This window comes from Lutra lutra, chromosome 1 (assembly GCF_902655055.1).
Source record: "Lutra lutra chromosome 1, mLutLut1.2, whole genome shotgun sequence".
NCBI classification, from domain to species: domain Eukaryota; kingdom Metazoa; phylum Chordata; class Mammalia; order Carnivora; family Mustelidae; genus Lutra; species Lutra lutra.
In genome coordinates this window covers 40,579,478-41,137,275 of record NC_062278.1, presented here as the reverse complement: position 1 = coordinate 41,137,275, position 557,798 = coordinate 40,579,478, and the positions used below count along the sequence as shown (strand labels likewise).

Sequence of the window (557,798 nt, the reverse complement as noted above, 5' to 3'; positions counted from 1 at the left end):
GTACTTCATTGGAATTTTGATTTGCATTTTCCTAATGGTTTAATGGTGTTGAGCATATTTTCATATGCTTATTAGCCATTTATATGTCTTTGGAGAAGTATTCGTTCAAATCCTTTGCCAATTTTTAGGTGTATTTATTTGGTCTTTTATTTTGAGTTGTAAGAGTTTTTATATATTTATATACATTATATATATTTATATATTTTATATATTATAAAATAAGAATATATGACTTCTGAATATTTTCTTCCCATTCTTTGGGTTGTTTTTTAACTTCCTTTGTTGTTATTCCCTAAAGTTTTAAATTTTGATAAAGTACAAATTAAAAGGCCATGTGACACTGACCCAAATAAGCAATTTAACTCTCCAATAAATTGTGTATTGTAATAAAACAAACAAAAAACTGTTGCTTTTGGTGTCATATCTAAGAAGGCTTTATCTAATTCATGGCCTATGAAATTACTCCTCTATTTTCTTCCAAGAGTTTTAGGTTTAGAGTTTAGGTTTGTAGCTCTTATATTTAGGCATTTAATCCATTTTGATTAGTCTTTCTATATGGTATGAGAAGAGAGCACACTTTCCTGTCTCTTCATTCAAAATGAATATTTAATTTCTGAAGTGGAAAATGATTTAAAATAAGTATGTTACTGTTGTTAAATATTATTACTTAAGAAATTTTAGGACAGGATGCAAGATAATGTAAAAGTATCTAATGTTGAATTTTTAGAAAACATGATTATAACTTCACAAACGAAATAACTATAGTTTCATTAGAATAAACTATTTCAGACTTGTTTTGATATATTCAGTAAGATAACATTCAGCTAGTTTTCTGATTGAAACATACAGAGAAACTCTTCTACAGATGAGTTCCCACTAATATCCAGTAAATGGCACATTACTAATTAAATAAAAACATAGCCATAATATTTATTGTGCTATCCTTCATAAAATACTATATAATTAAAAAACATTTGATACACAATTAGAGAAGTTGACATTGTAAGACAATGTTTATGATCAGCACATACCATTTCAGATGATTAGCACATACCATTTCAAGGGAAATACCAACTATTTTTTTTTAATATTTTATTTATTTATTTGACACACAGAGAGAGAAATCACAAGTAGGCAGAGAGGCAGGCAGAGAGAGAGAGGGGGAAGCAGGCTCTCCGTTGAGCAGAGAGCCCGATGCGGGACTCAATCCCAGGACACTGAGATCATGACCTGAGCCGAAGGCAGAGACTTAACCCACTGAGCCACTCAGGCGCCCGATACCAACTTTTTTATTTAGTCTGTGGCAACCACATGCACAATTTGGACTGATTTTAAATGAACGTAAAACTGCAGCAATGCTTTCCTATTTCAGACAAAAGTCATCTGCAATTAACTTGAAGGCAAATTGCCGTATCTTTGATATTCACCAGCTGCAGCATGGCTCTGACAGACTTCACCCCAGGTTTAATGTCTATATTATGCATATTAGAATTAATAGGCAAGTATATACATAAACTTTCACACATTAATTTTTTTATGTGCATAATAATTTATGCATAATAAAAGCCAAGAACACCCATTTAAAAGGGACAGTTTTAAAATTCATAATCATGTTAGCCATTAGGCAAATCAAAGTAGTCAGTGAAAATCTGTGAAACTTTTAGATTAACTATTTACATATAAATTTGTATATGTATCTGATAATCATAATGATAAACTCAAGGGTAGTCATATACCGTCCAAAAATTTACAGCATAATGAAATGGATTAATCACGTGCCAATGGATACCTGAGTTTTGTTTGATCTCTGTCTCCCAGTTATGTAGCTTTAAATCTTAGTTTGCTCTTCATTAAAATAAGGAGGGTAGATTCATTGTTTTCTAAGATCTTATTTTGCTTTAAATTTTTATGATTCCATTGAATTTGCCATTACTTGACTGATTTATATTTGCACAGAATTATGATATTTATGGTGCTGTTTGTTTTCTTATATTTGCCTTGCAACTAAAACAACTGCACACTAGGAGGGCACTGTTTCATCAGTTTAACAAGTCTTTTCTTGTGTGGTTAAGAGTAATAGATTATGGGATTCTTTTCAACTCTTTTTTTACTATAAAAATTTAAATCCCTGAAAAGTAACTGCAAAAAAAGCTTCTCATTTTCACCTTCGACAAGGTTGTGGAGCTAGCTTGTTTCCAAAAAGAAAATATTTATTTTTATCTATCATAGGCTCCTAGAGAGTTCAGAAGATGGTATGAAACTTTCTTTACTTTTCCTATTGAGATTTTCTTAGTTCCATGTAAGGCAATCTAGGGGCTTTTTCTCAATCGAAGCAATGACTCCCTTTTGTCAAAGCTGGAAGGTTGAACAGGGGATTGGGCAATAGAGAAAAGAGTTTACAGGGAAAAGAAAACCCTTGAAACCAAATGCTTCATGCCATTTGGTACTGTTCAAAAAGATAGAAATACCATTCTGAGTATTATCTAAAGAGCTTCTAATGGCCCTATATGGTTAAGATCCTTTTCCATTATATTGAATTTAACAGTTATCAAAGACTATTTAATAGAAGTCTGGTTTTATTTTTAAACTTGAAAAGACACACCTAAATCAACTTAAACTTTTTGTTGTTGTTGTTTTTCCCCAGGACTCTGATGATGTTGCATTTCACTCTTGGACATCTGGCTGCTATCCAAACCCTGACAATCTTTTGGTAGCTGAGTACTTCCTTTCTGTTTCTTTCCTTTTTTACCCACTTGCATCCCCACTCCCTCCTCCCTTCCTTACTTCCTTCCAGTTGCTGTGAACATTTACTTTGTGGTTCATCCTTAGTACATTTAATATTTAAATAATTCAACTTCTCCCTTTTGAAAAAGGACACTGCCTTTAAATTTCACATGGCTTGGCAGAAGTTAAAAATATATAAGAAGAATGAAGCCCAAAGTTAGTAAAAGGAAGAAAATAAAGATCAATTTATGATAAGCCAAGAATATAAAATGGGGAACATAATCTCTTCACTAAACAGTGTTGGAAAAACAAAATAGCAAAATGCAAAAGAATGAAATTAGAACCCTTTCTTACAACATATACATAACAACTCAAAAATGGATTAAAGACTTGAAACCATAAAACTCCTAGACAAAAACACAGGGGCTAACGTCCTTGACATGGCCCTTGACAGTGATTTTTGGGGGAATTTGACACCAAAAGCAAAGGCAACAAAAGCAAAAATAGACAAGTGAGACAACATCAAACTAAAATGTCCTGCACAGCAAAGAAAACCATCAACAAAATGAGAAGGAATCTATAGCAAAAGAGAAAATATTTGCAAATCATATATCTAATAAGGGGTTAATGTCCAAAATATATAAAGAACTCACATAGTTCTTTAGCAAAAAATCAAATGATGTGATTAAAAAATGGGCAGAGGAGGATGCCTGGGTGGCTCAGTTGGTTGGGCATCTGCCTTTGGCTCGGGTCATGATCCTGGGGTCCTGGGATCAAGTTCTGCATCAGGCTCTTTGCTCAGTAGGGAGCCTGCTTCTCCCTCTGCCTCCCACTACCCCTGCTTATACTTGCTCTTTCTCTCTCTTTCTGTTGAATAAATAAATAAAATCTTAAAAAAAATTTAAGATTTGGGGCACCTGGGTGGCTCAGTGGGTTAAAGCCTCTGCCTTCAGCTCAGGTCATGACCCCAGGGTCCTGGGATCGAGCCCCACATAGGGTTCTCTGCTCAGCAGGAAACCTGCTTCCCCCTCTCTCTCTGCCTACTGTGATCTATGTCTGTCAAATGAATAAATAAAATCAACATCATGAATCATCAGGGAAATGCAAATCAAAACCATGATGAGATATTACCTCACACCTGTTATAATGGTATCAAAAAGACAAGAAATAAAGTGTTGGCAAGAATGTAGAGCAAAAGGAAAACTTGTGCAATGTTGGTGAGAAGGTAAGTTGTTGCAGGCTACTATGGAAAATGATATGGAGGTTCCTCAAAAAATTCAAAATAAAACTACCTATGATCCAGCAATCCCACTTCTGGGTATATGTCTAAAGGAAATGAAAATAGGATCTTGAAGAGTTATCTGCACTTGTATGTTTATTGTCGCATTATTTATGACAGCAAGATATGGAAACAACCTAAGTGTTTGAATGGATGGATGAATGGATAAAGAAATTGTGACATATATATACAATGGAATATTATTCAGACATAAAAAAGGAAAGAAATCCTGCCATTTGCAACAACATGAATGGACCGCAATGGTATGCTAAATGAAATAACTCAAACAGGGAAAGACAAGTACCACATGATTTCACTTACATGTGGAATCTGAAAAAGCTGAACTCATGGAAACAGACTAGAATGGTAGTTACCAGAGCCTATAGAGTGGGGGAAATGGAGAGATGTTGATCAAAGAGTACAACCTTTTGAGTAAGTTAAACAAGTTCTGGGGATCTAGAGTTATTATGCAACAGAATAATTATGGTTAAGAAAACTTAATGTATACTTGAAAGTTGCTAAGAGAGTAAATCCTAAATGTTCTCACTACGAAAAAGAGATGGTAGCTATGTGACATGATGGAGGTATAGCTAACACTGTAGTGGCAATCACTTTGCCATATATAAGTGTATTAAATCAACATGTTACACACCTTTAACTTACACAGTGTTATATGTCAGCTAAAAAAGAAGTTAAAGACATAAGAGAATCACAAGTACACAAGATAAAATATTTATTATTCAATATAATTTTAGTACGGAATGATGTTATGGCATCCAAATTTCTGAAAATCAGTAATTCACATATGGATTATTCATCCATTCATTTATTTATCATCCAGTGCGTATCTCCTATGTCAGTTATTGTATCTGTATTGTAGCAAAATAGAGGAAAATCACAGTTCCTGCTCTTGAGGAGATTAGAGTTGTTACTACCTAAACTCTTTTTTTAACTAGAAAAAGTGAGGAAAAGTAAAACTGCATTGCCTGAACATTCTAGACAATAGACTTCGTTATGTACTACGGCAGCCATTATTCGTTGTATACCCCAAATCTGTCTTCTCCTTTTTTTTCTATGATTGTTCTCTGGTTTTACCTGAGACAACAATGAGCACAACCCTTGGCAATGCAGAGTGTTTGGTTTAATCCAATTTCTAGAATACTGTTTTCTGATTTCTTGATTTCTCTTGCAGCCAAAAGTAGCCAATGAGACCCAAATGATAGTGTATCGAGGGACTTTTGCAGAGGCTTTTCCATTCTTGAAATAAGGAAAAGTGGTGGCCTGCATCTTTTGTCCCCATTTTTTCTACTCTGAAAATAGACAGGCATCCAGACCTGTAGCCGGCATAGTGTGATCATATCTGTTGTTCACGAGAAACAGAGTAATACACTAAACATGGCACAGCAGAGAGATAGAAAGAGCAATCCCCTGACAAAATTACTGAGCAGCTAACTCCTACTTTCAAACTTCTTATGTGAGAAAAATAAACCCCTATTAGTATAAATCATTATAAATTGGGTTTTCTGTCACAGTGGAACAGGCTCCTAATAGATACCCATGTACAAAAGGATCGATAGGGATATAACAGAATAACATACATTAGGGCCAACACTTACAGAGCAAGTTTTGTATTCCTAACTACCATGTGAATTAAGTGAGTCATTGGTAAGAGCTTAGAAATCACTATCACATTAATTTTTGGTTGTAATTGGATTTGAAAAGTGGTACAAATGTCAAGAATGTATTCTAAGTAGAGGGTGTAATCCCTTCTGTACAGGTCAGTGGTAGTGGCTACACTTAAAGTTTTATTTCTTAATGTTCCCTCTTTCACTACTAAAAACAAGTTTACTAACTAAGGATGAAAATAGTTTAGTCACTTGAACTTTGAAGCTATTTGAGGTTTCTCTGAAACAGGATTTTCAAAAGTGAGGCATTTTCTTTCAATTCACTGGGTAATGAACTATTCTTTGTTGTTATGATTAGAGACATTTTGGGAAGAAAGGGCAGGAATGGTGGTTGCAGTAGTGTGTTTAGTTGTATAAAGGGAAACACCTGATTTGCATTTTAAATCTATTCTTTCATAGAGAATATTGATTATGTGAGTCATTAGAGAACTCTTAACTAAAAAACAGTTCTGATTTTATCATCAATATAAAGGACTTGATGAGGTTTCTATATTTATTTATGCTTTGGGGAGACTGGTGGTCTATAACACTTGAGCTGTAGTGTTAACTCTGAAGTCTCATAAGTACTTAAACATTTTTGAAAGAGGTAACTGCAGAGAAGCTGTTCCCATTTGGAGGACCATTAGTCAGTGAAGACAGATGACAACTGTCATGGGTGTAAGTTGAATGCATATGGAGTTGTTTGTATATTTATTTATAGCTATGATGGCAAGAAAGTTTAATAAGAACTAGAAAGAAACCCCACTATAACTCTGAAGTGTTTTATTTTATTTACTGACTCCTGAGGCCTCATGGAAATAAAGTCACAACTAACTGAAGTTGTTTGGAAATTTCTTTACCTGTAGAATTTAGACTTTTAAGTCAGGAACACTCATTCCTGCTCTGGGAGCATTCTGTTATTGACACATGTTTGTTAAGCATGTACTATATTCCAGGCACTGCTCTCATTAGTGAACAGGTAATATGCACCACTGCCAGTTGCACACAGCTCAAGCTCATAAGGGAGAAAAGCAACAATAACAACAGTAAAATACAGGTGTGGGTACAGCTCTGCAAGACCACAGAACAGAGTCCACACTCTGTCTGGGGAGGCCCAAAATGGCCGACCACGTTCTTATTTTCACATCCTCTTCACATTCAAGGCTGACTTCACCATTTGTGCTCTTGATTCAAACTTATCCCACCTCGTCTAGGACCTTGCAAGCAATAATTGCTGTTCCCACTCTTAACTGTATTTTTAAATGTTTCTTTCTTGTGTTTTTTGTTTTTTGTTTTTGTTTCTTTGTCTCAAAGCCTAAACATAATCATTATCACCCTACAAATCACAGCCAGCCTGTGATCGGACACTCCACAACTAGTTTCAAGACCATGCTTCTCAATGTTTCAGACTACAATGCAGGGATTTGCTTCTTTTCATTCCACTCCGTTTTCCACATGTGCTATTTGAATTTTGCTTTGACCACTGACCTGAAACTGCTTTGTGCAAGATGAGAAATGACTGACAGAGCTATAAACTCTAGGAAAGTGTGTTTTATCTGCTGGTTGCATTGCATCTCAGCACTCAGAACCCCACCTGAAGCAAAGTTAGAGTGTGATAACAGTTGTGAATGAATGAGTGGTATCTTTTCGTACTTTCTGTGGTATTGCCAACACCTCTCCCACTCTCTTTTGGTCATGCTTCCCCTGTCTTTTTTTTTTTTTTTCCATCTTTCTTTCCTTTCCCTCCCTCCCTCCCTTCCTTCCTTCTTCTTCCTCTTATTATTATTATCTATCTATCTATCTACCTAACATCTATTTATCTAATTCCAGTATGACTAATGTACAGTGTTATATTAGTTTCAGGTATACAATATAGTGATTCAACAATTTTATACATTACTAAGTTTTCAACATGATATGTGTCCTCTTAATCCTCTTCACTGATTTCATCCATCACCCCCACCCACCTCCTCTCTGGTAACCATCAGTTTGTTCTCTATAGTTAAGAGTCTGTTTTTTATCTCTTTCTTTATTCATTTGTTTTGTTTCTTAAATTCAATGTATAAATGAAATGATATAGTAATTGTCTTTCTCTGACTGACTTATTCATTTAACGTTATACCTTTTAGGTCCATCCATGTTGTCTCAAAGGGCAAGATTTCATTCTTTTTTTTTTTTTTTTTTATATGAGATTTCATTCTTTTTTTATGGCTGAGTAATATTCCACTATATGTGTATATGTGTGTGTGTGTACGTGTGTGTGTATAATTTCTTTATCCATTCATCTACAATGGGACACTTAATTTGCTTCCATATCTTGGGAATTGTAAATAATATTGCAGTAAACATAGGGGCACATGTATCTTTCTGAATTAATGTTTTGATTTTCTTTGAGTAAATACCCAGTAATGGAATTACTGGATCATATGGTAATTCTATTTTTTATTTTTTGAGGGACATCCATACTGTTTTCCACAGTGGCTGCACCAGTTTGCATTCCTACCAATAGTGCACGAGGGTTCCTTTTTCTCCACATCCTCACCAACACCTGTTATTTCTTGTGTTCTTGATGTCAGCAATTTTGACAGGTGTGGGATAATATCTCATTGTGGTTTTGATTTGCAGTTCCCTGATGATGAGTGATATTGAGCTTCTTTTTAGATATTTGTTTGCCATCTGTATGTCTTCCTTGGAGAACTGTCTGTTCAAGTCTTCTGCCATTTTTAATTGGATTATTTGTAGTTTTGGTGTTGAATTATATAAGTTCTTTATATATTTGCAATACTAACCCTTTACCAGATGTGTCATTTGCAAATGCCTTCTCCCATTCAGTAGGTTGCCTTTTAGTTTTATTGATTGTTTCCTTTGCTGTGTAGAAGCTTTTTATTTTGATGAAATCTCAACAGTTTGTTTTTGCTTTGTTTCCCTTGCCTCAGGAGACATGTCTAGAACAATGTTACACAGTTGATGTCAGAGGAATTCCCGTTCTCTCTCCCAGGATTTTTATGGTTTCAGATATCACATTTAATTTCTTAATCTATTCTGAGTTTATTTTTGTGCATGGTGTAAGAAAGTGGCCCAGTTTTATTCTTTTGCATGTAGATGTTGTTTACCCAACACGATTTGTTGAAAAGAACATCTTTTTCCCATTGCATATTTTTACCTCCTTTGTCACAGATTAATTGACCATGTAACTGTGGGTTTATTTCTAGGTTTTCTACTGTGTTTTGTTGATCTGTCTATTTTTGTGCCCCTACCATTCTGTTTTGGTTAGCACAGCTTTGCAGTGTATCTTGAAATCTGGGATTGTGATACCTGCAGCTTTGTTCTTTTTCAAGGCTGCTTGGGCTCTTCAGGGTCTTTGGTGGTTGCATAAAAATTTTAGGATTATTTTTTCTAGTTCTGTGAAAAATGCTACTGATATTTTGATAGGGATTACATTAAATCTGTACATTGCTTAGAGTAATGTGGACATTTTAACAGCATTTATTATTCCAATCCATAAGCATGGAATATCTATATACTTGTGTCATCTTCAATTTCTTTCATCAATGTTTTATAGTTTTCAGAGTACTGGTCTTTTACCTCCTTGGGTAAGTTTATCCCTAAGTATCTGATTATCATAGGCACAATTATAAATGGGATTGTTTTCTTAATTTCTCTTTCTCCTTCTTCATTATTAGTGTACAGAAATGCAACAGATTTCTGTATATTGATTTGGTATCCTGCAACCTTACCTGAATTCATTTATCAGTTCTAGTAGTTTTTTGGTGGAATCTAGGATTTTCTATATATAGTATGATGTCATCTGCAGATTGTGAAAAATTTACTTCTTCCTTACCAATTTGGATGCATTTTATTTATTTTTCTTGCCTGATTGCTGTAGCTAGGACTTCTATTACTATGCTGAATAAAAGTTGTGAGAGTAGACATCCTTGTATTTTTCTTGACCTTAGGGGAAAAGCTCTCAGTTTTTTACCATTGAATGTGATGTTAACTGTGAGTTTTTCATATATGGCCTTTATCATGTTGAGGTATGATCCCTTTAAATCTACTTTTAAGGGTTTTTATCATGATTGGTTGTTGTACTTTCTCAAATGTTTTCGTCCACCTACTGAAATGATCATGTGGTTTTTATTCTTTCTCTTGATACAATGTATCATACTGATTGATTTACAAATATTAAACCATACTTGCATGCCTGGAATAAATCCCACTTGATCATGGTAAATAATTTTTTAATGTATTGTTGGATTCAGCTTTCTAATATTTTGTTGAGAATTTACATTTATGTTCATCAGAGTTCTTTAAATGATTGGTAGAATTCACCTGTAAAGCCCTCTGGTCCTGAATTTATGCTTCTTGGTAATTTTTTGATTAATGATTCAATTTTATTGCTGTTAACCAGTTTGTTCAAGTTTTCTGTTTCTTCCTGATTCAATTTGGGAGGTTATATGTTTCTAGGAACTTATCCTTTTCTTCTTAGTTGTCCAATTTGTTGCCATATAATTTTTCATAATATTCTAATAATCCTTTGTATTTCTGTAGTGTCAATTGTTATTTCCCCTTTTTCATTTGTGATTTTGTTTATTTGAGTCCTCTCTCTCGTTGATCTTTTCAAAGAACCAGCTCCTGGTTTCACTGATCTTTTCTCTTGGTTTGTTGTTGTTGCTGTTGTTGCTATCCATTGATGTAGTGGGTGTTGGTTTGTTGTTGTTATTGTTGTTGCTGTTGTTTTATACATTGATGTAGTAGGTGTTGGTAGTGGTGTTTCTGTTTATTTCTGCCCTAATCTTTATTATTTTTTTCCTTCTGCTGGTGGTTCTGGGTTTTCTTTGTTCTCCTTTTCCTAGCTCCTTTAAGTGTAAGGTTACGTTGTTTATTTGAGAGTTTTCTTGCTTCTTGAGATAGGTTTGTATTTCTATAAACTTCCTTCTTAGAACAGCTTTTGCTACATCTGAAGATTTTGGACCATTGTGTTTTAATTTTCATTCTTCTCTATTTTTATTTTTTTAAAAGATTCTATTTATTTGTCAGAGAGAGAGAGCAAGAGAGCAAGCGAGCACACAAACAGGGAGAGTGGCAGGCAGAGAGAAAAGCAGGCTCCCCACTGAGCAAGGAACCCAATGTAGAACTCGATCCCAGGACCCTGGGATTATAACCTGAGCCAAAGGCAGATGCTTAATGGACTGAGCCGCTCAGGCATCCCATTTGTCTCAATTTAAAAAAAAAATTTCCCCTTTGATTTCTTGGTTGACCCATTCATTGTTTAATAGCATGTTATTTAACCTCCACGTATTTTTTTAAAAAATATTTTGTTTATTTATTTGAGAGAGAGAACACAGCAGGGGGAATGGCAGAGGGAGAGGGAGAAGCAGGCTCTCTGTTGAGGAGGGAGCCCAATGCAGAGTTTGATCCCAGAACCCTGGGATCATGACCTGAGCTGAAGGTAGACACTTAACTGACTGAACCCCCCGGGCGTCACTAACCTCCTGTATTTGTATTCTTTCTACATTTTTTTCTTGTGGTTAATTTCTAGTTTCATAATATTGTGGTTGGAAAAGATGCATGGTATGACTTCAATCTTTTTGAATTTGCTGAGATTTGTTTTGCAGACTAATGTGTGATCTGTTTCAGAGAATGTTCCTTGTGCATTTGAAAAATGTGTATTCTGATGTTTTAGGATGGAATGTCCTGAATATATCTGTTAGATCCATCTGGTCCCATGTGACATTCAAACAGTGTTTTCTTGTTGGTTTTCTGTTTAGATGATCTATCCATTGATATAGTGGGTGTTAAAGTTCCATACCGTTATTGTGTTACTATTAATCTCCTCATTTATGTTTGTTAATATCTTCTTTATGTATTTGGGTCCTCCCATGTTAGGTGCATAAATATTTACAATCACTTTATCTTCTTGTTGGATTGTTCCTATTATGATTATATAGCATCCTTCTTTGTCTCTTGATATAGTCTTTGTTCTACATTTTAAAGTCTATTTTATCCCAATACAAGTATTGCTCCCTGGCTTTCTTTTTCACCTCCATTTGCATGACAAATGTTTCACTTAGAGTCTGCATGTGTCTTTAGGTCTGAAATGAGACCCTTGTAAGCAGCACATTGATGGGTCTCACTTTTTTTTTTTTATCTATTCCACAACCGGATGTCCTTTCATTGGAGTGTTTAATCTATTATACTCAAATTATTGATAGGTATGTACCTACTGCTATTTTGTTACTTGTTTTATGGTTGTTTTCATACTTTCTCTCTTCCTTTCTTCTCTTGCTTTTTTCTCTCATGGTTTGCTGGTTTGCTTTAGTGGCATACTCGGATTTCTTTCTCTTTATTCTTTGTTTGTCTATTATTGGCTTTTGATTTGTAATTACCATTAGGTTTTTATGTAACATCTTCTGCATAGGGCAGTTTATATTAACTTGATGATTGCTTAGTCTGAACCCATTCTTTACTCCTTTCCCTCTCAAATTTTAAGTATAGAGCATCATACTTTATACCCTTTTATCTTGTGAAACTCCTGATTTTTGTAGATATACTTAATTTTACTACTTTTCTGCTTCCTATTTTTCTTACTCCTCCTTATGGTTTTTTCTTTTTGCTCAAAGAATCCGTTATAACATTTCTTGTAGGGCTGGTTGAGTGGTCATGAATTCCTTTAACTTCTGTTTGTCTTTGAAACTCTTTATCTCTCCTTTTATTCTGCATGAGATTGTTTTCCATTGCTCTGTCCTCCAGGTCACTGATTCATTCTTCTGCTTTCTCTAGTCTACTATTGATTCCCTCTAGTGTATATATATTTTTAATGTGTCTGTCTATTGATTTTATTGAAATAAGAAAATTAACATTGTCAATACAGTAGAGCCGCTTTACTTATTTATTTATTTATTTATAGTTTCAAGTTTTTATTTAAATTCCAGCTAGGGATTTTTTGTTTGTTTGTTTTTAAAGAGAGCAAGCAATTGTTTTTTTCTTTTTCTTTTCTTTTCTTTTTTTTTTTTTTTAAAGATTTTATTTATTTTTGACAGAGAGAGTGAGAGAGCACAAGCAGGGCAGACAGCAGGGCTTGATCCCAGGACCCTGGGATCATGACCTGACTCGAAGGCAGATGCCTAACCATCTGAGCCACCCAGGTGCCCCTAAATTCCAGTTAGTTAACATACTGTGCAACTTTAGTTTCAGGTGTAGAATTAGTGATTCATAACTTACATGCAACACTCAGTTCTCATCACAATAAGTGCTCTTCTTAATACTCATAACCCATTTAACCCATCCCCCATTTAATCAATCCCCCTGCCCACCTCTACTCCAGCAATCCTCAGTGTGTTCTCTATAGTTCAGAGTCTGTTTTCTGATTTGCTCTTTTTTCCCCCTTAGCATAAGGGGGAAAAATTCCAGCCACATCATTGCAAATAGCAAGATTTCATTCTTTTTTATGGCTGAGTAATATTTCATTTCGTGTATATACCACCTCTTTCTTACCCATTTGTCAGTCGATAGACATCCAGGCTCTACATAATTTGGCTATTGTTGATAATGCTGCTATAAACATCAGAGTGCATGTGTCCCTTTGAATAAGTATTTTTGTATCCTTTGGGCAAATAACTAGTAATGCAATTGCTGGATTGTAAGGTAGTTCCATTTTTAACTTTTTGTGGAACCTCCAGATTATTTTCCAGAGTGGCTGCATCAGCTTGCATTCCCACCAACAGCGTAAGAGGGTTCCCCCTTCTCCACATCCTTGCCAACATCTGTTGTTTCCTGCGTTTAGCCATTATGATAGGTATGAGGTGGTGTCTCATAGTTTTGATTATTATTTTCCTGGTGATCAGTGATGTTGAACATCTTTTTGTGTCTGTTTGCCATCTATATGACTTCTTTGGAAAAATATCTATTCAAGTCTTCTGGCCATTTTTAAACTGGATTATTTGTTTTATGGGTATTGAGTTTTATAAGTTCTTACATATTTTGGATACTAGTCCTTTATCAGATATGTCATTTGCAAATATCTTCTCTTATTCTGTAGGTTGCCTTTTAGCTGTATTGATTATTTCCTTTGTTGGGCAGAAGCTTTTTAGCTTGATGGAATCCTAATAATTCACTTTTGCTTTTATTTCCCCTATAGCATATTTTTATTTTCAGTTATTGAGTTCTTTGTCTCTGATTAGTTCTTTTTTGTTTTCTCTCTTTTTAAAAATATTTTATTTATTTATTTGTCAGGGAGACAGCATACACACAAGCAGGAGGAGCAGCAGGCAGAGAGAAAAGTAGGCTCCCCACTGAGCAAGCAGCCTGATGCAGGAGTTGATCCCAGGACCCTGGAATCATGAACTGAGCCAAAGAAGATGCTTAGCCAACTGAGCCACCCAGGCATCCTTTCTATCTCTTTGTTGAGCGTCTCATTAAAGACCTCTACTCTTTTCAGAAGTCCAATGAGCATGTTTTTTTTTTTTAAAGATTTTATTTATTTATTTGACAGATAGAGATCACAAGTAGGCAGAGAGGCAGGCAGAGAGAGAGAGGAGGAAGCAGGCTCCCCGCTGAGCAGAGAGCCCCACGTGGGGCTCGAGCCCAGGACCCTGGGACCATGACCTGAGCTGAAGGCAGAGGCTTTAACCCACTGAGCCACACAGGCGCCCCCCCAATGAGCATGTTTATGATGAGGTCCTCTACTCCTTTTGCAAATCCAGGGAGTATCATTATGATGATTACCTTAAATTCTTTATCTGGTATATTATTTATCTCTGTTTTGTTTAGCTCTCTTCCTGTGATTTTTGTCCTGTTCTTTCATTTAGGGCATACTCCTCTGTCTCCTCATTTTGACTAATTCTCTGTGTCTATGTGTTAGGAAAGTCAGCCACATCTCCTGCTCTTGAAAGCAATGGCTTTATGAAAAACAGGCCTGCAGTTCAATGTTCCCTGTTCACAAGGACTCAGAGCTACAGGGATGTCTCCTATGTGTGTTTTGTGTACCCTATTGTTGTGGTTGAGCTGCTTTTGCTTCAGTCCAGTCATTTGTAAGGACCCTCTGGCTGTTGTGGGAAGAGTTTTGCCCTCTGTTGTTACTCGGCCATTCTGGAGCTGCCTTAGGCTTGAGTTGACTCAGCCCAGGAATTTGCAAGAGAGGTGGCAGCACCAAACTCCTGGACACTTTCTCTGTGCTGTCCTCTGAGAAGGGTACATCGGCGGGCAGGACCTGCAGTCAAACCAGATGTCTGCCCCGGGCCCACTGCTGGGGCTGCAGTCAGACTGGTATGTGGTTATCTTCCCCTGTCCCCATGGTAGGAGTTTTTGTGGGGGCTTCTTATACAATGCCAGGTTTGTGGTACCACTTTGGATAGGGTCTAGCCAAGGACATATTAAAGAAGGCAGATCTGCAGAAGCAGGTGGGAGAGGTATATGCAGCATTAGCCAGGTTTGCTTGGGTTTGCTGTAGGAGGAAACCTGGAGCTGAGGCTTGGTTGGAGAGGATGTGTCTACAGGGGAACACAGGAGTGGGGCACACTTAGCAAATTAGGTAGCTAGTGTTGTGGCTTGTGATTTTTATATTTTTTCTACACACATGGCTTGAATGGTCTCTCTAAAACATAAAAATGGTGATATTATATCTCCAACTAAATTGTTTCAAGGGGTCCTAGAGAGTGCTGTATTAGAGATTTAACACCAACTCTGTCTCAATGGTAAAGTAAATTGATTGGATCATGTCATTAAAATTAAGACTGTGCCTCCTGCACTTTTTTACTGCTTTTCTTTTGATCCTCTCTTCTACTCTATTAGCTTCATTCTTAGGCTGACTTTGTTTAGCTGCAAATGAGACAAGGAGCTTCCTTCTTCAGAGGAAGGGTAGTTCCAGTCAGTTCTCATGAATTTTTAAAAAATGGCTTTTAGCTTTGTGCTGACTGAGCCTTCTTTGAAAAAATCCCTTAGGTAATTGCAGTATATTGACTCATTTAGACCTTGGTTAGTGTCTCTCAGTGAACCAACCATAATAACAAGGGGTGTGGAATGACCCTGGTGGTTGAAATCCATCATGACCCACCTCTGAACTTGGACTGGAGTGAACCCCACTCAGACTACATAGCTGTCATGTAATAAAGAGGCTGTGGGTGGGTGTAGAACAAGCAATCACAATGTCCCTAGAAATATAAATCTTCTGTAAAGGGCATCCTGCTTGCCTATCTATTTTTATCTCTTGTAGAATACTTGTCTGCACTGTAGTTTTATACATGCTGTTTTGTTTGACATTCCCTGAACACATCAGTCTGTTTATTGCATCTTTACCTATACTGACCTACTCTCTTTGCAGGAAATGCAAACTCCTATTATTTATTCAAAAGTGGGTGGAGGTATAGCTCTATGAAGTCATTTGTGATGCCTTATTTCCTAGGTAGAATTTGTTGATTCCTTGAACACTTCTCTCTTCCCCTTTACTATATACCTGCCATACTATGTGGCTTTATTGTTTTGCACATGTACCTTGTAAGCTTTTGGGGGAAGGGAAGTCTTCTTGGTTTAGTTGCCTTGGAACCCCTCAGCACTACTATGATGTCTGGCATCATAGTGGATGGAGCTCATGAGTCATGAACAAGAAATGCCATTTTTCTAAACACTTCAGGCATAAGTATATTTCAAAGAAGATAACGCTTTCCAGTGCAAAGCTTTCAAGTTTCCAGTTTCGATTATATAACTGGGATCTGAAGGAAAGATCTACTTTTAGGTGAGGCAGCATGGATAGAAAAAAAAATCTAAACTATTTTGGCAAACAAAGAAGAAAAGGTATCTAAAACAGATGGAATCTTGGAATGGGTGGTTAGGAAGCTACTGATTTCTCACTCTCAGTTTCTTAATTGTTGGGGAAGAATGACAGAAACCCCAGTAAATGTTCTGGGTCTCAAGCTGGCAGCAAACATTTCAATAAGGAAACTGTGCAGCAATGATCCTTACTTGTAAGGAATAAATAAATATATTACCTCCATTTCTGCTGGTAACCAAAGGTTTCTGATTCTACTTATCTAAATGCTGTCATCTCCCTTGCCCCCAATAGCAAATAAGTCATTAGATCCCATTCACTCCTCCTTAGAACTGTTTCTCATATTTGTACTTGATGAACAAGGCTCCTGAAGGGATAGTGAAGACAGAGTCTTTCTGCAGAAAAATTAAATTATAAAAAGGGAGACATTCTTAGAAAGGTATTGGGAGTCACAGGTGGAGAAGGTAGGCAGAATCATGGGTAGCAGAGTTTAAAAGGAAGAAATATAATATAATAAATGCGTTATCAATAACTTTGTCAATTCCCTGAAACCCTCTACTATTTACATTAAGAGAATAAGACTTCAGAAATTTTCCTGGAGAAAGTAATATATCTATTTTCCAGGGTATTTGAGAATTTGGGAAATATTATATTAGGAAGTCAAGAACACTTCCTTCAAATTTTTATTGATGTCTTGCTGCTTACTGAAATGTAATTTTTTTTCCCAACGATTTTATTTATTTGACAGACAAGTAGGCAGAGAAGCAGGTAGAGAGAGAGGAGGAAGCAGTCTCCCTGCTGAGGAGAGAGCCCAATGTGGGGCTCGATTCCAGAACCCTGGGATCATGACCTGAGCCGAAGGCAGAGGCTTTAGCTCACTGAGCCAACCAGGTGCCCTGAAATGTAATTTCTATGCAAAACAAACAAATACACCACTACCAACACAACTGGCATATCATCACTCTCCAAATGTCCTTAGTGAGTGTTCACAAATAAAAACTAAGGAGTGATCCATTTTATTTATTTGTTTATTTATTTATTTTATTTTATTTTATTTTATTTTTTTAAATATTTTATTTATTTATTTGACAGACAGAGATTACAAGTAGGCAGAGAGGCAGGCAGGGAGAGAGAGAGGAGGAAGCAGGCTCTCTGCTGAGCAGAGAGCCCGATGCAGGGCTCGATCCCAGGACCCTGGGATCATGACCTCAGCCAAAGGCAGAGGCTTTAACCCACTGAGCCACCCAGGCACCCAAAGTGATACATTTAAAAAAAAATGCTTTTGATTACATGCCTGGTTTGGTATTTTAGTTGGTCATTTTTCAGCAAAGTGATAAAAAAATACTTTGAGGTTCTGGAATTAAATCATGTACTCTTTATAAATATAATGAAATATATATATATAATGAAAGAGTGGACATATAATTTCACCACTTTACTTTAGATGAAGAAATTGTTCTATTTCATATGCTTGGGGGGAGGTAGGAAGACATAATTATAGTTCTCAATAAAGAGGACCAAAAAAGTCACTAAAACAGATGATTCCCTTAGTGGCTCTACCTAATGGACTGAGAAGGTGTGAGCAAAAAAAAAAAAAAAAAAAAAAAAAAAAAAAGCCTTCAGCTCTGTAAAAAAAGATACTGCATAGAGATTATTAATAAGCACTTATGTTTAATAAAATAGTTCTAGTTATGACTTTCAACATTGAAATTTTCCAGCTAAAAATAAATTTTCCTTGTGCTACTGAGACAATCTGCATTCAGAGAGCATCATTCAATCTTTGCCTCTCTTTCTTGCCAAGTCCATTTCCCCTTAACATGTAAGGGCTCAATCCGATCAATATACCCTTGAAATAGGAGTGAAAGTAGAGTTTAGGTCATTGTGATCTGCCAAGGTTTTGCCATACTGGGCATTCTCTCAGATGTCACACTCATAGCAATTAAATATTCTGTTTTAACAAACATGATTATTAGCTTCTGAATGAACCCAAGTAACCAGGATATAAAATGAGATAATGGGATTAAATGATGTGGCATACAATATCCATCTTTCTTCTCCCCCAGGGTCCCCACACAAAATCCTTACACACTAATTTCATTCTCTTGCTATGTATCTGAAAAGAACTGCCAGAATACAATTCATGCTTGGAAAATTAATTTGTGAAAATCTATGCATGGAACCTGAGTTGGCCATGAGCTGCAATAGTGCTTAGATCACAATGACTTCACTGTTAGGGACCTAACACCTTCCAGAATCTCAGCTAGGGCTGATGTTGTAGAGCTCTGTCAATAGGAATCCCATTTTTTTTTTTTCTGCGTATATTTTAAAACAGCAGGGCTAGTGCTTAATATTGACTTGGAAGGCAATTTGTTTCTGTGAATAGATCTAATAATGTAGGGAATTTTATTGAAGATACTGTTGACCCTTAACCAACCCAGGTTTGAACTGCACAGGTCCACTTAATGTGGATTTTTTTTTTCCCCTGGTAAACACAATATGGTACTGTAAATACATTTTCTCTTACGATATTTTTAAAATAACTTTTTCTTTTCTCTAGCTTATTCTATTGTTAGAATGCAGTATATAACACATATAACATACTAAATATGTGTTAATTGACTATGTTATCAAAAAGGTTTCCAGTCAATAGTAGTTTATTAGTAGTTAAGTTTTGAGAGAGTCAAAAATTATACCTGATTTTTGACTGTGTAAGAGTCAGTGCCCCTGACCTTTGTATTCTTCAAGGGTTGACATATATTTAGATATATTTAGAAAGAGCCTTTGCCTATGGTAAACACATTTACTTATTTTTCACTTGAAAAATAAAATTTGTATGGAGGGCACGTATTGCATGGAGCACTGAGTGTGGTGCATAAACAATGAATTGTGGAACACTGAAAAGAAATAAAATAAAATAAAAAAATAGAACAAATTAATAAAACTAAAAAAAAAAGAGGCATATCAACCAATTACAATTTATGCAGTTTCACTGGATTTTTTTTTTTAAAGATTTTATTTATTTATTTGACAGAGAGAGATCACAAGTAGACAGAGAGGCAGGCAGAGAGAGAGAGGGAAGCAGGCTTCTTGCTGAGCAGAGAGCCCGATGTGGGACTCGATCCCAGGACCCTGAGATCATGACCTGAGCCGAAGGCAGCGGCTTAACCCACTGAGCCACCCAGGCGCCCCAGTTTCACTGGATCTTAATCTGAAAACAAATCAGTAGAAAAAAATGACAATTCAAAAAAAATAAATAAAATTTGAAACTCTTTTTCTGACTTTATTTTTAAAAATAAGAGTTTCTGTTTTTCAGATTTCAGAAGGATGTTGCCACGTATCTGAAGCCCTAAATCTAAAAATCATGAGGCATGGATATTTTGACTATTCAGTATAACAGCACATTATGATATTCAATAACCTTAATAGTAATCCTGATTTATCAATACATGGTTAAATGTCTTCTGAATAATTTTTTAAAGAACGTAAGAATATATGTAATGCATTTTTAAAAGATGACCCTTCCAGATCCTTAAAAAATAAATTTCAGTGCTCTTAAAAGATATTTTAGAAATCTCACACAGTATTCAAAAAGACATTATTCTTTTAGAAATTTTAGGCACAGTAATGATCATTTAGTTCAAATCCCTAATTTTTATGTCCAAGAATTTAAGTAACTTGCTGAAGCTTACACTGATGAAAAGTGATGGCAACCCAATTTATATCTAGATCAGTAGATTACCAAGTGCAATTTATTTTCAGCACATCACATAGTATAGGCAAAACTTTTTTTTCCTCTTAAAGAGTCAGTACTTAAAGTCCCAAATAATAAATGACAAAAGAAAAATAATTTAAAAATTTCAGTTGTATCACTAAAGAATTTAAGTGAGGGAAGGAGAACTAGAGAATTATCTGAGCCTCTATTGTATGTCAGTAACTGTGCCAGACAATTTTGTGTAATTTTTCAATTTTGGTAATATTATCCACATTTTCAGGGATAAAACAAATCTAAAACACTGAAGTGTTCTAATTTTCTCAAGTTCATTCCATTATTAAGTGGCACATCTGGAATGTGAAAGCATGTCTTTCAGAGAGATTTACTGCCAAGCCTATATTCATGAATAGACACAATTAATGGTGACTTGTATTATGAGGAGTTTATGATGAGATATGAACAGTCTTATGCTCTGTAGTTTAATTTTCCAAATTTGTATCATATTTTCTAATGGAAGGACGCTGATTGTAGGTAAAACTGCCCACTTAGTACTTATAAATCATGAATCAGCTATCTTTCTGGGAAGATCCCCTAAGGAATTGAGAATAGCCATTTTGGAAAGATCTCCACAGTCATCAGAGGGCTATATCAATTCTTGGTTGAATTTCCTTACAAACTTGAAGAAGGGAGGAAAGTTAATGGTGGATTTTGCATAAGAAGTTCCATCAGAGGGTACATGTAAATCTTGGGAAGAAAGTGTTGTTTACAATTGTATGAATCCTCCAAGTGGAAGCAAAATTAAACTATTGAGGGGTACCTGGGTGGCTCAGATGGTTAAGCATCTGCCTTTAGCTCAGGTCATGGTCCCAGGAACCTGGGATCGAGCCGAGCCCCCTATTAGGCTCCTTGCTTGGTGGGGAGCCTGCTTCCCACTCTCCTTCTACTGCTCCTCCTGTTTATGCTCTCTTGCTCTCTCTGTCAAATAAATAAATGAAATCTTAAAAAAAAAAACCACACAAACTATTGAGACTACACTAAAATGAAAAAAAAAAAAAACTTTTGCACAGTGAAGGAAACCATCAACAAAACGAAAAGGCAGCCTACCAAATGGAAGAAGATATTTGCAAATGATATATCTGAGAGAAGATATGCAAATATCCAGATATTTTATCCAATATTTTATCCATATACATTATCCAAATAATATCCAAAATATATAAAGGACTTATAGAACTTTAACACCAAAACCACAAATCATCCAACAAAATATGACCAGAAGACATGAATAGACATTTTTCCAAAGAAGACATACAGATGGCCAACAGACACATGAAAAGATGTTCAACGTCACTAATCATCATAAAAATACAAATCAAAACTACAATGAAATATCACTTCACATCTGTATGAATGGCTAGAATCAAAAACTCAAAAATAACAAGTATGGCAAAGATGTGGAAAAAAAGGAACCATAATGCACAGTTGGTAGGAATGTAAGGTGGTGCAGCCGCTGTGGAAAACAGTGTGGACATTCCTCAAAAAATTAAAAAGAGAATTCCATATGATCCAATAATTCCACTACTGGGTGTTTATCCAAAGAAAATGAAAACACTAATTTGAAAAGATACACCCACCCCTATGTTTATTGTAGCGTTGTTTGCAATAGTCAAATTACAGAAGCAACCCAAGTTCCACTGATAGACAAATGGATAAAGAAGAAGTGGTACCAGGCAGCTGAGTGGCTCAGTCAGCTGAGCAACTGCCTTCAGCTCAGGCCATGATCCTGGAGTCCCAGGACTGAGTCCTGTGTTGGGCTTCCTGCCTGGTGGGGAAGACTCCCTCTCACCTTCCCCCCTCTCATGCTCTCTCTTTATCTCTCAAATAACTAAATAAAATCTTTTTTTTTTAAAGAAGTAGTATATATAAACATTGAAGTATTATGCAGCCATAAAAAAGAAATCTTGCCATTTGAGGTAACATGGATGGACCTAGGGTATAATGTTAAGTGAAATAAGTCAGAGAAAGACAAATACCATATGATTTCACTATTACGTGGAACTTAAGAACAAAACCAATGAACAAAGGAAAAAGAGACAAACAAAAACAGGCCTTTAAATATAGTGAACAAACTAGTCTGCCAGATGGGAAGTGGCAGGGAGTGTTGAGTGAAAAGGTGAAGAGGATTAAGAGTACATTTATCATCATGAGCATGGAGTAATGTATAGAATTGTTGAATCATTTTATTGCACATCTGAAACTAATATAACCGTAAGTTAATTATACTTAAATTTTGAATAAAAATTTAAAAATTAAAAGAAATAATAATGATGAAATAATAAAGAAATAATAAAGAAATAATGATCATTATTATTTTAAAAAATAATCCTTCAAGTGGGACCTATGTTGGTCAGGAGACACAGGTTGACAGTGTCTCTAAGAGCACCTCTCATACAGCTGGTTTAGCTCCTAGTTCAGTCTGAATAGTTAGAGTCTAATTCTTGTTTTTGGAGAGACTGCCTGAAGGCAGTTTGCCTGATCTGTCTGGTTCTCACATGCCACCAGCTGGGGGATAGTTCTCTGTCCCATGGAGCATCAAAGCAACAGCTACAAGAAGAAGGCTGGGAAAGACATCCAGATGTATTGACAAGTGTTGATTAGCGAGATGTGGGGATGGGGCCTTCCCCTGCTATTTCCAGTAGACTTCTTGGACAGTTAAGGGGAATGGTGATCCAATCATTGCCAGGTAGGCAATGGTAGGGGATAGAAAACTCAACTTCCAGAGCAATTCTGAAATGCAGAAATCATTAAGACCCCTTCCTCTCTTGCATCTTCTGAGTCTAAGGTATGTGTTTCTTCTAAGGTGTCAGGGTTTGCTGCTCTCTTTTCACTGCTACAAAATCTGTATATCCTACTATGGTAGTATATAATGTCACATTTTCCCAACCATCCTCTACTGTCATCTAAAGCTTTCATCTAGAAGGTGCAAAAGGGATGAGGACATTCTATGAAATCTTCAGAGACACAGTATATCTCCTATTTTGACCAAGTAGGTCACTGTAGGGGGTTTGTTATACAGTATGCTTGTTATATGGTATACCAAAGAGTCTTTATTCTTACATTCTAAACCATGTGCTTTTAACAAGAGAACTCAGGTGGTTGGGCCAGAATTCAGTTTGAATCCCTTAAAGTCCCTTTTGGTTCAGCTGTCCCTCTTGGAGAATGCACTAGCTCATCAAGCCTGGGCTTCCTATTAAGGAAGAGAAAGAACCATGAGACTCAGGGTTCATCGGATTGGAATCCCAAATTTTCAACATACACCGCCCTCCCCATCACCACCACCATTTTCATCCTGATCTTTTGATGCTCTTTGAATGACCAACCTGCCTTACTCAGGTGGAGGCAGTGAGGGAAATACAATAAGAAATCTTTCTGAGGGACACCTGGGTGGCTCAGTCAGTTAAGCGTCTGCCTTCGGCTCAGGTCGTGATCCCAGGGTCCTGGGATCGAGTCCCACATCAGGACCCTTGCTCAGCAGGGAGCCTGCTTCTCCTTCTGCCTGCTATTCCCTCTGCTTATGCTCTCTCTCTGACAAATAAATAAATAAAGTCTTAAAAAAAAAAAGAAATCTTTTTGAGTTGATTTTTAAGAGACCTTTCCAATGCTCAAAAATACTAGACACCTTAGGATGGGAGGCAGTGTGGAAGATCCATCAAATACCTATCAGGGCATTGTCAAAATTGTTGAATGACTTTTGTGATAAAAGGAGCACCATTGTCAGACTACAAATGATTCAGAAAGTTGAACACATAATAAAGATTAATTTCTGGCACCACAATGGTGTGACTAGAGTCAGCTGCCTGGATTGGGACAGCAATTCCACAATCTAAACAATGTGCCCGCATTAGTGAGGCACCATTAGTAGCCTCGATGAGAGTGTCAGGGACTAATATAATTAACTTGCATGCACTGGATGGGGGCCAAGTCCCATTTAATTTGGTCCCTCCCACTTTGAGACAACAGGCCAACTGTTGGCAAGAGTGTGGGATGTGGTGGTAGCCTCCGCATCAAGAACACGGTGTCCTTTACCCTGTGCCCAGCCCACGATATTAGATAGACGGCCACATCCCGTAATGGTGATCAATCTACGCAGGGACGGTGGCAGCCTGTGCGGGGCAGACTCAGTGAGCAGTGTGATTCTAACTGGCCTCATCAGAGAAGAAAGCTTCATCCTGGCCATCTGGACAAGTGGCCCAGACAGTCTGATGAGCAGCCTCGTTTTTACACTCCATGGCCCCGAAGAAGCGTGGCTTCATTAAACAGTCCATAGTTTTCCATGTGGCTGACCAAACCTCTAGGCCTTTTGTAACAACTCAAGTCGGTGAAAACATAACAGAGCTCATCAAGGGGAATATTTGTCTGCGTTATGAGAACAGTTTGAGATCTGCCCATGCAGTAGAATAAACACGGTCCTTTTCAGTTCAGCACAGCTGGTTGGGAGGTGGAACCCGCAGGAGCCCTGTGCTCACTGTCAGGTTTCCGTTTCGCAGAGCTGCAGAAAACGGGCCCGTTGCAGGGGCTCTCAGGGACAGAAGGACTCGCTGAGCAGGCGGCTCCCCTTCAGGCAATGGAGTGGGGGAATGAAGTGTCCTTCACAGGTGCAGCTGCCGCTCTCTCATGGAAAGCTAAGATGCTGCTGTGGCCAGGATGCACAGGCCATTTCAACTTGACAAGTGAGGCTTGTTGAACATGATTCATCTTGTCAGTCAGGGCTGGTCTGTGTTTGACTTTCATTTGATCAGACCCTAACTGAACCGTCCTCCCTTTACATTCTCTGCCCTTAAATATAGCCCACCCCAAACCCTCAATGGACTTGCCTGTAGCTCGCTGCAGTTGGCATGTCCCGAATGGCACTTCCTCTGCTCTTCCTGGAAGTGAATTCGGTTTTTTTGGAGCTTTCCTCAGTTTACCTCCTTATTTAGGTTGGCAAGTCTCACAAGACTGTCCTGCCTCTCCCCGACTTCAGACACAAACCCACCTATAAATCAGAGGTTTCTATGACCCATCCCTCCTGGGTTTTGGTTAATTTGCTACAGTTGCTCACAGAACTCAGGGAAACTGTTTACTTATGGAATTACCAGCTTATTATAAAAGATTATAACTCAGGAACAGCTAGATGGAAGAAATGGGTAAGATAAGGTATGCGGAAGGGGCGTGGAGCTCCCACGCACTCTACAAAGGTACCACTCTCCCATCTCCATGTGTTCACCAGCCCGGAAGCTCTCCAAACCCCATCCTTATGGGTTTTATGGGGACTTCATGACATAGGCATGTTTGATTAAATCACTGACCATCGGTGATTGATTCAACCTTTAGCCTCTCCCCTCCCTGGAAGTCAGGAAATGGATGGGAAGTTCCAACCCTCAAACAACTCTGCTGGTTTCCTTGGCAACCAGCCCCATCCTTAGAAGCTTCCCAATGGCACTGGATTAACATAGTAAAAGGTACTCTTTATCAGTCTCATAACTTAGAAAATCCCAAGTCTTTCAGGGGTACTGTGCCAGGAATGCAGATGAAGACCAAATACGTATTTCTTACTATAAATCATAATATCACACGGCCCCTTGACTCTGAATCCCTAGGCTGTTCCTTGCTCTCCCCAGGATGACTGCTCCCACTCTTGAACTTACCTCCCCGCAGGAGGTAACAGTGGGAAAGGCTGGTGATAAGTGAGTTAGACTCCTAGCTGCACTACTATTTGCTTTGTGAACTGAACACAGCTCTGGTCCTCTCTGGGCCTTAATGTACCAAATCTGCCTAGGAGGGCAATTTAGGGGGCATATAGCCCCCCAGTTACAAGCCCTGTTTGCTTTTCCTATTCAGAATCCAAGGAACCAGCTGTATATGGTGTATGTAAATGACCCAACATATTCCTGCTGGCCTAGGATTGCCCTACAGTGCTTATTTATTTTAAAAATTACTCTCGGGGCACCTGGGTGGCTCAGTGGGTTAAATTCTCTGTCTTTGGCTCAGGTTATGATCCCAGGGTCCTGGGATCCAGCCCCGCATTGGGCTCTCTGCTCAGCAGGGAGCCTGCTTCTCTTCCTCTCTCTCTGCCCACCTCTCTGCCTACTTGTGATCTCTGTCTGTCAAATAAATAAAATCTTTTAAAAAAATTACCCTCGCAGCAAAAATTATAAGCAACATCTATAATACAATCTGTTTTTTTTTTTTAAAAATGTCTTCTCTCATGTTGGCTTTAGCAATCTAGCTTCTAAAATGTCTGAAAATAAAGTATTACTGAGCCCATGATTGTTTGGCCATGTAAATTAGACATAATTTTTATTGCTAATGATTTTCTTCAGAAGCATATCATGAGGCCTTTTCTCTTTTTTTGATGTCTTCTGGGGCTCTGGATATTTGCATTTAATGTATTCATATTATTCTCTAATGACTAAAACCTGAAATAGGAATTTTGGTGCAGAATTGAAGTATTATAATAATTGGGCCATATTTGGAATTTTGTAGTAAAATGGTTTCAGTTCAACACAGTTGAAAACCGTGTATGTGGTTCTGATATTTGATTCAGGGATTTCCACTGCCTATTAAGAGAGGAGAGTGCCTGCTTTCCTATCACATATAGAGTTATTCTCCATATCCACTAGCTTGAAGTATGGCTTGAGCTGTTTCCAGGAGGAAAAACAAGTCTTTGAAGAAAGCATTTTTTTTTTTTTTTTGCAGCAAATCTCCCAAGATGATGGCAAGGAGTATCTCCTGATATCATACCCCTAAGTATGATCTTTCTCTCATGGTACTCAGCAAGCTGTGGCACAATTGCCATGTATATGTGACATATATATATATATAATGCAATAAGTTATATACATATGTCATGTAGGAATGTATGTACATACATGTGGCATGTGTGTGACATTTATGTATAAATATGCCACATAGTTATGACAACTGTGTTGCGCTCCATGAGTCACACTTACACACACACACACCCCTTTTAAGGTATAATTAATACATAATAAACTGCACATATTGAAAGTGTACAAAGTGATAAGTTTTGACAAATGTATATACCTGTGAAACTCACAATCAAGGTAAGAAACTCATCCCTGATCCCTAAAAGTTTCCTCCTGCTCCTTGGGAATTTTACCCTATCCTCCTCCCTACTCCCTTCCCCAGCTACCATGAATCTGCTGTCACTATATATCCACTTCTACTTCCTAGAAAATAATAGAGTGTTTTGTCTGGCTTATTTCATTCAGCACAATTATTCCAAGAGACATCATGTTGCAGTATGTAGGACATTCACTTTTTTGCTAAGTAGCATTCTATTATATGGATATATCACAATTTGTTATTCTTTGCTCATTCAAAGTTGACAGATGTTTACATTGTTTCCAGGTTTTGAGTATCAAAAATAAAGCTTGCATGAGCATTCATGTGAGAGTTTTTATGTGGCCATATGATGCTTTCATTTCTCTTCTAGGATAAATACCTGAAAGGTTGAATCATAAGTTTAGGTATGTTTCTGAACTTTTTAAGAAACTGCCATACTGTTTTTTAAAGTGGGGATACCATTTTCAGTGTATGAAAATTCCTCTTGTTCCATATCCTCAAAACAATTATACAGCTGGCTTTTTAAATAGCTGAGCACTGCTATCTCAGTGGGGTTTAATTTTGCATTTATTTATTTGCTATAGGTCTAGTCAGTTTATTTCTTCTTCAGTTAGCTATGGTAATTCTTGTCTTTTAAGGAGTTTTTGCATTTCATCTAAAATGTCAAATTTTTTTTTTTAAAGATTTTATTTATTTATTTGACAGAGATCACAAGCAGGCAGAGAGGCAGGCAGAGAGACAGGAGGAAGCAGGCTCCCTGCTGAGCAGAGAGCCCGAGGCGGGACTCGATCCCAGGACTCTGAGATCATGACCTGAGCCGAAGGCAGCGGCTTAACCCACTGAGCCACCCAGGCGCCCCTAAAATGTCAAATTTATTGACATAAAGTTATTCATAATATTTCTTTTATCACTTTAAGCTCTGTGGATTCTGAAATAAAGACAAGTCTCTTACTTCTTGGTATTGTTAATTTGTGTCCTCTTTTTTTGTTCCTGACAAGTCTGGAGAGTAGTTGACCAATCTTATTAATCCTCTCGAAGAACCAGTTTTGGGGAGCATAACTTTCTCTATTGTTTTTCTGTTTATTATTTCCTTGATTTCTGCTTCAATCTTCATTATTGCTATTGTTCTTATTTTGGATATTTCCTCTTCATTTTCTAAAAGAAGTTTCCTAAAGTGGTTGTTACAGTCATTGGTCTTTCTGTGAACGCACTACTGAAAGCTGAGTGGTAAATGAATTCTGAAGTCTGGAAATTCAGACAGAAGACCCAGAAAACATATACAGGGCTACTCCCAAAAATGTAAGTTGAAAAAAACCAAAATTGCTCATGACCCATCAGACCAATGTCCCACATTCTCCAACACATGGTTTCCCTCTATTTTCTAAGAATTGGAATAAATCTGTAAACATTCTAACTTTGCTACATCAAGTCTGCAGGAATTCAACTTGATATTAATATTCCTCTAAATCAAAAATAAACTTCTTTTTCCAAAGATATCTTGTTATAAGCCCTTAATATTGCATAGAGCAACTGTGATATAATTCATATAATTATTCTTTAATTCTTTGAAGATTTTTTTGTCACCTCAGAAATATTTCTGCAAACAACTTTGTAAATATATTCTTAAGCATTTATTTTTATTTTTGAGTTGTTTGGTTAAAGGATAATTTATATTCTCCAAAAAAAAAGTGCATCAATTTGGAGTCCCACCAGTAAGGCATGAGAAAGCAATTTTCATCCCATTCATTTGTCAGCAGTAATGCAATTCCACTTTCACTTTTCTAAATTGATAACTGAAATATGATATGCATTTGTTGTTTTAATTTGCATTTCCCTGAATAAAACCAAGGTGGAGCATTTTGCCCTATGTTTTATTAGTTGCTTGGGTTTTTATTTCTTGAGTGGTCTCTTCTCTTTGTAGATAAATCATAACATCAGTTTGACTTTTTTTCTTATTAATAATGGTTTTTAAGATAGTGTTCCTTAATGTATAAGTACTTTGTTAATATTTTACTATTTTTTTCCTTGATGAGTGAAACAAAATATAGCCCATCCACATACAATGGAATACTATTCTTTGTTAAATAAATACCCAGAAGCAGGATTGCCAGATCGTGTGGTAATTGTATATTTAATATCTTAAGGAGACTCCATGGTGTTTTCCATAATGGCTGTACCATTTTACATTCCCATCCACAGTACACAAGCGTTTCAATTTCTCCACATCCTTGCCAACACCTCTTATCTTTTATTTTCAAAAAATAGGCACTATTGAGAAAACTTACTTGAAGTAATCGAGATGAGAAATTTGTTGGAAACTCTCTATATCTGCCTTTTTAGGTCTTTTCTCTTGGGTTTGTCAGATTTCCCAGTGAAAATTTTCCCAGTATTCCATGTGGACACTGTTTGAACGTCAGCCTTTTGAGAGTTAAGTTGTTGAAGGGATATAGAATCAAATGTCATATGTTCCCTAATTTTATTTTTGGTTTAGAACGCAGATCTTCAACTGTGTCTAGCATAATTTACCAACAAAGACTCTTCATTATATCTTCTATAATGAGTAGGTTTCCAGAAAAAATAGTGAGGGTGAAGGAACAGGGAGAGGGATCCTTATCCCAGAGCCCGAAATGGCAGTCTAAATGCCATTTCACCTAATCCTCCTGACATTTTGCTTCCCTGCCTCCCCAGTTACAGAGGTATCTGGTGCTATAGATCCATGACATTTTTGAACACTCTGTGGTGTAAACTTTCTTCACTTGCTGAATTAAGGTTCGGTTTTCTTAAAAACTCTGTATCAATCATCTGCTCTCACCTTCATCTTCTGTTGCATCCTTTGCTATCCCTCCCTGCTTATCAGGTTATGCTTTTAAAATCTCTTTACTGTAGATTTATTAGATTTTTAGGAGAAAGTACCATTATAATGCCTTTTAGTGCAGAATTTCAAAGTTTAATTTGAATGCCAGAATGTTATCCAAGGAAATCTAGAGAACATTAGTTCCCTCCAATTTGCTCTGAAAGATGCCTGCTTCACATTCACAGTGTTGACTTTATTTCTGTTTCTGTATATCAAGAGCATTCCTTTTTCACTTTATCTAAGCACTCAGTGACCCTGAGTGCTCAGGTGACCCTGGCTCTGCCTCTGCATTCCGCCCCTGCTGTGGAGTCCGGCAGAACTGGGTCTCACCACTGTGCAGGAAGACACTCCCGACTTAGCTTTGATGAGCAGAAGAATCCTTCTTGGAGTTAATGTACGGCTGACATCACTCTTCCTCTGTAAGTCTTTTATAGAGACTCCTGGCCACAGTAGCTCAGGGTGCTCCTAATCAGTCATTTCATTTTCAGTGTAACATGAGCGTACAAGCTTAGGACAAATAACTCTGAGTGTTAGAACTTCAGACATTAGTTTGATGGAAACTGTGAGGTGAAAGTCATAGCAATAGCTTTCAAATTATGGACTACAAGTGACAACTTAGTCTTTTTCTAAGAACATCTTAGAAAAAGATGACTTGCACACGAATGTGTGTGTGTGTGTGTGTGTGTGTGTACAGGCGTGCAGACTTTTGCCTAAGTGGGAGGGTTTCCCTTTCTATTTGTATGAGCTTTGGGATATCAATACAAATTTGTTAGTTTTTTTTTTAATCTGCTTCATGTCTATTGCATAGTTTCATGCAATACCATGTCTCATACACACACATACACACACACTATATATCAGATATAATCTCATGTATATTTACATAAAATCTGACTGATCAATTGGACATATGTAGGGAAAATTATGGGTGATTATTAAGATATATCTCAATAATTAATAGGGACTATTGTAATTTCTATTATTTAGATTTGTTTTCTCATTCATCCCCAACTGAGTTCTATAAAGTGCAGAGGAGTTATAACAAAGCTCTCAAAAATTTTGATGCATAAGCATCAAGGTTTTGAGTTCTTAACAGAGTGGAAAACACAGGTCAGAGAAGCGTTCTCCCAACATTGAGCACAGTCTTCATCTTCTCAGTGTCTCTGGAAGTGTCCTTCCAGAATTGTGGCCCAACTAGGAAGAGCAATGGCACCAGCTAGCAGGAACTGGTTGGACTGTATAAGAATTGTGAGCCCTCTGGAAACCGCAGAATAATTGAGCTGAGGGATGGAATGAGGGCTGAGCCATTTTTATATTGCTGAAATCCTCATATTACCAGGTAGAGGTAAGAGCGGTAACTTTGAATTACTATTAGAAATGCAATGTCATCTATATGACTAGGTTGAGGAAGTTCCAGTTATGCTAAAGAGAAATATGTTTATTAGTTATAACAACCCTTTTCCTTGGATGACAATAGTTCTTTCAATAGGGAATATCTTATACATAAGGTGTCATACTACAGGGTTTACAAATAATTTTTTTCGCTATTAATGGTTTGTTCTTTTACTTTATTTTTAGTATACTTTTACTTCAGTTTAGTTTTTTCTTTTATCTTAATTTTATCACTGCCTAAGAATATTTAAAATTCTTCTTAGGATTATAGTATGAAGTATAAAATAACTAAAATCTATTTTCTGTATAATATACAATTTATAAATGAAATATTAAAGATACTATTTGTAGTAACATAAAAAATACTAACTGCCTAAGAGGAAATCTAATAAAACATTACAAAAATTTTACAGAGAAAACATGTTGAAAAAAGTTAAAGTCTATGTTCTAATGTTTTAATGTAATCTTAATGTTCTTAGCTTCCACTGTACAAAACAAGAAAATGAAAAGTCAAACAATCCTAAAAAAAAAAAAAAAGTAGAAGAAAAAAAATTAGCAACTCATTCTCCAAAATTTTTCCCTGAGCAGGTGTTTTGTGCTGCTGTAGTATTTGACTATTGAGCATATATCTGAAAATTTAGAAAATTCTCTTCACATTGCAGACATCATCCCTTCCCACTCCTTCCCATGCAAACATAGAGGTGGTGACACGCTAGGAACTCCCTCTGAAAATCTCCAAGTTCTCCATCAGTCCAGGTGCTCAAGTCAGAGCACAAACAGATCATGAAGATGAGAGAAGGTATCAGAGTGTGATTTATCTTTCTGCCTGTATATCCTTTTAACATGCATCTCCCACCATGACATCTTTGATATACTTCTCTCTAGAAGCACAAAAACATTATTATCATGTTAGCCATGTATGTAGTAATCCAGCTGCTTATACTACATCCATATTTGCTTTGAGATATTTTTGAAATGGTCAACTTTTTAATTTTTAAAAAATGTAATGTAGCTTAAAACCCAGCAATTTATAGTGATTTATTTACCTTAAGTCTCCTATTATGAGAAATTATGAACTCTATATTTGACTGATTTGGGAAATTTTGTAGAGACTGTCTAATGCTGTATATTATTTGATAATTCAAATAAGAAAAATTTACTATGTATGTGTTAAAGTTTGATTTTTTAATAACCAGACATATTATTTGCCATTTAGCTCAGTTCTTCAGCCTAATTAACACTCCTTTCCCAGCAGTTTCCAAGCTAACTGTGTAAGAGCAGAAGTATTAAGCAATTGTTTTCTTTCCATATAGGATTATTTCTTTATTTCTTCATTCAAATGTTCTGTATATTTCCTCTTGATGCTTTGTCCCATATAAGTGTATAAATTACTTTGGGCATGAGAAAAAGATTATCTTAAAAAGAAACAAAATGATGAAAAATTCCCCTGATAGTTAAATTCATATCATTTCTTTGGTTGGTTAGGATTCTGGAAGTTTTATTTATTTATTTATTTTTTGAGAATACTTTATCAACAATGAAGAAAATACTATTTAAAAGATACTAATTCATTACTTAAACTTGAAGGAAAAGCACAAGAGGAAACAGGAAAAATGTTATTCATCATAATCTGTATCAATTTTATATTACTTCTATATCACTATAATAATTGCATTTAATTTTACTTGGTAAACAAAATCATATTCTTGGTATTTCATTGAGATGACTAACCATGCTATGCTGTTTTATTAATAGTATCAACATCTGTGGCCATTGTAAGCCCACCAGACAAATTCAATACCCAGATCTTTTTTCTGTTTAGGTCCTAGAATAAACAAAGAGTGAGGACTACAAATTGTCATAATAGTTATGACCTTGAAATGTAAAGGATATCTCACAAATGGAAAACAATAGCATTTAATACTTCCAGTTTTAAATGGTTTCAGGTTTTTGAGAGATGAAATTGGAGGAGTGGGTGGTCTTTAAAGAGAATTTTATTGAAAAGGTGAACACATATTTTTATTATAGATAGGCATACTGATTAAAAAAAGTAAATATTGAAGAATCCCACTGTGTGCAGGTATAAGTACACAGTGCATGCTAAGTACATTGTAAATCTCATGTTTAAGGAGAGCTTGATTACCAAATTTTCACTTTAGAAAGTGTGGAATGCATTTATAGAATATATTCTTTTTCTTTTTTTTTTTTTTTTTTAAAGATTTTATTTATTTATTTGACAGAGAGAAATCACAAGTAGGCAGAGAGGCAGGCAGAGAGAGAGGAGGAAGCAGGCTCCCTGCTGAGCAGAAAGCCCAATGTGGGGCTCGAACCCAGGACCTGGGATCATGACCTGAGCCGAAGGCAGCGGCTTAACCCACTGAGCCACCCAGGCGCCCCTATAGAATATATTCTTGGGGTGCCTGGGTGGCTCAGTTGGTTAAGCATCTACCTTTGGCTCAGGTCATGATCTCTAGGTCCTGGGATCAAGCCCTGCCTCGGGCTCTCTGCTCAGCGGGGAGTCTGCTTCTCTCTCTCTCTCTCCCTTTGTCCCTTCCCCTGCTCATGCTCTCTCTCTCTCTCTCTTTTAAATGAATAGATAAAATATTTAAAAGAAAAAAAAAGAATACATTGTTTTTCAGTCTTCTACATAGCTAAATGACTGATCATAGATAACTTATGTGAGTTTTTACTATAATACATTTGTAGAATAAAAAGGTTATAATTGATATCCATTAAATTTTCTAGGAAATGTATGTTAAACCCAGCTTTATATAGCAGACACTGGCATACAAAACAGTGCATTTTACATTTTACCCTCCTTTCATATTCTGAGGACTTTGTCGATTTAAATTTTCCAACTTTCTAGACAAGAACTACGACCGTCTCTGATGAACTCAAACCCTCCTTTGTGAAAGTCAGTCCTCCCAACCCAAGCACAATAGGAGGGTGTAGTTCTTCCCTCAAATATAGATAAAGAAAGTCCCAGATAATTTGGACTACTTTTATTTTGTAAATCTGAGCTTAGGTTCAAGCCATAACCTTTTAGGGTCATATAATTTTTTTCTAGAAGTGCAAAGGACAGAACAATCAGACTAAAAGTATCTGATTATGAAAATTTGTAGAGGTATTACTACTTGTTCCAACCATTTTTTTAAAAGATTTCTTTATTTGAGAGACAGAGTGAGTGTGTGTGTGTGTGTGTGTGTTTGGTTTGCACACACACACATGGTGGAGGAGTAGGGAGGAGCAGGAGAGACAGAGTGACACAATTTCAATGAGACCCCCTGATGAGCACAGAGCCTGATGTGGGGCTCCATCTCCTGACCCTGAGATCATGACCTGAGCTGAAATCAAGAGTTGGACACCTAACCAACTGAGGCACCCAGGCACCCCTACTTGTCCCAATTTACAACAAATGAAGATTTTTTCTGTCAAGTTTTGGCCTCCTATTTGTGACTCAGTTTTAGTCTATCTCTTACAAGGTCATTCATTAGAACCCTCTTCCTGTTTCTGTCCCTACTTAACACCTCCAACCCCTAATTCTCAGCCTCTTCGTTGTCTGCCTCAGTCAATGACACCAATTTAAATTTCACTTTTACTCTCTCTGGATTTCTTTGCTAAGACAATTCATTAGAGAATGCAATGTGGCACTCATTTATGGATTTTTTTTTTTTCCAATCAGTCTGATGTGTCCAGAAGAGATATTTCATCTGTGGTGGAATGTAGATCATTTGGAAAGCTGTTAAAAATCTTACACTAGCTATCAGGGAGATTCAAATTAAAACCACATTGAGATATCACCTTACACCAGTCAGAATGGCCAAAATTAGCAAGACAGGAAACAACATGTGTTGGAGGGGATGTGGAGAAAGGGGAACCCTCTTACACTGTTGGTGGGAAAGCAAGTTGGTGCAGCCTCTTTGGAGAACAGTGTGGAGATTCCTCAAGAAATTAAAAATAGAGCTTCCCTATGACCCTGCAATTGCACTACTGGGTATTTACCCCAAGGATACAGATGTAGTGAAAAGAAGGGCCATCTGTACCCCAATGTTTATAGCAGCAATGGTCATGGTTGCCAAACTGTGGAAAGAACCAAGATGCCCTTCAATGGACGAATGGATAAGGAAGATGTGATCCATATACACTATGGAGTATTATGCCTCCATCAGAAAGGATGAATACCCAACTTTTGTAGCAACATGGACGGGACTGGAAGAGAGTATGCTGAGTGAAATAAGTCAAGCCGAGAGAGTCAATTATCATATGGTTTCACTTATTTGTGGAGCATAACAAATATCATGGAGGACATGGGGAGTTAGGAGAAGGCAGTTGGGGGAAATTGGAAGGGGAGGTGAACAATGAGAGACTATGGACTCTGAAAAACACTCTGAAGGGTTTGAAGAGGTGGGGGGGTGGGAGGTTGGGGGAACCAGGTGGTAGGTATTAGAGAGGGCATGGACTGCATGGAACACTGGGTGTGGTACAAAAACAATGAATACTGTTATGCTGAAAATAAATAAAAGAAAAAAATATATATATAATCAAAGAAAAAAAATCTTAAACAGACACTTTTTTTTTTTGGACAGCAGAGCCATACTTCATTGGCAGAGGAATCTAGTCAAACTCCCAACACCTGTTAGATGAGGTTCTGGAGGCTTGTTTCTGATTTCCAGGTACTAGGTTGACATTCCTGCACTCACTCACTTCCATCTCTTCTTTTCTCAAAAAACATTCAAGGTGGAGTGTTTGGTTAGTGTTGTGTTGGCAATTTTTAAGTGGAAAAATTGGAGGCATTGCATAAATTTTCCTTGAAAAGAACTGGGAATATACAGAGATAAATGGTATCTGTGGCAATTTTATCTTTGTATAAATGTAATGAAATCAGTTTAGTTCAGCTCCTCAATTGTGAGTTCTCAGCTAATGGAGATGACTGTCATTTGTAGAGAAATGAATTATATTCAAATAAAAAGAGCAGATTTGAAGAAAGTCCATTTTAAGTGTTTATCTACAGTACACTAAATGTAGGATAAAAGCTTTTAGAATCACTGTTTTTCAAAACTGAAAGGTTAATTCAGTAATGTAATACTCCCAGTGACACACTCTGAATCCAACTTTATATATGCACGAACTCTATCTTCAACAGACTCAACAAGTAGTCATGTAGTTGTGTCCTGAGTACCTTCAGCAGAGGGAGACTTATGTGAAATACGTGTTTTGCACAGAATATTATTCATGGCATATGGACAGCAATTTCTTTTAATTGCAAGCTTGTCATTAGGAACGATCATCATGGTAAAGCTATGGTTTTCAAAGTTTAGCTTGCAACAGATCCCCTATACTTAACTTAGCCAAAAGGTTAAGAAGCAATAGCAAATCACCTAACAGATACAGAACCCTGATGTTTCTGATTCAATAGTCCTCAAGTGGGGCTGATGTTGTGAATTTCTAACAAGTACCCAAGTGTTGCTGATCCTGCTGGCCCTGGACTACACTTTGAGGACCACTACTCTGAAAGTAACTTCTGTGTCTATACTCATACATCAGACATTTCTATGCTACATTTGTTGTACTTTAAATAATTTGCCCATTTTCTCCTCCTTTTTATTTTTTTGGTGTTTTTTTGAATTTTTGGTTGTTTGCTTATTTTAATCACCCTCTTCAGCCCTCTCATCCTGGATTATCCCAATCTCCAACTTTCGAGAGTGTTACATTAGAATGAATAAATAACATTTATTCATTTAACAAAATTGTTTGGGCTTATGGCATGTACTAAATGTTGTTTTAGGCACTGAAGATATGTGATGGGAAAGATAGACAAGGTGTCTACTTTCCTAAATTATATAAATTAGTAATGGTGGAAAGATAGGAAACAAATGACCTAAAATGATAATTTCAAATACAAAGCAGGATAAAACAGGGTGATAGAAATCAGGGAGGCAGGGTGGTGCACATGGAATGTAGTATTTTAGAGGGTGATATTTGAAATTAGTATCTGAATTAAAGGAACATAATTTCTTGTTTGGAGTAATAAAATAATGCAAATGAATCACAATTGGTCTCTTTTATTGCAAACATCTCTATTTTAAATTCTCTAAATTCCTCAATCTTGCAATGTTTCCATTTTCATCTTTATCCTTTCCAAATGTCCTCCTGTTGCACTTTGTGAAGGATAGGAGACCCCTTCAGCTAAACGATCTTACTGGAAGTTTCTGTTACCTTTTTCATCCGTATCTGTTAAGTAGTAAAGATGTCTGCATCTTCACTTACCTCACTTCTGCTTTCCTCCTATTACAGTGACAGCATAAGCTGCCTTCCTTTCATAGCTCAGCCAGCCACTGGTGTCACTTATCTTCTTTCCTGTCTTTCTGAATACTGCTCATCATCAAGTTCCCTCTTAATCTTTCTTTTCTTTCTCCTTCAGTTTACAAGCACACATAGTTTCCTGTCTCTTCTCATCTATCTACCTATCAATCAGTCTGGTTTTCTATCCATCCTGCTCTTGAACTTGCTACGTTTTGTTACCATGGTATCCCTCTTTCTCCCACTTCCCCTAATACATTTGGAAAAAGGAGGAATAGAGAAAATTTTGGAGTCAGGAGGACCAGTGTTTAGAATCCCACCTCTGACACGTATTAGCTGTAGGAATTTAGGCAAGAGAGTTTCTACATTAAATTTCCTAAGCCACAGAAATTATTATGTCTCTAATCCATTAACTACTAATTAGCACAGCATGTCTTATAATAAATGTCGAGTGCACTTAATTTCACCCTTCTCTATTTGTAGCATATTTTCCCAGTCTCATTTTCTTTTTTCCCATTCTCAAAAACTATGATGGAGCAATCAACTTTTCTGTTTTATAGTCTTATAATTCTCTATCTTAGTATAAAAACTCAATGATTCTTTACCCCAAGAATGCCTTTACTCCCAAATTCTAGTCATGCAAATTCTACCCACAGTTTGTTACAAGCACATCAGCTCCTCTCCAAATTTCACTTCAACCTTTCAGCTGGAAATACGTGTATCTTTTTTTTTTTTTTTTGGAATACTGGTAGTGTTTATTTTGCCACTCACTCATTTTTGATGATCACTTTGTACCTTACACATATTTGTATAGTCATTCTGGCTGCCCAACATAAGTTTAGGTTTCTAAAAGAAAGAAACAGTATCTCATTCATCATTATAATCATCCAAATACCTAGTCTGACATCTTCAAAGTCAGTGGTTCTCAAAGTGCAGGTCCAGCACCAACAGCATCAGAATCACTTGGGTACGTGTTAGAAATGTACAGCATCAGAAACTCTGGGGGTGGGGACTCGCAACTTGTGGTTTAGCAAGTCCTCCAGGTGATTCTGATACTGGTAAAATTTGGGACCCACTCTTGTAGGCATTCAGCAGACTCTTGTTGAAAGGATGAATAAATAAACAAATGTGATTGCATTTAGTTGATTATTAAATAAAACATCTGACAGTTACTATAATTTTTGCTGGTAAATGCATTCTGTTGAGATTTGGACTCTACATCATGAAACATCTTTGAATTTTGGCTAAGACAGATCTGATACGCCTTACTTCCTAGCAAGGCTCTCCAACATGCTGCTTCTCTCAAGCGCTTTCCTTTAATTTTTACATTACTTATACACCTGAAAATGTGACTGCTGGAATATATTTGTAAAATGTTTACAAGTAAGTCACTGATTTTAATTTGCTAGAGAGATAAAGGATATCCACAAGGGTCTCCTGAATATTTTCAATGGCATAGAATGTTGTGTAGTGCTTTGTGAATTAAATGTGCATATGACTGATGTGAGAAACATGTTAAAATGAAGATTTCATCCAGTAGCTTGCGGGTGGTGTCTGAGATTTACAAGCTCCCAAGTGAAGCCATTGCTGCTGGTTCAAGGGCCATCTTATATGGAGAAAGATTATAATATAATGTGATTTCCCATTTAACTGGCCAATTCAAATTGCTGTATAGATAGGAAAGGACTTGAGGATTTGGGTGGATTATTTATCTCCTGTCGACTTCACTTTATTCATCTATGAATCCTAAATAACATGTAAAACCTCTAGATGATGCCTAACACACTGTAAGACCTCAATAAAAGGTAATTATTAGTATAATTCAAATAAAAATTAATGACCAAAAAAAAAAAAAAAGGATTCTCAAAATACCATGGCTCCTTTGGTAGTAGTGTCTTCAGCCTGGGATGCAACCAGTTAAACCCTATTCCTGTTATGTTCACTCTGGAATGTGAAAGCAATAAAATTGAGTTCTGCTGTCAACAGTTTTATGGCTTCTGCAATTTCAGCTGGAGTGTCTGCCACTGACCCGCAGCAGCTGAAATCACAGGTGCAACTTCCTGAAAATTGAGCCCTTCTTCTAGCAGCATTCTGATTATCAGTTATTCCTAATGGAAACAAAACTGCAACCCACTGAAGGAAACATTTTGATTTCTTTGTTATATACTTAAGGACTTTTAAAAAAAATATATGGCTATCTATCTTGTTGCACATGAAGGTGAGTAACTGAGATTTAAATAACAAATCTATTGTCAAGAAATTTCTCATTAGCATCAGGTCTTAGTGGAAGAGTTTGGCGTACTTACCGCACATACTAGTTAGCATACTTTTGGAAAACTGGTTACTTAAATTACAAAGCTTAATAAGATAGACTTTTCTTTTTGGTTTGTAAAGTCAAAAGCATTAAATCCAGTGGACTATTTTATTGTTTACTGAAGGAGAGTTACGAATCATAGTGATGAATTTCTGAGTGGTTGTCAAATTAGATCATATCCTAAGGAGCTCTTTAGCACTCCTTTAGGAAATTATAGACATTTAAATATAACAGCTAAATACTTAGTTTCAGCTACAGTGACTCATCAGAAAAATATATGCTTCAGATCCAAAGAATAAATTTATCCCCAAGGCTAATTTGAAAGACGTTATATTAAATATTCAAGGAAAGATGCATCATCTAATGTAATCTTATTATTTATGAAAATGGAGAAAGAACAGAAAAACAAATACTTTTTCTGGATTTGGGAAAGGGATGGGGTTTGGAATCAGGATAAACAGAATTTTAAAAACCATCTTAGGTTTGATAATTATAGTCAAATTTTTACCGATTATTATGGAATGCTTTGACTGTGTATTAAATTTTCCAGATTTTTAAAAAGATTTTATTTATTTATTTGACACAGAGAGACACAGCGAGAGAGGGAACACAAGCAGGCTTCCTGCTGAGCAGAGAGCCCAGTGCGGGGCTGGATCCCAGGACCCTAGGATCCTGATCTGAGCTGAAGGCAGACGCTTAATGACTGAGCCACCCAGACGCTCCTAATTTTCCAGATTTTTATTGTGAGATTTTTCAATTTGTTTTTCTATTAAAAGATTATTAATAATTAAGTCCTGATGTTAGGCTTAATTAAGACAGGTTTTCTTTTCTTTCTTTCTTTCTTTTTTTTTTTTTTTAAGGATCCTACTCATTTATTTGACACAGAGAGAGGAATACAAGCAGGGGGAGTGGGAGAGGGAGAAGCAGGCTTCCTACTGAGCAGGGAGCCCAATGTGGGACTTAATCCAAGGACCGTGGGACCATGACCTGAGCCGAAGGCAGACGTTTAACCACTGAACAACCCAGGCGCCCCTTAAGACAGGTTCTGGTAAGTGTTTGGTTGAAGCTCCGCAAGAACTACTTCATGCCTCCCAAGTCTAGATTAATAAGAGCTAATTTATCACATTGGTGGTACATCGATTATCACCTTCACATATTAGGTCGGCAGATAATGGCTTTTTGATAGTAGGACAATTGGTGACATTTAAAAAAAACAGGGCACATTTCAACCTTCTGTATGACTTATTTAAATAAAAAAAGGAAATCAAATTAAGACAGTTTTTTTCTTCCCTTTAGTCACTTCACTTGACTTTAACAACAGGAGGATTAAAATGAGAGTTCAAAGTTTTTTTGTCATTACATCTCCTTAACTTTGTGTCACTCATACTGGGAATATTTTTATTCTTGAGTTTTCACGTATTTCCAACATATTTTTAAATTAATTTTTCAAGTTTCCGGAAAGAGAGTATATTTCAAAAGGCGGTGAGGGTTTAAAAGCTCATTATGAATTCCCTAAAATAAACTTGATTTTGGTACTTCAATTGATTGTTCCCTTTTTAAAAAGTCTCACCCCAGATTGTTTCCTTACTTTTTATTCTTTCCCTGGCTCTCTCCCCTAATCTAGCCAACTTGACTTTTCTGACATGTGCTTCCTATTTAGCAGAAGTGAAGATGGAAACCTCACTGATTAAATTACCAAGGGAAAGAGTATGTGGCTTTGGCGCTGAACAACTTTTAATGTAGTCTTAGAGTTCCCTGGCAGTCTCTGGGGCCGTGCTTGACAAATTGGTGCTTCTTTTAGGTCTCTGTCACCTATGAGTGAGTCCGTCAGCTATTTAATGGGCCAAGATTTATCTTCACTCAGGTTCTGCACCTTCATTTCCCCAAAGCTACAACCAGGAAACTCTAAGCCCTCATTCCGGACAGAGAGTCTGAATGTGGCTGTCTGCGAGGCAGAGATGGATTCAGAAACTTATAGAATTTTGAGGACATTCTTTAAGAAAAAAATACAATTATTTTTTCTCCCACAATATTACAAAAAGCATTTGACCAAAAGAACACATTGCTCTGTCCTCTCCTAAGGGCCGTTGCAAATAAGGAGGCTTGAGTCATCATAAGCTTTGTTAACTTCATTGTAAATGATTTTGGAGGAAGTGGATAGAAAATACAATTCCTGATTCTGACTATCTCAAAGAGAATACCCAAATATTTTCTGATATCAGATTGGCCAGCCTGATTCCACAAATATTATTTATAGTTGGACATTTACTCATTCACCGATTTACCCATTAGTTCAATATCCAGGCAATGAGTAGGCAAATACCTCTTCTAGGAGTAAGTTGAATTATTGTGTAAATTTCCTACAACCAGTTACAATTGTGCTCTTTAAAATTGCTTAGCAAAATCCAATACAAGGCAATGTGTCTAGTGGAATTTTGCTTTTCCTTTTTCTTACTCTGTAATGCCACGTTTACCAGTTAGTTCTCAAGTGTGCTTCCAGTGGCATGAAGGCAAGATGGAAAGTTTAAAGCGGGGCAGAGGACTATCCAAATCCCAACTCCTTCTTTGCAATTGTTACTTTACCATTTCCAATTATAAAGGAGCATTTCAAGCTAATGGAAGGGAAGCTAGAGAAATGAGGGACTAAAAATCCTTATTTGGAACTACCGAGAAACTTCACACAAGCTCACTTTTTTTCCCCTCTTAGAATACTAATTTCTCCTCTGGCTCCATTTTTGTATATGAGATTCAACAGTTAATTTCAGACTAGGCTTCCATGGATTATCAGCAGCAAAGTCGGCTTCATAATAATTTTTTCAGATTATTTATTTATTTGTCAGAGAGAGAAAGTGCGTATAAGCAGGAGGAGCAGCAGGCAGAGGAAGAAGCAGGCTCCCCACTGAGCAACCCAATTCGGACTGGATCCCAGGACACTGGGATCATGACCTGAGCCGAAGGTGGATGCTTAACTGACTGAGCCACCTAGACATCCAAATAAATGTCCTCCTCCTTTTCCCCCTCCTCCCCCTCCTCCCCCCTCCCCTCCCCCTCCCCCTCCTTCTTTTTCTTCTTCCTCTTCTTCTTTTTAAAAGATTTTATTTACTTATTGGACAGAAAGAGAGAGAGAGAGAGAGCACAAGTAGGCAGAGCAGTAGGCAGAGGAAGAGGGAGAACCAGATTCCTCGCTGAGCAGGGAGGCCAATGCAGGGCTCTATCCCAGGACCCTGGGATCATAACCTGAGCCAAAGGCAGATGCTTAACCAAATGGGCCACCCAGGCGCCCCAATAAATGTCCTTCTTATATAAAAATGACTACAAGTTAAATCACGTATTTTTGTTTGCCCTTGCTGTTGTAACAAAGTACCAAAACTCAATGGGGGACAAAACAGATTTATTGCCTGAGTTCTAAAGACTGTAAGTCTGAGCTCAAAGTGTTGCAAGGTTGGTTCCTTCTGAGGACTATGCCTCTCTACTACCTTCTGGTGGTTCCTTGGCTTGTGGCCACAGAACTCCACATGACTTTTTCCACATGGAAGATTTCCATGTCTTCCTGCCTCTATTGTGTTTCTCTGTGCCCATTTCCATTTTAGAAGGATGGCAACTCATGTTGGATTAGAAGCCAACTCTTCTCCAGCAAGACCTCATCTTAACTAACTATATCTTCCATGGCCCTGTTTCCAAATAAGGTCACATTCTAAGGTGCTGAGGGTTAGGACTTTAACATATCGATTTGGGGAGGAGGCACAACTAGTAAAGGAAGTCTGAGCTCAAGGTACCAACAGGATTAGCTTCCTGTGAGGCCTCTCTCCTTGGTGGGCATTTTGCTGCCCTCTAACTGTTTTGTCCTCCCATGGTTGTCCCTTTGTATGCACGTATCAATGGCATCTCTTTCACTTCTTATAAAAAACACCAGTCATATTGAATTAGAGCTCAAACTTGTGACTTAATTTAATCTTAATTATCTTCTTAAAGGCCCTACTTTGAAACACAGTCCCCCTCTGAGGCATTGATGAATAGTACTTCAACATATGAATACTGGGGGAACACAATTCAGACCATAACAGGCAGCCTGGCATGTTTTTTTTCCCTTATTAAAACCTGCTCCCTACCAGTGAAAATTTGGTTCTGCTAGTGTTGTTCTCAGTTGCTGTTCCTGAAAGTCAATCATGTTAATTATATTAAGTATAAAACAGTCTTACAAGATTTTGTCCACTAAATGACAGCTCATTATTATCAGAAATGCAAAAATGAGATAGGAAGGAACCATTGACCCCAGGGAATTTTCTAATCAAGTTAGGAGGTAAAAGGGAGGAGAAAACTGAAGGAGACCTCTGAATGAATATATTTTTTCCCAGTGGGTTAGGAACAACATTCTGCTCCTAATAGTGGTTGGGGTGGATGTTGGGGTTGAAAGCGTAAAAGACTCATGGAAGACGTAGCATGTTTTCAGGGTGCATCCTGAAGGGTATGTGGAGTTTAAATAGGCAAAGACCATGTCTTAATGAAACCAAATATCATAGAAATACTCATAGCATGGAAAGCAAAGCAAAAATTCTGTGAGACTGATAGACCACAAAATAATTATAAGTACTTCAATGAAAAGTCTATATACTGTTGCTTATATGCATTTTATAATGTAGAAGTTTGGGATCTAGTTCATGAACATTTAATACACCATTATAAATTGTAGCTAATGTTTGTGGAAAAAAGTTACTATGTGCCCAACATTGTTTTGAGTACTTGATAGTGATTAACTTAATCCTTATAATAAGTATATGAAGTAGGTACCATTATTGTTCCCGTTTTGCAGTGTACACATACACACATACACAGGATTTCTTTTGGATCCCAATGAACAGCTTCTTGCAGATAGAGTGATATTTGTAACTTAGCAGGTTAGATAAATAATTCTTAATTGTCGTTTATGAAGAAAATAAATGGTTATCTGTGAACTGGTATTAAAAATATTAGTAATTGTAAAAGTATTTTAATATTTTGTTGAGGATTTAAGTTTGGTTCTAATAACTTTTCTTCTCTTTGGATATTTATGGATATTTTTCTCAATTATATGCCACTTCTGAAACATTATAACATGATGTTATTACTTTGCTAATTAAGGGGAAAATTCCAATCTATTGATTTAATCAGTCTATTCTACAATGTGTTCTAGCTGTAACAGGATATTCTCTATACTTTAATTGAAACACTTTGTTACGGTTTTCAAAATGTTTTCTTAGGTTTTTGTCAACAACTGGAATCCTCTTCCCCAAATCTGACTATTGTTACTGACACCACAAGCATCATCGCCCTATACCTGCCATGGATGTACCAGATACGGTCTTTGGCATGAATAGGCTAGGCAGGGAGCAAAGCACTCCACAGATATTATCTTGTTTTAATCCTCAGAACAAGTCTTTGTTGTATGTATTATCATCTTCACTTTACAAAATGAATGCTTTAAACACTATGCATACTACTTTTTGTAATGAAAAACTCCACAGTTAGTAGCCACCTCCTCCATGAAGATTTCCTAACTTCCTTTTTTAATGCTACCATAATTTTTTGATTATATAAACATTTTTTTTATTTGAGTATAGTTGACACACAATGTTACATTAGTTTTAGGTGTATAACATAATGGTCCAACATATACATTATGCTTTGCTCGTAAGTGTATCTACCATCTGTCACCATACAATGCTGTTATGATATCATTGATTATATCCCCTATGCTGCCCCTTTTATTCCCATGAAGCATTATTCCATAACTGAAAGGCTGTATCTTCCACTCCTTTTCATACAGTTGACCTATATCATCCCCCTTCCCTCTGGCAACCATAGTTTGTTCTCCATATTTATAAGTCTGGTTCTGCTTTTTGTTTGTTTATTTGTTTTATTTTTTTAGATTCCACATATGACGTGAAATCATATAGTATTTGTCTTTTCAGTCTAACTTATTCCACTTAACATAATACCCTCTAGGTTCATTCATGTCGCAAATGGCAAAACCTCATCTAGATATATGTCCTAAGGCAAGAAAAACAAAAGCAAAATAAACTGTTGGGACCACATAAAAATAAAAAGTTTCTGCACAGCAAAGAAAACAATCAACTGAACAAAAGGGCAACCTACCAAATGGGAGAATATATTTACAAATGACCTATCTGATAAAGGATTAGGTTTCAAAATATATAAAGAACTTATACAACTCCACACCAAAAAAACCAATCTGATTAAAAAATGGGTAGAGGACCTGGATAGACATTTTTCCAAAGAAGACCTACAGATGGCCAGACACATGAAAAGATGCTCAACATCATTCATCATCAGGGAAATGCAAATAAAAACCACAATGAGATATCACTATAGACCTGTCAGAATGGATAAAAGGAAAAAGAGAAGAGGTAACAAGTGTTGGTGAGGATGTTGGGAAAAAAAAATAATTATGCATTATTGGTGGGAATATAAATTGGTATGACCACTATGGAAAATAGTATGGGGATTCCTCAAAAAGTTAAAATAGAAATACCATGCAATCCAGTAATTCTACTGCTGGAGATTAACCCAAAGAAAATGAAAAGGCTAATTGAAAAAGATATATGCACTCTTATGTTTGTTGTAGCATTATTTACAATACCCAAGATATGGAAGCAACCTAAGTGTCCATTGATAGAAGCATGTATAAGGAGATGTGGTATACACACACACATCCACATGCACAATGAGATGATTACATAGTTTTTAAAACTAGATTCACACTGCAATTTTTATTAATTAAATCCATTGATATGTTTGATTCCACAACAATATTTGGGAATAATGAAGAAGGATATTGGAACAAAAAGAAATTCATGCCCCACTTTTTATTAAATATAGTTTATTTTGCTCAGAATATATTGGTAGCAAAATAATGCCAGAAGGGCAAATAAGAATAATTGGGGTGGAGAAGAGATTGCTATAAGCTTATAGATGAATGAAAAGGAATTTTTCATTTAGAATAAGAGTCATGAGAAGCATATTAAAAACAAAACCAAAAAAAAAAAAAAAAAAAACCCACCTAAGAAGAATAAGCCTAATCTCTAAATAGTAGAATGAAGGTTTCATTCAACTTTCAAAGGCAAGTTAACCAGCCAAAATGGGAATGCAAATTTGTGGAATGGGTTAATCAACTTTTTTCCTAAAAAAAAAGGAATAAAGAGAAAGATGAACTTGACTCTAAAAGAATATCAATCAAGAGAGACTGGGATATGTATGACTCAAAATGTTGATTTCAGAGAGGCTAGCTAGCCAATCTTCTGTCCAACAGTGTTAAAAAAAACAGCAAGAATATTCTCAATTATATCTCAGTTATTATGAGAGGTAAAGATGAAAACAACAAAAAATAAAATACACTTGCTTTCAAGAAAATCATGCTCTAGGGACAGATATATGAGAGTAAATCAATATGACAATTTCCTTATTCTTACAGGGAACAATTGTTCATTTGTTATTTTTCTAAAAAAACACTGAAATTGAAAATAATTTTCAAAGCATAGATTATCTTAGTAATTAGAGTTGTTTTATTTGCTTATTTTTGAATTTCTCTGAATGTGTTTTTGATGTTCTTTAGGGGATTTTTTAACTGTTTAGTATTATGTGCTTAAATATTTTGTTTGACATCTTTTTAACTGTATGTCTTAATTTAAATCTTTAAACAGTTTTTAATTTTAGTTTAATTTTATTCCTTTTAAATGATTACATTACAAAATGTTCATCATTGTCCAAAAACTTAATTAATAGTTTAATGTTCCAATTCTTCCCCAGCAACATAGTTATTAATCCTGAACTTATTTGTTTGTTGAAACTCCTATTTTGGTAGAATTTCATTAGATTATTTCTATGTTTATCATCAGAAAGACCGCTGCTAGATTTTCTGTGCATTTACCAATAAAAATATGGATTTAAAATATACTAATGTACAATATTTTATTTTTATTTTTTAAAAGATTTTATTTATTTATTTGACTGACAGAGATCACAAGTAGGCAGAGAAGCAGGCAGAGAGAGAGGAGGAAACAGGCTCCCTGCTGAGCAGAGAGCCCGATGCGGATGCGGGGCTTAATCCTAGGACCCTGGGATCATGACCGGAGCCAAAGGCAGAGACTTTAACTCACTGAGCCACCCAGGCACCCCTAATGTACGATATTTTAAACACTTCATCCTACTGCAGGCTTTAGATCCAAAGGCATATGAAGAGAACACAAACATGACAAAAATGGAATGAGTATCAACCACAATCAGCGAATACATTCTGCTCTTACCCTGTAGTTATTCAAGTGATGACTTATACATGCTTGAATGAAATGATCTCATATTAGGTTACTATGATCAGTGTCTTCTCTTCAGCTTAATTACTTTTACGAGGTCTCTTTTAATTAGCTTCATACAGAATGGGAAACAAAAGTTACAGCAAAACCCACACCATCAGCATAAGAACTGAATCTTAAATCCGAGAAGAGAGAAATACTCCTCATTCCAGTAATCTAAAATACAAATTCCAGGGCAGGTTGGTAAGCACACTGCTATCACTCTTGTCAGCTCACCAGTGCTTAGAGTCCATAGACCCACTTCTATTAAAAATAATGACCTGTTCACGGGGATGCCACATCCCAACAGATTAAAGACCCTTTCATGGGAGGAGTGAATAGATTGTAGAATTGCTTATAACCTTGATCCTTTTTAGCCTTGAACAGTGGTGAGCTACCTGCATTGCGGTAGATATTATGTCAGGCTATTTAGGACAGAAGTGCTCTAAATCCTTAAATATTAGGCATCTTTCACACCCTTTTTGGCAATTATCTAAATGTATGAACAATCTTCTGAAAATGTTACTGGTAAGCCCCAAAATAATATGCTGTTTTAAGAGTAAATCAAAAAGTATTTTTTATGTAGGAAAGATTATTTGATTAATATTTAATACTTATAACAATGTTCTGATTCACATGTTTATAGCAATATTTAAACATAATATAAATGTCCTGTTGGATTTTTTTTTTAAGATTTTATTTACTTATTTGACAGAGAGAGAGATCACAAGTAGGCAGAGAGACAGGCAGAGAGAGGTGGGGAGGCAGGCTCCCCACTGATCAGCCTGATGCAGGGCTCGATCCCAGGACCCTGGGATCATGACCTGAGCCCAAGGTAGAGGCTTTAACCCATTGAGCCACCCAGGCACCCTGGCCTGTTGGATTTTTAAGTATGTGTGTGTATAGTTTATAGTTTCCTGAGTTTCCTTGTTGTTTATGATGTCTGAACCTCTTTGACCATGACAGATAGGATGTCAATAGAAAAGAAATTAAATCATTGCAAGGTAGTGCCAGTTGACTATTTCTTATATCATGTTCAATCTGAAAGTTTAATTAATTTTACTGTAGAAATCCTTGCTTGAGGCTTAACATCTTAGTTCTCCAGTATCCCTCACATCTACTGACAACCACCACCTACTCACCCAACCAAACCCATCAGTCAACACATACTCTAACTTTTGGTGTCAAGTAATAAGACAAAACAGGCCTATGGAAATTATGGGCAGACTCTGAGGAAATAACAGAAATTTGCAGTATGCAGTCAAAACTACTTTTACCTACTATTAGAAATTTATGACAGGATTCCTTTTACACGTGATTCTTATCACTAGGAAGCAGGATCCTGTGCTAATGAAAACTTGTTCCTGTGCCATTTCAGAATATTTATAGCCAATGTCATAAGAAGTATCCTCTCCTTTTAAATAGCTACATCTTATATCTGGAACAATCAATCTCTAAGTGCAGAAAAAAATAGTTCTTAGATTAACTTCAAGTACATAATTAAGATTTTCCTAGTTAATAGGATGAAAAACATAATTTTTTTTATTGAGCTCTTTAAATTTTAGTTTTAAACTCTTGTGCTAGGATTAAGTCCTTATCTGCCGTGTGGTACTAAATGAGCTCTTACAAGGAATTGAAAGTGGCAGTAATGGTTAGTTTGTAAAGAATTAATTCACTGATTTGCTCATTCAACAAGTTATTTTTAGCATCTATCACATGTGAATTATTCCCAAGACAAAAGGAGTGCAATGATGAAGATACCAGACTTGATTTCTTCTTTCACGGAGCTTATAATTTAAAGTAAGAAATAGATAGTATCTAATTTTTTCATGTACACACACAAAGTACTGTGCTAAAATGCTATGAAGGAAAAGTAGATGGTACTATCACAACACATAATAAAGGAATCCTGACTAATCTGAGCAGAGATGAGGTAATGTCTAGAAGCGACATTTTAGTTCTATGAAGAAGTGTATTTAAGCTGGACTCTGGAGAATGTGACAAAAGAAGGGAAACACCTTTTCATGTGGAAGACTCAGCGTGTGCACAGATCTTGAGCAGAAGTGAAGAGAGCAGTGAATGGTATGGATGGAGATGGTCTGGGATGCCAACCAGGGAACACATCATGAAGGGTCTGTGAAATCATACTAAGTATTTGGGATTTCATTTTAGAGGAATGGATGCCAATGAGCAAGAATATTAAATGACAAATCTGCATTCTTGAAAATAAAATATCTCAATTGGCAAAATAAAAAATGGGCCAAATCTGTTTACTCTCCATTTTCTCCTCCCAGCAATCTCATTCCAAGACTGTGCATTCCAAATGTCTTCAACTATATTCCAGTACCAGAGGGAGTTTTCAGAAGCATAAATTCAGTCATGGAGGATGATCCTACTTTAATGATCTACGCACATATAAGCATTCGTTTCATGGTAGAAATGTCCCAATGGGGGGGATCTGACCCTCTCTGCAGGTGGCAAAGATCAGAAAAAGCTAATTATATATGATATTTTCTAGGAATCAGTTTGATCAACCCAGTGGTGGCAGAAGCAGTGGATGGTTTACAATGTAACAATATTTGGGGTTAAGCAAATTAAAGTTGGGGGGCATTTGTTTGGCTCCTGATGTTGACAACTGGTCATCACTGGAGAGCCAGTGAGCAATTTTGTCCAAACAGGCAATGAGAGAATCTCAAGTAGGATGTCTGGATTTGAAAATTGAGGGAATCTGGCCTGGAATCAGGAGATTTTGATGGAGGACATGAGAAAGAAACCAGCCTTCTTTGATGTACCAAGCAAGAAGATTAGTAGCTCCTTTAGCATATGTAAACCTGCCCTAGTCTGGATACCTGGAGGAATCATGATTTTTCTAGTGGTGGTATTTTTCTTTCTCTCCTCAAACATAGCTTTCTTCCAGAGGCTCTCTAGATCTATTTCTCTCTCCTTCTATCATCCAATTATTTCCCTTCTCTCATTTTCTTTTCTGTCTGTTTTTAATCTCTCATGCTTCATTTTTCAATTTAATCTCTCCTTCTCTCATACCCCTTACTCCTTGCTTTCCTTGCTTTTTCTTAACCAAAAAATGGAATACAGGTGAGTGCTTTAAATATATGCTATATTTATTAAAAACAAGTTTTGTAATTTTAATTTGTCATTTACAATTTATCAAAAACTATACTACAACATAATTAACATAGATTATAAACTTCTGTTGGGTAAACATTTGGGTCAAATTTATTTTTCTTTTAAGTCAAGTTTCCTTGACAGAGAAACACAGAAGGTTCTTTTCTGGAATAGAGTAATATTCCATTGGAATCTAAACAGGAGATGCTCTGTGGCGTCATATCACAATAACAAAAACTTGGATTAACACTGTTGTCTATTTAGAGTGGAGATTTTTAGTTGTTATCCAGGTAGTAGGTGAATGATAATACTGATTGATGAATCCTTAGAAGAAACAAGTTGAGCAATGGTCGGTGGGAAATTACATTGATTAATAGTGGTGCATACCTAAAAAAGTACTGGGTTTAGGGTTTTGCATGGGTTATTCTCATTAATTCCTCATGATAATCTAACAAGAGAGGAACTGGCATGTTACAACGTTGCAAGTTGTCAAACTAAAGTTTAAAAAGGTCAAGTGAATTATCTGTTTCCGGACAGGCAGTTGGGGAGATAGGATTCATACTCAGGTGGTCTTCCTCTAGAGCTGGAGCCAAATTTCTTGCTAATCTGGCTTGGCTGCCTCTTACTACTAATATGTTTATAATATTGCATCAACTCTGCAAAATAGTGTAAATTGCAGAAAAAAACATTCTTATGTTATAAATGACATTGCATTTTCTTTGGAATAACTACAATATTCATTCCTAAACAATCCTTCTCTATTTTTATTTTTTAGTAAAAATTAGTCTTTATATATTATATGAAAGTCTGGAAACATGAACCTCTAGCCAAAAACATTGTTTTAAATAAATAATTTAAGAAGAAGGATGGAAAGCAAAGCTACATTCAGATTTGATGCTGCATTATCCCATTTCTATGGAATTTCCTAAAATATACAAAGCAGTTGTAAATCTTTTTATATGTATTTGTAGTAAGTAGCACATAGATTTGTGGAAGCAGAACCTGCTCTTGGTAATGTCCTTCTCATTTATTTATTATCGTCCTGCTCCATTACTGTCCTGCTCTATTACCGTCCAGCATAAGGTGTGCTGTTAGTTTACATGATTGGTAAATTGTCAGGAGCAAGCCAGTTCTCAGAACTTGCCAAACCATCTAAACTGGCAATGGAATTTCTTGGGTTTCTAAAGTCTTCAATACCTTGAAGATTGGCTGCTGTCCAATGCCCCTGTAGAGGTTGAATTAAAATAACCACTATGCCTGAAAAGAAATATAGGCTCTGTTGTGTAGAAATTTGATCAGCCTGCAGGCTAAACAAGGTAGGAGGTCTTTGATCTCTTACTCCTATCAGTAGGTGTGCTGGCTGGGGTGGCTCTCGCTGCTAGCAGTGAACTCTCATTTTGCCTTTCTATTTTAGGTTCCTGCTCATCTCTAGATATCATTTGTTCTATGGGATTTCACATATCTACCATAATGTGGAAGAAACATCAAGAAGTAAAGAGAAGTAATTAAACTCAAGATAAGAATAATTTGAGTCTAATTCCACTTCAATTTACTAACATCGACGAGGTAGTCCTATAATAATCCCTCTGATTTTCAGCAACTACATTTATAAAATAGGGCTTGTAGGTGGTTCTTCAGAGCAGAAAATAAAGGAAATATACCTTACTGTGAATCCCTTTATCATTCAAAAAAGTATCTGAGACATTTATAAAATAAACACATAATAGATCAGAATAGCAATTGACAAAGTCATCTTATGAAAACAGAATGATCCCAAATGAAATATTAAGTAATCTATAGAAGTAATGTGTCATCAGGAAGGAACATGGACAGCTATAGAATAAGAGAAAAGGAAAAGATCACAGAGGTACACTTTGCAAAGTTTTGCATTTTTATGGGTGGGTGGAAAGAGTGACTTGAAGTAGGTATATCAAACACTCCCTCTTTTCCACCCCAAATGTGTGGTTTGAAAGAAGCAAACCATTGAAATAAAGAGTCTGTATGTAGCTCTGCCCTATGATCAATAGGAAGAGTTGCTCTGACATGCTATACAGAAATTTTTGGGTCTACCTGATTGAACCCTGCAAACTTGCCTACGTAGGGAACGCTAACGGGGCAGCACAAATACATGGTCTTTCATCTCATATTAAATTATTGACTGAAAATTTGGATTTTATCTATCGACCTATGATTATTTGGGTTAGCCCCAGTCAGCATCTTGAAACCCAATAAAATATCATTAAAGTGTTAGATAAAGGATAATCCCTGGCACATAGATGATTTATAAATATTTGTTGAATGAATGAGTTAATCTAGTTTATTAGATTAAATAAAGGCTATAGAATATGGCTGCTAAAAAAATCTTTATTAGTGGTTTATCTCAAAGTACTTGAAAAGACACAATTGTTTAAAGTAAGGAATTAATGCTTTAGAAGTTAGGTTTTTTTTTTTAGTTTTTTTAGTTTTTTTTTAGTTTTTTTTAGTTTTTAGTTTTTTAGTTTTTAGTTTTTTTAGTTTTTTTTTTTAAGATTTTATTTGTTTACTTGTCAGAGAGAGAGAGCGAGAGCTCATAAATAGGGGTGAAGGGGGAGAGGCAGGCAGAGGGAGAAGCAAGCTCCCTGTTAAGCAAGGAGCTTAGTGTGGAACTGGATCCCAGGACCCTGGGATCATGACCCCAGCCGAAGGCAGATGCTTAATCAACTAAGCCACCTAGGTGTCCCAAAGTTAGAATTGTTAATACAAATACATTCTTTTTCCTTGTGTGAATGATTTAAAAAACATACCCAGTTTTGATGAAATTTTATTTGAACAACTTACAGCTGGAAAATAGTGACTCCCAAAATGGGTACTTCTAAAATGAACTTCTAGCTCATTTTTACTTCTGTATGTCTTTCATTTAAAAAAATAAAATATTGTTTATTGTTTCCCCCCATATTTTCTCATAGAAGGAAGCAGTATGTATTAGCACTGAACTTTAGATGTGCTATTAAGCAACTCTTCACATCTAAATCTGCCCCAAGATTTGCTCTTATATTGTTATATTTGTGCTTTCATTTTTGATGAAAACATGAGTTCAGAGCACAAAGCGTTTTGTTAAAGAGCTCAGAATGTCAATATATCAAAATGATGGAAATAATTTCTGCCTAAACATTCTATTTTAGTAATAGGACAAAAATACAATTTAGCTACTTAAGTATTAAAATCTGAAGTTGTTTACTATGTATCTATGTTTACCTGACTCCTTGGAATATGCACTATTACAATTCATGATATGAGGAAAATTGAGACTACTTCACTGTTTATTTGTTCTAACAAAAATAAATATGTAAATGAGTGAATCCCGTATCTTGTGTGGCAGGCCAGGGTTTTTATTTTGCTTTCCAGGCCTGACCATTAACCAAGTTGGGATAAAAGTAGGGGTTTGTTTGAAATTTAACTTACAATGGAGAACTGAGATGTCCTTCTAGTATAATAACTTACAGTAATTATGCAGGACAGAGTCATGTTATATAGGGCAAAACAGATTCTGGAGATGGACTTAGAGCCATGTTGATGTGTGTGGCCCCTGTTACTTTCTCTCATCTCTTGAAACTGGAAACCATGGAATAACAGTAGGCAAATGGAGATAACTTGTTGGAAAGGGATAAAGGGAAGGTGTGTTCACCAGATGGACTCCGCTCCCTGATAAAGCTGAGCAGTGGGGAGGTGCATTGTAAGGAAAGATTATGTTACTTAAACACAGGATTGTTTGATGATCAGTCTGGGGCAGACATGAAATAACACCAGGGAGAAGCTATGAAAGTGAAAGAGATTTATTATACTCATTGGTCCTGGAAGAGGGAGATGTAGCACACCATATGGGGACCATCTGGGAGGAATATCAGGGAGTCCAAAAGAAATGGGGACCCATGGACAAGTGCTGTTGTAGGGGTCAGGGTGGAGCACGAAAGCAAAATGCATGAGGGGGTTTTATTGGTCTATCTGAGTGTGTCTAGGACACAGGGGAGAGCAAGAAAGGGAACTTGTGGCAAGGTCAAGCCTTATCACTTTGCTGTCCCTGGTAACCTGGGCAGGGGCTGGGGGGTTGCTCCCAGCCTGCTTGTGGGAATGTTGAGACATCATCTAATATGAAGTTTTAAAAAATTGGCAATACAGCTAGATTCCTGACATTTTATTCTCATATTTTAAGAAAAAGATCTGTGTTCCTGTGAGGAGTGGATGCTAATTTTGCACACAAAGATCTATACAAATTGAAATAGGCCATTTGAGCTTGAAGGACAGAATGTTCTGCATATACCTCTGATCACCAAGTGTGACTGATAGGCAAACTGTAGGATTTGTTTTCATAATGGAAAAGCCTCCCACATGTCTGAATTTTTTTTTTTTTTAGTTTAAGCAAAAAGAAGATGATAGCAAATTCTTCTTCCATCTAAAATATTCTTTATATATTTACTCCAAGATACAGACAGATCTATGATTGTTAGACACTAAAGACTGAGCCTGTAAAGTATTTTTTTCCTAAGAGATAATAAAACCTGAAGATGAACTCCCTATGGACCCTGCATACAGAAAAAAGAACCACAACAACCAAGGTGTCTTTAATGCCTTAGAGCCCTGAGTTGGGCAATAGCTTATGGAATTTCAAACTTGTTAGCAATTTTTTGAAAGTTTTTTCTTATTTTTTTTTTTTTTTGGTCTTTTTATCTGCAAGGAAGGAAAGGACTTAGAGAAATATTCCAGGTAATAAAAGAAGATGGCCAAAGCTACAAAAAGGTCGAAGCTGTGTTTTTAGTGAAATTCTTCAATCCTCTGGATTTTATTCTAATTTTGGATTCCTCCGTTACAGACAATCCATTTTCCTGATTAACGTGCTGCTCCACCCCAAATCTATGTCTTTGCCTACTTTGAAGACCTGTTTTAGTAATTCTTCTCTTTTAGAACTAATTCCTGGGACCCAGTCCTTGTCTTATGTAGCCCTGTTACCTTGGCTTCTCTTATATATATATACATACATACATACAAATGTCACACTCCTAAACCCCCCATCATTTTCTTATGCTTCTTGTGTTCTACTGGTATAATAGCTCATCTTTCTATCTTATTTACTTCCTACCAGAGATCAACTTGGAGAATTTTTAATCTTAGACTTTTTCAAATTCCTTGGATACTGGCCTATAATTGTCTCGTTGGATTTCCACTGTTATCTCAAACCAAACTTGACGTCTCATTGTACGTTGTCTGCCATGTAATGTTTAATATTGGTTCGTAAGTTGGTTAACTCATAAATTGGAGGGTATAGTGATATCCTTTATTAGTTTTGGTTCTAGAAAATATTAGAAAATATAATCAGGAAGGTGAAAGGTAAAAACAAACAAACAAACAAACAAACAAAATGGATCCGCTATGTATTTTAAAGGATCCACTATATATTTTAAATGTAGTCCTGCATAATCAAATGAAATATTGAAAGAGAAAAGAAAGACTCTTAGAATAGTTAGGAAAGACTAAAACCTATAGGTCCAGGTCAAAGGTTGTTTCTTTGAGAGACAAGCCAATCGTAGTCCAGAGAGATGGGGAGACACAATTCATCAAATTTTCTAGTGGTAACTGTCATTTGTTATACTTAATCTGCCAAGGACAAATCTCTGAGGGTAACATGACCAGAACAGAATCCAGGAGTTCTTAGTCAGGCTGTTCTTTAGGTTCATCAAGAAGTTTTTGAAAACACAGTTATTGGGCCTCACTTCTAAAGATTTTTATTTATTTATTTGACAGAGAGAGATCACAAGTAGGCAGAGAGGCAGGCAGAGAGAGAGGGAGAAGCAGGCTCCCTGCCAAGCAAGGAGCCTGATGCGGGGCTCCATCCCAGGACCCTGGGATCATGACCTGAGCTGAAGGCAGTGGCTTAACCACTTGAACCACCCAGGTGCCCCTGGGCCTCACTTCTAAAGATCCTGATTTAATCGTTCTGTGATATGGGGCACAGACAATGATGGTGTTTTTAAAATCTTCCCAGGTGACTGTATTCTATAACTGTAGTTGAAAACATGTAATGGGCCCTTGGCAAAAGTGTTGAAGAAGTCCACTGTGTTTGTTCCCCCCACTCTTCCTCCTGTTTCTCTCTCACGCATGGCAGTCTGTCTGCTGGAGTCAATTTGCTCCAAGAGGCCCTGGCTTCCATCCTTCTGTGTCTGGCCACTTTTCAATCTCCACTCCTCTCAGGTCATAAGCACTTGCCTCTGCATTTGTGAATGGCAAGGAAAACTGCTTCTGGACCCAAGCTGTCTAAGACGTGAATAGGTAATTGTAATTTAACATGATTAGTAGTGTAGGAGATTCTTCTCTTCATCAAAAATAAAAAGCCTCTTTACTGGAACTGAGTAGATTTGGAGACAGGACAGATTGTTTAGTGATTCTCTATTCTTATGTCATGACTGGCTTTTTCTTTGTTCAAAAAGCTGTCTCTGAAACTTGGGACTGGATTGCCTGTTTCTCTCCAGAGAGCTCACTTCCTCATACTGATATCAGTCACTGAGGGAGAGCAGCCATGTTTTCTATGTGCTTTTTGTAGTTGCATTTATTAGAAAAGAGTATATAAACAACAGCAACAATGAGCAGTTTAACTTTGATTTGGATAAATACCAAACAGAAATTTGTATAGAAGTTTTCCCTTATATAAAAGAAAGCAAGATAATATTTACAGTTATACGACACTGGATGAATTTTTGCAGCATTAGATAAAAGACAGTTTTTTGAGACTCTAAAGATTAATGCTTTAGCTATTATTTTATTCTGTTTACACCTGGGAACCAATAAAACTAATCATCTTGGGATTCAATAGAGGATCTATGTTGATAATCAGTACTCTGGAAACATCCAAGAGAAAATAAAATCTGAGAGGAGGCTGTTCGCTGTTTGTTTTAAGCAAATAGAATTACTTTTGACAAAGCCTTGTGTTCTTGATATCAATCTGCTATGAGTGAACATGTATGTTTATAGTCGTGGGGGAAGATATCTTTTTGAAACTATCAATTCAACATTGATCTCATGGGAGATAGTTGTAATATTGATATTGTAGAAGATAATATTCATAAGATAGATATTTAACTAGGAAACTGAAAGGTAGGCAGAACTTCACTGTTAAGAATACATGATATAAAAAATAGTAAAATACTCTGCAGTCGAGTGAAAAATACAAAAGCCTAAGAATTCAGGGCTCCTGGGTGGCTCAGTCAGTTAAGCATCTGCCTTCAGCTCAGGTCATGATCCTAGGGTCCTGGGACTGAGCCTGGTTCTCCCTCTCCACACTGCTCCTGTTCTCTTGCTCACTCACACTGACTTTCAAAATAAAATAAGTAAAGAAAAATCTAAAAAAGAAAAAAAAAGACCTAGGAATTCAAAGATTTGTCATAAGGTAGCTTTATGACCTTTAGTAAAATGACTTCTCAGTCCTCTATTCCTTTAAAAGTGACATTTAAAGAAATCATGCATTAAAAAATTTGAAGCTCTCTTCGGAAATAAAGAATATAAACCTATTTGAGGAATTATAATAAAATTTACAATATTTTTTGTGAAGTGAAAACTTAAAACCATTATGACAATATATTTAGAAAACTGTTTTATTTAGCTTGAGTCAGAGATCAAGTCTTAACCTTATTTTATAATTCCATAAAAAATGGAAACATAAACTAAATGATTTCAACTCAGGATTAGAAACAAAAAAGGAACAAAATCAACCAAATAAGAAATTAATCTAGATGCAGAACTCATGAAACAGAATTATAAATACCACAAGTAACTGTCCTTCACCCTGGTAGAATTTATGACTATAAGAATGGATTCTTTCAAGAGTATCAGACAGAAAAACCTCTGAAAACTGATCAAGAATAGGCCTTAACATTAGGAAGGAGGAAGATGAAGAAAAGACATGCTACCCTAGAGATGTAAAAATACAACAACAAATAGGTAACAAATGAGATAAAGACCTATCATAGAAATGTAACCAAAAATGTAAATAAATGACAAGGGCAATAGTACATATCAAAATTTATGAGCCCAAAGCAATACTAAGAGGGAAACCAGTAACTTTAACACCTATGGTAAGTGTCATTCTGAAAGAAGGAGGGCAAACACAGACAATTTTAAAAATAAGGAAGGGAACATGCTCACACTTAGAAAGCGTATTCAATTAAACAAGAACGAACCATGTATAGCTTTTCTCACAACACACACACACACACACACACACATTAAAATTCTAAGTGGAATGTGAGTTTTTCCGGGAAGTCAGTAAAGAACATTGGAACATTGATCGAATGGAACTAAAAGAAGAACTGAAGTTGAACTCCATGCTCCACTTCAGCTGGGGAAGTGGGGCCTCTTTCCCACTTCATTGCTATCCACAAGGCATGCAAATGAAGTTAGACGGAAATTAGAGGCTGAATGACATTTAGTCTAATTAACTCTAAGGGGAAAACTAGGTGATTTGGGGAGGGGTGATAAACATTGACTGAGGAAAATAATTTTAATCAGATAGGAAAGGACTGGCTTAGGTCTGTCAGTCATGGCTACTGGGCCCTATAGTTTGGTGTTCTGACATCTCTGATCAGGTGGGCTTTGGAAATAAACATAGGTATGATGTTTCAGCCACTACACTCATCAAAAGTGCTGCTTTGAGAAAACAGGAAACAAGTAGGAAACAACAGAATTTCACTTCTCAGGTATCCTCTTTGAGAAGTTTTGGGTTCAGAGAAATCTAGCATATGTGTGATACAGATTGCTCTCTGTGCATCACCTTGCTTTAGTCCTTGAGAGGGACATTGATGATTGAAATCCCATAAGAAATGTAGTATGGCTATTGGTTAAACATTTGTTAGCTAGAGGCAGTTCTGCTGGCATCCACTGGACTTTTCATACCACACAGCCCTTCTTGCATTGGTCAGGAAACCAACATGGGAATTCTATCAGGAACTGAATATGTCTATTCCAATTTTGCATTCCGAGTCAGAGGCGCTAACCACATGATGGTTTTAAGGACACACTGGGTTTACTGAAACCAAAACTCCATTGATCACCTGACCTCTGTCAGTCCTTATTTTGACTATTGGACCGCAGTAGTGTTTTCAGTCCCTAGGAATTAGTGCAGTTCAGAACCCATGACCAGTAAGCTGAAAATGTTGATTATTCTATCTCTCTAATGAGCAGCTACCCCAGTGACCTTGGGAGTGTCACAAAAGAAGCTTTACAGTACAAATTTTTGGCATTGTAGTGGGATATCTTCAAGCAGACCTTGGCTCCCTCTCATTTAAAGGACTCTAGGTATGTAAACTGCTGAAGTCTGTGGGAATTGTGGAAGGGCTGTGACTTTCTAGTATGGTGATACAAGTCTGTTCACCAGATCTAGACCTTTTCTCTATATATAAATTATATGAGGTTTTAGCAATTGTCCATCTATTCCAGTTCTAGAGGTGTTATGATCAATTGGTCAAAGCTAAAGGTTTATGCAGGTCAAAGGATGGCCTTAATTCTGGTGCTCCTTATGATAACCATGTTCATCTTTTTTGGCAATTAAATGTTTTGTCATTCTGGAATCTCATCATCCCACCTGAATTCAGGGAGAGTATTTTGATAATAGGAGCTTTTCCAGGATACTGGGGTTTCCCTCACAAATGTATTTCTCACCATTGTAAGGAGCAGAGAGAGTTTCTTCTGGACCCTTCCAGGGCACAGACTTAATGAATGGGTGAACAGGTCTTCCATGAAAAGTACAGTGCCTAACATTGTAATCTCCTTAAGCCTTTGGATAGCTTTCATTATAGCAGAGTTTCTCAACTTTAACACAATTGGAATTTTGGATTCCTAAGATTTAAGATTCCTAAATTCTTTATTCCCACAGAAGCTGTATCTGTAGAAAACAAGAACTATGGACTATGGGTGATTATGATATGTCAATGTAGGTCTATGAATTCAACACATGTGCCACTCTGATAAGTGTTGATAATAGGAGAGGCTCTGCATGTGGGAGAGGGGGATAAAATTTTGTGGGAAATCTCTGTAACTTTCCCTCAATTTTGCTGTGAACCTTAAACTGCTATAAAAATTAAAGTCATATTTAAAAAAAAAAGAATAAAGTGCTGAAGTAAATTCCTAAATAAATGAATACATTCCTAAAAATAAAATGATAATCTGAAATTTATGTCCAAAATGATGGCCTAATAGACTGAATTAAAAAACACTTTGATTTTTTAATCATGTGCAAATAAAATAACATTATTCAATTAATCTTTCACTATTATTTACTACTTAATGTGCATATAATGCTTCAAAGAAATTATTGGACAAAGTTGGAATACTAGAATTCTATAGATAGCTCCAGGATAGCTCCCCAAATTTTTATAAATTTACATTTGTTTATAATTGTGATTAAATATTTTCTGTAAGTACAGTGTAATATTAAATATTGCTCATATTTATAAAGAAGAGAGATTTGAAAGAAAATATAAAATTGTCTCTGTCACCTATGATAAGTTTACATGGTAATCAAAAAATTAACTACCAGCAATTTTTAGAATAAGTGTTTAGCAAGGTCTCAAGATACAAGATGAATATATAAAATCAAGTGTATTTCTATATATAAGAAGGAAACAATTGAAAAATGAAAAAAATTATAAAAACAAAAATTCTAAAGCTTTTAGGGGGAAACAGGAATTTTTTTTGTTTTTCAATTTGGTAAAGATTTCTTAAACAGGACAGAGAAAAATAAAAAAAAAAAAAAACAGAAACAGAAAACCAACTTCCTTAAAGTTACATGTCTGATTGTTAAAAAGACACCATTAAGAGAAAAATGAATAGGCTAGCTAAGGACTGAAAGAAAACATTTGCAAAACATATCTGACAAAGGACATGTATCCACTAGATATAGATATAGATATTTTATATATATAAAAATAAATTCTTTAGCTCAATGATAGGGTAGTAAAAAAGTACAAATAAAAATGGACAAATATTTGAAGAGATACTTCCCAAAGGAAGATAAAAATGGCTAAAAAGCAGGAAAAAAATGCAAACTAAGATCACAATGAAATACCACTATATACCTATCAAAATGGCTTAAAGAAAAAAGAATAACCACACTAAATGTTGGTGAAAATGTGGAGAAATAGTATCTCATGCATTACAAATAAAATGACATAATAACTTCAGAAAAAGACTTGGTACTTTCATAATAAGTTAAGTAAGTACACAACTACCTTTGACCTAATAATTCCATTTTTAATTATCTATCAAAGAAAAATAAAAACATATGTCCACAGTGAGACTTGTTCAAAAATGTTCATAGCAGTTTTTTACACAGCTGAAAACTGGAAACAACTCAAATAGCCATTAATAAAGGAAGGAATTAATACATTTTTGTGTATTTATAAAATGAGATATTACTCAGCAATGACAAAGAATGAACTAGCAATACGCACATCAACTTCGATGCATCTCACAGAAAAAATGCTAGAGAAAAAAGCCATAAACAAAAGAACACATAATGTATAATTCCACTTATGTGAAGTCCTGGAATATACAATAGCAATCTAATTTGAAAAAATTCAAAGAGCTTTTGCTTCTGATGGCTAGATTGACTGGGAAGGGACATGGGAAATTTCTGGGAAGACAGAAATATGATAAACCTATGTCCTTTATGGGGGCATCCATTTTTCAAAATTGTATAAGATTGTATGTATAAGATTTCTGTATTTCAATGGGTATAAATGCTAGCCTCTCCCATCACTGTAATCATCATCATCACCACTGTTGCCATGTTAGGGAGTGGGAAGTAGGAAGGATCATAGATGAACAAGAACTGTAAACAAAGAAAATGTTTGTATTTGGGGGAAGGATACACAGGAATTTGTTATGCTATATACTATACTCTACACCAGTTTAAATTCTCTATAATAGAATATAAAATACAAAGCCAAACAATATAAAATCCTTAAGAGAGGTAGAAAGAACGTGGAAGCAATCTCAATGGCAAAAGAAATATGCTTGAAGAAGTAATGGAAAAATACCAATGCAAAACATTAACCTGAAAAATAATTTTGATTCTCTTGTTTTTTTCCTTATGTCATTAGGAAAGTCAAAGAGTAATTCTTTCATACAATTAACTTATCCCTGAGGAATATGCTGTTTCTTGGTATAGGTATTTATTGCAATATAAGGTTTCTTTCCTAACTAGCAAGTCAAAAAAATACCATTCATTGTCTAAAATATAGAGGAAGCTCAGACTATCCCAGAAACAAATATTCATGTTTCACAAAAATATTAGTGTTTACATGAAAGACAAATTACTGATAATTCTCTTATAAAATTTTAATAAAGTTGATCAATAAGGCAAATAGACCCAACTGTATTTTGAAAAGAAACTTAATGATTATTAGATCTAATGTTTACTAATTTTCTACAGATTCCTATTAAATAAAAGGTGGTTTTTTTAATTTATAAGGCAGCTGACTCTTTCCTACTATTTAAATTTGGTTATGAATCGTAAGTTAATACTATCTTCAAAAAGATTGCTCAAGTTTAACAGATTATATTGCAGCCCTCACACAAACTAAAATCAAACTATGAAAGACAGAAGTCTGGGAATTAAAATTTATATAAATGGGACGCCTGGGTGGCTCAGTTGGTTAAGCCGCTGCCTTCAGCTCAGGTCATGATCCTGGGGTCCTGGGATCGAGTCCCACATCAGGCTCCTTGCTCGGCAGGGGGCCTGCTTCCTCCTCTCTCTCTGCCTCCCTCTCTGCCTGCTTGTGTGTACTCTTTCTCTGACAAATAAATAAAAATCTTAAAAAAAATTTATATAAGGATTATTATGTAATGAAACAACTTGGAAATACTCTTTAAGATAAGTGCCCTGAATATTATCATGGCAACTATGTGGTATTAATTGTTAAAGTGAGATGCAGAACTATGTAATTTTACCAGACACGGAAATAATTACTTCATTATAAAAATCAATAAAATACAATTAAAGTTAAATTACGTTTCATGTCTTTTTGAAAATTCATCCTCAAATGCTAACAACAAAATCATGGTATATTCTCCAAGTGTTGAAATGGATTTTTTTGTGTGTGCTTTAAACATTGTGCTTATATATACACATTTTTGCAATTCTAAAATATTGAATTATAACATAAATATCAATGTCATTGGCAAGTTTGAAAATAATGCTGAAATGCTATAATGATGATTGCTAGAATGGGTGTCTGGTTTTGTTGGTAAACTCAGCATATGGAATATACATTGGGATTTTCTTCTTGTCAACTTTTCCTTTTTCTTCTTGGGTTATATTCCCATTTCTTATTTTATTATCCTTCATTATACTTATTGTACTTTATTTAAATCAGGGACTTATAGAGAAAAATACTCTACTCTTCAACCTACTTTCAAGTAAATGTTTTTCATTCAAATTAATTTAATTTAATTTAATAAATACATACCATGAGGCAGATATTTCACTGTGTTTGGAAAACAGTGGTGAACATTTTAGACCCATGCCTTAATTTAAGAGCTCACAGTCTTGCAGGGAAGACAGATTTTTAAATTATAAATATGTATTGCAGAAAGTACAATAAAAGGATGTTGCAAATGGATGAGGAATGATCACCCTAAAAAAAGTTTTTCAAACTTATTTGGAACTCTCTGGAGGAGGGAGAGGATGACTGGTTTAGATGTATCTGTGTATTTAAAGTGCCTCTGTGACTTCTATGTGGAGATGTTAGCAGACAATTACACATATATTTTGAGATCAGAAGAGAGGTCTTAACTAAAAATATTAATGTACTGATCAAGAGAATAAAATTTGGTTAAAAGGGAGATGTTAAAGATGATGCCTGTCTGGAATTCAGTAAAGTGTCAGGATATAAAATCAATGCACAGAAATCAGTTGCATTTCTTTATACCAACAAGACAGAAGAAAGAGAAATTAAGGAGTCAATCCCATTTACAATTGCACCCAAAACCATAAGATCCCTAGGAATAAACCTAACCAAAGAGGCAAAGAATCTGTACTCAGAAAACTATAAAGTACTCATAAAAGAAATTGAGGAAGACACAAAGAAATGGAAAAATGTTCCATGCTCATGGATTGGAAGAACAAATATTGTGAAAATGTCTGTGCTACCTAAAGCAATCTACACATTTAATGTTATCCCGATCAAAGTACCATCCATTTTTTTCAAAGAAATGGAAAATAATCCCAAAATTTGTATGGAACCAGAAAAGACCTCGAATAGCCAAAGGAATATTGAAAAAGAAAGCCAAAGTTGGTGGCATCACAATTCCGGACTTCAAGCTCTATTACAAAGCTGTCATCATCAAGACAGTATGGTACTGGCACAAAAATAGACACATAGATCAATGGACCAGAATAGAGAGCCTAGAAATAGACCCTCAATTCTATGGTCAACTAATCTTTGACAAAGCAGGGAAGAATGTCTAATAGAAAAAAGACAGCCTCTTTAACAAATGGTGCTGGGAAAATTGGACAGCCACATGCAGAAAAATGAAACTGGACCATTTCCTTATACCACATATGAAAATAGACTCAAAATGGACGAAGGACCTCAATGTGAGAAAGGAATCCATCAAAATCTTTGAGGAGAAAACAGGCAGCAACCTCTTTGACCTCAGCCACAGCAACTTCTTCCTAGGAACATCGCCAAAGGCAAGGGAAGCAAGGGCAAAAATGAACTATTGGAACTTCATCAAGATCAAAAGCTTTTGCACAGCAAAGGAAACAGTTAACAAAACCAAAAGACAACTGACAGAATGGGAGAAGATATTTGCAAACAACATATCAGATAAAGGGCTAGTATCCAAAATCTGTAGAGCTTAGCAAACTCTACACCCAAAGAACAAATAATCCAATCAAGAAATGGGCAGATGACATGAACAGACATTTCTGCAAAGGAGACATCCAGATGGCCAACAGACACATGAAAAAGTGCTCCATATCACTCGGCATCAGGGAAATACAAATCAAAACCACCTCACACCAGTCAGAATGGCTAAAATGAACAAGTCAGGAAATGACAGATGCTGGCGAGGATTCGGAGAAAGGGGAACCCTCCTACACTCTTGGTGGGAATGCAAGCTAGTGCAACAACTCTGGAAAACAGCATGGAGGTTCACCAAAAAGTTGAAAATAGAGCTACGCTATGACCCAGCAATCGCACTACTGTATCTTTACCCTAAAGATACAAATGTAGTGATCCGAAGGGGCACATGCACCCGAATGTTTATAGCAGCAATGTCCACAATAGCCAAACTATGGAAAGAACCTAGATGTCCATCAACAGATGAATGGATAAAGAAGAGGTTATATATATATATACAATGGAATACTATGCAGCCATCAAAAGAAATGAAGTCTTGGCATTTGCGATGACGTGGATGGAACTAGAGGGTATTATGCTTAGCGAAATAAGTCAATCGGAGAAAGACAACCACTATATGATCTCCCTGATATGAAGAAGTGGGGATGCAACATGGGGTGCTTGGGGGGTAGGAAAATAATAAGTGAAACAAGATGGGATTGGGAGGGAGACAAACCATAAAAGACTCTTAATCTCACAAAACAAATTGAGGGTTGCCAGGTGGAGGGGGTTAGGGAAAGGATGATGGAGTTATGGACATTGGGGAGGGTATGTGCTATGGTGAGTGCTGTGAAGTGTGTAAACCTGGCGATTCACAGACCTGTACCCCTGGGGCTAATAATACATTATTTGTTAATTAAAAAAATAAAAAAAAAGATGATGCTTGTTCAATTCTTAACTCAGTCTCTCTTACGTTCATTACTTATTTTCTTACATTGTCTCAAAAGTGCTTGAATATATTAATATTTGCCTACTTTTCATATGCCTAGATGATCCATAAACTTCTAGTTTTGTATGTTTCATCTTTGTTATTGACACACGTAAAAGATCTCCAAAATATTGTGTCACACCCGATGCCTCTTACAAACCCGCTTAATAGTTTAATAATTTCTCTTTATCTTTCTACCTTTTTCTCTCTCTTTTTTTTTAAGATTTTATTTATTTATTTGACAGAGAGAGAGAGATCACAAGTAGGCAGAGAGGCAGACAGAGAGAGAGAGAGAGAGGGATGCAGGCCCTCTGCTGAGCAGAAACCCTGATGTGGGACTCGATCCCAGGACCCTGGGATCATGACCTGAGCCGAAGGCAGAGGCTTAACCCACTGAGCCACCCAGGCGCCCCCTACCTTTTTCTCTTGATTAGCACTAGCCATTGTATATTAGAAAGACAACCAAAAGGACCTGGGTGGCTCAGTCAGTTAAGTGTCTGCCTTTAGTTCAGGTCATGGTCCCAGTGTTCTGGGACTGAGTCTCACATCAGGCTCCTTGCTCAACAGGGAGCTTGCCTCTATCTCTCCCTCTGCTGCTCCCCTTGCTTTTGCCCTCTCTCTGTCTCTTTCTTACCCTGTGTCAAATAAGCAAATAAAAAATTTTTTTTAAAAAGAAAGACAACCAAAATGGTTAAAAGAAATGTCAGAGTTAAAATTTATTGATTAAAATTTTCTAGAATATTAGTGTCATTTAATATTTCATTTACTTGAAAAAATAGATGAAAATGGTATTCTACTTAGAAGGATGAAGTGGTAAGACATACATTCATGAAACAACTGGGTGACAGATTCAGCCCTCCAAATCTTATGACTTGCTAAATGCCTTTTTTTCAAATATGTTCAAGTGTCTTAGAAAATTCTTTTTGTAGTTTCTCTATTTCACAAAAGGTAGTCATTTTGTATCTAATAGAGAGGGAAAAAATCACATTGTTGTAAGACTCAATGCTGTTATTATCTATTTTAAAATTCCAGCCAAACCAGCTATAAGATATTAAAAATAAATTACCAGCATGCAATTACCATAGGTAGATATTGGGTTGTCACCAAAAAAATATGGGTGAATGGCAGATGAAATGCATGGCTGATGAGGTGCTATTCATATTCATGCTATTCATATTCATATTCAACCAGAATATGGTTCCTGATATATCATAAATGGTGTAATTATGACAACAGAGATACACACATTGAGAGATAGGCTTGTTGGATATTCATCATGTGAGGATGCAAACTATTTGGTTTATCATGCCTTTACTAAACAAACTCTTACAGCAATGGAATATATTGTTATGCTTCTAGTTGTGGAAGCAGCCAGGGGACTGTGGGCAGAAGGTACTTCCTGAGGCTTGAGGTTGTATCAGCCCAGTTTCTCTGCCATCTCCACCACCTCTGAATTTCCCTTCCTGGCCATGTGCATCACATTCCTTTCTTAGACATAATTTCTGTGCCTCTGTAGGAGTAAACCTGGAAGTGTTTCAGCCTTGTTTTTAAAACTCAAATTGTGATAGAAATAATTTTCTAAAATTTTCCGTTCTTGGGTCTCATTAGAAATAATATAGTCTCATAAAACACTTCTTCTCTCCTTTCTCCAAGCTGGATTCTTGGGAGAAATTCTTATTCAGATCAGAATAATTTTTTTAAAGATTTCAGAGAGAGAGAGAAGGAGAGAGCACATGCATATGTGCATGGCTGGGAGAGGGGAGGGGAGGGAGAGAGAATCTCAAGCAGACCCTGTGCTGAGTGTGGAGCCTGATCCCAAGACCCTGAGATCAGACCTGAGCAGAAACCAAGAGTTGGGTGCTTAATCTACTGCACCACACAAGCAACCCCAGAATTTTTTAGAGATTTTATATATTTATTTGAGAGAGAATGAGTGAGAATGAGCAGTGGGAGAGAGGCAGAGGGAGAGGAAAAGGGACAAACAGACTACCCAATGAGGGGGAGCCCAACACAGGGCCGATGCCAGTCCCCTGAGATCACAACCTGAGCTGAAGGCACTTAATCAACTGAGCTATCTGGGCGTCCCAAGGCCAGAATAATTTTTAATGTCAGATCCTTGTAGTCTTCCTGTTTTAAGTTTGCAATAGAAAATAAACTCAATCACATGTAATATTTTTCAGTCCACTTATCTGAGAATACTGACCCAGTAGGAATGGTGATGCTATGCAGTTCCTTTCCTCTACCTTCTTCTCTCTGTGCCTTCTTCCCATTGAAATTGAACTAATCTCAAAGGCAAACTTGGCAATGCCTATGCTCCCATTAGTAGATTATCTATAGAACAGAAGGATACAAAACTGTGTAGGAAGGAATTCTGAGTATCCCAGCTTTTTTATGTATGTAGTCTTTTGAAAGATAGGGTGCTGGCAGGTATTGGTCAATTCAGGCTTTTGATTTACAATTCCCAGCTTTCTACTAGGTTGAGATTCCAACCTAATAGAACAGGACAACTGACAGTTCTTAGTATTAAACTTCCTAGAAAACAGGTCTTTTATTTTGTTTAAAGGTCTTTATGTTTTCTGAATTATCAAAACTTTTTTAAATATAACAACTTAGAATAAGGTCACTGCAATTCATACACACACAAAATGTCAAAATTGGGTAAGGCCAACATATTTCAGTTGAATGTATCTGACATCTTCTCTGTTCTTTATTAAAATGTTGAGTAGTATAGTATAACCCCTTTGCAAAAATATTTCATTTTGATCACCTTGAAATTGACCTCAAAATCATGTGGGATTATTGTTAAAAATGCACGTTTCATCTTGCTTCTTCCATCTTCCTAACTCACAAATGCTCAGGGTGGAACACAGTCATCTATTTTATTTTTAATAAAATTTCTCTGTAGTTTTCTAGTATTTCTTAGTATGTACAAGTCTTCAGTCCCCCTCTGGAAAGTCCAGACTTGCATCATCATTTGCAAACTAGGAAATATATAGCTTAAAAATGTGATCAGAATTTTTCCTACTCACCCAGTTCACTCAACACAAATAATAGCTATCTTCTAATTGTGGGCACTGTAGTAAACCCCATACACATGATCAAATGAAGGGCCCATCTCTTGGGGTGAGGCAGTGTCTTAGGCGTATAGAACAGAAAGACATTGATGAGTTATTCTGATAATTTGACAGAATTTATATAAGCGAATATGATTAATTACTTCATGGTATACCTTGTGAGGTTTTGAAAAATGAGATAATGTATATCCATGTGAATTACAACTCATATACTTCTAAAGCTCTAGGGTACACAGGTAAAAGTTGCTGGTATTTAGGTTGAAACCCTAACTGGACAAAGAGTGCATTTTTATCTGCTTTGTATAATTTCCAGTTCAACTCAGAAGGCCAAATTTCACCAATGAGTGAGCATTTTTTTTTAAAGATTTTATTTATTTGAGAGAGAGAGAGAGCATGAGCACAAATGAGGGAAGGGGCAGAGGGAAGGAAGAGAGAGAGAGAATCTCAAGCAGACTCTGCTGAGTATGGAGCCCATGCAGGGCTTCATCTCATGACCCTGAAATCATGACCTGAGCTGAAATTGCATCAGACGCTTAACTAACTGAGTCACCCAGGCACCCCAATGAGTGTGCATTTTTATTCTTCATATGCCAGGCTACCAATATATTCTATTTTATTTTGATGACAAAGCAACTTAATCCCAACTACTGAACTGCTATGTTTGCCTCTGCCATTTTCATTTCCTCTGCAATTTAGGGATTCTGAATAATAATCAGAGCAAAGTTTCTCTGAGGGCCCAGATGTATTGTTCAGTCAGATTTTTTGTTCTTACTTCTAGACATGGAGTTTCTCTATCATAGCAGAACATATCTTAGGTATTTCTTGATTTTAAATATTTTTCTTTAGAGGAAAAATATAAAGTAAAACATACCTTTTTCTATGTTGTCTTATACTTAATATCTGAAGTTCTTCGTGAAAACAAGAAATTTTCACTATAAAACTATTTTTTGATTATAGTATTAATGTATATGCACATGCACATATATATACACAAGTTGTAAAGGTCCAATTAAACTACATATCTATATCTAGCCACACTACAACTTGAATGAAAGAATCTGAAAGTACAATCTTTCTTTGAATAGAAAGGTTTGTCAAATTCCATGACCTTCAAATCCTGTTGTTGTTGTTTTTTTCTTGAATTCCTTTTTAAACTTCTCTCTCAAATAACCATTTTCTGTGGAGATCGATTTAGAATCAGCTCAGCATTGATCACTTACTGCCTGCCAGTCACTCGTCCCATGAATATCAAGAAAAGTAAATGCCTCTTTATTTATATACATACTACCTGACATATACTAATATCTGATATTAGTATACAATTAATGTTTTCCTAAGGAAAACAAACCAAATGAAACATTTAAAAAAAACATTGCTTGCCACTGTAGTTTATGTCTTTCAGAAATGTTTTTGAGGTTGAAGACTTTATATCAGGTCACACATTTCAATAAATATTATACCATTTGGTATCAGTCTAAAAAAATTGATATCTTTTTCTTTATATGGACCACATTATAACATCTACTATGAGGAGCATTAATATATATTTTGTGTTAAAGTTTGCATTGTTGATCACTGTGGCAATAATTTTATAACACAAATTGAGAAATTCCATCTCTTTAGAACTTTTTAGCTCATATAAACCACCCTTTTTTAGATCTCAGCAAATGAATATGTATTCATTCATTATATGTATTCAAAATATATGTATATTTACATCTTATATAAATATATTTTATAACATAACATAAATACATATAATTGGATATGTATCATTACTTTTAACCCAAGAGGTAACTTTTTCTTTCATTTTTAAATATATCAACTCTTATTCTTTTGAGTTTATGCAACATTATATAGAGAAAATTCAATCATAATATTAGACACACTGGTTTTAGGATATATGAACACAACTCATGATTCTAGTTTCATTATTTTTTACATGACTACATAAGAAAGATGAAGTACCTTAATCTCTTTCAAGTGATAAAATATTAAATTCCAAGTTTTTTAGGAACTTACCAAACCTAGATTCCTCTGGTTTCTTGTTTAAGCTTGAAGTCACAGAATGAAATATTTTCATAAAAAATGTTGTTAGTGTACTTGGTATGCTTTTGAAATACTCTCCGGGTCTGCAGGCTGCTAGTTATTACTTAGCATGTCTGAATTTGTCTTTAACAGGTCGCAGCAACTTGACAAGGGCTCTGAGGCAAAGGGAAAAAAAAAAAAACCTAAAAAACCTTTTCCATTAAAAATGGTCTTGAGTAAAACAATAAAATGCACCAAATAATTCTGTATGAATCTTGACATCAAAAGGTACCACTTTCTTTTTTTAGACCTGTATATGTTCTTGGGGTAGGGAGAAGGGAGTGAAGCTTATTTCATCTTTTCTCAGTCTTAAAATTCTCCCTCAAATCTTTATTTTTTTCTTGTGACATACATTCTTTTAAATGGGATCTATAAGCAAGCATTGAAGAAACCGTTCAATTTGTGGCATAAATTCTACCAAAGAATATTTTTATTTTCAATTGTTTCTGGGAGAGATGCGTTATTTGAGAACTGGAGGTTTATTTAACATATCTTTATGTTACGACTTAAAAAAATTCTTTCCCCATGGATGCAGAGTAATTTTCTGTGTTTCTAGGAAAGTTTAAGAGAAGCCCCTAAATCATTTTGAGTAATCAGGAAACCTACTTTTAAGTTTACATTTGGTTTCTCTCCTCTAAAATCATTATTGGTGGGAAAAACTCTTAAATTTTTTTTTGATAAAAATTAAAACAAAAATATACTCTAATACAATACCAAAATTAATAAGAAGCAGACACTTCTCTGCTTGTATGTAACCTCCCTGTGAGCTTTCCAGGTGAAAAATGAAACCGGTCACATACTCAGAAGACAGGGAGAGACCTAAGAAAGAAGCAAACCCCTCCAGATTTTTAGGTGGCAGTTTTCATAAGCAAGAGAACTTACGAGGCTTGTCTTGAGCTGCCGCAAAATAAGTAGTTCTCACCTGCTGGCAAAATCTTAAAAAGTTTATGTCGACACGTAACTGGGTTCAGTCATGTGCAAAGTCTAGATGTTCTCAGCACCACATTGCTGTCTCAAGGCTATGTTTTTTTTTTTTTTTTAAAGATTTTATTTATTTATTTGACAGAGATCACAAGCAGGCAGAGAGACAGGCAGAGAGAGGAAGGGAAGCAGGCTCCCTGCTGAGCAGAGAGCCTGATGCGGGGCTTGATCCCAGGACCCTGGGATCATGACCTGAGCCAAAGGCAGAGGCTTTAACCCACTGAGCCACCCAGGGGCCCCTCAAGGCTATGTCTTTTAGGCAGCTTCGGGGAGTGGAGAAAGCATGCAGAGTGTATATTTCAAGGACGGGGCGGGGGGAGGTGAGAAGATTCCAATGGGCTCCTTCTCACTGGGTGGGCTGAAGGTCACACCCTCTGGATGACCTCCCTAATGTTCTCAAATTTTGAAACCTCTTCAGTGTCTTAGGGGTGAACAAATGATGTGCACAAAAGCAGATTCTATTGATGAGAAGAACAAAGGCAAGAAAAGCGTAGCTTAGAGTGAAATCTACTTCTAGCTTGCAGCCCATTGGTAGATACCTGAGACAGGCGGAGCGTCACATTCCTCAAGGAGTTCACCGCTGCCTTATGCCTTAATAATGTTTACACTTCATTAAAGACTAAAAGTAGGGATGCCTGGGTGGCTAGGTTGGTTGTGTCTGCGTCTGGCTCAGGTCCTGATTACAGGATCCTGGGATAGAGTTCCGAGTTCCAAGGTTTATCCGGCTCCCAGGTCCACGGGGAGCCTTCTCTCCCTCACTCTGCCAGCTGTTCCCCGTGCTTGAACTCTCTCTCTCTGACAAATAAATAAATAAAGTCTTAAAAAAAAAAAAAAGACTAAAAGTAACCTTATCTTGATAATAAATTCTTCAAGGTCCTGCACAGAAAAAATCCTTAGAAATTTATGTTATCTCTTTTTCTCCTCCCTGCACAAAACTTAAAATACATGATCAGTCATGCCTCATACTTACAGGTGCAGCTTTTTCTGCCCACAGGTCCTGTCCCCGTGCTATAATAAAGCCACTTTTTGCACCAAAAATGCCTCAAAAATTCTTTCTTAGCCGTTCACTCATCAACCCAACTTCAAATCACATCAATTTTATCACTGTCATGATTCCTATGGTTAAATAACTTCAATGCCCTTTTTCCCCCCCTTTTTGGTTCTGCAAATGTTCTGGTGGGTGTGCTCGGAGAGGTGTAGAATGGAGATTATTTTAACTTGTCTTTTTTTTTTTTTTAGTCTTATGAAGTATACTATTTATAAAGTTCTATATTATTATGGGTATGATTTTTTTATTAGTTTCCAAGATTTCTCAAATTTCTTTTTATTACCTTCCAAAATTTCCAAAATTTTCTTTTTATTACCTTCCAAAACTTCCCAAAGAAGTTATGGATACTTTTGTGGTTTAAAGAGAAAGAGATAGGGATATGGGATGCCTGGGTGGCTCAGTTGGTTAAGCAGCTGCCTTCGCCTCAGGTCATGATCCTAGCGTCCTGGGATTGAGTCCCGAATAGGGCTCTTTGCTCAGCAGGGAGCTTGCTTCTCCCTTTGCCTCTGCCTGCCTCTGTCTGCCTGTGCTCACGCTCTCTGACAAATAAATAAATAAAATCTTTAAAAAAAATTTGAGAAAGAGATAGGGAGAGAGATAAAGGGAAAAGAGAGAGGGACAGTTATGGCCCTATCACTTTCTTTTTAACTTAATATGTCTTAGTGATTTTTTTTCTTGTCAATACATATGGATTTACCCCATGTGTCTCAAAATTCTGTAGCATGTCTGTATCATGTTGTAACCACTGATCTATTAGTGGACAAAGAATGACTTGGTTTTCTCCACAATTTCAAAATAGTATTGCAAGAAATATTCTCCTCTTGAATAAATGCACATTTCTTAGTCTTCCATTCAGGTTTTTTTTATGCTTGCCACCATAACATTACTGGCTTAATTTTCCCTGTTCACTTACACACATCAAATGTTCTAGTTAAACTGATTTAATCACTATCAGTGTGCACATTCTATTACCTCAGTTCACTACTTGCACCAAATACTCAATTGATCCAGAATTGCCTCCTTATATACCTCTCTAGATTTACTACATCTTGTGCATTTGTCAGATTCTATCTCATTTCTTTTGGCCAGCAGTGATTGATGGCTTCATCTTCTATAACACATAGTTCTTTGCACCATGCGTGGCTCAGTTATATAGGATATCCTGTATTAATTTATGTGTGCAAATATATTATTTTGCCTGCTAATTATATACCCTTTAAAGACATCTGATTATACCTTGAATTTCTAGCATATTTCCATAGTTTCCTATTCATGGATGACACTCTTTAAGTTATGAAAATTTGAGAGAGTATCAATTCCTAGATTTCCTTCTTAGATGTAATATTAAAGCTTCTTTTTTTTTTTTAAAGATTTTTTATTTATTTATTTGAGAGAGAGACAGTGAGAGAGAGCATGAGCTAAGAGAAGGTCAGAGGGAGAAGCAGACTCCCCATGGAGCTGGGAGCCTGATGTGGGACTCGATCCCGGGATTCCAGGATCATGACCTGAGCCAAAGGCAGTCATCCAACCAACTGAGCCACCCAGGCATCCCAAAGCTTCTTTTTTTAAAGATTTTATTTATTTATTTGACAGAGAGAGACCACAAGTAGGCAGGGAAGTAGGCAGAGAGAGATGGGGGAAGCAGGCCCCGCTGAGCAGAGAGCCCGATGCGGGGCTCAATCCCAGGACCCTGAGATCACGACCTGAGCCGAAGGCAGAGGCTTAACCCACTGAGCCACCCAGGCACCCCATATTAAGGCTTCTTACAAAGTGAAACAACTCATAGGCATTAGCAAATCAGAACCAACGTTGGCCATAGTGTTGGGGCAAATCCTTGTAGCTCATCTGAAGGACGTTGGCATCTGTGATCTTGGAAAATTCTTGAGGACTCATGGCACTGATTAAATGATTAGAAAACCGAATGAAACTACTGCAACATTCTAACAATAGGCCATACAGGTGTTAGAGGAGGTCATCCAGAGGACATGACCCCTAGTTGACCTCAGAGCTGAATCAGGGCAACATACCTCTCCGCTTACCATTTCCACAGCGGTGGGGGTGGGGGGCAACTTCAAAGAGAATGCACTCTTGAAGGAGTAATGTTATTAAGATCACCTGGACTATATACAGGACTAAACCCCACTTGTGACCTCTATATAAGTCAAGATTCTGGTGGGAGGGTGTATAGGTCTGCTGGTTTTGCAGATCATGGAGACAAGCTGTATGTGTAAGATCCCTTGCTTTTTAAAACTACTGCTTTCATCAGCTTCTTGCCCTCCGTGTGCTTTGGCCAGTGTCAGATTGCACTAGTGTAGCTCCAGAAGCTGTGAGCCAAGGATAGGTGAGTAATGTTTGATTGTCAGCCCCATTTTTGCATGTAAAAATTTGTCATCGTCAATGAAAATGGATGGAGAGGATGTCATAGAGTGAGAGAAATTTGAATTTTTTCCTGAAAGATGAACAGGAGTTTATCCTTCAACAAAGAGAATGAAGAGTAGGATTGCGCTGGGTGTTCCAAGTTGGAAGCCCATGAGTGAAATCGTCTGGGACTTCTTGGGCAATAGTGCAAGCCCCCTTTAAGCTGGAGGTGGTGGGCGGCAGGAAGAGTTGGAGGTTTTGAAAGAGATGATGAATTTGTATGTCATAAAGCGTAACTTGCTCTTTAGCTTACGAGTGTGTCACCCCAGGAGACTTCCAAGTCAGGGAAACGGAATGAGTGGAACTGTATTTTGGAAACGGGTCCGTAATTGGTGGTTGTGTGCAGGAAGTACTGGGTCCTTACAGGAGCTAGGAATTTCAGGTTGTCCTTTGCAATTAAGTAAGAGGTGACGGTTATCTGAACCAAGAAGCGAGGGAAATAGGACAGCTGGAGAGAATGTAATGGATTCAAGAGACATTTAGAAGGGAAAACTGGTAGGATTGTACAAATGACTGGATGCAGAGCAGGAGAAAGGTGGTGAATGAAATGGCAGATTTGCAATTTTTAAAGATGAAGTCATTAAAGGAGATAAGGAATCAGATTTAAAACCCAGTAGCATTTAGTAGGTTTTGATGAAGGAAGGAAGGAAAATTGATAGAATCTAGCTATAAAGTGACATAAACAGAAAAAAAAAGACCTTATTCATATACGTGGAGGTATGTGTTCCTAAGTAGGTTTTTTTTTTTTTTTTAACAGTTTGGGAATGTCTTTTAATTTCAGTGGTTTATGGACTTCTGTATAAAAGAGTGTTCAGATTGTAATTGCTATGCTGAAAGTTTATTCTCTTATTTTTAATTTTTAAATTGTATTCATTTTTGTTTCAAGTTTATTTAAAATCTAGTTAGCGCATGGTATAGTATCAGTTCCAGGAGTGAAGGTCTATTATTTTATGTGTGGTCTCAACTTATTTGACTGATAAAAGTTGTTTCTGCCCATATCCTAATGAAAGTTAAAAAAAATAAAACTGTTGCTAATGAGTATATGTCAAATGATACAGATGCAAAATATTTTCATTCAAGAGATAACTCCTGTAAGGTGAATAAAGGGTTACCAGATCTGGGTGGCAATTAAAGAGAAATTCATGAGCAAAATTTAGTGTAGTGGGCTGAATGTGGACCTCCCAAAAAACTACCCATATCCTAACTGCTGGAGCCTATGAGTAAGAAAAAGTATTTGCATTTGCAATTAAGGATTTCGAGATGAGGATGTGTTATGCAGTTGGGCCCTCATTCCAATGACGGGTCCTCAGAAGAGACCAAAGAGGAGGAAATATGATCCCAAGCCCATGAATATGGACCACCACTAAAAGCTGAAAGAGACAAGGAACAGATTCTCCTCTATATCCTCCAGAGGGAGAGCGGCTCTGCCAGCTCCTTGAGATTTTGGGCCTCCACAGCTGCGAGAATAAATTTCTGTTGCTGTAAGTGACCAAGTTGATAGTAATTTCCTACGCAGGTATAGGAACTAATACATTAACCTTTCTGGGTAAAGATCTGAATATCTAAGGTCAAGATAACATTAGAATAATTATCCTGTGGCCAGTATAAAAACCAGAGCTATTTCAGCAAATCAGAATTCATTGCATGTTATCTAAAGAATTACTTTGACAAATGTCTAATTGCCTTAGGGCTTCACTTTGCTTAAACTGGCTTTGAATGAACTCTTCTGTTTGGGATATACTTTTATGCCTTAAGAATGTGGCTTCTCTAAATCTAAGGGGTCATGAGGGATTTTCAAGAGCAGGAGTGGTGTAGAACAAAAGATTGTGCTGAAATATTCAGGGAAGGTTGGCATAAAACACATGAATTATCAGAATATTAAAATAGGTCTAAAATGCAAAACAAACGCAAATATAATTTACATCTTACAGGTGGTTTATTTTTATTTTTTTGGTGAAAAAAATCTTCATTGTTAGTACAGTAACCTAGAGAATAGAGTTTGAGTTATGCATGTTACCCTTGGACCTGATCTCTTCACTTTCAAATTCAGTTCTTTTGTTTTGTTTTGTTTTGTTTTGTGGTTGCTCTTCGAAGAGTGTATCCATAATGCTTTTGAAACCTTTTTTTAAACATCTTGTAGTAGATTCCTAGGGCTACTGTAACAAGTTACCACAAACAGGATGGCCTAAAACAAAGAAATGCATTCTTTCACAGTTCTGGCACAACAAGTCTGAAATGATGGTGTTGGCAGGGTTTGTTTTTCCCCACAAAATTCTAATGAGAAATGCTTGCCTTTCCTTGGTTTGTAGATGGATCACTCCAATCTCTGCTTCTGTTGTCACATAGCCTCTTGCCTGCCTCTTGTCTCTATGTACAAATTCCCCTCTTTTTGCCAGTTTTACCGACATACCAGTCATTAGTGTTTACCTTAATCCAGTATAATCTCATTTTAATTTGAATACATCTTCAAAGTCCCTATTTACAAATGTATTAGGGCTCTCCAGAGGAACAGAATCAATAGAATATATGTATACTAAAGGAAAAAAGTTATCTTAAGGAATTGGCTCATGAGATCATAGCTGGCAAATCTAAAACCCTCAGGGTAAACCAGCAGGCTGGAGACCCAGGGAAAAGCCAAAACTAAGTCAAGTTAGAAAGTTGTCTTTGGCAAAATTTCCTCTTGCTCAGGGAGAGTTCAGTCTTTCTCCCTCAACTCCAACCCGCTTCAAGCCTTCAGCTGACTGGATTAGTCCTACCCAGATGATGGAGTGCAATGGATTCAACACTCACCAATTTAAATGATGATCTCTTCCAAAAACCACTTCATAGAAACGTTCAGAATAATGTTTGGCCATGTATCTGGGCCTGTGGCTCAGCCACAACAAATAAGGTCCTATTCTGAGGTTTTGGGCATTAGGACCTGACCTTATTTTTGGAGGGAGGTAATTCAACCTGCAACATTTATGTACATATATATGTAATGTTAGTATCCTTTAATGTTGTCCTAAAATACTCTTTTACGGTTGGGAATTGAGATTAAATCAACATAATTGTAACAGTCCTGGATTTACAAAAGATAAGGAATTTAAAGGTTCTGTTTTAGGTTGATAGGCAATTGAGTTGTAGTTTCTTAGTAGAAGAAATTACTCACTTGCAGTGTCTTTGTCCTTATTATAGCTTTATTTGGAGTTTGTATCAATTCAGCCATTTTCTCCATACTGATGTCCACACTGCTTCCATAAAAAGTTAGTTTGTGTTTTGTGTTTCCTATCCATTTATTGAACAAATGATTATTTGTTATTGGGAGGAAAGAAAGGTATAGGACCTTGCTCTCATGGAATTTATATTCTAGAGTTCGACAATATACAGAAGATGAATAAATTCATGGTGTAATTTCTGATAGCCATTAAGAACTAGAGAAGAACAAAAAGTGTGGGTTGATAGAGTGCATTGAAGTGGGAGTCTGTAGAGCAATATTAGATTATGATAACTGGCAAAACCTTTTCTGAAATGGAGACTGACATTTCAGTTAAAAAAGTGAAAGAGCACTTCTCTGAATCTTGGGACCCAGAGCCTTTGAATAGAGAGTCTGACAACTGTAGAAATCCTACAGTTGAAGGAGCTTGGTGAGCAATGGGGACAGAAGGACAGAAGGACTGGAACATACTGAGGGAAGAGGAGAGGGGTCTGATACGAAGCCAAATTCAGGCAAGGGTAAGAGTTGGGATTTTTTCCCGCATTTTTGTTAAGCTTTTATGTGGAAGTTTAAAACAGGGGAAGCAGCATTATTTATGTTCTAAAAATATGTGCTTTAAAAATCCTAGGTTTTTTGATGGAAATAGGATTGAGGGGGCAACGATAGATATAGAAAGATCTGTGCAAATGTTTTGCATTAACTTGGCAATGTGCTGATGATTTGAAATAAGGTGGTTACAATAGAAATGTTTGGTCACATTTTTTGTAACGAAAACTCAGGAAAAAGAACTTCATGGATCCAGGTAGGTGAAAGTAAGTCTCTTTCCCACAATAAACTCCATACACTTAATGACCTCTTAACTCTAAGTCTTCCGGAAATCCCAATACAGACTTTGTTTAACCTTTGGAAAGGATAAAAGTGTACCCGATGTTGGGGGTATTTCTTTACATTTCATTGTATGATGATTACATGTCATTTGTCAATATTTAACTTATGGGTTTGACTAAAAGTATACTTGGACCTTTTTATTTTGATAGTAAAATTGTATAAAATGTATAGTTAATCCTAAAGGACAGACTTAGAATAATGACTTTATTTCCCAACTGTCAATTTGAGTAAGAATCCTCTATTTTCAGGTGTAGTCCAGTAAGTTGGGTATAAACAACTTGAAAGTTAAAGATGTTAGTTTAGAACACATTGACCTTTCCCAAATGTCTCTTCTGCTGCTGGTTTCTTATCCACTTTTTTTTTTCCTGAGAGGAATTGACAGAATTATGGGTCTTTCAGTAAATTCAATAATTTTTCAGTAAAATTTCACTTAAATTGGAGATAGAACACTTTTTCATGAATATTTTTAATAAGTATTATCCCCTCCACCCCCCAGTAATGCCATGGAAGACTTTACAGTGACCATGTTTATTAGAGATGATTAACTGGTATAGTTTTTAGTTAGAAACTCTTAAGCATTCTTTTTTTTTTTTTTTAAAGATTTATTTATTTATTTGACAGAGAGAAATCACAAGTAGGCAGAGAGGCAGGCAGAGAGAGAGGAGGAAGCAGGCTCCCTGCTGAGCAGAAAGCCCCACGCGGGGCTTGAACCCAGGACCTGGGATCATGACCCGAGCCGAAGGCAGCAGCTTAACCCACTGAGCCACCCAGGCGCCCCCTCTTAAGCATTCTTAACACATTGATAAAACTGGGTTAATCTAAAAAATTGTTAGGACTTTAAAAAGTTACCACGTCTGTTCCAGTAATCGTTGCCATAGAATAAATTACTCAAATTTAATACCTCGAAATTTTGTTCTCACAGATTCCGTGGTCAGGAATTTGAACATAGCATGGCAGGGAAGCATTGTTTGCTTCACAATGATTAGGGCTGGGGTGACTCAAAGTCTGAGGGTAAATCTGTGATAAAGTGTGATAAAAGACTTGTTTAATCACATGCCTGGCACCTGGGCTGGATGACTAGAAGTCCATGCATTATTTGGTTAAGGTAAAAATGCACCACAGGAAAACTACAAGTTGTGTCTTGAGTAAATCTTGTGAAGAACCCATATACAGGGATGTTTACTTTATCACTGTCTGTAATAGTCTGGAGCACATGACTTTGAGGTAAGGCAAAAACTGTTATAAGCCAGCCTTGGAAAGTAACACAGCATCACTTCTCCATTCTTTCTCAGAGCCATCACAAGTGTTTCCAGGTTCGAGCGGAAGGCAAGTAGATCCTAACAATTGATGGATTTTCAATGTGTTGTAGAAAAAGGGTCTGTGGGAAGGGAGATCTGGGGAAAATGTAAGCTGGTATATGTATTTAACTTAGTGTCTAGCCTGTAAGAAGCAATTAATGTTAATTACTATTATTATTACAAGGTATTAGTAGTTATAAAATGTGCTTGAAAAGCTACACTCTGACTCGAGTTTTTTAAATTACTTTATGTGAATTGTTCTAACAAAAGCTTTTGAATAAAAAAGACCTCACGTCTATATATGAATTTCGGTTCTGGAATCTTTTCAATTGGTGAAAAAATTCAATCCATTTATTGAAGAGTAGCAATCAGACTCCAATATAATCTTTGGTATTTTTCACATTTCTAAAAGATAATATTGCTTTAAAAATTTTAAAAATCCATAAGCTGTACAATTTTGAGTGGCTTCACTTTTTTCCCCCCAACTGATTTTTTTCAGTTCTAAATTTCAGTTAACACAGGGTAATATTAGTTTTAGGTGTGCAACATAGTGTTTAAATGCTTCCATTTAACAGGTGGGGCTCATCACAAGTGCCCTCCTTAATCCCCATTACCAATTCTCCCCCCCAATCTCCCCCCCATCACCATCAGTTTGTTCTCTACAGTTAAGAGTCTGTTTCTTGGTTTGCCTCCTTTTTTTTTTTTTTTACCCCTTGATTTGTTTCTTAAAGTCCACATATGAGCGAAATCAATCATGGTATTTGGTATTTGTCCTTCTCTGATTATTTTGCTTGGCATAATGGCTTCACTTTTTGAGAAGTTTCAGAAGCTATAGATGGAACAATTTTGCTCACTGGAAAAACTTGTCATAATCAACCTCACAAAATTTATAGACATATATAAATGACAGGGCTCTCAAAATAATACTGATTCTATTAATAATCAGATGTTTTCCACATGAAATCATTGAAAATAGACACAGTCTTTATGATAGTAAAATGTATGAACAGATTGAAATAGGTTAATGATTTAAAAATTATACAACTAAGGACGCCTGGATGGCTCAGTTGGTTGAGCGGCTGCCTTCAGCTCAGGTCATGATCCCAGTGTCTGGGATCGAGTCCCGCATCAGGCTCCTTGCTCTGCAGGGAGCCTCCTTCTCCCTCTGCCACTCTGTCTGCCTGTGCTTGCTCTCTCTCTCTCTGACAAATAAATAAAATCTTTAAAAAAAAATTATACAACTAGATCACTTAAATCTTATACACCCAATTAATGAATTTGATCTGGTCAACCTTTAAATGTGGATGGACTCTGGAAAGCAACTTGGTAATATTTGATTAGGTTGAAATGCACCTATCACTTGCTACAGGAATCCTGCTTCAGGATCTATCTCGAGTAATTCTGCAAAGAACACACGTGTAGGGATGCTTACTACATTGTTGCTTATAATGGAGGAAAAAATGAAAGCCAAGTTTTCTCAGGAATTACATTAAAAAAATGATAGTATATTCATTTGATGTTTTATTGAAAGTCCAAAATACTACGTTAAGGCTATTTGCAGGAAAAGATTAGCACTAAAATATGTAAATTTTGTCTTTTCCATAGTCTAACGGTATAGAAGCATAGTTGTAGCACCTATAAACCCTGTTTGCACACAAATCTAAATCTTCGTGTTTGCAATAGGAGACAGAGAAGGGATAGACTAGAGAAATTTGGGGTTACAGCTATGTCTGTAATTCCAGAAACATTTTAAACTATGACAAAAAGTAATCTTTGGTTAGAACATCACTACTTGTTATATTGTCTATATTGAAAGTGAAAATGGTGCAGTTTCAGGAGGAATATTAGATAGCAATCATTGATATCTTAAAAAATCTGACTTTATGATTATAAATGGTGAACTTTTGGCATATAATCAACTTTAACCCTTTGTTTTAAGGGTATTTGATTTTTTTTTAAAGATTTTATTTATTTATTTCACAGAGAGAGATCACAAGTAGGCAGAGAGGCAGGCAGAGAGAGAGAGATAGAGGAGGAAGCAGGTTCTCCGCTGAGCAGAGAGCCCGATGCGGGACTCGATCCCAGGACCCTGAGATCATGACCGGAGCCGAAGGCAGAGGCTTAACCCACTGAGCCACCCAGGTGCCCCAAGGATATTTGATTTTTAAATGACTATTTTGACAATTACATTCAAACAGGGGTGAAGTAGCACTGCCATGTTTCTTAATTTGCTATCTAAAGAAGGATTCTATGTAACTGTGTGCCAAAATTGTATACTTCACAATCCTAAAAGCCATAGGATACCTACTACAATGAATTTACCCCTGGAGTTCCATGGCAAACTGATATGAAAAGTATGCCAGGAAGATTAAGAAAGAATATGTGAATATTCTTTAGCATAGAATACTAAGCAGTGACTATGCAGTGTGACATAATTTTAATACTCTGAAATATTTAATCTTCCCAGGTTTGTATAAAAGGTACACAAATATGTAAATTCTTCAGTAAAGCTACTTCTGCTTTGTTATTTGGCAAAGTATGGTGCGAGTACTTGCACGTGTGTGTTTGTGTACATGCATGTGCACACACACACGCATGTTATTCCTTTTTTTTTAAATCTTAAAATAAGAATTTCTCAAGGAAGCCATGCATGGATTTTTTTCATTCTGCTACTGATTAAGGACAAACACTTGGAGCAGAAGAAAAAAAGCAGAACTTGAGACAAGGATAAAGTTCTCATAATTGATTTGGGAAGAGCACATCCAGGGCAGTGAGGATAAACATAAAAGGGAAGTGAGGGAAAGAAGCAGTATAATGTAATGCATTCTTAGGTTTGACCTGGTTGCCCAAGAAGTCCTGAAGAGCTGCGGCCGGTCACTCTGCAGGCATGTTCACTTGGTCCGTAGTACTCTCCTAGAGGAGCCACAGGGAGGTACTTCCTCTTGTTCCAGAAGTACCCTGCTGGAACTTGAGTGGAAGCAAAGGTTCCCGCCTTGCAGTAATCAAAGTTTACCCCACAGAGAATTAACTCCCTTGCCCTTTCTTTCTGTTTCATCCAATCTCTTGCTAATCATGCAGGAAGCCCCAGGTTTGCATCCAAACCAATTTGTGTGTGTGTTTACGTGTTGAAATACATGTATAAGCGTGCTTAGGTGTATGCATTTGATCTTGTGCTAGTCAAACCTTGATCTGAAAAATCAGAATTCAGACAGTAGTTTGCCTCACATTATGACCTCTAAGTGTTACTAAAAGGTACTTGTAGGTGACATTTCTATACATGTTACAGCACAGTGGGAAAATAGCCTTACAAATAAGTTTTACAAATTTTTACAAAAATTCATTGAGTTCAGCTTTCACATATGTAGTATCATGGGTCTGGGCCCTGTATTAACCTTAGTCTTGAAAACCTTTCCATTTTAACACCTTGACAAATTTAATTTCTGCCATTGTTTCTTGAATAACCTACTGCTTTTGAGATTTAACTGTGATTGGACGAAAGACTCAATAGTAAGAGGTGAGTTTCCCTGGCTTCACCTACTTTATTCAGTTGTGCTCACAGCGGAGTGTAGCTTCTTAAACATCGGAATTATCGCAATGTCCACCATGCACAGATTTTCTGATCTGAAGGTCTGTAAGAATGTTGTGTTTTTCAGGGGAAAAAAAAAAAAGAGGTAATACTATCTTTTCTTGGGAAAAATGCTTGATATGTATCTGTTTCTTTAATGTTTCTAGTCAAATTTCACATTTGTATATCTCAGACATAGATGATAGTACTTTTTAAATATAGCATAAAAAATGGACAAGTATAGTTAGAAAGATAAATGTGAAATTAGGGTGTCACTGGAGACCTCTACAAGAATGTTTGTCAAACTTGAAATTAGGAAATTTAATCAACAAATTTGCACTGTTAAGTGGTATGCCTTAACAAATAAGAGTTATGGTAATAGATCACAAAACTGTCTTTATGTGAATTTCTTATCAGATTTTAAATGAGAGCTAGTAGACACTATAATTAAGAGTCAAGAGAAAAAAATCTGAATTACAAAAAGTTCAAATCTAAGATCTTTGTATTTTCCTTTGATTCTTATTTGTTGAATATCACACAAAGAAAGCTTAAGAGTAAAGTCATTAGGTGAACAATTTACATAAGATCCTCTTTCCCTCTGGTAGATGATTAGAAGGAAATGAGTTACAGGTGGTTGTTCTGAGGACTAGGAGAACAGAGCAGCCATTTTAGAATGGAAATACGTAATGAATTCCAGGAGCTGGAAAAATAACAGGAAATGTGGTAAACAGTTTTTACTCTTTCAGAAATCATGGACTTAGTTTATGTGGACTCATAAAATGACAAGCAAATGATAAACTTAGAATAAAATATATTGTTGAAACCACTATATATATGCCATCTTAAATCTCCCCTACTTTCTGGGGAATAGACTTGAAGAATGAAAAATGCTCAATAGAATTTAGGTGTGCTAACTTGGCCATTAAATTCTTTATCCTAGCTCACAGAGGAAAATAGATCAACAAGCTGGTACTGCTGCATCTTTCCCTTCGAGAAGTGTTTTATATGTTGTCTCTTTGTTATCTTTGTTTCCTCCAACCATAGAAGATTTTCAGTTGAAGGGTATTTAATATCTCCCTATCAGCAAACATGAGAAAATAGTTGTCAATTACTATAGCCTAAAAGTTGAGTAAACATTCACTTGTATTGTTAACACATCTCTTAATATGCATTGCTTTTCTATAGATTGAAAAATTGTTCATGCCTTAAAGAAGGAAGGCATTACTTTGAATAGCATTTTTTTAAATATTATATTTATAATAATATGTTGATGATTAATATTATCATTATTTTTTTTAAAGATTTTATTTATTTATTTGACAGAGAGAAATCACAAGTAGGCAGAGAGGCAGGCAGAGAGAGAGAGGAGGAAGCAGGCTCCCTGCTGAGCAGAAAGCCCGATGTGGGGCTCGAACCCAGGACCTGGGATCATGACCTGAGCCGAAGGCAGCGGCTTAACCCACTGAGCCACCCAGGTGCCCCTATCATTATTTTTTTTTAAAGATTTTATTTATTTATTTGACAGAGAGAGATCACAAGTAGGTAGAGAGGCAGACAGAGAGAGGGGGAAGCAGGCTCCCCGCCGAGCAGAGAACCCAATGTGGGGCTCAATCCCAGGACCCTGAGATCATGACCTGAGCTGAAGGCAGAGACTTAACCCACTGAGCCACCCAGGCACCCCTCATTATTATTTTTTAAAGATTTCATTTATTTGAGAGAGAATGAGTGAGAGAGAGCATGAGAGAGGAGAAGGTCAGAGGGAGAAGCAGACTCCCCAAAGAGCTGGGAGCCTAATGCGGGACTCGATCCTGGAAGTCCAGGATCATGACCTGAGCCAAAGGCAGTCACCCAACCAACTGAGCCACCCAGGCGCCCTTGAATAGCATTTATTATGTGCTTTTTTAGACTAAGCTGTCTGCTTAGTGCATTTTGAACCTAATTGAAAAGAACTTTTTTAAAGAAAACTACTTATTAAAGAATATATATACTGTTCATTTTTATAATCTATACATTACTCTATCTTAAAGTGCCACTTAGTATGGATTTTCAAATGAGCTCTCTGAAGAACAAATTATTCTCCTCCATTTAGATACTGTTTTACCAAATTTGATTTGTAAAGATAAAAAATATTTTACAAATACATAAAATGATTCCATAACTTTCTTGCTCTGTAATTATGGAATGTTTAAAAAATATGAATGTTTGAAGCCATTATGTAATGGCTTCAATAGAACAATGATTAGACAGGCATAAATATTGAAACTGACTTTATTCATAAGTAATGTAAATAAAATGGATAATAAGTTTTTCTACATTGTAGAAATTTACACAACTTTCAAACTGGTGATGATTTAATTTTGTTAAAAACAGAAATAAACCAAGGGGTGTCTGGGTGGCTTAGTGGGTTATACATCTGACTCTTGGTTTTGGCTCAGGTCATGATCTCATGGCTCATGAGAGAGAGCCCCACATTGGGCTCTGGGATCAGTGGGGAGTCTGCTTGAGATTCTCTTTCTTTCTTCCCCCCTTTTACCCCACCCCCCCACTCATGTTCTCCCATTCTTTCTAAAATCTTAAAACACAAAACAAAAGCAAAACTCTGGAACTATCATGTGGGAAATAGTATAGAAATAAGAATAGGTTTTTTGCACTACATGTGAAGAGCTTGTTTTCTATTTATTTTAATCAGCTGTGTGTCCTTTTGTTATATCAGTGTCTCTCTGAATTTCAATTCAATTATTTGTAAAATGAAGGAGGTGGACTAGATGAGAGTCACATGATTTTTATCATGTAGATAAGGAGTTTAAGCAGTTGTTTTCCCAGAGTTTCTGTTGTAATTTCTTGATTTAATAAAGATAAGTAAAAAATACTCCATATTAAAGAAAAACCAAAACCAGAAACAAACAAACAAAAAACAACTGACTGAAAATTCCCATCTAGCTGTGGGACCTAGTCAGATAGAGGAAGGCTGTCTATGCATACTTAATCCTGCACAACTTGAGGAGTCAAATCAATACAATAGGAATTCGGGTTCACTTGTAAGTGTGTTGAAGGTAAGAGAAATTTGAAAGTGTAGACTATAGTATCTACCCTAAGACTATGGAATCAGCTATTAACTTCTAAAAAGAAACCACAAATGATGAATTCATTTGTATTTTTAATTTATTCTAGCTTAATATCCTAGATAGTGGTTCTAATACTTATTACTTACAGGTTAAATTTTGCATATCAGTATTGCTAGAGATCAAGATGTTATTTCTGTATTAAGTGTCTATGTATTTAGAGCACACAGTTTTCAATACCCTTTGGAATAGGATGCTGTTATTCCAAATACCATTTTCTTTCAATAAGAAATGGTGCTTCAGGGGCGCCTGGGTGGCTCAGTGGGTTAAAGCCTCTGCCTTCGGCTCAGGTCATGATCCCAGGGTCCTGGGATTGAGCCCCGTATCGGGCTCTCTGCTTGGCGGGGAGCCTGCTTCCTCCTCTCTCTCTGCCTGCCTCTCTGCCTGCTTGTGATTTCTCTCTGTCAAATAAATAAATAAAATCTTTAAAAAAAAAAAAGAAATGGTGCTTCAATAAAGTATGCTGTAGATTTCTGAAGGTCTTTGTCAGCTGGTAAGTGAAATGAATTTACTAGGTTTCAGTGGTTTATGTGTCTGATTTTTCTTAGTGTTAAAATTTTGTCAGTTTTTACTTGTAAGAAAGTGATGTAAAATCTGTGGAGAAAACTAATATTTTTAGCTGTGTCTTTAATGTATGAGATCAAGCCACCAAATTATGGAGTCATGCAGGAAGATAACTGTTTAAACCGGTCTTTATCCTATGCGTATTAAGTCAGGGATGACAGACATTTAGCCAGGAAAACCCCGAGATCCAGTGAGTCAGAGAAATGGAGAAATGGAAGGTTGGAGGCTGGTGACAATGAAAGTCTAATTTTCAAATCACTTGGTTGTAAAAGTTTGTCTTGCTTGCCTAGGAGTAAAAAAGCAAACAAAAAGATCCTACAGCCAGGGGTTTGTCCTAGGAACCACCTTCTGATTTCTTTGTTCCTTTTGAGGCTATTCTGGCTTACCCATAAACCCAACTGAGAAGTTCATGATCTGCCTGTAAAAACCAGCTATGTTCTTGATGTCTTGAATTGCATACTTCAGGAACAATTTTTCATCATGGGCATTGATGACTTTTGGTACAAACGGAAACTCATTACTGACCATAGAATCAACATAAATTGTTTGCTGCTTAAGTGTGGCTTACTAAAGCACTGAAAAAATAATTTTGCTAGCTACAGATGGCTGAAAGCTGTTTTTATTGTCTTGGGTGAGATGACCTATAGTTAGGACTTCCCTAATTAGATGGTGAAGTGGAATTTGAGCAGAAAGGATTTAAATGAGTCATTGAAGAATTTTTAGGACAGAATTACAAGTTAACTAAGGTCATAGCATGTGTGGAATTTTTTTTTTAGGTGAAATATCTAAAATTCCTCAATTCAAGGACTTTCTGTTAAAACCTAAGATATTTGCAATCAGGAAAACTGTATTGTGATAAAATATGAAGCCAAATTTCATCAATCATGCCTTTTTATGTTTTATATACCCTTAGGATATCAGTGGTCTAGTATAACAGAGTATAGAAGTTTTTTTTCTTCTACATGAAGAGCCATATATGCACCCAAAAAAGACATTTTTGCTTCCTTTAAAATAGCATAATAAAAAAATAGCATAATAGCATATGACTGATAAGACACTGCAGTTATTTCTAGCTTTAGTTTCAAAAGTGCCAAGACCATACCAAATACCTAGCAAGTTAGATGAATATCTTTCACCTTAAATCCTATTCCAACATTTAATTCGTTGCCTTTTAGATAACATTTTCTATCAGTATTTTGTTTGATACTTTCTAAAGTGAATATATGTCATGTATAAAAATGGGATACTTAGGAGAAATGACAGGTGAACTCCTATGCAGACAGGGAGAACTCTTACAATTTCTAAATTCAAAAGGAAAATCTGTTTTTATAAGGCCATGATGACCTAACTCCAGCAGAAATGAAGTCTTAAATGTATTTCCCACTGCAACTAAAAACTGTTATCAAGGGAAGGCTATTTGACCATTGTCTTTTCAAAAATTTCATGTTTCTTTATATTTCTGTAATGTAAGCATTACAGAACCCCCCCCCCCCCCCGCCATCACCAGCCTTTAAAAGGGTGTTTTGTTTTGTTTTGTTTTGTTTTAAATACGTGACAGGATATAATGTGATATTAAAGTTTGCTCAAAAATAAGCATTCAGGATTTCATTATGAGAATGAAATTTGAATCTTTTTTTATTGGTTATTTTTTTCCCCACAGTGAAAATGCCTCTAAGGATAATAGTATGTTGTTACATACTTAGACCTGCCTTGGGTTTTATTTTTATTTCTCTATTGAATGTTAAAGTAGTTTAGGCTGTACAACTTAGTAGTAATCTGATCCGTCTACACATTATGCTATGCTCCCCTCAAGTATAGTTACCATGTTGCTATACAACGCTATTATGACACCACTGCCTATATTCTCCATATTGTACTTTTCATCCCTGTGACTTATTCAGTGACTGGAATCCTATACCTCCTGCTCCTTCACCCATTTTGCCCATTTCTCCTCTACATGAGGAGAGGGAATCTTATTTTCAACAGGGACCAGGAGGGTGTCCAGTAATTAGTCTCCTGGCATTTAGGAGGAAAGTTCTGATAATTTTGAAAACTTTCTCTTCCATTCTGAATTATATTAACACCTAACAGAAACAAATCTATTAAGCAAATGTAAAAGACCAGCAAATAAATGCCTGCCTACTGACTTTGTCCTTTCCTTTTGGAAGCCTCTCTGAATCTGTTCTGTAATTGCAAGGGGAGCTCTGTTGCTTTTGCAGATGCTAGTTAATCTCTTGTCTACACACACAAAGGAACCTGTGCAGTTCTGGGTTTGTATTAATAATTTACTTTAAAAATTTATTTTAGAGAGCACGGGCATGAGAAGGAGGGGCAGAAGGAGAGAGGATCTCAAACAGGCTCCTCACTGAGCCCAGAGCCCAATGTGAGGCTGGGGCTCCATCTCAAGATGCTGAGATCACAACCTGAGTGGAAACCAAGAGTCGAATGCTTAACGGACCGTGCCACCCAGGCATCCCAGTATTTATAGGTACAATCTTGTATGGGACTAAAATAGTAATGGCTCAAGAATATTTTCTGCTTTGTGAGAGATTTCCAAATATTTGTTCCTTCATTGACTATAAATATTCATACTTTACCCCATTCCAATGAACAGCTATATAGGTCCCAAGGTTTGTAATATTACAATCATACAAAAGAACAACTAGTATAGCATCAAAAGGGAAAGTAATATATTTCCACCAAATATAGTTTTGAGAAGACTGATGTATGCAGGCATGGTTATAGGCACTGGGAATAAAGTAACAAGACAGATCAAAAAAATTTACCATGTACACATGAAGCTTACAATCAATGTTACATGTAGTGTGGGTCACACATACTTAAGTAGACCTTTTCAAACCCTACCTCCGCCCCAAAACAAAAATACTGGATTAGAGCTCTTTTTTCCTTTGGTCTCAAGGCATCTTGGATTCTACTCATTGCATTTATCAAATTGGACTGAAATTGTTATCTTCTGTTCTAGACTTTGTAGGTAAGAATTCTTTATATTATTTCTTAATGTAGTACCTAGAACAGAGTAGAGGGTTCCATATTTCTTTAAAGGAATAAGTGATTCCATTTGCTTTCACTGTTCATGGTTATTGCTCAATTATACGACCTTCTAAAAACAGCCAAAATTCTAATGCCTTCTCAAAAAATTTTCCCATCTGCAGTCATTGCTGTCACCTGAAACTCCATCTACTGTTCACCCTTTTAACTTACAGAGAATTCTTGTTATACAACTAATGATTTTTTTTTCTTTGTGACTTCTTAGAGAACATGAATCCTGTTGATTGAGATCATTACAACTACCCTTTTAAAGAGCTATTAATGGTAGGGGTACCCGGGTGGCTAAGTCAGTTAAGCATGTTCCTTCAGCTCAGTTCTGGGATTAAGCCTAGTCTGGGGCTCTCTGGTCCTGAGGGAGCCTGCTTCTCCCTCTCCATCTGGCCGCTGCTTCCCCTGCCTGTGTGCGTGCTCTCTCTCTGTTAAATAAATAAGATCCAAAAAAAAAAAAAAAAACCTATTAGTGATAATGAATCTTTATGTAAACTAGATATTCTTTGAATAATAAAACAATTCTACATCTACTTTATTGTATTTGTGATATTGAAAACATGAAATGTTAAGATTATAAGCTAAGTGAAAAAATGTAAAACCTCGTGAACTTAGACTCCAAGCTTAATGAAACAAATGAAGTAAGATTGAATTGTTGTTCATATTTACCTGTTCACTGTAAAATAGGAAGATCAGTGCCTTAGTAAGTTATAGTATTTTTTTCTTTTTCTTTCTTTCTTTTTCTTTTCTTTTCTTTTTTTTTTCTTTTTTCTTTTTTCTTTTTTTTGCTAAGGCTTGCATTTTCATGTAAGAGCCTCAACTGCTTTTCTAATCTTACATTAAGCAGAAAATATAAAAAGAAATTTATAAAATACCACTTAAGGTAAAGAATTAAGTTTTGCAAACAGGAACAATCTTCCAGACAGTAAGTCCGAGGAAAAGAGAACTGATTTGAACTTCATTTTAAAGATCCTCTGCTAACCTGACATGAAGAATTATATTCTGTACATGACACAGGGGTCAACAAATGGGAGCATAAAACTAATTTTAGATATCATTGGCTAGACCAGCACTAAGCCAATATTTGAAGGGTATTTTTTGCTAGTAATCCTTTTTTTTTTCTTTAGGCCCTTACTTTTACTCATTTTCTATTGACCTCTATCTCTTCCCAAGGTCTTGTGTTATCTTGACGTCTTTAATGTTTTCTACTTTTTGCCCTTATTGCCTCATCTTAGAGGCATTAGTAAACAAAAACAAATCAGATGCAGACTTCCTGAAGGATGAACAATCACCTTCTTTTGTGTGTGTGTGTGCTTTAGGTTAGTCACCATACAGTACATCATTAGTTTTTGATGTAGTGTTTCAAGATTCATTGTTTACATATAACACCCAGTGTTCCGTGCAATATGTGCCCTCCTTAATACCCACCACCAGGCATACCCAATTCCCCAAACTCCCCTTCCCGAAATCCTCAGTTTGTCTCTGAGTCCACAGTCTCTCATAGTTTGTCTCCCTCTCCAATTTCCCCCAACTCACTTCTCTGCTCCATCTCCCTATGACCTCCGTGCTATTCCTTATGTTCCACAAGTAAGCGAAACCATATGATAATTGACTCTCTCTGCTTGACTTATTTCACTCATTAAGCTAAGTCTTAACAATTTTACCAAAATTAGAAACCAGAGGTCTACTTTGCAAACCATTGTTCTCTGGATCTTAGCTTGCAAAGTTCAAGACCTCTTTCCATACAATCTAAATTGTCTAACTTCTGATTATGTCTGAACCTAGAAATCTACATGCAAGAATTTTTATTTTTGGATTTTATTTTTGGATTTTGGATTTTATTTTTGGACTTTATATTTAAATACTAATTTAATGTTAAAATTATGACATTATGGAATCAAAAAGCTAACCTGTAATTTTCTTTAATTACATTAGTATTAGAACACAGAAAATTATGAAATTATAATTATGTAGAAATGTAAAGTTTACCCATTAGAATAGTGAAATAGGAAAAAAAAGGATTTTAGATGCTACAAAAGCATAAGATGTCTAAAGTTGTATACATACAAGGAAACCAAAATAAAAGTAAATAATCCCAATAGTATTAGTTCTTCTTTAGGAAATACTTAGGAAGTATAGTCATAAATAGCAGTGATAGTGTAGGAAGACTTTCACTGAAACTTGAACTACTACTGAACGCATGCTTTCAGGTAGATTTTTACCTCCTGTTTGATGGTCTTTATCTACTGTAGGAAAATAGATTAAAGGACAAAATACAACATTTCAAGAAAGTTGTATATTTGAGAAAAGCTTTTTGCACAAATAATTTGTTCTCTAATTTCTTCTTAATTTAGTGTTAATAGCATATGGGAACCTAAAAATATTGGGGACCAAAGAAAATTGAAGGTATAATCTGAACCATTTCTCTTAAATGTAGTATTGATTCTTTAATTAGACCTTATTTATAACTGCAAGACATTTACTTGTATAATTGTGATAAGAACACTTAACATGAGAACTACCACTTTATAGGTATAATTGATACAACATAGTTTCAGGTATACAACATAATGATTTAATATTTGTATATGCTGCAAAATTACTATAATAAGTCAGTCTAGTACATTTTTTTTCCTTGTTATGAGAACTTTAAAGATTTACTGTCTTAACAACTTTCAAATATGTGATACAGTATTATTGACTACAGTTGTCCTGTTGTATAGTACATCCCCATGACTTGCTCATTGTACAGCTACAGGGTTGTACCTCTTGATCCCTTTTACCTATTATAACCATCTCTCAACCCTTCTACCTTTTGGCATTCACCAGTCTATTCTCTGTATTCAAGTTTGGTTTTGTTAATTTGTTTGTTTTTTAATATTCCACACATAAATGAAATCCTATGATATTTGTCTTTTGTTGTCTGATTTACTTCACTTGGCTTAATACCTCCTGGCTCCATCCATGATGTCACAAATGGGAAGATTTAATTCTCTTTTTAATGGCTGAATAATATTTCTCTGTGTGTGTGTGCATGTCCTATTTTCTTTATCTGTTTTCCCATTGACGAACACTTAGGTTGTTATTGTGCCTTCACTATTGTAAAACTAAAATAAGTATGGGGGTGCAGATATCTTTTTGGGTTAGGTTTTTGTTTTGTTTTCAGATAAATACCCAGAAGTGGAATTGCTGAATCATCTGGTAGTTTAATTTTTTGAGGGACCCTCCATACTGTTTTCAATAGTGGTTATACCAAGTTACATTCCCACCAACACTTTTCTCCATATCCTCACCGATTGTTATTTCTTGTCTTTTTGATGATAGCTATTCTAATATGTGTGAGGTGATATCTCAGAGTTTTGATACGCATTTTCTTGATTAGTGATGTTGAGCATCTTTTCAGGTGTCATCTGTAGATCTCTGGAGAAATTTGAAGTCTGGTCTTCTGCCCATTTTTTGGATTGAAAAAATTTTTTTTAGGTTTTATTTATTTATTTGACAGAGAGCGAGCACAAGCAAGGGGAGCAGCAGGCAGAAGGAGAGGGGAAAGCAGTCTTCCCACTGAGCACGGAGCCAGATGCAGGGCTTGATACCAGGACCCCGGGATCATGACCTAAGCCTAGGCAGCTTAACCAGCTCAGCCACTCGGGTGCCCCAGGCTTAAAGTGTTGTTGTTTTAATTGAGTTGTGTGAGTTCTTTATAGATTTTGCATGTTAACCCTTATTAGATATAATACCTCACACATGTTAAGGTGAGAATTATTTCCCTGTGGTTTTGAGTTGTATTTCCCTGATGACTAATGAAGTTCAGCATCTCTTCATACACCTATCTGTATTTGTATGTCTTCTTTGGTGAAAGGTCTCTTTAGTCCTCTCCCCACTTTTTAACTGGATTATTTATGTCTTTGCTATTGAGTTGTGGCGGTTCTTTCTGTGTTTTAGATATTAATTTAGATAGTATCAGTCCTATGGTTTGCAAATGTTTTCTCCTACTCTGCAGGTTGCCTTTTCACTTTTTGAAGGGCTCCTTTTGATTTGCAGAAGCTTTTTAGTTTGATGTCATACTTGCTAATCTTGCTTTCTGATGCTTGTATTTTCGGTATCCTATCAATTCATTGCCAAGCCCAATGTCATGAGGTTTTTCCCCTTAAGTTTTCCTCTAGGAATTTTACAGTTTCAGGTCTTAGATTTAAAACTCTAGTCCATTTTCACGTTGATTTTTGTGTATGGTAGAAGGTAAGGGCCTAATTTCATTCTTTTAGTTGTGGATCAGCTTTTTGATCAATTATTGAAGACTGTACTTTAGTCATTGCATATTCTTGGCACCTCAAATATCAGTTGAATATATATATATATGTGTGTGTGTATATATGTATATATTTATGTTTATTTTTGGGCTCTCTTCTGTTCTGTGTATGTTCATTCATATATATGGTCTATGTGTTTTTATACTAGTACCATTCTGTTTTACTCTATAGGTTTGAAATATAGTTTGAAATCAAGTGTGATGCCTCCAGCTTTTTTGTTCTTAAGATTATGCTTGCTATTTGGGGGTCTTTTGTTGTTCCATAGAAATTTTAATAACTTTTTCTATTTCTGTAAATAATGCCATTCGGATCTTAATAGGGATTGCATTGAATCTGTAGATTGCTTGAGTAGTATGAACATTTTAACAATATTAGGTCTTAAAATTCATGAACACAAGAGGTCTTTCCAGGTATCTGTGTCTCTAATTTCTTTCAACAATGACTTGTAGTTCTCAGTGCAACATTCTTTTACCTCCTTGAGTAAATCCATTCTTAAATATTTTATTCTTTTTGATGCTATTGTAAATAGGATCATATTCTTTACTTCTTTGCTGAAGAGTGTAAATAGACCTGACTTGGAATCAGAATGTTACAAATGAAAATAACATAATCAGCAAAATTGCCCTTAGCCTGAACTCTCACAACACCACTAGAACTTTGAAAACTCCAAGCATTGAAGTTTTTAGATCCCTTAAAAACTGTACAGGAGTTGTTCATATTTTTTCCTGGATTTTTCAGATACATAAATCATATTTTTAATAACTTAAAATTAAATATCAAATGTTAAAATGGTATTTAGTCACAAAAATTATAGTTTAACTATTACAGAATACATTAATCAGCATTTGCTGCTGTGTCAAGTCTAAGATTTCAGTGAATTAAAACAAATACTTAAGATTCATGGTACATAAAGGCTATGGGCCAAGTGCAGCTCTACTCCATGGATTTTCTCATTCTTAAACCCAGGCTGAAAGCTCACTCTATAAAGGTTTGTTGGTTTTAGGCACAGAGTAAAAATTTGAGATGAGACAAATTACTGCATTTAAACTAGTTGATTAGGAATATATCATATCCTTATGCTTATAATGGCCAAAGCAAGTCACGATATTAAGCCTAAAAATCAGGCCATTGGAAAGAAAGCGTAAATAACTTACCCTTTTATCTATACATTCTCTTCCCTTATGTGCACACACACATACACCACAGAAACCAATACACCAAGATAGTCTTACAGTCTACCCCAGATCTGGAGGTGGCTTCCCAAGTACTTTAATACCATTTCTGGGTCTACATTCCTAATAAATGCACCCAAAAAACGATGATGGATCAAGGCAGTGAACTGCAATAAAACTTTCTATTCAGAAAAGGGAAGAATGATAATTGCGTTGGATAAATAAGGTAAGGACCTCTTACCCTGATGCTGGCAGATGATCTTTGATTAGGCTAGATTCTTTTCCCTGAGAATAACTCCCTAGTTCACTGATGGTCTCTCTGTAATAGGCTTGTTGGTTTCTGGATCCACTCTGAAAATGATTCTGTGTCTATATATTCTTTCTTGGCTACAGCTGATACAGAGTTTGGGAAATAGACTTTCTCTGAGGGGAATAAGGAATCTTCCCATACTGCTTCCTGCCCCCAGGAAACCAAGTGCCAAAGATAATTTTACAAGTCTCGCAATCAATTTTTCACCCAGGCTGATGGCAATGGAAATCTCTAGAAAAGATTCTTCAAAAAAGTCTCTTTGATTCCATCAAACTGTGTGTGCCAATAGCCATAATAATTTTTTTTTTGAGAATTGCTTTAATCTGAAGATATAATTAAATATACTTTGAACTCCTCCAACTTTTGACTTTGACTTCTGTGGGACCAAGCACTTTGTCTCTTCCCTGAACTATTTTAGCCAACTGAAAGCTTTCACTGGAACCATCTCAAAAAATGAGACTTTCTCCTGAGCTTGAGTTTTATCCAGGATGAGTCTTAATCAGCTTTAATAGCCCAAAATATGTTTCTTTTTTATTCTTTTCTCTGATCATAGATATAAAACAGTCCCTTTTTGAAACTTTACTAGTCTCAATATCTGGGCTTATTTTCTCTAATGCCTGTTTTCAAATAGTCATTATTTTGAGTCTATCAATTATGGAAATGACCAATTTATGCTAAGAACATACCGTTCCAAACCTGTGTGCCCAAAGTTAAAATTTCGTTAAGTGAATTTTCTGCCTTCCAGATTATCATCAGAAAGAGTTAAAACATACTGCATAATAACGGTTGCCTTTTTTCCCTTTTTCCCAAAATGACTCCAAATACAGCCTGCAGCCCAGCACTAGTTTTTCCATTTTGTTCTTAATAGTGAAATCCTAGTGTTTGGTACCAGTTCTAATGGCTTTTGCTCTGCAAACAACTCCAAAATCTCAGTGGCTTACGAGAATTGAGTATTTCTTGCTCTCCTGTGAAGATTCCAGTCAGCTCCTTCAAAAACCCAGGCTGAGGCAACAACTTCTTTTTACCTTCAGGAAGATGGTAGAAGCCAGGGACTCAGCTTAACCATGAAGTTCTATTCAAAGGTTCGATTTAGAAGGACGTGTCATTCTATTACTTGTTGACATTTCATCAAAGTAATTTGTGTGGCCAACCCTGTCGGTGGCTAGGGAAAGTTTATGCAAAAGCAAGAGGGGGTGTAAATATTTGGGAACAGAAGTACAACCTTACTTCATTATGTTAACCTTCCTGTATTTTGAGCAATGTTTTTGTAGACCTCCAGAGAGAATGTCGTAGAGAGACTAATACATTGAGTGGGAAGAGGGATAATCAGATCCGTAAGATCTGATCTGAGATATTTTAGATTGGTAACTCTGTGCTAAATATGTTAGGTAGTTTAAGCTTGAGAAAGAACTGGATACTATTTATTAACCACTTTTTTTTTTTCCCAGATTGACAATACAGAAAAATCTTTATAAGCAATTCTGTTGCTTTCAGAGCTTTGGCAGATTAAGGATTGTGTCATAAGGGAGAAAGAGGAGAGAATTTCTTTCTCTGGGCCACAGCCCCCCACCCCCCAGGAGTTGAAAGTTGTTTGTTAAAAGACTCAACTTCAGTCTTTCTGGAACAAAAAAATGAGAGGATAAAGAATAAAATATTCTAATAACTAAAGGATTTGTGATAGGTACCAAAAAATAATGACCTCTACTGACCATATGTATGTCATAATATGTAAGACTAGTTTTATAACACTGGGCTGTTTTTCTGGATAAATGAAGAAAATTCTTCAACTGCAATAACTGTACATGCAAACATGTACAGGAAAGAGTGAATATACTAGTACTTGCCTTCTAGAGTTAGAGACAGGAGCTCAACCATCTCTGCAACTTTTACTTTTCCTTTCAACTTTTAATTCTGCTTCCATTACATGTAAAGAATGGCATTTTCCCTGTTTTTTAGTGACCGTTCATGCTTAATGCTCTGTATGGAAACATCCTCTCTGAAGATAAATTTAAAAAATAGATAAATGCATGGGTATAATAAATTCAGTGATGCTAAAAGCTGTTTCCTAGGAAAATGGATATTTATACTGCTTAATAAGATTTTGATTGAAAAATATTCTGATCACCAATTATCCCTTGAACTAGATGAATGGACTTTTGTGTTCATCATTAAGACACTATATCCAGTTTTGTTACACTTTCTGTACTCTTTAATATTTTTGGAACATTGCTTGTTTAGCAAAATAGAACAAAACAAAACCCACAAGCAAAGAAAAAGACTTCAGAAACAAATGTCAGATCTTTCACAAACTGGGGAACAGCTATTCCTTTCCTAGTTTGTTCCTTTTATTCTTGATATCAGTGAATGGATTTTATGTGCTATTTCTTGTAAGAAAGTGTTCTAGGCCTACAGTAGTTTTTATAATCCTTAGGGTTTTTGTTTGTTTGTTTGTTTGTTTGTTTGTTTTGAGACAAGCTAAAGACTACAGTTTGGTTCTACTTGCTTCCTGGCTCAAATTGATTATTTAATGCCTCCAAGAGTCAGAAAAGTAGAGACTATACTATAATTATCTTGTAATTTGTTTCAATCATGAGAAAAACTGACCTAACACCGTTAAGTCAAAGGCTTATCAACATCTCCAGTAATAATTGAAAATCTCTTAATTTTCTAAAATAAGTGAGATCTTAACCTAGCCAGATTACATTAGAAACCTTATTAAGACATTTCCAGTATGTGTATGATTTCTAGTTGAAGGTATTTATGTCTTAGGAGGAAATTAAAGGGAAGGCCAAACTATGATGCTAGTTTCACTTTACAGCCATTATGAATGGGAGATTTATTAAGAGAAGGTAAAAAAAAAATGCAGACATGAGTTTAGAACTCAAATTAGATCACAGAAAATGTAATTAATCCTTAATGAGCCAGATTCTGTCAAAGCATAGTTGCTCTCATGGAAAATCAGAAGCTTATTAAACACTACAATAATTCTCTCAGACTTGTGAGAGGGCTTATTTTAAAACTCATGACTTGGGTTCAGTTCAGAAAACAACAATATTAAGAATCTGGCACACCCGTTGTTCAGTACAAGAATGTCCATGTTGTGTTCCTGATCTCAGTGGGAAGGCTGTCAGCTTTTCCCTATTGAGGATGATATTCGCTGTGGGTTTTTCATAGATAGATTTTATAAAGTTGAGAATGTTCCCTCTATCCCTATACTTTGAAGGATTTTAATCAGGAACGGATGCTCGATCTTGTCTAATGCTTTTTCTGCATCAATTGAGACATCATGTGGTTCTTGTCTCTTCTCTTATTGATTTGTTCTATCACATTGATTGATTTGCAGATGTGGAACCACCCTTGCATCCCATGGATAAATCCCACTTGGTCATGGAGGATAATGTTTTTAATGTACTGTTGGATCCTATTAGCTAGGATCTTGTTGAGAATCTTGACATCCATATTCATCAGGGATATTGGTCTGAAATTCTCCTTTTTGATGGGGTCTTTGCCTGGTTTAGGGATCAGGGTAATGCTGGGCTTCGTAGAAAGAGTCTGGAAGTTTTCCTTCTGCTTCTGTTTTTTGAAACTGCTTCAGAAGAAAGGTATTTTTTCTTCTTTAAATGTTTGGTAGGATTCTCCAGGGAGTCCATCAGGTCCTGGCTCTTGTTTTATGGGAGGTTTTAGATCACTGCTTCAATCTTGTTACTAGATATTGTTCTATTCAGGTTGTCACTTTCTTCCTGATTCAGTTTTGGAAGTTTATAGGTTTCCAGGAATGCATCCATTTTGTCTAGGTTGCTTAACTTAGTGGCATATAACTGTTGATAATAATTTCTGATGATTCTATTTCCTTGGTGTTAGTCATGATCTCTCCCTTTTCATTCATAATTTTATTAATTTGGGCCCTCTCTCTTTGCTTTCAGATTAGTTTGGCCTGTGGCTTATCAATCTTATTGATTCTTTCAAAAAACCATCTTCTAGTTTCGTTGATGTATTCTACTGTATCTCTAGTTTCTATTTCACTGATCTCTGCTCTAATCTTGATTATTTCTCTTCTTGTGTGTGGGGTTGGCTTAATTTTTTGTTGATTCTCCAGTTCTTTAGGGTGTAAAGAGAGCTGGTATGTTCTGGATTTTTCAACTTTTTGGGGTGAGGCTTTGATGGCTATGTATTTCCCCCTTAGGGCTGCCTTTGCTGTATTCCCATAGGTTTTGTACTGATGTGTCTTCATTCTCATTGGTTTACATGAATTGTTTAAGTTCTTCTTTGATTTCCTGGTTGATCCAAACATTCTCTTGCCACTATTATTCAACATAGTACTAGAAGTCCAACAACAGCAATCAGACAACAAAAAGAAGTAAAAGGTATTCAAATTGGCAAAGAAGAACTCAAACTCTCTCCGTTTGCAGATGACATGATACTTTACATGGAAAATCTAAGACTCCACCCCCCAAACTACTAGAATTCATAAAACAATTCAGTAATGTAGCAGGATACAAAATCAACGTACAGAAATTAGTTGCTTTTTTATACACTAACAATAAAATATATAAAAAGGGAAATTAGAGAATTGATTCTATTTACTATAGCACCAAGAACCATAAGATATCTGGGAATAAACCTAACCAAAGAGGTAAAGGATCTGTACTTGAGGAACTATAGAACACTCATGAAAGAAATTTAAAAAGACACAAAAAGATGGAAGACCATTCCATGTTCATGGATCAGAAGAATAAACATTGTTAAAATGTCTATACTGCCTAGAGCAATCTATACTTTCAATGCCATCCTGATCAAAATTCCACTGGCATTTTTCAAAGAGCTGGAACAAACAATCCTAAAATTTGTATGGAACCAAAAAAGATCCTATATTGCTAAGGAAATGTTGAAAAAGAAAAACAAAACTGGGGGCATCATGATGCCTGATTTCAAGCTGTACTAGAGAGCTGTGGTTACCGAGACAGCATGGTACTGGCACAAAAACAGACACATAGACCAGTGGAACAGAGTAGAGAGTCCAGATATGGACCTGCAACTCTATGGTTAAATAATCTTTGACAAAGCAGGAAAAATATACAGTGGAAAAAAGACAGTCTCTTCAATAAATGGTGCTGGGAAAGTTGGACAGCTATGTATAGAAGAATGAAACTCGACCATCTTCTTACACCATACACAAAGATAAACTCGAAATGGATAAAAGACCTCAACATGAGGCAAGAATCTATCAAAATCCTAAAGGAGAACATAGGCAGTAACCTCCTCGACATTGGCCACAGCAACTTCTTTCAAGACATTGTCCCCAAAGGCAAAGGAAACAAAAGTGAAAATGAACTTTTGGGACTTTATCAAGATCAAAAGCTTCTGCACAGCAAAGGAAACAGTCAACAAAGCGGCAACACACAGAATGGGAGAAGACATTCATAAATGACACTACAAAAGGCTGATACCCAATATCTATAAAGAACTTCTCAAATTCAGTATATGTGCTGCCGAAGCAAGCACAGAACTCCTCAAATTCAACACACACAAAACCAATATTCACATCAAGAAATGGGCAAAAGACATGAACAAATACTTCTCCAAAGAAGACATAGAAATGCCTAACAGACACATGAAAAAATGTTCATCATCATTAACCATCAGGGAGGTTCAAATCAAAACCACATTGAGATACCACCTTACATCAGTTAGAATGGCCAAAATCAACAATACAGTAAACAACAAGTATTGGAAAGGATGTGGAGAAAGGGGAACCCTCTTACACTATTGGTGGGAATGCAAGTTGGTGCAGCCACTTTGGAAAACAGTGTAGAGATTCCTTAAGAAATTAAAAATATGGGCACCTGGGTGGCTCAGTTGTTAAGTGTCTGCCTTCAGCTCAGGTCATGACCCCAGGGTTCTGGGATTCAAGCCCCGCATTGGGCTCCCTGCTCTGTGGGGAGCCTGCTTCTCCCTCTCCCACTCCCTCTGCTGTGTTGTCTCTTTCACTGTGTCTCTCTCTGTCAAATAAATAAATAAAATATTTTTAAAAAAAGAAATTAAAAATAGAGCTACTCTATGACCTGACAATTTTACTGCTAGGTATGTACCCCAAAGATACAGATGTAGTGAAAAGAAAGGCCATCTGTACCCCAGTGTTCAGAGCAGCAATGGTCATAGTCATTAAACTGTGGAAAGAAAAAAGATGCCCTTCAACAGACGAATGGGTGAAGAAGTTATGGTCCATATATACAGTGGAGTATTGTGCCTCCATCAGAACAGATGAATACCCAACTTTTGTATCAACATGTACAGGACTGGAAGAGATTATGCTGAGTGAAATAAATCAAGCAGAGAGAGTCAATTATATGGTTTCACTTACTTGTGGAACATAAGGAATAACACGGAGGACATTGGGAGATGGAGAGGAGAAGTGAATTGGGGAAAATCGAAGGGAGAGACAAACCATGAGAGACTGTGGACTCTGAGAAAGAAACTGAGGGTTTTGGAGAGGAGAGGATTGGGGGGTTGGGTGAGTCTAGTGGTGGGTATTATGGAGGCCATGTATTGCATGGAGCACTTGAGTGTGGTGCATAAACAAAGAATTTTGGAACACTGAAAAAATATAAAATTAAAAAGTGCCCTTCTCAGTTTTGTTTCTTATAATGCCAGTGAAAACTCTAAATATAATTTTATCTCCATGACTGACCAACTCCATAATTTATGTGGAATCAAGCTTGAGTTCTATATTTAACTTGCACTAACTTCACAGGAAAATGCTTTGAAAACACGGTCTTCCGATTGTCACAATAGTAGTCTTCTGACATCACATACACAACTTATAATTATCCCACACTTACTGTGTCTCCCCATATATAATATTGCACAGAGATTCATGTGGAGATGGGGGAGACATTTAGTGTCATTTCAGCTTCTGTGAAAGCATTGCTTTTTACCAGCATTGGTTAAGATCACTAAAAGGCAGAAGTCCAAATGAAAGTTCTTCTAGATGAAGGTAGAAGGACCTGTGTATGCAGAAAATTATCTGTAAAGCTTGGTCTAATCAGGTATGTGATCTAGTCAGGACAGTATGCACTCCATCCCTTAACGTTGAATCTCCTTTGTCAGAGATGAAACCCTGCAATCATTAAATTGGAACTAATGTGGAATTTTTGTTAATCTGAGGTTTTAGAACTACAAATATAATTCTGATAAAATTAGCTACATCCAATTTTTATATTCACTTCATGGGAGGTTTTTTAAGAAAGGGAAGGTCAAAGAAGTTAGGTGTTTTGAGATCTCAGGGCCCATGAAGTCAGGATGAAGCCCAGGGTAGTAAGGAGGAAAATCGGCTTTCCCGACTCCCTCATTCTTTGATCTTCTGAATTCAGAATCTTGATTTGTTACTCATGATGTTCAAAATCACATAATTATTAGTATCTTGAATTTGCCCATGCTGTGTTATTGTTTTTGTTTTGTGTTTTCTTTTTTCTTCCTACCTTTCAGCTTTGGCTATTCTGATCTATAGTCCTCCCGCACTTCCCTCCAAGTCCCCATTCCAAGGAAAAGTCCCAGCTCTCTACCAGGAAAACTTCATTATTTTAAGTGAGCTCTAGAGTCAGATTAGTCACACTGAATCACCTCCTACTTAATAGCTGTGCGGCCTTTGGCATGTTAATAAACTACTCCATGACTCAGTTTTTCTTCTGTAAACTGTTAATATCCTTGCTAAGGATATGCTAATTGAATTAAATGTAAATACTTATGTAAAATGTTCATAATTATGTTTAGTGCTAGTAAGTGCTTATAATATGAACTATCAACACCAATAGCCAAATTTTAGCTTCTTCCTCTATTGCAAATTACCAGCTGAACATAGAATACACATTAGTTACTCCTAATGTTATTTTATTCACATAGAAATACATTTGGAGGATGCCTGGGTGGCTCAGTCAGTTAAAGCCTCTGTCTTCAGCTCTCTGCTCAGCAGGGAGCCTGCTTCCTCCTCTCTCTCTGCCTGCCTCTCTGCCTACTTGTGATCTCTGTGAAAAAAATAAACAAAATCTTAAAAAAAAAATACATTTGGAATTTAAAAAAATATTTATTTTCCACATGATTTATCATGTGTATGTGCCTTCTTTTTGTCGTCCTATACTATTAAATATTACTGTCTAAATTTTAGTATATTTGTCATATAATTAGACCTATAACCCTTGGATAGAGGTTTCTTGGTATATCTTAAGATACTTAAAAGAATCATTATCAGATATCATCACTCCCAAAGCCCAGCTTGTTAACACATTGCCCGTTTCAAGTGCTGAGCATCCATTTTGTTAACCCTGAACTATGCAATTCAAAGTTTGTTTTTTTTTTTTAAAAGATTTTATTTATTTATTTGACAGAGAGAAATCACAAGTAGGCAGAGAAGCAGGCAGAGAGAGAGGAGGAAGCAGGCTCCCTGCTGAGCAGAAAGCCCGATGTGGGGCTCGAACCCAGGACCTGGGATCATGACCTGAGCCGAAGGCAGCGGCTTAACCCACTGAGCCACCCAGGCGCCCCCTCGCAATTCAGTTTTTAATAAGAATATATTCTTAGAGTATTAAAGTAAATACTGAAGAGAATCCACTGATTAATTTATTCATCAAGTGATACAGAGTTCCTTCCAGATGTCAGGTTTAAGGTAAAAACAATAAGAATTTTTTCTCGTGAAATTTAGAGTAAGTCTTCTCTAATGTGCTTGTGAATCACCTGGGGGTCTTGTTAAAATGCAGATTCATATTCCATACTTCTGGGTTGAAGCCTGAGTACCTGCATTATTAAACGCCTGGGTAATGTCGATGCCCTTGGTCCTAGGAACACATAATGAATAGCAAGCACTTACATCCCCCCTAGCTAAATATCTTCTCGAGTACTCAATTTTGAACTGTTTCCCTTTCTCTCCATCTCTTCTGAAAATGGGGGAATGTGATTTGAAATACTCTTAACATGTCCTTCTTGGCCCCAGGAGAAGTGAACACCTCATAAGAGGAGTGGCCAAATGTGTGTGAGGGAGAGGCTTATGGGGTGACTCCAGTTACTAAGAAGGATGAGGCTCTCCTAGGACAATTCTGCTGTGAGCTAAATGTTATCACCTATGCTTACTCTCTTCGCTGAGGAGGGTTTAGTGAGAATACCACAATTTTGCCTCTCAAGTAATTCTTTTTTAGTGGTGAGTTTTTGCTCTAGTCCCAGAATTAATTCCATCCTGATTGTGTGATTAAAAACCCATTGCACGGTTACACCAGCTTCTGATGTTCTAGGGCTTGGGGCCGGGTAAAATATAGGTACTGATGCTCTAATACTCCTGCTCAGCTTCTGATTTTTCCACCATTCCAGAATTACAAGAATGTGAGTCATCAATAGAATTGCATGAAGTGATTTTTTTCAATTGTCAAATCTTACACAATTCATCTAGTTTAGATTGGCTATAGCAGCCTAATAATTTTATTGAGTAATGTACATCAAGCATACATAGAAGCCTACTTAACGTATACAGTGTTCACACCTAACCTTTATTAGGAAGAGCTGATTCTGCTCTCCTATTCATGCTCTGAAATTTCACATGAAGTCCCAATCCCACCCAGTCCTCTTAAGTTATTACCAATTTTCCCCCATTTCCCACTGTGGTAGAAGGATCTAGAAGGGTAGAGGAAAATTTTTTCTTCTGTCTAATCAAATTGACATGAGATTAGCAGGAGAAAAACAAATATAATTCTATACATATTAAGAGCCTTGTAGGAATAGGAGACCCACAGGCAGTCAGGAAAATGAGACCTGTATGCTACCTGGAACTAAGGCAAAGGGAGTAGGGGTTTAGAACTTCAAAAGGAAGGAAGATCTTTCACAAGATGCTGGGAAGAGGAAATATTTGGTAAACAAATATTTGTGGTGCCAGTGCCAAATAAATATTATGTAAAACAATTAAGGAGCCTACACAAAAGGTGAGCTGCTTCTGGACAGTTAAGGAGGTAAAAACAAAACACTCGTTCAGTGTTCCGTTTCTTAAAAATAATCTGCCTAGGGGCGCCTGGGTGGCTCAGTGGGTTAAGCCTCTGCCTTCGGCTCAGGTCATGATCCCAGGGTCCTGGGATCGAGCCCCGCATCGGGCTCTCTGCTCAGCATGAAGCCTGCTTCCTCCTCTCTCTCTCTCTGCCTGCCTCTCTGCCTACTTGTGATCTCTCTCTCTCTGTCAAGATAATAAATAAAAAATAAAAAAAATCTTTAAAAAAAAAATAATCTGCCTAAATTAATTCTCATGCCAAGGAGACACATTTTGTGTTGAACAATTTTTCTCTCTTACATGACTTAAACCTTGGAATATTCCTTAAATTCCATTCTTCTATTCGTCCTATAGAAACTTCTCAGTAAGACTTTCTCAGTATTTCTTATTCTCATGGACACTTTTTTTTTTTTTAATTGCCCTGTCCTACCATGCCCTGGACAAGTGACCATTCTAGAGCAGATTCTTGGTATTTTTTTTCTAGTTTTTATCATATTCTCCATATTAAGATTAAAAGAAAAATTATACTGCTGTCATAGTCTTGGCTTTTGGCAGCCAGTTCCTGGTGACTCATACTCAGTAGCACAATGACCATGAAATATGCACAGTCTTATCATTAAAATGCAGAATACAACACTTGAAATGCTATGTGAGGACACAAAACACGTAATTGTGATGATGCTCTGAGTGAGATTTTGAAATATAGGAGTGGGTCTCCTCACAGGGGCTTGTAGCTTGGTAATTCAGGGGATAAGTGGGTATTATAGGACATTCCTCTTATATTGCAGACCCATAAATAAGTAAACTAGAAATCTCATTAGTTAACCTCTTTGTCCTTTCTTTTCAGAATTTCCTAGGAAGTGTTGTTGCTGCTTGTTTTCCATTTATTTTTCTTCCCCTTTAAAATTAGTCTCTTGGGGCTCCTGGGTGGCTCAGTAGGTTAAGCTTCTGCCTTCGGCTCAGGTCATGATCCCAGGTCCTGGGATCAAGCCCTGTATTGGGCTCTCTGCTCAGCAGGGAGCCCGCTTCCTCCTCTCTCTCTCTCTGCCTGCCTCTCTGCCTACTTGTGATCTCTGTCTGTCAAATAAATAAATAAAATCTTAAAAAAAATAAAATTAGTCTCTTAAAATTACCATACCACTAATATGAAAGCAATATTTGAACATTTCTCCCCTCCCTGCCCACCCCGCCCCCCACCTTTGTTTGGAATTTATGAGATTGTCATGTTTAGAGACATGGTAGGCTTGGGTGTCAATGAGTATAAGTTAAATAAATTTATGGGTCTACTCTGAATTTTCAATTAGGATTTGTATATTTGTCCAGTTGGCAGTCCCATTAGCCACTTCACTTCTAGAGTATGAAGACAGCCTGTCACTATCCTAGCTTACTGGCCCCATCAAGAAAACTTTGCCTACCCTACTAAATCCTTATGTTAGAATAAAACAAATCAACTATCAAAATTTTTGTGTCTAGCTGTGTATGTGTATAACATATTCAAGTTTTTACACCTGGGTTTAAAAGGAAGCTGCTGCTACTGCATCTTTCCTCTGGTCTTTCTTTCCAGTTTTGGGATCAGTGTATTAATGATTATTGAACTAAAGGTTAAGCTTTCTAACTTCTTCCGGTCTGGTTGGGAATCAAAGTTATAACGCAAGTATCTTCAGGTGAACTGGAGATACTTCTATCCTTTCACAATGCTCTGGGAAAAAAAAATAAGAAAACATTTCTGTTAACTGGAGATTTGTTAAAATTCATTGATAAAAACGACATGTACCTTTTGATGATTGTTCACATTTCTTTATATTGAGTTTTTCAGGTTTTCTATCACTGCTTTAGACAGTTCTGACAATTTTTGTTTCAATAGAAAAATTCTTTTACATCAAGATTGACTTTCTTTTTCTTTAGCATTTACTTATCTGCAGTTAAGTACACTTTTTCCTTCCCAATGCTGTTTTAATGTTTTTTCTTTTTGTTGATAAGACTTTTTGTTGACCAGATTATGCATATCATTCCTCTTAAAAATCCAGATATAAAGACTTAAGTTGCTATTGTAGTAACTTCTGGTTTTGTTTTCTAATCTTTTATCCTTTTTCATATATATTTTTGCTTTTTTCTCAGGTATTAAAGACTTCATTCTTCTAATCTTTTTTTTTTTTTTAAGATTATTTATTTACTTGACAGACAGAGATCACAAGTAGGCAGAGAGGTAGGCAGAGAGAGAGATGGGGAAGCAGGCTCCCTGCTGAGCAGAGAGCCCCATGCAGGACTCGATTCCAGGACCCTGAGATCATGACCTGAGCCAAAGGCAGAGGCTTTAACCCACTGAGCCACCCAGGTACCCCTATTTAATCCTTCTTGTAATTGACCAGAATTATGTGTATTGTCTTCTTAAAATCTAATTTGTTTTGGTTTATATACTTCAAATCCCCCTTGTTTGATCCAGAACATTTTGATTATTAAATCTTCTAGATGAATTGTCAGGAAGCAAATATTACCTCCCCCCACCCCTCACAAGTAGGGCTTTCTGACCCAAGAAAACTAGAGCCTACATTCTAGGAGGAGGCTTGGAACTTGAAGGATGGCTGGAAACAGGCCTGAAGATTTCTTGAGAGATTTAGAGATTTACCTCTGATGTGTTTACATTTCACAAGGGAGTGAAACCCTGAGATGGCATTTACATTCAAAGGATTAAAAACCACTAGGAATAAGGGTTTCTCTTTTTCCTCTCTGGAAGAGAAGGGAACAACATGTATATAAACTCCTTGATTCACAAGTTTAGTGTTTCTCCTCTGAGATAAAAGAACCCTGTGTTTGTGCATGTGCTTAAGACAAATTACTCCAGAAAGGGAAGAATTTAAGACCTAGGGCGGTTGATGTTGCTATTGCGCCAAGTAAATAATTGAAATCTGCCTTAACCTAAAAACTTCATGCTTACATTCAGGACCAGGTAAACATCAATTTAAAAAACTTATCAATTGTGTATTCTACAAATATTACTTGGTCAGATTTCTTAGGAGGAATATCAGACTAACCAGGTTTTTAATATTAAAATATTAAAATCCCATTTTTTTCTAAATGTTCTGAATGTTCCTTTCCAGAGTTTTACATATTTGCCTCTATTGTCTTTATATTAAGCAGTTACCTACTGATCTATTTTATTAAATTTTTTTTCCCCTTTCATGCTACCTTCTGCTACCAACTCCATATATTTTGTCCTAACTCTGTCAAAAGGCAAGTATATAGATGGTTTTTTTGGGTGCCTGGGTGGCTCCAGTTGGGTAAGCATCTGACTTGTGATTCCGGCTCAGGTCATGGTCTCAGGGTTGTGAGCTTGAGCTTGGCGTCTGCTTAAGTTCCTTTTTCCCTCCCCCACAGTCTCTCTGTCTCTCTCCAAAAAAAAAAAAAAAAAGGGAAAAAAAAGTGTTGTTTTTGAAGATTGAGTGCCAATATTTACAATTTCGTAGATTGCCTTGTCAACCTAGAATCCAGTGTTTTGTGTTTTTTTTCTTCCATGATTTTATTTAAACTCAAGTTAGTCAGTATGTAGTGTAGTATTAGTTTCAGGAGTAGGATTTAGTGATTCATCACTTACATATAACACCCGGTACTCATCCCAAAAAGTGCCCTCCTTAATATTCATCACCCATTTGTCACATCCCTGACCCACCTCCCCTCCAACAACCCTCCATTTGCTCTCTATAGTTAAGTCTCTTATGGTTAGCCTCCCTCTGTTTTCTTATTTTTCCTTTCCATTCCCTATGTTCATCTGTTCTGTCTCTTAAATTCCACATATGAGTGAAATCAGATAGTATTTGTCTTTCTCTGACTGACTTCACTGAGGATAATACACACTGGTTCTAGCCAAGTCATTGCAAATGGCAATTTCTTTCTTTTTGATGACTAATGTTCCCTTGTGTATATATACCTCATCTTCTTTATCCATTCATCAGTCAATAGATATTTATGTCCTTTCTATAATTTGGCTATTGTTGATGGTGCCGCTATAAACATTGGGGTTCATGTACCCCTTTAAATCAGTACTTTTGTATCCTTTGGATAAATATCTAGTAGTATAATTTCTGGGTCACAGGGTAGTTCTATTTTTAACTTTTTGAGGAACCTCCATACTGTTTACCAGAGTGGCTGGACTTGTTTGCATTCCCACAAATGGTATAAGAGGGTTCCCATTCTCTGCATCTTCCCCAACATCTGTTATTTCCTGAGTTGTTATTTTAGCCATTCTGACTGGTGTGAGGCAGTATCTCATTATAGTTTTGATTTCTTCTTCTGTGATGTGTGCTGTTGAGTATTTTTTTCATGTGTCTGTTGGCCATTTGGATGTCTTCTTTGGAGAAAGTCTGTTCATGTCTTATGTCCATTTTTTTTTTAAGATTTTATTTATTTATTTGTCAGACAGACACAGTGAGGGAGGGAACACAAGCAGGGGGAGTGGGAGAGGGAGAAGTAAGCTTCCCACTTAGCAGGGAGCCTGATGCGGGGCTTGATCCCAGAACCCTGGGATATGACCCGAGCTGAAGGCAGATGCTTAATGACTGAGCCACCCAGGCGCCCCTACTCATTTCTTAACCGAATTATTTTTTGGGTGTTGAGTTTGATAAGTTCTTTATAGATTTGGCATGCTAGCCCTTTATCATGCATGTCATTTGCAAATGTCTTCTCCTATTCCGTATGTTGCCTTTTAGTTTTGTTGATCGTTTCCTACATTGTGTAAAAGCTTTTTATTTTGATGAAGTCCCAATAGCTCATTTCTTTTGTTTCCCTTGCCTCAGGAGGTATATCTAGCAAGAAGTTGGTAGAGCTGAAGTCAAAGAGGTTGCTGCCTGTGTTTTCCTCTAGGAAAACACTTTCATTCTTCATGTTGCTGTCCAGTTTTCCCACCACCATTTGGCGAAGAGACGTCTTTTTTCCATTGGATAGTCTTTCCTGCTTTGTCAAAGATTAACTGACTCTACCAGCTGTGGGTCTAATTCTGGGTTTTCTATTCTGTTCCACTGGTCTGTGTGTCTGTGCCAGTACCATACTGTATTGAAGAGCACAGCTTTGTAATACAACTTGATGTCTGGAACTATGATGCCTCCAGCTTTGATTTTCTTTATTGAAATTCCTTTGTCTATTCAGGATCTTTCCTGATTCTATACAAATTTTAGAAATGTTTGTTCTAGCTCTGTGAAAAATGCTGGTGGTACTTTGATAGGGATTGCTTTGAATGTGAAGATTGCTTGGGGTAGTATAGACATTTTAGCAATGTTTGTTCTTCCAATCCATGAGCATGGAATATTTTTCCATTCTTTGTGTCCTCTTCAATTTCTTTCATAAGTGTTCTATAGTGTTCCGAGTACAGATCTTTCACCTTTTTGGTTAGGTTTATTCCTACATATCTTATGGTTTTTGGTAGAGTTGTAAATGAGATTGATTCCTTGATTTCTCTTTCTGCTGCTTCATTATTGGTATACAAAAATGCAACAGATTTTTGTACATTGATTTTTATATTCTGTGATTTTGCTGAATCCCTTATTAGTTCTAGCAATTTTTGGTGGAGTTTTTCAGGTTTTCTACATAGAATATCATGTCATCTTCAAGAGCGAAAGTTTGACTTCTTCCTTGCCAATTTGGAAGCCTTTTATTTCTTTTTTTTAATGCTGTTTTTCTCTATGCTTAAAAAATTGCAGTATTTTAAATAAAGAAGAAATCTTTAATGTTCTTCAAGGTTTTAATTTTATTTGAGAGGGAGAGAAAATGGAGGAATGGGCAGAGGGGGAGAGAAAGGGACAAGTAGACTGCTGAGTGTGGAGCCCCACATGGGACTCAATCTCACAACCCCAAGATCAACCTGAGCTGAAACCAAGAGTCAGATGCTAAACTGACTGAACCACTCAGGCATCCCTCTTTAATATCTTTCTATAGCAGGACAGCACAACACAACCATGGCAGTATCCAGGCTATCCAGCAGTATCCAGTTTTAGCATCATAATTCTATGGTTTTCCTGGACGTTTTCCTTTTGGTTTGTAAAACCTGGACTTCAGGGGGCCTGTTTCTCTTGATCTAATGATTGGGGTGCCAGACACGGAGCACAAAGCCCTCACTCCCCAGGGAAATATTCCGTGTTTCTGGATCCTTCCTGATTGTGTATTGCTGTCCATGGGTTGGATGGGTTTTGTTTTTTGCTTTTTTGCTTTTCCTTTTTTTTTTTTTTTTTTTGTCAGAGCTTTTTGGCTAGGTAAGGTCCATCTCTCCTGCCAATCTGATACTGTCCATTTTGTCCTTTGTTATAAAGGATATGTTCATCCTGTTTTTCAGATTTTTTTCAGAGAATGTCTTTCCTATGTAGTTATAGATTATATCTGTGGAAGTGAAAACAAGATCTTCCTATGCTGCCATCTTGAACCCAACTCCAATCTCAGTTTTTGAAGTGAGATACAATCCAAATTCTGACACTTTTTCAATTTTCCTAAACTGGTTTCTTTATATATATTTTTTAAAGACATATAGCTGACATATAATAGTTTCAGGTATACCTCAGTGATTTGACAATTTCATATGTTAAAAAAATGGTCACCATAGGTATAGTTACCCTCTGCCACCATACAGAGTTATAACAGTATTCCTTATGCTTCAGTTTATCTCCAAAATGCAAATAATATCTATTTGCCTCAAGACATTTAATTTACATGCATTACCTCATTTAAACGTAGCCCAGTGCCTGGTACATACAAAGCATCAATTAGCATTATTATTACTCATTTAAAATGGAAAAGGATATGTCTTAAAGATATAAAAGTTCTCTACAATTTAGTCCATATATATTTGTTGTGGACTAGGCATTGTTACAGGTGCTTGAGAGAAAGTGGTTAACAAGAGACAGGATACCTGTTTTTAAGGAATTTATGTATTAGTGGATAGAAGTATTCTAGGTATAGAAAAATAGACAATAAACACATAAACTAGTATAGGACAAAGTAAGATTTAGATTGTGAAAAAATACAATTTCGTAAAGAATTAGAAAGCAACCAGGTGATCAAACATTGTCTTCTAAGGTAGACTTTAATTGAGAATGGCTAGAAGAAACAGTGGATGTAAAGATGCTAATAAGCTTGCTATTTTAAGAGCCAGCAAGGCTAGTTACTTGGGAAATTAAATGGAAGGTCAGGGAGTCGTGAAAAGTATGTGGTAATAGATGGGCAGGAATGGATCAGAAAATTTTAAAGACTGTAGTTCAGGAATTTGGAAGTGGTTGATTTTTGTAATGGGAAGTCATTGAGATGTTTTAAGCAAGGAAGTGACATGACCTGGTTAAAATTTAAATTTTGAAAGATCTTCTTGGCTTGTTTGTGGTGAATGGATTTAGAAGAGTGAGAATTAAAGCTGCCAAAACAATGAGGGGGTTACTGAGATAATTGCCATGGAGGATGAGATTGACCTGAACTAGGCTTTTGCACTGAGGATACTGAAAAGCTGTTGGATTTGGAATATATTTTCAGTTAGAGGCAACAGTATAAATTGGATGGGAGGTATGAGCAAAAGAAAAGTACAATGACCTTAAAGTTTTGTCTAAGCAACCTGAGAGTTGGACTCAGATCTTTCTTTCTTGACCAAATTAGATGGACCTTAAAAAGACTATAAGGATATAATAATGTGCAGACAGAGAAAAAGTGCTTCAAAACAAGAAGGAACCAATCAGATTATTCTTTAATGTAGAAATTCTGCATTCTAAGAAACCACTGAAAGATTTGATGCTTTCTTCTTACCATTGTGAGTGGCTCTCTCAAGCAAATGCATCTCCATTTATTGGCATTCTAGACAACATTCTTGTTTCCTCTTGAAAAAAAGGAGATGAATATTTTTGGATTATCTACTCTGCTCAGGAAATGTTTGCCTTAATTATTTGTATAACATGTGAAAATTGTTTAAAATATAGTGAAAATGAGGAATGTGAAATAGGAATAGAAATGTTGAATTTCAGAATATTATAAAATCATTCAGTGTACTAGTTGTTCATATTTTATCACCTCTTTTATGAGGTTTCTTATAATTAAAAAAAAAATCCTACCCCCCCCACAAACAGCAACAAAATCTTAAGAAAACTTTCTATTTAAATTGAGAAGCTGTAAAAAAAAGGCAGAAATTACAAAGTGCCATATTTCCTTTGGCTGTAGTCTGATTTGAAGCTTAAGAGGGACTCAACTCACCATTGTTAGAGGGATGGCCATATGGAAAGCAAAGGAAGAAATTCAGACAAAGGTTACTCCCCAACCCCATCCCAGGTCATCAGCTGACATCCAGTAAGAAAACAGGGCCTCAGTTACATAAACACGAAGAATGGAATTGAGGAAACAAGATGAATGAATTCAGAAGTAGAGCTATCTTCAGAACCTCCAGCAAAGAATGCAACCTTGCTGACACCTTGATTTTGGCTTCATGAGACTCTAAACAGAAGAGACAGTTAAATTACATTGTACTCAGATGTCTGCTGAACAAAACTGTGAGATAATAAACGGGTGTTGAGGGGTGCCTGGGTGGCTCAGATGGTTAAGCATCTGCCTTTGGCTCAGGTCATCATCCCAGGGTCGTGGGATCGAGTCCTGTATTAAGCTCCTGGCTCAGCGGGGAATTTGCTTCTCCCTCTCCCACTGCCTCTCCCCCTGCTCATGCGTGCTCTCTCTCTTTCAAATGAATGAATAAGAAATATTTAAAATAAATAAATAAATAGGTGTCAATTTAAGTTGCTAAATTTGTGGAAATTTTGCTATGGTAACAACAAAAAAATTAATGCAACTGATGAACAAAGGAGGTAGAATACAGCACCAAAGAAGAAAGACAATCCTTTTAGAAATATTTCTTTATATAAAATTACTATCCATTATGTATACTCTTGGTTGTGCAAAGTAACTTACCTTCATTTTGATAATAAGATAATTTTGAAGTGAAGGAAAAGAATATTCTCAAGGAAGAATTGCTTTATTTCAAGATCTCATTTATTTCCTGAGTAATTTTCACCTGGAAAGTATAATTATCTTTTCTAGATATACTATTTTATTGAATAAAGCTGAAACTAGAAAACTAAAAGACTTATAATAGTAAAGAAACAAAGAAACACTGGGAATTGTTTTGTTGAACTTCGAAGATAATAGGATTTTGACCTAGATGAGTAGGAAAGGATTCTAAAATATGGTATTTTACATGACGCTGGGCAAATCACTCAACCTTGCTGTGACATAATCTTCCTTATCTGCTAATGTGAATATTAGTGAAAATGACCTCAGAAGGTTGTTGTAAGGGTTAAATGGGTAGGAAATCAGGAATTAGATTACAGACCAATAGGAACAAAGTTTTTCTACTTTATCTAAAGGTATTTCTGTACGGGAGATGGAACAGTAGATCTAAATGGAGAGCAAGAGAGGCATATTCCTAAGACGTACCTGCATGAGAGAAACTCACTTGTTTGATTATTTACAGCTACTCTTCAAGATAAATGACATGTTTTTGTATTCTCTCCAGCTCTATCATTAGCCCAGAGAAAATATAAGATATACTATTTCCCATTTTTAGAATAAGTTATCAACTTTCACAAATAAAGCTGCTGTGTTATAAGATAACCAACAGAAGTCCATATATAAAGCTATTGTAACTCTAGTTTAATTATATTACAGGAGAAATATCTGCATTGAAATAACCTGCCTACAAGCTGGAGTGCAAGGACTGTATCATATTTAGCTGAAAAGATGTTGACTGCAGTTCCTGGCATATAATACAGGCATACCTTTTTAATTTTTTACTGTTTTAGTTTTTTAAAGATTTTATTTGCCAGAGAGAGAGTGAGTGAGCACAAGCAGGGAGAGCAGTAGGCTGAGGGAGAAGCAGGCTCCCCTCTGAGCAGGGAGCCCGATGTGGGACTCTGATTCCAGGACCTCTGGGATCATGACCTGAGATGAAGGCAGACACTTAACCAACAGAGCCACCCAGGCGTCCCTTTACTATTTATTTTTGAGAGAAAGTATGTGCTTGTGCAGGTATGTGGGGGGTGGGGTGGGGCAGGATAGGGCATGGAGGAGCAGAGAAAGTGGGAGAGAGAATCTTAAGCTGGCTCCATGCCCAGTATGGAGCCTGATGTGGGGTTTGATCTCAACCCTGAGATCGTAAGCTGATCCCCAATCAAGAGCTGGATTCCCAGAAGACATGAACAGACATTTCTCCAATGAAGACCTACAAATGGCTAACAGACACATGAAAAAATATTCATCATCATCAGCTGTCAGGGAAATTCAAATCAAAACCACATTGAGATACCACCTTACACCACCTAGAATGGCAAAGATTAACCAAGGCAGGAAACAACAAATGTTGGAGAGGATGCGGAGAAAGGGGAACCCTCTTACACTGTTGGTGGGGATGCAATTTTGGAGCTTCCTGAAAAAATTAAAAATAGAGCTACCCTATGACCCAGCAACTGCACTACTGGGTATTATCCCAAAGATGCAGATGTAGTGAAAAGCACCGTCTGTACCCCCAATGTTCATAACAGCAATGTCCACAACAGCCAAACTGGAAAGAACTGAGATGCCCCTCAAGAGACGAATGGATAAAGAAGAGGTGGTCCATATATACAATGGAATATTCCTCAGCCATCAGAAAGGATGAATACCCAACTTTTGCATCAACATGGATGGGCCTGGAGGAGACTATGCTAAGTGAAATAAGTCAAGTAGAGAAAGTCAATTATCATATGGTTTCACTTAATTGTGGAACATAAGGAATGACATGGAGGACATTAGGAGAAGGAAAGGAAAAGTGAAGGTGGGAAAATCAGAGGTGGAGATGAATCGTGAGAGGCTGTGGACTCCAGGAAACAAACTGAGGGGTTTAGAGGGGAAGAGGTTGGAGGGGATTGCGTGGAGCACTGGGTGTTACACACAAACAATGAATCATGGAACACTACATCAAAACCTAATGATGTATTGTGTGGTGACTAACAACACACTAAAAATTAGAAAAAAAGAGTTGGATGCCCAACTGACTGAGCCATCCAGATGTCCCTACCTTTTTATTATTTTTTTATTGCACTTTGCTTTATTGTATTTTCTACAGATTGAAAGACTGTGTTGAACAAATTTATTGGCCTCATTTTTCCAACAGCATTTGTTTACTTTGTGTCTGTGTCACATTTTGGTGATTCTCATAATATTTCAATGCTTTTATATTATGGTGATGTGTGATTAGTGATCTTTGTTCCTAATATAATTGTTTTGGGGGTACCACAAACCACATCAATATAAAAGAATGAACCTAATCTATAAATATTGTGTGTTCTGACTGTTCCGTGACAAGCTTTTTCCCTCTCCCTCTCCTTGGGCCTCCCTATTACCTGACACCAAATAATATTGAAATTAGGCCAATTAAGAACCCTACAATAGTCTGTGAGTGTTCAAGTGAAAGGAAGAGTCACACTTTTCTCCTTTGAATCAAAAGCTAAAAATGATTATGCTAATGATGAAGGCATATCAAAAGCAAAGACCAGCTGAAACCTAGGCTTCTTGTATCATTTAGCCAAGCTGTGATTGAAAAGAAAAGTCTAGAAGGAAATTAAAAGTGAAAAGTGCTAAAAATTAAAAGTGCTACTCTAGTGAACACAGATTAAGAAAGAAAACAGCCTTATTGCTGAGGTGGAGAAAATTTTAGAGATCTGGATAAAAGATGAAACCAGCCATGATATTCCCTTAGGTCAAAGCCTAATCCAGAGCAAGGCCCTAACTCCTCATTTCTATGAAGCCTGCAAGAGGTGAGAAAGCTGCAGAAGGAAAATTTGAAGTTAGCCAAGGTTATTCCTTAAGGTTCAGGAAACCACCTCCATCACATAAAATTGCAAAGTGAACCCCCAAGTGTTGCAGTAAGTTACCTAGAGGATCTGTGAAGCTAAATAGATTTTCAGTGTGGATGAAACATCCTTCTGTTGGAAGAAGATGCCATCTAGGATTTTCATAGCTAGAGAGAAGTCAATGTTTGGCTTCAAAGAATCAAAGGACAGCTGCCTCTTGTTAAGCATAAATGTAGCTGGTGATTTTAATTTGAAATCCTTTACCATTCTAAAAAATCCTAGGACCCTTAAAATTGTGCTAGATCTACTGTCTGTGCTCTCAATCAATGGAACAACAAAGCCTGGATGGTTGCACATCTGTTTACAACATGATTTACTGGATATTTTTAGTCCAGTGTTGGGAGCTATTGTTCAAAAGATTTCTTTTAAAATACTGTTGCTCCTAGATAATGCACTTGTTACCTAAGAGCCCTGATGGGAATGTCCAATGCCATTCATGTTGTTTCCATGCCTGCTAACACAATATCCAATCTGTAGCCTGTGGATCAAGGAGTAATTTTGACTATGAACTCTAACTTAGGAAGACCATTTTGTCAGATGATAGCTACTATAGGTAGGGACTCCTCTGCAGGTCTGAGAAGAGCAAATTGAAAACCTTCTGAAAAGGATTCACTGTTCTAGATGCCATTAAAGAACTTAGTGATTCATGGGAGCAGTCAAAATATCAAATTCACAGGAGTTCAAAAGAAGTTGATTCTAATCCTCATGGATGACTTTGAGGAGTTCAAGACTCCAGTGGAGGATATAACTCAGATTGGAAATAGGGAGAGGACTAGGATTAGAAGTGGAGCCTGAAGATAGGACTGAACTTCTACAGTCTCATGATAAAACTGGAATAGAGGACTTTCTTCTTATGGAAGAACAAAGTGGGTTCTTGAGATGAAGCCTACTCTTGGTGAAGATGTGAAGATTGTTGAAATGACAGCAAAGGACTTAGAATACTGCATAAACTTAGCTGATAAAGCAGTGGCAGAGTTTGGGAGGATCGACCCCAATTTTGAAGTTCTGCAGGTAAAATGCTATCAAACAGCATTGCATGCTATAGAGAAATTGTACATGAAAGGAAGAGATGTCGATGTGGCAAACTTCATTGTGGTCTTATTTTAAGAAATTGCCACAGCCACCCCAGACCTCAACAATTACCACCCTGGTCAGGCAGCAGCCATCAACACTGAGGCAAGATTCTCTACCAGCTAAAAGAAGGACTCTGAAAGCCCAGGTAACTGGTAGCAATTTTTAGCAATAAAGTATTTTAAAATTAAGGCATGTAGGGTTTTTTTTAAAGACTTATTGTACACTTAATCAACTATAGAATAATGGAAAAATAAACCTTATGTACACTGGGAAAGGAAAAATTTTATTTGACTAGTTTTTTTTGTTTTGTTTTGTTTTGTTTTGTTTTTGGCAGTATTCACTTTAGTGTGGTCTAGAAATGAATGGAGAGTATCTCTGAGGGTATGCCTGTAAGTACTAAACAGATATTTAGTAAACATATAATGTTAGGCCTCATTGATATTAGTAATTCATTGTTATCAATAGAATTTAACTTTCTCATATTGTTATAGCCAGAAAGGAACTGGAAAAAAATCTAAGTACCTAAATTTAGTCTGTTTTTTGGGTGTTGATTACCCTTTTCTTAATTCTTTTTTTTTTTTTTAAGATTTTATTTATTTGACAGAGAGAGATCACAAGTAGGCAGAGAGGCAGGTAGAGAGAGAGGGGAAGCAGGTTCCCCACTGAGTAGAGAGCCCCATGTGGGGCTCAATCCCAGGACCCTGAGATCCTGTCTTGAGCCGAAGGCTGAGGCTTAACCCACTGAGCCTCCCAGGCGCCCCCCCTTTTCTTAATTCTGAGTACTTCTTGTATTAAGTTTATTTTAAAAAATTCAAACTATTTACCAACTATTGCTTTCCTATAACCTTGAAATATTTTTCTTAACTCTGAGCATTCCCTGCTCTGCAATGTTTGCTAGGATAAGAGAGCTTTTCATCTTTCCTAAGCTAGTTCATCATCTGCTTGAACTTAGGGCCTCGGCTCTATTGTTGTCAGATCTGTTATTAGCCTTATAATGATCTTTCCCCTATTAGAGGAGACAGGATTTGACTAATTCCTTTCCTTTAAGAATGAATTTACTAAGCATGATACCCTCTAGTTCCATTCACGTCGTCGCAAATGGCAAGATTTCATTTCTTTTGATGGCTGCATAGTATTCCATTGTGTATATATACCACATCTTCTTTATCCATTCGTCTGTTGATGGACATCTAGGTTCTTTCCATAGTTTGGCTATTGTAGACATTGCTGCTATAAACATTCGGGTGCACGTGCCCCTTCAGATCACTACATTTGTATCTTTAGGGTAAATACCCAGTAGTGCAATTGCTGGGTCATAGGGTAGTTCTATTTTCAACATTTTGAGGAACCTCCATGCTGTTTTCCAGAGTGGTTGCACAAGCTTGCATTTCCACCAACAGTGTAGGAGGGTTCCCCTTTCTCTGCATCCTCGCCAGCATCTGTCATTTCCTGACTTGTTAATTTTAGCATTCTGACTGGTGTGAGGTGGTATCTCATTGTGGTTTTAATTTGTATTTCCCTGATGCTGAGTGATGTGGAGCACTTTATGTGTCTATTGGCCATCTGGATGTCTTCTTTGCAGAAATGTCTGTTCATGTCCTCTGCCCATTTCTTGATTGGATTATTTGTTCTTTGGGTTGTCTTTCTCCGACTGGCTTAGCGAAATAAGTCAATTGGAGAAAGAGAACTATCATATGATCTCTCTGATATGAGGAAGTGGAGATGCAACATTGGGGGGTTCAGGGGGTAGGAGAAGAATAAATGAAACAAGATGGGATTGGGAGGGAGACAAACCATAAGTGACTCTTAATCTCACAAAACAAACTGAGGGGTGCTGGGGGGGGGAGAGGGGGGTGGGGTTATGGACATTGGGGAGGGTGTGTGCTATGGTGAGTGCTGTGAAGTGTGTAAACCTGGCGATTCACAGACCTGTACACCTGGGGATAAAAATATATTATATGTTTATAAAAAATAAAAAAAAATTAAAATAAAAAGTGAATTTACTAGAGGAAAAAAATGGGAAGAGAAGAGATATAATGTTATCAACATCATTGTCTATTTGAAGAGACACCACCTGAGTTGTCTTCTCAGATGTGACTTGAAGATGAATAACTGTGTCAGGAAACTCTTTATAACACCAAGAAGTGTCTGCTCAAAGCACTAAGTGCACTTCGTTCTGACCATGAAGGAAAGAAAGGCCTCCTGTGCCCCCAGGCGATTACCTCCACATCACTGACTTGGCAACCTTGAATTGCTAAAGGAGTGCTCAATTACCAGCTTCAGGCAGCTGTCCTCCCTGTTGATTTCAGAGCAAGATAATAAATATCTAACCTCAGTTATCAAGAGTGATACTCTGGGTTTATAAAGTGAGTTAGAGTGTGCTTAGGACAGTCAACTTAAATTATAGTTATGGTTCATTATAGTGGATTCTATTACTCAAATCAGTTTGGCAACACAAACAGATGCCATTTTTAATCTATGTTTTTTTCCCCCTCCCCCACTCCCCTACATCTTTCCTTAGGAATTAAGTGAAGGTATTCTTTAAACTTGGTATTGAGTTTCTCAGGCAGTGGAAACTGGGCCACTATTCACCAAAATAATGTTACCAGATTTTTTTTAAAAACAGTAAATGTCTCATTGCTTTTGATAACACTTTTAAATAACTCTTCTGATCTCTTTATTTACCTATGTTTCTGGTTTCTTTTCTAGGATCAAGCAAAGGTAGATAATAACATCCCAGTGAGGCAGCGATGAATAAATGCTACCCTCTCTTCTTATAAATCCCTCCTTTCTGAGCTGCTAGAGCTACCCCATACCCAGCAGAGTTTGAGCTCAGCAGGTGGCCATCCTATTAGAGACTTTTCCAGGCTCTTTTGCATCCTGGTATATTTTCTTGGGTTCAGCCCCTGAAAGTGAACAAAGAGTGATGTGACCATTTCCAGTTCTTGACCTTAGGATATTGGGTATGTGCTTTTCTTGTTCTTTCCACTGGCTATGATAAAGATGTGGCAGCCTCCATGCTTTAAGTAAAATCATGCCATGCTCTGTAGAGTCATGATAGGAAAGAATCTGAGTTTCTGAATGACAGAATAGAAACACAGTCTCCCCAATAGCATGAGCTCTTAATCTCGGGACTATTTGTGAAAGTCTATCTTAAGTCATTATACTTCTGGGCTATGTTACAGCAACTTACAGTTTACTTTCACTTATACTGACTGCTGCTTGATGGCAACCTGATTTTTAACTTTAGTACTGTAAAAGCAGCACTTGGTTTGGAGATAAGAATATAATTATGAAAAAATGTGATACTGGACTGAGGCACAAGAGACCACAGCTCAAGTTCAACGCTGCAACTAGTATGAACTTGAGTGAATTATTTTAATTATCTTATAACAATTATCACTGTCACATAATATCCTGAGCTTTTACTCATCTGTTACCCTCCCAGACTATAAGTTGTGCAAATACAGTTAATACTTTTAAACAAATCCTCTATGGCGCAAAGAAGAGGTCTTGACATATAGTACATATGCAATAAATATTTGTTGAATTATTTGAACTTTTCTGGTCCTATATTTACATAAAATATAAAAATTAGATATAATTGACAAGGCCCTTTGAGATTATCTTAACATTTCATGACAGTTTGTTTTAATAAAAATATGGAATTCTGCCACTCATGGCCTTATGAGTATAAAAATAAATTGTATCGGGGCGCCTGGGTGCCTCAGTGGGTTAAGCCTCTGCCTTTGGCTCAGGTCATGAGGGTCAGGTCATGAGGGTCCTGGGATCGAGTCCCGCATCTGGCTCTCTGCTTGGCAGGGAGCCTGCTTCCTCCTCTCGCTCTTTCTGCCTGCCTCTCTGCCTACTTGTGATCTCTGTCTGTCAAGTGAATAAATAAAATCTTAAAAAAAAAATTGTATCTATACTAACATTTAATAGCTGGTATGTAATAGGTACTCAGCTAAACCATGGAAATGTAATGGTATAGGGGATAATACTGTTGGGGTTATGGGAGTGGATGGAGTTAGAGTGGTGGTATACTAAAAAATACCCCATCATTTGGAATTAAGATGCAATGTCCTATAAAATACAAGTTATTAGAGACATGGAAAAAGTGTTGTAAGAACAGAAAGTGGCAGTGGGATTTTCTTGCCCCTTGGGAATGGAATGAGAATGAGAAAGATTAGAGATACTTAAGCTCTCTAATGACTTGAAAGGAGAAATCCCCGGACAAAGACATATAACAGGGCCTTTTGGACAGAGAGGTTAATATGAAAATTTACTCCATGTAATAGAAGCAAGTTGTTAGGTTAGGGTGCAAGTGGAAAAGAATAGAAATATATGGGTAGAGATGAAGACCTGATTTTGGTAATTCTGACTTCATTTTGTACCAGTCTGTTTTCCTCTTGTCCTTAGGGCAATGCCATAATAAATATTTTAGAAAAATTACTGTGGCAGCAGTGTTTGTGAGTGGGAAAAAGGGAGGCAGAGAATATAACACAGATATGGGGGTGTGGAAAAGGTGTTGTAGAGAATTGTTAGGCAGGTCTGGTCCTTGAAAAGCAAATTATCGCATACATAAAAATGGTTATAAATTGATCATGTTCTTGAAATCAATACACAGAACTTGTCACAGAAGGTTAAGTCAGAGAATGCCTAACTTCCAAATGTTAGACACTCAAACACAGTTTGTATCAATGTTGTGTGATCTTAAGCCTTTGTCTCAGCAGCTGTATATATAAGCTGTACATACATATTGGGTGAATTGCTTATTCCTTTCTGAAGTATGTAATTTTTAATATTGGGTTTGTCCTCTTCCACTTTGGGATATTAGAAATTAGCAAATTTAATGAAACTATTTTCCTTATAGTTCTACTGAACTCTGTATTTTGAAATTTTGTATGCAAGATTGGAACGTACTTCATTTAGTAAAATAGCTGTATATTAAAATTTTAATCATAATCTTCTAAAAGCCATTTAAATATGTTAAGCAGTGAGTAAATGGAAATGAGAATAGGCAACATATTATTTTATTTAAATATTTTCTTTTGTGTATCTTCATCTTTCCCCTAATCTGTCTAGGCTGTGGTCCTAGAGGGAAATCTGTCCCAACTTCTACTTTTCATTCAGTGTGTCTAAATATGTCAAATTCCAGAGACAAAATGAGAAAAGCAAGATGAGAATAGGCTGTTTTAGTTTCTTCTGATGTTTTCCTCCAGACATGGAGATTGGTACAGGAAGATTGCAGAATTCCTCCCAAGAGATGACTGCAGTGTAACATCTCCACATAGAGGAAAGAACAATAATATAAGACCATTGCTATCAGTACAGAGAACACTAGAGACTTCTAGCAAAATCATGATTTTTCCAAAGTGAAAGAGGAATTGGTCTTAGGAATAATTCCTCAGGAATCTGTATTTTAATTTTTCTCTACATCTGGAAATTTGGACAAAATAGGGATTCCAATTTGCATACTTTAAAAGTGCTGAAATCTAATAGATTGGTATATGAAAAGTCAGTGTTTCCATATTGTTTTATAAAATGTGTTACAATGAACTGAATTTTTTTCACTTTAATATCACCTCTCTGAAATTTAGGAGAAGTTCATTGCCTTTGAAATGAGATTTTTTTGTTGTTGTTTTTTGTTTGTTTTTTTTTTTAATTTGTTGTTTAGGCAACACTGTTTTATACTAATGGAAGTTTTGGTATTAAAATGATGACTTTCTCAAATCACTTGGTCAGGGACAATGTTCAAAGTCCTTAGTGAAAAAACCTGAGAACAAGTTGTTTCAATGCTATAAAGAAAAGTTACGCTTTTATACTTTGAGCATTTTGTGGTTGGACACTCAGAATAGACTGTGAGGGTAACAGGAGCTTTTTAACCCAATAGATTTCAAAACACAACTGTTATTTCATCAGGTGTTGAGTTGCAGGAGTGTGATAATGTTAATGTACCTTGTCACTAGCCTAACTCTGTCTCAGAATAAATCCTTCCCCATTTCCCTATCAGGTATTTTTTAGCCTGTGCATAAATAACTTATGATCAATGATTGGGACCTCATTGAATTCTCAAAGGCAGACTGAAACCTTTTAAAATTTTTTTACTTCACAGTATGTCTTTTGCTAATCACATGCAGGTCGTTTTATGGCATTTTGATCACAGTGTAATTCTCTTTCCATTTCTCTTTCAATTTTTCCACATGTGGTATAGTTGGTTACTCCCCCCTGGATATAGTTTGGTTACTATTTGATACAATGATGCATGTTTACTGACACAATGAAGTGTTTTTCAGAAATTAACATAATACTGGAAGTTTGATTTGGTAACTATTGAAAAGAATGATTGTTTCCTCAATTCTGGACACTTCTATTAATATGGGCTAAAAGCGAATTCACTTTAATAGAGGTTGTATATGACTTTTCTATCTTTGAATTAAAACCAAATATCTCCTTAATGGTTAGAACCAGCACCCTCCTCTTCTACTTAATTCCCTTCAGATACTGATGTAGTTGTTTAGAGACCTAAAAAACCTACCTTTTTTTTTTTTTCTTATGCCACTATTGTATTTTCCTTTGGTATTGCATGTCTTCTAGCCTGAATTTATGTAAACTGATATGTAACACTTCAAAGTTCAAGATGCATTTACATCATATCATTAGTTGTAGTCATTTTTAAACTTAAGGAATATGAGACTAACAGGTCACTTGAAAATAATTCTGCCTAGGATAAATCAGAAGAAATGGCAAATGATTTAGAGGCACTTTAAAAAATCAGTAATAATGCTTCTTGGAGCTTCACTAAGTTGTAAAGATCATCCGCTGTGCTAATAATAGTGGTAAATACAGTGTGTGGGTGGTTAATGTTAAATCACTCAAATACCCTTTAGAAAGCTTCAGATATAAGAAAAGCCTGAAAGAAATGGATGAAAGGGAAAACTACGTAATTGTTGTTAGACTAATGGGAGATGCTGGTTTGAATCTTTACCCCAGGAAACTAAATTACTATCATAGAAGCAATTATGTTTTGTGCCTTCATCTTTGCACGTGTTCTTTCTTGAAATAATTACATCCATCAGACAGCTGGGATTGGGATGGTAACCCATTTTTATACAGAGCCTCTCTCCTGGCTTAGGAACACTTGGAAAACACTTGAAAGGTGTTTGACTCAGAAATAAAACTTCATGCTAATTACACAAGTATTTAATGAGCCTATGCGTAAGTAAACTTGTTTAAACATAAGACACTTTGAAGAACATGCTTTTTAGCTTGTTTTTCTTTCTTTCTTTCTTTCTTTTTCTTTTCTTTCTTTCCTTATTTTTTTAAGATGGTGGAGGAAAGGAACCTTGAGGGGTAGGGGCGGGAGCTTCAGCAGGCTCCATGCTCAGCTCAGAGCCTGACTTGGGGCTTGATCTCAGGACTCTGAGATAGTGACCTGAGCTGAAATCGAGAGTTGGATATTTAACTGAGCCAGCCAGGTGCCCCTATGTTCTTAACAGTAGTGCATACATCACAAAAAGTCAAATTGTTAAAGGGGACATGAGCATTATTTTAACTTTGCCTCAGATGGTTGTGCCTAGGTTTCACCCAGGGAATTAAAATGCTTTGGAATTCCTTGGTGAAGAAGTATTAATGCCCAGGATCTTCCTCAGAATAATTAAATCACACTGTCCAGGGCAGTGGAGAATATCTTTGAAGTGGGGAATTTTAAAAATCCCAAGGCCAAGGCCACATTTCAAACCAATTAAACCAATTAAAGTATAGATTCTTAGTCTCTTTGGTTAGGTTTATTCCTAGGTATCTTATAGTTTTGGGTGCAATTGTAAATGGGATGGACTCCTTAATTTCTCTTTCTTCTGTCTTGTTGTTGGTGTAGAGAAATGCAACTGATTTCTGTGCATTGATTTTATATCCTGACACTTTACTGAATTCCTGTACAAGTTCTAGCAGTTTTGGAGTGGAGCAATGGAACAGAATAGAGAGCCCAGAAATGGACCCTCAACTCTATGGTCAACTCATCTTCGACAAAGCAGGAAAGAATGTCCAATGGAACAAAGACAGCCTCTTCAATAAATGGTGTTGGGAAAATTGGACAGCCACATGCAGAAAAATGAAATTGGATCATTTCCTTACACCACACACGAAAATAGACTCAAAATGGATGAAGGATCTCAATGTGAGAAAGGAATCCATCAAAATCCTCAAGGAGAACACAGGCAGCAACCTCTTCGACGTCAGCCGCAGCAACATCTTCCTAGGAACATCACCAAAGGCAAGGGAAGCAAGGGCAAAAATGAACTATTGGGATTTTATCAAGATCAAAAGCTTTTGCACAGCAAAGGAAACAGTTAACAAAACCAAAAGACAACTGACAGAATGGGAGAAGATATTTGCAAATGACATATCCGATAAAGGGCTAGTGTCCAAAATCTACAAAGAACTTAGCAAACTCAACACCCAAAGAACAAATAATCCAATCAAGAAATGGGCAGAGGACATGAACAGACATTTCTGCAAAGAAGACATCCAGATGGCCAACAGACACATGAAAAAGTGCTCCACATCACTCAGCATCAGGGAAATACAAATCAAAACCACCACGAGATATCACCTCACACCAGTCAGAATGGCTAAAATTAACAAGTCAGGAAATGACAGATGCTGGCGAGGATGCAGAGAAAGGGGAACCCTCCTACACTGTTGGTGGGAATGCAAGCTGGTGCAACCACTCTGGAAAACAGCATGGAGGTTCCTCAAAATGTTGAAAATAGAATTACCCTATGACCCTGCAATTGCACTGCTGGGTATTTACCCTAAAGATACAAACGTAGTGATCCGAAGGGGCACGTGCACCCGAATGTTTATAGCAGCAATGTCTACAATAGCCAAACTATGGAAAGAACCTAGATGTCCATCTACAGACGAATGGATAAAGAAGATGTGGTATATATACACAATGGAATACTATGCAGCCATCAAAAGAAATGAAATCTTGCCATTTGCGACGACGTGGATGGAACTAGAGGGTATCATGCTTAGCGAAATAAGTCAATCAGAGAAAGACAACTATCATATGATCTCCCTGATATGAGGGAGAGGAGATGCAACATGGGGGGTTGAGGGGGTAGGAGAAGAGTAAATGAAACAAGATGGAATTGGGAGGGAGACAAACCATAAGTGACTCTTAATCTCACAAAACAAACTGAGGGTTGATGGGGGGAGGGGGTTGGGAGAGGGGGTGGGGTTATGGATATTCGGGAGGGTATGTGCTATGGTGAGTGCTGTGAAGTGTGTAAACCTGGCGATTCGCAGACCTGTACCCCTGGGGATAAAAATATATGTTTATAAAGCTGTAAAAAAAAAAAAAAAAAAGAAAAAAGAAAGGATGAATACCCAAGTTTTGTAGCAACATGGACGGGACTGGAAGAGATTATGCTGAGTGAAATAAGTCAAGCAGAGAGAGTCAATTATCATATAGTTTCACTTATTTGTGGAGCATAACAAATAGCATGGAGGACAAGGGGAGATGGAGAGGAGAAGGGAGTTGAGGGAAATTGGAAGGGGAGGTGAACCATGAGAGACTATGGACTCTGAAAAACGATCTGAGAATTTTGAAGGGGTGGGGGGTGGGAGGTTGGGGGCACCAGGTGGTGGGTATTGTAGAGGGCACGGATTGCATGGAGCACTGGGTGTGGTGCAAAAATAATGAATACTGTTATGCTGAAAAAATAAAAAAAATTAAAAAATAAAAAAAAATTCCACATATGAGTGAAAAAAAAAAAAAAAACAATTAAAAATCAGAATCTGTGGGGTGCCTGGGTGGCTCAGTGGGTTAAGCCTCTGCCTTCGGCTCAGGTCATGATCTCAGGGTCCTGGGATCGAGCCCCACATCGGGCTCTCTGCTCAGCAGTGAGCCTGCTTCCCCCTCTCTCTGCCTGCCTCTCTGCCTACTTGTGATCTCTCTCTCTCTCTGTCAAATAAATAAATAAAATCCTTAAAAAAAATCAGAATCTGTGAAGGATGGAGTAGAGCTACAGAATTTTAAAAATCTTCCAAAAAATAATACTCTTCCTGATGATTCTAATATCCAGACATTTGAGAACCAGGTACAAGCGTCGGTCCCAGACATTTGTTTTTAAAAAATTCTCCAGAAAATTCTACTTGAAGTTGTGTTTGGGGATTTCTGATGAAGAATTACTACCCCAAACAAGCAAATTGTCCAACCACAGGCAACTAGATCACCTGAAGCAGAACTAGTAAGTCTAATTTTCTGGGTCCAGTGTTCTTCTCTCTACTGTTCTAAGTTCTACCAATAGTCTAACATCTGGTGCTAACATTCTTAGATTATAAGAGTTAATCTTAATAGTACTTAAGTCTCTTAAGTACTTAAGAGAATACTTAAGAGTACTTAATAAGCTTCTGACAAAATTAAAATAAAAATCTGAGGAAGACATGTGAGGGCAATTCAAATGCTTGTTGAATGAATGGAATTGAGTTTGCCTACAAGAAGAGGATGTCACTGGGGCCTTGTTCTTGACATCATACCATGGGAAGTCCTGCTGGATCAGTCCTCTGTCTCCTATTCCAATCACATTGATGTGGATCATCTTAAATTACACAACAAATGAAAAAACAGGTTTATAAAGTCTTTTGCTTCCAAATATATTCTTTTGTAATGTGATTGTGCATTAGTTTTCTAGGGCTGCCATAACAAAGGGCCACAGACTGGAGGGGATTTAACAAATTTATCTAGAAGTGTGAGGTCAAGGTGTTGGCAGAGATGGTTTCTTCTGAGGCCTCTCTCTTTGGCTGGTGGGTGACCACCTTCTCCGTGTGTCTTTGCATGGTCTTCTCTTTGTATATGCACAGATTTGGGTCCTAATGTCTTCGAAGGACACAAGTCAGATTGGGTTAAGGCCCACCCTAATGACCTCAGTTGAATTTATCTTTAAAGAGATAAATTTCTCTGTATACATTCACATTTTGAGGTACTAGGGATTTAGAATTTCAACTTATATATTTGGGGAGGGGGGACACAATTCTACCCATAGTGGTGGAAAGAACACTATTTTGGAATGTTCAAATGTCTACTGTTTAAAAAATATATAGCAAATATGCTGGTATTAGTTACACCTGGGTTGTGTGTTTTGATCACAGAATAATCACAAAAAGATGGGAAGCCATTTAAGTTTATGGGCCCTATTAATGTAGGATGATTGGTCATTATTTGCATGAGAATCAGTGCTCACACAAATGTGTATAAAAATGTTTCCAAGTCTAGTGTGGTTGTTTTCAACTATGTTAAATTCTGGGGCCAAAATTAGATAATTGTCTTGTCAATCCATTGCATTCTGACACTGAAGGTTTTTCTTCAGATGTTTTGGACACATCAGCTTCTTTAGTCTATGTAAAAAGCTCAACAGTTGTAATTCAGTGGCTCAAACTTAGAGCAAAACAAAGCATTGATTTTGACAAAGAAGTTTTTTTATGAGTTTTCCATGTTAACATGATTCATATGTGTGTTGCAAACACATACATGAGCTGTGTTAGCATTCCATTAGAAACCACAGAGAAGTGTGGATGATTTGAGGTTGATGGCACAGCACTAAGTGAGAAATCCCAGTGTGATTTTTATGAACCAGAGCTGTTGCCAGCCTCATGCTATTTGAAAGCCATAACATATGGTAAATCTATAAGTGCTCTACTTTTTCACAACTTTTAAACTATAACATACCAGTATTATGTGTTAGAGACTAATTTTTAAAAATCTTTTAAAATGTATCCTTTGATAAATTTATTTTTTCTAAATCAAGTTTCAATTTATCTGCAACTAAAATTACAGCTTATAAGTGTACCATTTTAACGAAAATTTATACCAAATTCATTCCAGCTCTACAAAGGTGTAGAGTATTTCTTCTTCCTAGAAAGCTTTCCCTGTCCCTTCCCTGTTAATACCTCCTTACCTCTGCCAAGACAACCACTTTCTACAGCCTTTGTTATTTCAGGCCAGCATTTTGCTAATTGTCCTACCAGCACATTTCCAATAAAAATTTTCTCACTCTTTCCAGCCTTCAGTAACACTTCAAGAATGCTCTAGCTTCTCTCTGCTGCCCATGGTCGAAACCAGTGACACATGTCTTAGTTTTCTTACACACTAGCATCCCACTTGCAGTAATGATCTTGACTTGAGTAACCAAAGAGTTTTCCCTTTTTTACAACCCTTTTTTTCTTTTTAAAGAATTTAGAGTGTGGCATGTGCATGGAAGTGTGGGGGAGGGGCGAGAGAGAGAGAGAGAATCTCAAGCAGACTCCCAGCTGAGCATGGAGAGCAACTGGCCAGGGCTCAATCCCACAACCTGATATTACGAACTGAGTGGAAATCAAAAGTAAGACACTTAACCGACTAAGCCACCCCGATGCCCCACCCTGCCACCTCCCTTTTTTAAAATACTTCCTGTAAAGGGAGAGAAGCACTATGGATGCTACAGTGCCTGGTGTCTTTTGCTCAGTGTAAGATCTGAGCTTGATCTTTTCCGCATGTATCAGTAGTCAGCTCTTTCATTGCAGTGTGGTACTTCATTGCTTAACCTCGTTTATTCTTACGATGAATGTTTGGTGTGTTTCTAGTTTGGAACTCTTATTATCATAGTTTCTATGAAGTTTTTTTTTTTTTTTTTTTTTTTACTTTTGGTGAAATTGTGCCCTCATTTCTTTGAGATATATACTTAGGAGTGAAATCCTGGGTCAGAGGAAGACATGTACTTAATTTGGGTAGATATATGTAAGTAGTTTACCAAAGTGGCTGAACCAATTCCTATTCCCTCTTGCAATGTATCAAAGTTACAGTTGGTTCACATCTAATTGCCCATATAGCCACACAAAAAGCCCAGATTGAGCTTTAAACTGCCAAATATGTGCTGCTTGAACAAATGTAAGATTTGATGAATAAAGCGTGAATCAAGTCCTTGTAGGTATAATTGAGTAAATATACTTCAAGTATTTTGTGATATTTGAACTGTCCTCTTTTCTTTTTGCATCAGTAGTCATAATCATGGAATTTGTTCATGGCAATTGTTTTCCAATAATATGGTAATAGTTTGACTCTTATTCCTGTACAGTAATAAAACAGACTAGACTATTTTATCAACAGAGTCTAAATGGCCATATTAATTAACCTCCTTGCTTTAGAGATAATATAAACTAATAACATATATTAAAAATAAGGATTTAAATGTATGTATTGTTTTTCGACAGACTTTATATATAGACTTCATTTAAACCTAACAGTGCCCCTAAAGATGATATTTCTTTCTGGCAGAAGAAACCAGATTTTATAGAGACTTAAGCTGCCAAAGTTCATAGCAGCTTAATAACATGTGGAACTTAAATCTAGATTTTCTGGCTACAGATTGAAAGCCTTGTCTATCTCTCTGTAAAGAATAAGCACATATTTAAAGCATGAATTCAATTACTTTCAAGCAGCCTATGGTAACCTGAGGATTTAAATAAGCCCTACCTATGACAGTGCATTAAATATTTTTATATATTATAGAATATAAGTTTAGTTTTAAAATAAGATCCTTATATTAATTGAATATAAAATGTATATTTTGAAATGTAATAATTTGACTGTAGTGACCCTAGCATCTTTTTATAAGAATAAAATTAATATTTCTAAATAAGATATTTCATATATATTTTTATTCCACTTTGGTTGTCTACAAAATATATTGCAGACAGTGGGATAACTCCCCAATCATCTGTGGGTATCTCAATGCTCTGTGGTTTTAGGAATGTACTTTAGTACCTTTGAAAGAAAAATGAAGCATTTAGAGTAACTTTCTTCTGTTATTACACTAAATTGCTTTGTCTTGCTAGAATGCTTACTTAGTCTGTAAAAGTGATTCTAGAAATAGGAAGTTTACTGTTTTATTTTGTTTGTTTTATTTTAAGCTTGAATACATCAAATTGATTGTATGTTTACATATTTCCCCCCACAATCCTACAAAAATATATTAATATCACATTATCGAGGCAAATAGTTTTTATTTAATTTTTTTCATAAAATATGGATATTCAAGCTCTGGGGAATGGAAAAAAAAAGAGAGGGAACACATCCTTCTATACACCATTCTAATTTAGCTGACATTAATTTGAAAAGGCTAAAGCGTATATGTATCTGTATAAGTATACACATACGTTATTTCATCAGTGTTCATATATTTATGCTATTTTTGTTTTTTTATAAACACACTTAAAAATTATTAAATGTTTCCCAATGCTTCTACTTCTGCTTCATCGCCAGTCTTTTAATATTGCTGGGATTAAATTCACAGTTTGTGTTTTAATCCCTTATGTGATGGGTCAAACGATACATTACTTTAGAAGATGTGAAAAAAAAACTGTTTAAAAAAAAAAAGTTATACTCTCTGTCACAGTTAACCTTTACATGACTTTTTCATCATTATTGTCTACTTCACACATCTTCTAGTTCTCTATGCAGACTATTTCAGCTTCTACTGCTTTACATAACCTACATTTTCTGGATGGGACTGCCCGTGATCCACGAGCTTGGGGTCAGGCATAAACCGTGTAGCACCTGAGGTGGATCCTGATCTTGTCTTTGTTTCAGAGTTGAGTTATATTGGCAAGGGCACTGAGTATTTCAGGCTGTCAGTTGTTTTTTCAGCTATTTCTGTTTCAGCAGAATTTCCTAGCTTAGCTTTCTCTTTGGGTTTAGGAAATGACTCTCCCTTGTTGATTTTTGTCCACAGTGATTTAACTGCTTCATAAGTTTGTTGGCCTATAGAATATGCCCTTTTCCCCAGTTACCTTTGCAATTATTACTAACTGAATTGGGTAGCAAACATTTGCTCCTAAAGTAGCCAGTCCCAGGGGATAAGCAATTTTCTTGGCCTAGAACCTTTTGCAAATTGCATTGATTCCATTATCCCACTTCTTACAAACACATACACACCCTTGCATCAGCGAGTATAATGGCCAGTTCTAGTGTGGATGGATGCACGGCCCATTTGTAGATGACCGGGCTGCCCTTCAACATATTAAGGCTGCAGAGGTGGTGCAGCATATGTGGGGAGCTGTTCTGGTTTTACCAGCTGCTTTTTGTATGTTGTAGCTGCATGCAGATACAGATGAACATATCAGACCTGCAAATGTGGTTGTCAGCTTCCCCTCCTAACAGCCGCCATATCTGTGACCTTATCTGTCTGGGTTTTCATATGGTGTGCAGAGAGGGACAAAACAGTTCAACTCAGTTTTTATTTAAGTTATTGTAAGTTTTGCAAGGTATCCTGTCAAAGTAGATTGGTAGTCAGAAGCTCTGGGTTTCAGTCTTATATCTGAAACTGAATAATCAGTAATAAGTCTCATTGTTTTTTTTCAACTGTAAAATAAGAGGTTTGGACTAAGTGAAGCTCAAAGATCCTTAAAACTCTAAAAATACATGTATTCATTTTATGAGTAGTTTTCTTTGGCTTCTTAAATCTTTGTGGTTTTGCCTGCTATTGTAGCTCTTGTTTTAAAACTGGGATTTCTCCCCCCACCCCTTTTTTTAAATGAAGGGGAAATACTTTTGCTAGGTTATGTCATGCTCACTTGATTAAAAGCTGATGGTAGGGCTAAATATTAATATCAGAGTCTTTGTTTTAGATCCTTTTGGGCAGAGGCATTCTATTGCTTTTGAATAGAACAACATTCTTGCAGAAAACATGCTATAACACACTTCCCTTTGAAGAACAGGCCCTTTATAGTTCTCCAGTTTTTTCATTTTCTCTAAGTACATTCAGTGAAATTTTCATTTCATATTTCAATTGACTTGTGTATTTGAATAATGCACCTTGTTAACATGATTACACAAAACAGGCTTTACTGAAGATTCTTTCGTTTAATAGTCCTTAGAATTCATTAAAATTTCCCATCATAGTTGTACCTTATAAGTAATTTATGGCATTCAAAAAATTGTTTTAGTTGACTTGCCCTCAGTGGAATTACTGACAAATAAGATGTTCCAAGTATGTGGAACATAGTTTTTTTTTTTCAAACTTTAATAAAACTTTTAAATAGTAGAATTCCTTCTGATATATAAACCTATGTTTCTGATTTTTTTTTTTTAAAGATTTTATTTGTCAGAGCATAAGTAAGGGAAGTGGCAGACAGAGGGAGAAGCAGGCTCTCCCTCTGGGCAAGGAGCCTGATGCGGGACTCAGTCTCAGGACCCTGGGATCCTGATAGAGCTGAAGGCAGACTCTTAGCTGAGCCACCCAGGCATCCCATGTTTCTGAATTCTTAAAAATTGTATGGAATAGAACTGATTGCTTCACTCCCCACCTGGAAGAACTGACTATCCCCATTTTGATCACTGAATTTTATCCTGTGCATAGTAAAGCTTCCCAAATGATATATTCTATCAAATTATCCCTGGAAAACTATCAATTTTATATTTCCCTAGCCTTCCTATTGTGTCCATTTTAAACATTTGAGCCTTTGAATCTTAGATAGCTAGGAGAGCTAAGTAGCTGTACTTAGTAGGATAATGTGTTAAGAAAGAGGCTTTTTGGTCATGTAAATCTGTGTTTTCTATTTCACAAAAATCTCTAAAACCAATTTTGTTTACTTCAGAGGTCTTTTTTGTATGTTGGTTTCTGATAGGGTTTTATGTTTATATCTGTTATTATCTTCAGATTAGTGTCATATTGCTACATTGTTTTTAAAAAATAGTTATATTAGACAAGCAACTTGGGTCTAGGTTATATATTATTGTGCATAGAATGAAGTATTAACACTGCCTTGTGTCCCATAGATTTTTAAGTTGTGAGATATTTCAAATATGTAGAACAATGAAAAAGATAACATATGAACCCTTTTATCCACCACCAGCCACCCAGCTTTATCAATCTTAATTTTTCATGTCTTCATAGTTTTTTTTTTTTTAAAGAGATAACATTTTACAGATATAATGGAAGTATGGCTTCCATTTCTAGTATAACCATTTAAAAAAGACGTATTACTATTGGGGTTGATTTCTATCTTTTACCTTTACTTTGTTTAAGCTGGAATACTTATTCATCCATCCATTTAAGCAAGAAACATTTCAGTATGTAATAGCTACAATGCAACACTGAAAGATATGATGAATAATTCCTGTCCTTTTGGATTAAATAGGCAAGTTTAGGGATAGGATGAAGTCAGAAAAAAAACCACAAATCACTATAATACAATAATAATGACAAGTGGCATTAAAAAAAAAAACAGCCAAATGATATCTGGAGTTTGAAACAAGAGTGAAACTATCTGATTGCAAAGATTAGCTGATGCTTTGAGGAAGAGGTGCCAATTGAATTAAACTTAGTTTGAATTTTGATTTATAGAGATAGGCTTTTCTTTTGTTTTTGTTTTTCATTTATCACTTGGTAAAAGATGAATTCAGGCAGATTGTTGTACCTATATATTCCACTTGGTGTGGATATCCAATAATCCCACTTCATAATACTTCAATAATATCTATGAATGGTAGCCTTCATGTGACCCTTTATTTATTTTTTTAAAGATTTTATTTATTTATTTGACAGAGACAGAGCGGGAACACAAGCAGGGGGAATGGGAGAGGGAGAAGCAGGCTTCCCACTGAGCAGGGAGCCTGACGTGGGGTTCAATCCCAGAACCCTGGGATCATGACCTGAGCTGAAGGCAGACACTTAATGACTGAGCCACCCAGGCACCCCTCCTGTGGACCTTTAATGAACTAATCCGTTGTGTCACTGCCCGTGGCTGGAGCTGCCACTTCTGAAAGATTTTCTTGTTGGGGTTATTTAGGCAATGTCATGTAGTGGGGACTACAGCAGTCTACATCTCCGTTTACTACAGTTTATGCCTTGGGAAATTGCTGTTCTTCCCCTTTTGCCTCACCTGAGAAAGTTGGACACAATTTAGCTCTTCCATATCTTTAATTCCATAACCGTTATGTCCTGACCAATCGCTTCCTTCTATTTTTGCTTCAGTACTCATCCTTCTTAATGTTTATTTTGTAGATATAATTCATATAATAAACTTTGTATTGCACTGGGGTAAAATGGGAAGTATTGCCTAATTTTTATTTGAAGATATTTACACTGAATTGGGCTTTGAATTCAAGTATTTGAGGATGGATGTTTAGGTGTGTGACTACATTTAAGAACAAAATAGTCATGCTGATTTTTAAGTAATAAGTTGTTTATAAAACTATTTATAAATAGTTTTATAAACAACTACTGGTCTACTTTTTTTCTTTTTCTTTTCTTTTTTTTTTTTTTTTTTTGCTTTGATGCCTTTTTGGGACAGTTTATCATAAAAAGTGTGTTTCATGTATAAGAATGGTCTCAGGCAATATAGTCACGTTTAGATCAGTTTTACTATTTTAACTAACTTGACCTATGTATATCAACATTTCCTGAAGCTAAAGAATACCTTATGGATCACAAAATTCACCATTTTTTCAAATGAGTTAAATGACATTTGGGGATTAAATTGCTCATCTAAATTTGCTTAATTGTAAAAACCACAATAAAACTCAGGTCTTCTAAGTTGTGTGTGTGTGTGTGTGTGTGTGTGTGTGTGTGTGTGTTTTACCACATTGTGGCAAATAGTCATGTTTGGCAATTTTGTAAAGAAAAAAATTACAAAAAACTAAATCAAAAGTTCCATTTTTGAAAGGTTTTTTGTTTTGTTTCATTTTGTTTTAGTTTTTCCCTCTAAACCAACTTGAGGTGAAACTTGAATGACTGGATTACTAGATGATCAGGAAGATTGGGTCATATCCAGGCAGGCCTCATTACACTTTGCTTTATTGTGTTTCACAAATACTGTGTTTTATACAAATTGAAGGTTTGTAGCAACTCTGTTGCAAACAAGTCTGTCAGTGCTATTCCCATAGTATTTGCTCACTTGGTGTCTCCGTGTCATATTTAGGTAACTCTTGCAATATTTCAGGTTTTTTTTTCATTATTATATTATGACAACCTATGACCATTGCTCTTTGATGTTACTATTATAGCTGTTTTTGGAGTGCCACAACCTTGCCCATACAAGATGATGAGATTAATTCATAACCGTTTTTACTGCTTCGTCAACTGTCTGCTCCATTATTTCTCTCCTTCTCGTTGGACTTCCCTATTCCTTGAGATACAACAATATTAAAGTTATGCAACTAATAACTCTATAAAGCCTTCTAAGTGTTCAAGTGAAAGGAATGGTCTATCAATACAGCAAACTTAGTTGTCTTATTTTGAAGTTGCCACAGCCTCCCCAACCTTCAGTAACCCCTACCCTGATCAATGAGTAGCCATCAACATCAAGGCAAGATACTCCATCAGCAAGAAGATTACAATTCACTGTATGTTGAAATGATGGTTAGTATTTTTAAGTAACAAAGTTTTTTTTGTTGTTGTTTTGTTTTTGTTTTTTAATGAAGTATGGTTAACATAGTGTTAGATTAGTTTCAAGGTGTACAATATGACACAACAATTCTGTATATTACCCAGTTCTCATCAAGATAAGTGTACTCAGCCAACCAGGTGCTCCAAGATAGGTGTATTCTTAGTCCCCTTTATCGATCTCACCCATTTCTCTGACCCACCTCCCTTCTAGCAACCACCAGTTTATTCTCTTTTATTTAAGGGTCTATTTTGATTTTTCTTTGTTCCTTTGTTTCTTAAATTCCACATATAAGTGAAATTATATGGCATTTTTCTTTCTCTGACTTATTTTTAGCATTATACTCTCTAGGTCCGTCCATGTTGTTGCAGATAGAAAGATCTTATCCTTTTTTATGGCTAAGTAATATTCCTGTGTTATATCTATCTATCTATCTATCTATCTATCTATCTCCCACTCTATCCATTCATCTGTTGATAGACATTTGGGTTACTTCCATATCTTGGCTATTGTAAATAATGCTGCAGTAAATACAGGGGTGCATATGTCTTCTCAATTTAGTGTTTTTGTTTTCTTTGTGTAAATAATAGTGGAATTACTGGATCCTATGGTAATCCAATTTTTAATTTTTTGTGGACCCTCCATATTGTTTTCCGTAGTGGCTACACCAATTTGTATTCTCACCAGCACTGCATGAGGATATATACTTTTTCTCTACTTTCTTGCCAATACCAGTTATCACTTACCTTTTTGATTCCAGCCATCATGACAGGTGTAGAGTGATACCTCAATTTTTATTTGCATTTTCCTGATTATTAGGGATGTTGAGCATCTTTTCATGTGTCAACCATCTGTGTGTCTTCTTTGGAAAAAGATCTATTCACATCCTCTGTCCATTTTTTTTTTTTTAAATCAGAACATTCTTTTGGTGTTAAGTTGTGTAAGTTCTTTATATGTTTTGAATATTAACTCTTTATCAGATATCATTGGCAACTACCTTTTCCCATTTAGTAGGTTGCCTTTTTATGTTTTGCTGATGGTTTCCTTTGCTTTGCAAAAGCTTTTTATTTCGGTGTAATCCTAATAGTTTAATTTTGTTTTCCTTGTGTGAGAAAACCTACTTAGAAAAATATTTCTATGACTGATGTAAAAGAAATTCCTGCCTATGTTTTCTTCTAGGAATTTTGCGGTTTCAGATCTCACATTTAGGTTTAGCAATAAATTATTTTTAAATTAAGGTATGTACTTTTTAAAAGACCTAATACTATTGTACACTTAATAGACCATAGTGTAAACATAACTTATATACACAATGGGATAACAAAAAGTTCATTTGGCTCCCTGTATTGTAATACTTGCTTTATTTAGCTGATCCAGAGCTGAACTGACCATGTCTCTGAGGTATCTCTACAAAAATAGTCTATGACAGCAATTTACATTATAAAGTGATTTTATAGTAAGTGTTCATCCATGAAGAAACATGACCATCTAGAGCATAAAATTATTTGAAACTAATTCAAGTTACTTAAGTAGAAATTACACATCCCTTTAAAATATATTTCAATGTAAGGCATAGCAGCACTTGAGGGGGGAAGAAACCCCCAAAACTAGAGTTCTTGAAGAGTCATTAGGCTATCCTTTATTAGAGTAAAATAGCAGATGATGCTATGGTAAATTTCCAGATGATATTTAACTCAGTGTTACATACTTTTATTTACAGTTTTGTATATTCAATATAAAAATTAAAATTACTCCCCATTAAAAATGGAGGAAGAAACAAAAATATAATTTATACTTGTACCCTAGATTTTGTTAATGAATATTTAAATCTTTTCAATTGAAATATATCAGTACAAAGACAGAAGCATGTGGATTGATACATTTTATAAATTAAACACACTCATATAGTCATGAATCAGATAAAAATTAATAACATTAACATTATTAACATCCCAGAAAACTTCTAGTGACCATTCCCACTTCCAAAGTTAACCACTGTTCTGACTTCTATCACCATACTGTCTATTTTTCTGTTTTGAACTTAAAAGAAATGAAATCCTATGTATGTATGTTGTTTGAGTCTGGCTTTTTACTCAATATTACGGCTCTGAAACTGATCCATATTGTTGAATGTATAGCAATTTATAATGTGTTATAGTCCTTGTATGAATATCGTATATATATATATATATATATATACTATGAATATATTTATAGTACCATTAATCCACTTTGTTTCAAGTTTTGGACTATTAAAATAGTACTGCTATAAAATTCTTGCACATGTCTGATGCACAAATATATAGCTCTATCTGATGTATTTTTATATTCTAGGAGCAGATTTGATGGCTTATATATATTTATGTTCTGATTCCATGGATACTGGCAAATGTTTTCCAAGTTGATTTTACTAGGGTATACTCCTGCCAGCAGTGGCTAAATTTTAGTCATGCTAGTAGATTTGTATTGGTATCTTATTTAATTTCGTTTCCCTAATGATTATGATATTGAGTAACTTTTGATGTGCTTATTTGTTCTCCATAGATATACTTTGTCAAATTGGGCATTTTTTCTTATCATTGGCATATCAGAATTCTTTAAATATTCTGGATACTGATAAGTGTTTTGTAAATACTTCCATTTTAGGGCTTGTCTTCATTTCTGTATTAGTGTTTTTAAAAAGCAGAAGTTTTAGGGGTACCTGGGTGGCTCAGTTGGTTAAACGTCTGACTCTCAATTTCAGCTTGGGTCATGATCTCAGGATCATGAAATCAAGGATTTGGGGGAGAGGATTCTCTCTCTCTCTCTCCCCCCAATCTCTCTCTCCTCTCTCTTTAAATAAGTAAATCTTCATAAAAATGAAAACTTCTGCTTTTTTAAAAGTCCAACTTATGATTTTATCTTTTGTGCCTCCTGAGATACTTCTTGAGATCCAAGGTGGTTTTTGCTTATACAAGATGACAAAGATTTTTTTCCTATTTTTAAAAAATATTTTATTTTTCAGGGGCACCTGGGTGGCTTAGTGGTTAAGCCTCACCCTTCAGCTCAGGTCATGATCTTGGAGTTCTGGGATGGAGCCCTGCAGCGGCTCTTCTCAGCAGGGAGCCTGCTTCCCCCTCTCTGCCTGCTGCTCTGCCTACTTGTGATCTCTCTCTCTCTGTCAAATAAATAAATAAAATCTTTATAAAAATAAAATATTTTATTTTTCAGTGATCTCTATGCACAACATAGAGTTTGAATTTATAGCCCCTAAATGAGGAGTTGCACTATCTACTGACTGAGCTAGCCAGGCACCCCCAAAGATTTGTTCCCTATGTTTTATGAATCTTTTTGTTTGAGATTTTAATTGAGTCTATTATCCACTTGGAGTTAATTTTTTTATATCCTACGAGTAAAAATTGAGATTCTCTTTTGATGTATAAATATTCATTGGTTTTTTTTTTAAAGATTTATTTATTTGACAGAGATCACAAGTAGGCAGAGAGGCAGTCAGAGAGAGGGGGGAAGAAGAGTCCCCATTGAGCAGAGAGCCCGACGTGGGGCTTGATCCCAGGACCCTGAGATCATGACCTGAGTCGAAGGCAGAGGCTTAACCCACTGGGCCACTGAGGCACTCCAATATTCATTGTTTTAGTAGTATTTATTGAGTATTCTTTCCCTATTTAGTTACCTAGATACTTTTGTCAAAAGTCAATGGACCATATTTATGCGGGTATCTTCTTTTGGAAAGTGCCTATTCCATTTTGTGTTTGGGTTGTCTGTCTTTCTTTGTAGAAATTCCTTATATGTTATGGATATGAGTTCTTCATTAGACATATGAAAAATTTTTTTCTCACTTTATGGCTTAATTTTTCTCTATCTTAATGATATCTTTTGATGAATAAATGTTTAATTTTAACAGTCTAACTTTCTAAGATATTTATTAGAGAGACACAGCATGGGTTGAGAGGGGCAAAGGGAGAGAAAGAATCTCCAGCCGACTCCCCGCTGAGCAGGCAGCCCAGGGCAGGGCTCCATCTCACAACGCTGAGATTAAGACCTGAGCCAAAATCAAGAATCTGGCACTCAACTGACTGAGCCATTCAGGCCCTCTAACAATGTCAATTTATTTATTCTTGTGTTTAGTGCTTTTTGTGATCTGTTTAAGAAATCTCTGCCTATCCCAAGGTTAAGAAGTCCTTTACTGTTATTTTCCCAAAGCTTTATTTTTACCATTCACATTCATGTTATAATCCATGTAGAAGTGTATGACATTTAGGCATCAAGATTCATTTTTCTCCCACATGGGTATCCATTAATGTAAATAGAGTCTATTATTAAGACCATCCTTTTTCCGGGTACCTGGGTGGCTTAAGGCAGTAAAGCATCTGACTTTGGCTCAGGTCATGATCTCAGGCTCCTGGGATGGAACAGGGAGACTGCTTGTCCCTCTCCTTCTGCCCCCCTCCTCTTTCATGCTTTTGTGTGCTCTCTCACTCTCACTCTTTCTCTTTCTCAAATAAATAATATCCTAAAAAGAAAAAAAGGCCATCCTTTTCTAACTTTTCTAACTTTTACATTTGTCATGAATCAGGTAGACATTATGTCTGTGGGTCATTCTGGACCCTGATTTGTTTTAGTTGTCTTTTGTCTACCCTTGTCTTAATTATTGTAGCTTATAAAAAGCCTTTGACATCTGGGAGAATAAATTGTCCAATGTTATTCTTCAAGATTATCTTGGTCATTACTAGCCTTTGAATTTCTATGTAAATTTTGAAGTCAAATTATCTATTTAACTACTATATATTTTAATATTAATTTTCATAATTTATCTGACTTTTTTTTTTTTGAGGAAAAAGAAAGAGAGAGGTGATGATGGGCAGAAGGAGAGAAAGCCTCTTAAGCAAACTCCATGCCCAACATGGAGCCCTGTGTGGGGCTTTATCTCACAACCCTGGGATCATGACCTGAGCCAAAATCAAGAGTTGTACACTTAATCAACTGAGCCACCCAGGTGCTCCAATTTATCTGACTTATTAAATTTCCAAACCAGACAGGTTAAGTTTATTTTGTGTAACACATTATTTTTAAATGTCAATGTGAAATATTCCCATTATTTACATCTAAACAGTCCTTTAAAACTATCAGTGACTTTTGGGACGCCTGGGTGGCTCAGTTGGTTAAGCAGCTGCCTTCGGCTCAGGTCATGATCCCAGCGTCCTGGGATCGAGTCCCACATCGGGCTCCTTGCTTGGCGGGGAGCCTGCTTCTCCCTCTGCCTCTGCCTGCCATTCTGTCTGCCTGTGCTCACTCGCTCTCCTCTCTCTCTGACAAATAAATAAAATCTTTAAAAAAAAAAAAAAACTATCAGTGACTTTTATGTTCTCGAGTCATTAGAAAATGGTATTAAATTGGCCGAACTTCTCTGAAATAAAAGTAGTAAAAGTAAAACATCAAAAATAATCTGTGTGAAACAAGATGGGATCGGGAGGGAGACAAACCATAAGAGACTCTTAATCTCACAAAACAAACAGAGGATTGTGGGGGGTGGGCAGGGAAAGGGTGGTTGGGTTATGGACACTGGAGAAGGTATGTGCTATGGTGAGTGCTGTGAAGTGTGTAAACCTGGTAATTCATAGACCTGTACCCCTGGGGCTAATAATACATTGTATGTTAATAAAAAATAAAAAAATATTAAAAAAAATATAAACCCCTCCAAAAAAATCTTTAGAGCAAGAACTAAAGTTTCAATGGAAATAAAATATCTCTGTGCTCCTAAATGAGGTAGTTGAAGTGCCTATGGTGCTTGAGAGAGGTGGGTGGGGAATAAAGGGGCAAATGTTTCCTAGAGCAGAGTGCTGCTATTGCCCATCTGTGAGTTGGGAAGATGTCTCACCGTAAATTTTTGTTATCAAGTTAACAAGCTTTAGCCTTGCTGGTAATTTTATACAGTGTATGTTTATGGTCCTTCTTAGTGATAGAGGATTTTCATCTTATCTCCCACAATCTAACCTTTAGATAATTGCTTTCAGTTTTCTACAATCAGCATTTTAAAAAATCTTTTTAATGCATAAGAAAAACTTTGCAAAGGAATCTGTACCAAAACTTTCAATAACAGGATTTATTGTAGATGGTGTATTTAGACACCCCCCCCCTTTATTTAAATCACTCTTGATTAAGGTAGGACTTACTGAAATGTTTGAAAAGAAATCCAGATTCTACGAAGAATATTTAAATGATTCCTGAATAAGAAATAGCCTGAATAAATTCCACATCCAACTGCTATCTATTAACCAAAGAAACTATTGGTTCCCAAGGATTTGTAAATTCTGTCAAATTCAAAATACAGATTATTTCAAATAGAAGATGATGAAGATTTTTGCATCAACTATTTCAATTTCCTAATACTGCACTGGAATTGATTTAATGCATTTTTTTTTTTTCAGCTTTATTGCCTTTATTAGTCCCCTTGTACCTGGTCCATATTTCTGCTTCATTTAAAGCTCTCAGCTTGGTGATGCCTGACCTGGTCCATGACCACCTCCAGATAAGATTCTCATGAGGCTGCCTCAAAGATGAAAACCGATGGTTTCTCTCCTGAAATGATGTTTCTTTTGTAAAGAAAAAGGTGAATTTATTTATCCACTCAGGAATTATCATATGAGCTGATCTATTAGGCTGTCAGTAGATTAAAAATTTCTATAAAAAGCACAAAATAAAAGAATGTCACACTTTTATTTTTGTTATAATGTCACCTTTTTTTTTTTGACAAAATATATCAGAGTGATAACATTTGTTTTATGTGAGAGGTTCTAAAGGTATCCAGTTGGCAATTCCAGATGTTGTCCCCAAATATGCTTTGGATTGACTAGTTAGAATCATTTTTTGTCACATTCAAACATTCATATTTCTTTCCTCCAAAAGTGGCATATTGTTTTGAGTCACTGACAGTTATTGTGGGTGTATTCTTCTTTCAAATATAAAACATTTTTTATCATTATTTATATCTGGTGAGTCATTAAGAATACCACACAAATCTGACTTGTATTGCAGTTGATAATTGAATAGTTTAAGGATTTTCCAATTTTTTTTTTCTATTCAGAGGATCTTTTTGATTGTTGTATTATATACATAGGTGGTAAACCTGCAAGGTATGGAATTTTAAGGCATGTATGTTGAAGAGTATATTCTCTTTCCCCTGTCCCTAGCCACTCAAATTCCAGCAGACAGCCATTATTTTCTATAACTTCTAAAGATATTGTAAACATTTGAACATCAATAAATTGATTCATATAAATGTGTGTATGTATATAACTTTTACATGTAATTGCATAGTATACATGCTGTTCTACTTTGACTTGTGATATATCTTGGATTATTTTCCATATTTATCTCTATAGAGTTTCTTTATTATTTTTGATGATGGTATAGTGTTACCTTGTATGAAGACACATTAAATATTTTACCCAGTTCTTCCACCAGTTGGACATTAAGATGGCTCACAACATTTTGCATAACAAAACATGTTACAATGAAAATAATTCTACATTAGTTTACTTACACATTCACAAGTTCCAAATACCCATTCTGCATTGATACGTAACTATGTCTCTTTTCCACACACCCTCTCCAACTTAGTGTCACAGGTGTTTTTTCCTCACTAACTTAATAAGTAAAAAAAAAAACCAAAAAACTCTGATTTTAATTTTCATGTAATAAAGTTGAGTTTCTTTTCCTATATTTAAGAGTTGTTTACATTTTAAGCTGCATGCAAATGTAAAGACTAATAACCACATCACCCCAAATATGATTCAGTTGAAAACCTTGTTCCTCGTACAGATGACATCTGTTTCAGAAGGTACAACTTATTTTATTGTTTATTCCTTTTTCTCTCTAAATTGCCTCTGGTTATCCTGGGATTGGGCTAGAGAGACAGGCAGGTGAGCCAAAGACCGGGACAGTTTTACTTCAGTTGCACCATGGAGTCTCTAGGTTTGACAAGGCCAGTTGCTGACTTTTTTCACTTGCAACATACTTTTTTGGGTTTTCCTGGAGAGCTTCCTTCTGGGAACATTTAGGTGCATTTCCTTGGACAAGGGTCAAAGCCCATCTTTGCTTAGGGCTGCTTTTAACTCCACCCCAGCCTCTGGGATTCTTCTAATCAGCCCTTTGTTGGGGGCCTTCTGCCTCTCCAATATCCTCCAACACAGAGAGACTACCACTTGGGATGTCTTTTGGTTTAAACAAATGTTGTTTTATTTACAAACAAGGAGGGGTAAGGAGACAGAGATTGTTCTCAAAACAGTCCCCCCTTGGAGTTAATGCTGGTTTTATTTAGTATGCCAGGGGGCAGGGGCAGGAAGCTTGCATATTAATTAGGGAATTCATACATATTTTATTACTTAGGTATCTAAGTTAAATGCACATGCTTAGCATGTTAATATGCTAGTGCATATCTCTTATGTTCAAAAAAGTGGAAGAACACCATCCCACCCCTGAGAGGAGAGTTTAGTGTTAAAATGAACTAAAGGCAACTGAGGACAGCTTTGGGGACTTCTGCACAAGTCTGCTCAGATCTGGGTCAAACTGGTTCTGCCTTTTTGCATCTGCACCCTGGGGGTGTTCAACTCTTCTAGTGGTTTTGTGGTTGTTCAGCATTTCACGTGGCTCTTCCAAGTTTGATTCCTGTGAAATATTTCATGGAAACAATTTTTACCTACCTCATAGATTTTGTTATGTCTTCAATGACACAAATGGTTTTCTTGGATGAACTACTTTATAAGATGACCCAAATCTGGCTTTTTTGATGAGTTCATGCCTTGTTTTATGACATCAGACATCTTTGATGTTGATGAACATGTAGGTAATCCCCAAAGCAGCCTGCTTTATGTTCAGACCTCAGTCCCTTTCTTTCCTTTATACTCACCTGGTAACAGTTTTACTCCAAACCTTGGCTGGTTCTTCTCTCTTGACCTGGGATGAAGAGAAGCCAAAATTCTATTCCAACAACTTTATCCAAAGAAAGTTGTCTTTATCAGCTTCTTTAGCTCCAGACTTCCAGTGAATGTTTCTTTCACTTAATGTAAGATGAGTTATGGGCTGACAGAACTGGCTTCAGTCTCCAAATGTCTTTGATCATAGGATATTTGGATCTTTGTCACATTGTATATTGCTTTCATTCTTTTGGGAATCAGCACAAACTTGCAGAAAGCAGTAAGAGTCACAGTCAATATCCTGCTACATGTATATCTTAAAATAAAATGAAATTTAAAAAACCTCTAGCAAAACACAGTTCTGTTTTCTGATCTCCCCAAAGTTTAATGGTTAGTTCACTCTAAGAAGGGAGTTATTAATAAAAGTTTATACCAGGTTTTCCAAGCTAGCATTTTACAATTACAAACTTATTTAATTCTCAAATATCATATCCAGTTGGTAATGTTATTAACCCCATTTTGTAAATGGGAAACTGAAGTCTGAAAAAGTAGTTTGTCCAAGATCACACATCTAGCTATTGGGCCCAGATTTTGAACCAAGTCTAACTCCACAATCTGGAATCTGTGCTCTTAACGATTACATTATTTTGGCTCCTATTACTTTATGTTGACTGTTTTTCAGGGAAAGAAAATTAAATCTAAAAATCAATTACCCTCATTTCTGGTTGCCTTCATATCTCTTGTTGACAACTGAAATGGTCTTAATGTGTAGACTCAATTTTTTTTTTAATAAACCAGTTCTCAAATTGTACCAGAAATTCGAAGAAATCTCAAAGGAAATTTTATTCAGGACTTGAATTCCACTTTAAGATTATTTAGAGAAAATAGGGGCACCTGGTTGGCTCAGTGAGTTTAGTGTCCAAGAGTCGATTTCAGTTTAGGTCATGACCTCAGGGTTGTGAGATCAAGCACCACATTGGGCTCTGTTCTGGGTGTGGATTCTGCTTAAAATTCTTTCTCTCCCTCTGACCCTCCCCATCCTGGTCACATATGCTCTCTCCAAACCTCTCTCTATATATATTTAAAAAAAAATAGTAAGACAAAAAAATAAAGTAGACTTGCAATTCCAGATTAAAAATGTACCATAGACTGGGGTGCCCAGGTGGCTCACTTGGTTAAGTGCCTGCTTTCGGCTGAGGGCATTATCCCAGGGTCCTGGGATTGAGTCCTGCATTAGGCTCCCTGCAGGGAGCCTGTATTTCCCTCTGCCTGCCTGCCTCTCTCTCACACACACAGAAAAATAAATCTTTGAAAAAATATATCCTAGACCAAAGAAAAGATATGTTATAAGAGCTGATATATAAATTCTTGAAACCAATGATGATTATAGAGAAGAGGAAAAAAGAAACAGGGGAAACATTATTATTTGAGTGTTCATAATATGAAGCCTCAAATTTATACATCTGCTTAAGGAATTGAAACTCCTCATCATTGTACACTGGTAAACATTTGCCTTCACTTAACAGTAATGTCTACTCCTGCTCCTGACATCAGTTTTCAGGTTGACTGTTTTCAAAAATACAGGTACATGCAGATATAACCATAAAGTGCAAATGAAATGCAAAATGATTGCCAACTGAAATTCAAAATCTTTTAAAGGATAAAGAATTTCATGAGGTCAAGTTTAGTGATGGTTTTAGAGCTCTTTGAATCACATTCAGTGTCATGGATAAAGGAGTGGAAGAAATTCTCTTTTCAGTGCTTTTTCAAAGAAATTAAGCTTCATATTGTGTTTGAATTAGATTTGTAAGGGCTAACTATATAACTGGAAGAAAGGGTCTGCTAAAATTCTTTTGAAAAAATACTAAAAATTTTGGTTAATTAAGAACAGTGGACAAGCTGGCAGATTTCTGTTCTTTGTAACTTAAAATACAATTTTCTATAATATGTTTTATAACCCATGTGGTTAAACTTCCACCAGAAGTTTGTGGTCAAAAAATATGCTTCTAAGACTTGTTATAAAAGTATTTATATCCTTTTTCTCATTAACTATGAGTAAACATAGGGAGAAGATATGTAAACTTGATTACCAGCAGTGAAAGAGCACATATATCTCTAATCTGTACTGAGACTTTTTTTTAAATCAACATTGGTTTATTTATTCCTTTACTTTCATTCCACCCCTCATTCAATTATTATTACTATTATTTGTAGATGTTTACATACATTTAAATGTACAAATCTTAGATCTAGGTTTTAAAAAGATACAGTGTGCAATCTACAAGCTGTCATGGAATAAAACATTTTGCATCTTCTCCAAAATTCCCTTTATCCTTTTCTAGTCTATTCCCCACCCCCTTCAGCTGGAAAAAAAAAAAAAAAAAACATTGCCCTAATTTTTTTTGAAACTTAAAGTTTTGCCTGTTTTAGGACTTATATGATGGAAACTCCTGTACTTTTGTTTGCTTGTTTCTGGCTGCTTTTGCTCAGCCTTTCTGTGAGATTCTGTTGTTGAGCCTATGAATAGTTCCCTCTGTTGTGTTGCTTAGGGGCATTCTGTTGTATGAATTTACTACAATTTGTTACCTGTTCTTTCGTCAAAGGACATTTTGGTTATTCCCAGGTTTGTGCTATTGGGAATGAAGTTGCTGTAAACATTCGTATATACATTGTTTTATAAAGACATTTTCATTTCTGTTGGATAAACCTCCAAGAGCAGAATTACTGCATCCATAGATAGGTCAGTGATTAACTTCATAAAGAAATGTCTAAACAGTTTTCCAAAGTGGTGGTACCAGCAATGAATGAGAGTTGCGACTGTTCTACATCCTGCTAACATTTGACATTATTTAAGCTTAGGCATTTTCATGAGTATGTACTAGTATCTGTGTGTGTGTGTCTGTGTTTGTTGATATGTGGTTGACATGCAATGTTACATGGGTTTCAGGTTCACAGCATAGTGGTTTAACAAGTTTATACTTGATGAAGTGCTCACACAAGTGTAGCTACCATCTCTCCCCATACAATGCTATCACAGTACTACTGACTGTATTCCCTTTTATTCCTATGACTCACTCAATCCCTAACTGAAAACCTACATCTCCCACTCCCCTTCACCCATTTGGCCCATCCTCCCCACTCCCTCCCTCTGGCAACCTTAGGTTTCTGTATTTGAGTCTGCTTCTGCTTTTTGTTTATTCATTTTTTTTTTTTAATTCCACGTGTAAGTGAAATCCTATAGTATTTCTTTCTTAGTGTGACTCCTTTCACTCTAGGTCTACCAGGTTTTTGCAAATGGTAAGATCTCATCCTTTTTACAGCTAAGTAATATTCCAGTGTGTGTGTGTGTGTGTGTGTGTGTGTGTGTGTACAACACCCTCTATATCCATTCATCTATTGATGGGCATCTAGCTTGATTCCAGATCTTGGTTACTGTAAATAATGAGATGCAATAAGCATAGAGGTGCATATTTTTTTTGAATTAGTGTTTTCATTTTCTTTGGGCAAAATACACAGTAGTAGAATTACTGGATTATATGGTATTTTTATTTTTAATTTTTTGGAGAAACCTCCATATTGTTTTCTGCAGTAGCTACACCTGTTTGCATTCCCACCAACAGTATGTGAAGGTTCCTTTTGCTCCATATCCTCACCAACACTTTTTGTTTTTGATCTTAGCCATTCTGACAGGTGTAAGGTAATATCTTCTGGTGGTTTTGATTTGCATTTCCCTGATGATGAGTGATGTTGAACATCATTTTATGTTTTTCACATATACAGTCTATTGACTGTATATATGTCTTCTTTGGAAAAATGTTTATTTAGAATCCCTGCCCCTTTTCTAATCTGATTGGTATTTTTGGCAGGGGGTCGAACTGTGTAAATTATTTATATATTTTGGATATTAACTCCTTATCAGATACATCATTGGCAAGTATTTTTCCCATTCAGTGGGTTGCCTTTTTGTTTGTTGATGTTTCCTTTGCTGCTCAAGAGCTTTATTTGGTGCAATCCTGATAGATTACTTTTGCTTTTGTTTCTCTTGCCTCAGGAGACATGTCTAGAAAAACTTTTCTATGGCTGATGTCCTAGAAATTACTGTCTGTGTTTTCTTCTTGGAGTTTTATGGTTTTAGGTCTCACATTTGGATCTTTAATCCATTTTGAATTTCTTTTTGTGTATAGTGTGAGAAAGTCATCCAGTGTCATTCTTTTGCTTGTAGCTATCCAGTTTTCCCAGCACTATTTAATGAAGAGGCTATATTTTCCCCATTGTATATTTTTATGGCTTTCTATTCCATTTTGCTGAGTTATTTTTGTACAAGTTACTATACTGTTTTGATTACTAAAGCTCTGTAGTGTATCTTGAAATCTAGGATTGTGATACCTTCAGCTTTGTTCTTTCTCAAGATTGCTTTGGCTATTTGAGGTTTTTTGTGATTCCACACCAATTTTAGTATTATTTGCTCTAATTCTGTGAAAAGTATTGGTATTTTGATAGGTATCACACTAAATCTGTAAGTTGCTTCGGTAGAATGGAATGTCTCTTTTATTTGTGTTGTCTTCAGTTTCTTTCATCAGTGTTTTATAGCTTTTTCACCTCCTTGGTTAAGTTTATTTCTAAGTATTTCATTCTTTTTTGGTACAGATGTAAATGGAATTGTTTTCTTAATTTCCCTTTCTGCTACTTCACTATTAGTGTATAGAAACACAATTGATTTTTGTGTATTTTGTAAACTGCAACTTCAGTGAACTTAATTATTCTAATAGGTATTTTTTTTTTTTTTGGTGGAGTTTTTTGGGTATTCTGTGTATAGTATCATGTCATATGAAAATACTGGCTGTTTAACTTCTTCCTTACCAGTTTGGATGTCTTTAATTACTTGTCTGATTGCTGTGGCTAGGACTTCCAGTACTATATTGAATGAAAGTGGTGAGAGTGGATATTCTTGTCCTATTCCTAATCTTAGAAGGAAAATTCTGTTTTTCACCATTGAATATGATGTTAGCTGTGGTTTTTCATATATGACCTTTGTTGTGTGAAGGTATGTTCTTTCTAAACCCACTTGTTGAGAGTTTTACTGAGACCTTTAGTTCAATTAGCTAAACTCTAATAGCATCATGAAATTTTAGTACCTTTATTGATACAAGAATAAATATTTTACAAGATTTTTTTCTTCCACATGGTAAGAGAGGTGATTTTACATAGCATTTAAATTCTCCAGGAATGAAAACTCATGTTCACCAGATTTCTTAATAAATACAATTGAAATTGGTACTTTATAATACAACTCAATCACATTAAAGTCTACAATCTGATTCCAAAAATTGAAGAGGAAATTGGCAAGAATTATGACATTATAGGGCCTTTAAAAGACACTTATTTGAATATCAAGTGATTCAAAGAGGAGAAGATAGATGAAGCAGTTGGCAATTTTTGCACAAATTTTTCTCTTTAAGTTCATGCTATAAAAGTCAAATGTAAAGTGAAAGCTGTTGAATCACAATATCACACAATTTTCCAGAATTATGATAAAAAGTCAACACTTGATTTATCCTTTGTTCTAAGAATTAGCTTAGTTGAAATTTGAATATATCTTAGCTAAATGCCATGGATTTGGATGAAATGGAAAAGTATGCATACAATATATAAGCAAACTCATAACTGAGTTATTAAAGGAAGTAATGTAAAAAAAATAGGCGACTACCTAGGTACATTTTATTATAGCTAGTCAGGAAGTAGTAACAAATTGGACCATTAGTAAGAAATTAAGCATCATAGTTACTGAGAAAGAATCTTACCATTATACTGAATGCTAAAAAGTGGTTTGCTAGGATTATGATCCTGTTAATATAACAGGCTAGAATATTCATATTTTTGTACCTATTGAAAGCAACTGAAAATTCTGGATAAAAACTTGAAAACTAGATACTTTAAAAGCATCAAACAGTGGCAATATAGGGACAAAGGGCAAAAACTAACAAGCCAACCAACACAAAAAACAGGCCTCAGTAAATTTGTTTTGTTTTGCTTTCATGCTCTGTTCAGTAACAAAACAACTTTATTCACAGGCTCCTTGGCCAAGCAGGTGGTTCAATGTATTTTTGGTTCACCATTACTGTAACTGTGCAACCCTTTGTGGCCCATTTTGGCAGGGAAAACATGACTTTGGCACTCTAAATGTTCATACATCCTCTGGTTTCCACTTACAGTTAGCCTGGTGATTTTTCACTATTGTTAGTTTTTGCCAAGCAAAGAGCCTCTCTTGGTGATTGTTCCATGTGCATTTGAAAAGATTGGGTGCAGTGTTTTGTTCAAGTCAAGCCCAATTTGTTGACAATGTTGCTCAAAAATTCTGTATCCTTACTGACTTACTGTCTTATTATTTTAACAAATATTGGGACAAGGGGTTTTAAATCTTTAAAGTCGATTCCTCGTAGACAATGACTGATAGAGCTCTTTTTATTCAGTTGTAGTTTTTTAATTATAGTGTGTAGATATACATTCAACCTAACTATCATTGGAGTTGGATTTAATCTACATCTTGCAATTTGTACTGTATGTTTTGGAAAGGCTAATAAAACAATAATCTTGTAGTGAGACGCATCCAGATAGCCAAGTCAATAATCCCCGATATCGGTAATGGAAACCAGCTACAAGGATAGGTACTGCAGACTTCTAAATGACAATAAAATATAACTTTAGGCCAAAGTTTGACCTGTGACCATTTTTGTATACTCCTCACTTTAGAAGCGACTTTTACATTACTAAAGGGTTGGAAAAGAAAGAAAACAGAAAATAAAGAATATGTAGTAGATTCCATTTATATTCCACAAAACTTCAAATATTTATTTTCTGGCCCTTTAAAGATAAAAAGTTTAACCCCTGTAAATTTAAAAACTTTGATCTACTGGATAAAATTGTAGAAAAATATTACTTCCCAAACTAAGAGGAAATAGAATATTTATATGGTCTAAAACCATTAGCAAAATTCAACAAGAGACAGTCTTCCCCAAAAGAAAACTAGCCCAGATGGCCTCACGGATATGTTCTACCAAACACTATTGGAAGACTCTTCCAGAAAATAGAAACAATGTAAGGAATATACTTTGTTTCATTATATAAAGCTAGCATAATTTGGATACCTAAAGTAATAAGTATAATACAAACAGAACAACTTCATGAGCCAATCTCTCTATCAACGTAGAGACAAAAATCAAATGATAAGACTAAATCTAACGATTTAAAAAAAAAATGCATCATAACTCGGTTAGAATTATCTCAGGAAAGCAAGGAAGGTTTATCACCAGAAACTAAATTTGACACAGTATCATGTTAAAGGAGCAAATTCACATGATCTCAATAAATGCAGAAAAAAATTAGATTTATTAAAAAATTAAAAAATATAATAGTCTCAAAAGGAGTCCCTTGTCACCAGACTGAAACAATACCTAACCAATTTGCAGTTTTAGCTTCTTTCAGGAATGTACTCTTAACCAGTCTGTCTGGAATATTCTTGTCAGCACTAGTGAGGTAATCTGAGGTACACTCCTGACACTCACCAAAGAAAAGTGACCTTATTGGAAACAATCCACTCTGCTAGAATAACTCCTTTCCCTACCTCCTTCGGTCTATAAAAGCCTTTGATTTTGTGCAGCTCCTTAGAACTTTCCATTTGCTAGATAGGATGTTGCCTAATTCATGACTCATTGAATAAAACCAACTGATTTTTATATTTATTTGGATAAGATTCACAAATATAATAAAAAGTCCTTTCTCTTTACAGCTTCTTAAATATCTGCAGTAACACTTGAAAGTCAAAGACCAATTTCACATAAAATCAGGAATGAGGAGATCCGTTCTAATGTTCAGTACTTCATCTGAATGTCTAGTCAGCACAGTAAGACCAAGCTAAATAAAAGAATTTCAAACAATGACACAAATGATCATTATCAACTGCTTATGATATTATCTGTTCAAAATCTAAGAATTTACATTCGCCTATTTAGGTACTTCTCCAAAATCCTAATAAGACCAATAAATGGACAATATAGAAATTATTAGGCCAAAATCTAAATAGTAAAGGGAACCCAGAATAGATAGTTCAAACCAGACTCCAGTGAAACTAGGATGTGAAGTGAGCTGTGAGTTTGATGGCTGCCCTTCAGAATAGTACTCCCTGCCCTTTTGAGATAATAGTTTGCACTCTTATTTTTACATCTTAAACTTGCATTTACTCCCAGATAATTGCAGTCTGATTCCCACTTAGTGTCACTGAAATTACTCTTAAACAACCCAGTCCGTGTGTCTAACTGCCTATTAGAATATGCCTATGTATGCTCATCTCTTTTTATCCTTTTTTCCCCACTTTTCCTTGCTTTCCTCCTTCTCTTGGATTCTTTTCTTCTTTCTGAGTGAAAACAACCATTAATAACTTTGTCATCAAAGGTAGAAGAAAGAAATCTTCATGGAATAGATCTTTTTTCCTTGAAACAGTAATTTTTTTAATTTATTTTTTAAAAGATTTATTAGAGCACAACTGTGAATGGGGGGAGGGACAGAGGGAGAGGAAGACAGAGAATCCCAAGCGGACTCCCTGCTGAGCATGTGGAGAGTCTCGACCCTGAGATCATGACCTGAGACAAAATCAAGGGTTAAATGCTGAACTGACTGAGCCACCCAGGCACCTCCAAAACAATAATATTTAAAGGGTCTATTTTAGTTGTGTAGATAAGTTAGAACAAAGGGTGCTTAGATGATATTATCTTGAATTTAACCTTGATTCTAATATTTTTGAGTTAATGTACATTTTAGTATCAGAATTATACTAATATTGATACATTTTCATCAGGAACATGTCTTCTGACACAGGCTATATTAAGCAAGTTTACCTCATTTTCTTTACAGCAAATTTAAACTGCTTCCCATTTTTTTCATCCTAATTTTATTGCAGTTATTTTCATTAAATTTGTCATTGTTTCAAAGAATACTGGACACCTGTCAACTGTATCAAATTGTATTGCTCATGTTTCTGTTATTGGGATCTTTCTTTGTCTTTATTTCCACCATGTCCAACATTCTTGGGTTTATCTGGCAAATGTGATACATATAAAACTATTAGATTTTTCTCTCATTTTAGCTATCTGCAATTTTAAATGTTAACTTCATATTTTCTTTTTTTTTTTTTTAAGATTTTATTTATTTGACAGAGAGAGATCACAGGTAGGCAGAGAGGCAGGCAAAGAGAGAGGGGGAAACAGGCTCCCAGCTGAGCAGAGAGTCCATTGTGGGGCTTGATCCAGGACCCTGAGACCATGATCTGAGTTGAAGGCAGAGGCTTAGCCAACTGAGCAACCCAGGTGCCCTTGTTGATTATTTCTATGAAATAGTTTATAAAAATTTCCATTAAGACTTATGTAGTCAGAAAAACGCTATTTTCTATAAATCAGTTTTTAACTCAAATATCTATTACTAGGTCCATGAAAAACTTCCCCTCAGTTTTTCCTGAGACTCTGTCCTTCCCTGTAAAATTTTGTGTTTTCTGTATAACACCGTGCATACCAGTGCACAGTGCTTTATCAGTAGTAGATTCAGTCAAGTTGGTACAGATGCCTGGTTCCTGTCTGTATGCCCCTTCAGTACCAGCCCATTTCTTTTGATCCCTTTTAGTAATAAATCATCAGTGAGACTGCCTACATTTGTTTCCCTCTCTTCACATGCAGTGCAAATACTTCTCTCAGGTGCCTATCTACTCATGTGCTATGAGGTGCTGCTCACAAGCAGAGCTCAGGTTCTCTTTGCCCCTAAGACCTATAGTTATCTCCTGTCAATACTTTAGTTATTGACTAAATACTTGTATTGACCAATAGTTTAGCTATAGTTATCCACTGTCAATACTTTTTTCTTTCAAGGTAATTGGAAAGCTGTGATTTATTTAAGTATAATTAACATGCATTATTACATGAGTTTCATGAATATATGGTTCAAGAATTCTGTATATTTCTCAGTGATCATTGAGATAAGTATACTTTCTGTCACCTTTATCAATTTCACTCATTCCCTTCCCCTCACAAACCACCTCTCTGGCAACCACTAGTTTGTTTCCTGTATTTAAAAGGCCTTTAATTTTTTTTTAATCTCTCCTTTTTTGTTGCTGTTAGTTTGTCCTGTTTCTTAAATTCCACATATGAGTGAAGTCATATGGTATTTGTCCTTCTCTTAACTGACTTATTTCACTTAGCTTTATACCTTCTGGGTCCCGCCACCCTCCCTGCCCCCATATTGTTGTAAATGACACAATTTCTCATCTTTTTCATGGATGAGAAATACTCCATTTTTCCCTTCGTCTATCAATAAACACTTTGGTTGCTCCACATCTTGGCTATTATAAATGCTACAATAGACATAAGGGTGTATAGATCTTCTCAAATTAGTATTTTTAGATTTTTTTTTTAACTAGCCAGCATTGGAATTACTGGATCATATGATACTTTTATTTTAAATTTCTGAGGAATCTCCACACTGTTTTCCACAGTGTTTGCATCAATTTGCATTCCCACCAAGCAGAGCATGAAGGTTCCTTTTTCTCTGTTTCTTCAACATTTGTTCTGTCTTCTTTATTTAATTCTAGCCTTCCTGACAAGTATAAAGTGATATCTCATTGTGGTTTTAATTTGCATTCCCTGATGATTGGTGATGTGGAGCATCTCTTCATATTGGTCATTTTTGGTCATTTCTATGTTTTCTTTGGGGAAAAGTCTATTCAGGCCCCTGCCTCCTCTAATCTTTTGATTCCCCCCAGAGTATTTTTCCTCTAGTGTACTCAGTTATTGAATTCTTCATCTCTGATTGGTTTCTTTTAATATTTTCTAACTTTGTTGAAGGTCTCACTGGGATCCTCCATTCTTCTCAAGTCCAGTTAGTTTTTATGACCTTTACTTTGAATTCTTTTTTAGGCATATTTCTTACCTCCATTTCATTATTGACTTTTGCTGTGGTTTTGTCCTGCTCTTTCATTTGGGACATATTCCTCTGTCTCCTCATTTTGTCCAACTCTGTATTTTGTTTCTATGTATTAGGAAAATCCATTACATCTCCTGATCTTGAAAATAGTGACTTTATGAAGAAGAGGTATTTTGTAGCATAGTTCCTTTGTTCACCAGAACCAGACATTTCAGGGATGTCTCCTATGTATGTTGTGCGTGCCCTAGTTGTAGTTGAGCCTCATTTGTCTTCAGTCTAGTTGGCTGCACTGGGCCACTTTGTCAGTTAAGGGGCCAGTCTGGGACCACAGTGGGCTAATAGTTGGATGGTGTCAGCAGTCAGACTAGACCTTTTTTTGCCAGGGCTGTGGTTCTACTAATCTATAGGGTGTTTTCTCCTCATTGTTCCTGAGAGACTCTCACTTGTGGGCAGGGCTGGCAGTGGGACAGATACATTTCAGGCAGAGGTACTTACAACCCGGTATTTCTCTGCACTGCCAGTAAGAAGGTTTAGCTGCTGGAGCTGCAGGGGAACTGGTATGTGACATTCTCTCTCTCCAGGACAGGAGTCACTTTGGGATGGTGCTGGTCCCTTGCTTTGGAAGGATCCCTGCTGAGTGGGTGGTTTAAATGGGGTGGATTCTCAGAGTGTGAGCAAGATGGTAGGGAGTGTTGGTGCTATTTCCTGCCAGTGTCTGGCTATCAAGGCTGGGGGAGGGGTCAGAAAAATGGTGCCTGCCAGCTTTTCTGTTTTTGAAGAAGTCTCCTAAAGATCCCTGTCCCTCTAGCACATGTTCTGAGATTAGTCCATAAAGCTTCATGCATAATCCTAAGGCGCTTTTTAAACTGTTGTTTATATGTTATATCTCAGTGCTGTCTCTTTAAGGGCAGGGACTCAGTTTTCTATTGCTCTCAGGCTCTCCCAGAGAGCTTGATGATTCTTAAGGCAGCCAGAGTTAAGCACTGTGGCTTATAAAAACTAGGAAAATTAAGCCACATTGGTTTTCAAAGCCGAATATTATGGGCATTTATCTTTCCAATGCAGGTTCCACAAGGCTGGGGTGCCTGATGTGGGGTCTACTCCTCTCATTTCTCCATGATTATGGTATCGCTTCCATTTGTGGTTAGTCTCCCTAGAAGTCTGGTTTCTGATCACGTCTCTGTCCCTTCTACCTTTCTCACGTGTCCTTCTCCCTATAGTTAACTGTGGAAGGTCGGTTCTACCTGTCTTTGGGTGTTTTTTTCCATTGGTTGCACTGATATGGATATTAGCTAGGTGTGTTCTTGGGATAAGATGAGCTTAGGATTCATCTACTCCACCTTCACAGAACCCTCCAAAAGTATTTCTTTTTCATCTTTGGGGCAGGGATCCCACTTCCTTTTTTCCTTCACCAGAACGTAGTCTTTACTCAGAGATTGATCCATCCTTCTTTCATTCCTTCTTTTTCATTATTTTACCTCTAAATTCTTCCAAGAATTTAAAATACGTAATAACAAAAACTTAAGGGTATTTCTGTAGTTTGTGCTCCTACAGTTCCCCTTAAGGCATGAAAATAGAGGATAGGCTGTTTGCTTTAGTAATGTCCACTGCCTCCAAAAAGACAAAACAGAAAACAAAAGACCAAAACCCAAACCAAAACCAAAACAGAATATAAAAATGAAATAAACCAAAACAAAAACTAACAAGAAATAGGTAAATTATTTCAAAATATTACAAAGTCATGTTACATAATTTTTATATAACCAGTTATTACATTTCCTAATGCTGTCAATAGAATGTGATTCTTTGGTTAGGCTTCTTTTAAATAATAATACATTTTCTGTTTGGATGTTTTAGTGGTAGTGAGCTTTAGTTTGAGTTTATATCTCTAGCAGTCAAATTAGTTGGTGTAAAAAGTTCAAAGTATGTATTTCTTTTAGCAAGGAGCTGAGGGCATTCATGGACAGAGGTATGTTAGCTAAGTTTTAGGAAAGGTTAAAATTGTCAGCTTTTGGCAAATAGGTATTCATTGCATTAAGGAAAAGGTAAATATAATAGGATGAGTTTGGGCTTCATAAAAAATCCCCCCGCTTTATTCCTTATTTTGTGTTTTAATTTTTGTTGGGGACAAAAAAGGAAACTTAGGGGTGCCTGGGTGGCTGGCTCAGTGGGTTAAAGCTTCTGCCTTTGGCTCAGGTCATGATCTCAGGGTCCTGGGATCGAGCCCCACATCAGGTTCTCTGCTCAGTGGGGAGCCTGCTTCCTCCTCTCTCTCTCTGCCTGCCTCTCTGCTTACTTATGATCTCTCTGTCAAATAAATAAATAAATAAAATCTTAAAAAAAAAAAGGAAACTTATACACGTGTGGAGACATCTTCTAGAAGGGAGGAGGCATAAAATTGAAACCTTCATTCATTTCCCTTTGGAATATACTGAAACAGAAACAGTTCTGATGTTCCGGTATTGCCCTGACTGATTTACTCCAACCTCCACTCACCCAGCTCCACAAGAAGGGAAATACACCAGGTGCATGGACTCAGTACACAATTCTGGATGATCTTGAATGAGAACTTCCTCATGGCTTGCTTGTGCCTGATACAGAGAGCTTCTCCTGATCAGAACTGTGCATATGTTTTGGAGGGAGAGCATAGCGGGAACTGCTGCATAGATCTCTGTGTATATGTAAGAAAATGATCTGTGAAATCTGGGGCTCAGGTCTATGATAATCAGGACCTGGCAGTGATTGAGTGTAACCCAGGGAGGTACAATTCCTCTTCTCCTACCCTCAGTCAAATCAGTGCTGGACTGGTCTAAAGATGTGTCACATCAGTGGCCAATGGAGGCTGTGGAACTGTAATAACACATAGCAACAGAAAGCCACAACGGAGCAGACAATTGGCCCACTGAAATGGCCCAGACTGTTCAATTTCTTTTCCATGAAGTAATTGGAACCGACTGTGATTTTTTTTGAACAATTGACACCTTGAACAGTTCTTGGATTTTTCCCAGTAGTAGAATATTTTACCATAGAAATAAGAAAATATTTCAAACAGGGAAATGGACTGATGGTATTTAATTTAAATATTAAACATAGATTTTAGATAACAGTATTAAAGAACAAAGTGAGAGGCTTGACTCTGACACCACTACTTGACATTAAAGCTTACTATAAAATAATCAAGTAATCCACACAGTTTAATAATGGCAAAAGAAGACAGAAATACATCAGTTGAACAGAATGAAGTGCCCAGAAATAGACCCGCATAAATATAGTCAACTGATCTTTGACAAAGGAGCAAAGGCAATGCAATGGAGAAAGGACAGTCTTCTCAACAGATGGTATTAGAAAAAGTGGATGTCCATGTACAAAAAAATAAACTTAAATAAAGACCTTTCTCCTTTCACAAAAATTAACTCAAAATGGACTCTAGACCAAAAAGTAAAAAACAAAGTTACAAAACTTCAGAAAATGGGAGAAAATCTAGCTGACCTTGGATTTGGCAATGAGTTTTAGATACAATAAAAGCAAAACCTATGAAAGAAAAGCCACAGTCTGGGAGAAAATATTTGCAAAAGTCATCTGATAAAGGACCAAAATATTCAAAGAACTCTTAAAACTTAATGAAGAAAAAAAAAACAAACCTTAATGATGACAAAATAACCCAATTTAAAAATGGACAAAAGATCTCACCAAGGATGGTGTACAGATGACAGCTAAACAAATGAAAGGATGCTGACCCCCATGTGTCATTAGGTGATTGCTAATTACATAAGATACAACTACATTCCTGTTAAAACGATTAAAATCCCAAGCACCAGCATACCAAATGCTGTCGGGGATCTAGAGCAACAGGAACTCTCATTTACTATTGGTGGGAATGCAAGATGACTTAACCACCTTGGAATTCTCTACTTTCTGATAAATTTTTCTATGAATCTAAAACTGCTCTAGAAAAAAAAGTTTATTGAAAAAAATTTAAAAATTCTGTGAAATAAACTGGTGAAACGGGGTATGTAACTTAGGAGCAGATATAAATGTGGGGGCACAGAAAGATTAAATAACTTGCCAGGTCAGTTTGAGTCTGTGGTTTGCCCTGGACTGCTCTGTTTCAGATGATTTGATACCATTTTTATTTTATCACATACTTCCACGCATATAATCTCTGCTTCATACTACATCAGCCTGTTTTGTTACACTACCACTTTCTAATTAAAAAACATATAGAACAACACAAACTTTTGTAAACCAGCAGTCTTTCCTAGAGAGTTAGGGGTCATAGAGAGAGGTAAAACCAAACAACAAATATAAAAACCTAAAATAGCAGGTGTAATTTCCAACTTTTAAAAGTTTCATAAACTGCTTGCCACTGGGATTTCTTCTTGGCCCATTGTCCTAAGAAGAATCCAACTTCTGGCTGTTCTTCAATCATTTCTCTCCTGCTTTTGCCTCAACAATTCTAAGGAAAAACAAGATGAGAGATTAGAAAAATATTTACCCAACATTATTTCTCTTATGAAAAACATCCCAATTATTTCTTTGGTATTAGTTTGGCTTTCCCACTGAGTAACCTCTCCCACCAGCCAAGTAGCCCATCAATTCATTTCCATTCCTGTAAGGATAATTACTTTCCAAGGAGATGAATATTGGTGGTTTTTCTTGGACCATACGGTATAGATAATTGCATTTTGCACTTTCACGAAAATCTCCAAATTAACATCATCATTCCTAACATAATTTCTGTTTAGATATGTTGAATATAGAAACTACATCTTTTGTTGTTGATGTTGTTTTACAAAAACTACTTCTTCCAGAGATGTCCTTTGGGCAAGTTACATAAGTTTTAATGATTCCCGTTCTTTACCTGTAAAATGGATATGATAATGATCATTACTTAATAAGGTGATTGTTAAAAAATTAAATGAGTTAATGTATGAAATAAGCCCAGAACTACATATCAATTTATTTCATTACACTATAGCTAATAATATTAGTTTTATTTATTAGCAGAGATGTAAAAATATCTTTAAATTTAAAATATGCTTAATACTGTAGTTATTTTATGGAAACCTCATTTTGAAACTATTCCCTTAAAATCCAAGTTGCCCATATATCTGCAAATTGCAACTTTGTACTTATGATGCCAATAAAATTGCCCATCTCAGAAGGCTGTTAGAAATGATATTGATGATCAAACCTAATAAATGCTATCGTAGAGTACAAAAATAACCTGAATCCAGGATAAGTCCCATTGCATCCAAACCAGGTGAGATGAGATGGAGATAATCACTACATTATGAAGGTACATTGTCCTAGGAGTTGAGAAATAAAGTGGAATAAGAATTTAACTCCCAGGCTGTTGTAAGTCCTATGTATAGAGAGAGAGATTTAAATGGTCTGAGATGCTTAATCCTAGCACTAAAGGACTCTGAGAGTATTGGGAAACCTGGAACATAAATATAAATCTTGTCCAGAGAAATATTCTTATGAGGAAAAATACATTCATAGAGAGGATTTTTAAAGTCTCGCAAATGTATGTTTTGATGCATGTTTATATGTATAGCCACAAAACCCCTTTCTTGTTAGTGCCCAAGAAGATGGCAGGATTTTGGCGTCTTATATCGTTGTGACACCGAGAGCAAAGAACCACCAAAGAATATTTTCTAACCATATCATACATTAAGAACCAAGACAGCATGTTTTTTTTTGGAAGATCCCAAATTGTTCAATGTTTTATATACCAAAATCTAGCTTCCTCTCAGATCCATATATATAAGCAGTATAGAATGGGGAAAGGGCAGGAAACTTGCAAGAATGCCTCCAAACTGCTAAATCAAAATCGAATCTGGGTGCATTCAAATCAGGAAAACTTATTAAAATACAGATGACAAGAATGTATCTGCTGAGATTCTATTTCACCTCATCTGTGATGGGCCAGATGCTTGTACCTAATAAGCTCTTTCAATGACGCTAAAGCACATTAAAATCTCAGCTCCCCTGAATAAGACTAGTGGAAGGAACAAAAGGAATGGGTAGATGTGGTCCTGTGCACACTCAGGTCTTAAACTCAAAACCCTAGATGTGCATGGGAGAGGGGAGAGGCTGTTTTTCCTTCTTTGTTTAGTTTACTTGATTTTAATGTTAGTTTCTGTAGTCATGTTAACATCCAGTTAAACACTATTAAGCTTGGTTGGTTCTGTCAAAGTGATGATGAATCTATCATCTATTTATCTATCAACACACACACACACACACACACATGCAGTGAAAATATGTTGTCAACATAATTCTGTCTTTACCTAAAAATAATTTGGAAGTTAAAGAAAATATTATCTACCTAAATATTTATCTTATTTCCAAAGACACTGTTATCTTTTATTTGTGCTGATTCTTACCATAATCGGTAATGTCAAAAACAAAGAGCAAATGGAATAAAAAAATAGAACAAGGAGTACTGTCTTGTACAACTGACATAAAACATAATAAAACAAACTTTTTGAAACAAGTTAACAAGAAAAGATGATGAATGAATGACAGAGAAGTGTTTATCATAAATTCACTACATCCCTTACACTATATACTGAAACTCCAGATATATTAAGCAGGTATTTTGAAAATTCAGAAAAATTTTAAGTATTTTATTTGACCAGTTGATAAATACATTTGAAGGAAGTAGAAAAAATGGCAAGGAAATATTGATATGAACATATAATTTAAAATATCTATACAAAAATTATGCTAAAAATTTTAGTTACTTTAACAGTTTAAATAAAGTGTGTTTCCATTCCCAGATAATGACAACATAGCTTTAATAAATAAAAAGCTAAGCCAGAGTATAAGAAAGTCAAGATTTACAGATGAGTGAACCAAGCATATGAAAATAGAGAAAGAAAACATAAAGAGAAGACAAAAACAAAAGTTATGTTTATTTATAGAATTCTATCTTTACATTATCCTATTATGAAAATGATTTGTAAAGAAAAAGTTAGATAGGAATTTTTTTCTCTTTAGTGATCAAGTAAGTTAAACTTATTATTTCAATCATACTAAACTCCATAAAGCTTTTTCTTAAAAATCTGTCACCAAGTGCATATCCAAGTTTGCAGTTAATAGACATAGTTTTTTTTAATTTTCTGAGTATTTTATTTTTTTTATTTTATTATTTTTTAAAGATTTTATTTATTTATTTGACAGAGAGATCACAAGCAGGCAGAGAGGCAGGCAGAGAGAGGAGGAAGCAGGCTCCCTGCTGAGCAGAGAGCCCGATGCGGGGCTCGATCCCAGGACCCTGAGATCATGACCTGAGCCGAAGGCAGTGGCTTAACCCACTGAGCCACCCAGGTGCCCCTATTTTCTGAGTATTTTAAATGATCTCTACACCCAACATGGAGCTTGAATTCACAACCCTGAGATCAAGAGTTTCCTGCTCTACCAACTGAGCCAGCCAGGCACCCCTGGATATAGTTTTATAGAGCTAATATTATTTACACCTGACACAATCTTTTGGAAGGTAATATGGCAAGATCTATAACCATAGACATATTATTTGAATGAGTAGTCATTTTAGCCATTAACTTTTTGAAAAAAACAAAATATTTGCAGGTGGATTTTTAACCTGGCATAATATTTAATTTCAACAAACAATAATATTTCTATTCAATTTTTATTCATAATAGTAGAAATGAGTATAAATGAGTTCTCTACTACAGAAATAGTAGAAATGAGTAGAAATTTTGAAAATTTGAAAAAAGTAATCTGAAGCTCCTCATAAAAAAGACTATAGAGAAACAAAATTATGGAACAATATGAGATATAACAATGTAAATGAAGATGTCTACCTGTTCATCTTCTGAAAAATTATTAATTGAAAACAGATTGGATATTGCATTTGAGCTTCATTGACACTGTTATGTGTATCAGGACTTCATTCTTCCTTCTACTGAGTAGCATTCATTTAAGTAGTTGTACCAGAGTGGTTTATTCACCGGTGGAAGGACCTTTGGGTACAGGCTTTTGTGCAGTGAAAGAAGCCAAAAGCTGCGTTAATTATTCTATTTGAGACTTTGGGAAACAGACAAAACTATAGTGAAAGAAAACAGATATAGTTGGCAAGGTTTGGAAGTAAGGAGAAGAGTGGATTTCAAAGGCCTCTGTTATTTCCTGGGCCTGCTATAACAAATTACCACAAACTAGATTATTTAAAACATGTACGTATTAAAAGCGATTCTGGTGAAGTCTAAGAAGGAAATAAGGAACATGTTATTTGGACACTGGTGAAAAGGTAAAAAGACGATCCTTATTATAAGGTGACAGAATACTTGCCTGAATTGTTTTGGGTGGAAAATAGAAGTTAGAAATAATGAATTTGGTTTTTTAGATAAGAGAATATTTAGACAAAGTGTTGAAGGCATGGCCTAGTTTCTCTTTGCTGCTTATAATAGAATGAAAGCAAAATGAGATAAAGTGAGGAGGGAAATGTTAACCCAAGAGGAGCTGGTAATTGATGATTTGGGAAATCCTCCACATATCCACATTGTTAAAGATGAGCAATCCTACCTTGGACAGAAATTTACCCCAGGATGGACCATATCCAGAGTCTCACCCATACCTGATTTAGGTTACTCAGAAGATGAGACTGGGGACTTTTTGAGTTGGTCACATTTAATCGATGAGATTTTGGATATAGAGTTGATGGAATGAGGCAAGACTTAGGGAAAAGTTAGGACTGGGTGAATGCATTTTGCATGAATCTGAGGAGACTGGAGGGCAGAGTGTTGTTGGTTGAATTGTATCCTCCAAGATATGTTCAAGTCCTAACCCCTGCTGTCTTCGAACGTGATCTTATTTAGGAATAAGTTCTCTGCACATACAATCAATTTCAGATAGGATAATTCTGGATTAGGGTAGGACCTAAATCCAATGACTGGATGTCTTTATGAGAGAGAGGGAGATTTTAGATATACAGAGACCCAAATATACAAGGAGAACTTCATGTGAAAATAGAAGCAAAGATATATTGACTTGTCCTCAGGGTAAAATTTTTAAGTACAAATTTAGAAACATCCCATTTAATCCCAGACATTTTGTAATTTCCTTTTTGAGTTTTGTTGTTGTTATTGTTGTTTTGTTTTTGTTTGTACCTGCTGAATATATAGAATGGGAAGCACCAAGGTGTAGTGGTACTGGTACCGCATTTCTGTGTTCAAATTCAGGCTCTGCATTTAGTAGCTTTCAGAACGTAGAGTTAATTATCATCTCTGTGTTTCAGTTCCCTCTTCTAGAAAAAGTGGCTAAATAAAATGGAATTGCCTTATATGGTTGTTACTGGGACTAACTGAAGTGATATCTGGCCAATGGGAAAAGAACTCCTAGTTCTGTCTGTCTGCTTCTGGAACACTTTTGAAAACACTAACATATATATAGTTTTTGGCCAAATTCCTCCAACCTCACCCAGATCTGCCCTTTCGCTCTCTATTTTCCTTTGTCTCTTCAAGCCCTCATTAACACTTATCTGTTTCAGTCACCTTTGCCTTTTCCCTGTTTTCACGATGATGTACTTTGTTATCTTGACTCTAAAACACATGTTGCATGCACGTGTGCACAAGCACACAGTCTTTTTATATTTTATCTATAACTTCTATATTTGGAACAAAGAAGGTCCTCAAAGTTCAACTTAAAAAAAAATTCTTATCAGAAATCCCATAGAAATGACTTTTAAAACTTCAGTGCTCTAATTTAGCTTCCTGGGAATTTTCTAATTTTTCCAACAGAGATGGCAGATGATGACCAGGAAAGTTTGGTAACTGTGTTTTTGAGGAAATTATGAATGCTTTTGTAGAAAAAAAGAATTGCTCAAGAATAACTTTACCTAGTTCTCAAACTAAGAGTTAATGTACACTAGAAATGGTTGCCTTAAAATTTAGATGTAGGTCAAGTTTGACCTTTTATTTTATAAGCAAGAAAAATTGGATTTTCCGTTTCAAGTAAGCATAAACAGTTGCATTTCTTATATTTTATTTTCAGGGAGTGAAAAACCACAGTGGTTATTTATGGTCATAGAAATCTTTTAAAAATGTTTTTAACAAGAAACAAATGTTTATGACACTTAGTTTGGAATGAAGATCTACCCATGTGACTGACGTGGAAAAAAATCTCAATATGAAAATACCTAAAAATGGTACTTGACAGGTCTATCACTGATTATAGCAACAATGTTAGTTTTATCCTCTCACATCAGAACTAGGGTGGTGGCATTGTGTATTTTTAAAATGAAAGGTTGAAAGCTTGTGAAAGCAAGAAGCCATCATCCCAAAACCCAAAAATTAGTGCTATCTTAAGTTATACTCTATTTTGTTAGAGGTGGAACTAAATTTAGAATTAGTACTCTGTTTGAAGAATCAAAATTGGAAAGGGCTTATAGGTTTGTGGTTTATCTTTTAATATATGGGAAAATTATTATTATTTTTTTTTTACATTTTCAAAATGTTGTAAGTACTTTCCACAGTGCTGCCTATAAGTGAGTAAGAAGCATGAAAAGCAGCTGGTTCCATCCTGAGACTAGTGAGGATGCTGGAGTTTAAAAGCAGGTGCAGGGGATGAGCAGATGTGATAGTTCTCCTTTGCTCTTCTCTTCCCAGAAAGAAAAGGAAGAGATTTGGTGGGGAGATTTGGACCTTAGTCTGTTTGGACCTTAGTCAAGTCTGGGCTTGAGAAATGAATTCAAATTTGATATCTTAAAAGTTGACAGAAGAAACTGAGCTCGACCATGTGGGATGAAGGTGTGGAACAGAGCAAAGAATGAATAGAATAACTCCCCTTGAATATGTCCTTCACAAATGGTCTGTTTTAAAAGGGTTTACAAGTCACATTGGTGATAGTTAAACCCATTGTTAAGAAGCCTTTTTACTGTTATGCTGCAAATAAATTTAAAAATGATTAAAAAAATAAAAAAATGTAGCAATTTTCATACACACACAAAAAAGAAGTCTTTTAAGGAAGCATTGTGGAAGATTCAATTAAGATAACAAAGGTCTATGGGGCCTGGGTGGCTCAGTGGGTTAAGCCTCTTGCCTTTGGCTCAGGTCATGATCCCAGGGTCCTGGGATTGAGCCCTGCACTGGGCTCTCTGTGCAGCAGGAAGCCTGCTTCCCCCTTTTCTCTCTGCCTGCCTCTCTGCCTACTTGTGATCTATGGTTGTCAAATAAATAAATAAAATCTTTAAAAAAAATAACAAAGGTCAGATAGTGAAACATTATGAAAGTAGTAAAGATGAAATACCCTTTTACTTGTTTATTCTCCTGTCAACCAAAAATGCAGGTCCATTCCAGAACATGCGTTCTTTGTAGCCAATGTTAGAGTCTCATTGTCACAGTGATTGCCATTAAGACTCTGAACTAATCCATATGTTTGTTCCCTTCCTCCCACCCCTTTCTGAATTTTTCTCACATTTCTAGTTTTCCCTCCGTTTTCTTTGTTAACCCATGTCCAGTCTCAATCAGCATCTGAACACACTAACATTTATTTAGTTTTTGATCAAATTCCTCCAACCCTACCCTCTGCCCTCTTGCTTTGTATTTTCCTTGGTCTCTTCAAGCCTTAATTAGCATATTTAGCCTTTGTGGTTAGAGTAGAGTCAAATCTCAGTTTGATTCTTTAAAACAGGCAAGGTGAATTCATTCTTCTAAACGTTTTGCATTTAAAAAGAGGTATTAGGGGCGCCTGGGTGGCTCAGTGGGTTAAGCCGCTGCCTTCAGCTCAGGTCATGATCTCAGGGTCCTGGGATTGAGTCCTGCATCGGGCTCTCTGCTCAGCAGGGAGCGTGCTTCCCTCTCTCTCTCTCTCTCTCTCTCTGCCTGCCTCTCTGTCTACTTGTGATCTCTCTCTGTCAAATAAATAAATAAAATCTTAAAAAGAAAAAAAGAGGTATTAGCTCATCAAATAATGGATGGACATTGGGAAGTTCTTAAGAGTTACCATGAGTTTGGGGTGCCTGGGTGGCTCAGTCAGTTTGGCATCCCACTCTGGATCTTGGCTCAGGTCTTGATCTTAGGGTAGTGAGTTCAATCCTGCATTGCGTTCCACACTGGGCCTGGAGCCTACTTAAAAAAAAAAAAAAAAAGGAGGACTTGCTCCTAGGGCCTGTGACTCTTACTCATGGGGTTATAGGTTCAAGCCTGTGACTCTTGATCTTGAAGTTGCAGGTTCAAGCCCTACACTGGGTGTAGAGATTACTTAAAAAAATAAAATCTTGGGTTGCCTGGGTGGCTCAGTTTCTTGAGCCGCTGGCTTGGCTTAGGTCATGATCCCAGGGTCCTAGGATCTAGTCCTGTGTCAGGCTCCTTGCTCAGTGGGAAGACTGCTTCTCTCTCTGCCTCTGCTGCCTCTCTGCCTGCTTTTTACGCTCTCCCTCTCTCTCTGTGTCAAATAAATAAAATCTTTAAAAAAAATTTAAAAAATCTTAAAAACATCAACCATTGCAAGTCCATACCCCTCCTCAGTCAGTCTTCATTGCTATAAGTGAAACTCACAGTTTTCAGTAAAGCAAAACTTTGTGAAGTAAAAAATAAAGTTGAGAATCACAATTTCATAAATGTTGATGTGCTGGAATAAATTTTACATTATAGCAGCTCATCAAATCAAATATCAATTTACACATTCTTTACTAAAATATTGCAGATTAAAATAGATCATTCTTGTTTGGGTCTTTAAATTCTCATTTTTAAAAGAAACTGTAGAGAACAAATAAGAGTTTGTCTAGTTAAAAAAATATTTTTAAAAGTTTAAAATATGCTAAGATCATGCTTAACTACCTTTGAAACAAGTATAGAGTCTCAAAGGGAACAAAATTCTTATTAGACATAAGGAAACCAAAACTCCAACACTGTATCAGTGTTGCCTGGTTACATGATATTAAATAGAGGGGGAAAAATCTGTTCTCAAAGTAGGAAAAAGGGAATTTATTGAAGAAAAATATTAATGAAAGAAATGTAATGAGTATTATGAAGTTTGTGAAGACAAAGATATCTTTTTTTTTAAAATAAGATTTTATTTATTTGAGAGAGAGAGTGTATACACACAAGCCAGGGAGCAGCAGAGGTAGAAGCTGGCTCCCTGCTCAGAGGCACGATCCCAGGACTCCAAGATCACGATCTGAACGGAAAGTAGATGCTTAACCGACAGGGCAACCCAGGTGCCCTAAAGATACCTTGATATTATTATCTTCACTTGTTATTTGCAGGAGATAAAACCCTCTATTTATAATTAACAGTAATTTGTGGTCCATGGAACAAAAACCTCAGGGAAAGAAAAGAAAGGATCAATTTATGGAAAAGAAAAAATTTGTGATAATAGTAAAATTTTATTGTATTATGCTATTAAAGTTAACGAAACCCAACAATGTAGCCATCTGGCTACATTAACCTTTCTCTTTTTACCCCTTGTTTTTTAAGGATTGGAGACATCTTCATGTGTTAATAATGACAAGGTCGGGAGTCATCTACTTAAATTCACTATAACCTTAAATAGACACAGAATGGTGCAAATTACAAAGCATTTAATTAAGAGTCAGAATTCCTTGCTTCTCATCAAAGATTTTAATGTTCCATAAACTCTGAACCATGAGAACAGTCTGGTGTTTAATTATAATAAAACTTCTCAGAGAGCTTGCCTTAGGTATTCATTCAGGTCTGTCTTCATGGGTTTAGTTTACTTCTATAACCTTTTCCTCAACTATAAAAACGTTTATTGGACAGTAAGCAAGTTCACAGGTGTGACTCATTACTTATAATCAAAAAGGAAAGACAGATTTAGGAATTTAAAGAGATCCGGCAGAACTGAAGAAGAATTAGAGGGTTATGTGATGGAAAAGTTCTGAAAGAAATAAAGGATGCTGAAAAAAAATGTGAATGCAGGCATTAGAACTGCACTTCTGTTAGGAGGGAAGCAGGTGAGACATTTAGCAGAGACCAGTAGAGCCAGACCAGAATTCTCCGGTGTTTGGTGTGTATTGGCATGAATCACTGTGGGCATTAAATGGAAATAGTTTTGAAAGTATGTATGTGACTATGTCTATCTGATTGACTTCAGTGGCGATCTCTCAGAGCTTTTGCCCTCGGAAGCACCCAAATTCATATATTCCTTTTATAGAGATTACCGTGGGGTGCTGGAGGCAGGCACAATTCCAGGTTTTTCTATTTGAAAGCAGTGAGAATGCATGTGGGTTTCTCTCCTCATCAGCTTCACTCTCTTTCTCATGTACACACACAATCAAGTATAAACATCTTAATGTTTCAATTATCAGTGACAAAACAAGAAATTTTATAAATACCTTATTAAAAAAAAGGAAAAGGAAAACATTCAATTCCCAGAAATAAGAATTCCATTGTTATAACGTAAAGCTGTTATTAAATGTAACCCATATATTCCACAAAGTAATGGGAGAAGCTAATGTAAGACATGTTGACTATTTTAGTATACTGTATTCATTGTTTTATTATTGTAAAAGTTTTTAGAAACGTAATTTTCTATAGCTTACTTCATTGTCAGAATCCCGTCTTTTTTTTTTTTAAATAAGATCTGAAGTATTTTAATTGCATGAGGATTTTAGAAGTGTATTACAAGTTAGCAATAAAATACTATATGTGGGGACACCTGGATGGCCCAGTTGGTTAAGCATCTGCCTTTGGCTCACATCATGATCCCAGGGTTCTAGGATCGAGTCCCACATCAGGCTCCTTGCTCACCGGGAAGCCTGCTTCTCCCTCTGCCTGCCTCTGCTTGTGTGCTTTCTTTCTCTCTGACAAATAAATAAATAAAATCTTAAAAAAAAATAGTATACGTGACAATGTTTCTCTTGACACATCAAGGACTGTAAAGTAGTGTCACTTACTAGAACTGAAAATAAAATTCTATTTTTTTTTTAAGATTTTATTCATTCATTTTACAGGCAGAGATCACAGGCAGAGAAGCAGGCAGAGAGAGAGGAGGAAGTAGGCTCCCCACTGAGCAGAGAGCCCGATGCAGGGCTCGATCCCAGGACCCTGAGATCATGACCTGAGCTGAAGACAGAGGCTTTAACCCACTTAGCCACCCAGGCACCCTGAAAATAAAATTCTAACATAAAAACTATATTTCTAGAGAAAAAGGTATCCAAGTTTTCTGCCTTTTGCCTCAGACTTCTCAGGCCCAATGTGAGGGATGTTTGAAAAAGTCATTTGTCATCAGTGGGCAACACAATAGCGGGGGGAAAAGCACTGGACCACGAGGCAGAAAGCCAGGAAAGCAGTCTGTGAAGGTGGCTGATGATAATACCTGGAAAAAGCATAGAGTAACTTTATAAAAATTTGGAAGCTGAATATAGTACAGGAAAGAAAGTTGGTTAGTGTCTTGTTTGACTATGCTTTTAAGATTTGTATAATATTCCTTACTTACTCTTTTATTGTTTTATGAACCTAACAAGGAAATCATTTGAAAATACCTTTAGTGGATGATCTAAGAGCTTTGATGAAAAGGAGAAATTTTCTGTTTTCTCAAATCCCTGAAACTGGCTCTTTTTTAACTTCTGAAAAGCCATGCCATCAAATGCCTACATTGTGCGTAAATGTAATTTCCCAGTAGGAGGAATAGGTTTCCTTTGGAGAATGAGCTGAATTCAGGGCTGGAGCAGGAAATGTGCAAGATGAGCTGTAACCTGTTATACCATTGACCAAGAGGTTATGCCCAAAGTGCTTGAATAAAGGAGGTTCTCACTGGCAAAATATTAGATAATTAGATTATCAGAGACCACAAATGATTGGATCACATCAAATATGTTTAGATCTCTGAGTATATAGTTATACTAAAATAGGAACTAATAGCTCATTATTATTAGATCATGTCAGTGGGCTTACTCACATGAAAACTGGTGCGAAGAGAGAAATAAGCATATATGAGTAGCTACCTATATCACAGAAAAAGAGATACCAAGATATTATGTGTCTTGGGGTGGAGAAGGTAACACTATCTTTGAAGCATTGTAAAAATGAACAGAATAGGAACTTAATATAGGGGTGCCTGGGTGGCTCAGTTGGTTAAGCAACTGCCGTTGGCTCAGGTCATGATCTGGGAGTCCCACAGTCGAGTCCCACATTGGGCTCCCTGCTCAGTGGGGAGTCTGCTTCTCCCTCTGACCCTCCCCCTTCTCAACTTCTCTCTCTCTCATTCTCTTTCAAATAAATAAAATCTGAAATAAAACAAAAACAAAACTTAATGTCAATTTAACTATGAGCAGTTTCAAACTACTTTATTTCTTCAACAAATAAAGTTCATGGGAGAGAAAGAAGATGTAGAGTATGCTTCTGGATTAAAAGGGAATTATCGATTGCAATATGTGAACTTTTCAGATTTATGCAGACTATAGGAGATAGCTCTAGTTACCTCCCACTGTTCCTGGAATGTAGAGGGTGCACTACAATTATTTCTTCATAGGGAAGAAAGACAATTCTTTTCTATTTTTAATTTTGGACGTATTTAAAGGTAGCTGGATAATTTAGAATATTTTTAACTAGTTGTATAGAACATTATTTTGAAGCATATAAATGTTTGGTTTTTCTATAAAATGTTTAGTTCTTCACATTTTCAGAGTGTCAACAATACTTCAAATAGCATCCTGAATTTAGCAATAAAGAAGGTCACTTTCCTCCAAGAATCCAAAAGGAGTGTGAATGGATAGCATTTGACTTTTTCTGACTTGTTTATTATGACATTTACTAAAGAAACTCTAAATCTTGAACTTTTTCAGTGTCATTTTCCATTTTGTTATAATATTCAACTTCCTATAAGCAACATCTTTCAGTGTTACTGGTGACATTGATTTTTTTGTTGTTGTTGTTAGAACTTTGGTTATTTGATTTTTTCTTTTTAACTTGTTCAGAATTGATTTCTCTTCAGTGTTGGAAGGACTTTTCATCATTAGTCTTAATATCTATGAAAGTGTTTCCCAAAAGAGCAGGGAAAGAGCTTATGCTTGAGTCACAGTAGAGTTCAGTTAACTGAAAATAAAACTTATGATGACATCTTCAGAATATATATCATCTTTCAGGTAGAATATAATTAAAATAGGTGAGAGAAGCAGAGGAAGACAAATTTTTAATGCAGGAAATGTTCTTTTTACACACCAGTATGAGAATTCCTTCAGATGCTTCTTGGTGACCTATTTAAACATATATTTGAAACCTATTATAAATGTTTGTATATATGTTTTATATGTATATGTGTGTGTGTATGTGTACATATATGTGTATTATATGTGTGGGTATATAAATACACATTTTAGACACACACACATAACTTGAATTTGAAGAATAGAGAACTTTTCAATATTACTACCTCTGTTCTCTGTGCCTTCAGTGGAAATCTTCCTACCAAGTTTTCTGGTTAGTGGAAGTCTTACTCAACTTTAGGAGTAATTCAGAATTCCAGTGTTTATAATTTCTAGAATTCTCCAGGACAGAGATATCAACAGTATATCACCTTTATACTGAATTGTTTAGATAACTCTAGAAATATTGTGCTGGCTCCTGAAAGTGTCTATGACCTGACCAGGGAAAATTCACATTCCTATGTGTCTGTTAAAACCACAGATGCTTTCCAGATTATAATAAAAAAAAAAAAAGAAAGTTTCAGAAGTTTTATTTCCAGTCTGATCACAATTGGCATCCCAAAAAGATAGAACCATCTTAGAAAATCAGAATAAGACATTCACTAATTGCATTCTTCCAAATTAACCAGATCTTTCTCTACTTCCTAGAAATCCAATACAAGCTTTACTTATTCAAAGTTTACCTTTTCTTTACTGTTAAATCTCACTGAAAAGTACTTCTTATGGCTTTTAATAGCTCATTCTTGAGTTCCCTCCAATAATTTGTCATTCCGTGTGAACCATGTGGTTGTAAAAATGAACAAGAATAGACATGACTACATAATTCATGTATCTTAAAATCTAGTGCAGGAGATGGATGTTAATCAAGTAATCATAACAGCAAACATAAAATTATGACTTGAGTCAGTGGTAAAAAGGAAGTTATATGGTCCTATCAGTATATGATAAGGATCATTTATCCTAGTGTGTGGGTCCTTTCCTGGGGAAATGATACTGACCTGAGATAGGAATGATTATTAAGAGGTAGGCAAAGGAGGAAGGAACATATATAGACACTCTTCACTGGGGAGAAGTATCATGAGAAATTTGGGGAAATGAAGCAGAGGAGATAGGTAAAGTCTTACCAGGGGCTCTGAATGCCATAGTAGTTGATGTTGGCATTCATTTTGCTGGCCACTATCTGAATTCCCTTTAAAAGTTGGAGGGGATTTTCCTTGTGTAGTCTTTGGTGGGATTCTGGGCTTGTCCTTTCCAGAGAAAATGAAGGGGGCTGAGCATTACCTCTCCCCACCTTCTGACACTGGTCAGCTAGCCCCTTCCACATGGGACTTTGCATTTGGAGTGACTAAAACGAAGATGTTAAGACAGCTGAAGGGTATTCACAGCAAAAGATTCACAAATACTGTAATGATCACAATGAATATCCGTGTTCATGGTGGTGTGGCAGGAAAGGCATGTGTCCAAGGTCAGGATACCTGTAGTGGTACCTTAACTTTAACTGTACTGTTCTTGTGGTATGACCTTGGCTAAATTCTCTGCTGCTTAGCCTTCTGTATGACTCTGTTCTCTAGGAGAGCAGAACCAATAGGATACATGTATATCCTATATATTAATAGTTTGGGGAAGAAAAGTGACATATATAGGTATTAAAATTACCTTTCAATTTAAAAACTTTAATATAAAATAAATGTTTATTTACTTTTCAGTTTTGTTTACAGTGTAATTTTGCATACTGTTTATAAAATTCTCTAGAATTTCTACTTGTTTCAATTTGTAATGGCAAATGGTATACCAGTATTATCATGGAAAATGTGTCCCTCAGAACCACCATGTACTAATTAAGATTAGGCTGATTTATTCTCTCATAATATTCCATTTGTCAGTACTAGCTTACTTTCATTAATTGTGTAAGTAAACAAATATGTAGAAACCCCAGACTTCATTAGGTTGATAGGTCAAGGCTATGAGCAATGCTGGAGGGCAAATGAACTGACATGAACTTTACTGAATAGGGAGCATAAACAGTGTAACTTGTCTGTAAAGCAATTTGGCTGTATGCAGTAAGAACTTAAACATATTAATCTAATTTGTGCTTAAAAATATTTCTCCATATTTCACTGCTAAAGAAATAGAAAAATATTGTGGCAAAAAAATATGTTCAAGTTTATTTGCAGTAAGAAGTACGTGGAAATATTCTCTACATTCTGTATTTTTAAAATGAGCCTGCTACGGGTTGGATTGTTTCCCCTCAAAAGATACATTGAAGTCCTAACCCCCAGGACCTGTGAATATGATTTTACTTGGAAATAGAGTCTTGTGGATGTAATCAAGTTATGATGAGGTCCTTAGGGTAGACCCTAATCCAGTATAATTGGTATGATTGTAATAAGAGAAGACACAATAGGAGGGGATATTGTTATGTGAAGACAAACAGAGATTTGAGAATGCCTGGGGTTTCCAGAAGCTGGAAGAGGCAAAGAAAGATTCTCCCTTAGATGTTTCTTGAGAAGGGCACCTGGGCGGCTTAGTCATTAAGCTTCTGCCTTCCGCTCAGGTCATGATCCCATCGTCCTGTGTCAGACTCCCTGCCTAGCAGGAGGCCTGCTTCTCCCTCTCCCACTCTCCCTGCTTGTATTCCCTTTCTTGCAGTCTCTCTCTCAAATAAAAAAATAAAAATCTTAAAAAAAAAAAAAAGTTTTCCCGAGTGATCATAGCCATGCCACTGCCCTGATTTCAGCCTTCTAACCTCTAGAGCAGTAAACTTCTGTTGTTTATAGTCACCCAATGTGTGTGTGTGTGTGTGTGTGTGTTTTATAGCAGCCTGTAGGAAACTAGTACAAAGCCTGTATCACTTTCATAACCAGAAAATTTGTTTAGCAGTAATTTTGTCAGTTCGCTTCAGGACAGTAGTTCTCACCCTATCAGATTCCTTTTTAATAACATATTTTGAAATTCCCTTTCAACTAACTTGAAATGAAATTCGTAGATAATACAACCCACCCACATAATATCCAAATGCCAATATTAAGCCTTGATTGTTCCCTAATCAATATAAAGTGTTAATTTCTAAGGAAATAATAAGTATTTCAAATACTAAAGGTCTTGGTCATTAGAACACATAGTGAAATAGTCACATATTTGCACCACGAGTGAAACATGCATATTCACATTGTTGTTTTGTATTAATGATTCAAATACCTTGAGTAGTGTGAATGTTTATATTTTGATTTTCTGAAAGAGTTAACAACTTTTATCGATTCCTAACAAATACAATAGGATTCATTTTCTGGATTAATCTTCATGATAGTTATGTCATTTATGAGACTATGCTAAATTATCAAAACTCAGATTAATTATCACTTTCTAATTGGAAATACTAACATTCAATCATAATTATTCCTCCCTTATATTCCTGTACATTAGGACCTGCCCATTTTTATAAATGGGTAGGTATATATATGCACAGCCTATTGCTGAAAGTGCTTTAGTAAGATGTACCACCTACTTTTGTTCAGTAAGAGTGACAAGGTACCATTGTAGCAAATATGGAAGACACTTCTTAGACATTCATGCAGAAGACAGGTCTCCGCCTTAGAGACCCTTCATCTAGCTAAGTGGGGTTTGGCTGGGACTCCCAACTCTGTAGTCCCAATCAAAGCCAATTGGGAGGAAAAGGCCAGGGAGCATTAAAAATTATATGACCACAAAAGTAAAGGAAAATAAAATCAGTATGCTAACCACGGCATTAGCCTAGAGATAAAATGAGCTGAATGGTAGTTTAGCGTTTGTAAAGGAAGAGAAGTCACACACCATTCTCCTTCAGCTCAACCAGGATTATTATATGTCCTGGGAATAGCAGTGTTTGTAACTGTCAAGTGATTTAATCATCTCAAAAAGCCATGAAAAAAAAAAAAAAAGTCATGAAGCCTCTTCAGGTAGGAAGATTGCTTTGATATCCAGCAGGATGTGTTTACCACCGCATGACTCTGTTGTCAAGAAGCTGAGAAAACCTTAACTCCTGGCTCTGGTTTCCTTTTCAGGATCAGTTTTCATCAGAGTGAGTCAAACCCCCTTGCACAATTGTCAACTGCATTGTAAATCAGTGGTTCCCCCTTTGAGTGATGGGTCAAGAACAGCTTCTGCACAGGGATGACCAGCTCCCTGAAATAGAACCAAATCAGGCAGAGCTTTCTCCCTTTCGTGATCATTAGTAACTACAGAGGCAGAGGTGGGGGGGAGGTTTCAGCACATATTTAAAAAAAACAAAAACAACAACATCAGAAAGGAACTCTAGAGAGGTTGGGCAGGACTTCAGCTAATATGAGATTGTGGGTATCTTTAAATTCTAGTTCTCTTCTTTTGCTCTGTGTTCCTGTTCCATTTCTTAAATCCCTTTGTATAAGGAATGGTGTTTCATTTTGATTTCTTCTATATTATTCTCAAACTGCCCAATACCTCCCCTTTCATTTGTTGAAACATGTTTGTTACTTTGGAATTTCAGCGCCTAAGTACAGTGTGTTACGCTTTGAAATAACGGTAATAAGATTGAATATTTTTTGAGCACTCAGTATGTAGAAGTACTGTGATGAGTCCTTTTTAAGCCATCTCCTCCCAGTCTTGGAGCCAGGATCAAATTCAGGTTTGTTCAGTTCTGAAACCATACTTTCAATGACTTACATTGCACTGCTTCCTTGCGTCTCACTAATAAAAAGAAGAAGAATAAAGCTGAAGATGAGAATTCTAGTCCTAAGCCTGCCATTATTTAACTCTCTGTCTTTAATGTTTTCTTTTTTTTTTTTAAGATTTTATTTATTTATTTGAGAGCGAGACAGTGAGAGAGAGCATGAGGGAAGAGAAGGTCAGAGGGAGAAGCAGACTCCCCATGGAGCTGGGAGCCCGATGTGGGACTCGATTCCGGGACTCCGGGATCATGACCTGAGCCGAAGGCAGTCGTCCAACCAACTGAGCCACCCAGGCGTCCCTCTTTAATGTTTTCATAAAGTGATGGGATTCCATGGTTTTCAAACTATGTTTATGAGTGTCTTAGAATTTAGAGTTTTTTGGGAGAGGGTTGGAGAATGACACAGGTTGATACAGTAAGGATCCAGGACTGTAGCTACTTTCAGTGGAAGGGAAGGGAGGAGCACAGAGGAAGGGAGAGAGAAAATCTTAAGCAGGATCCCAGTCTGTGAGGTGGGGCTTGATCTCACCACCCTGAGGTCAAGACCTGAGCCCAGATCAAGAGTCAGACGCTTAACTGACTGAGCCATGTAAATGAGGATTTCAAATAAGAGTTGGTTCTGTTGGGGCGCCTGGGTGGCTCAGTGGGTTAAGCCTCTGCCTTCAGCTCAGGTCATGATCTCAGGGTCCTGGGATCGAATCCCACATTGGGCTCTCTGCTCAGCGGGAACCTGCTTCCCCTTCTTTCTCTGCCTGCCTTTCTACCTACTTGTGATCTTGCTCTCTGTCAAATAACTAAACAAAATCTAAAAAAAAAAAAAAAAAAAAAAAAGAGTTGGTTCTATTGCATAAAGACACTTTAAATCACAAGATGACCTGTAAAACTCTGTCCTTATTTAAACTGAGTTATGACTGTAGAAGTTTTCTTATATGATTGTAGATAAGTAGTTCTGAACTGATATCTTTAAATTTATTTTTTATTGTTTTGGCTCTACTCTTGGAGGCTTCTGATGTTTATCGACTTCAAAAGTTAGACTCATCTTTGGATGAGATAAAACATGATTTTTAATTAAGAAACTTAAACCTCATTAGGAGAGCCAAGACACTGACTGTATCGATTTATACATCGGAAGTTCGAATGTGTGATTTTTTTTTTCTTTGTAAATATTTGCTAAAAGAGATTAAAGAGAAATTGCATTTAGAAAGGCATTTTGCAGGGGCACTGGGTGGCTCATTTGGTTAAGTGTCTGATTCTTGATCTCAGCTGAGATCTTGATCTTGGGGTGGTGAGTTAAAGCCCTGCCCCAGGCTTCAGGCTGAGCTGGAGCCTACTTATAAAAATAAATAAATAAATAAATAAATAAATAAATGGAATAAAATAAAATAAAATCATTTTGCTTTTATTAACTTTCTGGGTATTGAATGAACAATTAAGGAAAAATAAGCATCAATTAAAACTGATGTTTGACTCTTAGTTTCTCAAGATTATTTGAAAAGGTTTAAAGTAATTTCATGTTTTAAGACTGTAATTTCTGACAAATTAATGAATAGCTTACTGTATTATGTTTTATTAGATTAATCATATTAGTCCAATTAAGCAGTAACCAGAGCAGTAAAAGGAATCAAACACTGCTGCTAATATGATTTTAAATGTCAGCTAAGATAAATATGCATTCATATTATTTTGGCAGTTTGAACATTTTAACATGTTCTGCTTTGTGAGTCACTAAAGTTTCTAATTTATTTGAAAAGTGAAAATGAATCTATGGAGGCATTACTTCGTTTTGTCAGAAATCCAGTTCTGGTACAAGTTAGGAGCAGCTACATATTTAAGTTCAGCATTATTTTAGAAGAGACTGTTTTCCAGCAAAGAAATTGGTACCAAATTCAAACAAAGTTCTCAAAATCCTTCATTTTAAACTACAGCATTGCATTTAAAAAAATCAAGTATTTTGTGAGACATATGGTTTCTGGAGGCATATCTAACATTTCTAGCTCACAATATATAGGAAGAGAATACATTCTAATCAGGTCAATGTGATCTTTATTTTGTAGAATCTGATAACACACAAAATTTTTAACAGTATATTCATCTTATTTTCTCTTTAAAAATAAGAAATTAAGATGTAGCAATTAATCTAACAAAGACTAAATATAGCTTTTCTAATTTGAGAAGCAAAATATCTACAAATCCATTTCTCTGTACCAGAAACAGATTTTTAATTTTAAAGATAGAAATGCTGGTAAGGTAGAGTAACCATCATTGGAACTTGAAATAATTAGAATACATTATATAAAACTCAGAGATCTCAGTTTTCAGTAAAAAAATATAGCACTGACAAATTTGGTATAAAATATAAACTCCAAAAAGTCATACAACTTAAAATTTTAATAGAAATATTAAGAACAAAAACAAAAACCAAAGTGATACTATTAGCTGCACTTTGAACTATAACTCCCTTTTCTTTATTATTTGTTGTTAAACTCAAATTGTTTCAGCCACTCAAATCTTCATTTAAAACCTACTACTGTGTGTCTATTGTGTACAAAACACTCTTCTAATATTTAAGAAAATTAAAACTAGATTTAATACTGTGTTGCAAATTTGAAAGTTGCTAAGAGTAGATCTTAAAAGTCTTCATTACAAGAAAACAATTTTTTTATAACTATGGTGATGGATATTAACTAGACTTATTGTGGTGATCCTTTTATAATATATACAAATGTCAAATCATGATATATACCTGAAACTAATATAATGTTAAATGTTTAAAAAAAATAATAAAACATAGCATATAAAACTAAAAGAAAAATTCAAAGTTTTTATCTACATTATAATTTACTTCTAAATTTAAGTAAAATTTAATGCTACTCAACTTTGAGTGATGTCTTTTATTTATTTATTATTTAAATTTATTTGAGAGAGGGAGAGCACACATGAGTGGGGGAAGGGGCAGGGGCAGAGGGAGAAGCAGACTCCCTGCTGATCAGAGAGCCCAACTAGGGACTCAGTCCCAGGACCCCAGGATCATGACCTGAGCCCAAGGCAGATGCTTAACTGACTGAGCCACCCAGGTGCCCCTTAGTGATGTCATTTTAAAAGCATAGACTGAAGTTACTACCTTTATTTTGTTAAATATCTTATATGTAATTGTTTAGTGACTTGCTGAACTGGGGTAATTTTAAACTTAAATATGGTCAGATTTATCAGTCTTTCTATTTCCCTCAATATACTTTATTATCTCTTACAATGCTTTCATATTTTATGATTATGTCATTGTCCATATTTTTAGCATTTTTTTCACCTTTATTTTTCATCAATGCCTTAAATTTGTCATTAGTATTGTTACTATTATCATTCTCATTTTAGTTATTACTTTTATAGGCAGTGTTTACTTAGATGTACATATGTGTTCATTTCTTTGTTCATCATTGTTTCTGAAGTATCACTCTTCCCTTTTGAGAATTTATTCCATGCTGAACTACATGCCTTAATGGCTCTTTTAACAAAGATCAAGATATTTAAACTATCAAAGTTGACTTCTATTCTGTTTAATCATATTTAAGATAAATATAGACTATTTTCTGAGTAATTATTCCTCTACACTTTGAAGATATTATTCCATTATTTTCTACTAGGTATTGGCAGTCTACTGTTTCTATTTTGGTAATCTATCTTTTCTCCCCAACTAATTTTGAAGTTTTCTCTTTGTCTTTGGTATTCTGCAGTTCAACTATAGTCCATTTAGTATGGATTTGTTTTTATTTTTTTGCTTAGGACTTGTTCTTTTTCAAGCTGAGTATTTCTTTTTTCAGCTTCAGAATACACTCTAAATATTTACTTTTTCTACACTCTCTTCTTTATTCTCTTTTTAGAACTTCAATAAAATGTGCTATGGAATTCTCATCTCTACCAGATCTCTCTGACTAGCTCTTCCATATCTTTTTTCTCTTTTTCTCTTTTTGCTGTATTCTGGATATTTTTCTCAGCATTATCTTAACGTTTCTTTAATTCACACTCTACTAATGATGTAAAATCACTGGTCCTCAGAAGTATATTACAGGAACCTGCTTAATAAGCTTTTTAAGTATTGATCCAAGTTATCAATAAAGACATTAATCATATGGGGGTCCTGAAGAAGTCATTTTTATTTCATACTTCTTGAAATTTCCCAGTAGCTTGTTATTGCTTGTTTAAGTTTCACTTTTTCACTTTTTTTTCTGTGAAAGTTTCACATTTCATTTACATAAGGTGTGTCATTTATCCAGCCCATATTTCTCTGTCAACCAAAATAAACCATAAGAAATGATATAATTGATGGAAAAATGATGTCAATACCTTTAAATTTAGATAACCTATATCTTCTGCATCTCTTTGACCAACAACTCAACTGATCAAAGAAGAAAACAGAATCTGTGTGATTTATTTGGTTCAGTTGGATACACATTAACTTCTATTAAATGCAATCTATTTTTGCAAGCTTTAAGAAAGTACTGTGTTTCTCATCCATTTTGGGTTTCAGAGGGAACTTTTTGCCTTGTAATTTATAAGATTTATTCTTAAAATAAGAACTTCATTTACTCTTCAATGTCAGTGTCTTCTTCTATCCTCATGTTAAGACTGTGAGATCCAATTTGTTTTTCTAATTTCAAGATTTTCTATTTTATGTATGGTAATGTATCCAGACCTAGATAAAGGCATTTAAGATATCAAGAGAAATATATTTAATTTCCATTTTCAACTTTCTCTATCTTTAAACATTTTGATGAACATGTTTGTGTGAATATGAATATGATTAAGTGTGTGAAAAAATTGAAATGATAGGCTTCATAAGTTACTTGATTTGAAGAATCATATGGAGCCACTTAAGCTTGTCAGGTAAAGAAGAAATATAATTAGTTTGCATTTTCAACTTTTTCTATCTTTAAATGTTTTGATGAAAGCATTTGTGTCAATATGAATATGATAGGTATGTGAAGAAATTGAAATGCTAGGCTTCATGAGTTACATTGAGATTGGATTATTTGATCTAAAGAATCATATGAAGCCACTTAAACTTGTCAGGTAAAGAAGTTGCATAATCCTATTTGGTTTTGGGAAGATTAACAGGATTCAATTTAGAAAATGGGTGATAAAGTGTGATGACTAGAGATAGGAAAAAGTGGTTTGATTCAAGGTTTACCTAGGAGGAAATTACACAATAGTTCATGGTAGATTAGTTGTGGAGGTGATGGAGCAAGGACCATGCTTATGTTCACATTGTTACACAAGAGACCAAGGTCAAATGTGGACAAGAAACTTTCAGTTTTGAGCAAAATAAACAATGGCTGTCAGTGGAATATCTGAGTGGATTTGTCCAGTTAGTTATAAGTCTGAAGTTCAGGAGAAAAACCTTGGCCAACTTGTAATCAAAATCAGAAAAATATATGCAATCATCTAAGGGGAGGAAAAAAATGAGATGACAAAAAGGGATGTAGGGGAACCCAGGAGACAGTGGGTCAAGAAAGTGAAGAGAATAGAGTGTTTCAAGAAAGAGGACATGGTTAATGCTATCTCACGATGCTGAGCATCATGACCGAGGTATATGAAAGAGGGATAACAACAACGTCATGTTGTGACAGCACTTTTAGGGAAGAAATGAGTAAATAAATTATGGTATATACATGAAGTAGGATATAATAAAGCTTTTGAAATATATAGCCTGCATGTATTAAGTGGGAAATATTGAAAGAAAACAGTGACATGTGAAGTGAGACAGTATTCATATGATAATGCTATGTTACATTAATTTCAGGTGTAAAATTAGTGATTTAACAAGTTTATATATTATACTATGTTCACTACAAGTGTAACTACCACCTGTTCTATCACTATTATAGTATCATTGACTATATTTCTTAGGCTCTGTCTGTCATCCCTGTGACATATTCATACCATAACTGCAAGTCTGTATCTTTCCCTCCCTTCACACATTTTGCTCATCCCCCATGCCTCCTCCCTCTGGTAGCCATCAGTTTGTTCTCTGTATTCATAGGTCTGATTCTGCTTTTTGCTTATTCCTTTGTTGTTGCTTTACATTCCACTTATGAATGCAAATATATGGTATTTGTCTTTCTTAGTTTAACTATTTCACTTAACATAATACCCTCTAGGTCCATCCATGTTCTCTCAAATGGCATGCTTGCATCCTTTTTCATGACTGTGTAATATTCCATATTTTCCTTACATCGTCTTCTATGTATGATTGCTTAGGTTGCTTTCAATCTTGACTATTGTAAGTAAATCTGCAATAAACATAGGGGTGCATGTATCTTTTTAAATAAGTCTTTTTGTTTTCTTTGGGTAAAGAATAGTGGAATTATTGTATCATTAGATTGGTTTTTGAGCATTGAATTTTATAAGTTCTTTATATATTTTTGATAATATCCTTAATCAGATAAATCATTTGCAAAATCTTCTCCCATTAAGTATGTTGTCTTTTTGTTTTGTTGATGGTTTCCTTTACTGTGCAAAGTTTTTTATTTTGATGTAATCCCAGTAGTTTATTTTTGCTTTTGTTTCCCTTGCCTTAGGAGACATACCTAGAAAAATGTTGCTAGGGCTGATGCCAGAGAAATGACTGCCTGTGTTCTCCTCTAGAGTTTTTATGGTTTTGGGTCTCGTATTAAGTTTTTAATCTATTCTTTAAGTATTTTTTATTTATTTAAGAGAGGGGGAAAGTGTGTGTGTGCATGTGCATGCATGTGAGGAGGGGGAGGGGCAGAGGAGGAAGGAGAGAAAATCTTTTCATTTATTTATTTATTTATTTTTAAATTATTTTTATTAACATATAATGTATTATTTACACCAAGGTACAGGTCTGTGAATCATCAGGCTTATACATTTCACAGCACTCACCATAGCACATACCCTCCCCAATGTCCATAACCCCACCATCCTCTCCCTACCCCCCTCCTCCTCAGCAACCCTCAGTTTGTTTTGTGAGATTAAGAGTCACTTATGGTTTGTTTTCCTCCCAATCCCATCTTGTTTCATTTATTCTTTTCCTACTCCCCAAACTGCCACTTTGCATCTCCACTTCCTCATATCAGGGAGATCATATGATAGTTGTCTTTCTCCAGTTGACTTATTTCACTCAGCATAATACCCTCTAGTTCCATTCACGTCATCGCAAATGGCAAGATTTCATTTCTTTTGATGGCTGCATAGTATTCCATTGTATGTATGTATGTATGTATATATATATACATATATATGTATATATATGGATAAAGAAGAGGTGATTTTATATATATATACATACATATATATATACATACATTTTTTTTTGAATTTCAAAAGACAACTTTATCCAGATAAGAACCTATATATATGTATATATATGGATAAAGAAGAGGTGATTATATATATATATACATACATATATATATATATATATACATACTTTTTTTTTTTTTGAATTTCAAAAGACAACTTTATCCAGATAAGAACCTTTCAAATAGAACAGAGAAGTCAGGCAACAGTTATTAAAACACACCCTTTGCCAAATGCTTCCCCACGAGACCACGACAGGAGCTGGGGAAATGCCAGCTTGGGCGTGAGCCTGCGCCACCCTCCCCATGGCCCTCCCTGCAGACCCACGCCTCCACACCAGCTTCTTCCCAGCAGCTTCCCAAGTTGGAGGAGTCAGATACCGCGTCCTTCCTAAGGGGAGGTCACAGCCCCTGGGCACCAGTGAACAGGCTGGGTCCGTGCACCCCAGGGGGTACCTCGGGCGGGTTACCTTCAGGGCTGGCCAACTCCTTTGACCAGCACAGGGCCCAGAGCGGGATGATAACCAGTGCGTAAACCTGTTGGGGTGAGGGGTCGGGGTCCTTAGAAGCATGTAGATGTCACCTTACGGTCCAAACAAGGCAATTCCGGGCCTGGCACTTTGTGCAGAGGCAGTGGGACCTCGGGTAGGCCAAGAATCAGCATGTTCAGGGAAGGACCCCAGAGGATGGGACCTGCGGGGACCAGGTCTCAGGGCAAACCATGAGCTCACTCCTCAGGAAGCACTGCAGGACGTGGGGAGGCAATCTAGAACATGGCAGTGGGGCCCGAGGACACATGTATATATATATAAAATCACCTCTTCTTTATCCATTCATCTGTCGATGGACATCTAGGTTCTTTCCATAGTTTGGCTATTGTGGACATTGCTGCTATAAACATTCAGGTGCACGTGCCCCTTCAGATCACTATGTTTGTATCTTTAGGGTATTTACCCAGTAGTGCAATTGCTGGGTTGTAGGGTAGTTCTATTTTCAACTTTTTGAGGAACCTCCATGCTGTTTTCCAGAGTGGGTGCACCAGCTTGCATTCCCACCAACAGCGTAGGAGGGTTCCCCTTTCTCCACATCCTCGCCAGCATCTGTCATTTCCTGACTTGTTCATTTTAGCATTCTGACTGGTGTGAGGTGGTATCTCATTGTGGTTTTGATTTGTATTTCCCCGATGCTGAGTGATGTGGAGCACTTTTTCATGTGTCTGTTGACCATCTGGATGTCTTCTTTGCAGAAATGTCTGTTTATGTCCTCTGCCCACTTCTTGATTGGATTATTTGTTCTTTGGGTATTGAATTTGCTAAGCTCTTTATAGATTTTGGATACTGTCCCTTTATCTGATATGTTGTTTGCAAATATCTTCTCCCATTCTGTCAGTTGCCTTTTGGTTTTGTTAACTGTTTCCTTTGCTATGCAAAAGCTTTTGATCTTGATGAAGTCCCAATAGTTCATTCTTGCCCTTGCTTCCCTTGCCTTTGACGATATTTCTAGGAAGAAGTTTCTATGGCTGAGGTCGAAGAGGTTGCTGCCTGTGTTCTCCTCAAGGATTTTGATGGATTCTTTTCTCACATTGAGGTCCTTCATCCATTTTGAGTCTATTTTTGTATGTGGTGTAAGGAAATGGTCCAGTTTCATTCTTCTGCATGATGGCTGTGCAATTTTTCCAACACCATTTGTTGAAGAGACTGTCTTTTTTTCCATTGGACATTCGTTCCTGCTTTGTTGAAGGTTAGTTGACCATAGAGTTGAGGGTCTATTTCTGGGTTTCCTATTCTGTTCCATTTATCTGTGTGTCTGTTTTTGTGTCAGTACCATACTGTCTTGATGATTATAGTTTTGTAGTAGAGCTTGAAGTCTGGAATTGTGATGCCACCAACTTTGGCTCTCTTTTTCAATATTCCTCTATTCGTGGTCTTTTCCGGTTCCATATAAATTTTGGGATTATTTTTTCCATTTCTTTGAAAAAAGTCGATGGTATTTTGATAGGGATTGCATTAAATGTGTAGATTGCTTTAGGTAGCACAGATATTTTCACAATATTTGTTCTTCCAATCCATGAGTATGGAACGTTTTTCCATTTCTTTGTGTCTTCCTCAATTTCTTTCATGAGAACTTTATAGTTTTCTGAGTACAGATTCTTTGCTTCTTTGGTTAGGTTTATCCCTAGGTATCCTATGGTTTTGGGTACAACGTAAATGGGATGGACTCCTTAATTTCTCTTTCTTCTGCCTTGTTGTTGGTGTATAAAAATGCAACTGATTTTTGTGGATTGATTTTGTATCCTGACACTTTACTGAATTCCTACATGAGTTCTAGCAGTTTTGGAGTGGAGTCTTTTGGGTTTTCCACATAAAGTATCATATCATCTACAAAGAGTGAGAGTTTGACTTCTTCTTTGCCGATTTGGATGCCTTTTATTTCTTTTTGTTGTCGATTGCTGAGGCTAGGACTTTCAGTACTATACTGAATAGCAGTGTGATAGTGGACATCCCTGCCATGTTCCTGACCTTAGGGGGAAAGCTCTCAGTTTTTCCCCATTGAGAATGAATTCGTTGTGGGTTTCTCATAGATGGCTTTGATGATATTGAGGTATGTACCCTCTATCCCTGCACTGTGAAGAGTTTTGATCAAGAAAGGATGCTGTATTTTGTCAAATGCTTTTTCAGCTTTTATTGAGAGTATCATGGTTCTTGTTCTTTCTTTTATTAATGTATTGTATCACATTGATTGATTTGCGGATGTTGAGCCAACCTTGCAGCCCAGGAATAAATCCCAGTTGGTCGTGGTGAATAATCCTTTTAATGTACTGTTGGATCCTATTGGCTAGTAATTTGGTCAGACTTCTCGCATCTATGTTCATCAAGGATATTGTTTTGTAATTCTCATTTTTGTTGGAGTCTTTGTCTGGTTCTGGGATCAAGGTAATGCTGGCCTCATAAAATGAGTTTGGAAGTTTTCCTTCCATTTCTATTTTTTGGAACAGTTTCAGGAGAATAAGTATTAATTCTTCTTTAAATATTTAATTGAATTCCCCTGGGAAGCTGTCTGGCCCTGGGCTTTGTTTGTTGGGAGATTTTGAGGACTGCTTCAATCTCCTTACTGGTTATGGGTCTGTTCGGGTTTTCTGTTTCTTTCTGGTTCAGTTTTGGTAGTTTATGCATCCATTTCTTCCAGATTGTCAAATTTGCTGGTGTATAGTTGTTCATAATATGTTCTTATAATTGTTTGTATTTTTTTTTGTATTGGTAGTGATCTCTCCTCTTTCGTTCATGATTTTATTTATTTGGGTCCTTTATCTTTTCTTTCTGATAAGTCTGGCCAGGGATTTATCAATCTTATTAATTCTTTCAAAGAACCAGCTCCTAGTTTCGTTGATTTGTTCTACTGTTCTTTTGGTTTCTATTTCATTGATTTCTGCTCTGGTCATTGATTTCTTCTCTTCTCCTGCTGGGTTTAGGCTTTCTTTGCTGTTCTTTCACTAGCTCCTTTAGGTGTAGGGTTAGGTTGTGCACTTGAGACCTTTCTTGTTTCTTGAGAAAGGTTGTATCACTATATACTTTTTCCTCCTAGGACCGCCTTTACACAAAATCTGTGTCCCAAATTTTCATTTCCATTTGTTTCCGTGAATTTTTTTCAACTTTTTAAAAATTTTTTCAATTCTTTAATTTCCTGGTTGACCCATTCATTCTTTAGTAGGATGCTCTTGAGCCTCCATATGTTTGAGTTGTTTCCAACTTTCCTCTTGTGATTGAATTCTAGCTTCAGAGCATTGTGGTCTGAAATAGGCAGGGAGTGATCCCAATCTTTTGGTACTGATTGAGACCTGGTTTGTGACCCAGGATGTGATCTATTCTAGAGAATGTTCCATTTGCACTAGAAAATAATGTGTATTCTGTTGCTTTGGGATGGACTGTTCTGAATATATTGTTCATCTCATCCAGTGTGTCATTTAAGGCCTTTATTTCCTTGTTGATCTTTTGCTGGATGATCTGTCCATTTCGTAATGGGGTGATAATGTCCCCTACTGTTATTGTATTATTGTCAATGTATTTCTTTGACAATATTGGTTTATGTAGTTGGCTGCTCCCATGTTAGGGGCATAGATATTTAAAACTATTAGATCTTCTTGTTGGACAGACCCTTTTACGTATGATATAATGTCTTTCCTCATCTCTTATTATAGTCTTTGGCTGCAAATCTAATGGAGCTGATATAAGGATTGCCACCCAACTTTCTTTTGATGTCCATTAGCATGGTAAATTGTTTTCCACCCCCTCACTTTAAATCTGGAGGTGTCTTGGGTCTAAGATGAGTTTCTTGTAGGCAGCATATTGATGGGTTTTTGTTTTTTTATCCATCCTGATACCCTGTATCTTTTGGTTGGGGTATTTAGCCTGTTTATATTCAAGTAACTATTGTGAGATATTAATTTAATGCCATTGTATTGCCTGTAAGGTGACTGTTACTGTATATTGTCTCTGTTCCTTTCTGGTCTACTACTTTTAGGCTCTCTCTTTGCTTGGAGGACCACTTTCAATATTTCCTATAGAGCTGATTTGGTGTTTGCAAATTCTTTTAGTTTTTGTTTGTCCTGGAAGCTTTTTATCTCTCCTTCTATTTTCAGTGATAGCCTAGCTGGATATAATATCCTTGGCTTCATATTTTCCACATTTACTGATCTGAATATATCATGCCAGATCTCTGTGGAGAAGTCTACTGCCAATCTAATATTTCTACCATTGTATGTTACAGACTTCTTGTCCCAAGCTGCTTTCAGGATTTCCTCTTTGTCACTAAGACTTGTAAGTTTTACTATTAGATGACAGGGTATGGACCTACTTTTATTGATTTGAGGGGGGCTCTCTGTGCCTCCTGGATTTTGATGCTTGTTCCCTTTGCCATATTAGGGAAATTGTCAATTGTAATTCACTCCAATATACCTTCTGCCCCTCTCTCTCTTCTTCTTCTGGAACCCCAATTATTCTAATATTTTTTGTCTTATGGTATCACTTACCTCTCAAATTCTCCACTCGTGGTCCAGTAGTTGTTTGTCTGTCTTTTGTTTAGCTTCTTTATTCTCTGTCATTTGGTTTTCTGTATCACTAATTCTCTCTTCTGTCTCATTTATCCTGGCAATAAGAGCCTCCATTTTTTTAGTGCACATCATTAATAGCTTTTTTGGTTTCAAATTGGTTAGATTTTAGTTCTATTTCTCCAGAAAGGGATTTAATTTGTCCAGAAAGTGCTTCTCTAATATCTTCCATGCCTTTTTTGAGCCCAGCTAGCACCTTGAGAATCATCATTCTGAACTCTAGTTCTGCCATATTACCAATGTCTGTACTGATGAGGTTCCTAGCCTTTTGTACTGCCTCTTGTTCTTTTGTGGGTGTGTGTGTGTGTTTTTCTGCCTTGTCATTTTATCCAGATAAGAATATATGAATGAGAAAATAAAACACTAAAAGGGTGGTAAAGAGGTAAAGGCCCCACTCCTCAGTGTGCCTCAGAGAAGAGCAATCACTCCTGTCTCTCTGGTCTCTGGCCATGCTCTGTGCTCACCCAGCCTGTGACTGAGCATTTCTATCTCTGGCACAGGCTCCGTTTGGATTCTCCAAACCCAGCAGATTCCAGCCATGCATTCCTGTGCCACTCCTCCAGAAGGCGGAAGAAGGTGATCTCTCTGAGTCTGCCACTTGTGGAGTCCCTGCTCGAAGAGCAGTTGATTGACCGTGCCTTGGATCATGGTTTAAGGTAAACCCAATCTAAAAGCTCACTCCTCCACTCTGTCTCTGTAGTCAGCTTCCCCACTCAAATACCTGGGAGCTCCGCCACACTCAGGCACCCCCGATCTTTCTGTGACCCTGTGGGATCTGAGACCACACTGTCCCAACAAGGGCTCCACCCCCGCTTAACCTCTGGAGTGATATCCCTCAGTGAAAAAGACTTCTAAAATTTCTGATTTTGTGCTCTGCTGCTCCACTGCCTGCTGGGAGACAGCGCCTCCCCCATGGTCTATCTTCCTGTCTTTTTGAAGTCACTTCTCCACATGTCTTACCTTTCAGAAAGTGCTCGATTTTCTGTTCCTAGAATTGCTGCTCTTTTTCTCTTCTATCTCCTGTTGAGTTTGTAGGTGTTTGGAATGGTTTGATAACTATCTAGCTGAACTCCTGGGACCTGATGTCATTTCAGTCTGCTACTCCTCTGTCATCTTCTGACATCTGTCAGAGAAAATCTTAAGTAGGCTCAACACCCAGGGTAGAGCCTGATGCAGAGCCTGACATGGGGATGGAAGAGGGGCTCAATCTCACAACCCTGAGATCATAATCTGAGCCAAAACCAAGAGTTGGATGTTTAACCAACCAAGCCACCCAAGCACCGCAGGTTTTTAAATCTATTTTGAGTTCATTTTTGTATCCTTATAAAGTACGTCACTATTCATATGAATTTTAAAATACAAAAATATATAATATCACATGCTGTTATACACAGATATATACATATATATAAATATAAATACAGGAAGTTTGAAAAAAGATTGGAAGATTACACATCAGTTTCAAGAAAATTAGTTTTTTCTATAAAGATGTTGACAACAATGGGTAGATTAGGTGTGGATTTTAATTACACTGGTAAAGTTTTACACCTTTTAACCAAAAAAAAGAAACAAAAAAAAGAAAGAAAAGGAAAAGTGATCTAAAGCAAAGAATGACATAGAATAACTTTCGGTGGTAAGGAAGTCTTACTCTCTGAACTCTGTGTGTTTGCAATATTGCATAATTTTGTAAAATAATTAGTCTTGTATTAGATTTTCCCAAGAAGTACAGATTGGAAATATGGTCAAATTTTACTAGGAATCAAATTTTCTAGATATTTAAGTAACCACATTAAGTGTGAAAGGTACAGTAATTGAACAGTGAATATTTGCCATTGTTTTAAGAAATATATTAACCAAGTATGAAGTTAGTACTTAAACTTAAGAATAAAAATATGCAATTTTCATTCTTCCATGATGTGTTACTCTTTACCAAACAAGTTGACATATGTAATCATAATTAATCATGGCCTATTAAAAATACCTTTAATGGGAAAATGAAATACTATGTATTAATTTAAATCTACTTAGTATTTTTCTTTAACATAGACACCTCATTATGGACACCGATAGTCTCCTAACATTAACATTGTATATAACTTGTTCTGTCATTTCTTATAAAGAGGTTTGATCATTTAAATTGATGGCATATTCAAAAATAGCTTGAGTTCAAAAACAAAAACAAAAAATAAATTTTGATTTGGTAGAGAAACGTAAAATTCCTTGGCATATCTAACTTTACTCTAAATAGCCAAAGAATAGGCATATCAAATAAATTTTTCTTTAATTATGTATAATGCATATCTTAGTCCTCCATTTATCAGCAGTTTTTACACCATTCCTAATTGTTGTTTAAACCAGTTTATTAAAAGTTAAGACTTATCAAAAATTAAAAAAAAATCTAAGTATTTCCTAGATATGGAAATCATAGTCCTTCAAAATACTGAGTAAAAAGAAAAAACATAAAATGCTACCAGGATAAAAAACAAACAAAACAAAAAAACTGCCATCAGAGAATTTAGTTAATCCTAGGCTCTCTAAGACTAATTTTATCAGCATCTATTGACCAATTTTAATTGCATGATTATGCCAAAATAAAGCTCGTAAATGATTTCTGCTTATCTATATTAGACTTTGCAGTTATAATAGTAACAATGACAGCAGAGCTGAAAAACCTCAGAACACAAGTCTGCATGAGACTGTCAGAGTAATTTTAGATATTTTTTGATCTTGGATTCTGATCTCCTAGTGTTAGATCTGGCCTATTTGAATTTGGGTATCTGTACTGTGAAATTCATGTTTGTAGTAGGAAATTATAAAGTCAAGTTCAAGGTCACCTACAGGTTAATTGTTACTTACAGAAAATAGTATCAGCTTGTGCTGACCAATGAAGATGAATGAAACAAATATTATTTCATAAAGTTTTAGTAAGTTAGGGAAATAGTTTTGTAAAAAATATATATATTCACCTTGGGTCCCTCAAATTTGAAATTCTTGTGTTTTTAATCTCCCATTCCCATGTGATATTAATCTATTAAAATCTGAAAACTAAGGTCTTATTTTTCCTATCTGCTGTGAATTACCTGAAATCATTTTCATCTAGACGTTTCATTCTCTGAAACTAACCCTCTTCTGTGACACACACACATTCTATTTGGAAACAAAATTAATTGCAAAGCACCAATTTGTCTTCAATATCATTATCTGTGAGTGTTTATTACTGTACTAGAAAATTATATTACAATTTTCTTTTAATTATCTCCTGAGGATGTAGCTCATTCCTGATGACAACTGGAAAACATCCAAATGACTACCAGCACAATTAAGATATGTTTCTATACAGAAGCTTCAGGAGATATTCAGTCCTTGAGTGTTTATTAAGTGCAGCTTCAATCCTAACCTTGGACATAAATATTAGAGTATATAATATATATGTGAAAAAACTGATGAATTTTTTTGGTGGCTTTATATAAAATTGTTTTAGAAAATTATCTTTCAGTTGACTTCCAATCTGTGTGAATAATATGTATAGATCTATCTATCTAGATATGGAAAGAGTTTGGCTATGACATTTCAGTTTTTATAGGAGCTATTATAAGGAAATATGCACATAACTGGTTGAGGAAAAAGGTCTCCCCAGGACCCTGAGGGTTTTTCTATCTGGAAAAAAAGAAATATTAAATAAACAGTATAGGGAGATAAATGACATACTATTCAGAGAAGGAATATAAGGATTTTTCTCTTTGAGAAATTAGAGATTCTGCATGTGATTGTGGGTTTTGGGAGTAAGTAGAACATGTGGGCCCATACTGAAGATAGGTTGGGGTCAACAGAGTACTTTTTAATTTTCAAAGTATCCACCATGTTATTTCATGGAATTGAGCGTGCTTGTTATTATATGTGCTGGTGGTTAAAGAGAGGCCGGGACAGTATCATAGGTGCATCTTCAGGAGTCACAAGCAAGATTTAGTCATGTTCAGGAGGGAAGAGGAAGTTTATTATCATTTTCATGTACTAAGTCCATTTATTAGCTTTTACTCTCATTGGTGAGGATGTGATTGCGAGAACTCCTGGAGTAGGTGCAGCTAGTGGATGCTTCCAGCAGGGGGAAGCAGACCCCTTCATAGTGGGGTAGCTGATTTCAAAAGCATCCATTTGCAACTAACAATTACCAGGGAGTTGGTTTTTGTTGGTATCTCTCAATGGTCATTACCCGAAACATGATGGTGCTAGCCATCTTCTTAATCTTCCCTCTTTTGTAGGCATTATTTTTTCAACCTGCATTTTTTGAGTTAAATCTGATGGAGGCAGTAAATATTTTAGGAGCAGAAAAAGAAGGGTACAGAAAGTACTTTATATATTTTTATATATTGATAAATATATTACTATTGCCAGTTTATAACACAGCCTCAATTAATGATTTATGCTCCAGACTCCCTACTGAGTCTGGAGTCTAGAACCACAGATACTGTGGCAGGCACTGCCCAAATCTGAACATAGCCACAGATAAATTGGAGGTACAAACATAATATTGAGGATCTCACAACTTTGGCCACTTCAGCTTGTTTTTGGTTATGCCTTGGTTTCTCTTTGTCCTGTCCAGTTGCAAGGAGGAGAGCTAGAAAAGGGTTACCTAACAATATTCATGCAGAATTCTAAGCCTGTTGTTAAGCCCATTTGGACAAACGGAGCTGCTGCTATTTACATGCCCTTGTCTTGGTTCTACTTGTTGGAATTTTCTTCAAGTTAAATGAAGATTATTGGACTAGATTACATCCTGTGTGATAAGGTGTTTGGTTTGGATAATAACAGAAAGAATGACTATAAAATACAGGAGATTACAGAATTTGAAACACCCTTTTAAATTTAAAAGAAGTTTTGTTACAAAACACCCAAAGCTTCAGGCGCTCATTGTCCTATCAACTAAGCTTTTTCATTCATCTGCTTATTTGTGATTTACAATCAGCACTGATCTCATTTTCTATTCCCTAGGTGGGGATGTGGGGGGGAAATCTATTCGGTTCACGTATATTTTTCCTGCTGTCTCTGGGTTTCTGTGTCATACTCTTTTTATTATTTCTTTAAAATAAGTCTTATATTTTCCTTCTTAGCCCCTTAAGGCTGAACCTCCCTCAAGCCTTGCACTCAATTCCATAGTTTAATCACATTAAGCATAGAAGATGTATTATCACAAAAGTGGATAAAGAATTCTGTGTTTTGAGTAAATATTTATTGTTCCACTTGCCACTATGAGAGGTAGGAAAGTCACTCTCCTAACTGGTTATCTTTTCGATGTAAATTTTATTCTCTTTCATATTAGACAATAAAAGCAAGATTTTCCCCCTTACTGACCCAGTTTAAGAATATTATGCTTCTCTTTCTCAAAGAATATTTAGTCTATGTAATATGAATGGAAAGGAGCTGGGAAGTGCCCAAGTCTATATAAAATGATTAGCATTTACATCATTGGTTGACAAGCTGTCTATTTTACCAAGTTGCCTTCATGTTTACCTAAAAGGGATAATATGTTGGAAGAACTCATTTTACTGATATGGCATGTGTTTCTGGGTTGTTGAAATCCCACTTATCTTTTAAGATGTTGCAGAAGCACCATCTCTTCCATGAAGGCTAAAACATTGATTACTTTGTCCTTCTGTACATGAACCATGTCTCCTCATGGTTCCTACTACTTGTTTTGGAAATGAACGGTTACTATACTCTCTCTAAGTGACTTGAGCACAGTGACCTGTAGTTACTCACCATAGTGTCCAACAAATACCTGGTAGGTAGAAGCATGCAATAAATTGTGTTATTCCATACCCATCACATCTTGTTTTCTAATATTGTTCAAATTTTATTCCTTACCTGGAATATTTGTATTTCAGCTGACTCACTTAAAACACATATTATCATTATAAGTAGACAGGAGGAAGGTGGTAAAAGCATTTATAGAGTTTATCAAGAAAACAATTATGGCTGCTTTATTTCCTTCACAAGAAAAGCAAACACTGGCAATATTTATGTAGATATTTTCTTACTGGACTGGAAATTATAAAACTGGTTACTTTAAAAAATAGTAACTTATTCTCTTACTTGGTTTAAGCTATGTAGAAGCACCCTTAACACTTTAGTAGGTTTGAGAAAGATCGTGTAAAATGCATTGTAGATAAAATTTAAGATAATATTACTCAAGAGTTAACAATAGATGCAGTATTTTATGACCTTCTCTAGAGATGACCTTTTCTAGACCTTTTCCCTAATACCCTCTCTATTATCATTCTTTCTTAAAACCAGAGTGGATAATTAGTATAGAACTTCACTGGTGTTTATATACTATTGCATGTTAAAAAAAATCTGGCAATGCTAATGACCTAGAAATTGGTGGTGTATGGAAACAGATGCTTGCTCGTGGCTATGCAATCTTTTAAAAATACTTTTCCTTCCCATATTTTGACAATTCTTTACATTTTCTCAAATTGTTACCTTTCTCAAGATAAATATTTTGGGGCGCCTGGGTGGCTCAGTGGGTTAAAAGCCTCTGCCTTCGGCTCCGGTCATGATTCCAGGGTCCTGGGATCGAGCCCCACATTGGGCTCTCTGCTCAGCAGGGAGCCTGTTTCCCTTCCTCTCTCTCTCTGCCTGCCTCTCTGCCTACTTGTGATCTCTGTCAAATAAATAAATAAAGTCTTTTAAAAATAAATAAATAAATAAATAAATAAAAAGATAAATATTTTTTCCCCCTTAATGACAGCATTACTTAAGCCTCACAAAATAGATCCATCCATGCAAGAGTTTGAATTGGAGGTGAGCTTCAGAGGGAACCAGTTCGATCTCTATTCTTGCTGCTGGCTTGGGTAGAGGCAGAGGCTGGTTACCTCTGGGTTCTGTAGCGGCAGCAACTCCCTTAGCAGGCAGTTGTGCAATGAAGTCTGCGGAGTTACTTCTGGAAGCTCATCCAGTAGTCTTCCTACAAAAACTATGAGGTCTCAAACATCCTTTAATAAATCCACTGGAGCTCAAACGAAGTAGAATAGGTTTTTCTGTTTCCTGTAATGAAGAAACTTATGTCTTATTTTAAAATATTATATCCGATGCCTTCATCTACCCAGAAACTCCACACTTAGTTTCACTCATGGTGAATCCTTGAAAACCATTTGTTAATGATAATAATGAGCATTTGCTGAAACATAATTTAAAGAGCTTTATTTTGCACAAAACTGGTGCTTGCTTTTTGTTTTTGTCAATAAGAAGGCAAATGTTCTCTACTTAACTAGATCCCTATCTTGTTAAAAAAGAAGAACCTTGCATTAGGGGGCTTGGTCTTTTAAGTTTTGACTTGAGGGGCACCTGGCTGGCTCAGTCTGTGGAGCATGTGACTCTTGATCTTGGTGTCATGAGTTCCAGCCCCATACTGGATGTAGAGATTACTTAAATTTTGACTTGAAAACCTAACTTGCTATGCCAAGAAATGTGTTTTCTGAAACCCCCATGAAGATATATATACATATATGTCAAACATTTTCTTTTCTATATCCTTTTGGAACAAGTTCAGAAATATTTCTGCAGCCAAATACATCTGTCAGTTTCTTAACTTTTAAAGCAAAATTTATGAATTTCATCAAATCATTGCATGATAAAATGAAAGAAAACAGTATAATATGAAGCACAAAAATGGCCTTTTATCCAAGTACTTTTATCCAAGTACTCCAAGTATTATCTTCAATTTTGTATTTCTACACTAAAAAAGAAGATTTGCTGTTTAAACTTCTCTTTTTTTCTAAAGCATTCTAAGAGTCAGAGAGGATATGACAGAATCGATATTTACTGTAACATTCATCTTACTGTCCCAACAAACTAAACTGCTTAAACTGTATCCTTTGCTGTTTCATTAGAATCATAAGGAGTTTAAGGTTTATTGGTTTAGGAGTAAGTTTGAAACTCTCTCTGACACCTTTTGCTTCTTTATACCTGCAGGGCACATAATTGAATTGATCATAAGCCTTGTCTATGGCACATTCTCAATGTTGATCCATCTTCAGCCATCTTTTAATTATTCCTTATTCATTTGTTTCTATAATGTAATGGACACCGATGACACTTTCTGGCTGTGGTTTGTGTTTTCCCTATTTATACAATATGCATTCTTTCAGGAATACCAAACTACTTGAGAGATGAACCAAACAGGAGGACTAGCTTCAGTCCTTCAGTGAATGACTGAGTCTTTTATAGGGAAAGAACATACCATTAAAAAATAATTTGTTACAAAAATACAAGTTAGGGGCATCCGGACGGCCTCAGTTGGCTAAGTGGTTGCCTTCGCTTAGATCACGATCCTAGGGTCCTGGATTGAGCCCCACATCTCGCTCTCTTTTTAAAAAAAAAAAAAAAAAAAAAATATATATATATATATATATATGTATATACGTATATACATATATATGTGTATATATATGTAAGTTAGTGTATAGCATTTCTGATGAAGTTATTGCTTTCACAAATTAAAACTTCAAGTAGCTTAGAGAAATATCAAATTAGATAAATTATTTGAAACAAAGGTTAAATTGTGTAAGTCATGTTGCTTTACTATTTGTATTTAAGCACGATGTGCTTTTTATAAGTGGTAGAAGAATAGGGGATGAATATCCCGCTGCTCACTTATCCCTGAGCATGACTAAGTTACAGATCACTCTTTAGAAACCTTCACTGGTATAAACTGGTTGGGAACCCTGATCAAGGACAGAACTCAATCTCCTTAAAAAACTATAAAGAATTCAGGGCACCTGGGTGCTCAGTGGGTTAAAGCCTCTGCCTTCGGCTCAGGTCATGATCTCAGGGTCGTGGGATAGAGCCCTGCATCAGGCTTCTGCTCAGCAGGGAGCCTGCTTCCTCCTCTCTCACTGCCTGCTTGTCTGCCTACTTATGATGGCCATCTGTCAAATAAATAAATAAATCTTAGAGAAAAAAAAAAAAATATATATATATATATATATATATAAAGAATTTTAAACCTTAGGGGTGCCTGGGTGGCTCAGTTGGTTAAGCATCTGACTCTTGGCTCAGGTCATGATCTCACAGTCATGAGGCCAAGTACCCCCCACCCCCACCCCGTGGAGTCCCATATGGGGCTCTTTGTCAGGCTCCATGCTGGGTATGGAGCCTGCTTAAGATTCTCTCTATCCCTCTGCCACTCCCCCCAATTGTTCTTTAACCTTCTTAAAAAAAGCAAAAGACACCTCATATTTAACCTTCTAGAATTAACATTATGCAGTAAGTCTATAAATATATTGTCTGTATTCACATTTTCATACATGTCCATTATTTCATATTCAGTATATATATATAGATATTTGTGAGCTTTTCTTGAGTAGATTTTTTTTAAAAGATTTTATTTATTTATTTGACAGAAAGGAAGAGATTACAAGTAGGCAGAGAGGCAGGCAGAGGGGCAGGGGGAAGCAGGCTCCCTGCTGAGCAGAGAGCCTATGCTGGGCTCCTCCTAGGACCTTGAGATCATGACCTGAGGCGAATGCAGAGGCTTAACCCACTGAGCACCCTCAGGTGCCCTGAGTAGAAGATTTTTGTTGGAGACCTGATATGGTTGAAGCAATGCTAGGTTTAGAAGCTTGAATATTTGGAGTCCTGTTATGGGTAAAAATAGAGTGGCAGAATAAAAATAATAACAAAGAAGAATTGTTGAGAGTTTTCATGTTAATAACCAGCTGAAACTGAGATTTAATAGTAAAAGCTTTAAAAGACTATATGTACAGTGTGGCAGCTTTCAAAGTCTAATCAAAGACAAACAGACATCATTCTGTATTTTTCTATTACATCCCTGAATTAATGTGCTACAGCTTCCATATTAAAAATGCCACAGATTGAGTGGCTTAAACAACAGAAATTTATTTTCTCACAGTTTCAGAAGCTGGAAGTCTAAGATAAGGTGTCAGGAGCTTGGTTTCTCCTGAGCGTCCTCTCATTGGCTCACAAATGGCCACCTCCTCCCTGCTTCCTCCCAAGGCCTTTCCTCTGTGCTCAGGAACCCCTGGCATCACTTCTGCATGTCTTAATCTCCTCATCTTATAAAGGACACCAGTAAGACTGGGTTAAATCTTAGGATCAGGTCTAGTGGCCTGATTTTTCACTTACCATGTTAAGGTTCCTATCTCCAAAAATTGTCCCATCTGAGGCACTGGGAATTAGACTTCACATAAGAATTTTAAGGGGACACAATTCAGTCCATAATAACCCTCTTATTTGAAATACAATAATCACCCGACACCTTATAAACTCTGTATTCCAACCTAAATAGAAAGTTTCTCTTTTCCTGAACAAGCCAGGATTTTACTGCTGTCTCACTTTTGTAAAATACATTCTTTTTCTATTTTTCTCTATCATGATTTTGTTCACCCCTCAAGACTCAATCACTTCTTCTGGGGACATTTTTAATTAATCTGGTTAGAGAGATCTCTGCCCTGGGTTCTGTTATCTTTTTGTTTGTTGAGCTTTTATCAGATGAATCTTCTATCAGAATTGATGTGTGCCTTATTTACTCTTTTATACTATCTATAGAAGTCTTGTCTTATTTCTTTGTAAATCTCTGCACTACATGGTACAATGCCTTGTGACAGTGAGTACTAAATATCTTACTGACGGGTTAAGACTTAATGATGTGAAAAGGCTGGTTCTGTTTTCTTCAGTCTGTTAGCATTTCTTCTGTTTCAGTTTTATCCATTCAGACTTTGTCATAAAAATTCCCAATAACTCACACTGCCCTTTTAATGATTGCCTTGTTTAGCATGTTTTGTGCATTTTGGAGCATAATTCTCTTAGTATTTGATAGACCAAAAGAGCATGGATAGAGGACATTTGAAGAACCAACTAACAAGACTGATCTAATTAGTTTATATAGAACACAAATAATTACTGGAAATAAAACTTTTTTTTTTAAAGATTTTATTTATTTATTTGACAGAGATCACAAGTAGGCAGAGAAGCAGGCAGAGAGAGAGGAGGAAGCAGGCTCCCCGCCAAGCAGAGAGCCTGATGCGGGGCTCAATCCCAGGACCCTGGGATCATGACCTGAGCTGAAGGCAGAGGCTTTAACCCATTGAGCCACCCAGGCTCATGGAAATAAAACTGTTTTGATGGCATTATTAGAGTGGGAAGAGAGTACCATAGAGTAAATGTACAGGGTAAAGGAATATTTGTTAACCTAGTTCAGGAAGATTAAAAGTGATGCATGAAAATCTCCAGGGTTTCTATTTTCTGTTTCGGAGAGAGTAAAAGTCATTAGGCCAAAAGCCATGTAAATGTGTAGCATTCACAATCTCTCTCTGTATATCTCTCTATATAATATAATTTTGGAATCTCTTATTTCCCTATGAAGATTTATAGCAAAATCATTATAAAAGTGTCTCTCTGGGTTAGGAACAGCAATAAAGGAGCTGGAATATGATGGTGAGAGTTTTTGGAACTACAATGATTTTCCCAGTTTTTGGAGGAAATGAATGATCTCACCTCTTGAGAAGTGAAAAAATGATAGTTTTGGGGGGTTCACTCTAAGATACAAAAAAAATAAGAGGGGTTCCTAGAGTGGTATTATACTCTACAGTGCCACATGTGGGGTTCCCACAGATGGGTCTTTTGGTTCTGTGTGTGTATGTGTGTGTGTGTGTGTGTGTTTCCCCTTATGGTGTGTAAGAGAAGGAGCGTTTCTATATTTCCTAGTTTTTGACAATCCCTCCAGGAGGCCAGTCTTTGAACTCCTACACATCCATTCCCACAGATACTAAATTTATCTGGAGCACACTTTGGCTCAAAATTCAGAACAGATGGAGAAGGATGCTGTCTAAGAAAAGCAGAAATGACAGAATTACATTTGGCTTGAATGTTCTTCATTAAGATAATTATTGTGTTAATGCTGTGACTGCATCATTCTATTCTGAGGGTAAAGAGACTGCTGCCTAAGTATGGCCAGAAAAGAACACTAGTATTCCATTTTTCCCCTGGTCAGTAATAAAGTAAAAGATAAAAATGGAAAGAGGAAAAAAGGCCGGGGATAGAAAGAGAGGTCTTTCTTTGGAGAGTAGGTGGGGCAAAGAGTGGTCTGGGGAATAACATTTAGGAATCCATTTAGGAATCTTTGTATTCGAACTCAGACAGGACTTATGAGCAGGCATTTGGGGAGAACATTGCCAAAATTCTCTTCTCTTTGAGGTTGTAGTGATTAAAACATAGAAGTAAGTATAGAAATGATAAATTGACCTGCACTGAATTTAAAAAAAATAGGGATATTATAAGGAAATTCTCATATGTAGCCCTTAGAGATTTAGGCTAGCCAGTATTTACTTCTGAAATTGAAAACTTACCAGTAGTGAATTCAATTGGTTGGTCAGTCCTGATAATTTCAAGGAGGAATGTGTAACCTCATGATGGGTAGGGACTTAGATGGCCAGCCATTGAAGGTTCTAAATTTCCAGAACCTGTGTGTCCCATGAAATTCCTCCTTAGTGTTTATGGGAACAGTACACTGAGTTAGTAAAATCTAAGGGCACAATTTTTATTACATTATAGTAAAATAAAGTGGAATGCTGATTTCCTGTGCTTTCCTCCATGGATAATACTTCTGCCTCATACAATGAAACCAGACATGGCCTCGCCAGTTCTTATCTTAGGTCAGTGACTGCTTCTTGCGCTTCAGTGTGATACTCATCACCTGCAGAATCCTGATAAGATTCTGATTCACTAAGTCTGGGATGGAATTCTGAATTTCTAACAAGCTCCCAGTGTTTGCAGCTGAATTAAAAACAAAACAAAACAACAAACCCCCCCACACACACTTTAAGGAGAAGGCCTTAGGTGATAAAAGATGCATCTCTATGTATCAAATACTTTCTTAATGAATTTGTACATAGTTAGAAAATTTAATCAAATATTTTTGGGGAAGATTTGAAAAAATGTGAAGTCCTTAAGTGGGGAACAGACAATAGGTACATTATGGTTATTTTACTTTTTATTTGTATAAATATTACCGTGGAACATCAGAGAAAATCCATATGTTCACCAAATACATATATGAATAAAATTTACTTTTGTATTTAAAATATATAATTAATGTTAATGATTTAAATCAGTCTTTTCTGTCTTCCCCTCACATATCCATTTGAGTATGTAACAGAGGTTTCTGCTATTTTTGGCACTTAATAACTATATTCTAATTAATGAGATAGTAAGAAATATGCTTCTTTTCATGCAATTATATATAATAAATCTTATAAATATCTAAGGACAGATACATTATCCCTGGAAAGAGGACATATCAACTCTTACTGGTCTATTTCTCCAGGACTCATTTTATACACATTTGCATACATTTATAGGTTTTATACACTCTCCATTATGAGTTGAGTAAAAGTTTTCTGTCCTATTCTTTGTCCCCAGTACTGCTTTAGAACCCATCACATAGAAATTCACTGGGACAAAAAGTCCTGAACGTTTTAGGAGAAGCTGATGTGTCTCTAGCTAAGATAAGCTGTGTTGATTTTATGTGGAAGTCAGGACAACCCTGAAAAGTGTAAGGCTTAATAAGGAGATACAGGGAGATATTATTAAGAGATGGTAGCAAATGTGTCATTGAGAAAGACAGGATATGAGAACAAATGATGTGAGGTTAGGAATGATTTTAAGAGGTGAATTACACTTATTTTAAAATGTTACCTAGAACCAGTCTTACATTTTCCGTCTTCAAAATGTGGAAACTGAACATGAATCTTCTATCTCAAAGTTTAATCTCTCTTTCCTTCAGGATTCCAGAGAACACTCCAATTTTGTCTAGTTCGTGAAACCCCCTGACCATAATGCTCTGGTTAATTTTAGTTCTAGTGTCATGATTTGTATTATATTTACCACATTGTTTATTAGTTGTCTCATCAGTAAAATGTGTGGATTAATAAGATAATTTATGTGTTAAAAAGGACAGCTGATTGTAAGCCAGAAAATGCTGGTTCTATGTTTGGCATTTCTATCTTCTCTCTGCGTGATCTTGAGAAAACTACTTAATGTTTCTTGGTTTCATAATGACAGTGGGTGGGCCTCATCAATCCGTCTGATTCCAAACCTCTAAATTTCAATCCCATGAAACACATTTTGATGAAACTAACTCATTTAAAGTAACCAAAATTGCTACAGAATGCAAATCACAAACATTTCTGTTTGTGATCTCTGATTTTTTTGATTTGTTTGACATCAATGACATCAAACATGATTTTCTGATTTGTTTGACATCTCTTATTTTTGTTAAAAAAAATCTTTACAGAACTCTTTCATTTGATGATGGAATATATACTTGACATAATTATGAACTATGTTTAAATATTCTGTCCTAGGAAATAGTGAAAGTTTCTAATGAAATGGAAACTATCATGTTTTAACATAAGCATTTTTTTAAAAAGAACCATGAAATTAAATGTATGATGTTTTTATTAAATTCTTAAGCTTTTGAAATAATATTAAATCAGAGGTTAATTTTATATATAAGTGTCAACATTTTCTGCAATGGAAATATGTTGGACATAATTTCAAAAGTCTATGAGAAATAAATTCAATATATATAAAATATATATTACATATATTATGTATTAGTTTGTTTCACTACAAATACTTAAGCCATTAAGAGAAAATTCAAACTTAGATCATCTACTTATATGATTTTTCAATATTTGACTGCCAGTTGATTGAATGAGGGCTAATTTCTAGTTCACATGGATAGTAGAGAGTATCTCTCTAAATAAAAAAGCCAAAACAAGTTGAGTGCAATTTTAAAATAGTGTTTCATATGAGGACCATATTTTTTCCCACTTAGAAAAGGTAACCCTACAAACTCTAAAAAAAAAAAAAAAAAAAAAGTCCAAGGGTATCAAGTACTATGAGGTAAGAGATAAACTCACCCTTACTAGAATTGCCTTGAATTCTCTTCAATTCTTCATTTATCAGAAAACTTCAGGTAAACGTTTAAAATAGAAATTATAAGAGATATTCATGACAGTGTCAACTGAAGGCATCACCATACTTAATAAAACTGAATCACACGATGCTTTAATGCAATAAGCTGTAATCTAAATTTTAGATATGTCTTAGAAATAAAAGAAATCCCAGATAATATTAAAATGAGTGATTACATGTGTTTATGTATTCAACAATCATAAACATACATAAAGAATATTTCAAGTGTCTCAACAGAAATTAACTAAATAAAGAAGTTGGTGAGATAATAGCACACGTTGTTTTGTCAAGGGCATTTTAAAGACAAGATGGGTACTTTCTTAAACATAAAGAATAATTTCTGTTAAAATTACTAATCTAGGGGCGCCTGGGTGGCTCAGTGGGTTAAGCCGCTGCCTTCGGCTTGGGTCATGATCTCGGAGTCCTGGGATCGAGCCCCGAATCGGGCTCTCTGCTCAGCGGGGAGCCTGCTTCCTCCTCTCTCTCTGCCTGCCTCTCTGCCTGCTTGTGATCTCTCTGTCAAATAAATAAATAAAATCTTTAAAAAAATTACTAATCTAAAATGTTATAACATTTATAATATATTATCAATATAATTAGTAATATTTTAACATTTCACCATACATTATTATTCTGTAGCCAAACTCCTTCAAAATTATTTATGGAAGCTCATTGTAATTTATAATACTTACGGTAGATTATTGCAAGTTCACAATTCAAACACATTTATCTCTAGTTCCCAGTCATCTCTAAACTCCAACAGTAGCTTTTATTTTGTTCATTAGTCTTCTACCCAGTTCCACTTTGGCACTTTCTATAAAGAAGTTTCCCAGAGTCCTAGAAATTTAGTGATTTGCCATTTAATTTAGTTGACTGTTTCTGATGTCCAATCTTTAGCAAAAATTTAATAGCAGTTACTGCAGTCACAGAATTACATATAAAAGAGTGCCTAGGAGTTCTCATGATAGAGACGATTAAAAATCTTCTGAAAACCAAGATTAATAAGGTTTGTAGGAACAGAAGATGGATTATCTAAATGATTTTCTTAACATTTAGAGAATAAATAAGAACTTTATGTAGTGTTTGTAAATACTTTCACCATCTGTTTAACTAAGTCTTCCTGTTCTTAATTAAATTTTTGCTGTGTTTCACCTTGAGGATAATGCAATATTAGTAATGGGATTTTACTTACCAAAATATAGATCCAAAGTTCCTTTTGGTCTTAAGCTACAGATAGAAAATGGAAGAATTTTTTATGGTGACCTAATGGCTAACTATCCATTTTCTTGGGCACACTGGGAGCATGAGCATTTGGATTATAAAAATTAAATAATATATATTTTTTTCTTTTTCTATTTCAAAGTCAGAAAATCATTGCAAACTTTGTCTTTTACAATGAACTTCTAGGTGATTCATTTATGAAATAGTCCTTTGTGTCTAGGAGAATTGTTAATTTATATTTTTCTCTTCTGGAAGGAAAGAATTTCCCAAGGGGTGAAAAGACAAGAAGCTAAACTTCCTTTTCAAAACAGTCAGGATCACACAACCTCAGACATTGAGAAATGAAGTTGAAAGTGAAATGGGGGCTTGAATTCCAAAATTCTAACATAACAAGCCTTGCTGGGAAGGTCACAGTATGAAGGACAGTAGAAGCTTGCAGGAAGACTGGTGTCCAGGCTGAAAATCTACCCTCAGTCAGTGGGGATGGCCTCACGTGATGGGTTCTGGTAAATTTCGAGAGGGGTTCTCAGTTCCAGGAATGCATTGCAGGTCTAAACCCCTCTTCCCAAACAGTATCAACTGTTTATCTTCTTATCATTCAAAATACTGATAGAATATGTTGAGCCAGTATCAGTTTGATAGTAAGCTGTCAGTAATAATTTTTTAATAAAACCGATAAGGTTTATTGATCTCTGATCCAAATTAGGTGATTCTGTTGGTAAGAGTTCCCTATCACTTATACTTGGAATCATGTCAACTAGGTAGGAGTACCTTTTATATCATTATTCAAGTAAGATTTTAAGTGACACTACGTCAAAGAGAGCACACTGTTTAATTAATATGTTGTAGTTGACCAATAGATCCATTCTTAGAACAACTTTGACAGAAAGAGGTGGAAGAGAGAAAGACTGCTTTGTGTCCAGTAACAGGAAGAGCAGGGAAGAATCACTCAAGTGTTTTGCTTAAAACAACTTCTGTCCCTGTGTACAGTTGTGGCAGCACTATCGTTGATTGGTCTCTTCTTTACTCCAAACCACCTGGATACTCTAATCAACCCCCTACTAATAGACTCGATACCACGATGTATTAGCAAGTGGTGATATTTTAATGAGATTTCACATAGAGAAAGAATAGTGAGGATTCACTACATATCCAAGAGCAAAACTTAATATGCTCCCTCAGGATCATGGGAATGATGACTTGTCCTAAGTTCACTGGCCACATCCTATTTCCTTTCTTCGCGTAGAGTCTAAAAATAATTTCCTTGGACCTGAGACCTTCTGCTCTGCTCTCACCTTATACTATTCATTCAGCAAGTGATAGGCCATTAGTATCCTTGCCTCACTCAAGAATCAGTCATTAATTATCACTTAGCTAAGGAGCATCAATTATCATTTAAGAGTGTCTTTTGGATTTCTGATATCCTATTCTATGTTGCTTATCAAAATTTGTTTTATAGAGATGGCTTCTTATATGGAGTACTGATAGAGGTTGGGTTGAGTGAGAAAAGGACAAGGCTAAAAGTAGCCAAAAACCACAACACTTCGAGTTTTAGTGGTATTCATAGTTTGTTGTGATGGTGATGGTAGTAGTTTCTTCATGACCTAGAATGCACTGAGATTTTTGTTTTTGTTTTTATTTTCAGTCATGTAAAAGAAAAATATGATGGCTTATACTGTTTAGAGGGGGGAAAAAAGTCCAAAAAAAAATTCAGAATTCTTTCCCCCTACTAGAGTCTTTGGAATGTGAGAGTGGGGACACATTTTAGTAGATGTATCATAGATTTTTACCCAAAGTCTTCTTTCTTGTATATGCTTAACCAATAATCAAATGAAAGAAAACAACTATTTAACACCTAATTGACTACACCAAGTTCTGCCTTCTAAGGTAATGGCAAAATTTCATGGTCTACTAAGTTTCTCAGTGTTATAAAACAGTCGTTCCTCTGAGAGTTTTTTTTTTTTTTTTTAAAAGATTTTTTACTTTATTTATGGACAGAGAGAGATCACAAGTAGGCAGAGAGGCAGGCAGAGAGAGAGAGAGGAGGAAGCAGGCTCCCCACCAAGGAAAGAGCCCGATGTGGGGCTCGATCCCAGGACCCTAGAGATCATGACCTGAGCCGAAGGCAGAGGCTTTAAACACTCTGAGCCACGCAGGCGCCCCCTCTCTGAGAGTTTTAATGTTATATAAGGTTATTAGGCATTATAACACAAGAAGTACAAGGACAAGATCCCCAGCCAAGGCTATATTTGCCTACACAAAACATTTACTATTGATCATTTGCTCTTCTGAGTTAATGTTTTAACTTCCATAAAACAAGTAGTGCGTATCAGTGAGGGCCACATCTCCATGTGCCACTTCACAGTGAAACTCTGACACTAACCTGAAAAGCCACAACTCCCGGGTGAAGTAGCAGGCCAGCAGCAACTACATCACCAAGGAGCTCCTTCAACGTTTGTTCATTGCATGGTCCAGCTAATAATTCCAATGTCACACAAAATTTAATCTGTCCTTTACCTTCTTACCTCATTTCTCTTTTTGGTTGAAGTTGGTACTGTTGAAGTAATAGTATTTTAAATGATACAAAAAGCATTTAACACGAAGAATAAAGATTAACATTCCAGTTCTCTCAGCTGAGTTGACAGCCACAGGTACATACCCTCAGCAGTTTCCTGTAGATCTTTCCAGAAATTGGACAAAATTTATATTCGGTGTATTGTTCCATACTTTGCTTTTTGTTTCACTTCATTACAGCTCTACTTGGTTCTTCTATGCCTATGATAATCTTTGGATGAGCTATACTACAAAGAAAATTCCCCCCTTTATAGTAGTTCTAGTGTTGATAGAGTTTCCAAGTAATGTTACTTCAAACACTGTATCCCTATATATTCTATATCTTAACACAATTATTCAGTATAGAAAAAAAATACATGTAACTTTTTAAAATTTATATACGTACACACACTTTTTAAAAGGAAAATTTGGGGTCCAATGGGTTTGAACAATGAAGGAAATATTTTGGTTGCTATTTCCCTCCAAAAATGTGGCACTAAAATTCCAGAATAATGCACAGGTCTGTCAAGTGTTCCATATCCTTAGCACAATGAATTTTGTCAATTATTTTATTAATCTTGCCAATTTAAGAGGTGAAAAATTATCTTTACTTGAATTCTTGAACTTGGCATTTTTAAATTTGAGGTTAAGCTTATTTGAAAATATGTATTGGGTCACTAAACTCTAGTTTTTCTTGTGAGCTCGTCTTGTTTATCATATTATTGCATATATTGGTAATGCTTCTCCAAACTGTCTTTTAAAAAAATTATGGAATGTTTATGCAAAACATTTTAATCTTTGTGGAATTAACTTATTTTTTCTTCTTTGTGTTTTTCTCTTTTGTAATGCATAGAAATAGCTGTTTGCCACCTGAACTGGTGTCTGTGGCAATGGCTACTCCATTTACTGACTGGAGGCAGATGTTCCTTCTTGAGCCTTTTTGTCTCAGATGTTGTTCTACCTTCAATGTGTTTTCTTCTATCTTTGAATATACTTCTGTTATTCTGGTTGTTTCCTCAGGAACATTTATGTTATTCTTATCATTCTATCATATCCTCTTTGTTTTAGATGCGGAAGAATTCTCTAAATTGTTCCTCCACAACACTAATGTCATTTTCTTCTCTCACATATTTGCTCTTTATTGTTTCAGGCACAAATTTTAAATCTTCTATGTGTTAGTAAGATTTCTCTAAAAGTATGAAATTTGAATTAAAGTACAGAGCCTTGTATGAGGCTGGGAATTAGAGAATTGCTAGATTATGAGTATGACTAGGTCATTCCCATGTACAGGTATGAATTTGGATTGGAGGTACATATGTCTGTATATTTTTGTTTGACCTCACTATTTAATTTCCAGCCTCCATCTCTACTTTGCTTGATGAAATTCTTCTAAGCTATATCAATCTTTAGCATCAGTTATTTAGGTTAGCGATTATTATAAAACTATAATATTTTAAAATCTCATCAATTCACTTACCAAGTGATTCTTACAAAGCTAGAAACAAGCAAACAGTTCCCAACTCATTTGTCAGATCTGGTGAACACAATACCCCACACAACCCCCCACTCAAATTCTTTTCCCAGAATTCATTTAGAATTTTAGGTAGAGAGACACATGTCCCAGGAGGTATTTCAGTAGCATGAATATTTTGAGAAAGTCTGACACTGCCACTAATATCCTTTTAGGTGTGTTGTAGGATATATCTTAGGCAGGCTTTTAAGGTCTTTAGTGTACATAAAATAAGACATACCCTATGTGAGTAAACATGCTTTGAGGGACACCACATACTTACATTAATTGAAAATGATTAAAGGAATTATATGATGAAAATACGGAATAGCAAAGTAGCTAAAATTTCCATTTTAAGTCTTCTAATTTAGCTACAACAGCTTTTAAATTAACTCCACCAAATGCCCCCCCCTTTTTTTTCACAATCCTTTGTAAGCTTCTGGTGTTTGCTTTTATAAGCTTTTAGAGTGATTTACTAAAGTTTAATTATTCCTCAGAAGGGATCAGTGTTCCCACCAATCTGTAGCAGAGCTTAAGTGTTCCGTGCCATGTTATATGAGTGGGACAGAGGATTATGCATTCTTTCATTAAGGTGAAAACCGCACCAGTTGATTTGATTGTTGTGACCATCGCTTTACGGTATTGCATTGCCTATTATATCTTGTTTTTTTTCTGAAATTATAAAATTTCTTTGTGTGATTAAATTAGCTGAGTTACTAGTTTGTAAATGCATACCATTCTTCTGGACTGAAATATGAAGAAAACATCATTATTGTTTGGCTGCACCATAGCTTTTACGTTGGAGAAGATAAAAGGTCATTGAAATCCAGCTGAGAGTTCTTGCCTTTTACCATTTTAAGGGAAAAAAGTGCCAGATAACTGTGACAAACTCTTGCCCTGTGGAGCTCTAACAAGTGTCTCCCCTTCTCCCCCAAAGATACTATTGGTTCTGGAGATTTCCACCCAAAGGTTTCTTTAATAATGCTTTTCATTTTTGCAGTCACTTCAGAGGTGACTAATATCAAAAAGTTACAGCTATAATACTTTCCCCCCTAAATATTACAGTATTACAACTCCTATAATAATAATATTTTTTAAAGTTATGTATACTTTTAAGCTTCAGTACTTGCCATAAAATAGAGTATTATAATAAAGTAGGAATTTATAAATTATTGTTTTAAGTAAAAACGTGATCATTTCTTGAGACTTCATTAAAAACATACCTTTTTCTTTTTTTTTGCTTACGAGGTTTTATAATAATTTTTCAAAACTTGTTTTTTTATCCTACTCTGGTGAATGAATGACTTTAACTTTCAACTACGTTAAGATTTTATGTCACATTTTATTCCTTCAAGTTATTTTCATCAGTTCTGTTACCTTAATAATTTACCTCAATCCGGTAGAGCTGTTTGAACCCCAAAGTGAAAAAGAAAAGTCTGGAGAATTAAAATTCCTTCAGTAGAGGAAGAAATAATGATATACACATTTGAGTCCAAATATCTCTATCTCCAGTCCCAAGTACAGCATGGACAGCCAATACACACTCAGCCAGGAAGTGACTAATCACAGCCTCTTAGGATAATGAAAAACGAGTCTTCAAGGGTGGTCAGAACCAAATTTATCTCCTCTTCAAACACATATTTCTAATTACTTACAGAGCAAGAAGATACCAAAGGAACATCGGTTTAACATATTCAAGATCAGAATGATCATTTCTATCACCCTTACATTTTCTCATCCTTTATAGAATCTTTAATCCTTCTATTTGAGTACCACTACCAGTTGAGAAACCTGGGATGTCCTTTCTTCCTACCCCACTCTCTCCTGCTTTCTGTATAGTCGACCACACCCCCATAGACTAGTTTCTAAATTTCTAATACATTCCTTCCTGTCCTCCTGCAAATAGCATCTTGTGAGTCTCATTAAGTTTTCCCAACGTATTAAAATCATAGTTTTTATAAGATGTGGACTCTCAATTTCATTTCTGCACTACTTCCCCTTAGTAAAATCAGTGAAAGTCTCTAACGTTTAAAGAATTCCTTCTTGGAAAAGGAGAGTCTTTTGCAGGGGTGCACATTTCTCTGAATTGATTCCAAGGGATGTTTACTCCCAGGGTTCCAAAAAACAAAGAAACAACAAAAACAGAATTTGATGTGTGTATGATCCCTTCATTTAGCTGAATACAGATGTTGTAAATCAGTCTTTATAGTAATAAGAACAGATTCTCTTTGAAAGAGTTTTCCAGTGTCAAGAAATACTTCTATCCCAGTACAATTCATTTAAGTATGAGTATGGACTCCTTAAGTCCCTTGCTCTAGGCACTACATACCAGTAACTCTGAACAAACCACTTCCCCGGGGCAAGTTTGGTTAACTCAATCTGATGTCATTCAGGTTGTGCCATACCATCATAAATAGACAAAGCCCTAGGAGACTGAATGGAAGGACAGAGGCCTAACTTTCTGTAAAGGCATAGCATGGTAGACAAAGCAACATTCCTGACTAAAAAATAACTAGGATTAACCATGGATAAATCAACTTTGATATCATGGACCACCTTATGTCTAATCTCATTAAATCCATTTTTTTCTTCTTAACGAAGGCTGAGTAGGTATTCCTTTTTTCAGAACTCTTAAGGCTAAAATTGGAACTTCTTGCCTTAGTGGAAAGGATTGAAATCTCAGCTATCAGCAACCATAAGCTGGGGCAGAGGAGTTTATGCTCACTTGAAGTTAGTGTCTTAGCCATAAATAAGAGGTCAGAGTCCATATTTAACATCTGAGTGGTTTTGGAATGGCCTGCGAAAAACATATCAGGTGCCATAGGGCATAACCTGGTATCGCTCAAGCTGGGACTTATCTACTTTCTTTGGAATTTTTAGAGCACATACTTCTATCTAATAGGGACCCCATAGTTCTGAGCAGAGTAATGGTGAATATTTCCAGCACAGACACTATTAGAATCTGCTTCTGGGGACCACAGCAGGGTCTCCTCCATCTAGCAGGAACACTGTCAGTATGGATGTCCTACACACTAATGACAGCCAAACAGGTACTGGCAAGTCTTCTGTGAAACTCACAGTAACCATCTTAACTACAGACCTACTATTCATAAAATTGGTGTTCCTCTTGTCATCTGCTTGACAGAATTGAAATGAAGATTATATCGAGATATACTTAGAAATTATTTAGTGCTAAATAGCTAGCAACTGAAGACAAAACCTTATTAGTCTTGGTATGCCTGAGTGGCTGAGTTGGTTAAGCATCTGCCTTCTGCTCAGGTCATGATCCCAGGGTCCTGGGATTGAGTCATGCATGCAGCTCCTTGCTTAGTGGGGAGCCTGCTTCTCCCTCTGCCTGCTGCTCCCCCTGCTTATGCTCTCTTGCTCTCTCTCTCTCTCTCTGTGTGTCTCTCTGACAAACAAAGAAACAAACAAAAAAACCCTTATTAATCTTATGCCTGTTATATAATAATGTTTATTAACTATTATGTGGTGATTGGTGGTATTTTTCTTGTATACAAGAAAAATAGTTGTGAAACTATATTCTCCATTTCCCTACGATAGCTTCCTTCCCAGAATCTTCACTGATTTTTTTTTTTTTGATGCAAATAGTTGACTGATTATTCCATTCACTAGATAATTGAACTTTGGTATGAAATGAACTTACTTCCTCAAACTGAAGCACCTGTTGGTTAGTCAGCTTCTCAGTGCCTCCATTTCCTTTATGTAAAATGGGAATTGAAAATAGTTGCCTTTTTGCAGGATATTGGGCCAGAAAATCCCTTTTTTCCCATTTATTATTTTATGAGAATTCAGTAAACATTTTCCAAATGAATATAACATGCCAGATTGTGGACTGGATGATGGGAATGACAAGAACTGGATTCAGTGCTTGTCCTCAAATGGGCAACAGATATGAAAGCAGCCTGAAATTCATAATACTCTGCCAATGTGAGGCAAAGTAAGAGTAGAGTAAGATGGGTATTTTAATGGTTATAACTCAAATATCTTGACTGTGGTAGTTAATTTTAATTTAAGAATGGGTTAATAATTTATGCTGAATTATCTGAATTTATTTTCTATGAGCCCTTTTCATTTAGTCTATGGAATAGGTCTTGTTATCTTAACACTAATGTTTTTGTAGAACTTACATTTTAATAAAATAAAATTCATGTCTTAAGTTAAACATGGTTTAATGTGTATTTAAATAAGCTAAGGGTATGAATATTTTAAATTTTTAGTAATACATTGACTAATTGGTATTTTCTTCATGAAAAAGCGTGATCACTTAAAGATGCAAAGTTATCACTAAAATTTAGTTAGGACTCCATACCTGCTATCAATCTCCTTTAAACTGAATCACAAACTAAATATTTAGAATTCCTAATGCCGTATGAATCTGCTATTAAAGACAAGTCTAGGATGTTATGCTTCGTTATACAGACCTGTTGGTTAACTCCTATAACATACATTTTGCTAATTACAGAATAGGTGTTATTTTTTTTAATTTACAGAGTAAATCTAAAAATCAAGGAATCTATTTAAGTCTTTAACATGTTTAGGGGGCATATTTCTGGGCTACTTTACCAAACATCATTTGGAATAAGTACAATCATAAAATTACATACCAGCCTAGACAGAATGTCTCACAATAAAATTATAGACCTTAAGACCTACTATTTTAAGATTAGTACTAAAATAATCTTTAACATGTTTATAAGCAAAAATTGAATCCATATCACAAAGCTCTATTATCCATTCTACTAGTATAAAAAGAAGTATATGACATCCCTTGAAATTATAACATACTCCTTCTTATAAGCAGTAGCTGCTTAAAGAAAGCATTCAAGACATGCTGGTTATACAGCTTTGAATGTTACATGAAGAGGAAAGAAGAACCCGTCCTCAGACTGAATGGTTTTAAAGATAGTGTTTTGGAAAGGATATTAGGGACATAGGCTATATAAACATTAATAAGTGATCGTCAACTTCCATTTTGAGTAATAGATAATAGTGACTTGATTTAAATTTTAAGGTGAATAATATTGATCTGTAGTAGTTGATGTTACTAGTTCCACTAAAATGCAAAAACTTAGGTAACGCAATGATTTTTCTCAGATATGTTCATAGAGCATTTTCAGGTATTTGAACAGTCATCTTATCCAAGTTCCATTGTTGAGTGTTCCTTCAGTCTCAGACCCTTTCAGGGCAACACAAGTGGAGTTTGTGTTGAGAGAAAACTAAGCAATAATGACCCATAATTTTACATCTTTTGAAAGCTACCAACTTATTTGTTCCCTTGAGGATTTCATTCCTACCTACATTTTTTAATGCTTGATTTTTGTTAAATCCAATTCAGTAAGTATTGGTTGAGAATATGCTTTATCCTTAGTACTGTATTGGGTGTTGTAAGGGGAAAATATTGTATGAAATAAGGCTATAGTAACAGGGAACAATCACTCTTTTATATCCTTGCAATTTCCACACTAGTCTTGAACTTGAGGTAGATAGTTTTGAACCACTCCCTTTTTTGCTTTGAACTATCTCATTAAAAGACTCGATCTTCCCCTCAGACTCCAATTTGACAGTCATTACTGGAACCACTGGTATTGGTTTCATATTCTATAGCCATTCTTTGATGTGCGGGCCCTGATGATCTCGTGTACTTACCTTTTGTTTGTTTCTCCTACTTTGTTCAATGGATATTTTACTTTTAAAACCAGGCTAGGCTGGAAAGAGAAGAAATATGTTATTTCAAAAATATATTGAAGAAAGCCTATTATACTATCACTTTTGATAGGTTAGACATATGGATAGAGTTTCATAAAAGTTCCTTGTAAAATATAATATATACTTTGTATTTTGTGCTTACAGTACTGAAAAGAAAAATGAAAATATTACTAATTCACTTTTGTTTATAAATCATATGATCTTTATTCAAATCATGAAAGGAAGAGAATCACTGAGATACTAAACTAAACATTTGTTTTAAAGAACTGAAACCAGTTTTCAAAATGTAATCATTGAAGTAAATTCCATCTAACAATCATGCATTTGGATTTTCTTTTGCCATAGTTTGAAATTGACCTAAATAGGTAGGGATATTCCTAAAATGAAAAACATATGATGCAGAGTGGCTGTTCCTTTTTTTTTTTTTTCCTTACGTAAGCTCCATACCCAGCAAGGAGACTACTGTGGGGCTCTTGAACTCACAACCCTGAGATAAAGGCCTGAGCTGAGATCAAAAGTTGGACATAGCCAAATGAGTCATCTAGTCACCCTGCAGAGTAGCTGTTGTTATTAACTCTTTGTAGACACCAGAGGCTTGTAAAAATGAAACCATATCAGCATTTATTAATGTTAAGAACTGTTTCTCATATTTGTATTACATCCTCTCTAATACTTTATTTTCTAGAAAATGAACTCTGATAAAGTGAGCAAGTCATCCAACACAATTAACTTGTGGAATCTAACATGTTGATAAATACTAAGAATAGGACCAAAGACAGATACAGTCTCCTCTCACTTCCTCATTTTAAAGATGAGTCTAACAGGACCAAATAAGTGAGGTAATTTGTTAAGATCACACAGACGAGGTCTTTGAGTTTGTCTTTGAGGCCATATCCTTTGCTTTACCTAGTCTGTGGGTGCCTCCTAAAACACTTCAATGCCAGTATTAAATGAAAAGCACTGACTCTGAGGCCAGTGCTCTTAATTACACACATTGGCTAACAGGTATTGTTTAAATAGATGAAGAAAAGGAAGGGAATAAGGAAAAAAAGTCAGAGAACTTGGCAAAATAAAAAAGGTGGAAATAGAAAAGTGCCAAATGAGTTTGTAGTACTACGTAAAGGAAAACAAGAACTAAAGTGGGAAAATGTGTACTGGAATCTTGGTGGAAAAGAGAAAGTTCTATCATTATCACAATTGTAAAGGATTGGGTTATGAAGTTTTATCTAAAGGAAATAAGAATGTGAAATTCCTCAAGTGGGAGAGTGAGGTTAAAAAAAATTGATTTGTGGATGATAATTTGGTAATGGTGGTCAGGAAGTTGGAGAAACAAAAAATGGAGATGTGGAGTGTAGTTAGCATAGGATACAGTGTAATCCAAGCATAAGGCAGTAAAAGCTCTATTAAAATATGAAAAGAGAAATCAAATCATGGTATTGTGATGGGTGTATTAAGGAAGAGTGGAGCATACTGTGAGCACAGCTACTGAGATTTAATTCACAAATTCTTAGAGGAACCAAAGTATGTTTTAAAAAAAACCATGAAATCAGGAAAGGGAATTTAAGGTTTTTTGGGGGTGGAAAGAGTGTTTATCTTAGAAATACTAATCTTGAGAAAATGGAAGACTATGCAAAAGCAAATATAAAGTAAATAGAAATATTGACAACACAATTAACTTCTGAAAACTTTTAAAGTTAGAAGTTACCATTTAACCAAGAACTTGTTTTTGTTGAGAGTTACAGACTATGTAGCTTTAGATTCCACAGGGTAAATCTAAACAATGGAGAAAACTAGCAGAGCAGATTGCTAAATGTGACTTTTTAGATTTTTTCTGTTGTGTCAGAGGAGCTCCAGGGCAGAGAGAACAGATGTCAGACATGGATGCGGGACATTCTATGGTACTGTGACAAAGATTTTTGTCATCTGCAACTCATTACCCACTTTAGGAAGTTAATGAGAAAACGACTGATAGGGAAGTATCTTAGAGATTTTTGTGCTATCGGAGTAATGCCTCCTCAAAGTTAGTCAAATGAAGGGGCTTCAGGAATCATTTTGATAGTTGGCATCTGCCCTGAAAGTGGGATATTTGCAGATTGATACCAGATCACACTCCAAGGGCAAGAGGCTGTGGAAAGGGCAGGACAACAGAATGAATACAGGAGCACCAGTGAGAACGGGTGGAGACAAATGTGTGGTCCAGTCCGTCAGTTAAATCCACTTTGGAAGAAGTAATGCAACTCTTTTAGTTTTCTTTCTTCATGGGTACAATGATTTCCTTTGTAGTTCTAGCAATGCAAGATCATTATAAGCCAGTGAACTGAGAAGTGTATGAAACTAAGAATTAACTTTCAAAATTTAAACTTGTGAAAGATGCATACACATACATGGTCTTCAGGATATATTTGTGGGGAATTAGGAGAGGCACATAAAACTAGAAGTTGAAGCGGTCTCATATTTGTAGCTAATTTTATTTATTAATCTGTTACACAAGAAATATCCTCGTTTTCCTGTTAAAACAGAGCCATTCTATGGAATCCGATAGGTATAAGCACCTTTACTTAGCCTTTTCTAGAATATCAGTCCTTTTTCTATAATACTCAAACTTTAATTTCTTTTATAATTTTTTATTTATTCAGGTTGTGGCTTTAATATAGGAAAACTCCTTCTGTTGTTGATTTTGCTTATAATCTTCTGCTTTCTTTCTAAAAAGAGAGATAAGAAGTAAAGGAATGAGTAAAAGGAAAAACATTCTTATAAATTCCACAATCTAGGCCGATGCAAGGTCTGTTTTCAGTCCTTCGGAGATTCTTTGAAAATCCCAGTAATAGTTACAACTCGTAAGAGCAGTGTAAATTCATGATTCAACAGAGGCCAAATATTGTTTCAATATGTAATTTACAATATTGTTCACATATTTCCTTGTTTGTATTTCACAACAAATTGGAGTAGGCTGGGAGGAATTGTTGCTTTCACTTCACCTACAAAGAATCTAGTTTCAGAGAAGTTCAGGGAATTGCTCAAGATCATACCACATTCAAAAAAGCTCAAGGTACAAACTTGCAACTGGTAGGTAAGTAAGTTCTGAGATCTAATGCACAGGATAGTGATTCTAGACAACAATATTGTATTACAAACTTCAAAAGGCTAGATCTTAATTGTTTATACCACAAAAAAAGAGTTAATAATTACGTGACACAATAATTAAGTTACAGTGATAATTATATTTCAATATATAAATGTATCAAATCATAATGTTGCCTACCCTATACTTATGCAATGTTATCTGTCAATTATCTTTCAATTCAAAAAATTCAAAACTTTGTTTTCTGAAGCCATATGCTGGACTCTAGTGCACAGTATCTATGTAATCATTGATACATTTTTTGCAGTTTGGAATAATTTAAGTTTTCCCGAAGTTTAAGTATATTTACTTTCTACCAACATATATTGGGATAGAAAACATTGCTGGAACTATTTCAAATGTTCCTTTGTTGGTGGATAGAGAGAATAGAGTACCTTAAAATTAATTTAAATGGTATTCATATATTCATAGCTTCTAAAGATGAAAAGTAAATCCTTGCTTTTGCTCCCGAAATTTAGGATTCAAGAACTGTGAAAATATATGACAACTCTCACTGTTAGCATTGAGAACTGATTCCTGTGACAGTACTTTGACAATCCCACTTTTTCACAATTTCAATTAAAAACAATATTTTAATCTACTACAAGAGAAGAATTTTTGCCTTCATAAAATTTTTATTTTTATAGAACTACAGTTCTGTGAAGCTTAATTATTAATTTCAGAGTCTTTATGCAGTTTTCAAGGTTTAAACAAATGCTACTCCCATGCTCATCCAAAATTAATTTTAAATGTTCTACTAGGTGTTCAGTGGAAAAGATATAGGGAATAACAAGTAATGTAGTCCCTTGCCTAGGGCATTAAAATATTTTTTCCATGCCAAAACAATGCAGAATATATTTGCATGAATAAATGCCAAAATACTCTACCAGGAAATGAGTTTGATTGCGCTCGTATTCTCATTTTTTCCCCTGAAACTTCAGTATGAAAAAAAAAAAAGCCCATCTCCTGAATTATTGTCATATCATTAGCACTTGTTTTCTTTATCAACTGTATGAACTTTTACCCAGAGCTTTCTGAATTATTTTAGTTTATATCTTAGTTTCATTTAAAATTTATATAATGGCACAATTGGTAGTAATTAAAATATGTTTCACTTTCATTTTTTATACTTTCTCAATGTATTTGTAAAACAATGGCATCATTATTCAGAAACAACACTTAGAGATTACACTCTTTAAAAAATTAAAATCTTTTATCTATATTTTATATATGTATACATATATTTATATATTTCTTTGTATCTATATTTTATCTTAAATAATTCCTGTTAATTGCCCCAAATCATTTTATCAGGTGCTCTAAAAGAAATTAATGTACAAAGGACAATAAGGAATTTCTGGACCCCTAAAGAAGCTCATGTGGGAGGGAGAGTCAGTCAGGGTCATCTTTCTAGATTATTACTCATCATCAAAAGCCACGAATATGAGCTACATGTGCTATTTTAAATTTTCTAGTAGCCACGTTAAGAACTAAAATGAGTAAAGTTAATTTAAATAATATAGTTTTTCATTTTGTCCAAAGAATTATCATGCCAACATTAATAAATAGAAAAGATGAACAATGAGATTTACCTTATTTTTTCTTACTAAGTATTTAAAACACAGTGTGTATTTTATAATTATAGCTCAGATTAATCTACCTCAGTTTAAGTGCCCGGTATCTAATGTGGTTAGTGACTATTTTATTGGAGAGTGCAGATTTAGGCACCTCTCCCATTAGACAGCTTGCATCATTATGGATTGATGGGACAAATGGTACCTTGTTCACTGGGACAATGAGCCACTGTCACCAGCATCTTTAAATTCCTTCATACTGATTTAATGCTTTGATAGAAGGTACCCCCCTATGTCCCCCATTAACATATTTGGGATCTAACCCTGGCATGTAGAGTTAGGAAACAAGGAGACTGGACCCGACTTTCTCACATTACCTCTTCCTTTACCTGAGTATTTTTCCACCAGCACAGAAGCCTCCTTACTTCCTCCCTACCTGCGTGGAGGTTCCTTTATACAGAATTTTGAGTTCTCTCTGCCACAGATTTCTGGTGGACCTTCAAAGTCACAAATCTTGGATTTTTACATGTTAATATGACTATAAGGAATTTAGAAAATACATTTCTCTCTCATCTGGTAGTAAGACTATGGTCTCTCTAAGGGGGGGAGACCTATTATGATAATCCTCTTTTCTCTTGCATTCCTGGTTTTAACAATCTTAATCTTCTGTGTGGTAAGCTAATAGTTATTAGCATACTGGGGGGGTATACTAATAGTTAACAACCTTCTCTCTCTCTCTCTCTCTCTCTTTAGTGGGGGAGTGTGTTGATTTGTAGTGATTGCCTATTTCTGATGTATAGAAACCATTCTCCCTCACTGGGCTGACATCAGATTAAACCCAGAGATGGAAAAAAGTGAGAAATGGTACACCATCATATACTATTTTTGCCAGATCAGTAGTAGTAAGTAACCTTAAAAACAAGGATATTAATAAAATTTAAAATAATTAAGAGGAATTAGTTTGAGTATTTGTTAAATCTGTTATTATAATTTATTTAGATGTAAATTTATGGAATTTAATGTAACAACCAACAGTTTGCAAGATTCCTGAAAATTTAATCATCATCTCCTACAAGCCTGGAGAAGTCAGATTCAACATACTACTATTGCTGAATTACTAGAGGGAAATGATGTATAAAGAAATGTCAATGCTGCAATGAACATGGGAGTGCAAATATCTCTTAGAAATCCTGATTCCAATTATTTTGAATATATACCCAGAAGTGGAATTGCTGGGTCATATGGCAGGTCTATTTTTAATTTCAGGATGCTCCATAGTATATTCCATAAGGCTTCAACATTTTACATTCCCATTAACAGTGTATAAGAGTTCCAGTTTCTCCCCATCCTGACCAATACTTGTTATCTTTTGTTTTTTTGATAGTAAGCTATCCTAATGGTGTGAAGTGATATCTATTTATATCTTTGATTTGCATTTCCCTGTTAAGTAATGACATTGAACACCTTTTTATGTACCTATTGGCCATTTGTATATCTTCTTTGAAGAAATGTCTGTTCAAGTCCTTTGTCCGTTTTAAAAACCAGTTTTGTTTTGTTTTGTTTTTTATTGAGCTATAAGGAGTTTCTTACATATTTTGGAGATTAACCTGTTATCAGATATATGGCTTGCAAATATTTCCCCGCATTCTGTAGGTTGCCATTTCATTCTGTTGATTGTTTGCTATACAGGATATTTTTGGTCTGAGATCCTCTCACTTATCTATCTTCATTTTAATGCCTGTGCTTTTGGTGGAATATCCAAGAAATTGTTGCCAAGACCGATGTCAAGGATCTTTTATTCTATTTTCTTTTAGGAGTTTTAGAGTTTCAGGTCTTACTTTTAAACCACATTTTGAGCTTTTTTTTTCTCTATTGTGTATTGTTGGCACTGTTATTAAAGATCAAATATGACCATATATGCATGGGTTTATTTCTGGACTTCTTGTTCTGTTCCTTTGGTTTGTCTTACGCCAGTGCCAAACTTTGGAATCAGAAAGTCTGACTCTTCCAGCTTTTTTCTTCTTTGTCAGTATTAATTTGGATGTTCTGTGGGGTTTTTATTTTGGTGATTCCATATGAATTTTAGAATTATTTTTAATAATTTAATAATTCTGTTAAAAAAAGCTGTATTGGAATTTTGATGAAGATAGCATTAGGTCTTTAGGTCACTTTGGGTAGTATGGACATTTTAACAATATGACATCTAATCCATGAACATAAGATGTCTTTCCATTTATTTGTATCTCCTTTAATTTCTTTCATCAATGTTTTGTAGTTTTCAGTGTGCATGTACCATGCTGAATAGAAGAGGTAAGAATGGGCATCTTTTCTTGTTTTTGATCTTAGGATCAAAAAATTGAAAAGCTTTCAATTTTTGATGCTAACTGTGGACTTGTATGTGACCTATATTATGTTGAGCTTTATTACTTCTATACTTCTATAGTTTGTTGCATGTTTTTATCATAAAAGGGTTTTGAGTTTTATTAAATGCTTTTCTTGCATGTGTTGAGATGATCATGTAATTTTTATCCTTCATTTTATTAATGTGATACATCATATTTATTGATTTGTATATGTTGAACCATCCTTGCATCCAGGGATAAGTCTTACTTAGTCATGGTGTATAATATTTAAATGTGCTGTTGAATTTAGTTTGCTAGTATTTGGGAGGGGATTTTTATATCTATGCTTAGCAAGAATATTGGTCTATAATTCTCTTTTCTTTGTCTGGCTTTGATTTCAATGTAATACTGGTCTCATGAAATGAGTTGGAAATGTTCCATCCTCTTCATTTTTTTGGAAGAATTTGAGAAAGATTGACATTAATTGTTTAAAGGGTTGGTAGAATTCTATAGTGAAGTAATTTTGTCCTGGAGTTTCATTTTGGGGGGAAGTTTTTGATTACTGATGCAATCTCCTTACTAGTAATCTATGGTCTGTTCAGATTTTCTATTTCTTCATGACTTAGTCTTAGTAGATTGTATTTATCTAGGAATTTATCCATTTCTTGCAGTTTATTCAGTTCGTTGGCACATAAAGATATAGAAACAAACCAAGTGTCCATTGATAGATGAATGGCTAAAGAAAATGTGACATATATGAATGATGGAATATTACTCAGCTTTTAAAAAGAGGGAAATCCTGCCATATGTGAAAATATGGATGAACCTGGAGGACATTATGCTAAGTGGAATAAGCCAGTCACAGAAGAACAAATACTGCATGATCCAAGATATCTTAGATATCTAAGATAGTCAAACTTATAGAACCGGAGAATTCAGTAGTGGTTGCCAGGGACCAGTTGTGGTAATAAGATTGGAGATTTATTTTTAAGTGAATGTAAACTTTCAATTATGCTAGGTGAGTTAAGTTCTAGAGATCTACTATACAATGTAGTGACTATAGTTAACAATATGGTATCATGAACTTCATAATTTAAGAGAATAGGTCTTAGGTTAAATGTCTTTGCCACAAAAAAACAAAACAAAATTCAGAGGTACACAAGGAAACTTTGGGAGGTGTTGGATACATCTATTGTCTTAATTATGGTGATGTATCCCAGGTGTTTGAATATATCCAAACTCATCAAATTGTACACATTAAGTAATGTAGTTCTTTGTCTATCAATTATATCTCCGTAAAACTGTTAAAAATGTGAATGGGAAAATACATTAATATATTTCAAAATCCTTATTACGCAAGCACTGAGTTGGATAAGACAGGTTGTTAAAATATTCCTTGGAGTTAAAATTTACACTGGCTCTAGTGTGGATGAGATCTACTGAAAGTGTGAAAGAACCTATGTCTTCTGGAAGCAGCAACCTGGCAAAATTATCACTGGAGCCCATCAGCTCATGGTATCAAATTAGGTTTCACAATTTATTACATAGATGATTTAACAGATCTGAGCCTCTGGTTCCTCTCTGTAAAATGAATTTAAATAGTTCCTGAACAGTGGCTGTAAATGTACAACAAATTTAATCATGAAAAATGAGGGATACTATTATTGTGAAATTAATGAAAGTCCTCATTTTTCTTTTAACCATAACTGTCGCCAAAAACATAAAAATGAACAGTGAAACTCACATTGCACAGAACTCACAGTAAATAAAGCTAAGATATTCCCCCAATGAATATGAGGCAGTCTCTTGCTGATCCCACTGCACAAAGCCCTGTGAAACATAAAGAATTTATTCTCCTGCAACACTTTTATTTAACTTCATAAAAGTAGGGCACAACCTGATATAATTCTCATGTTTCCCCAAAGGTATCTCTCCCAAGATATTATAATAATGACAGCAACATTAATTAACATTCAGTTTGATTATTTATTAGTTTTCTTAATATATATATAAGGCAATAAATTTACCAAATAATGAACAACACAGTATTTGCCCCATAGGATAAAATTGTGTACTTCAAAAACTTCATAGTGAAAAAATTGCTTAATTTTTATTTTGAAAAATTTTGTTAGTTTAATAGGTTCTGAAACATGAAACATGAAATATTAAATATTGTCTGATGGTAAAATCTATTACTATGAATTTAAAAGTTATGTCCAATATCCTTTTATTTTTCCCTCATAGTAGAAGCACTGACTTATATCTGAGCTCATGGACACCCAGTTTAAGATAACATTTCTGTTATTAGTTTTTTTTCCCTTGTTCTATCTTGCTTTGAGGAATTCAGAAACTACCATCTTGGGTCACAGAAACCAGGGCCACACCTTAGGTGTGAGGAGACTTGAACTGGAAGGAGGCTGAGGGAGCAGAGCTGACTTAACCCTAAAATGCTTATTTTAGAATGTTACTCAGTGAGACAGTAGGGAACTTCTGTTATTAAAGTATTTTATAGTTTCAATTGTTACTTGTGGTCATTTCTGTAATAATAAAGCAGGTTTATGGTTTTAACTTTTATTCTTATCACATTTTATTTCATATCTAACTTTTGAACAGTTCATTAAGGATTTTGTGAATGTATCTACAAAATAATGTATTGGCTTTATCTTACTGCAAAAAATACTGTATTGAAATGAAAGCACACATTTATTGATGATATATCATACATTTATTTATCAATCCAATTAGTCCTTTCAATATTTTTAAGGGAAATATTCATTTTTACTTTTTTTTTAAAGATTTTATTTATTTATTTGAGAGAGGATGAGAGAGAGAGAGCATGAGAGAGGAGAAGGTCAGAGGGAGAAGTGGACTCCCCAAGGAGCTGGGAGCCTGATGCAGGACTCGATCCTGGAAGTCTGGGATCATGACCTGAGCCGAAGGCAGTCGCTCAACCAACTGAGCCATGCAGGCGCCCTCATTTTTACTTTTTATAAAGATATTGACAGTGGTCCTGTGTAACTGAGTCATTTATGTGTCTGACTTGATTTTGGCTCAGGTGGTGATCTCAGGGTTGTGAGATCGAGCTCTGCATTGGGCTCCATACTGTGTGCGAAGCATGTTTAAGATTCTGTCTCTCCCACTCCTTCTGCTTCTCTCCCATGCTAGTTCTCTCTCTCTAAAAAAAAAAAAGATACTGATATATGTGTTTTTATATATAGTACATATAATGCTTTAAATGCTATGCTGTTCCCTTGGTAATAGTTGCCAATAATTAGCTCTATAATTTTGTATATAAGAATTCCTAAACATGGCAAGATTTCAGTGAATGTGTTTATTGTACTGTATTTCCACAAAGTGGAAAAAATGTAGTAATTAACTTAAGGTTTATATTTCTATGTTTACATGCTTATGAAATTCATACAATATTATTTTTGTTTTATTTTAGATTTAATTAAATTAATTTACTTTAAATTAACAAATTAATTTTTAAATTTTAATTCCAGTGTAGTTAACATACAGTCTTATATTAGTCCCAGGTGTACAATATAGTATTTCAACAGTTGCATATATTATTCAGTGCTCATCAAGATAAGTATACTCTTAATTCCCTTCACCTATTTTACATAACCCCCACCAAATTCCACTCTGGTAACCATCAGTTTGTTCTCTAAAGTTAAGAGTCTATTTTTTGTTTTTTCTCTTTCTCTTTTCCTTTGTTCACTTGTTTCTTAAGTTCCACATTATGAGTGAAATCATGTGGTATTTGTCTTTCTCTGACTAGCTTACTTTACTCAGTATTATTCTCTCTAGCTCTATCCGTGCAAATGGCTAGATTTTATTCTTTTTTATGACTGAATCATATTCCATCATACAGGTGTATGTATATGCACATATACATACACATATATACCACCTCTTTATACATATATCTATTGCTGGACACTTGGGCTGCTTCCATAATTTGGCTATTGTAAATGTGTAATAAACATAGGGGTGCATTTATTCCTTTGAATTCATGTTTTCATATTCTTTGGGTAAGTACCCAGTAGTGTGATTCTAGATTATAGGTTAGCTCTGTTTTTAACTGTTGAGGAACCTCCAATACTATTTTCCACAGGGCTGCACCAGTTTGCATTCTCGCCAACAGTGCAAGAGGGTTCCTTTTTCCACATTCTTGCCAACACTTTCTTGTGTTTTTTATTTTAGTCATTCTGACAGGTGTGAGGTGATACACATTATGGTTTTGATTTGCATTTATTTGATGACGTGTGATGTTGAGCATGTTTTCGTGTGTCTGTTGGCCATCTGGATGTCTTCTCTGGAGAAATGTCTGTTCATGTCTTCTGCCCATTTTTTAATTGGATTATTTGTGGGTTTGGTGTTGAGTTGTAGAAGCCCTTTATATATTTTGGAACCTAACCCTTTATCAGATAGGTCATTTGCAAATATCTTGTTCCATTCTATAGGTTGCCTTTTTTGTCTTGTTGATTTTTTCCTTTGCTGTACAGAGCTTTTTATTTTGATGAAGTCCCAATAGTTTAGTTTTGCTTTTGTTTCCCTTGCCTTGACATATGTAGAATGAAGTTGCTATAGCCAATATCAAAGAAGTCACTGCCTTTGTTCTCTTCTAGGATTTTTATGGTTTCAGGTCTCACTTTTAGGTCTTTAATCCATTTTTGGTTTATTTTTTTATATGATGAAAACAAAGTGGTTTAGTTTCATTCTTTTACTTGCCATCCAGTTTTCCCAGCACCATTTGTTGAAAAGACTATCGTGTTTCCCATTGCATATTCTTTCATGTTTTGTCAAAGATTAATCAGCCATATAATTGTGGGTTTATTTCTGAGCTTTCTATTCTATTCCATTAATCCATATGTCAATTTTTGTGCCAATATCATAATGTTTTGACTCCTAACATAAAGTCTGGAATTGCAATTCCTCTGTTTTGTTTTTCTTTTCCAAGATTGCTCTGGCTATTTGGGGTCTTTTGTGGTTCCATACAAATTTTAGGATAGCTTGTTCTAGTTCTTTGAAAAATGCTGTTGGCATTTTGATAGGGATTGCATTAAATGTGTAGATAGTTTGAGGTAGTATAGACATTTTAACAGTATTCTTCCAATCCTTGAGCATGGAATGTCTTTTCATTTGTTTGTGTCCTCTTCAATTTTTTCATCAGGGTTTTATGGTTTTTAGAATACAGATCTTTCACCTTTTTAGTTATGTTTATACCTAGGTATTTAACGATTTTGTGCAATTGTAAGTGGGATTGTTTTCTTAATTTTTCTTTCTGCTGCTTCATTATTGGTGTATAGAAATGCAATGGATTTGTACATTAATTTTGTATCCTATGATATTATTGAATTCATTTATCAATTCTTGTAGTATTTTGTAGTATTTTGGAGTCCTTAGGGTTTTCTATATATGGTACCATGTCATCTGGAAATAGGTAAAGTTTTACTTCTTCCTTACTGGTTTGGATGCCTTTTATTTCTTTTGTCCTGTGGCTAGGATTTCTCATTCTATGTTGAATAAAAGTGGTGAGAACAGATAACTCTTTTTTTTTTTTTTAACTTTTTAAAAAAAGATTTTATTTATTTATTTGAGAGAAAGAGAGAGCAAGCATGATAGGGAAGAGGGTCAGAGGTAGAAGCAGACTCCCCGCTGAGTAGGGACTTCGTCCTCAGACTCTGGGATCATGACCTAAGCTGAAAGCAGTCACTTAACCAACTGAACCACACAGGTGCCCCAGTGAGAGAAGATATTCTTGTCTTGTTCCTGACCTTGGGGGGAAAGCTCTCATTTTTTCCCCACTGAGTATGACATTGGCTGTGGGTTTTTCATATAAGACCTTTAATATGTTGAGGTATGTTCCATCTAACCCTACTTGGCTAAGGGTTTTTAACATGAATGGATGTGGTACTTTGCCAAATGCTTTTTCTGTACCTATTGTAATGATCATATGGTGTTTATTTTTTTTTTATTGATGTGATATCTTGTTGATTTATTTGCAAATATTGAATCACCTTTGCATCCCAGGAATAAATCTCACTTGACTGTAGTGAATGATTTTTTAAAAATGTATTGTTGGATTTGGTTTGTTAATATTTTGTCAAGGATTTTTGCATCTATGTTCACCAGATACATTGGCTTGTAGTTCTCTTTTTTTTTTTTTGTAGTGTCTTTATTGGGTTTTGGTTTCAGGATAAGGCTGGCCTCATAGAATGAATTTGGAAGTTTTCCTTTCTTTTCTACTTTTTGAAAAAGTGAGGAGAATAGGTATTAACTCTTTAATTACTTGGTAGAATTCAGCTGTGAAGCCATTTGGTCCTAAGCTTTTGTTTGTTGGAAGTTTTTTTTATTACTAATTCCATTTTATTGCTGGTAGTTTGTTCAATTTTCTATTTCTTCCTGCTTTAGTTTTGGTAGTTATGTGTTTCTAGGAATTTGTCTTTTTGTTCTAGGTTGTCCAATTTGTTGACATATAATTTTTCATAATATTCTTTTATAATCCTTTGTATTTCTGTGTTTTTGGTTGTTATTTTTTCTTTTTAATTTCTGATTATGTTATTTGAGTTCTCTCTGTATGTCTCTCTCTTTATGAATCTGGCTAAAGTTTTATCAGTTTTGTTGATATTTTCAAAGAACCAGTTCCTGATTTCATTGATCTGTTCTTTTTGCTTATCTGTTTCTGTATCATTTATTTCTGCTCTAATTTATTATTTCCTTCTGCCGGTTCTGGTTTTTCTTTTTTGTTTTTTGGTTTTGGTTTTGGTTTTGGTTTTGCCTAGCTCTATTAGGTGTAAGATTAGGTTGTTTACTTGTGATTTTTCTTCTTGAGGAGATCTGTATTGCTATAAACTTCTCTCTTAGAACAACATTTGCTGCATCTCAAAGGTTTTGAGCTGTTGTATTTTCATTTTCATTTCTCTTCATGTAATTTTTATTTTTTCTTTGATTTCTTGGTCAATTCATTCATTGTTTAGTAGCATGTTATCTAACCTCTATATACTTGTGGTCTTTCTATATGTTTTGTTGTAGTTGATTTCTGGTTTCATAGTGTTATGGTCAGAAAAGATGCATGGTATCATTTGATCTTTTTGAATTTGTTGAGGCCTTTTTGATGGCCTAATATGTTATCTCTTCTAGAGAATGTTCCATGTGCACTTGAATGTCTATTGTGCTGTTTTAGGATGAAATGTTCTGAATATGTCTGTTGAGTCATCTGGTTCAGTGTCTCATTCAAAGTCACTGTTTCCTTGTTGATTTTCTGTTTTGATGAGCTATTGAGGTAAGTAGGTGTTAAAAGTCCCTATTATTGTATTAATATTGGTTTTTATATTTGTTACTAGCTGTTTTATATATTTGGGTGCTACCATGTTGGGTCCATAAATATTTACATTTGTTATGTCTTCCTGTTGGATTGTTCTTTCTATTATTATGTAGTGTCATTTGTCTCCTGTTTTCTTTCTTTTAATAGTCTATTTTGTCCAATAAGTGTTACACCAGCTTTCTTTTCACATCCATTTGCATGATAAATGTTTCTCCATCCTCCCACTTTCAGTCTACATAAGTCTTTAGATCTGAAATGAGACTCTTGTAGGCAGCATATCAATGGGTCATTTTTTAAAAAATCTGTTCCATCACCCTATGTCTTTTGATTGGAGTGTTTAGTTCATTTACCTTCAAGGTAATTATTGAAAGCTATGTATTTATTGCCATTTGTTACTTGTTTTGTGGCTATTTTTGTAGTTTTTCTAATCTTTTGCTCTCTTATCTTATGGTTTGCTGGCTTTCACTAGGGATATATACTTGATTCCTTTCTCTTTATTTTTTACATGTCTATTACTGGCTTTTGGCTTGTGGTTACCATTATGTTTATATATAATATGTGATGCATCTCAGTCTATATTGAGTTGATGGTCGCTTAAGTTTGAAGCCATTCTTTACTCTTCTACCCCTCATATTTTAGGTGCATGGTATTATAATTTATATCCTTTTATTTGTGAATCCCTTGATTTTCACAGATACGGGTTTTTTTGTTGTTTTTTGTTTTTTGTTTTTGTTTTTGTTTTTGTTTTTTACTGATTTTGGGTTTCCTACTTTTCTTACTCTTACTTGTGGTCTTTGTTTCCATCAAAGTCCCTTTTAACATTTCTTATAGGGCTGGTTGAGTGGTCCTCAACTCCTTTACCTTTTGTTTGTTTGGGAAACTCTGTATCTCTCTTTCTCTTCTGAATGAAAACATTGCTGGCTAGAGTGTTCTTGGCCTCAGATTTTTTTCTTTTCTGCACTTATATCCTGCTACTCTCTTCTGGCCTGCAAAGTTCCTGCTGAAAAATTCCACTGATAGCCTTATGTAATTGTCTTCTTCTCTCTTGCTGCTTTTAGAATTCTCTCTTTACCACTTTTTGTCATTTTCATTACTGTGTGTCTTGGTGTGGACATACTTATCTTGACTTTGTTGGGGATCTCTGTGCTGCCTGGATCCGGATATCTGTTTCCTTCCTCAGATTTGGGAAGTTTTCAGCTACTAGTTCTTCAACAAATTTTCTGTCCCGCCCCCACCACCCTCCTTCTCTCTCCCTTTTTTCTCTCTATTTCTTCTTCTTTCTCCTCTTGTATCTATATAAATGTAAATGTTATTGTGCTTGATGGAGTTGCTCAGTTCCCCAAGGCTATTCTCATTTTGCATATTTTTTTTTCTTTAACCTGCTCAGCTTGTTTACTTTCCATTACTCTGTCCTCCAGGTCATTTTTTGCAGTTCTGCTTTCTCTAGCTTGCTATTTATTCCATCTAGTGTATTTTTAAATTCATTTCCTGTGTTCTTCATCTCTATTTAGTTCTTTTTTCTCTTTGTTAAGGGTCTCACTGATGTCTTCCAGTCTTTTTTGAAGTTCAGTGGGTATCTTTGTGATCATTACTTTAAATTCTCTATCAGGCATTTTACTTATATCTGTTTTGCTTAGGTCTCTTGCTGTGGTTTGTCCTGTTCTTTCATTTGGGACAGAGTTCTCTATCTTCTCATTTTGTCTAATGCTTTTTTTTGTGTGTTAGGAAGGTCAACTACATCTCCTGCTTTTTAAAGTAATGGACTTATGAAGAATAAGTACTGCAGTTGCCCTACAGTGCTGTGTCCCCTTTCCACCAGAACCTGGTATTCAGGGGTCTCCTATGTGTGTTGTGTGCACCCTGCCATTGTCTCTTGGCCACTTTTTCCTTCAGCCTCGTTGTCTGCTTGCTTTCCCTGTTGTGGGCAGTATATGATCCTTTTGGTGTTAGTGGATGAGTCTAGGGCTGTCTTGGGCTTGAGTTTAATCAGACCAGGCATTTGCCAGAAATCCACTACACCAAACTCTTGGGTGCTTTCTCTGGGTTGTCTCCCCAGAGGTTTCTGTTGGTGGGCATGGCCTGCAACCTGACCAAATGTCTGCCTCCAGACTACTGCTGGGGCCATCTTTGGACTGATGTATGTGGTTATCTTCCTCTTTCTCCAGGGCAGGAATTGCTTTGGAGTGGTGCTGGCCCCTGTTGGAGCTGCTTATGCATTGCCAGGCTTATAGCCCTTGTTTGAATGTGTTCTGGTCAAGATCTTATTGGAGTGGGGAGGGCATGCCATGTTTGCTCACCAACAAAAGGGAATGTGCCACAGCTGCTAGGCCTGCTGGCTGGGTAGGGTTGTAGTTTTAACAAGATTCCTTCCAGTCTTCTTGTAAAATGAGACTGTCACCACTGCCACTGGACAGCACGCATGGGTGTTGGTGTGGAATTTTAACAAGGTGAAGCTGGTCTTTTGAAGGAGGGGGCCTGCTGCTGCCAGGACCAAGGCCTTGGAAAGCAGACAGGTTGGGAGATGCAGTGTTAGCAAGGTTAGCACTGTTCTTCGGGGGGAGGGGATCTGCAACAAAGGAACTGAGGCAGGCCTGACTGGAAAGAGTGGATCTGTGGAAGCCCATTGTGTGTGCATGTAGGAGTAGGGGCAGGGCTTGGTGTAAGTTAGCTTTGTGTTTATGCTAGGGTCTGGGAAAAGGACACAGTGTGCCTACCAGCTCCCTTGGCACACCCTATCCCTCTGGACGAGCTCTGAGATTAGTAAATAACTCTCCTGTAAGCTCCAGACATTTTTCAAACTGCTCCTTCTATGCTGTATCTGTGAAGGTTGTTTTTTGTGTTGTCTCTTTAAGGGCAGGGACTTGGTTTCCTATCATCCTCTGGGATCTCCTAGAATAGAGTCCACTGGTTTTTGAAATTCCAAGCTTTAAGTCCCACAGATTGTAATAATGAAATTCACAATTCAGCCTCTCTAGTTTTCCAACACAAATACTCTGAGGACTTTTCTTCCCCTCCACATCAGTGTCCCTGTGTGATAGATTGTTTCTCTCCCTCCTCCATGCCTCTTCTCTACCTTTAGTTGTGGAGTTTCTTTTACCAGTCTCCCAGTCATTTTCTGAGTTAGTTACACTGATGGGTTATCTAGTTGTACCTATAGGATGGGGTGAGCTTAGCGTCCTCCTACTCTGCCATCTTCCCACCTTGTCCATACAAATAATCTTAATTTAAAAACTTAAAAAAATGAATCCATTCAAGAAATAACCACTTACATCAAGTTAAAAGAAAAGCAGAGTATTTTTATTTAGATCATTCATTAGCCAATGTTGGGGTGAAAACAAACAGAAGAGACTCTGCAAAGAAGATATTTTGGAGACATTTAATCTCTGGCTTGTGCAGGTAAACATTTGTAAGTGAGGATAATGAAAGTCAAAGAGGAGAGCAAGCAACACAATGATGCCAGTGGTTGGTAAATGGGGCTTGAAGAACTTAACATTTTTGAGTTGCCTTTTTTTTTTTTTACTTTGACATTTTACAACTACCATTGAGTGGGAGTATAGAAAGACATCTTTCCAGGCTGCATTTTCTGGCTACACTGTGAAATTATGAAATTCTCTGTTAGGACAGAGTGGCGGCTCCATCTGTTAGCTCCCTTCATAAAATAAAACCTGAACGCACAGTATTGTGATGTCTGAGCAGTGCTAATATTTTTTGAGTATGCTATCTAGAAGAAACTTATATAGAACATTTCTAAATATTATTCTTAGATTTTCATGAGAAAGATGTCATCTTATAAATATTTCTTATTACTCTCAAACAAAACATCTTTTCTCAGAAAATATTTCTCTTCTTTGTAAAAGAAATATGCTGTTGTATGCTTTGGATCAGTTTTGAATCTGTGGAAGGTGTAAATTCTCGTATCTACAGAGAAAATATCAATTGCCTGAATATATTTATCAATATGTTATAAATAAAATCATTATCCTGAAGGATTTATTATCCAGCCTTACACTCTTTGCTAAACAAATATTTAGATATGTAGTTCACTATAGCTGGTTTGTAACAGAAGTAATATATTAGCCTAGTGTTGGGATGGAGTGCTCTGATGAGCTATGGATATAATTACCATTGAAGTATAAGTTACTAAATAAGTCATCTACAAAGAAAACAGAAGTCTTTAATCACTATCTTAAAAGAAAGGAAGAGCTACCAATAGTTACTTGAGTGAAAATAGGCAGACAAAACCTAGACACGGGGCCAAGAGGAATGAAAAATACCTGAACTTTTTTTTTTACTGTATCCCATGTATTTTTGATATCCTTATACAGAAAAATGAAAACTGGCAACTGCTAATAGTTATGAAAAGACTAGAAAATGAAATGGACGTAATAGACACTGGTTGACATGGGGACAGAATTTTCAAAGGATTTTTAATTTTTTAGGAGAAAGGTAAAATTTATAGCCAGAAAAAATATCAAAGTAAATATATATGTGGCAAAATACATTATAAAATTTAAGACTGTAGAATTGGTTCTCTCTGCCATTAATGAGAATGGATTTCATTCTAATTTCTTCATTACCTCTATACCTACTATTCCCTTCACTTGCTGCCTCATTTTTACCTATGGGCTAACTGAAGTTAATGGAATTGGAGGTATGGCTATCACCAGATAAATTTCTGCCTTCTATGGAGTTCTAGTGCATTTTCCCCCCTTAAAACACAAGGGGAAAATTGCTAATGAAATGCCTCAGAAAAGGAATTAGGATTCCTAAGGATTTATGTGTAGGAAGTCAATGAGGTGAAGCAGAAATAGATGGGCTGTCAATGATGAGGTATTTCAGTTCAAGTAACACTTTCTGAATTCCTAGACTAGGAATGACATTGTTCTAGCACTCGTACTCTAAGGATTTCTGTCTTCAAGGAGCTAGCAATCCACCAGAAAAGAGAGATATATACAAAGAAAATGTTAAATATGAGAAGGTAAGTATCGTGAAAGTGGAACAAATAAATAGAGATGACATGCTTGGGATTTCCAATGAGCACACAAATGTGATTCAGGAAATTTTCCCTGAGAATGACACCTGAGCTGAATCTTAATCAAAGAGTAGTAATCAATGAAAAGAATTGGGAAAGAATCCATAAAAGGATATTTAAGGCAGAGGTAATAGAATAATCAAAGAATATATTTGAGAGAGGAAATTCTGGAGTTGGGAATTCCAGTGAGGAGGTTTTGGGGTAATTTGGCAAGATAAGATTGAGGACCAGAACTAAAGTCTTCTTACTCTGGATAAGGAAGACATATTAGATTTGATAAATGTTTTAGAAGTAAAATTACAAGGCCTTGATTGAAGGGATTGGTTGATCTAAATGAAAAATAGCTATCCAGGATGACTTTTCTATTTTGTACAACATTGTGAATGATGGTGCCAATATGTGAAATGAGATTCAAGATGTAAAATCCTGGTGGTTAAGATGAGGTGAACTTATTGATCAGGAAGCATCTGAAGAAAATACAGAGATCTATGTCTATCAGGTACTTTTATAGGAAAATATGAAATCCAGATGCCAGAATAGAGTTACATATCATGTATAGATATAGACATTACTAGCATATAGTCTTGGTTAAAAATATGACAGATCAACCAGAAGATAAAGGTAGATTAAAAAACAAACTGAGGGGTGCCTGGGTGGCTCAGTGGGTTAAGCCGCTGCCTTCGGCTCAGGTCATGATCCCAGGTCCTGGGTTCGAGCCCCACATCCGGCTTTCTGCTCAGCAGGGAGCCTGCTTCCTCCTCTCTCTGCCTGCCTCTCTGCCTACTTGTGATTTCTCTCTGTCAAATAAATAAATAAAATCTTAAAAAAAAAAAAAAACAAACTGAATGAATGGCAATTAGAGTTATGGAAATAACTAATATATAATAGGAGGGTGAAGAAAGAAGTTCACAAAGGAAACCAAGAAGAAAAAGATCTGAGGGATTAGGAGATGAAACAGGAAAAAGTGACGCACAGAAGAAAAGGGAGTAGTTTTCCAGAACTAGGAAAAGACCGGTACTGTGAAATGCATTAATAGATCGTTGTAGGATTGTTAAGTTTTTTTGATGAATTTTATGAAATAATTTAAGCAATCTTCCAAAAACATTAATACACTATTTTTGTCATATTTATATTAGAATCTATTCATTCATAATAATTTAAGTGATATAATGCTTAACTTTGGAATAGTCACTTAAATTTCTGTCTGTCTACTTTTATTTTAGCACATTAACTGTCCAAGAATAGAGTTATTTCAATAAAGATGTTTATTATACTGTATATTCACAAAGTGTAAGGATTAAGAATGTACTGATTAACTCATGGTTTGTATTTTTTGACTTGTCCTTATAAGAAATATGCAAATCATATTGTAATAGTATATTTAAGTTCATATAAAGGGAAATAAAAACAACATTGCTTACATAAATCCCAAAATGAACAAAAAATAATTTTGTTCATAATATTACTTCATTAATTTTGGATTGCAAGTAAACAAAAGATAAACTGTATGAAAGCCATTTTAGAAATGATATAGAATGCATGCCTTTGCCCAGGTAACATTTATAAAAGTGGCTAGAAAATTTAGAAGAGGAGAGCAGAGATTGTTCTTAGGGATTTGGTAAGTAAGGTTTAAAGAAATGAACATTTTTTGAGCTGCTTTTCTATGTTGTTGTCATTACACAGCATTTATTACATGTAGAAAGCACCTTTCCAGGCTATATTTTCTGGCCATCATTTGTGAATTTAACCACATTGTCCTTCAAACAAATCTGTACTTTTCCCTGGGTCCCTTAAGTTATAGGAAAACAGCAAAGTTCTTCCCTTTACTTTGTCATTGTTCAGTTCTTCTTTACAGTTACTTTTTTTTTTAAATAAACCACCTTACTGTCTTAAACGCAGCTGTGATGTCATAATCATTTTAAAGCTTCTCCAGTATCTGGTTTTCCTCCCTTTCTATGCACACACAGGTAACACTTCTCAGCTCCCTCAACAGATGGACAAGGCCTTATGACTAACTCAGAGCTATCAAATGTGTGCAGATCTAATGCTTTTTCTTCTTGGCTGAAGTGGTGAAGAACTCGAGCAGCTTTCCTGTCTCTTCCCCTGCAGTGGCAGTTGTTGAGGCAACAAATTATTAAGATAGTTGGTCCAAAAAGTGGAAGCAGTCTGAATCACGTAATTGCTGCATGGGGACGGCTGTCATGAGGTGGTCCAGAACTGTAGCCAAATTTGTGTAAATAAGAAGTAAACATTACAGGTATGGAGTCACCAAGTTTTAGAGATTGTCATTGTGGCTTGGCTCTGTCTATGCCCAGAATGTCCTTACCATATCTGAAGCAAAACCTGTCCCTTAATTACCCTTTTCCTTGGGTGAGTGTCTGTAAAGTAAACTTGGCGGGTGGGGGAGGGGATTTTAAAAAAAAAAGGTGGAGTTGGGGGGCGCCTGGGTGGCTCAGTGGGTTAAGCCGCTGCCTTTGGCTCAGGTCATGATCCCAGGTCCTGGGTTCGAGCCCCGCATCGGGCTTTCTGCTCAGCAGGGAGCCTGCTTCCTCCTCTCTCTCTGCCTGCCTCTCTGCCTACTTGTGATTTCTCTCTGTCAAATGAATAAATAAAATCTTTAAAAAAAAAAAAAAAAAAAAAAAAAAAAAAGGTGGAGTCAAATGAGATGTTAGTAAAATCCCTAAGATCATTTAATGGACTATAGATATCCATCATGGTTTTTTTGTAGTTAGCATAACTTAAATATATATATATATATTTATATATATATCTTCTCCTTGCCCTCTCCAAGTCAGTGAAGAAATGACTTGCCATGGTTGTTAGAGAAAATTTCCTACCCAGTCTAATGAGGTAGCTGTCTGACATTTCAGCTCTCTCATAGTTTGTATTCTTTTGTTCACTTGTGTGTGTTCAAAAATAAATAAATCACTGCATTCCATTTTACTTGCAAATTTTGCTATGTGATTTTTGTTGTACGTGAAGATATTTCTCATTCCTACATTCTTCTGTTCCTTTGTTTGCCCTGACTGCTTCATCTACTGGGTATTCCACCAAATATTCCAATTCTCATTATATCCCTTCCGGTGCTTATAATTACAGAATGGACCAAGAGTACTGTCTTTGGACAACAACTGGTTCTACGACCAATGAGTTAAAAACAAGCCACCTTTCCCTGAAGGTTCACAATAATCTTAGACCATAAGACTTTTTTTTCTAGCCTGTCTGAGATCTCCTGTGCGTGTGTGTGCCCCTGTGTCCATGTGCTTCTGTATATGGTTAGCCCTGCGTATGTCAGTGAGTGGAAATACAGATGATTTTCTGTAAGGATTCGGGGGATCCAATGATTTTTATTCCTAGTCATCAAAGAGTGAAATTTCATTTTGTAAAGGTGCTGACAAGAAGGAACAAAATGAGAAGAGCAACATATATACAGAGAGAAAAACAGTCTGACGATTCTGGGTAATACGGTCTTTGTCCACTTGGAGGGTTTTGAGTTGTGAGACATATACCAATACTGGTTAAATGGGTAATACATTCTCTAGAACAACATATCTCCTTAAAGATAGGATTAAGCTAACATGATTCCTTAGGATAACTAATTATACGTGATGGTTTTATTATTACTAACGGAAATGTCATTCCAGTTTTTAAAAAGTATACTTGGCATGTTGGCATCCTCTCTATGTTAACTCAGGTGCACAACATTTCTGACTGTTCCAAGAATTTTTGGCATTATGCTTTGGCTCTCCCTTTCAGTGGTTCAGCCCAGCAATCTGTTCACTCTTCGAGTACTGCTGCTTTTCTTTGAGTCTATTATACTAGACCCCATCAGTGAGTCCTTGGAATGTTGTCTGCCTACAGATTATCATAAGCATGCTTAGTCTTTGATTGCTAGTTATATTTAGGTAGCCTAATGGATGGGGTCCCACTTGCTGTTCATTGTTTTGTGTTTTGCTGTTCATCCATTAGTGGGTATTATGGCAAACATTCCTTCACTCAGGAAGAGAGTTGTAGACGTGCCAAGCCCTATCATACTCTCCTTGTTTTATGAAGCATGTTGGGACCAGATGGTATTCTAAATAGAGCCATTAAAGAGAGCTTTTCAGCATGTCATATGTTAGGAGGTATTTTCCCCTCTTCTGGTGAATAGGTGATTTCTTAAGGGGGGTGTGAGCCCCTTGATCTTTATTTTTCTTCTTTTTCTAGACTCCTGAGACATCTTTATGAAGGAAGGAAAATGGAAAGTATATACACTGCAACCTCAAAACATAATAAGTAAAAAAATATGTCCAAAAGTCTTTTATGTAACATTATCTCTTTTTAGTTTTATGATAACCCTGAAGATACATTTAAGAAAATACTCCATTTTAAGATGGTAAAGCCTGAGATTTAGAGAGACTAAATTCCTTGACTATTTTCAGAAAGGTAGTCCATCACAGAACTAATGCGATAATCTTAATATTCATTATCTTATTACTTACTCTTTCCAAAGTACTTAAATGGCTTCTATGTCAAGATCCAAACCATCACTACTTGCCAGAAATGATAGAGCTGCGAGAGAGTATATGTAAACTCAGTTTTTTTTAACTTTTATTTTTCCAAACCAAGAACATGCATGTAAGAGCTTATATTTTATTGATGAGGAAGAAATAATGATATAGACATCAGTTCCCAATACTTGGTGAAGACAAGGAAATTAAAAGAATACATGGAAAAACACTTCTACCATAACTGTGTATAGCTTGCACTATATATCTAACTGAAAATACATTTACTCAACTATCTCATTGATTTGATGGGTTCTTTTTTCAAAGTATAAAATTTTTTAACCATTAAATCACTTGGTCAGAATTCAATTGATATATTTGGTAGATACTGATTTTTTTTAAATTTATTTGGTATATTTTGTTATTTCCCTCTCCTAGACTACTTCATGCTCCCATTTTTATTTTTGAGCTTTTGATTTCTATATAAGAAATCTTTATTTCTGGTTATGGCCACAGATAATAAAAAGGCTTACACCAATGCCTGTAAAAACCACCAATTCTCTTCCTGCTTTCACTGGTATGATTTACCAAAAATAACTAAAATGGTTTCTTTTCTGGGGCACCGGGGTGGCTCAGTTGGTTAAGTGTCTACCTTCAGCTCAGGTCATGATCTTGTGTTGGGCTCCCTGCTCAGCAGGGAGGATGCTCTTCCTCTGCCCCTCTCTGCTCCTGTGCTCGCTCTTTCTCTCTCTCGTGTGTGCACACATGCTCTCTCTCAAACAAATAAAGGAAATCTTTAAAAATAAAATGGTTCCTTTTCCAATTTATCCACAGAAATAACAAAAAAATCTGTAATTAAAACCTTAAATACAATATAAAAATGCAATGTTCTATTTTTAAAATTTTAACCTCAGTTAACTGAAATGTCACAAAATACCATAAAGGAAAATCATTTTATAATAGAAACTTAAATTGCATTGAAATGGTCTTAAAAATTAACTATGGAGTTGTCTTAAGAGTGAATGAAAATTTCTAGTCAGGTTTTAGGACTATTTTGCATTTTTTTTCAGTGAGCTTATATTGTCATCTTATACCATTTAATATAAAAGGCTGCTTTCCAACTGTATATCTGAGCATGTTTTGAAATGTCCCAATTTGAAGCCCTATGTAAAAGGTTCCTTTAGGTTGAAGGGCAGAAATGCATCTGAAGAGAGTTTGGCAACTTTATGGTCTTTTACAACTTTATGATAGAGTTTTTATTTTGAAGGCTCTAAAGTAGACCGTATTGAGAAATGATTACCTGGAATGCAAGTTTGCCTTCATCATTCTCCCACCTTCAAAGCTTACGTTTTTTTCTCCCTCAATGGAAAAGCCACCCTAATGATAAATACCAGAACTGTCAATCCCTCAAGTCCCTGTTAGGTGGCACACTCCCACGGATACAACAGACCATCCAGGCAGTGACTCTATTCTTTAGACCTATATTTCCTTTACACCAAAAATTAATATCAATTTTTATGGTCATTTTTTAAGTAAAGCAGAAAACTACATTTTAAAGGACACAGCCAGGTCTTAAAACCCAACAATCGGTACTTCCATGGGGCAAAATCTTAACTAAATCTCAATTTCTAAAGCACAGTTGCAGGAAAGTTGTGACATGGGCACTTCTCTTTCCCCTCAAGTAATATTTTTCTAGAGTCGCTTTATCACCACATATCTCCCAGTAACAATCTTAAATACGGGTCATTCTATAATGACTTGGGGGTAAAGGCCAATGTAATTCCTTCTATTATGGATTGACATATATTTACTTCTCTAAGACAACTACATAGATATTTGGTTTTAGTTCAATGGATTTGTACACTTAATCAACAAAAGTTTATTGTGGGCTGGCAGCATTCTAGTCTCTGTGGGGTCTACAGATTCATCCCTACATTTCATATATATTTCATATGATAGTAGTATACTTCTCGGGTATCAGCCAAATGCACATATTCCTGGTCTAGTAGGCAGTCTTCCATGTGGCATGTATAATTTGTGGTTCTGCCTGCCTCCACTTCCAGGGGGTCCTCTGCATGTAGGAAAGCAGATATGAAAAATGCAACAGAGAAAATCTCCACTCGTTGCATATAGGTCCTAACCTGGAAGTGATGCTCTCTATTTTGCTCATATTTATTTTCTGAAAACAGCTGCATGTCAGGTATTCTGGGAAATGAGAAATCAATTCCCAATGACAACTTACCACAGAAAAATTGAAAGTTATCAAAGACATCAATAAAGTGGTCATTATCAATAGATGATCTGAGAGTGGGAACAGTCATGACACATGTTGGATTGTCATTGGTGTGTATTAATGAGATAATGGTGTGTATTAATGAGATAATCTTGAGACATGAAATTTTTGTATCTTACAAAATTGTCAATGTCTTCTTCATCTTTAATTTCTGATTAGGGCATGTGTCTGAAAATTTTAGGGTTACCAGCAACAGAAATCGTCTAAAACTTGCTTCAGAACCAAAGAGACTTTTTTTGAGAATTTAGGAATGTGTGTTAAAACCCAATAGCAGAAATAGAGTAGTGTGGAGGAAGACTCTGGAACCAGGGATAGATAAACTCTAAGAGCTTTAATGGTCCCTAGTCTCTAATACTTTTGGTACATTTCTATCCTCTCATCTCTCCAAAGGCCAACTTTCAGCTTCTCAGTCCACAGGCAGTTGTAGGTTACTTATTCTGTAGTTCTCAGATTTGTACCTCCTATATTCTGGAGTACTGACTGAGGTAGGCTCTCTTAGTCATCTGATTGGTCCCGTTGGATCAGTTTTCTACCCCTATATTAATCCATTGTAGGAAGACACATAGTATAAAATCTAAGCTCAGTTATTTATATCTAAAATGTACCTTATGGGATACAGCTCAAGTAAGTAACTAAAAAGTTTGCACCTTTTAGATATAAGAACCATATCAATGTGTCGGAATTAGAGGATGCACAGATAATAGTGGGAATAGGTGGAAATGACATAGGTGGGTCTGAGGGATTGTAAAGAGACTTGGATGGCACACTAAGTAAAGGAGCAACAGTATGATCAGTATGATGATTTGCAAAGATCATTTTGAAGTCATTGCAGAAGCTGAGTATTAGAGCAAAAAAGTTTTTTTAGAGCAAAAAAGTTTTTTTAGAGCAAAAAGTTTTTTTATAGCAAAAAAGTATTCTCAAATTCCTGTCAGCGATTGGCCTGGTTGGAAATGTGTAGGGAGAAGTATGACTATTTCAAATGCAATAATCCTCATATGACAACTCAGTGCAATTTCACTTTTATTTACGCTCTGTAGTCATAAGCTAAAGAACAGGATTTAGTCATTTGGGTGTGGGGTATTTAGCACATGACATTAATCACAATATGTTAAAAAATATACCCACAGTCATTATTATTTGCAACATATTTGCTAGTTATTTTAGTGGATAAGATATTTTCCATAGCACATTTTCACAGGGGTTACCTTGTTAAGTGGGTACTTCTTTACCTAAACCTTCATTATTTTACTTTTTGACATTTCTAGGACATTCAGGACTCATTTTATACTTTTATATTTAACAGTTAGGAGCCATAGGAATATGTAAATAAGTGATATGTTCTTAAAAAGTCAAAATGTATAAAATTCATATACATTTCTGGTATTTTCTTGAGGTAGAGTGTTTTTTTATTCTTTTTTTCTCAATAGGAATACTGAAACTACAACATAAATAACATTTTAAAAATATTTAGCCTATATGTTTTTAATTTTTCTATAAACTATGTTTCTCTTCAGCTCTTTCACCATAAAGGCTAAACCACAAAATTCTCACTTCAGGAAAGGAGCGGGCAGATAATGTTTAGGAAAAAGGAGTCATAGATGAGCTCTCAGTCTCAAAGCTTACTCCCTTTAATGTAGAACATGTTTTCTTGTTTGTTTGTTTGTTTGTTTTCCAAATCTAAAAAACTCTCTTAATATGTTAAGATTAGAACTCATTGACTCTTCATATTAGGATCATACATATGCTGAATAGGAGAGGCAAAGAAAGGCAAGACACAATTTAGAGTAACCCAAATCAGATGAAGTTAAAAGTTGCCATGGCCTCTGCCCTGGAAGGGAGAGTCTAGAGTTAATATAGAGAAAAGGAAAGGACACATGGGGGAGAAGAAGATTAATTTTACTCTGCCACCACCTGGATTAAATGCAGTATTGAAAAACAGAAAATAGAAACTCTAGAAAAATATAGCTAAAAGCAAGAGTTCTTTTGTTTTGTTTTGAAATCTGTAGGATGCAGACTCATGGCAGTGGTGAGGGATATGCCATTTTGGGAGAACTTGAGCTGAATAAGAATGGGTATAGGGTATGTTCAGGTAGAAAGTGGGTAAGGGAGAGTATTACTCAGTTTCTCTTGGGTATGCATGTAAGTCAGACTATAAGAGATGTGAAAGGAAACAGAGAGACAGATGCCAGTGGGCCTGCCTTGGGGTAACCATGGTGAATAGAGCAGACATGAGAGTGGTTAGCATAAACCTGGGGATAGATAAAGAGCATAGCTGAGACTTAGAGTGATGTGCTTGAAAATGATTACCCAAACTGGCTCTCCAGAAAAGACAAAATACAAATTTTTAAAAAGCACCTTAATTTACAATACCTGTTGATAATCTGTGGTGTAAATACTCCCACCATGATTTCAAGACAAGGAGGTCCACCATGGAGAATGGAGAAGATAAACATGATGAGCTCTCACCAGCTGATAAAGGCCTGCTGTAGCACAACATTTCTGAAATATTTTAGGACACCTCCCATGCTGTGCCCCTCCTTATGTACATGTAAGATAGACCAAACACAAATCAAGGAGGGGCACTGAGAGCTGCAAGTTTTCTATAGGTTTTGTGGGTGGGATGAGACTGCAGGTCACGGAATCAAAGTTTAATCCATGGAGAAATTTTTCTTTATTATGTTATGTTAGTCACCATATAGTACATCTTTAGTTTTTGGGTTTTTTTTTTTAATAATTTTTAAATATTTTTATAAACATATAATGTATTATTAGCCCCAGCGGCACAGGTCTGTGAATTGCCAGGTTTACACACTTCACAGCACTCACCATAGCACATACCCTCCCCAATGTCCACAGCCCTACCACCCTCTCCCTACCCCTTAAGGCCCCGGCAAACTTCAGTTTGTTGTGCGACATTAAGAGTCTCTTATGGGGGCGCCTGGGTGGCTCAGTGGGTTGAAGCCTCTGTCTTCAGCTCAGGTCATGATCCAAGAGTCCTGGGATCGAGCCCCGCTTTGGACTCTTTGCTCAGTGGGGAGCCTGTTTCCCTGGCTCTCTCTCTGCCTTCCTCTCTGCCTACTTGTGATCTCTGTCTGTCAAATAAATAAACAAAATCTTAAAAAGAAAAAAAAGTCTCTTATGGTCTGTCGCCCTCACGATCCCATCTTGTTTCATTTATTCTTTTCTTAACCCCAAACCCCCCATGTTGCACCCCCACTTCCTCAGATCAGGGATATCATGTAATAGTTGTCTTTCTTCAATTGACTTATTTCACTAAGCATAAAACCCTCTAGTTCTATCCACGTCATTGCAATGGCAAGATTTCATTTCTTTTGATGGCTGCATAGTATTCCATTGTATGTGTGTGTGTATGTATATATATATATATATATATATATATATATATATATATCACATCTTCTTTATCCGTTCATCTAAAGATGGACATCTAGGTTCTTTCCATAGTTTGGCTATTGTGGACATGGCTGCTATAAATATTCAGGTGCACATGCACCTTCGGATCATTATGTTTGTATCTTTAGGGTAAATATCCAGTAGTGCAATTGCTGGGTCATAGGATAGCTCTACTTTCAACTTTTTGAGGAACCTCCATGCTGTTTTCCAGAGTGGATGCACCAGCTTGCATTCCCACCAACAGTGTAGGAAGGTTCCCCTTTCTCCGCATCCTTGCCAGCATCTGTCATTTCCTGACTTGTTCATTTTAGCCATTCTATCTGCTGTGAGGTGATATCTCATTGTGGTTTTGATTTGTATTTCCCTGATACCGAGTGATATGGAGCACTTTTTCATGTGTCTGTTGGCCACCTGGATGTCTTCCTTGCAGAAATGTCTGTTCATGTCCTCTGCCCATTTCTTGATTGGATTATTTGTTCTTTTGGTGTTGAGTTTGCTAAGTTCTTTATAGATTTTGGATACTAGCCCTTTATCTGATATGTCATTTGCAAATATCTTCTCTCATTCTGTCAGTTGTCTTTTGTTTCTCTTAACTGTTTCCTTTGCTGTGCAAAAGCTTTTGATCTTGATGACGTCCCAATAGTTCATTTTTGCCCTTGCCTCCCTTGCCTTTGGTGATGTTCCTAGGAAGAAGTTGTTGTGGCTGAGGTCAAAGAGGTTGCTGCCTGTGTTCTCCTCAAAGATTTTGATGGATTCCTTTCTCACAATGAGGTCCTTCGTCCATTTTGAGTCTATTTTCATGTGTGGTATAAGGAAATGGTCCAGTTTCATTTTTCTGCATGTGGCTGTCCAATTGGGTGAAATTGTAAATGGGATTGACTCCTTAATTTATCTTTCTTCTGTCTTGTTGGTGTAAAGAAATGCAACTGATTTCTGTGCATTGATTTTATATCCTGACACTTTACTGAATTCTTGTACAAGTTCAAGCAGATTTGGAGTGGAGTCTTTTGGGTTTTCCACATATAGTATCATATCAACTGCAAAAAGTGATTGTTTGACTTCTTCATTGCTGATTTGGATGCTTTTAATTTCCTTTTGTTGTCTGATTGCTGAGGCTAGGAATTCTAGTATTATGTTGAATAGCAGTGGTGATAATGGACATCCGTGCCGTGTTCCTGACCTTAGTGGAAAAGCTCTCAGTTTTTCTCCATTGAGAATGATATTCACTGTGGGTTTTTCATAGATGGCTTTGATGATATTGAGGTATGTGCCCTCTATCCCTACACTTTGAAGAGTTTTGTTCAGAAATGGATGCTGTACTTCATCAAATACTTTTTCAGCATCTATTGAGAGTATCATATGGTTCTTGTTCTTTCTTTTATTAATGTATTGTATTACATTGATTGATTTGTGGATGTTGAACCAATCTTGCAGCCCTAGAATAAATCCCATTTGGTCGTGGTGAGTAATCCTTTTAATGTACTGTTGGATCCTATTGGCTAGTATTTTGGTGAAAATTTTCGCATCTGTGTTCATCAAGGATATTGGTCTGTAGTTCTCTTTTATGATGGGATCCTTGTCTGGTTTTGGGATCAAGGTGATTATGACCTCATAAAATGAGTTTGGAAGTTTTCCTCCCATTTGTATGTGTAGGAACAGTTTCAGGAGAATAGGAATTAATTCTTCTTTAAATATTTGATAGAGGGGCGCCTGGGTGGCTCAGTGGGTTAAAGCCTCTGTCTTCGACTCAGAATATGATCCTAGGGTCCTAGGATCAAGCCCCATATCAGGCTCTCTGCTCAGCAGGGAGCCTGTGTCCTCCTCTCTTTCTGCCTGCTTCTCTGCCTACTTGTGATCTCTGTCTGTTAAATAAATAAAAATAAAATCTTTTAAAAAATAAAATTACTAACTAACTAAATAAATAAATGTTTGGTAGAGTTCCCCTAGGAAACTGTCTGCCCCTGGCTCTTGTTTGTTGGGAGATTTTTGATGACTGTTTCAATCTCCTTACTGGTTATGGGTCTGTTCAGGTTTTCTATTTCTTCCTGGTTCAGTTGTGGTAGTTTATATGTCTCTAGAAATGGATCCATTTCTTCTAGATTGTCAAATTTGCTGGTGTAATGTTGCTCATAATATGTTCTTATAATTGTTTGTATGTCTTTGGTGTTGGTTGTGATCTCTCCTCTTTCATTCATGATTTTATTTATTTGGGTCCTTTCTCTTTTCTTTTTGATAAGTCTGGCCAGGGGTTTATCAATCTTATTAATTCTTTCAAAGAACCAGCTCCTAGTTTCATTGATTTGTTCTATTGTTTTTTTGTTTGTTTGTTTGTTTCTGTTTCATCGATTTCTGCTCTGATCTTTATTATTTCTCTTCTCCTGCTGGGTTTAGGCTTTCTTTCTTGTTCTTTCTCCAGCTCCTTTAGGTGTAGGGTTAGATTGTGTATTTGAGACCTTTCTCGTTTCTTGAGACAGGCTTGTATCACTATATATTTTCCTCTCAGGACGGCTTTGCTGTGTCCCACAGATTTTGAAATGTTGTGTTTTCATTATCATTTGTTTCCATGAATTTTTTCAATTCTTCTTTTATTTCCTGGTTGATCCATTCATTCTTTAGAAGGATGCTCTTTAGTCTCCATGTATTTGGGTTCTTTCCAAATTTCCTCTTGTGATTGAGTTCTAGCTGCAGAGCATTGTGGTCTGAAAACATGCAGGGAGTGATCTCAATCTTTTGATACCAGTTGAGACCTGATTTATGACCAAGGATGCGATCTTTTCTGGAGAATGTTCCATGTGCACTAGAGAAGAATGTGTATTCTGTTGCTTTGGGATGGAATGTTCTGAATATTTCTGTGATGTCCATCTGGCCCAGTGTGTCATTTAAGGTCTTTATTTCCTTGTTGATCTTTTGCTTAGATGATCTGTCCGTTTCAGTGAGGGGAGTGTTAAAGTCCCGTACTATTATTGTATTATTGTCAATGTGTTTCTTTGATTTTGTTATTCATTGGTTTATATAGTTGGCTGCTCCCATGTTAGGGGCATAGATATTTAAAATTGTTAGATCTTCTTGTTGGACAGACCCTTTGAGTATGATATAGTGTCCTTCCTCATCTTTTATTATCGTCTTTGGCTTAAATCTAATTTATCTGATATAAGGATTGCCACCCAGCTTTCTTTTGATGTCCATTAGCATGGTAAATTGTTTTCCACCTCCTCACTTTAAATCTGGAGGTGTCTTTGGGTCTAAAATGACCCAAAAAGTTTCTTGTAGACAGCATATTGATGGGTTTTGATTTTTCATCCATTCTGATACCCTGTGTCTTTTGATTGGGGCATTTAGCCCATTTACATTCAGGGTATCTATTAAGAGATATGAATTTAGTGCCATTGTATTGCCTGTAAGGCTACTATTACTATATATTGTCTCTGTTCCTTTCTGATCTACTATTTTAGGCTCTCTCTTTGCTTAGAGGACACCTTTCAATATTTCCTGTAGAGCTGGTTTGGTATTTACAAGTTCTTTTAGTTTTCGTTTATCCTGGTAGCTTTTTATCTCTCCTTCTATTTTCAATGATAGCCTAGCTGGATATAGTATTCTTGGCTGCATGTTTTTCTCATTTAGTGCTCTGAATTTATCATGTCAGTTCTTTCTGGCCTGCCAGGTCTTTGTGGATAAGTCTGCTGCCAATCTAATATTTTTACCATTGTATGATATCGACTTCTTGTCCTGAGCTGCTTTCAAGATTTTCTCTTTGTCGCTAAGATTTATAAATTTTACTATTAGATGACGGGGTGTGGACCTATTCTTATTGATTTTGAGGGGAGTTCTCTGTGCCCCCTGGATTTTGATGCTTGTTCCTTTTGCCATATTAGGGAAATTCTCTACAATAATTCTCTCCAATATACCTTCTGCTCCCCTCTCTCTTTCTTCTTCTTCTGGAATCCCAATTATTTTAATGTTGTTTCATCTTATGGTATCACTTCTCTCTCGAATTCTCCCTTCATGATCCAGTAGTTGTTTGTCTCTCTTTTGCTCAGCTTCTTTATTTTCTGTCATTTGGTCTTCTATATCACTAATTCTCTCTTCTGCTTCATTTATCCTAGCAGTAAAAGCCTCCATTTTTTATTGCACCTCATTAATAGCTTTTTTTTAAATTTCAACTTTGTTAGATTTTAGTTCTTTTATTTCTCCAGAAAGCACTTTTATTTCTCCAGACAGAGTTTCTCTTCTATGCCTTTTTCAAGCCCAGCTAGTACTTGAGAATCATCATTCTGAACTCTAGATCTGACATTTTACCAATGTCCATATTGATTAGGTCCCTAGCCTTTGGTACTGCCTCTTGTTTTTTTTTTTTTTTTTTTTTGTGGTGAGTTTTTCCGCCTTGTCATTTTATCCAGATAAGAATATATAAAGGAGTGAATAAAATACCAAAAGGGTGGCAAAGACCCCAGGAAAATGTGCTTTAATCAAATCAGAAGAAACCCCAAATCATGGGGGGGGGGAGAAAGGGAGTAAAAAGAAGTTCAGAAAAAAAAATTAAAGAAAACAAATAAAGAAAAAATATAAAAAAGAAAGTATATATATATTAGACTGGTGACTAGAACAGGGTCACCCACTTAATATGGGGAGTATTTTGGTCTCTCAGAAGAAACTAACTCCCAAAATTTTAAAGAATGAAAAATATATATAAGGGTAAACACAATGAAGGGATGGAATATGACTATAAAAATGAAATTTTTTTTGGTAATTTCTAAAAAAAGGAGGTGATAAGATAAGTTGGTTGGGAGAATAAAGAAAGAGAAAGTGGAGAGAATTTGCTCAGGCTGGAGACTAGAACAAAGCCCTGTGCTAAATTTAGGGTGTATTTTGATCTACTAGAAGTTGTACCCCAATTTTTTTAGAAGAAAAAACCCTATGTATATATAAAAAATAATGTTAGATACAATGAAAGATAAAATATGACTATAATAATGAAGGTTCAAAAAAGATTTTTTTTAATGAGAGGTACTGTTAAGATAAACTAGTTAACTAGTTAAAAAACTAGTTAAACTAGTTAAAAAACGTTAAAAGATGAAAGGGTAAAAGTTAAAAAAAAGTTTAGCAGAAGAAAAAAATAAAATTAACAAAATTAATTAACTTTGCAAGACTAAAGAATATAGGAGGAAGCCATGAATTCCATGCTTTGCTTTCTCCTCCTCTGCAATTCCGCTGTTCTTCTTGGTAAGTAACTTGGTCTTGGCTGGATTTCTTGTTGATCTTCTGGGGATGGGCCTGTTGTAGTGATTCTCAAGTGTCTTTGCCCAAGGTGGAATTGCACTGCTCTTACCAGGGGCCAGGCTAAGTAATCTGCTTGGGTTCACTTTTGGGAGCTTTTGTTCCCTGAATGCTTTCCATAGAGTTCTGGAGGATGGGAATGAAAATGGTGGCCTCCCATTCTCCAGACCTGAGGAGCAGAGAGCTCAGGGCCCCACTCCTCAGTGTACCCTTGGAGAAAAGCGCTCAATCACTCCCATCTCCCTGGCCTCCAGCTGCGCTCCAAGCTCACCCAGACTGTGACCAAACTTCTCTGTCTCTGGCACACAACCCCACCTGGAGTCTCCAAACCCCGCAGATCCCTGAGCTCTTCCAGGGAGTCTCCCCAGATCTTGTGTGGTCCCTGCTCATAGAGCAGTGGTCTATGCCATGAATCACAATTTAAGGTTACCCCGAGTTGAGAGCTTACTGCTCAGCTCCATCTCTGTAGCCAGCTTCCCCACTCTAATACCTGTGAGCTCTGTGACACTCAGACGCCTTGCTCCTTCTGTGACCCCGTGGGACCTGAGGCCATGCTGTCCTTGCATGGGCTTCACCCCAGCTTAGTCTCTGGAGTGATGTTCCTCAGTGGAGCAGACTTTTTAAAGTTCTGATTTTGTGCTCCGTTGCTCTGGTGCTTGCCAGGAGCCAGCCCCCCCCCCCCCCACCCCCGTCTATCTTCCCATCGCTTTGGATTCACTTCTCCGCCAGTCCTACCTTTCAGAAAGTGGTCAATTTTCTGTTTCTAGAATTGTTGCTCTTCTTTTCTTTGATCTTCTTATGGATTCATAGGTGTTCTCAATGGTTTCATAAGCTATCTAGCTGATCTCCTGCTACCTGATGTCATCTCAGCCTGCTACTTCTCTGCCATCTTGACTCCTCCCCACATCATTAGTTTTTGATGTAGTGTTCTATGATTCATTGAGAAATTTTTAAAATAAAAATGTATGAGAGGAAAAAAAATAAAAGTGTTTATTTAATAACAAAAAAAGAGAGAGAGAGAATAGGGAACATTCATCAGAGTTGGGGACCTTCAATTCTTCAGTTATGGAGTTTTCTAACTGATGACTCCTAAATTAGTAACAGGCACAGCAAGACATTGATCACTTGAATTTTGGGAGCAACAAGCCGGGCTGGAGTAGCCAGAAACCTAGTCTATTGTCTCTACTTCTAAGTGCCCTAGGGCCATGTGATATTATCTTTATATGTCACCATGTGAGGAAGGTTTTCTTCTGCAATTATCTCCTTCATACCCCCAACTCCGTGGAGTTCTTCCCTGATTTTAGGCACTGGTGTGGTTCAGGGAGGAATAGCCACAGGGTTCTCTGCAAGTTATAGTAGCAGGGGTCCTGGCAACATGGTAGAAATCAGCTGAGTCTTTGGGGTCATGAGGAGCTGGTTGGTGGCTGGGGTGTTCTGGGTCACTTTGGTCTTAAAGACAATGAGTCAAAGAGTGGCAGTGCTGACAATGGATCTTAGACCAGGCCCAGATCCTCATGTATTGTTGTAGGAGATGATGATGTTTTTAGTTCCAGCAAAATGTAAAAATTTTAAGCATTAGAATTTTACTTGATAGAGTTAAAGACAACTGGCCACTGGAATTTCTGCCCTTTTGATAGAAAACCACCATTATCTTCAAGATGCTTCAACTCCTATCAAATTATTTTGATCCCTAGAATCAATCTTAATGGAAGCTAAACTTGAGAAGATTTTATCAGAAATACAAAAACCAGGAGCCATAAAGACCTGGAAATCTCTTTACCTGGACTTGAAATAGAGACTTTTAGAAAAAGGACTGAAAGAAGAGAAATCTAAATTATTACAACAAGTTTTGCTGGTGGTAAATCCAACAGGAAATATATTTCTTTATAAGATGCATCAAAACACTTCCCTTTTCAAGCAGCTATAAAAAAAATAGTCTTCAAAATACATCAGAATAATGAACAGCTTAGACTTCATTCAAAAAAGACTTGATGAAAACTCTGATATTCAGGGAAGGCTAAGACTGCTTTCACAAGAAGAAGGTGGAAAATAAGAGTGAGTGAACTTAAAACGGTATGCAACAAGTTCCAAAAGAGCCAGATCAAGTCTCTGAGTGAACACTTGCTGTTCTTGGAGAAGACATCCTGGATGGTGGTAACATGGAATTCCAAGCAACAAATACATCAAAACATAGACACTTCTTAGAAGATATTTTGAAGTAACCAGTGGATGAGGGGGAGTAAAATACTGTGGTAGGTTGAATTATAGCCTCTTAAAGAGGTCTGTATCCTCATCCTTGGAACTTAGGAATATGTTATTTTATATGACAAAAGGAACTATGAAGATGTGATTAAAATGAGGAATTTGAGACAAAGAGATCATTTTGGATTATCCAAATGGGACCAATGTAATCATAAGAGAGGAGGCAAGAGGCTGAATCAAAGAAGAAAAGGTGATAACAAAAGTTAGTGATGTGGCTGCAAGTCAAGGAATGTGGGCAAACTCTAAAAGTTGGAAAAAATAAGAAGTGAATTCTCTCTTAGGGCCTCCAGAAAGCACACAACCCTGCTGATAGATATTAGATAAGTATTAGCCTAAACCGATTTGGGAACTCTGATGTCCAGACCACAAGGAAAGAAGAAATTTGTGTTGTTTAGGTCTTTAGGTCTGTGGCCATTTGTTATAGCAGCAGTAGGAAACTCTTAACAATTCTTAAAAAAAAAAAAAAAGAGACCAAATGTACACTAACTTAGCTGAAAGATAGTATAATCATCGCAATTTGAGATACTAAAATTCTACAAAATGAGAAAACTCCACTGCAATCATAAGAAAAACAGTGAGAGGCAAAATTTCTAAGGAATACACTCATTTCTTTCTGAAGTGCACTGAAAGAAAGAAATGAATTTTCACCAAAGCTTAAAGGAAATTTGCCACAAAAAGAAGAGAAAATTTCCAAAGAAATTGAGTGGATCAGCCAAACATATAAAAAGTTAGGCACCTATAAAATATAAGTCTATGATTTCCTTGAAAAGTTAAAAATAATCACTGGTAATTATTAATGATAGCTTGTTTTCTGTGAGAAGTAAGCTCACAGTATCAGGTTGATAGTGTTCATGGTTAAGAGAAAACTTAATAACTTTGGGGAAAAAAAGCAAATTTAAGGTAAACCTTAACTGAGGAAAAATTAAAATGAAAACAATTCAAACTATACGTCCAAGTTATGTTCCAGATATTCCCAGTGTGCCATTTGGCAGAGAGGTCTTGTGAGGATCACCAGGAACCAACCCTCTGACAAAAATTCCCCCAAGAGGAGGGATATCAGTCTGTGATGGCATAAGCATCCAGTATTTATAGATACAGACATAGAAGGAGTATATAGAACAGATGACACCCAATGAGTCATGACCCTAGGAGAAGGAAGCCAGTTCCATTCTGATGCATCAAGACAGCTTGTCCTGATGCTTCTTGTACTGGAAGACCCTTTGGACCTCCTTTTAGTTCACTTGTCTTGCCAGAATGGCCTAGATGCTGGTGCTTCCTGCAATACTCTACTCAAAATGTACATGTTACAGAGACCCCTCTGTGTACCTGTACCCCTCTTATAGAAAGCAAGGGCAATTCTTCCCCAGAATCCTCTCTTCCAAGGGATTTCTCTAGCTTATTATATTCTCATTGGTAAGAAGAAATATCACTGCACCAACCACTGAACCCAGTTTGGTGACCACATAATTTGCAAACAGACATGAGCCACTCTCCATGTTTACTGTTCCTTCTAATGACTCTACTTCCAGAACCTAGCAAGATACTTTTTTATTCTTCATATTTTGATTTTTTTCCCTCTTTGCACTTAATGCTATCTGTAAAGTGCCATTTGCTGAAACAGAATATTTATAGAATTATCATCCATAAGATAATTTTTATAACTGTAGATAATTTCACTGGAAAGCATATGATTCAATTACTTTCATTTAATTCTATTTGCATTTTCTGTATTTATTTCTGCATTTACAACAATTTTGTTAACAAGTACATTAAGATAATCCAGATACACAGCAAAATTTGTCTTCTAAAATAATGTAGGGGGCACCTGGGTGGCTCAGGTGGTTAAGTGTGTGCCTTTGGCTCAGGTCCCAATCTCCAGGTTCTGGGATCAAGACCCACATTGGGCTCCCAGCTCAGCAGGAGTCTGCTTCTCCCTCTTCCTCTGCCTCTCCCCCTGCTTGTTCTCTCTGTCTCTCTCAAAAGAATAAATAAAATCTAAAAAAAATAATAATGTAGAACCTTTCTGTTTTACTTTTATTGCTATTATTTAAGTTATTATACTGCAGTTGAAATGGAAATGTGATAGGATTATACTTCTTAAATAGTTTTTTAATAAATGTACATTATATAAATATAAATCTTATTAGTGGTTGTTTCTATTTTATTTAATTTCTAGATGGTTTAAGCAAAGTATTGTTACTGCTATTTAAACAAGCCCCTTTTGATTCACAATCAGATGGATCTTTGTTTTATTCTAAAGTATGGATTTTCTCATTTGTTTTGCTGCTATTGTTAAGTAATTGTACAATTGCACAAATGGAAATACAGTCTGAACTATAATCTACAAAATAGTGTTTTATGAATGCAATTTTATTTAAAAGTGAATTTCATGAGGAAAAATTGTTTCCTATTATTCTGTTTCTAAAAAATGTTAGGATAGTATTTCATTGAGGTTTAACAAGTTACTGATAATCTGAATTGTGGGAAGAGTTTTACATGATCAGCTTCATATTTGTAGACATTTGAAACTTAAAATCCATATCTGTGTCCTAAATACTGAATTGACTCTAGTTATAGGGCTAATATATTTACTTAAATACATTTTAGTTTAAAGGAAAAAATCTGACTGCTCTCAATGTGCTTCCCATAAAACCCAAGTCCAAACCTTTTACTATGAACCATAAACTTCAGTAAGAGGCAATCTCCCTTGGGATGACTTTATGAATAATTGTGAAGCCAAGACTGTTATGGAGATTAAAAAAACAACCACAACAACAAAACAACTGCCCCACCATGAAGAATAAAGTCAAGGTAAGCACAGGGAAATGGAGTTGAGCTTTTAGGTTAAGTTAGTCCTAACCCCTACTCTTTATAGATGGAGTGATGCCAGCTAATACATTTCCTTAATTTTTTGAGTCCACTTAGGTTGGGTTGTTTGTTGCTTGCAATTTCATACTTACCGCTGTTCTCTCCCAATAGCATTTCAAGTTAAAGTAACATTAACTATGTTATTTTAGAGAACTCCAAGAGATGGAAATTCCTGTAGAGAACATGTATAATAAATTTACTTTCGAGTGAAATTATTTCTTAATAACATTTCATATTCTGGGTCTGATAGATGTTTTGATGTGTCACTCAGTATGCCCTTCTGGAAGAAAGGCTGTATCTGCCTACCCCAGCCTATCTGCAAGAGTGCTGCCAGCAACAGAGTAGATCCACTGCATTCAAGTTATGCCCTCCTTCCCAAGACAGCCTGTACCCCGTAAACGACTGGGGTGAGGATGTAAAGTCCTGCCCCCCACCTCCCCAGCCCACTCCAATCTTGTCAACTCTAAAGGATCATTTTAGCTTCAAAGCTCCTATTGGTTTGGCTGAAGCTTCTGTTAAGATTGCCTCAGAGTTCAGCTTTCCCCTATATCCTTTCAGGCTGCACTCCTTTTCCTTTCTGTCTCTTCTCTTCCATAGGTGTTGGTCCCAAGAGTACTCCCCAGTAAGCTTTTTCCAGCTCAGTGTAAGAGTGCTTCCTAGGGAACTTGACCTGAAGTACAGGAGAACACTGTTTCACATAATCAAAAATGCTTATATGGAGAATTAACTTCCTCTCCCACCCCAAAATACTGGCAAAGTGAAATACCATTTGAAAAATACAGTTTGAAAAATCTGAATTCTTGCATTGTTGATTAACTTGTAATTCAGCTAGGGTGAATGTTTGCTTGTCCTGCCCTGAAGCCTCCTTACTGAACTCCTAAATTGGTTTTGTTAACAGGTCATCATCACAGGGAAGTGTTAAAAGGGTCAGACATCTTCACTTACAGATATTGAAATTAGGAAAAAAATAATGCAGTAGTGTTTGATCCTTTAATGCCCTCAATTTTAGACTGCCCAAATGCCATAAATTGATATTATTTTTTATTGGTAAGATTGGACATTCCCATTGTAAAATGTTTATTTTCTCTTCCAGATTCTCTCTATATATTGTTGTTACAAAGTCACCTCTTCCCAAAGCCCATCACTCCCTGTGCTTAATCATAATCTCTGTGGTCAGTCTATACATTAGTTATTTATTGTTCTTTAACTTTTTTTTCCTTTGATTTCCATTTTTCTTCTCTGTTCACTCTCTGAGGACAATAATTTATGAGAATGAATTTGAGGTACCATAGTAATAGCTCAGAGAGTCATTGCTACATGGAACACAGATCAATATCTTTGAAAACGTTTAATAATAGCATTTATTTTCATACCTAGACAAACCTGCCATTTCCTAGATCACATCATGATGAATTTGAGCTTGTCAAGTTTGTGTGTGCCATCTTCTGTAATCAATACAGTATATTTTACAGATGCAACATGCCTCATGAAGGCTAATTTCAATGCATTGTACTAACTCACACAAAGGAGGAGTAAGCCTAATGTGCCTGCCTTAAATTTCACCTTTAATGAGAGAAAGGCTTCATATCTCATTCTCCTTTGGCCAGGAAACTGGAAACTTGTTCCATCTGTCAACATTTGCATTTCCCAGACTTCTAGGCCATTTTTAAAAAAAGATTTTATTTATTTGTTTGACAGAGATCACAAGTAGGCAGAGAGGCAGGCGGGGAGGGGGTGAGAAGGCTCCCCGCCAAGCAGAGAGCCTGATGTGGGGCTCAATCCCAGGACTCCGGGATCATGCCCTGAGCTAAAGGCAGAGGCTTTAACCCACTGAGCCACCCAGGCCATGTTTATCCAACAGACTATTTGCACAGAACTGGAAAAACTATATAGAGAGCTACTTTGTTTACTGGAAGGTATTTTATGACCAATGAGGGAGAAAATGTGACCAAGAACAAAGTTAATTTTTGGCAATATTTACATCTAAGGGAATTATAAATGCAAAATTCACAGCCTTTATAACCTTACTTTTCTTTTTTTCCAGATTCTCAAAGAGTATGATTAGTCTTGGTCCTAAATTATCAAGATATAATACCTAATCAAACACTTGTTCATTAAGAAGTTTCTTGATTTTCTCTCTACTCATCATAAATCTAGTCTTTGAAGAGGCACACTTTAGAAAAGAAATGACCTAAGGACTTAATTATTAGTCCTAAAATCACCAGCATCAGTGGAGGATTTATATTTGTCTGGAGAGGTGATAAAATGCCTATCAACTCTAATTTGGTACTATTTTGCTTGGTAATGTAATGCTCTTAGAGATTCCCAGAGTAAAGATGGTCTTGTGCCTTCCAGATTTGCCTATGATTCACAGATAAATTCAGAAACTTTGGCAAATACTGAACTATAAACAAGAGATGAATCAGTTAACCTTAACTTCACTGAGATAGAGCGTGAAAAGCTGTTAATCTGTACAAGCTAATGTTGGCTTTGAGTTCATATAAATAAAGATGCCTAAAACTATAATTTCTTTAGATGAAACTCCTATCTTCAGCTCTCAGAGCATATGTAGTAACATTGGAAATGAAAGCTCATGAGGACTTAATAAAACACACATTAAAATATTAGTGAGAAGAGTGACATATTAGCCTAATTAAAAAATGTGAAGGGTCTTTACCAGAGAATGTACTGAAGAGATAAAAATTGCCAGAGGGGGGCGCCTGGATGGCTCAGTGGGTTAAAGCCTATGCCTTCAGCTCAGGTCATGATCTTGGGGTCCTGGAATAGAGCCCTGCTTTGGGCTTTCTACTCAGCGGGAAGCCTTCTTCCCCCCGTCTCTCTGACGTCTCTCTGCCTACTTGTGATCTCTGTCAAATAAATAAATAATTTAAAAAAAAAAAAATTGCCAGAGGACATTTGTATCTATCAGAAACTGAAAGAAGTGAGCACACTGCATAATAGCAAATAGGTGAGTGATAAACTAATGCTTACAGTTAGCCCTTCTTATTGCTGCAACTGAGGCTTTATAATCATGTAATAATTTTCAGAGCCCAAGCGTGGTACCATCAGATGGTTACCGTGATTACAGGACTGGTGTAAACAAGGCACTATTAATAACCTCTTTGCTGTGGAAGGAATCTTCCCATGAATGCTTGACTGGAGAACAATTTGCTATCAAAGACATTATGCAGTTTCTCTCAAGACAGGTTAATAAATTTGTCTCTAAGTGAATTAAAATAACCAAACACAATGGAAGACCATTACAGAGAAAAATAACTTCTTCCAACATTTAATTGGATTCATGGTTTTGAAACTCATCATGAGCAATCTTAATATGTCTTGAGCATTTTCATAGCTCTAGTTAGAGTAATGACAAAACAATGCTGAAAAAGTGTCTTGCACTGTTGAAGGAAAAGGGGGACTTCAGTTTGCCTTAGGATATATGTGGACTTAATTTTTCAGATGATGAAGATAAGACAGTTACACGTTCACTGAAGGCAGTTCAATGTATTAAAAAACTAGGTTTAAGCCAAGAGCATTTTAATTATTAGCTTTGTCTAAAGACTTCTCATGGAAATAAATGTCAGTTTTGAATTAAATGTGGTCCAGATATCCTATAGAAAGAAGGCAAGAAGGAGAGTAGGTAAAAATATGCTCTTTGTTTACCCATTCTATGAAAAGTACTTTCAGAATCATTAACCCACTGGAAGTAGTGCATCAGTTTGATTCATTATGATAATACAGTATTAAGTGCATCAGGTTAACTTTATTTCTCCAGCTTTAGGATATAATTAGCATATAACATTGTGTAAGTGTAAGACTTACAACATGCTGACTTGATACACACTTACATCTTGCAATATGATCACCACCAGAGCAGCATTACCTAACACCTCCATGACCTTATATAATTACCATTTCTTTTTTGTGGTGCAAACATTTAAGATCTCTCCTAGGAACTTTCACGTATACAGTACAGTACTGTTAACTATAATCACAATGCCATGCATTGGATCCCCAGTATTTATCCATCTTCTAACTGGATGTTTGCATTCTTCGACAAATATCTGTCCATTTCCCCCATCCCTCCAGCCCCTGGTAACCATCATTCTACTTTCTGTGCACTGTTGGTGGGGATGTAAATTAGTATAGCCACTATGGAAAACAGTATGGAAGTTTCTCAAAAAACTAAAAATAGAACTACCATATGATTCAGCAATTCCACTTCTGTATAAATACACATACCCACCCACCCCCCACCACACACACGCACACACACACACACACACAGGAAAGAAAAACAGTATATCAAAGAGTAATCTGTGCTCCTGTGTATATTGCAGCATTATTCACAGTAGTCAAGAAATAGAAACAACCTAACTGTCCATCAATGGACAAATGGATAAAGAAGAAGATGTGGCAAATACATACAATGGAATATTATATGGCCATGAGAAAGAAGGAAATCCTGCCATTTGCAAAACATGGATGGGCTTTGAGGGCATTGGGCTAAGTAAAATAAGTCCGAGAAAGTCAAATACTGTATGATCTCACATATATGTGAAAACTAAAAAAACTGAACTTGCATACTCAGGTTAACTTTATTAAAAATAAATGTATAAACCTAAACCAGCTTAGAAAAGTTGATGTATTGATTTATTAGTATCATTTGACTTATTAGTATCATTTTTTAAGTTGACATCTGATTTTTTTGTTTGTTTTATGGACAAAAGCATTTTGAACAAATCTTAAAATGTATATAACTCATATATTTGCAGAGTCCTTTCCTTCCTCCCTTTCCAGGGATTATAGATCTGTAATCTAGACCAGGGTAATACACAGGTTTAGTATTAGTTCTGTTCTCTTTCTTCTTTCTCTCTTAAGAAGGAGGTCTCACTCATAGATTTGTGGTTCTTTCTCAGGGATTTCTGGTTTTCTTGATCATCACAAAGAATTTCAAGACATAGTCTACACAGTAACTGGAAGCCGTGGATCCTTGCCCTTACCAGAATTAACTTGGCCTCTACTAAGACACATATATTTTTTTTTTTCTGAAGAAATTGGATAGATTCAGAAGGTAGCTACCTGTAGAAAGAATATGTTAAACATTCAGCTACCAGAACTTTCCCTTGGATCTCAGATTATCCCCAAACAGAGGGGACTATTTTTAAATTCATCTTTTAAATTGAAATTTAGTTGACATACAGTGTTACATTGGTTTTAGATGTACAACATAGCAGTTTGACAATTCTATACATTCTGGTATGCTCATCACTGGTGTAGCTACCCTCTGACACCATAAAACACTATTGCAATACCATTCATTGTATTTCCTATGCTCTACCTTTTATCCCCATGATTTCTTCATTTCATAACTGGAGGCCTGTACCTCCCATTCCCTTTCACCCACTTTGCTCATCCTCCCACATGTCTCCTTTCTAGCAATAATCAGTTTCTTCCCTGTGCTTATGGGTCTGTTTCTGCTTTTTATTTGTTGTTCCTTTGTTTTTTAGATTCCACATATAAAAGAAATCATATCCTGATTGTCTTTTTCTATTTCACTTATTTATCTTAATACTCTCTATGTCCATCCATACTGTCACAAATAGCAAGATCTCATTCTTTTTCATGGCTGAGTAATATTCCATTGTAGATATACACCACATCTTTTTAAATCTATTCACTTATCAATAGACACTTGGGTTGCTTCTATATCTTGGCTATTATAAATAATGCCACAGTAAACAAAGGGGGTACATATATCTTTTTGAATTTGTATTTTGTTTCTCTTTGAGTAAATACCCAACTGTGGAATTACTAGATCATATGGTATTTCTGTTGGGCTGACATAACAATACCACAGACTGGATGGCTTAAAAAAACCCAAATTAATTTCCTCAAAATTCTGAAGACTACAAGTCCAATGCCAATTTTCTAGCATCGTACGTTTCTTGTGAAGTTTATATTTTATAGTAGACCACCTTCTTAATATGCCCTCCCATCCACCTTCTTACTATGCCCTCCCCTGGTCTTTTTCTCTGTGTGTGCAGAGACATTAAGAGAACTCTTTGGTGCCTCCTACTTCTCTTACAAGGACAGTAATCCCCTCAGATTAGGCTTCCATCCTTATGCCCTTATTTAATCCTAATTATCTACTCAAAGGCCTTATCTCCAAATAGCATCTCATTGGGTACTAGGGCTTCAATACAAATTTTGCAGAGGGTTACAACTCAGATTATAACAACTACTGACCAAGAGGATGAGTGTGGAAAGAGTTCCAATACTGAGAAGTACAGTACTTCATATTTAGAAGTTGAGAAAGTAAATAGAACTCCAGACAGATAGAGGAGTAGCATGAACACTGAGAGAGTCTGGGTTTTGGACTCTGGGGTTTGGAAGGCCAGCTAAAAGTGTAACAAGGAGAAGAGAGTGATTTGAAAAGAAAAAAAATATGATACTGACAGGATGGGTAAGACAGAGAATTGATCATTGGGTTTCTTGCAAGTCATTATTGGTTTTTAACTAATACAGTGTAACTAGATAGTGGAAGCTAAATATCTAGCTGGAACAGGTTAGAGGGAAATGAGAGGAGAGGAATTGCAGACATAAAGTATAGGCTGTGTTTTCAAGACTACCTTTATAAAGGGGACCAGAGAAATAGGCTGATAGCTGGAGGAAGACAGTTTTATTTTTTGGAAAAATGATACCATTTTTTTTTAATAGTAAATATGGAAACACAGAAAAAAATTTCAGGTGAGAGAGGAAAGAATTTCTAAAGGGATATCCTTGTGCAGATGAGATAGAATGAGGACTCACTACAGTTATTAACCTTCATAATAGGCAACATAGTAGGGGGATAGTATTATCAATAGAGAAGTTAGATGTTCATAGGATAATCAAAGGTTGACTTTTTTTTGTTAACATATAATGTATTATTTGCCCCAGGGGTACAGCTCTGTGAATCCCCAGTCTTACACAATTCACAGGACTCACCATAGTACATACCCTCCCCAATGACCATAACCTATTCACCCTATCCCTCCCACCCACCCCTCAGCAATCCTCAGTTTTTTTCCTGAGATTAGGGTCTCTTATGGTTTGTCTCACTCCCAATCCCATCTTGTTTCATTTTTTCCCTCCTTGCCCCCCATGACCCCCCACCCTACCTCTCAAATTCCTCATATCAGAGAGAGATCATATGGTAATTGTCTTTCTCTAATTGACTTATTTCACTTAGTGTAATACCCTCTAGTTCCATCCATGTTGTTGCAAATGGCAAGATTCTGGGGGGGGGGGGTATTATGGCTGCATAGTATTCCATTGTATGTATATACTACCTCTTCTTTATCTATTCATCTGTTGATGGACATCTAGGTTCTTTCTACAGTTTGGCTATTATGGACATTGCTGCTATAAACATTCGGGTGCACATATACCTTTGGATCACTACATTTGTATGTTTGGAGTAAATAGCCAGTAGTGCCATTGCTGGGTTATAGGGTAGCTCTATTTTCAACTTTTTGAGGAACCTCCATGCTCTTTTCCAGAGTGGCTGTACCAGCTTGCATTCCCACCAACAGTGTAGGAGGGTTCCCCTTTCTCTGCATCCTCGCCAGCATCTGTCATTTCCTGACTTGTTCATTTTAGCCATTCTGACTGGTGTGAGGTGGTATCTCATTGTGGTTTTGATTTATATTTCCCTGATGCCAAGTGATGTGGAGCACTTTTTCATGTGTCTGTTGGCCATCTGGATGTCTTCTTTGCAGAAATGTCTGTTCACGTCCTCTGCCCATTTCTTGATTGGATTATTTGTTCTTTGAGTGTTGAGTTTGGTAAGTTCTTTTTTTTTTTTTTAAAGATTTTATTTATTTATTTCACAGAGAGAGATCACAAGTAGGCAGAGAGGCACCAGAGAGAGAGAGAGAGAGAGAGAGAGAGGAGGAAGCAGGCTCTCCGCTGAGCAGAGAGCCCGATGCGGGACTCGATCCCAGGACCCTGAGATCATGACCTGAGCCGAAGGCAGCAGCTTAACCCACTGAGCCACCCAGGCGCCCTGAGTTTGATAAGTTCTTTATAGATTTTGGATACTAGCCCTTTATCTGATATGTCATTTGCAAATATCTCCTCCTATTCTGTCAGTTGTCTTTTAGTTTTGTTGACTGTTTCTTTTGCTGTGCAAAAGCTTTTGATCTTGATGAAGTCCCAATAGTTCATTTTTGTCCTTGCTTCCCTTGCAATGTTCCCTTACTTTCCTTTGGCGATGTTTCTAGGAAGAAGTTGCTGTGGCTGAGGTCAAAGAGGTTGCTGCCTGTGTTCTCCTTAAGGATTTTGATGGATTCCTGTCTCACAGTGAGGTCTTTCATCCATTTTGAGTCTATTTTTGTGTGTGGTATAAGGAAATGGTCCAGTTTCATTCTTCTGCATGTGGCTGTCCAATTTTCCCAACACCATTTGTTGAAGAAACTGTCTTCTTTCCATTGGACATTCTTTCTTGCTTTGTCAACAATTAATTGACCATAGAATTGAGGGTCCATTTCTGGGTTCTCTATTCTGTTCTATTGCTCAATGGCTATAATTAAGAATTAGCTGATGTGAAATGTGCTCTTTTTTGTCTCTTTCACACTTTTTCTTTTAACTCTACACTCACATTTATATTGGTTACTATGAGGCTGCTATTGACCCAAGAAGAAGCTGTCACAGAAAGATCCAGTAAACCAGTCAGTGAATTCTTTACATTTAGTATCAAAATTACAGTCCCCATTTAAGGAAGAAAATTTGGGAAAAAATGAGATTTTTCTCAGAGAGAAAGAGCACAAGCAAGGGAGAGAACATTCACCTTCAAGGTAAAATTGAAAAAAGAACTGGGAGTATTAGGTGCGTATAAATGTTTCTAAGAAACAACTGGGGAGAGCTGTCACCCAATTAACTGTATTTAGCTTCAATGGAGAAAGATAAGAAAGATATTAAGATACCTGAGTGTAGACCTTTGGAGCTCTGGGAAGTGGTAGAATTCAGTAATTTCTGTTGCCTTCATGAACACAGAAATGTTTACATTGTGAGTTTAGGCAGAAAGGACAGAAGAAAATGCTAATTCTCTGTATCTTCAGTGTGTTGAGGAAGAATTATATTCTTTCTGAGGTAGTGAAGATTCAGTGGACAGTAAAGTGTCTCACAGTTGTGGTAACGCAATGTTATGGCAGAAAGCATTTAACATTCTGTTGGGAGAACAGGTAACAATCAGATGCCTCTGTAGACACCAGTGTGGAGAGGTGATGAGGACCAAGAATCAGTCATACAACATACATCTCTCAGGTACTCGTAAGAAAAGACACTTACCAAAGAACAGACATCTCCCCCTAATGCCTTGACTATACGTAAGAAGCCCCACTCACTGGGAACTTATGATATCCTTGGGAAAAGGAGGAAGTGGGGAAAACACTAAGAGTTAAGAATTGCTTTGAAAGGACAGTGCTAACTCAGAAATGACAAAAAATTATTTTCTGCTATTAAGTAGAAAGGGACTTGAGATGAAATTTAGTTTTTGAAAAATAATGTCATATTCTTTATATGTGTAAGCATGTGTCTTATTAATTCATCACCCCATGCATGTAAAGTATATTCCAAAGTAACTGAGGTATTTTAAATTATTATGGTATGACGACTCTTTAGAAATTATCACAAATCTTTTAGGTTTTAAAATTCTAGATCTTAGTCATATTTATATTTAGCATGATGTTGGGTGAAACTTTCCTTTGGCTGTGATTTTAGTCAAAGTGCTCACATATTTTGAAGGAAGGTTGTAGACTTAGCAAAATCATTCCAACATTGACACCTTGAATACTATATAGGAAAAGATAAGGAATAGAAAAATATTATTTGAAGAGACTTTTGGGAGTAGAGAGGACATTGTTTATTCTTCTCCTTCCCTGTGAATGTTAGAGACTGGCATCCCTTAGTGTGAGAAAGTAAATCTGCTAGTTTGAATCCTTTAGAAACCAGTTTCTTTTTTCTTTTTTTTTTTTTTAAGATTTTATTTGACACAGAGAGAGATCACAAGTAGGCAGAAAGGCAGGCAGAGAGAGAGGGAGAGAGAGAGGAGGAAGCAGGCTCCCCGCTGAGCAGAGAGCCCGATGCGGGGCTCAATCCCAGGACCCTGGGATCACGACCTGAGCCAAAGGCAGAGGCTTTAACCCACTGAGCCACCCAGGCGCCCCAGAAACCAGTTTCTTTGATAACAAACAGGTTACATACACTGGTAATGCATTTGTGACCTGCAAGGAAACATTAGAGTTTTAACCCCATGAACTAAAAATATTCACTCTAGAGAAATTCAGAAAATCATGCGAGATTTTTTTAACTCACTTATGATATGAGGACATTTGGAAATTAATTGAAGTTGTTGAAAACCCTCAGAGTATATGCAGCCTATTTGCCAAATGATTTGAGTAAAATGGTGAGTCATTTTTCCAGCTATTTTTTTTTGTTTGTTTAAGACATTTCCACCTTCTGAAGATTCATAAATTATCCAGCTTTCAGGAGTAATGCTATTTCCTTGATACAATTAATATATATACCTGAGTGCCTATACCAAGTACTGTGGGAGACTCACCCTTTTGTAATATTTCCAAGGGGGCTTGGTGGAGGTGGCCCTATCTATGTTCTTCCTGGTCCTCTCTTGCTTTAATTTCCTGCCTCATTTGACACCATACTTTTCCTCAGCTCATATGACTTTTTTTTGGTATGGCAGATTTTTATTGAAGTCATGGAAATTACTTAAAAGTATACATAGTAATTTAAAATTGAATATGAGACATTCCTTAAAGATCAGGATTTATTTATCTCTCATGGTGATCTCATTCCTCAGAGTTCTACTGCTTTCTTGTTGCCTACTCTTACTCTTTCCCCACAGTTTCCCATTCTGAACCCTGTCTCTATCTGTAACTCACTATTCAGACAATTGGTAAGGCTAATTTAATTTTTAACTTTTCATTGGTTATGTGATACCATGTAAACATACCAATAACATTTATTTATCTAAAAGAATTGGAACTCAACTAAAATTGCAAATTAGGTTTGTACAATCCATGTATTTTAAATTTAAATAATATAATCCCGGGGCGCCTGGGTGGCTCAGTGGGTTAAGCCGCTGCCTTCGGCTCAGGTCATGATCTCAGAGTCCTGGGATTGAGCCCCGCATCGGGCTCTCTGCTCGGCAGGGAGCCTGCTTCCTCCTCTCTCTCTGCCTGCCTCTCTGCCTACTTGTGATCTCTCTGTCAAATAAATAAATAAAATCTTTAAAAATAAATAAATAAATAAATAATATAATCCCCTCCTTTAAGTAGCTATACCAAATATGACATCTAACCAGTCCTGGGAAAACATAATTAGTATTCAATTAATTTTAAATAATTATTTCCTTTTTTTCTCATGGGTTTCAGTATGTATATAATATGGAGAGATTAGTTAGTTTACACTTCTGCTTTAAAATATTTCTATTCTCTGGGGCGCCTGGGTGGCTCAGTGGGTTAAACCTCTGCCTTCGGCTCAGGTCATGTCTCAGGGTCCTGGGATCAAGCCCCGCATCGGTCTCTCTGCTCAGCAGGGAGCCTGCTTCCCCCTCTCTCTCTGCCTGCCTCTCTGCCTACTTGTGATCTCTCTCTCTGTCAAATAAATAAATAAAAATCTTAAAAAATAAAATATTTCTATTCTCATTAATTATTTTCCAAGGGTTAAATTCTGAAACATAATCTGATACTGTCTTTTGGCATCTGCTCTTATACCAATTTACAATGTACTATAATCTTCTATCCCTGCCCATCTACAGGAAAGCTCTTCTTCAAAGCACATGCCTCTTTATAACTGCTTAAATGTAAAACCAAGAATATGATACACACTCAGGAAATTTTTTTCCAAGTTTCATTGAATATTACTTATAGTGCTGGCACTTCACCAGTATTTAAAAACTAAAACTCCATCTATAATAAGATACATAATTTATGTAAAGTGTAAGGACCTTAAGTTTGATGAATTTTGATGCATCTCATTTGCTCATTATATGAGCAAAGGCATATGCTCATATAATCCATGCCCCCGTCCCTTTTAAGACATATATTTTCACTCCAGTTTGATTCCCTTATGTGCCACCAGCCCCTGAGGCAACTACTATTCTTTTTATCACCATGGATTAGTTTTGACTGTTCTAAAACTTCAAATACACAGAATTATACAGCATGTGCCGTTTTGTGTCTGCCTTCTCTCAGCATAATGTGTTTGAGATTCATTCCTGCTGTTGTGTATAACAGTGATTTGCTTTATTTTATTGATGAGAAATGTTTCATCATCTAAGTGTATACTACAGTTTGCTTATCTGTTTTATTACTGATGTTGGGCTTTCCAGTTTAGGGCTATTAAGAATGAAGTTTCTGCGGACTTTTCTGTACAAGTCATTTGGAGAATTTGGAGACCTATGGTTTTATTTGTCTAAGATACCCTAGATATCCTTACAGAGGAACTGCATGGTCATTTTATGGATATATATATATATCTTTATAAGAAGCTGCCAAATGATTCTTAAAATGGATACCATGTTGCATTTTTAAAGCAATGTTAAGGGGATCAGAATTGTTTGGCATCCCTGCTAATATTCATTACTGTTAGTCCTAATTTAACCATTCTTTTGAGCGCGTACCTATATTCACTGTGATTTGTATTTACCTTTTCATGATGACTAACGCTGGGTATTTCCATGTGCTTATTGGCCATTTTCACTTTTTCGTATGTTCATTTCATATATGTATGACATTATAGATGTCTTCTTTTATAAAAATCCATTGAAGTCTTGCTATTTATCCATTGTTGAGTTTCTTTTGCTTATTGGCTTATATGGATGTTTGCAATTTCTAGAGACAAGGGATAGATGTTTTGCAAATGTTTTGTCACGCTTTGTGAGTTGCCTTTTCACTCCATTACTGTGTTTTTTGAGCAGAACTTCTTAATTTTAATGTAACTAAATTTATTCTGTTCTTTGATTTGTGCTTTTTGTCTCCTGCTCAAGAAATGTATTTTTTCTCAAGGAAGCTTTGTTGATGGTTATGAACGTCTCTTATTGCTTACTCTAAAACATTTTTGTTTGGGTTTATCCTCTACTTAGATCTGTAGTCCATCTGGAATTTATTGTTTTTTTTTTTTTTTTTTTTTTTTTTTTTTTTTTTTTTTTTTTTAGTAAGTGGCAATATAGGAATCAACATGAATTGTGTTCCATATGGGTGTCTAATTGTCCCAGCACTATTTGTTGAAAGCTTATCATTTCCCCTCTAAACTTTATTGACACTCTGTCATGAATTAAGTGATGGTCCATACATAGATCTATTTCTGGGCTTGCCTTTCTAGACTTTTGGTCACTTCTTTCTATTCTTTTACTGTTTTATTTTCAAGATTTTATTTATTTATTTGACAGAGTGAGAGAGTGCGTGAGCAGTGGGGAGAGATAGGGGAAGTCAGAGAAGCAGGGAGCTTTCCATGGGGCTTGATCCCAGGGCCCTGGGATCATGACCTGAGTCAAAGCCAGGTCAGCCAGCTGAGCCATCCAGAGCCAAACTCAGATGCTTAACCAACTACCCAGGGATCCCTATTTGTTTACTTTTTTGAATCAGCAAAGTTTTCTCACAGGTCTTATTATCTGGTGTTAGTTCTTCCTGTGCTGTATTCTTTTTCTTTTTCAAAAAGCCTTCAGTATTCTTAGCTTTTATATTTCTTTATGAATTTCTTTAGACTCAATTTTGAAAATAAAAATAAAAATACTTGTTAAAACCCTCACTGGAATTACACTGAATATAGATATTAATCTGGAGGCAATTGACGTCTTTACAATATTGAGTCTTTCCATCTATGAATAAAATCAGCTAACTATAGCTACAATAATATTATGTTACAACACTCTTATGAAATTCTGTGGTTTAAAAAAAACAAAACAGTAACTGATTCTCACAAATGTACTGGTTTGTTGCGGAGGCTATGATCATTGGAGTGGCTCCTCACCACATTAGTCTGCTGCATATGTCTCTTCATTTTCCTGAGACTGCTTCACATGCCTCTCAGTCTGTGGAGACTAATCGGTAGACCAGGGCATGGCCTTCTCAGATCATAGCAGGATTGCAAAAGTGCAAGGCTAATCGCACAAGTATATTCCATGCCGCTGCTTGAAATCCATCTGCTAATATCATATTGACCCAAATAAGTCATTTGGCTGAGCCCAAAGTTTGGGGTCAGGAGGTATGCTCCACAATTGGTGGGAGTACTGCAAAGTTAATAGCAAAGGACTTTAGCATCAGGGGGGATGAGTAATTGGGCCTTGTCTAGGAAATGCATCACTCCAGGCAAGCTGAGAATCCTGTTTCTCTGACTAGAACTTGGTGTTGTCAAAGCTGCAAAATTCTTGGCATACCAAATGTTTCAACTTTCTTTTCAGTTCTTGCTTTACCTCTGAATCTTTGTTTCACAAATAGAGAAGAAGAGTTCATGTTTCCTCAGCTCTGCTCTACTTTATCACAAGAACCCTAAAAATTATAGAGTGAATGTACCAAGTTTTCCACATATTTAGCCCACTTTGTTTCTGCCTGCTGGCCTTATTCTCCTAATTAGAATCAAACTTGAGTTTTTAAATTATTAAAATGGGACAAGGGACATTTGACATTCATCCTCAGGCCTTTTTCATTTCCTGTCTACCTCCTCTCTGATTTCAGTGCTCATTCATAAAACTTTTTCCTTAAAATACCCTTGTCGCCTTCTTAGTTAAGTTTATTCCTAAGTATTTTGTTATTTTTGGTACAACTGTAAATGGGATTGTTTTCTTAATTTTTCTTTCTGTTGCTTTATATTGATGTACAGAAATGCATTGGGTTTCTGTATATTGATTTTGTATTCTGTGACATTAATGAGGTCATTTATCTATTCTAGCAATTTTTTGTTAGAGTTTCTAGGGTCCTTTTTATATATAGTATGTTATCAGAAAATAGTTAAAGTTTTACTTCTTCCTCACTGATTTGGATGCCTTTTATTTATTTTTGTTGTCTGGTTGCTGTGGCTAGCCCTTCCAGTACTATGTATGTTGAGTTAAGGTGGTGACAGTGGATGTCCTTGTTCCTGACCTTAGGGGGAAAATTTCTGTTTTTCCCTATCGAGAATGATGTTAGCTATTGATTTTTCATATAAGGTCTTTAATATATTGAGTTATGTTCCCTCTAACCCTATTTTGCTGAGGGTTTTTAACATGAATAGATGTTGTAACTTGTCAAATGCTTTTTCTGCATCTATTGAAATGATTATATGGTTTTTATTAGCTTTGTATTACTGATGTGATATATCACATGGGTTTGCAAGTATTAAACCACACTTGCAACCCAAGAACAAATTCCATTTGATCATGGTGAATGGTTTTTTTAAGGATTGTTGAATTCAGTTTCTTAGTATTTTGTTGGGAATCTTTACATCTATATTCATCAGGGATATTGGCCTGGACTTCTTTGTTTTGGTGGTGTCTTTATCCGGTTTTGATATCAGGGTAATGCTGGCTTCATAGAATGAATTTGGAAGTTTTCTTTCCTTCTGTATTTTTTTGCAATAGTTTTAAGAAGAATAAGCATTAATTCTTCTTTAAATGTTTGGTGGAATTTGCGTCTAAAGTCCTCTAATCCTGGACTTCTGTTGGGAGTTGTTTGATTACTGTTTCATTTTCTTTGTTGGTTTTTGTTCAAATTTTCTATTTCTTCTTATTTCAGTTGTGTTGTAGTTTATGTTTCAAGGAATTTATGCTTTACTTCTAGGTATGTCCATTTGTTGGCATATAGTTTTTCATAATATTCTCTTACTGTTATTTGTATTTCTGTGGTATTGGTTGTTATTTCTCCTCATTTGTGATTTTATTTGAGTCCTTAGTCTTTTTTTTTTTCTTGATAAGACTGAATACAGGTTTATGAATTTTATTTTATTTTTCAAAGTACCAGTTCCTGGTTTCATTGATGTATTCTATTGTTTTTTGTTGTTATTATTGTTTTTAGTTTCTATATCATTTATTTCTGCTTTAATCTTAATATTTCCTCCCTTCTAATGGTTTTAGGTTTTGTTTCTTGTTCTTTTTCTAGCTTCTTTAGTATAAAGTTAAGCTGTTTGCAATTTTGCTTGCTTCTTGAGGTAATCCTGTATTGCTAGTTTTAAACTTCTATCTTAGAACTACTTTTGCTACATCCCATAGGTTTTGAACCATTATGTTTTCATTTTCTCTGTGCATTTTTTAAAATTCCTTTTCTTATTTCCTGGTTGACCCATTCATTGTTTAGTAGCCTGTTACTTAACCTCCATGTATTTGTGGTCTTTTCATATTTTTTTTGAGGTTGACTTCCAGTTTTATAGTGTTGTGGTCAGAAAATTTGCATGGTATAGTTTTGATCTTGAATTTGTTGATGTTTGTTTTGTGGGCTAATATGTGATCTATTCTGGAGAATATAACGTGTGCACTTGAAAAGAATGTGTATCCTGCTGTATTAAGATTGAATGTTCTGACTCTATCTTTTAAATCTATCTGGCCCTGTGTGTCATTCAAAGCCATGGTTTTCTTGTTGATTTTCTGTTTAGATGATCTATTGATGTGGATTGATTGATTAAGCTGTTAAATTTCCCTACTGTATTGTATTATTATTAAATAGTTCATTTATGTTTGTTATTAACTGCTTTATGTATTTGAGTGCTCCTATGTTGAGTGCATATATATTTACAGTTGTTATATCTTCTTGCTGAATTGGCCCTTCATTATTATATAGTGTCTTTCTTTGTCTCTTGTTACAGCTTTGTTTTAAAGTGTATTTGGTATAGTTACTCGCTTTCTTTTGTCATCCATTTGCAAGATGGATGTTTCTCCATCCTTTCACTTTCAATCAGCAGGTGTCTTTAGGTCTAGAAAGTTTCTTATAGGCAGCATAGAGATGGGTATTCTTTTTAATCCATTCTGTCACCCTATATCTTTTGATTGGAGTATTTAGTCTATTTGCATCCAAAGTAATTATTGATAGATACGTATTTATTGCCAGTTTGTTATTTGTTTATGGTTGTTTCTGAAGATTTTCTCTAATCCTTTCTTGTCTTTCTCTATGGTTTGCTGATTTTCTTTAGTGATATATTTGAGTTTCCTTCTTTTTTTTTTTTTAAAGATTTTATTTATTTATTTGACAGAGAGAGATCACAAGTAGACGGAGAGGCAGGCAGAGAGAGAGAGAGAGGGAAGCAGGCTCCCTGCTGAGCAGAGAGCCCGATGCGGGCCTCGATCCCAGGACCCTGAGATCATGACCTGAGCCGAAGGCAGCGGCTTAACCCACTGAGCCACCCAGGCGCCCGAGTTTCCTTCTTTTTATGCTTTGCATATTTCTTAGTAGTTTTTGATATATGGTTACCATTAGGTTTGTATTTAGCCTCTTTTACATATAATAGTGTATATTAAGTTGATGGTTATTTAAGTTTTAACCCATTCTTTTCTCCTCCCCTTCCCACATTTTAGATAAGTATTATTATGTTTCTTATCTTTTTTGTGAGTTCCTTGAGGACCTTCTTACAGAAATATTCATTTTTACTACTTTTATATTTCCTACCTCTATACTGTCACTTTTGGTGTCTTTTAACATTTCTTGCAGAATTGGTTTAGTGGTCATGAACTCCTTTACTTTTTGTTTGTCTGGAAAACTCCTAATCTCTCCTATTATGAATGATAGCCTTGCTGGATATAATAATCTTGGCTACAGATTTTTCCTATTCAGCACTTTGACTATATCATGCCACTTTCTTCTAGCTTGCTAAGTTTCTGCTAAAAAAATCTCTTGCCACCCTTATGGGTTTTTCCTTATAAGTTACAGACTTCTTTTGTCTTGTTGATTTTAATTTTTTCCTTTATCACTACATTTTGCAAATTTAATTACAATAGTCTTGGTGTGGGTCTGCTTTTGTTGATTTTGTTGCGGGTTTTTGTGCCTCATAGATCTGAATATGTTTCCTTCCCCAGATTAGAGAAGATTTCAGCTATTATTTCTCCAAATAAAATTTCTGCTCCCTTTTCTCTCTCTTCTCCTGGGACTCCTATAATATGAATGTTATGTTTGATGGAGTCACTGAATTCCCTAAGCCTATTCTTGTTTTGCATAACTCTTTTCTTTCTTTTTTGTTCAGCTTGATTGCTTTCTATTGCTCTGTCTTCTATGTCACTAACTTATTTCTCTGTTTCTTCCATGCTGCTATTCATTCCTTCAAGTATGTTTCTCATTTTGTTTATTGTGCCCTTTATCTCTGCTATTTTATTCCTTATATCTCTGATAAGGGTCTCACTCATGTCTTATACTCTCTTTCTCAAGTACAGGGAGTATCCTTATGATCAGTGTTTTTTGCTTTTTTTTTAAGATTTCATTTATTTGACAGAGATCACAAGTAGGCAGACAGGCAGGCAGAGAGAGAGGAGGAAGCAGGCTCCTTGCTGAGTAGAAAGTCCAAGGTGGGGCTCAATCCCAGGACCCTGAGATCATGACCTAAGCCACCCAGGCACCCCATGATCACTGCTTTTAATTTTCTAACAGACATTTTACTTATGTCTGTTTCACTTAGATCTCTGGCTATGGCCTTGTCTTTTCCTTCATCTGGGATAAATTTCTCCGCCTTCTCATTTTTTCTTCCTCTGTGTGTTTCTTTGTGCGATAAAAGTCATCATTGTCTTCTGCTCTTGAAAGAAGTGACTTTAGGAAGAGGAGTTCCTTGACTACCTTGTGATGCAGTGCCCCTGTTCACCAGAATCTGGCTCTTCTACAGAATATCCTATGTGTGTTGCTTGAACAATTTTTCCTTTCAGTGCAGTCATCTGCATTGACTCTGTCTGTTGTGGTCTGTGCTTGCTCTCTGTGATGTTAGTAGGACCCAGGCAGACCAGCACTGAGGGGGCATGCCCACTGAGGAACTAGGGATCGGGTTGGTGGTGTTAAAATTTGTACTAGGCCACAGGTCCTATGTCAGATCCCCTGAAGCACTGCAGTAGCTATGGGCTGCAAGCCTGGGTGGCAGGGGCTGCTAGCCTGAGTGCAGCAGGGAGATGAGCTGTGGTAGCTATGTACCTAGTGGTCAGGTCTGGTACATGCATTTGCCCTGAGCCCAAGGCCAAGGCTACCAGGCTTGGAGTGGGTGAGCCCTCAGGGGGACCCATGGGCATGGTGCGTTACTAGCAGGTTAGGTAACAAGTGCAGCTCTGCCTCCTGCAGTGGCTCTGTGGTTTGTTGTGGGCCAGAAGAGGAAAATGTCTCCTGGTAGCTCCTTCATTTTCACAGAAGTTCCCCCAAACACTCCAAAATCAGTATCAACAGATGTGTCTCCCATGTGTTTCTGTATTGTGTAAACTTCTATTTTTAAATGCTTTTCTGTGCAGGCTGTTTTCTCCGTAAGGGCAATGACCCAACTATCACTTATCCTTCCAGGTTGCCCAGTGACTTTTAAAGCTCCAGGTTCTAAATCCCACTGGTTTTATAAACTCTGGTTTTTCTTAAAGGTAAATATTATGGGGATTAATCTTCCCCATGTGAGCTTCCTTGTGTGACAGTCTGTTTCTCTGCCCTCTCCGTACATGAATCTCCCTCCCTACTGCAGGCAGCCTCCCTCTGTCATTCTGACCATCTTAACTTTTCAGATGCAGCTTCTTTTCTATTTTTAGCTGTGATGTTTGTTCTGCCAGGCTTCAGAGAGCTCTTTGTTTTATTGACATGGATATGGATGATTTCTAGTTGAAAACATGGGGTGGGGAGAGCTCAGGGTCCCCCTATTCTTCCACATTCTCTCAAATTCTGACAGTGAATTTTTTTCACAGGGGGATGCACAGTACAGATTTCCTCAATAATTTGCTAGGGAAACTTAATTATCACACATAGTTAAACAGATGTGGGACTTGAATTTTCAGCAGATATTGGAAAATATTTTAATGAATTGATGGAAGCGTGACTCATTGTCTGTGTAAGAAGACACTCTCTTTGGAGAGTTTCTCCTACACTGTTGTCTTACTTCTGTCAGATTTCAAAGTCTCTCCTTAATAACAAGGTAGTTATCGGTGGAGAGTTGATAACTTCTAAGTCATTTCCTTTTATTTTTTGGCACATTTTAATAAAATTGAAGTAGAGTCTTTCAAAAATTTTATAGAATAAATGAAGAGATAAATTATTAAATTAAAATATCCTCTGGGTTATTAATGTTGAATGTTATTTATGCTGAATATTATCTTTAGAAAAAGGCTATATTGACATGAGAAGAATATTTAAGAGAGAAATGTATCCATTTTCACCATAGCACCACGAGAATACATACTTGTGTGTGTCTCACTCACACACATACATTATATAGAGCCATAATTGTAGTGAATATTTCATACTTTTGTAACTCTTTATGGATTCGCATAGTATAGATTCTTGAAATTTATTTTATTTCTTTCTCCCACACTCCTTTTTCTTAGGCTGTACCCTAGCCAGGCCTATTGATTTTTAAAATTCCAAACTTCAGGGACCTGATATGGTGGGGACCTGCACGGGTCCTCTGAGAAAGGACCTCACTGTGCTGGGACTGAGGCAGATTTGACGGAAGAGGGCAGAAGGGCAGTCATGCTAGAGCACAGGGGCATGGGATTCGAAGCAAGCAGGCTGAACAGCCAGTATCCCTGTTAGCTGCCCTTAGCACGTGTCTCTGCACCTATGCTGAGGGGTGGAGGAGGGGAAAGGTGCGCACTGGTTCTTTTGTCTCCAGAGAGGCAATGCCAGGCCTCACAGACGCTCTCCAAAAAGTATGAACAGTCTCTCCCCAGGCCATTTAGGCCATCCTCAGATTGCACAGTCCGCCCCAGTGTTGTTTCCTTGTGTCCTCTGGGGAGTAGGACAATGTCCTCACGTCTCTATCCCAGCCACAACCAGGGACCTTGAATACTCCAGTGTTTGAACCTCACTAGTTGCAAAAACTCATGAAAGTCAGCCCTGCTAGTTTTCCCAGTCAATGGTTTTCGGGGAAGCGTTCTCCTTGTGTGCATCCCTGTGTATTCCACTCTCATTCTTCTTCATGACCAATGCTTTCTACCCTCTACAGCACCCCCAATCTGATTCTCCCCAATCCCCCAAACCACATCTCTACACTTCCTACCTTCCTTGATGTGATTTCTTCTCTGTCTAGCTGTGCAGTTTATTCTGTCAGTCCTCAGGTCATTTTCTTGGGTATTTAGAATAATTTGATAGTTATCTAACTGTGTTAGAGGGATTAGGGACTTCTTACGTTGCTGCCAACTTAGCTCCCCTTCCTCTCCTGAGATATATTTCAACATCAGTTTTATATTTTATTGATTGATTAGATAGGGTAAAATATGATTTAGTGAATCTCCAACTTTTTTTTAATCGCATGCATTTTTATTTTTGAATTCAATAATATTTCATCAGTATGGATTTCTCAAGTATCTACATAAGTGAAATTTTCCAAATGCCTGAGGTATATGCACCCTAGTGTCCACATTTTTTGTATTTTCTCTGTGTTAATATAATTCTAAAATATTTTGTGCTCTTTAATGCATCCTTAAAATGAGTGTACTGAACTTATTTTCTTGGTAATTTCACAGCTTTTAAGCAACCATAAATTGTATTGTATAGATTAGTGATTCTGTTGGGTTTTTAAATTTTCCCCTCACTTCTGCCTTTGTCAGTTTGCTATTTTTCACTCTTGATGTGATTTTGATAATCCTATCCAGGGTGACCCATTTCCCTCTCTGTTTGCTTCTAATTTACTTTGAGCTAAAGGAACAGATAGACAGTCTTATTGTGGTTGCACATTAGTAAGTGTCCATATGGTACTGATTGAGGAGAGCTTCAGGAGAAAATATCACAAGATATTTGACACTATTTTTCAGATGACCTTTTTGACTCCTGTTCAGAGAATGCTCTAAAAAAAAAAAAGCCTTGAAGAAGTGAGTTTTACACACTGATAGAAGTTTTTGAAATGGCTTTTAAAAAAAAGATTGGCATGGATGCTGAGTTCAGTTTGCCCTTTAATACTGTGCACAGCTAAACTGTAACATTTCTTGTATTAGCACAGCATCTTAATAGGAAAATTAACAAGATGCTGTTTGAGAAGATTCTTGGTTCTGTGGGTATTAAAGACCTAATTACTATTCTTACATGGTCATGGACCAAGCAATTTCCAAGGAAATCCATGGCACACTTTGAATGTAAAACACCCTTCAAATCGACTACAGCTCACATTTGTTGCATTTTCTTCTGCCTTTTGCACGACAATTCCAGAAGTGAGATATCACTAACATAAATATTTCCACCATGTTAGCCTATGAGCCTAATGCTACATTGGCTTTAACAAGATAAAGATATTCTTTAAACTTATTTAATACAATAAATACTTAGGTTTTAAAAAGTAGTTATAATGGATATATATATATATATATGTATATATATATATATATGACTTTACTAAATGAATCAGAAACATTTTTTTCTATATTCAGTCACTGATTTCATGCAGCATCTTTTGTTTGCTATTAAGCAGAATAGGTAGATTGCTATTCTGATTCTGAAAATCAGACTGATAGACTTACCAAACTAAGATACTTTATATTTCTTTGAACTTGAAAATATTTGTGAATAACTATTTAGAATGTTCCAAAACTTTTGCAAATTAAAAAAAAGAAGGAAAAAAAAAAGAAGAAAGAAAGAAAAAGGAAGAAAGAAAATACTTGAGTAGAAAACCCTGAATACATTAGTATCCCTTTGACATAAGCAAGTCATTACTCTAAATGTAGCTATGTAAGGTCGCCCACCAAAAAAGGGCTTTTGCTTGGCCAGGGGCTGGAGGGAGAGAAAGGAACAAAGTCAGTTTACCTTCCCAGATGATCCAAAGTAAAGACCACAACTTAAAATTATAGTTTCTTTATATTTCAAAACCTGTCCTATGAATGAAAACTGGAGAATCAAGAAAGTAGAGTGAAGAATAGCCCCACACAAATTAGCTTAGGTTCTAAATCTAGGGTAAGACTAAATATGAGAGTCTGCGGTTATTTTTGGTGACCCTCTTCCCACTCTCACTGTCCTGGCTTCCACCAGGAAATCCAGGAAGATCCTCGACTTATCAGTCTTCATATCCCACTGCTGAGCCCCACCTGGTCTTACTCTCCCCAGAGGCCTCAAAGTTTCAGATCTTTCCTTTTATCTTTTCCTTTACTTGTAATTTACTCATAGCCCATCATCTTTAGCTAAGGTTGTTAGAGTGGATGGATGTGAGGTAATCCATGAATTTCCTCAAATTGTATTAAATTGTGTATGTGTGCACACATGTGCAGTGATTATGCCTGTGTGCCTGTGAATATGTCTGATATTCTAAGAAACTGTTCATATTGTTAGTCAGATTTCAAAGAAAATTATAGTGATGAAATGATTGAGATACCCTCTTAGGTAACAGTCAAGTATCATGTGATATATTAGAGATCAACAAGCTGGCATTTAATGAAGGCCTTGAGCAAGAAATCTCTTAATTATGAGATATCTAACAAGCTGTAAATGTGCAGATGTTCTTCCAATTTGAAAACATTTACTTACTATGCACTGCTTTGATTCAACTAATGTAAAATACAGAAAATCCATTAAAAATGGTAGAGTGCAATGCTAAAGGGACAGTGAAATTGTGTTTATGCCTGGTGGGAATTTCATTTGAATGACAATAAAGCACTGTACTCAAAAGGCTCAAAACAAAGTTTATGCCATTTCAACCTTTCCACTTCTGGAAATGCCTTTTAAAGAAAAACTGCTACATACAAAGGAAATATTTACAAGAATTTGTTAATGTAGGCATTTTTCATAGAGAAAAATAGAATTTAAGTATGCAATAAGATGGAAATGTTTTATTAAGATCTATAAATTATGAGATGTTAAAATAATGTATGTTAAAATATGTTAAATAATAAAAAATAATATAATAATAAATAATAAAATATTTAAATAATAAAAATAAAATATTAAAATAATAACAAAATATGTTAAAATAATTATGAAGGTTTCACAGTAATATGAAGATTGTAGGTAAGATTGTAAGTAAAATCTGAGGGATTTTGAAGTTGAGCTTATCATTCACTTCTTTTAAGGTATCCATTGCCATTAGAACTAACTGATGCACAACCTACAGTCCTTGAAATCTCCATGTATTTCTTACTATGTCTTGGTGGTAGTTAACTGGATTCCCCAAACCTGGGCTTTAAAGGGTACTTTATGTCAGCTAACCCTACTTGTCAATTTCATTACTGATCTTTTATTTTTGTAATTTTAAAAAACTTTTCTTAAAGATCAGATATTCTTCATACTTGGAGCAAAAATAAAAGAAAAAATCTTACACATACAGCCTCAGCAAACATTTTAATTTGCTTATATCCATGAATAAGAATGATAAACCTGAATATAATATAAACCAGTATATAAATATAAACCAGTAAATTTTGTCAATACTGAAAAAAACCTAAAAAGAAAAAAATTCACTAGAAGATGCATGGGGAACTTCTTAAAGTTGTCTTTGCATTTTCTAATGCTTCCTGAAGGATGAGAAGCAAACAAAACTGTTTGTTTATACACTGCATTTACCATAAGAAAGCACTTCTCATATGACAGCTAGAATGAATCATTTGGCTCTTGGTTGCTAAAAATTGTCTCACAGGTAAGATAAATTTGGTGAGCAATAATAATTAGAATCCTCCTAATGAATGTGTCTTAAGGATAAATAAAGCAGAAAAAAAATACAACATTTAAAAAAAATCTCTAATAGTGTTTGCTTTAACAGACTTGGGGAGATGGACCAAGGTGGTGTAGACCTCATGATAGCAAGTGGGGAAGATAAGGAGTGAGGTAGGGAACTGATGTGTAAGAACTTTCTGCTAAATTAGATATTACCCTTAGATCTTAACATTTTGACTTTCTATTGAACAGCACAAGTACACAGAAAAAAGTCACAGTGGAAGTAAAAGTCAGACTGCATCTGTCCTCAGCCACCTTGTCATCACAGAGAATAGCTGGTTAAGAAAATTACATGTAAGGATAAACTTTTTTTTTTAATTTCTTTTCAGTGTGACAGAATTCATTGTTTTTGCACCACACCCAGTGCTCCATGCAATGCGTGCCCTCCATAATACCCACCACCTAGGATGCCACAGCAACCTCCTCTGCCCACTATAACTAACAAACATGCCTCCTGACCTGTTTGAGTGACATTTTAGGATGTTCAAACAAATAGGAATGCTAAGTAAGTTAACTATTTTTTTCTGCCCTTAATCTGATGTCTAAAATAGCCTTACTTTTGCTCTATCATACCCCTAATTGTAGTTTTCTTCCCTGTAAGTTGAAGTTAGACATACATAAGAACAGCTGCTCCTCAGGAAATATACATCACCCCCTGGGCTCAGGTGAAGAGTTCAACCCTACTCAGGTTTCCTTGTGTGACAATGTGGCCTTATTGGGCTGCTGGATGCTCTGACTTTAGACACTGTTTAAATATGAAAAATAACCTCTATCTAATTAAGCCACTTAGACATTGGACATAAGCCACTCAATCAAATAAGGTAAATTCTATTCTAAAAAGATGCCCCCCCCCAAAAAAAAAAGGTTCTTTATAATTTCCAGAACTTACATTGGAAAGATTTTGCCATTCAAAGAACCCAAACCTGCCAAGATCCCCACTGGAAGAAATCTATCAAGGAGAAAATGGGCTTTTCTGAAGCCAAATATTTTAGATACCATTAATAAATATGTATGAAGAAAGCATTGAGATTGTGGCAGTACTAAGTCATAACAAAACACAAGGTCACCACTCTCAGCATTTATAACCAAATGAAAGCCTGAGGGAACACAAAGCAAATTGTGTATTTTATATGCAAGATTGCAGAAAATCACAGAGCCTGTAAACGTGGATGGGAGCAGGGAAAATCTGGATGCAATCAAGTTAGTATAAAAGGTGCTGGTTAAAATTCTTCTTGGGGAAAGAAAAGTATATGTATAAGATAAAAGTGTTTTCTTGGAGGAGGTTTGCTGTGACATGCCAATTCCATAATAATGCTTTTGGATTCCATAGGCTGAAGAAGATATTGCTTAGAATTAAAATTAAAAAATCAAAAAAGATGTAGTTTGGATTCTTTACACATTCATTCATGCCAAATTGTGAAATCTTGAAACTTTTACAAGTCTTTGAAAGAACTTATTATTCTATTTTTTCAAAGTAAATATGATTAAAACTTTAAAAATGATTAAATCAAAGTAAATATGATTAAAACAAAGTAAATATGATTAAAACTTTTATTAAAGATCTTGATTTCTTCCAACAAATAAGAAATACAACTAAAGTATCGTAGTTTGATAAAAAGGAAAACTGTCTGATATATACAGATGCCAATAACACCTGTATTTTCATGTCAGCCAAATGGATTCCTGCATGGAGTTAGTGTAGTGACAGAAATAGTCATATCTTAAAGTTTCTTCTTCCAATACTGAATAAATTGCCATCTTTTAATTGCATTAGTAATTTAATTGCATAGTAAGGATACCTGATTTCATGATAGTTGTAGCATCAAAAACCTTAAGAAAAATTCTTTTGAGAAAGTTTACTTGCCAAAGAGGTAAAAGAGCTATACTCTGAGTCTACACAACATTAATAGAATAGAGTGAGTTGGGAAAACAATTATTGTTAAAATGTCTATACTACCCAAACGAGTCCATACATTTAATGTAATTCTTACCAAAATATTAACAGCGTTTTTCATAGAACTAGAATAAAGAATCCCAAAATTTGTATGAAACCATGGAATATCCTGAATAGTAAAAGCAATATTATAAAAGAAAAAACTGGAAGAATCACAATTCCTGAATTTAAGTCATGTTACAAAGCTGTGGTAATCAAAACAGTAAGACACTGGCACAAAAATAGAAACATAGATCAGTGGAACAGAATAGAGAACCCAGAAATCCACGGTTATATGGTCAATTTTTGACAAAGAAGGAAAGAATATACAAAGGATAAAGATAGTCTATTCAACAATGGTGTTGGGAAACTGGATAGCTACATGCAAAAGAGTGAAAGTGGTTCAGTTTCTTACACCATACACAAGCATAAGCTCAAAATAGATTAAAGGCCTAAATGTGAGATCTGTAATCATAAAAATCCTAGAATAGAGCACAGGTTGTAATTTCTTTGATATCTGCTATAGCGATATTTTTCTAGATAGGTTTTCTGAAGCAAGGAAAACAAAAGCCAAATAAACTATTGGGATTTCATCAAAATAAAAACTTCTGCACAGTGAAGGAAACAATCAGTAAAACTAAAAGACAACCTACTGAATGGGAGGAGATATTTACAGATGGCCAACAGACACATAAAAGATGTTCAACATCACCTATCGGGGAAATGCAAATCAAAACTACAATGACATAGTGGCTACCTACATTAAAAAAAAAAAAAAAACAAGAAATGACAGTAAGGATGTGAAGAAAAAGAAAACCTCATGCACTAGGTGATGGGAATGCAAAGTGGTCCAGCCATTCTGTAAAACATTATGGAGATTCCTCAAAAAGTTAAAAACAGAACTACCCTATGATCCAGTAATCATACTACTGAGTATTTATCCAAAGAATATGAAAACACTAATGCAAAAAGATACATACACCCCTGTGTTTATTGTAACATTATTTACAATAGCCAAATTATGGAAGCAGCCCAAGTGTCCAGCAATAGACAAACAGATAATGAATGGAATATATATATGTATGTGTACACACACACACACACACACACACAATGGAATATTAGTCACAAAAAAGAATGAAATCTTGCCATTTGCAACAACATGGATAGAGCTAGAGAATATAATGGTAACTGAAATAAGTCAGTCAGAGAAAGACAAATAACACAGGATTTCACTCATATGTGGAATTTAAGGAACCAAACAAATAAAAAGAGAGAGAGAGAGAGAAACCAAGAAATAGGCTCTTAACTATAGAGAACAAACTGTTGGTTACCAGAGGGGAGGAGAGTAGGTGAATGGGTGAAGTAGATAAAATTTATTAGGGGTGCCTGGGTGGCTCAGTCAGTTAAACGTCTGCCCTCAGCTCAGGTTGTGATCCCAGGATTCTGGGATCAAACCCCATGTTAGGCTCCCTGCTTCAGACTCTTCAGGCTCTCCATGGGGAGTCTGTTTCCTCTCTCCCTCTGCCCTCCCCCCAACTCATTCTCTCTCTCAAAATAAATTTTAAAAATCTTAAATACATTTATCATGATGAGCACTAATATATTGAATTGTATATTAACTAATATACTAATATAGTATATTATACTATATATACACCTATACTAATGTAGATATGCTATATTGTACACCTGAAATTTATCTAACACTAGATGTTAACTAAAATTAAAATTAAAAAATAATAATAGAAAAAGATTCCAAAAAAGAGGTTGAAAGAGTGGCAGTCCAATAATAGTACAGGGATAGTGTGATTTAGACAGGATATGGTGTGTACAGTATAACTGAGTCAATTAGTATCTTTTGTGCCATTGTGCTGACCCAAGGCATGAGAAAACTTTGTGACCATATTTTTAAAAAGTCAAAAGCAAAGCAATATTTCAATTTATAATATCCTTTAAAAGACTCTTACCTCTATGTAAATTTAAACTGAGTGATGGATACAAAGCTTCTATTAGAATTATTTAAAATTACTATATGGGCAATAAAATTTACAAATGAAACACTCGATATTGTTAGACATTGTTGGATATTTAATCATAGACTCTGCAGTCAAATGTATCATCACTGGGAAATGTCAGCAGTGGAAAATTTCTGTGGATTAAAATTGAAATCTGTAACAAACTGAGCTGATGAGTAAAATCCTTAAGAAAATATAAACTTGAAGACAATTTAATTATAAAGCAACAGATAATCCCTTTTGTGTGAAAAAAATTTTTTCAATGCTTTTATATGAGAAATCAGTAATAAATCTTATTAGTTTTTTTCTCTAACATTTTAATTACCAAATAAAATGCATTAATCATAGAAAAATATATAGGGATAAGATGAAAATTAAAAAGAGCAGTTTCATCATTCAGAAGGAACAACTATTAATATCAATATTGATATTTGCTCTAATTCCTCTTTTATTTATGTCATTTTATGAAAATGTTTTAAACATTAAATACCTATTGAGTTCTTTCTGTTTTCTATGTATGCTTTGAAAGAACTTTTTCTCTAAAATATATCATTCATAAGACGTTTAATACTGTTGTGGTTTTTTCCTTACATCTAAATATTAATTTCATCAGAAATATATTTATATGAGGTGGTGATGTAATATTTCATTACAAATACTTAAATAAGTTTCCATAATGTCATTTATGTTACCACATTATTGATTAGTATGTATAAATGCACTTTGGTTTATTTTAGGATTTTCTATCATTTCCATTGATATTTTGATATTGGTATCACACTGTTTTAATTATTATGATTTTATAGCATAGTTAGTATTTGGTAATATGTAGTAAGAGGGATCTGTTCACATTCTCTTTAAACAAAGGGAAAATTTAGCAGGAGGGAACAAGCTCTGGACTGATGGCCGCAGTAGCTGAAGCTGGAAGGACGTAGTATCTGTAGACTCTATGAGAATGTATGGATTAGCTCAGCTCGAACAGTTTGTGAGAGTTGATTAATTAGATCAAATTATAAGAGTTTGTGGTTAAGTAAACTTGAAAAGGAAGAAGAAATTATGTAATGTACAATAGAAGGTGAGGAAGCCACCAATTCATTGTGGGGAAATTAAACACAGAAAATCATAGAAAACAGTACATTGAAGAATTGTCTTAAATCTGGAATAATGACTTAGTTCCAAAGTCAGGACTCTACTTCAACCCCTGGTTTTGTTGCTCTTGAGACTATCTCTTTTTCCAGCTAAATTCTATAAGTGAGATTTGATTGGTCATCCCGGGGCAACTGCCCACTCAACTGATACTATGATAACAGAAAATTTTGAGCTAAGCAGGAAAACTTTTTCTTGCAAGCAAAAAGTTTCTTAACAAAATAACTGGAAAGAAAGCCTATAAACTCAAACAGAGGTTCTGTATATTTTTGAAATGAAATTTGCCACAGAAACCATTTTTTTCCGGTTGCTCTTACACAAAGAAAATAACACACAATTAAAAAGTCACAGGGCTCCTGGGTGGCTCAGTGGGTTAAGCCTCTGCCTTCGGCTCAGGTCATGGTTTCAGGGTCCTGGGATCGAGCCCCACATGGGGCTCTCTGCTCAGCGGGGAGCCTGCTTCCCTTCCTCTCTCTGCCTGCCTCTCGGCCTACTTGTGATCTCTGTCTGTCAAATAACTAAATAAAGTCTTTAAAAAAAAAAGTCAAGTCACTACAGAAGGATCCAATGGGCATGTTAAGATTTCCATTTAGCCACCTTCAGTTTCACACGATAGCAGAAAACCAAATGAGAGAAGCTGAGACTAGAAAAGGAAACTTTGAGTCTATTTTGAAGAAGCATTTTTGTGATTACTTTCATATTGATGAAAGGAAGTATTTTTTGACCTACCCAAGTTGTGACTTAGAAAAAAAAAATTTCCAAATTTTTATTTTTTGCAGATTTATCTTCGCTGGTACACTGATACTTTCTCTTAGACTAGGCTCTTGTTTATATTATTAATATTTATAACCATCACCTTATATTACTGATTAGCCAGAAATGCTGTGGATCAATCAATTGGTTTCTAAACATCCTTAACGTTGTTATATGGGTCAGTGTCTTATATGGGTCTTCACTGACTACCATAGTCTCTTCCATCTCTAGACTACTGTTAGTCTGAGCCATGTATGTAATCATAAATATATATTTTGCTTACATATTTTGTTCTATGTTCCTATTTTCTACCAACTAAATTGTTAGATCCTTAAGGAAAGGGACCATGTCTTGTAAAATTCTACCACTTCGTACCACTGCGTCCAAACTTTCCTAATTTTTCCAGGCTAAGCAGAATAAAATGATTGCCTACTCACTAGCTACCAAATCATTTAGATCACAATTGCATTTCTTTCTTTTGGGCTTACTTTTTATCTCCTCGAGGATGAATGTTTTAGAGAGTACTTCATTGGTTGTAATGGAGAAAACCAAACTAGAAAGAGTTTCAGAAAAAAAGAAGTGTGTTATAAGATCCTTAAATATCTAAAAGGATCCAAGGGAAGAAGTGAATTTGTACTTTAGGAACTACAATTAAGACTGTTAAAGTCTACAAAAAAGAATTTTCCAAATGTTAATTTATCTTATCTTGCATGTCCTCTGAATATCTTTCTCCCTTTCGATTGCTTCTTTCTTATACTCTAATCTACATGGTGGAACTTTGGGTCTGGACATCTCTGGAGCTTTAAATACTATGATCCCATTAACACAAAGTTTGATTTAGGGTGCCTCACCTAGGATCCAATAGAAAATTCTGAGAAAAGGGATTCTCTGGCCCCAGTCAATCTTTTTGGAGAGCAAGAATTTCTGTTCCCTTCAAGGTACCTTCTAGCTGGACTAAGAATCAAATTGATATGAGACAGATAAGCAGGAGAAAATCAAACTTAATAACATATGTACAGGGGAATCCACACAACATGGAAATGCCCAAGACAGGCAAAATTAAGATACATTTTTCCTTAATTGGATTTTCCATAGAACCCAAAATATTGTCATAGTGGCACTTATCAAAATCAATGGTCTAAAGGAAAGAACTTTGTTCTTTCTGATTCATTTAAATTTCTTTCTCTGAATTCTTCAATTTTTTTATTTTGTTATGTATATTAGTTTCAGGAATACAATATAATGATTCAGTAATTCTATTAATGATTGCCAAATTGTAGTAAGATTTTTATAATAAAAATATTTATAGGTCTGTACACAGAAATTACTCAACAGCATTTACACCAATCTCAAAATTTGAAAAAGTAATATTACTTTTTAAAAACTAAAGATTATCCCTCAAAATTTCCACAAAATTTTCAGCAGTTAACATATTTAGTGAAATTCTATTTACAAGGACTTCTTACTTTCTATAAAATGTAAATTTTGGGGGCGCCTGGGTGGCTCAGTGGGTTAAGCCGCTGCCTTCGGCTCAGGTCATGATCTCAGGGTCCTGGGATCGAGCCCCGCATCGGGCTCTCTGCTCAGCAGGGAGCCTGCTTCCTCCTCTCTCTCTGCCTGCCTCTCTGCCTGCTTGTGCTCTCTCTCTGTCAAATAAATAAATAAAAAAATCTTAAAAAAAAAAAAAGTAAATTTTGTACTAATTCAAATGGATTCTAACTTCAACCCCCAAAATAAAAACTAGGACCCCCCTCATTTTGAGTTGTCTGTTTTCTTATATACCTATATATGTGTTTAGAGTAATTGAGTTGATATTTATGTCCAATCTGAATTTTAGAAGGAATAAAATAGGAGCCAAATTAAAGCAACATAGAAGAAAAAAATATAGGGGCTTTCCTGAGAAAGGAAATGCATCATGAAAATAATCAGCAGCTGAATAGCTAAAGGAGGTGAGAGACATGCTGAGGTGACAAAATCAATCCCTGGCACAATCCATGGATTTTTATTTTGTCCTTGCCTTTTTTACCTATTAATTGATTCGGACTCACCTCCCAGTGGAGACTACATGGAAGGAAGGAGAAAATTTCTACTACTTTCACAAACCCGAATTTCATTGTTCAGGTGGAGGAGGAAATACATTTTGACCTATTGAGAAGTTTTAATTAATTTTGAAGAAGAGTGATCACAGTGAGGCAAACGTGAAAGAAAGTATCAGACACTTCCTCTGGTAATGACTTTACTTCCTATTTCACTGAGAAAAATACAAGTAATCAGAAGAGGATATACACAACTTCCCATCAGCAGATACTTAAATCTGCTGTCACCATGTACTTTACCTTCTCTCCCAGGACATTGGTTTGGATGCAACATATGTATTATAAATAAAACAAACTTCACTTAAAAACTAGATGCTACCCTCTGAGCCCACTTCAATGGGTTGGATTCCTTGTTAGCAAACTGTTCCCCTCAGCATCGAAACAGATGTTTAAATACCCTTCCTGTTACCTACATCCTCCTTTAGTTTCTGTTCCCTTTCTCTGGTTCTATGATGTAATAATGATAGTTCAAAATTACATAGCATTAACTCCGTGTCTGACATAGCCACAAGAGCTTCATATTTTTTTTTTAACATTTTATTTATTTATTTGAGAGAAGAGAGAGACAGTGAGACAGAGCATGAGCGAGGAGAAGGTCAGAGGGAGAAGCAGACTCCCCGTGGAGCTGGGAGCCTGATGTGGGACTCGATCCCGGGACTCCAGGATCATGACCTGAGCTGAAGGCAGTCGCTTAACCAACTGAGCCACCCAGGCGCCCAAGAGCTTCATATTTTAATTGTGTTAACTCATTTAGTTCTCTGATACTTTTTATTTTGTAAAGATTTTATTTACTTATTTGTCAGAGAGAGAGAGAGAGAGCCAGCACAGGCAGCGGGGGGAGCAGGCTCCTCGCTGAGCAAGGAACCCGGGACTCCATCCCAGGACCCTGGGATCATGACCTGAGCCAAAGGCCCACACTTATCCAATTGAGCCACCCAGATATCCCCAGTTTCCTGATACCCCTATGAGAAAAGTTTATTTTACAGATGAGAAAACCAAGGCAAAAATGGAACGCATAATTTATGTAACATCACATAAGTAGTAGGTGGTAGACACAAGATTTAAATTCTTATATCCTGGCTCCAAGTTTATTCTCATTTCTGTATTATACTACTTTAAGCAAAATTCCTATCTCTATCTCTAAAATCAGTCTTTCTGGGCTTCTTAAGTGACTCCTATCAAGCTTTGTCCCCATTGCTCCATTGAAATTGTTTTTGTTTGTTTGTTTGTTTGTTTTGTCACAATGACTTAAATGCTGAAAGTTCCAGTGTCAATACTCAGTCCTCATCTTTTGTGATCTCTCAACACACCTGGTCACCTTCTCCTTTGGAAACTTCTTTTCATTTGTCCTCTCATATTTCCCATTAACCTAGACTTATTCCTATAACTGTTTCCCTTCATCTCCCAGACCTTTGAGAATCATATACTTTGGTCCTTGAATCCCTTCTCTATCCTCAGTGGCCACATTCAGTGTCGTGCCTTTAATTACTATCTGTTTATAAGCAGATGATGCCCAAATTTATATCTCTAGCTCTTCTTCCTCACCAAGGTTATTTGGTAGTGTATGTGCTAAATTCCATGCTTCATGTTTTCAAAGGCTTCAAAAAATAATGATTTGGGGAAATCATTTTATAAGTAAATGTCAGAGTTATTTATTTTTGTTACTTTGTGAAAATATATACCAGTGCAATATAGAGTTAGATTTTGAAATATAATCCTTTAATGGACAATCAAAACTACTCATGTACTCAAAATTTCAAGAAATACTCTTATTCTTAATTAAAAAAATCAGAAAGTTGACATACTTTGAAAAGAGCTATTTTGTATGATAAATATGTATATATTTAATTATCCATATGTGACATATGTAATTATTATAGATCATAAAATCAATGTTACTAATCCCCAGGAAACCAAAAAAACCCAAGCAACTCCAACTAAAAGATAACCAAGATAGCAAAATAAAATATAGACTTAGGAAATAAAAATCATACCACACATCTGCATAGAATAACTATAGATATGAAAATAAATATACTCTTTTTTTTATTAATTTTATTTTTTATAAACATATAATATATTTTTATCCCCAGGGGTACAGGTCTGTGAATCACCAGGTTTACACACTTCACAGCACTCACCATAGCACATACCCTCCCCAGTGTCCATAATCCCACCCCTTTCCCAACCCCCCTCCCCCCATCAACCCTCAGTTTGTTTTGTGAGATTAAGAGTCACTTATGGTTTGTCTTCCTCCCAATTCCATCTTGTTTCATTTACTCTTCTCCTACCCCCTTAACCCCCCATGTTGCATCTCCTCTCCCTCATATCAGGGAGATCATATGATAGTTGTCTTTCTCCGATTGACTTATTTCACTAAGCATGATAACCTCTAGTTCCATCCACGTCGTCGCAAATGGCAAGATTTCATTTCTTTTGATGGCTGCATAGTATTCCATTGTGTATATATACCACATCTTCTTTATCCATTCGTCTGTTGATGGACATCTAGGTTCTTTCCATAGTTTGGCTATTGTAGACATTGCTGCTATAAACATTCGGGTGCACGTGCCCCTTCGGATCACTACGTTTGTATCTTTAGGGTAGATACCCAGCAGTGCAATTGCTGGGTCATAGGGTAGTTCTATTTTCAACATTTTGAGGAACCTCCATGCTGTTTTCCAGAGTGGTTGCACCAGCTTGCATTCCCACCAACAGTGTAGGAGGGTTCCCCTTTCTCCCCATCCTTGCCAGCATCTGTCATTTCCTGACTTGTTAATTTTAGCCATTCTGACTGGTATGAGGTGATATCTCATTGTGGTTTTGATTTGTATTTCCCTGATGCCGAGTGATGTGGAGCACTTTTTCATGTGTCTGTTGGCCATCTGGATGTCGTCTTTGCAGAAATGTCTGTTCATGTCCTCTGCCCATTTCTTGATTGGATTATTTGTTCTTTGGGTGTTGAGTTTGCTAAGTTCTTTATAGATTTTGGATACTAGCCCTTTATCTGATATGTCATTTGCAAGTATCTTCTCCCATTCTGTCAGTTGTCTTTTGGTTTTATTAACTGTTTCCTTTGCTGTGCAAAAGCTTTTGATCTTGATAAAATCCCAATAGTTCATTTTTGCCCTTGCTTCCCTTGCTTTTGGCGATGTTCCTAGGAAGATGTTGCTGCAGCTGAGGTCGAAGAGGTTGTTGCCTGTGTTCTCCTCAAGGATTTTGATGGATTCCTTTCTCACGTTGAGATCCTTCATCCATTTTGAGTCTATTTTTGTGTGTGGTGTAAGGAAATGATCCAATTTCATTTTTCTGCATGTGGCTGTCCAATTTTCCCAACACCATTTATTGAAGAGGCTGTCTTTTTTCCAGTGGACATTCTTTCCTGCTTTGTCGAAGATGAGTTGACCATAGAGTTGAGGGTCTATTTCTGGGCTCTCTATTCTGTTCCATTGATCTATGTGTCTGTTTTTGTGCCAGTACCATGCTGTCTTGATGATGACAGCTTTGTAATAGAGCTTGAAGTCCGGAATTGTGATGCCACCAACTTTGGCTTTCTTTTTCAATATTCCTTTGGCTATTCGAGGTCTTTTCTGGTTCCATATAAATTTTAGGATTATTTGTTCCATTTCTAAATTCTTGCCAAAATAGTAGCCAATAGGATTCAACAGTACATTAAAAGGATTATTCACCACAACCAAATGGGATTTATTCCAGGGCTGCAAGGCTGGTTCAACATCCGCAAATCAATCAATGTGATACAACACATTAATAAAAGAAAGAACAAGAACCATATGATACTCTCCATAGATGCTGAAAAAGCATTTGACAAAGTACAGCATCCCTTCCTGATCAAAACTCTTCAAAGTGTAGGGATAGAGGGCACATACCTCAATATTATCAAAGCCATCTATGAAAAACCCACCGTGAATATCATTCTCAATGGAGAAAAACTGAAAGCTTTTCCGCTAAGGTCAGGAACACGGCAGGGATGTCCGTTATCACCACTGCTATTCAACATAGTACTAGAAGTCCTAGCCTCAGCAGTCAGACAACAAAAGGAAATTAAAGGCATCCGAATCGGCAAAGAAGAAGTCAAACTATCACTCTTCGCAGATGATATGATACTATATGTGGAAAACCCAAAAGACTCCACTCCAAAACTGCTAGAACTTGTACAGGAATTCAGTAAAGTGTCAGGATATAAAATCAATGCACAGAAATCAGTTGCATTTCTCTACACCAACAGCAAGACAGAAGAAAGAGAAATTAAGGAGTCCATCCCATTTACAATTGCACCCCAAACTATAAGATACCTAGGAATAAACCTAACCAAAGAGACTAAGAATCTATACTCAGAAAACTATAAAGTACTCATGAAAGAAATTGAGGAAGACACAAAGAAATGGAAAAATGTTCCATGCTCCTGGATTGGAAGAATAAATATCGTGAAAATGTCTATGCTACCTAAAGCAATCTACACATTTAATGCAATTGCTATCAAAGTACCATCCATTTTTTCAAAGAAATGGATTCCTTTTTTTAAAAATATCTATTACCAGTTTTTGATTTGTGATACCATTAGATTTATATATAACATCTTGTGCGTATACACTTTATATTAGGTTGATGATTGCTTATGTTTGAACCCATTCTGAAAGCACTAAATTTTTACTCCTTTTCCCCTAACATTTTAGGTATATAATGTTATAATTTACATCCTTTTATTTTGTGAATCCCTTGACTGTTCTTTATAGATATACTTATTTTTCCTGCTTTTGTTCTTCCTACTTTTCTTATTCCTGCTACAGTCTTTCTTTTCCACTCCTATAATACCCTTCAACATTTCTTGTAGGGCTGGTTGAGTGGTCATGAACTCCTTTATCTTTTTTTTTTTTTTTTTTTTTGGTCTAGTAAGTTCTATCTCTTCTTGTGTTCTGAATGATAGCCTTGCTGGATAGATTATCCTTGGTTGCAGGTTTTTCTCTTTCAGCACTTTGAATATATCATGCCACTCCTTTCTGGCCTACAAAGTTACTGCTGAAAAATCATCTGGTAGACTTCTGGGGTTTCCATTGTATGTTACTGCTTTCTTTTCTCTTTTCTAAAAATTCTCTTTCTAACTACTTTTTGCTATTTTAATTACTATGTGTCTTGGTGTGGACCCTCCTTAACTTGATTTTATTGGAGGCTTTCTGTGCCTCCTGGGTCTAGATTTCTGTTTTCTTTCTCAGATTAGGGAAGTTTTAGCTTTCAGATCTTCAAATGCATTTTCTGTCCCCTTTTCTCTCTTCTCTTTCTGGGTTCCCTATAAAGTGAGTGTTGTTACTTTTGATGGTGTTGTTGAGTTTCCTTAATCTATTCTCTTTTTTCTAGTAATCTTTTTTTTCTCCTGTTCAGCTTAATTGCTCTCTATTACACTGTCCTCCAAGTCACTGATTCATTCATCTTCTTCCCCTAGGCTGTTTATTCCCTCTAGTGTATTTTTAATTTCAGTTACTGAATTCTTCATCTGTGATTGGTTCTTTTTTATGTTTTCTATCTTTTTGTGGGGGATCTCACAGAGGTGAGATCTTCACTCTTTTCTCAAGTCCAGTGGAAATCTTTATAACCTTTACTTTAAATTCTCAATAAGACATATTGTTTGTCTCCATTTCATTTAGCTCTCCTGCCATGATTTTGTCTTATTCTTTCATTTGGGTCATATCCTCTGTCTCCTTATTTTGTGTGACTCTATGGGTCTGTTTCTATGTGTTAGGAAAGTTAGCTACATCTCTGGCTTTTGCAAGTAATGGCCTTATGAAGAAGAGGTCCTGTGGTGCCCTGTAATGCAGTGTCCCCTGTTCACCAAAACCTGGAGCATCAGAGGTATCTCTTTTGTGTGTTTTCTGTGCCCTACTTTTGTGGCTGAGCCACATTTGCCTTCAGTTAAGTCATCTCCAGTGGCTCTATTTGCCTGTTGTGGGCAGGGTTTGGTTTCTATGTTTTCCTAGGCTGTCTTAAGCTTGAGTTGGATCAGACCAGGAATTTGCGAAAGATGTGATCCTACCAAACTTCAGGATACCCCCTCTGCATTGTCCTATGGGAGGCTTTCACTGGTGGGTAGGCTTGAAGTCAGACCGTATGTCTGTTCCCAGTCCACAGTTGGGGTCACAGCCAATCTGGTGCAAGTGATTATATTCCCTCTCCCGGAGCAGGAGTTACTTTTTTTTTTAATTTATTTATTTGACAGAGAGAGAGATCACAAGTAGGCAGAGAGGCAGGCAGAGAAGCAGGCTCCCTGCTGAGTAGAGAGCCCTATGCGGGGCTCTATCCCAGGACCCTGGGATCATGACCTGAGCCAAAGGCAGAGGCATTAACCCACTGAGCCACCCAGGTGCCCCCAGGAGTTACTTTAGAATGGTACTGGCCCCTGTTAGTTGCTTGCACAATGCCATGCTTCTGGCACCATTTTGGATGGACTCTTAACTCAGATCAAATTAGAGAGGGTGGGTCACTCTGTTAGCAAGCTAAATGGAGTATTTGTCCTGCACTGGTTGCTACAAGTGCACATGTATCTAGGCTGGGGTCAGGGGAGGGAAATGGTGCCTGCCAGCTCTTTTGCTCTTGGAGAAATCTCCTAAAGATCCCTCCCCATCCAGCATAGTCTCTAAAACTACAAAATAAATCTTCCCATATACCCCAGGCATTTTTCAAACTGCTGCTTCTAAGCTGTTTGCAGTGGAGCTATTTGTTGTGCTGTCTCTTTAAGGGCAGGGGCTCCATTTCCTATTGCCCTCTGCCTCTCTCAGAGCCTGGCCTGCTGATTTTTAAAGTCCCAGGTGCTAAGCTCTGCTGATTCTAAAACTTTGTGATGTTAAGCGTTGCTGGTTTTCAAAGTCAGATATGGAATTTGTTTCCCAGTTTGGGTCGCCTGTGCCTAGGGTGTCCATGGGGGTCTGCTCCTCTCCTCTGGTTGTAGTGACCCTCTCCCCCATGGACAATCTCCTAGATTAACTTGGTTCCCAACTGTACATCTGCACCTCCTACCATTTTGATGTGGCCTCTTCTCTGTGTTTAGCTGTGGAAAGTCTTTCTGCCAATCTCCAGGTCATTTTCTAGGTTATATGCATGGATGTGGGTGTTATCTAGGTGTATCTGTGGGACAAGTTAAGTTTGGGATCCTCCTACTCTGTCATCTTCCCCAAAAGCCTAAGGATACTATTTGAAATATCAATATAGGAATTGACATAACAAAGAATTTCCAAGGCCATTTGGGGGACAAATACAAAAATTTTTAGTGCATTAATTTTAAAACATGTACAGGAAGAACAGATTTCTGAGTGTCAAAAGCATATTTAAAAGTAGAAAAAATGAAAAAAGTAGAAAAACATGACATGCTATAAATACATAACATTTAAAATATTTTAGGACAACTACAGGATAACAAATAGAACAGAAACTGAATATAGACTCTAGAAATAGATTAGTGTATAAATGTATCAGGATGTCATTACCACTCAATGGAGAAAGGATATGTTGCTTAGTAAATGATGTTAGGAGGCTTGGCTCAGTATGTGAAGGAAAACAGAGTTGGATTTAAAACTCACACCAAAAATATATACATAATGGAATACTATGCAGCCATCAAAAGAAATGAAATCTTGTCATTTGTGATGATGTGGATGGAAATACAGGGTATCATGCTTAGTGAAATAAGTCAATTGGAGAAAGACAACTATCACATGATCTCCCTGAATGAGGAAGTGGAGATGCAACATGGGGGTTAGGGGGGTAGGAGAAGAATAAATGAAACAAGATGGGATCAGGAGGGAGACAAACCATAATTGACTCTTAATCTCACAAAACAAACTGAGGGTTGCTGGGGGGAGGGGTGTCGGGAGAGGGGGGTGGGGTTATGGACACTGGGGAGGGTATGTGCTATGGTGAGTGCTGTGAAGTGTGTAAACCTGGTGATTCACAGACCTGTACCCTTGGGGATAAAAATACATTATATGTTTATTAAAACACACACACACACACACACCAAAATAAATAAATAAATTTAAAGTGAATTAAATTTAAAACTTTAAGTTTTAAAGTAAAATTTATAAAATAAAAAGAATAAATATGTAAATGTTGTTGTGACCTTGCAAAATAGTTGACTTCTTAACACTGATAAGGTGCAAACATTACATGCAAAGTATTGATGTTTATGATTACATTAAAGTTAATAATCTGTGTTTAGTAAAAGACTACAGGGAAATAGGTGGCAAGTGGAAACATGGAAGATGTTTTCAATAACATTGCTGATAAAGGATTATAATATCTAGGAGATAGAAGGAATCCCTGCAATTCAGACCAAAAAAAAAAGAAAGAAAGAAAAGATCAGAAACCCAATGGAATGGGGAATGTGGGTGGCTCAGTCAGTTAAGCATCTGCCTTCAGCTTAGGTCATGATCCGGGGTCTTGGGATCGAGCCCCACATTAGACTCCTTGCTCAGCGGGGAGCCTGCTTTTCTCTCCTCCCTGCACCCATGTCAAATAAAAAATAAAATCTTTAAAAAAAGAAAACCAATAGAAAATAGGCCACTATTCATAAGCTACTCACAAAAGAGAAAAATTAAATATCAGGTGAATATGTGAATAAATGTTCAAATTAGGGAAATGCCACTCTAACCAATTAGGTTATAGGTATCATTAAATTTAATATCTTCTGTTTTTCTTCATTTTCTTGATATGACTACTGGAAAATAAAATTTGTAAGTATAGCCATCTGCTGGACAGCATTGATACAGATTATCACTCTAAGTAGCAATTAGTGATTTCTTTTCTGAATTTTAAAAATCTAATTCTAATTCTAAAAAATTTTTTTAAGTTCTAAATTCAAGAACTTCAATTCAAGAATTTTGATTCAAGAATTTCAATTCAAGAATTTTTTTTGCATTTTTGAAATCTCATTCTAATTCTAAAAAGCATTTTTAAAAATCTGGTACAAACTTGTTTGCAAAATAGTACCTGAAGTGAAGCTGTTTATAGAGGTTCTGGTTACAGGCTGCTGCCTCGGAACCCTTTGGGGATGTGATACCACACAGGCCCACATTCTCTCATATGACACTCGGGGGACAGATAATTTTTCAAAAGTCAGAAATTTTTAAGTGCTATGTACATAAATCAGTTTACCATATAAACTCCACTATCTGCAGAAGCACCCTAAAATCATCTGAATTGCTGAGCACAGTGTATGAATAGTCACTCCAAGTGGAATAATTAAAGACTATTAATAGTATCTCAGCTTATATAGTAATAAATATAATCTGTAAAAGGACTTTGTGTTGATTTTTTTTAATGAAAACAAACCAAGCATATATGCAGTTTCAAGGTAAGCTGAATCATTGGATCTATATATTCAATAAATTACAAATAAATCTGAGAATCTTGGAAAATTGTGTATACTACTTTCAGTATCATTTTATTGGAATTGAACCTCTGAGAACATGGCTGAGAGATTCTTGAGAGATGAACTGTGACTTAGCCTTTCTTTTTAACAGCTCTGTTCAAATATTCACATACTGAACAATTCACTCATTTAAATGTCCAATTCAGTGTGGTTTGAGGTATATTCATAGAAATGTACAACCATCGCCACAGTCAAATTTTTAACATTTTTATCATGTAAGAGAGAAACTAAATACTGTGGCTATAACCTCTATCTCTCCATCTCACCTAAACCCTAAGCAACCACAAATCTACCTTCTGTCTCTATAGATTTTCTTATTCTGGACTTTCAAGTGAATGAAATGATGTAGTATGTGGTCTTTTGGGACAGACTTTCCACAGCACAGTGTTTTTAAGGAAAATAGTCTTATAAAGCCTTTTTCAATGTTGTCTGAGCTATTAACATGGGGTTCTACCCAAGCAGATTTTTTTAATTGATTCAACTGTTCTGACCTTGTGTTTTATTCAAGGCCAGCAATTAACTGATTACAGTTTCACCATATCATCCAGAGAATTTTTTTCCCATCGTCAGCATCATCCTCACAATTATCCACCTGCTTCACTATGTTTTAAACTATTTCTGTAATATTCCCATCTCATAATTTTCCCTTGAAGGAATGCACAACAGGCACATTGTTGTTAATGTTCAGCATTTCTTCAATGTGAGCCTTTTTCTAGTTTAATTGCACTTCACTGATGCATATTTGGTGAACTAATAAGGTTTAATGTAGTCTTTTCATTAGTATCAGGAAACCCTTCAAAGTCTTCAACTGCTTGCTTATTTTGAAGTATCTGCAGTATCCTCACTTTATGCCCTCTTGATATTGGCAGATGCCTCCTTTCCTATTTCTGCCACCTACAGGGCCATGTTTAGCTATTTCAAACTGTTTATGTTGTAGTTAATTACGAAACTATAAAATAAAACAAACAATGAAACATCAGTGAATTGCAGCATCACTTATGGCCGAGAGGAAGCAGAGACACAACCCATGCTTCATGGAAGGTCAGATTCTGCTTCCAAAAAAGCTTTGGCTCCAAGCTGACCAAAAATTTAGTTTTCAGAGCTTTTGGGGGTAATTAGGAGTGAGAGAATGTGGACCTGAATATTATATGTACTAAGTAATCTTTCTAAAGATGCAAATAGTCCTGGATTCCAAAATGTATCTGTTCCCAAGAGATTAATGTAATCGAGTGATTTCTTGTTCTGTTCTAGAAATATCAGTTAGGTGAATTTGATTGATAGGTTGTACCTGTCTTCCATATCTTTACTGTCTGTTCTATCCATTACCAAAAAAGGGTATTAAAAATCTTGAAATATACTTGTGCATTTTATTGCTATTAGGTATATATACATTTAGAATTCTAATATCCTCCTGATTTTTTTTAAATTGAGATTTCATTTGCACTTAATATTGTGTAAATCTAGTTACATGTTGATTTGATACATTTATCTACTACAATATGATTACCACTGTAGCTTTAGTTAACATATCATGTCACATAATTATCTTTTTTGTGTGTATATGGTAAGAGCATTTAAGATCTAATCTCAGCAATTTTGAAGTATATAATACAGTATTGTTGCCTATAGTTATTATACTGTGGTGGTGTTATTATTATGAAATGCCCCTCTTTATTTCTGGTAAGACTCCTTGTTTAACACCTACTGTGTCTGATATTAACATACCTTACACAAGCCTTATTATGTTTGGTGTTTGCCTAGTGTATCTTCTGGATGGCATATCATGAACCTGTTTGTGTCTTAATGTAGAGAGTATCCTTTCAAAATAGCATAGAGTTGTGTCTTTTCTCATTTTTATTTTATTTATTAATTTTTTCATTTAAAAATTTATTTCCAGCCGAGGGGACGGGGTCGGGCTCAGAAATGGCGGCCTCCATGTTCTACAGCCGGTTATTGGCTACCACCGCCCTTAGGAGCCGTGGGTCCCGGCCTGCACTGCAGGCCGCCGCCCAGGTTCTGGGAAGTTCTGGATTTTTTAACAACCATGGACTCCAAATACAGCAGCAGCAACAAAGGAATCTCTCACTACATGAATACATGAGTATGGAATTGTTGCAAGAAGCTGGTGTCTTCATTCCCAAAGGACATGTGGCAAAATCACCAGATGAAGCTTATGCAGTTGCCAAAAAATTAGGTTCAAAAGACGTTGTGATAAAGGCACAGGTTTTAGCTGGTGGTAGAGGAAAAGGAACATTTGAGAGTGGCCTCAAAGGAGGAGTGAAGATAGTTTTCTCTCCAGAAGAAGCAAAAGCTGTTTCCTCACAAATGATTGGGAAAAAGTTGTTTACCAAGCAAACAGGAGAAAAAGGCAGAATATGCAATCAAGTATTGGTTTGTGAGAGAAGATATCCCCGGAGAGAATACTACTTTGCAATAACAATGGAAAGGTCATTTCAAGGTCCTGTATTAATAGGAAGTTCTCAAGGTGGTGTCAACATTGAAGATGTTGCTGCTGAGACTCCTGAGGCCATATTTAAAGAACCTATTGATATTGTAGAAGGTATCAAGAAGGAACAAGCTGTCCGGCTTGCACAGAAGATGGGATTTCCACCTAATATTGTGGATTCTGCGGCAGAAAATATGATCAAGCTTTACAACCTTTTCCTGAAATATGATGCAACTATGGTAGAGATAAATCCAATGGTAGAGGATTCAGATGGATCTGTGCTGTGCATGGATGCAAAGATCAATTTTGATTCTAATTCAGCTTATCGCCAGAAGAAAATCTTTGACCTACAGGACTGGACCCAGGAAGATGAAAGGGAGAAAGGTGCAGCTAAGGCAGATCTCAACTACATTGGCCTTGATGGAAATATAGGCTGTCTAGTAAATGGTGCTGGTTTGGCAATGGCCACAATGGATATAATAAAACTTCACGGAGGGACTCCAGCGAACTTTCTTGATGTTGGTGGTGGTGCCACAGTCCATCAAGTAACAGAAGCATTTAAGCTTATTACTTCAGATAAAAAGGTACTGGCTATTCTGGTCAACATTTTGGAGGAATCATGCGGTGTGATGTTATTGCACAGGGTATAGTTATGGCAGTGAAGGATTTGGAAATTAAAATACCTATTGTGGTACGGTTACAAGGTACAAGAGTTGATGATGCTAAAGCACTGATAGCAGACAGTGGACTTAAAATTCTTGCTTGTGATGACTTGGATGAAGCTGCTAAAATGGTTGTAAAGCTCTCTGAAATAGTGACCTTAGCCAAGCAAGCCCAGGTGGATGTGCAATTTCAGTTGCCAATCTGATTGGAGAATCCAGTGGATAGCTGAAGGTGTTAAATGTGCGATAATCGTTAAAAATACTGTGTTCTGTATTATTATTGTTCCTTTTCTCTTTAGTGTACGGAGATTGTAATTGCCAGCTAGACACAAAAACTTTTAAAAGCATTTGATCTGCATTTAATTCTACTGTTCAGAGTGGGCCGTTTGTATAAAGAAGGTATAATGCAGTGATCTAGTTTCTTTCGTTGCAACTTTCTTTTTCACTTCTATAGAATGTCACTCGCAATATGCCAGTTTATTGTTAGATTCAACATTCTTCATTGATGAGAGTCCTATGAATAAAATAAATAAAGCTTTATTCTTTAGTGTTAGAAATATATTATATCTGATAACTAGTCTCATTAGCAGAGCAATGTGTTAAAACAATGTTTTATATTAGAGGTGTTTATCTTCAACACCAAATACCTATCTAAATATATCAATTACTATTTATAAAAAGAGCTTTCAAACACTCCCCAAAATACTCTTTTAAGTATGTCAGTGAAATAACTTGTTATTTGAACATTGTTTTAAGCATTATAAAACACTGATTACTTTAAGTCTTCATGATCCTGTGGTATTGATAAGAACGGGTAGGTTTGTATCAGATAAAGGTATATTCAGTAAGGACTTGGCAGACACAATTAACAATGTCAATTTAAGTTAATAAAAATCTCCCAATGTGAAAAAAAAATTTATTTCCAGTATAATTAACATACAGTGTTATATTAGTTTCAGATGTATAGTATAGTGATTCAGTACTCATTGTGATTAAGTGTGCTTTAAATCCCCTTCACCTATTTCACCCACCCACCCCCACCCACTTCCCCTCTGGTAACTATTAGTTCTCCATCATTAAGAGTCTGTTTTTTGGTTTGTCTTCCTTTTTCTTTGTTCATTTGTTTTGTTGCTTAAATTGCACATATGAATGAAATCATATGGTATTTGTCCTTTTCTGACTGGCTTACTTCACTTAGGATTATGCTCTTCAGATCCATCTATGTTGTTGCAAATGGCAAGATTTCTTTTTTTTTTTTTTAATGAATAATATTCGATTGTGTCCAGTCTATCAGTCTCTGCCTTTTGATAGATTTTTTCCTTCCATTTGCCTTCTTGCTACTTGTTTTATACCTGTGCCCTCTGTTTTTGTTTCTTTGTTTCTCCTTGCCTATTTTCTTATGGGGTGATTTAATACTTTCCTATTCTATCAACTGAATTAGTTTTTAAAATCTTACTTTATTACTTTTAAGTAAATTTTACTATGGATTGCAGTATTCTTATTTAACATATTCTTTTTTTTTTTAAAGATTTTTATTTATTTATTTGACAGAGAGAGATCACAAGTAGTCAGAGAGGCAGGCAGAGAGAGAGGAAGGGAAGCAGGCTCCCTGCTGAGCAGAGAGCCCGATGCGGGACTCTATCCCAGGACCCTGAGATCATGACCTGAGCCGAAGGCAGTGGCTTAACCCACTGAGCCACCCAGGCTCCCTTATTTAACATAGTCTACTTCAAATTAATATTACACCATTTCATGTGTAATATACTACACTTAAAAATATAATTTTATTTAAACCTGTTCCCATCCTTTGTGTTATTATCATTTATTTTTCTTCTACTTATGTTATATACCTCATAAGCATTGCTATAATTTTTCCTTTAAGTAATCAGTTGTCTTTGGGGAGTTTAAGAAAAGAAAGGTGACCTTTTATATTTACTCATCTATTTACCACTTCCAAGGCTTTTTCAGACTTCCTATAAATCTGAGTTTCCATCTGGTATCATTTCCCTTCAGTCTAAATAACTTCCTTCACTGGCAACACAATTTCCCAATTTTGTTTGTCTGGAAATGTTTTTATTTCACCTTCACTTTTTCAATATATTTTTGTGCCATATAGAATTTTAGATTGGCAGGTGTTTTCTTTTTCACCAAGCATTTTAAAGGGGTCATGTTGTTATTACCTTGACCCCAACTTTTTCTGATAAGTCAGTTGCCATTCTTTTATTCTTGTTTCTCTATACAATATGTTTGTTTTTTTTTTCTGTAGCTGCTTTAAACATTTTCTTTACCTCTGGATTTCAGCAACTTGATTGATGCATCTACTTAATAGTTTTCTTTTTGTTTTTCCCCGTCTGTATTTGGCTAAACTTTCTGCTGTTGTAGGTTGCTATCTGTAAACAAATTTGGAAAACTCTTAACCATATTTTTCAGATAGTCTTTTCTGGGTCATTCTCTCTCCTCTTCTGGGGCTCTGATTACATGTATGTTAGATTGCTTGACATATTCTCTCAGGTCATTGAGGCTCCTTATAATTTTTTACAAACTTCTTTCCTCTCAGTGCTTCAATACGTGTCTACAAGACAATTGGTCTTTTTTTTTTATTGTGTCCAATATGCTATAAAAATTATGCAATAAAATTTTATTTTTTATTGTATTTTTTAGTTCTATTTCCATGTAGTCCTTTTTTATAATTTCCAAAGATCCTGAAATTATTCATCTTATCATCCATTATATCCATTTTGTCTTTTAGAATCTTTAAATATCTATCATAGTTATTTTAGTGACTATAAATTTGGGGGCACCTCTCAGAGCCAGGAGTGCAGGGATATAGTTAATTGATGGCCCTCCCTACTATCTACTGAAAATCATTACCTTGTTCACACTGAAGGCAAAGTCCTATGGGACAGTCCATATAATAACAGCTAAAAGGGAGAAAAAATATCGAACTTAATTTACAGACAGATTCCTTGGCATGTGGTTGCAAGGCTAAAAGAGACAGAGGTTTCATTATAAACCACATTTAAGAACTTCTGTGAAAGACAGCAGGGAGGGAAAATCTTTCCAATGAGTGGAACCTCAAGTGTGTATCTAGTTATCCATTTTGATTGAAGAGGTGGCCCAATATGAGAATATATATAGTTTGCTGGTTAGGGGATTTAAAGGAAAAGGACTAGAATATTGGAGGGGAGAAGATATAGTGTATAGAGTCATTTGGATGGAAATATGGGGTGGTCATGAAAAGAGAAGACTTTTGTATCCTATGTGAATACATACCAGAAAGCACCCATCACTGAAGAAGCATTGGTCAATGATCAGTTGATGTTAGCCAGCCTTCATCATTGGTCCAAACCAGCATGATGGGCATATGAATGCAGTGTTATGGCGGTAGACATAGAAACTATTATGAACCCAATGCCATGGGCTCTCACTAAGGCTCTCTCACTTCTGCCTTTGAATGATCATGTTAGCAACAGAGACCAATATGGCACCCCACTATGACACAATTCCTCAAGGATACCACTTGGCCACCGGTGATAACTCAAATACACAAGCTCCTTTTATTCCAGAAGGACCTGCAGTTCATACTTAAAGTGATAGATTACCTATACCAGTACTCTCAGTCCTTCACTGGGAAATCTGTGCTTCCTATCCTGATTGTTTTGGGCTCTGTAGGAGTAGAGTTTTTATTTATGAAGGAATTATACTCTTGCCAAAGGACATAGTAACGATCCTATTGAACAAGTCAGGCTGCCAATAGGGGGCCTTGCATTTCTTGTATCCAGGCACCAGCAGGTAAGAAGTCATCATAATGTCAGAGGTCATCGACACTGATTGGCAGGAAGAGGTGGGCTGCTTTTATATGAGGACAGAAAAGAGTAAGTATGAAACACAAGTGGTTAATTTGTGTTTTTGGCAATCCTTTTCCCAAATGACGCTGTCATTCAATACATACAACAATCTCAGATTAAGAAAAAAAAGTGATTTTTAGTGGTTCAAAAGCCTTAGGGATGAAGGTATGGATCACATGATCAGTTAAGCCAACTAGACTTGCCAAGGTGATAGCTGAGCATAAGAGGAATTTCAAATATTAGTGTAAAAGGCAGAGGATGGATATTAGTTACAGGAATAAATGAACTGCAATGACAGAGGCTGTAGTTTGTTCTGCTAACTAATTTTCTCCTTGAGGGAGGTGTATGTTAGAACCACAGAGGAGCTGCTCTTCAAACCTATGTGGAGAAATAAATCTCTGTGGTATAAGAATGAACTGTGGCAGCCATGAGAAAATGATATGCAGATCTCTGACTGTGGAGAGTGTAATAGATTTCCTACAAATGGCTCCCAGCCAGACTAAGCATGACAGGTTTGGTAAGGGAAGCCTTTCCTGGCATGTGCGAGGCTCTTCTAATGGGTAAAAATGGCTGGAGGACAGTCTTCCTTAGACCTTCACTTCAGTCTAAAATGCTATCGCCCAATCTTTCGTTCTCGCTCTCCCTCACTCAGAATCAGACCTGCATTAATCTTGTGGCTCTCCCAGGCTTTCTCAATTCTCTCCCATTTTTCCCCCCTCACAGTCCTTTCCCTTAATAAATTCCTTGCTTGTCTAAGTTCATCTTGGTATTTGCTTGATAGAAGACCCAGACAAACATATTATTTCATAGTACTTGTATACTTGTTCTCATATCTGGGTTATTTGTGGATTTAACTGATTCTTCCCTTAACTATGGGTTGTATCTTCTACTTATCACATATCTAGTAATTACTTCATTATATACTTGTACATTGTTCATAAGTTGTAAACATTCTGGATTCTTATATTTTCCTCTGAAAAATGTTGGATTTTGTTCAGCAGGCTGTACAATAACTGATGGACAGCCTTGAACATAAAAAGGTATAGTTTTATGTTCTGCTAGGCAAGTTAATTTTTGTTTTGCTCTTAGTCTAAAGATGAATTCTTTAGTACTAAGAAATCATCTTAAAGTATGTCCCTTTTGGAGTATCATAGAAAACCCGAGGTCCTTGTAGGGTTTCTCTAATTTGGCAAGACTTGGACTCAATACTCTTGTTACCCTTGTGATGGAGACTAACTAAATTTCCTCCTCATCTCCATCAGTCTCATAGCTGTTGCTTCCTACTGTTGCTTCCTACTTCCACAAACAGAATAGTTCTAGAGTTAGCAAAGAATTTGGGGAGATTTATATATAGAATCTGGGACTCTCCCTATATGGTTCATTTTTGTTCTAGGATTTTGCCCTTCAGTTTTTAGTCGTTCTAGCATCCCTGAACTCTATACTCTATATAATCAGGTTAAAAAAAAAAAAAAAAAGTATGGCATTCTGCTTAAAATTTATCAGCTATTGCTAGAGAGAATACTTGGGTGAAAATCTCCCCCATTGTGTTTCCTTTGTTAAAATGTTGGATTCTTTCTAGTTCCTGGCTGATTTTTGATTGGTCTCCACATCTTTCATTTGTACTTTATATTATTTTCAGAGTTGAATATTGCTATATGTTAGAGAGTTAGTTCAATAACAGAAGCTCCACAATTACTAGTGACTTGAACTCCCAGTCAGCTTGTTACCTATGGCAATTTTTTTTTCTTTAATCACTATCTTATAGAACAAAGTTGTTAAATATGCAATACAGTAGGTGCTCAATAAATATTGAATTAATAAGTATGACTGGATATTCATGGATCTTTAAATGATTCTTTGAGAAACCTAAAATATGGGGTGCTTGGGTAGCTCAGTCAGTTAAGTGTCTACCTTCAGCTCAAGTCATGATCCCAGGGGCCTAGGATAGAGCCCCGTATTGGGCTCCCTGCTCAGTGGGAACCCTGCTTCTCCCTCTCCCTCTGCCATTCTCCCTGCTTGGGCACGCTCTTTCTTTCTTTGTCAGATAAATAAATAAAATCTTAAAAAAACAAACAAACAAAAAAGAAACCCAAAACATGAAAGAAAGATCAACACAATGAGAAGAGCCAGGGTAAACAGTACATGTTGCCAAAAGATAAAAAGAGATATTGTATCTATAAAATAAGAAAACCTATACATGGGACCAGTAGATAACAAGATAATAAGAAAGAATTCTTGGAAACTTAAAATAAGTGAAATATACTTCATCCTTACTGTTGGGAAATAAAGAGATCTTCTAAAAATGGTATAAAAGGAAGATGTTAAAAATAGACAACATAGATGACATTTAAATCATCAATTCAGGATGTTCAATAGCTTACTAAGCAGTAGGATAAAGGACAATATAGAGGAAAATAAAGGCAATAAAGAAGAAATGAACAAAAATAAAAGTAAAAGAATAATACCCAGAATGAAATGACATAAGACTTTATATTTAGTGAGCTGGTCCCTAGAACAATAAATAGGGGGAAAATAGATATACGCCAAGGCAAATCAGAGCTAAATTTAGAGTGCAAGGATTAAAGCATTCTTAAATCTTCAAGAGAGAGTAAAATAAGTTACATACATGAGATCAATAGTTCAAACAGCAATCAAATTGAAAACTATAATACAATAATGGATTATTTCAAAATTCTATGTGAAATTATTTTAAGTTTTTATTTATTTACATTCCAGTTAACATACAGTGTTATATTAGTTTCAGGTGTATAATTTAGTGATTCAACACATAACCTCACGAGGTGCCTGCCTCGTGAGAACGTGTCACAGGAGAGGACAGGACCGGCCAGATAGATGACACTCGTCTCCCAAAACTGGGTGGGGAGTGCTGTCAGGGCTGAGCTGTCCTGTGAGTGGAGGGATACTCGGAGCTGCTGATGCCACTTTCTTGCTCAAAATTCAGTAGCTCCCCTAATCTTACACTCGTGGCTGGTGGTCCTTAATCACCACAGTCATGGTTGCTCGTACGTGTATATAACAAATTTCTATTTTATCTGCATTAGCATTTAGTCACGGAGATTTCTGGGTTGATTTGCCTGTTAACTCTTCTACAAGCGAATTTTGACTTTAATAGGAATACTACTGCATTATCTTTTTCCCCAATAATTTTGAGATACAGCTTTGCCTAATTTGTTATAATAATAGAAAAATCCCAAATCAACTTCATGTTTTGACAGGCAGATCATTTTAAGGATTTTTTAAACTGAATTAAAAATCCTAGTATTAAAAAAAAAATACCTCCAGCGTATGTCACCACGACAAGGACACTCTTAATCCCCATCACCTATTTAACCTATCCCCCAACTCATCTCTCCTCTGGTAACCATCAGTTTGTTCCCTGTAGAAAAAGAGTCTGTTTCTTGGTTTGCCTCTTTTTTTCCCTGTATACTCATTTGTTTTGTTTCTTAAGTTCCACATATAAATGAAATTATATGGTATTTGTCTTTCCCTGTATGACTTATTTCACTTAGCATAATGCTCTCTAGCTCTATCCACATCACTGAAAATGGCAAAATTTCATTCTTTGTTATGGCTGAGTAATATTCTATTGTATATATGTCAATGGACATTTGGGCTGTTTTCATAATTTGGCTATTGTAGATAATGCTACTATAAACATCAGGGTTCATGTATCCATTTGAATTAGTATTATTTATTTATTTGAGAGGGAGAGCATGTGTGCACATGAATGGGGGGAGGGCCAGAGGGAGAGGAAGAGAGAGAATCTTAAGTAGGCTCCATGGTCAGGACAGAACCTTACTCAGGACTCGATCTCATGACTCAGATCATGACCTGAGCCAAAATCAAGAGTCGGACACTTAATTAATTAAGCCACTCAGGTGCCCCTGAATTGGTATTTTTGTATGTTTTGGGTAAATACCTAGTAGTGCAATTCCTGGATCATAAGGCAGTTCTATTTTTAACTTTTTGAGAACCTCCATACTGTTTTACATAGTGGCAGGACCAGTTTGCATTCCCACCAGCACTATAAGAATGTTGCCCTTTCTCCACATTCTTGCCAACACCTGTTGTTTCTTGTGTTGTTAAGTTTAGACAGTCTGACAAGTATGAAGTGATATCTCATTGTAGTTTTGATTTGTATATCTCTTATGACCAGTAATATTGAATATTTTTGTATGTGTATGTTAGCCTATGTATTGCCTTCTTTGAAAAAATGTCTATTCATGTCCTCTGCCCTTTTCTTAACTGGATTATTTGGTTTTGGGTATTGAGTTTTAGTTGATTTTTATATATTTTAGATAATAACCCCTTTATGAGATAAGTCATTTGCAAATGTCTTTTTCCATTCTGTAGGCTGCCTTTTAGTTTTGTTGATTGTTTCATTGTGTAGAAACTTTTTATTTTGATGAAACTCCAATAGTTTATTTCTGCATTTATTTTCCTTGCCTCAGGAGACATATCTAGTAAGAAGTTTCTATAACCAATGTCAAAGAAGTGACTGCCTCTTTTTCCCTCCAAGATTTTGGTGGTTTCCTATCTCACATTTAGGTCTTTCTTTCATTTTGAATTTATTTTCATGTATGGTGTAAGAAAGTGGTCCAGTTTCATTCTTTCGCATGTAGCTGTCCAGTTTTCCCCACACCATTTGCTTAATAGAGTGTCTTTTTACCATTCAATATTCTTTCCTGCTTTGTCAAACATTGACTGTATAATTGTGGGTTTACTTATGGGTTTTCTATTCTGTTCCATTGATCTATATGTCTATTTTTGTGCCAGTACCATACTGTGTTGATCACCATAGATTTGTAATATAACTTGAAGTCTGGAGTTGTAATGCTTCCAGCTTTGCTTTTCCTTTTCAATATTGCTTTGGCTATATGGGGTTTTTGTGGTTCCACACAAATTTTAAGATTGTTCTAACTCTGTGAAAAATGCTGGTGGTATTTTCATAGGGATGCATTAGTGGGTAGATTGCTTTGGGTAGCATTTTAATAATATTTTTCTAGTCTATCTATGAGCATGGAATGTTTTTCCATTTCTTTGTGTCATCTTTAATTTCTTTCACCAGGGTTTTATAGTTTTCAGAGTACAGCTCCTTCACCTCTTTGATTAAGTTTATTCCTAGTTATTTATGGGTTTTGGTGCAATTGTAAATGGGATCAATTCCCATTTTATCTTTGTGGTAATGGTCTCCTGAAGTCTTCCATTCTTCTCTCAAGCCCAGTGAGTATTCTTATGATTGTTGCTTTAAATTCTCCATCAGGAATGTTAATTATATTTGTATCATTTAGATCTGTGGCCATGAGCTTATCTTCTTTCATTTGGGATATACTTACCCATCTTGGAATTTTGTCCATGTCTCTACCTTCTCCCATGTGCTAGGAAAGCCCAGTATGTTTCTTGCTCCTGAGACTAATGGCTTTATGAAGAAGAAGTCATACAGTGTCCAGGGTCTGGCACTTCAAGTGTCCCTGGTGTGTGCTCTGTGCACTCTGTTGCCGTGTTTTGGCTGCTCCATCCCTCAGGTCAGTCTTCTACAGAGTTTCTCCTTGCCTTCAGTCACTGTGTTTAGTCCTTAACCAGAACATGGTGAATTTTATGACTCCGTGTGCTCTGGTCTGTTTGTAAAATGAGAGCAGATACTCCTTCCAGCAGAACTGAAACCCTGCCAAACTCACTGGTCGGGAGACACTGTGTGAGCAGGAGTTTCACCGGTCTTCTGGGGAAGGGGACCACATCACTGAGACTGAGACAATCTTGACAGAGAAGAACAGTCCCATTGGAGCACTGGGGTGTGTAACTTGGTGTAAGAAAGTTAGGCAGCCAGTGTAGGTACTGAGCTGCTTCCCACAGGTAGCTCTGTGTTTATGCTGAAGGACTGGGGAGGGAAATAGTGCCAGCTAGCTCCTTTGGTACCAGAGAATGTCTCTGTGAATGCTGTCTCTCAAGGAAGTGCTCCAAGGAGAGTGAGTAAGGGGCCCCCTGTATGTCCCAGGTGTTTTTCAGATCACTTCACACTGTCTGCCTCCAGATTATTTGCCTGCCTTTTCTCTAGCAGTGGCACCGTGCCCTCTGGGCTTTATCCCGCCCAGCACTACGACTTCTAAACTCCAGGCTTTAGGGTTGTGATTTGGGTAGGGGTTTGTGCTGGTATTCTGGAGGAGGGGGGACCCACATTAGGACTGAGTCAAGCTTGACCAATAAAGGCAGTCCTGCTAGGTGCGGGGGAGTAGGCCTTGGTGTGGGCAAGCTATACAGCCAGTGTTGGTGCTGTGCGGCTTCCCGCAGGTGGGTCTGTGTTTATGCTAAGGGGTAGAGTAGGAAAATGGCACCAGCCAGCTCCTTTGTTGCTGGAGAGTCTCCATGAATGCTGTCTCTCAGGGAAATGTTCCAAGAAGAGCTAATAATCTCCCTATCCTGTGCCCCAGGCCTTCTTTAAGTTGCTCTTTCCACACTGCTGTCCCTGAGTTCTTTGCCTGCCTTCTCTACTAGAGCTGGGCAGTTCCCTGAGTATTCTGTCTCAGTCAAGCTAACAGACCTTTAATACTCCAAGTTTTAAACCCTGCTGGTTTTAAGAATTCACAAAAATCAGTCCTTCTCATTTTCCCCAGCCAATGGCTTTGGGGAAATGTTCTCTTTATGCATTCCCCTAAGTGCTCCACCTCCTCCAAACCTTCTCCATGACCGTGACTCCCTCCCCTCTGCACCCTCTGCAGCACCCACCATCTCCATTTTTTCCCTGAACCATGTCTTCCCACTTCCTATGCTCTTCCATGTGGTTTCTTCTCTCCCTTTGGTTGTGGAATTTGTTCTATCAGTCTTAAGGTTAGTTTCTGGGGTATTTAGAATGATTTCATTGTTCCCTAGTTGTGTTCATGGGACGAGATAACCCTAGAGTACTCCTATTCTGCCACCGGCTTCCTCTTGGAATAGAGGTTCCTGCTTTAATAATTGGAGTGAAATTATTTTCAAGGTAGAGTTCTATACTTATCAATCAAGTATGAAAATAGAATAAAGCATTGAGACATGTGATGACTCAAAATGTTAATTTTTTTTAATGTTCCCTCTATTGGGAACCTGTTGAAGAGTGTGAACCATAAAATGAAGACATAAAATATAAGATTTGGCAAGAAAAGAAGTCTGTCACAGAGGTAAAGATAATATTCAGATGATGGCAGTTGAAGAAGCCTAAAATGTAGATGGTCTAGATTAGAACTGAAGAAGATCAATGGGAATGGGAATGATGACTCCAAGTAAAGAAAATGGAATTGGAAAATAGCATATAGAAAATATTTTAGATAGGTAGGTGGCAGAAATTTGGGGTACTTGGCAAATTATAGTGGGTACATTAAAAAAGTCAAAAATATGAAATAATCGTTAACTTCAGGGGAAAAAAATTAAAAGGTACATAAAAATGAGGCATAGACATAATTTATTCCTTGATTCAAGAGTAGAAAAATATATTGAGAAAGAGAAGAGAGTGAAGTTATCACATACAAGATGGAAAATCAGGAGATAATGCATAAAATACTTCTGCCAGTATGTGTTAAAATAAACATTATTTAGAAAAACCTTTGTAAATGAGAAGTAGTCATATGAATTGAGGATGGTTTATGCTGGTAAAGCAGTATTTTGGATGAAAGAAAAATAGATTGCTATTTTCACACTTTATGTTCTTCAATATTTTTACATGTATTACTTTTATAAAAATTTTATATTTAAAATTTTTGTTTAATTAAAAGAATTGGAAGAAAGGGAATAAGTGTCAAGGATTTAGATATGGAAGGAACATTTTAAAAGGCAATGAAGATACAAGCCTGATAGTAGTAGATGTGTGTGTGTGTGTATGTGTTTGTGTGTGTGTGTGTGTGTGTAAGAGAGAAAGAGAGAGAGAAATAGTCGGACATAGGACATTGTATTGGAAAATATATGAATGTTTCCTTTGCTAAAATGAACTTCAAACTGTAGCTTATGGGCAGCTAGTGACCATTTCTGATCAGAGAAGTTGTCCAGTGAATTTAAATGGGCATCACTGTGAAATAAGAATGAATTCTAGGCAACTGGATGTAAGGCCATTGAATGTAAGGACTAGATTTGGGTTTGGAAAGGAAGAGTGGGTCTCAGAAGGCTGAAGGAATAACCATCAGACAGGACTTGGATGACTGGTTGACTATTCAATCTAAAGAAAGCATGAACAAAGAAGTTCCAGAAATTTAAGTTTGTAGCAAAAATACAAATACACATGTGTATATCACACATACATGCAAAAAAGCACCTGGTCTTGGATGTAGCAGATTTTTTTTGGATTTTCAGAGTGTGTACTAGGATAATAGAACTATTCAAAGATGCATTTATTTGAATAGCTTAATGCATACTTAAAGTAATGAGGTGACTTAATATAACAACTTCATTGAATATTTCAAAATAGGAAAAAATAAATAGCTAACGGATTTAGATATTTTTCATTCTAACCTTCCCTGTCTTTATATTTACTGATGTAAAACCTTTTTTATTTTCTCATTAAAAATATGGAGAAGAGTTCTACACAAATATAAAAGGCATCTCCTTGAAAGAAAAGAGCATCCTAAAAAGTCTTTTTATTGCTAAGAAAAACAGTCTACCTTTAAGCCAATAAAAAACTGAGATAAATTTAGTCACTAAGTGAATTTGTAAACATGAGCTATTCCTAAATGGAGTAGCTAATGCTCCATAACTATCACAGGTCCATCAAATGCTATAGTCTCAGATAAACCTAGAGTTATCAGAGCACAGAAAAGATCCATTTCTTTCCTTTTTTTTTTTTTAAGTGAGATAAGAGAGTATCTGATTGTTTATGAGGAGGTCAGGAGCCAGTGAAATCTGATATGCCTTTTTTTATTTAGACAGATTAGTCTACTTAAATTCCAAAATGATGCTCTAAAACAAAATGGTAAAGCATGGAGCCAGGCAACTCTAGCTGTTTGTCCTCTTAAAGTGAAAACACTTCAGAAAAGTGAATAATGCATGACAGCAAATGAAAATATATTAAAAAAATAATAAAGGAAATTGAAAATGGATTTTTCAATAATTGCCTGAGAGAATACTGAGGATGGAAATAACATGTAATGGTGAATTCAGACTTTGAAGGGCTGGGATAAAATTGTCCTGCATTCCTGGGTTACTTGAATATACACAACAATTTTCAAAAGGCAAATAAAAACAATAACTGTGCAAGGGCTCTCAGTAATACTAGGAGTCTATATACAAACGATAGACAATTTTTGAAAGAAAAATAAAAGGTTATAAACAAAATGTAAAGGAGTACCTTCCATTGGCTACTAAAGCTTTACACAGAGCAGTCTTTCCATAATTTTCATTAAGTGTCTGCTGTCTGCTAAGTCCTACATCATTTCTAAGAGCATTGTGATTGCTAAGATCATATTTTTTTTTCTGCTCAAAATGACATTCCTAGTCATGTTACCATCTGTGAGCACATGGGTCTCAAACAAAGGAGTCTTATGTTAAGAAGTTAAACTTGTATTTCCCATTACATTTATTAGAATTTCATATTAGCCAAAAATCTGGAACTCAATAAAATATTGTTTTGACGTTTTTCAGTTTGCAAATGAGACAGTATTAAAAAAAGATGGAGAATAATAAATCCCTACACAAATATTTCTAGAAAGGAAGAAGCATACATGTATTCTTTTATGTTGACTTTATTATCTAAAACATAGTTATTCAGCTGATGGTAATACCCAAGACAATAAATAATGTGTTGGAAAGAATTTTAAATTATAAAGCACTATTCAAATAGAAGGTGTTAATAAGCTACCAACCTATAAATGACTTGGAAAACTAGCTTGTGATTTTGTGATCTTCTGTATTAAATAATCAATAAATAGTCAATTTTAAATGTTATGATATAAGAAGAGAGCTATTGAGCCTATTTTGAAGGAATCCTCTATAAATTATTACACAGAAAAATGACCAGCATTGAGGAAGTAGGTCAAAAGGAAAGCAATCTTTTACTTCAAGAGATCCAGTTCTTTTTTATTGAGTTACCCTTAAACTGTCTGTCACAATGCTGGTATTCAGAATATGAATATCTAAACCTTAAGAAAATCATGGAATACGTAGGACAAGGAAACAGAAAATCTGAACATAGCAAGTCATTCAATGTCAGCAGTATGGAAGATCAGAATCAGGAGGGCCAAAAAAAAAAAAAAAAAAAAAAATGGGCGCCTGGGTGGCTCAGTGGTTTAAGACGCTGCCTTCGGCTCAGGTCATGATCTCAGGGTCCTGGGATCGAGTCCCACATCGGGCTCTCTGCTCAGCAGGGAGCCTGCTTCCCTCCGTCTCTCTGCCTGCCTCTCTGTCTACTTGTGATCTCTCTCTGTCAAATAAATAAATAAAATCTTTAAAAAAAAAAAAAGAGAGAAGAAAGAAAACTATTCTGGCTAAAGTTTACTGATTCTCAATACCATTGAATACTTTGACAGAGCAAGATCAAGGCTTGTAAGTACGAAAATAATCCACTGAAGGAATTAAAGTAAGGAAGTGATATAGGAAACTCACTCTTGCTGCTTTAGGAAATATGGATTGAAAATGACAGTATGAAAGTGGTAAGAAAAATTTCCTAGTCATCAACATGAAATGGACAATGGTTCTTCCACTCCAGTGTCTGTATGTTCTCATTCTTTCTTTCTGGTGCTCCCTTTTTTCTGCCTTTTAATTTTGGAGGATCCTAATACTTAGTCATTACCTTTTTTATTTATACTCATTCTTTTGATAATATTATCAAGCCCCAAGATTTTAACTATCAAATAGTTTCCAATAATTCCCAAACGTATACTTCCATCTCAGACCTGTCACCTAAACTTCAAGCTCATCTATCCAAATGCCTACATGACATATTTGTTTGGAGATGTAACAGATGCTTCAAATCCAAATGCTTAAAACGCGCCTCCAGGGAAAAGGACAGTCTCTTCAATGAAGGGTGCTGGGAAAACTGGACAGCCATAAGCAAAATAATGAAACTGGATCATTATCTTAAACCATGAGCAAAAAATAACTCAAAATGGATTGAAGACTTAAATATAAGATCTGAAACCATAAAACTCCTAGAAGAAAACATAGGTGGTAAACACCTTGATATAGGTCTTAGAGATGCTTTTTGGATTTGATACCATGCTCAAAGACAACAAAAGCAAAACTAAACAAGTGGGACTACATGAAACTAAAAACAAACAAACAAAAAAACTCTGCACCGTGAAGGAAACCATCAACAAAGTGAAAAATTAACCTACTGAATGGGAGAAAATATTTGCAAAGCATATATTTGATAAGGGGTTAATATCCAAAATATTTAAAGAACTCATACAACTAAACAGCAAAACCAAAACAATCTGATTAATAAATGGGCAGAGTCTCTGAATAGACATTTTACCAAAGAAGACAGACAGATGGCCAACAGACACGTGAAAAGACCCATAAGATCCTCTTGCACAATCTAGCCTTCCATTGGGCTGTACACAGTTGAAGATCAAATGCCACAAGGCTTCATTCCCAGATGAATTTTAATATTGGTTAGTATTAATAATCGATTGTTACATAATAAAGTAACCAAAACTTATTAGATTTAAACAACAAACATTTATTATCTCACAGTTTCTGTCTGGAGACTGCTTAGCTGGAACATTCTGCCTGAAAACCTTTCCTGGAGTGGTTGTGAAGCTCTCAGTTCTGACTTCGGACTCTTCTGAAGAGGCAGCTGAAGAAGGATCCATTTCCAAGATCACACATGTCTTGGTTGGGAGGCCTCATTCCTTGCAGGTTGCTCACCAGAGTTTTCATTTCCTCACCACATGAATCTCTTGATAGGCTTCCATGAGTGTTCTTGTAAGACAGATCTGGCTTCCCAAGGGCAAGCGATCAAAGAGAGGGGAAGCATGCAAAAATTCCCAAGAGAGAAGCTTTAGTCTTTTTGTAACATACTTTTGGAAGTGACATAACCTCAATTCTGTTGTATTTCGTACTAGAAGCAAGTCACTAAAGCCAGCTCACATTGAAGGAGAGGGGAATTAAACATGATTTCCTAAAGGGAAGAGTACCAGATTGGCTCGGTGGTAATCTCAAACTTAATGGAATCATTGTCTTTTTCCCCTGGTAGAAATATTCCTCCTTTTAGAATTACAATTTCTTTCTTTCTTTTTTTTTTAAGATTTTGTTTATTTATTTGATAGAGAGAGATCACAAGTAGGCAGAGAGGCAGGCAGAGAGAGAGAGGGGGAAGCAGGCTCCCCGCTGAGCAGAGAGCCCAATGCGGGGCTCCATCCCAGGACCCTGAGATCATGACCTGAGCTGAAGGCAGAGGCTTAACCCACTGAGCCACCAGGGTGCCCCTAGAATTACAATTTCTTAACCAGATGAGTCTGAAGTAGTAGGAGCAGGAAATAAAATTGTTAACAGTGAGAGGAATCAGCCCCGTTGCCACATTTTGACTCTGAAGCTATATGTACTGGCTACGGACATATGTCTTAGTAGACACTGATTTCTTGAACAAAGGAAACAAAATTGAACTCTTCCTGTCAAGAGTTTGGTGTTCATCAGTCCCATCAAACTATAAATTTGGTTGTATGCAGCAGTAATCCTTCACCAAAATGAAGTGGTATATACAACACATGCTCAAACAGGTCTTCAAGGAACAAGTAGGTTGCAGGAGGAAGTGGTTCAAATACCTTTAGCCCCTTTGTTAGCTATATGTATCACCTTCTCTCTCCAATGCTCTCCTATTACCCTATGAGGAATTCTTGATAACCAGTGACTGAGGAAGCAACAACTCAGGCTTGTTTACAGATGGTTCAATATAGTGTGCCAAAACCATCCAAAAGTGGACAGTTGCAGCATTACTGCCCTGCCCAACTTGGTCTTGTTGTTACTGGTGCTGTTGTTGTTGTTATTTAATTTAATTAGCCAATGTATAGTACATTATTTGTTTCAGATGTAGTGTTCAGTAATTCGTCAGTTGCATATAACACCTGGTGCTCATCACATCACGTGCCCTCAATGCTCATCACCCAGTTACCCTATTCCCCGACCCATCTCCCCTCCAGCAACCCTCAGTTTGTCTCCCAGAGCTAAGAGTCTCTCACCTCTCTGATTTCTTCCCAGTTTTCTCTCCCTTCCCTTCTGATCCTCTGCACTGTTTCTTATATTCTCCACATATGAGTGAAACCATATGATAATTGTCTTTCTCTGACTGTACAGTCCCATGCAGCATATCTGGTTGTTTATTTTGCTGGGAAGGAGACATGGCCAGACATATGACTCTGCATTGGATTATGAACTGTGGCTAATAATTTGGATGGAGTCAGGGACTTCAAAGGAACATGATTAGAAAATTAGCAACAAGTAGGTTTAGGGAAGAGATATGTGGATAAATACCTCAAAATGGTACAGAATGTGAAGAATTCGTGTCCCTAGTGAATGTTCACCAAAGGGTGACCTCAGCAGAGGAGGATTTTAATAAGGTGGATAGGATGGACATTGATCAGCCGTTTTCCTCACCTACTCTGGTGACTGACCAATAGTCTTCATGAACAAAATGGCAGGAATGGAGGTTATGCAGGATCCCAGTAACCTGAATTTCCATTCACCAGGGCTCATCTGGCTACAGCCACTGCTGAATATCTAATCAGCAGAGGCTAACACTAAATTCCTAGTATGGTACCATTACCCAAATGAATCAGCCAGTTACCTGATGTCAGGTTGGTTAAAATTGATTGCTTCCGTCATAGAAGGGGAAACACTTTTTTTCTTACTTGAATGGATTTATTCTAGAAATAGTTTACTTTTCTTGACCATGTTGCCTTTGCCAAAACTACTGTCCATGGGCTACAGAATGCCTTATCCACTATCATAGTATTCCACTCAACATCATTTCTGATCAAAGAACCAACTTCACTATAATTGAAGTGTAGTATTAGGCTATACTCATAGAATTCACTGGTCTTACTTTGCCCTGTCATTCTTAAGCATCTAGATTGATAAAATGGTGGATGGCTTTTTGAAAACTCAGTTACACCACCAGCTAGGTGGCAACACTTCGTGGTGCTAGAGCAACGTCCTCTAGGATGTGGTCAGCATATGCTGTAAATTAGCACGGAATATGATTCTCCATTGGTTAACATTCACGAGTTTGGAAATCAAGGGGTAGAAATGGAGTGACTCCTCTCAGTTCCTGCTAATGAATCACTAGCAACAGTTTTGCTTTCTTTCCCCAATATATCTATATATAGTAATATACATATATAGTAATATACCTTTCTTTCTCCACTGTATGTATATATTCACAGGGATTGGTTTGGTTTGAACCTTACGTTTTCCTGAGATTAATTTTCTAGACAAAACTATGGCAATGCATCACTTCCATACCTAGAGTTTACTGTACTTCTTTGTATTAAGTATGATGTCGGTGTAACAATATACTGTGGCTGGTCAAGCCCTGCATCTTCCTTCAAGTCTTAACATAGAAATGTTATGGCAGTTAAAAATAATGATTTATTACCCTTCCATGGTCATAACAAAATGTGTATTCTGTCTCCTAATTAATTTTTTTCTGGGTTCATTACATTCATATTTACCAGAATGGGGAAGGAAGCATTGATTCACTCAGTTGTAGCCCTCCCTGTCTTGGTGATATGTAGGGTTGTGGCCTCAGCAAGGGCAACTTTAGTTAATTCCCTCATTTGCTTCATTTCCACATTCAGGCAGTCTGCCCACAGCCCAATGTTCCCCACACTTCTACCATAGTAAAATGTATTAATTGCCCCTCCTCTTTCATCATATATTTGCAGAATTTAGGTTTCCAAGCACAGCTTCTCAACTTCTCCCATTGGCTGTTTCCTCATCTTAGCCTTGTTCAACATTCTTATCATGATAATCTCCCTGGAGATAGTTAGGTCTCTACTACTTTTCTTTTGGCTTCAGAAAACCCAGCTGCTTAGATTACCTGGAAGGGCCTTACGTTTATTGCTTGTCAGTGGGTGACTGATGTTAGGCCACTGTGAGATTCAAGATCTTTTTTTTTTTTAAGATTTTATTTATTTATTTGACAGATAGCGATCACAAGTAGACAGAGAGGCAGGCAGAGAGAGAGGGGTGGGGGAAGCAGGCTCCCCACCAAGCAGAGAACCCGATCGGGACTCGATCCCAGGACCCTGAGATCATGACCTGAGCCTAAGGCAGATGCTCAATCCACTGAGCCACCCAGACGCCCCGAGATTCAAGATCTTATACATAATTACACTTTCTTAAAATGATTTATTTATTTTAGAATGAGAGAGAGCTTATGCTGGAGGGTGTGAGTGGGTGGGGAGGGGCAGAGAGAGAGAGAGAGAGGGAATCTCAGGCAGACTTCTCACTGAGCATGGAACCTGATGCTAGGCTACATCGCAGAACCCTGAGATCATGACCTGAGCCAAAATCAAGAGTCAGATACTCAACCAACTAAACCGCACAGCACACCCATACTCATACTTTGTAATCTGTGACCGCTGCATCAATTTTCAAAGCTAGTATTTGTCAGTGTCTTGTTTTTGACATGAGTGAATGAGACTCACTGATGATTGTGTAATAACATTCTACCACACAAAACAAATTATTTAAATTGCATCTCTCTATATGAACAATAAGTTCAAAGGAATCCTATTTCAACAGAAGATAAAAAATGATATTGGCTAATAGATGTTTAATGAGTGAAATTCTGGAGTCTCTCCCCAGTCCCCTCAGAAGAAAGTCCTTATAATCTACCCACATTGTTCAGAAGTTCCAGAATTAGTTACTTCCTATGATTGCAAATATTATTTTGCTGAGCCACATTACCCAGCTCCAACTTCTTGCATATTGGCACTTTTCTTACCAGTACCATATTGCTGGTTATCTATAGGTTATAGTTTCCAGACATCACAAATAGCTGCTAAGTTGGAACTGTTAAATGAACATCTGTCTGTACAATTATCTGTCTGTGAAGCCTAGGACAGGGCACAGCTGTCCTGGTCTTGACTGACCACAGCATGCTTACATTCAGATTTGATTTTCTGCTAGATAGGTAGATAGATATCACCAAAATGTTAATCGAGGCCACTTTCCAAATTTTAAATAAAATCACTTTTCTTCTTGGGAGAAAAAAATATTTGTGACACATTTTTGTTTTCATTGAACAAATAAGTAATGAGTGACTTTTAAGTACCAGGCACTGTATTAGAGGCAGGAATAGAGGAATTGAGAGGCCAGTTCAATGATAAATAAGAGAGCCAGTCTCAGCCCTCATGAACTTTACTTTAGCTAGAAAGAACAGAAGCAAATATGAAAACTACAGTGATAAATGGTGATGGCAAACTCGGCTTCCTGCCACCAGGAGCACATCTGTAGCCACAACTTCCTATTTCCCTTGAAAATAATGATCTCATATACAAGTAGCTCATGCTTTCAAGATGCATAAAGATAAAAGAACATATTTAATATAATACTGAAGGAAAATTGGAGTGGCATAATAAATTAGACATTAGGAGACCTGTGTTCCAAAAACTTTTCTTCTTTATTCTCAATCTTAATTTTTTTTTTGAAATTTTCCTTTTGATGAAATTTTGTGTCTAGGAAATATGAAAAAATGAATTAGTAATGAATTGAGTTCAGATGATATTGCTGCCATTTACAAATTACTACAAATGTAGTGACTTTAAATAGCATGAATATATCATCTTACATTTCTGTAAGACAAAATTCCAACACAGGTCTCCCTGGAATAAACAAAGTGTTAGCAGAGCTACATCTTTTTCTACAAGCCGCTCTAGGGAAGAATCTATTTCTCTGCCTCTTCCAGCCTTTAGGGACCTTTCTGTGGTCTTTCCACATAAACTCCTGCCATTCAGAACCCGCAATGAGATACCAAATCCTTCTCAGGCTAACAGCTCTCTGACCATAGCTGGGAAAGGTTATTTACTTCTAAGCACTGCTATGATTAGATTGAGCCCACCCAGGTTATCCAGGAAGGTCTCCTTATCTCGAGGTCCTTAAACTTAATCAAATTGGCAAAGTCTCTTTGGCTATGTAAAGTAAGCTGTTCACAGGTGCAAAGATTAGGGTGTGGATATCTTTGGGGCCATTATTTCCACTCTTAGACATTTTAAAAATAAACATTTAAATTTGGGGATAAATTAATCAATACATACAGAAATGCAAGGACATTTTAAAATAACTCTGTAGTTCCTGTGATAGGCCAATAATAGCTCTCCAAATAAGTCCGCATCATCACGTCGGCTCCAAATTGGTCATATTCTCTGTGTTCCTAGTAATGGATTAATACCACATGTCCAGACACCCATTTTTAACAGCCCTTTGATAGGATAGTGTCCACATAGACGCAAATAAAGGTAATATTAATGTTTACCAATTTTAACTAAATATGAGAAGCATTAATTACCTAGATTGGCTGTCTCTAACACTCTATCCAAGAGAGCTGCCAAATCTACCACTTAATTCTAACTTTTGATAGGAGTGGTGACATACATAAATTAGTCATTTTCTCTTAATTTTCTAAACCACAAGCTATATGGTACTTTTCTTTTTTTAATAAAGTATTTAAAACTGAGTCTGAAATTTAATTTATCTAGTAATGGAATTTAAATAAGTCAAATTAGCAAATGTTTACTGAAGTTTTACTACCAGGGAAAGGCACTTGCTTGACAGTTAATTTAAAAAACAAACGAATAAACAGAAACCACCATAATTAATATGTGCATATAGTACATTTTTATTCATAATAAACTGCTTTATCAAACTCTTTAGTCATCTCCATTCCACAAGATGGATGTCGAAAACATGGTAATAGTTGACTATGAGACAAAATTTAGTTGTATTTGATGCATAGCTGTGTGTAATTCAGAGGAGGAATGGATGCCATATGCAAGGTCAGTTTGAGTAAGCAAATCACAGATGAATGACATGAATTTTCTTTGTTTTTGAATCCTAATGACTCACAGACTGAGGTAATCTTTAGGCTCTGCTTTTTATATAGAATGTGAAGAAAGCAGAAGAACAAATTCCTTTCATCTTCTTTCACCCACCTAGACCTACTTCTTGGTAGAATTCCATATCTTGTATATTTTGGTCAGAAACAAAATGTCTACGTGAAATAAAATCTAGCTTTGCATAAGCAATATGGCCACCAACTGATTCTCCATATGCTTGTTAGTTTCATGGTTAGTCTGCTTCATCCTGGAACGGGTAAAATTCATCCAAGCCTACCAGTACTGCCAGGGGGCTCATCAAGCTGTGATCAACGTAACTTTTCATCTTTTAAGGTCCCCACGTTGTACATAATCCCTCTAAAGTTTTGAAATCCATGCTTTTATGGTTGCCAACTAAGAAAAGGAGATTTGACAGTAGATGAGAAAATTGGAACTCTGATTATTTCTAATATTCTGACTGCCCTAATCGGTTGTCCCAGGAAATGAAAATAAGTGAACATATTAGATTGTGAAGCATCATTGTTTGTTGGCTTTAGTTTTTCCATTTGGCCAGTAAATTGCCCAAGAGTGGTGGTTTAATTCTAAAAACAGTATTTGATTGGGGAACTATCCTGCAGACATGTGACAAACTGCAGAAGCTAAGAAACCTCTGGCCAACAAAAGGGGCATAGAAAGAACAGTTAAGTGATATGATTAAGAAATGCACTTAGGAAAACATTCACAACTTCACCCAACTTAATATTTTGAAATCCAGACTTCTCATATCTCAATAAAAGTGCAGTCAATTTGGAATCTAAAGATCTACTTTTTTTTTTAATGTGTTCACTTGTCCTTTTGATTTCAGAGCAACTTACACTTGCTGAACTTTTCATTAAATGGACTATGACTTAAATTTCTAACTTTGGACTCCCATTACATATATAAGTATTTTTCCTCTTGATCTCTCTTGATAGTCTAGCACAGTACTTTAGCATGAGGCATATAGATCATGTTACTCTATGTACTAAAATAAGCCAATGATTCTGCATTGCTTAATGCAGAGATTTTCCACATCAACTGTATTTATACTGAAGAGAGGTGGAACGTGTGTGGCTCAGTTCTGCACTCATGCTGGGCCTATTTGTCCCTGGAACCATTCCTCATGTTTTTCCTGCTATTCTGGCTTCCACACGTCATAGGAAACATTTCCTAGACTCAAGTCAGCTGCCTTCTGGCAATGTTTAGGCTATTGGAAGCACTGGCAGGAACTCCTGGCAAGGGCAGTCTACTGCAAAGACTACTTTTTTTTTTTTTTTTTTTTTTTAAGTTCCAGGTACAGAGCAGATTCATTTGGCTTCACATTCTCTTCATACTGCTGGCTCCTTGGTACCAACTAACACTACCTTCTCCCTCCAGTTCTTTGTCTGAAATGTGATCATGGTTTCCAAGTAGCTTCCAGGTACTTCTCCAGTCCCTCAGATTTTCAGCACCTATGTATCATAGGTGTATGTATGGTCCCTGTACCATATTCACTGTATTACAAATATTTGCAGTGTACCCACTTTCCTGGTAGTCTTTGACTGATACAGGACCCTCACATGCTTTGTAACTAGATCTGCTCCTTGTTTATACATTGTGATGCTGGATTTCTAAAAAATCCTTTGAATGAAGAGGGGATTCTGAATCCACATGAAAGGTTTGAAACTTAGCTTAGATGTAAAATCTAAATTCCCCAAGAATTCAACACTTCCAGTCCCTATTCCCATCCTGATTTGGCATTCTTATTCCTGGTTTCTGCCTAAAATGTACTCCAGTAACTCTATCCATATACTTACTTGCCCATGATCATAATTTTGTTGATATCATTGTCTCTTAGATTACCCTTCATTCCCAAGTATCCATATTAAAATCCTACCCCAAATTCATAGGCATGAACAAATACTATAGTTTCTCATTATTTACAAATTTCATAGTCACAAATTTCCCTGCCCACTGTAATTTATTTATAATCCCCAAGTCACTCTCACTGTCATTTGCAGATGTAGGTGGAATGGGGAAAAATTTTCCCTCTATCTCCTAAAGGCAGTGTTCCTTGCCAAGGTAGAACAAAGGTGATATTCTGTCTTCTTATTTCAGCTCTCCTACTGTAAACAGAGTCCTTTTCATAGTCTACTTAGTGCCAGGCTTTACACATTTTTTGTGCTTTTTGTTGGTGACTTTACTGTTTAAAATGGCCCCCAGATGTAGTGCTGAGGTGCTGTCTGGTGTCTTTAAGTGTGAGAAGGCTGGGATGTGAATTACAGAGAAAACAAGTATATATATAAGCTTTGTTCAGGCATGAGTTATATGCTGTTGACCATGAATTCAATGTTGATGAATCAAGATATATATTAAATAAGGTGTTTTTACTTTCTTTTTTTTTTTTTTAAGATTTCTTTATTTTAGAGGGAGAGAGAGAAACTGAAGCAGACTCCTCACTAAGTACAGAGCTGACACGGCTCAATCTCACAACCCTGAGATCATGATCTGAACTGAAATCAAGAGTCGGAGTCTTAAGCCATGGAGTCACTGAGGCTCCCCACATTTAATGAGGTGTCTTTAAAAGGAAATACACATAAAATAAGATTGTGTATTGATTGGTTGACAAAAATGCCATGATTAGATGCTCAAAGTAAACTAACTCAGTTTTCTCCTAGAAGCAGTGGTAATATTTGCAAACTCATGCTCATGGTGACTCATAACTAACCAAGAATAATGTGGATCTACTGTATTCCCCTATCTAGGAAGTTTCCTCCAATCTCTCTCCCTTCTAGTTTCCTCTGTTTTAATTTCCTATAACCCTTTTCTGTAATTCCTTCCCGTCTTCTGAATAAGACATGCTTAAATATTCAGGGTGAACAATAGAAATATCTCTTAACAGAACACACTCAAAGGTGAAAAGTAAGCCAAGAATAAGCGGGTAGCCAAAGTCAGTAAGCCAGAAAAAGAAGGATAAGTGCTGTGTAAAACCATGGAGGCATGATGCAAAATTGAAAGCTTCAGTCTCTAGCCGGAATTAAGGAAAGCTCAGGGCAAATAGCAAATGAAGAATCTAGGGGAAAAAAAGCCTCCATTTGGTGGTGTTGTGTATGACCAGCTTTTATGTACTCACTATAAAATGGCTTTGAGGAAGATTGACTGCATTGAAAGTGCCAGAAATTGGGCAGACACCTGTCATCACTTTGGGCCTTCTATTACAACTTTTTATGGCCATGTCATATTCTAACTAGACTGTAAGCTCAGGATCTGAGGATGATTCATTTGTGTTAATGTCTAACAATCTCCCACACATAATCACTATAAATATTTCTTGAATAAGTACATGCAAGAATAGGTCCTCCATTAATGTAAAAACTGCAACTTTTACTAGTTAATAATCTGATTTTCAGGGCGAACTTTGTATTGCTTAAGTGTCAGTCACATGGCCATGATTATTTTTCTTTTAATTTTTGAAAGACTAGAAAAACTCCTTGTATAACCTAATATAAACCAAGTATAGTACCACTGGTGTGAGTATTAAATAAATTGAAGTTGTTGTGTTATCAGTTTTACAGGATTTTTGCAAGAAGTTTAGTAAATTCAAAAGTATTATTATTGTTAGTAGATAATACTTCTTACAGAAATCATGAGTTTAAAGTTTATGAAATGGACTTCAAATAACTAACATGTTCATAAGGAAATGATGCTGTTGGCTAATGCCATAACTTTATCTTTATACCTATCACATTTTCTCAAAAGTATTTTTAGCTTGAGAAAATATAAAATACTAGGTACAGGTCAAATTTTAGCTGAAGGTGATCATTACTAAGAAAGTTATTGCCTTGGTTCTTAGTCATTGCACATGTCTCATGTAATAAAATGGTAACTTAGCATTAATCTAAGTCTATTCCTTTTAAGTTTTTTCTAAAATTATAAAGAACCTTTCTTAAATGTTTGGGCCAATATATTATTTATTATCTCAGACATTTCCTGGGGGAAAGGATGTCAAATTGATTTGAAAACAATAATTCTCATAGAAATATATGGAATTGACATAGTCAAATATTCCTTTCTCGTTCATTCTTTACTTTGAATAATTAACTTCATTTAAAAAGCTGTTATGTAACTCAATCTTCTTATTTTAGTTCTAATCATATTTGTGGAAACAATAAGTTGAAAATTAGCCATCTTATAAATCACTATCTTTATATTTAGCCATCATTTTCTTGGTCTAAATGATAAGGTTTTCCACAGTAGAAAAGCTATAAGCCATGCTCAAAAAAGCACTTTTCTAGCATTCTTCTGGTTCCAAAAGTTATGATTGGATCTTTTTTTCAATTCCAACTTCAGCAGGCCCTTTACATGAAATTGCTATGCTCAATAGCATAGAAAGAAAAAGCTTCATCAAGAAGATCTTTTGATGTTCACTCCCTGAAAAGCTATATTGTGTCTTATTGCACTTAGATTTGCTGAGGAGCTAAATGGATTGTAAGGTGATGATATGGAGAAATAACAGAACTAAAAATAATTCTTTCCCATTATAGAATAGCAGAATATGAATTTATTTGGCACTTCTACCAAGGCAAATTATATGTACTTTTATTTCTGACAGCCATACGTATTTTTGCAATTTTAGCCATATTCCGCTTCACTGTGCAGTATTGTCAAATGTTTCACTGAATCATAATCCTTAATCCTGGGAATGAATCAGATGTTCTATGAAAATGTCTCTGTTCGTTGAAAAGCACAAATATTGTTAAATAAATTAGAGTACTTCATCAAATCATTTGATATTAGAGATCCAAAACTCATTTTATGACAGATTCAACTATAATTTCTATTTTACACACATACACACACATACACACACACACTCACACACTCACAGGCTCATTGTTCTTAATCTCTCTTTAATGATTCCAACAAATAATAAGTTTTTGTGGAACATGGAGGTACCAATGACTTGCCTTCCTTTCCCCCCCACTTCCCTTCCAAGAACCTAGAAGTAAGAGGAATATAGCTGACTTTTGAAGAATGAACAATTTTTAACTCATAATAACAAGAGACTCAAACTGTAACTGGAACTGTAACATGCATCTAACGCTAGATCAGTCAGTGATGTGTTAAAAGATAGGGAACCAGGGGCACCTGGGTGGCTCAGTGGGTTAAGCCTCTGCCTTCAGCTCAGGTCATGATCTCAGGGTCCTGGGATCGAGCCCCTCGTCAGGCTCTCTGCTCAGCAGGGAGCCTGCTTCCCCCTCTCTCTCTGCCTGCCTCTCTGCCTACTTGTAATCTGTCTATCAAATAAATAAATAAATACATAATCTTTTTTTTTGTAAGATTTTATTTAGTTATTTGACGGACAGAGATCACAAGTAGGCAGAGAGGCAGGCAGAGAGAGAGGAGGAAGCAGGCTCCCTGCTGAGCAGAGAGCCCGATGCGGGGCTTAAACCCACTGAGCCACCCAGGTGCCCTAAATACATAATCTTAATTTAAAAAAAAAAAAAGATAAGGAACCAGTAAGCAACAGTAGGGTCCACAAGAAAAAAAAATATGATGGTGTAGATCAAGTGTTGGCCACAGTGGCACTGAGCCTATGAGAACACAACGAACTAGATCATAAGAAAGGAATGCCATGTGGCGAAACGGGGTATTTTATCAGGTTTTATTCTGGCCTTGATAAATAGTCCAAAACTCAACCCATTTACCTTTACTTTAATTCTATGCTTATTATGATTAAACTTCTCTGCTCAGTAAGGCAGATTCTCCAGCATTTTTCAGAAGAAAAAGGAGAAATGTTGTGCTCTAGAAAATGGATGTGAGCAGCCCAGTGACTAGAAAGCTTTAGTCCCCATTATAAATTAATAAAGACATCAGTGAGTATTAATTCTATACTGGCATCAGGTGAATATAATTATTATTGGTTTGTTTCCCTAATAACCAAGTTATTTCTAGCCGTATTGATAAAATTTCTATTTCCCACCTATAAGGATGAAGACCACACATTAAACCTTGGTAAATTTAGAATAATATTGCCATTCTTTGAGATCTGCTGACTTAAATAAATCATAGCAGAGGTACATGACTGTCTGCCAGACATTATGACAAAAATAATATCTAATAGCTAATGAAAGGGACACCTGTGGCTCAATAGGTTAAGCCTCTGCCTTCAGTTCAGGTCATGATCCCAGGGTCCTGGGATCAAGTCCCACACTGGGTTCCTTGCTCAGTGGGGAGCCTGCTTCTCCCTCTGCCTGCCTCTCCCTCAGCTCATGCGTTCTCTCTGACAAATAAATAATTCTTTTACAAAATAAGAGTAAGTTATACAAATTACAACATATGCAATGATTTTAGTTTCTTCTTTCCATTAACATGAGAGAACTGCTCTTAGTGTGAACTCTACACCTTCCGATATAAAATATTTTTAACCTAAAATAGGCAATTTCACAAGATTTAAGTTAAAACTTAGCGCTCTTTTGTTTATTAGTCTTACTCAATGTGTTTTGCAGATACATCTTTTCTTTGTTCCTTAAACATTCCCCCTCTACTCACTTGTCCTTCTTTTCAATTTATACCAGAGAGATCATTTTACACTTTTGGGTGCTGGGCCTTGTTTGCTCTAAGCTGCATTTTCTCCTTAATTACACTCTGGTGGCAAAGAAATGATTTCTGAACCCTAATTTCCCCAGGCTTTCTTCTCACCTGATGGGTTTGCCAGTGGGAGGCACTGGTGGGAGTGTGGAAGAGCAAGACAGAAGATACTAGAGCCATTCTTCTTCTCCTCTGTCTCTTGTTTTGCGGTGTCTCGGGCAGGAGCTGTATCTCCTCCTCCTCCCACGGGACAGGCTTGCTCTATTTCTAGCTTCCATGGGTTGACTTCAGCCCAGCATCAGTTACACTCCTCTTCTCCATGACCTTCCCATTTTGGGTATAAAAACGATTAAAGGAAACCTCACTTAAAATGAAAACAGGAAGTCCTGAATGGGGTCCTCTCACACACTACCACTTGCTGCCGTCCACAGGGTCCAACAGGAAGTTTACCGCACATTCCCCAACAGGAAGAAGCTTACCCCATGACACTCAGCCCATGAGAAGCCACCACCACCCTAAATGCTCATCCTTGAGCTTTCATTCTGAACAGCCCCTGTCAACTACCCCTGTTTTCTCTATAAAAGAATGTTCCTTTCGAAAAAAAAAAAAAAAAAAAAAAAAAAAGTTCCTTTCCTTTGTGTTTCAGACTTGCCTATGGTTCACCAGAGTTTGCTTGTCCTGAATTGCCATTCCTCTGCTATTCTCCCTGTCTGAGGATCCCTAGGCGGGGCTCAGCCGGTCCATCGCCTGCATAATTCTCTGCGTTGTGTTTTTTTCTGTCGGAAACCTTTGAAGTGATTTCTCTTTTCTTCACTAGACTCTGACAGATAAAATACCTAAAGATTATGAACTGATAGATTTGAATTCCATTTTATTCTTATCACCAAATCTACAAAATAGGAGTCTGAACTCATCTTCTCCCTCCCTACTAAAATAAATTTGCCCACCTATCAATGGCAAACTCCTCCACACACCATTGGTATCCTGTCTCTTCTGCTTTTCCCAATTTCTTATTTCTAGTTTAAAATATCTAATTATGGATATAGTTTATAAATGTAATCAGTGTCTAGTAGAATCATTTCTCGAAAGGCCCTTAATTGGAGGCAAATTCCTATCCAGCAACTGCCTCAATTTTTTTCTTTTCCAGGCAAATCTAACCAAAATTTTGTCTAAACTGATTTTGTCTATTTCTTTCAACTTTAAGTCTATTTCATACTGATGTCTTCCCTGATCACTCTGCCTGAAACCTGTGTCAAGCTGGATCAACTTTTTTTTTTAATTTCTTAATTTAAAAAAATTTTTATAACCTCCAAGTTGAATTGACCTTTATTTTTTAATTAACTTATTTATTTTTATAACCTCCAAGTTGGATCAACTTTAAATGAAGAAAAGCGAACACTTTTTTGTCCTCATTTTAATTGCCTGTACAGTAGCTTTTAACAAATAGCCAGTCTCTCTTTCCTGAAAGCTTTGGTGTCTCACTCTCAGATTCCATACTCTTCTGAGTTTCTTGTTTGCTTGCTTACTGATCTCATTACCTCTGTCTCATTTGCCAGCTCTAGCTCCTCGATTTAACCTCAAAGTTCAGGATTTCCTAATGGCTTAGGACAGGTTCCCTAAACCTCCATGACCTCATCTTCTCACTGAGTGATTTAATCTCTTTTTAAGGTTTTAAGAGTCATCTCTATAGTGATGGCTCTGAAAATTTTAACTCAGTTAACTCCACTTTTCTGAGACGCATATCCAATTCCTAATTGAAATCTCTACTTAGCTATCTCATGGACATGTTACATTTAACCTGGAACAACATAAATTTCCATGTTCCCAGTCTTACTGTGTCTTACTTGTTTCATGAAATAAGATCAAAATAAACCTGGTAGGCCTAATCAGAATTTTAAGAGACATATTTAAGACCCTTTTTTTTTCAAGATTTTATTTATTTATTTGACACAGAGAGCGAGAGAGATCACAAGTTAGCAGAGAAGCAGGCAGAGAGAGAGGGGGAAGCAGGTCCCTGCCGAGCAGAGAGCCCGTCTAGGGACTTGATCCCAGGACCCCAGGATCATGACCCAAGCAGAAGGCAGAGGCTCAACCCACTGAGCCACCCAGGTGCCCCTATTTGAAACCCTTCTAATTTCAATCCATTAGCCGTAAATTTAACATTTATGAAATGTGCATAATGTGCTATATGTCATAATGGATTCATTACAAACATTTAACTCTCATAATCTATTAATGAGGTATATTCAATTACTTATTCCCTTTTAATGGATAAAGATATTACAGCAGAGAAAGTATAAGTGATTTACCAAAAGACACACAGCTAGTAAGTGATAGAGCCAGGATTTTAGGACAGACCATTCAGTTTTAGAACTCATGTTTAAAAATATTGCACTATGTCTCAAATTATAATAAAGCCATAGTTAACACATTAGTAGCACTTGTTATGGCATAGTTGTAAACACTTTAGATATATTAAATCATTTATGAGGAACATATTGTTATTATGCCTATTTTGTAGATCAGAAAATACACAGAGAGATTCAATAATTTTCCCAAAGCCAGTAAAGTATAGAAACAGAATTTAAAACTGGCTACTCTGGCCCAGGAGTCTGTCCTCTTAAACACCATGCCATATATCTTCTTAATCATCTTGTGACTTCTACCTGCAAAACAAATTTTTATGTTTTTTCATGGCTGAGGAACAAAACCATGCTAAGATTCTTAAGAAGGAAGCCAAAATGCATAACTTGTTAGGGATCTGGGATGACAATCAGAACATTCTAAGTTGGATGAGCTCAGGCTACAGAGCAGGGGAAAGTTTAGGATTGTTGTTAAGTGTTTGGATCCAGCCAATTGACAAACGTAGGACTTACCATAGGAAAACCCATCACTAATTCTTCCAACAAGCAAACTAAACATTATAGTTAGGCAGGAAGCAAGCAGAATGTCACTTTTAACCATTATGAGAATGTGGCATGGGTATGGCAGGCAAAAATGCCCATAATTTGTAGCCTTATTTTGTAAGAACCAGAGAGATTGAAGGAGGCATATATATGGTTAAATTAATTTGCAAGTGCTCTGAGACTAACACCTAGGTCTTCTGATTCATATTCAAATGATTGTATTATGTATCATGTAGACTTTCCTGTGGTCCTTTACTGGGATTTTTATAATAAACCAAAAAATAAGACAGTAGGTATGAGAACAACAAAAGTCGATGAAAAAACAATGCCAGGTGTCAAGACACAAGGGAATTGATATTTGGTGAACATCTTACTAGGGAGGAAATTTTAAAGGTTAACATCAGAACTCATAGATTTTGTGAGATACTCTTTCAAATAAGTTCATGTAATTTGGAGGGAAAGAGGAAAAAAGTAGTGACAGAATTAACTTCAAAAAATTCTATCTTTAGGGACGCCTGGGTGGCTCAGTTGGTTGGGCAGCTGCCTTCGGCTCAGGTCATGATCCCGGCGTCCTGGGATCGAGTCCCACATCGGGCTCCTTGCTCATCAGGGAGCCTGCTTCTCCCTCTGCCTCTGCCTGCCATTCTGTCTGCTTGTGCTTGCTCTCTCTCCCTCTCTCTCTCTGACAAATAAATAAATAAAATCTTTAAAAAAAAAAATTCTATCTTTATGTCCTGTTTAGCTGAAATGTTTTAAACCAGAATACTGGTAAGAGCTACCAAGAATATTTCCACAATTATAAAAATACATAACATGTGGGACCAGCTCATTTACATATGATTTGAATATGTCATGAGAGAGATGAACAACAGAAGACTTGAAATAGAAGTATCAGTCATACTAGTACCTAATTACAAAATCAAGATTTAAGCAGAAGATCTTAAGTATCTTTGTACATAGACCACATTTTGTAACCAGTTAAAGTTTAGCAAAAGGTACATATGTTCTTAAAGTTTAATTTTTACATTGCCATATATTGTGAATGTTAAAAGAGTAAAGTTCTTGGCACCAGAATTAGATGCAGCTGCCCCATGCAAAGGATGGTATTAGAGCTGTCATGGCTCTACAGAGCACGATTTAATGAATGGTTTGTGATTACTATCATCCTATTTCCTCCAAAATAATGAGGAGACTGCTGTTGCAGGACAAGAATCATTTAACCGAAACTGTTGGAACAAGGCAGAGAAAGACAAATGCTATATGGTATCACTTATATGTGAAATTTAGAGGGAAAAAAAAAAAAAACCTTGTTTCATAGAGAAAGAACTGAATGGTGGTTGCCAGGGGCTAGAAGAGGAAATAGAAAGATGTAAGTCAAAGGATACCAACTTTCAATTATAAGATGAATAAGGTCTGGGGCACCTGGGTAGCCTGGTCAGTTGAGCCACCGACCCTTGGTTTCAGCTCAGGTTGTGATCTTGGGGTGTTGGGATTGACTTGACTCAGGTCTGAGTCATCTTGAGATTTTCTCTTTCCTCTCCCTTTGTTCCTCCCCCACCTTGTGCACATGCTGCTTTCTCTGGTTCTCTAAAATAAATAAATCTTTTAAAAAAGGTAAATTCTGAGACTCTAGTTGTGCAGCATAGCATGATGAAGATAGTTACTAATACAGAAATTTACCTCACACACACACAGAGGCACCTATGTGAGATCATGGATGTGCTAATTATCTTGATCTTGGTAGCTGTTCCATGAGGCGCATGTGTATAAAATCATCGTGTACATTTTGCACATATACAATTATATTTGTCAAGTATTTCTTAACAAAGTAGAGGAAAATATAAGTCTTAAACAATTATTGGGCCAGATGTTTTCCTAAATCATAACCTATTACATTTGAGAAATGTAATGTGAAGCGCATTTCAAGTATTACAAATATTACACAACTCTCCACAAGGGGTTTGGGAAGCACCCTGTCATCAATCATTGATATTTACACTAAGGGGAAAAGGCAGTCTATTAATAGTCTATTGTCAGATCATGTCCAATTTTTGTCACAAAATGAGTTCAGGCCAGGTCAGTTTTTGCCCTTCCAGAATACATTTAAGATAATTCTTATCATAATAAAGATAAAATCTTTATTTAAGGTCTTAAAATCTCTTTCTGAGATTTTGGATTTCAAAATTTCACGTAAAGTTTGTGGGTTTAGCCAAGAGTATCATGGTGATTAAGAGCGACACCTAGTGGCAAATACACGGATCTCCATTATATAAATATTTGCTATTAATTGTAAGGCTGCTAAGATGTTAAGCAAATAATCAAGTATTTTGTGTCTAGTCATATGAAAATACATAAGAAATTTTCCCTATATGGAAGAATTCTTGTCTACATACAATATGATCAGTGTAATGGAAGAGGATCAAAGAGAACAGACCTTAGGGGTAGTGGTCAAAGGAGACTTTCTGGAAGAGCAGACACCTAAGTAAGATCTTAGAAGAAGAAAAGGGATAAGATTGTTTCTACAAAAGAAGAATTTGCACAGAGGAAAGCAAAACCAAGAGATTGAAATTGGTACAAGTACTGATGTAAGAAGCAGGGGAATGATTCATGATTCATTTGGGAATCTATTATTCCTTACTGTTTTTTTTCTTTTATTTTTACTTGGTTGTTTAATGTAAGTCACCATTCTCTCTGTTGATTTCATGATCCACTAAGAGATATTGATTGGGAAGATATTGCTCCAGAAGGAATGTTGATTTGTTTAAAAAGAATATATATGCACAAAAAATATTTGAATAATAAAACTGATACATAGAAAATTATGGCTTGGGGTTCAAAAGAGAGAAGGCATGAAAATGATTTTGTTGGAGAAAATAAGTCTTGATGTTAACCTTGAAGGATGTCTGATAATTGGATGTACAGAGAGTGGGGTAACATTGCATGAGGGCTCAACCTCTTCTCAGTGAAGGATCAGTTGGGTTGAATGGGTAGAGGAACAAAAGTAGATTACATAAGTGTGAAGAAATCTAGCAGGATTGGGTATTGCTGATGACAACTATTCTTTCTGATTGCTTTTCTAGTGATTGGGATTTGGAAATATACATTACTTTATCTTTGTATCTACCCTGTGTGGTAAGTGTTCTTAGCCTTATTTTATATAGAGGAGGAATAAGACATTTAGAGGTTACATAACTTGAACTCAGACCTAGTAAATGACAGACTGTGTTTAAGTTCATTCCCTGATCCTAATGTCTATAATCCTAACTATTGAAATAAAGACAGATTAATTAGGGAAAATGAGCTACTTTGTAGAATATCTAAAATGCTGAGGTGAATAGTGTAGATTTTTTTATTTTATAGTCAGTAGGAGATTAATAGCATTTAATTACAGAATGATATAAGAATTTTTTTAAATATACATTTGCCAAAATGGTGAACTTGGGTATGGGTCTAATGCTATTAAAGCATTATTAGACATTCTAGAGTTATCATGATAAGGATTAGACTGCAGTTCCTAAGAACCCATGGATGGGTGAACCTTATCCAAGAGCATCCTCAAACCAGAATGTCTACAAGAAGACGGAAGTATTAGAGCTTTTTAGTCTTATTTAGGGCTAAAAACAGATGGCAGGGTCTGGGATGTGAGGACTTAAGTTTCTAGTTTCCACTTTCTGAAGTACAGTGTATCCGTAGCCAAAACAAGAAAAAAGAGATTCAGACTTCCAGTTTCAGCATGAGATTTAAAATGGCAGCAAATTTAAAAGACAAAGGGGTTACTTATTAATATCAGAGAGATAATATTATTTGCCATATAGTATGTTTTTAGTAAATACTTGAATGAATAAGCAAATAGATATTCAAGTTTTTAATTTTAATTTTTATGAATTGAAGTGATAGAGAAAATTCAAATGTAGATAATTCAGTTCAATTAAAAATATATTTACCTATCTCTGGCCTAACTACAATTTGTATTGTGTATTTCACAAAATGTGAAATCAGTAAAAAGAAAGAATTGGAAGGAAGCATAAATCTTTAAACAAAAATTTCAAAGAGAAAAACAAATTTTCTTGAACTTAATTATTGATTAGGAAGAATGAAGATACTCCAAAAGAGAACAATAAATCAATTGCATCTCACTCTACTTATTGACAAACCATAAATGTCTTAATAAGATGAAGTCTTCCCAATAGCAAAAGGGTACTTCCAAACCATGGGCATTTTTATCTCTTGGCATAAGAATTTTGTGGATGCTTAGAATTTCAACTAAAATGCTGCTTTGATCATTAGTTTTCATTAGTCTTCACTAATAATGAATCCAAGATGATGTTGAGATTTGGAATTTGACTAAGTAAATTTCCACCCTGGATCCTTGGCAAACTTTTTTCTGTTGGTATCAGGATATCAAATTTGAAATGACCAATAATGATTTCCTGAAAATTCAAGTCTAAGTCTCAAATGTGTTTTGCTCTTATGTTTGCCATAGTCAAGTTAAACAGTGATTCTTTGAATTGAAACATTACATCCATTTTATTAGCATATTTCCCTTATTTTCTCTCTGTTGAAATTGTAATTATGCTTCAAGAGCCACTTTAACAACAGACATTGCTGAAGCTCTTCTTGCAGACTTTTAGGACAGTTTTCAAAATGATCTCCTTTCCGTAATCTTTTCCCACTCTCTCGTCCTCAAAACCACCATAATGTGATACCTAGAGAGAGTTTGGGAATGAGCTTTGAGGAATATCCAGTTAAAAGGCAAAAGAAGGGAGGAGCAGCCAGGGTAGTGGGATCTAGAGGGAAACCGAGGATTAATAAATAATCCAGGGAGGGAAGTCATTTCTTAAAGCCTGTGATACCAACAATGCCATGTACCTTGAATCGGCAAAGGATGTTAATTAAGTTGAGTAGAAAAGTGGGAGTTGGAGCTGACTGCAAATAGATGAGAAATGTCTCTTCATTCCCACCACTTCAGTAGAGATCTTGCTCTGCCATGTTCTTTTTATTTTTTAATTTTATTTATTTATTTTTATTTATTTATTTATTTATTTGACAGAGATCACAAGTAGGCAGAGAGGCAGGCAGAGAGAGGGGGGGAAGCAGGCTCTCTGCTGAGCAGAGAGCCCTATGTGGGGCTTGATCCCAAGCCCCTGAGATCATGACCCGAGCCAAAGGCAGAGGCTTAACCCACTGAGCCACCCAGGCGCCCCAAATGAAATAATTTTTAATAAAAAATTAACGAGTAGTGGCAGACATAATAAAAATATTCTCTGATATTGTACTGTACTTCTGTGAGGCACATAGCCTCAATGATGGAAAAAGGAATCAGAGACCTCTGATGAATTGCTAGAGGCTCTGGGCTGTGCTGAAGCACCTGTTCTTCCTCTCTCATGCACAGCAGGCTCACTCAAGCTTCTTGGGTGTGAGAGTAATTAATGCGGCCAAATGTGTGAGTGTCTGAGCAAAATAATAAAGAGATGATCTGAAGTCAATATAAATCCAAATAAATAAAATGCATTTGTACTATGCCACACACTAGGGATCCAAAGGTAAACAACAAGTAGTCTCATGAGGAAAGACCTGTGAACAGATAACTATAATAGAACACAGCAGAGTTGGAGTACCTGAGTGGCTCAGTGGGTTAAGCCTCTGTCTTTGGCTCAGCTCATGATCTCAGGGTCCTGGGATCCAGCCCCGCATCGGGCTCTCTGCTCAGCAGGGAGCCTGCTTCCCACTCTCTCTCTCTGCCTGCCTCTCTGCCTACTTGTGATCTCTCTCTCTCTCTCTCTCTCTGTCAAATAAATAAATAAAATATTTTAAAAAATTATTTCATTTGTGGAACTGTCAAAACCACAAATTCATTTAACATTTTAAAACCTTATCAACTTTTCTTTTTTAATTTCCACCAATGCAGTGAGAATATGCAACGCTGTTCAACTCTTCCATAACTGAGATAATCCTTTATAATAATTTTAATTGAAAATATAAATTGGCTATCAGCATAATGAAGAAAGCAGTAAAACATTTTACAAAAGATTTACTGTGGAGTTGAAGAAATAAAGCACAGTTATACAAAGCCATGAGTTAAATAGAAGAAAAGAGGAAATAAAGAAAATTAAAATTAGGCCAGACTAGGAATGAAAGAATTTTAGAGGAAAGGATCTTGCCTGTTCCTTGGGTATATGATTTTTATAATGTATGAGACAGGCCTTATGGATTTTTCCTTCTCAAATGTTTTACAACAACTTAGAGAAGTTCTTAAAATATTTTCCCTCTGGGTGCCAAGATTTTCTTATACTTCCTTCATAAAAGAGCTTCTTGGAAATGCTGATTAATAAGACAGAGATGCAGTTGTTTTAGTCTTTTGATTTCTCGTGTTTGTTTCTCATTTTCATGAAAAGTGGGATATGATTCACTCCCTAATCAAATTCTCTGTGTCCATTAATGTTGAACATCACATCATCCCCTTGGCTCTTGGGTCATGGTTCTCCTGATGTTTTTCTTCTGCTTTTTCCTTTAAGCAAGGCTTCAGAGTAGCTGTGGCTTGCCACTTACCTTTTTACATTCTTTGTCAGGTAGAAATCATATAGCTTACATCTACCCTTTTCATTTTCGTTGGATTGACACCTTTTCATCTGCCCTTTCATCCACTTTATATGGATTTTATAGCATCTTTTATCTGTTTCCCTTACAGCTTTTATTACTGTTTTTATACACGCAAGTATATAATGGGGCTCACTTTCCATCAATCTTGTGACAGTCCATTCAATAATTCAACAAATGCTTTGATGACTTCTTGAATATTGCTTTTATAAACCAACAAATCTCCTATCTGCTGAATGTGACTTTTGTGTCGTTTCCTTTTAGGTCCTGTGAATTTGCTTTCCATTGATCTTTGCACTTTTAAAAAAGATATTTTAAAGAAGTAGTCATTGTTTTTGCCAGTATTGGAGTGTGTATACATTCAATTAATCTTTCCTAAATTCTTGTCCTTTGCTACCATGTTCTTATTAGGTTATAAAATACAAAAACACTCACGTAAAAATCATGGTTTTTCCTCCTCCAGTGAAAGATACCTTAGATATGTTTGTCTCATAACATCATGAAAGAATCTCTAAAAATACACAGTGTAAGGACGTCAAATAACTAATTTACAAATAGACACATAATTCAAATCATATTTATATTAAAAGCATAGAAATTCATAAAAAGCTAATATTTACCCATATTGTTAGCCCTTTTAAAAAATTATATAAGGAAATCTCTTCCTTTTGGCTCTTCAGTGCCATCTTGCAAGTTAACAACTCTATAGAGTTGTACTTCCCCATTTTCTCCCCTACTTACACAGACATAGCAATATGCATATTATATACCTATTTTTACAAATCTCTCTATATATGTGCATATGTATGGGTACATATTTTTATTACATATCAGTCTGCAACCTGCTTTGTTACTTAAAATTAGTTTATCACATATGATACATTTCCTTTAAGAAGATGCATAACATTTGGGGCACCTGGGTAGCATAGTGAGTTAAGCCTCTGACTCTTGGTTTCAACTCAGGTCCTGGTCTCCCAGTAGTGGGATCGAGCCCCTCCTCAGACTCCGCTTTCAATGTGGTGTCTTCTTCAGATTCTTTCTCCCTCTCCCTCCACACTTCCTCTCCCGCTCTCTCTCTTTCTCAAATGAAAAAATAAAATCTTAAAAAAAAAGATGCATAACACTGATGATACTTTAGATCATTTCAAGTTTTGGTTAATACAAATAATACCACAGTGAAATTCAGATATATATGTATGTATACACACATCCTATCTATATATATGTGTGTGTATATATATGCATATATATGTGTGTATATGTGTGTGTATATATATATTCATACCTATTATTTATGTGGATAGATAATTACAAGAAGAATTGTAGGGCCATGGATATGTATTTTTTTATACTTCTATTTTTATTTTCAGTGTTTTCCGATTTTACAAATAAATTATTTAAGTTTGCTTTTTTATATTATTGTTTCCCAACTCCTTCCTTACTCTCTAAGCTCATACAGTATGCAAGGAATTCTTACCAACTCTGTCCCCATATTGATTTGTGCTACCTCCTCTCTTTTTATAAGAATTTTAATATCATGCCATGCTTTATTGATTCTTACAGCAATTGCCTTGGCATAGTCCCTGCGTATTAAAATTTAATCCTTGTCTCTTCTCACTTTCTATTACTATCTATGTGATATTGTCAGTGAAGGCCATTAACTACCCTCAGTTCATCTATCAGTCTCTGTATTCCTTCCTTTCCTGTTTATCCTTCATTTTTTACCCTGACATGTTTGCTCAAGAATTATCTTCATTCAGCTAAGAATCACATAAGCAGGCTTGTTTCTTTAATTTCCTTTATCTGTGAGCACATAGACCACAATCATCCCCAACAGCCTGTGTCCATATTTGATCAGCCATTTAGTGAAGAAGGCATTTGGAGAATGAGGATTATAATTAAACGTTTCACTTTACCTGCAGTAGCCATGATTACACTGGGCCTTTGTCCAAATCACTTCCGTGATCTTGGTTTTTGGCAATAATAGGAAGATAATGTCTGTGGAACAGAAATGAAACTATTGCTTTTCCTTAGTGGCCTTCAAAGTTCAGCCCTATAAACCACTCAAATGGAGCTTAATGTCCTGATGTCCTGCTTAAGGAAAAAATAGCAACTGTGTATGAGGCTGGCTAAGCTTCAGGTCAATATATAACATTCTTTCTTTCACTGCACAAATGTCATTTCCCAGAAATTTTCTATGACTTTGGGTTTTATATCTTATCAACAAACCAAAAATGTTTCTCTTGGGCTCATCCTGAGTAATTTTAGTTCTAATGTCTGGGCTGCATGGATTTGCTAAGTCTACATTTGTACTTTCTGGGTTATTATCTTTTTTCTTAATACAGGTACCGTTTTTGCCTATGTTAATAGGTAGAAGTACCTATTAGTGCTTGGGCAAGGATACAAACAAGTTTCTAGCTCTCTTTTCTTTTTTTAATCATGTGGATGTTACCTTACCTTGCACACCTGCTATGTAAAGCACATGACTCCCACTTTAATCAAGAACACAAAATGTTTGAACTCCAGATGCTCATAGAGAGATTAACTGTCTTATTTGATAATAGTGGGAGTCATCAATTCAAGTTAGGAGCCAAGTTTATTTTTGAGAAAGGTGAAATAAAATGCATGTCAAGCAATCATTCCTTCAATTTTTCTAAGTTTTATGTTTATATAACTGCAATGCTACATAGAGAGACTGCTCATTTGTAATATCCTTACATAAGAGACAGTTTAAAAATTATAAAATAAAGAAGCAGTCGTGTAAGAAAATATTTCTGCATCATTTACCAAATCTTATTTCTATCTGACCCAGGGCATATTGCTTTACCTTGTTAAGACACAAATTTCTAGAGGTCAAATTATAGTCTTATATGACATCTTTTTAACTTTTCTAATGTTCATTTTCTATAATTCTATAAGGGAATATATTAAAGAAGTTCCATTCAGACTAAAAAAGTCAGGAGAAAATTCCCTCTTCTAAAGAACGGGGCAGGGCATCTGGGTGCCTCAGTGGGTTAAGCAGGTGAGTTTTGATTTCAGTCTGGTGGACATCTCAGGGTCTTACGATCCAGCCTCCCCATGGGGCTCTGCAGTCAGCAAGTAGTCTGCTGGAGATTTCTCTCCTTCTCCCTCCTCTTCTGCACCTCACCATGTTCATGTTCTCTCTTGCCCTCATTCTTACACACATACATCTTTTTTTTTTTATCTTTAAAAATATTTTATTTATTTATTTATTTATTGAGAGAGAGAGAGAGAGAGAGAGAGAGTACTCTGATGAGTAGAGAGTCCTGATGGAGGGCTCAATCCCAGGACCCCAAGACCATGACCTTAGCTGAAGCCAGACACTTAACCAACTGAGCCATCCACTCACCCCTAAATAAACCTTTAACAACAACTGAAAAAGTGCTTTTTTAAAATCAGAAAATGGATAGAAAATCACTCTTGTGCTTTCTCGTCCCCCCTTGACTGCTAGAAATCTCAAATTTTATGTTTAATTGCTATAGTTTTCTTGGTTCCTGGCATGATATCTACCAACTCTATAACTGGCTTAATTTTTATTTTTTGAAATGAATTTTGACTATGGTATATGTATTTTACTCTAAGCTAGCTCAAATCTTTTTGTACTTAGATACACTATAAATATGTGGAACTTATTTTTACTTTGACCACCCAGCTATATTGCTTGATTTTTAAATGTTTTTATTGCAAATTTCTTACAATTTTTAAATGAAAATCATTTTTCTTGATTATAAAAATTCCATATTTTCAATATACCAATTTGCATGATTCAAAAAAGTACACAAAAGAAAATTAAAATTATTCACCTTCTCTTTGTGAATTGTTTGGTTATAAGAAACCTGACTTGACTTAAACAACTAATGCCAGAAGGGGCACTGATTGACAAATCCAGGGACTTTTATAAGACCCACAACTGAAAAAGACAGAAGATGCTTACAAGGGAAGAGTCAGCAGCTACAGAGATCTTGTTTCTCTTTTCCAGTTGTCAGCTTTATTTCCTTTCTCTGTAAATTTGTTCTTGCTGCTGTGGTATACAATTAAATGTGTGTAGTAGAAAATGACTGGTCCAGCCTTATTTTTATCATGAATTCCAGTTTAAAATTCCAAGGGACTGAATTTTTAATTGGCTTAACTTTGATTAGGTGCCCTCTAGCAGACATATCTAAAAGCTTAACTCTTTAATAGCAGCTGTGGGTAATGAACAGTTTTCAAAGAGGCAGTGGGAGATTCATCTTCCTCTCCAAAAGATGACCACAACTTCTATCTTCTTCTTACCTAAATCACTGTTTATGTATATTTTTCTATAAATTTAGTTTTAGATTTTTGTAAGGTCATGAATATGAATGATATGTAAGGTCTGGATCCTATAATTTCCGTTTAACAATAGCATAAACACTTTCTTTTCTTATCATTAAGAACTTTTAGTTTTCTATTACTACCTAACAAATTACCATAAACATGGCAGCTTAAAGCAACAGGAACTTTTTAGCTGATAGTCCTATAGGTCAGGTGCACAGGCAAACTCAACTGGATTCTCTGCTTAGGGTCTCAGCAGACTGAAAGCAAGGTATTGGCTGGGCTGGGCTCTTATTTGGAAGCTCAGGGGAGAGAACTTCCAAGCTCTTTTAACGTGTTGGTAGACTTGAGATCCATGCATTTGTAGGGTTATGGCTACCATTTCCTTTTTTGCTGACAGGAGGGGACCTCTTTGAGAGGTCCCCTTCTTTCAGAGGTCCCCACGTTTTCTTACTGCCCTGCTCAGTTGTCAAAGCCAGGGATTTGAACCCCGGGTCCTTGGGATCTTTCTCTCTCTTATACTGTGGTAGAAAATAAAAGGCTTTATTATTTTTTTTAAGATTTTATTTATTTGAGAGAGAGCATGAGAGAGGAGAAGGTCAGAGGGAGAAGCAGATTCCCCATGGAGCTGGGAGCCCAATGCGAGACTCGATCCCAGGACTCCGGGATCATGACTTGAGCCGAAGGCAGTCACTTACCCAACTGAGCCACCCAGGGACCCAAGGCTCTACCTTTAAAAGAGTTCATGTGATTAGATTAGGTTCACCTGGGTAATTTCCCTATTTTAAGGTTAACTGGGGCCCATAACATAGCATAATCATGGGAATGATATTTCATTATAATCAGTTTCCAGGGATTAGGTATGAAATCTTGAGGACACACCACAAAAAGCATATAAATAGGTTTGTTTAAATAAAAAAAACCCAGTCACTTGCTTCAAAACCATTTACTATTTGTTTGGTTCCTAATGATTTGTTACTACATATTTATAAACTCTTAATTTATATAAATATTAACAGAATAGGTTATATTTCCAAGCTAACTATTTGTTCCATTATAGTCTTCTCATGCTTATTGACATATTTTAGTTGTTTAGTAAATGTATCATCATAATAGAATACCTAGAAAGGCAAATTTTCCTTGAACTTTCTTTGCCAAATTCATGTTGGCAATTTTTATTTTTCAAATTATCTTAGCTACATATGTTTATGTGCCATGCTAGATAATTTTATGTATTTTTTTTATTTTCACAAAATGTTGACATTGGGTAGGCACTGTATTAAACTATCATTATATGTGGGCAAACTTGAAATTCAATCTAAGAACATTAGTCGAGGTCTATACTTACCTTTCACTGTAATTATGGAAAGCTCCTAATTTTTTACACATATGTTCTCAAAAATATTTGCAAGGTCTTAGTAGGTGGTCACTATACCCCTAAGTTAAAAGAGAATTCTGAAAATCTCAGAATCGCCAAAGCTAAAATCTTATTATATAAAGTCTAATATAAACTTCTGTTATGAGTTCAAAAACACCAAATTTCCTCAACTATAAAAATAGTCACAGGATTATTTTAGAGAACAGGACTTTTGAAAATGATACTATATTTTATCAAAGGAAAAATGAAAGAATTTTCAAACAATGCTAGTAGTTTAAATATAAACTTATACTTTTAACTATAAGATCTTATTCTACAATGAAGCTATAAAAATTAATACAGAGTTGGTGTATAGACTGTCAAATGAAACACTACAATATAAAACAGTGGGAAAATAGAGACATATCAGGATTAATAAAACAAAGAATCACTTCTAATCAGTGGATTAAAACTATACTTTTCAACTAACAGTTTTCTTTTTTTTAAGATTTTATTTTATTTTACTTATTTGACAGAGAAAGAGATCACAAGTAGGCAGAGAGGCAGACAGAGAGAGGGGGAGAAGCAGGCTTTCCGCTGAGCAGAGAGCCCGATGTGGGGCTTGATCCCAGGACCCTGAGATCAGGACCTGAGCCGAAGGCAGAGGCTTAACCCACTGAGCCACCCAGGCGCCTCTCAATTAACAGTTTTCTGCTGACTGACTAGCCATTTGCAATATTTGATGAATGAAATGAAAACTGTAAAAGTTTAAAAAAAAAGAAATATTTGATGAATGAAGCTCTGTCTTTACTTCACTTACTGCATCCAAATAAATCATAAATCAATCCATTTATTTATTCAACACGTTTTTGAGCACTACCTTTTTGTCCAGGTTCCATTCTATGCACTTGCGATACAGCAACAAAGATTTAGAGGGAAAAAAATCTTTTAAAGTGACAGAATAAAACATTGTTAGGTCTTCATATACCTCAGGAGAGAAAAAATATTTTCTATGGCTGCTGACATGAATTCAAAAACCAGGAAAAAAAGAAGAAAGAAAAAAAAGAGGTACACTTAACTGTACACGTAGTTAAAATTTCTGTTGGAAAAAAGTTCAGGACTAGGGGCACCTGGGTGGCTCAGTTGTTAAGCATCTGCCTTCAGCTCAGGTCATGATCCCAGGGTACTGGGATCAAGCCCTGCATTGGGCTTCCTGTTCAGCAGGGAGCCTGCTTCTGCCTCTCCCACTGCCCCTCCTGGTGTTCCTCTCTCACTGTGTTTCTCTCTGTCAAATAAATTCTTTAAAAAGAAGTTCAGACCTATCAGGAATATAATGACAAGATAAGATATTAAAAAACAGAATGACAGGGGCGCCTGGGTGGCTCAGTGGGTTAAGCCTCTGCTTTCGGCTCGGGTCATGATCCCGGGGTCCTGGGATCGAGCCCCGCATCGGGCTCTCTGCTCGGCGGGGAGCCTGCTTCCCTTCCTCTCTCTCTGCCTGCCTCTCTGCCTACTTGTGATCTCTCTGTCAAATAAATAAATTAAAAAAAAAAACAAAACAGAATGACAATAATGTTTCCAGCATTTATTGCAAAGCAGTAATTTCTTGAGTACAAAAAATTACTTTTAATTGAATATGATGATTAACCAATAAAAAATGCACAACACCTTAAAGAAAGTTTTACTCATATTTAAATTAACGCAAGTTTATGAAATAAGATACAGCTTTTGCCTGTTATAATGGCAAAGATTAAAAAATATCATATTAGTTTTCTGTTGCTGCTGTCGCAAATCGTCACAAAGTGAGTGGCTTAAGACAACACACATTTACAGTGTTACTGCGATGGAGATTAGAAGTCTGAAATGAGTTTCAGGAGTCTAAAGTGAAGGTCTTGGCAGGATCGTGTTCCTTTTGGAGCCTCTGGGGAGGAATCCATTTCCTAATGTCTAGAGGTGACCACATTCCTTGACCCATGGTTCTCAACCAGCATTTACATGAATCCAACCTCTTCCACCCACATTCCATCTCTTTCTCTGCCTCTTTCCCTCTTTCCCTTGTAAGGCCCCTTGCGATTGCATCAGACCCACCCAGGTAATCTAAAACAATCTCTCATCTCAAGATCTGTATCTTGATCACACTTGCAAAGTTTTCTTTTGCAACCTACGCTAATGTATCCGTCGGTTCTGGGGATTAGGATATGGACATCTTTACAGAGCCATTGTTCTGCCCATCACACTAACATCCAGGATTGTGAGGAAAGATTGTGAGGAACTGGAGGGAATGGATGCCACCTCTAAAAGATCCTTTTCATAGCCTTCAAATTAAAGTCTCACATACTCCTTGACCCAGTGGTAAATCATACGTTCTAGTTGTGAATCATAAATCCATACTCTAGACAGTATTCAAAATGTATGTATAGGGAAGCTTAGTACAGCACTGTTTGTGCTAGCAGACACTTGTAAGAATTAAATATTTACTTATTAGGAATTGATTCGATAAATTATGATACAGCCACACAATGGTTTTCTGCATTAGTATAACATTATTCAGGTGTTTCTGTATGCCCTTATATAGAAAAATGCTTACACTAAGAATTACTTGCAAAAAAAAAAGTTAAAGGAGTCTATGATTTCATTAGTGAAAAGATCCTCTTTATATATTTTCCTAAGGTGCTAACTTTTTTGCCATGAGCAAGAATGACTTCTATTAGAAAAAACAATTCTAATGCAGTATTATGAGTCTCTCACATTCATGGCTTATAAGCAGAAGCACTGGCAACTTTGTATGCTAGACTCTCGGGGATGTTTGCTTAGTAGACAGCTTTAGGAGACAGAGATAGTTTCCCTTTAGAGCAGAGGGCAGGGTTTTTTTTACTAACAGTATAATAATGTCTCCCTCTGGTGAAGAGATTGGGTCAATTTGTTTGCAGTATTCTTAGAGAAGATTGAGTTTCCTAACTCTGGGTTCTCCAGTTGTGACATAAACTCACTGTGTGTTTGGCATCTGTCTGTGCCCCCCTCACCTCACCCCATGAGGCTCGGTTGGCAGCCGATATGGCAAGTGTTGATAGAACATAAAGCTCATACCGCTTATTGTGCTTTGAGTAAAAAAGCCTTTTGTCTCGAACTCAAGAGTCTGTCACCTTCTGCCAGGGTCCATTAAAGTATCAAGTATCTCTTTAAAGAGGCTAAATTTGGGCACCTGGGTGGCTCAGTGGGTTAAAGCCTCTACCTTTGGCTCAGGTCATGATCCCAGTGTCTTGGGATTGAGCCCCGCATCGGGCTCTCTGCTCAGCGGGAAGCCTGCTTCCTCCTCTCTCTCTCTCTGCCTGCCTCACCACCTACTTGTGATCTCTGTCCATCAAATAAATAAATAAAAAAAATAAAGAGGCTAAATTATTAGCTTTTGAGTATGGTAAAATCTCTCCATGTTTCTTGACCTGTGAATTACACAAAAATATATTTTGAATAAGAGACACAAGATTATAATTTAAATTACACAAAAATTTAATTTATAACTTAAAGAAAATAAAATATTTTGACACATAGTATTCTGGGTGATCGCATTTCCATTAGAAGAAAGAAAAAGAAGCATTTATCATCCAAGTTATTGTTAATATTCCAAAAGAGTGGTTCACTTGAAATAGTGTCTGCCACAGTGTAGCACATTTTTGTTTAAGTGGTATCAGAAATTAATAACCCTATCTTTTAGCATTATGCTGGAGAAAAAGTTCAATTATAATAGGATGTACTATATCATTATAGTATTTGAAGGGTAATATAACAAGCATCGAGATTTCATGTGCTCCTCCAAAAAAAGGGCAATTCAGATTATTTGGGGGGGTCTAGAAGCAGATTCTTAAAGACTAGCCTTGGGTAACAGTCATTCTTTAGAAATTACTCCCAGAACTATCAAATAAAAAGCAAGCTTTTTGGTATTAGCATAATTTTGTTGAATGAATTGCATTCTCTGTGTAGTGAAAATGCTTTCTGCTTTTATGAGCAGAAGTTACACACAGAGGTTGAGAGAATTAAAATTAAGTGGTCTCATTTACAGTCAGCTGAATTCCTCATCCACTTCTATAAACCCTCGAGAGCCTGCTTAGGATTCTTTCCATTTGACTCAGAATGTAAGACTTGGACCAATCTGAGGGGAAAGGCACAGTTGCTTCTCCAAAGGATGGAGGACCCTGTAAGCTTATATAACCGCTGTGAATCCTGAGATTAACAAGATGAAAGATTGTGAGTTTGTGTTTTTGCACGTGTGGATGCTTAAGGTCACCTAGAGTTCTTCTGCTTGCTTGACTTATTTCCCTCTTTCTCTTTCTTTTTCCTCAATGTCTACTTTTTTTCTCAAGTCAGATCATCTCATTCCTTGGTCCAGAAGCCTGCACTCAAAGCAAGCCAAAGTCTTACCCAGTCTTAAATGACCTCTGTGATCTGACTTGACCTGGTTATCCTGCTCTCTCTTCACTGCAGACAAGGGCTTAAAGCAAGAAATTTACTGGGGGAAGTAATTCTGGAGAACCAAAGTGAGGGAACGAGGGATTCCAAAGCGAGTAAGAGAAATGAGCAAGGATGAGCTGCCCTCTGTGGGCAACTGTAGCTCAATCCTCGGGACCCTTCTGAGGTCAGAGGTCCTGTGTGCCTAGACACAGTGGGGGAAGCTGGCATCCTTCATTGCTCCTGAGCTGCTCTGGGGCATGGCAGCCAGGCACTTCAGTTTTGCTCAGGAGCGAGAAGAAAAGGCCAGGACTCACGGGCATCCTCACGGTGTACACAAGCAGTGACAGCAGGTCCCACCTGTCTCCTGAAACAACAGTGGCCAGAGTGAAGGAGGGGTGAAAAGAAAAGGATAATAGGTGGCACCCCAATGCACATGCACATAATTCCTCTCTGAGCTCCCCTTCCAAGACTTACCTTCTCTTTGATGTCCCTTGACCAAACCAGGCACCCTCTAGTGCCTTAAGAGCCTTAAGGCATTTGCATCAGCTGTTCTTTCTGTGCGAAAGGCTATTTCCATAGTGTCTTCAGGTTTTTGTTCAGACACCATCTTAAGGAGGCAGATATTGGTCAATCCGTTTAATATCACATTGCCCTCGGTGGTCTTCCCCACAACACACACTCTCAATACCCCACACCTCAATTCCCCACAAACTCAGTCCTTAAATGATTGCTCTCTCCTTTCCTTAGCAATTATCACCTTCAAACCAGCTTTATCACTTATTATTTATATTTATTACTTATACATTTTCTCTCACCCCCAATGTATAGAATGGAAGCTTCTTTAGGGTTTTAATTTGATTTATTCACTGATGAATATATTTCAGACTTTGGACCCATCCCAGTTCTTTCCTTTTATAATATATTTTTTTTAATGTGTATGATGTCAAAGTTTACATTCTTTTATTTTGTGAATACTGTCACTGATTTTTGTAGATATAACTGATTTTTACTGCTTTTATGCTTTAATTTCTATACCGATTTTATAAGTGATTTCATAATCTGTTCCAATTCAAATAAAATGTGGCACCAATTACACAGGTTCAAAAAAAAGAAATCACGGGACCAAAGGTCTTACCTTTTTTTGCAGTGACTATTAAACGTCAGTTCTCTTAAAGGAGAATAATTAAAGTGTTCAAGATGAATTCAAAGAAATTGTACTTTTTTGAAGCTTCTAAAAGCATCAAGTGTAAATCTCTTTTAGTTTGGATAGTTTTCTCATTATAAACCTTAAGTCAGTATGTTCACTTGATGAATATTTAAAGTAAAAAAGATGACCACATAGTTCAATAATAACTAATTGGCAGGGGTAAGGCAACAGTATTATGAATTTTACATTGGAAAAATCAATCTATCTACCTATTATCTATCTTTCTGTCTATATACCTACCTATCATCTTTTTAAATGCCTTTTGAACTTATGTCCCTTTGATACCAGCTTATTTCATATTTTTATGATTTTATCATTTTTTTAAATTTTTTTTAAGATTTTATTTATTTATTTGACAGAGAGAAATCACAAGTAAGCAGAGAGGCAGGCAGAGAGAGAGGAGAAGCAGGCTCCCCGCTGAGCAGAAAGCCCGATATGGGGCTCGAACCCAGGACCTGGGATCATGACCTGAGCCGAAGGCAGCGGCTTAACCCACTGAGCCACCCAGGTGCCCCGATTTTATCATTTTAAATGTTATACTTCAATTAACATGAATTTCCTTTAGTCCTCATTTGAATTAAGTTTCTTTAACTTTCTTTTTTTTTTTTGTTAAACATTTTATTTATTTATTGGACAGACAGAGTTCACAAGCAGGCAGAGAGGCAGGCAGAGAGAGAGGAAGGGAAGCAGGCTCCCCGCCAAGCAGAGAGCTCGATCCCAGGACCCTGGGATCATGACCCAAGCCAAAGGCAGAGGCTTTAACCTACTGAGCCACCCAGGCGCCCCTCTTTAACTTTCATTAAAAATCATACAACACATAGAAGTTTACTCATTTCTCCTAATTTTGGATTTGTACATATGAGCTGGGATCTGATTGCAGGTTGTTGAATGAACTAAAATATGTACCAGATAACAATTTTATACAGAACAAAGAGACACCAAATTGAATTTTCCATATATGAAGAACACTTCATATTCATGAATATAATTTCACTTTCAATTTTTACAAGCTCACACAATGATGGGTATATAAGAAAGCAATGGCAGAAGGAGTATTATGAAGGAATATCCCTATATCCTATTGTTATTAAAACTGGCCAAAATATTTTAGGGATTTTGAAGGGGAGGAAAATATGCATCTCCGAAGGGATGAAATACAGCATGGCTCTTGACAGAGAGAGAGAGAAGCATCATAGGAGTGCTACAACAAAAGCTTCTTTAAAGTTCAAGGTAGGAGAGAGAATTTTTGTTGGAATGATCAGGAAGCTATTTTGGAGGGAGTGGTAGCTAAGATGAGCTTTGATAAGTTGGGATTTGGCAGTCTGAGCCTGTCTATAAATGTGGCACACAGATAGAGAAAATAGCAACAACAAGGCAAAGAATGCATGGGCATGCTCAGGAGATAACAAATATGTAGAGAAAAACCTAGAGAAATTCAGTTATTGCTATGGACTAGATTTTTTTCCCTCAAAATTAATATGTTGAAGCCATCACCCTCAAATGTAACTATATTTGACAATGGGGGCATTTAAGGAAGTGAAGTTAAATGAGGTCGTAAGAGTGGAACCTAATCTGATAGGAGATGTTGTTAAAAAAGAGGACAAGACACCAGAGTTCTCTTTCCACGTGCACAGAGGATAAAACGTGTGAGGACAGAATGAGAAGACAGTCATCTACAAATCAGGAAGAGAGAGACTAGAAACTAGAAGAGAAGAGAGAAACTAGAAGAGAGAAAACAGAAACTAACCCCAAGGGCACTTGGATATGGACTTCTAACCCCTAGAACTGTGAGAAGATAAATGTCTGTTGTTTAACCACCCAGCCTGTGGCCTGAGTAGATTAAGGCAGTGATGTGATTACTGTAATAAGAGATAGCATTCAATGAGTATCTATTCAGTGAGTGACACTCACTGATAATATTCAGGGAGTGTCTATTTGTTACTTTGAATGTTACTTTGCACATAGGACCGCTATTTCTCAAAAATCCCTACACAGTGAAGGTTATTTTATAGATAGAAAATAAGATGAGATTTAGTAGCTTGAGCCGAGTCATATAATTTGTGAACAGAACAAAACCTCAAACTGATTCCAGTATGCTAATGGGTGTTCTGGAGCTGGCTTGTTCCAGATCTTGAGAACCGATTATGGACATCTCTTCCCAAAGGATCATGCTTGAAACCAGCTATGGTTGGAATACTTACACCACAGAAATTGGCCAACACTAAAATCAGGTCTTCCCCAACTGCCCCCCCGCAAAGAAAGCTAGTTATTAAACATTTATCATCATACTACTGATGACAACATATTACCTCCTACATAAAGAAAAGGAAGAAAAAAATTGCAAAGACAGGTTGAAGTCACTCTAGAGCATTTACTTTATTTGTTTTATTTTTTTAGGGAGGTAAGAGCTTCTTACCTTTTTTAAAGATTTTATTTATTTATTTTAAGTTTTTATTTATTTTTTTAGTTTCTTTTCAGTGTTCCAGAATCGATTGTTTATGCATCACACCCAGTGCTCCATGCAATATGTGCCCTCCATAATACCCACCACCACGCTCTGTTTTAGAGAGAGAAAGAGCACACATGAGCTGGGGGAAGGGCAAAGGGAGAATCCTAAGCAGGCTCCATATCAGGTCATGGAGCCTGATATAGGCTTCGAACACAGAACCCTGAGACCATGACCTGAGCTGAAATCATGAGTCCACCACTTAAATGACTGAGCCCTCCAGGCGCCCCAACTGTAGGGGGTTTAAATGACGATTATTGTTTGTTGTTGATGCTGAACAGCACTGATTATTCAAGTTTAGTTGATTGCCAAAATATTAATTGCATTGAAATTACAGTTAAATATTTTATCTTATTGTCTGATAACAGAGAATATGGAGTAATATCCTTATGTTCTCAGCCAAGAAGAAGACCACCATTGTGGTTTTTTTCCCCTACACTTGTGGCTTTTTATAAATGCTTTGTCACTCTGCTTTAGTCTCTGCTTTTATGTTGCTTTCTAGAGAAAGTATGAACCGAAATGGCAGGCAAAAAAGCTGCAGCACAAGGTACTCGAGGGACGTTGAAAATGTCTAGAAAAATCGCCATACTGGGGGTAAAAATGCAAATTTTGTGAATGTTCAGGGCAGGGGAATATCCCAGGAGTTAGTGGAGAAAACAGATGGCAACGAGGCCATATTAGAGATTACTGTACATTGTCTTCTATCATAAAGGGCATCGTAAAAAGTACTACGATCTGAGCAGAAGCAAAAAACAATGCGTGAGTGGTAGCTAAAAGGAACTGTAGCTGAGGGCCAAATCTCAAACTCTGAGGAGCTGAGAAGAAGGAAACCCCCAATGTCTTGAGCACATTTCCATAACATCTACACTCTAAAGGGATGGACCACTGTGTAGTTCATTATGATCACACCCCACTTTGATGAGCATCATCTGTCTATAGTTTTTGCTATGTGGATGAAGAGATGCTGATAGGGTTTGTATAAAAAAATAAGTTACTTTGAGTGTTGTTTGACAGAAACAATTAAGTTCGATTTTACTTAATGTTCTGATTTGCTATTTTGGTTTGCCAACAGTGAACCTCTGTACTTCACTGAAACCATCATCTGTACATATTGATAAGCATAACCATAGAATTTCATTTCATGTTAAAAATTCAACTTCAAAGATAGATGAAGTCAGCTGAGATTGTATGCTTTATAAGGAACCCAATGGGTCCAAAAGAATAACTGATAATAGTATCAGGCATACTGTTTGGATTACTATAGCTTTGTAATGTATCTTGAAATCCAGAATTGTTATACCTCTAGCTTTGTTCTTGTTTCTCAAGACTGTTTTAGTTATTTGGGGTCTTTTCTGGTTTCATATAAATTTTAGCATTATTTGTTCCAGGTCTGTGAGAAATGTTGTTGGTATTTTGATAGGGATTGAATTAAATTTGTAGGTTGCGGGGCGCCCGGGTGGCTCAGTTGGTTAAGCGGCTGCCTTCGGCTCGGGTCATGATTCCAGGGTCCTGGGATCGAGCCCCGCATTGGGCTCCCTGCTCAGCGGAGAGCCTGCTTCTCTCTCTCCCCCTCTCCCTGCCGCTCTGCTTACTTGTGCTCTCTCTCTAGCTCTCTGTCAAATAAACAAATAAAAAAAATTTTTAAAAGAAACTTTAAAAAAAAAATCTGTAGGTTGCTTTGGGTAATGGACGTTTTAACTATTAATTTAATAAATCCATGGGCATCAGGTAGCTTTCCATTTGTGTCTTCAGTTCCTTTCATTAGTGTGAAAGAAAGGCCAAGGTCTTTCTTTTCCTTGGTTAAGTTTATTCCTAAGTTGTTTCTCCTTCTCTTTCACCTTCTTCTCCTCTTCCTCTTCCTCTTCTTTTTTTTTTTTGAGAGAGGAAGGGGAGAGGGGCAGAAAGAGAAGAAGAATCTTAAGCAAGCTCCATGCCCAGTGCAGAGCCCAAGGTGGGGCTCTATCTCACAACCTTGAGATCATGACCTGAGCTAAAATCAAAAGTCACTTAAGCAACTGAGCCACCCAGGCACCCCTTAAGCATTTTATTCTTTTGGATGCAATAATAAATGGAATTGTCTTTTAAAATTTCTCTTTTTGCAGCTTCATTTTTAGTGTCTAGAAATGCTACCAATTTCTGGGTATTAATTCTGTATCCTGCAACTTTTCTGACTTCATTTATTCTAGTAGTATTTTGCTGGAGTCTTCAGGGTTTTCTGTGTATAGTAACAAAGTGTCATCTGCAAATGGTGGCAGTTTAACTTCTTCTCCTTACCAACATGGACGCCTCTTCTTTCTCTTAGCTGAGTGCTGTGCCTAGGATGTCCAGTACTATGTTGAATAAAAGTGGTGAGAGTGGATATCCTTGTCTTGTTCAGACCTATAAATACAGAGATCAAACTGGTGCTTGCCAGAGGGAAGAGGGTGATGGGTTGGGCAAAACGTGTGAAGAGGAGTGGGAAGTACAGACTTCTAGTTATGGAATGAATAAATCCTAGGAATGGAAGTAGAGCATAGGGAATAGAGTCAATGATATTTTTTAAAGTTTTATTTAATTTATTTATTTAAATTTCAGTTAACATACAATGTAATATTGGTTTCAGGTGTGCAATACAGTGACTCAGCACTTTAGTGCTCATCACAACTAGTCAATGATATTGTAATAGCATTCAATGGTGTCAGATGGTTGCTACACGTTTTGGTGAGCACAGCATTTAACTATAGAGCTATTGAATCACTGTTTTATACTTGAAACAAATGTAACAATGTGTGTCAACTATACTTAAAAATAATTTAAAAAACTAGTATCAGGCAACTGAAAAATGGCTTCTTAAAGGAAGTTTTGGGGCGCCTGGGTGGCTCAGTGGGTTAAGCCGCTGCCTTCAGCTCAGGTCATGATCTCAGGGTCCTGGGATGGAGTCCCACATCGGGCTCTCTGCTCAGCAGGGAGCCTGCTTCCCTCTCTCTCTCTGCCTGCCTCTCTGTCTACTTGTGATCTCTGTCTGTCAAATAAATAAATAAAATCTTTAAAAAAAATTAAAAAAATTAAAAAAAAGGAAGTTTAAGATATTCCATGATATATTGTCTTAGAATTTATTTAGTGTATTTTAGTTACAGTGAAGACATGGAGAAAAAACCATCATGCAAAGAGATAATGGAAATAATGCTATTAATATAAATATAAAAATATTTCAATCACATAGTTTATGGTAATAGTTACTATTTTATACTAACTTATTATCTTTTTCTGTCCATGTTTCTAAGCAAAAATAATGAAAAGGGTAATACTTAGAGAGGAAACTCATGTAGAAATAACTGTCCTGTAGTGTTTTATCAACTGAAATTTTTTTAAAAGATTTTTATTTATCTATTTGACAGAGAGATCACAAGTAGGCAGAGAGGCAGGCAGAGGCGGGAAGGGGTGGGGGGGAAGCAGGCTCCCTGCTGAGCAGAGAGCCCAATGTGGGGCTCGATCCCAGGACCCTGAGTCATGACCTGAGCCGAAGGTAGAGGCTTAACCCACTGAGCCACCCAGGCGCTCCTCAACTGAAATGTTTTTAACTGAAATACTAACATGGCTATTTTTTTAATTAACATATGTGTAATTTTTAAATGTTAAACAGTTAAATCTTAGAATTTGATGAAAACACATGTGAATATATTTGACCTTTGAACAACACAGGTTTGAATTGTGCTGGTCTACTTACATGTGGATTTTTTTTTTTATAAATATGATACAGTGCTCTAAATGTATTTTATCTTCCTTACAATTTTCCTAATATTTTCTTTTCTTTAGCTTACCTCATTGTAAGAATATAGTCCACAATACATATAACATACAAAATAAATCTTATTGACTATTTATGTTATTGGTAAGGTTTCTGGTCAACAGTAGACTATTAGAAGTTAAGTTTTGAGGGAGTCAAAAGTTATACTCAGATTTTTGACTTCACATGGTGTTGGTGCCCCTAACCCCCACATTGTTCAAGAGTCAACCTTTATATGGATTGACGTATCATCAACTCCAGTAATTTTTTTTTTTTTTTAAGATTCTATTTATTTGTTTGACAGAGAGTACAAGCAGGGGGAGTAGCAGGGAGAGGGAGAAGCAGGCTCCCGCTGAACAGAGAGCCCGACATGGGGCTGGATCCCAGCAGCCTGGGATCATGACCTGAGCCGAAGGCAGATGCTTAACTGACTGAACCACCCAGGCGCCCCCAACTCCAGTAATTTGATCCAATCATTTGAACAAACAAAAGCACATAAATAGGATATGTGCAATGGAACAAAAACCAGGTTGTCTTCAAAACATATCTGTGCTGGATGCCTGGGTGGTTCCGTTGATTAACCATCTGCCTTCAGCTCAGGTCGTGATCCCCAGTGTCCTGGGATTGAGTCCTGCATTGGACTCCTTGCTCAGCAGGGAGCCTGCTTTTCCCTCTGCCTGTTGCTCCCCCTGCTTGTGATTGCTCTCTCTAACAAATAAATAAATAAAATCTTTTAAAAAAAATGTATCTGTGCAATATCAAACAATAGGAAAAAACGAAACAATATTGTATTTTGAAATTAAAAGAATGAGTGCTCAGTCACACATCATTTAGGTATAATAATTAATTATGCAAAGATAGAGATCAACTTAATGATTAACTGCATAAAGATTTGCTAAAAGAGTGAGAAATGAATAAAAATTAGGAACTCATTATCTGGGTTATTATGACTGAAAAGGATTTGACTTGAGCATTAAATCATATCAACATACAGAGCTAACATAATTTATTGTAAATTTTCATGCAAAGTTAAATTAAAAATGAAAAAAGGGAAAATTAGATAATAATTAAATTCTGAGTTAAATTAATGAAATTGTGTAAAAGGATACAGATAGTGGGGATATTGTTATTCCAAAGAGTGGAACAAAAATGTTGTATTTCTGACCTTTATTATAGGAGTTTCAAAATCATTGTTATATTCTTTACTTTTATAAGAAAAATGGAAACATGAATTTTTAAAATTTACTGTAAAAAATATTGAAACATTTTGATGGAAGAAAATGGCTCCTAGAATTTATCGTTAAGAAATAATCCTATATGTACCATATAGTACATAAATATTTTAGTACTACATTATTTTTAACAGCAGAAACTTGGAAATGACCTCTTTAATGCTAGGAAAATAGTTATGTAAGTATAGTTATCCATAATATAGTTAATAAGTAGGCATTAAAAGTGATGGTGAGAAATAATTCTTAATACTGGGGAAATGCTAAAAATTTTGAGTGAAAAATTAAAGTGTATGTAATCTATGTGTGTATGCACACTTAGGCACACTACACACTGCATACATAGTACATAAAAAATTTGCTACCTACCTGAACTATATGTTGAAATAAGGACACAAAAATTTTTCCTGTTGTGTAATGGTCATGAAACCTTTGGTAATGCTTCCTCTTTAGGTAATGTTTAACACATAGATATAATAACAGTTAAATTCTATAAAGTCATGACAAACATTGAATTAGTCATATTAAACTATTACTCCCCAGGAAAATACAAAATTATGTCCTATAAGCTTTTGGTCACAACATTTTCATCAATTAATCAATACATAAACTTGTTTTATGTGTTTCTATTTAAAAACACTATATCTGTTTCTTATAAGTAATTATGTTCAGCCTTTCTTTATAATAAAGCACTGGTCATGAAAGGTTAACATTTTCCTGATTCTGGGTACATGGCTGTAAATTACCCTGGCTTTCAGCCTCACAACAGTGATGTACAGAACACTTTTTTTTAATGTCATCATCTCATAAATTCACAAATTTATCCATTTTCTATTTTTTCCATAACTTAGCAGGATAGGTGTTACTTTAGCACTTTCTGGAGCAGCCTCATGTATAAATCAATGAATTTTTTCTTCTTTATCCTGGATGTGTCATGTTGTTGATTCATTAACATTGGACTCAAGGCCAACAGTTCTATAACTCAGGCTTGAGTGAAACTTATCCAACACATGCATTTTGTCCTCCTCAAGACACAGCATAGCTTCTTGTTCTTAGGAACACTAGATAACACTTCAGTCCTGTATTTGGAGCCCATTTTAAATAACAAATCACCAACAAAAAGTCCATGAATGCAAACACATGGCACTAAACTGACTAGGAAAAGGAAACTTGCTTATAACCTAAGAGCTGGAGCAAGAAGGCAGAGTGCGGCCTTCTTTGACCTCAGCTGGTAATGTGTGTTGAAGGGTGAATCAGATTTTCAGTGCTTTGTGCATGTCCACAAATGATCTGGAATGATTGTGAAAAGCATTGAGAGTATTGATTTGGGGATTACAAATAAATTTTAGTAAGTGAATTTGCCAATCCAGAATCTGTGAATAATGAGGGTCAAGTGTGCGTATGTGTGTGTATGTACCTATATATAGCATAGATTATTGTATTCACATGTTTTTATACCTAGAAAATATACTTGGCTGAGAAAGTTTTTGTCTATAAAAATTATCAGTTTTCTTGTATATAAAGAAAAACCTCATTCGTAATTATAGAAATTCTTAGTTCTTAATATTTAATATTTAAATTAATAATTTTATTTAATTACAAATTTAGTTGGTTATCAAATATGACTGGTTAATTATAAACTTAATAATTTTGGTAGGGAAATTTTGACTTTTTTTTTTAATTTTTTTTTTTTAAGATTTTATTTATTTGACAGAGAGAGTAGGCAGAAAGACAGGCAGAGAGAGAGGAGGAAGCAGGCTCCCTGCTAAGCAGAGAGTCCAACTGGGGGCTCGATCCCAGGACGTGGGGCTGGATCCCAGGACATGGGGCTCGATCCCAGGACCCTGGGATCACGACCTGAGCCAAAGGCAGAGGCTTTAACCCACTGAGCCACCCAGGAGTCCCTGAAAATATATTTTAAAGAATTCTGAAAAAACATGCAAAAATTGCCAAATGGTATTTTCAGAAAAAGAGCATAGCATTTCACAGCAAATATTAAAACAAAGTCACACAAGACTAGACAGAAAAAAAAAATGGAGCAGGATATATAACCAGAAACACCCCTTATAAGCATTTAATAAGTAATGAAGAGACATCATACCTTAGCAGAAAAAAAAAAAAATCAGTAAATATAGGCAAACCTCATTTTATTGTGCTATCTTATTGCACTTCATATACTCTACATTTTTTTTCTTTATTTGAGATAGAGCCAGTGTGAGGGAGAGCACGAGTTGGGGGAGAGGCAGAGGGAAGAGAAGCAGGGTCTCCACTGAACAGGGAGCCCTTTGCAGGGCTTGATCCCAGGACCCTGAGATCAGGACCTGAGCCAAAGGCAGAGGCTTAACCAACACAGGCACCCTGACAGATACTGTTTGTTTGTTTGTTTGTTTGTTTGTTTGTTTACAAATTGAAGGTTTGTGGCAATCCTGAACGGAACAAATCTATTGGTGCCATTTTTTCCAACACCGCTTGTTCACTTTGTGTCTCTGTGCCACATTTTCGATATTCTTACAGTTTTTCAAACTTTGAAAAAAATTGTATTTGTCAGAGTAATCTGTGATCAGTGACTATGACATGCCAAAAACTCAGATGATGGTTACTACTTTTTAGCAATAACTTTTTTTTTTTTTTTAAGATTTATTTATTTATTTGAGAGAGGGAGAGAGAGCTGGGGTAGGAACAGAGAGGTGAGGAAGAGGGGTAGAGAGTCTTAAGCCAACTCTGCACTGAGCAGACTCTGAGATCACAATCTGAGCTGAAACCAAGACTCAGATGCTTAACCAACTGTGCCACTCAAGTACCCCCAGTACAGAGTATTTTAAATTAAGATCTACACATTTAGATATAAGAGTATTGCATACTTAACAGATTACAATATAGTGTAAATTTTATATGAAAGACCAAGAAGTTTGACTAGCTTTATTGAGACATTTGCTTTATTGCAGTGGTCTGGAACCGAACCTGGCCGTATCTTTGCAGGATGCCTATGCTGTTAGGTTAATTGAGACCCTTATTTATTAAGGTGTTTATGTGTATGTGTATTTGTTTACACATATATTTTAGAGTTTTATATCACAAGCTGCTTCAATATTAATTAAAACTATTATTTAATAAGTTATTTTTTATTTAAAACAAGGCACTCAAACCCTCTTCATCTTGAATTCTTCATTTATAAAATGAGGTAGTAGATCTATAATTCTATAATGGGTGATTGATAGCCTTAGTACTTAGTGGGTTTGGGAGCAGGCCCTCAGGCCCATGAAAGCTGACTGAACATGTCTTTTCCAAATTCCATTTTTAATGACAGCAAATTGGTAGCTTGACCATGGTGGGAATATTTTCACCAGGGAAATTGACAAATGCTACGAATTAGGCTTTTTTTTCTCCCAGAAGATCAGTGTGTTTAAACACATGTCCACACACTACTATTTATATTTTTATAGATTATATCTGTGTTATAATATAAAACATTTATTAATCCCAAATAATTTCTAATGAGTAAGAATTTCAATAGCATGAAGGGATTCTTTGTAAAAACCTGAAGGCTATGAAATTATATTTTGGTATAAACGTAAGATGGAGATTGAGAATAATATGGAGATATTTGGGATATAAAATACATGTTGCCCTTTCAGGCATGTCAATGATCTAAAGTAGTGATACTCAGTTTTGACTACACATTTGAACGACATGAGGTGTTTCCTGAGATCTTTGCCCCCAATATTTTATGATTTAGTTGTTTTGAAATGGGGCCCAGGCACCCATGTTTGTTTAAAACTTTCTGAAGTGAATCTACTGTGCAATCAGATTGTCCTAAGGTAAATATATAGTGATAAGGTAATAATAAAGTGATTAAATAGTGTTCTCTAACTATATAATTAGGGAGCTTCACCTTCCAATTTCCCATTTATGCCAAGACATGCTTGAGGATAAAGTTTTGTTTAGTTTTAAAAGTTGCACTTAAAAATTTCAGGTTTTGTACCTCTGCCTTTACAGATTGTCAGGGAGAAAATGGTAAATGAAGGACCTCAAAGCTACTTTCTTTGGCTATTAAAAAAAAATCAATCTGTTGCTTAGACTACCAAATTAAGTTATGAATAGAATGTCTATAATTCTAAGGCTGACATATAATTTCCAAATCAGCAGAGAGGAAAACAGGAAATAAGGAAAATTCAGCAATCGAATAGGAAACAAAAAAAGGAGTGAAGTATTTGATACACAGAAATAGCATTTCTCAGGATGCCTGGGTGGCTCAGTCAGTTAAGCATCAGCCTTTGGCCCAGGTGATGATCCCAGGGTCCTGGGATCGAGTTGTGCATCAGGCTCCTTGTTCAGCCATTCCTCCTGCTTGTGTGCTCGCACTCTCTCTCTCTCTCACTCTTATTCTATCTCTGGCAAATAAATAAATAAAATCTTTGAAAAAAAGACATAACATTTCCCAAACCACTAATATGATTGAAATAACATCTATGACAAAAGTCTAAATGAACTAAACATCACAAAAATGAGAAAGACTTTACTGAAGAATATCCCAATTATATGTTATATGTATATATGAGAGAGACACAAAAACATAAGGGAAAGAGAAAGTTCAGCATTTGCTCATTTTTTCATTTACTCATTTTTTTTTCCTGAGTGCCTACTATGTGCTGGGCAACATTCTGTGTTCTATTAGTAGGGCTGTAGAACAAATCTCTGCCCTCTTGGAGCTTCTGTTCTTGGAGATTGGGGATGGGCTCAAAGGGTGACAGACTATAACTAAAGTAACTGTTCTATATTAGTAGAGAGAAACTGTTATGCCCAAGTTTTTGTGTCCGAGAGATCACCAAGGAGCCAAGCACCGATGCAATCACATGAGGGTTTATTTAACAAGCTTAAGCTTGGGCCCAAGTGTACCCGAGGCTGCAGAGTAGGGACTTGGACCCTAAGGCTAGTTAAGGCAGGGGTTTTTATGGTTCATTACAAGAGGCTTGGGTGGGGAGGAGAAGTTTCAGACTTTCCTGCAGTAAGCCAATTAGCTGTTGCCGGGGTGTTGCAGGGTGGGGTACTTTCTTGGAACTAAAGCAGGGTGGGGGTCCCTGGAACTAAGGTAAAGTAGGGGAAAGTTCAGCCCTTGGTCACAGGGGCCTGAGATGGCTGCTGAAGCTAAGATGGCTGTACTTATGCTAAGGCTAAACCTGAGGTGGGAGGGCCTTAATTTTTCTCCGTCTCCACAGAAATGTTTTATGAGGAAAAATAAAGCAGAAAAAGGCAATAGAAAATTTGAAGAGAGTGCAGTTTAACAGGCTCATGGGTGGCTTGGTCAGTTAAGCCTCTGCCTTTGGCTCAGGTCATAATCTTGGAGTCCTGGGATGGAGTCCCACATCAGGCTCCCTGCTTGGTAGGGAGTCTGCTTCTCCCTCTTCCTCTCCCCCTGCTTGTGCTCACGTGCACTCCCTCTCTCATGCTCTGTCTCATGCTCTCTCTCTCAAATAAATAAAATATTTAAAGATAAATAAATAGAATGATGAGAGGCAGAACAGAAAATGAAATTTGAGTAAATTCAAAAGGGGAGGGCATTGTTTCAGCAGCATGGCTATTGGGAGCTGGACCCTGGAAGGAACTGGACACTAGGGATCCTGCCTTGGATATTCAAAGACTGGCAAGGAAGCCTGAATGAGCAGAGGAAATGAGGACAGGGAGGTCTTGTCCAGACTGCACAGAACTTTTTGAGTCATATAAGGATTTTGCCTTTTATACTGAGTGGAATTAAAAGCTACCCAAGTATGATAAACAGTGAATGAAACTGGCTTTCCAGCTAAGAGTCACACCCTAACAGCTGTATTAATGAGGAAGGGACAACCAGGAGGATGTAGTGTTGATCTGCATGAGAGAAGATGGTGATTTAGACCACGATGGTAGCAATGGAAGTACTAGGAAGTAGAGCCCAAGGGATTCTGTCATAATTGCATAAGAACAAAGAGGAATCAAAGAAAACTCTAGAATTTCTGGCCTGAGTAATGGGACATAGGAAATTTACATTAACTGAGATAAAGTTTTTAGGGGTTGCAGATAGGAGAGGGAGAAGGTAGGATTTTGAGTTCAAGTCAATGTGAACTGACAGGAATGTCAGTGGAGATTACGGCTGCTTATAGTGAATTTGAGAAGAATGGAAGAGGAGGAGCCAGAGTGAGCTCAATCAGTTTTACAGTAAAGAAAAGAAGAATGGGGCAGTAATTGAAGGGCAAAATAGTGCCAAGACTTTTTATTCATGGGATCTACAAGAGCATGTTTGTTTGATGATAGGTTAAATCTCAGGTAGGGAAGTATTTTTGAAACATTTTGTATGTATTTACAATAATCCTTAAATTTACATGACATCACCAATATTCAAGTTGAAACAAACTTCTAAACTTTCAATAATAAATACAAAATATATCACTTTTTCCAAATTTCTTAAACTTGAAATCTATAGTGATTTATTCTGTTTTAAATCAATTCCACATTTGTACTAATTTTATATTATTTTGTACTCTTTTTTTAACTCTTTTCTGAAAGAGGGCTCTTCAGATTTGTAAGCTCTGGCCCCACAAAACCCTGGATCTGCTCTTGGCAAGATGTCCTTGAGAAGTTTAAAGAATTTAGAATGCAAAAGGAGGTTTCATTCATTCAAATTAGAGATGAGGTAGAGTATGTGGATGAAAATGCAGGGAAGTGGGAGAAGAGGTAGTGAGAGCTTCTAGAAACTTTTTGATTATTTTATGTTTTCTCAGTGAAATAAGAAGCCAGGTAGTTATCAGGGAATGAGGATGAGAATGGATATGATAGAAGTTTGAAGAATGGGGAAACGACATAAAATCAATGTGAAACAGAGTGAAAAAGTAAATGGATTGAGGAAATACCTGATTCCTGCACAGCACTGAGAGCCCACTTGAGGCCGGTAATCAGGAGTATGAAGTAGCACTTAGCCTGGCCTTTTGGTTTCCCTCTCTGTGGGAAGATGCACGAAACAGCCAAAATGGCTTTATCTGTGTGATTTCATCCCACTAAGAGAGAAGGTCAAGATGGTTGAAGAAGTGTTCCAGAGAATATCAGAATGCATGATAAAAAAAGTTCATTTGACTAAGGAGGAGAAAGAGGACACAAGAGAGCAGCAATAAGAAGTAGGGTTATTGATGGATTATAGGTCCTTGAGGGGCATAAATAATATTAAAGTCGAGTTATCAGAAATACAGTCGGTGTTGTATGGGAAGCTAGATATTTCCATAGAGATAAAAGGAAATGTCACCATTATTAGTAATGACATAGTCTGTTAAATGCCCACTAGAGTTGGAGGTAGGGTGAGGTAGGAATCAAGGAACTGAGTGACAAGTATCCTGGAATTATTCATCAAATGGATATTGAAATCAACAAGAATTATGTCAGGAATAACATTATAGAGAGTGCAACGAATCTGGATGCTGTGGGTGACAGCAATGAAAAGGGAGTGTAGATGATGTAGTTAAATGATAGGACATTTAAAGTAGAGGAGGTTTTGAGAGGAGGGGGCAGTGAATAATCTTATAGCCAGGATGAGGAAAAGGGGAAAATCTTCCTAACCCTCTAGCCCAATGTCACTTGAGGATGTAAAAGAGAACTTCTTTTTTTTTTTTTCCTTTCCTTTTGATTTTTCTTTCTTTTTTTTTTTTTTAAGATTTTATTTATTTATTTGACAGAGAGAGGTCACAAATAGGCAGAGAGGCAGGCAGGGAGAGAAGAGGAAGCAGGATCCCCGCTGAGCAGAGAGCCCAATGTGGGGCTCAATCCCAGGACCCTGAGATCATGACCTGAGCCAAAGGCAGAGGCTTAACCCACTGAGCCACTCAGGCACCCAGGAAAAGAGAACTTCTAAACTGCAGAGGAAAGTGCTATTTCCATGGGACAGCAGTAGCAAGTGAGAGGCACAATAAGAAAAGTAAAATGATGTAACCAAGAAAAATAAAAACAAACTGATGGCACCATATCAGTCCAGACAAAACTGACAAAGGCAAATAAGCAATGTTAGAGACGATTTCTAAACTTTTTGGCTCCATCTGTTTCTATAAACATAGCCATGATGATTGGTCCACACAGGAATTGAAACTAGTGTCCAAGTCCTCAAGAGAATCTACTTGGCACCCACCAACACATATTCTGAAAGTGCAAAGGAGTTAACACTGGTGAAGCCATTCTTGACCAATGAGGACGGAAGTGCTTTTGTGTCCTGGGCAAATAGTCCGGACATGCATTCATAAGATAATTAAGAACATCCTCTGGAATGTAGTACTAGGTGGTGCCAAGAGTGATGACCAACTCCATAAGGCATCCTTGACCGACCTTCTACCTTCCTTATTCCACTTGGCTTGTTCCCCACTCTTGTTCCCTGGCATCCTCTCCAGATAAATTACCTGCCTGCAAGCCTTTGTCTCAGGCTCTGCTTTTAAAGGAAGCCGAGCTAAGTATGTAATTATAATATTTTTGTGGCCTGTATGTACAGGCATATGTGTATAGTTAGAAATAGATCTTATAATAGCTCTTACTGTGATCATTTATATGCACTTTGTGTATCTTTAGAAGTTCCAAAACTTAAGAGAACCTGATAACTTTAGTCATGTGGTTTCAGTTGAAGAGGAGAATTTGATGAAATGTTTAAAAGATTTATAAAATCAAGATCTTAAATCTTAAGTAAGGCTATGATAGCTTCTCTTTGTGCAAAAGATGTCTCAGATGCTGAAGATACTGACAGAAGTCTAGCCACATTTTTAAGGGGCACAGAGAACTTTCAGCCTCCCTTGGGACTTTTTAAGAACTTTGGAGATAAACAATCCAGGAAGCTGAGGGTGATGGGCTCTGGGCCTCAGAGCAGCAGAGCCCGAGGCCTCAGGGATCCCGAGGAGGGGAATGTGGTCTCTCTGTGTCTCCCAGTCATTCCATTTGAACTTGGTCTTCTCCTCCCCCGCTATAACACAGGCACACGTCACTGATTCCTAACCCTCTCTTTGTGTCTTTGAAGTCTCGCATGTCCATGTCTCTGGAGCTTGTCACTGAATCTCCAACTTCAGTAGCATCATGTTGCTCATTTTCTCCCCAAAACTGGGTTATTTCCCTTTATTCAGTTTGGTCTTTCTTGCACAAGGAAACCCAGAACAAATATTCCAAAACCTGGCTGTACTTTTTTTGAGAGTGAAGAGACAGGTTAAAAAAAAAAATCTTTTGCTTATTAATTCATAATGACAAAATAACCAAAAAAAGTTGGGGGGAAGGATTCATGAATCAATTAGCCAACATGCTATTATTCAGTAATGAGTATTTTCTCCTATTTTGAAGTGTTTCTTGGGGAAAGAGTCCCAGAAGTGGAATACTGGAATAGAACTATATATAAAAATTATTATACAAATTTATAATTTATAATAATATATATACATGTGCACTGTTTGATGCCCACTAGCAAACTGAACGCCTTACATTACTCACAAGAAAGCAATAAACATACTAGTTTGCCTTCTTGTTTTTTTTTTTAAAGAAGTTGCTGATTTAATAGTAAAAATGAAAATAAGAACTGACCACACCACCATTAACGTTCTTTTACAACTGCTGCTACTGGATAATGATATTCTGTAATTTTTCTAAATTATTTTTATTAACAGGCAAGTGGAAGCAGCCCACTGTTTGTGTGCAGTGTTCATTTGAAACAAAAATTGTTTAATTATATCATCATCCATTGAGAATAGTCATCTGAACAATTTACAAATAAGGCTCCCCATTATCTGTAAAAGCTGAGTGTAATCAATTAAGTTAAATGCTTCACTGATGCTGAAAGAATTGTCCCCTAAATATTTATTCTGATTCCCTGCCATGAGACTAATGTATACATAGCTAAGGCATGAGTTTCAGAATGACAACCCTATGCAGATTGGTCTCTCTAAATCTTAGCATTAAGCAGTTAACTATGACCACAATGTTTGTTTAGTATCAGCCAATATTGACTAATAATATGAACAGCAGATTAAAATGATTGAACATGTTGGATCATTAGTAGCAGGAAGTTTCTTCTCTTTCCAGAGCATGAGGTGAGTTCAATCTGGACAAAGTCCTTGGGAATTAGAGCTGAACTCTAATTCACTTACAGTGTTAGTTCAATATTTAAGTAGTGATGTTTTTGTGAGCACTCTAGTTTGTCTTCAAATGGCCAGGACAGAATTGGGATACAAAGTGTGTCTCTGAATTATTCCAGTCTGTATCTGTACAAAAATCTGTAGATCTAATTTTAATCTTCCTTTTGAACTTCAGGATTCTATATTCAATTACCTACTGGCTGTTCATAAAAGACTGAAATTCAAAATATGCAAAATTAAATTTTTATCTTTCAACCCATACACTTGCCTATCCCTGGTAGTCCCCATCTCCTTGAGTGGCTCCAACCCCTTCCCCTTTGCCTAATCCAGAAACTCCATTACCACCATTGACTTCTCTCTCTGCCTCCATCTGTATGTTCCGCTAATTATGATCTTCTATCTATTCTAACTTTATGCTGTCATCCAATATTTACTGAGCATCTAAAAAAGTGGTAGGCCAGTGCTTCATAGACTTGAATGTATATACAAATCACTTGATCTTGTTTGGCTACTAATGCAGTAGTTCTAGAATTCTGCATTTTTAATAATCTCACAGGTGATGCCCATGCTGCTTGGTCCACAGGTTATACTCTGAGTAGCAAGGTGCTAGGAAATCTTCTAGGAGCCAGGAATACTACAGTGCCACAAAGTTCTGACCCCGAGCATCTTACATTCTAATGAAGGGAGACAGAAAATATACAAATATATCTGAGGAAAATTAGCATTCTGAAAATATAAAGCAGAGTAAAGGGGTACAGTATGAAGGTGAAACTGTTCTAGTGTGAAAACACGCGTAGACGACACATAAACGAGCATAGCTATGTTCCAATAAAATATATTTACCAAAACAGGTGATGAGCCAGATTTGGCCACCCAGATCTAGAAAGCTTTTCTAATGTGTTGTCCTAGAGTGTTGACCAGGATATATAAACTAAAAAGCATGTATTTCATTTACACTTAGGGATACCGAATAACTTAACCAATATTCACTCAGTAGAGTTTATTTTTTCACATTTTTAAAAAAATATTCATTTATTTGAGAGAGAGAGAGGGAGAGAGGGAGTTGTGGGAGAAAGGAGAGGGAGAGGGAGAAAAGGATTCCCAAGCAGACTCCTCACTGAGTACCAAGCCTGTTGTAGGCTTTGATCTCACAACCCCGAGATCTTGACTTGAGCCGAAATCAAGAGTCAGACACTCAACTGACTGAGCCACCCAGGTGCCCCTATTTTTTTTTTTTCACGTACTTTTTGATAACAAATTTTATGCTAACAAGTTTAATGTAGGCTTTGATATTGCAAATTTTGAAGATACTTTATATTACAGCATAACTTTTCTTTATTTTATAAACATTATTTCTTTCCCTCATGTATCTGTGGTTTCAGTGGTAAGATTATTTAGATAAATAATAAAATAAATGTTACATTTTTTCTTGAGAACAGAAACAAATAATTATCACTTACCCATGATGCAGTTTATTCCAAGGAGTTTCACCATGGAGTATAATTTTTTATTAGTCAATAAATTCAGTATATTTGTGAATCCCTTTCTTAAGAAATGCCACTTTAAGGGTTTTCCAGGTACCAGGCAAAAATTTGAAAAACTATCTGCCCTCTTTCTATTTGTCCTAGAAACACATTCAGTGTGTATTCTGTGTGCTTCTCTCTCTCTCTCTCTCCCCCTCTCTGTGTATTTGTGCGTATGGAGATATATATCTATATATCTATATACCTATATAGATATATATTTGATCATCTCTGTATAATTCATTAAAGTACTCAGAAGTCAAGCTTTGACTTTTTATTACAGATACTATTTAAAAATAATATTAGATTTGTTTCTAAGAAATATTAAACTTGTTTCTATTTTCCTGATGAGAACATTCTCAGATAAATCTTCACAGTTCCTTTTGTTTTCTAGGCTCTAGGTGTGTGGTAGTGCCACCTGCTGGTGGACTTGAGGCAAATGTCAGTATCATGAATAAAAGCAATCTACATGGAGAGCCAGATGAAAGTGTATTGTTAAGGAGCTAGAAAATTAAATAAGGTTGAGCACTATTCAAGGTGCATTAAAGTATTTCACCTAAATTGAATTTTATTTTTTAAACATTCATTTTTAAATGCAGTAAAATTGTCTATCTCAGACCTTTAGTCAACTTTTTGGGGATAGTAAAACTTTTTAAACTTTCTAATGAGGAATTTAAAACTTTAGGCACCAAAATTGTTCTTATTCAACTTTTTTTTAACAATTTTTATGAAATGTCTTTATATTTCTCAACTTTCTTGAGCAGAATAGTAAGAGGACAATTTATCTGATGCACATACACTGATAGCAATCAGACCTTCAATCAACTTCCTGCTTGATTTCCCAAGTCAACTGATGAATGATCACTGATGCGTGGTACTAGCCTCTCTCTTTCCCTCCAGTTTTCTTTTCCTAACCATTTGTATTCGTGGAAACCACCTAAACAATCAACAGAAACTTGAAACTGCTTTTAAAATAACATTTAAAAATAACCAGGGGGGAAGTATTCGTGTCAGTTTGCAAAAAGCTTTGCAATTTAATGCTAGAGTGTGTGTAGAGAGAGAAGACTAACTTCTACCTCAGAAAGTTTTTCTTTTCTTTTTTATTTTTCCTTTTTTTAAAGATTTTATTTATATATTTGAGAGAGAGGCAGAGAGAGAGAGCATGCGAGGGGAGAAGGTCAGAGGGAGTAGCAAACTCCTCGTGGAGTTGGAGCCCGATGTGGAACTCCATCCTGGGACTCCGGGACCCTGACCCAAGCTGAAGGCATTCGCTCAACCCACCAAGCCACTCAGGTGCCCCAGTTGGTTTTTTTTTTTTTCTTAATTAACAAATGAACCAAAAGGTTTTGTGCCGTATATTAACTCACAGTAACTGACTTTCATTTACCCCATTCCTCCAACTCTTTTGAATAATAATTAACTACCATCTTCCGATGGCAGAAGAATATGTAGAAGAGAAATGGCAAAGCAGATTCACTCTGGAGGTGAAATTGGAGACAAAATTTGTATAACTGTAGTAGTTTTGTCATGTCAACTTTCTGAGCATTTCTAGAATCTCCTCCAGCAACTGTCCCCCATCTAGTGTCTATGTCTTCATGCTGCACTGCACTTACACGGCTTTGCCACTAAAGTGCTAAATACGTGGGATATTCACTGTCTCCTTGATGCAGTCATCAATATGCCTTCCTTGGACTAAAGACCATGGTACCACTCTCTGCTTCCCTTTGGCTAAATGCCAATATTTCAATATTTCTTTTTTTAAACTCTACTTTTAATTGTCAAATTTTAAGTGCTTTGCAGTAAATTACTTCAAATTCCTTTAAAAACATTGTGGGCATTCTTTAAACATATTCAGTAAATAAATATCTATTCTAGCTTTTTTTTTTTACATGGAAGGTATTTTTCTGGAAAACAATCAGTAAGGCTAATGACTTACGAATTCTTGGTTAAGGCTTTGCCTGGTTGCCTCATAAATCTTTGCTTAAACTAAAAGGAGTAATAGGAATGTGAGCATTTTATCTACCTGATGGATTAGTGCCAGGTTATGGGGAAGTTTCAAGCTCTTGTGGGCCCCCTGGAAGTCTATAATTTGTTTATTGCTTTTTCTACCCCAGACCAGAGCTGCCCCTATGGGAATTTAAAGTGAAGGTACCAGAACAGCTCTCACCTTAATTTCTATTCACATCACAGCCCACTTTGACAAAACAAATAATTTTTTCTATTTTTTTTAAAGATTTTATTCATTTATTTGGGAGAGAGTGAGTACATGAGTGGGGGAGGAAGAGAGGGAGAATAAGACTCCCTACTGAGCAGGGAGACCGATGCGGGGCTCGATCCCAGGACCCTGAGATCATGACCTGAGCTGAAGGCAAATGCTTAGCCGACTAAGCCACCAGGCACCCCAGAAAAAGAATTTCTAAAACTTTTGTCGGCTAGCTAATATAAATCAAATCTAATGTGATTTCTATACAAAAATACCAAGTGTTTACATATTCTAACAAAATGTAGAAAAACCATGTATTATCACCTTTCACTGTGGAGACACATTATTTGACCTAAATAAAGAATACTGTATATAGATTCAAAGTATTAATCTCCTTCTGAGGGGAAAATTCATATAGTGTGCAGTGTTGTTTTATCACTAAATAGTGGTCAATTCTGGGCATCTTCTTGAATGAACAACAGGAAAAGTGACTAATACCATTTGGTGCTAATTTGTTGAGAATTTTAATTGACGTATCTTTGAAGAAAATTTTTCATTCCCTTAAACAACTTTTATCTTTATGTCAGTTTGCTGAAAGTGTCCTCTCTTCCTCTACAGAACTGTTTATAAGACATAGTTTCAATCTGAATAAGAAAACTCCAACTTACCCCATTACACTTAAAATTCCACATCTATACTTGGAGACTACCTAGCCCAACCTTGAACCTCACAATATACAATCTCTTATCAATAAACTACTCTGTAAGAGTCAGTTGGATAACTTTGAAGATGCAGGACTTACCAAAAGGTAGCAGAATAAAAAATGAGTCCTAATTTAGTGAAAAGTGCCTGCTTTTATGATAGAAGATTATCTGCTATCAGAAGATGATGACACATTAACTCCTCATGTGTTGTTGATGCTTATTATGATGGACACATGGTCACAGACTAATTCAAAGACTGAAAGGGCTGGCTGTGATTTGCTTAAAGGCAAGAGTGCCTACAGTATTGGTGGATGTGAATGTCCAGGAAATGTCTGATGGCCAAATGCCAGAACCTGGGAGCTAAAAAGGCACACTCAGTATCTCCTAAGTTCTCAGGATCCTGCGCTGCGATATACACGGACACAGGTTTTCATCCATTTGCTTACTTAAGCTGAGATCAGTGCTCGTATAATTATCTATTCCAGATACCAACTTGGTATATAAAATGGTTTTCTTCTTTTTTATCATTTTATTTTTTCATCATAATAAATATTTTCTTTAATCCCTAACCCCTATTTCTCTCATCCCCTGACCCAACTCCCTCCTGGTAATAACCAGTTTGTTCTCTATCGTTAAGAGTCCATTTTTTGGTTTGTCTCTTTTTTCTTCATTGACTTTATTTCTTACATTCACATATGAGTGAAATCATATTGTATTTGTCTTTCTCTGACTTATTTCGCTTAGCATTATACTATCTCCATTCATGTCATTGCAAATGACAAGATTTCATTCTTTTTTATGGCTGGGTGGTATTCCATTATATATATATATATATATATATATATATATATATATATATATATAGTTTCAATCTGAATAAGAATATGTATAAATTAGTTATATATATGTACATTTCTCCTTTTTTTAAATTTAAGTTCAATTAATTAACATATAATATATTATTGGTTTCAGAGGTAGAGGCCAGTGATTCATCAGTCTTATATAATACCCATATGTGCTCTTAACATCACATTCCCTCCTTTCTGTCCATCACTCAGTACACCTAGGAAGACAAATACACTGAGAATAGTAAAAAAAATATTTTTACCATCAGAGGGAGTATTTACTAATTTTCTTATTAGTTTTAGCCATATTTTGATATAATACTTTGCAAGTTGTAGAAATGCGAGAGCATTAATTGGTTTTTCCCTCAAACAACAACAATATAGTTTATAAATACATTTTTCTCTCATTGACATCTTCTGTATCCCCAAAATCCAACATTTCCTGGGTTACCTTTGACCTATGGCAATGCTTTGGCAATATGTGTAATTTGAGAGGAAATTGCAAACATGTTTCAAGTAAACATGTAGATAAATTGAGTCTTATGAGACATCAAGTAAACATGTAGATGACTTGAGACTTATGAGAAAGGACTAAGTACTAGCTTTGGAGAATGCTTCATTCTAGGCACATATTTGTAGGGTTGGGGTGTAGGATATCATGGTAACATTGACGGTCCAATATTTTTACTTCAAGTCCTTTTTCACAGCAATATTTTGGCTTAAGCCTGTGTTATCATGCATTTACTTATTGTCTTGTTCCACCATAAAATTTGCAACTTTCTAAGACTATGATACTACTTGGGTTATTGACAGCACCAGTAATAATCACTTATCTGATCAACTGGACTATGTCACTATCCGTGTAAGTGTGTGAACTTTGAAACCATTTATGGACAGATGGTAGAGAATTCTCTAATACAATACAATTTGCAATTTGTTTAGTGTATGCTGCTAGTACATTCAGTTTTATATTTATACCTAACTAATTTTAGTTATGATTTTACTTTAAAATATACTTTAAACTCTTTTAAATCCTGAAATCCAAAACATTCTGGCACAATCTCATGGACTACCATGTTTTTTCATATTGTGTCTTTTTCTGTGCATTTTCTCTCTTCCAGTTCTGGTTAGAGATACTACATGTAGCCAGGTATTCTTTTTAAAAATGGTAAAGATTATTCAGTTAGCCAATAATTTTGAACACTAATGATGGCTAATAGATGTATCAGTTAAGTTTCTCTAGAGAAAGAGATGCATAGAATAATAGAGTGGGTATATGTGCACACACGTGTGTGAGCATGCCTGCACACATGCATGAATTTAAAAGAATTGGCTCAGGTGCCTGTGGGGTCTAGCAAGTCTGAAATCTGTAGGGCAGCCAGCCTATTGGAAACTCAGGCAGGAGTTGATGTTGCAGACTTGAGGCGGAATTTCTTTTTGTCTGTGAAATCTCAGTTTTTGCCCTTAAAGACTTCAATTAATTGGGTTAGGTCAATAACGTTATTGAGGATCATCTTCTTTTCTTAAGGTGAACTGTAGATGTTAACCACAGCTACAAATACCTTCATAGAGACCTAGGGCAGTATTTGATTAAATCACCAGTCACTATAACCTAGCCAAGTTAATATAAAAAAGTAAACATCACAGTAGCTAGTGGAATTGATTTCTCCTTATTGCCATTTTTTTTCTGTACTACTTTTCCCAAACCTTTGAAAGAAAAGACAAAATATTATAGTCCTGGGGGTGGTGCTATTTTTGAAAAGCTGCTACACTTAAAGTTCTGTTAAAATGAAATAACTCCCATTAAAGAATGAATTGTTATTTGTCTTTTGTTGTACAAAATGATTTGAGGGGGAAAAAAACAGGAGTGAATGCTCTAAAAAATGGAATGACCAATGCAAAAGACACCACAATGGAAAGAAAAAAGACTATGTTTTTATCAATCCCGAAAAATAGAAGCTTTCAAAGAGTAATTATTCAAATGAAGGAAATGAATTGGTTGACTTATGAATTATGATACTCATACCCTGTTCTTTTTCTTCTATTTTTTTCTTATTGAGGCAATAGAGATGAGGGAATATTTAGTTAGACTAAACAAACACTTGAGAAATATACATTTGTTTCACTTTCTAAATAAGAGCTTCTCATTCCTACATCCCACAGATGGAATTCCTTACTCCTGCTCAAGTTATCATGGTGGCTCAGTTCAACTAGACTCTGAATGTGTGCATGCCTCCTCAGGATTCACCAATGCAAAGTCTCTGGGATGCAAATATCATGAACTTTTATCAGCAACCCCAGATGGTAGATGGATTTATTGTTAGAAGACTTCTCAGAGAATATCTCTGATACTATGTCAAGACTGCAAGAAACAGACAGTAAACTACTAACTCTTCCTCCACTCCCACCACAACCCCACCCACTCAACTCTACTTCCTTCTTTCTCTTCTTTCTTCTGTAACTCCTATGGCGCGGCCAAGTGCTCAGGTGGTAATGATGTGCTAGTTTTCATAAAAAGAACTGTGGGACCAGGTCGGAAGCCTGCTTCTGAAAAGCATTCCAGAACTAAGAATTTATCATCTAAGTAATTTGCTGAATTCTTGGAGGTCTCAATAACTTCAAAAGTCCTTTCGGGCTTTAATTTTCTTTAGCGATGCTAGCATGATTGTTACTCATGTTACTCATTTTTCATAGTTCCTTCCTGTATGCCAGACTTCAAAATTAGTCGATTATATTTATATCCACGGAAAGGGAGGACTGCTGAAATTGCATATATAATAATATTGACAGTACATTTGATACTCTTCCATATTAATCTCAGATCAAAAATTAAGACAGATCAAACAAAAGAATTACATATTTGAGAGGCAAAAAGAAAAAAAGAATGGCCAATAGATAAATGCTATAAACCAGCAGTAAACATCCTCCTTAGGAATGAAAAAGATGAATTAAAATGCAATAATCAGATACCATATTCTTTCTATGAATATATTATTCAATTCCTCAAGGGTATGTTGAGAACTTAATGCTTCTGAATAGCAAGTAAAAGTATAAATTTAAAGGTCCCTTAGAGAATGTAATTTGGCAGTATGTATTGCAACTCCTAAAATGTTCCTCAATTTTCAACAATCCATTTGCATTTTCATAACAATTCATTTTTAGCAGTCTATTCTAAGGAAGTAACCATAGACATTAACAAATATTTATAAACAAAAATTTTCATGAGTGCATATGTGTAATTAGTCAAATATTGAAATTGTCCTAAATATTCAGTAACAAGTTAACATTACCAAATATAATATATATGATGAAATATTATACAGACAGTTAAAATGTCTTTATTAGGCTTTTAAAAGACATGGAGAAATACCTACCCATGTTATTAAATAAAGATGATGTAAACATATATTGATAGAAATTATTAACCAAATTTTATTTATTTGGCTAATTAAACACATATGTCCTAGTAGTGGTTATTTTTGTATTTTTGTTTTTTGTTTTTAGTAATTGAGGTATAATTGACATATATTAGTTTCAGGTGGTGTACAACATAGTGATCTGCTATTTAAATATACTGCAAAATGATCACCTTGATAAGTCTATTTAACATCCCTGCCCATATTAGTTAGGATGTCTTTTTTTTCTTTGTTATGGGAAACTTTAAGATTTACTCTCTTCGTAAATTTCATATATGTAATGCTAAATTATTAACTATAGTCACCATGCTTTACATTACTTGCCCATGGTTTATTTTGTTTGTTTGTTTTTTTTGTAAAGATTTTATTTATTTATTTGACAGACAGAGATCACAAGTAGGCAGAGAGGCAGGCAGAGAGAGAGGAGGAAGCAGGCTCCCTGCTGAGCAGAGAGCCCAATGCGGGACCCGATCCCAGGATCCTGGGATCATGACCTGAGCAGAAGGCAGAGGCTTTAACCCACTGAGCCACCCAGGCGCCCCATTTTTTCCCCTATGGTTTATTTATTTTGCAACTGAAGTGTGTATCTTTTGACCCACTTCATCCATTTCACCCACCCTCCACCCCCACCCTGTGACAACCATTAATCTCTGTATCTATGAAACTATTTTTTTCTTTTTTTAATTCCACATGTAAGTGAGATCATACAATATTCATCTTTGTCTTATTCTACTTAACATAATGCTTTTGAGGTCCATCCAATTGAAAAATCAATTAAACATTGTAGGTTTTAAATTTTAAATATTTTGCTCAAATACTAAATTCAATAAAATTTTACATAGCTCTCACAATCTAGTTAATAAAAGGAAGAAACTCCAAGCTCTTTTTGATCAATATTTCTAAAAATATTTTTAAAATAGTCACTTCCTAAGTCACTGTAGGCAATTTGGATAGTGGATAGGTAGTTTTTTTTTTTTTTTTTTTTTTTTTGGATAGGTAGTTTTTATTTTAATTCCCATTAATCTTTGGAAGGTGGATGTCACTGCCCTCCACCATACTTTGTATGTATTCTTAGCCTGGCAGTTATAAGCTATCTCACCAGGATGCCCAAATTAAATATTCCCACCATCCATTTTTAAATTCCTTGTCGGAATATATCTCTTCCATGTCCATTTGGGTTTCTGTGTCATGCTACATAAATCTTACAAGTAATGGTTATAATGGGTCATAACTGCTTCCTCAACCATGCCAGACCCCGTATCCCAGTTTACCCAGTTCACACCTGTTACACAGTACAATTTTTAATAGCACTACTTTTTTTTATAAAAGCTATCCATATTTGGATGATAAATTATGTGGTCACCATAATCATAAGAGAAGGAGACTATTTTAATAAAGGGATAACCAGTGATAATCATCAAAGTCTTGTGAGTGGAGACACCTAGGGAGTAAGAAAGTCATGTTCAGTAATATCGTGTGAGCTGCTATGAATTAGCCTTCATATAAGACTAGTTGTATTATTGACTCAGTGTCAGAAGTGACATTTCTGTGTTTTTCCATCATTGACTCATTCTATTTTTGCCACTTGACTAAAATAACTTTTTGAACCTTGATTTCCTCATCTGTACATGAAGACTGATATCAATTGCCAAAAGTAGATTGTAAATTGAATAAAACCTTAGATCATAAGTTCACTGGAAAAGAAAACATGCAGCATCAATTTACAAAGATCTGCCTCTTTTTGGTTACACCTATTTTGGTTACTTCTGGTTTTTAATTGATTTATCTCTTTCATTCACACTTTCACAAGGTATCATAATGTATTCCACATCTTCCTAAGAAGGCTGATTTCCATTTAGCCAACAGGGTTAAGTTTGATCCTTTTATACTTCCCATGAAATCATTCATTTCAAGTACAATCTTTTAGAATTTAATGCTCAATGTTAATTGAAGAATTGCTCTTTCTCCAAGCTCTGCTTTCACTAAGTGGGATAACACAGCATTGCAAGTAACCATTTAAAATCAACAGATGCACCCCCTCTAGGATCGAGCTCCTCCAAAAATGGTGCATGAGGCCTGGGAGTAGGTGGACACAGACATGAGGCTTACTCATCTCAAATATGTAATTTTTAAAATGTAGTAAAAATCATTATTCTGGAGAAAAGTACATATGAAGAGATGTTGAGAGGATTGTATGATAGTTATATTCTTATCCAATTTTTTAAAAGATTTTTTTTATTTATTTGACAGAGAGAGAGAGAGGTCACAAGTAGGCAGAGAGGCAGGCAGAGAGAGAGGGGGAAGCAGACTCCCTGCTGAGCAGAGAGCCCGATTCAAGGCTCGATCCCAGGACCCTGGGATCATGACCTGAGCAGAAGGCAGAGGCTTTAACCCACTGAGCCACCCAGGTTCCCCTCTTATCCAATTTTTTAAACAATTACTTATTCAACAAGTCCCAGCCCTCCTCCACATCCAAGATTATTTATTTGGATAAAGTGAGATTTAAGTTTTGTGTTTCAACTCGGTATTTGAAAATGGTAGTATAATTAGGATATTGTCATGGTGGCCTTGAAGACAAGCAAGAAAGCAGGCCAGTTGCTTACTATGTTTCTTCCAACCCCCCTCTGCAGCTTTTCTAATTATGTCTTCTATTTCTGTCAGCCTAGAATGTCATTTCCTTCTGCTCAAGTACTACTCATTCTTCACAGCTGAATTCCAGCCTCAAGCTCTCCATAAATAATTTTCACAATGACTTCAACTTGAAAAATATTTTCCATTTGCAATCTTCTTTAAACAATCTTAGAATTTAGGGTAAGATACTTTATGGAAATGTTTATTTACATTTTCTCTTCTCTTTCTTCATCTTTTCTTTCCATCTTTTCAAGTGATTTCATAAAGCTTGAGGCAAGATGTTTTCTGGATTATGTTTCCAAAAGTCTAGATGGTGAGCCTTCAAACTCTCCAGGCTGAGAGGACAAAGTGGTGTTTGGTACTGGAAGAAAAGAGGACTTGCAATGACTCCCTGGCAGGACCCAAGGACTTCAGGATGGACACCGGTGCCTAAGGAGTTTCAATCCTTACCCAGAGCTCTGAGCCAAAGATACCTGTGTCTCAAATATGGCAGAAACGTAACAACGAAACCTTGAAGTGACTATTCCAGCAACCCAGGTGTGGTATAGATTCACCACTATTGGTTTCTATTATATAGAGTGTTTACCTTCCTTCCTTCCTTGCTTCTTTTCTTTCTTGTTCCTTCCTTCCTTCCTTTCATCTGTAGCTCAGCTACACATATAAAGAAACCTTTAGGGGCCCCTGGGTGGCTCAGTGGGTTAAGCCGCTGCCTTCGGCTCAGGTCATGATCTCAGTGTCCTGGGATTGAGCCCCGCATCGGGCTCTCTGCTCAGCAGGGAGCCTGCTTCTTCCTCCCTCTCTGCCTGCCTCTCTGCCTGCTTGTGATCTCTGTCAAATAAATGAATAAAATCTTAAAAAAAAAAAAAAGAAACCTTTATTTTATGCAGCATTTTTATTTGTAACAGAAAGTTTTCAAGGTTATATGACTGCCATTTTTCCAGAATTCAAAGTATTAAAATTAATGTTTTTGGTGATTTTGATATAAAGGCCTTTTTAAATATATATCTATAGCTGAATCTGCATGTGTTTCCCAATCCTTTTATTTTTCTTTAAAACTCAGTTTACAGGGGCGCCTGTGTGGCTCAGTCGTTAAGCGTCTGCCTTCAGCTCTGGTCATGATCCCCTGGTCCTGGAAACCAGCTCCCTGCTCTGCGGGAAGCCTGCATCTCCCTCTCCCACTCCCCCAGCTTGTTTTCCCTCTCCAACTGTCTCTCTCTCTCTCTGTCAAATAAATAAATAATTTTTTTAAAAAATCCGTTTATGTCATGACTTAATCACCTATAACTTCTACCTGTAAGACTGCAATTTTTTAATAACAGATGCCTTAATCCACATGTACTTGTTTGATATATGCTCAGAAACAAAGCTCCTATTCTGATGTTTTTCAAAAGTAAGCCAAGAGTCATGGGACCACTTATTAAATAATACTGTCTTTTCCTACTGATTCTTAAAAACATTTTCACCAAAAATGGAATTCTCACATCTAGATTTGTACAAGTGATCTTAAACTTATTAGTAGAATTTGACAAATTGTAAATATGAAATATTAAAAATGATTTTGTTAGAAAACAATTCCACTGTAATGTTTTTAGGTTCAAGTCTTGTCTTCTCTGTCTTATGTTTCAAAGTGTTACAAGTGACCTTTTACGGAGCTCAGCATTGATTTAAATATGCTGATGAAATCACTTGGCTTGCAAGATGTTTGATAGAAAAATGAAACCTTAAACTACCAACTGAGTTTGAACAGATGATGTTTTTCTGACTAACACACCAATATTCATTAAACAGAAGTATGTGTCCAAAGTTCAGGTATGAATAAAAATGAAATGGCTTTTCTGGGTGCTTATATGTTAAGCTCCATTAGGTCATTATTTCTCAATACCATTATGATTTGTACTTTGCTCTTCAATATAAAAAAAGCAATTAAAATATTACAAAGCCCCCATGAACTCCGAAGAACTTTTGTTCTCATTACTAATCATTTGTAAACTGGAATTCTGAGGTTAGCTTTACAAACTTGCGTAATTGACTAATTCTAGGAACTTGTTCTTCTCCTATTTTCATCCCTATTTCCCTACATTTTCTCTCTGGGTTATGGGTAACAAGTACAAGCAGAGGAAATACTAAGAATAATAATTTAAGAAGACAAAATTCTTTATCATATTTTACATTGTGCTTACCATCTCCATCATAATGAACTGAATCATATGATGGTATAGTTTGCTTTTTTATCCATCACATGTGAAACATGACCAGCATCCTCTGCTTTGTATCTTCCATGCACCTGTTCCTACCTACCGTTAAATGGGATTCTCAATGGTCTTTAAACACATGATGTAAATTAATCCTCTTCAATCCCTCAATCTCCCTTCCCCCACTCCCTCTAACTTATCCTCTTCTCTTTTCCCCTCATGCATTCCAATCTATTTGATCCCTTGGAAAATATAGAGAGTAGAATTAAGACAAGTAAGAAACATGTTCATTTCGCTTTGCATCAACTTATCAGTGCATGCATTTATTAAAGGGAAATGTACTTGGAAAAGTAATTGTCATGTGTTTTTTAATATTTTATAAATATCAATATTTAATTATTTATCATTTATGACTTCTGAATCACTGATTCAATTTTTCATTAGAAATATAATTATATTCAATTTAATATACAATATACTTTTAAGTGATCTTATTTTATAGTGTGAAGTAATTAGGTGATTCTGTCAGATTCAGCTTTATATTCCATTAGATGACTTGATTAAAACTCACTTTTTAATTTTCATTTATTCATGGTATCTTAATATCAATGCCATTGGTTTTATGACACCTACTGGTTTTATTTATTTTATGTGTTCAATTTTGTCATAAACATTCGCCATTCAGCTCATTGTTTTACTCAGATTGTCATCCTTTATGATTCAGAAGTTAGCTTATCTAATTTTAAAAACTTTTTTTGAAACACTTTGTTTACACACTTTGAAACACTTTTTTTAAACACTTTTTGAACACTTTTTTTGAAACACGTTTTTTGTTGTAACACTTTGTTACACGGTTCTCTGAGAACCGTGGGAAGAATAGCTTTATCCTCAGAGATAGTTCTTTCTTAGTGTACAACAGAGGGTTTTCATTTGCAAAATCAATCTAGTGCAAGGCAGGTGTCTCAGTGAAAGAAATTCTAATTTTATTTACCCTTTATTGAAACCTTCATTTTTTTTCTTGAACTTCTAGGTTCAGTCAAGAGTAATGTAATTATGTTTGTTTTTATTCAGAGACCCTAGACCTAGACAGGTAATTAATCACAAATATCTATATGTATACACACACACACACACACACACACACACACACACACAATGTACTTAATTGCTATTATTCAGGGTATGAGGCAGCATTCTTCTCATATTGTCTTAATCTTTTCTCTCCATTTTTTCCTGCAGAGACACATTCTACTTGCTTATTACAGAACTAAATTTGAATTTTCCTCTAGTCTTGTTCAGTTACTACATTGAAAGAATTCAAGGACTTGGAGAGATTACTAGTTTCAAGGTAAAGTGCAAATATTTGGAGATTTCTGTGAGAGTCACACTACAAGAAATATAAAAGAAGTATTTCAAGTAAAGATATATAAATAACAAATTTATACTTGATGAACCACATATCTAACAATGTCAGGAAAATATAGGACAGAGATTAGTTTAAAATCACTCAGAGATCATTAGAATTACACTCATTTAAACAACATGTTAGAATAACATACTTCAAAGCACTCAGGACAAATGGGTCACAGGGTAGATGCTCAGTAAACACTAATGGAATCTGAATTCATATTAGAAAGAAATGTCTTATTATCAAAAATAGTGTTTTCTAATAATTGAGTACTAAACAGTATGTGTGCCTATGTGCCAAGAACAGTCTTCATCATTATTATTTTTTTGAAAGACTTATTTATTTATTTGTCAGAGAGGGTGAGAGAGCAAACACAGGGAGACCAGTCAGAGGGAGAAGCAGGCTCCCCAGGGAGCAAGGAGTCTGACACTCAGTGGGACTTGACCCCAGGATCTGGGATCATGATCTGAGCCAGAGGCAGATGTTTAACTGAATGAGCCACCCAGGTGTCCCCTCAGTATTATTTTTAAATAATGTCTCCTCATTACTGGAATTTTTCAATGGATTTAGTTATGCTGCCACTTAATTCTCCCACATCCATCAAGCCATTCATTTTTTTCCCCATTTGAATTATAGAGAAACATTTAGCCATATATGATTCAGAGTCATAGATTTATGAAAGTTTAAGTCATTAGATCCTCTACTCCTCAGGTGATCACACAGAAATTTACAAAGATTTCATCTGCCGGTGGCAGTCTTGCAATATAAGTAGGAAATATAAAAGCCCCATAAATTATACTTTTAAACATGGTAGTAGAAGTAAACAAAGGATAAGTGGAAGAAGATACAAATGGTATAGATAACATTTTAGGATAAGTAGTGTTAAAGCAGAACATAGTATGACTGTCTTCTGAAAGCCTTCTCTTTCTTCACTGTGATCTGTAATAAGTCTTGCTTGCCTTCACTTTAATGAGAACATTGGGAGTTACACAGAAATGACTAGATTTTTTTAGTTGACATATTCTGCACCCCCACCAAAAAAAAAAAAAAACAAAAAAAAAACAGCAAAACACTGAGGCAATCCCAAATAATCAAATGAAGCCTTTGATCTCCACCAAAGGAAATGAAACACCTTTCTTTCCCCCACTTCACACCCCTGTTTACCTTGTCTCCCTTCTACAAACCCTACATTAGATTATCTTGTATCATGAACTAAGCCATAGCCAGATGATTATAATTAAATAACCTCATTGCAGTAACTAAGGAAAGCATTCTGCTTCTGCTTCTTTTATCTTCAGAGATGCCTAAATGAAAAAAGGAGACACACTCCCTCAGCACAATATCAATTAATTTGCTGTGTTCTGTATTTATTTCTTGTTACACCATACGATATGCGTGTGTCACTCAGACTGCTAAGGAGCTAATCATTTTCTTTCCATCATGAGTTTAAGGAATAAAAATATCACTTCTAATTCAGGTACCAATAGAAAACATCTCTTGTGAAAGATTTATACACTTCAAAATATACCTCTGTGCATCGTGTGTAAAATGCCGTCTAATGAAACTCAGAGCAAAGAGGTTTCCCAACTAAATTAATTCAGGTGCGGCAGTCCATTGTTTAGACAAGACTTACTCTCTTTAAGTGAGGGAGACAATGATAAATCTACCCACGAACTGTAGTACCGTGGGGATACGGCCCTTATGGGCGAGCATCACTCCTAAGTCAGTGTCTCACCTTGACATTTATTATCCGTAAGTAATGAGTTTACCCTTTAGACAGCATTAAGAGAGCATTCATCTTCAGGAAGGTTGGAAGCCATTGACATTATCTCTTCCTTGGGCAATAAAGAGACTTGATTTCTGGATCTGAAGGAATTTAAGTAAGAATGAGCTGAATAATGCACACAGTCATCACTGTTTTCACAATCAATAAAGAGCCAAACATGGCGTGCGTGACTGATGTGCACTTTAAATAATGTCTGCTTCCAGTGTGACGGAGTTCCTTTTCAAGCCATATGGTTGTATAATCTTTTCCTTAAAACACTTCTTTGAGTAAAAGTTATCATCTTTTCAAAAGTTATGAGTTGTGGGAATTCTATATTTTATTGCCACTAAGACTATCTGAATAAATTAATTTAGATTCATTTTCATATCCTGATGGGAATCCCCCATCTCAATTCCTTTTTCCCTTTTCTCTCTCCTCTCAGCATATATATCTGTATATAAATACCTATAGATAATCTATAACTATATACAGTTATAGTTAACTATACAGTATTTACTATATATAGTATAGATATAGATATATTTATATAAATATATATATATATTTATATTAATGGCTCAGGTCATGATCTCAGGATCCTAGGATCGAGTCCTGAGTAGGGCTCCCTGATCAGGGGGAAGTCTACTTCTCCTTCTGCCCCTTTCTTGTGATTCTCTCTCTCTCTCAAATAATAGATGAAATCTTAAAGTATCCACAAATTTGATTCAGTTTGAAGTGCTTTGAATTGTAAGTTGAAGAAAGAATTATTAATATCAGTTAAACACATTATTAGATAGGGTTAAATTATTCAGCAGTGTTAGTCCTTTGCCCCATAAGAGGCAATGTCTATATTATTCTTGTAATATACCTGCATACTCATATAGGTTTATACAGCAATCTGGATGTTGAAAAGATAGAACACTATATCTTTTAAAGAGTTATCCTTTTTCCTGTGTTTTCTCTCTGAAGCCATGTGACAAACAAGAAGTCTGCATATAGAGGTACATGGAGATAGGGAACAGACTTAGATACATCTCAATATCAACATTTTCCTTATATAATAAAAGATAGTATTATGTAGCTTGCTCAGGCTTCAGATGGCTTGAATTCCTACACCAGCTCCACTATTTACTATATGACTTTTAGTAAAGCTTTAGGCTCTCTATGACTCAGTTTCTCAGTCTGTACAATGGTGCCTGTCTTACTGGATTCATGTGAGGTTTATGTGAAATACCCATAACATATGCAGACTTAATAAGCATAAACACTATTATAAAAAGTCACTTATTAAAAAAAAGTCACTTATTAATGATTACTAATATTTATTGAGAGCTTATTACACACCTGGCATTCTTCTCAGTGAAACGAGTATTAGAATGTCTCCATTGTTAGGATAAGATAAACTGGACACTGAAAGGGGAAGCTAACTATCAGTCATCACATAGCTGCTAAGGTGTAAATCTTGAGTTCAAGGCCAGACCGTCTGGCTCCAGAATCTGTCTATATGTCGTATCATTATTCTATAGTTTTCGGCTCAAACAAAAACATAGAAAAATTAGCTATTATTTCTTAATAGCATGTTTTCTAGATTTGTATGTTTTCTCAAAATATGATCATTCTGCCAAAACTCAAACAGTATATTTAAAAAAAAAAATTCTTGGCTGAACTGAAGAGGAGGTACGGTGAATGAACAAAACTAACAAATCGGCCTGGCCAAGATTTCAGCTGTATTTTCCTTTATTACTTTAACCTGATTAGACTTTTTATTTATATGATAGTTTTCAAATTATGCTACAGTATTCATTAGTATCTAAACAATTATAAGGGAACTCTAGAAACATCATGAATATGGCAACTTAAAATGTCAAAAGGAATTTTTAAGGCTCCAAAATAACAAAATACAAAACAAACAAATATCTGGATAAGTGGCGCCTGGGTGGCTCAGTCATCAAGCATCTGCCTTTGACTCAGCTCATGATACCAGAGTCCTGGGATGGAGCCCTGTGTCTGGCTCCCTGCTCAGCAGGTAGTCTGCTTCTTCCTCTGATCCTACCCCCAGATCATGTTCTCTCTCTCTTTCTCTCAAATAATTTTTTTTTAAATCTTAAAAATAAATAAAAAAAAAAAAGCAAAATTACTGGGCAAGAGAAATGTAAAAATGTAAAAAGAAAAGATCAATGTATTTAGTTCATACCTAACCTATTATGTATGTCAGTGTCCAATATAAATTTAAAAGACAAACAAGAAATTAGGAAAATTTCAATCAAAATAAAAACACTAAAAATTAACATTCTTCATATATTTTAAAACACACTAGTTGATAATAAAACAAAAAGATATTAAATAATGGGGTGAAATATATTGCTAATTAACAAAACAATAAATATAAATAGCTAATACAGATATGAAAAATAGCATATTAGCAATAAAAATGTAAATTAATTAGTAAGATGCCATTCTCTTACAGACTAATATTAGTATTTAAGCCTAAGTATTTAGTCTTTTATTACTGACATGGAGAATGCAAGAAAATTGTCAATTTCACTCTACTGGTGCTTTTGTAAAATTATAGAATAGCATCACTCACATTTTAAGAACACCTTCCCAGATAACATTCTATCCATCATCGTCTGCAAATGCCTGATTGCTTCCAATGCAAACCAATCCATTCATAAGTTTGGGCACCAGGAACAATGTTGTACTTCTAGAACATGTACTTAGCCATGGCCAATCAGGATGTTTCTCTCATAAATGTAGACTGAAAAGCTTTCGCCTGGCTAAAAGCTTTAAGATAAGATCTAGAGATAGATGGAGAATCAGTCAGGCAGGGAGTAAGGAAAAGGAGATGGACAAGTCAGAGAGATTTGGCAGATGGCTTCCCATTTTCTATTTAGCATCTCCCAGTGGCCTGACTTTCTTTTTTTGTGAGTTCCAAGAAACCCCATGTCTCTTAATAATAATTATTTTTTGCTCAACTTGTTCCTGATATTTGAAACCAAATAATAATAGAATAAATTGCTTGAAAAATTAAGCCAAAGACTAGAAGAAAATATTTGCAAAAGAGATATCTGAAAATGGATTGTTACCCAAAATATACAAAGAGCACTTAAAATTCAACAAAAAGCAAACTAACAATCCGATTTAAAAATGGGCAAATGACCTGAATAGACACCTCACAAAAGAAGACATACAGTTGGCAAATTAGCATATGAAAACATGTTAAACATCATACGTTATCATGGAATTACAAATTAACTTAATGAGATACCACTAGACACCCACCAGAATGGCTGAGACCCAAAATAGTGATGATGCCAAATGTGGAGCAACTGGAACTCTCATTCACTGCTAGTGGGAATACAAAATGCTACAGCCACTTTGGAAAAACCGGTATTTCTTACGAAACTAGGTATGCACCTACCATGCAATCCAACAGTCACATTCCTTGGTATTTACCTTAAGGGACTGAAAACATGTCTACACAAAAATCTGCACACAAATGTTTTTAGTACCCTTATTCATAAATGACAAGACTTGGAAGTAACAAGATGTCCTTCAGTAAATGAATGGATAAACCAACTGTTGCACATCAAGACAATGGAATATTATTCAGCACTAAAAAGAAATGAGCTATCAAGGCATGAAAGACCCAGAATTTAAGATTCTTAAACGCATATTACTAAAGGGAAATATGCCAATCTGAAAAGGCTACATACTATGAAATTCAAACTATATGACATCTTGGAAAAAGCAAAACTATGTAGACAATAAAAAGGTAAGTGGTATCAGAGACTCAGGTCATGATCTTGGGGTCCTAGGATGGAGCGCTCAGCAGGGAGTCTGCTTGAGGATTTCTCTCCCTCTCCTTCTGCCTCTCTCCCCTATTCCTGCACACTCTGTCTCAATGAATAAATAATAAAAATATTAAAAAAATAATGGTGAGTGGTACAGAGGTTAGAAGGGAGGGATGAAGAGGCAAAGCACAGAAGATTTGTAAGGCAGTGAAACTTTTCTGTACTTTTCTGACACTACAATGGTAGATTCAAGTAATTACACATTTGTCAAAACCCAAAGAATATATTATAAGAGGGAACTGTAATATAAACTGACTTTGGGTGATAATTCTGTGTCAATGCAGATTCATCAGTTGTAACAAATGTAACAATCTGGTGGATGATTTTGATAGTGGGGAGGACTGTGCATGTTTGGGTATAAGGGGTAGATGGGAACTCTCAGTACTTTCTGCTCAATTTTGCTGTGAACATAAAGCTATTCTTTTTTAAAAAAAAGTCTTTTTTGAAAAAGCAATTTGGGAATGTTTTTTAAGACCTGTAAAAACCTGTTAAGACAAACTTAATAATCCCACCTCTAAGAATCTACCATCAAGAGGATATTTAGATTATATTTTGAAATACAGATTATATTGTGAAAACACATTGTGTTAAAAAATGTATAAAAACATTCATTGCATTGTTATTTATAAAAGCGAAAAGCAGGTGATACAAAACACCCAACCATAAGGAGATGGTCAAATTATAATACATCCATACAATTCAATATTATGCAAAATTATAATTGTTTATGAAACTGATTTTAAAAACTGATAAATTAACTGTTAATAGTACTAAGTGAGAATACTGTAGTGGAAAAGTCTATTTTCTGGCTTTGCACAGTTTTAACTGGAGCATTCTCATTCGCATTTCACGGCCCAAAGAGTTAAAAATTTTAAAACTGTTATTAAATGATGTCTAAGATTTGGGGCGCCTGGGTGGCTCAGTGGGTTAAGCCACTGCCTTCGGCTCAGGTCATGATCTCGGGGTCCTGGGATCGAGTCCCGCATCGGGCTCTCTGCTCGGCGGGGAGCCTGCTTCCCTCTCTCTCTCTCTGCCTGCCTCTCTGCCTACTTGTGATCTCTCTCTGTCAAATAAATAAATAAAATCTTTCAAAAAAAAAAGAAAAGATGTCTAAGATTCAACTGTAAAATTCTATGTAGTATGACAAACTGCTGGGAAAGCTTTTTGCTTTGTCCAGGGAGGTTTTACAATGCCCCTCATGTACCTGCCACTGGGTGATACGCTTTATCAGCATATTACAAGGACTCTATCATTTAGCTTATTTTTTTTTTATATTCAATGCCAATAAACTTATTTTTATTTGGTTTTCTTAGGAAATTCTCTGCATACATACATTGAAAACCTGTAAAACCTTTTGTTCTTTGCTTATGTGGTCTGAAAATTATATAAATTCTGCAAGTGTGAAATACATACTTTTGGTTACCTGTAACTCCTTCTCTCATTTAGAGAAAACAGAGCTTCAAAGATATAGAATTCAGAATGAAAAAATATGTCACTTTCACAATAAATATTTTTCAGGCAATATTTAACGATTTGGGTAATCTTATATTTTCCAAAAAATATCAACTGGTTACTAACAAAACGCTCAAGTTGCAAGTTTTTTGAGATAGTATTGTTATCAACACAAACATTAGGTTTAGCACAAAACAGCCAATTCCAAGTTATCTGGAAACATTCCATAATACAAAATTTCAAAAAAGCTAATGGGGCATGGCCCTTGCTTAGAAAGTCAGGAATCTCTATGCCTCTCGGTTTGCTTCTGTTTTATTATCCCCAGAAGACATTCTAAAAATAGTATTGCAGTCACTCATTTATTTATAGAAATCATGGTCATTGTACTTGATGCTAATATATTTATCTTTGAATGAACTATTAGTAGTATATATATATGTATGTATATCCATATATATATATATATTTTTTTTTGTTTTTCCCCCCATGCTCACGTGATGTGGAAGGTTTGCACCCAGCGCTGCCATAGTTACTGTAGGCTCTGGAGCAGAATGGTTAAGATCAGGGGTTCTGGAGGAGTTAAGCATAGTGAGGACAGTATGGTAAATAATTCACACGGATGTGAGATTTGCACGATGTGAACTATAGAAAGTGCCTAGGATAGTGTCAGCATCTAGTAAGGGCTTCTCACTAAGCCCTAAACTAAATGTTCATTCTTAATGAGTAAATTGAAATCAAGGAAAAATGATACTATCAGTCATGTTTGTCTTCTCTACACAGTACTACAACTGTATTCAAAATTTTTCTATTTTCTACTTATAATATATAACAAATTAGTTTACATGATTTTTCACAATTGCATGTTAACTCTGAATCAGTAGTTGGCAATATATTCATTCTCAGATTGAGTTTTCTATGCATCTTTCAATTTATATCTAGAGTTTCTTTCAATTACAAACTCAAATACAGTCTCTTAAATAGAGTTTCTTAAAAATTGTGTAATATTTGTTTTATGCTGTTTTGCAGATTGAATGAGAAGTTATCAAAAAGAATCTCCTGTATAAAAATTTGTTATTGTGTTAGTAACCCAGAGGCACCTAGTATTTTTCAATTCATTTTAGGATTATTTCTTGGAGGGACACTTCTGAAGCTCTTGAATCCTTTCTAAAAGATCTCAATCACGAAAGTTCTCCACTCAAGTTTCAGATTTCTCCCTTTCCCTCCATCTATACCCCAGAACCAGGGTCCCTCTTGGGCATGGATTAGATTCCGGTGAGAAGGAAGACAGTTCACATTGATAAAGCAATACCCCTGGGAAAAGACGATTAACATGTATAAAGGGATTTCCCTGCAGTATAAGTACCAAGCACGCGCCCTCCTGGTGCTCAGGGCCTTCCTGATGTATATATGCAGGGAGTGAGATTTGAAACGGCCCTTGGAAACAGTAATAGAATAAAAGTCTGAGTTGGGGAGCAGCAGTTCTCAGCTTTCTACTGTCTTGTGGGAATGAGTTGCCAACCTTTTACTTCGGCTGATACCTTCATACCTCTGAATTCGGAGGCTTCTGCAACGCTGCCTCTGATCATGCATCACAGCGCTACCGAGTGCCTCCCAGTCTCCAACCATGCCACCAACGTGATGTCCACAGGTACGGACTCCCCTACCAGTCTGCGTGCGGCTGGACGGATGCTTTCCATCTTGTTAGTTTAGAATCTCTTTGCTTCTTTTTTTTTCTCCTTCATTTTAATTCCCTTTACGTTAAATATGAAGGCTATTTAAAAAAGGCCAAACTACCTTAGACATTTTTAAAGAATATTATTAAGCGTAGTAATTTCAGTTGTTGGCTTTATTATAAAGAAGATCTATTTTCTACAAAAGTAAACAGCAAGCCTGGGTGTTTTTAATCCAGAAACGTTTCTATGTAAATATTTATGGGTGAGGAACAAAACTAAAGGGATAGCTGAAATAATTTAGTGTTTAAAAGGTGTTACTTATTTATCTTAGAGATTCGTTTGGTTTTACTACATCCAAGAACATCCATATACGTTGTAGTAAACACAACTGAATGATTCCCAATACCAACAACAGTGGATTTCAAAGAATACTGTAATTAAGTGATTTTAACAAACATTATTAGCATCATTCAAAACTCAAAAATCAAAGCTAGAAGCAATATGTAGCATTTAGAGCCCACAAACTGAGTTAAAATATCTTAAAACTGAGTTCCAAAGAGTCTTCAGTCTCTCTAACCAAGTTTTAATATTTTCTTATGTAATTTTCTAATGTAAAAAGTAAGCTTGAAAATTGAATATATTGTCTCAAATGCAGTCGAATAGGTATGTGTTGCTAATGTGTCCTTTATGTGGTAATGAAGTAGCTTTATAAATTGACAAAGTCTTGGATTGAGTAAATTTCTTTCATATGTAAGTTTGGGATTAATCTGCAGCTGAATTTTTAAAATCTAGAAAGTGGATATCTGGATTTGGGTGAAATCATTATGGTAGACAGTTTTTTGTTTTGTTTTTCATCTACCAAAGAGTCTCATAATTTAAATAAAAAGAAAATAATGGGAGTTTCCCCAAACATATTTTTTTAGAAAATAGAGTATTTTAACCAAATTTTGTACTATAAGTAAATTTAAGCAATTATCACATAACTGTTTATATATTTTAAATAGTAGATATGTCTATTGTAAATAGACAAATAATAGTATTTAAATACATGATAATAGCATCAGTTTTATAATTTTTCCATCAAATTATAAATTACTTAGTAAGAAACTAGAAATATTGCTTATAGTGAAAAGAACACTTGGACATTACATGGGTTTCTTGTTTATTTGTTTAATTTTAGATTGCATAGTAAGATATTTACATGTAATCATTATAATATAAAATATCATTATACTATAAAGTGACTTCATTTCTTTCTACATGTTAATTGTAAAATGAAAATTTGTGCAAGTATTTTAAAATATTGAAGATTTTCAATATTAAGAGAAAATGTTTTGCTCCCTGAAGTGAACTCAAGTCTTTAATCACTGGATAGCATCTCAATATTGTCAAAGGATTCTAATTCTATACTTCCAGTATCTCATATTTATTCAAGGATTATGACCCTATTATATTTATGAAACCCACCATTATATTCAGGATATGAAGGAAAACTGAGAAAATAGAACACATAAATGATGGTTTTATTGTCAATACCCAAACTCTTAGCTGGTGATTCATGTTTAAAGCTTGATTAAAATTTAGTATTTTAAATTTACTTTCATAATATACATTGATTCCACAAGGCAAGTAACTATGAATGGTTATGTTTATATGCTGGGTTCAACCTTTATAGATCTCAAGTCATTCAACAATCAATTTTTTTTACCAGCTTTTATTATTTTATTATTGTAATTGTTGAGCTGATTGTGTACACGCAGAAAACATATCACCTCTTGGTTTCAGCATCAACATAAATGCATCATGCACTGTCATGGATTTTTCATAAACCTCTGAATTTACTGGGATTTTTATGATTGTATCCAATTAGAAGCTCGTTGCTTAGCCATTTTCTTTTGGATAGAAGAAATTGTTAGGAGAATAAGGAGAAATAAAGATTATTCAAGAGTTGATTTCTCTATTCATTCTTCCAGAGAAAGACCACTCCATATTACCATATTACACAAGAATTTAAAGAGATTATTCCTCTAGTCAGTTTATTGTAATGTTTATATGAGATGGAACCTACAAGAATTATGCAACTCCCAAATGGCCAACATCCAAACTGGTCAGTCACCCCTTCACAGAGTGCAGCATAATTAATGAATGCTATCATCCACACTGATGATTTATGATCTGATTACTTGAGGCGAACTTTGATTCCTGCTTTTAATCTACTCATCAGAGAATTTCCATTAAGAGAAAAACGAATTATGCCATATAACTTTAAGAATCACATAAATGTGTGTTTTTGCAATGAAATGAATGTATCTTGAATCCTCATACATTTTCTTACCAGTCCCGTCTATTTTGTCTTTGATCCAAACTCCTAAATGTTTGTGCACATATTTCTCGGTGACAACGTTGGGAAACACAGCAACGGGACTTCATTATTCTGTTCCTTCCTGTCATTATGGAAACCAGCCATCGACCTATGGAGTGATGGCAGGTAAGAAAAATTATCTGCCTATAAGATTGAGTTTGGGGACACTTAGATGGATTTCTTGGGTCTGAAGGAATCTTGACCAGAGCGTATCATGAAATTCTCATCTCTTAACTTTAGAAATTGCTGGTAAACCACTATTTATTGAAGTGTTCCCTGATAGTGGGATGCATTCAGTGATCATAATGATTAAATCTCATTGCCCCTGTTCTCCATAGACCTGAACTTCTGTGCTTAACTCTTTTATTTGCTTTGTATGATTTTTACTCTAATTGATGACTATCAAATGGCTGACTGTCACTTGATGTTATCAGTGGGTTCGATCCAGTAATAATACAGCAGTGACTAATCTCATGTAGTTATTTCAAATTTTTTTATTTAAATTCAATTAGCCAACATATAGTATATCATTAGTTTTTGATATAATGTTCAATGATTCATTAGTTGTGAATAACACCCATTGCTCATCACATCAGGTGCCTTCCATATGCCCATTACCAAGTTACCCCATTCTTCCACCCAACCCCCCTCCAGCAACCCTCAGTTTGTTTCCCAGAGTCAAGAGTCTCATATGGTTTACCTCCCTCTCTGATCTCTTCCTCTTCAGTGTTCCCTCCCTTCCCCTAAATTATTTAAATTTAAACATAAATTAGCTCAAATAAAGTTAAATTTAAAATTGAGTTCCTCTGTTCCACTAGCCACATCTGAAGGGCTCACTAACTTCCTGTGGCTACCAAAGCAGACAGCACAGATTTATAAAACGTCTTCAGTGCAATATTTCTTCTGGATGTGTGGTCCAAAGATAAATAAGACATTGAAAGCTAAGAGTCAGTTGCAGTGGGTTCAGTGATATTCATTTGAAATTCTGGCAGCTCAGAGTTGTTGTTAGTCTTAAATGAGATTGAAGAGTTAAAGTTACTTATGTTCCTCCTCTAGATAAATAAAGCATCAGTAGATCAAGGTTAATTATTTATTGATAAACTTGTATGAAGGCAGTGATAACATGTTCCTTAAAGAAGAGGAAAATTTGACCTAATCCATTGAGAACAAAACTTTATAACTCAATTTTAGGATATGGCCAGAAAAAAAAAGATTTTGATGGTTTAATAAAGTACACAATTTTGTTCACTTAATTTTTTTTTTTAGCTATTCTTTGATGTTTTATATTCACTGCTACAGCAGGGAGAGAAACCTGATGAGTGACAAAAAACTACTGGGGCTCTGTGAGAAAATAAGTGTGTGTGCGTGTGTGTGTGTGTGTGTGTGTGAGAGAGAGAGAGAAACTTTAGATAAAGGAATCATATGATAGGGAAATCTTTTCTCACCGCTGTGTCTTGTTATCATCCATAATAAGTGATAGGGAAAAAATGGATCTATGACTATAAATTTGAAATAAAACTGAATAAAAAATTAGTTCACTGGCATTTAATTTCTCCATATTTTTCAGTTTGAGACTAAATAAAACACTAAAACTTTAAAATAAAATATTCCAGAATAAATTAGCTTCACTTACATCCTACCATGCAGCATTCTTTTATAAACTAGTGTTCTCACTTTTATAGTAAAATGAAGACTGACCTGTAAATTCTAGTGTCTCTTTTTTTTAATAATTATGAAATAGGGACAACCATATTTTCCCCTTTGAAAACTGATCATTTATGATTCATATATTTAATAGCTAATCAGTATTCATGGTTAATGAAAGTAGCCCTTTTTGATGATAAACTACTTTCATTATAAAAATAGTAAATTGTGCATTTAGCCACTAGAGGGGCAGGAAAAATGCTTCTTGTGGCCCACACTACATTTTGATTATGAAGATAGGAATGACGAGCACGTGGCCGTGTGCTGCTGTCTCTTGGAGGGGAGTCCTTGCTATTCATTCACAGTAATTCCCACAAACTCAGCTCCACATTTAGGCTCCTTCTAAACCCAGTGACAGGCAGCCATGGATTGAGGTTAGCACAAAGGTAACATCAGTCATAGGCCAAATATCTTTTTTTTTTTTTTTTAAGAGAGGGAGGGAGAAAAGGAAGTGGGGGTTGGTGAGAGAGGGGCAGAGGGCAAGGGAGAGAGAATCCTAAGCAGGCTCCGTACACAGTGCAGAGACTCATGTGGGGCTCGATCCCAATCCTGAGTCAGGAACTGAGCCAAAATCAAGAGTGGGACTCTTAACTGTCTGAGCCACTCAGGCACCCCCCCAAATACTTTAACATGGTTTTTGCTACCACCTCCCTCCCCACCAGATGAAGGCCACTGGCTATTAGCCTAGTGAATTTGCAGCTGGCCTGAGAATTCTGACATGTTTCTTGTTTCTGGGCCCGGGTTCACAATGAGAGTCTACAGGTAGCTCGGGCTATATTACCAAGTCCTCTCAGCAGGCACTCAGCAAACCCACTTTCTCACTGCAGCTGGAAAGGAGAGGCCTCCAGAAGAGCCCTTTAAAGTGCCCCAAAGCCTGGGTGGTTAGTATCGTGAGGAGCAAAAATGGTTATCCTAAGATTTGAATGTATCACCGTAGTTCTAAAAGCAAATATATGTTGTCCCTGGAAGAAAAACTCACCATGGCAAGCATAGAGATGATATTTGAATATTTTTTGAGAGTGATACACTTTATTATTGGTTAGAATGTCACTATTTTGACATATGTTTAGTGTGAGTATTTGCATCATAGCAGATTAAACCTCAGAGAATCTGAACTCTCCTGTCTTTATCCCCAGAGAGGCTACACAAATTGAGTTATAAAACACAGGATCCAAATATAAGAGAGCAAAGGTATAAAATACACAAGAGAAACCTGGTTAATGTCATTAGAATTTTCCAAGAAGTCTCAAAGCATTCATCAAATCAGCCACTGCCACACAATTCACAAAAGTATCTTATCATCTAAACAAGGACAGGTTCATTGTCACATATGCCATATGAAAGGAAAGGTACAGAAAGACCTATATTTCAAAGCATATGAAATTGCTTTATTTTAATGTGGCAACCTTAGAACCTACAGTCTGATGCTTCCATTAAGCTTGAGCATTTCCTTGAATGAATAAGAGCTATAACTAATTTTTTGTTAAGGTTGAGAGAGAGGACTTTGCAGTTACCAGATGAATCCACTGTGCCTTATAGTCCAGGAGTGGACACACTGAAAAGAATGACTAATTGGGAAAAATGAATTAGTCGCACCATGAACTAATTAGAAACATTGTTCAAGTCCCTTCACCTCTCTGAGTTTCCGTCTCTTTCTTTTTTTTTTTTTTTGGACATACACCTTTCTGTTTCACATTGTTTTTATTAATTTTTAAATATATCTTTCTGTTCTTTTTTAACAAAGTATAATGTATTCTTTGCTTCGGGGGTACAGGTCTGTGATTCTTCAGTCTTACACAATTCACAGCGCTCTCCAGAGCATACACCCTCCCCAGTGTCCATCTCCAGAGCATACACTCTCCTCAGTGTCCATCCCCCCAACACTTCCCGCCCCTCCCCTCCAGCAATCCTCAGTTTGTTTCCTGAGATTGTCTCTGATGGTTTGTCTCCCTCTCTGGTTTCATCTTGTTTCATTTTTTCCTCTTTTCTCATATGCTCCTCTGTCTTGTTTCTTAAATTTCACCTATCAGTGAGATCATATGATAATTATCTTTCTCCGATTGATTGATTTCGCTTAGCATAATACCCTCTAGTTCCATCCTCCTCCTTGCAAATAGTTTCAGCCTCTTCGTGGCTGAGTTGTGGTGAGAGCCACCACTCCGCTGAAGCTGGCTTGTGGCAGATTGTACCAGCTCTACCTGGTTTTTCCTATGATCTTCTCTTTCGATACACTTCCAACTGAATGTCTTCTATGCCTTCATTCCTGAGAATTTAGACCCTTCAACAGCCTAGAGTGAATTAAAAATGCTCTTCAAAAGCTCTTCTAGATAAACACGCATTAAAATAACAACAACAACAAAAAAGCCCTCCCGAAACTCTAATTCTTGGGTATCTGAAATTGATTCTGTTCTCTGGTTTCCGAAGGTGGGTGAAGTTGGGAAACCTGCTCAGCGGGCTGCCCACCCTGCCCGCCCTCCTGTGGAGATGGCCTATCAGCCACACAGGGATGACCTTTAAACCTGGCTGGGTCAGATTATGTAATGGCCAAACCAAGGTGAATTGTGAGAGTCCTCGCTTCAAAGCTCATCTTAAGAGAAAAGCAAGATAGCAGAGGTTTCGGAATAACCACGAAGATGAATGTCCTTTTTTTGCTGTTGTTTTATTTTTTAATGGGAAGTGGATAATAAGAGAAAAGATAATTATGACTGAAAGTGCCCTCTCCATCGCTCTTAGGCACAAAGCAACAGAAATCAGTTTGATGGCTGACATGGAAAAATAGTCAACTTTAGAGCCCATCTCTTATTCTTAAATTATTTTCTTTCTTCTCCTTCTCCTCTTTCTCCTCCCCCGTTCCTCCTCCCTCCTTCCTCATCCTTTTTCTTCTTTCTTCCCCCTCCTCTCCCTCCCATTTTGTTTCTCCCTAACTTGTTCTGGTTGTATTGACTCTGAGGGAAGAAGTGATTCTGAAGGGTTTTTTTAACCTCTGAATCAGAAAAGTAGCAGTAACATGTTCAGTAGCAGTAACATGAGTTATTTTTCCTAAGTTTTCTTAATCTCTCAACTACTCGTTTCAGCAGCCATAGGCGATGTGTAAACAACTCTGCATGGCTTTGTTCCAAATAAATTACAACACCAGGCAGAGGATCCCTGTTGTATATGGATAGGATTTACCAATGCACAAAAGAGAAGAGATCACAAGTCGCATTTACAGTTTGTTTTGCATGGTCTTGTGTGATGAAAAAGAAATAAATGGAAATATCCAATACACCTTCCTTTGCACGTCTCTAGCAAGATGTTGTGTCTTACTGTATCCCTCCCTCTGCTTTCCCTGCCTGTTCTTCTAAGGCTTCAGGCCCATAATCTCAGAGATGTTGGCAGTTACATGGGGCAGGGCCCCAGTGTTGAGCCAGCCACCTCTGCCTCCCCATGGCCTGCTTGAAAAGATTGACCTCTTCTCCCACTTCTGCCACACAGAAGTATATACACACCATTGAGAACGGCTTTGGTGGATTAATCCACAATGTGAACATATACTTTGGGCTATAAATAATGTGCAAATGCTTCCAGGCTCTTTCACTGCGTGCTTCTCTGGGGCTTACAGATAATTTTGCTTTATCAATGTTTTGGAAATGGTTTACGAGACCTCTACTGCACAGGACTCCCTGCTGCTTTTATCTTCTTCTTATTTTTTTTTCTTTTTCAATAATCCATGCCTTAGAAAGGTTTTAAAAATATTTTGCCATAGTTACCATACCATAGTCACTCTCCACTCTCCCCCAAATACAAGATCACAGGATAGACACTGCCATTTGTTTGGCTGTGCTTGTGACTGTCATGAATTTCTGTTCAAGGCTGGTTAGCTCCAGGAAAACCATGTCTGTATGCATAACTATGGATATAGTCACTGAATGAAAAATACAAATGTATCACACATCGTGTTTTCCTTTTTGCTCCGGACACCAAACCACTGAACATGGCGTCTTCTGTGCTCTTCTCATGGACTTGTGTTCAAATTTATTTTTTAAACGTTGATTTTTTTTTTCCCGAGAGTGTTTACAATGTATAAACTACATTTATAATTTTCCAGAAATAGAGGTGACTATCTTCTAAGATTTTAATAATTATAATATTTTTGTCTGAAATAATCTGTTTAATGTAGCCAAATGTGTTTAAACTGCAGATGTCTTTAAAAGAAAGTCATCTGGTTTACCTGAGGACAGACTGCTGGAAAAATGAATGAGGTTTTGTTTTGATGTGGTTTATTGAAGTGATCATTGGACTTCAGTTCTGGTTTCAACTATATTGTTGACTCATTGTGGCACCCGAGGGAGGTTATTGCCTTTTACCTAAATTTTCTAAATTTTAAGTTGTGAATGAAGAAAAATTCTTTCTAGCTTTTATATAAGGCTAAGAAGATGACAAATGTGAAATGAATACAGCACAAAGTATCACATGGAAGATTTGTCGTGGTGTGTGACTATGGTCAGCAAGAGAAATTGAAAATAGTGACCAAGATTGCTAACAACTTCAGAACTTATGGCTTCTCATATAAAAGATATGTAACAAACTACTTATGAACAATAAAAATAATTTGACATAGGTTAAAGGAGTCATCTAACGTGCCTTAAAATACATTAAATGTGCAAAAGTCAAACAGTAGTGTGCACATATATATAGAGAGAGATTACTCAGCCTTAAATAAAGAATGAGAGGGAGCACCTGGGTGGCTCAGTCGGTTAAGCATCCAACTCTTGATTTCAGCTCAGGTCATGATGTCAGGGTTGGGAGATCGAGCCCCAGGTCAGATGCCGTGCTGGGTATGCAACCTGCTTCACATTCTCTTCCTCTCTCCCCTTTGCCCCTCCTCCCCCTCTCTTGATGGCCATTTGTGATAACATGGATGGACCTAGAGGGTATTATGCGAAGTGAAATAAGTCAGAGAAAGGCAAATACCATATGAGTTCATTTATATGTGGGATCTAAAAAGGAAAACAAATGAAAACAAATATTTTGAACTGATACTTATTTTTTATACATGAATTTTTTAAATGTGATAAAGCTAAACTTGGCTTGGCCAAAGTATGTACCTGAATAATGAGAACTTTTTTTACTTGAACCATGAAGACTGAAATGGAATATATTCCTTGTTTGGTTTTTGTTTTTTTTATTTTTTTTTATTTATTATTTATTTTATTTATTTTATTATTTATTTTATTTTTTTTATTTTTTATTTTATTTTATTTTTTATTTTATTTTTTTATTATGGGTCCCATAAATACAAAGAACCCATAAATACAAAGAACAAACCGACGGGGGCCAGAGGAAAGTGGGTGAAGAAACAGACAAAATAGGTGAAGGGGAGTGCGAGATATAGGCGTCCAGTCATGGACTGAATAAGTCACAGGTTGGAAAGGGACCCAGGGACCATAGTCCGCGATACTCTAATGGCATCATCTGCCGATGGATGGTAGCCATACTTCTAGCAGGCAGAGCATAACATAGAGGGTTGTTCAATCACTATGGCGTACATCTGAAACTAATGTAACATTGTGTGGCAACTGTACTTCAAATTAAAAAAAAAATACAGTAAGAAAGAGAAAAACCCAGCAGCCTCATTTTTGCTCACTGCTTTTACTCTTTCTCAGAGTAGTTCATCGTTAAGTGTCTTAAGTGGCATGTGGTATTTTTGAATCATGAAAGAAGCAAAGATTTTTCATATATCTAACATCCAAGTCTGAAAGCCTAAGTGAAAACAAAATCTGAGATAAATATCAAATAAACGCTAAAATAAATGTGATCAGTGTTCTTTTAATGTAGGTTAGTCTTTTACTTCAACTAACAGAAATCCAAAATGAATAGAAAGCTGAAAATAACCCCCAAATTAATAATAACCATTTTCAAAAGTTAAACTATGTAATGAATTAAAAATTCAAAAACTTCTCTTAAAAATGGTATCTGGTCTGATCAATATACTACCCACTAAAGCATAAAATGGACGATTAACTGACTTTTAAAAAGTAAAACAATAATATTGGTTTGTAAAAAGTAGCATGTTTTTTTTTTTTTGACAGAAATGATTTCTTCCACATATTTTTCACAACAGCTGAATTTATTTTGTGCTATTTTGTTTAACCCCTCACTTGTATATTTACTTTTCTTCCAGAAAAAATATAGTCTATTGGAAAGGGGTATACCTTATAATTACATATTGTCATATAAATAATACAAGCCAACAATTTGCTGACTTACACTATTCTTTGGTCATTACATATTGATATATTAATGTAAGATTTATATATTCTGGAAAACTACATTATTACTCATGTCTTTGATTCGTGAATGTATTTATAGAGAATTAATAGGTAGCATAAACTTGATAAATTTTTGCAGTGTTTTCAAGAATGATTATTGCCTATATCCTATAGCAATTTATTTTTAGTTTAAATATATATTTATAATCATAAGAAAAAATGAATAATTACCAAATATTCTATTTATATTAAAATGTGTTAGTTATACAAGTGTCATTTAATATAAATCAAAGTGAAATCTCTACCAATAAAAATATGATATATTGATGAGGAAAACAGAAATAAAATGTATGGAAATTTGGCTTATGCTATCCTCTAGCCAATGTCCCCAATTGAGAAACTCTTCTTTTCTAGTAAAGAATGAAACCTGGAAGCAATTTTTTTAAGAATTAGATCTTTTTTGGTCATTTATCATTTAACTCAATCAACTGATGTAATGTTTCATTTATGGGTAAATGCCCATCATCTCTAGAATTACACCCTTCCTGCCACTTACTTTTGTTTCTTAAATAATAACCAAGAAATGATTCCATTATATTGTATACTTTTAAAGAAATCTTGATGCTGACTTTTTAATAGAACTTTAGAAATTACTTTTTTCTATTCACTCCTTGAATCTATTTAAGCATATTAGTGTACTTTATGTTCTCATACTTTTCTTTTTACCTGCCTTCATTCAATTTTTAAAAAGACATGATTATTTCCCCTTGAAATTAAGCACTGGCTGATAAAACCATGGAGTTTCTTAATATCATAAAGTCCATTTTCGAATCCTAAGAAAACTTCCCAGCATAGCGCTTAACCATATGCCTTGATTATAATAAACATCACAGATTGTGTAATGAATTAAAACAGAGGTCAAAACATACATCCGGGTTTCAGTTGAACCTCAGATTCACAGGAACAGGTGTCTTTTAAGAGAAAACAAAATGATGGAAAACATACTTCTGAGAGAATTTGCTCTTTGGCATTATTTTTGTTTTCACTGCTCTGAGGAAGGTGGAAACGAAATAACCACATTTATACTAAGCTACTCTGACTTCCATTTCAGACGGCTGAATATCAGTTAACCTTGTAGAATCGTGATGGCTGCAGGGGAATAATGGGTTCTAAGGTGCAAAACTTTTGCTTGTATAGAAATGGCGGATAATTACAAATGGCCCTTTTCTTTCTTTCTTTGTTTATTCACAGGTAGCTTAACACCTTGTCTTTATAAGTTTCCTGACCATACCTTGAGTCATGGCTTTCCTCCCATGCACCAGCCTCTCCTGGCAGAGGACCCCACAGTCACTGATTTCAAGCAGGAACTCAGGCGGAAAAGTAAATTGGTTGAAGAGCCAATAGACATGGATTCTCCAGAAATCCGAGAACTCGAGAAGTTTGCCAATGAATTTAAAGTGAGAAGAATTAAGTTAGGTATGCACTTCTTAAGGGTAATGGGCGTACAACTTGGTCTGCAAATCCTTGATAGTACTGGTCAGTCTCTTATTCTCTGCTCAGAAGTCCACGATACTTCTCATTCTACATCTGTGCTGTGGATTTAAGTTAGTCCAATTATGAAAATCCTACAAAAAAAATCCTTTATTTCCTCATTAATTCTATATATCCTAAATACATAGATTTTTAAATTGATATTTTTTTCAATTTACCTACCTCAAGATTAACTTTGAAGTGCTTGTTTTTCTCCCTATTTTGTGAGAACTTTTTTGAATAGATGAGCCATTCATATGATTCAAAGGCATAAAGGGTATAAGTGAAAGGTATTTTTTATGTTTGTCTTTCCTGTTTATCAATGTTGTTTCTTTGCATCCTTCCAGAGATACCGTTTGCACATATAAGCAAATACTTATATATCTTCAGATTTTTTTTATTTAACCATTTATCTGATAGAACTTTCCTTATTAATTTTTAGAGAGATTTTTTAAATAGGTCTATCAAATTCCATTTCATGAATACATTATTTAACCAGTCCCCTACTGATGATAAATTTATGTTGTCTCCAATCTTACATTGTTAAAAACCACCCTACAATGATTCATTCCATTGATGGCATTTTGTACCTGTATAAATACACACATTTTTTTAAAGATTTTATTTATTTATTTGACAGACAGAGATCACAAGTAGGCAGGGAGGCAGGCAGAGAGAGAGGAGGAAGCAGGCTCCCTGCTGAGCAGAGAGCCCCATGCGGGGCTTGATCCCAGGACACTGGGATCATGACCTGAGCTGAAGGCAGAGGCTTTAACCCACTTAGCCACCCAGGTGCCCCAATATATACAATTTCTTAAAGTGCACGTATATTTGTAATTCTGATAGATGTTATCAAATTGGTCTATATAGAGGTTATGCCAAATTTTACCACCACGAGTGTCTCTTGGCAAACTCCTTAGAATATAATCTTTATGAAAGCAGTAGTTTTTCCTTTATCCATTTTTATTTTTCCTTAAAAGCATATCCACAGCACTTAGAACAGTGACTGGCAGCACATAGAATAAATTATTGAAGGAAAACTATGGTCTAATCTTTTGGATCTTTGCAAATCAGATAGGTCAAAGTGGTTCCCGCAGTAGGTTTTTGGGTTTTTTTGTTTTTGTTTTTTGTTTGTTTTTCTTGAGAAGGGAAGAGAGAGTGCGTCCAAGTGGTAGGAGAGAGGGAAAGGGAGACAGAGAATCTTAAGCAGGCTCCACATCCAGTGCAGAGCCCCACATGGGGCTCCATCTTGTGACCCTGAGATCATGACCTGAGCCGAAATCAAGAGTCCAGTGCTTACCTGACTGAGCCACCCACATGCTCTTGTGGTTTCATTTTAAATTTATGAGTGAAGATTGAAAAGTGTTATTTCATGTGTTTTACAGTCATTTGTAATTCTCTGCGAACTGTCTGTTCACACACTTTCTATTCAATAGTGTTTTTAACATAAAATAACTATAATTATTAACCTTGACTTGAATTCATGAAGTAGTGTATCTTTTAAATGGATTGAAAATGATAGTTCCACCATCTGCACTTGTGGCATGAAGCACAGGAAATTTTGTAATGATATTTATTGATGGGCATTGTACGTAGCTGTTTTATGCATACAGGTATATAGCTTTAGGCCCTGAATTAATATGCAGTTACTATATGGAATAAACACAGCAGTGGGCATCTTTGTAATAGCCATTTTCAGTTTGCTATTCATATGGCTGTATTTCAAATTCTGTGTAGATGGTTGATACTAACCTGTACTCTAAAAATATTTTGGGACAATCTGAACAGAGCTTCGGCCTGAAGATAGAAGCATTACCAAATGATAAAATGAATGTGCTCAGAAATACATGTAAATTATTGGGTGATCCCACTGTCATAATAAACACATTTTCAGGGAAAGTCAGCATAATTCTTATTTTTATTTGGTACCCTTTAACAATATAGTTGAATTTTATACTCTTACAGTTGAGATAAAAATATTTATATCATTATAACTTATGCATTATATTTAATAAACTATATTGTTGAGCATGTATCAGATATTTAATAATAGTAGAAAGAATTTATAAGTATCTTATACATAACATGTTTATGAAATATCTATCCAGTTTCACTAAATATTGTGAATGGCAGGGGTTCCTGTCTGAATAATTTTGACTTCTAGAAAAAAATAACGAAGTCTTTTTTAGAGTACTGAGCAATTCTGCACTGCACTTACTAAGCAATTCTAAATTGCCAATGGATATATACTTTAAAGCAATATGTAATAGTTGATGAAGAAGGACACAATTTCTGTGATAACCGGCCAAAATGAATGCTTCTAGAAGAGCTCAAGCTAACAGATCTCTCCTGCCCTTTCACAGGCTACACCCAAACCAACGTCGGGGAAGCCCTGGCAGCTGTGCACGGCTCTGAATTCAGTCAAACAACTATCTGCCGATTCGAAAACCTGCAGCTCAGCTTTAAAAATGCATGCAAGCTAAAAGCAATATTATCTAAATGGCTGGAGGAAGCTGAGCAAGTAGGAGGTACTGAAGTTATAGGCTCTATGATGTCTTAACTTAAAAACGATGGCTTCCTTGCTAGGATTTCAGCTAAAGCAGAGAGGTTTGCAGTTTAGTTGGCTTTTTTCTCTTTCAGATGAAAAATAAATGTTTCATATTCCCGAAAAGAGGGAAGCTCATGCATGTACAGAAATAAGTTTCTTGAGAAGGTAAATATAGTGAGAAAAGAAGCTGCATAAGGACGCTTTCTGGATAATGTGGCAGAGGCGTGAAGTGGTGAAATGATTTTTTTTTTAACACATCCAGATTTTCTGGCTCTGTTCGAAACTGTAGTGATCATACATGAATTTTTATAACCCGATATTACTGTAACCAGAGCATTTGTGCACACCAGTCTTCCAAGTAAGTTAGCAATTGCTAATGTAATAAAATTATCTACTCAACTAATAAGAAGGCTGGATAAAAAGCAAGGCTTGAAAGCATTTAAAGCAAGTGTTCCAAGAAAAGTATGGTCAGAATATCACTAATAGACAGTTGTCTATGCAAAGTTAATATTTCTGCATTAACATTTGTATCTTGGTCTTGTACTATAAAATAATGTAGAGTGTAAAAATCTAAGACAAAAATGTATAGTGACTTTATTTTGCATTACTTTACAAAGAAAATTTGAAACTCAAATCTGATTTTTTTTAACCTGCTTTGTTTTTGTAATCATTTCTCTTTTCCCCACATTACAGCTTTGTACAATGAAAAAGTGGGAGCAAATGAAAGAAAAAGGAAGCGAAGAACAACAATAAGGTATTGAGATATTAAAACATTCAGAGGAGATGGAATATATAATATAAACAGAAGAGTGAGGATAATATAGGTAACAAAACATAAATGTATGGTGAGTAGAGTCAACTGAAAAAAACAAGATTGGTGAAAAAGCATAATTTAGTAATTTAGTAGTGAGAAAGGGAAAGCTAGTAATTCTTAACATTTGATAGAACAGTAGGTTATTTGATTCAAGAACACTTGCTCTACAAGTCTTAGATAAAATACAAACTGAACAATCACTTTTACAAAGAGTGATCATTTCTGCTGTCCTTTTCGATACATGTTGCTCTGGCAACTTGGTATCTATGTTATTAAAAACAGCAAAACTAGTCATCAGTGTTTCAGTCTCTTAAAGTCCAACATGATACCTTGTATTTCATACCAGAAAGATTGTTGATCTTTTGGTAATTTGTGTGAAAATTACAGAGGAAATTCTAAAATACAGGTTTTGTTTTGGTCGATGAGTTCACTAAACACTTTGTCTATTGTAAATAACAAATGATTTCTGAGAGACATTTAGAAATGCCTGCACTAGTGTTCATTTCCTTTTTAGGAAATCAGTGCCCTCTAGTGGCACAAAGTGGGATAAATACAGAAAGCCCAGAACACCTTACTACTTTCCTCTTGTTACTTGGCTCAGCATACCCTGCTTAAGACAAGCATCTAAATATTCTACAGACTGCATATTTAGCTTTGTTGACGCTTTGGAAGGGTTTTCAAAGTCTTTAAATGGTATTAATGTTGATATCTAGTATATTCAACATTACTTAATTTTGATCTGCCAAAACATCATAAAAACACTATCATCTCACCCTTCTTTCTCTACGCCCCTCCCCTCAGTATTGCTGCTAAAGATGCTCTGGAGAGGCACTTCGGAGAACAGAATAAACCTTCCTCTCAAGAGATCATGCGAATGGCTGAAGAACTGAATCTTGAGAAAGAAGTAGTAAGAGTTTGGTTTTGCAATCGAAGGCAGAGAGAAAAACGGGTGAAAACAAGTCTTAATCAGAGTTTATTTACTATTTCTAAGGAACATCTTGAATGCAGATAAAATTTATTATTGTGTGACAGCCAATTTTTTGTTTTTCATTCCTTTCTCTTCTCCAACGAAAATAGAAATTAGTTATTTGGTTGGCTTCAAAAATCATTTTATATCAGTAACTTTTACAGAAGCTTTTCTACTTTTTTAAGAGAATACAACTTAAATATTGATGAATTATTTTCTTTAAAGGAATTATTCTCTGAAGCCAAACTGTGCATGTTTCAACCAAAGATACCAACAGGAATAAAACAGTGATCCTCTCACATTCTTTCTCTCTCTCCCTCTGGCTCTATCTACAGACACACACATGCACACACACACACACAGTGTGCATGTGGTCTTCTAGTCTGATTCCTTTTCCAAAGGCTGTTTATTAGCTTTTTAACATTTCAGTCACAATGCCAAGTAAAGAATATCACAACGGAAGATAAATTAGAAAATTGATTAACCAATGTCCTGCTTACCATCAGCTCTAATAGTTTGAACTGAATAGTTTGCACTTAAGAGCCAGAGGTGCCTTTGAATTTTATTAGTGCATTTAGAAATAAATCTTAATCAGAAGTGACACTTTTTATCTTTTTATTCTTCCCAGAGATTTAGCTTTTTTGATGTTTATTTATAGAAAATATCTTTTATGGATTCTTGAACCCCAAACAGCTCTTCTGTAAGCTACAACAGCGCAAGAATGATACATGGTTTGTCTTTGTTCCTCCATTCCCCGGGAAAGTGTTTGCGCCTAGTGGGCATGCTATCTTTGTTAAATCAACAAAGGAGTGGGCTGTTAACAACCACTAAGAACTTGAAGGGTGCCTAACTTAATAACATAAGTCTCACAACCCAGAAAATCATCTGCAATCCTATCAAAAAAGACTATCATTTTGGTTTAATTGGTTAGAGTATGATTTATTATTGATGAAAAAGCTTGACTTATTAAGTATTTAAATTTGGGGAATTAAATCCAAGGAACATATTTATTTAATTTATAAGAATGCACTTCTTTGAAACTTGCAAGTAGAAGCAAACTATAAGGTAATATCTAAGTGGCCTTTTTTGCATTTAAAATAATCTGCTGGCAATGTTTATCTAACTTATTTTATATAACACAAATGGAAATAATTAGACCAACTTTTATTACTGATTTAGAATGCTTACTGAATAAGTTATACTGTCCAGTATCATGGTTTTTATATTAATTTAAGACCAAGCATTGTACAGGTCATAATCTCTATAGATCTTATGTGTTCATGCACACATAATCACCACGAATTGGAAGACGAGAAATTCTGATGTGTTATTAACAAAAAGAGATCTTTTTCAGTGGCTTAATCATCTATGCTTAAGTATACATCTAGCACCCAGGAAATGCTGAACAAAATATATATATACAAAAACTTATTATTCAAGAGTAAATTCCAAATTATTCAGCCATGTAGATATGTCAGTTCCTTCTCTGTATACTTCACCAGCTTACCACACACACTGATTGCAAAGGGATTCTTTAGTTTGCAAATGGCAGGGATAGGATGTATATACAAACATATATACGTCCTATATACATACAAAAAAATGCAAATATGCATGTAGAAACAAACTGTAATGCAAAATAAATCAGAGTAGTGACTTTTTGCTCTTTATCAATCTGCTGGGAACGTTTAATCTTTAATCAGAAATAAGCATGTATGTATGCTGTTATCATCATCACATATATATATGATCATAATCTTATCAGACATTCACCCATAAGGTCATTCCAGTTTAGATACAACAAACGTTGGGAAGTAATTTTTCTCCTTAAAAGGAATTATTTTGAATCAATACTTAATATTGAAATAGTAAATCTTTATTCACAAGTTAGTTTAAGTGTACCGGTATTTACTGTTCACGTATTTGTATTAATGAGATATTTTAATAGATATTGATCTTTTTATAAAAAATAGGTAAGTTATTTAGAGTGCTAAACTGCAATTAAACAAATAGCAAATGTAATTTCCGAGGCAAATTTGGGAATATTATTTGAGAATAAATGGCAAAGCTGACTTTAGCCATAGTCTTGCCATTCTATGTTGTTGTGAACTCTTCAGTGGTAAATCTTCAGGAATTTAGTACAGTCCATTAGAACAGATTTGTCAGTTATACAATTCATACATTCAGTTTTATCTGGTAGAGGTGGTTGTCACTCATTCATAAATTTACCTTTCCATCTCTAATGGTGGAAAGATTGATCTAGTAAAAAAATGTTTTCATTTACTAGATCCATCAGGATCTAGTAAAGATTTTTTTAGTAAAGATTTTTTTCTAGTAAAGATTTTAGTAAAGATTTTTTTTACTAGATCCATTTTCATCCATCAGGGATGGGAGCAGTGTGTCTGTGTGCACCTGCATTCAAGTTCTAGGGAGTTTGGGGGGGGCAGGGCGGAGTAAGGGAACTGTCTGTTGTGTGGTGCTCCAACAATTAGAGTGCCTTAAATCAAACTTTACAATCCCCAGGCTTCCCCTAAGGTGAATCCAATCCAATTGACTTTTTAAAGGAAATAAGTATGGAAGAACGGTCTTAAGTCCCTTGACAGGACTCAATTTCTACAGAGAGGAAATTGAAAAGCTGATCCATTTTTCTGCTGCTCCAAAAACCTAAATAATGGCATCAAAGGAGGAAGCCATCATTGGTCTCTAGACACACACTGTGTTTTAACAAGGGAGTATCTAAAATAGGAGCACATATTTAAATTAGGCCCACAGGGATCAGCCTAAAAGTGTGGCTACTGAGCTAGTAAGGGATGTACTTGGGGCTAAGGGGAGAGTACAGTTCTCTCCTAAAGGCACTCAAATGCAAGTAATAAAATATGTATCACTGTGCAGGTTGAATAAAAGCCCAAGGCTACCAGATTATCTCTGGTCTTAAAGGGTCACAATCTTGAACCCCTTTCCACTGGGCCTGCCATTGCCAGGTACTCCTCTCAAGAGCACAGAATGTAGTCTACACAACACAATCATCTGACAGATGGTCATTTTATGTTTTCTAAGGCTAGCTATTATCATCAGTACTGACATTTTCATACCACATTCCACTTCTCTGATACCCTGAAATCTCCACCACCCATGACTTTTTTTTTAATCTTTTTTTTTAATCTTTTTTTTTTAAGATTTTATTTATTTATTTGACAGAGAAAGATCACAAGTAGGCAGAGAGGCAGGCAGAGAGAGAGAGAGAGAAGCAGGCTCCCTGCTGAGCAGAGAGCCTGATGCGGGGCTCAATCCCAGGACCCTGAGATCATGACCTGAGCCGAAGGCAGTGGCTTAAACCACTGAGCCACCCAGGCGCCCCCCAGCCATGACATTTATATCCAGTAATAGAATGTGACATTGGGCTGCATCCTTCTTGATAACAGAGGTATTGCTATGCTCTTTTACTCTCTATTAGCAACCTCTTGTTTGACAACAGTTGTTAAAGTAATCCTTTTGCCAAAAAAGAGAAGTTAGGGAAAGCAAGGCCAAAAAAAAAAAAAAAAAAGTCAGTGCAGTTGACCATTGAACAACATTGGTTTAAACTTTGCAGGTCCACTTATATGCAGTTTTTTTTTTCAATAGACAGTACCATATATGTATTTACTTTTATGATTTTCTTAACATTTTCCTTTATCTTACTTTATTGTACAAAATACAATACAGGTAACATACAAAATATGTGTTAATTGACATGTTATTGGTAAGTTTTCTGGTCAACAGTAGGCTATGAGTAATTAAGTTTTGGGGAAGTCAAAAGTTATGTGTGGATTTGTGACTACATGGGGTCAGTGCCCCTAACTAGTAACACCCACATTGTTGAAGGGTCAACTATATTTTCATTGAATTCAATGTATAATAATCCTTGTTTTCTAATTTAAGGGCTGAAAATAAGTTTTATTTTTAGTAAAGGATAGTGTAACAGTATAAAATTTATGACTGTGAAAATGGACCACAGGAGCATTTTATAAATATAGCCAAATCAGAATGGCTCCCCTCTCTCCTTTGGGTCCCAAAGCCTTCTATAGTATCCATGTTTGACTGAAAATAAAGGAAATCACTAAGACTTATCTGTTTAAAAATAATATTTAAAAATGTTTATCCCCTGCAAGTTCTAGAAAAGGAGTCATCAGATCAATTTCATGCGAAACCACCAATTCTTAGGCTTATTCCATTCATAAACATCAGTCCTGTATCAGCTGCTAATTCATAGAAATGACGTTTGTTAAAATGTAAAGAAGACAGTTACCTAATTTTCTTTCTAGGAAAATAATAAAAATCATTCTTTTGAAGAATTACCAGATATGCATAAAAATGTTAATTTAGCAGAAGCCAATAATAGAGTAAAAGATAAGGGAAAAAAGCATAATAGCAATAAATCTTTATTGGAATTTTTTTAACAAAATAATTTTTAAAAACAAAAGCCCCTGCATGTAAACAAGAAAGTAAATAAAGTTAGTTGGCATCATTAAGTACATCCAAGAATCAAAACAAATTCTGGCTTAACATTCTATAATCCAGTAAAATGTTTTGACCCATCAATGGTCAGGGAAACTATTTAATTCTATCAATAATGCGACCTGATCTTTGAACATCATACAATGGTTTATGAATTATAAACAATATAAACTTTACATTCTTCCCACCAATCCATATGCCACATGTAGACCCTGTCATAAAATGGGATTCACATTGTCGATTTTAGACCAAAATGTCCATCCTCATTAGCTGACCAAGTTTACACCTATCTGATCTCTACAGTTTTTATGGTGAAATATGCTAGAACCCATATATTACAATGTGACTTTTTTAAACAAACCTAATCCTAAATTCTATCCCTAACTAATCTGCCATTTTCTTTTTTCTCACTTCCTATACATACATTAAATACCATAGCAACTTGACCTTAAAAAATACTGCTAATACATTAATACACATTTAGGCAATAATTTCTGACAAAGTTGTAGTTTATTTACCAAGAAAAAAAATGCTATTTTTTAATTTTAAAATTTAAGTCAAGTATTGTCATAGTATTGTCATAGTAGTGTTAAATTAAAAAGGATGGCTTCCATTCAGAGGGTTCAATATACACATTATTGATCAAAATTAAACAGAGATTAAATTATATCTTATATGGGGAAAGTTTTCTCAGTTCTTGGAAGAAAGACCAAAATACAGTTTTATTACTATAAAATGTTATTAATTCAGTGCCTGTTTTTGCTAATTCATTCAATTCACTTTCATAAGCTTTATAAAAGAGAGCCAGGGTAAGTTTTCTAAGAGGCCTTAATTTCGGTTTAAAATTTAAGTCTTTTCTGTCCATTAAAATAACTTAAAGATGTGCACAATATATTTGTGCTTTTTAAGGCAGGTGCCAAGCACATTTTGAAAGGTAATAAACTTACCAACTAGAATGTTCTCCCAAAGGAAAAGAAAGAAAAGAAAAGCTCATGACTGTTTTTAGGACAGATGTTTAAACAGCACTCTTCTTTTGGATCATTTAAAAATAATTTGGCAGCTGAACTGCCTATGGTCATACTACATATCGCTAACAAAGGACAAGCAACAGATACAGAATTAATGATATATTTCTAATATTTTTACATGTCTCTTTAGTTGGTGCCTCGTGGCTTTTAACAAGATTTTTGTATTCACTGCAAAAAGAACATAAACACTAAGTAACGAATATAATTTCTCTATGCCATGCAGAAGAGAAGTCAAACATTTTACACATCATCATTTCTAAAGAGTTCTAATTAAAATCCAAACTGTTCCCATTTTTGCATCCTTGTCATTCTTTGGTAAAAGATTCAAAATAGTCATGGGTTAGAAAACAACTGTTTGCTCCATGGTCTTCATTTTTGCAAATAAATGTGTTTTGTAAAAGGAATCTGCACTGTGCCTGGTTTATACTAAATAATTATAAGTAAGCAAAATATTATGGTTTTTCTGACTAATCTACTCCTAAAGCTTTGAGTTGCCGTTCAATCTCTTCATCGGAGATTGTAGCCTTTGAAGTAGAGGCAGATGGTAAGCTTCGGGCAGCTGATGGAGCTTTGGCCATCTATATTAAAGGAAAAGGAAAAAAAAATGTGCATTATCAAACATCTGGGCAAGGACACAAAGGATATGCTACAAAAACGTTTGTCATTCAAATATATAAAAAGATGCCTCTAACAGCAAAAGCTAACTTTAAGTGACAAAATTGGTAGAATTGATTTCCGACCGAGGATGGAAGACATTCATACCTTTCCAGAGATTTCAATTCCAATTTCATCAAGAACTTGATTTACAATATCTTGGCTTTCTTCTTCATCATCAGAGCCATCAAAGATGTCATCAAGTGTGTCATTGACTTGAGGGAAAGGGGAGAAACAAAATTACAGTTACTATCAAACAGATTTCAAGTTAGATTTGCATTTTTAGAAGGTGGCCCAAGTATGTACACATATTTGTATATTACTCCAGGGCAAACTTAGCTGAACCAACAAACTACAAAAGTCATTTTCAAAAGTTAGTGAAGTTCACTTACACATTTTTGAGTTATGAAATCTGGAGAACTTTTCATTGCAATATAGATTATCCTATAATAAAACAGTCTACTCTGATTTTTAAAAATGTGTCTTTAATAAACAACAAAAGAAATTCACAGCCAAAGTTTTTAAGTAATGATTAAAATTAAAGTTATGATAAATAATGATAAAAATTAAAATATTATTATAAAAATAATCATTATAAATAAATATAAATATATGTAAATATATATTTATCTATATAAAATATATAAATATAAATAAATATAAACCATTATAAAAATGATAAAAATTAAAGTTTTTAAGTAATGATTCCAAAAACTATATTCATTGAGCAAGTTAGTAGCTGTTTAATCTGACCATGGAATAATGTTCAAGAATCAAATATCCTGTAAATATTAGGGAGACAATTTACTCTTTTTAGATCTATAATTATACTTAAATTTACATTCAACATGTAGGCAGAATATTCTAACAAAGTCCAAGGTTCAATGTTTTATTAAACTTGTCTGAAGAATGACATCCAATTTAACCTTGCAAAGATTATTACTACTATATCCCTTTCTTCCTCCTTTCCTTTCTTTCCCAAAATATTTATGGGAAAGGTTCTGTATAGAAAGTATCATGTTAGGATTGTCATATTTACTTCTGAAACAAAGTGCCTGGGCAACTGTAGTATAGTACAACTGCCTGGGCAGTTGTAGTACAACTACAATTAATGGACAGAGAAAAATGAAGACCTCAGGTACTTTACATTTAAGCAGAAAAGAAATTAATAATCAGTATAAATAAGAAAGATGATAAAGGGAAGAGAGTACATCCAACTGGGAGGAAGTACATGTGAGGTGCTCCTTGAACGATGCACAGGATTTGACTAAACAGCAATAGAAGAGTACAGAATGAGTAAAGACTTGGTGGAAGACAATAAGGATTCACTCAAGTAGGGCAAGTTCTTCTGTTGTGTTTTTATTTAAGGAGTATGAATGGAAAAGGCGTATCCATTATTCTGGGTCAAAGAGTTTATGTTTGAGATGGGAAAAAAGATCTGGGGAATCATTTGGGATGTTCCCTGTTTCACATGTACATTTTAACTGCTTGTGTCCTTGATATAATTAATAAAGCTTGACACTGGTTAAGATCTCTGGTTAGTATGAGCATGACTGGACAACCTGATTTTTTTGTGTTAGCTCAACGGCATAAAGTACATTTGGAAAAAGCTATATTATGTTCAAGAACAAAAAAAAAACCATAGTATCATCTCTGAAGAAATAAAGCAAATGTTAACCCTTCAATTAGAGTTTCAATTCTTCCACTTAGTGTAGATTCAACTTTTGGAGAAAGTCATTTTACTTCTCTGGGCCTCAGTATGTTCACTGGCAAAATAAAGGGGCCTGACATGAAAACTGCTTTTGATTTACATGTGGGGGTTTTATTTTATAGTCAGCAAGAAGCCACTAAAGGAATCTCACTGGAATCCTCAGAAGTAAGTTTCTGGGAAAATAATTTAGATGCAATTAAAGCAATAATGAGGGTAGGGAGTATAGGTCAAAGTTTATAAGGGACTCAGTTAAGAAGTAGCTGCAGAAAAAATGAAAGAAGGGGATAGATGAGAAAAACAGGGAAGTATAATTGGGGATTAACAAAGAAGGATGCTTTTGGAAAAAGTACAACAAAATTAACCATATTTTATATATATATATTATATAATTTATGTATTTGAATTTATATATATGTACTTACATACATATACATATGTATATAAAATGTGTGTGTGTATGTGTATAAAATACAGATTTCTCAAAGGTCCTGTTTCCAAAATGGAATGTGAACAAGTTCTGGAGTAGTACTGTACAATATAAATTTCAATTAGAAAAAGATATATCCATTTAAACCTTGAATTTACCTTTGGATGAAAATACTAATGTTAATGTACTTTACTAGGTCATAGAAGAAATGAGTAATCACCAACAATTACTACTCTTTCAGACCCATTTGCAAAATACTAAAATACAAATGAGAACTATGACAGAAACGAGTTGTTTGAGCCTATTGATCCTCTTCATTATAGCTTAATGGAAAAGTTAATTCCTCTAAAATCTGCTCACACCTGTGCCATCACTGGAAATCACATACACGTTAGATACTGTGATCATTATATAAATGACAATTCTCACAGTCATTAAAAATTCACTAATGATGTTTCAAAAAAGTCCTATTTTTCAAAGCAAAGATTCACAGTCAAAGCTAAAGAATTGCTGAACTATCAAAGACACACATACACTGACATTAACTCCTAAAAGGGAAACAGATATTTTGAAATTGAATACTTGAACAGTGGTGAGTTTAGTATTCCTGGTAATTTAATTAGATACTATTTAATTGTCCACTATTTTGTTCCCTAAACGCCATTAAATTAAAATGCTGACAGCTAAGCAGAGCTAAACTGGCATAGCTCTACATAGTTGTAAAACAGTAAGAAAATAACCTTTGCGAAACAATGATGTCAGTTGTGACAAACAATGTTAAGTAATGTTGACCAGGATTATTCATTAGCAGTAAAATAAAGGTTGGGATAATCTTTCTGGGAAGAATGTGGTATGAACCAAAAGGCTTATAAAAGCTAATACTCTAAGAATATTTTTAAAATGTAGTAAAAAATAATATAGAAACATTTATCAAAGGATTAGCAAATACACAACAAATTTTAAAACAACGTTACTGACCAATGTAAGAATGGTTCAATAAATTAAGACTGATGTTATTTAATATTGATGTTATACAGTATTAAAAAAAAGACTTCAGAGAAGATTTAACGTCATGAGTACATGTGTATATCATACTATTATGTTTTTTAAAATCAGGATAAGGTTCAAAATTGCACATGTAGTATGATTTAACTAAGCTATGGGAAAATACAGGAAAGAAACATATAACATTAACAGTAATTAAATAATAAAATTAAATATTTGGGTGGTGGGGCGCCTGGGTGGTTCAGTGGGTTAAAGCCTCTGCCTTCGGCTCAGGTCATGATCTCAGGGTCCTGGGATGGAGCCCTGTATCAGGCTGTCTGCTCAGTGGGGAGCCTGCTTCCCTTCCTCTCTCTCTCTGCCTGCCTCTCTGCCTACCTGTGATCTGTCAAATGAATAAATAAAATCTTTAAAAAAAAAAAATATCTGGGTGGTGTGATAATAGATTTTTTAAATAAACTTTGTTCCTTTGTGTTCTCCATAGTTCCTCTACAAAATGAAACTAACTTGTAATCAAAAAGAAGAAAACTAAATATTAAATAACTCCGGGAAGGAAAAGGAAAAAATGAGAACAAAAGCACTTCATTATCTCTACCTCCAACAGAAATAGGGATCTTCTCTAGTATGAAAGAATCAACACAAAACTCTGAAACTACCAAATTCATACCATGAAGAGTTCTTTTATTCACAAGTTGGTTTTGGTCCCCTCATCAATGAAGTAAAACCGCTGGGGCCAATATGGCATAAAGATATGGCATATCATATTTTATATTTTTCTTTCCAGTAAAGTTTGATAGGATTTGAGCCTTATATTTTGCAAATTTAAAAATACACTGGAGTTGGGGCGCCTGGGTGGCTCAGTGGATTAAGCCGCTGCCTTCGGCTCAGGTCATGATCTCAGTGTCTTGGGATCGAGCCCCGTGTCGGGCTCTTTGCTCAGCGGGGAGCCTGCTTCTCTCTCTCTCTCTCTGTCTGACTCTCTGCCTACTTGTGATCTCTCTCTCTCTGTCAAATAAATAAATAAATAAAATCTTTAAAAAAAATACACTGGAGTTATAATATAGACATCTTTTCAGAAGGCTGCTGTATCATTGCTTTTTTCAACATTTGTGCTTTTATGGATTAGAATACGAGGTTGCTAGTAAATAAACTTGGCTGATTCAAAGATAAAAAAACTAAATTTCATCAGAAGTTATTAAACTCACTCATTTCTTCAGTCATTTCCATTTTCATGTTTTCCTTCTGGAAATTCTGCATTGTTTGTAATGTCTTTTGTGGATCCATCTTCTTGTTAACTGCCTGCATTGTCTTTAAATATATGAAAAGATTCATGTTGGCTACATAAATGTGACATTTTTACTATGAAATAAGTCCAAAGAGAACAAACCAAATTAGATACAGGCTTTCTAAAGATATACAAACTGCCATAATCAAACATAAGACTGTTCAGTATTCTAGAAAAAATGAAATACTCACTTGGAAACCATCTGCTTAACATTTATGTAATAAAGACCATAGTGAAAGAACTCATATGAACAGTAGGCCAAAAAAAAAAAAAAATTAAAAAGTATTGTCAACAAAAAAATCCATTGCTATTCAAATGGGACAACTACATTTGCCTACTCTATGGCAAGCACGTAATGCCTAAATTGAAAAGAATCACAATTTAAATTTTATAAAATTTTTTCATTAAGCTTTTGATGTCTAAACTAAAAAGGGGGACACACAGTATACACACTTAATCCATTCACATATTTTAAATCGTGTTTTAAAGAAATGAACAGAACACTGAGTTTTATAGAAATATCTGAAAAGAATCCTCTTATGTTTTATATTCACAAGTTATTTCATTAAAAGAGATTAATGCTATCTACTATGGCAAAAAACACTATACAATAGAAAATACATCAGTTTCAAAGATACCAAGCAGTCTTTTCCCAATCTGTATACAATCTACTGCAAAAGTAACTTTGGTTACTTTGCTAACTTTGGATACTACAAAGTTACTTTGGTAACTTTGCTAATACCAAAGTAACTTTTAAGTGTAACACTGGATTTTCCCCATCCCCCTCTAGCCCACACAGACATTGAAGTAGGATTCCATTGTTCTTGTATCAAAAGCCAAAATCTGTAATTCACTGTGAGACCAAACACCACTGAACTCTAACAAGCTAGTCTTATGGTGTACACTGCCCTCCAGCCACACTGATCTTCCACTTCCTTACACGTTCCATACTTTCTCTTGCTACAGGATCTTTGCATATGTTGTTTTACATATGCTCTTCTCCATTTGTTTTCATTATCAACACTTCAGATTTCACCACTTTCCTAGGGAAATCGTCCCTGACACCCCTGATTAGAATAGATATTCCTGTTAAATCCTCCTCACTACTGATGGAATTCCCTATTTACTGATATAAGTTATATTACTTCTCTTGCAACTTATAGTATTATTGCAATTAATACTAATAACAATGATGATAATAATAATAATAAAGCAGTAAATGCCTATAGAGTCTTAACTATGTTTCAGACACGGTTCTAAGCACTTTTATATATAACATTTAACATTAAAAGACATTTATTCAAACCTGACAAATCTTTTTTATGTGCTAGGTGCCATTGCTGTTCCTGTTTTAAAAACGGATAATGAAGGCACAGGAGGGCAAAATAACTTGCCAAAAGCTAGTGAATAGAAGTGAGATTTGAACTCAAGTAATATATATTCCTAATTACCACACTAAACAACCTCTCAAATGGGCTGTTTCTGAAAAAGACTGTACAGGGGCGCCTGGATGGTTCAGTTGGTTGGTTAAGCGTCCAACTTAACTCTTGATTTCAACTCAGATCATGATCTCATCAGGGTGCTAGGACTGAGCACTGTGTTGGGTTCGAAGCTTAGCATGGAGTATACTTGTATTTCTCCCTCTGTTCCTCTTCCCAATTTCTCTCTCTCTCAAATAAATAAATAAAATCTGAAATAGACCGTACAGTTTAAACCCTTGCCTGGTTTTGCTTTCCACTTCATCCCCATCATTTGCTGTATTTCCTACCTATATAGGGTCTAAACAAATATTTGCTGAATTAACAAGTATCTAAAAAGATTAAGTGAAAATTCTAGTTCAGATATCCCTTTAAGGCAGGACCATATTCCGTACCTTTTCCTGGCCTACCACCTGCAAAAAATAGCAAAATAAGTAGTTCTCCCCTTAACATTATTGAAAGGTTACCCATCTCAAGTATGTGATCATCACATACGATCTTTTCCTCAATTAGATGTTTAGTTCCGTTTGTGAAAGAAAAAAGGAAAACAAGTTTTTGTCCTTAACTATATTTTTCTCTGTAAAATGACAGATCCATCAAGAGTAAGTTAACTGACAGAACTAATATTGAAACTTCCTCTTTTTGAAATGTCCTTTATTTTTTTAAAGAACATAAGGTGTCACTGCACTTACCGCAGCTAAGATGGATAAATTCTATTTTCATGTGCTCTGTTAATCTACAACACAATTATAGTTGCTCCTCATTATTTCTGGATTCCATATTTGTGGATCTGCCTACTCACTAATATGTATTTGTAACCTCATACTAGTATCATAGAGCTTTTGTGTTCTTCTGTGGACAAGTAGAGAACAGCAAAAAATATGAATTGCCGAACGTGCTTGTTTGCAGCTGAGGTCTAACAAGGTGACACCGTGTTGCCTTGTCTCAACCCTCATACTGTAAACAACTATCCTTATTGTGGTCTACCTACCTTTTGTTGGTGACTTTGCTTTTACTAAAATAGCCTCAATCATAGTACTAAAGTGTTGCGTAGTGTTCCTAAGTGCATGAAACTATAATGTATTCATGGAGAAAATACATGTTAAGCTTTGATTAGGCATCAGTTCAATGTTAATGAATCAACATTTATTAACTGTGGTGTCTCAATAGAAACACATAAAACAACCTTAGATATAAGCTGGTTGACAAAAACATTGCGACCAAAGGCTCACAAGAACCTAACCCTCTATTTCCCCTAGGAGTGATGGTTTGATATTCACTAATCGAGTGTTTCCAACTTAACAAAACATTAACTACTTCAAATAATGAGAATCAACTATAGATACCATTTTTCTAATATGAACCTCCTACTTTCCTCTGCGGCTCTCTTTTCTCTTGGTCTTCATATTCATACTCCTCCTTCCTTATATTTAACACCTAGTGGTATTTTTTTTTTAAGATTTGTACTCATTTATTTGACAGAGATCACAAGTAGGCAGAGAGGCAGGCGAAGTGAGAGAGGGGAAAGCAGGCTCCCTGCTGAGCAGAGCCCGATGTGGGGCTCGATTCCAGGACCCTGGGATCATGACCTGAGCCGAAGGCAGAGGCTTTAACCCACTGAGCCACCCAGGTGCTCTCACCTAGTGGTATTTTTAAGACCTAGGTCTTCTGCAAAGTCTTTCAGATCATTCAGTTCAAAGATCTGTACAGTTCACTGAAACTTAGCACACACTTAGCAATGTTGATATATGTAGTAGGTAGTTTCCCTGTCAGATATAGCTTAACCTCCCACCCCATCCCCAACTGAACAATAAAATCTGTAAGAACAGGCCTTTGTCTTAAATATCTTCTTATTCCTTATAGTACTTCATATATATCCAGGGACTCATTATTAAAAAATCAAAAAGCTCCGAGGCACCTGGGTGGCTCAGGCGGTTAAGCATCCAACTCTTGATTTTAGCTCAGGTCATGATCTCAGGGTTGTGAGGTCGAGACCCATGTTGGGCTCCATGCTGCATGTGGAGCCTGCTTAAGATCCTCTCCCTCTCCTTCCAACCCAGCACCGAACTCTGCCTCTCTAAAAACAGTTCAAAGTCCTTTAAATTCTATAGTGAAAACATTTTTTTTTTTTAAATATAAAGACTGGAAGTTAAACATAAGTTCCTGATAAAATTAACTGATAAATACTTCTGACAAAAATCATGTGTCCTTCTGACACAAACATAAAGATGAATCAAGAGCAAATTACTAAGTAATTAAAACTTACAGCTTAATGAAATAAGACCAAAAATCTAAGAATTTAAGGGAAAACAGCAAACAACATTTTAAGTCAATTTAAAAAATTTAGATGCTACACATGATCTTGGAAAAATCAGAATGTCCTGAAATAAGAAATTTTAATGTAAAACATATCAATAAAGAATCTATGTACATGTGAAACTAATTTAATGTTGTAAGGAATATGCTTCAATTAAAAATTCTAGAAGTAGTTATCTGGATTACCTCATATTATAACTCCTTTTACTAAATATTACACAGATTCTGTACCACATATACATCAGGAGGTACTTTTAAATCTGATTTGAATCCTTTGAATCCTTAAATGTCTTTAATAAAACCATAAATGTATGGATATAAAATTTCCACTTACTTTTGCTGTAGTAGACATTGCTCCTGCCATCTTCATCTGGGAATTCATCACTTTCGTTTGTGTCGACATAGAAGTGACTTTTGAACTTACAGCAAAAGTTCTTGTTTTTTGTTTCCGTAGATGTACAAGCTGTTTGGCTAAAACTCTGCAAGCTTCTTTATTACCAATCTTAGCCATTTTCTTAATTTCTAACTCCTAAGAAAGGAAATAAAGAGAGTATTAGGAATAAAATCATTGATAGGTAGGTAATCCCTAATGATTTACTTCAGAAAAAAAAAAATTAAAAATCACACAAACATTATATACCTTTTTCTCCCTGATCATGAAGAAAGGAAGAGGCAGTCATAAAGTCACAGAAAAAACAGTTTTTTTGAGTGGGCAATTTATTCCACATGTTTACAAGGGACTTTGTACCTTCATCTACGAATATAAAGCAAGTCTATAAAATTGTATTTACAAAGAGCCTGAAAGAAAATGAGAAAGTTCAACCCAAAAGTTAGTAGAAAAAAGGGGAAAAAAAAAAAAAAAGACAAAGAATTGGTGGGATAGAACAAAAAGAGCACAGTGGTTGATTTAAAGTGAATAATAAAGACAATTATACCAAGTGAGAAGGTTCACCTAAAACCTCAATAAAAGTTGTCATTTTATGTAAGAATATAAACTATACTGTATGTTATGTCAAGAAACCGACTTTAATTAGAAAACCAAACCTATGTAAAAGGACAGAAAACATATTCCCTATAATTACCTTCTAAAATCTAAAAATCTGGAGTGTGCCCATTAACATCAGATAAAACAAATAAACAAACAAAAAAACCCATGAGAACAAGGAATACTACCAGAAATAAAAAGGTGGATTTCATAATGACAAAGGAATCAATATATAAAGATGTTAGGACAATCCTCTACGTGCATGCACCTAAGAACAGTGCTTCAAATATGTGAAGCACAACTGACAGAACTGAAAGGATAAACACACAATTAGCATGAGGTATTCAACAACTCCTCTCCAGTACACTGCTATAATTGTTAGAACAAGTAGATAGAGAATCTGTAATGATACATATTTACAAAAAATACTATGATCAACCTGACCTAACCAACATTTATAAAAACGCCACCACCAATAGCAGAATACTTTATAAGTGTACGCTAAAAAAGAAGGAAATCACCAAAACACAACATATTTTGCTCAGAAAACAAGACTCAATAAATTGAAGAGGACTGAAAGCATACAAAGTATGTTCTCTAACCACAATGAAATTAAACTGGAAATCAGTAAGGGAAAGGAAGGAATATTATAAATAAGCAGAAATTAAACAACATGGTTTTAAATAAGTCATGAATTGGAAAAAATCTCAGGAGAAATAAGATAGTATTTTGAATTTAATAAAATGAAAATGGAACATATCAAAATGTGTGGGTTACAGTTAAAATAGCTCTTAGGGAGAAATTTATACATTAAAGCCTAAATTGGAAAAAATAAGTATCTCACAAGCTTGAAAATTGAGAAAGTAGGAAAAAGTAAAACAGTAAATACAAGTAAAAAATAATATAAATAATAAAAGAAATCTATGTAGTAGGAAAGAAAAATATAGAAAATTGATGAAATCCAAAGCCATTTTTCGTAAGAGACTGATCAAACTGGCAGGCTATTAGCCTGGGAGGGAAAATGAGACAAAGAGAACACACAAATTACAAAGATTAGGAATGCAAAGGAGGGATGCCTGGGTGGCTCAGTAGGTTGGGCATCTGCCTTTGGCTCAGGTCATGATCCCAGGGTCCTGGGATCAAGTCCCACATCAGGCTCACTGCTCAATGGGGAGCCTGCTTCTCCCTTTGTCTGCTGCTCTCCCTGCTTGTGATATCTCTCTCTTTCTCTCTCTGACAAATAAATAAATAGTATCTTTAAAAAAAAAAAAAGAAAAAAAAGTGAGACAAAACAGGGCATCCCTTCATGTCCTAAAGATGTTAAAGGATAATATGGGAATATTATGAATAACAGGTCATTACATTTTAAAATTTAATAGACATCGACAAATCACTTGACAAATGTTAACTACCAAAATTCATATAAAAAGACAGTTATCCTGATCCATTCTGTATCTATTTTTTCCTAAAAATTGAATTTGTAGTTTAGAAACCTATCCACAAAGAAAATTTCCCTCCCAATCGCTTTACTGATGAATCCTATCAAACATTTAAGGAAGAAATACCCAAACTCTTCCAGTAAAGGAACAGTAAGAGAAACCAACTCATGCTTTAAAGTCAGCATCACTCAAATGTCAAAACCAAATAAAGACACCGCATTAAGAGATGACTACAAATGAGTATCTTCCACGAACATGGATGGAAATATTCTTTGCAAAATTTCAGCATACTGAGAAAAAAATATTTTTTAAAAAAACATGTCTTACCAATGGAGCTTATCCCAGGAGAAAAAGCTTGATTCAACATTAGTAAATCAATAAATGTAATTCACTACATTAACAGACTAAAGAAGAAAAACTACATGATCATCATCTCAACAGATGCAGAAGTGAGGCTCTACCCTCACCTGATAACACAGTAAAACTTAATTCAATATGGTTCACAGTCCTAAATATAAGAGCTAAAATATAATTCTAGAGGAACACATAAGAGAAAAACTAGCAACTCTGGATTGGAGAAAGCTTTCCTGGGACACTAAAAGTACTAATCACAGAGAAAAGGGATAATATATTGCACTTGATTAAAATAAAAATCTGGGGCGCCTGGGTGGCTCAGTCGTTAAGTGTCTGCCTTTGGCTCAGGTCATGATCGCAGGGTCCCGGGATCAAGCCCCACACTGGGCTCCCTGCTCAGCAGGAAGCCTGCTTCTCGCTCTCCCACTGCCCCTGTTTGTGTTCCCTCTCTCGCTGCATCTCTCTCTGTCAAATAAATAAGATCATTCAAAAAAAAAAAAAACTTAAAAAAAAATAAAAATAAAAACAAAAATCTTCTGTACTACAAAAGACACTATCAGGAAAATAAAAGAACAATAACTGAAGAAAGTATTTGTAAAATATATATTTAGTAAGGTACTTGTATTTGAAATATATAAAAAACCCTAATAAATAAATAAACATTCATAAAAAAATGGGTAAAATATTTTAATAGACACTTTGGCAAAAGACATATAAATGGCAAAAAGGCACATGAAAAGATGCTGAACATCACTGGTAATTAGCAAAATACAATTTAAAATGACAATCCACTATACACCACCAGAATGACTAAAAGTAAAAAGACTGTTAACTCTAACTATTGGCCAGGATGTGAAACAACTTTACTTTCATATACAGCTGGTAGGAACAGAAAACATTACAGCCAATTTGCAAAACTGTCTAGCAATTTCTTACACAGTTAAACATACATTTACCCCATGATCCAGCAATCCCACTCCTAGGAATATACCCAAGAGGAACAAAAACATATGTTCACACAAAGACTTCAATTGCATCCTTATAGCAACTTTACTCAAAAGAGCCCAAACCTGGAAATAACCCAAATGTCCACTAGCTGATGAGCAGATAAATAAACTGTGCAACATCCATACAATGAAGTAAATAAAAAAAAATTAATACTGATTATGTTACAATATTGATTAATCTCAAAATAATTATGATGAGTGAAGGAAGCCATATTAAATACACATTTAAAAACATAACTTAAAAATATTTAAAAATGGACAAGATAATCTATTTTTTAAAAACTACATTCATTATCACAGACACAATGATCACCAAAAATCAAGTAAGATACCTATGAGTCCACATAATTATTTCTTGTAACCCTTTCTTGCTATTCAGGACTATTTTGTCTTTGTTGTTAACTGAGAATGAAGTAGCTGTGTTTTGAGCAATACTTCCTCCTAGGCATTCATGACTTCTACAAACTGAAGAATAATTTGATTTTATAACCAGCAGAATTCAAAGAATCCTTATAAAAGTGAGCAGAATGACACAATAAACAAAGGTAAGCTGAAAATGCAGGAAGACGGTAAATGTCATTTCTTAGTAAATCACTTACCACCTGCCATGTGTCTTTTTCTTAGTTAGCTAATTATTCTGACACTAATTTCCAAATTTGTTTGAAAAGTTAAACTGAAATTTAATGTTCTACTTACCAGCTGTTTTTCTTGTTTCTCTAAAGCTGCTCGATCTCTTATTATAGCCCTCTGTGTACCTCGTAATTCTCGATTCTGTTCCTTTATTACATCTAAGAGAACCACAAAAGACACCTAAATGTATGAATTCCAAATTTTTTTTCAATAATAATTGAAATATTAGACTTGGAGACCTTAATTTAAAAAAAAGAAAACTTGATTTACTAGATGTTAAAATTTTTGCATTCAATATACTAAAAGATTAGTCAAATATGAATACTCGGATTATAAATATTAATTATATAAAGAATTATAAAAGTACAGATGCTATAGTCAGAAGTTTAACCAAAAGTATATATAAATCACAATAAAATATTCCCTTAGAGAACTGATTGTATGCAATGTTTTATGTGGCACACATATATATCTCTCTCTCTCTCACTCACTCACACACACACACACACTTTTCATCTTTTCTTACTCTAGTATTTTATGAAATTCCAGGAAGGAAGACAGATCATGTGTTTATTAAATCCTTTTTTCTACATTAAGTTATTATATAATAGCGTGAAGCAGCAGACCTTCCAATGAGGCAGACCTGGATGTGAATCCTCCCTCTACCATTGGCTCATTGCATGATGATATCTCGGCAAAATCAGTTAATACTCTAAACTTCAAATTTCTTATTCATAAAATAATGACAGTTGGAAAGGTGTATTTAACATACATAATTGCCCTGCTACACTATTAAATTTCCACTCAATCATAATGTTTTTCTAACTTATTTCAACTCATTTGGATTCATTACTCCCATCTTTTGAAGAATTAGTATTAGTCTAGGTCTCATGGACCATAATTTGGGTTAGTTGTTACTAAATAGTTATTTCTTTAAAAATCACAAATATTGATGGTAATTCTTGCCAAAACTGATCTCTCATTATCAGGAATCTTGCTAAGTGCTGTACATGCATTATACAATAGTCACAATAATGTTATAGAGTTGGTTTTTCTATTATTTTATACTTGAAGAAAATTGAGTGTTAGGAAGTTTAAATAACTTGCCAAAAGTCACAAGGTCATAAGCAGTAATGCCAGATTTGGATCCAGTAATCTTAATTACTTCATTAGAGTTCCTTTCTAGTCAAGAAGTAGATTTAAAAATAGAAATAACAACAACACAAAGAATAGTCTCTTCATCAAATGGCACTGGGACAACAGGATATCCACATAAAAAAAAAAAAAACAAAGAAATTGGGACCCTACATCACAGTGTATCTAAAAATTAATTAGGGGCACATGGGTGGCTCAGTCAGTTAAGGTCCAACTCTTAATTTCGGCTCAGGTCATTATCTCGAGATCAGGCTCCATGCTCAAAGTGGAGTCAGCTTGAGATTCTCTCCCTCTCCTTCTGTCCCTCCCATTGCTCATGTGCCCATGCACAATTAATAGTAATTAAGAAATAAATACATAAATAAAGTCTTTTTTTAAAAAACTGACCCAAATATAAAAACTTTCAATTCTTAAATACATAGGAGTAAATCTACATAATCTGGGACTTGGCAACAGATTCTTAGATATGACTCTAAAAGCATGAGCAACAAAAGAAAAAATAGACACTTCATGCAACTTAAAGGCTGTGCACCAAAGGACATTATCAAGTGGAAAGATATTCCACAAAAAGGGAGAAACTATATATAAACTATACACATATTAAAGAGTCTAGCATCTAGGATATATAAAGAACTCTTAATAACTTAAAAACAAAACAATCTAATTAAAAATGGTTGAAGGACCTGAATAGATACTTATCCAAAGGAAATACAGAAATGGCCAATAAATACAAGAAGAAGATGCTCAGCATCATTAGTCATAGGGGAAATGAGAGACACTGCACACACACCAGAAGGGCTGTAATGAAAAACAAAAATGGAAAAATACAAGTGTCAATAAGGATGTGAAGACTGGTACCCTTATATATTGCCAATAAGAATGTAAATTGTTTCAGACACTGTGGATAACAATTTGGTGTCTTCTCAAAAAGATAAACATAAAATTACCATATGACCGAGCAATTCCACTTCTAGGTATTAGAGAGATGGAGTGTAAAAAGAAAGGGAGTACTAATACTCACTACAACGTGAATATCCAAAATCTCCAAAATATCATACTAAGTGAAAGAAGCCAGATATAAATGGTTACATTCTATGACTTGTTCATATGAAATACCAAATTACATAAGTCCGTAAGGACAGAAAGCAGACTGGTAGTTTCCAGGGGTTGGGGAGAGAAGAGAATGCTGAGCACTGCTTTACTTGTACAGGATTTTACTGTGAGGTGATGATAATGTTTTGGAACTAGAGGTGATGGTTATACACCATTGTGAAAGTACTAAATGCCACTGAACTGTTGTTCACTCTAAAGTGGTTAATATTATGTGAATTTCACCTCAAATAAAACAACAGAGCCAACATCCATTATCCTTTTGCTGATGGAACATCACAACTTATTTCTACACATTCCTGTGTATAACATACAACTTTACACAGAATAAAGATAGGTGCTTACATTGAAAAACAGGCAGCATACTAAAAGGTTTACAACAACCACAAAGGTAAGTACTGTTATCTCACTTATTTCAGAGAAGGGAATTGACATTAGGTGAGGTAATCTGCCCAAGGAAGAAACAGTACTAGGGTTCATATACAGGCGGTCTGATTCTAGGGTCTCTGATTTTAACTACTGTATTATGCTGTGAAGCCTTTCAGGCAAACAAGAAATAAAGTTATCAGAGACATAATCCTTATAGATTTGTATTACATTTCAAGTCATTACATAAGATATAACTAATCAACTACAATGACTTTCTAAATAAAAGTTACGATGCCAGAGCTCCTCCTTATAAGACATCTATTTCCCCACCTTTGCATACTCTGTTTCTCACTAACATTATATTGGTGGAGCACTGGCTGTAATTCTATTGTCACAATTTGTGTTTCCTAAGACTGCTATAATAAATATCACAGACTGGGTAGTTTAAACAAGAGAAACTAATTTTCTCACAGATCCGGAAGCTCGAAGTCCAAGATTAAGGCATTGGCAGGTTTGATTTTTCCCCAGGCCTCTCTCTTTAGCCTGCACATGGCTGCCTTCTTGCTGTGTCCTCATATGGCCTTTACCTGGTGTGTGCCCATCCCTGGTGCCTCTTTCCTCTTCTTACAAGTCATCCTCCTATTGGATTAGGGCTTTGCCTTCATAATCTCATTTAACCTCAATTACCTCTTTACATACCTTATCTCCAAATACAGTCACATTGGGTTAGGACTTTAACATATGAATTTTGGGGCATACAATTCAGTCCACAGTACACATTATCTTTCCTCTGACATCTGTAGACACTGAACAGCAAAGTTCTCATTTCCCTAGATTTAAAAGCAATTATCGGCCTTTTCATCCTCAATACTACCAATTTTCTTCTTTTGAACTTAGCACGCTATCTTGCCAAAGCCAATGAATTGGTATAAAAACATTCACCACTTACCCTACTCTTTCAACAGAAAATATATTTTGTATTTAAAACTATGAAATTACAATGAACTCTGGAGTATAACATCTTTGTGTATGGACAACTTCCTAAACTCACCTAGCATGAAATGAAATGGTAACAATGAGATAGTGATGAGGATCTTCTAAAGCCATAGAGTACAGAAGTGAAAAGAAGCCACCACACTGACAAGTCAAATTGTGATCAAATAACTGACACAGATGCAAAGCAATCGCTGAAAGCCTTGACTGCTAAGATCTCGAATTCTATCAATATATATTTTTTTCATTATAGGGTGGTATAATATATAATAAAAAGTATGCATTTGATCTTTGTCTTAAGTTCCTGGCACAGAACTCCTAAAACCCTTGGAATTTCCTTAGTGGTAGGAGTATCTTTTAACTCAAGAAGGGGTACCCGTAGGTAGTTTCTGGAGGGGACTGGTTACCAGAAAGACCAAATGCTTGAATAGAGGGTAGAAGTTCAGCACCACTCCCCTCACCGACCTCAGGAGAAGGGAGTGGAACTGAAGACTGGGTTATAAAAACTCCTGAATAAAGATATTAGGACAGCTTCTGGGTTGGTGAAAAACATACTGATGTGCTGGGAGAGCAGCATGCTTGAAAAGGGCATGAAAGCTCTGTGCCACTTACAGCCTCCAAAACTTTGCTTCCATTTGGCTATTCCTGAGTTCTAACGGTTGTTCTAGCAAATTATCAAACTGTGGAGGAAGTTATGGGGACTCTAGAATTTACAACTGGTTAGTCAGAAGTACTCGTGGCCAACTGGGACTTGTGACTCGCATCCAGGATAAGGACAGTCCTGGAGGCCTGAGCCCTGAACTTGCGGTTTCTGTGCTAACTCCAGAGTGTTAGGATTGACTGACTTTTTGGTCCCAACAGTTGATGTCAGAGAATCAGAGAGCAGAAAATAGATATAGCCATCTCTGTTGGCAAAACACTACTTATGACACGAAATTTTACCAAAACACGTACCTTAATCAAAATAGTTTTACTTCTCTTTTCTTAATTTTATATAACTATGTGTACCATAACTGTCACAGTACATTAGAGAAAGAAAAATAAAGAAAATTAACTACTGCATATTCCATAGCACCATAGTTAATAGACATATTAATATTTAAACAGTTCTAAGCTATAAACTGAGAGAGCACCTAATGTTGCATACTAAAATATAGTCATAACACATTAAAACATATTATGGTAAGTAAGGAAAGATAGTAAAACATTTTCTTCATATGAGATGATAGGCATAATCCTACAAAACAAACATATTACTCTCAACTTTTTTTTTAAAAAAAGCAATCCCTATGTTAAATACACATTTAACGATTTGGTCTTCTAGATAATTCAGAGGAACTAATAAGAGAATGATTCTGAGACACTTTTAATGGTTTTAGGCCAAGTTTATTTTCCATTATATTTATTTTTTGGTAGGCTGGATTTCCTCCCAAGATTACAAGCACTTTAAGAGCAAGGAGCACAGTATTTTCTTTATTCTACTTGTATTCCCACCACACTTCATGCCAACTACTACCCCAATGTATATTTAGCAGTGGCCTGCAAGAGTACAAACATATATTTAAATGTAAAAGAATGTGCCTTACAGGCATAGTTTTTTTAAGATGTATAATAAACTCTACCCTTTAAGATGTATAATAAACTCTACTGATTACCAAGATAATTGGTAATTGATTGATAATTGATTAATAATTTAACCATGAACCTTGACTATGTCAGATCTCTTTATACAATGGAAAAATAAAACACTGTAATATCCAGGTATTTCCCTTACAGTTTTCTGCTTTTCCCTTTTTTCATTCCAAGTCGAGACAATGACAGAAACATGTACTGGGTATTACTGAATCTAGGAGATAGAGTGCTTGGCTCCTGTCCATCCCTGCTTCTTTCTCTAGGCAAAAGAATATGCCCAAATTTTTATATTCTAGCACTTCATCTACCTTGTGGGGTTGCTGTGAAGTACTTCATAATAGGTGGTAATAAAGAACTTTCACATTGTGAAAATGGCAATGATACATGCCTGTGACTATGATATGTTCTTTGCTACCATTTGGTGAGGCAGAAAAGAGTTCAGAGACTGCCCCAAACCACCACCGTCTTTCTCACCCATACTCAGCACAACACTTAGAAGACACCAAGCCAGCTCTACTGTAGGCATTAAAAGCCTATCTTAAGCCTTTCAGGCTCTTTTTACTGAGTGAAATAAATAAATAAATATATACATATACATACATATATATAAATCACAGACTCAAATTTTGGACTTAAGATACAGAGAGAAAAGGTCATTCTGCTCTCCTTAGTTCTGAATCAATAAGATCTATCTGCTTACAAAAAAAAATAAAAAATAAAAAATAAAAACAAAATAAAGGGGGTCTCCATATGGTCCAGCCTAGCTTACTAGAATTCTCTACTGGGGTTTGAGGCTAGGCCCCAACTTGAATTATGGCTGTCCTTCCTGGCCTTGCTTATTTACATACAATTTGCACATTTAAGGATTAAAGCAAAAAAGTAATTATCAACTCTAGATACAGGCATTCATTTCTTTGTGAGTTATATTTTAAATATGTTTAAAGTGCCTTTCCTTTGGGGAAAAGGAGGTGGCCCATCTCAAGCTTACAGAGTAGTTCAGTTTTCTGCCCCAGGAGCCTTGAGGCACTGGTGTACTAGACAGCATCCACTCTACCATATACAGGTTTTATTCTTTACTATAAGGTTATGTTTACTCTAAGGCCAAGATAGACATTTTAATCTAATATATCATATTTTCTGCTTTTAAATGTATTTCTTTAAAGAAAAAAAATCATTTGGATCCATACATTTTTATTGCCTATCAGTTATCCTAAATCCAGTGATCATAGGGACTGAAATAGGAGCACAGAATAAGTAAGGCATATCCTGCGTTACCATTTTTATTAACTTGTTTTGGAGACTAAGACCTGAGAAGACAGGAAGCTTTTCCTTTAGATTTTATCTGCACACTCTGCAGCAGCTGTGAGTTGAAGCAGTGGGTCTGCAGTTCTGAAACGGCAGACTAATGGGTTATTAGCTACGTCCTACTACTTACTGAACAGAAGAACCACCTGTGTGAAGGGGGTGTGGTGGAGCTCACCCAACAGTAAAGAGGAAAGGCATCCTGACTATGCAGGGGTGTACCAGCATCTTGGGTGGATGAGAAGAAGAAAACTGCAAATGGTACAAATTCAAACGGCTAAAGGGTAAGAAAGAAACATTTAAGGTCCGTTCCTAGAAAACACTGGCTCTGGAAACCAAAGTTACTGACAGGCAGAGGGAAAATGACAATGAGAGGAATGGGTGAGGGAGGAATCAGAACTTGGAATGTAAGCAAATGTTTCAAGGGTTTGGAACTATGTATCAAAAAAATCAGGGAGGAATGGCATCAGCTTAATTAACCAGTTCTGATACATGGTAAAGGAAAAATAAGAACAAAAACCAACTAGGGGGAAACTGAAAGGACTGTGGAGGATTGTGCCAATAGATTTCTCCTACATACAGTCCTGGGAGCCAACCAGCCATTTAAAAACTAGGCTGAAGTTGAAAAACTCAGTAGGACTTTCTTGGAAAGAGGAGGTGGAGTATTAAAGAGAAAATAGGAGTCTAGCCCTATGGTAGCATAAAAGGAATGCTCCCCACCCTCCCCTCAGTAAAATCTCAAGTCACTCAAATACTGAGAAATTCATTCAGATTAGTTTATTAGTAAAATATCAGTGTTTTCCAGAGCTGAAGGAAGGTCTTCATATGGGCTCTGTTAGTAGATCTTTAGGTCTCATGTGGTCCTCAAAGAGACAGGCTTTGGTACCATCATCAATAACAGCTTCAGTTCAGAAAATTGTGAAAGAGCATTTTCTCACTTTAGATAAAAGTGGGAACAAGAAGGAAAGATCCTATAAAAGGAAAGTTTCACAGACCTATGGACTTGAAGGTAGAAAATAGTAGCATGAAAAGAAATACCAGTCTTTGGGGTCATGCTAGGGATGCAGAAATACAAAGGGGAGACATTTTCCTACAGAAATATCCATGGATGGTACCCATCCATCTCCATACCAAAAAGTATGGAGAACTTTAACTCAGAAAAATTCTCAAAAGAGAGTACTGTGCTTCTGAATCCCATGTTCAATTATTTTTCTTTGGTATGCCAAGAATGTAGGGGCCAAACAGTAAGTAAAATTTGAGTTTTTAAATATTCAGAATAATAAGCACTAAGAGAACACAAAGCATCCTAGGGAAGATCTAGGCATTATAGGTAGCACCAGACTGTTCTATCTTATTTGGAAGAAAGTAGAAAAGTTCTGGAGGGGATTCAGTTATATAGATGGTGGATTTTCTTCTCTCTTAAGATAACACAAATGTCTCAACTACCTTTTGACAGGAGATTTATCCCAAGTTAGTCAAAACTTCACACATTCTGAACCCTGGACTACTAGCACACATGGATACAATCCCAATACCGCCAAAACCAAGAAGCTTACTCCTCTTCTATCAGTAGGATTCCTCAAATTTTGGCTAAACTTGCACGGAGGTGGCAGTGATACATGGATGTAGAGTATAATAAGCTCTGAATGCCGGAAACACTACTTTTGGTTAGTAAATACTATTATTTTCAAATTTTGTCTCTAAATGATAAATTGCTGCAGAGATACTTTCATGTATGCTGAAGAGACTCTGCTACCTTCCATAAATGCAATGTAGGAAAAACTCTGAATAAACATAATCCAACTTTGGAAGTACACAAGGATCTCCTTTAGTTCCAGTGAATGCAAGTCAGGAAGCAGAGGCTAAAAAAAGGAGAATACAAGAGTGAGATACTTAACACAGTTTGAGGTGTGTTCTCATAGTACAGGTTAGCCAGAGGAAGGAAAAAGATGGTTCTATGCATTTGGACATCATGACCAAAAATATGTCAGAGAGTGAAAGAGTTTGGTATGGTATGTCCTGATGAATATAAAGACAATACTGCTGAACAGTAAAATGTTCAGAAACATGACAGGAAGACAGGGACGATCAAGGAGGCCACATGTGCCTTATTAAAGAGCTCTCATTGATCGTGTTGGTACCAGTGATATAATAAAGGGGTTTACACTGAGGAGTAGCACAGTCTGATTTGGGTTTCAGGTAGATCAAATCACAAGGCAACTCTGTAGATGAACAACTTAAGAGCTATGAAGCTACAGGAAAGAAAAGCAGAAGGTGATGTAATAAAATTACAAGAAAAATGGATCTGTATTAGAGCAGGAGTTGTAGGCAAACAGTGGAAAATCATATGCATCAAATACTTAAGAGGCAAAAGGAGCAAAACGTGGTAACTAATTAAAGGTAGGAGGCAATATCAAGACTTGCCAACACTGGAAGAGGAGACTCAGGAAAGGAACTGACTTAAAGTAGATGGTGGTGAATTGTTTGGAATCTCTTCAGATTGGGGTACTTTGGGACCTCTAGGTGGAGATACTCAGCAAATCACTGGTCTGAAACTCAGAAAAATAGAACCAGAGTTACAAATTTGGGATCCAGCAGCACTTAGGTAATAACTAAAATAGTAAGACTTTGGATAAGATCATGCAGGGAGAGAGTATACAGTTAGAAAAGTGGCAGCCCAAGATGGAAGCAAGGACAACACTAACATTTAGGAAGCAGGGTTAAAAAAAGAAAAAGGAAGGAAGGGGAAAAAAAAAAAAAAAAAGCCTGAAAGGAGAAAGAAAAAGAGGGGTTAGAGGAATTTGAGGAAAATATTAAAGAGTTTCATGAAAGCCAAAAGAGAATTTCAATAAAGAAATTATTATTAGGATCAAATGCAAAACATAGGCCCAAGAGCTGATCACTAAAAAATGGCCATTTTGACAATCGAGGAGTTATTGATCATCTTAGCAAGATCTCATTGCTTAAGCTGTAAAGCAAACTGCTACAGAATTTGGGGGTGGTCTGAGAATTAAAGGGGTAGGAATGGGAGACAACACTACTCCTTCAAGAAGTTTACAGGAGGGGCGCCTGGGTGGCTCAGCGGGTTAAAGTCTCTGCCTTCGGCTCAGGTCATGATCCCAGGGTCCTGGGATCGAGCCCCGCTTCGGGCTCTCTGCTCAGCAGGGAGCCTGCTTCCCTTCCTCTCTCTGCCTGCCTCTCTGCCTACCTGTGATCTCTGTCTGTCAAAATAAATAAATAAAATCTTAAAAAAAAAAAAAAAAAGAAGTTTACAGGAAGAGTAAAAAGACAGTGGACAATACTTCCTAAGAAACTCTGGTCAGGGGGAGAGTCAGGGAAAGGAGGGTTTTTCTAGTTCTACTACTATTTGAATTTAAATTTCTACCACTGATTCCAGGGAAAAAGAGCCTGGTTCACAGATAAATGGTTACCATTACACAGTACCTACCAAAAGTTGAGAATTCCATATACTAGGAAGAACAGCAAAATAAACCGTGCCATAGGATCTCTAATAAGAAAATATTACCAATGATAATACGCAAGGGATGACGTCCTGGTTCTGCCACTATGTTGTGTAACCTTGGGCAAATTACTTAGTCCTTTGTATCCCAATTTCCTCACCTACAAAGTGAGGATGATAGTAGTATTTACTTCTAAATTCTCTGAGAATTAAGTATAAGATGCTGCATATAAAATGCTATCACAGTGCTGGCTTAGAGGAGGACCTCAAATTTGCCTTTATTGAGGATAACACACAACAATTATATAATGCTTAAAATTTTTCACTTTTTAAAAGACATATTTAGTTGTTCATTTATGACAATCCTCATGGCATCCTGATTCACAGGTTCATAATTAGTTTCAATAAATAAGTCACCATTAGTCCACGTGGGGGAAAAAACAACACTGTGAACACTTTAACCTATGTATATGTGTATACTTTATAAATAGGTAAAAGGAAAACCAAATACTCAACTGTAATTTCAAATTCAAAGATATCTTTATCTTCTATGGCATTGAGGTACAATTCTCATTAATTTCTGTAACAAAGTATACACTGCAGAGACTTGTTCATCTTTGTGTCAAAATGAATTAAACATAACTCTGAATAGTAATAAGTGCTGTAATGTTGTCTCCCTTTCTAATTTACAAGTGCAGTAGTCTTTAATGATATAGTATGCAACTCTTCCAGCCAATCCAAAGAGACAAAAAGATTCAATTATTCTCCAGATCTATGTGGTTACATATCTCCCTTATATAGCAGAATTTCATTACTGCTGAAACAGATAAAAAGGCAGCATACAGCAAAAGATCTTATGATCAATAATCAACGAGTCCAAGGATCTGCAAAAAATCCATAAAAATACATTACATTTCATAATATATAGCCTCATTACTGCTAAGAAGAATGCTGTCACCTTTTAAACAAAACACCTTCTTTTTAATAAAACAAGGAGTAAAAACATTAATAAAGCTCTATATCAGAATAAAAGTACAAATCTATAATTAAAATGGCATTAAGTGATCTGAACTGACATAATAATGTAAAAAAAAAAATCAAGTATGCAGTTTGGTAGTTATAGTAAATGTACATGGTAGCCAAATTTACATTCAGAAATTTCACATGCAGATCTTTATATCTATAGTACAGCTCCTCGCTAAAGTCCTTAAGACTTTATTTTCACAAATAAATCTATTTAGCAAAAAACATTATTTCTTGGATGAATTAACCCAAGTGCAAATGAGTATACAGTTAAAAATCCTCACTGCACATCTTCACTTTTTTTAAAATTCTGTCCTATACTTCAAGTACAATAGTTACTAGGCTGCCAAAAGCACCAAGAAGCACAGTGATGAGAATATAGAACTCATATTTATATCTTTGAAAATATCTGACATATATTAAGCAATTAAAGCTGTTTGGCCTTTAATATTATGATGTTTTTTAAAATATAATTTGTAACGTCACAGTAACAAAGGTACAACTCTTGTCCTCTGTTTAGTAAATTCTCGCTATATAAAACTGAAACAAAAGATAAACCTGTTCTCCCCTGAAGTACTATACAGTAATTGGAAACCACAATACTGGTACTGAAACAGTGAAGTGCCCCCTTAAAGATTAGAAGGCATTCTCAAATAAAATCCATCTCACATAATTGTACTATATCCTACACCAACTTGAAAAGTATGTCCAGGTACTGTAAATGGTATTTCTTAGTTAATAAAAAGTCCATAAATCGAAAAAAGGTTTTTCACCCACTCAAGGTAGGCAAAAATGTATTATGCTGTGTACTAAATCAGGACTAACATTACATTATGTGTTGAAGTGAAGGGGAGAGTGGCAGAGTAAAATTGATGTCTTTGTTATCCTCCCCAAAATAATGTTGCTGGCACTGGAACAGTCAATACAAAGGAATGAAGGAGTTACCCCAGGTCTGGACTCAGCACCCTGTTTGTACCAATCACTGTCTAGCTACCACTGCTCCTTTTGTGGCTGGGTTAGACCCTTACAAAGAAGGGATTCTTTGGTTGAACCAACAGCAACCTAGACTCAACATGTAATAGGAAACAGAATTTTTAAATAACTTGAATGAATTTGATTCCTGGTGGCAGTCAATGAAAATATCAAGAGTAATTAATCAGTGTTACATATACATTACAGTTAATTGCTCATAAACACCAATTTGTATATTTCTCTATTCATTTTTTCCCCTTAATATGACACTGAACTAAATGTCTGAAACCATGCCAAATACATAAAAATGTAAACTTCTATGCAGATAATACATACCATATCTTACTTTAGACAGCAAAAGATAATCACAGGGAAGGAAAAATACATTATGAAAACTAAACCCAAGGCACTTCCCTTTGGTTTCTCCAGTATTTCTCCTGGAGTCAGTAAAGAAGCAGTTGTTTCACATCTCTCTTGATGGGATATTCTTAAGGGCAAGTCGACCCCGACCCAGGTTCATTTTCTAACTGAAGCCTGTTATCCCCTCCCCCAGCTGAACAGTTTTCCTGTTTGTAAGCCTGTATAAGTAATACAGCTCCAAACTGAAGAAGCAAAAAACCAACAGATGAAACCAACAAGAAATTCATCAAATCACCATCTAATGACACTCAAGGGCCAGCAGCATCCTGTCTCCTCGAAATGCTCAAGGTCTCGCTAAAGGAAAAACGGGGGGAGGGGGACGCGAAAGGGGGCCGATAAAGGTGGTGTGTGTGTGTGTGTTACAGAGAGAAGAAACCAGATTATTCAGGTGAGGATGAGGTGTGGCGAGTCAGCAGAGATGGGGAAGCAGAGAAGTGACGCACGAGGGCGGTCACCTGTGGGGCCACTTGATCCAGCCCCGCCCCCAGGGACAGCTGAAAGAACCTTGGCCGGAAGCCCCCAAAACACGCCAGGGAAACGCAGAGCTGGGCCCCTTTGGCCCGGCCTGAACTCACCATCTACGGTTTTCTTCTTGAAGAGAGACGCCATGGTCAGGGACCGCGTCTGGGCTGCCCGGCTCCGCCCGGTCCGGTCCGACCCCGGCTGGGAAAGCACAGGAGGGAAAGGACAGGCCCTAAGAGGGTTTGGTGTGGCGGAGCGAAGGGCGAGAGAAGAGGGCGGGGTCTCCAGGCAGGACCCGTGGAAGGCTGGTATCCGCGAAGCCTACCGCAGCGGAGTCGCCCCGGGCTCAGGTGACCGAGAACTAAGACACTTTTTGGAGAAGTCACTTCTAGGCGGCGCCTGCGCATTAGGCGCAAGCGCCTGCGCACTGCGGCGCCTGAAGCTGCTGCCTTTGCCCTTACCTCAGCTGTTGCCCGCTCTTCCAGCGTGCGGGCTCGCGGCGTGGCGTGTCAGGCAGGGGTTTGCCGTGGTAGCAGAGCGTGGGAGACCGTCGGCGGTGTCGGGAAGCTTCTCTCTGCGGGTTCGTGGGGGCATTCTAACAGAAGATGAGCCTTGGTTAGCCCTTTCTTCCTTCCTTGGAGGAAGCTGGAAGTGGGGATCTCCAGTGTCTTAGGACAAGTGTGGGTCGTCCCGGAACCAGTTGGTTTACAACCATCCCGTTGCTGTCAATATCGGTACTTTCATAAGTGCAGGGGTTGATTGCAGGGCTGTGGTCCGAGCCCTGGTGGTGTTTGTTTCCGAAGTTCACGTTCTTTTCCGCCCTGACTCGTCAGCAATCTCCCAGGCGCTCACCCGCGTAGCCCCCTGTGGGTCCGGAGGCGTTCACCGGCCTGGCTGGGCCCAGGGTGCCAACCACTCGGTGTGTCTCTGGGAATCCTGTTCCTAGGCTTGAGAATGGCGGGGAAGGGAAGGAATAGGGAACAACTTTCTGAATGCAACACTATTTACTATTCTTGGCCGGAAACCAAAACAAAACAAAAATCACCCATATTTGTATCCTGGCTTAAACGTCTCCAATTCTATTTCTTAAAAATTTCGATTTCTTGGAATTGTTCAGGAAAAATTCATGAGTATACTGTGAACTTATTAGAATGCTATATAGCTGGATCTTGGTGCTTAATGTGGGGAGAGGAGCCCCTAAAGGAAAAGCATAATAAATTATTTAAAGAATACTTGTGCATATAAGCATAAATATGGAAAACATAGTCTTTGGAGCAAGACCTTAAAGTTCATTGTTTTACTTCATTGTGTGTGTGTGTGTGTACACACATACCTCAGTTTAATATATTATCTCGCTATTTAAAATCTTAATTCTGCTGTGAACTTTTTTCCTTCGAATGTGTTAGAGCTTTAAGAAATACTTGTCTTCCACAGGATAAAAATAGTAGTAGCCTTTGTTTCATGTCATTTCTGCCAGGGAAAACACTCCAGTAATAGTGTCAATAATATTAGTCACCTCTGGCTTATGAATCATGTCTCAAAGATTTCTAAGTGTTTGTGGGAGTCAGAATTTGCTTCCCCATTTTTTTCTCATCTCAAAGTCCTCAGGGCCATTGATAATCCTACTGTTGCTAGAATGTAGCTAAGAGACTGCTCAGGAGAACTTTCTCAGAGTGACGTGGTAAAATGCAAAGTGTAATTGTCTCATTCATCCTCAAATTATTCTAGATATTACGGGACAATGAAGAAGTACAGAAATGGGGAAAAAAATGTAAACAAGAACATGTAGGCTCTGCACATAAGGCCTGGCCTTTCTGGCGAAAACTCTGTGGCAAAAGGCGGTTTACCCTGGCTGCCTGTTGTAATGAATGGCACTGAGCTGTGCTTGAATGCATGAGAGGCAATAAGCTGTTATGTGCGTAGTAATCGTACTCCTCCCTGCAGCAGTCACCCTTGTTTTATTACTCCTATACAATCCCCCCCACTGACCCAATTGTAACAGTTGGGAAAATGCCAAAATACTTAGCAGCAACCATATGGAAGACCCTCCAAAAGTGCACAGCAGGAGCTAAAGACAGGGCTTGTTCATTACAATAAAGACAAAATAAAAATATGTAGTATTTAAACTCAGCGCTCTAATAGCTTGATTCTCCCATAGTTTGAAGCAGGCAGGTATTAGCTGATATGCACCGGACTAGCCGGCATTCACTCTGATTAGTTGGCGACCAAACTGTACCTGTTTATATTTTGTATCTCACTCCTAATTTAAAGGGTATATACACTTTAATATAGCTGAGAAGCTGAGACCTAGGACACCATGGAGCCAAAAACTAGAATACATGGGTATTTTTCATTCCTTTAAAACCATCACCATAAATGAAACAAAACACAAAAACTCTCACCATCATCACAAACTCACTGAATCAGTAAGACATCTATATAAGCATGATGGGTAGAGAAACCCTTTCAATTGTATTCTTTTACACTCTCATTAAGAAATGATGAATTAATAACCTATGGTCACATCATTCTGACCCAATGCTCTTCTTACAAATTGCTCAGATAGCAAAAAAAAAAATATTTATTACACACCTAATGCTACATACCATGCTATAGACAGGGGACATACCAGTGAAGAAACAAATACGGTTCTCCCCACTCTTCTCTTACCCACCTTTCCACCAGGTTTTTCATCTTTTCTCATTCACTTGCCACAATCCTGACACCAATTCCAATATGTGTGTATTTTTTCCCCGACACCAAGCAAGTCTCAGATACCAGCTAGGTGTTCCATGATTCAACTCCATTCTGACACTCTCTCCTTGGAGATTCCATAGGTTAAAGTTTCAGTCTTATGGACTGCCCCCGCTTCAGATATCAATCACAAATCCAGGTTGTTACTTGTGCTTCTGAATGACTAGCTAACAATCAGAAAATCCCATACCCTTCCCTCCAACCCCCGCCATAGATTTGAATAATTTGTTAGATGGGTTCACAGAACTCCGGAGCCCTGTTTATTCAATAGATTGCTGGTTTATTGCAAAATATATAAAGGATACAAATCAACAGCCAGAAGAAGAGATACTCAAGGCCAAGTTTCTGGATGCAGGAGTTTTTGTTCCCTTGGAGTCAGAAGCCCCAGCACAGTGTCATATAGAGGCATTATGATTTCACCAACCTGGAATTACCCTCAACCCTGTCCTCTTGGGTTTTCACAGACGCTTCGTAACATTGCATGACTGTTTAAATCACCAGCCAGTGGTGACTCAATTCCATCTCGAACCCCTCTCTACTCCCCAGAGGTTGCAGAGATGGGACTGAAATTTCCAGTCTTCTAATCACATTATTGGTTCCCTTAGTGACCCGCCCCCATCCTTAAGTGTTTTCTAAAATTCACCCCATATATTCAAAATAAAGTCAAGTGTGTTTGAAGAGGATTTGTTGTGGAAATCATCACTTAGAAAATTCCAAGGGCTTTAGGAGTTCCGTGCCAAACAGGACAAAGATCAAATATTTATTTCCTTTTATAAACTACAATATCATACCTGTCCATCACAGAGAAGCAGGTTTTGGCTCATTGTAAGAAAAAGAGCTATTCTGGGGCACCTGGGTGGCTCAGTGGGTTAAGCCTCTGCCTTCGGCACAGGTCATGCTCGCAGGGTCCTGGAATCAAGCCCTGCATCGGGCTCTGCTCAGTGGGGAGCCTGTTTCCCCCTCTCCCTCTGCCTGCCTCTCTGCCTACTTGTGATCTCTCTCTCTGTCAAATAAATAAATAAAATCTTAAAAAAAAAAAGAGAAGAAAAAAAGAATTATTCTAAAATGGGATGAGTGCTGCCCGAGTTATTAAGTTCCTTGTCAAGGAACTGCTCGAAGAGGAGCAGGTTGTTGTAGACAGGATTCTTAAAGGAATCAAAGGCTTGATGAGAAAGTTTCTAAGGTTTCTTTAAAATCTGAAATTTAATTGGCTAACATAGAGTTCAGGCCAAATACTTTGGTGTATTGTGTTTTACACCCTACAGATAATACTACCAAATCCTGTTGGCTTCACCTTTAAAGTTATTATAAAGCCAAAAAGATAGAGTATTTCATCATTTGGAATCATCCTGATGTAGGTGACATTTATTTCTCATGTGGATCATTACCTATGTTATTTCCTTGCATCTATCCAGACCTCATTCCACTTTTGTCTCAATATAATATTGCAGGATTTCTTTTCCTTCTTTCTGTGCCTGCGGTTCCTGGTCACGCCACTTTGAAGAATGAAGAAGTAGACAAGATAGAGTTCTGGGCAGCAAAGCAAGGTTTATTCAGAGTAAAACAAAGTTGACTGAGTGGTAATACAAAGCTCCCAAAGAGGTAAGGGACCCAAGGGGTTGCCACTAGAGTTTCTAAGTCTAGGGGGTTTTATGCAATTATTGGAGGACTGTTTTAGTTTGATTAATCCTCCCTATGCTCTCATTCAATTGGGTTTTTGTCATCTACCTATCATTGGGGAAGGGTGGAGGGCTCCTTCCCAGGTGGTGTAAAATCCTTTTAAGACTGATTTCCTCTTAGGGCAGGGGGGGACCCTTGTCCCTGCCTCCCTTTCTTCCAGCTATCCTTCATCAATAGCAGATAGAGTGGTCCTGTTAAAATATGGTTAAAATAGGGGTGCCTGGGTGGCTCAGTGGGTTAAAGCCTCTGCCTTCGGCTCAGGTCATGATCCCAGGGTCCTGGGATCGAGCCCCACATTGGGCTCTCTGCTCTACAGGGAGTCTGCTTCCCCCTCTCTCGCTCTGCCTGCCTCTCTGCCTACTTGTGATCTCTGTCTGATAAATAAAATCTTTAAAAAAATATATGGTTAAAATATGGATCAGATCATGCTGTTCTGTTCCTCAAAAAGGATCAATGTATTCCCAATTCTTAGGTCTGGAGCTCACACACATGTGTGCACGTGCACACACACACACACACACACACACACACACATATCTGTTCTACAGACTAAACTTCTGTTGTTTATCCATAAATGTCCAAATTTTTACTGCCATGTTGCCCTCCTAATTATTTGCTTTCATTATGTGTCACTCAGGTGAAACATAACTATTTAGATGCAATCTTAGAATTATACTATCCATTACTGCCCTTGTTCCGTATACTGTATTTCTGACAGCACTCCCTTCAAGTGCATTAGCATTCTTTGAATCATATCAAACTTTTTTAGTCAAGTAAAACTTTGGCATTTTTTAAGAAATACAAATTCCTGCTTAGTCCTCCCCATCCTCTATTTAATTGATGGATAATTTTAACCTGAAAAGCTAAAAACAAAACTTTTTGTGCATCACTAGAGACATCTATTCATCTTTGTATTTACTCAATTATAAGCACTTTCGAGGCATTGTAGGTATCTCTGAATCCATTTATACTAAATCATCAAGGTTTTATTTAAATTTCAGTTTTAGGACCATTTTGAAGATTTTTGTAATTTTTAATAAGACAGAAAGACATTTCTGTGAAAATTAAGGTAACTCATGCCTATGTTTTATTCATACTTTATCAGTTATAGCTACCATAAAGATAAAAGAGATGAGTTGAGTTTGGCATAATTCATACCTAAGGAAAAAATACTCCATATGATCAATGGTTTCTTTCTCAAGTATTAATAAAATATAATTTAATAATCTGTTTTAAATTGTTTTCTAGAGTATTTCATAACATAGTTTCCTCTTCTTTGAAAACTGGTTATTTGCCATTCATTTGCTTTTAGTATCTTAGGTTAAAATTTGAATGGATGCCCTTTTCTACTCTGTTGGCTCTTGATGTGTACAATGTCAAGGCTGAGAGTGCTGACTCTGGACACAAACTGCCTGGGTCTGTAATCAACTCTGCCACTTTTCAGCTAATTAGACCTAGGGCAAGTCACTGAACCTCTCCATGTCCATTTCATCCATATAAAATCACCTTCATATATGGCTGTTGAAAAATTAAATAAGCTAATATATACAAAATGCCCAGATTAGGCCTGACACATAATAAGCACTAACAAGGTATTACCTAATTACCTATCTTGGTATTGTTTCCAGCCTACCTTTCCATGTTTCCTCAAGAGTAATCTCTCTACTTTGAAATTCACTTAGTCCTAGATACATTCACTCTATTAGATATTCCTCCCCATTAGTCTGTCCTTCTCCTTAATTAAAAAAAAAAATCTGTTTTTCTTGTCCTTGATTCTATTATTTTTATGGGAGTTGACTTGTATGTGTAACATTGTTTTTCATTATATTTATTTATCTATCTATCTATTTATTAATTTATTTGAAAGGGAGGGGGCCAGAGGAGGGAGGGAGAGGGAGAGAGAATCTTAAGTAGCTCCATGCCTAGCATGTGAGCCCAACGTGGGGCTCCATTTCACAACCCTGAGATCATGACCTGAGCTGAAATCAAGATTCTGGAGCTTAACTGAGCCACCCAAGTGCCCCTTGGTTTTCATTATCTTAGGGAGACTCATTACAGGTTTATTTGTATTGTTTTTTTTTTCTTCCTGGCATCAGCTCCTAAGCTCCTTGGGTTCAGAAAGGATGTGTTGTCATACTCTTCAATCATTTCCCTATTGTAAGATACATATATTTTTTAAATATAACAATGCAGTAACATCTTTGTATATCTCTGTTGTAATATTTTTAATGGGAAAATGACATATATGTAATATATGTTGCATATTACATATATGTTACATATTACATATATGTCATTTTCCCATTAAAAATATATATAATAGAAATATATAGAGATATATAGATAGAGATATACATATATATCTAGTATATTTGTATTGACTTGACATACTCAATTTCAAGCCTCCCTATATACGTAGGGCATCCAACATTATCCATCTCTATAAACAACATAGATCTAGAGAGCCCGGTTCAAAATCAATAAATAATTTTGTCTAGCTCTAGGTAAGGATTTTGTGTGGATATCCCCTTTTGTATTTCCTGTTATTTGGACATACTCTAAGATATTTTGCTATTCTATTAGCTCTCTTATATTTTGCTCTATTAGCTCTCTTATATTAATAATGCTAGTACCGGGATGCCTGGGTGGCTCAGTGGGTTAAGCCTCTGCCTTCAGCTCAGGTCATGATCTCGGGGTCCTGGGATTGAGCCCCACATCACGCTCTCTGCTCGGTGGGGAGCCTGCTTCCCCCTCTGTCTGCCTGCCTCTCTACCTGCTTGTGATCTTTCTCTCTGTCAAATAAATAAATAAAATCTTTTAAAAAAAAGATTTTGAATAATGCTGGTACAAAGTATGACTTTATAAACAAAATTACGACTAACATGTCAACTTATATAGCATTAAAAAGTTTAGAAACATTGCATAGGACAGAAAGAGTCACTGGCAAAATTTTAAAATCTCATTTCTTACAAAAGGTTAAAAAAAAAAAGACAACAGAGGAATGAAATGGCTTTTCAAAGTCCTATAGCTAGTATGAAATTGAGTCAGAATATGTGAGGACAAACTCTTTTAGTATGTTTATACTTCATAGCCTCACGTAGGGTCTGTTTGTCAATTCCCTTGCGACTGTAACTAGACAGGTTGTATGTGCTCGGGGGGGAAGGACAGCCAAGAACGTGGACTAAGGTTGCTACTTCCAGTGATCACTCAACAGAGGCATACAAGGTTTGATTTCAGGGAAGGGTCAGCTACCTCCCCTCCTGCTCCCCTCTCTTCTCAGTGTTCAACATCTCTTCGTGGATTCCCTCCCCCAACCCCCGCAACCTCTCCAAATTCAGAGCAGATAGGCAGCACTTACTTTGCTTGACTAAAGAAAACACTCAAAACGAGATTAGCTCACACAGATGGATAATTTTTGTGCATTTAAAGCCAAGTAATGTGTGCACCATTGTCTCATGTTTCAGCGTGTTCACTATGTTTTAATGTTAAAATGTGGAATTTTTTCCTGTAATTTCTGAATCCATGCTTTCTAGTTCCAGAAATTCACCTCATTTCTCTCTTTGTCAAATCTTGCTTTTAAAAATATATGCCATAAAGAACAAGTCAGACTAGTCAGACATTTAGTCGATGAAAAAGCTAAATGAGTAACCTATATGTGTGTGGCTGCACATCATTGGTTTTATAGTCTAAGAGAGTTCATGTGTTATTTGGAATATGTAACAACATGATCCTTTTTGAAAAATAAAATAAACTTTGCCCTGAATTCCTCACAGTGTTAATAGTAGTTGCACATGAGTAAATCAAGACAGAATTTGTGCCCCCTGGCACAACAGAACATATGTATATACTTGCTCTTCAATCCAATAAGGACTCTAGAGTGCAGAACTACTACCACACAAAATAGAAATGAACTTCAATATAGGGGTAATGGATTTGAATCTTCAATAAAATAAACCTTAATAGCTATCTCACTTTCTATTTCAAATGAATAGAAATTAAGAGAGGCTCTGGATGTGAGGTCGTGGTAAATTAGTAAAATAATTTGCTGAAGCAAAGGCATTGTGTTTTCTGTACAAATAAGGTGGCCTTTTAATAAGGCCCATTTCAAGCGACATTTAAGCAGTCTTCTCTTCATGGTTTTGTTCAGTCTTGTTAACACGTATAGAGCGGTTGCTATATAAAGTAGGTGATGCTTGTTAGTAACTCAGAGGGATGTAAAAATGAAGTAGATAGGAATTTTGTTTTAAAGAATTTAGAAGTCTAATAAAGATATTAATAAGGAACATTCAGAATTAGATGACAAGGGGGACACCTGCATGGCTCAGTCAGTTAAGTGTTTGCCTTTGGCTCAGGTCATGACCCCAGGGTCTTAGAAAGTCCTGTGTTGGATTCCCTGCTCAGTGGGGAGCCTGCTTCTCCCTCTGCCTACTGCTGCCACTCCTCCTGCCTGTACACACTCTCTCTCACTGATAAATAAATTTAAAAATCTTGAAAAAAATAGAATTAGGTGACAAGGAAATATATGTGGCTATAAAAACGTGGGGCCACAAACAAAACTGTGTAATTAATTGAATTTATAACTGTAAATTTATAACTGTAAATTTCCAAAAATATTTGGAAATATTTCAGATAGCTGGATTATAATTAATGTATTAAATTAAGAAATGTATCTTCATTTAAAAACTAGGTTAAATGTATATCTCCTTTTACATTTGTTTCTCTTAATGTTCAAGGAGGTGATCCAGAGGTTCAAAGATGCCTAAGAGGAGATGAAACATTAAAACAATTTTGAAAATAATTTTGGACATTTTTGACACAAAGAAATAGAATGTCCAAAGTGCAGAAGTCTGAACTTATTGATAGTAATGATAAATAATACCTGATTGTATATAATGTTCAGACTCCTAGAGATGACTATATTGTATTTACTTGGTTTAATAGGAGGACTGCTTATCTTTGCCTTCTCTACTGCTACTATAATTGTGAGAATTACAGTTTAGGCTACAAGCCACCATCTCAAAATATAAAATTAAAATTAAGAATTTGGGGCACCTGGGTGGGTCAGTGGGTTCTCTGCCTTTGGCTCAGGTCATGATCCCAGGGTTCTGGGATCGAGCCCCGCATCGGGCTCTCTGCTCAGCAGGGAGACTGCTTCCTCCTCTCTCTCTGCCTGCCTCTCTGCCTACTTTGCGATCTCTATCTGTCAAATAAATAAATAAATCTTTAAAAAATAATAAAATAAAATAAAATTAAGAATTTAATATTACACTCACATTATAAAATTTTAAGATAATCATTCATAAACGAAGACCTGGATATTGTTTGTTGGGCTCTGCTTGTTAATGTTTTTACACCTAGTTTTGGGATTTCTCTCTTCTGAGACTAACTTTGATAAGATTCTTTAGATAACACAATCAATAATCATATTTAGTGATGGCCTACTCTACGTATAGTATAAAGAGATATAAAGTGTTAAGATAGGGTCTCTGCCTAATTAAGAATAACCTATTTTGGATGATGACAACCAACCCTACAAGCAAAGTTACTTGTAGTAAGAAGGTTAAATTTGTAGTTAATAATACCAAGTTGATCTGTCACATCAGAACAGACTTTATCGATTACACCAGTTTTTATGACAATAGTTGTTGCCTCTGGAGATGTAGAGAGTCTCAAGTACAATTTGGAGATTAGCTGGCACAGGCTCAAGTTTGTAAGGGAGCCTGTTTAGAAGCTGATTTTTCCTGATCTCTCTATGGAATGTCTACCTTTTGTTTTACTACCAGAAGGATGCTGTATGAGTTTGCTATTTTTGCTCTTACAAATTAGCACAAACTTAGTAGCTTAAAACAACTTAAATGTATTATTTTATAGTTATGGAAGCAAGGAGTCCAAAATCATCTCACTGAACTGAAATCAAAGTTTCAACAGGGCTATGTTCCTTCTGGAACCTCAAGTGGCAAATCTGCTTCCTGCCTTTCCAATTTTTAGAGGCTGACTGAATTCTTTGTCTCCTTGCCCCTTCCTCCATCTTCAAATCCAGCAGTGTCGCATCTTTAAATCTGTCTCTGACTCTGACTCTCCTTTAAGGTCTCTCATTTAAGGTCACTTGTAATTGCATTGGGTCTCCCAGATATTCCAAGATTGCCTCCTTATTTTAAAGTTAGCTGATTAGCAACCATAACTCCATGAGCAATTTTAATTTTTCTTTGCCATTTAACATAACATTTTCACAGGTTCCAGGCATTAGGATGTGGATACCATGAAGGGATAGCATTCTACCTGCCACAGGTGAGACTAATTTTTTTTTTTAAGATTTTATTTTTTTGACAGATAGAGATCACAGGTAGACAGAGAGGTAGGCAGAGAGAGGAGGAAGCAGGCTCCCCACTGAGCAGAGAGCCCGACTCGGGGCTTGATCCCAGGACCCTGGGATCATGACCTGAGCCGAAGGCAGAGGCTTTAACCCACTGAGCCACCCAGGCACCCCAAGACTAATTTTTAAAAACAGTATGAATCATTGGTTCTGCATAACATTCTTTGGATTATTCTAGTTATTGACTGTTTTTCAATGGTACCTAACACCTCCCATAGGATTATAAAGAGCACTGTTGACCTTACTGATATGCATATGCTATTCTTTGCTATTACTGTGCCATGGTTACATGTGTGCAAAATGGTCATCTATCTAGCCTTCATTTGGCAGGAGTATTTTTGATTCCTTCTCATATCAGCCCTAACAGATTTCTAGAAAAGGGAGTAAAAGATATTTGGACAAAACTGACATGAAATTTTTCATTGAAACAGACTTGGTTTAATACTTTGTTCTAAATTCTCTGCCCTAGGGATATGTTACATTAGTATTTAATCAAACTTTTATTTAATTGATATTTAATTTTGGACTCGAACTGCATTCATGGTATTAACCACCAACATATTTAAAGTTTAAATAATGGACTGCTTGTTTTAATCCTTCGCATATATCTAGCACATAAGGATCCAATAAATACCTGTTCTATTGAATGAACAATATTCAATCAAAATTTAGGTTACAGTGAAATACATTTCAAAAATGCATACTTAAATGGCTCAATTTTATTGAAAGACAAACTAGGTAATCTAGATCAAAATGCTCAATAACTTTATTCAGTCATTAATTTCTTCACGTGTTCATTCACTTATGCTAAAATTTTAGAGGTAAAACGGATCTTATAGGTCATCTATTATAAGCTCTTTATTTTGCAATATCAGGGATCCACAGCAAAAAATTGCCGAACCTGTTGGCCAGTGAAAGATTTACAGGTAGAAACTCAGATGACACAATTCTCAAGCCAATGCTTGTCCTGTCTCACAGATCTGTTTTAATAAGAAAGCAGAGAATACACAAGAAGAGATAAGATCTGGGAGGCAGTCTGAGAAATCTGCAGTCCTTGTCGATACATTTAAACATCTTAACTTATGAAGAAATGACAGGATGTTCCCTCCACCTTCAGTGCCAAGGATATAATTCATATAGTTCATTGAAGCTGGTTGTGTAGATATGAGGGGACAGACCTTTAGATACACGTCTAATTCTCTTAGGTACATTTGAACTAGGAATTGTTTTCTTTCAACAAATAATTTCTGCCATTCATGTGGAGATTCAGGAGAGTACTCATTAATATTTTTATAAAGATAATCTAATTTGAATGAAGACAAAATTATTCTAAGTCAGAAGCATAAATGGGCAGAGGAGAGATCCGTCCCTAAAAGGAATGATGCAGAAATGGGATTGGGATTATGGAGATGGAATTTTTTTTGAAGATTTTTGAAGATTTTTATCCATAATCTGCTAAGGAAATGAGAAAGTGACGAAAGCAATTCCACAAATGAGTTGGGATGTACACATGTACCCAGATCACCATTTAATTTCTAAGCCATGAGAGACCATTCTTAATTCTCACAGTTTTCTCAAACCTGGCCCAAGTTTATCTTATTTAAGGTGATGGAGTAAGGATTGAAAGAAAGAACTAGCATTTCCGCGAGATGTATATTCTACATCTGCATTGCAGAAGCCAAAAGCACAAAAATACTAAGGGCAGACATTTTAACCCCAAATTACAAAGATTCAACATATTTTAGGATATGTTTTCACACTGAAAAATAAATTACAACAGGTTTTATGTTAAGAGAACATGTGATGACAAACTAGACATTTCCAAAATAGAAGTGTTGGTCAGTTACATTATATAATGCAAATATAAATTATGGTTCATCTTCATCACTTAGTAATATCTGACATTACAAGAGAGGTCATTTTATCTTTCTACATTTGCCCATAATCCATTACACAGTAAAGCAGACCTAAGCACAAGGTTGTGTTACCAAAGGAGGTTGGAGACTCTCTCCTTGGGGGTCATAAATATAGTTTTCCATCTGCTGGAGACTATTTAGGTGAAACATGCCTGAAGTCAGGGGCTGGATCAGATGATCTCTGGGGGTCTCTTCCAGCCTTTTGAGTCTTTGAGAGAAATTTCTAATCAGCATGTTAATGAGTACTTTAAATTTGTATTCTGGTTTCCTTGAAGATAATTACCAGAAACACTAAGTGGAGAACAGCATTTCTAAATACCCGTTTAAAAGAAGAAGATGAAAGAAAAGAAAGAAAGAAAAAAAACCCCACAGTGTTCTGTTTAAAGAGAGAGAGAAAAAAAGAGGTAATACAATGTGACCCACTTGATATCAAAGAAGGCAATTACTTGAGAAGGTAGTATGGTTCAGTGGTCTTGGTAACGTCTGAAAAAGTCCAAGGCTACTGGATCTTTTCCCTGTTCTTATGATGTCTTGCTGTGTGACCCAGGGCAAGTCACTTGACCTTAGTTTCCTCATCTGAAAACACAAGACCCCAGGAGTTGTGCTTGATTACCTGACTAATATCAAGCTACAGGAATTAAATGAAGAATGGAATTTCATTTTGGGCTTCATCACTACTGTGGCGATGACAGATGGGAATCGTATGAATGAGGTTAGCCCCTGCGCTTCATTAACTGATAAAAAAAGTCTGAATGACATGGTAAACATGGTAAACTAAACTTTGAAAACCCTGGAAGAGATCTTAACTTCGATATTATACAGATGAGCATGCGGCAAAGATTTATTTTTATTTTGGTATTATGAAAAATCAATTGTGATATTATCCTGTGTTTCATTAATCTATTTCCTCCAGAATTGGCCCTTGGGAAAATCATGTACTAGGTTAGGCCAATATCTCTTCTTCCTGTACTTAAGTTTTAGAGAGAAAACAATCTTTTTATTACTATTGGCATATAGTTTTTTTGTAAGTGAGAACAAAAGTATATTAGTCCAAATTACTTTTCTCCCTGTGCCCGTCCTTTCTTTCCTACAGTAAAATAAATTTAATCTGAATTTTTATACTTGTCACAAAATATGATTTTCTCTGGGTGACTAAGCTGGCATTTCCTAAACCTGGCACCTAACGTTAAATGCTTAGTTCCATGCTATTTTCAATAAAATATATTTTTTTCCCACCAGAGATCATGCTTGTTTTAATAAACATACCCTAAACAAGACATGAGGTAGGAATTTTAAAAACTTATGTTTTGACACACTCTTCAGAGAAAACAAATAACAAATTAAAAAAAAAAAACTAAGATGATAAAAAGATGAATTGATGTTATGTTTGTGATGACCAAGTTTGGAAAACTGTAACATCTATACCAGATTAGAGATATATGAATTCTACTAGTAACCATTATCTATATTTCAATACACTATGTATCTCCATTAAAGTGAAAGAGCCAAATCCATCCTGAAAAAGTAGTTGGCATTTCGTTAGAGATTGTAATTATATGCAGCCTTTTGTTCACAAACACTAAAGAGAGGGCAGGGCTATCACTGGAAATACTGCTCTACCTAAAGGTTTGGGGAATCATAAATTCTGGTTCCTGCTCTGCTATTCAGTTTTTAGATGGCATTATATCTTAGTCCCGCCATCTGTACGGTATGAATAATCATATTTTGCTAACTCACAGGTGTGTTGTAAAGGATAGGCAATAAAAAGTAACTCTGAACATATAACCATTCTCAGCGCCCTGATAATAAGGAAAACAAGTGGTTAAGAGATACAAAACAAATGCATTGAACTTTATAATAAAATTCTGAGAATCACATTTAAGTTCATTAAAATTTTTTTTTTCTGTGATATTTACCTACCAAAATTTTCATAGAACTTTATTCACAAAATGTACATCATTTGGACTTTGGCATGAAATTCCAAATGAAATGAAATTCCAAATTCCAGATCAGGTACATTTTGTGAAAAAAATTTCATTGCAGAGTCTTTAAGGGACAACAAAGGAGAAATCATATCCTGAACCTACCGAGTTTTTGTATCTCTCTGTGGAGGGATCAGGGAGATTCTCACTGTAAGTCTATGCAGTATTTAATATTAAGTTGCGCTTCTAATTGAAGGATTGGACAGTATACTTTATCAGAAGAGCAGGGCCTACATCAGCTATTAAGAAACTTTTTGCTCCAGGTGTTGACATTTATTAACACGCAGAAATAAAATGCCCAGGAGCCTTTGTGTCTCAGCCTTCTGAAGTTTGAATTCTGAGGATACCAAATCAATATGCCCAATTTGGTCAAGCGTCTAACCCCAGATATTCAGAGTATACATACGGTCACTAAGCTCCCACTTTTGGTTATTCATGATCTCCCAAATATAGGAAGAATTGAGAATCGCCCCAGGTAGTGACTTTTAAAAGCAGGTTACGCAAACTGATGGCTACCAGAGGGGAGATCAGCAGGAGGATGGGTGAAATAGATGATGGAGAGTAAAGAGGACCCTTGTGCTGAGTACCAGGTATGTATGTTAAGTATTGAATCACTGAATTCTACACCTGAAACTAATATCACATGGTATGTTAACTAACTGGAATTTAAATAAAAACCTAAAAAAATAAAGTAAAAGCATGTTACTGAATGTTCATAATCTTTTGGTATAGGGGAGAAAGATAGTAACTCACACTTCCTTGTCTTCCTGCTTGAGAGAACTATTTCCTACTATTTACAACCCAATAAACACTTTTTTGTCTTGGCTCCTTTACCCTTGGTGGAAGAAAATCAGGATTAAAACAGGCAGAGACGGAAGTTGCTTGTTTCTAAATTCCTTTCTTTTTATGACTTTCTGGGAGGATTTTGCCCTAAACATTACACTTTCTTTTACCAGCCTCTCTTAGTTTTTCTTTTTGTGAAATTTGAGTTTCCTAAAAGAAAAATTAGATAAGTAATACAAATAAATATGTTGAAGAGCTCTGCTTCAAGTGTTAGGAAAGTCAGAAGGAAAGAGAATGTCAAATGTGGGTAGTCAAAATTGTGAATATCATGCATAGTGAATGAAAAGCATGGGTCAGAGAAAAAGGCCATTTTATGATTATCATTGGTGAATTGTGGTTTCATTAGTGTAGTGCAGAAGGTCAAAATACTTTGGCGTAAAGAGCAAGTGATGGTGAGAAAAAGTGAAGTCAGCAAGTATAAAATACACTTCAAAATTTTGAGAGTTCTCTAAGTAATGTAGGAAGTGAAGTCATCTATTGAGAAAGAAGTAAATGGGTAGAATTGTGAGTGGAAAAGAACAGAAGTTTTGGAAGAGTCAGTGTGCTGAATTCCCTTGAAATCAACAATATTTTGTTGTTTATAAGGAACAATTTTTTCCCTAACATTTTAACAGCTGATGGCAACTTAAAATCATTGCTGGCTGTCTTGATGTAACTGCTATTTCCAGCACATATGGGAACTCGATCATGGCTGTTCATACTGTCACTTAAATTGAGTTATGTGCATTGCTAAAAATGTCATCAAAAAGATTACTTACTTTGTGATTCAGTATTGAAACAATAAGTTATTTTATACTCAGAAAGGCATGTACCCAGAGCAGTGAGGCATGAATTAGATATTAATGAAGCAAATATTCATGGGGCGGGGAGGTGGGAATGAACACAATTCTATAAATTTCTTGTAAAGAACAACTGAAAGCTTTAATGAGATCCAAGAATATAAGGCACATATATTTATTACAGAGTTGTTTGTAAAAAGACCAGCTATCACACACCAAGCAATACAGTTGAAGGAAAGGAAAATTGCCATATACCTCAGAACAGATGAGTGAACTTTGAAATCAATGAGAATTTGGTGTGACCAGCTGAATTATAACACAGGATTATCATTAACGTGTTTCACATCCATTGGTCAGAAACTTCCAGCTAGTTGAATAGTAGCACTTTCTCTTCCAGCCACTGAAGTACTTTCTCTTCTTTCAGCTGAAGAAAACTGAATAAATACATGTGGGTTTTTTTTTGGGGGGGGGGTGGAATAAATATATGTTTAATCAAATAGGATAAACTGATAAATCCTAGAGCTCTTTGGCATGCTGTAAACTTATAATGTCAATAGCAGTGCACTAGATGATGATCATGAGCACCGATGGAGAAAGGCGATGTGTCATCATGATACTGTACATGACTGCCGATGGCCAGCATCTCCTCCATGTTAAATTTTAACCTCAAACGATTTCTGAAGAATATCTCAGAATATCTCCTCAAAAATGCTACTCTGGGGGCGCCTGGGTGGCTCAGTGTGTTAAGCCTCTGCCTTCGTCTCAGGTCATGATCCCAGGATCCTGGGATCGAGCCCCGCATCGGGCTCTCTGCTCAGCAGGAGCCTGCTTCCCCCTCTCTCTGCCTGCCTCTCTGCATACTTGTGATCTCTGTCTGTCAAATAAATAAATAAAATCTTTAAAAAAAAATGCTACTCTGTATTTGCACACACGTGCATGGGTGCACACACACACACACACACACACACACACACACAGATGGTTGGTGAATGGGCAAGCTGATAAACGAGATAAACATTTTCTGAAAGAGATAACTAGGAAACTTTCTTCACAAGTGTTAATGTTTTGCTTCTTAATTTTAGTTTGTTAGTGGACATGCACCTGGCTCGTTTAAAAATAAGCTTACTCAAACTATGTTGACTGAAGTTATTATTGATGCCAGTGTGAGTAAACAACTGCAACCTCATGATTTTCAATCAACTGACCATTTAATCACCATCTGAAGAAGGCCACTGGTCCTTGTTTTTGAAAGAAAACTATTTATTGACACATTGTAGTATGATTGATAAAGTGTCAGACATCAAAAACTGGCAAATGGAAGTCAAGAGTCTAGATGAAAATTTTGAAGAAAACAGTGAAGGTTTAAGAAATAACAATGCATCAGGGCACCTGGGTGGCTCAGTTGGTTAAGCATCCCACTCGATTTCAGTTTGGGTCATAATCTCAGGGTTGTGAGATGGAGCCCTGTTTCAGGCTCTGCGCTCAACAGGGAGTCTGCTTGAGATTCTTTCTCTCCCTTTTCCTCTGCTTCTACCCCAGTGTGTTCTCTCTGTCTCTCAAATACATTTTTTTTAAGATTTCTTATTTACTTATTTGACAGAGAGAGTCAGCAAGAGAGGGAACACAGGCAGGGGAGTGGGAGAGGGAGAAGCAGGCTTCCCACAGAGCAGGGAGCCCGATAAGGGGCTCAATTCCAGGACCCTGGGATCATGACCCCAGCCAAAGGCAGGCACCCAATGACCCAGGGACCCCCAAATAAATTAATAAAATCTTTGGGGGGGGGAAGGAATAGCCGTGCATCCACAACACAGCAGCACAGAGAATGACAATTGGTGTGAAATATGCTCATTGATGAGTCAAAAAGAGTATCAGAAGAGTGGGCTCTGGAAGTTAATATCTTTTAAGAATTCCATAAGCAATTGGGATTGAGACTTAGAAAAGTTATATAACCTGCCCAGAGTAATAGTTTGCTTATAATTTACATTTAAAAACTTTTGGATGTCCAACTAAGCCTAAAAGAATGCTTTCAGTAACTACACAATTTTTTTTTAAATGTAAGTTTTAAGAAAGTATTATGTTCTAGTTTAATTGGGAGTTGTTTCCTTCTCAATCACAAATACAATAGCACTTCTAAGGACTGATGGCATCCTAAGTAAAGTACTATAACAGGGATTTTGTGATGTTATTTGCCACTTCTCTTTCTATGGTCTCTCATTCATTGATTTGTGCATGAATTGTGCATTGGTTTGTGAAAAAAAAATAGCAACTTTGTTCTAGGAATTCCACTAAAAACTATTGACAAAAAGGTTAATGAGGCATAGTGATTAACGTGTTCATTGTTTAACTGGGGAGAAAAATAGAAATAAATAATTATACTATGAGGTGATAAGCCCTGTAGTAAAAATGTACGTAGTAATAGTATTATCAGAGCACCTATGAGTCACTGCCTCTCTGCCTGGGAGATTTTGAGGAAATGTAACAGAAAAGAGATTAGAGATTAAGTCATGAACAAGAGTTCATTAGACAAGAAAAGATCATGCTTTGAGCAGAGAGAACAATATATGCAAAGTCCCTGTGATAGGTAAGGGTCCTGGAATAGTCAACAAATAGAGTGAAGCTAAGAATCACAGAAACACTAGCAGCAGAGCAACTTGCAAAGGTAAATTGGAACAAAGTTTTGAAACATCCTCTTTGTAGTTATGGAAAACATAACAAAACACTAGAGAATTTTTCCCAGCATTTGATTTTTAGATTTCTTTTTATTGTGGTAAAAAAATACATGACAAAAATTATATCATTTTAACCATTTTAAGTACATAGTTCAGTACTATTAGGTATATTTTACATGGTGGTGCCAACATTTGATTTTTAGAGGTAATTTTGTGGTGAATAAGCTGGATTACAAAGCCACTAGATAAAAGATGAACATTTCAATCGAGATACAATAGGATCAAAGTTAGAATTGGATGCTACTAGAGGGAGACAATTAAAATAAAGTTGGTAGGAAGAGGATTATTTGAGGGGAATACAAATGAGCTCCACTGTAGACATGTTATTTTGATATGTATATGAGACATCTGTGGGAAGCCCTTCAGTACACAATTGGAAATATAGTTTCAGAGCTCAGGGAAGATGTGCAACTAGAGCTATTAGTCCTGTTGAAGGGAATTATCTTAAGGAAACTGAAAGAAAATGAAGGAAATGAAATCAAGGAAGGGACTTTGATGAGACTCACTAAGAATAAGGAGTCAATAAGGGACACCATGTAGGAATGGCAAAGCACTACGAAAGAGATTATAAACATTAAATAAGGAGGGCTTCCTGGTGGCTCAGTTAAGCGGCTGACTCTTGATTTTGGCTCATGTCAAGTGATTTCAGAGTCATAATCTCAGGGGTGAGAGTTTGATTTCCACATCAGGTTCTGCACTCAGTGGGGAACAGGCTTGAGGATCTCTCTCTCCCTTTGCCCCTCCCCCACTGTGCGCGCGCGCGCGCGCGCGCGAGCGCGCGCTCTCTCTCTCTCTCTCTCTCTCAAATAAATAAATATTTTTTAAAAAACCAAATAAGGAAAGTATTTCAAGTGGTAAGAGCATCTAACAAGTATCAAATATTATATTAAAAGAGAACAAAGTTTTTAAAATAGTTCATTGGATTTGATAATTAAGAGGTCATTGTTGAGTCTAGCTAGGGCAATTCCATAGTCTTGTTGGGGATGAGGTTATGTGCAGAAGTGGATTATAGTGTGTTGAAGAATTGATAGCAGAAATAATAGGAATAAAAATATGAAAGAATAAGAATAGAGATAGATGATATCTATGGAACACTTATACAGTGTCAGGCATTGTGCAAATGTTATATAACATTATGCCATTTAATTCCCATACCAACTTTCTCACAATAGGTATCAAAATTTTATAGTCTTAGAAGAGTTATATAACTTGCCCAAAGACAGACAGACAGACACACACACACACACACACATATATATATATATATATATATATATTTTTTTTTTTTTTTTCCTATAGCTTTCTTGAAATACCAAAGCCAGGTTTACACTAGTCTATATACCATTGACAAAGAGTGAATGGAAACTTAGGATATTTACAAAAGTAAGAGCAAAATATTCTTTCAAAACATTTGACCACAAATGGAGAGAAGGAGACAAATCAATAACTACTTGAGGAGGTAGTAATACTGAGGCAAGTTTTGGGTTTTTGTTTTGTTTTGTTTTCTTTTGGAGGGGTGGTAGGAGGCAGAGTTATTTTAAGATTGCAGCAGACTTAAACTATTTTTTTTAAATTTTATTTATTTGACAGAGATCACAAGGAGGCAGAGAGGCAGGCAGAGAGAGAGGGGGAAGCAGGCTCCCTACTAAGCAGTTAGCCCGATGCCGGGCTCGATTCCAGGACCCAGGGATCATGACCTGAGCCGAAGGCAGAGGCTTTAACCCACTGTGCCACCCAAGCGTCCCAGACTTAAACTATTTTAATTAGACAAGTAAAAGAGAGTTTCAGTAATGCAAAAAGGAAAGAGAATCATTAGTAGAATGAGAGGCCAAAGAAGGAAAGAAAATTAAATTTTCAGTTCATGGGTCAAAGACTTACTCTTTCTCAGAGATAAATCTGGTCTGAGACAGAAGAGGAATGTGCGGCACCATGTATAGATAACTGAATATGGTAGAGAAGTTATGGAGTTTTTTTCCTGATATTCACTTTTTCTCACTGTGGAATATGATTGGAGATTTAAAGAGTATAATAAATATTTACAGAGTATAATAAAGAGTCTAGTATATATTTTAAATGAATGTCTCAAAGAATTGAAAAGAATTTCTTTAAATATTTTGAATATTATAATTCTACTGAATTATAATAGTAAGTGTGCTAATGGTACAGTTTAAAGTAGAAACCATTACTTAGTGCGAATACCAATAAACATCGTTATATAATTCACCTTTCCCAGTGTGTGAGCCATTGTCAACAAAAGAGAATAGAAGATGATGCTCCTATTGATCCAAGGACAGTGACTGGCTTTAATAACATACTAGAAAAGATGAGACAGGGAAAGAATGCAGGACAGTGGTGAAACTATCACTATGGGGAAAATTAGTATAGGACTGCCAAGCAAGGTAGGGTTAATTACAGAATTGCTGGCTGGGATCAAAGAAGAAAGGTGGTGTAGAGAAAGAGACTTGGAGATATGAGGTAAGCGGTGGTTGTGAGAGCATGAGGCTTTCAGAATTTAAACTTTCAGAAGTACCCCTGAGAGTTGACTCATTCATTCTAGGGTTCCATCTTAAAAGTCTTTTGCTAAAGAAGGAGGAATGAGAGACCCCCAAATTAAAATCATGTCTGGCAAAAGCAATTTAAAAGTAAATAAGGGTTTTACATAATTTGAAATTTTACTCCCAGTTGAGTAATTCTTTCAGCGTATTATTCAACAGTAGCTTTGACAGAGGAAAGTAATTCTCAAGAGTACAATTCCAGTAAAAACATAGAAATTCCGAGGCCTAACCTGATTTTCTGAAAATCGATCCTTTTTCTCACACCTCTCTGAAACAGACCCTCTTCTAGTACACAGAGTAGTTCCTTTTTGACCCCATGTTCTGGTTGATGCGGCTACTACTCCTACTCTATTTCTAGAAACCAGCATTTCCCTCAAGGTTAACGCTGACACCTGTGAAAACATAACCATTATTCTTCCTCAAGGGTTAGTTTTGTATTTGTAATCAGTCACTGATGATTGGCAATCATTTTTGAGGACATTTACTTATGTTTTCACATCTCTTTATCACTAAGACTGCTCTCAAGTACTTGCATAGTATCAATTTGCATAATGTACTCCATCAGCATTTATGTGACATTTTATTATTTTATCTTTTCTATTGCCTTTTTACCCTCTGCCTTTAACATGATTAAGAAGGAAAAAAGAAAGCTTTCAATGACAAAGGCACCCAAAGATGGAGCATAAACAAATATCCATGTCTACTATTTTATTATTTTACTATTTAGATAATTCTTAATAGCTAGTAAGGCAAGGGATTTCTTAATGAGTTGCATTTTGCCCATGATTAGCTTGTCTTTATCAAGAATGTAGAAACTACCTGAAAACCAAAATCTAGATACAATCAGCTAACTTGTATTTACACATTTTCTTTAAAGCTAACTTACTTTATAGTAATTAGTATGTGGCAAAATGGGCTCTTACCATGCTACCTGGTCCTGTACAAATGCTATTTGTCATAAAATCTTTCCTGATTTCTTCAGACACAGTTAAATACTTCCTTATCTGTGTTCCCAAAGAACTCTGCTCCTATATGTCATTTATCACTTACCACATTGCATTGTGCAATCTGTTTACAGATCTGCATCTTTCTTTAGACTTTGACCCATTTAGGGTTGCGGCTGTCTTATTTATCTTGGAATCCACAAAAGCAAAAAAAATGCGTGACTTGAATTCTTTGTAATTCAAAACAAATGTTTAAAAACATTTTTGCTGCAGTATGAACTATATGAAGAAAATTATACAAATCCTAAGTGCACAACTCGATGAATGAAATGTATTCAACTTTGGTCATGAGATGACCCCAGACTCATTCTCAGTGGTTCCTTACTCAGAGGGACTTCTCAGACGTACCCTTATTGCCCTTATTGGACCCTCAGGGTCACTATCCCTTTCCCTTGTCCGAAAGTAACCACATCCAGACTTCTGACATCATAGATCAGTTTCATAAACTAGTAGCAAAAAAACTGCTTTACGTAGTTTTTGTGAACCTATGTGATTTGGGGGTAAATGAAATTGTGCTTTTTCTTTTTATCTCTTTATTTTATATACATATGAATAAAACAAACTGAAGTCAAGTTCAAGATGCAGAATAATTCAAATTTAACTATACCAATAGAAGTGTCAGGTAGTGTTAATAATGTTCATCTAATTTGAACATAATGAATACGTATATGATACACTAAAAAGTAACTGACAAATCATTTCTCTGATTTTCCAGGAAGAGAGAAACAGGCAATTTTCACTTCTTACCTCAACCACCATGTCATTTGTAAGCTAGAAATTTAATTGTTGTTATGGACTGAATTTTTGTGTTCTCCTAAAATTCCTGGATTGAAGTTCCAGTCCCCAGTGTGATGGTATTTGGAAGTGGGGCCTATAGGAGGTAGTAAGGTTCAGATGAGATCTTAAGGGCTGGGCCCTCCTATGGGATCAGTGCCCTAACGGGAAGAAACACCAGGGAGCTTGGTTTCTCTTTGACCTTGAGCACGCAAAGAAGTAATGTGAGCACATACTGAGAAGGTAGCCATCTACAAGGAAGGAAAAGACCTCTCGGTAGAACCTGATCATACTGGCATGCTGCTCTCAGACTTACAGCCTCCAGAATTTTGAGAAATAAATCTCTGTTGTTTGAGCCACCCAGTCTATGGTATTTTGTTACAACAACCCAAGCAGACTAAGACAGTGGTATTTTTAAATTTCAGTATTTGGTATTTGGACCACAAACTTCTCGTGTATTTGTAATAATTATTTCATTTTCCCGGGATGTGTATAGGAAATGCAGATGAAGCCCAGCTCTGTCTTCCTGCAGCTAGATGTATATTAGTTTCTTAAAACAAATTGAATTTTGCCATTGAGATTTGGTGATAGCTCCTTTTCTAATGTTAATATTGTAATTAAACATTGTCGAATTTAGAGTAGGTCTTCCATTTGGAGCAGTGGTTCTCAGTGAGGATGATTTTGCCTTTGAGGAGACATTTTTTCATTGTCACAACTCATGGTGCGCAGGTGGGGTGGGGTGGGGGGTTGTTAATAAAATTTAATGGGTAGAAGCCAAAGATAATGCTAAGTATCTTCTTTTTTTTTTTTTTTTGTAGCTTTAGAACTTTATTTATTTTTTTATTATTATTTTTATTTTTTTTAAAGATTTTATTTATTTATTTGCCAGAGAGAGGGAGAGAGAGCAAGCACAGGCAGACAGAATGGCAGGCAGAGGCAGAGGGAGAAGCAGGCTCCCTGATGAGCAAGGAGCCCGATGTGGGACTCGATCCCAGGACGCTGGGACCATGACCCGAGCCGAAGGCAGCTGCTTAACCAACTGAGCCACCCAGGCGTCCCATTATTTTTATTTTTTTATAAACATATAATATATTATTAGCCCCAGGGGTATAGGTCTGTGAATCGCCAGGTTTACACGTTTCATAGCACTCACCATAGCACATACCCTCCCCAATGTCCATAACCCCATCACCCTCTCCGGACCCCCTCCCCGCAGCAACCCTCAGTTTGATTTGTGACATTAAGAGTCTCTTATGGTTTGTCTCCCTCCCGATCCCATCTTGTTTCATTTATTCTTTTCCTACCCCCCAAACCCCCCATGTTGCATCTCCACTTCCTCATATCAGAGAGATCATATGATAGTTGTCTTTCTCCGATTGACTTATATCGCTAATTGCTAAGTATCTTCTGACCCGGGAACGGTTTGCCACAACAAAGCATTGTGCATCTCTAAATGTCGATGATACCAAGGCTGAAAACAACTGAATTAAAACTAATTTCCATACATTCCTGTTATCTGTTGGATATTTTGATGCCTAAGCTTTAATAAATTTTGAGTTACATACTTAAAGTCATTTTTGTTTTACTTTGCATTTTTTTTTAAAGATTTTATTTATTTATCCGACAGAGAGAGATCACAAGTAGGCAGAGAGAGAGAGGAGGAAGCAGGCTCCCCACCAAGGAGAGAGCCCGATGCAGGGCTGGATCCCAGGACTCTGGGATTATGACCTGAGCCAAAGGCAGAGGCTTTAACCCTCTGAGCCATCCAGGCACCCCTTACTTTGCATTTTTAATTTCAAGGGGATTAATACCCTTTAAGGGAAATTGAATTAGAAATGCTTGGAGAAATACAGGAACTAAAAATGTTCAAACATGACTTCTGGTACATTCATTCTGTCTTATAAGTTTCAAGAAAAGAAAAGTCTGCCTTGGTTTAAATGTACTTTGGACCATATGAAGTTCCAGGTAGACATTATTATTTACAATAATAATTAAAGATACTCTGCATCATCCAGATACACTCTTCACCTCTCCTTAACACTACTACATTTTTTTCATGAATTGTTAGATACTAATTCTAAACAATTATTCTCTTCAGCTTCAACTTGACTAAATTTGCATTCTCTGTGTAAATTAGCAGCATGTGAATACTTTTCTAGTGCAAAGAATACTAGATATGGTTTACTTTCTAGAGCAGGGGTCCTGGAATATTTCTATACTTGCATGTTGTGTTTGGCTTTTTAAAAATGGTTACATTCAAGCAGTGATTCTTTATATGACTTTGCCGAAGGTAAAACTCCAACTAATGGTGTCACTTTAGTAAGAAAAAATGCTGTTTACTTCTTACCATGCTTTATAATAAGACACATATATTAGTAAAGAAGGCGAGGAGGAGAGAGGCAAAGAAAGAGCAGCAGAGGAGACAGATTACAGGGGGCTGTATATATTATCACCCTGAAGTCAGTAGGGAAGGCTGCTAAATGCTCTTACAACTGTAATAGCCAATCTCATGTTAATTCTAGCCTGAAGCTTCCTGACACTTCTTGTTCAGAGATAATGGGGACAAAACTACTCCTTTCTTTTTTTTTTCCTGAACAGATTTTTTTTTTCTTTTCCCAAGGACGTCAAATAAATTAAGCAGTCTTTGCAAACAGCAATACAAAAAGCCTTTTGCTTTGTAGGAATTCCCAGTAATAACATGCAAGAGTTATTACCCTTGATACTTAGTAGATTTTAATGGCTAGCAATAATCGTTTTGATTGAATATTGGCTTATAATAGGCTTGTAAAGGAATTCAAGCACCCTTAACTGCTTTCAACTTTAGCTTCATGTGCCTCGGGAAAATCTTTCAAACAATAGATCTTGGAGTCATTAACATGGACATATTTTATAAAAATGAAAGTTAATACCTATTAACCTCAAAATTGAAGCCAATTAAAATTGACTCTTTGTATTAATTTTTAATACTTCAATGTATTATTGATTGTCTTCTTTGAGAGGGGAAATAATTTTATGGCAACTTGCAGTTTAATTTCCTTGGACATTCAGCTTTCTTTTAAGCAAAGAAATTTCATCGTTTTCAAAATTCCTGGCATTCAAATTAACTGGGACTTTTCCTGAATGCCTCATGTAAATATTCCAGATTTCATCAACCAGCTGGAAAAAAAATTAGGATTTTTTTGTTTGTTATAAGAAATATAAGAAAGTATGTTGTTTGAAATATTGGAAATCAAGGTTGTTTTAATATTTTGTTTGATATTTATGCCTCCTCAGTGAGGGTGTTTCTAGGCTATACTGTTTTACTAGACTTTGAGAGTACGAAAGAAATACTCTAGAGGCTAATCTACTGAAAAATATGTGAAGTGTTTCCACTCTGAGGCTGTAGAATCCATTAAAAACTCAGCTTCTATAGTATGAAGGACGGCATGAGAAGCAGATTTGAGGCGAAATTGGACTCTGAAGAATTATGAAAAATGATTTCTTACTTGTTGTTTTATCACTTGCTATCTATCAGGGCAGAGTAGGACCAGTAATTGAAAAACACACTAGTTGAGACCCTGGAGTGTTTCTGCCCAAAGGACACCACAGCGTAGGGCTATGGGGAAGATGGTTATAAATTGAAAGGTTGTATCTGCTACTCTTTTTCTCCTTTAAAGCCACTGGTGGTAAAAATGACAGAATCTCTTAGATTGCCAAGGAATTTCCATGATTACCAGCTTTTTCTTAAGCTACTCAATAATGCACTTCTGGACCCCTCTTGTTATTTTCCCTTGTAGACTTTAATATTTCTTTAGCTTTCATTGGCTGATGATTTTGATTCTATGATGTATGTGGAGTATTGAAATGTTTACCATGCCTTTACAACACAGAAAAAGTCCATTGGCTTCTTGAACAGACAATAATTTCATCACTACATAAGCTTCATTAGGTAGAGAAACCATATAGTAGGCCTTCATTTAATAGTTACTGAATTAGTAAAGAGATGTTCACATGTTCTCGTGCATTTAAACAGACCACTGATTGAAACAATGGTGGAAAACAAACTGATTAGAAAACAGTCAGTCATGGGGCGCCTGGGTGGCTCAGTCGTTAATCATCTGCGTTCAGCTCAGGTCATGATCCCAGGGTCTTGGGATCAAGCCCCAAGTTGGCTCCCTGCTTGGTGGGAAGCCTGCTTCTCCCTCTCCCACTCCCCCTGCTTCTGTTCCCTCTCTCACTGTCTCTCTCTCTCTGTAAAATAAAATAAAATAAAATAAAATAAAATAAAATAAAATAAAATAAAAATAAAACGAAACGAAACAACTTGGTCATAATTTTAGGATCTACTTTTTGACTTCTGTGCACAGAATTAATGGCATTGACTCATAATCAGTAGAACGCACTTGTTAAATGATGCCCCAGTGCTGGTGTGGGATTACGCCAATTCCTCTACCAAACACAAGGGCGCATTTGTAATAGGGACTTCTGGGGCTGATGGTAGGGTCTGTCACCTTAAAATATAACCACTGGGGGCATAATTGAAACATATGACTTTAGACTAATTGTTATCATATTCTAAGCAGGTATTTAAACACAACCGTAAACTCTGGATTATCCACAACATTCCTATTAGTGAGTAAGCATCTGTCTTAACATTGCTCCTTCACCAGGTTTGGTTCCTCCATCGCTCCTTGGGGTCTTTTTCCTGCCACTCTATACCTATCTTGGGACCACAAGCCTCCCTCCTCCCCACCACACACCCCCTACAATGATGTCTCAGGCCAGACTCTTTGCTGACACCTGCACTAATAGCAGGGTAGATTATCTACTGTTCTTAATTATGTCTCCCACAGCTTGCCTCCATTAGCTTGGATAATTGACTGTATGTACAACATTCATAAGCAGAACAATGTGCTATAGGAAAAAATTAAGGGAGAGAAAAAAATGAATCTTTAGTTTATCTAAGATTAGCTATGTGTGGTGTCAGGCGTTGTACAGCATCTGGAGTTTTGGGGGAAGCATCTGGTTTTCTTTTGTTTGAAAGTCATTAAGAATTCGGAATGCACTTTCCAAAGGGTAGGAGGAAGTGCTGCGTAAATTCTTCATTGGAAAGGTATTCAAGAGAAAGAGTTTCAAAAGGGAAAGTTGCACTCTCATTCATGAGAGGACTGCAAGTAGGAAATGATGAGAGCTGGTAAAGAAGAGGCCAATTGGCCATGAGTTTCAGACCTACCTTGGAGGCCTAGAGAGGGTGAGGATATAAATTCAGGGGGAATTGGTCATCAACAGAACTACGCAAGAAGAAGAAAACCGTATTTCTATATTCTTTGAGTCAATCCTATAGATTGCCCCTGTGTCCCTCTGACATGGGTACTTATCCCTATTACATGACTAGTAACTCCAAATATTGACTAGATTTACCTATTTCCCCGAGTTGACAGATGATGACACTGGAATTTAAACTCAGAGAGTATGATGCTTGAGGATGCAATGTGATTTAGCATGCTGTTCATACCATTTGGACAGTTTCAAAAATTGTAGCTCAGAGTTGTATTGCTTTAAAAGTAAACAAATAACAACCCAAATAAAAATAATACGAAATTATTACTACAAGTCTCTATTGCCTTAAATATGTAAATAGTGACTATTATATATAGGTAGAGTGAGAATGAAAATAAATTTGTGGTTTAATTGTCAGAGTACTTCCGTAAAGGAAAGAAATCTCAGGGCACCTGGGTGGCTCAGTTGGTTAAGCTTCTGCCTTCAGCTCAGGTCATGATCCCGGACTCCTGAGATCCAGTTCCATATCCAATCCATATCAAGCTTCCTATTCAGCTTTCCCTTCTCCCTCTGCCTCCCCGCACCCCGTCACCGCTGTCCTTGCTCACTCTCAGTCTTTCTCAAATAAATAAATGAAGTCTTAAAAAAAAGAAGAAGAAATAAATCTCAGTAATACTCAGATAAAAACAGGATTAGAGAATTGTTCAGCAGTAAAGTAATAATTCAGCATTTTTTTTTTTTAAGATTGTATTTATTTGAGAGAGAGAGATAGAGAGAGAACAAGCAGGGGGAAAGGCAAAGGGAGAGGGAGAGCAGTCTCTCTGAGGAGCAGGGAGCCCAAGACACGGGGCTCAATCCCAGAACCCCAGGATCATGACTTGAGGCAAAGGCAGATACTTAACTGAGTCACCCAGGCGCCCCAATAATTCAATATTTCATCTTTCTCTGTGTTAAATTAAATAATAATGCAAACTTCTTTAATTTATGTATTTTAAAATTAATTCTCATAATGAAAATAAAGGTATTTATATACTTACCTATTAGGAACACTTTAGGTAACCTACTAAGACTCACTGATATATTATTACTATTGAGGTTCTAGGGGGAGAAAAGGATAATTTTGCTCTCAAACCTCTTATGGGTTGACCTCACAAAAACAAGTGTGCAAAAAAGGAAGTGTACTTTAAAGGGATTTGTTAACAGACCTGGTGTGAGACATAGTTGCTTAAAGCTTCTTTTAAAAAAAAAAAATTTTTTTTATTTGTGGAGCATAACAAATAGCATGGAGGACAAGGGGAGATGGAGAGGAGAAGGGAGCTGAGGGAAATTGGAAGGGGAGGTGAACCATGAGAGACTATGGACTCTGAAAAACAATCTGAGGGTTTTGAAGGGGTGGCGGGTGGGAGGTTGGGGGCACCAGGTGGTGGGTATTGTAGAGGGCACGGATTGCATGGAGCACTGGGTGTGGTGCAAAAATAATGAATACTGTTATGCTGAAAAAATAAAAAAAAAATTCACATTTCATCTTGCTTTGTCTTGCATGCTGCTAGACGTGTTTGAAGCTGAAAGGTTTTCACTTGTGTTTCTGCTGACTTGCACATTTCACACCATAGGCCTTGTTATTAAGGGTCTTATCATGGTCAGTGCAATTTGCAGCGTTAGCTAATTTTTTTGAAACTAGTAGTGAATTCGAAATTAATTACAGACTATTTCGGGTTCATTAGTGTCCATGAAGCGTTGGATGCCTGTTTGTTTGTTTTTAATTGATTAAAAGGAACAAAGACAACCGATGCGGCTTTTCTCCTGTGCAGAAACAAAGTGGGGAGATCTTCAACCAAACAGAGATGGTAGTAGCCACAGAGACAATGTAATCAGATGATCCGGCAATGAGAGAACAGATGCATCTACCCTCTCTGCTATGTAGACATCACAAAGCATGGAGTAAGAGGGAAAATGTTAAAATAATTAAGTGACAAAACCAAAGAAAATAACGCAAGTTTTACAATTTCATGCATATTTACCAGAAGGGGTCAAAGTTCTAAGCATTCCATATAATCAAATAATTTATTAGGTTTGTGAGGTTAACTGCTTACAGCTAAACAACTTGTAGCTTAATTGCTTCTCATACTAGAGTAGAGTTAGAAATGTCTTTCTGCCCCCTATCCCCAAAGCAGGAAACCCAGCCTCGGGCACTGAAAGTGCTCTACAGGAAACAGTAGGTAGCATAATTCAGCCATGTCAAATTAATGTTGCTATCCTGGGAACATAGATAGCATAATGAAGGAAGAATAAGGACATTTAGGAGAAAGAGCCCTTCAGTAGGACATCCCTTCTGGTTTCTATTTGTGTGCATAAAATAATGATTTATAGCCCTTAAAAATAATATTCTGGGAACTAATTTTGAGAGACTAGATATGCATTTTAGATTTACCCTTTCGCATTCTTTCTTTTTAATATTTAGCAATTCTCTGTCGTAACTATCCAAGTTTCTACCAGGGGCAAGGCGTGGAGCATTGTATAAAACCTGAGCAAGGAAATAACAGAACTGAATATATTTTTGTGTGTGCCATTCTCTATATAAATCTCCTTGTAAGCTAAGTCCATGACTGCTCTTTTGCTCCTGTGGTTTAAAGTCATCCTCGCTCTCGTTAGATGATAGATTATCAGCAAAGAGAAACAGCAGGTTTGAATTCACAATGATAGATAATGGGCTGAATTAAAGTGTGCTCTTGAACTTGGTTGAACAGCCAGCCTCATCACTTGAGACGGTTAAAAATATACTGGATCAAGGAAAAGAAAATGCCCTTCAGGGAAAATCATTTTCTATATGCATAGATAATCTGTCTTTTCAAGATTTTGTTTTCTGTGAAAAGTGGAACTAATGGTATACCAACAGGAGTCTGAGAAATCTTCTTTAAACTCGTACACACACACACAAAAAGCTGACAACTGCTGTTGTAAGAGCAGAGAAAAGGCAGCCTGTCCTCTTACGCGGGGTGTCAAGTGACAAATCTGGGATGGGCTCAACTATGCCCATTATGTACCACTTAGCTGAGCACCCAGTGCCTCGGTCTAGGCCATCCATTCAATACCATTTGTATAATTCACAGAGAATGGGAACGAGGAGTAATTCATAAAAATGATTAGAAAATTATCTAAGATGGTGAGTAGAGAGGATTGTACTTTTCCATAACTCATAAAGTCATATTTTGGCACTCTATTCTGACCTGTGCAGAAATCACCTCCTTGAAGTATTCAACAAAATACACAAATTCAACAAAATACACAAATACTGATAGACGAAAGTTCCTAAATCATCACCAGAAAAATACTCAAAGGCACAGTTCCCAAACGAAGTTTCATATGATTAATACAATTTTGAAAATTATACCTATTCAAGAACTAATGTATTAGCTTTATTTCCAAAACAATTTTGGACACAAATGCAGTGGTGATTAAACAGAGAGAGAGAGAGGGGAGAGAGAGAGAGAGACTGAAAGTCATCTTACTCCATTATTTGTTTTAATCAGCAATAGCAAATGAGATATGACCTGTTCCAGATATTTGGATTTCTTAATGCGTTGCAGTAAATAGATTGTTGTTCATATTATAACAGATTGGACTCATTGCCTGGGGAGGGGCGCTGCATTATAATTAAAATGTTGCCAGAGGGTTTACTAGACAATATTTCCCCAGGTTCTAAATTCCTTTAACAGGAGAGTTCATTGTGTTTTATAAACATTTATGTGTTAACACTGAGTAAACTTCTGAGGTTTCAATTTTTATTTCTCTTTCGGAGAGAAGCATGAGGGCATTTTATATTATCTCTTCTCATATGCAGTGTATCTGTGGCTAAAAGGAAGTTAGCTCTATAAAGAACCAAATATTGCAAAGGTATGTCATCAGATTTTTATGTGTTTCTGAACATTGCAGATAAAAATATGCTCTAGAAAACTTTCCAGGGGTGCCTGGGTGGCTCAGTGGGTTAAAGCCTCTGCCTACGGCTCAGGTCATGATCCCAGGGTCCTGGGATCGAGCCCCACATCGGGCTCTCTGCTCAGCAGGGAGCCTGCTTCCCTTCCCCTCTCTGTCTGCCTCTCTGCCTACTTGTGATCTCTGTCAAATAAATAAATAAAATCTTAAAAAAAAAAAAAAAAGAAAAGAAAACTTTCCAGTCAGTTTCTGGGAAACAAAGTTTGCATAAAGAAAAGTAGTGTTATCTTCACACAATTCGCAAGTTGCTTTTATTTCCCATTTTCACAATACTAATTCCAGTTTCTTCACTGGGGATAAAACAGTGTTTACCCAGGCCAAGGATCACCTTTCTGCTCTCCCTTCACCCCCCACTTCATTCCTGGACTGCTCTGGTCCTTTTACCCTTTAATGACTAGAACCAGGGAGATAAAAAAAATGAGAAAGAGCTTGACAGGCACAGGTGTACTCCAGTGATGGTGCTCTATGAACTGTGGTCATTTGTTCATAGGAATACTCCCTGGAAAGATGGTTTCCCTGGTTTCTCAGGTACAGGTCTTGCTAAGATCCTCCACTTGAAGTACTTCTGAGGTGGGCAATACTGGTCTCAAGTAGTCCATTCAACTTATGATCCCTACTTCAGGCACTGGGGCATCCAGACGTCCATCCTCTGGTTGGAATGACATCGACCTACCAGGCAGTCATCTATGTAACATTTAAAAGGGCTTCAGTCTGCACGTGGTACACATCTTGCCCACAAGTCAGAGAACAATATATACCTTTCTTTTGCCATCAGTGAAATTCGCTCCTGCCAGTATATACTCTGCTCCATGGACCTTCTTTTTTTTTTTTTAATTCTCAAAGTCCTTTATTGTACAATGTCATCTATTTGGGAAAAAGGCGCTGAAGGACTAACGGGTACATAACGAAGTAGATAAGTACGCCAACTTTTTCTCTTTTCTTTTTAAAATCAGGCATTTATAAACAAAACAAGCATATGTTAATTACATAAAAATAGTTTTCCATAGTAAAATAAGTCATCCTGTCGTCATCGGTAATAGCAAAGGAGGACCATCATGCAGATGTTTATCCTCCACGGACCTTTTAAGATAGAGTCCTGGTACCAGTTTCTGGGCCTAGCAAATTTCAAGGGCTGAATGCTTGTCTTAATGATCCTCGCACTTGGTTTCGATCAAGAGGGAGAAACTACCTTTCCCTTACCCAATGCTTGGGTGTGTCTGTGTGTGTGTGCGCGTGTGCGCGCTCAAGCACAGAAGGAGGATGGGTGTTAAAGGACTCCAAAATTTCTCTACAAACCTCAGCCTGGAAATCGGTGATGGGTTGAGGTTTGCAAATCAGGTGTTACCTCTCTCTTAGTAACTCTGCACACAGAATGCACCTCTTCATTTTAGGAATGGCAACATACAGCAGCCATGGTTTGGTTCTTGACCTTCCAGCAAGAAGCTAATTAAATACAGAAAGAGTCATGCTTTAAAATCCTTTTCTATGTACATGCAGGTGTGAATTTTGTCCTGAAGGCCACAGAGAGTCAGGATAGAATTTTTGATAGGTGAACAAAATAAAAAAAATAATGTAGGGAGTTCATTCCAGCAGCATCATAGGCAATGGATAGGAGGAAATGAGATCTATTTTAAGGAGATGTGTCAGGGCAGAGTTGCAATAACCCAGATAAGACCTAATCAAGGAATTAGAATCTGTACGGTGTGGTTATTCATTGCTGACCACGGGTGAGAATAAGAGACATTAAACAAGGTTTCTGGCTTAAACAACAAAACAAGAAGTGATGCCATTAATTGAGATGGGGAACACAGGAGGAGAGGAGGCTTGGGTGAAAGATGGTGGTCAAAGAATCCATGGGTTGTGTCATGAAAGATAGCTATGTGTTTCCACACATATATGCATGTTATCTATAACATTAATGTGTATCATGTAAATTCTTCTTAACGAATCCTTTTGCCACCTTTATATAAAAATCCAAATTGGGGGACGCCTGGGTGGCTCAGTTGGTTAAGCAGCTGCCTTCAGCTCAGGTCATGATCCCAGCATCCTGGGATCAAGTCCCGCATCGGGCTCCTTGCTCGTCAGGGAACCTGCTTCTCCCTCTGCCTCTGCCTGCCATTCTGTCTGCCTGTGCTTGCTCGCTCTCCCTCGCTCTCTCTGACAAATAAATAAATAAAATCTTAAAAAAAAAAAAAAATCCAAATTGGGGCACCTGGGTGGCTCAGTGGGTTAAGTCTCTGCCTTCGGCTCAGGTCATGATCTCAGGGTCCTGGAATCGAGCCCCACATCGAGCTCTCCGCTCAGTGAGGAGCCTGCTTCCCCCCCTCTCTCTGCCTGCCTCCCTGCCTACTTGTGATATCTCTCTCTCTCTCTCTCTCTCTCTCTGTCAAATAAATAAATAAATAATTTTAAAAAATCCAAATTGGAAGACTCTGAAGGAAGCACAGGATTCAGGTGACTCTATTGCAAACTTCAGGAAAGATTCTGGTGCCTGGGACAGGAAAACAAAAATAAGCATCGTTTGTATGTTTCCACAGAAATGACTAGAACCCTCTAGATGGTACATGTCTACTTCCAGCTAGAGATTATAGGCACAGCACTGAAATACTAACTTTATACCACACTATTATGCTGAGGTTTGGGAGACCAAATTGACTGGGACCTCATCAAGTACCTTTTTTCAAATGAGTAAAACTTTGTTCACCTCTACAATGGCTCATCCCATTCCACCAATTTAAAGTAAGAAAGAAAATGGGGATTCAACTTGTTCACCTGGAATCAAGAGATGCTAGCCTGGAAATACTTTCTTGTGAATCAACTATCAAATTGTTTAGTTGAGTGATGGCTAAAATATTTCAGGGCTTTCTGAAGCCAAGTGGACTGGCTGCTTTTTTTCATGCCTCTATCTCCTTGTTAGTGTTATTTAGAGAAGGCCTCATGTAGACAACAAAATGGAGTCTCTCATTCAAGCTGGAGCCTGTGACAAGCAGGGGCCTGGGTCAAGCAAAGACGCAAACGGTTAAGGTACTACAGCTATGGGATATCGGCAGGACCAACACCAGCTGTTGCCCCAGAACTGATAAAAAGCAGAACCCGAGGGCGCCTGGGTGGCTCAGTGGGTTAAGCCGCTGCCTTCGGCTCAGGTCATGATCTCAGGGTCCTGGGATCAAGTCCCACATCGGGTTCTCTGCTCAGCGGAGATCCTGCTTCCCTCTCTCTCTCTCTGCCTGCCTCTCCATCTACTTGTGATCTCTCTCTGTCAAATAAATAAATAAAATCTTTAAAAAAAAAAAAAAAAAAAAGCAGAACCCGAGGAGGTCTGCAGGGACCCAAAACCAATTAAACCCCTTTAAAAAGGGGAGGTGGAGCTGCAAACTGTCAGATTCTTCAGACCTGACCCCTCCATGTCTGACCATGTAAAAAGGGCAACTGCCACGGAAGGCTCTGCCCGATCCATCTCCAGACAGACCGGAGAGCTTCCCCTGTTTGAACGTCAGAAGCAGTCAGTGCCGAGAGTCAACCCAGACCAGACCAAGGCCTTAGCTCAACCAGGCACCCACAGACTGACCGGGCATTTGGTTCCTTCACTTCCTGCACCCTTCTGTTAGTCGTGTGGCTCTCTTCTGCCCTGCTTTGTGTGCTGTGTAAGAAGCCAAGTTTAATCACATGGTGAATTGTCACTGAATTTAGAATCGTGAACCTGCTTTATAATTGTGATTTAACTTTTGCTTTATGACTGAATAAAGCTGACACCGAGGAAAGTCACAATTCGTGTGTGTGCCTTCGTAGCATGCTCAGGACCCCTCAGAACCAAAACCAAAATCAAAAACAAAAAAGGGAGTTTGTCGATTATAGGGCTCATGATGTGTACCTTGTACTTAGATTAGGCCTCAGCTCAATTAAAAAACGTGATTTATTCCTAGATTACCCCCAGTGGCTGTGTTCAGTTGCCGATGTGACAATAATAACTCCTTTCAGTTACTCCCATCAAGAGGTGGAATCTTTTCCTCCATCCTTGAATCTGGGCAGGTCTTGTAACATGCTTTGGTCGATAGAGTTTGGCAGAAGGGCTGAACTGGTTCTGAGCCCAAGCATCGAGAGATCAGTTGTTTCTTCACCCTCGCACTCTTGACTGCCTGGTGAACGAGCCTAGGCTTGTAGGATGAGAGCACGATCCAGTTATCCCTGGTGTCCCCCGATGTCAGCTCACCAACACCCAGACACGAGTGCCAGGCTATCTCAGCTGGCCTGTCTCCAGCCATTCCATTGGCTGAGCTCAAATATATGGATGAACCCCGCCGAAAGCAACCCAGTCTGGCCCGGATCAGCAGAACCACCCAGCCTACTCACAGAGTCATCAACAGTGACAAATCATGGTTGTTTTAAGCCTCTAAATTTTGGGGTTATTTGCAAAAGCTAACTGACAGAGAAGCTACTCTTAATAAATTATTGGCAAGCCTAATTTGCTCAAGTCTCCTACTTTCGGAGATACTTACTAAAGTCTGACTTCAGGGATTTAATGCAGCCATATAAGCCAGTGATCAAAATAGGTACAAAGTGCCAGTTATCACATAAACAAAAATCCAGATTTTAGTCATAATTATGCTTTTCATTTGTGTTTCATTTAGATTTATGATAAATTATGTAAATATAACATAGACTGATGAAGTATTATTTTCTAACCTTCAAATTTTGGATTATTCAAATATTAAGGAATATTAGTGGCATTAATACTTTTAAAACAGGAAACATAAGTTTGTTTCCTTCATTGTTTGCCCTATATTTGGAATTTACATAAAAAATGGAAGAGAGTTAAGTTTTTTTGTCCATGTTCCCTCGCTATTACAGGGATAATTACAGCTTTATGATAAAATCTTCCATCCTAAAATTCAAGATATTCTGACCAAGGTATAGGAAAATATAGATATATTTTAAAAACACATTTTACAAAGGAAGATGTCAGCAAATAGAGAATAATAGGGCCACTCTTTATTCTCATGTCATACTGTCCATCATTAGTGGTTTAGATTTAGCTAATTTCTATTGGGATCAGCAAAGAACACACTGTGACTAATTATCTAATCTATACCTTCAGGGTTTTAGTTATGGTCTCTTGTTCAGTTAAAAAATATTCACATGCAGTACAAGATTTTCTGTAGCTTTTAAAAATAATTTTTGGTACAATGACTAATAAACACAATTAGCTATTATACTAATTGACATTAGTCTTATTTGGAACATTTCTAACAAGCAATGGTCAGTATGAAAGTAGGTATCTTTCAAATGGAAACCTTATGTTTTATTCATAATAAAATATGGATAGAGGTCAAATGAATTTGTTTTACCATGATATTACTAACATTTAATAAAATTATTTTAAAAGAACGACATGAGAACAATAAGAATTTTATAATTAGCACAAGCACATTTTTGAACATCTTTCACAGTTTGGAGGTAAAATGAGCAAAGATAAGCATAGTGTAAAAGAAAGAAAAGATAAGCATAGTGTGCTGCTTTTTTCCTTATTCATTTAACAACCACATGTAATTTACTCTGTGGCAGACGTTGTAAGAGTTTATGAATATCAGCTCCTTTAATCCTCATGAAAACCCTAGAGATACTCTTATTATGCTCATTTTATTAATGTGAAAATTGAGACAAAGAGAAAAATTGAGACAAAGAGAGGTAAAGAAACTTGATCAAGGTTATGTAGCTAATAAATAGAAGAATATAGATTTAAACCCAGGAAGTCTGATTCTTATCATCCATGTTTTAATGACTGTTCTATAAAGTTAGTTTGTTTCGTGAGTTCATCACATTGATATCATTAAACATTTGGTATTGTAGTCCAGAAAATAGACAATATTTCTTTTCCTAAAACTAAGAGATAATTTCCCTAGTATAGGCTATCTTCAGCTATTCTATGTAAACTTTCACATGATATTGTACTCACAATGCTCAGAGTTGATTTTGCCATTTTTAAGATCTAAAGGGATGCTACATATCTAGATGAAGGCTAAAGATGTTTTTCAAATACCTGATATGTAGCCTAACCAATGCTAGACATAGAAAAGTTCTTGAGTACTTAAGTAATAAATAATATTATTTATTTACTCTATTACATAATATATACGCCTATCTGTATCTATATACTTACAACTAAAATTCATAATACTGAAAAACATTCTAAATATTCCATATTTTAGTTGCCTACAACCCAAAGTGAAGCAACAGATGGAGGGGAGGATATGGAGAGTTGCCAGGGGTGTTTGCTAATTATCGTGTCCTACTGTAGGCACCAGAACTGTATGTAAATTGTCAGTTGTATATTATATTTATCACCAATGTCATCCTTTATCTGCAGGCTATTTTCAGAAGCTAAGTACTCTGCCCAAACTATTAACCACTTCATTTAGTTCAAAGTGGAAAGGGGGTTTTTATGAGTAGGAATGTATGGGGGTGGCAGTTGAATTCATAATTTAGTAATGCATCATGAATCCTTAACTTTCCCATTTAAATATTCTACTTTGTGGACAAATATAGATTCTCTTTCAACAGTATGGCCATAAAATACTATCTCCAGGAAATAAAAAATTATTCTAATGTGGCATAACACCAAGATATTATTTCTCAGTCAACTTTTAGCTATATTATTCCTTCAGGCAATATTTAATGCTGCCATTATAAAATATTTTGACAGAACATAATTTCTGTAAACCTAAATGCTGCAAGGGATTTTTTTTTTTTTTTTTTAGATAAACTCAACCTTATTATGGAAAAAATCAAATGAGCTTTTTTAAACATGGGAGGTTATGTTCTCTAGAAGGAAATATGACCAAAATATAGACAAGACAATGCAATGTCAGCTGAAACAATACGACTTCTGCAATATATTCTATTAAGAATGCATTCAAATTTTGTATGTCAAAGTGAAAAATGTTGCTAGATAATGACTGGAAATGTAAGTGTAGGCATCACTTAGAAACTATTCTTAAAGTTAAGGGAATGAAATTAAATAGCAAAAAGAATGTTATAAAATATCAGGTATTCTGACAAGTGTTTGAAGACCCACATGGGTAAAAAAAAAAAATTACAAAGAAGTAAATTTGCGTGGCATGGTAGCAGTGGGTGAAGTCATGCATGTCTATCCTGTGTCTTTTCTTTTGACTTTTACCTTTGAGAACAGAATGAGGAAGAAAAAGTGAAAAGAAGTTTACCTTTAGGTAAATGTTAGGGAGCTCATATATTACAAACAGAGAGATATTGAACAGATCATTAGTGTTTCAAGGCATAGATCCTTTTTTTCTGGAATTATCTGTAGGGCACTTATAGATAAGGTGTTGCATATATGAAGTCGGATAGACTTATGCTGAGGGCTTGTGAACATCAAGTCTGTGAGAACAGTCGATAGCAAGTAACGTGAACTTGCTTTAGCATGCTAGAAAGAAAATGAAAAGCAAAGTTGTGCTATTGTCTACATTTCAAGTGAAAATGTGAAGACATTTTGAATGGGACAATTAGGAAAAGTGAGAGACAAAAAAAAAAAATCAAAATGAGGACGGAAGATCATAAAAGAAACACAAAATAATGACCCAAATAAATGCATGTTAAAATAAGGATGATGTATTGTTCTTTGTCCATCAAAATGAAAAGATTCTTATTTTTTTATATTTTAAAATTTTGCTTATTTATTTGCCAGATTGAGAGCACAAGCAGGAGGAGTGGCAGGCAGAGGCAGAGGGAGAAGCAGGCTCCCAGGGCTGGGCTAGATTCCAGGCCCTGGGGATCATGACCTGAGCAAAGGTAGACACTTAACTGAATGAGTTACCCAGCTGTCCTGAATGAAAAAATGTTTAAATGGTAATTAAAATACTAAGTACAGTGTAGTGCAGTTATCCTCAAAGTTATTCAGGGACCCCTGGAAATCGCCCCGAACTTTTCACAAAAAGCACATCCTCCCAAGTATTTTCATAATAACACCATGACATCATTTGCCCTTTTCACTCTCTTTCTCTCACAAGTGTACTGTAGAGTTTTCTAGAACTTATTTAATATGTGATGAGTCATCACTCTGATTGCTCATGGAATGTATGCTTATGTGTTTTAAGTTTTTTTCTAGTTTTAATGTCTAATAGGGTAAATATAAATAACAATCACATAAACAAAAGTGCTCTGGGGTGCTCAGTAAGTTTTAATAATTGAGACGAGTCCTGAGACCAAAAAGATTATGGGCTGCTTATACAGCTGTAATGAGTACATCAACAATCTTTCAGAGGGGAGAAACCATTTTGAGTCAGGAACCTTAAAAACAATCATTTCTTTGATCTAGTATTTCAGCTGATAGAAATCAAATCTCAAGTAATCATCAGAAAGCAGACTAAATATTACTTCTAATGATAAATATCACAGTATGAATTTAATAAAATACTAGAATTATCCCAAAAATGAAAATATTTTAATAAGTGCTACTAAATCCAGGAAATCAAACATTTAGAGATTTAGGAAATAGTTTACAAACAATAGTGGCTTTAAAGTAATAAACCTTAATAGAGTGATTGTTTATCTCCCTATCTAGGGGCAGAATAGTGTGGTGGACATTCATACGACTAGTATACCCTCCGTAGGCAAGGTGCCTGGGAGCCTGCCACAGCAGAAGTTGTTGGCTTTTATGTGGTATTTTACAGGCTGCATAATCTTTTTAAAGCACAGACTAGATCTGCCAACTGAGCATTGTAGTGGTTCCTATAAACAGTGTTGTATTACAGAGATGTTGCATATGGCATTTGGTATGAAGCTTGGTGTATTGATCAATACACGTTAACTAATGTAAATATCTATGTAAAATATTGGAAATTAAACTAAAAATATTTATCTATTTAACAAATGCTTGCTAAACACCAAATATATACCACACAGTGTTCTAGGTACTTGGGTCAGATTGCTGACCAAGCAAACAAAACAACCCAAAACACCACTGGGGAACACACATAAGAGATGCTTCTCAATGGATGGTAGGTTTGTAAATAATTTTTTTCCTGTAGATGCTAACATATTTTTCCAAATTTTCTGTTAGGAGCATATTAATTTTAGCAGAAATTAGAAACATCTATTAAACATAGAAAAGTTAAACAATTTCCATTCTTGATCAATTTTTCCATTTTTTTAAATTTAGGAAAATCTAAATTTGTGAAGAAATTATGGGGTTTATTTTAGAAATAAGAAAACACATTTTCTAAGGAGCTACAATTAGCATTAATCCAATCTCTAGCTAATTTTGTAAAGTATTAAACCAATGAAATGAAAATAAACTGTATGATATCTGGCAAATAGAATTTAGGATAGGCTAAATGTATTAAATAAAGATCAAATGGCTAATGGTCAATTAAATAAGTAACGATGTTTCAAGCTTTCTGAAACACAAGTTTTTTTTATTAACATATAATGTGTTATTAGCCCCAGGGGTACAGGTCTGTGAATTGCCTGAAACACAATTTTTAATACTCATAAAATATTGGAAATGTTTATACCCTCTGATAAAGTAATCCCACTTCTGGTAATCTATGACAAGTAAATTACCATAAAAATGTGAAAACACTTAGATGAAATGATATCTGTCAAGGCACCGACTTCTAAATGGAAAAAAAAAAAAGAATGAGACAAGGTAAAGAAACAACTTCAATATTAAATGAGAGGGAAAAGTTAAATTAATTGTCAGTTAGGAAATAGAATCTAATACAGCCATTGAAAATAAACTTCAAGGATTCTGAGGAATAATTTCTAATAATGGTGTCATGGACTGAATGCTGTGTCCCCCCCAAATTCATATGTGGAGATCCTAATCCCTTCTCACCCCCACCCCCCAGCCGTATAATGGTGTTAGGAAGTAGGGAGTTTAGGAAATAATTGGGTCATGAGGGGTAGAGCCCTCGTTGAATGGGATCAGGATCCTTCCAAATCTCTGGAAGACTCCAGAGAGTTCCCTTACCCTAGTCACCATGTGAGGGCAGAAGAAGATGGCTATCTGTAAACCAAGAAGTGAGCTCTCACCAAACGCTAAATCTGCTGGCTGACTTTGGACTTCATAACCTGCAGAACTGTGAATAATAAATGTTTGCTGTTTAAGCTACGTAGTCTATGATATTTTTATTATAGTAGTCCCAAGAAATGAAGAAAGATGGGAAAATGTTCATGATATAATATTAAATAGAAACTCAGGCTGCAGTGTGGTATAAAAGTTGGATCTTCACCATACACAGCCATAAACATGCACACTCACTCACTGCCCCTCCCCATATGCTTAGAAAAAGAGCCTCAAAGGAAACACTCTCAAATATCACAGCAATTATGTTTTCAGATATTTTAATGTAAGCATATATTTTCATTTTTATCACCTGAACAAATAGGCATAAGAATTAAAGACTGTGCAGTTTTCTAATTTTTAAATTGAGACTGTTCAATGACCTCAGATCGTTTTGAAAGAAAAGCATTCTACTGGGGTCCCAGTTTCCATGACAAAGCTGCTGTCTTCAGTCTCTCTTTGATCCTAGGCATCCACAGCCAACATGTCACCAAGTCCTGTCATAACTTCCAAATATCTTTAAATAGCTCCCAACTTTGTCCTCTCCCTACCCTATCACATCATAAATCTAATCCTCAGCCTTCCTTACCTGCTGTATTGCCTCTGACCGCTCACCTTGCCACTCGCTCCCCCTCTCCCATTCTCATCCTCCAGAGTCCCCAGGTGACCTTTCTTTCCTTTTTTTTTTTTTTTAAGATTTATTTATTTATTTATTTGACAGAGAGAGAGAGAGAGAGAGAGAACAAGCAGGGAGAGAGGGAGAGGAGAAGCAGGCTCCTCACCGAGCAGGGAGCCTGGTGTGGGGCTAGATCCTAGGACCCCAAGATAAGGACCTGAGCCCACGGCAGATGCTTAATGACTGTACCACCCAGGTGACCTTTCTGAAACAACTAACTATCCAGTTGGATCACTTCCCTGCCGGAAATCTTCAAATATTATGTTGTTCATATGAAAAAGAAAGCTCTCATGATCTGATCCTTGACCAGATTTTCAGCTTCATGGTTTACCAGTCCTGCGGTCCTGCTCAATCACTGGCTTTCCCAAACCACCTCTGTATTCCTTCACACTTCCTTGCCTTCATAAGGGTTATTACCCTGCGTGGAATGGGCATCACTGCCCGACTCAAATAACTACAATTCAATTTCCAATATTCAGGTAAAAACTGTCTTTTCCATTAATCCTTCTCTGACACCTCCTACAAGTACTTTGGGCATTCTTTTTCTCTGCTCCCAGAGAGCACCTCACTTTTTCCCTGTGGTACTGTGACCATTTACTTAGCAATCTCCCTTATGGCACATTTAAACTTCTTCCCCAGAACTTGGAAAAGTATCTCATGCTTTGATGGTTCTCATAAACTATATTGCCTTCATAAACACATCCCTTCTCTCAGCTTCATTTCTCTTCTGAGTTACTCCCTCTGCACAGGTACTGCTTTCAGAATACACCAAGAGTGGGGGTGCACAGTTAAACACGTGTGGGGGTTCACAGTTAAACAGGGGACCCTCCTTTAAAGATCAATACTGCTTGGGAGGGGCCTTAGTAACCTAATCTCCTGATTGTCATTTTCATATAGGACTGTTAAACAAATGGTTAATCTAGTATTATTTAAAATAGTCCATGAGGGTGCCTGGGTGGCTCAGTGGGTTAAAGCCTCTGTCTTCGGCTCAGGTCATGATCCCAGGGTCCTGGGATTGAGCCCCGCATCGGGCTCTCTGCTCATCAGGGAGCCTGCTTCCTCCTCTTTCTCTGCCTGCCTCTCTGACTACTTGTGATCTCTGTCAAATAAATAAATAAAATCTCAAAAAAAAAAAATAAAAAAAATAAAATAGTCCATGAATAGGCTCATGGCGGGGGGGAGAGGACCTTCTGTGGTCAATGAGCATAAGCAATACTAAATATCCTATTGTCTTCTTGGAGAATGACAACTCATGTAAGTTTGTAAAAAGTGTAAAGAAATCCTGCAGGAAAGAAACATTTAGTTTTAACTCAGGTTTCCCAAAATCATTTACCATTTAAATGGTAAATGGTAAATAGTAAAATCATTTACTATTTAAGTCAGAAATAATAAAATAAGTGTAAGAGTAAAAATAGTACATTTCAGGAACTACCAAGAAATAAGAAAGTTTCCTTTAGGCTCCAAATTGGCAATGCCTTATAGATTTCCAAAGTTTTCCAGGACATTTTTGAAAAGAGCTCATCCTTCAAATAATAGACTTTATTGTAGAGAAAGGTCAAACTCCCCTTTTCAAAGAGTTGTAAAGATTAAATAGGATTACATTTTTATAAAGTACTTAGCACAGTGCCTTGCACACAGAAAGGACTCAATAGGTCTTAGTTGTTATTATTACTTGTGTTACTATTCTATCTTATTGTAAATTCTGTTCATAAATCCCATTTTTGCTCTCCAAGTTTTTTTTTACTATAACATTTGAACTACATATTTTATGTATAAATGATTTATGTATTGCTTATATTATAATGCCCAAACTTGACATTTTATCATTGAACTCTATTCTTTTTAAAATCATGGGCTTTATAAAGTGTTATATTTTATAAATGGCCTTAAGTAAAATATGTTATATGGTTTTAAAACCGTTTCTTATAAATTAAACTTTAAATATGTAACAATCAAATTCCAAGAGAAACCTGCAAAAAAGAAGCAACTTCTAAACAGGGGAATAATATTTACAGGAAATAAAATGAAGATTAAATATATTTGATTTTAAAAGCATTTTATTATATTTTATTTTTTTAAAGATTTATTTATTTATTTGAGAGAGAGAAAGAACACAGGGTTGGGGAGGCAGAGGAAGAAGGAAGCCAGACTCTCCGCTAGGCAGGGAGTCCAATGTGGAGCTTGATCCCAGAACGCTGGGATCATGACCTGAGACAAAGGCAGATGCTTAACTGACTGAGCCACCCAGGCACCCCTTAAAAGCATTTTAATAAGAGAATATAGAACAACAAGATCCTAATAAGTGGTAAAATGCCATGACAAACAATTTGCATAACAGAAATGAATTGCTCACCATATGGAACTATGTGGACCCTCACTAGTAATAAAAGAAACACAGAATTTTAAAAAGAATACATTTTTGGTAATACAACAAAAATATAAAGTACTTAAAATGCTCTTTGTTCATGAGAATGGTTTGGACTTTTAACTAAAACATTTGAAATTAATGGAAAGTTTTGGCAAAGCAATTTAGTTTTGTGTTTAAAATTTTAAAGAAAGTTTATTCTCTTTATTCAATAATCCCAGTCTTCATAAATTTCTTGCTTGAGAAGGACAAAAAATAAGAGTCAATATGCATTTATTAAGCACCCTAATTAAAGATGTTTAGAGCAATTATTCATTTTGCCTGGGTCAAACAGCAAAAGACCATCCTGTTTCAGCCTATTTTACTCACATAACTTGTCACTATTTCAAGTTAATATTCAAGTGAATTCATTTGGCTTTCTCAAAAAGTCCAAGATGAAAATAATAATTATATTAGAAGTTTTTATGTTTTTAAAATACATTTCAATGTCAGGACTACACTATTATTAGCTGAATCTCTTTTTGGGGCATTTTTTCTTTAATCTTCAGAATTGCATTTCTAGACTAGATTGTGAACTCATTGCTAGCTGTAATTCCTAGAGGACAGGGGCTCTCCATTTAGCCTTAAACCCTCTGTGCCTAGCATGGGAGCTGACGGAGAACACATTTGATGCATGCTTGTTGACTGAATGTATGAACGAACAACTTAATATTAATCTCTTCTTTTTGGAAGTTTTGCTTTCTATTTTCTTTAAGGATGTGTTCTTTGTATTTTAGATGGGTTGTTTCTATTCAAATATATTCAGACCCTAAGGGATTGTTTCCATATAATTTTATTCAGATGGTTCCAATCTTAAAAACAAACACAATCTTTCAAATCATCTACCGTTACTAATTTTTGGCCACTTTCCATATTTCCTTTTCTTTGTCTCAACTTCTGGGATATTTTATGGCCTAATTTTTTAAAGCTCAGTCATAGTTTTGTGGCAGAATGAAGAATTGGGGGGGATTTTAGAGACCTCGTAATCCAAATTTAGAGATGTAATAACCGGGTGTCAAATGATTTGCTCACTATTATGAGAACAACCAACAATGAAATCAGCTAGAACTCAGACCTAGACTGCATTGCCCCAGGCTTCTTTCAACTATAATCCTACATTTTGAGTTTTTTTTTTCTGATTTTTTTTTCTTTTATCTGTTCATTCATTCAAAAACCTCATATTGAAGTCTCACTTTTTCCAGGCCCTGTGAGGGTCATCATCAATCCTCAAGAACAAATGGAAAGGTCGTTTGATTTGAATGCATACACTCCGCAGACAGGGATATGGAAATGTTCTCTCCCTCATGTGTAATACTTCTCAAATTATTTCAGATCTGTTGTTTTGTGTCTTAAACAAGCTGATTCAGCCTCGTGTTTAACACTGAATTTCTTTACTACTTTTTAAATTATAGCCTTCCCTTGAGAAACTTGATTAATTCATATTGCTGAAATTATCACTTTAGTGCAAATGACATATGGTTTCATTCTGTTTCTAGTCTCTCTGGTTTGGAACATATTTTTGAAACACTAATAGATTTCTTATCCTGGAAGCCTCTTAATGCTTTGACATTAAACATAGGCATTAAAAAATGTAGCAGTGTTAATTGAGAATGGTAATCAGGATGTGACCACTGGGTCCTATTTCTTGTGAGTTAATGTAACTCAATTATGTCTGGTATCCTTAGCATGGAACTGTAACAATGAGCTATTGTTTTAATTTCATATTACTTCTGTATAGAACTGTGCTCTTCCTAAAATAATGGTATTTAAAGTTTTCAAAATATAAGAAATACTTAATGGGAACCATAGTTGATGCTTGTGTTTACCAACATTCTTGAGGTCTCTTTTTTCAAGTTCCATCTTTTTAAAAGGATATTTTGAAATTATAAATGCAGATATTCCTTATAATACTAGTAGTTTTCTTTTTATTATTTTTTTAAATCCACTTGTCCTGAAGTTTGAGAATTCAATCAAATGCTTTAAAAAATTGCCAATCGGTAGGAATAAGCAATAATGATAATAATAGCTGGTTGTCCTAAAATGCTCATTTTAAAAATTGAGATTTAAGTCTAAGACTTTTCTACACCAAATTCCTTTTCTCCTTCCCTACACTGAATCTACCTTTGTATTAACATCTCCTAGAATATAACACTGGAACCAGCATAGAGATAGAAGAGCCATTGCAAGGATGGTTCACGGGAGATAATGAGTTCATTGTAATAAAAATTATCAAGATCAATACTATTTGACTCTGGCTGGATACTCTGCAACCTCTATCTTTGAAGCCAATTAAGACAAATTGAAATGGTCGACACTAAATCTGCTCCTGGAGTTTTAGAAAAAGTAAAATTTACTCCAGAAAATCTTTTGGGAAGAAAACTTGCTGATTTGTCTTTTCAGCACTTGACTCTGGTTTGTTTCCTTATATTTTTGTTTTGTTTTTAGAGGAGAACTTTCACATTCATGCTCCACTTTTTTATTGGCCATTTTCTTTCCATCCTCCCGAGGTTACTCTTCTATCTGCTACAGTTTGGATTTGGTCTGTTTACTTGCCCTACCTCAACCCAAACCATATGCTTTGACTCTCTCTCTTCAGAGGCCTGTTTCATTTATTGAAATTAACCTGTAGGACAGATACTTTGATTTAGTTCTTGGTCCATGTAACAGGTTGGCAACTTTCAGCTACAAATTACCAGATTTGTACACCAAATTTATAGTGGCTTACACATTAAGGAGTCAAGAAATGATTTCACAAAATTGAAGTCCATTTGGAGAGCAACCTATAGAATGGTATGATCAGATGCTCAATGATGTCATCAGGTACCTGTGTTTCCCCCACCATGATCATCCTCCGTGTCGACCTCACTCTGAGCTACTTTCCTTTGTGCTTGTGTTATGAAAGGAAGGAATGTAAATTTGGGGGGAAGAAGAGCTTTCTCAAATGTCCTCAGCTGACTTCTCATATCTCACAAGTCTAGATAGGATATTGGACATGGAATTTTCATACATGGTTTAGAAAACCTATTTGGGCATCAACTACTAGTATATGGACTCTGTGAGAATAGACACTATCTAACAAGTTCATGACTATTCCCAAGGCTTAAATATTTTCTGGCATATAATAGGATTTCACCTTACAATCTTGAGTAGATACTCAAACCTCCATGACTACAACATATGTTAGGTAACTCCAAGACATAGATGAGAATGCTCCCAGGAAATCAGCTCAATGATCAGCTGTTCATTATCTCACTGTGCTTTCCTTAGCTCTTTGAGATCCCTATCCATGCAATAACCCCCCTTAATTCCTAGAATTAAAACCCTCAGTTTGTTTCTCAGAGTCCACAGTCATTTTAATTCATGTTCTCATTGCCTAATTCCCTAGTGGTTCCTGGGATGAGTGAACCTTGCTTTTCTCTGAGTTACTCCCTTATATGGGAGCTGGAACCAATTCAGAATGCAATGGGTAACTTGGATTCCCATATCCAAAGACTGACTTCTTCAAGACCAGTATCTTCCTGCTAAAGTTGACATCCAAGTGTCATCTAACTACATTGCCAATCCATATATTTGTCTGTCTTACTGGTACAAATCGTTTGTAAAGCTTCAAACCTCAAGCCCAGGTAATTATTAAAACCTTTGTAACTGTGTGGCTTATGTACCCCACAGAACGGTTAATAACAGCCAAACCCTTAATAGTGACCATTCTGCCCTCTGGGATATTTTTAATGCCAATCTTTGGCTCTGTTTCCACTTGGAGTGTTGTTCAGATGTTCATAGCCATGTCTTCTTTTCAATTTTACACTTGACCCACTGTCTTTTCAAATGTGCATAGATTTAAAGAGTTAAAAAAAACTCTTTCTCATTGCTTATTTTAAGAGAAAATATAAGACTAAGTGTGGAAGAAAGATATTGGAAGTGATATAGGGAGGAGAGGGAAGGAGGAAAAGCAAAGAAAGCTTATTAACTTGTAGTTTTTAATATCAACAATCCTGATAGCTAATTTCTGACTCAAAACGGTTTTTATTATTTATTTTTTTCAGGTTTTTATTTAAATTCCCCTGAGTTAATATACTGTGTAGTATTAGTTTCAGATGTACAGCACAGTGATTCCATACTTTCATACAACCTCCAGAGCACATTACAAGGGCTTTCCTTAATTTCCATCATCTATTGAACCCATTCCCCCTTCACCTCCAATCTGGTAACTATCAGTTTGTTCTCTGTAGTTAAGAGTTAGTCTCTCAGTTTCCGTCTTTTTTTTTTTTTAAGATTTTATTTATTTATTTGTCAGAGAGAGAGAGAGTGTGTGCACGAGAGCGAGCACAGGCAGAGTAGCAGCAGACGCAGAGGGAGAAGCGAAGCAGGCTCCCTGCTGAGCAAGGAGCCCGACCTGGGACTCAATACCAGGATGCTGGGATCATGACCTGAGCCGAAGGCAGCAGCTCAACCAACTGAGCCACCCAGGCATCCCTCGGTTTCCGTATTTTTTCCCCGCCTACGTTCATTTGTCAAGACAGTTATTATTTATTTCTTTCATCTATGCTCATTTGCAGGTTTTTCTGGAGGGAAGACCACACTGAAAGAAAAAGTCTCTGCTTACCTTAGTTAATTCCAAATAGTTGAGCTCTTCCTACTGAGCGGGGAAAGCAAATACAGAGTGTGTCCAGGGATGAATATGGGATAATGAAATGGCACATCACCAGCTATGGTATAATCCACAGGGGCTCAGTCCTGATGATAGGAACACTTTGTACATTATCCCCACTCATGGTATCTGATGACGAACTTATTTACATTTTTTGTACCCCTCCCGAACTACTTTTATTTTCATCGTTTTGTGAGAGATCTATTCCTTTGCTCCACATCAAATTATTTTTTGGATTGAAATGTATTACAAGGGTTATGGTAGAGTTTTAGAAAAATCCTCCACACATATCATGAACATATTTGCTCTGCTTATATCATGCTTTTTCCTTACTATGGAAAGTGGATTAAATTGACGAGCCTGTAACTCTCATTCTCAAAATACCCTGAAGTCTCTGTTTGCCTTCTAAGAAAGTCTATCTAGAAACCATACATGCTCTGTTAAGATAGCTCCATTTATGTGTATATGTAAATAGGCATATTTTGATTTTTTAATGTATACATATATGTGTATGTATGTGATCTATATAAATATACACATGCTCATATAAATGCTATTTCTCTAGCTACATATCCTTATATACTTATATATCCATATTCATATCTAATTCTAAATTTACATCATCTTTGATGCTTCTCTCTGTCTTTGTTAACTATAATTAATTTGAATGAAGGAAGGAATGTTGTTAATGTAAGTTTTATAAAATATTTGGGAAAGCTTGTCTATCAGGGTTCTAATATTTAAAAAAAAAAAAAGGAGATTGTGATTGATATATTTGTGCCCTTAGTGAAATAGTAGTTGTGCTTAGAACATCTCCCCTAGCCCAGAGATTCAAGTTTGCCTATAGGGACTTAGCTTCAAGTCTAAGAAAAACCCACTGCTGTTCACTTCCAGTGCTCTTTAAACCTCCTAAGATCAAGGATCCTAAGATTATTTGAAGAGAAACTGACTCTTATTTTCAGACAGAAATCTGGAAGTAGTGTGAGCCTATGAGGCAGTCCTAATGTTGTTAAATTTATAAAGAAATAAACTAGCATATAAAAACAAAAGTTTTGTATTTTTGAATGGATGATATAGTATCCATATATTTCCTAACAACAGCTATGGGCTTCAGAATACACCAGATGTAACTGTGTGGAAAAATAAAATAAAATAAATGTCAAAAGTCTAAGAACATTAGGAAAGCACAACTAACAAAAATCTTAGATGTAGGAAATTCCTGGGGCTTCTGTGTCAGTTGAAAACAAAACAAAACAAAACAAAAAACAAGTGGGTAAACATATGGTTGGTGTAGTTGGCTGCTTTTGATTCAATGTTGCCTTAAAAAAAAAAAAAAAAAACAACTTTAATATATAAACACAATTTCAGTTAGAATACCGGAGTTAAAGTCAAGGGTTTGAATTTGTAGCTGAGACAGTACAGGTCACTCCCAGCTGTGGGAATTTAATTGGTACTTGCTTCTCTACTTCATCTTTTGTATAAGAATCTGGACTCTATAAATAACCCCTTTCCTTGCACCACGTCGCTTGCTTATTCATTTTATTTGCAGCAGTCGATCTCTGGTTCTGTAGATAAGCGGCGCACAGTGCTGCCCTCACGCCTACATTCCTGACTTGTAGTCACTGCACCCTCTTCCTTTCAGAGATGAGGACATCCCTGGGCATTCTACAAAAATTTCAACTGGAATCAATCCTCAGTTGGCTCTCTATATTCCACTGTAGTAACACACCCTGATTTCAAAGAAATGCTGACATGTGGAAGATTAGCATGAAGGTGAGAGGGAGGAAAGAAATCATGCCAGTAAGCCCTAAACTTATGTATGTGTTGAATATTTCATGGGTAACTGCATATGGGATGGAGTTTTTTTAAGTATGTGTAACATCTGGTTCTTTTTTTCACTGAAATCATGTGCAGTACTTTTTTTTCTACTTAAGAGCAGATTTTCTATTGTTTCATAAATAATTTTGCTATTGTACCAAAGGCATTTGTATTAATTCAATATGGTGTAATAAAAGTGTTGTGTGGAATGGATCTGACCATATTGTTTATTGATATCTCCACTTATTGGCTTTACATTCATCTTCAGCCTACTATCACATTAAGTTTTTTTGGTATTCATATGGAAGCAGAAATAAGCTATAGAAGGAAATCAACCTCTCTTTCTCTCTCCGTCTCTCCTTCCCTCCCTCCTTCTCTTTCTTTCTCTCTTTCTTTCTTTCTTTCTTTCTTTCTTTCTTTCCTCCTATCCTTCTTTCCTTCCTTCTTTTTTTTTTTCCCTAGAGTTTAGAAGGCTGGAGGAGAGAGGAGAGCACCGAATTTAAGACTGCTTCATTCTGCAAGGAAGAAACATATATATGGAAGTGCCTCTACTGCTGCTTTCCATTTAACAAAGCAGCAGCACTGCTGTGAGTGTCTGAGACTTACCAGTATGTAATAGACCAGCAGCTCCATCCTGGGTTGTATTTTGCCACGCCAATGGACATAAAACACACCCAAAATTTTTTTGAGTATGTGGGAAGAAAGTGGACTTAAAGCTCAACTTGTCAGTTTCATAATACAGAAGGATTTAGAATTTTTTCAATTTTGTTGTAACTGTGACTTCTTTTCATAAGCCCAGTCTTAACTTCCATTATGATACAGGATGAAGACTTCACCCCATGCTCAGCCACCAAGCTGAAGGCACCCAGGAGATCCCATTCTCTCTCTCTCTACCTCTAGGCACCCTGGAATGTATAGGTCTTATCTGCCTACCTTTATGCTAAATTTCTGTCCTGCCCCACTGTTAACTCAAAATAAGCTTGCCTAAAACTGAAATCAATGTGTTTCTTCCCATTAAACTAGAATTTTATTCAGCCTCTATTAGCTCTAACAATGGACCTATCACTTTGCTGTTTTCGCTGCCATCATACTTTAGCTAAAGCACGTACATTACTGTTTGACAAATTCAATGGTTTTTTATTCATCTGCCTGTTCCTGTCTTCTATTTGGATCTGAAAACTGGTATATTGATTGAGAGATTTTAATACATAGCACCTGAATATGTATTTTTTTTTAAAGATTTTATTTATTTATTTGACAGAGATCACAAGCAGACAGAGAGGCAGGCAGAGAGAGAGGGGGAAGCAGGCCCCCCGCTGAGCAGAGAGCCCAATGTGGGGCTCGATCCTAGGACCCTGAGATCATGACCTGAGCCGAAGGCAGAGGCTTTAACCCGCTGAGCCACCCAGGTGCCCCTGAATATGTATTTTAATACACATTTTGCCTCCTTAATTTTTTCAGTGATTCTTTACCTCTTAGAGGATAATGCATACATTTTTAAGCCTGGCATGAATAGTCCTACCAATCCAGGCATAATTTCCCTAATAGTGCACCCCTTGTCACTATTAAGTGGTTTTGTAGGGGTTTCATGATTGTGAAAACAATTGCCATGTTTGAGCGGCGTGAAAATCTAGTTTTTTTTTCCCCAAAATTTATGACCCTAAAATTAATAACTTTTGTCTTTAGTTCCCACTTATTCCCACTATTCCTGACAAAAACCTTGTGCCTGTTTAATCAATATGCACTTTAGGAGATTAAAAAAAATGTGGAGGGGGGAGTAATTACAACATATCCAAGAACGGAATGCCTATTAAAGACCCTTTTAAATTCCATCTCACTCATGCATTCTTTCCAGGCCACCTAATCCCACTCTTTTGACTCTTTTGACTTTATATTGTACTTAATGTCAAAATCTCTTAGTTAGCTTTATAATCTGTTTGGGGTGAATTACTATTTGTTTTTCTATTGATATGGGTTTTTTATTAGATTGCAAAATGCTTTGTGAAAAGAGGATGTCTTACATCACTTCGTTTCCCCCCATCTCCTACAATTGCATTGCACTATGCATAGTACAGACACCCCCTGAAGCCTTCTTTTTTTAAAGATTTTATTTATTTATTTGACAGACAGAGATCACAGGTGGGCAGAGAGGCAGGCAGAGAGAGAAGGGGGAAGCAGGTTCCCCGCTGAGCAGAGAACCAGACGCGGGGCTTGATTCCAAGACACTGGGATCATGACCCAAGCCAAAGGCAGAGGCTTTAACACACTGAGCCACCCAGGCGCCCCTCACTGAAGCCTTCTTGATGGGTTACTGATCCTTTAACTTCATCACTGTGACCCTCTGGTCAACTTTCAGTGCTGGCTACCGATTTGCCCATTGCACCAAACCTAACCCGATTATGAAGCCAAGGTCAGTTTTACATTGTCTGAAAGTTCTTACATACTTTTAGCCAGTTTCTTCTTTTCCTATTACCCCAATTGGATGTATAAACAACCTTCTCTTCTTCCTCACCCTGTCCTCCCTCTCCCTCTCCCCTTCTTTAAAAGATTCTGGGGACATAGTAAGCTATTATAGTAAGTATTTATGGCTGACTGGGAACTCTTCTGCTGACACCTGTAGCTTTTCTACTTCACAAATCTGTAGACTTCTATGAAAGTGTGTTCTGACACAGTGAGTTCAGCGGTGTATCTGGAGCTTAACAGGAGTGTGGCTACAACCCCAGAGTGTAGTCTCTAACTCCAGCAGAGGATGTCTGCGTAAAAGCCAAACCGAAGGGCTGTCTGGATAGCTCAAGGAGATTTCGCCAACCCGCTGGAAGATGGGGTGACTTCTCTGCCCTGCAGTGCGCCACTTTACGTCCTCTGCTCTTATAGGCACTGCTTCTCTGTATATGAAGTTTAACACACGTTTATCAGGCTAGCCAAAAACCTGTATAGGGAGGAGATAGTTCAAAAACCAAAGAACACAGGGCCAGATCAACCGTCTCTGTTATCACAGTCCCAGGCATCCCCAGTGACTAGCCACATTTGTGCATGACTTCATGTGCGGGTTTGTGCCAAAGAAAGACAACAGAAGGGAAAGTCCCGTGTAGACAGCTATGCCAAATGAAGTGGCGCCACTGCTACCCGGGAGTGGCGGTCCTAGTAAACCAAGGCTGTGGAGACAGCTAACGGGTGGGGCAGCCCAATATAAATATAGATAATATTTGTGGTTTAACTCCCACACAGTTATGCAGAAGACATTACAGATTGGCTTACAATTTGATCTGGTGTTTTTAAAAATACTAAGGCATAAATAAAAACATGACCTAAATGCATAAATAAGGGTCTCTGTCTACCATGTGCTAGAAAAATATGTCAGGGTCTCAGGACTAAAATAAACATGATTTCTACCATGTGCTAAAACTATTAAATTTTTTTCCAGCTCAAAATTAAGCAAAACATGAGTATTAACTAGGAAAATTAACCTTTTTCTCTCTTCCTATTATAGCTATAGACAAAGACAGGAAATATGAGCTTTTCTAGTGCTTATACAATGCTTTTAATTGATACTTGAAGCTATTCGAGATAATTCATTATAGAAAACAAACTTCTGTCCTCTGCCCTGCACTTCTTTGTGGAGGGAATTTGCATAGTGAGGATAATCACCTCAACTTTCCTTTTATTTTTATTCTATAAAATCAGATCACTAGACCTTCTTATTGTTTTGAATAAAAAGAATGTGTAAATGGGGGAAAAAAGAAAAAAACTTTATCTTAAAAAACAATATTCAACCAGTTAAATTTGAAGATCTAATTGGCTTTATTAAGTGATTTACGAATAAGGCATCAGGTAGTGGGAAGCTCCTCTCAGAAGCTATACAAAATGGGAGATTTTTATAGGAAGGAAGGTGGGTCAAGAGGTTATTAGCAAAAGAAAAGAAAGAATTGTTACAGTTAAGATCACCTTCCCTGGGGTGGTGGGGTGTCTTACTAGGTGGAGGCCTTCATCTTCCCTTGGGGGGAATGAGAGAGGGCTTTTGTGACAGATTACCTCCTTCTTGCTAAACAGAAAATTCCGGATAGATTGGCTTAAAATTCCACCCCTAGGGAAGTTGAAACTGCAATTAAGTCTTTTTTTTTTCTCTGTTTTTAATTTTTTTTTTAATTTTTTATAAACATATATTTTTATCCCCAGGGGTACAGGTCTGTGAATCGCCAGGTTTACACACTTCACTGCACTCACCATAGCACATACCCTCCCCAATGTCCATAACCCCCCCCTCCCAACCCCCCACCCCCAGCAACTCTCAGTCTGTTTTGTGAGATTAAGAGTCACTTATGGTTTGTCTCCCGTCCAATCCTGCAATTAAGTCTTATTTTGCTATCCTAGGGGCAAATGATTCTCTTTCCGCCTGTAACTTTCTTTTTAATGGAACAAATGTTTCCATGGAGAAACAGATTTCAAAATTTTTAAGTTTTATTATTGTTTAAATTATCATGAGGATTTTTTTTTTTCAAAAGAGAAACTAAGAGTAAAATGGAATAAATTGAGGGATGAGTCATAGGTATTACTTAAGTATGATTTTCTAATAGACTAAAGCTAAGGATATCAATTGGTATTTTTGTTTGTTTTGCTCTGAGGGAGTAAATAAATTCCTTTTCATCAGGGAGAAATTTAAATTGTATATGCAATTTCTCTAAAGCAAAATTACCTTCTTCTACAAAATTGTTAGTACTTGGACTGCGTGTAGTATGTCCATGGTTATTATTTGCCTAAATTTGTCCTCATATTTAGATCTCTTCTACCTTAAAAAGATTTCTCTGATGGTAACTAGTCTTCACACCTGTATCTTTTCCAGGGCTTGAAACAGCACAGCTTATGTTGGTATTTTCATGTAACTGATTAGTTAATCACCACAGAATTGGTATAGTGAGAAAAGAGCAAGCTTTGCAACTCACACATAAGGGTTCAAATCCAAATCCTATTCTGTAGCCTCTGCTCTATTACATTACGCTTCATTGTATTTTATTTAAATATATACGTCATATTGAGACAGAAACTAAAGAGACCTCATGGAATAAACTGCTTTTTTGCTCCTCTTCCTGCTTTTATTTTTACTAGGAACCTGCATCCCCACCCTACACAGGGCTTGTCCTTCAGGTAATATACGTCCTTATAAAGTTCAAGGAGCCAACAATTTCTTTGGAGTTTTCCGACACGATAGATAACATCTAAGGAGGGACTGGATGGGGTCATCAGGAACATTTTCCAAGACTGCTGACTCACCAAGACCCCAGGCTCCACAGCATACGTGACTTAGAATGGACACCTGAACACTCATCTTCATTCCTGGATGCCTGAGAAGACATGTGCCCCAGACTACCATCTTCAGCAAAACCCCCCAGCCTCAAGCAAGGATGAGCCTCATTCTTCTTTCCTTTCCAAAACTCCTAGATACTCCATCTGTTTTACACTCTCTATATATCTACACTCTCTCTGTATCTTCAATAAAGTCTGCTCTCATTTCCTCTCAGCTTGAGTTTGATTTCTATCCCATATGAAGCCAAGGATCCTCTTGGTAGATCCTATGGGACACCCTTCTGGGTCCTTGGACTTAGCCATCCTGCATCAATATTACTTCATTTCTGGGTCACCCGGGTGGCTCAGTTGGTTAAGCATCTGCCTTCAGCACAGGTCACAATCCAAGAACCCTGGGATCAAGTCCTCATCTGAGCAAGGAGCCTGCTTCTCCTCTGCCTGCCCCTCCCCCTGCTTGTGCTCCCTTGCTCTCTCTTCTCTCTCTGACAAATAAATAAATAAAATCTTTAAAAATATATATATTACTTCATTTCTCTACATCTTAATTTTTTTGTTTGTAAAATGATCATAATTTGTAGTTTTGTTGAACTAATTTATAAATTGCCTGGCTCATGCTAGGCCTAAGTAACTGATATCTTTTATAATGGCCTTTTTTTAATTATTAAATTTTTAAATTTTTTAGTATTAACATATAATGTCTTATTAGCCCCAGCGGTACACGTCTGTGAATTGCCAGGTTTACACACTTCACAGCACTCACCATAGCACATACCCTCCCCAATGTCCATAACCCCACCATCCTCTCCCTCCCTCCTCCCCACAACCCTGTTAGTTTTGTGAGTATAATGGCGTTTTTAAATTAAAAAAAAAAAAATTATGTTGTAATTGTTTATATATGACCTTAGAAAAATAATGACCTAATTTCAGTTTTTACTACAACAGTGAAAACAAAAAAGATATTAGTAATACCTGGATAAAGCTGATTGCAGCTATTCAATAGGAATATGGTCAATCGCCTGGTAGGTAATCTTATTAATACAATTCAGAAAGGGAAAGGATGTGGAGGCTGAGAAAATTGAGGCCATCCCACCTCAGGTTTAGCATTAGCACAAGTACAGCCATCTTAGCTTTGGCAGCCATCTCAGGCCCAAGGGCTGAACTTTCCCCTACTTTACTTCAGTTCCAGGGACCCCCAACCCTGCTTTAGTTCTAAGAAAGTACCTCACCCTGCAACACCCCGGCAACAACTAATCAGCTTACTGCAGGAAAGTCTGAAACTTCTCCTCCTCCCCCACCAAGCCTCTTGTAATGAACCATAAAAACACCTGCCTTAACTAGCCTCAGGGTCCAAGTCCCTACTCCGCTGTGCCTGGTATACTCAGACCCAAGCTTAAGCTTGTCGAATAAACCCTCGTGTGATTGCATCGGTGCTTGGCTCCTTGATGGTCTCTCCAAGGAAAACTCGGGCATAACAAAGGAAGCTACATGACTAAAGTTCAAAGAGTAAAAAACCAACAATGAAGTTGAAGTCTAAGAATGCATTCTAGATACCGTAACCTAGTTTTTATATTATGCAATGTAAATATTAAAGAAAGATCATGCACTTTTTCATTCTTGATTTTTCTACTGGTCTAAGATTCCTTCCTCATTTTTCAAGGAAAAAAAAAGCAGAGATTAAGATCATGGTTACATAAGCAATGCTTGAGAACTTTGAGAAAAGCAGCACATTTTACACCATTGAGAAGACAAGATGAAGCAGTTTAAATGATCTGTATTGACTAAAGAGGCTTGGGTTTGCAACATACTTCACCAAAATAAATTTAGAACCGCAAAATCTAAGCTCCTTAGAACCAAAATTCCATAAGCAAAATATTAGAAATACAGACTTTTCGTTCAAGATGAGAAAGATAATTTTGACTTGCTTTCCCTTTTTTCTTCCTATTTTTCTCTGCTTATAATAGTACCAGCATTTCTCTACTTTTATGTTTTGAAAATATTATTTCACTGAGGCACACACACAAAAAAGCCACTTGGTAACTATGTTCTTTCACCATGTATTCAAATAACATGAGGAGAAATATATGAAAATACAGAAAGTGTTTCTAGACTTGCAGAGATAAACGGATTGGAACAGCAGCTACCCAGCAAGAAAGCGCCTCTTAAGCTGAACGGATCTTCTAAGGGTACCTGAGGGAATTCATTCTGCTCAGGACTCAGGCATGCTTTCATACCAATTAAGATGATGGACTGTTTATTTAATAAATTTTCTAACTGTAAAAGAAATATATATTATGAAACAACAAATCACTAGGGCATGTTTTTATTATATTATAAAAACCCTTAAAACACTTAGTGACAAAAGGAAATGGCTTTTTGCCATAATTATTTTGAAGTTGTGCTTATTTTCTTCTTCTCGGCTGACACACTGGAGTATTTATACTAGACTTGACTTAGCCTGTGGGCAATTTATCAGCAGGAAGAGGCTTACGCAACAGTGAATGCAACCTTTAATGGGAAGATATTATCAGCATCATTATTAGCAATATTTACGGTATTACTTCGTGTAATAAATATGTTTACTTCTGAACTGATGTGAGCAAAGAGAATCCCTGCCCTGAGGATCTAGAGGTAGGATGCTGCTATTCATTAGAGATCACATTTGTCTGTGGTTTGGACCACGTCATGCAAATGCTACTTTGCGTATCTATATCTCCGGTGTAAGTATTTGGTAGCCATTTACTTGACTGAGCTGCACAAAATACCTTGACGGAACGCGCTATTTCTGAATTACCCAAACTCATTAAGAATGAGGGCTAATTCTGATTGCTCCTGAACTGCTTCAGAGTTTCACCATTGAAGGCAGACCACATGGCTTACCGTCCAATCCAGGACAACGTTGAGAGTGCATAGGGACCTCGTTAATAATTCACCTGAGAGAACTAAAAACCAGACAGCCTCATGCAAACTAGACACCATTGAGGTTACCTCTGTTATGCAGGAAGCAACTTCATTTATACCTACTTAACCTCCTCCTCTACCAGTTGATCATATGAATACAAATTGGGAACTTTCAGCTGTATTGTTTACTGTTTGTGCAACATAAAGATCTCACGTTCTCTAAGCCTCTATTTCCCCATTTAAAAAAAAAAATTATTTGACAGAGTCACAGTGAGAGAGGGAACACAAGCAGAGGGAGTGGGAGAGGGAAGACCAGCGGGGAGGGTGGAAGAGGGAGGAGCAGGAAGCCTGATGTAGGGCTCCATTCCCGCACTCTGGGATCATGACCTGAGCCAAAGGCAGATGCTTAACAACTGAACCACCCGGGCGCCCTCTTTTTCCCCCATCTTTAAAATAAGCTTAGTAATATGTGTGGTTATTGTATAGAAAGGTTCTTGACCTGGGAAAACAGCATGTACTCTGCAGACGACAGGGATTCTTTTCCTTGAGCATCTTCAAACTGGAGCTATTGGCGATCTCACTGAGAAAACTAGTTTGTGAAGGTTGCAGTCCTGGCCCTTGTTTGAAAGGTAGGAGCTAAAATCTGGATTGTATTACCATAGGAAATTTTATTTTTGTGTAACATTGAAAAGGGAGAAATTACAAAGAAGAAAACTCTAGCAATGCAAATAAAGCACTGCGGAATTCCCATGGCTTTTCCCCACATGCTTACTGTACGCGTGGTTCCAACACCTGTAGGAAGATGGCCCTTGAAAACGCAGCAAGATAACGGAAGCAAAGGACATATAACTGACTATGACCATCAGGACCAGCACTTTGCTGTCCACTCCCAGGTGCTCGGCTTAGGGCACCACCGCAGCCTGCCCTGTTCTTCCGTTCCTCATACTCAGAGTTTTGAAAATTCTTCAAACGTTGGCAGTTTTGAGTATCACCTTCTATTTGACGTATGGTTTCCTCGTAGCTCGAGGAATTGTCAACTCTAAGGCCATGTACCTTAATGTCCCTTCCCTCCAAAATAGCTTCTCATTTCCAGCCTTTGCTGCTGCTTCTCCTACAGCAACAGAAAAATGCATCAGAAGCCATTGCTTCATGGCTAAGGGCACGACCTCTGGAATCAGATAGACCTGATTGTATCTGAATCTAACACAGTCCATATGGTGATGTGGAAATTTATTTAACTGAAGTCTTAGTTTCTATCTATAAAATGGAGCTGGGTATAGTGCTTCATGATTACACAGTAAATGCATGACTTAACAAAATATGTGTGTAGTAATGGGCTCAGAAAATATTAGCCATTTTTCTTGTTAACTGCTTTATGCTTCATCCTACGAGATTCTTTCTCTGCTTAACAAAATGATGCCTACTGTATTTCACATGATCAAAGATTCCATCCATTTCAAGATGCATCATTACGGTATGTACCACTAAAGTGAAAAGCACTACTGCTAGCTAAAATATGAGACATTATGGATTATAGAACATAAACTAATTTCAAAGATGTTAAAAATATGAATTAAAATGCACATTTTAGAGTCAATAAATCTAAGGCAGACATGGCAAACAATCTACTTTGATACATTAATGGGAACAAATTAAAATATCCTTTCTTAAACTCTGACAGGCTGAATCCTTTTAAAATGCAGATTATGATTAGGAAAAATGAATTTCTTAGATTCTTTTATAATCTAAGATTTAGAATCTCTTAGATTTTTTAGATTCTAATTCTGGGATTGAATCTTAGATTCAAAACAAGAAACAAGAAAAGTAAAACAAATTTATTATTATTTTTTTAGATTCTGCATTTTTTTTAAAGCAATTATTTTATTATGCTCACAAATTCTATAAATCGGGAATTCAAATATGGCAGAGTAGATTTTTTTGTTTCTGCTCCAGGATGGTTACAGCCTTATCTGGGAAGACTCGAAGATTAGTGGCGGGGGGTTGGGGGGGTGACTCAGTGGCTCAGAGCTAGAATTTTCTGGAGGCATCTCCACTTACATATTTGGCAGTTGATGCTGGTTGTTGACTAGGAGCTGCTCCGCTGGACTGTTGGCTGGAAAACCCAGAAGTGACCTCTCCATGTGGCTAGTTTTGACTCCCTTGCAACAGAGTAGCTAAGTTCAAAGAGGGAAGCATCGAAAGAGAATCAGGAAGGAACTATAGCATCTTTTAACGATCTAACTTCCAACTCACTATCTTCACTGAACTTACACAGTCCTCTATTCTTCCAGGCTCAAAGTGATGTACATTAGAGAACCAACCACTCAATGGAAGGAATGTCAAATTCATGTTGTAGGAAGAGCATGTAGATAGGAAATATTGTTCTGGCATTTTGGAATATATGATCTGCCCCAGCTGCTTTGATGATCCAAGAGGGTACCAGGAGAAATGTTAAACTGCATCTTTAGGAGTTAGTTTTTGTCTAAATCTTGACCCTTTGTTAATCTTGCAAAATCCTTGAATCATGCATTTCTGAGGTTTTCTAGTGGTTCCTATTTGTACCTTTATACTGTTGTACTGGTTTTTGATGGAAATTAAAGAAAAAAACTGAAACTCTCATTTTAAAATCCATGAAGAGACATAAATCACCACTGCAGGCTTGTCCTCTCCTGTCTTCAGGTCATGATTCTGGTTTTTCCGACCTTCTATGACCACCTAATATGAAACAGATCTGGGGGTGCCTGGGTAGCTCAGTCAGTAAAGGATGTGATTCTTGATCCGAGGGTAGCGAGTTTGAGCCCCATGTGAAGCATGCAGCCTATTGGTTGTAGCCTAGCTGCTCATCAGTCTTGTACCACAGCCATGGCAGAAGAGTGTGTGCACACACATGCAACTTTTATATCCAACATCACATGCATTTCACAATTTCAGAGCATTCTTATCCACAGCGTCGTTTTCCGCAGTTTGTTACTCGAGGTCAACCCCAGTCAGACATAGATGATCTTCCTGCGAGATTCTGCATTTTTAACAAGCAACGAGGTGACGCTGATGCAACTGGTTTGGGGTCCATGCTTTGCATAACAAGAACTAGAATTCTGGCATCCTAGCTAAAGGTCATTTTGTGAAGACAATGCTTTCAATTAGAATGATTAAAAAAAGTATTTCCAAGCTATTTGTGCTCCATGCCAGAAATAAGAGCAAGATCACAGCTTCTCTCCTGTCCTCCCTCCTTTTCCACTATTCATCTCTCTTCCTCTCTGTGTCTCTGAGTCTCTGTCTTTGTCTCTCTCTCTCCCTCTCTCACACACACACATTCACATGTGTGAAAAAAACAGTGAACCACTGTTACTTTAGTTAAGAGTTAAACTGTTTTAACAGATCTCTTGATTTGTATCAGGACGCAAACATTTTTCCTTTCTTAAACATAAAACACTGGGAAGGAACAATTCACAGAGCAGAAAGAAGTTTATTTGAACAGTAACCTTTTGTTTGGTATTCTAATAAAATATTAGGTTTATCCAGAACTAGTACAGCCAGGGTTAGCAAGAGTCCTTAGCCTTTTGAGGGAAGATTTTGCTGATGATGTTTTATTTGACCAACAGATGGCAGTAGTGGTCTCTCTTTCCCTGTTGCTATAATCAGAAAATTGAAACTTAACTTGCTCATAAGATCCTTCTAAGAGCACTCATCAACTTTTTCTAGGTTCCTTGAGTTCTTGGCTGATTTCAAAATGTTATCTCACTCTTTGAGCACTGGACCACTTAATCACTCTTATAAAATGTAACCCTATTTTCAGGAGACATGCTACCTACCAAATCCATATTTGCCTAATTCAAATGGAAAACCAGGAGACCGTGACTGTCTCATTTCCAATATGCATCATTTTTTATTTTACGCATCTGGATATTTTGGCTACACTAAAAATGCATTTCTTTAAATTAAAAAAGAGAACTCAGATTTTTGAAAATTACTTATGTTTGCAAATGAGCCAGAGTAAATCATTTCACCCACTCCATCAAGATCAAATTTTTTAAAGCTATGCAGTTGTACATGTCAAGGATATCCAACGTGTTTCTATCTATAGTGTCTCAGAATATTTATTTTGTTAGTAAGTTTTGACATGATGTGTATCTGCTGAAGCCTGCTTAATACTCCTTTTTAACAAACCTTCTATGTACTATTTAGAACTATCTTTGAGTATCTTTCTATGGAATTTCAGTTAAGAGATGCATAAAAAAATCCCTTGATCCTTAGTGTTCTGTAAAGAGGGTACATGTGAAAAAATTATAATTTGCTTAGCAGTTTTTTTTTTTTTAATTTTATTTTTAAGTAATCTCTACTAGACCCAATGTGGGGCTCAAACTCATGACCCCAAGATCAAGGGTCACACATTCTTCCACTAAGCCAGTAAGGTGCCCCAATCATTCTAAAATTAGAAACATTAAGCTATGTATTACTGTTTTCTATTAATAGCTACCATTTAACTACCACATGTCTAAGTGTCATAACTTAGAGGTTAAACTTAAATTTAAACTCAGAATATCATTAATACACTTAGGTGAATTTTTATTCTCTACTGTAAATAATCAAATGAATCTTTATAATTCCCCTTTATACCTTAGCTCCTTGATACCTGATATAATTCCTTGTAAGAACTCAGAATGTTTCTCTTTCCTACATTTGCCATGGGTTCATTTCAGTCATCTGTTTTCGGGTCACTTTTGCTTTTAGACTTAATTCAGAAAGGCAGATAACAACACAGTATTCATACCCGGTAAATGTTTAAAAATAGGTTAATGGAAAAACTAAGTACTCTTCCTTAAGATGTGGCCTGGATAGAATCTTGAAGGGGAGAGTGTTATTACTCATCATTTCTCAGTTAGAAAGCTGGTGGCTCTGAGAACAGACAGTTTAGAGCTGGACCTATCTGAAGACTGAATTGCCAGTTGATGGGGATAGGAAGGTCATTAATTAGAAACTGTCACTAGAGGTCTCTGTACTCACTCACTGGGCACCTTCCGGCAACACATTTAACACTGGAACATCTCTTCAAGAACGGATCCTTGGCATATGTGACCTGAATCTAGGAGACTCTAAACTTGTCCTTTCCCTTGTAAGTTTCCTCAAATATGCATTCACCCAAAAGTCTCATTCTCTTATTTTCTCCTGCAACAAGGTTAGGTGACCCATTAAGGAGAGCTCATTTGTTTATTAAATTCAAGCATTCAACAATCCAAAGCTCTATATTTAAGAACACAGTTGACTTTTAGCCAAGATGAGGACCAAGAAAACATGGGAAATCTTCTTTCTATTTCTACTTACACATAAAATTGTTAGCTACTAGAAACATTTTTAAAGTATAAAGCAAAGAAAAAAGGGGGAGAGTATTTTCACATCAAATTTAATTGCTTTTAAATCAAGAAAAAAGAGATACTAACAGTAAACTGAAATTTATGAAATAACTGCTAAATAAATTTAGATATTAGGAATGTCCTCCAAAAAGTGTACCTATATTAAATTCCTTTTACAAAGATATCAGACACTTATTATATATTATCATATTGATGTTATAATCACGCCAAGAAATAAAATATAGAGTAACTTGCAGTCAATATAAAGTAATGTAAGGGAAAAATAAGTTTCTTCAACAAAAAATAGCTTTTTACTATTCTCTAACTATTCCTAAGATCTCATCATTCAATTTCTTACTTTTGACTATAGCACTGAGTCCCCTCCAAGAAAATAACGTTCTCAGAAATGTTGCTTGTCCCTTATGTAGCTATCACCTGTGAAGGGTCTTAGTATAAACCAGCAACTAATAAGTATTCTCAGAAGAATATTTCTGTATAATAAAAGGAGTAGAATCTTAGAGAAATGATTCATAAGGCAGATAAGTTTGATTCAGAGAAGGAACCAAAAAACTAAAGCAGAAGAGGAATGAACCAATGTGAAGACTTCAGATCTTTGATTCCCAAAATATTTTCCTGGACCCTAAAAGTTTAAATCCTTTGTTTGATTCATATAGGCCAATAAAGGGAAATTCCATAGAATTTAATTTGTTTGTACTACTAAGGGAATATAGTTACTCTTAAGGACAAATAACAGGGGGAAAAAAAGGACAAATACAGGAGACATTCAACTGAACAGGATAATTGCTGATCTTCAAGGTAGGATTACCAAACTATTTTGCAAAATTTCTATTACAGATACTCACAGATCTTTGGAATTATTGATTTTCTAGAAGTATATTTTTGTCTCATGAATTATCTTGATCTTCAGCTGGTTAAGGTCCTTAATTTCTTATAGTGTATGGTGTGTGTTTTGTTATAGATTACTGTAGATTGTTTTAATTTTAACATTAGAGGGTAAGAGCTGAACCGTAATTAAAATTTAGGACATATCCATTGTAGATAAAATATGAAACATTCATATATCTACTGTTAGGCAACTATATACATCATGTCTTCTCCCCCTACCTCTATGAATTTGAGTCACTTAAAATATACTATAAAGATAGCTATAAAGAAATTCTTGAGTTTTTTCTTAAAACATATAAGGACATCATCTCAAAAAATAAAGTCAAGTGTGCAAACCCAAATTCTTCCCTTGAAAATTGAGTAATTATTAAGTAAATAAACATTAAAAAACCCTCATTGAAATAAGTTGTTAGGGACAAGCTTATTGCAACTTCTTTATTTTTTATTTTACTGGAAAATGAGAGCATGTAGGGTAGGCAGATCTCAGGGTCCTTTACTCTTCTCTGTTGAGTGCTGGTCAACCCTTCTGAGACCTCTGTGGCCCCAGGAAGCCAGGATGCAGAACAAAAGTATAAAGAGTCAGAGAAATGGAAAAAGCCACATAGAATAGTGAGTAGGCTGAGGTGAAATTAAATCTTTCCCTGTCATTTTCTAGTTTTTTTTTTTTTTTTCCCATTTTGGGATAGGGAAAGTGGTAGAAAGGAGACAAGAAAAATTATAACTCCTTAGTCACTGACAGCTAATAGGTGCTTTTATGCTAATTGCACATAAACTCATTTAATCTGGAAATATTAAAAGGATTTTCATTTGTTAGGAGAATTCTAAAACTAAATGATTTCAGAAAAGCAGATGGGCTTGTATAACAGTTCATGAGCGTTATTATTTGGAAAGGAAGGACCGGAGGGGGGGAAGAAAGGAAGGAAGGAGGAAGGGAGGGAGAGGGAGGGACAGCAGGAGACGGATCCTCGGATCCTCCGTGAGTGTGGCAGCTTTCCCTGGAGTTTGTCTTCTCTCAGGCATAAACCTCTAGGACCAGGAGTGTGATTTTACACTATTTTAAACACACTATTGAAAAGATCCTCTCTGCATCACAAAATAGGTAAAAGCCAACTTAAAGAGCAGTTGAGAGAGTGGTTGAATGATTTATCTCCAAGTGTGCTGTGTGAAATTGTATTGAGATAGGGATTTTTGTTGTGAGAGCATCTTATCAAAAGGGACGCCCTATCAGAAAGTAATTGATTTTTTCTTCTTCAGGGAAAGAAGCTGCCCTCAGCAGGAGCCCAGATTCTTCACCTTTGAGTAGATCACTGTGGCCCTTATTATTTATGCCCATCTAGATCCGGCAAACTAGCCCTAGAGTGAATGTGTAGAAGTGTCTTTTGTTTGCTTTAGCAAAACTGCCTGAAATTGTGGTAATCGGAGCTGTGGGGCTGAGGGCATTCAGTTGATATGAGGAACATGGAGATGGGTCCTCCCTGCCCTTCCCCCATCAGCACTGTAAGAAGGCTGAGGCAGATGGGACTTGAGGTCTACTCCTCCCACCAAATCAGAAAAGCATGGGGGAAATTCTGGGTCCATGCTAAGCCCTTCTGAGATCAGCTCACATCCCTGAAGCAGCAGGGGCTGGGACCAAAAGTGTTCGTTTTCAGAAAGTTACAGAAAGGTAATTCATGACTGTGGGTCTGGAGCCCTTTTGACCTAACGTAACTTAGACACAGGAACTTCTTTAACAACCGCTGCAGCCTGACACGGGCCTGCCTCTGCCTCTGATGTAGCCTCCTCCACACAAGCCTTCCTCCACAGTGGAATAAAAAGGCTTGGAAGACCCTGGCCCCTCGGTGACAGAGGTGTCCCCACAGACTGTAGACTCAGGGAGCCCATGAGTCCACCTTAGATTGTGTGTCTTAAGGGCCAACACGTTGCCCTGGCTTCTCTCTACCCAGGGACATGTTACAAAGGAGAGTGTGATGCTTTCCATACCAGACAGAGAATGTCTATGTATGTTAACCCTACTAGAAAAAGCTGAATTGTACTTGGGAGCAATAAGAAATGGAACTGAAAGCCCCTGGGACTGGGACGTTTCTGCTTCCAGCTCCGTCTCTATGGTGTGGTGACTTTGGTCTCACTCTGCCACCTGTGTGAGGCAGTTCCTATACTCCATTTTCCAAGCTTTGTCACACAGGGAAACTGAGCATCATCCTCCCATCTTTTTTTTTTTTTTTTAAAGATTTTATTTATTTATTTGACAGAGAGAAATCACAAGTAGGCAGAGAGGCAGGCAGAGAGAGAGAGGAGGAAGCAGGCTTCCCGCTGAGCAGAAAGCCCGATGTGGGGCTCGAACCCAGGACCTGGGATCATGACCTGAGCCGAAGGCAGCGGCTTAACCCACTGAGCCACCCAGGCGCCCCTCATCCTCCCATCTTTAACAACTAAAAAACAAATTTACAACTCTTCAGGAAGAGGTCTGACTGACCTTGCTTGACTCATCCTTAGATCAGGATTTATCACCCAGGAACACTGACATTCTGGGCCAGCTAACTGTCTCGTGGATGGTTGTCCCGTATATTCTAGGATGTTTAGGAGGACTCCTGGGCTCCACCCACTAGGTATCAAAAGCACCCCTAACCCTTATCCCCCACTAAGTTGTGCAAACAAAAATGTCTCTAAAATCACCAAATGGCTTCTCGTGGATAAATCAGTGTCCAATCAGTGTCCCCTGATTGAGAACATTGCTTTAATTAATGTGGTCAGAAATTTAAGAAACAAGACAGAGGATCATGGGGGAAGAGAAGAAAAAATGAAACAAGACAAAACCAAAGAGGGAAACAAATCCTAAGAGACTCTTAATCTTAGGAAACAAACAGGTTTGCTGGAGGGGGTGGGGCTGGGGGGGGCTGGGGTAACTGGGTGATGGACATTAAGGAGGGCTTATGAGGTAATGAGCACTGGTAATTATATAAGACTGCTAAATCACAGGCCTGTACCCCGAAACAGAGAATACACCATATGTTCATTAATTGGATTTAAATTAAAATAAAAATTAAAAAATTAAAATTAAAATTAAATTCTCAAGAAATAAACAAACAAAAAAGATCCAAACAAACAAAAAGAAATACGAGATCACATTATTATCAGAGCAGAACGGTGACGTAGGGGAGAGGGAAGATCAAATCCTTGATCTGTTGTGAAGTAGGCAGCCACTCCAATTTCAGTCTTCTGCATACCTCAAGCTTCCAGCCCCACTTCCATCACAGAGGCTTCCTCTGAGCTCCCGCACTAATATATTCCTTAGTCTTTGTTGTCACGTGGTTATTGCATCACCATGGGAGCCTCTAAAAAATTTAGATGGAGTGAGGAATAAGAACTAGGACTCGGCAAGAGTTCTCACAGTATTTAACCGTATTGAAACATGATAACATGCCAATACAAGCAATTTATCTCAAATGTAATATAAGAAAAAAATCATTAGCCATAATTGGATTTCTATTTTAATGTTTTCCTTTGATAAAGGGAAGAACAAATGATTCATTCTGGCTCACGGACTTTATAAAATCAAAGGGAATAAAACCTAACCCACCCAAGAAGGCCTCAAAAAATGATCAGAGCATGTGTTTTGTCCTTGAAATTTCTGCTATTCTTTTTTGATTTATAAGCAGTCCGAAGAAGAATCCTATAAATTAAAACATATACTCCTGCATCTTAATTTTCATATACACCCCAGAGGTAGATTTACAGTCAGTCAAGACCTACTCCATCATAATTAAATTGTACTTGTCAGCTTTTTATTGCTATTCTTGGAGATAAATCCTTATCTTAGAGTTCCCCACAATGATTGTCATCATGGCCTCTTGCTTTTTTCATGGACAGGGGATTCTGACAGAATCATAACTCCTGGAGATTTTGTATGACTTTACCCTCAGCTTCATCTCTTCATCACAAGACACCATTATTTCATTATCTAAAAATACTCTGATTGATTTTATTTCTTGAAAAATTTCCAGAGGTTTTTTTTTCTCATTCTTTTTCTCTCCCTCCCTCCCATTCATACTTGTGTCCTCCCTTCCAAGAAATAAAAATAGATGTTATTTCTTTCTTCAAAAAACCTTAATTTTTCTTGACCTTGTTTATAATCCTACAACTTCCTATTCTATGTTGTTTGATGGAAGTTTGCCCCATCTTGCTTATTTGAAAGTAATAAATATTCTTGCTGTAAATGTGATGGTATCTGATGAGAAAAAGCATCCTAATAGGTCCTCCACAAGAGTAAAATTACATATGCAGTCCTTTCTTTCTCTTCTTTTCAAATTTAATTTAGATATAATTTCCCAAAGACTCTCATGCAAGAATCATCAAATAAGCCTAATTCCAAATAACCTCATATTCATAGATCCCATGAAGTAGGACTTCAACATATCTTTTGCAGTGGGTGGGGGGAGGTTAGGGAGGACAATTTAACCCATGACAAATGCTATCTCATGCTGACAAATTAGCACAGTCTTTCTGTAAATCACCTTAACGATACTCTTTCTGCTACTAATTTCTTGTGGGAATCCACCTTGAGGAAAATAGAAATGTAAATTGCAGCTATATACAAAAATGTTGTTTGCATCATTATTAAAGGGATTGTTTAGAGGAATCTAAAAGTAAAAAATGAGGAACAATTCAGTACTTTTGGTACTTCCCTAGGATGGAATAATATGAAGCCACTAAAAATGATATTTACAGTTTTTAAATGTTCAGAATCATAGAGAAGCCAGGAAATAATAACAAAGAGCAAGTAGGTTTCATTTTATACTTGAAATTAGCCCCAAATCAAAGAAAACAAATACACAGTGTCAAAATCGAAGCACTTTTGGTGAATAAAAGAGGAAATGAGCATTCTTCTACACTGACAAGGAGAATGTCAAGACTGAAGAGCTTCATGGAAAGCCCTTTGGAGATACATCTTGATGCTTTAGAAACATTCTTATCTTTGGTTTACCAGTTCCATTGCTAGAATTTACTTTACAGAAATCATCTTGGGTACACACAAAAAGTTATTCATGAAACTATTTACTGGAGCTAATTATATTGAAAAATTATGAGCAATCTAAATACTTAATAGCAGGAAACAGGATAAATAAGTAATAAGACATCCAGATAACAAATACTATGTATTTAATAACAGGGGAAGATGTGAGACATACTGCTTAGAGAGAGAAAAAACAGATTACAAAATAACATTTAGAATACCATCTCACTTGTATAAATGTAAAGCCCACCTATGAGGGTAGAAAAGACTATAAGCTTATCAAGCAGGTATTAAGAGATTGTGGGGTCTGCACAGTGCCCTTGTGGATTAAATCAATTAAAATAGCTTTCAAAAATATATCATGTGTTTTCTTGAAATAGTTTGCTGACTCCAAAAGGATCTTGTCACTATCTTAATGTTGGATATATTTGTAGTATTGGAATAAATACTTGAATTATGTTGATACTAAGAAGTGAGGAGGACCTAGAAGGAAACTTTACTTTCTTCTGTTCTCTAAAAGACACATGAAATTCAGTCAGGAAATGGGAAACTGGATTTTTATAAATTAGTTTTTACACATAAAAATATATAATTATACAATTCTGCCTGGCGTAAAAAAAAGATTGCTCAGTTGCTAAATACCTGAAAGCTAGAAAAGGACATTTTAGAAAAAATCAGTCTGTAATAATGTAAAAAAAATTGTGTTTATAATATGTTACTTTAAAAATTGCTAAATGTTTTGGGCTTGGAGATTACTTGAGTAAAAAGTTGGCTACATGTGAAAAACGTTAGGATATTTTTCTTAGAAATAACCACAAGTTGGGTACTGTGCAATATCATCATCACAATGTTGGAACTTCTTTTCCTGTTCTGTTGAATTTGTGACTCAATTATTATAATTCCCAATACGCTATACTTTATTTTTATTCTACAGCCTTTTCTGTGTGGTCACGGTTTTAACATTGCTCTCTCATTCCAAGACCCATGAGTGCCAAACGAACTTCAAGAATTCCTAAGAAGACAATGTTTCACTCTTATTCCCCATTCCTTGCTCTTAACTAATGAGGCCCTTTGTATAAAATCAGGAAGTTGGCTATCTATATTTTAGAACAAGCCAGAGAGGTTTCAGCAGATACATAACAATAGATTTTTAAGCTCACATAGGTTTATCCTATTTCTTCCAACAATTTGTTTTGTGGGCACTTGTGGGACATTTAATGTAGATTGTTCTTTTCTATTTCTCCTTTCATAAAATAAGAGCTAAAGCTGAGCCCTTCTTATTGAGGTTGTTAACACTGATTCCAGGCTTAAATTGTCCAATGGGATTCTTTTGCTCACAAAAGGCTTATCACATTTCTTCCAACAATTTATTTTATGGCCGTCGGTTCTCGGCCAAGTGGGCCTTTTCATGGGCTGCCTCATGACATGGCAGCTTCCAGGGTAAAGCAATCCAAAAGCGAGAGTGGGAGAGAAGCATTGCCAAGGTAGAAGCCACAGTCTTTCCATAACTTCATCTCAGAAATGACATCCCATCACTTCTGCCATTTCTTATTCATTAGAAGTAAATCAGTAAGTCTAACCAACACTCAATAAGAAGGAATTACACAGAAGTGTGAATTCTAGGAAGAAAGAATCATTTAGGCCTACCTAAAGCATGGTCCAAAATGTGAGAACACTGTTGGGTGTTGTGCAAGAAAAAAAAAAAAAAACAAACAATAGCCCAGGTAAATCTCTAAGGAGATATTCATGTGGAAGCAGATGTCAGGACCTACACGGGGATGGACAGGATAAGGGGTAATTGGTCACAGAGCTGGCATGGTAAAGGAGGCCACCTGTGTCCGGGTGACTAGAAGAATGCTGAAGGAAATATGAACCCAAGTTCAGGCCTGGAACCTGACTTAGAGAGGAGCTGTGACCCTGAAGCCAGGTTGGGGGTCATATGGATCTACAAGGGTAGCTTGCGTTAAACTCTGGTGCTTCGGCTCAGGAAATGGATAGAAAGGGAGACCTGAGTCCGGGAAGTTTTGTTGGCTTAGCTTTGAGAACTAGGAAAATGGTAGGGCCAAAATGAACCACCAAACAGTGGTTCTCCAATTCTGCTTGGTATCACAATCACTGGTAACTTGACAAGAATGCAACGATCCAGGCCCTGTGTTACTTCAATAAGCCCAGCCTCTGTGTTCCTCTTTAATAATCTAGCTAATTCTGATACACTCCAAAGTTTGAGAGCCTCTGCCTTGGAAAGACTACTTGCATACCCCAAGGAGTGTGCCATTTACTTATTCATGATAATTAATTCATTAAATTAACAGACTAGCATTACACTCTCACACAGTTCATGGTGAAAATATAAATGTGAATCCTTGTAGGCAGAAATGGAGAAAAAGACGGTTATAAATAAAAGCATTCCAAGGAAAAGGCCTGTGCTTTTATGCTGAAAGAACAAATCGTGGCTGGCACTGATTAATAGATTCTGCTCTCTCAGGCTGACAAAATGCGAAAGAATTTTCTATGCCAGAAATAACAAAATGGACACCAAAGCCAGCATCTGGAAGTTATTCTTAAAGAAATATGGCATTAGCTAAAATTGGACGGGTGGGTCAGTTTCTATTTACCCATTTCACTGGTCCATGCTGACTAAAGGTTAATGCAACTTACACTAAAATCTTCATCCTGTTTTTCTTTCTCTTCTTTATTCTTGTCACATGTTTATTTCCAAATTATGTCTGAGAAACATAGATTGGCAGCAGTCTACAAAGACTTAGATGGCTGTGGATGCCAATTATTCTTTTGACAAATAGTCTTAATTGAGAGGGATCTTAGTATGGAATAAATCTTCGAACCTGGGGAGATCTGGTTTTAAATCCAGACGATGCCATTGACCGACTATGAAAACTTAAGCAAATGACTTATCTTTGTTGAAGATCTTTGTGTGTTTATATGCGGTTCACATAATAACTTTGATATTGTTAGAAGGGATGTAGGCAAGATGCTCAACCTGTAGTAGGTGCCCAGTAAACTGAGCTATACTATTAATGACTGATACTCCATAACTCTGTAAACATCGAAAGCATTAGAATCATGGTTTGCTCAGGATCACATGCAGTGGGTGCCCATTGGGCTGTATTCCTGATTTCCTCTCTTTAAGTAAAAACCATAGTGTAGTAATTAAGGGCAGAGACCCTGGATTCAACCTACCAAGCTCACATCTAGCTTTGAAGTTCACTAGCTATATATGCTTGGATGATTTACTAGACAATTCACTTAACCTCTCTCTGCCTTGCTCTCTTCCTCTGTAAAATGCGGATAATAGGGATGCAGGAGCCTCAGAGGAATTTGTAAGGATTAAATCAGTATTTGTAAGGCACTTCCAAAACAAAACACCATGTGTGTTAATAATCGTTAATCATAATTCCCTTTTTAAAAAGTCCATTCTCTTAGGAAAAAGAACGGTTCTTTTTATCTTATCAGACCAATTGTGGATGTTGTTCATCAAAGAAAATAATGGCTCGAAGTGTCCTTTTGTGCAGGTTTCCTCTTTTTGATGGGTTGATGATAACATACTGCTCTAGATTTGTTTTCAGGTCTTCCTTGATTATAGGATGCAGCTCTTAGGAGAATGTGCACTGCTCCTTGCGTGACAGTTACTTTGGGAATTGCAATTAATCGTCTGAGTCAAGAGAGCTCCATTCATAGAATTACTTTGCTGTCAGTAAACTGATTAGTACCCATGTGATCTGAACACATGAAGGCACTATCCCAAACACCTGACTGGCTCTCAGGAAGTAGCATTCCCTATGAGAACTTTGCTCTGAATTGAAATAATAGGAAAGACTGATCCAGTTTTATTTTTCTCTCTATGACAGCATAGAGTGGTAGAGTGTTTTGTGCAGTGATTCATCAACATGTATGATTAATGATAACAGCAAAAATAGAGCAATATTTTCCTATACGTAGGAGAGAATTTCGTATTAACTCACTTTTTTCCCCCATGTTGTTTAATAGAAGTATTTACTTCAAAGATTGCCTTCTTCTTAAAATGAAAACTGCTATACCAGTATTGATGGGGAGAGAAGCTTCTGGGATTATGAAATTTGTTTTCATGGCTACTTGGCGGGAAAAAAAGCCAGAAACCTCCTCAGGTGAACTCAGGAGTGTGATTTTTTCCTGAGCTACTATTATTGATGTTCATTCATTCTCTAGGCTAGCAGACAAGAAATCTACGATGCCTTGAGAAAATTTCCCATAAAGAATTTGCCCCCCTGCGCATTTTTGAGCATTTACTTCCTGAAATTTTAGAAGACTCGCGTGTAACACACAGCCAGTTTATGTTAAATATCAAAGGTTTTGCTGATGGCTGCACAGACCGATAGGAAGCCACTTTGATTTTATCTCATAGCTTATGGCATGAGTACTTCAAATGAACAGAGAAGGAAACCATCATGTGTAGAGAGTTGTTTGGATTCCTAGGGAGAAAGCAGTTGTCTACCAGGTGGCTCTCAGTAAGAATTTAGAGGCTTATTGGGGCGCCTGGGTGGCTCAGTTGGTTAAATGCCTGTCTTCAGCTCAGGTCATGATCTCGGGGTCTTGGGAACAGAGCCATGCATCAGAGTCCTTGTTCAGTGGGAGTCTGCTTCTCACTCTGTGCTCTCACTCTCTCTCAAATAAATGAATAAAATCTTAAAAAACAAACAAACAAAAAACCGCAGAAGCTTCTTTCCACGAACCCAGTTTCTTGAGGTTGAGAACCTCCTGCAATGTGCAGTGTGAACAAGTCTGAACAGGGACGTGAACAGGGTCGTTGGTGAACTGTGTGGGACAGGTCAGTCCCTGAGCAGGAACAGTCCCTGGACACCTGCCCGTTGGGGGCACGGCGCCACGGAGAGTGAGGCATGAACTGGGGCAGGTGGCACCAGGAGGTCACGGAAAAGTGATGACAGGGTGACAGAGGCCAAATACGTGGAAAGAGCAGCTCAAGAAAGAGAAGGGGTCGACATGTATTGCACTGTCCAGCTGTGCCGCTGCAGGAAAGTGAAACGATAAAAGCAAAGGGAAGAGCGAGACAAGAAAGTGTAGAACAAGGGAAGACAGCTTATCCGGATTCCCCTCCCGAACTGCAGGACCCTGGCCATAGCCCAACTGGATTTTGAGTAAAGACAGTGGATTCTGAATTCTCTGGGGGCACGTGCACAGATTCAAGAGAAAAGCAGAGGGGAAGACCGTTTTTCAAGTAGCAGGAATGACATGTTGGCTGTAGTCATTGATTTACAAACTCTCTTGGTGAAGCAGGCTAAATTCATACTTGCCTGATAGGCTTATGATTATATTAAAATATCGTGTAAAGTAAATTAAACTTAGTATAAAGTAAGTTGTATTTAGTATAATCGTCACTTTTAAACAAATCCAATTTGTTTTAAAATTCCAATAAACTACTTTATAAAAAAATGTATGTCTAACACGCCTTGTTTCCTTATTGGTACCCTGGATGCGGTTGTTACCAAATTTGTTTAGTGTGACTGAATGTTATGTTAGGGTTTGCACGCATCAAGCGGCATGAACTACTGGCATTTCTTAAACTTCTCAGGAGATGTATTTTGAGGTAGAGCTGCTCAATAATACTAAAAGCTCTGTGGAAAAAAAAAATATACTATCTGGTACAGTGAGCTCATGGTATAAATTGCCTAGGGAAGACCCTTGTTTGAATTATTTGTAGGTTTCCTTTTAATGATTCATCATATCACTTGCATATTGCAAAAACGTCCTTGTAAAATGTATTACATTTACTTTAAAGTCTGTTTTCAAGAGAACATTTTTTGTGACATCACACATGTCTTATTTATGGGAACCATTTTTCTAGTACCTGGAAAAAAGTTGGGAGCAACTGTTTCAACTTTCTCTTGTAGACAATGAAATCTTATCGTTGACTATGTTTCTCCCTTTGCTTGGCTTCTAGAGAACTTTAAGAGGCAAAACCGTGGTTCAGCTATATCGAACTCACCAAATCTTATTGAATGTCTTTCATGTACTAATCTCAACCTCTGGTTTCACTTTTTTTCTATTCTCATCTTTTCTTTCTTCTAGTTTCCTCTAATTAAAAAAAGAATTGTTGGCACCTCTAATTCTTCTTTGAAAGTAAGGTAGGCAATAGAAGGAATCGACAGACATCTAGATACGTTTATTAAAGTCTAGGTGGGGCCTTGTATCTTACCTGCAGGCTTCCCGGTGTAGGGGAAGAGGAGGCTTAGCAGCTCAAAACGGGTCAGATCCACAAGCATTTTGGTTCTTTTCACCAATGACGAAATTTTTGTTGTTATTGGCTTATTATCTTGCTTCAATTTTTGGAACAAGTTTTGTTGCTTTGTGGTCACTAGGACATTGTGCTTCTTTCTAAAGTGAAATTTAGGTGTGTTTTTATTAGAGGACCCCCTGGTTTCATAAGCATTCGTTTGTGGAGGAGTTAAGAAAAAAATAATGCTTCTCTGCCTCCCTCCTCACAATATAATTAAAATGCTACCAATGTGAAGTAAGCTCTCTTTGATCAAACTTCAGCATTTAAATTTACCTAAGGAGATGTGAATTCGCTCATTCACTCATCAGATGTGAATTTGACTATCTTCAGTGAAGAAAAGGCAAAGATTCCAGGGCTATAGGACAGAATTTATTGCAATAAAATCTACTGGGTGCTTTTCCATAACAAATTAAATTAATAATATTGAGTTTAGGTACACATAGTTCGGCAAAAAGAAAGTTTTACTTGACAGTAATAGATTTAATGGTAGAATTACTCTAAGAACCAAACAAAATTAGTTTGCTAACATACTTTTTGTTTAAAGAAAGAAAAGCAGAATCTCCATGTGTTCACTTCTCCCCTACAGAGTGCTTTCAGGATACTAAGAAAATATGTACATATGTGTTTCCTGTTCTGGCCTAACCCTGAAACTCTATCCTCTTATTTCTAACTACACAGCTTTCTCACTATAAAAATGTCCCGATATTCAAGTCCATATACTTTCCTCTTGACAAGAGACACTGCCTCTCCAATTCCTTGAGGCTTCCTTGGTTGTCCACCATGGAAGACAGGCAAGATGAAACTGCAAACGCACTCACGTTTGGGACAATATTCCCAATGGCTTCATCAACAGATGTCTATTGTAACTCTCAGTCAAGTTTCTTCCCCGTGTATTTTACTGCCTTCTGGAAAAGAGGGACTTTTCTGATCTGACCATTAACAAGCAGGTAGTGGGGAGCTTAATAAATAAGTTTTTGTCGAAAGGTCTGAGGAAGCAACTTGACACTTGTACCCTGATAAGTGTAGGCAGCTCCGTTTTTAATATGGAGTTATAACCACTGACAGAAAAATACCAGAGAAATAGGAATTGACCAAGGGATTCAGCAAGTCTGGCATGAATTTAAGTTTCATATTTGAAAATATGAAATATGAAAATATGTTTGTGGAGGAGTTATGAAAAAAATAATCCTTCTCTGCCCCCTCCTCACAATATAATATATAATTACAATTACAATTAATTATATTATATTATATATCATATATTATACATTATGTGTAATAATTAATCATAATATAATTTAATATAATAATAATAATAATAACCAAATAAAATGAAGTTCAAAAGTACTGGAAAATCTGGGAGTATCTACATCCATGAAAAGAGAAGTAATCCTGTGGAAAGGAAGAAGAGGAACTCTGTCTGAACTATGCCACCTTTAACAAGTGTTCATGTACAACTATGAAGAAATCAAAGCACAAAACTATTCAAAACGTGGACACAGCTATTTTTTTTCAAGTATAAAGACTATTGGGAATCCATCTTCCCAAAAGCTATGTCCTGCGATAGATATGCAGCAGATGTGTCCAGCCCTGCCCTGAGTTTATCCTCCCCTATACAGAGGGAGAGACAGAACAGGACAAATCTTAAACCAGGACAGATGTTAGAACCCTTCTTGATCTGATGGAAAATGGGGTAAGAGAAAACAAGAACAGAGAAGTTACCAGGGGAGGAGTATATACTAGGAAGTTCGGGACAGTACCAGATTTATATATCTGTTTGCCCTGAGGCCAATCCATCTTCATTAATTCAACAAATATTTATTGAAAGAATACTGTATGTCAGGCAATGTGATAGGTACTTCTATACAACAGCGAAAAAAACAAGTCTCTCCTCTGATGCAGCTTATGTTCCAGAAGGGGAGACAGACAAGACACAAATAAATGTTATGAAAAAAAAAAAAAAAAAAAGAAAAGAAAGCAGAGAGTTAGATAGAAAATGAGAGAGTTAAAGTGGGTACAGCAAAAAATTCTCTAAAAAACTAACTTTTGAGCAGAAATTTGACTCAAAAGAGGGACCAAGCCTTGGGGTTATGTGGGGGCAAGAATGTTCTAAGCAGAGAGCTCATTACTGCCAGGGCAGTCTTTCAATAATAACTGAACACAGAGGTTTTGTTGTTTGGGTGTTGTTGTTGTTTATATTTTTGCTTGTTTTTTCCTGTGGCATCAGACATGGCCACACAGTTGATAAGAAAACAAGCAAAACAAAATCCCCGGAAGCCTTGCATATCCACATATCTGTATAGATTGCCAGTCAAAAATACAGCCGATTTATTTTAAAAATGAAATTTCTTGGAAGACAGTTTTATCCAAGACACCATTTCATCTCTCTAATCAACATTTTAAGGCCTGGCATTTCCAAGTGTATGAAGTGATAATATAATTTACAAAGAAAGAAACAACTGGAAAGGAGAACTCTAGCATTTTGTGATATTTCGGACCGAACATTCCCATTTTCAAAGTCTGAATAAAAGTCAAATGCTGGATAACAACATTACATAATCTCAAAAGTAACTTTCAACTAATATCTTCATGAGCATTAACTCTTTTAGTTGATCCTGGGGAACAGAACCAAGGCACCATTTTATCTCAGCGACAATGAACCTGCAGAAAGCTAAGTCACACTGTATGTGTTACATAGAATCATCTTAAATGCAATCAAGTCAATCCAGAATTTATTTCTGCAACTCATCTGCAACTCTTATTGAAACCTAACTAGTTTAACGGGATTATCTGCAGGGGGCAATGCATATATTATGGTTTGCACAGTGCATGCCTGGGGATAGGAAGAGGAAACCAAGCAACAGATGTCCCTGTGTCACAACTTACTGACTTTGTATTTCTGTTTCCAGGAAGACTGGTGGCCATGTCTCTTTCAGTCCTGAGTTACAGGGGCTTCCACATTTCAACAAATCAGATATTCATCTGTCAGACTGAGTTGAACCAGATTTCCATGATATGGAAAAAAATGCTCAAGAGAATTGTAGATAAAGCCATCAAAATTACATTCTACTTATGGCCATAGCCAAGCAAAACCTGCCAATTTTATCCCACAGCAGATCTAGTGACAGCTCTCATCACTTGGCTTTGCCTGCTTAGTTCTGCCTTCCTAAATTTCACTCCAAGCTAGGTTTGCTTCAAGACCCTATAGGCTCAAACATCAGGTGAATCCAAATGGTGAGAAATTCACTGAAAAGAATCTGAGCCTATTTCACATGCATAATTCACATTTGTAATGGTTTCATTCAAGTGGCTTATTGAATTCTTCTTTTAAATATTTTAGGGTTTTTGTGTGTGTATGCCTTGACAAAATGGATTTATCCAACACTACATAAATACTCTGGATAACTATCAAAAGTTGCCTAAAATTGACAAAACTAATTCCCAAAAGATATAATGTTAAGTATGAGAGAGAATATAAAATTTAAAGCCTGTGAATTTTGCTCTTTAATTTTATCTTTCTAGAGTAAATTTAGAGGTTTACTGTTTTTCCTTCTGTCCCTGATACTATATTAATAACAACAGAAAGGTTAAGAAATTTCAGTGTAGTTGTTCTGTAACATATTAGGAGTTATAAGGAGTCCAAAATGCTAAGGTTGGAAGAGAAAATTAATTCAAATGCAGAGCTCATTTTCTTAATGCAACTTAATATTATTTTATGTATATATATTATATATATATATACACACACATATACTCATACACCATATATAGATATACAGGCACATACATGTATGTGTATACCTATGTGTATATGTATGCATAAAGGTAATATGTAAATATAAACATATACATGTACATATGTATATGTGCATATAGGTATATACGTATGTGTGTTACATGCCAAACCAAACTGACCTCACAGACACATAATGTATACATGTTTTGTGTGTGTGTATGTGTGTGTGTGTGTGTGTGTGTGTGTGTGTGCGTGGTCAGCTTGTTTTGGCATGTGAAAATGAGACAAACATGTCATTAATAGTTAATTCCAGTTCTATCTTTAACACTAAACTTGTTATTTACATATCCTAACTGTCCATGGCTTTCTTATTTTGTAAGCCAGAACTAAAGAAATGGATTGCTATTGCAGGGGACTTGGTAATTTTACATAGGCATAAAGGCTGATAAATTTGGGTGGGATATTTTACGAGCTATTTTATTACATATGAAGTGCCTATTGATTATTCTGCTTCTATGAGGCTGACTCTTAAAACTCCAAAGTTCAAAGAAAATCCAAATGTCATCATTTGTTATCTTCAGGTAAGCTTCATCTCTCTAATATTGACAGATGCCATCTTAAACTCTGCTAGAACAAGGAAGAAAATAAATAAACACACTCACAGACAGAGATCTTACTGAACTTAAATGAATTTCAGGCAAGAGGCCAACTTGGGAATTGGACCGGAATTGACAATATGTCCCCGATAATGTTAAGAGCTAACATTTATTGAGCTCTTACTATGTGCCAGACACTGTTTTAAATGCCGCATCATGTTAATTCATTTAATCCAAATATAAATGCCTATCTCCATTTTATAAATGAAGAAACTAGGGACTAGAGAGGTTATATAACCTAATGAAGTTTGTCCTCCCAGCAAACAGAATGGCCTAGATTTAGAATTAGGGAGTCTGACTTCTAAGTACTATTCCTACTTCCAGGCTAGGTCATCATCTACTGCCAGACTTTAAACCTAAGGTTTTTTTTTTTTTTCTGTACTTCTATGATGGTACATTTTTAGTCAAGCAGTATGGCATCTTACTCTCCACTGTGTCCAAAGATTCTGTGCAGTATCACTGAAGGCAGATATTTTTTGGTCAGTTCTTATTTTAATGCTTAAATTTTCAAGACCTGGACCACTGACTGGTACTTAATAGATACACACTATGATATTTGTTTGATAACCAGCTACTCCTTATTGTTATGTTTTCTATGAACAAGCTATAGTTGTCTGGGTTCTTTTTTTTTTTTTTTTTTAAAAGATCTTATTTATTTATTTGACAGAGAGAGATCACAAGTAGATGGAGAGGCAGGCAGAGAGAGAGAGAGGGAAGCAGGATCTCTGCCGAGCAGAGAACCCGATGCGGGACTCGATCCCAGGACGCTGAGATCATGACCTGAGCCGAAGGCAGCGGCTTAACCCACTGAGCCACCCAGGCGCCCCAGTTGTCTGGGTTCTAATCCTGACCTTACAGCTTACTAGACACACAGCCCTGGATAAGTCTCTTGATCTCTGTAAGCCTCAGTTTTCTTATCCATAAAATGAAAGCAAATATGATTCTTCTCTAATTTTTTTTAAAGATTTTATTTATTTATTTGAGAGAGAGAGAAAGAACACAAGCGGTTGGGCGGGGCAGAGGGAGAGAGAAAAGCAGGGTCCTCGCTGAGCAGGGAGCGCAAAGTGGGACTTGACCCCAGGACCCTGGGATCATGACTTGAGCCGAAGGCAGAGACTTAACCAACTGAGCCACTCAGGCGCCCCTCTTCTCTAAGATTTAAATGAGATAATAAGGATTTAGCATTCTAAGGATTAAATGAAATAATACTTCCAATCACTTAGCACAAGGAAAATAGTTTGATAAATTCCTAACACATACCGTATGACCCGACAATCTCATTTTTATGTATTTACCCAAGAGAAATGAAAACATAAGTCAACACAAAAACCCTACTTAAATAAGTGCTTTATTCATAATAGTTTAAAACCGGGAATAGCTCAAAAGTGAATCAACAGGCAAATAGAATAGAGAAATTATGGTATAATAGAATAGTTCTCATCAGTGAGAGGAATAAGCTATGGATAAACGGACCGATATGGATGACACTCAAAACCATTATGCTAAAGCAAAGAATTCATATGGAAAAGCTTGCACATGCTGCAATTCCATGCATGTGAATTCCTAGGAAAAATAAAAATGAGTAGGCACAGCAATCAGACTGGTTGCCGGGGTCTAGAGCTAGGGTTTGGGAGAGAGAGTTAATTACAAATGGGCACAAAGGAATTTTTTGGTGTGATAGAAATAGTCTATACCTTAATTTTAGTGGTGGTAACATGGCTATATATATATATTTGTCAAAACTTAGAGCTTGATACCCAAATAGATTGGGTATGATACCTTGATACCCAAACAGTATGCTATATAAATTAAACCTGAGGTTAAAAAAGACTATTTAGCAAAGTTCTTAATATATAATAAGTACATGAAGTGTATATTCTCAGTTTTCTTTATATTTGGCCTTTCTTTTAAAAAAATAATATATAAAGGCTGATCTAAACTAGAGTATAAAACTGCTTTTTCTTTTTTTTTTTTTTTAAGAATGAGTAGCTATGAAATAAATGGTAATGCTTTTAAAGGCATTTCGTACACTTTCCACAACCACAAATAGACTTCTGACTTGATTTCTTGGGAGTTTAGGGGCTCCTCCCAGGAGTCTTTACTGTATTGAATGGTCTCATTGCCTGACTTTTATCTTCAGATGATGAAGATGTTTGTTTTCTCAGGCCACACACCACATTGGTATTCAGAAAATCCTGCTTAATATTTTGTTGAAATATCTCTTTGCATTCTCTACTTCCTGTTAATGAGATTTTATTGGTTAATTCTCCCCCATCTTTCAGACCTCCTGTATCAATCAGGGACTGGAAAATTGCTCAGAGCGTGCGTACTCTGGGGCGAAGAGCATGACAGACCCATCATCACTATTAGGTCTGAAGCAAAAGGAAGAAATGTTAGATATCAGGGAAGGATCTTAGGGAAGAGAGCAAAAGGAGAGAGCAGCCTGATTGGAGAGAGTCTTTGGAAGAATTTCATAGCCAAACTACAATGACCCAGCAAGAAGGGAACTAGGGAGTACACACCTGATCTCACACTCTTTCTTCTTGCTGGTGACTTCTTTGCCAGAGGAAAGAGAACCTCTTGGTGCAATCCATATGGATAAACATCCCAGGATAGAGGGTACATATGAGGGGAGAGTGGAACTGGAAGGGTAGTGAGAAGATGCCAGTACATCACTCTCCAAATACTGAGAAACAGAAAGTCCCTCTTTTCCAAGGATTTTGTCTTTGGCAGATTAATTTCCCCCACTCTTGTATTGCATTATTTTGAGACCTTTCATTCTTCTCAATATTTTTCTATCTTTCATCAGATTCCTTTGCCAGTATAAAAATGCAAATCTCTTACCTTGTTGGTATAGTTCAGGGTTTTTTTTCACTTTGGTCAGATGGCCTAAACCAAAGTCCAGGTTGATCTAGAATATTCTATGAGGCTGGATGTGGAAGAAACAAGTAGGTTGGCCCTTGAAGAAAAGGCACAGATCTTAGAAGGGGGTGAGTAAGACAAGAGAAGTAAAAATCTATGATATTGAGAGAAATTGGGGCTTCTGGAGAAGTAGGGGAACAGTTTGTCATAGTGGAAAATTTGGGGACTTGGAGTAAACTATCTGGGCTTTGTTCTACCTCAACAAAGATGTACTGTGTGACTTTGTAACAGTTATTTTAACCTATGGGTCCTCAGCTCCCTCAAATGAAAGGAAAATTACCTGTTCTAAAGTTCTAAAGGGGGACAGTACAGTGTAGAGATTGAGCATGCGTGTACAAAAGATAGTCTGCTTGGATTTAAATCCTGACTCTGCAACTTACTAGTTCTGCGACCTGGTGCAAGTTACTTAACTTCTCTGAACCTCAATGGTTATCATAACATATCTATCTGCCATATACAAAGTACTTAATATAGGTGAGTCACTACTGTTCCAGGCTTGGAGGCAAGTTACAGTCATTCTAATCCCTCCATTCATCACCAGCAACATAACTTAGATCCCAAATGCTCATCTAGTATTTGGTAAATTACCCTTAAGGTTTGGCTATGAACTGTCATCTGCTATAGAGTATTTCTTACAAATAGGATAAAAATCTTCAAATATTCATGTGCTTAGCAATGGGAATTTCTGATAAAATGATGGCCTTTAATATGAGAAAAATTATTTCCACCTCTCAGGGTTTGAATGTAGTGTGAGCATTCTATGAGATCTATATTAGCAGTGAAGTATTTCACTTTCATAATGGCATAGAATATTTGCAAATGACTTACCATGTGCCTCATCTGTATTTATGATAGAAAAATGTACTTATTACAGTACATGTTTTTCTAACTGAGATGTTAAAGAGCTGAAAAACATGGACAAAGTCAAGAATATATATTTATAACCTTTATTTTAGGATTTTGTTTCCTCTCTGAAATATGGGTCCATTAAAAATAACTAACTGTGTTTTAAAATTTTCTATGACTCATTATATAACCTTTGAAATGCATCTTAGTATTACTTATATAATTGACTATTAACTTGGCTAATTATTAAGTTATTAAAATCTTTAAGTTATTATGTAAATTAATTTTAAGTGACTTGCAAAATTGCTGAACTATTTCCTCTGTCTTCCAAATTGAATTATGAATTAAACTGTATTTTATTGAGTTGGCTACATTTGGTTTATTTAGTTAATTAATCGATTAATTAAATCATGATGGAAACAATTCCAACACACTTATCAGGAAGCATGAATAAAATATTTCTAAGTTTCTTCTTTAATAAAGAAAAATGACTCTTTCTTGAAAATCTTGTCCTTACATTCCTCTCAAGATATTTAGGGACCAAGAAGATCTTCTTTACACATAACCTTCAACAGGATTGTGAGTAACATGCAAAAATTCATACAATTAGTATTACAATTTATGGATTTATTATTTATTGGTGCAACTTGAATTCTTGGCAGTATTTGTTGTTGTTCGTGATGATTTTTTTTTTAAGTTTGACACTGTTAAATTTAACAATGGGAAGCAACAAGACAAAGTAATGCCATAATTGTCACCTACTAATTTATAGAACAATTTTTTTTTCTTAGTAAAATCTGATTTCAAAAGAAATAGTAAGTATTTATCCTGAATAACAGTCTATGGCAACGTTATTTAAGGAGCATATCTGGCCATAAATATGTGTGAATTAACAAGTTTTTTTTTTTTTTGTTTTTTGTTTTTGTTCTTCTCTTAACACTCTAGACACTGGAGTTTATTTTTTGGAAGTCATGATGCTAATTTAAAGGACTTTTAATGTGGTATTTATAAATATCAATATTGTTTTATTTGCATTGGAAATTCAGCTAACTTTGCATGTGTTTTCTAAAATATACATTCAAAAATGTATTTGTAAGTTTCTTTAAATGACTACAGATGATCCACACCTGTTTTGCATTTTCTAAAACAAATTCCAAAAACAAAACAATAAAACAGTCTTTAGAAAATATTTTGTCTTCTGGGTACAGAGAAAAAAAGATGCAATATCAAAGGGAATAATAAGTTAGATAATATATAAGCTAGAAAATCACTTTATCTTTAAAGTAAACTTTATTGAAGCTTTTATGGAATTAGGATACAATTTCATTTACCATAGTATAACAACTTTGTTAATTGTGAGAAGGTAAATTTTTTAAGCCAATTTATTTATGAGGTGAGAATAAAAATTCCATTTGTTCATTCATTTATTCATTCAATATGCACTTTTTTTTTTTTTTTTGGAGCACCCACTAAATGGCAGACACTGTGTTAGGCACTGAGGTAAGGAGATGAATCACCTCATCCTTGAAGTGTCCATGTCTAGTGGGGGAGACAGACAAAAATAATGATAGAATGGTGAAGAAAATTTGAGGGTCATTAGGAATGGGCATTTTTGTGAAGCAAAGGAGTTGAGAACTAAGCGGAATCTTGAAGTATAATCAGGTATATGTAGTCAAAGAGATGAAACCTAGTATACTTAAAGGACTAAGAATAGTTTTCTTTCTTTTCTGCTCTCTTTTTTTCCTCCAAAGTACCTTATAATGCTCATTAACCTGAATAGTGAATTCTAGTACCTGCTGAATGGTGTCCAATCTAATTTTCTAAATTCTGCCTCTTAAAGTTTAATGGCTTTTAACCCAGTCAGCCAAGATGACCAAGTGGGATGAAAAAGTTTTTATTTGGTTACAGTATATTATCAACAATTACTATAAAACACAATTCTTGTGACTCTTACATATCATGTTGACTTTTCAGCATATCTGGGTTCAAAATCTCTGGCCTTCTTTAGTGCAAATGTTATAGGAAATTATGCCAAAAGCAGTTAATGTAAAAGTAACACTTTAACATAAATACTAAAACATATGCATGATTAACATAAAATCAGCCTGCCAATACATCAAACGTCTCCTCATCTCATTAAAAATTTAGATATTGGGACGCCTGGGTGGCTCAGTTGGTTAGGCAGCTGCCTTCAGCTCAGGTTGTGATCCCAGCGTCCTGGGATCGAGTCCCACATCAGGCTCCTTGCTCGGTGGGGAGCCTGCTTCTCCCTCTGCCTCTGCTGCCACTCAGCCTGCCTTTGCTCACTCTCTCTCTCTCTGGCAAATAAATAAATAAAATCTTTTAAAAAAAAATTTAGATATTTGTTCTTTTGGGGAAAAGCTTTCCTCCAAAATATAATGACAACACATTGAAAAATCTGATTCATATTGTATTTTGATAGCTAAAAATAAAATGATCTTAATAAAATATTTTTATTAATAATATCACTTAAGAATTAAAAGTTCAAATATATGGTATTTTTGTTTAGTTGATTCAGCATCTTCAGCATTATAGGAAAATAATAATGTGCTAAAACAAACAAGGTACACTATATTCACTCAAAAAACTCACCCTACTAAGAAATAATAAAAGCAGTCCCTGATGTCTAGGAATGAGTCTGACACTCACAGCAAGCCCTCAGTGTTCTTAGAAGCTGACCTGGCCTCAAGCTAGGCCATGTTGTTCTCCTTTTGGACATAAACAAATCTCACAGTACACCAACATGAGACAAGCTCACCCTGAAACCATGATAAAATGAGACAAAAACAAGACCATTTCATAATTTTGTCTAAATGCCAACAAAAACGAGGTCATTGTGGAAACCACAAAATACCAAGCATCTCTCTCTCCTGACTTGAGTGACTGTTCTTTCTTTGCCAATTACAGCTTTATCATCGCTCTAATCTGTCCTTCTTATAGATAGGATTTTTTGATTTACCCAATCATAGATTTGCTCCTGCTTTCTGGCAGCATCAAATCTAGAACAAATCCCCACTTCCTTAAGCCCTCCTCTAAGTTACCCAACCAAGGCTCAAATACTAAGGCTATTTCTAAAACTTTCTTATAGAGACGCCCCATGTTTCCCTGTTATGTGTTCGTCCACACTGCAATGTGTAACATACTCAATTTGTTCAAGTATAGGTGTATTCCTGGTGGTCTTGGCCTGGAGGAAATTGACACTTCTTAAAACCCTGCCCTAGATTCCATTGCAGGATAACATGACCTCATTACTAGTTACTGAGATAATGTGTCTAAGTACAGGATTTTGCAGCAACTCTTTTATTTAAGAGTGTGAACTCTGGATTCTTATTCCCTAGGGTCAAGTTGGAGCTTTGCCACTCAACAGCTATGTGATTCCTAGCAAATTCTCAATCTCTGAAGCCTCTCTCTGTTGGTATGTTTACACAGTTGAGATAATAACAGTATTTCTCTTGTAGACTTGTTTAGGATTGGCAATTTCTGGAAAGTTGTAAATAATTAATAAATGGTAGCCATCATTATTTGAAATGATCGTTACTAAAAAAGAAGAAAAGTTTTTACCTAAAATTCAAATATTGCTGTAATGGGAGTAATGTGAAAACTGATTTACAGCATTTTTGTAAATATATTATCATGAAGATGAAACTCATTGTAGTTCAATATTATATACGATAATCTTAGAGACACTAAATAAAATTAGACAATCTATATCAAATTGGGCCCCGAATCTATACATTCTGTAAATTCAAGTGTTTTTCACATGTATTTTCTCTCTGGATTTCCATATAACATTTTAATTTGAGGTATGGTAACTTATTTTCAAAGGGGCCCCAATGAGACATACTTCATGGTATTTAGGGCCTTGGGTGGTCCCTTCCCCTTGAATTTAAGCTGATATTGTGACTTATTTTTTGAACAGAAGAATATGACAGAAGTGATACCACATGACTTCTGAATCTAGGTCTTTTTTTTTTTTTTTAAAGATTTTTATTTATTTATTTGACAGAGAGAGATCACAAGCAGGCAGAGAGGCAGGCAGAGAGAGAGGAGGAAGCAGGCTCCTTGCTGAGCAGAGAGCCCGATGCGGGGCTCTATCCCAGGACCCTGAGATCATGACCTGAGCCGAAGGCACGGCTTAACCCACTGAGCCACCCAGGCGCCCCTGAATCTAGGTCTTAAGAAATTTTGTCACTTATTGTCTGAGTATCATGGGACACTGCCCTTCGGACATTCCATCTTGAAAAACAAGCTACCAGGCATGAGAAACCCAAGTCACATGGAGAGGTGGGTGGGTCTAAGTGTTTATAATTCCAACTGAGCTCCCAGCCAACCTTCTTCAACTGCTAGCCTTACAAGTGAGCCATCATGATTATCTAGTCAAGTTTAGCCTACAGACGATTCTATCTCTAGTCAAAACCTCGCTTTGATTGTGTGAGAGAGTTAGGTGAGAGTTTATGCTGCTGGGCTTGGTCAAGCTACAGAGTCATTAGCTTAGTAAAATGTAATTTCAAGCCACTAAGTTTTGAGGTGTTTAATTACATAGCAATAAATAACTGGAAATGAGGCATGGTTTTAACAGTTTGTGCTCATTTGAATTTTTGAATAGAATGACATAAAGGAAAATTTTTGCTAGCTAACGTATTTTCAATGTGGACACTAATTTAATAATAATAACAAAAAAGTCAAACACCTTTGAACATACTCCATAAGTATTTCCTACATGGTCAGTGTTCAAAGACTTTCATTCTTATTTCTCTTCTACTCTGATATTTTAGGTTTTGGTATTTATTTTTTCCATATGGCAGAAAAGGAGCATATTAGCTGTTGGGGAACAGGGAAAAAAAACCCATGACTTATGCAATGCAAGAAGCTGCTTATCGTTCTTGATAGCTCTACAAGAAACAGATGTCACCACAGTGACTTTCTGCCAGGGAGAGAGAGAGGTGAAAGGAATTCTGGGAAATTACAAGCTTGCTGTATTCACAGAAGTGTGCTAATGAGTCAAGTGATAAGCCACATGTTCATTGCTAATAAATGGAATAAATTTTTACTCTTGTGGAATGATAGCTTTGATTGAAATGCTTCACATCTCCTGGCCTCAGTCAACTTCATGTGTGCCTTCTAGATGCTGTGAGGAAAAAAATACATTGCAGATGTTTTTAAACACAATTGGACTTTCTCTGAAAATTGCCTCTTAAACTGCTGGTCTGGTTCACTACCAAATTATATGAAATTCAAATTGGCGTTAGAGATTTCTTAATTTTACATAGATGGAAATCTGAATAAAAGCAATACAATAGGGGCGCCTGGGTGGCTCAGTGGGTTAAGCCGCTGCCTTCGGCTCAGGTCATGATCTCAGGGTCCTGGGATCGAGCCCCGCATCGGGCTCTCTGCTCAGCAGGGAGCCTGCTTCCTCCTCTCTCTCTACCTGCCTCTCTGCCTGCTTGTGATCTCTCTCTGTCAAATAAATAAAAATCTTTAAAAAAAAAAAGCAATACAATAGTAAAAAAATCTGTAAAACCTTAGAATTAGGCAAACATCAATCAGTAAAACAAGGAGATATTTAATTATAGAAATATCTTGGAGAGATTACAAAAATATTTTCAATAATCACCACTAAAGTAACAGACTCTCGGATGCTTCTTTTTCTCCCTCTCTCTCTCTCAATATCTCCCTCAAAAGAAAGCTTGGAAATGTGATGATAGGTAGATAACTTTTTTTTTGCCCACTTAAAGTTGTAACTTTTAAATGTAAATTATTCTCGTCATTTTATTTCCTGTATTTTGGTTATATTTATCAAAACCGACAACCTCCCTCAGTCACAAAACTTTTTCCAATAAGTAGCATTTTGCATATGATTCCATCGTTGCTACTATTTCTCCAGAATATTCCTCTCTCTTGGTAAATCATGTTGCTTTAATCCAGTTTGGTTTCGCCAGACCATATATTTATTTTATTTTTTGGCTTACTTCTTGGCTTTTCTACATCTGTGAAACACTTTCCTGTTTACAAGCCCCGAGTATAATTAAAGGAACCATGGGTACTTGCAAGGAATGCAGAAATTCTGGCTTTAGTTTCCAGTCATAGGTTCACTTCACAGTCACACTTGTTATTTGCCATGTTTCTGGAATGTTATATGAGAGTGATATGTTCTTTTAAAGTGATCATGGGTTGAGAAATCTTATCCATGTGAAAAGCAAGGTAAGGAAAATAATGATGAATTTACTGCATTTCATAAGAGTCACACTTGTGCTCTTTCAAATGAATGGCAGTAGCTGATTATAAGATCTGACAGCAACTACCACTCTTTTTAAATTCTTTTCTCAGTTTCTGTAGTATCATGCAGGCAAGCTTGCTCACCTAGTCCCTGATTCCAGGCCATGGGCCATAAGGCCTGATATATAACATTGTGTTTTCTAGTCTGACCTGAATTGCTATTTCCTGCGGTGAGAAAAATCCAAACCCACACACCACTGGCAATTTGGCCAAATTTATGGAGGCCTGATCTTTCTGAGTGTTTCAGGCTACACATGGCCTTAATAATGAAACAATTCCTGGCTTGATCCCTGACTTCAAAGATTATAGATTCAGCCTGGCTAGGGTACATCCCATTTTCAACCCTCTTCCCCTTGATTTATGTCCCCAGTGCCCCCTCTGTCTTTCTTTTTTTTTTTTTTTTTAAGATTTTATTTATTTATTTGAGAGAGAGATAGTGAGAGAGAGCCTGAGCTAGGAGAAGGTCAGAGAGAGAAGCAGACTCCCCGTGGAGCTGGGAGCCCGATGCGGGACTCGATCCCGGGACTCCAGGATCATGACCTGAGCCGAAGGCAGTCGTCCAACTAACTGAGCCACCCAGGCGTCCCCCCCCTCTGTCTTTCAAAGCATCTGTTTATACTGTTTTGCATTTAGGAATTATCAAATTTTATAATTTGCAATGACACACTGCTGCTCGAGTTATCTTTATAAAGCACAGACCTTATTTTTTTCAGATTATTGTACTTCTGATTATACTCAAAGTGGTTCTACCTATAAACCTCTCACCTGGGCTGTTACAACCTGATATATTATAGCTATGGTAGATCTTTTCTTTATTTTGCCAACCAGGGCACAGATAAGAGTAAAGCAGGTGCTATCAATTATTACAGCAGGGCAATGGATGGAAACTGAGAATTAAGGTCATGCTAGCAATACGCCACTCTTCCCATAACCTGGTACATCCTCAGTATTCCACAACCAGGCATTTCAGTTTCCCTAGTAGCTGTTCTTTCTCTCAAAGTGACAGTTATGATTCCTAATATCAATGTAGTAACTCATTTCATCCTCCCAACAACCCTGAGAAACAAGTGCTCTGATGATTCCAATGGTGCCTATGAGGGACCTGAGGCATGAAGCAGCTGGGGAACTCTGCTAGATAGTGATAGCGTCTGGATTCAAACAGGCACAAGGCTGGCTCCAGAGCCCTTCCCTGTAAACACTACTCCATTCTGTTTTCTTACAATGTATTTTCATTCATTTAGTCCCTCAATTGCCCTTAGGAAGAATAGCACAGTATGTGGGAGAGAAAGCCTTTAAATCAGACTCTCTAGGTTCTAGTTTGGGCTTTGCCACCTAGTTGGGCTTGGGAAATTTACTTAATTTTTCTGTGACTCCGTTTAGTCACTTATAAAAAAAAAAGATAATTTTAACAACCATTTCAAGGGTTAATGTGATGACTGAATAAATTAATAATTCATGTAGAGATTCTAGCATATAGTAAGTTCATAATGAATAGCTCTCATTAAGTGCTACCTCTGCCTCAAAAAACTTTCCTATTGTTACAGCTTTATGATTGCTTTATGATGGTAGATGTTGGAGAATTGCTCACCTGAATTCTGATGCAGCCCAGATTTAATACGAGCATTTTTGAGGTTGGGGTTGTATTTCTTCTTTTTTTTTTTTTTTTTAAGATTTTATTTATTAATTTGACAAAGAGAGAGCACAAGCAGGGAGAGGGAAGCAGAAGGAGAAGCTCCTGAGCAAGGAGCCCAATGCAGGGCTTGATCCCAGGACCCTGGGATCATGACCTCAGCTGAAGGCAGATGCCCAACCAACTGAGCCACCCAGGGGGCCCTGACTGTCAGTATTTTTTTTAATTAGTATTTTTTTTTAATTCTCCAGGTGATTTTTTTTTTTTTAATTTATTTGACAGACAGAGATCACAAGTAGGCAGAGAGGCAGGCACAGAGAGAGGAGGAAGCAGGCTCCCTGCTGAGAAGAGAGCCCGATGCGGGGCTTGATCCCAGGACCCTGCGATCACAACCTGAGCCGAAGGCAGAGGCTTTAACCCACTGAGCCACCCAGGTGCCCCAATTCTCCAGGTGATTTAAATGTGCAGCCTGTTTTGAGAAAAGTGCATTAAAACCTTTCTAATATGAGAAATTTAGACATGTGTTTGTCTCTTTCCAAAAATTTCAAGCTCCTTGATTACAAATGCTCTATTGAATTCATCCTTGTACTTCTAGTGGCAGCTAGCATGGTGCCTTATATATAGTTGGCACAAACAATTATTAATTCCTTTGAACTGAGAAAACACTCCCAAAATATGTTCACATTTACAGGAAAAAAGGGAAATTTTTTTGTCATCATTAATGAACTTAACGAATATCTTAGAGATTGGTAGGATACAGATAAAAAGGATTGGATGAGAAAGTAGAGGGAACACAGTGACGAGATAAAATGCCTAGTTGTTAATTTTAAAATAATAGATTAATAGATTAACAGTACAGAACTTGACCGTACTTTACAATCATCTGGGAAGATTTAAAAAAAAATCATAGGTCCTTTGTTCCCCAGGAGATTCCAATGTGCAAGCAAAGTTGAGAATTACTAACTGAAATGGATCATGTTATACCCAAGTTCTTCCACCCTCTACCACAACATCTGAGAGTACACTTATGTAGTTTTGCATTAAGTACCAGGAATGCAAAGTATAGGCAATATCTTCACATGTCAAAGTTTCTGGGTATACAGAAGATTCAGGATATCAGGATAGGGAAATATGTATACATGCATGTGCAGACATACACCCATGCACTTAAATATTCTAAGTTACCCTTCAAAACTATGTAGTGAGAAAGGGAATAAAGTATCAGTCTATAACAATGAGTTCTCAGACACTGTCACTCATGAGATCAATCTTTTTTGGTGAAGAGGTCAAGGAGATAGCTTTGCCAACATGGTCAGCAAATATGCAGTCATTTTTAAGGCAAATATTGAGTCTAAGTCACTACATTGTGGTATGGACTGAATTCATGAATGATTATAACTTGTCAACTTCCTTTAGAATTACCAAATTGAGGGGCACCTGGGTTGCTCAGTGGGCTAAGGCTCTGCCTTTGGCTCAGGTCATGATCTCAGGGTCCCGGGATCGAGCCCCGCATCCGGCTCCCTGCTCAACAGGGAGCCTACTTCCCCCTCTCTCTCTGCCTGCCTCTCTGCCTACTTGTGATCTCTCTCTGTCAAATAAATAAATAAAATAATAAAAAAAAGAATTACCAAATCGAGTGTTGCTAAGGACTAGTTATCATTTTTACCATGTTTCTTTCAATCACAATTAATCATCTTGTGGAAAGATTTGACGTTTTATTGGTCTTGTTCAATGATCTTTAATATTTTAACAAATAATGACAAAAGATTAAAGATACAATACAAGCACATAATGAAAATTTGAATGCTTATCCTATAATGTACAAATTGTTTGCATACTACATATGATTTCAAACAAACCAGCAGTCATACTGTATTATTTATGTTTCTTTAAATTTTTATAAACCTTTACAACCTGACATATTATTTATCCAAATATCTTTCCACTTAAATGATTCTTAAAGGTATTTTATTTCCCCTTTCTCCACAAGAGAAAGAAAAAAGGGATAAACGTAATGGTTCCTCAACACACTATAGAGTTTTTTAATTATAATTTTTTCATTCATTTTCTAAAATACACAAATAATAGATTCCCCAGAAAATGTTAGCCTTAAAATAACATCTTTTGGTAGAGACCAACTGTACTCTGTATAAGAAGATGACGTTATTGATCCATCTATAGGAAAATATAATAACAACTGTGATATGTTGAGGGCTTATTATCTACCAAATACTTTTTTAGTGCTTCACTTGAATCAATGCAGTGAATCTTCAAAACAACCCTTTGAAAAAGATAATAGATTAATGTCCATTTTACAGGTGAGGAAACTGCGGGTAGTATACAGTTAAAAGGATTGGATGAGAAAGTAGAGGGAACACAGTGATAAGATAAAATGCCTAGTCGTTAATTTTAAAATAATAGATTCATAGATTAATTAATTAAATTAATTAATTTAGACCATTTAAATCATTCACTCAGGGCTCAACTAAAAATTAAGGGATCCAAAATTTGAATCTGGGGAAACAGGGCCTAAAGTCATGAGCCAATGGCATTGGATTTAAGCTGATATTTCCCCGAAGTACTTGAACAGAGAGGAGGAAACTGGTTTCACTTACTTGATCCTCATCGCTTCAGAGGACCATCTTTCTGAACAAAAAGACTTGGCTACATTTAACAGTCAGTGGCCTGAGACCATAATCTACAGACACAGAAGGTGGGAAATGTCCAGTGCTCTGGTGATAACATTCTGGAATTTTGGAGTCATGAAGAAAGAGAGAAATCTATAGCTCCTTCACTTTTTTGCTTTGCTCCCCTTTCTGAAACATATTCCAAATTTTCTTGCCCTATTTTGATTTCTCTTCTTAAAAATGCTGTTGTGAAGAATGTCATAGAGGGATCTGGGTGAAGGTTAAGCTCCAAAATGACTTAAGTGATGGAGAGAGAGTACAAAAGAATTATTTGAAATCAGATAATGCTGATTTGTAATGGGATATTCTTGTCACATTTTTATCACATTATCCATCCATTAAGAACAAATAAAAATGAGAAAACATGATTTCTAATCAAATTCCCAAAGTCAATTGCAGTATTTTTTTTAAGTTTTTATTTAAATTCCAGTTAATTAACACAGTATAATACTAGTTTCAGGTGTGGAATTTAGTGATTCAACACTTCCATACAACACCTGGTGCTCGTCACCAAAGTCGACTGCGATATTTTAAACAAACAAACAAAAAGTCACTACTTTCTGTGTCCCCAAATACTTTATTTACAATGTTTTAGTCCTTATTTAATCGTTCTAGGTGTTATACTAAGTTATTAAATTATAAACTCCTTGAGAAGAGAAACCATATATTAATCATTACTGGATTTCTTAAAATTTCCAACAGGGTGATTTATACATACTATGTGTCCAATAAATGTTCCATTGAATTAAAATGTAAAGCAGTTTTAAAAGACTTACACATTCTGAACTTATATGAAAACAGTTGTAACTAAAAATGTGGACCTTGGATGGGAAACATTTTCACACCGCTGAGTTAGTTAAAAACATACATTCTCAAGTCCTACTCACGGCCTGCTCAATCAGAACCTCTGGGTTCTGGGCCAGAGATCTATGTTCAACTAGCTCTTTAGGTGATCTTTATGTCCCTTAAAGCTAGAGAAGGACTGTTTAACAATATATTTCACATCAATTACTTACAATAAGAAGTATGCATATCAAATCTACAGATGACCCTGAAGCTGGGAATGATAACCAACAGACACGATATTATTTGGGAAAGAAAAAAAAAAATTCTGCAAACTACGATAATTGTGTACCTAACAGAATAATATTTAACATGGATAAACGGAAGGACATTACACCATAACCATACATTTATTCAATAGCAACTGTGTATCAAATATTATACTGGATAATGGGACAGATACAAATATATTTCCTGTCCTTAAGGAGGAAATTTTAGGCTAAAAAGCTATGTACATACATAATTAGAAACATAGTCAAATAAGAGTGCCAGTTAGTGAGCTGTTGTCTCAATTTTAACACCCACCCTTGTCATGCTTGGTCTGGGACTCTGCAGGCCATATTTCTGGTTTTGGCAGCTGGCTCCCTGCTCAACTCTGTGAATGGAACGCTAAAGGAAGGTTGCGAGGCTAAAGAAGAAGAAAGGATGTGCTGTTTCCTCTTTGCTTCCATTGGCCTCCTGTTGCCATCAGGGTCTTCCCAGGCTCATGACCTCCCTCTACAGTGATGGATTATTCCAGTAGCCATGGCTGAATCCAGTTTGCAGTTTATCCAATACTTCTAGAACTAATACTGCTAGAACTCTTTCAAATCTTTCCAGAAACATCAAAACCAGTAGGCTGGTGCCCTCTCCTGAGAGACCTGAACTCCAGCCCATCATGGTCCTTCTCCTGAGCTGACTCAGAGTCCCTGCATCAAAGCTTCTACATTGAATTAATTTCATCCTCTTCTGTTTATTTCTGTAGCCCAGCAGGCGGTAGCTTCTTCCTGTAATTGCTACCTCAGTGATGATTTTGTATTCCATTTTTGCATTTATTCCTGTATCAGCCTCAGGTCTTTTAACAATTTATTATATTAAGTTCTATTATATAGAGAAAGCTGGTGAGCATTATGGCTTCTCACTGGACATCGGCTAATACAACAAATGATTATAGATAGGGACATTAGGATAGTTAAACAGCAAACCCCTAAATTGTTTAAATCAGGGAGCGTGTATAACTGGATTAGTCTAAGACTCGCAATAATTTGAGTTTTGAGCCAGTTGAGAAAAGACTTTCAATTTTGACATCAATTTCAAAATTGTTTTCCTTTCCAAATGTAGAAGACACCTATATAATAGTCAATGTATCATAGACGAAACAAAGATATTTGATGTTCTAATATGTAAAAGGGAATAAAAGAAGAAATAAGTTTATTTTGCATTTTTTAAGGGAGCTAACTGTAAATGAATGAGAGTGGCTGGTTAGTTCAGTTGGTTAGAGGGGGCTGCTAATAAACTTGAACAAACGAACTGAAGTTAGAAGAAAGGCCCTTCTAAATGTCAACCCTATCTAAAGATAAAATGGACTTCTGAGGAAGGGGAAATTCCTCCTCATAAGAAATATTCTAGTACAGTTTGAGAACTATTATTTGATACTATTGTATGGCAGTGTTCTTTAATTGGGAAGGGCATTGAATTACATGGTTTATTATGCTGGAGTTCTATGATAATGGGATTAGTGTATTAATTTCATTGTGCCCTTTTCCAATGAAAAAATTGTTTCTTAAAATGTGTTGAACATGCAAAAAGAAGTCAGGTAAGGGAGTGCAATGGACTGAATGTTTACATCGCCATAAAATACATTATCTTGAAACCTAATCCCCATTGTGATGCTATTAGGAGGTGAGGTCATAAGGGTGACATTGTCATGAATGAGATTATGGCCCTTACAAAAGAGACACCAGAGAGCTCTTTTACAGATGTCCTTGAACCAGGATGTGGGCTCTCATCAGATACCAAATTTGCTGACATCTTGACTTGGACTTCCTCGCTTCCAGAACTGTGAGAAATAAATATCTGTTGTGGGGCATCTGGGTGACTCAGTCAGTTAAGCAGCTGCCTTGGGCAGGGTCCTGGGATCGAGCCCCACATCCAGCTCCTTGCTTAGTAGGGAGGCTGCTTCTCCCTCTCCCTCTGGCTGCTGCTACCCCAGCTTGTGTTCTCTCTGTGTCAAATAAATAAGTAAAATCTTAAAAAAAATCTGTTGTTTACAAATCACCTAATATATGGTAATTTTTTTGATAATAATCTGAATAGCTTAAGACAGGGAGTAAGGTCAGGTGAAGGATATTGGAACATGTAATTGACTGACAGTACTAGAGAAGGGCAATGAATTAGAAAAGTAATTGTAAAGACTCGGGCAAATAGGCTGGAAGAGATCACTCCTATCTCTGGCCCCTTCAATCCTAGTAATAAACAAGGTCAAAAACCCCTGCAGCTGAGGTTTTGTCCTTGTCTCAGGTTTCAGAGACCACATCTGAAATACTCTGTTCCAGAACAGCATGTACACATGGAAAGTGCTTATCTGTGAGATGGTTACTTTTTCAATCATTTTTTTTAAAGTTTGCTAAGATATTTGCAATAAATTTGAAACTTTGTGTTATATTGGAACATGATACAAAATGCTATTGACATTTCTAACAAAAATATTATAAAATCTTCCACAATATAATAATCAGCCATGACAACAGCACAGCTTATTGGAATACATCTTTTTAAAAATGTACCCAAACCTAATAAATAGACAGCAGCAATTAGTGTTTGTGAGATAGTGTTTATGAGATATTTGAAGCACATGGATTCTAATTTCTATAAATGTTGTAAAAAGAACAATTTTGTATAAGATTGGCAAATGTGCTGGGATGAATTGGAAAAATCTGCTGAAGGTTTAGACATAGTAATTTTTTAGCTTTCACATGTAAATACAATAGGAAGGGTGGATTCATATTTATGGGAATTACATTATTATTATTATTGCTTTAACTAGCCAATGCTAAAAGATGTATATTAAAATAGGAGGGGAACAATCACATTAATTCTTTGTCTAGACTACACCAAATGTCCCATTACTCAGAATATATAGATGTTTATTTTAATTAATTAATTATTTATTTATTTGACTGAGAGAGATCACAAGTAGGCAGAGAGGCAGAGAGAGGAGGAAGCAGGCTCCCTGCTGAGCAGAGAGCCCGGAGCTTAAGGCAGAGGCTTTAACTTACTGAGCCACCCAGGCACCCCTATACAGATGTTTAATATCACTTAGATCCTAGTGTTTAATGAACTAAACTTTCATTTTGCATCTCATTTACATAAATATATAATCATTGAAAAAATATTGAGTTTTCCCAAAATTAGTGTGTATAGATGGAATCTGATTATGTCTATGTGTAAGAAATAATAAAATTCCTATTGTTTCAGGACATTGGATAGATACTAGACATTTATTGCTATATATCTCATTTTTCCGCCAACCAAATCCCCCAATTCTAATGAGAATAGGTACAGGATCATTTCACTTGTAACGTTAAAAATGTAATGCTCAGAAGGAAAATTTCAAGGAGTGGGACAAAATATTTTCCCAAAACTGGTCTTAAAAATTTCCTAATCAGTATGTTAGGATTACAGGCCATCTCTTACAGTATATTTGGATGCATAATACACAAATTCAAAGGTACACTGAAATCGTGTTACATAGGTATGGGTAAGGACCGCAGTTTTTAAAATTACATTTAACATTATTTTTATTGTAAAACTCTTGATCCTGAGATGCCTTTGCCTGCAGGTGGAGATTTGGAGTGAATAACTATATACTTAGTGACCCATTTTGGCTATGCTGGTCATTTTACCATATCTCATTTCCAATAGAATGATGGAACACAAATATTTTTTCAGACTTATATAGATAGCTAAGTCAGGACAGCAACTGAGGAGCTTTTTAAATCTCTTATGTCAGTGGTTAAAGTGAGGCATTACTTGATCAAGTCTGATACCTGACTGAATCCGACTTAGAATATCCATTCTCTCAAGACAATACAAGTACAATACAAAATGGATTATTTTTCACTTTTTGATGGGTTCTGATTACAAAAGTATCAAATATGTTTACTTCTCAATGGGAGATCTGGTTTCCATGGGGACCAAACCAACCTCATCTGCTGTTTTGCAAACCATGCTCCATGTACCACCTCCACTTTGGCAGGACTAGAGAGTGGCTGAACATAGCTACCCTGGCAAGTGTGCACAGCCATCCATATAGTTTCTCCCCCATTTCCACCTCCTCCCAACAACGGAACCCAGGAGGGGGGTTCAAGGATGTGTAGCTTTCCTCCCACTTTCAAGTTGCATCACTTGGGATGCTCTTTGAAACTGGAACATTCTCCATGATGATGATAAACATCCTCCATGTGTCACAATGTTTCTTCAAGTTAAGTGTCAAATTATCTGGCAATATAAACAGGTGCTTATTTTTTATTGTTGTGATGCCTTTATTACAGATTCAGCACAGACTGATGGTATTTCTTACACAGACTGATCAAATATCTGTCCCATACTGGCAGTCTGCCCTATTTCATATATGCTCACTCCTGATTCATGTGTTCATCATACCCTCAGTATCAGCTTGCTGTGTGTCAAACATTATGCCAAGCATGAGGAGTCTAGAGATAAGTGAGACAAAGTTCTTATTCTCAGAATATTACTCTCTTATTAGAGTCTAGAATCTAGAGGACATGAGTTACCAGAAGGGGTACTGGAAATCTCTGTGGTAAGTTTAATGGTATGATACTTGCCCTGGAAGATAGGAGGTCGTCAAAGGGAACCCAGTCTCATCCTGTGACATTAAGGAAGCCAAAAGAAGCTTTTCTAAAGAGCCTGATCAAAGAATGAGTATCATTTAACTTGGTGAAGAAGCAGCCACTTGAAGCAGCAAATGAAAGAAAGAAACTGCAGTATTTGGCTTAGAAGCCAGAAGCAGTTCTGTGCCGGACCCAAACAAGCAGCAAAGCAGTGATCTGAGGTCCAGTCATCAGTCCTCCTTGTGAGATGGTAGGAACTGCATTTTTATCCAAAGCTATTGAAGAAATACAAAAAGAGTACAGAAAGAGAACAACTGGTCGGTTATATGTTTTGAGTAATTATTCTGAAGACTGCATGGAATATATATTTGAAGAAATGAGATGTTTGAGTAAACGAATAGGCATTTTCTTTTTTCTGGACCAAAACATAGCCTTGGTGAATATTGGACCCCAAACCTTTAACATCTAAAATTCAATATTTTACTGAGTGCAACTCTTGTGTTGTCATTAAAATAGGCATTCCATTTGTATTTATTTGTATTTAGCTCAGAAGAGGGAATAGCTAGCGAGTGGCATACTAGCAAAAGCCTCAGGTATTCCTTGGATCAGTGGTAGAAACCCAGCCAATGGACAAATGATACAGGGAGTCAAGAACATTCTCAAAATTTGAGCTTTCCAGTGGACGATCAAAAATGTACTGAGTTCCCCACTATTAGAAGGACAAAGGTAGAAACCTAAAGATTTGAAGGAACTGAGAGATTAGTAGTTCAATTATTTTATTTTACAGAAGTGTAACTGAAGGCCAGAAGGGTGAAATTATTTAATCTAAATCAAGCAGGGATCTGCGTCGCTTTTTGGTCACAGTTCTTTCCCTCCAGTCATATGAAGTATGGGGATAAGTACAACAGATGTAAAGAGATAATTTGCAGTATTTTTTTTTTTAAGATTTTTTTATTTTATTTATTTGACAGAGAGAGATCACAAGTAGACAGAGAGGCAGGCAGAGAGAGAGGAGAAAGCAGGCTCCCTTCTGAGCAGAGAGCCCGATGCGGGACTCGATCCCAGGACCCTGAGATCATGACCTGAGCTGAAGGCAGCGGCTTAACCCACTGAGCCACCCAGGCGCCCGATAATTTGCAGTATTGAGAGTGAATATGAGTTATATGCTTTATGTGGTCTTATTCCAAGAGTCTATAGTCTCTAGAGTTTTTTGTTTCTATACTGAAGAAAATAACAGATTTAAGATAAAATGTTAGCAAGTGCATTTGAAACATTCTAACTACTCTCAAGTTGAAGTTAATACATTTGGAATAACCACATTTTTTCCATTACCTTATTCCCATTACCTTTCTATATTCCACTATTATTTAGCGTATTGAAAGTTCAGAGGTCTATTTAGTAAACATGTACTGAGGGCTCATATTGAAATAGTTTCTCTTTTCTAGAGGGAAGTATAGACAAATAGTATAATCATATATTATTAAAATAACTTAAATTTTATTCCTTAGGAAATGTATTTTATATCACTCTGCTATACCTTGACAGCAATGTTCTATAATCATGCAAATAATAATGCAAGCAGCAATATTAACTTAAAATATCAAGCTTTCATTAAGAGAATTTAAAAAAATGATGGATGAAAATATTAAATTTCTTGAAAACTAAAAAATAGCTGATAAAATGAAACCCAAAGATCTGAGTCATCTAAGAAAGAGCCTTAAGAAGTTTTGTGACAAATGTTGTTAGAACATTAAATGAAAAGGTAAAGCATTTGTCTTTCATCCAAAATAGTAATAACTATTATTCAATATTTCAAGTTACAAAATGTGTGGACATTTGTGTGTGTGTGGGTGCCATTCAGTTCAGTCTTGGGCAATTGAAATGGCTAAATAACACCCATATGGTAAACAGCTTGGTACGCCCAGTATAAAGGAAAAGGTGTTGGCAGTGAATCTGTGAAGGAGGCATTATTATTTTCACTCATAGAGGTGATGTAAATGTCTAGCTTCCAGGGCTTTATTGCTTTTCTCTAGTTTTTTTCTGTCTTCCTTTCTTTCTTTTTTGTTAATATGTTAGACTTTGGCTGGGTTTTCATAGAATGAAATATTTTTCAGTACTAAATGTTCATACCCCCACACCCCCAAATTAGTTGCCTTGGAGGGTGATGGAAGGCAACCTAAACATTTAGTTTTATGTATCAAGAATCCATTTGCATTATAGAAGAGATGAAAGAATAAAATAAAATCTGATTTCTGACTGACAAAACTTTCCATTCTTTGTAGGGCATCATGACATACATGAAGCAAAGATAATTTGGTAATAGTTATCATATTAACTGTTAACATATTATGAATATTTATTATCTGCCAGGGCCCTTTTTAGTAATTTCCATGTACTGTTGAATAGATTTTATTTCATTCCCATAATAAGTCTATAAAATTAGCATTATGATTATGCTAATTTTGCAGATGTGGAAATTGGAGAACAGAGAGTTTAAGTAACTTTAAATCCAAGCAATCTTGTTTCACAATTTGTAACTACAGGGTATGATGGCTTGATGTAGTAAGATATCAACATTTTTATATTTTGCGCAACACTTCACAGATTGTGGGACTAGGAAAAGACCATGATGTTTGTGACCGATACAAAAAAGAGTTTAGAATTTAGTCAGGATGATGCAGCTTTAAATCTCCATCCTGCCAGTTATGTGAGGTACTCAGCTTCTTCTGTAAACTCACTTTCTTCATCTATAAAATGACAACCTTATTCCCTTCAGAGTGTTGCTTTGATGATTAAAAGGGATTATACGCATAATGCATTTAGCTAATAGCAGGCATATACTGTGCTTTCAGTAAATGTGAACTGCTATTTTTTTAAAGCAAAGATTTACTATCTAAAGAGAATAAATACATTGTGACAGACCAGTTATCTTCATTTAAGCAAAAGAAGTTTCATGTATCAAATAATTTTTAAGGTTTTTCTTTCTGACGTAAAAGATATGCTTTAAAAAACTCGTTTTTTATTTCATTTTGGAATTCAATTGTATGTGTACTTAAATCTGATACAATGTAATAATTTCCAATCTAAATTTCAGAGCCTAGAGACTTCAGACTGAAGTTTATAAAAAGAAAAGTGAATTATTTGTCTATGTTATATAAAGCAATGTTTTGGAAGACACGGCCTCTTACTGCTAACATGAGGGGCCACAAATATCAAACCTATGCCATATCTATAACTCTTTTTGAGTGTTTCATGGACCTTGATTTTGCAATGGAACTTACTTTGTTTCCAATTAAATGTCCATCCTAGAAAAGTTTCTTAATAATTTCCACGTAAAGGATAATACTTATGTTTTACTTTCATATACCAGGATCAAAACTTCAAAAAAATCACAGGAAGTTGAGCTAACTTGTTCATTTTTAACATGTTTTGAAATATAACATCCCTAAAACAATATACCTCTGAAGATGAGTTACTATTCATAACTGAAAACTAGTTAAACCACATGACACAATAACATCTTTCAAACATTTTCTTATATTTTTAATGAATTCTTAGACACTTTAAGAAAGCACATTCAGCCTGAAACAAGGAAGGATATCTATAAGACAGGAATAACTTCTACAAACGTAACAAAGAACTAAGTGTTATATTTAGTGGGGATAATCTGTCCATAGGCAATCTGAATTTAAAAAGACAGTTCACAAATATATTAAGAAAATTAAAAAAAATTGAGAGTAGGGATGATGTATTACCTAAACAGAAAAAATAAAACACTCCAGTTTTGCCCGATTAGAATATAGGCTTTTTAATGCATTTTATACTTACGGAAAATAAACTATCACTATTTAAACTATTTTTTAAGATTTAAATATTTACCTGTAAAGAGTCAAAATTCTGAGGCGTTCAGAATCCTTTTTTTGACATAGACTTGGAAACTTCAAATAAGTTCTGGTTTCAAGTCTGTGGAAACAAAGGAATGATCACCGCATGCAGATATATCAATATTATTAAGTAATCTTTTGGATGCATATAGAAGCAGCCTAGGGTTTGGTTTGAGACAGCTGGATCCTATGGGCCTTGTTTTCGATATTAATCACTGGGGTAGATGAGCTTCACCTTGAAATGTGGGCAGAATAGTCTCTTCACTCAGTGAGCAGAGAGCCTATGTGGCAGGGCTGAAATCCATATTCACACATGGCCCGTGAAATCGAATTGATTAGAAGTTTTCCCTTCATGATATTAGCAATGGTAAAGAATGATTTATCAAGCTCTGTAACCACTTGGAACTCATGAATTTCAAATTAAAATGTGAGTCTTCTGAAGTAAATAACTGTATGTTCGGATTACGATGGTGTTCTCAATCTGGGGTACATGGAAGGACTTCAGGGGACCAAGGAGCCTGGGATCCCAGTGAACCTGTCTTCTGTTTCATGTATAGGTGCTTTTTTAAATGAAAAGGGTCCTTAGCTTTCATTACCTTCTTAAAGAGATCCAAGAACAGCAACAACAACAAAAATTTAAGAATCACTACATTGAGAGAAGAGAAAACTCCAAACATCCATCATACTTTTTAAAGTGGCCTAGGAAAATTGGCCTAAGTTTAAATTTTTGAGTTAAAAGAAAAAAAAAGATCATTTTGTAGAGGCTGTCTAAACACTATTCAGAAAAGCCTTGATGAGGTGATCTGGGAATTATCCCTATTTTGATGGATGACCTAATACTGAGAAGACTATGCCTCAGAATCTGAAATACATATTCAGGGGTATGGGAGAGTAAAAAACTCATAGACATTTATATAGTTGAATATTAGGTACTACACACTGAATTAGGCAACTCACATACATGAATATACAGAGATCTCAAGTATCACTTGGCAGTTAGCACCATTATTCTCACTTCACAGTTTAAAAATGAAAAGCAGAAAGCTTTTCCCAATCTCTGGGAACTAAAATGGAACATGCCCCAGACTGAACTCTTCTCAGGGTTGTCTTCATGGGAGCGGGATTTGTGCTAGCCATGGGGTCCAGTGCCTGGTTTAATGTTCAGCTGTTGCTGTATTGAAATTCTTTTTTTTTTTTTTTTAAGATTTTATTTATTTGACAGATAGAGAAAACACGAGCAGGGGAGCAGCAGGCAGAGGGAGACGGAGGAGCAGACTCCCTGCTGAGCAGGGAGCCCAATGCGGGATTTGATCCCAGAACCCTAGGATCATGACCTGAGCTGATGGCAGACGCTTAATGACTGAGCCACCCAGGCGCCCACTGTCTTAAAACTCTTAATAAAATTTCATTTTGAAATTATGTTGTCAGTTCTGTTTTTTATTCTCCTTTTGCTAACTAGAACAAATTTGTGCTTCTAACTTCTCTATTTTTGAAGGACACCACCAATATCTGCTTCATTAGGTAATGTTGGATACAATGACTTATCTTCAACTTTACTTCTTCTTGACCACCTCCACATCCAGTTGTTGGCAAAATCCCAGCAATTCTAACCTCACAAAGTGTATCACAATGAATCCTTCTTTTCTTTGTCCCCTACCTTCAAGAGAAAAAAACCTACTCTAACAAAACTCAATCTTGATTGGAAATCAGATCTCTGCCACTTATTGCCTATAAATCTTTCAGCAAATCAATTTCTTGAATTTCTATTTTCTTGTCTATAAAATAGGAAAAATAAAACTTACTATATATATTTAAAATCTAGAAATATAATTTGATAAATACTTAATGCAGTGCCTCTTTTTAATTTAGAGAGGGTCCCACAGGACTCTAAATTTTAATTCCCTTCTAACTTCTAACAACTCTTTATCTTGAGACCAGTAATCAGTGTATATTTCTGAGAAATATATATATATATATATATATATATATATATATATATAAGCATATATATATATTTTAAAGATTTAATTTATTTATTTGACAGAGAGATCACAAGTAGGCAGAGAGGCAGGCAGAGAGAGAGGAGGAAGCAGGCTCCCCGCTGAGCAGAGAGCCCGATGAGGGGCTCGATCTCAGGACCCTGGGATCATGACCTGAAGGCAGAGGCTTTAACCCACTGAGCCACCCAGGCGCCCCTGAGAAATATATTTTACCTACGAATCACTCATTCAACACTTACTGAGTATTCATTCATTCATATGAACATTTTTTTTTTAAGATTTTATTTACTTGAGAGAGAGAGAGAGAGAGACAGCACGAGAGGGGAGAGGGTCAGAGGGAGAAGCAGACTCCCTGCTGAGCAGGGTGCCCCTTGGGAGACTCTATCCCAGGACTCCAGGATCATGACCTGAGCTGAAGGCTGTCGCTTAACCAACTGAGCCACCCAGGCACCCTCATATGAACATCTTTAAATGCTCCCACAAAAAACAAAAACAAAAAGTACCCCTAAACTTATTGATAGCACTGCTATCAAGAAATGAAGTGTGTATATCCTACTTTTGAATTTGGACTGGTATGGAACAGTTTCAACAAATAGAGTGGAAATGACATCAAATGATTTATGAGGCTGGATCATAAAAGGGCATGCAGCTTCCAGCTTGTTTGCTGAAAGTCTGAGTTCTGGAGTCCTAAGGCACCCTGTAAAAGGTCCAACAACCCAGGAGCCAGCACGCTGTGAGGAAGCCAAGCCACATGGAGATGCCACACATGGACACCGAGGCACAGCCCTGTTCTTCAAAGCGTCCTGTGCAGGCACCAGACAAGTAAATGAACAAGTCTCCAGATGATGCCAATCCCCCAGTTATAAAATCATCCTCGTGTTCAAGACCTCCAGATACCATGGAGCAGGAATAAGGGAATAAGCCGCTTCCTTTCTGCTCTGTCTGAATTTCAGAACTACAAAATCCATAAGCATTTAAACCATAACTAAAGTTTAGATTCATGTGTTATATAGCAATTATAAGTGGAACCACTCCAAACTGAAGGGGAAAAAAAAAAAAAAGGCAAGGAAAAGAAATCCCATGCATTGTATATGTCTTGGCTCCCACTTTCCTTCCAGCCTTATGTCCGACATAAGGCTGTGGCGTCGTCCCAATCCTTTGGCAATTCCTTTGCTTTCCAACCTTATTTCCCTTCTTCATACTGCTGTTCCTTATTGGAAAGCTCTTTTCTCCTTTCTTTACTCTCTTAAGACTAAGCTTGTGTACTCTTCACATGCTAGGTTGTCATTTAATCCTCCAGTCCCTCCCCCCATACGGTATATTCTTCTTCTGAATTCTGATAGAACGTTTTAATCTCACTTAATATTTTAAACATTCACCAAACATACTTGTTCTCCATTGAATTTTTCCTAAGACAGGACTCACATGTGATTTACTACCTCGCCTACAATAAATAATTCTTTATGAGTGTTCAGTGCTTTGCTAATAACCTAGCATTGCTCTGAATCAGAGTTTTGGCATTGTGCTTGTAGCCTTGAAAAGTTTTAGTAGCTACAATATATACGGAAGTCAAACTTTTCCCTTCAACTATTACCATGCTACTTCCTTTGTCCTTTTATATCTCCTTGTATATCCTTGACTGTTCTCTGAACTAATTTATTTTATAATCATCTATTAACTAATTTGTTAGCCATCATCAACCTCAACTTCATTTTATCCTTAAGTTGTTATTTTCTCAAAGATCCTCTAGCCTGGAACTATAGCTGATTTTACTATTTACACCACCTTACATCAGTGTGATACAATTTCCATCAACTTTTCATATAATGAAAACACTATAAAATGGGACCACATAGGCCCCAAAGAACTATATTATGTTTTAAACTTTGAATTTTACTTTATTTTAGATACTGTGTATTCCCTTTCTTTCAAAAGTATTGAAAGGAATAAGAGATTATTTTAATTTTTTAAAATTACCTATATTGTGGTTACTGTGCGTTTTTCTCCTTTCCCTAAATGACATACATTTGGGTTTAGGAAGAAAGGATAAAATAAAAGGAAATTCTCATTTACTATATATGCCAGACACTGCTGAGCAAAATCATATTACTTTATTTGTTTACTGCATCTTTTTTTTTTAATATTTTATTTATTTATTTGACAGACAGATCACAAGTAGGCAGAGAGGCAGGCAGAGAAGGGGGAAGCAGGCTCCCCAATGAGCAGAGAACCTGACGTGGGGCTCAATCCCAGGACCCTGAGATCATGACCTGAGCCGAAGGCAGAGGCTTAACTTCCTGAGCCACCCAGGCGCCCCTGTTTACTGCATCTTTTTAAAGTAAATTTCTTTCAATGGAAAGGAAAACAGATATTTCTGTGTCTAACCTAAATATATAAAATACTGGTCAAACAACTGAAGCAGTTTATGTATACTATAGTAAATATATATATATATATATATATATATATATATATATATATATATATATATATTATAACTACTGAGTAACTACTGAGAGATAGACAACCCTAAGAAAGTACTCATATAATGATTGTGGGATTAGGCCCTTCACAAGAGTCCTAGACATCCTGCAGCTCTCTGAATTCCCATCATGTTTTTAATCATAATTGCTTCCTTACCACCCATCTGGGCTACTATCAACAGAGGCTTATGACTTCCAGGGAAGAATAAATAGGGAGACAAGTGAATTCTTTGGAAGCTCCAGTTCTTAGTGCAGATTTCTCCATAATGAAATAATGGAGTGAAGCATTTAAAAAAAGATTCAACTGAAGCAAGTATCTTTAAATAGATTATTTTCCACAAGAATCAATGGGTGCTAATGTTCCCTTGTTGGCTATAAAATCACTGGGGGAGAAATAACAATTATGGCAATCACAGCATAGTTTAACCCTATGAACTTAGATACAAAGAAAAAAATGAGAAAAAATTTCTTTCAAAGACCACGTTTAAGAAGGCAACACAATTAAGATGGCCATTCATAGGAGGTTTCCAGCTACTCCACTCTCTTTCCGGAAGGGGCTCCGTAACATCTATGGATACCCTTGAAGGCATAACAATATGTGTTTCTGTTCATGGATTTTAGGGATTGAATATGTTATTAATCAAAAGAGTCGCTGTAGTTTCATTGCTTCTAGAATCTCCTGGGGCATTGTATACAGCTGCATTCAAAGAAAATGAACTGTTATAAACTTGATCATATTCATCCCTTGGGCTCATCTGATTACAAAATTGCCCAATGAGCTGTTACAGTATTTTCAACTAATTAGTTAACCCATACATTGGGATTTTTTTCCTTTCTTATTTTCTTTCTTGCTTGCTTTTTCTTTTTTTCTTTCTTTTTTTTTCCTTTTTTGCCCTTTTTGTACATATTTACCCTTTCTCTAACAGGTTGAATATCTCAGTGTTTGTTGTGCTGACCAAATCCTCAAATCATATCACATACCTTTTCTCCTATCACTTTTCATGAAAGGAAAATAAATGGTGCTTTTTTTTTTTTTTTGCCATATTATTGATTTTAAATTAGAGAGCAGCACTATTCAATTCAGGAACTCAGAAGCTGCATTACACTCTCAGATCATACAGTTTCCTAAATAAGCAGCTGAAGATTCAAGGGTCTTTCTGAACACAGTTATAATGAAGAAAAGACACAAGAGACACATTTTTAGTAAAAGGATTGTCATAAAGAGGAAAAAGGAATATTTCTGTGGTGCTGCAAATTTCTCCATGAAATCAGAGTGACTCATTGAAAAAAAGAAAGAGAGAGAGAGAGAGAGAAAAGTCTTTCCATGTACCCAGGGAGAAGTCCATACAGTGTTGTTTCAGGTTCCCCCTTGTAACTTAAAGGGAAACTTTCACAATATCCAGAGCCCTTGATGCCCTTCAACCAAAAAAGAGGAGGTCCTCAAATTTTTGTAGCAGGATCCCACTTCCATGGCACCAGCCTTGACTTCCAAATGGAACACTACATCTACAAAAGGAAAAGTGGTGGCATCTACGCCATTAATAATAAATAAATAAATTATTTATTTAAATGTAAAGAGAACCTGGTGAGAAGCTGGCGCTGGCAGCTTGTGCCATAGCGCCACACCCGTTGTTGGGGGCTGCACTTCTGGAGCCCTCGCTAATCAGATCCAGGCAGGCTTCTGAGAGCCGAGACTTTCTGTGGTTACTGAGTCTGGCGCTGACCTTCAGCCTCTCACAGAGGTGTCTAATGTTAACCTGCCTACTACTGCCCTGTGTAACACAGTCTCTCCTCCCGGCCATGTGGGCTTTACCGTCTCCTGACGCAACCAAGGAGTTCACTCCGCAGTTCTGACAGGCGGCCTGGCCACGGGAAGCTCTGCGCATGTGCAGCACCGTCTCCCAGGAGCCCTCTGGAGAGGTCTTGGCGGAGGTAGGAAGAACTGAGAGAGAAGAGCGCCTCTGCTGAAAAGGCTGTGACCAAGGGGAATCTGAAGGTGAATGGACCACTCTGGCTCCTGAGTTTTCTGCTACTTTATCTGAGTTCACCCACTGTGTAAAGGAGCTCAGGTGTCCTCTGTGCCTCTTCGGCGACTTCTCTGAGGAAGAGTGTGGTGCTCAGCCCGCC

At 36.2% G+C, this 557,798-nt stretch overlaps 3 protein-coding genes, 2 long non-coding RNA genes and 1 pseudogene across 8 annotated transcripts; 3 read left to right on the top strand and 3 right to left on the bottom strand.

Annotated features, from left to right (window-relative positions):
• Window positions 1–76,938: 76,938 nt before the first annotated feature.
• Window positions 76,939–413,966, top strand: POU1F1 (POU class 1 homeobox 1). Of its 2 annotated transcripts, none has more exons than XM_047722252.1 (10): window positions 76,939–76,984; window positions 384,912–385,143; window positions 386,235–386,415; window positions 388,038–388,146; window positions 396,304–396,925; window positions 399,367–399,438; window positions 408,519–408,743; window positions 411,161–411,325; window positions 412,039–412,099; window positions 412,961–413,966. In XM_047722252.1, exons 5-10 carry the CDS (start codon window positions 396,784–396,786, stop codon window positions 413,169–413,171), a joined length of 876 nt encoding a protein of 291 aa, XP_047578208.1. In that variant the 5' UTR covers window positions 76,939–76,984; window positions 384,912–385,143; window positions 386,235–386,415; window positions 388,038–388,146; window positions 396,304–396,783; the 3' UTR covers window positions 413,172–413,966. The 2 variants fall into 2 exon arrangements, with proteins under 2 accessions (XP_047578208.1, XP_047578200.1); XM_047722244.1 differs by lacking the exon at window positions 76,939–76,984 and adding an exon at window positions 380,922–380,937.
• LOC125094544 (MICOS complex subunit MIC27-like) lies at window positions 136,040–136,762 on the bottom strand (annotated as a pseudogene).
• LOC125095777 (succinate--CoA ligase [ADP-forming] subunit beta, mitochondrial-like) lies at window positions 305,171–307,291 on the top strand. The gene is given in 2 exon segments (XM_047722265.1): window positions 305,171–306,317; window positions 306,320–307,291. Coding segments are annotated over 2 exon segments (1,389 nt in total). The 5' UTR covers window positions 305,171–305,191; the 3' UTR covers window positions 306,583–307,291.
• A 3,562-nt stretch (window positions 413,967–417,528) lies between the features above and the next one.
• Window positions 417,529–445,229, bottom strand: CHMP2B (charged multivesicular body protein 2B). Of its 2 annotated transcripts, XM_047722215.1 has the most exons (6): window positions 444,948–445,227; window positions 432,003–432,094; window positions 427,856–428,050; window positions 423,648–423,750; window positions 419,411–419,517; window positions 417,529–419,226 (listed from the first exon to the last, which is right to left on the bottom strand). In XM_047722215.1, exons 1-6 carry the CDS (start codon window positions 444,979–444,981, stop codon window positions 419,116–419,118), a joined length of 642 nt encoding a protein of 213 aa, XP_047578171.1. In that variant the 5' UTR covers window positions 444,982–445,227; the 3' UTR covers window positions 417,529–419,115. The 2 variants fall into 2 exon arrangements, with proteins under 2 accessions (XP_047578171.1, XP_047578181.1); XM_047722225.1 differs by lacking the exon at window positions 432,003–432,094 and having other exon boundaries at window positions 444,948–445,229.
• A 53-nt stretch (window positions 445,230–445,282) lies between these two features.
• Window positions 445,283–457,947, top strand: LOC125095762 (uncharacterized). Its single transcript, XR_007125942.1, has 3 exons — window positions 445,283–445,414; window positions 455,502–455,556; window positions 457,833–457,947. It is a non-coding gene; the product is annotated as an uncharacterized LOC125095762 (long non-coding RNA).
• A 78,053-nt stretch (window positions 457,948–536,000) lies between these two features.
• LOC125108732 (uncharacterized) lies at window positions 536,001–557,457 on the bottom strand. Of its 2 annotated transcripts, none has more exons than XR_007130005.1 (4): window positions 557,254–557,457; window positions 551,184–551,267; window positions 541,558–541,866; window positions 536,001–536,164 (listed from the first exon to the last, which is right to left on the bottom strand). It is a non-coding gene; the product is annotated as an uncharacterized LOC125108732 (long non-coding RNA). The 2 variants fall into 2 exon arrangements; XR_007130002.1 differs by lacking the exon at window positions 557,254–557,457 and adding an exon at window positions 551,424–551,507.
• Window positions 557,458–557,798: the final 341 nt, after the last annotated feature.

Bases quoted from the DNA above. Each gene is read 5' to 3' on its own strand.
- POU1F1 (XM_047722252.1), top strand. From the start codon at position 396,784: ATGAGTTGCCAACCTTTTACTTCGGCTGATACCTTCATACCTCTGAAT. The intron at 399,439-408,518 runs GTAAGAAAAATT...GTTTATTCACAG, and splicing joins GACCTATGGAGTGATGGCAG to GTAGCTTAACACCTTGTCTT. The intron at 408,744-411,160 runs GTATGCACTTCT...GCCCTTTCACAG, and splicing joins AGTGAGAAGAATTAAGTTAG to GCTACACCCAAACCAACGTC.
- CHMP2B (XM_047722215.1), bottom strand. From the start codon at position 444,981: ATGGCGTCTCTCTTCAAGAAGAAAACCGTAGATG. The intron at 428,051-432,002 runs GTAAGTAGAACA...TTCCTTTCTTAG, and splicing joins AGAAACAAGAAAAACAGCTG to GAGTTAGAAATTAAGAAAAT. The intron at 419,227-419,410 runs GTATGAATGTCT...CCTTTAATATAG, and splicing joins GAATTGAAATCTCTGGAAAG to ATGGCCAAAGCTCCATCAGC.